Source organism: Oenanthe melanoleuca, chromosome 3, assembly GCF_029582105.1.
Source record: "Oenanthe melanoleuca isolate GR-GAL-2019-014 chromosome 3, OMel1.0, whole genome shotgun sequence".
Lineage (NCBI taxonomy): Eukaryota > Metazoa > Chordata > Aves > Passeriformes > Muscicapidae > Oenanthe > Oenanthe melanoleuca.
This window is the reverse complement of record NC_079336.1, coordinates 57,539,304-58,019,888: the sequence shown is the minus strand read 5'-3', so window position 1 is coordinate 58,019,888 and position 480,585 is coordinate 57,539,304. Positions and strand designations below refer to the sequence as shown.

The window sequence follows — 480,585 nt, the reverse complement described above, 5'->3', positions numbered from 1 at the left end:
TGATTTTCACTTAATAAATGCATATTCCATATTGAAATGAACATAATGGCGCACTTTTACGTGTTCTCTCAGAAGTTTGTCTCCTTCAAATATGTCCATGTGGGTGTCATTAGACCTATTTCTATTTTTTCCTGTAAGATTTAGTAAAATTAATTATTTTAACCAATAATTATTCTTTAAAAAATTCAATAACTTTTTATAAGAAAAGCTAGGGGTTCATTTGTATGGTCAAGAGAATGTTTTGGCCAAGGTTCTGAGAATGATTGTAAACACTGTAGAACATATGCTTTTTACACCATAATAGGAGAATGAGTTTATAAATCTGATTTTTTCTAGAGTTAGTTTAATCTAACTCTAATGCTAATCTATTAGCATTCATCTAAATGAATTCTGATGAGCAAATGGCAGTCTGGAGTATAATTACATTTTAAACCAATGAAACTGTAACCAGAAAATCCAGAAAAACTATTCAGAATTCTAAAGAAAATTATTCATGCAATAAATAATATGCAAAGATTAGTCTTGGAGGCATTCTGAATTGATATGTTTTATTTGATTAAGAGGAGTGTAGGTACAGAATACCAGAGGGAATAAAAGGGGAAAAAATTTTGACTTGGAGATGCAAACATAAATATTTATATACAAGAATGTATTAAGTGGGGTTTCATAGAGAAGAATGAAGTCTTCTTCCATGAGGAGTGTGAGTCCATGCAAATAGCATCAGCCCCTGATGCCTCAGAGATGGTGAATACTTGGTAAAGTTGATGGCTGAATCTTCAGGTGGCTACTCAGAGCTGAGGAGTAGGGACAGAGGACACCAACAGGGGAAAAGCCTGGCATTCAGTGCCTATGGAAGAAACTGCAGGGGCATTTTTAGGTACACCATACTCAGAAGGAACACCTTGTGAGGGGAAATAATCTTTAAAAACTTGCATTTTTTTTCCACTTCTGAAGAAAACTGCAATTAGGAAGATTTCTTCCAGAGACAAATTCTAACAAAAATCAAATTACTAGTGGCATGAAAGGGCAGCTAATGGGGATTTATGAGAACCCAATTAAACTTCCCCTTTTTTTGTGATTCTCTTCATCCAGGCCATCTGGTGCAGAGTAGCTTTTGGCACACAGGTCAAAGCTAGGGCTTTCCTAGTGGACTGGCTCTGTCCTTTCTTCACTCTCACAGAGCATATTTTAGTGCAAAATCCATCCTACGCTGTTTTTATCTGCATGCCACAGCCCTGCCTGTCATGCATTATGCACAATGCTCAGCAATTGTCTGCCCTAACCACAGTCCCTAACCACAGCATGTTGCTCAGAATAAGCCTAGCACACATCCGTCACCTTTGTGCAGCCTACACTACAAACACACCCCACCTCCTGTTATTTTGCTTTGCTTGCTGGCTGCCACCCTATCTGCTCCTTGTGCAACAGCTCAGGAAATCATGGCAGCATCTCAGGCCTCTCCAGAGCCTGCCAGATAAGCCAACTCTAGATATCACAATTCAATACTTTGCAAGAACTTCTAGACTTATATAATTTTTTTTTTCCATTAACTTAACTTCATAACTTACGAGGTTTTGCCTCTTGAAGACTAACATCCCCTGTGGCACTGTGTTATGGTCTGTATTTGGAACAAGCAGCAGATAATCAAAAGCTCTCTGCATGCCAGATGCCTGTCTCAGAGTTAGCACCTGCCATTCAGCACGAACTGGCATTCTGGGCAGCCATGCATATTCAGGAGGCATCTAGTACAGATGAGCTTTAGCAAATCCAAGGTGGGTCTGTTTTCAGTCAAGATTTTCAAAGCCATTCTCCACAGTTTATATCCCTACATAATCCTCAGCAACACTGGAAATATTGATAGCTCTTTGCCCAGTGTGGACTCCCCTGTTGCCAGGAACAAAAGACAGGATTCACATTGGCACAGGATGTGTCTGTGCAGTTTGTACAACTACACTGAAGAGAAAAAATATCAGTCATTGTCAACTCTCACTCTCTACTCTTCCAGAGTGGGTAGCTGGCACTCTTTCCCCCACTGCAGAACCTCGGCTTTTGCAAAGCTGGAGAACTTGTGTTTATTTCAGGCATCACTGGTTTTTTTTTTATCTTGGATGACCGTACCCAGGCAAGCTGTACACATGCTGTGTTGTGAGGGACTGTACACTCAGCTTGTTGACCACGTGGACAGCCAGGATTCATGGAATGTCAATTTTCCATGTTCTGTGAGAATCCCTGTGACTGGATACATCCCACACCATCTATGTATGCAGGGTTTAGTGAACCCTTCAATGTGGAATAGCCTGATAAAATTATGTCCTTCAGTCTGTCTGTATCTATCCCAGCAATGCTGCTGCCTCTAGGCAATTCTGATTCCTGGGCTGGTAGGCAAATATATGTTAGCAACAGCACAGCCTCACAAGTACCTCCTGGGTCTGTAGGGCAAGAAAGGCATTCCTTTAATGAATGCTCATTCCAACCAGTGCTTACAGGGCATAACTGTTCTCTTCATACATATTTAAAAAAAAAAAAAAAGAAAAAAAAAAGAGTACTAAGTTCTTTCCTTCCTCTGCACCTCTTCAAGAAGACAAATGCATGTTTCCTCTCTATACAAAAGACAAAAAAAAAAAATCCTCCCACTTCCTTTTCCCACCTCCTTCCAAACTCATGAAAACCACCAGTTTATCTCTTCTCCCACCAACCTATCCGAAGAATACATCTCTCCATCTCATTAAACTTTGTATGAGTAGCTCCTCCCCTACCTCTGAGGAGTTAGAATGCTCTTTTTGAAGGTCAATGATCAGGCCTGTATCTTGAAAGGCTCACACAAAAACAAAACCCAAACTTCTTTTGGGCAGATCAACTGTATCTTACTGCTTTTTCCTGCATCATATCCCCACCAGACAGAGGCAGCCCACATTCCCTACTATCCCTCTGCTGGAGGCCAGCCATGGAGCTTAGATGAAGGAAGAAAATACCTACCTTCAAACACCTCATTCAAAATGGATGGCAAGCAGAAAACTTTAAATAAAAACATGTTGTACAAAACATGTAAGTACTAAGTACTTCTCACAAGTAGAAGAGTTCATCGTAATTAACCCCCCTGAATTAAATAAACCCAAGTACTTACGTGTTAAGTCTCCATCTAGTGTTGCTATGCAGAGACCACTTCAGAAAAGAAACACTGGATTTGGCCACTGTGGATAAGAGATGCTCAGGCTGGAAGCTGCTTGGGCTAGTTCTGTTGCTTGCTGGGCTGACAAAACCCATCTGGCTCCTCCTTGGATGGGGTTTTCACAGGGTGAAAGGTGCTGTTAAATGAGGAAGGTGCCAAAACAGGTTTTGAAAGAAACGCTCCGTCGTATATGACTAGCAGCCAAAGCCACCAGCAGTGCAGAAGCATGTCCTGTGTAGACACTCAAATTTCTTACATCAGGAGTAAGAGAACATAACAACTGCATGGCTTAAAGATAGAAACACAGATGGGGGGAAATAACCTCTCACTGCTAGGTGAGCATTCAAACCAAGTTTTTATTACAATGGCATGCAATTTCCTTTTTTGAAGAAAAGGAAATTTTCACGTTTCCTTCAAGAGAGGAAGGAATTCACTGGAGCGACAAAATATGTTGTCCAGATCTTGCAAAATGCAATTAAAATTAAAAAATCAAAGAGAAATGTTGTGATTTCTAAAAATCTTGAAAATAAGAATATTCTTTTTGAAAATGCTCTCTTTGAGAGAGCATACTCTTTTTTCAAATGGGAATACTAATTTTTAATGGTAAGGCTTTTGAATTTGAATATTAACACACTCTTTTGAGCTTTAATTAAAAAGCTGCTACAATTTATAATTTTGTAAGTAAAAAAGCAAAGTTCCTTCCATCCTTAGGAATGCCATTGCACTGTATTATTCTTTATATAATAAACTATTTGAAATTAATGGTATCACGGGAACATACTATATTATTGTTTTAACAATTTGGGAAAGCAAAATAAATTGTATTGACCAACAAAGATCTCCTTAAAATCTGAGACAGCTTAGCTCATTGGAAGAACACTGAGAAATTGTGCTTGTAGCTGCCACTGTTTTGGAAGGCCTCCTGGATCCAGTGGTAGTGATGTACTGCTTGGAACAAAGACAAATTAGATCACAACATACATCACAGGGGGGCCCACCATCTGCATGGCCAAGTGCCACTTTTATGCCCTCCAAAAGCATTTGCTGTCAGATGATTTTGTCGTGTCTTTGTCCACCCAAAAACAATACATGTCACAACCCTGGTGTTTATAAAGTTCAGAACTATACTTTTATTTTCTGTCAAAGATGAAACTAGGAAGACTCTCTTCAGTTGCTACTTTCTTGTCTGCTTCATATCAGACAGTAATACCTTTTTCTATCAGTTCAAGAGATCATAATTCTTCTGAAGAGAAAGTGAGGAAAGAAAGGAGGGAGCAAGGGAGCTTTCTTCTACACCTGTAAGTTTCTGTGGCTTCTTCTGAGCTGAAAGCATTTTAAATGTCGGATGTTAATCAGAAACTCTAGGCTTCTTAGTAGCATCTGTGCCTCCTGGTTCTCCTGGAAGTTGATCTTCCAGGTTCACTTGATCTTTCATGTCCTCCAGGGGCTCATATACCCTGTAAAATGGTAAACTATCCATTAGATTTAACAAAATCTGTGTGATGTATATCCATGCAACATATGTGCACATGTACAAACTCCATATCCCCATGCACAGACAGATTGAGCAATGACCCCATCTGACCTTCCAACCTGTCAACTTTTCATGGGGCTGATAAAGCACCCTTGTGAGCTACATCCTGACCCAAGGGTTTATAATAAGTCATAGTTTAAACCAGGTATCAATCCTGACATAAGCTAGAATACTCATACTTTCAGTTCAGTGAATGTGACAAAGTATTCTTAAATGCAGTATTCCCATTGCTTTCTCTAGTCCTCTCATTTCTAGAGTACTAAAAGCACCTACCAATGAACACAGAAGATGAGAAGTCAGCTGTTAGCCTTAAGTTCTATTTCAGCTCTAAAATCAAAGGCCTCTTAAAAAGCCTAATAGAATTATAGACTCGAGTCTACCATGCTATTAATAGCATGCATGGCGCCAGTGTAATAAAAATGGAAATTTATTGTCCAAGAACGATTTATGAAGTTCAGTAATTCATGTCAGAGTTTCCACAACATTGTGATTCTGAAAAAATCTCAGGTCCAACTAACTAACAGTGCTCAGTTAGACACTGATCCTTCAATGAATGTGTACACTTTACTGATTTTATTTTGGCAAAGTTACAAGTATGGAAGCAAGAGAGAAAGAGAGAGAAAGAAAAAGTGCAGTAAAATGTTCACCGATATTTCTACTCTTCTTTGTATGTGGTGTTTTTAAGATATTAATCTTTCCATCCTCTGGGACGAATGACTACGGAACATGTAAATTTCTGAAAAAATCCACAATTTTTAGTATTGAGTTCATCAGATTATATAAAAATAGATATGAAGAAGCAAAGATCAGATTTAAGGATTATTTTAATAACAGGCTTTATTTCAGAACCATAAGATACATAATCTATAAAAATAATGCATAAAAAATATTAGTTAGCCTATTTTTGACTATTTGTGTCTCTGTAGTGTTATTCCAAGTGAGCTTACTGATTTTTTTTTTTAACAGTGTACATTTAGTTTTAATGGTTCGGCTCTTCTTCAGTCATCAATAGGGAGCCTTGTTACCATGGTGACAGACAGATGGATTAATGTGATGTTTAGGGAGATACAGTAGTGCCAAATTTTTATATATATTGTAAGCTGTAATGTACTGCATACCCAAGAGGGCATGCATGCAGAAAATTTCAGGAACGGTCTTCCACATGCACAGAGTGTCTTGACACAATATTCCCACTATCTTCTGCCAGAAAGTGGCCATCCATCTCCCACTTTATGCTCTTGAAAAATACCTACCCTGTTGGAGTCACAGACTCCAGTTGCTCTGGAAACTTAAACTGAATATCTGATGAGGCCTGTTGGAAAGGGCAGCATTCAACACCTGACGTGTAGGCTGCATGTACTGGGCCATGAAGCTGTTGGTTGTCTGGGAATGACTGTCTATAATCCACTCCTTGAAATGCAGCCTGACATCTTCAGCTGACACCTTTCCATTTGCCTGCTTACTTTATTCACTGCAGGTGTCATTAATGAGAAAGAAATGCGAGATACACAAAAATCTTTGGGTTTTTACAGAGCACAAACAGATTGTGAGTGGAGTAGTCCTTCTGAAAACTTTCACACTTCCTTTACTTTTAAACCTTTAGTGACCTGCACCTTCCTCACCCATCTCACTCCCTTCCCTAGAGCTGCTAATGAGCTTTCCTGTTTTCAAAGTATTAGATTAGCGGTTCATGTCTCGCAAACACCCTCAGACGGAGATGAAATTAACACAGGAAGAAAATGTGTGACAGTCATGCTATGAAATTCTGTCATTCAGACTGTGAATGCTCCATGCTCATAGAACTAGGAAATTATGCTAGTTGCATCATTTTATTTTATTATATTTTACTTTTATTTGCTGTCCAGCCCTTGAGTAATTCTGTCATTGCCAAACATCTTCAATGCAGAAACCTATGGTAAGGTGCTACAGAAAAGTTAAGTAATTTTAAGTAATTTTAAAAGACAATTTGACCTGCCAAGTGACATTCTGGCACAAACTTGGTGCTCTTAAAAATATTTTAGATGTGAAATCAGAAGTGCTTTATCCAGAATACAATATTAATTTATGTAACAAGACTAATTTAATAAGATTTTTTTTCCACCCATCTACACAAAGTGATTATTATAAGTCATCAGGAACCTAGCCTAATATCAGCTCTCCTTCTAGGCCTTTTTAGATTGCAATATTAAACTATAGCAATTAAGCTCTGTGAATGACTGTGAAAAGGGCCTTTGGATATAATTGCACTGAAGCCAATTAGGAAAAATATACATCTCATATTCCTGACAATTAATTTTAATTTTACAGTTGGCTTTCTCAGCAGGTGACATACTACTAGCATGCATGAGTCAAGTTTATAGTGGCCACCTCCTCACAATAAATGAAATGCCAGTCCAATTTCTTCCTCTGCAGCACACACTACTGTTGAGGGTCCCCAGACTGGTGTCACTGGCCACATGAGCATGGCACAGCAGCGTTCACATGCCACACAGCAGCTTCTGAGGGACCCTCTGCTGCCCAGTGGTGCATGCCAGCAGCACACCCCTCCCACCCTGCAGCCACCATGGTGTGGGGTCTTACATCAGAGACAAGCTTGAAGTTCCCTTGCCCATGAACATATCTGTGGAGGAGTCAAACCAGACACTCAGGTCTTGGTGCAACCTCCTTCCCAAAGCAGGCTCAAGCTGTGTGCTCAGAGCAGCTCACTGCTTTATCCTCATGAAATCTTCCTTGAAAGAAAACTGTACAATCTCTCCAGGCAGATTGATCTGAGTCCTTGTGGGAACCTGTTTGAGTTACTGACAAAGTCATGTCCCAGAGCCACAGCAGGTAAGAACAGATGGACAACTCTATCTATTGGACTGTCACTGAGAGAGGCCTCCTTTGTCTTCCCAACCATAATTTTGGAGGTTTCCAGTTCTGGCAACATGAGCCAGAAGCATATTTTCTCTGTGGAAATCCTGCTCCCAGGCTGTCATCCAGTAGAACCCAGTCAGATGGTCTGGTGGTTCAGGATTCCTGCTGCTATCTCAGGTTGCAGCAGCCAGTAAGAGTGGCTGAGACACAAGTACCAGGCCATGCTCTAGTGACACCATGGAAATTATAATTTATTTTTGCCTTTTTTTTTTTTTTTTTTTTTTTTTTTTTTTTTTTTTTAATTCATTCAGAAATACTTTTTCTCCTGGACAAAAGTAGAGGTTTTTTTGATATGGTACAGGAAAGTAACCATTAGAAGTTCTATAATGCAACACATACTAAAGCCACTAAAGACATGGTATCCAGTGAAATTCAAAAATAACTTGTAAACATATTTGCTAGGTCTCTAAAGACAGTAGGAATACCACAGAACTTGGGAAGGGATCAGTGATTTTCCTCTCTAGTAAATGTGGGCAAAGACAAATAGATATAGGCATATTTTAATCACCAAAAGAGAGTATTATGAACACTGAACAGGTAATAAAACATATAATTTAGTAAAGGATAAGAACAGAAAACAAGTAGATACAGGCATATGAAAGAAGACCCTTCTTTAAGTGTTCTCATCTCTGCAGTGCCACCTGAACTTTGTCCAAGGCATGTGACAGCCTTGATATGTTATCAACAGCTCTGAAATCTGTAGTGCACCTCTGACCAGCCATAATGTCATCATCCACAAATGCTAATTTGCGATTTATAACTGAAACTCTGGCCAGATTGCCAATGGGACTTTTGCCATTTAATGAAATGTGGCCAGGCTGTGGCCATAACAAACAATGCTGCTGTGTCTCTGCAGCATGCCTGCACACCCAGTCTTGTCCAAAGTTACACCTCACATGCACTCCTGAATAACCAAACACAGAAGTGAAATTAAGGAAGAGTGTTGCCTATTCTGCAGAAGCAATCTGCAGTTTAGAAAAGCATCTCTAGGGCTGGGGTAGGTGGCCAGAAATCTGGAGATCTGGCCTCTTGGCTCCTGCCTTTGCTGGAGAACCACAACAAAATCTTGTGCAAAATAATTAATCTCCTCATTACTTCCAAAACAAAAAGTACCCCTCCATAAGTGGGTGAAGCCAGCTCAACCAGTATTTTTTATGTGTTTTGATTCTCCAGTGCAAGGCTCTTCTTACAACTGTGAGTATATTTGACTTATGAGCACTGCCTTTTGTCATTATTTCTGTAATTAAAGTCTACACATCACTATTCAGCGGCCAGATTTTTGCTGCAGTGAGACAAGAGATCTGAGGACAGACTCTCAACATGGGAATTCCAGCCACCAGATACTTAGGAGATGCACAACAGTAACTAGCTAATTATAAAAACAGAGGTTTCTGCAGAAACCAAGTCATAGCTGCAGAACACTTTAATTTCTTGTCCAATCGACTAGAAGATTTTTTGGAAATATGTAACTGGTTTCTTCATGCCCCTGCCTGTACACAGTGCTGCATGGTGCTTTCAGGAATATCAAAGCTACCATAGAGGAAAGGACCCCAGCAAGTCAGGCAGAGAATAAAGCTTAGCTCTCTTGAGAGCCAAAGGGGAGCTCATCTGCTGCATTTTTCTCTCTTTCCAAAACCAGTGTTTGGCTCTTTCCCAAGTTATTTTACATAATCCAGTTCAGTTACTGAACACGTCAGTTTAGCCAGTATTCAAATCAACCTCCTCTATGTTTTGAATTGGATTTTCAAACTGCAAACAGGATTCTGTGTCTCAGGTGCCAACATTTTTTTGCAGTGCTACTCAAGATTTTTGGCTATAAAAATCAGACAGATAATTTAGTGAACATAACAAATTACTGCCTTTATTACATCTAAGCCAGCTTATCAACTACCTCCTTTGCCTTTGAATACCTAAACTGCAAGCTTGGTCCTCAAATGAAACTCACTGTTAGTGGAGATGGGCACATCCTGCACCAGAGAGGAAGGAGAGTGGGAGACACAGGTCAGGACTGAAATATCTCACAGCATTACATTAGGAAGTTTGCACACTGGGGTTCTATTTCTTGATAGAGCTGCTTATTGGCAGCAATGCCACGTGTTTGCAAGGGTTATAAAAATCTCTTAGGGAATATATTTACACTAACTTTTTTCTTTGGTTTTATTTTAAAATTTTCTTCCTTGTGCTCTTTCTTAGTCTCCACACTCCTCCCTTGCCAATACTGTACAAAAATAAGAATTCCCATAGGAGAAGCATCATGTTGCCAATTTTCATTAAAACCCAAGGGTTGGTATAAAATTCCTAACCGTAACATCAGAATCACAAGTGGAAATTTACACATCCTTTGAAGTGGAAAACTTTGGTTCCCTCTCACTGTCTGCTTTTGGCTCACCAAGTTTTTTTGTAATAAAAAGGAAAGAAAGCATTATATTATATTCAATAATACAACAAGAAGAGATTAATATTGTAACCTAAATTAACACAATTCTGCTGAGTATCTCTTGGGTTTTTTAAAGCAAGTAAAATTTACAATACAAAGAATTTTAAGTTATTAAGAGTGGATTTCATGGTCTTTATGCTCTACTTTAAGTCTCTGAATGATTAATAGAGACAGATCTTATCTGACTCTCTTAAATATAGATTCTTGACATTGTTCAAACGAGGATTAAATAACACTATTGTATTTTTCTCTTCTCTTTCTCCCTGGTTCTGGAAAATTTTGAAAGTAAGTGATGTCTTGATTGATGTGAATTAAAAAAACTATCCTGAGAGGAAAATATAGGGTTATTATCATCACAGACACAAAAATATACAATAGACACAATAACCTAATTGTCTCTCACAGTTTAAGGATTCCTCAATCAGATGCAGTGATGATCCTGACACCAATTACAATCAAAATGACATGCATGCTCCTGTTTTAGTTTTATGCATTCTAATAAATTTAAATACTTTATATAAAAGTAATTTCTTCTTTTTACATTGTCACTCTGCAGTTTTCCTAAGATGCCCTTCTCTAAGCTTTCCCAGAAGGTTATTATTTGTGGCAAAGTCTAAATCTATTTCTAAGCACACACATGATTTTGGGGTACTTTTTCATAGGAAAAAAAATAAGACTACAGGAAAGAAGAAGCAATTTGCCTGCTGTTCAGATCTGAAAAAAAAAAAAAAGTTAGTGATCAGCTTTCTGTGTAAAACATTGTTTAATTTACATAGAACATGGACTATTAGGAAACAGCTTTGGATTGGTTTTTAGAAGTATCATGAACAGGAAGTTTCCCAAAATACTAATTTTTTGCTTAGCAACCCAGTCCCTATAATTAGATACATGCTATAAATTATGTTAAAAGATACACAGAAGGAAGCTGGGGAAGAAGCGCTTGGTTTGGATTTATTTACATTCATTGTTTGCTGTTGAAGTACTGACTTGTAACTAAAAATACACTTTACCTGTCCATACTGAATCTTAAGTTAGTTTGATAAAGTGTTTGATAAACACGTTATCACTGTTTGATAAAGTAATAAAATTAGGTAGCACATTAATTTATATTAATCAGCAGCTGAGAATTAGAGTGGTGCAGAGATGAAAAAGCCCCAAATGTATGTTCTCATAGAGCGAAGAACTATTTACATAACTTGAAAGAATAACAATTTGGAACAAAAATATACACTTTAAAGCAACACCGTTCATCAAGATACAGTTTACAAAAATTCCTGGGAATTAAGAGTGTCTCCCAGTTTTATTTGGTAAAGTCCACTATGCGATCTGTCCCAAGGACATTAAAAGAAAACCCCAAACCTAAATCCTTACAAAAACCTCGGTTTCAAAGAGGCTTGGACAACTTTCCCCGTTTTCCCTCCGCGCGATCCGGGCTCGGGGGCGCGCCCAGGGGAGGAGGCCGCGCCCGCCGCTCCTCAGGGCGGCAGCTCCGCCCGCCATGGCGGCGGGTCCCGCCCGGCTGCGCGGCCGCGGAGGGGCTGGAGGAGGAAAGGCGGCTGCGTGTCCCAGCCCAGCTCCCTTTCCTTCCGGGTTGCTGCGGCCGCCGCCTCCTCCTGCCGTGCCCTGGGCCATGGGGGCGGCTGCCGGCGGGGCCGCCCCTGACGGGGCTGTGGCCGCAGCGCCGCTGGAGCCGGGGCGCGGGCTGTCCCTGCCGCGGGGGGCTGGGAGCTCTGCGGCATCCCAGGACAAGCTCTTCTTAATCAAAGGTGCTGGCAGCTTTCCTCTCCTCCCCTCCCCTCCCCTCCTGCCCTGCCCTGCTCAGGGACGAGCAGCAGCGTGCGCGGCAGGCATGAGACCGTGCCCAGCCCTGCTCCCCTTGCCGCAGCCCCAGGTCTTGCCCGTCTCTGCCGCCCCTGGGGAGAAGGCGAGACGTTCGGGAATGGCCTCGCCGAGGTTTCTGGACACAGCGAGGAAGCGCCTGCAGCGCCGGCCGCCTTTTCCCTCGCCCTTGACGGGCGCCCTTCAGCCGCCCTGCCCCGGGGCTCCGGGCGCCGAGCGGAGCCGCCTCCTTCCCGGCGGGGAGCTCAGCCCTGAGGGCTCCGCGCTCGGACTGCCGGGCTCCAGGGGGCAGGAGCCCTCGGGAAGAGGCTCCGGCCAGCGCTGCGGGTTCCCTATGGGAAGGTACACGTGTCCCCGGCTGGATCCGAGCCGGCAGAACCGCGGCCGGGGCACAGCCAGAGTCTCCGCCGCCGCACACAGCTGCAGGGCAGCGGGCACACGTCAGGCGGGCTGGCGGCGCTGTGCTGCTTCATGTTTATATTTCACTGTGATTTTCATCCCTATCTCCGGGCTGCTCCCGGTGTCTGCTCGGTCTCCCCGCGCCCCCCGGCGGAGCGGAGGCCGGGGCTCGGCGGCCCCGTCCTGGCAACACCGGCCGGGACATCCCGGGAGCGCCCGTCCAGAGCATCACTGGCGGACCGCCGCCAGTTATTGGGTCTGAAACTGGGGAAATTTTGTTTCCAGACCTGGAAATGTAAAACTCAGCATAATTCAGCCAAGATGCGAAATCTTTGTGCTCCCAGGCAGAGGAGGTGCGTTAAAGATTTCATTGACACGAGTACAGGAAACTTCTTCATCGCAGTTATCAGATCAATAACTTTAAAAGTTAAGTGGTATTAGGAAAGGGAAGACAGAATGGGTATCTCTACCTGCAAAGGAAGAACATGTAACTCCTGAAGTTTTTACATTTTAATATGAATCTGGTTGGTATCTACAGTGCAGTAAGTCTTTGTACCAAGCTTTTCCTTAAAAGTGAGCAGATATAGCTACACTTGCCTTTGTGCAAGAGCTATAAAGGATCAAGGTACCTCAGGTGACTTTGGAAACACTGGGAGGACTGAAAAGCAAGGGATGCTTTCTTTCTTGGGAAAGCTTTTGCTAGAATAATTTTTTCTTCTTTTTAACTCTAAAAAGTTATTTTAAAATTAAAAAAAAAATAAATAGAGCATTAAAACATAAAGCTGAAGAACAAGTGTTTTGTATGTAATAGTCTTCAGAGGAACTGATGACCATTTTTAGTTGGCCATTTGAAATCACAAGTGATGCAACAAAACCAATTGCATTTCCCATTTGGGGAAGGGTGAGGCATCACCATAGAACAAGATGATTTTAGTAGGCTGGCTCTGGAATAAGGGAAATTTTGAAGTACTGCAAAAACAAGCATTCTGGGATTTGTATTTTTGTGTTACTTTAAAATACACACACATACTTTTGTTTTCAAAATGCTCTGTTTCATACAACAAAGTCTTGCTATTTTGTCATACTGAATTAGCTTAAAAAATGTAGACAACTGGGCCTTTCCCTTCAGCATATGCTAACAGATCTTATATCTTCAGGTTTTATTTTCTAAACAGGTTGCTTATTTTTTCCTTCCCCTTAAGTAACAATGTCTTGATTTTTATTTCTTCAACTTTTCTTGGCAGGTGGAATTTTTCTAGGTACTGTTGCTACAGCTGGAATGATAGCAGGTTTTGGCACTACACTTGCAATGACAAAAAAGAAGAACCCAGACTGGTTCAGTAAGGTCTGTTCTTTTAAGCTGTTTTGCAGTAGTGATATGCAGGAAATAAGAATTTATTGAATGCTTTATAGACATGGTGATATATGTGGAACTTGGCAGAGTTGATGATAAGGGCACTAGACTTAATTGAATTCGGTACCAGCATAGGATTAATTTAAAAATCAATTCAGAGTTGGCCCTGCTAAATACTTTAGTACTTGAGATGAGCTGAAAAACATAATGCTTACACTACTTGCTGGAATCATACTTCTGTATGGTGAAATAGAGATACTGATCTCTTTTGATTCTGTGATGACACTTGGATCACACTTCAGACATGAGCCTATATCACCTCAGAGATCCAGTTCACCATGCAGTCCCACAGTGCTCCAGTGAGTCTGGAAGTGAGGTTACTGCATTAAGGGTGGGAATGAGGAGGTAGAAGGTCTGTAAGCTGTGGAATATTTAAGTGGGATCGTTTAGTCAAAGCTCTCCACTCCCATCCCACTGTATAAGGGGAAGGATGAGAATAAGACTGAGAGATCTCATGGCCAAAATGAATCTGAGCTCAGGCAATTACTAACTGGATCCACTTGTGTATTCTGAAGAAAAGAACTGCAGAGCTAGCAATTACACCATGTTGGAATATTAGTTTGAAACACAGCATATTTAACTGAAGGATGCTTTTTCCCTCACTAATCCTTTGTTATTGCTGAAAGTGTCAAAAATAGGCCCTTAAAATTGAGCAGTCTCACCTCTACCAAGCTCTTAAAATGCAACATGTATTACAGATGTTCTTAGGGGATTAAGGACTGATCAATTCTGTTTATTTTTAAAATGATGATTCAATAACATATCAGGTTAATTCAATGCATTTCAAGAGAAAAAAAAAAATTCTTCCATTGTACTTTGTATCAGAACCTTCATTTCTGATCACTCGTAATCTCTCTTTCTGGTCAAAGAGCATGAGATCCTTCATTTGCCTTCCTACTTTTCTCTGTAGGTTCCTGTGTCATAACTCATCCATTGCCTTTTACAGAAACAATAAGCATGAGTTTCTTTTTTGAAATAGGCAAGATAGAAAACTTCATGAGAAGTTATTTCACAAGCTGTGGAAATACATTACAGTAAGGAAATTGTCTCCCTTTTTACCATCTATTTTTTTTCTTTAAAACTTCCTTTCTCTTAAGCACTGCATTTTTTCCAGCTTGCACATATTCCTGGGTGTCTCAGCTGTCCTGTTGTCAGTGTGAAATTTATCAAGAGTGACATTGCATTGACATCCAAGAATATATATGCTAGATATGTCATCAAGTGATACATACCGTTTCGATCTCTGCTGAAAACTGTATCTGCTGCCATTTGTGCAAAGGAATTGCAAGAGTTTGCTAGCAAAAATCTATGATTTCATGGGCCTCTTAACTTTAATACTTCAGAAAGATACTTTTTTGTCAAGGTACTTGTCAGTGAGTTTAAACAAGGGAAGACTAGTCTCTGAGAATGGTTTAATTCTCTGTGTAACTGTCGGAGGTACCAATGAGGTTTTGCATTAGCATTCTTACTTAACTTTTAATAATACATCATTTATAATAATAACAACAGAAAATTGCATCTTTTTTAGATGTTCAGTGCCTAAATATTATTTTTATCAATGTTAAGGTGAGGCCATAGTTTGACAGATACTTTAAGCCAACATCAGCCAGCACTGGTGTTGAAAGAATTAATTCCACCCGCCCTCAGTTTCTGGCAATTTATTCCTGTTCCAGTGAAGCTACCAATACATGTGCTATTGGGCTGGTGATATGGTCCTTGTTAATTCATGGGGTTTTTTTGTTAAAATTAAATGCTCAGCTGCAGCAGCCTCCTTTTGAGAACTGTCCAGTTTTACTAGCATTTATCCAGATGTTTAATTTCACAATGGATTAGGTCACACAAAAGAATGAACACACTGAATACAATCAACCAAAACAGTTGAACACACTTTATTTTAGGCACTGCTTCCTTTTAGACATGCTGTGCACAAGGGGGCAGTTACACAATAAAGCCTGTGTCTGAATTTAAAAAAATGTGATTTTTTTCCTTCTCCCACTTCCTGTTTATACTTCCAGAGGAAAACAAAACAGCAACAACAACAGTGAAGTGAAAAAAGCAACATATATTTGGAAAACAAATGAGCTAATTCTGCTCTGTTTTTTTTCTGGCCTGTTTTTGGAAAGACTCAATATTGTTTAGAAGCTCATTTTTTAAATTAAAGAATGTTTTTTTAAAAAATGCAGATGAGTAGTGACGAGAAAACAATTTGAACATAGAATAACAGGTTGGTGAATAAAACAATTCTCTTAATTTTTTTTTGTTGGTGTCATCTTTTTCTCCCATGCTATCATTGTTGTCCTTTTTAATTTTTAGCATTTCATTAATCAGCTTTCTTGATGCTCTGAACAGTGTATCTGAAAATAATTTAACCCGCTGTCCTATTTACAGAAACCCCTATCTGTGTACTTAAGTACCCTGAGAAATCAGCCTGTGACTGAACCCTGTTAGACTGCAGTCAGTAAAACCAGATCAGTTGTTTCCATTTACCACTATTTTTCTGGGACAATCAAGCATTTAAATAATAGTTGGTTGGGTTTTTTGCCAGCAATTTCCACAGATAATGACTCCTATTTAAAGATTCTGTGTAGAGGATATTTTTGTCCATTAATTTCCCATCTTCCAAATAGGACCATTTTTTTCTCAGTTAGACTATGGAAGCAGGAAAAATGTCAAAAGCAATCAGCATTTCAATACTCAGAGCAGTCTCTACTGAAAGAGTTATAATAGTTCATTATCTGTGGTAAGGAGATAATAGGACCTGATATTGTAGCGTGACTAGAGATGTCTGCTGTGTGTGTATGCTTACAGAGCATTGTTTTTGTTAACAGCTTCCACTCTGGGATGTCCAAATTGGAATAAATAAGGATCAAGATACGTTTTGCTTGTGCTCTTTCCAAGTGCATGTTTGTACTTGGGTAGCTGTGCCTACAGCTAAATCCCAAGGGAAAGTGTCAAAGCTGAGAACTGTCAGAGGATCATTTTAACATTTCAATAAATACAAAGCCAAGAGGAGAAAAACTACTGGTGCTGTTTGACTGCCCATAGTGGTAGACATTAAGTGTGTTTAATTGTATCAAAGAAGAAAGAGAAGCATTTAAAAAGAAGCTAAAAATGTAAAGCTTTTTTAAAGCAAGAATACATAAGATTTCCCCTCCCCACACAGTTTTTGTGATGAATAAAAAAGAACAGTTCTTTTTCATGTTTTAGAGAAAAGTTTTTTTTGATCCTTCCACAAGTTGATTTTACTTTTCAGTATTTTAGACTATAAATGAAATATGTTTTTGTAGTTTTATGTATGCTATCTCATTTATGTTACCTCTGAGCAATACTTAATTGTGTTTGTTTTCTTTTTTCCAAAATACCCGGTTAAGTAGAACTGTTGAGTTGTGTAAGGACCATAAATGTCAATCTTTAACAATTACCATCTGAAATCTGTGTTTGCATGTGAACAATTGAACAATGATCCTTTGGAGGGGAAAAAAATATTCTGAATGTCAGTTGCTACTATGAACAAGAGAATTCTGTTTGTTTCACTGCTGCTGTGGGCTATACAGGTTGAAGCTTTGCTGTTCCAAACAGGTTCAGTGTGGTGGGCATTGTGAGGTGAGAATGGCTGACTAGCAGTGGGTGTGGGATGCACATGGATTGATGCCACCAGCATTCTTGGCCTGAGGTGGCTTTTCCAAGTGACAGAATTCTCAAGGTACTTGTGTTTTCAGGACATGTCTCACGGCAAACCTCTGTGCATCAGTATCTTAAAACCACCTACTCTAGTAGGTGTCTTCTGACAAAAATGAGAAGGGTGGAGATGACACAGCATTTTCAGTGTTGTTGCTTAGTGAACTCTGCAGGGGAATGGGTTCAGCGTTGTTGTTTGCTTTTACAAAATCTTTCTTAATAGTTCTTAATAGAGCTTCTTCAGAGTTCTAGCCCTCTGAAATTAGTCCCTGGGTCACTGCAATGCCCTTTCCTTGTTCAGATGAAAGCTGCTCGTGTTCTTGCAGGTTCCCAGTGAGCTGTTCCAGAAGTGCAGATAAAGACCTACAGGCCGTTGGTTGCCCCCCATGAAAAAGTACCAAAATCACTAAACCAATGACATGTAGGGATTATGTTCAGACATCACTGGCATAAAGGCTTGTGACTGGTTTGGATTCAGTTTTGTATTTTGACTGGTGAGATAACTGAGTGTTGGATTCTTGTGCCCATGGAACAACTGACTGGCATTTCTGGGCAATGAAAGTCATCCCCAGGTGGCACTGGCAACTGTGAAATCTGCTCTTGGTATGAAGGCGCTTCATCCAGCCCTTTTCTTGGGCTCTTAAGGTGTGCTGGCAGCTGTAGATTTTCTGTGGCCACACTAGTGCAACTGGCAGGTCAGGGAAAATCTAAATCACCAACTTGCTTTGGTTTTTTGGTTTTTTTTTCCCCAGTTACTGTTCACTTTGTCATGATCTTTTTGTCTTTGGTTCTAGGGGATTACTGCCACAGCTGCACTACCAGAGAGTGGTTCATCCCTGGCCTTACGAGCCCTAGGGTGGGGCTCACTCTATGCGTGGTGCGGAGTTGGATTGCTGAGTTTTGCCATCTGGAAGGCTCTGGGCGTGCACAGTGTGAGTAGCAAGTATGATCCCCTCAACTCCATGTTTTTCCTTGGGTAATGCATCTGGGGATGGCATCTCTGTTACTTCAGCCTAAGAATTACACCTCATTCACCATCTGTAGAATGACTAACCAAAATGTGTGCAAACAGGGAAGGTATTCTTACATCTGCCAAAAATGGCATGCTGTGGGAGAAGACAGTTTAGGGAGAGGAACAGTTTTGTCTTGCTTTATGTTTATTTGCACTGATGTTTCAGATACCTCACAAAAGAGCCAGTGTTCTAATTTAGAGACTAAAATAGTAGCTGCAAACTTCCTTTGCTTATCGAACTGAAGGCTATCCCCCTGAATTCTATTTTTAGAGCAATACATTTATTTGTCCAAGTTCTATTTTTTGCATCAGGGCATGGAGGATGTAAGAAAAACTGAAAGGAAACCAGCTTGCTTTCTAGAAGAGCAAGGGGACAGAAGATTGAGTATCCTGTGCATTAGAATGGTGGTCCTTGGCAAGGTCACATCAAGGAAAAGAAGCTTGGGAGGCATTTGTACATCCCAGGATATAAGCTACAGCTGTCTTTAGTAAATTGATTATGTTCCAGTATTTCACAGTGTTGAGTGTGAACACTAAAGTTCATGTGAGCATTTTTGTGAGTCCCCTACATGTATAAGTAAGGGAGAGCTGTTTGCATCCTCTCTAGGACTAGGAATGAATAGACTTCCTTTACCTTATGCGGCAATTATTTATATATTCAGAAAAGCATATAAAAAGGAGAAAGATGATACTATTTCATGTTAGTACTGTTCTCATTAATACCTCTATTCAAATTCTCATTTCTTGTCTACTCTGGTGATGTATCCTGTAGCTTACATTTTGAGTCCCAATGCAGCATTACACAATCATTTATTTCTTAGCTTTCAATGCTGATTGTCAGTACAAACAGGTAAAAGAAGGCTGAACACAAAAAAAGCATGGTAAATATTTGAGGCAGCTACAACACATTTTGTTTAAACTGAAGTCCTCCATGTGTGGCTGTGGTGGAATGTCAGGGAAGGGGGAGGAAGAGTTGGAGTTCATACTCTCTGCATGCTGGGCTACAACGGTTCGCTCAGTTTTCTGGCAGTCGTGTCACCAGTCAGGACTCATTTCACACTATACTGCCAGTTCTTATTTATCATTCTGTCAGAATGTCTGGTCCTGCTGAAGGACAGCATAATCTGACCCTAGTCTGCAATTACATTACCTGTTTCATGGTAAGCTTAATTTTTACTTCCTTGAGAAGTACTGGCCTAGACCCACAGTTACTGGTTTCCCTGTGAGGCTTTCTTGAGGCTGCCTGCCAGGGAACACCCACTTAAGCTTGAGATGGCCAAGCCCCAGGATGTGTTTGAGTCTCATGGGGCTTCTGACAGCAAGGAGTCTTGTGTCAGAAGCAAACTGCAAGCTTTTTAGAGAATTGTTGAGTGTTCCTGGTCAAGAAAGGTGCACCTTATTGTATTCTGTGTTGTGTTAGTGTTGAAAGGAGATGGGGGAAGCTGTATTTTAAAAGGCTCTTGCCAATATCTGTTAGTATCGTTTTCTATTGTGGGGTACTTATGTTTTACGTAGCAGTGAAACTCTCACACAGTGAGAGCTGCAGATGCTGAAGGCAGTAGATTTCTGTCAAGAGATGATTTGGAGCAGCTCTCTATGCTTTCCACTGAGATATTTATTGCATTCACTGTAGACTTTTAAATTTTCACTGCAGAAAGGAAACACATACAATAGTGCTATTCATAATTGCAGAATCAAAAATCAGCAATTTGCAAATTTCCTGTCACTATATAGCTGTTAAAATCAAATATATACATGTTTAAAATTGCTGGAGGTATGAAAGAAGAAGAATGTTACAAAAGGAAATATTCTGACTAAAGAGGTTCATAGAAGTAAAAATAAATTAGACCCTTAAACATATGCTCATTTTCAGAAGAGCTTGTTTTTATTTGATATGTTTTCCTGAAATTTCTGGGGAACATTTAAAACTTTTGAAAATTCTTAATTGCTTTCATGTAAGCAGAGGTAATAGATTAACAGTAAGTTACAATACTAATTTTTGAGTAAATTGCAGTGGATATGTTATGTCTAATAATTATTAGATGCTCGCAAAAATAAATAAAGTTTTATTTTTAGGAAACTGAATTTGTGACTGAAATAAAGTTTCTTTCCACATAAACTGTTTCAGATCGTGGAAGACACTGTAGATTTTGCACTAAGCTTGACATTTTCAAATGAATGTTTTAATTTCAGTTAAACATTTTAAAAGGAGACTTTTAAGATTACTTGAACAAAATGTCTTGAGTCTTCAGTGTACTCGAGAACTGTGAATTCACTGGCTCTGTAGTCCATTCAAGCTTTCAATACCTGTAAAATTTCAAGTCACAATTTCAAATCTAGCACCAGGTATCAAGATTTGAAAACTATGGACTCCAGCAAACTACAGTCTCTCAGTGTCCTATACTGGATGAAACTTGAGGAGAAACTTCACTCATTTTGATATTGGGAACCTGTGTGAATTTAATATCTGAAGTTTTGGCAGCTGGACAGAGAGAAGATGTCACGCCCAGCCTCTTCACCTTAACACTAAACGAGCTGCCTCTGGGACCTGCTAATTAATAACCTGGCCCTGCTGGGTAGCAGCTTCATTTGTTTAAGAGCAGTATCAATAACATTATTGATAGCTAATACAGTCTCTTGATCTTAAATTGTTTCTCAGTGTTAAATTGTGAAGGGTAGTAAAATTCAGATTGTAAGCAGTGCAGGTGTTTCATATAGCAAAAAAGAAGGATGCTTCATTTGCATGTAGGAGTGCCTCAGCTCCAGCGTTCTCTCAAATCCTTTGCCAGCTCAGTCCCCGTGACTCTCTAGGTGGGAATAAATTCTTGGTGAATAAAGGGCTTAACTTCCCCTTGCAGAGTTTGAAGGGGAGCTCCAAGTCAAGTAAGACTGAATTGTTAAGTGTTTAATGACTCGAGTCATCTGAAAGAGTAAAGTGTGACAAGTCTCAGTGGAAAATGAGATGTGATGGATTGGCAAAAAGTCACAGCAGAAGGAGCAACCGAGCCAGCAGACCTTGACACGGCACTGGCGTGGCCAGGGACGCCACGGGGCAGTTCCCGTCCCGGCCGGCCCGCAGCACTCCGGGGCAGGGCTGGCTGGGCCGGAGGAGAGCAGAGCTGCTCGCTGGGGTCGGAGAAGTGCAGTGCTCGGTGTGCCCGGTGCTGCTTGTGCTGGGAACGCTGCCCTGCCGGCCGGGGGCTGTGCGGTCGGTGCCACGCGCCGGGAATGCCCTGTGAGCGGCCCGGCCCGCAGGAAGCGGTGGCGAGCCTGTCCCGCACAGCTGGAGGGCAGCAGGGAGCCAGGCGGGCGCTGCTGCCCCCCACTCCTGGTCGCGTTCCCGGTCCCGTTCCGTGTTCGTTCCTGCCCCGGTCCCCGCGGCTCCCCCGGGGCCGGGCGCGGCCGCTGCCCCGCAGCGACACCCGGCGGCGGCGGCCGGAACTGCAGCGGCCGCGCCATGGGCCCGGCTCATCCCTGATCCCGGGACTGCGGGCTGTGTCCCGCCGCCAGCTGGGTTTAAGGCAAGCTGTGCTGCGCTGCCGGACCGTGCTGCCCCCAGCCACAGCCCGCAGAGCGGCCCCGCCGCCCGGCACTGCCCAAATGCTTCTAATGCTGGGGTACGTGTTTCCTGTGAGCGTGAATTATTGATGGGACAGCGAGTGATTGATAAAGTATGCATTACCCTAAGCTTTGTGGCTGTTTAAATTATCTTGTCATCTCTCCCAAAGTCAGAGATGAAACGACAAGAGCAAAGTGGAGTGATACTTCCTTGATGAGTTGTAATTAATCTGTGTTAGAGGCACGACTGCTCAGTAGTTTGTGTGGAAGGAAACTGAAGCCACAGTTCAGGATGCCTCATCGTCACACCTTCTGCGACAGCCTGCATTCACCCTAGAAACAAGTTGTTGTCAAGATTCCTTCCAGGCACTGAGGTGATGGACCAGATTTGGTGGTTCTAGATTTTTATTTAATCTTCATGGTTTATTAGTTCTTAAAACAGTGCAGTGACAATGCCTGCTTCCTGCTCTTAAATGGCTTTATTGTTAAAGGTGGTTCCCTATAGCTTTATATGCTTTTGTGCCAGCTTCAAAACCCAGGGGTGAGAGTAAGTGACTGGTCTTTATGTCTTGGTAAGGAATATAAAAGATTTTATGCTCTCTCAGGTTGGGTTGTTAACATTCCCTGATTGCAGTTACCACTGTTGTAATCTGAGGACAGGCTGATAAGTAATGAAGGCTACTAAATTCCACTCAGCTCTTATTCTGAAATGAAATGAAGAAGTGATGGTTCAATGAGGACTTAGTTTGATAATGGTTTAAGTTCTGTTTTTCAGTTGCATAAAAGAAATCTTTTTTTAGAACCTAGGAGAAGGTGCTTATATACTTTATAGCATACCTCTTGCAGAAAATAATCAGGTTTCAGTGATAATCAGACTTTTTAAACTTGCTTCCTGCAATCTCTCGGGAAAATATTTAAATTTTTCCCACCTTTGATTATCTCTGAGCACAGAAACTCTCTCTATATTAGTTTCATCAACCAGCAGCACTAGGGCAGTAAAACATTAACAGGCTGAGTACCTGATATCTACCACCAATCCAGGAATTTTCAAAATTTGGACTGACACTGGCCTTGCCCCGTGGCTTGACTGCCTGTTGGCTGTTGGACTATGTTAGATGCACTGCTAGAATGCTTCTTCAGATTTGTGTCACCCTAAAAAACTGCTGGTTTTGCATTTTGAGACTGTTCAGGAGTTACACATACTCATACCCAAGAAGCATGGGCAGCTGGGAGATTGGCTTCCAAAGAGCACTCCTGATCTGAGAGTCTTCCAGAGATACCTACAGCCTTCCTCTCTGAGGCACCTTACAATGTGGAAAGATATGTGCTGTGTTAAACACAAGCTTGAAATAAGTCTGGCTTGCACTGTTGTTTTCAACCAGTTCATTTACTATTTAACAACTTCCACATTGTGGTATTATCTTCCATGGCATTACCTTACTGGTTTTGAGCTTGCAACATCCAAACCATGTTGGTGGCCACTCCTGGTGCAGTGGGATGACTATTTGCTGATACAAAACACAGAAGTATTGGAATAAATTTTGTAGAAAAGATTGGGTTTGGCCAATTTATCATTTCAGATATATTTGAAAGTTGAATAGTAGTTGAAACATCTTATTTCAACATTCTGCATGTCAGCTGTTCAATGAAATTTAAAATTTTCTGTTAAAGAATAAATGGCATTTCACTCAGTAAAATTTTTGAAAAGTAAAATATTAAAAATATCTTAAACCTTCTGTTTACAGTTGAACTAAACAAGTATTTTCATTGAAGTTTCCAAAAATTAAACCTCTTTTAAATTTTATTTGCCTATTCTGCTAGTGTTATGATCCACTATACCTTTTTATTACTGGGAAAAATTTTAGTGGCATATAATCAAAGAATAATTGAAGAATAATAGAGTTAAGAATAATAGGGTTGGAAGGCACCACTGGAGATGATGTAGTCCAATCCCCCTGCTAAGGCAGGGTCCCTCACCTACAGCAGTTTTCTATAAATTTCTATAACTTTTTAGAAGTTAACTTTGGAGTTATAGACCTTTATTTTAAATTAAACTTGCAGCTACAGAGTACATGGCAGATACTAAAACATACCTTTTAATGTCTGATGTTCTATTTATTTTCTTTTTTTTTAAGCTGCCAGCAATTATGAACCTTCTTTTAAAGCAGAACAATGCCCTCAGCCATACTAGACTGAAGTGTACACCAATTAACAAACAAGATAAATTATACTTTAAAAGCCCTCTTGTTCTTCATGTCTTCAATAAATCAGTTTTAATTTCCTCAAAAATAAAAGCATTCTCTTTCCCATAGGAAAAGGTCTGGGATGATTCATATGTACATTTGTGAGATTCTGATTGTCGCTGTTCCGTGGAAAGCTGGCAAAATAGAAGAATTGCTTAGCAATTTGTGACTAATATAAAATATTGGTTTATCACTTTTATGGTGTCTCCTAATGAAATATCCTGTTTTTCATTGATCTTAACCTTTAAAATATTAAGAGTCTAAAACAGTTGCATGGCCATAATGAGACATCTAAAACAATTAAATGCAATGCAGAGAATATATGCTTGTTGTGGCTTTGATGGTAAGAACATTTCCTAAGTGAACTGCTTTTCTCCAGGAAAAAACCTAACCTCTGAATCACCATTTTAAGCATAAAAATAACATCCCCCTGCTTATGTTGAGCAATATTTGTTATAATATAGTCATAGACACATAAATACAAAGGAGTATTGGCTTTAAGGATGGATTAATTTAAAACAGAAGATGAGAACATGGAGACAAGGTCTTTAAATATGGCATCTGTAAATTGTACTAAGATTTATAAATCCCAATGTAGGCATATTGCAGTATCTGAAATTTTTACTCTATTTCATAAATGAGCAAATGTAGCTATAAAAGCACCATATCTCCTAAAATAATTAGGGTAATCCTAGAGCAATTCCTAAATATTTTAAATTTTTAATTATTGTTGTATTTAATCCTCACAAAATATTATTTATTGATTTTCTATTCCTTATCTTGCTTGTGTCTGATAGCAAAATAGAAACCTCTTTCTTGCTATTTCATGGTCATGTATGTCTATATAAATCACATCTGCCCGTTTTTTAATGTTCTTTTATTTCCTCAGTGCTTATTTAAACTCAAGCTCTTAGAAAGAATATGGAGTACTAGTACAAGTTAGCACTTCCTCCTCCTGTTTATACTGGGTTTTTCTCTACTGCTTATATTGCCTAATTAGTTTGGTTTGGAAAAGACTTGTCTCCACATGTATATACAGCTAGTATTTTATTCAAGAAGGAAAAGAAATTAAACCAATGAACTTCACTGTTTACTTGGTCAGGCAGAATCCTTATTCAAGGATTAAGATTGTCATTTTCCTGCTGGAAAGCTGCTCTATCTGCTTTATGAATAGGGACAGCTGTAAGGGAGTATTTCAAGAAATGGAAAGGCTGCAACTGTAGCTGTGTTGGGGAGTTTCGCTGTTGTGTCCTGGGAGAGGCTCACAGCTGTTGGCTGCCACCAGCCCAGCTGTTGGGAAGCCTGTGGTCTGAAATGCCTCTGTGTCACCCTACATGGATGAGTGGGTTGGTCCAGGTCTTGGCCACATGTAACTGTAAACTGTGCATGTACAATAAAATCTGAATCCGGGTTTCTCTGACGGGTGTGAGTTCGTGCTGCATCTCACTCCTGTGCCATTGTCCTGTGTGTTAAGGGTGGTGTGTGCCCTGGTGTGGGCCAGGACCCAGCTGCACCGCTTGCCTGGGGACATCTGCCTGTCCCTGTCTGCCTGTGTGTGTCACACTGGCTCTGGCAGCTTCCTGCATGGAATTCAGCCCCAGTCAAGGCAACAAAGCTGGAGCCTCACCAAAGAGTTTTGGGGTTTTGCTGGCCCTTTCCCCTGCCTTGAATCTCACTTGTGGATAATACATATAATTAATTCCTGGACATAAGAATTATGGACATAGGAACAAAATTACTCAGGGTGCTTTTTACAGGAACTGCCTGCTTGAAGACAATCCATATTTCTGAATTTAATTCAGAAGTCCAAATTACAGCACAGAAGAGTTTATAGGGTTGGGGCACTCATCCTGAGATTTTGGGCTCATTAACCATTTAGCTTTATAAATTTGGATATTTAACTACTTTAAAGTTAAAATTATTTCAAGATTAATTTTTCAAATTGCCCAGGGTGACTAAGGGGCAATGACTAATATACCATAATACACTAATCATGTGGATGTCCTTTCCAGCCACCCAGATTTGAAAGTAAGATTATGCAGAAATAAATGGCACATTCTTCAGTGATATCCATACTCCATTTTTCTGCATGGCACAAAAGTGTTTACTTTAAGATGCCATAAACTACAAAAATTTAAGTTCTTGACATTTATTTCAGAAATATATAAAATGTATAAAAGTGAAAAGAACATTCCTGTATTTTTGAACCTAAGGAAATTCTATTTTTTTTTTTTTTTCAGAATCCAGTTTACAAAATTACTGTCTGTAAATAAAAAAAAAAAAAAGAACATTATTAGCTAACCACATCCTTTTTTTTTTTTTTTTTTTTTTTTTTTTTTTTTTTTCCTTAAATTCAGAATAATCTAGCCTTAACCCAGAAAAGTTTTACTTCCTTTAGGCTTTTCTACTGGAATAGAATCTTCTTCCCACATTGGGATCTAAGTGAGATTTGTGCAGAAATTAAACCAAAATGAGGCTGGTAAAACATGTTTGTGATGTAGATCCTCTGTCTTCCTATTTAGGAATGAACAACATGGCTTCTGCACTCATGGAAAAGTAACATGGGGAAAGTATTTAATGTGTTTTATCTCTTCGTGTGACCTAGTAATTGGAAAAGAGGCAGCTTGACCCTTGTGACTTGACAACTCTCTGTAGTTCGCCAGTAATTCAAGACAGAATATGGAGTAGCTGTGGGAGGCTACTACATATTTATAATCTTTTGGGAACTGTGGCAGCTTTGTTCTAAACAGTGATGGTCCTCTCTGCCTCTCCCTGTAAAGTTCACTTAGGTTGTTTTCATGTTGTTTTTCTTTTAAAAAGCACAGGACATATTTTATCCACTTGCACGGAATTTATAGAGATAAATTTGTGGGAAAATATGTCTATGTGTTTGTTTAATTTTAGGCACTGTAAATAACCCTCTGAATTCAAAGAGGGTGCTCAACACTTCATAAGGTTAGGCAGGTGTGTAAGCCTCCATGAGACAGGGGACCAGTATGAGCTCCTGAATTCTCTAGATGGTTTAACATTATTTGCTGCTGCTTTTCTCTATGTAAGCCTGAAATGCTGGAATTAGCAAATAGGTGCTGAACAGGGATGAGAGTACGTCAAAAATGTTAAGTTGTTTACTGCCAGGATTGACACTCTCAGGGCCATTTTCATAAACTTGTAGTTCTGCATAATCCAAACATTCATGATGCCTTTGCCAGTGAAGTGCAAGATGTAAAAATGTGAACCAGAGCTCTGTTTTCCATGTTATTCTAGAGCTGGCACAGAGTGACCCTTAGTGAGTCCCCATTTCACACTGAGAGAAGGACAATCACCTTCAGCTGCCAGGCTGGCTGCTCTGCTCCTCCAGTCCTGCAAGGGCTCAGCACTTGTCATTTGCTACAAATAACTTTGCTATTTCTGTATGTGGCCCTTGGTAATCATTTGCTAACAAGGGCAACAGCAATCATTGTAAGATTTGGGAAAAAGGTGGCAAGAGCAATCCTCACTGATGCTTTTAAATCCAGGGCAGCCTGTCTCATCTTCATGCTTTGTGAAATGAATGGTGGCTGAGGAGAACAGAGGGCATGTACATACTGCATTCTGTTGCCACTTGGTATTCCAGTTCAGGGCATCTAACCTCATTTCACTTGGAAGCTAATGTAAGCAGTTCTTACTGATACGAGTACTAAAATAGGAAACTAATAATTCCTGGAATCTGCGTTGGCCTATTATGAATGTCAGACATTAAAGAGAACATTTCTTCGTAAAACTTTCATTCTAGGAATCAAATAGACTCTTTTAGCCCCTCTTCCATTCATTTTAATATGAACGGCCATGTAAGTGCTCTCAGTAATAATGCTATCCCAATTTTTGTGTGACATTCTGTCAACGATGTACATTAAAAAGAGATTATTAAATGGAAGATGCTTTTAGGTCCCCATATTTTTGCCATCTGAGGCAGGATCATTAGGTTAAGATAAGAAAATAACAGTGATCTGTAGCTATTACAGATTATTTAATGCAGTAAGGTAGATGATACCCTTTTAGAAAGAAGCCTGACAGAGGTAGAACAGTTACTGTAATTTATTTGGCAAGAAAAAACAGTGTAAAGCTCTGTAATATCTGTGACAAAAAAATAAAATTCACTTGAGTGAAATTGACTTCAGAGAGTCGCCTGCAGGAATGGAGCATGCTGGAATGTTAAGAAATGTGTTACAAATTGTTCATGTACCTCTAGGTTCAGGAGCAGCAGTTGAGAGTGGCCCATGGTATTAAAGGCAGCAGGAAGAGGTAAAATGCATTTAGCTTTTAGTGCTTGGTTTACTGCACTATTAATTGAAGACATTATCACAGTTGAACTGAGTACCCCAGTGCCAGTGTGGCTGACAATAATAAAGAGGCAGCCATTGCAGTGAGTTGTTCAAAACATTCCTGTGCTTAGTACATAGCACATTAGCTCTTGTAATTAAATTAATGACCTTTTGATTTGAGACCACTGCTGTGAGTATTGTGGAATCTGGAAGAAATACAGGAGGAGATTTCCAGGAAGGGAGGAGAGAGGACAAGAGATCTCTTGCATTGCACATCTGCTGAAAAGGCAGGGCAAGACACAGATTCCTAATTGCAGCATTTCCCTCATCAAGATGTATTTTTGTCCCAGGAACTAAAGCAAGTAAAGACAAGGTCCCAATTCTTACACCTCAAGTGTTCAGTATTAATAGAACATAAAGCTGATTAATTATCTTCACAAGAAGCTCACCACACTGCAGGAGCACTGGACACTGGTAAGCTCAGTTTGTTGAAGAACTAACTTAAATGTTTAGTGGACAAACTTTACTTTCAGTGCAAGGATATTTTGAAGTTGCAGTGGGCCTAGTCCACTAAATGCAAGCAAGAACAACCCAGAAGGCAATGTGAGGTACTTTGGAGGCCAAATTTAGTCCTAAATATAAAAATATATTAAATAGAGTTTGATCAGTCAAGGCCCAGAAGACTGAGCTCTACGTCTCTGACTGTGTCATAATCATTTAGACTGGAAAAGACCTCTATCATAAAGTTTGTCCATTAAGAAGTTACAGCCTAAAATGGGGTATTAGAATGTTTTGTAAGCAGGCACACATTGTCAGTGGGAGAGAAGGAACAGGAAGTTATGGATGCAATTTTCATGGTTATTTTTGTGGGTATACACCAGGTCTGTGACATTAGAGAATAGTTCTCTTTGAAAGCTTTCTTCATGGTTTAAGATTAGTGAGTTTTAAAGGAATGCTGAGTGCAGGAAAGATGGGGCCAGGGATTTGGAAGTGCATTTGGGAGAGCACCAAGCACAAATGTGGGAATTAAGGAAGAAACTCAGAAGCTGATCTTATTAGTGGAACAGGAAAGAAAGAGGAAGGTACCTTAGAGGTCCAGATTGAAGCTCTAATGAAACATTGGACTGCAATTTCTCACTTTCTGACTTTCTGACTCCACTTTCTGGGATGAGAGGGGAAAAATAGGAGTCCATGACTAGTATTAATTAAGTTGCTTAATGGCTTACTAGAGAGAACTCAGCTGTTGTGGAGAGAAATAATCAGATGCAGTATCTTCTAAGGACTATAGAAGTGAAAACTTCTAGCAGGAGTTAGTAGTTGTGACATTTGTACCAGGAAGAAATTGGCCTCGTTTTAGACATACTGTGAAGTCATGTATTAATGAGGCCCACGCCAGTCACTGCAGATAATGTCCTTCTTAAAGAGCTGACAACCTGAAGGGTTGCACTGAGAAAGAGCTGACAGCCTTAAGTGTTACACTGAGAAGACAATGCACAGTACTGATCAGCTTGGCATTACAATTTATTGGAATATATCACTGCCCAGGAATCACAAAGGAAGAAAATCTGCAGAAAAACACAAACATGGTCAAAACTTATGAATTGCAATGAAAACCTAGTTTTGTGCAGAGCAGGCTTATGGAAAAGGGCAGGGAAGGGAGGAAGTGGCAAATGAAACCCTGAGTCTGGTATCACTTTCAAAGTGGTTTTACAAATAAGCATCAAAATCTGAGAAGATAAGGCTGAGGAAATTTCTTAGGGAGTATTAAAAGCAAAGGACAGACATGGAATATTTCAGATCTAATCCATGTGTTAAGGAAAAATTGCTTTTCCAGGAAATTAATTGCTTTTACCTGCAGAACATAAATTAATGTTCTGGGGGGATAGAAATCTATCAAATATTCTTACACCTGCAGCTGCTAGCAGTGTTTCAGTGCTTTCTAAATAAATACCTTTTTTTCATTCAGAACCGAGTTGTAGTGTTGTATTTCCCAGACTGCTTTTTGCATTCAGGGGTTAGGATTTGGCATGTTAATAATTATGAGGTGGTTGTCAGGGTGAGGAATCACTGCAGATTTCTGAGTCACTCCACCCATCATCTTCTTTTTGGAGGCTTTATACAATTGCTTTTAGTTTCCCTTTGGCTTTGTGCATCTTCAGTGGGGTAATGGAGGTGTCTTCTATGGCTTGTGTGTGCATCATTCAAATTTTACACTAAGAGAAATTTAAGTCTGCCAGAAAATCCACATTGCACCAAATCATTGGCTGGTGCCTAATGGTTTATCTTTGCTTATATCAATAGAGTTACAGCATTTTACATCAGGTTAGTATTTGACTATTCCTGTGTTCCAAACACCCAGATAATATTTAGAGTGAGATGAAAGAGTGGAAGAGTTGAATCACTCTTGAGGAAGCAAAAAATGTTAAGTAAATTGAATACTTTCCGCCCATCAGCGAGCTGGGATAACTTAATTACATAGGACTGGAAAAAACAGCTAAGCCAAAACTCCTAAAACATTTCCTACTGTAAATACTTGTATTGAATTGGCAGCAATTGTTTAATGTAATTTGGACTGTTCCTCTACGTCAGCTCTGATACTGGTGTTTATTATTCTTGGAAACATTAGCTGTCTATGAGAGATTCTCAGTTTTAAATGAGAAACAAAAATGTTAGTTTAGGAACAATTGTGGGTGTTGATGGCCAAGATTTTTAAAAACCAAGAAGAAATAATTAATCAAAACAACTATCTGATCAGAATGGAATATAAAACAGAGGGTGAATTAGTTTTACTTAGGAACAAAATCAGGAAAAAGCAAAAAGGATAATTTGGCTCTGAATTTTCCGCCTACTTTATATAACATATATTTTTATTTGATTAGCAGTACCCAGGCATTATTACACAAAAACTGGGGCTCTTAAATGCTTTCATCCATCATAGTTAGCTACTGTCTTACTAAAGGGCTGGTAATTTCTTTGTAGAGGGTTTCATTCTTTGTATCAGCTGTAACTTGAATAATTGCATTTCTGTAGCATGTCTGTAAAGAAGTCCCAATTCTTTGTCAGAATTATTCATACACAGAAGGACTTGAAGAGAAAACAACCCAGAGGTAGTTGTATAAATACTGATGACCTATAACACACAAAACATGGGCATATGAGAGTAGATGCCTGTGTGGCTGTTTGGAATATCTGGATTTCCTGGAACCTCTCTGTGGGACGTACTGCCTGATAACAGCATTTGCTCTTCAAGAGGTCACTGCATCCAGTGCTTGAATACCACATCCTGTCTTCTCTGTGTGAATGTCACAGATTCTGTCATAGAGCTTCCTAAAAATAGCGGTCCAAAACTTCCCCTGTGCATCCTGCTGTTTGTGTAACAGGATTTTCACTGATCTGGTTTTTCCATGCCTATCCTTTAAAAATATAGTATATGTAAAAATACGTGTAAACCTCTTAGAAGAAAGAAGCTCCCTAAATCCAAATATTCTGATAGAAGTGATTTTTATTTGAATGAATGTTTGGTTCTAGCATTCCAGGACTGTTGAATCACACATTGGTGATAAAATTCTTAGCATAAATATATCTATATATCTATATATCTATATATCTATATCTATATAATGTATATATATATAACATCTATATCTATATTTATATCTATATCTATATTCTATAGATGTACTTCCTCTTCCACAGCATTTTTACAGCAGTAAAAAAAAGCTTGGTCCCGTTTATCATTATGAATCTTGTTTTCTTTCATATTGTTATAACATTTGAATGAGACTTTGTTTTGTTACCTTTATCCTTATAGTGGGGTAAACCTAAACTGTCAGAGCTGAACAGTATTTTTCTTTAGCCCTAGTCTTAAAATCCTTGAACAGACTACTGGACCTTTCATCCATTGCAATTATAGAAAAATGAACTACAGTCAGAATAGGGGCACATTCCATGGAGGTAATTTTCCTTCAATAAAAATATTTCAAGAGTGAGAGTGTCTGTGTGTATATAATAATTCATGTAACATCAGTGGATCATTCAGGCAAGCACTCCAAATCAGTGACCCCAGTGTGGTGTATTAGAAGAGGTGGTTATTGTGGGTCCCTTCATGCTTTTTTTCACTTTCTTAATTGAACCAACATAATCAGAGGGAAAGTCCTATATATTATATATTATTTTTAAAGCTTTTTACTTATTTGTTACCTCACACAGCTTGTTTTGTGGGATAAGCCTGGGGTTCGTGGTGCTACTTTATTTGTTCCTTAGTAGCAATTAACTGATTTTATTTTTAAATCTCTTTCATAGATGAAGGAATTCCGAACTAAGATGCAGTCAATCTTTCCAGCAATTTCTAAAAATAGTGAGTCCAGTGTTGAATGGGAAAACTTACTTAAATCCAAGTGAAAGAGCTATTTGGAGATGTCTCTTCCAGCAAGAAAGGAGCAGAAGTAGCAGAAGTGTCCCCTCTGGAAAACAAAGAAGACTCAGACTGAACACTGACTGAGTGCACTGAACCTAGGAATGCCAGTTAACATCCAGGAGCAAGGGAATTCACACCAATTGATACTGTACTTTTCAGCATGTTTGGTAGAGTTGATTAATGAGAAAATGAACCCTTCAAGATAAGTTGGATTCAACTGGAAAAAAAGACTTTTTCGAAGACTAAGAGAAGAAACTAATCTTGATTAGTAAATATATGAATATAATCCCAGTAAACTCCTGTCCCATCCTGCATTTCAAGAAGAATTTTGTGAAATTTCTCTAGGAAACAAGAACAGTACTTTCGGTGACTTACCCTATTAGGAATGCAACCATCGAGTCAATCATAGCAGATCTCTTGCTGAGCCTGAGGGAAAAGCATATAGTGCACTCTTCAAAAATAAAGGACATATTTGAATTTGCAACAGAGAAAGTATCTAAATCATTTTTATATGTCTGAAGAGTAAGTTTAAAACCCAATATGCAAGTAGTGACCTATGAGCTCCTCTGCTGAGCATCAGAAGAGAGCTCTACAAAGTTCACTGCTTTCTCAGTATTAACTTTTAAAAATTTGATCCCACAATAATGAATCTGATTGTGTATATAAAAGTCTCTACTATATTTGTATACCAATTGAAATAGTAAGTGGAAAAGGTGTAAAATAGTGAAACACCCAGTCAGTCCTACACAAATGTTTTCAGCTAAGAAAATGTATGGGCAGGACTAATTTTGTTTGTTCCAGTCATTTCTGTGGCTTTTCTACCAAGAGAAACAATGTGACATTTTCCACACTACAGTAATCTCGTGAAGTGTGGGTGTAAACTAGAAAGAGTAATGTCTTACTCAAATGTTGTATTTGCAGAACTGAAGATATGTAAAACTGCAGAAATAAAAAAAAGTGCTATCAGTGAACTGTCCTTTGTTTCTCAGTTATCAGATTTTCTTATTAATTGCACAAAGTTAGTAAGTTGTCAGATTTAATAAAGTCCTTTTAAAACTTGTCTTTTGTGATGTAAGTCTTTATATTCCTAGGAAAGAATATAAAAAAAGCTTTAAATGTCGGATGAATAATAGAGAAGTATATTTTTCCTATGAAACATGACACTAAAATAATACCTTTAAAACAATTGAAGTGTAATAGTTGATGTCTTTTCCAGAGCTTGATGCTTGTAATACAATATTAAATAAATTGTGGTGAATACTGCCATCATACACACATGAAAAATGGTATTATTTTTGTAAATTTTTTTAGTTTCATGTTTGTGGTGATACCTGTTTTGCCTACGTTTAAGCATATTAGTGCTACTTACCAAGTTTAACAGGTAGCTGTGTAATTATAGCATATAGGTCAAATACTGAAGTGGACTAAATAAATGCAAATTGCATGGTTTCTCTAAGGTGGGATTTGGGTCATCTTTATCTGGGTTACATAACTCACCTAAATCAGTCATTCAAAGTGCCTTGCATGTTCAATGGAGGAAGGCTGAGGCTGGCCAGAGGGTGGCTTGCCCTGCCTGGAGTTGTACAAGGCATCAGATCTATCCTGCCTGCTTGCTGCCTTTGGAGAGAGCTGTCCTACCATTGCTTACCCCCATGAGCAGAGTGACTGCACGTGGACACAGTTCAGGAGAAACGCAGAAGGAAAATGAGTGAGGGTTAGGCAGGTGGTGAGTCTTGGCACAAGAGAACTGTCCCTTCTGGAAGTGGTTAGCCATTGGATTAGTGTAACTGTTACTAAAAAAAATTCCTTGGGACAGATCAGATGAATTAAATCTGGGGGTACCTAGTGACAAGGACATACCAGCTGATGCTCTTTGAAAAATGCTAACAGTGAAATAGACAGACAGATCCTTAAAATAGAATCACACTTACAGAGCAAGTAGAGAGTGATGAAATGAATCCATGTTGAGGTATAAGGCTGAACATTAAGCATGTTTTAAAGACAGAGGAATTCGTAGATCAACATATTCCAAACTTCATTCTGTGCTTTTGTCTGGAAATGGATTTTCTCTAGATAAGGGTTTGTGTAGAAGAGTGCAAGCATAAATCAAGTCTCAATTGACATGAAAAACATGGGAAATCTTGGCTATTTGTTACTGCTCTGTGCAGCCCTCTTCACTCGGTGAACATTCTGCTGCTTTTGTGATGGGTCATTTTTTCTTTCTATGAAGCTATTTGGCAGAGCTACTGGAAACCACAACAAAACACTGAAGAAATAGAGGGAAAAGGACTTAGTATACCAATAGCAGCTAGATATCACAGTGTATGTAGTTATTGAAGCTGAGCAAATAAAATTAGGCAAAAAACAACAACAGACAACAGACATTAAAAAAAACAACCATTTTCAAAAGATAAATATTAGAACTAGATACTGCAGAAAAGTTAGTGGGTCAGTGACCCCCTAATTGCTTTCTTTTATTTAAAAATGGCTTACTCTCCTCTTTCTGGGGAGTATAAGAACAAAACAAGTTAATCTTCATCATCAACTTTTCCTGTGCAAAAAGTTACACTGAAGTAAGGTGATGTTTGCAACACTGATACTGCAAGTGGATAATGCAGAATAGTCACAGTGAGTTCAAATTATTTCAAGTTACTCTTCAGCTGATCCCTGTTTCATTTCTGCTGATTTTTCTCAACTTTCTGGTCCCATTTAGGTATAGGAATAACGGAGGGCATGTATGTTCCTACAATTAGCCTGTAGGCTAACGCTTAATAATCCATGAGCCCCCTCCATATTCCTGTGTTGCTTAGAAGCAAAAAGGAGAACAAATGGTGATGAGATCTGCAGCCTGCCCAGCCCTGCCGTGCTCGTGATTACGGAGGGAGCCCCCACAGTACCACCAGCCCCAAAGTCACTAGCAGTGTATTTGCTCTAGAAGGTAGCAAATTAAAACAAACTGGGAATGTTTGTTTAAATTGGTCCACTGCCCGCTCTGGCAAAAAATGTCTCAGGGGCTTTTGCTGTGATTTTTGTCACCTACGGCATCTGCTGACTTAAACCAGTTCCTAAGAGCTCATTGTTTTAGAAAATTCAGGTCACCTAACATGCATGCAGAACGGAGTAGCCTTCAATATTTAGGCTGTCAGTCAAAACTCTCTGGAGAGTTACATGCCTGAAATGCAATTAAGGATGAAGAGCTGAATCAACACTGCGAGAATTTGGGCTGGTGGTTGCAGAATTTCTCGATGTTTCAAACCTGATAGGCCAGAAAACAATCCCATCTGGGCAAATGGCCTGGTTTAGCAATCGAGATAAGGCTGACAGAAGTTTTCTGTAATTTGTCTATTTCTTTCATAGTGTGGACATATTGTTAAATTAGTTAATGGGAAGAAAAAATGTTTAACAGCTAATGTGATCCTTTATATGGCATGCCATCTGTGTATTGTGTGCTGAATGTCACTGGCTGTGGAAGAGAGGAAATCATAAAGAATTTCAGCCTTGTCTTCTTTACTGTCATTATCTTGGGCAAGTATGATAAATAATCATATTTATGTTCTGGAGCATATACAGTTTAAATCAACCTATTAACTAGGAAGACATTCTTCACAGACTTTGAAAGGCACAAAAAAGACATCATCTCATCATAAGCAATCCATTTCATGGGTGTTGAGCACTAGAGACTTAGAATGGAGTGAACATGATAAGTTATTTTTCCTTTCACATGTAAATAAAGCTATTTACAGAGACTTTATTCAGGCACATTTGGGGCTTATCCTGAGGTTCTGGAAGGGAACAAATCAGATTTTGTAGTCTGTTATGCAGATAGTTTAAGAAATTTTTAGTTCTCTATGTTCCAAAATTATCAATTTTATTTAATTGGACACATGTTTCTAGGAAAGACCTTTTGTATTAATTGGAGCTTCAAGAGAATCAGTTCAATTATTCATCAGCCTGACAACTGTGGATCCTGCTGTCCTTCCAATCTGAGGTGTTACTCTGATCATCAGCAGAGCAGAGGAGGTAGCTGACAATGAGCAGTTTGGGTATGGGTGCAGTTCTTGCCCTGTGGCTGCTTGCCCTTGCTCTGGCTCGCCTGCACTCAGCTGCCAGGCCAAGGCTTTCCTCTCCCAAGGATGGAGGTGCTGTCACTCACTCACTCACTCACTCACTCACTCACTCACTCACTCACTCACTCACTCACTCACTCCAAAGAGTTTGAGCACTCAGTGCCAATTGCTCTGCAGCACAGCCCACTCAGCCACAGGAAAGCTTCCCAATAGACCAAAAGCTCTGTTGCCGTATGTATGGTTTAGGAATGTGCAGGGACAGAGGCTGCCTCATTAGCTCCTGCTGAAGCTGTTTCCTTGAATGTAAATAACACAACAGTTATTACACTGGAGAGAAAGAGGAAAACCTGAGGAGCTGTCTGATAATTTTGTGGTCAAGCTATTCACTTTGGAAAGGAAAGGGTAACATTCAAGAATATCTAACATAAAGGGGGAGCAATTTTGACTGTGGAGAGGGATGACTCCTGTGCCAGATATGCTCCAGGATAGCCTCCATGAAGACTTACTTCAAATTTAATGCTTTCTGCTTTGCTCTTCCTCACCAGAAAAAAAAGAAATAAAAAAACCAACTCAGAATGGGAACATTTACTTTCATGGTTGGTTGGATTTTTCCAGTACAGAAACATTTTCTGTATTCTTCCCTAGAAGAAGCATTTTTACCACAAGACTGAACTTACTTTTACTGTGCACCACTGGACTTGATTTGCATTTGTCTTTTCTGTGAGGCCTCTGGAGTTCTTGCAAGCAATAGCAACTGATTAAACTCTGTAACTGATTGCTATCCTTCCCCTTAGCTGTTGGACTATGACTTAAAATTGATAAAATGTACTGGACAGGTTATTGTTCTCTACTCTGCTTGGCTACGCAGCTTATTTATTATTTGGTACGACTTATCTCAAGAGTAGTGTGGAGATGATTTGCAGAAAGCCTGGGATTCACTCATATATCTGGGTCTGGTTCATTGCTTTCCTACTCTGTTGTTCTACAGAGACATATGTAGATCCATACCAGTTCTTTATTACTTTTCCTTCTTTCATTTAGGTTCTTTCTTTTTTCTTTAAAAGGAATGAAGAAAAAAAAGATAAGTGGGTTTGGATGTGTGGATTTTAGACGCTCACAGTAAGAGCTTTATTGATAATAGATAAAAAGACAATATTGGCAAATACTTTTTTTGCAGCCATCTAGAGGAGCATGATTTTCAGATTGGGCACACAGGGTTATCTACCTTTTTAAAAAAATTGCCTAACTACATTATGCATTTAGATTTGTAATGTCTTTTTATGTCCTGTGGGACCATAATGTGGTTATAGAAATCTGTTCTTATGGGTCACAAGTATATTTTTTATGTCATTTACTAGAACTATGAAGTATAGAAAATTTACTGCAGTGATCCTGTTGAAAAACAGAAGCTCCCATATCAAGGATGACTTACTTAATGCCAAACACTAATCTGATATCAAAGTACATAGCAGTCAAAAACTGTTTTGCAGCCAGTGCTTTTCAATTAATGTACTGAATTTCTATTCCCAATACCTATAGATGTCTGCAGAAGAATATTTCAAAATTCTCCATGTTAAAACATTTAAGTGAAAAATAAAGTGCACCTTAAAAAATGTACCACAAATTGTATAATAAATTAATCTGAATTTTTAGGCCAATTGCTACTGTATAGGCACAAATTATAATAACTGCCAGCAGGCTGACTTGTCAAAATAGAAACACTTGTTTTGAGTTAAGCTGGTTTTTCCCTCTTTGTTGTTGAGCAGCATTCTTTCCCTCCAAAACTTACAGCTCAGGGCTCTACTGTCACTAAGAAAGACCAACAATTTTCTGGTTGCCAGATTTTGCTACCAGATAGAGAATGTTGGAGAAGAGCTTTTTGAGTCCATGTTGGGATCCTGTGGCCCTTGGCTTGCTTGACCTCAAACCAGCTATAACATGGTGGGTTTTGGTTAGGGTTTTCTTTTGGGTTTTGAGCTTCTTTAAAGCTGAAACTTTGAAGCTCAAAATCCTCAGAAGGAACAGAAAGAGAAACCTCATGCAAACAAATACCACTGATCCTTACACAGCTTTGATCTCTTATGTATCTATGATGCCTTTCATCATGAAGAAGCCCAGTAAGATTTATAAACTGCCTTCAAAGGGAAATATCTTATCGTCTGTACCACAATGCGCACACCACTGAAAACGAGTCTTCAGAGCAGATGACCTATACCACAATGTGCACACCTGGTGCACAATGCATATTAACCAGCAGTAGAGCAATAATTAGCAAATGCAGAGGAAAAACATTATTCAGCAGGATCTGCAACGCCAGAGAAAATAGTAGGGACCTCACATTTTAATGTCATCTTTATTATCTTAACAGAACAAACTTTGTGAAACATGTCAAACTCCTGGGGGCAACAGCCCCTACTGCTGGGGGTGGCTCAGCAAGTGTTTTTGTTGCACCTGTCAGCAGGTTATGCCAGCCCATCTTCAGCACAGGGGCTTCTGTATCTCCCCTCAGCATGCACTGGTACCCCACAGGACTTTTGCCCAGAAAATTTTACAAGCACATTTCTCCTCTCTCTCCACATCTCTCTTGAAAGTCCTGGCCTTAGGGAAACCAGCTGAAACAGCTCTTCTCCCTCCTTTCCATTAAACAGGGTCTTTGATTAACTGAGCCTCTGACTGTCTGAAAATTGCAGGCACCCTTGAAGACTTTCAGGTAATTGCAGCATCTACTGGGTTTCAAAGCTAAGGCTTAGGCTGCAGAGCCATCTCCGTAATGTCTGATCAATGGAGTGATCAATTAGGAATGGGAAAATGAGCTACATGCAGCCAGTGGAATGGCTAATGACCCATCATGGAGAAGTCTTTTAATCTCTGGGTCCCATGACTGCATGCCAACCTGTTCCCTCACAAAGCTGGCAGGGTCCTGGAAATGGGAACTGGGTAAAAATCAATTAAAACTAGTGGTATTGTAAGGACCTGGAGTGGGCTCAGGAAAAATTCTAAGTGTTTGTTTAACGGATATGTGAGCTTGTTTGCCCTAGTAACTGTGTCTCTGTTTGATATGTATGAGGCTCTGAATATTTCATAACAGTGATGGCTGTGTTCACTTAAAGGCAGCTGCTTAAAAAAATTAAAATTCTAGAAAACACTTTGTCTTTCAACTCAGCATTATGTAATGTTTCAGGCTTGATACCCATTTTCTTTGAAGGCTTTTCCTACTGATAATATCAGAAGTGTCACCCAGGAAAAATGTTTCATCTGAAAAAAAAAAGGTTGTTGGGTCTTAAAGGTTTTGTTTTGTTTTCTTTTTTTTATTCCACTGACAGATAATGAGTGTTAATGCTTCATCTGAAACAAAAAAATGATAGCTGAATTGGAAGAGTGCTGGAGAGGAGGGCACTGGGGAACACATTTGTAAGCCATCACACAAATTCTCTGAGAAGCCCAGGCAGAAATTCAGAACATCACATCTTAACAGAACATAATGTATACTCCAGAAAGAGTAGAGATAATGTATCCTAATGTATTCAATATTTGCCTTTGATGTAAGCTTAAGCATTATTCCATATGTTTTACTCCATCACTATATTAATTTTGGTTGGAAACCATCACACATTAATTACCAAATGTGACTAAGCTCCAGCTCACTCGTTTTCCTAGGTTAATTGATGTCTGCTGTGAGACAGTTACACTGCAGAATTTTGTTTATAATAGCTGTGGCTAACATGCTAACAGAGACTCTGCCAGATTTGCCAACCATCAGGGACAAATACAGCTCAGCTGTCCAGGGTGGAGGCTGTATAGGAAAGGAAAGACCTGAGCCTCAGCAGAGATTTTGCAGATGCATGCACAGAGTCTTCTTTGAAATGAAACAGAATAAATTAAAATCCATTTTTACAGGGACAGAATCAACTCATTTGGACCAAAGATGTTATATATTGCATGGCAATTATCTCAAGCAAATGCTTGAATAAAGAAGGCAGAAATGTAATTTCTTTTCCCAGTGTCACAGACCACTCCCTGACCTAATGCTTTACTTTGTTTTGAACAGCTATTATGTGAATTTTCAAGAACATTTTAAATAATAGATGTGCCATAATTACAGCCTGTGTTTCTTAGGAGAGGGGGTTTTACTATTCAGATCTTGTCATTTTAAGATCAAAAGATTTCTATTTCAGAACTCTTTTCCTTGCTGAGCTCTAGACAGACAGACTAGTTCGTGAGTTGCCAGATCTTTAGCACTTGTGAGCTCTATTGCTATTAAACTAAAGAAATGTTCCTGAAAAATCCTTTATTACACAAGCAGCTTTTTGCAGAATTGCCCAATCTTCTTTAATAGAGAAGCCAACATTCCCTCTGAAATAATCTAGGGACTATCTTGTGTAAGTGGAACCAGTCTGTTTCATCATCTAAAGAAAACTATTAAAAATTTTGAACTAACAGTAGAATTTTGTGGTTTTTTTTTTGTTTTTTGTTTTTTTTTTTCCCTGTTTGCTTACTTAATCATGGTTGTGTGTAGTTTTTTGCAATGTTTTGTCATGTACTGTTGGTCACCAGAGACCCCTGAGATACGTGGCAAGAAGATGTCTCTATAGTCAGGGAAACAAAGGGGAAAATGATACTGAAGGTTTTCTGAAGCTGTTCTTTGCCTCTTCATCATCATAAACTAACATATAACCTTCTATTACAAGGTAAAGATTCATAAATCTAGACTCTGTTGTATGAAAAACGACTCCTCCAGTCTGTTCCATTGTCTGTACCTACAGGTGGGGGAGGCGGAAGTGAGGAGGGAATGTACACAGCTCATATTTGGCTCTTCAAATTCAAGGCTAAATGACAAAAGCAGTCTGAGTACAATAATGGCAAAATCACACAAACTGCAAAAGCTTCAGCCCAAATATTTTCAAGGGCAAAAATCTCTCAAGAATGATGGGCTTTTTCCTACTATGTGTCATTTCAAATGTTGTTAAGAAAATAGATTGTTTCTAGGTTTAGGCTCTGACAAAAGAGACTATTTGGGCTAGAGTGGGGATGTATTTGTTCTACTTATGACTTGTCTCTAGTGATGTGCCAACCTTGAGCATTTGCTTATTTCTATTACAACTGCTTCTAGCTTCACTTGAGGCTTTAATGGGATATTTATTTGAGAGGATACTGCTGCATGAAAAAATAGCCTGTAAGTCTTTTTCCTGCAGCCACATCCTCTGCCATCCCCTCAGCTCAGCTAGCAATATCAAGCTGAGTGACAGTTCAAGCTGAAAGATGATTTCTCCCGAAAGTATTATTTCCCAGCTGCTCTGGTTCCCTGACCTAGTCCATCACATTTCCTCAGCTTGGGCTGATACAGTGTACAAGGTAGAGGATGGGGCAGTTTGAGGCAAGCAAGCCATCATCTTGGTGGAGATAGATCTGTGACTTTTTATTGTAAAAATCATGACCTTAACAAACAGGAAAACTCATTACAGTTACTTTCATATCGAGCTAAATTCTTCAGGCTTTAATCACTTTTTACCAAAACTTCTGCAGTCAGTGGATTCTCACTGAAACACAGGCAAAGCTTGAATCAGTGAATATGAAACTTTAGAGGAAGGATAAATGGCAAGAAAGGGGGAAAGATTTGAGAATCTGACCAAAATATTATGTAATGAACACCAGAATCTATTCTTGGAAGACAATGTTTGGAATCAACTCCTACTTTTCTTTTATTGTCCTACTGGCCATCTGTTAGCATTATTCCACTTTCCATTTAAAAAGCCATCTCATCTTTAGCAGATGTTCAGTTTGTCTACATGTATGTTTTCTAATTCCTCTCAACACTACTAATCGTCTTTGTACTCTCAGAACTACAAGTTTTCTTATACTGCCTCCACAGTCACTGTAACATCCTCTTAAAATTTGAATAGAAAGCTTCTATTAACATCTCCCTTCTTTGAGGAAATACTATTCAAACATCTTCACAAAATAGGCTTTGCAGTTATCCCTAATGCTCAATAGCTGTAAACTCCAAAGTTCCTATTCATTCTGAAATATAAAATTGAGAGCCTTAACTATCTCTTCTATAGCTCTGAGTTGTCACAAAAAGAAATAATTGTCTGTTCACAAGGCAGTGAAGATTTCTGTGTAGAATATCTGTCTGATACTACTTGCACTTGGAAAGTAGTAGAGTTTTCCCAATATTTCACATCCCATATAGAAGTCAATGTGTGTGGTTAATAGTAAAATAGGTAAGGGAAATATCACACAAGGCCATTTTGTGTCCTTCCAGCCAAATGAACATGAGGAATGTTTGCCTCCTGTTTGGTAGGCAGAGGTACAAAAGGTCAAACATTTGTATGGCATATATTGCAGTGCAACTTCCTGACATCCACAAGGTTTTCATGTTCTAAAAGAGTCATGTACCTGTCTCCTTTAATACATCTGTTAGCATTTTCTCTTCCCCATTTCTAAATTCTCTCCTATTTTATGAAATAGTTGTACAGTTAGGCTTTGTGCCTGTGTCTGGTAGAAGAAATCAGTGTAGAAGCAGCTGAGGAAGGAAGAAAGGAATGTTTGCAGAGGGTGAGGAATGTGGATAAATGTAAAATGAAAATTCTTAGCAGGGCAGCAGGTGAATGTGAAAGATGATCAGACTGGGGACCCTGAAGACTCACTGACATACTAAAAGGAAAGGTGTGCAAAGGTTGCTATTTCATACCAAGCTGCCTGAAACTGATATGTTCGATAGAATAGCTACATGAGTGGGAGTCAATTATTAGGTGGTGCTGCAGATTTCTGCAGAATACTGCCTCCTTGGAAGGAATATTCCATGGGGTAAATTTGAACCCAGCCCAGAGGCATGGCAGTCTTCCATCATTGCTGACTAACAATTAAGTTTCCTTTAAAACAGCTTGCTTTCAGCCATCTGGAGCTCTTAGCTTCCTTATCTTTGCTTTGTGCTTCTGCTTTCCCAAACAGACTTCATTTTGATTGTCTCAGTAGCTGAAATAGCACAGCCTAAAACGTAGTTGGCATACACAAGCTCTCTCTGCCCCCTTACTTGCTACAGGGTTTCAGCCTTCCCACTTGTTTCTGGGTCTGTTTTTATCTCCACTGTCACTTCCAGCAGAGGCAAGAGGGAGGTGTGCAACCTGTGTAGAGCTGGGCTGAACACTCTAAGAGAAGTGATGAGGAGAGCAATTTTAGCCATGAATATCCTAATGAAGCTCCTGTGCTGACCTTACACACTTCTGATTAAGCAAATATGCAAATGCAAAGCAGTTCGGAACTGGATTAGCATTCAAAGGTTTTTAAAAAGCTACTGTGGCTACATGCAGAGTGACCTTTAGGCCTGCTCAAATGTGCTAGAATGCAGATGAGGAAAAAGAAAGACATTATAAATACAGTAGAACTTGCAGCCACCATAAAATGTGCCACAGGAGGAAAATAATATCCAGATCAAGGTTTTACAGCTGATCTGGTTACAGGGCAAGAGATTATTTTGCATCATACTTGGGGATGTTTCTTGCAGCACCTTCCAAAACCAAAGTTAGCTCAACAGTTGGTTTGATCATAATCCTACAGGTTTAATACTTAAAAAAAAAAAAAAAAAAGAAGGAAAGTTGATAAATAAAGAACCAAATCTGTGTCCCAAATGCTGTAAAAATTCAGGGAGGAACAGGAAATCCAGGGCAAGTAGGAGACATATATCAAGTAACAGGAGGGTCAACACTCAGGAATCTGCTGTTTCCACCAGTTGGAGTTGAACATTAGGAGCAAAACCTTCAATTCCCTTTAATTAAAGAAAACTTGTGTAACAAGAACATTCTTCATTATCACTGTCAGGTGCTATGCTGCATACAGCACAGTTCAAAACCACACCCTGGGCTGTGGTTTTAAGATTGGGCATCAAGAGCCACAGATGCCTGAAGGTTGTTTTAAGCTTGTACCTCTAAGAGGAGGAAAAACCACTGGAAATAAGTGATTAAGAAATACTGGCCATTTACAGTGAACTGCTCCCTCTGCAAATACACACCTTATTTCTGGGGACACAGCACTGGAAGAGGTTTTCAAGACTGATTGCAAAGACCATATTATATTCTTCATAAATTGATGGGATTTAATTGCTGCTGTTCTGACTGAAGCCACTGAAAATCTGTTCCAGAATGAGCTTCCCTTGTAACTGAGAACTTCCTTCTTATTTTTCAGGCTAAATGTATTCATAGCTACCTTTCACCCATTTTTTTTCAGAAAATGGTCTTTGTTTAATTACTTCCTAAGGTCTATGTATCAATATCTTTATTTTCTTGTTCTTGGAATACTACGTGAAAAACTATTTTAACAATGAAATAATGAAACAGGAGGATACTATAAACCATATAAGATCCTCTATTGGTATAAACTGGTTTAACTTACATGCCAATGTCTATGGCCTAGGAATTTAAAAGAAACTTTTCATGTGTTGTTTTTTTTTTTCCGGGTTATACAAGATAAAAAATATCTGTGCTAAAATGCTATGAATACATCCATAGCAACCACACTTTCAGATAATATATTTATCTTTTTTTTCTAAGAATTCTTTTAAAAGAAAACCTGAGCGCTGAAAGAAACAAACAAGCAAAAAGTTTTCCTATTGTGATTTCTTGGTCTTATTATATTTCCATATCTTAATGTAGCATGTCTATTTCTGTTTATTTTTGCATCAATCAACTTCTTGATTTGGGAGATACTGTCAAATATATTTGTTTGCCCAACGCATACTTGAGGTTCCAGAATATCTTTATGCAGATGGCAGCAAAACATTATAATGCATTGCTTTATTTCCTAGTTTCTTGGAGATAAACAATGAAGATCAAAATTTGCCACAGCTCAAATTACTATAAAATGTTCACAATAATTTTTTTAAGTTGAAAGGTATAAACTTGTTTTACATCTTAGAAACAATCATTTAGAGTTTTTGAATCTACTGATCCTTTGCATGAGAGGATTACTTTGGAAAGGTTCAAGAACTTGTTTTTCAATAGTTTTCTAAATTGACAGTAAAGAAAAATTTTGATAAAGATAACAAGAACCCTTAAAACCAATATAATGAAACTGTAGGGGAAAGTAGCAACAAATCTGTTTCTAAAGAGGATAGAACACATTTTTCCTGTGATTTAAACCCCATCAAGCTGTATTTAGAACTCAAATATTAAAAAAGCTCCATATTTTATGCCTGTTTAAAATGACAGGCTTCATATGGGCTCTGAAGCAAACACTAAAATAGTGCAGGCTGGTTCAAAATCAGATCTGAGTCCCCTGAGAAAGCTGGCTTTTCTGTGCTTATCACAAAATGTAAAACTGAATTTTGTACCTTTACATGTAATAACTCTTCATATAGTAAATATCCTGCTTTATTTCTGCCCAATAGGAGGACTACATATTTCAGGATAAATATGGCTGATTATCCTATGAGACCTTCTGTTTATGCAGTCTGCAAATCAAAATCAAATGTTCCTTTATGAAAACAGCCTAACACTCTAAGAAAGAAAAAAACAAATCAACAAAGCTTTATGAGGCATAATTGGGATCAAAGAAATTACTGTAATTCTGAGATATATTCTACAAGTTTTCAAACCATCCTTTAGTATTCTGTACTAAAGGCATGATTATACATTAAATTATAGCAGATGGCATCATGTAAAAGTATCATTTGTTAATATATTCTGCTGGGCTTAGCCATCAAGGTAGCACAAATTGGCATAAATTACACCTCCTTTTGGCTTTTTGGCATGTTGATTGCATTGCATTACATTATTTCACAGGTCTATCCTTACCCCCTAAACTATGACTAAAAAGTCATCTTGTACCAACTAAATTCAGGAAGAGTAAATCTTTGAAGATCAGAACTACAAACCTCAATGGCTGGCCCTAATCTTCCAGAAAAGCCCAGTCAGCTCATTCTCCTCCTGAGCTAGACAGTCACCCTGAAAAGGCAGATTGCCAAGAAGACAGACAGAAGACAGGATAGATTTGAGAGAAAAAAATGAAAGTTAGAAGTGGAATTATACCCAAGAATATCGTATCCATGCAAGTAAAGAAAGATGCAGGGAAGTGAGGGTTTGGAGCAGCTTCTGAGATGAAGGTAAGAAGGGCTCTGTGCTGCATCACTGTCACATATTAGGAGAGGCAATCGTGCCTTGCTTTGCTCTTAGAGCCTTGCAGGGAAGCTAGGGATACCTCTCAGATGTCATGTTTGCCAGGGGGAGGGCAGCCAGGAAAAAAACCACTGTAGCTGATATTTAGAGCAAGCAAGCCTGCGAATCAGGACAGCAACCTGATTTTACCTATGTCATCTGTAGTGAGCCTGGGATGAGTGACCCGAGGAGCAGCTCTGGAGAAAATGAAGCTGTAGCGCTGCAGTGTTCCAGCAGAGAGCAGCATCCGAATGTGGAAAAATGCTGCTCTCCTCCAGCCAGAGCCTCCTGCTCCCTCTCCTACAGAGCCCGGGAATGTCACCCTTTCCCCCTCTCCGTAGTTCATAGGTAAATGAACTTATCACCCGAATATGAACACTTAATAAAACATGGAACAGTATGATATTAGAAACGTTAAGTCAAGATTTAAGTTTACATTTTAAAAATAAAATTGTCAGCAATGAAATAATACAGATTCCAGAAGCAAAGTTGAACTCTCTCTATGCCCTACATTCTGCATGTTTTATGACACAGATAGTATTATAACATTGATTATTGTGATGATTAAATATGGATAATTTAGGAATGGATAAATCATTCAATCCCAGCCAGGCAGTAGAACCTCAGTTCAGAAGGTGCTGAATGCAGAATCACAGAATATTCTGATTTGGAAGGGACCCCCAAGGATCATCAAGTCCAAATGGCCCACACAGGGATCAAACCCACAACCTTGGTATTATATTGGCACCGTGCTGGACCAACTGAGCTAATCCCAGTATGTATGTGCCTGTCTTCAAATAAAATCAACGAGTTCCAGCAGATACACATATGAGCAGCCCTGGGTTTTAAAACATGGGGTGAAAAAACAGACTGCCCATGCAAAAGCAGCTAAATTATTGGTTCTTGGAGCTTAATCTTCTACATTTTTTATTGTTGCAGTTTCTTTGTCTCAGTAAACTATTTTTGTTGCATTAATGTAAGCTACTGGAGAAAATTTGCCTATGTTAAGAGGCTGAGCCACACTGGGGTTGCTCTGCTCATCTGTGATATTCCTTCCTTCTAGCTGTCCCTTTGTTTGAATTTATGTTTTTACAACATGATACTGCTTAGCTTCATGAGCAGGGTGGTGTAATTCACAATAAAGATGCTGAAAGACCAGCAAGAAGTTTGGATGTTCCAGTTACTATTCAGAGATAATTAATCTAAAAGGCTGCTACCCTTTCCCAAAAAGATGACAACTGTGATAGGAGAACAAGAGTGAGCTTGGGAGGTGATACTACATAAACAGAAGTTCAAAACACTGCTGGGAGCAACAACCATGTTTTAAGATGTTGAATTAACCTCTGAACTTTGAGTGCACCAGCGACTGTGGGAGAAACACCCTCTCTTCATATATGGAATTCGTGGTAATGAGTAGAAAATGATTAGCAGAAAATAAATTTGTGATTTGTGTGTATGGTTTGTGGGACACTGACTATCAGACTGATCTTGTGGGTTTTGCCATGCTGAGAAATGATAAACCATGTAACATGGAAATAAGAATATGGCATAAGACATATTTCTGCTCTGTGTCTTTTTCACAAAAAAGATATTGACATGAAAAGCTCCCAAAAATTAAATTACCTGGGCAGGCAATCCTTCAGCATTCAGAAAAATAAAGACCTGCACCCTTCTAGTTTATTTACAAATTTTTCTCTGAGATGAGAGAAAAAAATCAAACCAACCAAACATAAGCAAATAAACAAACAGAAAAACCCAAACATAAAACCACAACCCCATAAAAAACAAAACCAAAAAAACCCTCAACCCCCACAAAAACAAATTAAACTCCCCACAAATCAAAACAAAGCAACAGTAATACCCAGCTAATTAATTCTGTTGTAGAACAAGGGTTTACCATTAAACTAGTGATACTTTCTTCATAGTCCTGCAACATTAGGTTCATGTGATAAAAATACAGTTGATGTTAATGTGAACAGTTTTTTACAAGCTTTGAAAAGTCAGGGTTGGACGATGTATAGAAAAGGGAAAATTGGAAGTTAATTGAAAAGAAAACAGATGTTAGAGAAAGATAGGCAACAAAAACCTGCAAAAAAATGAAAAAATAAAGCAAAGTACTAAAAAGTAGAGAAAACAAGGATGGAATAAAAAAAGAGACGAATTTTGACTTCATACATTGTGAAATGTAGACATTTATCATAAATACTTATATCTATCCATGTAACTCAAAAAACCCACATCCATTTCATTGCATTTTTCAGTTGAAAATGATTATGGTTTAAGTGTGTAGTATTTGCAATCTAATGTTCAAAGTAATTTTAAATCCCCCAGGAAGGATAAAAGTAAAACACTGCCTATTTGCGTTTTTCATACTTCAGTGCTCCCTCCCTGTGCCTTACTTTTCCTTGTACAAAAACTCCAGTTAAAAAAAACAGAAAAATTGTCATGTTGCATCTCAGATTTTTCAAAGCTGCTCCTGCTCTGAATGTCATAGAAAAGCATACCCCCAATGCTCATCTGACTTGGGCTGTTAAAAATTATGATTGAAATTGGCTTCACCCAAATACCTGTGTGATCCATCATGACTTTCCTTTTCCCTCTTTCTGCATTTCCAAGTCTCTTACACTTTCTCCAGATCTTCCAGCTGCCCCAGTGACTCCATCCCTCACTGCACTTCTCTTCCCTTTGATCTGCTCTCAACCTGGGTGAAACTGGTCACACATCCCAACTGCAGGAAACTTCACAGATGTTTGGTAAGCTGGATAGACATGGAAGGTATATCCAAAATTTTGCTAGGTAGGGGATAATTTTGAAGGGTCAACTACTTTAAAAGAGACAGAAACAACATGGTGAAAAACAAAATTGAGGCACTTCAGTATACATACAGAAAAATCTATATTAGCAGAAAAGGAGAGAAAAAGAAAGCAACTCTTCTGATAAATCTACTTGTCATTCTTAGCAGAATACTTTGCAAGAAATACCGGATGTTGTGCTGCCCACAGAGGCTCCATACCCTGTGAAGGACACGGGCTTATTGATATCTTGTTTTTACTTTCACCTCAGTAATGGCAGAGATTGTATCAGAAAGTTTTAAAAGCAAAATAGAGGTTAGATCCATTTTCGATACTCTAAATTAAAAGAATAAATGAATCACCCAACTGTAGTTAATGGGCAATTAACATAATTCTGGTCCGGTGTAGCTGAAAGATAATGAAAAAGCTGATTGCAAATGAACCAGCAGTAATGTGGGAGGTCATAATAGTCCCATAACTCTGAATGAGAAACCAATTTCTCCTCTAACACTTGGTGCTTTGATTGGTGAAGGGCTTTATCATACTATGAAATTTACCCGTGATAGTATGAGACATTAGAAAAAAAAAAGGTTCTGCTGTGTAAATGGTGGATGGCTGACAGAACAGGTACCCTGAGCTGCTGCATGAGCCTGTAGTAGCTATCATAAACTAGAGGGTAATTAGAAGTGCAGTGGTGAACAGAGAGGAGAGGAGCATATATCTGAGTAATGAGCTCACAACTGTACTGCAGCAGGGCAACAAGCCACCAGGGGAAATGCAGCAGGGCAGACTCTGCTCCAGCCTGGAGACTGGATGTGCTGATGCCCTCGAACTTGGCCCACCTCCTGGATACAGCCTAATATCTTCTTTGTGCTCAATTTGTTCTTGCTTAAAGAAGGGGTAATGGGGTGGGATGAATTCCACCCACAATGCTTCTCTCCACTTACCATCTATGTCCTGATCCTAATAAAACTTAAGATCTTGTTCAGCAAACTGTCATCAGATAAAGTAAATTACATTTAATGCCAGTGGTAATGCTCTCAAAATCAAGAGAACCATTGTGTGTAAGGCAAAGACCGTCTTTTCTTAGAATTTTAAGTAAATCTATATTTAGCCCCTTTGTGGCTTTTGAGGGGGAAAAAAAGGTAATCATGTTAGAACACTCTGATGGTAAATGAATCTACATCCTAGCAGCAGATGGCACATTAATAGAGTAGACACATGCACACAAAAAAAATAACACTTAAAAATGTATTTTTTCCTTGGTATTTTTCATCACTGCTTCCTCTGTCTTTTCTACCAAGCAGAATAAAATGATGGTAGATTTAACAGAGAGGACTTATTCCTAGTGCTATATTTATATCATGACAAATCAATAGGTTATTGCTGCATTATGCAAAATAGAAAAAGTAAATAGATAAAGTTACAGCGCTTAACACTCATAAATATTTAGCATAACACTTTAGGTGCATGAATTACAAAAGCCCATTTTGAGGAGATTTTAACATCACCTTTCACCCCTGCCCTGTTGCTAATGTGAGTGACAGAAGTCTCTAAGGCATTTGAGATGACTGGATCTTCTTGCTGTGTAGAGATGCATGTAGCTCTGACACAGGAGCACCAACGCAGATGCCTCCAAGCAGTGAGTGCTGTAGCAGACACCTGTAGTCCCTTGACACTGAGTAGAACCCCTGTCTTTGTGGTGTCTGTCAAATAGGACAGAGGACTGAGTTCAACCTGGAAAAAGCACATATGCCAGGGAAAGTATTACTCCTGTCTAGCCATCCACAAAACCACTTCCCAGATAGTGTTCCAAGAAACATTTGTCGGAATAATTCTGAAGGAATGATATTTGCCAGCTTATAAAATTATTAATAGCCTAAGAAAGAGCAGGTAATAACTTTGACAAAACTTGCGAACATCAACATGGCTTTTTAATGGACTTCTCATCTTGTCTTGCAAATCTGCGAGAGTTCTCTGCAGAGATCAATGTGTATGGATGGTGTTAGTTTCATTGGCATAATTTACTTGGATTTCCAAAGGTGTTCTAAAAAATCCTTCATAAAAAGTTTATAAGAAAGCTGAGCCATGATGGGATAGAGGGAAAGGTCCCCACATGCATAAGAAACTCTTTAATGGAGAGGAAACAGAGGAAAAGCAAATTAATAATTTTTGCAATGGAGTGTGTTTCACCCTTACAGTTCCAGTGGGATCTGAGCTGGCAACTGGAATAGTCACTGTATTCATAAGTGATTTGGGAAAGTGGGTGAATAGGGAGTTCAAGAAGTTTGATGAGGATACAGAGCTGTTCAAGATGGCAAGGGCAAGCAGTGACCAAATAAACCTACAGAGGAACCTTATGAGTCTGAGTGACTGGGCAATTAAATGACAAATGAAATTCACTGTAGATAAATGGAAAGCAATGCACATGGGAAAACCAATTCTAACTCCACATATTAATATGATGGAGTTGATCATTACTACTCAGGAGATAGATCTGGGGTTATGACAGATAGTCCTACGAAAATGTCAACCTGATGCTTAATAGCAGTCAAGAAGGCAAGTCAAATGTTAGAAAACATTAGGAAATAAATGAAGAACAAAACAGAGAACATCGCAGTGCTGCTACAGAAAACCATCACTCAACCCCACACTGAATAGTGTGTGCTGAATACTGTCAGGTCCTCTTTTTTCAAAAATGATACAGGTAAAAGAGAAAATTTCAGAGAAAAGCAACAAAAATGATCAAAGCAGTAAAGCAGCCATCGTATTAAGGAAAGCCACTCAGCAACTACAACAGGAGCAGCTAGCACACATTATCCTGGAAAGAAGGATGACCTGCAAGAATATGACAGAAACCTGAGAAATCATGAACATAAAGAGAAGGATGGATCTTGATCTTTCCTGCATGAAAACTGGGGAACATCAAATGAAGATATTAAGAACCATATTTAAAACAAACACAGTGGTAGATGTGCAAAAATAATTTCCTGATTCTGTGGATGGACACACTAAAAGCGGAAACTAAGCAAGTAGATTGGTCTGAGTTATGCACTGAGTTATGAACATGCAGTGACCACATTTATTCAGAACGAACATAGCTGAAGTCTGGAAAGCAGCAAGGGCAAGTATCATGCAGAAATTGGTGTTGAGCATTTGGCCTTACTGTAATGCTCTTAATTCTTAATGATCTTACATTCTTCTAAAATATCACTGCACTTGGGATATTCAAAATGCGGTTGATTAACTAGAGGGAATGAATAACACATGTGTTGCACAATTCAGAGAAATGGCAGGCATCTGAACTTCCTGTCAATACACATTAAGGATAACTAGTCCTGGCAGAAAGCAATGCACACATTACAGAGGTAGGCCCTATATGAAAATTATATCGTTTCAGATATTTCTTCTTGACTCACATGAATCAATTTATTTTCTTTGATTACTTTAACAGGACATTTCTTATTCAGGAGGGAGAGATTTTTCCTCCTTCTACTCTCAAATGAATTATGACAGAGATCACCTTATCTAGTGATCTGGGACTATTTACAAGGATCTCCAATAATCTTCCAGTGTACTCGCTACTTTAAAGAAATATCTATACTTTGTTCATGACAATGAAATCTGAATTATTTCAGATAATGATGCCAACTGGGAAAGAAGAAAAGGATCTAAATTTGAAAGAAGGTTGGGAAGGCAGGGGGGCTATATAAAACAGGCTTAAATAAATTGCTGTAAAGATGGCATCAGCAGATGGAGCTGTTACTTACACTCTTCTAAATTCTTCTCCTTTGCATACAAGGGCCCTCTCAGTTTTAAGACTTTATATATCACAATAATTTTTGTGTTCCAGACTACAGAAAGGAGCAGGAGCATTTGCTCTCTGTCCTAATGCCTCTACCAGAGCTGCAATCCTGGGAACTCTTTGGTGCATTCTTGGGATTTCTGAATGAAGACATCATCTGAGCCCTTACTGCTCTTCATTCAGAGACTTTTACATGGCAGTGGAAATCAAGTATCCTGCACATGGACTACACCCTGATTTCACCCTGAATGGTAAGCTCCCCTGCAGGGCTCTAATGCTGAAGGTTGCTTTGGCAGAAAGACAAGCAGTTATAGCTGATCCACACATAACCTTATCGATTGTCTCTCTCTTCTCTCAGGCTTTGCATAACAGTGCTTGAGATGGGAGAATCTCTGCCATTATTCTTGCTATACATCTGCTTATTCTTTCTGTTATCAGTGCTCCCAATATGCATTATCTCTGTACATTATCAGCCACAACAAACCCAAAAGAAGAAAAGCCTTCCCTGTAAAATATTTAACTTAAACCTCCCGTTATCTGATCAAACCTTTAGCTCTGTCCCAGGAAGGAGAGCAACCTTCAGTTTATTGCCCATAAAGGAGCCTATTTTTATTAATCAAGGCACCTCAGCACCTTATTCAGTGAAAAGCCGTGCTTGGTGAGACTGGCCTGATTGCTGCCTCTGTGGGTTGGTGTGAGGGAGAGGCTATCACAACCTTGGCAAAAATTGTCTCCTCTTCGTTAAATTCTTGCCTGTACCAGACGCTATCACAGGGCTTTAAATTCCACATTGGAATTCTATTTTTAGAGCTCAAGTGGGATTTATATGGTACTCCACCTAACACGAGCTCGCTGCACAAGGCTGAATTTAGCCTTGCATGCACTCACTGCTGAAACTGCTGACTATAATAAACTGAGAAAGGCTTGCTCTACATATGTCTAATAGGCAGCTATGTACCTGAAATGTAGGACTTCCATGGTGGCTTTAATTTCACCAAATGCTTGTAACAATAGAGATGGCAGATTATGTTTTTAAGTTCACCTTTCCTTATCAGTAGTGTCTGTACTTCTTTATTGACTGTTATAAAAAAATACCAAGCCTTTGTTTTAAGAATAAATGAAATGAGATTCCCAGATTTTTTACAGCTAAGGAAAAACTGCCTTTTCAGCCTGGTCTATGATCATGCCATAGTCAGTCCTGTCTCCCTTCACTTACATAAATTTTGGACTGTTTGCCAACTTAAACAAATAGATAGAAGAGCACAGGGGAAGAGGTCTCGTGGATATTATACTCCTTTGGGCTTCATTAGGTAGAGAAGAGAGAGAGTACTAATATCCCAGTGACAGAAATCTACTGAAACTGTGTTAGGCAGTAGAGAAGGCAGACAAGAGCAGACAACGACATAAATAAAATAGAAAATTAGATGCTGTTGATTTGGTTGCTCATGGGTAACATATTAATGTGAGGGAACAGATACACAGGAAATCAAGACCTATGTGCTCACAGTGTTGTTAATGTTGTGTATTTTGATATTTGTTGCTTCAGCTTCAGGTGCAAACTGGGCAGCCATAAATGGAGCCCTTTAATATAAAAATATGGATTGAAAAATCAGTCCTGAGTGTCTTGCCCAAATTCAACCAGTAATAGGAACAATTATATATGTTGCTTCAAACTGTCTGGACCTGATAAATTTCTGTTCAAAGCCTGGGCTGGGGTAATGAAAAATATTCCCAAGATGGTCTCAATTTCATAACTACACATGAGCTAAAAGAAAAAAAACCCAACAAAACCCCAAAACAAAACACCAAATGAAGCCAAACAACTCACAGTAGTAGAATAAAGCAATGAAGAATGACAAAACAGATGAAGAAATCTACAATGTGTTCGCCTGTGCCTCACAGTAATTAATGCTTTTTGAGATATTAGATAAACTTTTCTTTGTTGTAATAGAAACAGATTTCCCAGATCTCCTATTTCAGCTCTCAAGCTCCACCTTTTCTCAGCTTTGTCTGAAATTAGCCACATTTTCTGCCACTTTAATAAACGTGGAATACAATTTGGAAATTATCTGTTTGCATCAGCACTGGCAAAGAACAATAGCTCAAATTTTGAGAGTCAAGGCTTCAATAATAAGGCCTGATTTTCTTCGCAATCAGATGCATACACACGCGTACACACACACACACGCACGCACGCACACCACATGTCTTTGTGAATAGGGCCCAAAACAGCTGCAACCTTCCAGAAATTAATTGGATTCTGGATCATTTGCATTTTTATATAGTTTACCAACAAAAGATGGAGATAGCAAGTTTATTAATGTGAAAAAAGAGAGACAAAGAGAGAGAGAGGGAGGGAAAGCGAACATTTTGGTTGAGCCACTAATCCAAATTTTAATACACACAGTGTCTATTCACCTTATAATACTGCAGCAGATCCTCCAAGGTGGAAATTGATATGCAGGTCTAAACTGCAGGCAGCTGTTAAGGACTCCTACTGATGCCTAGGGCCTTTACAGTTCCTCATCTGGGTAGACATTATGATTTGATAATGGCCATATTCAGACAACACCCAAGGCAATTCTAGGATTTGCTGTCACAATAGACACACTGAAAATAAAGTCAGTGTAAATAGATTAAGAAATTGACAGAATAACAAGGCAGAAAGAATTAGAATGAATACACAAATGGCAGATGACAACTCAATGTATTGTGATGCAGAGACGGGATAAGGAAAGTGGAGCTGGAGGATTTATCTGCTGCCAGTATGCCTTCAACCTGCTTCCTGCCTGCATGGATACTTATTTCACGGAGAAGTAAAATCTTTATTAGAAGATTTCTTATCTCCCTTGCTGCCCACTGAAAAACTTCCTTTCTGTTCGGTTGAAAGTGAAAGCTCCTGAAAGCTCCTGATCCATAGGTGTCCACGACATCATTTCCCTAGGGAAAAGGAAGAAAATACTAACACAATATTCAGAGGAGAGAGTGACTTTCAACTCCTATGGGAGTTGATGTGAACACTGGGTGGCAAGAACATTACTCTATGTGATTAATTTACAAACTTCTTAGAATTGTGTTGAGGTGTATGTGAGGTTTAGTGCATGAACTCTTCTGTGGAATCCCTTATTAGATGCTTTTTTAGGTGGCAATACATTGATGGAATTTCATTTATTCACTTCTGTCATAATTCAATTGCAACTTTATCTCTGCCAAAAACAGCTCCTAGCTCTGCTCAGCCCAGCTTGAAAAACCAAATCATATCAGAGTAAAGAAGGTATCAGACCAATTCCTGAAACATGGAATGTGATTTCATGTGCAGAATATCTGTGGATAGTGAATGGTTTATTGGTTGGTCTCTGTATGATAGACCCAGAGCGCAGAGATGGAATATCAGCAGTGACATCTCCAGTAAGCAGGTGGGTGAAAAAGGGTAAAGCTGCTATAACACTGAAAATGAAACTCAGTGCTGTGTTAGTGCTCAGCTGGATAAGGATTCTATATTCTAAGGATTCTATGACTTCAGTTCTGTGTTAGTGCAGTAAGTGCTTCCTGAGTCTGTCAGACCTGGTGCACAGCTTTTCTCTGGAACATAATCTGGGTGGGAGCACACAGGAAGGCAAGGCAGTAGCATTGCAAAGGGCTGGCTGTAGCAGCAGGAGGCTGGAGACACCATATAGCAAAAAAATGCCATCTGCTTTGACTGTGTCAGAGCTTTGGGCAACGAGATTGGACACCAAGGAGACACAGGAGTAAAAGGTACTGCTGGAAGGAAAGAGAAAACCCCTGGGGCTACATGAGCAGGAAGGTGTACCCTTGACTGCCAAGCCCAGTTCCACCTTTTCCTTCAAGCCTTTTCCTATTTACTTACTTTGCAAAAATCATGGAGAAGCCATGAGATAGCACTTGTGTTTGAACAACACAAATCCCTCAGTGCAGAGTATTCAACCAACACATCTTGAGTAATCTGGAGAGAGTTTAGACTCATTTTAGTAAAATACTTAGTTTTGCTTGACTTCATGGGAAATAACCCAGTCCTTGAGTGCTTTGTTGGATCAGGGACAAAATGATGTGTCTTGACTAAATAATGATTAAATATTTTATTATTTTATAAATGCTTATTACCTCACATGGATCTTTTGAATATAACAGTTCTATCAAAATCTGAAACACTATGCAGTGGAACAGCTTTGAACTTTAATTTCCTTACCTCCTTTTCCTTCCTCCTGCCACATTTCTTTTGCACAATAAGAGGTCTCCATGACTTTCCTACATTTTCTCCATAATTTTTCTACATTTCCTACATTTTCTGTTTGTTTTTTTCTTTAGAAAGTTAGACCTGGACTTCTATATATACTTTTTTTTTTTTTTTTTTTTTTTTTTTTCTTGTTCATTTGTTTTTTTCTTTGCTTCCTTCCTTTAGGTGTTATTTTCATTCTTCTTTCTTTGGTTGTTATCAACCACTTCTTTTGTTTAATACTCTCTCATTCTTCTCTTCCTCTAACTAATTTACACTGAGCATCTACTGCTTCTTTTTCTCTCCCATAATATGTCCTTCAGGGTTAGAGAAAGAGATAAGAGGATGGCCAGAGGAAGGAGAAATCAGCCATCAAGAATGAAAAGGGTTGAATGACACAGAGCCTCTAAGTGCAAGGAAAAATGAGATAAAATAACAGAAATTAAAAGAAGAGGAGTGAAGGGAAAGTTTCCATAAAGAACATGGGAAAAGGATTGAAAACAAAGGTAGAGAGGGAAATACTGCACAACTATTACTTTTATTCACAAGTTAATGTTCCCTGATTTTTGAAGGACCCAAAGCTGCAAGGAGTAGAGAGCTCCATTTAGCCCTAAATCAATCCTGTTAAAAGGAATACCTTGATTACAGTTAGCTTGCCAGCACTTAGAAATGAGACAGGAACATGGCCAATGTTCTTCTGGCTGAATACACAGATAAAGCAAGACACATTATGGAATGATAAAGTATCTAAGTGCACCAAGCCCTTATTTATCTAACTTTTGTTAACCTTTGCAGAAAGCCTGCCAAAGCATGCTGGTAGGACTGAAAAGCCAAGCAAGACTTATAACCAGGCTACATTTTGTATGGCACAAATAACTGTATTTGTACTGCCTAGAGACTTTGTAATTTCCTGCTTTTGAGACAGTAGAGAAATGTGAACATTGTAAGACTGAAATACTGGCCTCACTGAAGTCAAAGGCAATATATCCACTTAAATTCTAGTAGTGCAGCCACTTTCCAACTAAAAGGGTGCTTATGGAATGTTGCCTGTGTGAATGCACCTAATTTAGATGGTTTTTAAAAGCACCAGAGAAGAAAATGCAGAAAGCTGATGACTGTTAAGGCAGGAGTGAGAGAGAAACTACAGGTAGAGCAAGATCATGAAAGGACTAGGGCAGAAAGGGTGGAGGAGAGTACATAAAGTACTGTAAAAGGAACAGAGTATGATCAAAATTGCCAGGGACTCCAAATGAAGTGGAAAGGAGGACACAGACAATGAGAACTCAGAGCCATAGGCAAAGCAGAAGTTGTTGCAACCAAGTGGGCTGAATTTTCTGCATGAGGCTCAGGATGTGTTTATGGAAAGAGAGAATTATCCTATGGTTGTGCTTAGGAACCAGCACAATAAACTGCAGATTTACATCTGTTTACTTTGTAGCTATGAAACAGATTTTGTTTCAAGAAAGTACCAAATATATAAACTTCTTAAATATTAGGGGTTTACAGTACTCCTCTTCCGTATTTCAAGGGTGCCACATCCTGAACTCTGCCTGAAGACTGCCTTCTCCAGAATGAGAAGGCAACACCAGCAGCAGCTCTTCCATATGAAAAGATGTATTTTACCTGTTAAATATCTTGCAATGCTTCTCCAAGCAGAAATACAAATATTGGACTGCTGCTTCACTAGGCAATAGAATTTTTTTTGCTCTCCATGGTAAGAAAATACTAATGAACCACTTATTTCATTCCCTGAGAGGAAGCAAGAGGGAGATGCTGTTACATCACCAAAACCAAAGCGTGATAACAGAGAACAGTATTTGATATTAATTTTCTACTGTTTTGTCAAAACTCGTTTAAATTCCCAATGGACAGGTCTTCTGCTACTCCTTTGGGGATCATACTCCATTGTACTCCAAAACTAAAGGAGCTTTCTGGATTTTGTCTTTGCTTTGCAAAAAGGTAATTTTTCTTTCTCCTTAGCATCCATACCTTATAAAAAATTCAAACTTGTTATATTCCATCTCAGTTGCCTGTACTTGACTGGTTGGGGGTTTTTTTAATGCAAATTCATCTTCCTGTTCCCATTCTCTGGATTTGCTTTAGTTCATCAGCTGCATTCTAGTGACATGATAAATCAAAAACATACCTAGAATTCTATCCAGGCTACAACAGAACTACACAGAGAGGGCTATTAAGTCAGGGCTCAGTGGTGCACAGCTTTTGCACAGGCAGCCTGACATTTTGCTATGCTTCATTGCAACTGTGTCACGTTACATATGCATGCTTAATTTTCTGTTCACTATTACCCCTTTTAGAATATGTAAGACAGTGGCATAAAGCTATTCAGCTGGTTTACTCTTTCTCAGCACTGCTTGAATGCTAGTAATGATGTCATAAAAAAAAATCTGAAATCTGAATTCAGTTCCTGCCGACTTTACCCAGAAATTACAATTTTATTTTATTTCCATTTGAAGCTGTTATATTATGAGAGGTCTGATGTTTAGCAAAATGTTTGCCTTTTACTGATAACAGTTTCACTTTACAAAAACACTTTTTTGCTTTGCCATTTAATCCTTTACTTACCCAAAAAACCATTTTGCTGATCAGAAAACAATCCTAATGCTCCAATGGACATGGCTAATTCAAAGAGTACTTGAAGTAAAATACTAAAATCAGAATAGTACTTAGGCTTGGTAAGGAGTTTATACTGCACCCTCCTGGGACATCAGCAGCAGTGCATCATTGCTTGCAGAAGTGAAACTTGTGCTACTAAATACCTACATGAGATCTTCAGAAATGCAATTTATCAGGAGAAAATACTCCATAAATAAATAAGTATAAATTATTTCAAATAGAGTACTGTTGTTCCCTTACACAGTAGGATCTTCCTGGAACAATCTGAAGATGGGAAATGTCCACTATAGTGTAGTATTAGTATTTCATTAGTAATTGTAAATCATTCTGGGGTAAAAAATGAGGAGGAGATGAGAAAGAGTATTTTTTGTTTCAGTACCTTTGTGTTTTTTCTCTGCAAAATAGGGGATGATCTAGTATCATGGCTGATTGCCTTGAGAAGATGAGACAACAGTGAGAGGAAGTGTACCCATATTACTGCTAAATTAGTTTCCCTCAATGTCATGAAAAGCATGAGCTACTCAGGTTTGCCTGGGACCCATGGCATATAGTGAGATGACTGGTTTACATGGAAGCCTAATTCACATTCCACTGCACTTCCCTGCTGTTATTAAAGTTACGGTTGCTCAGGAAGCAATTAGCCCTTCTTGTTGCAATATGGACACCGCAAGGCATAGAGAGCAAAACACATCACTTGATCAGTCAGTCCCTCCTCAATTCTTGTCACACCCTCTCCTACACTGACTTTGTACCTTGAACATTAAGGCAGGAGCAATGCCTTCCAGCTGTGCATTCTCTCCTTTCAGATAAAGAAGATAGGATCAGCTTGAGACACTGCAGATCAGAAACCTACAGTACAATGTCAGCTAATTCCATAGTGTTTATAAACAATTTTCAGATAATGAACACCATGGAATTCAGATTATTCTTAGTTCTTTAATCTGGTTTGAAATTACTAAAGCTAATACAGCTTCACAATCCAAGCCATACTCCCCACAGATTTAGAAACTGGGTTTGTACATAAACTAAGCTTAAACCAAGTTCTACCCTGTATTGGCAGCCCAACCCACATTTAAATCAAAACTGCATGTAGTTGTAAGCTTTTATGCCAAAGTAATAAAAACTGTAACGAGACACATACATACACACATCCCTGTCACAACATATATACATTGTGTCCTAGGCATACTTTTAATCTATATCTAACTTTTTTAGTAGTGACAAAGCCTTTCAGTCATTACTAGAACCATTAATTTAAGTACCAGCATTGTCTGGATGTACTGTTCTCCTACAGTGCCTAGGATGTCCACGCAGCCATTGATTTAGGAGACAATATCACTTGCTTCCAAGTTTATGAGGCAATAAACAGCTCCCGCATATTGATGAATGCGGAGGTGTTTGCTCAGCACATTTGCAGGGGACGTTTATTACCCAAGTGCTGTGCTTTAAAAGCAAATGAAATTGTAACTATTCTCACTTTCTTTTGTTGGGGGGAAGGGAGAAAAATACTGTTGTGTTTAATTTGTTCCTGCACTTTCCCTCCTCCTGTGACTCATTAAAATGACTGACACAGGCACGGACGTTTCCCTCATCTGTGCAGTTGACGACTACAGTCATTTTTTCTTTGGTGGCTTTACATGAGACTGCTTTAGAACAGGGTGCAATTGTCAGAATACCAGAGAGACATGACTAAGATTATTCCTCCGTGCTTTATTACCCTATTATCCCCTTCCAAAGGATTAAGTTAGCTCATCAGCATAGCCACTTAGACTTACTAACTCTACAATAATATTCATTGCTCTGCCCATACATTAAAAGAATGAAATAATTTTTAATCTGCAGAATTGGATCATGCGAATGTAAGGGATTAAAAGATGAGTCTTTGGCTTGTACACCTGGCAAAACACTGCTTGGAATCTAAACTCCTTTGAAGTATATTATACGGGGAAGGAAAAGAGAGCAGAGAAAAAAGATGAGATTGCAAAGCTGCATGCCAACTGAGTTGTTATGAGGATGCCAGACAGAGAAAGCAGCCCGTGAAAAATGTATTAAATTATCAAACTCACAAAGCTGATTTATAGCTGCAGTAATTTCTCCTTTCCTTTTGGTTCCCATATGAAGAATGTCAGCGACAACATTTACTTACAAGAAAAAAAATGCTTCTAGCTGTTAATAAAATATATACAAACATATTTTAATTATTTTATTTATCTAGGTTGGGAATGAAATCAGAATGACAATTTAAAGAAAAGTTGGAATACAAAATGTAAGAAGTAAACAAATATTTTCCAAAATTCTTGAGATGAATGAATCATTGATTATTCTGGCTTGTATGAAAAGTCTTTAATCTAAAAAGCCTATTTGTTGTTTTAAGCAAATGATAAAATTTTTAGCAGAGCAGATGATTCCTTTCTTACTATAACATTATGAGATTAGGGAAAAATATTAACTTGAAATATTTCATAATGCTCATTAACTTGCCTCATTTTTTCTCTTTTCTAATTTAAGACTCAGATATGCAAACTTGCATTCATTTATATAAACCTGTTAATCTGAGTAGTAGCACTAAAATCGATGGGACACATTCTTCGGGCAAGCCAGTCCTTAGCAATGTTATGCCAGTAGGCTGTAAACGGTCATACCTTTCCTTCATGTTTGAAAAATGCCTTCTGTCCACCTAGAATTGTAAAAATCATAATATTAAGGACTAATCCTTATATTTAATAGTCGAAACACTTTAATTGGTTGTACCTAACTAGCTCTTAATACTTTACGCTGTTAGAAAAGAATTTTCTGCCACACCTGCTTTAATCCATATACCTGGGCTTTTCCATTATAGTCCTTTTCTTTATAATACTCTTTCTGATCCTTTCAGTCACCCTGAATTTTCATTTTGCATTCATTTTTGTCCTTCATTCTTATTTGATAGAGTGACTTTTTTAATGGGAAATTGTGGGGTGCTAATGGGGATGCCAGGTTATGCTGACATCCATTCAGCCTTCGTGTCCTGTGCTGATTCACTGCAAACAGCCAAACCCTGGTTCACTCTTGTGGTCCTTTGCCCTCCTGCTGCTGAGGACTAAAGTGAATTAGTGCTTGGGAGCAAGGTGGAAAAAAGCAGCAATCCCTTCATTAACAGTTCAGTTGGCAAGATTTAGTTGGCATTGTAATCTTGGTAATAATAGGTTGCCATAGATTTTGAATTATGGACATTAGAAGGAACAAGTCTTCTGACAAGTTTTTACCACCTCACTGACTGCTGCTTGGGGAATTTATTTGGGGCAGCATAGGACTGGCTAGTTAAAACCAGACATTTAGATTCTGCTTTAACTGATCTGAATTCATTGCAAAAAGTATATTCCAGAAAGTCAAGAAACTGAAATTGACATTTTTCCATGCTTATCATTTTAAATAATGAATTTTGAAATTGGAATTACTTTAGAAAGAAATCATGGCAATAATGGATGGAGTCTGGGAACTGAAGTAAAAATGTGTGTCATCATAAAATGGTTTAAGGTAGATCTAGTTACCTCAAGTGTGAAACAAAGCAACGGAAAAGAATGTTTACTATATAGAGGTTTTATGTGTCCTGTTCTATAACAATTGGACAATTGAGAATAAATATAGGAAGCAGGTTCAGTTGCGCAGTTAAGTTTACTACATATTTTGCTCTACTGTTACTATTTTCATCTGGATGTCTCTAAAGATGTTCACAGCAGCCTTGACTAAGGTCCATACACTAAGGTCCATCCCACTATTTGGACGTCTGGGTATGACAACAATCTGTTCAGAAAGAAAGCAAGAAGAGATGGTGGCATAACTAAAAATGAGACATCTTGCTGATTTAACGGACCTGAGGAACAAAAGTAAATAGCAATATCTAATACCACAGGGCTATACTGCCTAATAAAGAACTTTTAAACTAAAATATAATATAATTCCCAAACAACATAGTAAGAAAGAATCAAGCCCAACAGTACGTACAGCTGATAAAATGGGATACTTATCAAAGACATAGAATTAAATGAGAGTATTTTTTTTTAAAGAAAACAGTTTTTTAAAAGTTATTTCTTTTATTCCTTACTTAGGCTGTTACTGAGGAAGAAAACGTGTAATTTTGCTGTTATAGTTTTGGGGTTTCATCTTTATAAGTTTTTCTTACAAGAAAGCTCAAGAAGAATTACTTTCTTTTCAAAAGATGTTTTCAGAATGACTAGTGCATGATTTTTTTTCTTTCTAGTCACCCTATTTGATAATTTTTTTTTTTCAAAACAATATGAACACAGTAAGGTTACCTCCAGGAAGACTAACAAAGGCCTTTGACACCATATGCCTGAGAGAAAAGTCAACAAAAAGCAAATGGGGGCAGTGACTAGTCTTTGTCAGTCAGGACTGTTATCCACATCCCATGGAGGGAAGTGGCTGATTACTACCTTGGAAAAGACATTCTGAATGTTAGGGCATGTGTCTCAGTCCCAAAGAAAAGCTAGGACATGGCAATGATTCTGAGAGATGATCCATTCTTTGGATGAGTATGATGTGCCAGCTTCTGCAGGAGGAAACTTCAGAAGTGCATGTCAAAAAATAAGATACTTTTCCTTCTATATTTTCTCTGCTAAGGGTCTCAGATATGAGCAATACTTACTGTACTCAGTAAACTTTAATTGCCTGGAAAGTGAAAGCCTATAATTGTGTGATGATTATTAGGGGTTCCCCAAAATTCTTGTGTTGAGTGACTAATTGCTAGCAGCAGACATATTTCTAATTAATTATGACACAAATTATTCAGATACTCTCTTTCATTGTCTAAAATTTCACAAGTAAGCTCTACTATTTGCATATGCTCTTTAGCCCAAGGGACATGTTAGTGCTGGCAGTGAAAGGAAACCAAAAAGCACTTTAGTTAAAAGGAGAAAGGAATGATGCAATCAGGTCTGTTCTCTGATGGAGTTTTACTGAGTAACTGAAAACACAGCAATCCTGTATCTCCAAACACAGAACAAACCTAGGTGATATTCACATTCACAACTGCCAAGGTTGCCTTCCTAGTCTGTTCTGTGCCCTAGGAAAGCCAAACAAGCATCTTTTATCTCTACCTGTAGTTGGTGAACTTGGACTTTTAATCATTCCCTTACATAAAGCCTTTTGCTAGTGGAGGGAACTCCTAATCTTTCCAGCTGTTACATTTGTACAAAGGGCCTTAATCAAACCTTCCCTTTAGCCAGATTTAGGGGTGTTTATCACCTCTAGCTAGATCACAGGCTTACTTGACAGCAACCTTCTAACACCTCTCAACACAGCAATATCATATCCAGGTACAATACCAGGTATGATTTAATTTCAAATCCCTTTTGTTCCTGCAGGGGTCTCATCAAACAAAGCATACACTCAAAGTATAAATTCAAAGAAAACATTGGCTCCCTATGTGGATAAAAGATCCATGGTAAAGGTGAAAAATAAAAAGGAATTTTATCTGGCCTGCTGCTTCTGTGTGATTTTCATATTTATTAACATAATCAGAATTATCATTATTATTTTGTGTCTCTTGAGAAGCAGAGTTGCCAATTATTTAATTTTTTAGTAGTGAAGAAAAGCACATCTCTTAAGCATCGGGTGACAAGGACAGGAGAACCTCTGTGAGAAGCACATGTGGATGGGCCAGTATCCATGAAGATACATATATACTGGAATACATTAGACACCCTGAATGGAAAATAATTATTTCTTTAAAGAATTAGTAGAGGCAAGCTTTGCATGCTGGATTTATTTATTCTCTCTTTCCCATAAGAATAACACCACCACATACTTACCTACTGAAAACAGCTGCATTTTTGATATGTTCTGAATACCATTTGTTATTTCCTGGGCAAAACTGAACTGTGGCTCACCTTCCAAAAAAAAAAAAAAAGAAAAAATCCAGCAGACACAGACCTATAAAAACTATCTTGCTATAAAGGACTCTATAAAACAGTATGTTTTAATTGCTTCCTGGTTTCATCAAACTGTTTTATATTCAAAGTTAACATTAGGTTGACACTTAACTTCCTTGGACTTTTTATTATTTTAAGGCATAAATTATCAAAAGCTATTTATTTTAGCATTTGCTTTCATGAATGGAGGTAGCATTTGTGACTGATTAAGCACTTAAAAAAGCAGCACAACCCACCGCAGATTTAATTAGTTGCACATATTATCACCAAGCACCGTAAATTTAATGTCATCTCTTTTACAATAAAAAAAAATACTGAGCAGGTAATAACACATTTGTATGGATATACTGAGTATTCTGTGGGCAGGTTACTATTGTATATATATACTCATTTGGGATACAGGAAGATGGGATTGAAGGAGTTGCCCCAGGGTGATGTTCTCAACTGATGTTTTAGAGTCTGAAGTGGGGAGACTGACAGTTCAGGAAATAAGGATATTTGAATTTGTGCAGAGATGACCAGAACTACTCTTCCACCCACCTACAGAATAGTAGGAAGCACAAATATAATCATCTCAGCAATTACTACATTTCTTGGAAAAAAAAATACATGAAGCATTCTCTGTTTGCATTTTACATGTCTAACAATGTTTTGGTGCTCAGCCAGGTAAGTCTTCCCTTAATAACCTGCCTTTTCACAGATGATGAGCCTGTAATATGGCTACTAAAATGTATTTTAAAGGTTTATTAACTATGAGACTCTTCAGGAATCTGTCTCACAACAAACTGATATAATTCTGGAGAGAAAGATACACAGTAGTTTCTTAGTGAGGCTCTGGCCCTGTTTATCTCCCAAATGAGATATCAGCTCATGAGGTTAAAAATCAACCAAGTGAATTTTTACATTATAGACTCTCACAAAAATCAGATGAAAACTGGTGATGTGCAAGAGAACTGAAAGCATACCTGTGACTTACAGTACAATATAGTCATTGATAACCTGCTCCCAGGTATTGTGTGGTGATCTGCAAGGACAAGTGGGCCACAGGGTAGTTTAAAAATATCCAGTTTTTAAAAAAAGCCATTCCACATTCTTCCCTGTGGAGGATAGGAATGCACAAAGCAAAGCAAAGCAGTATATTACTTAAAGGTAAGTCAGCATCCTATGAGAAACAACAAAAATAAGACTGCACAATCGGAAGACAGCCCTCTTCTTGGAGCAATAAAAACTTTCTAAGCCACAGCAGAAACAACAGAGAAACTCTGCATCAGTAATAATCTTTTTCTATAACAAGCACTCTTCCAAGGTCATGCGTTTAAGGGAGCTGACAGATGAACTCTGACAAACCTAGCTGCAGCAATTTGGGATGTTATTCCCAGCGTGTCCTGGATTCATCTTTCCACCATGGATTGCATGCAGCTGCTTCAGCCCATCTCAGCTTTGTGACTGGAGGTCTGTGCTGCAGAGGCAAGCTGTGAAGGGAGCTGGCTGAGGTGCAGCCAGTCCCTCTGTTGTGCTGCCCCTGCTGCAGGGGCTGCAGCCTCTGGCACAGGAGCAGGACAGCCTTGCTCTGCTTGGCTAGCTCTGCCTGAGCCTGCCTGTGGAATTCACTGGGGCGCACTGCAATTCAGAGGCTTAACTGCAACCCCTGCAGATAAGAGCTTTCAGCTGCCAAATATTATGCAGGATTAATATTATGCTTTTGGAACTCATATATACTTATGACTTCTACTCGAGGAGATCCAAATTACAACATTTCCTTAAAAAGCATTTCTTCTTGATGCTTTCAACCAGCCATTTTCTAGTTCCAGTGGCAGCACCTATTTCTTGGGTTGAAAAAAGCAATAATTCCTTGTTCACTTCCCCATGTGTCTCATAGATTTGGATTCTCAACAATGTCAGTCATTGCTTCCCCAGAAAGAGCCATACTAGTGTAGTTGTTTCTCATCTAGAAGTCATTCCCTAATTTCTGTCTCACTCTTGTAATATTTTTCCATCTTCCTTATTCTTCTAGTTAGTGTGGTAGCACACTGTCATTCTTTTGTCACAGGAGTCAGAGTGGCAGATGTGAGGAGCAGCTAAATCAGAGTTAACTGCCCGGCATAGGGGGTGGCCACCAGCCGAGCATCCCCAAGGATAATGTGCACATCCACCTGTGATGTGCACCTCCATGCTTCCCATTGCAATCATATGCTCCAAATTCTGGGTTCATGAAAGATTTTCTACCTCTTACTTTTTGCAAAGACATGAAAGATCTTTGCAGAGATGGAGACTCTCAGTCAATAACAGCTCTCAAGCTAAATTGTAAATATGTTGATATCAGATTTATCAATAGTCAGAAAAATTCTAAAATAAAATCTATGTACTTATTCTGCTCTTCTGATGCTTGACCTGTTTGGTTAAATTTACTAAATTAACAAGATTATTTCCACTCAATTGAACTATCAAACAGCAAACAAACACAAACAAACAAACAAAAAAGCAAAGCAGAAGAGCAAACAACAATCACAGTAACATCCAGAAGTACTAGGCTGGGTTCCAAGAAATGATGAAACTTCATTACAGATTACGAGGTTAAAAAAACCCTGAATAGTCTGGGATAAATATTTTAGTAAAACTAGAGATTCTGTTCTCATGTTCTGTCAGCAATTGTAAGATGAAGGTTACTTTTTACAAAGTAAAAAGTCTATCGGATGCCAAAAGCCACAGACTGAAAAGAAACCATTAAAGATAGTAAAATCATTCAAGAAATTCTAGGTAATGACACCATGATTCCAGCCAAGGTCTAAATCACATGGGGCTTAGCATTTTCAGTTTGTGAGTTAAAACTCACTGATTCAGCTCTTCACCATATACTAGTGAAGCAAGGACAGTTGTTCAGTGTATTTTATTAGTTCAGGTAACAGATTATTTTATATTCACCTTCAATATATTTAATGTGTCTTCTTTTCTATATGCACTGCCAAAAAAAGGAGAAAATACTTTTTGAGATTGGCAACACTCATTCTGGGAATGGCTGTGCCTTCATCTTCACAGCCTCAAGAGGAAACTGGAGCTGCTGAGGAATTTATCTTTTCAGAAAGGGAAATGTGAAGAGATTCCTGCAAAAAAAAATGTACAAGACCATTTCACTACCAAGAATAAAACAGAAAAGCCCTAACCTAACAACCAACCAAAAAACCAAAGCAAACAAAAAAAACAAAACCAAAAAAACAACCAACCAGCCGATCAACCAACCAGAAAATCACACAAAAAAAAGGCATTGTAAGGAAATTAGCCCTCAAAGAATTTTAGCCAACTGCAATTACAGTTAATACAGGCAAGTCATACTTGTTGTTATTGATCATTAATTAGCCATCTCTGATTTCTAAGATATTTTAGTGGGAATTCCTTGGCCATCACAGGTCAAAGCAAGTCCTTACTTGCCACTTCTATAACATTTCTAAATTAATAGATATGCATAACCTAGAAGACAGGGCATGATTTGTCACGAATATTCAAAATGAGTCATGCCTTTTCTGTGGCAAGAATATATTTGCTTTAAAATAAGAACTCAACATCACCCACAAATTTGTATGGATCTCCTCCATTATGTCTGAAACATAATGTTGTCTGAAAAGCAATGAATCTGCATTCTATATGATTTACATATGCAGAAGAAATAAGATTTGCTGAATTCCTACCTTTGCCAATGCCATCAAGAAATACAAATTGAGAAATCTCAACCTCCATTTTTCTCAAATTTCCCCAAACATTAAACAAATCTATAAAATAATTATACAACAAATAATATTAACCATGGTACCAAACTGTATTATTGCCTTTAAAAAGAATATTTATTTTTGTCCACAGAAAACATATAATATTTTTCATTGGAACTGAGAGCAAACCCTTAATGTATAAAATACTTCTCAGTTTGTTAATTACTAAGGGAGAAATACAATTAGCTACAATAAATTTTGGTATCACTATATAGTCAGTCTTTCTCAATTAAACTTGCAATCTATAATTTTCCTGGAGGAGATACTGAAATGTCTCAGAACTCAGCAGGCTCAGTTCAGTGTGTAAAAAAAGCTCCATAAAAGGCTGTCACACAGCAAAGCATGGGCTCTGTTTAAACTGAGTAATAGTCATAGTAATAGCTAGAGTAATGTTCAGGTTTTGCAGTTTGCAGTAGAATAACTTTCCTGGAGATCTTGTGCAGAGGTTCTCCTGCAGTCTCTGCCAGCAATAAACTAGATGTGAAGAGGGAGTGCAAAAGGAATATTTTGACCCACATCCATCTCTACCCCTTGATCTCTGTGCTGATGGGCACTTGTCTCTACATGTAGTTGGCTTCCTGGACTGCTGATAGCAGAATTCACTATTTATATTTTGCCATCAGTTCTAAGAGGAAGAATTCCTTTTCACTGTAGGAAAAGTAACTTCATAGTGAATGAAAAAATAAAGTAAACCACGCTGGACCATGGGCCATGCTGCTCTACAAAGACATAGAAGAATTAAACCCTGTGCAGCTTCGATAAATTTGGAGGATGTGTCTTTTATCCTATCTTATCTGTAAGGTTTTTCCACCTAAGCAAATCCCAGGAAAATATTCTAAAATGCATTTAGCCCAATACCACATCTAATAATTTTGTTTACAGATGGCAGCACTTTTAGGAGTATTACAGATTAAATTATGTGTCTGTACTTCTCTTAGTTCAGCATCCTAAAGCATTGACATGTGAAGCAGGAAGGCAATATTTTCCTCCAGATGACGTACAAGACATTTGATAATGTCCAGTTATTAAAATACGCATGTTTAACTGTATAGTATGGCCAAAGGCAACTATAGATGGAATCTGAGTTGGGGAACTATTATAGACACTACTTATAGGTGACTTTGCAAGTATTTTAAAGTAAATATGCCTTGATTTCCTTTCAAAAATTTTATAGCAACTTTGCAATAATACAAAAAACATTGTTGCAATCACACAGTGTTTGTGCCTCTTGCCCTTGTTCCGTCAATGGACTCTACCGGAAAGAGCTTGGCCCCATCCTCTTGACATCCACACTTAAGATATTTGTGTGCACACTTAAGCTGTTAAGATATCTGTCTCTTCTCCAAGCTAAACATGCCCAGGTCTCTCAGTCCTTCCTTAGAAGAGAGACGTGTCAGACTCCTGATCATCTCTGTAGCCCTCCACTGGACAATCTCCAGGAATCCTTTTTCTTTCCTGAACTGAAAAGCCCATAATTGGACACAGCACTCCAGACGAGGCCCCACCAGGGCTGAGCAGAGGGGCAGAATCAATCACCAGCGTTAACTTGCCGGCAATGTTTTTCCTATTGCCCCCCAGGATACCACTGGCCTTCTCGGCCACAAGGGCACTGCTGGCCCAAGGACAGCTTCATGCTTACCAGCTCCTTCCCTGCAGAGCTGCTTCCCAGCAGGTCAGCCCCCAGCCTGTGCTGGTGCCTGAGGGTTATCCTTCCCAAGGGACAGAACCCTGCATTGGCCTTTGCCGAATTTCAAAATGTTCCACTCCAGCCTGTTGAGACAATTCTGAACGGCCACAAAGTGCTCTGGGGTACTGATCACCCCTCCCAGAGAGAAGGTGCTTTCTCCCTTCATTCAAATCCTTGATGAACAAATTAAGCAACACTGGACACTAGTCAGAATCTGTATAGGCAATATATCTGCATGCAAACAGCACAAGAGGAATTTTATCCCCAAGTGCATCTTCTTTACTAGAATCTCAGTTTTTGATCCCACATAATATCATCCTCCTCCTTTGGCTTCTCATTTTGGGCATTTTACTTGGAAGTACAGATTATCTAAGAATATGGATTATTTAAAGATTTTTTTCCCCAAAGAAATGAATTTTAAAAATAGCAGAAAATATGGGTGATTCACTCAATCGCTCTATCAGTGTGCTTGAAGCTGAGAATCCAATACTCAGCTCTCTTGGTCAGGCTGTAATTTCAGACACTGATGGGCAGCTATCTGAATCTCTTTGCAGGTTTATGTGGCCTATCCTTACATGCTGACAGGTTCACACCTGTAAATCTGATTAGCAGACAATGTTTGACTTGATTAGTCAAGTGCAAAGCTCAATGCAGTCAGATATTTGAAATTCAAGATTTCCTGGAGCTGTGTTAATAGGTTGGAGACCTGAGCAGTGTGTAAATGAAGCAACAGGAGCCACACATTCTTACAGACAGTGTTTCATTTCCTCATTCTCAGGGGGTACCGAATCAGGAACTGTTTGGAACTGATGTGTCCCTCACTTACCAAATTTCTCAGGACAGACAGTAGCTGCCATCAGAGCTTTTCTGGAGCTTATTCAAATGGAAAATATCAGGTATGTGTAATATTAACCAGCAAATTTCAGTTTCCCACTGGTTACTGTCTGTACATTTGATGATCTCTAAAAGTCTACAGGCTGCTTTCAGACTATTCCTTCACATGAGAAAAAATGATTATATTCTACCTCCAGCCTTTCACAAAAGTTGTCTATTTGCAGTCTCTGAGCTCAATCTCTTGTTTACTTATTTCTCTTCCATTCCTGTGAATCCAATTTCTCCTCAAATTTTTGTCACTGCAAAACCCTCTTTTTCATCTGAGGCTGTCTGAGTGAAGCATTTGTGATACCACACATCACGAGTGCTCTGTGAAATCAGTTTCAGAGTAATGATTACCAAGACATGCTTAGAAAGGCACTTATGTTTCCAAATATCTCCTTGCATATTACTGAAGTCTGTGAACCAAAATGATGTTCATTCTGCCAGCATAAGGAAACCAGAGGAGAAACACATGTAAGTCCAGTCCAGTCCTAGTTAGTGTCGGGGAAAAGTCATGGAAATGTTGTCATCTACTATTTATACCTCCCTTATTTATATGAGCATGGTGTTTTACTATTCAGTAACAAGTGATGGATCCTTGCCCCTTGATCCTGTAGATTCTGGAATAATAAGAGATGTTATACTGGAGTAATTGCAGTATTTGGATTTCCAAAACCCCTTGATACTGACACAATTTGTAACCAGCAAAGTAAGATTTATTTTCATGTGGTGCACCCAAAGACACATTGCAATAAGTAGGCAGGAACAAGCTCTACTCTCTGGTACCACACCTTAATGTCTCTATTCAGACTCAAAGAATAACATCTTAAATTAGGTCAAAACACTGTACAAGAATACAGGATGTTATGACAGGGCAAAGTAATGGTGGAAGGAAAAAAATCAATAAATATTAAAAAAAAAGGCTGAAAATTGCTTGAAGGTGAGTAGCTATTCCCACAGAAATAGTATTTGCATTGATTTAATTTCTGACATGCTTTGGTTTTAAGACTTATAATGAACTGTACTATTATTGTTTGTTCTGAAGCATTGTCAGAACAAAGTCATGAATAAGCAAGAATGGAAATGAAAAATTTTAAGTCTCCATGCCATCTGTGAAGGGCAGGAATCACCTCCAGGCACTAAAACATGAGCTGATTAAACAAGGTGGGCAGGAAGCTGGAAGAGAACATAGATCATAGTGCAGTGACTGAGGTGAGAATGGGGGATTTGCTGGAAAATGATAGACACAGTGCTTTAGTAACCATTGACCTTGCACTAAACAGCACATGAAAAAGTCAGTGCTGCAGAGATTTAACATGGGACAAACTCAAGAGGACCAATATTAAACAGATTTCTCTTTCATGTACATGTTATTTCCTTATCCATTTCTCCCTAGCCATATTAGCTGTGTTCTTTCTCCAGTATCATTCCCACAGACAGCAGGTCTCTATCCCCCAGCCACCAAAGCTCAGAGGCCTCTGAAAACTGCAGGGTAACATTTATACACAAACCCACATTTTCTTTGATTTGAGAGGACTACTTACTGAGGAAAATTTGTGATTTCTCAGAAGACATTTAAAAATAAAAAAAAATCAAACCCTAAACTGACAACACTGTATTTAAACTGGGAAAGCCCATGGAATAGCTGGTTTTCATTTGGTGCTTATGTGAATGTACAAACGACTACCAGAAGACTTTTCCCTGTACCATTTGCTTTATTCAAAGCAGCCATTGGGAAACTTCATGATGATTTCAGTGAATTTTCATTAAGATCAATGTTGGTCATGCCATCATTTGGAACAGCACAAGGCAATTTGAGAATCTGTTTATTTTCAAAGCAAAGTGTTCCTTGCTCATGGGATCATTCAAAATGAAGCCCATATTTTTACAAAAATGAGTCTTGGGGACTGACTGACCTCTGTCATTCACTTTCACATGTTGTGCCTCCTTTTCACACCTTGCAAGACACATGTGAAGGCACTGTGGTTTATAAGGGTAATGCTTCTGGTGCCTGCAGCCACAGAACAGGAAAGCAAGTGGTGCACCAATTCTGGAGGGCACAAGCTTGCACAATGCCACAGTCTCGGTCCTTGTCTCTTACCCCAGGCATTGGGTAACTCTTCTCGGTGGATCAAAGGATCAACATTCCAAGGAGGTGTGAGTGCTGTGAGGTGCTCCATCAATGCATGTGACATGGTGGCATACTCACGTTTTCTAGGAAGTGGAATGTCCTGTCTTAGACCAAATTACTGGTGCATCCTCACTGCCACCTTCACTTCCCACCTTGACTGACCCAGTGCCCCTTTCATTATTCATCTTTCTCCTTCTACAGGTAACGCAGAAACTTCTCTCCTCCAGGGCTCCTCCCTCTTCTGCTGCATGGACCCCTATGTCACTGTCTGAAAAATCCTGCCTACACTCCTGATGACATGTGTCTGTAGGTTGCACAGTGTACACACATACACTTACACACAACTGGTGGGAAGGTGTGAGGCAACCTGCTCTTATACCCAGCTCCTAGTAGGTCTGTAGCCCTGTGGCAACCACTAACAAATGCCTAAAGGAATTGTTAGGGCAGTATTTAACTCAGTTGTCTTCACATTGAATACACTCACTGGAAATAAAGAGGAGGGAGCAACAAATCACAACTGCTTTGCAAAAGGGTGGTACAGTCTCCAATTCTGAGAATTTCTGCCTTGGGAAGCAGGCACAGTGAATAGTATTTAAATGATACTGGAAAGGGGAGGGGAAGGCTCCCCTGGTGGGGATGAGTTTCTCTCTTATGACACACCACAGTCACCAAGGCTGGCAGCGTGTGGTCAGCTGCCTGCTCTGGAAGTGTCGCTGCTGGTCTGCTCTGCTGCTGCAGTTTGTACGACAGCTTGGGTCATCGGATTCAGGCAAAATCAGCCAAGGTGGTGCAACCCACTGAAACACTCAGTGTGAGTTTCCCTGGCTTGTTTTGTTCCAAGAGCTCACACAAAACCAGTGCCCAGCAGTGCTGCAGGAAAGGGGCAGCAATAGGCAATTGGGAAGTGAAGGCTTGAGTCAGAGCTGTACGAAACACGAACATCTGTGGCTCGGTCATTTACCAGTACAGTTGGTGTTTGTCAACGTGGTCAATGAGGTCGTTTGTCAAAACAAAACTCTGCTGAGTTCCCAGATGCCTCATTCTTCCATGTGAACTTCCCTAACGTAAGTGCAGGATTAAAAAGAATGTACTTGCCATTATAAGAATAAATTCATTAAAGGTTAGAGCAAAATCCAAAACAATTATAAGGAAGCATTTACCTCTCCACAGACAACATCTCTCTGTTATTTTTGCCAGCAATTTGGAAACTAATTAAAATAATGGATTATTTTACTCACTGTTTTTAACTAATCAGTAATCCTAACATGCTATGCATTTGGTATTTCCTATAAACACTATTTTTAAAAGCCTTCCTAAATCGACACTTTAAAATAAAAATTACTTTCTTTCTCTTCTTAATTATTTCTAATCCAACAAATAATTAAGCTTGTCTTGCTTAATATTTGCATGAGTGTGAGAAAGCACAGGTCATTCAGCATGGGTAGCTGAGGAGATCCTGGATCCCTGTGAAGGGAAGATTTTCATAAAGCTTTTTAGATATCAAATACATAATGTTTTAAAGCCATTGACCTTCCAAAGGGTTGAACACCTTTCATATGTCTCCAGGTGAGCTTTCCAAAGCAGGAGCCCACTAACCTTCCAGGCAGGCTTGAATGCCTTGCCTCAGGCTGTTTTTCACAAACAATACAGACACATACACTCTGCTCATAGCATCTGTCTCTTCCACTTGCCTGAGAACTAAAAACCAAATAAGGGAAAGAGATTCTCAGCTGAGATATGAAATATGAATAGTTCTTCTGTGAACTGAACTGTGAAGCTTAAATAAGGAAGCAGAAAAGGTCTGGGAAACTGAAAGATGTACACTTTTAATTTAGTGCTATCCCAAAAACTCAGTTAAAAGATTTAAACATCTTTCTTTACTTTAACTAGAATCTTCAATGGACCAAAAGTGCCTCTGGGGAATCAGCAAAGTGTTCTGCAAGATCTGAAGAGGATTTGGGGGGAGGAGACCATGAGGGGAATTGTCTGCACTTCAAAGAGTTTCCCTCAATAGCACTATTTCAGATGAAGATTTACAAAATGTTTATTATTTATACATTTAGTCATTAAAAAAATGTAATGTATTACTCAGATGAGACCAAAAAGAGTTTGAAAACTTAATTTTTATGTTGTTAAAAAAAACCAAAAAGCCTATTGGACTGAAGCTCCCTTTGACGTTCCTTTCTCTTTTTAAGGAGATTTTTTTTCAAACAAAAGACAAAAATAATGTCAACTTCTCACCTCTCTGTTGAGGTTCAAAGGATTTCTCCCCCTTCATTTTAGTATTATTTTGTATGGTAAGTATCCTATCAAATGAAGGCTCTGTTTGCTTGAATTTCAATGAAAAATAAGACAGAATTAAAAAGCCAGCAGCAAGTATTCCAGACTGGGTGCTGCTTTCTACACCTTTGATACAATTTCTCTAAAGAGTCTGCAGAAAGGGTAGAAACAGACATAAAAAAACCCGTAGAAAACCCCCATACTGATATGACTTTGCTATTTCATTATGTTGCATCATTTAAAATGAGCTTCAGAAAATAGGAAAGTACTTTCTAAAGCTGAGGTATTTAGAGGCATTGGAGTGGCCATGGTTGTTACCTGTGGGCAGGAGGCTGGTGCAAAAATGTTAGCCAATTTTTTGGTTTTTTATTACATTTCTGTGAGATACAAAAGTCCTTTAAGGATATTTTGAACTCTAAAGATATGCTTAAGTTCAGCTTAGTATTACATTACTTTAGCATGTATTTACAATGTCCTAAGGTGGCTTTAAAATCAGCAGCAACCTATCACAATGTAACTTCTATAATCTTCATCATTTCCATGCCCCATTCTGTACCTCCAAGTCATTTATATTTCTTTAGCATCACACATTTTCTGAGGAAGAAGTTTAATTCAGATTAGTCAGGCTAACCTTTCAAAAAAACTGACTGAGCCAGGTGAAAGAGATTTTTTTAGAAACGTGTTAGCAAGCATCTCTCCCATGTCCCCATGGCCTTTGTGGGACAAGACCTTTGAGGAGATAAGCAGTGCAGAAAAAGCATGAACACCACTGCCCTCACTCCATCTGTTTTCCATGCTCTCCTGTGCTGCCAGAGGTTCTGGCTGATACTTCCAGTTCCTTCAGGAGCAATTTTTTCTGCTAATGGACACCTGCCTGCATTCAGTCTCACAGCTGTGCTGGACCCTGTCCCACCTTACAGCCTTGGAGAAAGCCAGCTCTCCCAGCAGCTTCCAGGCCAGCGTGGGCAGCAGGGAAACAGAGGTTTCTGTGCAACTTTTGGCTGTCAAGGTGAATTCCTCCAGACTACCTAAAAGGCAGCAGCGAATCAGAAGCATTGTAATGGCATGTTACACATTTTAGCATGGATTCAGTTGAATCAGAGGCTATGAATTGATTTCAAGGCTGTATGAATGTTGCCATCTCAACTAAAATACATGGTAGACCAGAACTGAGTTAATGTGTCAGCAAGACAAAGAGCTTTTGCCAGCAGGGAAATATAGAGCTCTGAATTCCCTAAAGCTGTAACTAGGTAAAGCAAAGGTATGGCTGGTTACCTACTTTTATGCTACTGTGACTTGTAACATTCACACAGCTCATGAGAAAATCCTAGAAAAATGTGGATACCTTGGCAATAGCGTGCTTAGTTCTACTGAGAGCATTGTAAGGATTGTTTGCCTTTCCTTTGCTTCAAGTAACATTTATCATTGTTTAGAGAGTACCAATGGCAGGGAGATTTGGCAAGCTTCTCCAGTATGCTGTCCTTCATCCCCTTCTGTTATTTCTATCCCTGCTGACAGCTAGTCAACACACTTCTTTATTTGGATTAAATTTTGTGTTTTCTCAATTGGGGACTGAACTTCCACTTCAATTGAGAAGTTTCAGAAAGAAAAAGCCAAAACAAAACAACTGCTTTCAAATGTATTTTTACTATGGGAAACATTCAGCACAAACCACTTGAATTTACTGATTGATTTACTGGTTGGAAGGAAACATCTAAGCAGAATTGCAGTGAGAGTTATAAAGACAGACCCAAACTAGTTCGTGATCTCTCTCATAAGTTGTTGAGAAAGAAATCTGGATGGAAAGTCTGAATGATCCAAGTCTTACAGAGGCATTTGTTGTATGAGGCAGTTTTAATCTATTTACTCAGAATATTTATATTATTTCACCTGTTATATGTTGCTACGATTATGTTGTTTTCTTCCTAATAAAAAAATAAAACACAAAATGTTATTGATATCTTTGTCTGCAGCTACCAGATGCCTCAAACCACAGAAATATCAAAATATTGCAACACTTTGTAGCTATATAGTTAATGGAAGGGTGGGTTATTATTTATTTGATTATAAAAAAACTTTCACAAAGATTCTTCAAAAAATGTGAAGATATAATAATACCATGTGTTTTTAACTTTCACTTATTTACAGGTGATAATGCTGATACCAACAGTAGTAAGTACCACTGCCTACAAACTAATTAGAAAATGAAAATTTATGCTTAAATGATTGTTCTGCTTGCATTTTTCATAATTGACTATAACAAAATCAGTTTGATCTTGAGTATTGCATAATAAATGGTACCAGCTACTTTTTCTTTATCAGCCAACAAATTTTGGAACAAAAGGCATTTTTTCAACTTCTTTTTCTGTTAAAATGAAGAGGTATGTTTCTAATATATTACCATGCCACTGAAGGGTCTTAAAATACTGCATATTACTAGATGCTTGTAAACATGAGGCAAGGACTGCAATTTTTTAATAGCTTAACAATGATAAAGTGGTTCTTTCAGTGAATGACTACTACTCATATTTCTTTCAATATGAGCTGAAAGATTTTTTTTTTTTTAATTAGAACAAGCTGATCTGTATGCGCTTAAGTTTGATATAGTATGCTAATTGCTGGGTTCCCAAAAACTGATGACAAAAGCGGTACTCATAAATAGAGCTCTCATAGAAACACATCCTTGTGAAAATAAAAAACCAAATTATATCTATGTGTGTGTGTGCTTTTATATCCACTTCTCTGGTCTACAAGAAACATGGAGAGAGGCTTTTTAGAATGGCATGTAGGGAGAGAACAGGGGGAATGGCTTCAAACTGAAAAAAGGCAGGTTTAGATTAGATATTAGGGAGAAATTCTTTCCTGAGAAGGTGGTGAGGCACTGGAACAGGTTACCCTGAGAAGTTGTAGATGCCTCATTTGTGGAAGTGTTCCAGGCCAGGTTGGATGGGGCTTTGAACAACATGGTCTAGGGGAAAGTGTCCCTGTCTCTGGCAGGACATTTGGAACTAAATGACCTTTAAGGTCCCTTCCAAACTAGACAATATTGTCATTCTGTGATTTTGGGTGCATCAAAAAAAATTTACTTGATTTCTCTTCTCAGAGCCAGGAAATAAAAACCACATAAAGTCAGATTGAATTTTTGGGAACTCACGGTTGGTGTTCAGCTGGTGACATCGATCAGAAGGCGCACAAGGGCTGATCAGCGGTGGCGTGCGAGGGGACGCAGTGGCACTTGGTGGCAGGGTGGGTGCTGGAGGGTCCCCAGGAGCTGGTTGTCACCTCGGGGGGCTCGGGGTGGCCGCAGGGGAGGAGTCTGCTCCTGCTCCCCTTTTCCAATGGACTGGGATGGATTGCGGCAACTTGATAAGTACTGGTTCTGCTAAGGCTTGGAATTAAAGTTAGTTTAAACAGTACCTGTAAAGTGTTTTATAAATTGATCTCAAATGACAAGTATTGAAAAAGCATTAAACCCAAGCACCATTTTAAACAAGAAGTCAAAGCTCATGGTAGTTGAATGATGTATTTGCAGCTGGAAGGGCAGGCGGGGGGGAAACCACTGTTTCCATGTGCTTCCCTGTGCTGCCGAAAGCAGCGGAAGCATTCTGGAAGTGGAATGCTGCCCTGAGTGCAGAGAGGCTGCGCTGGGAGGGCAGCTCGGCCACGCCGGGCGCTCCCCCGCGAACCTGTGAGGCCGCAGCCGCTGCCCGGGGGCCGGGGCTGCCTGGGCCGGGGGAGCCCTCAAGGATCTCAGTGGGGCCTGGGGCTGCCTGGGCCAGGGGTGCCCTCAGGGATCCCAGTGGGGCCTGGGGCTGCCCGGGCTGGGGGAGCCCTCAGGGATCCCAATGGGACTGGGGCTGCCTGGGCCGGTGTGGGGGCCCTCAGGGATCTCAGTGGGGCCTGGGGCTGCCTGGGCCAGGGGAGCCCTCAGGGATCCCAGTGGGGCCTGGGGCTGCCTGGGCCAGGGGTGCCCTCAGGGATCCCAATGGGGCCTGGGGCTGCCTGGGCCAGGGGTGCCCTCAGGGATCCCAATGGGACCTGGGGCTGCCTGGGCCGGTGTGGGGGCCCTCAGGGATCCCAGTGGGGCCTGGGGCTGCCTGGGCCAGGGGTGCCCTCAGGGATCCCAGTGGGGCTGGGGCTGCCTGGGCCGGTGTGGGGGCCCGCAGGGAGCATAGCGGGGCGGGGATACCGGCGCTGCTGGGACGGCTCCTGCCCAGCTGCGGGAGTGTGTGGGAGGGAAAGCAGCGGAACACGAGGCGCAGGTGTGGCGCAGGAGGAGGGTGGAGAGTGTCCCGCAAGTTGAGAGAGGTGATTGTCCCTCTCCTCTCCTCCCTGGTGAGAGCCTTCCTGCCATACTGCATCCAGCTCTGTGGTTCCCAGCACAGGAAAGGCACGGACCTGTTGGGGCGAGTCCAAAGGAGTCCAAAGATGGTCAGAGGGCTGGAGTATCTCTCCTGTGCAGAGCTGGCACTGTTTAGCCAGGAGAAGAAAAAGCTCTGGGGAGACCTTATAGAAGCCTTCCAGTACCTAAAGGGGACCAGAGACTGGTGCAAGAGAGCTGGAGAGAGAGTTTTTTGGAGGATGTATAGTGATAGCATGGGAGATATTTATGAGGGTTTTTAGTGATAGGATGGGGCTAATTGCTTTAAGCTAAAAGAGAGCAGGTTCAGATTAGATATAAGGAAGAAGTTCTTTACTGTGAAGATGGCGAGGCAGTAGAACAGGCTGCCCAGAGAAGCTGTGTGTGCCCCATGACTGAAAGGGCTCCAGGCCAGGCTGGATGAGGCTTTGAGCAGTCTGGTTTAGTGGGAGGTATCCCTGACCATGGCAGTGGGTTGGAACTAGATGATCTTTAATGTTCCTTCCAACCCAAACCATTCTATGAGAGCAGAGCCAAAAGGATCTCAGTCCCACAGAGAATGAGTTTCAGTGTGTCAGACTGGGAGGAGTTCTAGGGATTTTTTCTTCATGTATCATCATTTCCCATTGAACTGACTACTAAATATTTAAAAATGAAAAAAAAAAAATGTTGGAACAACCCTCTCTCCCACAACCACTTTCTGTTCCAAGGCAAATGAGCACTGGTGATGGAAATGTCAAATTCATAAAAATGAAGGCTTGTTGGCTTCCTTTCCTGCCTGTTAAAGGATGGCACTGGTGCCCAAAACTGTATCCATGGCCTTTGGGTGATGCGATGCCTTTGTGATGGACTGGCCACTTGTTGGCTCTCCCCCTATACACGACAAAAGTGAAATGAGAAGCCTTTTTTGTGTTCTTGTAGTAGAATGTATTATATCATAAATAGAAGTTCCAGACATTAAAAACTAAGCAAAAAGTGCAGATTAGAGTATATATACCTATTAGAGTAATTCAAGAGCATTTAAATGTCTTTGGGAAATGATTTATCAGTATATTTTGTAGTACCCTTTCAGCTGGAGTTTATCACTCCAGCACTACATCCTCTGCCTGTACCTAGGTCAAGAAAATGTGCTGCTTTTTGTGAGATCAGGCTGAAGGTCCAGTGCATGCTAGTTCTCCCATACACTATGCTTTGAGATGCTCTGGGAGGTAAATCAAATCTACTGGCTCCTGGAGAGCTTGAAGCCAGCAACAAATACTTGTCTGCAGTATAACAGGTGAATATCTCTGTGAGGTCATGGCCATAGCAGCTGTCAGAGTGCTCTGGGTGGAAAACCGAGCAAATCTAACATCTCAATGCATTAAGAGCTTAATCCAGCCTGGGCTAGGTTAGAAACAGTACTCTAGAGCTGTATTTGCAGGGAGCTAGTAACTTCTAGGAGGTGCAGGTGGGAATGGTAACCTCCTCAGGTAAGGCCACAGCCAGAGAACATACACAGCTCCAGCTGGAGATAAAACAAACGAATGAAATTGGATTAAAAGTCTCCTGCTTAAAATAAGCTGTTTAAATGACATGATCTGTACACACTGCTCTATTTTCTTCTTTATACTATACTAGTCATGCTTTCCTAGACAAGATATACATGTTGTGGAATGTTGACATGTTCTAGGCTGATAAAAATGCATGAGCCACTTGAGGTACTGAATGAGCTGATGTTATGGAGGCCATATATTATTTTCACAGGGTACATTGGTCATACATCTAAGTGGTTTTGAATGGGCAGCCTTATTGGTATTTAAAGCAAACTCTCTTTACTCAAAAGATCCTATGTACTGGTAAAGCTGAGGAAGCCATAGTAGCTGACTGGAAAGGTTGGTTATTTATGTTTACTGTAAGTAACATGGCCATCTTTTGAAGGTGTAGGATGTCAAATGTGTAACTTGAGGCTCCTTTCTTGTCTTTACCTGTCCTTGGCAGATCTCGACCACCACTGCACTATTAAGACTGGGAGCCATTGTAGTCACTTTTCCCTGCAGCATAAGAACCTTTGGGAGATGCTACTGTCTCAAGAACTGGTGACTTAATTCAGCACAATGAAGAAATCCCTCTGTATACTAGAAGATATCAATAACAGACTAAACCCCAGGCTATTCAGTTATTTAAATAATCAGACTCTCTATTTGGTACTAATGTATAGGGGAAAAGAAGGAAGCAACCTGAGAGATTTAGGAAGTATTAGGAAGAAAAAAGGAAAAAAAGAGAACAACTTCTGCACTGTGAGACACATGCCAGTGGAACATGGATGACTGTACAAAATGGATGGAAATACACTTTTCTTTTTTAGGTGGACTCAGAATATTGATAATAAATAACTTGTTACAAGTCTGTCTTCCTTAACTGAATATGAAATGCATAGTGGTAGCTCTGCAGATGAAGCTTTATGCTTAAATCGCAGTTTTTCTCAGTTTTCATGTTTCACTATGTACAGAGCCTCATCTTCTGTATTAAAAAACAAAAAAAGAATCTTCTTGAGGGAGTCTACTGTAAGCTTCACTGGTATATTCAGTGGAACATTGTTTCTTTCCAAATTCTCTTAGAGGGAAAGAAGTTTAATAGCTGACTTTGCAATTTTGTGTTATAATTCGATGGTAAAACATGATTTAGTTGTTTTTCTTCTCAGTTACAGATACATATGTAAAACTGGTAAGTAAATTAATACATGTAAAGTAGAATTGCATCATGGAATATAGAACCTTTATCTAGCATGTATTTTTCATGTTAGGTAAACACATCTTTCTTCTAGCATGATAATACATCAACTCGCCTTTTAAAAATGCTCTGTAGTGGAGCAAAAGTCAGAATGTTTGTCCTTCAGGAGTCTCTTTGCAGACCTGAATAAACATTGTAGAGATGCCCTAGTCATTAGGGATTTGCTCTGCTAGTTAGGCAATTCTGCTGCATCACCCTTTCAATGTAAATAACCATGCTTAATTAATGGAAATGCAATATATACTAACTAATGACAGAACAAGTAAATTAACAAATACAGAGGAAGATGCAGCTCTGTTGAGGGCATCAGATGAAGATCTTCCTACTTTATTAGTTTATACTAGTTAAAACAAATGTGAAGTGTAAACCTACCCTTTTTTATACTGTACAACAGCATTGCAATGAAATGCATTTTAGAATTAGTAATTAGAAGCACAAAATGAGTAGTTTAGGCACATGACAGGCTGTATTTGGTATGCAGTCCAGAACAGCTGTCTCCTGTATCCGCAGCTACTGACACTCACGGAAAGGATGGCCAGACTTTGCAAACCATTTCTGACAGTGCATAAATAAACAGCTGAGGGTGGATTTAACAATGCAGACAGTGTTAATGCTTCCCCATTCCCACTGTCTTGAGGATTTGAAAGGTAAATGCAATTAAGAAAAACTTGAATTTACCAGCCTCTACACTTGGAGGCTCATACTTTCCTTCCCTTGCTCCCACTAAAAAGATTTTTTTTACTTCCATTGTATTTATACCAGTCACTAATAAAATGCCAATTTCCCCTAGCTTGGTTTAATTGTCTCTTTGGAATGACATAAATATAAAAATCGAGTAAGGGACATAGGAAGCTTATCTTTCCACTTTGTGTTCTGCCTTTCTCCAAATGACCATACCTTTTCACACTTTTTTTTTTTTTTTTCACCCTTAATTTTCCTCTCCCATTTCTTCGAACCCAGTGATTGTTAAAATAATCTTTATGAGGGATGGATAGAAAGGAATTTGCCATGGGGATCAGCAAGATTTCATGAGAAAACAAATAGGGAGCACCTAGATCTCTGAATTCCACTTTTCTACAAGAGCAGTACCTCTCTTTTCAGCTTACTGTTGCTTTTGTTTATATTTTCTCCTCTTTTTCCACATGCAGTTACTTGTTCATGACTTGGAAAATCAACTTTTTGCATCAGGGACTGCTTTGTGTTTTTTTCTGTGAGCATGGTTTCCACATATTTGGTAATCCTGGGCCAAAGGCAATAGAAATCATCTTTCTCTGGAGTACTCTGACTCAAAATTTCAGAACGCTCTTAGTTAAAAGTCCAAAAAGACTGACTTCTGTGGTAGTGTTATTAGTGTTTGGCCAACAGGTCTGTATTATTTCTTAGGTACATCAGCACTACTGCCTGCAGAGTAAGGAACCTACTCACAGTTTCTTGAAAGGTGAACTCACTGTGTGCCACTTCAGCACAGTTTCAAGTTGGCTTGAGCCCCTGGACTATATGAATGCTTACAATCCTCTCTCTTCTATGGGGAAGAACAGTGGAGATGATGGTAATTTTTTTTCAGTTACACCTCTTTATTACTAAGAGGTATTTTCATACTATTTGTAAAATAAGGTGTAGCCTGCATTGCACTCTAAAAGTGTTGTATAGGAATCATTAACATGTAACACATGCGTATGCTTTTCCTACAGTAGTCCTCTAATTAAGTAAATTTTTCTTCTAGATGCATTTATGCCAAAAGGTAATGGTCTTGTGGTGGTGATGGCACAGACTGTGGTGTGAAACAGTAAAATAACATGGAAGAGACAGTGCACAGGCTTCTGAACACAGGAATTTTTCTTTTCCATCATTCATTCTGGGTAGTTGAAAACACGGAGTTTCTGAGTAGGGTATTTTCATGTCTCGGTTTTTGTTTTGTGGGTTTTCTAAAAGAATAGTGTAGGAAGTTATGACAACAAGAAACAAAACCGTTTTTCCCTGTCAAGGGGGATGGGCATTTAATTCCTGAAGTGATTCTAAAGGACAGTAAAGATACATTGATGCTCTTTCATCCTGCAAGGAATTAATTGCTTGGGTCTGCCAAAGAACCAGGTAGGTTTATATACATATATACAGTTAATTAGTCAAGTATTTGCGGCTGATTATTGCTTCAAATACTAACTGGCTGATTTCCCTTAAATAACTCAAATAGTCCATCCTGTTAGTACTATTCTGAGCTTTATCACAGTGAACATATCTGCATAAAAATGTAGAATTTGCTTCCTAAACTGAAACCCTAAATATCTCTTGTAAGAACAAGAGAAGCTCAAGCTTGGTCAAGACTCAGTCAGAACATGCTAAGTGCACTGGTCTCATGATCAGGTCGTCTCCAAAGGCTTAAGAGAACATTGTGGGAAAGATGAAATCATACAAAGACAAGAGACGGAATCAGAGCTCTTATGTGTCACCTTTTTTTCTGATAAATGTGATGTAATATTAATCAGTGATTTAGATTGTTTGCTCTTACTGTAACAGAAAACACCATGTTCAGGCAGAGTCCGTACTGTTAACCTTTTCCTTTCACTGTTGTGTTTCCTCGGCTAGTTCTTGGCCCAGCTGGAAAAATGTCAGGAAATGTCACGTACACATGGGCATTATGTGGCTGGCTGGGTGTTTTTTTCCCCCATGTTGTTTAAGCAGGCTTGGAGCAGGCCTCAGGAGCATTAATGTGCTGCTTCTGACAGCTGAGAGTGGTTTGCCACAGGTGTAGTTTTCCCCAGAGGACTCTGGGTCTGAATGCTGAAGAGGGAAGAGAATAGATGTCCTTTGCTGTCCTTGACCAGAAAGAGGTGCATAGCACTCAGCAGAGAGTTTATTTAACAGCTTGCTTGTATCCTTGGGGTGGTATCAAGCAGTAAAATATTAGTAAGAAATAAGTTTAGTGGGGCATTCTACTTTAACACTGCCCAGCAATAAGCTGTAAAAATCATCCCGGAAATATGCCTCCTTCTGTGATGAAGAGTTACAAGTGGGTTATAATTCACCTGACATTATTAAAAGCAGTGATATGCAAGGGGAAGACAGACCACTGCAGCAGATGATGTAGGAGTAGAGAGATTACTGAGTAAGAGAAGCCAGAAGCAGAAATTATTTCTCGTGACACTAGGGAGGCACGCTTCAAACTTGGCTTATAATTGTATGTACTTTACCTGTCTCTAAAATTCTCTTACATATATTAACGTTATAGCAATCTATATGAACAAAATGGGCAGTATGCCAAAGGGGGTTGTAATTTTCAAGTACCTCCATATTGTTATTGGAGAGGGGAGGAGGATATCCACTAACAGTGTAATTATGTGGCAATTCCAGGGAAATTGATTATTATTAGCTTTTTATGATCACACTAACAAAGTCAATGATCCAAGATAAAATAGCAAAAATTAGTGCTTGAACAATACTCAGCAACAAGGCAGCACCAGGTGAGTGTGGATGTATCTGAAACCAGATAATTCCTGAAAGGGAAATGGCCATCTCCCACCAATTATAACGATGGATGAGCTCTATTAAAGCTTGAGCCACTTTAACGGGGACTCCCAGCATGAGAGGCCACGTAAGTATGCAATGACACATACAGTATCGAGAAGTGGGTGGGTGTTTATTCTAAATACCCACATCACTGGGGTATTTGCACCTTTAACCAACAGAGAGAATTACAGGTAGTGAATACAGATTTCTTCCAGTTGGTTATTGCTTTAACAAAATCTATCGTCACTTTTTCTAACATCCGCCTTCAGTCCCCCAGACACAGCATGGAGACTGGGTACCTGCATAGTCAGAACTGTCACTTGTCAGCCATGTCTTCCCCTTTGAGGCTTCATGGTTTTATATATAATCATTAAGAACACTTCTCTGAGATGTGAGAAGGCTTTTCTAAAAGAAGAGCAAGTTGCTGCAATACAATAGCATAATATTTTTGAAGGTCATAATAATAAAGTAGGGGAAAGAGAATAATCATTATTGCTCTTTCTTGTAATTAGTTTGCTTTCCGATATCCCACACTGTAACTAGAACACTATTCAAGAACACCCATCACAGTGCTTAACAAGATTTAATGTACATTTATTCTTAACATGTGGAACATATAAAGATTTTATACTGAATAAATGAAATTCATTAAGCCAGAGGAAAAGGAGGAATTTACATCAAGTTTTTTCTTTTTTAACTACATTATCTTGAAATACAAATGCAGATTCTTGTCACTGAAAAATCTTTGAAGTTGTGTTTCTTCCTTTTTTTTTCCTGTATATATTTTTTGTCTGTAGACTGGTAACCATTTTCTTAAATCAATCCATACGTAACCATTTCCACACCTTGATTTATAAAGCAAATTGTGATCGGCTGCTCTCCCGAAATAGAGCATGACTTTATACATACAGAAACTTGTACATTACCCTCAGTTGTTGGTTTTCTGTGTTGGGTTTTTTCTTTTTTCTTTTTTTTTTTATTATTTTTTGGAGATATGGCCCAAATGAAAGAAAAAAAAAATTCTACTATCACTTTGTAGATACCACATCATGAAAAAGAAACTAAAAACTTTGTACTAAAAAAAAAAACAAATGAGGGTATGTTTCATGTACAACTTCTATATACATCACGGCCCTTAGGCAATAAAAAAATATTTTAAAAAATGATTAAAGGAATTGTGAAGAACTGTCATTGTGGAAGGTCAAAAAAAAAAAAAAAAAAAAAAAAAGATGTAGACAAGACAGTTCTTGTGAGGAAGCAACTGATGTTTAACTTCAGGTTTTGTTTAAAAATCTTTTAACTTGACTTATTTTGTTTTGTTTTGCTCCTAGCCTAATGTAACCATTTCTCCTGAGGAGAAATCAGTATTGTTTTGGATTTTGACTACTGACTGACACCCTCCTTGATCCCCTATACCTACATCACTAGAATCTTCTATTGCACAGAGCTTTGGGTGATGGTATACAAGTTTTTTTTTATTTTTTCCTTATCTGAAAAAATAAAACACACAGGAACTTGGTATGTTGGTTATTTTTCACCTTTTTGTTTCAAAGTGGTGAGATTTTTTTCCCATCATACAATGGTTTGCCATAACATTTTTTTTAAAAAGTCACTAGTTCGCTTCCCAAAAAATATGCAATACAAACATGGAAAAGAACATTGAAAAGGATAATCTATGGAAAAAAAAAGTGTGACCTTTGAATGTACTAGACAGCAACTTTGGTTAAAAAAAATAAAATAAAAAGATGTACTTATACACATAGACAGCAAATATTAATTTCATAACTGTTCAAATTAATAATTTCTTTAATTCCCAATTGGTAAATAGTGAATGGGGCAGAGGAGCAAAGATTCTTTTTTTTTCCTTCTTCCTACATTGGATAAACAAGAACAGAAAACAGCCAGTTATATGTGACCCTCTAATCTCCTCTCACACATGCTTGGCTTCTCACTTATGTCATAACTGCCCAATCTGAAAAAGTACATCACAGATGACAGATGCAACCAGAGAGTTCAGGACAGCAGATATTGAGATATCCAGCAAACGACCCTCGTGCAAAAGGAACTCGGAGCGGTTCTCGTCCACTCTCGCCATGGCCAGCAAGGCCTTGGCTGCCCTGCACATCATGTCTACGCTAGGCGGCTCCAGAGGCGGAGGCTGCATGTGCATGAGGTTATGCTGGCTCTGCTGGTACTGGGCCATAGTGACCCCATCCTCCAGGAAGCTTATCAAGTTTCCAATGCTTCCCTTCTGCACAGCTATTGCCCTTGCTGCTAATGTGTCCCCCTGGGCAAGGTTCGATAGGAGCGCCATGGACATTTCTCGGCAGACCGGGTTTTTGCGGTCCCCAACGTACCTAACTAAAGTAGCGTAGAGTTTCTCCTGACGGCTGAACGGGGGGGTGGCCAAGATAAGGTCCACATTATTGTCCTGGATGCTGAGCTTACACAGGGTCTCCAGCACAAGTCTCTGAGGCGAAAGAACTGAGTTGGGCCCCACGGTTGGAAAAGGATCCTGTGCCTCTGCAGATGGGCACACCATCCAGTGCAGCAAGCCATCCAAAATTGGCAAACAGATGCTTTCTGTGTAAGCAGACAAGTCTAGCTGCCCAGAAATGTTGGCTAATGTGACCAATGTATTATCCCTCAAGACCTCGAGGCAGTCCCACCACCACTCATCCTTGCTGCAGGCCACCCCTTTGTCCTCCTCTTCCTCTTTCTCGTAAGTCTGCGGCGCTCGCTTTCTTTCTGGATGCTCGTGGTGAAGAAGGATCAACTTTCCCAAGATCAGCACCAAGCCTGGATGTTTGGACATTTCGGTGTCGTTGCCAGGCACAAAAGACAAGCTACGGACGATATTTGACACACAGATGCAGCGCTTGGCCAAGGAGTCTTGCCAGTGAGTTATGGTGCATAGAGGAGTCTCATCCCGGCTCCTTGGCTCATCCTCTAGCAGTTTAATATTCCGGTGGCTTTTGGCTTGATGGATCCCAAAGGGAAATTTACTGCTTTCTGTTTGGGAGCCAGAGTTTGAGTCTTCGGGTAATGCTCCTGGCCGAGCTGAGAGGACATCATCAATGGTTGCTGTTATGCTCTTTTCTTGTTGCTCCTCAGATTCACCTTTCCCCTCGAGGTCCTTCTTTTTGCTTGGAGAGTTCAAGGGAGGAGGGGCTTTCCTGCGTGGTGGAATCTCCATCTTGCTTTCAAAGTGAGTCTGGATATGCTCAGTTGTGTCACCACCACCAAGCTGCCAGTGGAGAAGTCCACTATCAAATTCCTGAACGCGTCCAAGTTTGTCAGATCGGTCAACAACAAATAGATTATTTTTCTTTACAATCTTTATTGGCAGCTTGTCAAATTTACTAGCTTGTTTTGGCCTCTCACTTGGATCAGCAATGGCACCAGGAGTGGAAAAAACAACGCTCTTTTCCTCTCCTTCTACCTTTTCATCCTCCCCCTCCTCCTCATCTTCATCAAAATAGTCAATACATTCGTCATTCTCATCTTTTCCAGTATCCTCTGCCAAGGACTGACTATCATCTTTCTTGGCTGCTTTGTGATCAAGTGCTTTGTGGCCTGGATCTCCCACTTCATATTCCATAAGGATTCCAAAAATGTCAATCAGGCATTTTCTAAAATATTCTACTAAAAGCTCAAGAAATCCAGACAACTGAGGGAAGAAGAAAGAAAGAACATAAAAATCACATAAATATTTTTGTCTGCAAGAAATTTTATTAGTAACACTGATGCATACATGTGTGATTATTTCTCTCATCCTGCTGAGGACTTGTGGCTAGGTCCTGCATGGCAGAAGTTAATCAAAAGAAATTCTTCTAGAGTCTGTCCAAACAGTATATAATGTGAAACTATCACAGCTCTGTTTGCTTCAGCTGTAACAGCTATGAGAGGTATAGAACTTTATTAACGTCTCCTTTAAGCCACAGCAGACATCTGGCTTAGCTGTTCTGTACCCTTGGAAGTGCCTATTACTCTTCATTTTTTGTACAGAGCACTGAAGTTCCTAACTCGGCTATTTTTTCTGATTTGTACTTTTATTAGATAGCTAAAGTTTGCAATTCTTCCTTTCCTCTTTTGTCTCTAAAACAAACTGTCATGTAGGAACCTGCAGTTCAGGGTCCAGGTACTGATATCCTAGATTAATATCTCATCTCTATTGGAACAGATCAATTTTTTGTCTGGCAGTAGTTAAAAATTGTTATTGGAGCCTGGTGCTGTAAGTCATCCTTCAGAAACAGTTCTCATTTAGGTTTAATCTTCTTAATTAACTTGTAATCACTTTCTTACAGAAAGGCAGTAGTTGGACTTGGTATTAATTTACACTTAGTGGCTTTATTATTAAAAATTCTTTGTTGTTATGATGCATTCAGCCCAATTATCTGGCTTTTAATGTTTTGGTTTTTTTTTTTTTTAATTGTGGACTAATGGTTTTTCAGTAAAATGTAGCATTTTGTCCATTCTATATTATCCTGTGATTGCCAGCTTCTCAAAGAACTAAGAACTGGTGCTTATCAGAACAACAGGAGTTGCCAGGCATCATATGGTCCTGGCTGCCATTGGAAACAGAGTCCAGAGCAAACATAACAAAAGAATATAGGTATTTACAATATGTCTGCTATTCTGTGCAATTTGCATAGGGTGCATTAACCCAGTTTCTGACAGAATTCAGAGAAGATTCACCTCATTTAACTTCAAACACCCACACTAGTGTCACACCTAACCTAATTGTCTTGATTCCTTTTATAATCAATGGTCTTTCACAGGCCATTTCTAGGGTGTGATTCATCTGACCTATTTTAGATCTCTTCTTCTGCCTGAGATAAATCATGCTATAGATATCCCTAGTTCTAAAGTCAGGTGGGATGTAATGTACCATTTGTGTCTGTATTTAAAAAAAAAAAAGTCATTATATTTAAAAAATGATGAGTTACACTATTAGTAACCAAGGAATGAATGGAGGAGAGAAACTGAATATTTAATTTGTACAAATTTTAGATGATGTGAATTATCAGCATGCCATCTATTACTACCACCTAACAGGCAAATGATTAGAGCAGAGCTGAAAAATGCTGGGAGGCAGTGAAGCAAAGGCACACACTGTTAAATCCTGTGTTGCTTGCATCCTACGGATAGACAGTGGATTTTAGCCTTTAAATTGTCAATTTGTTATTCCTGTGAAAAATTAATTCACTGGAAGAAGAAACCAAACAGAAAATAAGCAATTATATAAAATCCCACAGTCTCGCATGAAGTATGGAACAGGACAAGCTGTCACCGAAAACAGCCTTCAAATCAGTTTAATATAGTTTTGCAAAGTCTTTAAAGAAACACATTAAGAAAGATTACTAACATACTGCTGTTTTGAGGGATTATGCTATTGTGTGCGAATTTACACATTAGTCTTTTAGCACTGCTAAAATTCTTGTATTCCTACGTGCTCCTTTCTCCAAGAAATCTCTTTTTTTCAGGCTTCTTTATTTCCTCTATGTGACCTGTATCTGTCTCGTTACTCACTGTTACCAATCATAAACAAGTGCAAGTTTTTCAATATTAAAATTTATGTTAATTAAAATAAATTGAAAAAGCCAGCAGCATTTTTGTAGGAGTCTTATTTCACTTTTCTTTCCCTGGGAAGTTAAGAAGCATAATGCTTCCCCACCTACCTGAGAGAGGTTGAAAGTAGCAACAGTGCTGTCATCATACAGAAGAATATTAATAGTGTCTAGCGCCCAGGTACTTTCAGCCAAAAGACCAGATTTAAGAGACATCATCACTCTCCAGGCCTCAGGAGTTACTGGAGAAAGAAAGAGGGAGAAATAAAACAGTATTAGTGCATCATTGGAGACTGTTAATGAGTTCTGAAAGAGTAAACTGTGATATTCTGAGGTTGCAAATTTAAATTAAATGGTTACTGGTTAAAACCCTATTTTCACTGCTTAGCTCTGTTCAGTTTTCTGTAATTGCTGCTAAGCCTTAGTGCTGCAGAATATCCTAGCAGGGCCATTCTTCCTGACACTGCTGAACCTGAAATAATCATACAAATTTAAAGAACTTGACTAACCCAATTCATCAGTAAGCAAAGGTAGAATTCTCTATTCAGGAATGTGGAAATCTGAAGTATGAGAACTTGAATGGATGCAATGTAACCAAAATTTAAGATAAGAAAAAGCTTGGGGATATTTTTAAAAAGTGGGGGAGAAACAAACAGGACAAGTACTATGGAATGATTAAATGGGCCATTCAAGGAAATCAGAGACTACAACTACACAGCAGAACAGCATGAGCTTCCATGGAACAAAAACATGGAAAGCTTTGCTAAGCTTAATGCTATACTGGTAATTTAACAGACATTCTAAAAGACCTTTCAACACATCTCATTTTGAAATCTGAGGCAAGCTTCATTTTTAATACATTTGTGATGACCTCAAGTCTCCATATAAAATATTGCTTTCATTCCATGTCAGATTGTCTGGGATGAGTTTTACCTATCATCCTCACTGATGCATGTTATCACATTTTTATTGAAGAAAATCACATCATAGTTACCAAAGTTCACTATTTATCAAGAGTGTCTTAAGATGTGAAAAAAAAAAAAAAACCCAAAAAAAACCAAAAACCAAAACAGAATCTATGTCCCTTTCCTCACAATTTCAATTAGGCTTAGTTTTGATGCTTACCAATATCTTTTGAGGTAATCTTTCGTCTTGGTTTTAAGACTGGTTGGGATGCTTCTACAGAGCCTGGGGGGAAGGTAATCTCTCGCCTAATCGGTGGTGGTTGGGGTGGAGGTCCTGTGACCTGTGACACTGGAACTGTGGGAATAACTTTTTGCATCTTCATGGAGGGCAGGAAAGGAGACTTGCTTGGAGACATCCGGTTTTCCAAAGAGCGCTGGAAGGATGCTGGGCTTGGAGCTCTGGAAATGTGGTTTGGCATAGAGGGTGGTGTCTGGTAGGATGACTGAGGAGGTCTAGTGATAGGCTGCATGGAGGCTGAGGATGACATATAAGAAGGCTGCCGTTGGTTGACATGAGAAGGCCACTGACTCTCGTGGTTTATCCTCTGGTCAGGTACCATCATATCATCAGTGCGATTCATCCCTGGATATGGAGGGGCCTGTGCAGGGCCTCCTGGACCTTGCCTGTTCTGGTAAGGGTAAGGCATATCATTTCGTGTTGGCCACATGTTCTGCTGAGGACCTTCACTGGAGGATGATGACTGCATGGGGCCACCAATCATCTGGGGAGGTATTCCATGCTGCTGCATCTGTCCTGGGCCCTGCATCCTCTCCCTGTTATATGGATAAGGGTACTGTCCCTGCATGGGCCTCCTGTCAGGCCCTGTGTAAGCGTTGCCATACTGGTTATACATTTCCTGCTGCTGGTTGCCATACTGCATGTTATACATATCCCCTTCGTGGCGTTTGGCTGGAGGCCCATACATGCCATCCATGTGTCTCTTGTAGTTCTGAAAGAAAATTTTGGAAAGATGTGTCACTTTACTCCACACACAATACAAACATACTAGATGAAAGCTCATCCAAAAAGCCAAAGGCGCTTAGTTCCAGAGGGATCGTGCCGACTCCAGAGTCAGGCATACAGTGCTATGGTTAGGCTTGATCCAGTGCTTTCTTTTTAAGCCTCTGTTTTGCTGTGCCTATAACTGAATACTAAAAGGAAGCTTATCCTTGGGCTAAATTTTCTTATGCTTGCTCTAATTTTTTCCCTTTCCTTTTTCTTCCCCATCTGTCAGACTAAATTCCACTGGTCATTTCAGAAATGCATGAAAAGGCAACAGTTCTCACCAACTAAAGTATTTTCACTTCTTTTTTATGCTTAGTCTACTAAGAAGAAAAATCTTCAAAAAAATTCAAAACCACCCAGTGGATCTTTTCAAGAGACAAGCACTGAATAAACTCTTAAAGTAACAAGATATGCTGCAAGCATGCATGTCTGAAACACTGGATCTTACAATATGACAGTAAATTTATTAATAGGAGAAAACAATTTGCTGCATTTGATACTCTGTGTAATTCCCAGGAACATGGTCCTCCTTTGGGCAACTGTCCTCTTCCCAAATCATCCTAATCACATTTAATTTACTGTAAGATTATTACAGCAAATGGTCACGTCCAAATGTTCTGTTCTAGTTAATGCAGGTTCTTACCCTGCTGTTCTGTAATGAATTAAGCAATGTAACTAACAGCTGCCACCTATGGTTTATTCCCTCTTTGTTTCTCACCCTCTCAAATGGGGAATGTTGTGTGAGGTAAGCTGTTTTACCTCAGGGAGAGTTGAGTGGTTTTTAAACCATACAAGCTTGAATATATTTGTTTAAGATGGCAGAACAAAAAAAAATACATGTTGCTCCTTGAGGGGAAGGTGATAAGGTTTGCAGCGGTCCTTAGTTCCTGTGGGAGTTTGTTCCACAGTTCAAACCACACTGAGTGCTCTGAAGCAAAAAATGTGAATTAAATGGGTGATTTTTGAATATATGATCTATGGCAAATTCAAAGTTACAGCTCCCCCGGAAACTCAGTAGCATTGTACAATGTATAATAATGTACTAGAGTTAAGATCAGATAAAATTCTCCCTGTATTCAATATGGGAAAGTTAAAACAGCTCTGGGATTCATAAAATCATCTTCCAACTTTGGTACACATAAAACCACAACTACTGCATTGTATGGAAATATGTTTTTAAAAACTTACTATTGAGCTTTCTGGCTATCTGAGAAATACCTGCTTCCAGTCTTACATGAACTACTTGCTGTACTAAATTCCACCCTCGGGGCCAATTTATACATTAAGAAATTACTTGGCAGCAGCCACACCTAAAAGGGTCGTGTTTGTTTTGCCACAGTGACTCAGTGCTTACAGCAGACACTTGGGAACGGAACATGTGCCTTTTTAAAAGCACTCCAGCAGCCTGGTACATGCAGTGCCAACGTGCCCTATGGTCCCCAGTGCGGAGGACAGGGATGCACCTGAGCTCCTCCTTCTGTGGACACTGAGACTGCACAACTGTGTCTCTCCACTGAGATGTGGAATTCTGAGACCTCACAGAGGACAAAAAGCCACCAACACAGGCCACCTGCTGCATAATAGCTCTTGGGATGTAAGCATTCATACAGGAATTGGAAAACCTGGCCCCAAGTGTTCCATTAGCCCCAGGAGTTCATGCTCTAATCACCTCCTTTGCAGGTCATTCCCCAGCCTTCGGGTTGTTAGATAAAGCCTTTGAAAGGGTCATTTTTCACATTCCTCCTGTACCACTACAGAGTAAGATTTAGGAAATTGTAAATAAGCTACTGGCAACAGAATCTCCAGCTAAATGAAGGAGGCTGGTCAGGATCCTTGTCCTTCATTCTCCACTGCTTTTCTGCATTAATGCATTTCGCATTTAAGAGTCATTGTACAAAATATATAAACAGCACTAAGGACAGGGCCAAATATATTTTTACAGATTTTAGCTGCCTCCTTGCTTAAAAGAATATGTAGTTAATATATTCCCTGCAAATGTTAGCATGGAATATGACGAACTGTTCTGTTATACACCTTTGCAATTTCCCCACTAAATCACCTAGACTGCTAGCATATGCTCGTCATAAAAAACAACAAAATAGTTTTTCGATTATGCCATTTTTGAGATGTTATGAACCAAAGAGATAAGCAAGAAATTCTAAATTTATGTAAATTTAAATTTATGTATGATTTTAGTACAGTGCAATCTGAGATCTCTTTTGGTTTCTCCCTACAGCACTCCCGACCCCTGACCCTAATTTCCTAGAAAAACTCTATCCCAAACTGAAAAGAACTATCTAAAATTGGCTCAAAACTAGTTTACATTTCAGTTTTTTTATAATACGGAAATGCTTTCTATTCTGGAAGCCAACTTCAAGTACTGTATGACTAGAACTGAATTAATAACACGTAGAATGAAACTGATCCTGTTGAAGTCAGTGGAGTTTTGCTATTGACTTCTAAGGTGGGATTTTGCTCATAAGGTATTAATCATACATGTAACAAAAAATCTTATTAATTAATATAACTTGTATTTTTGAGTTGTAAGAGCTGGGGAGATTGCAATGTACAAATTTTAATTTTTTTTAACACTAATAACATTCTCTCTTACATATTTGTACCATATTATTAATAGAGACATCATGTGGGAATATGCCCTCTGATCTATATTAAAGAAAGGTATCTCATATGATCCACCACAGCACTGAAAATAATTGAGAGTGATGCTCATTTTATTTTGTTCCATTTCTCTGTTGGGTTCACTTGGCTGCATGATATTAAATCAAGGCCCTTGAACCTGCCATCCAAGCCACTTTTCTATTTGTTCCTTCACTTGTTACTTCACTTCTATTTGTCACTTCACTTGTCTATGCTTTATACTTTCCCAGTCTGCTAGTTATTAATTTGGGACAACCACTTGATGCACATCCAAAGCCACAGAACATCTGTTAGAATTTACATTCTTCCAGTGCAATGAACACATTTTCCTACAGCTGCACATACATTGTTTATCCATACAGGCTGTGACTTTGACCAGAAATCCAGTGCTCCTCTGTGCCAAAAGACATACACTGTATAAACTAATTTTTCAATGTATACAGAGTCCTGGGGTGAATTTTTAAAAATAAATGTTATGAACATAGCCATTTTCCCCTCTACTACCTGCTGCTGTGGATACATTCCAGGTTGATGTCCTCCATATGGTGGCTGTCCTGAGGGAGGTCCTTGTCCTGGATACTGCTGCCCATACGGTTCATGCCTAAAATAAAGCATTCAAATCAACACTTAGACTGCTGGAGTTTTCAAGCCACCAGGAAAAGTAAAGTCCTCTGAAAATCTTGCACCTTGAAGCAATCTGCCATCTGGAAGCAAGGTGAAGGTACAGTCTGGTCCTGAGCCTGAAGTAGTAAGCTCTGCTGGAACTGGTAGTGGAAAGAAGGAGGTAAAGTAGATAGAAGACAGAAGGAGAAATGAAGATACAACAGAGAGATTTGGTGGGAGCAGTCAGGAATGGGAAGAGGGTATGGTCAGCAAAGAGGAAAGAAAGGCAGCTGCAGACATGGGGCGCCCGCCTTTGGTGGGAAAGTATCTGGTGTACACCCAAAGGTTGCAGGTAAAAACTCTTGTGTTTTAGAATGCCAGCGTAATAGCAACCTACTTTCTGGATTATTCAAGAATATATCAATTTAAAGTGAGTAAAACCAGTACTCATAATTTTGCTAATGTTCATGTAATTTTAAATTAAAACTACATAATGAAGCATACACAGTAAGAGAGAAAGTTGTGTTGCACTTGGAAACTTACCTGTGGCCTTTAAGACCCTGAGGAGGACTACAGTCCAATATTTTTAGCACATCTGAATGAAATTCAGGTTGCTGAAATCAAGTACTTAGAAAACATTAAGACTGATAAATAACACTGTATTTCAGGCTAATAGGTCAGTAATTCCTCTCTATACACTACCAGTGAGAACACATCAACAATTAGAGGATAATTGCAGAAATAATGTATCAGGGAGGGTCACAGAAACAGAGAACTGGGGAACTTGACATGTTAAAAGAACTAATGGGACCTCATTTTTCCAAAAGCATAGAAAAATATTTTTTTTTAAAAGACATGACCAGAGAGAAAGAAACAGAAATTCAGAATCTCCTAAAATTATGACATAGATGGAGAGAAATTATCCAGTGCCAGTTAAAAGAACAATGTAAATGAGGGGAGTTGTCTGTAGCTGTCCAAGAGCACATGCAGTAAGAAAAAATTCATCAAAGGTACACATATGTTATACATAAGGAAGACTTTCTAAATGTTGTTTGTTAGTCATAGGATAACCACAAGCCAGGTGAAATTGTGGAAGCTTCAGAAGTGGTACCATTTAATGCTGTTCTGGAGAACTTGGGCCTGTAATCTATGTTCTAGTCCTGTGCTAAGCAGCTGATACACAAGGCAGGATGTACACTCCTTTTCTAACATCTCTGATTCTACTACTACAGGTCAATTGACTCACACAAGCCTCTGCTCCTCTGCAAGAAACTGAACCAATGGTAGAAGCCTAAACAAGAAAGCAAAACAGAAGTAGCACACCAAGAGGCCACATGCTCTGCCTACGTGCCCTCACAGAGGTTGCTAAGTGCTTGTTAGCTGGTTACTGTGGGTATTACAAACAGAGAAATCCATGTTCCCCTTTGGCCAGGGTAACAATTAGGAGGGTACATGTTTGGGTCACTGTTTGAAGGCACCATGTTGCTTTGCCCAGGTGGCACCATACTGCCTTCAGGACCCAGCCCATGATCCGACCTAAAAGTGACAAAGGAAACCTCATTCTTTAAAAAGTACTTCTTTTCCAAAATTGCCAACAAAATAAAATAAATCCCACCCCTTAAAGAAAACATTCTCTTGACTAAACATCTTCCACACTGGAGCCCTTACTCTTACCAAATCCCCAGCAATGTGACCTATTGAACAGTATGATTATATTTGTTTTACTTGACACATCTACTACTTAAAACTACTGACTGAAAACTACTCTGCCCTTACACTTTAAAGATCCACACTGCACCACTCTGTTTACCATCAGGAAACAAAAGAAAGGTAAGTACACAGCCTAATGAAAGTAAAAGCAGAAACATGGCCAAAGCAGTAAAATCTGCCAGAACACTTAATACAATCTAAACATTCCCAAAACATTCTGCTTGCTCTATCAATGCTCAGACACCAGTGATTTTACCACTTTTTTTTCCAAAACCTTTCCCCAGATAAACAAAAGAGGACCAAGTTTATTGCATTTACTTCACTGAAGGACAAACTTATGAGAATCTCGTTGGACACACTGCAAGACTGATGCTGCTACAGCTCTGACAACAGACTCCAGACTCTCCAAAGGCAATTCACCCACAGACCACAAATCAGACACATTTAGACTGTACATTTCGCTTTTCATTAAAAGCTAACCAGCAATTGTTTAGGTGAAAACATGGCCAGGAGACCAACTCAAGTGCTACTTTATGCCATCACAGCCCAGCCCAGCTGCCAGCTGAAGGCAGCTGTCAAAGACACCCAGGAGCTGATCTGCCTGAGTGACTTCTAAGGTATGACAATTCCTCCTTATTAATTTCTGTGAACAGCTAGACTCAGTCATTACCAGTGGTTTGACTCCCAGTGATTTAGTAAGATGCTGTAGGAAATGTAGGCTGCTATGCTCTCTGCAAGGTGGAATGGGAAAATGAAAAGGGAAGAGAGAGGATCATTTTCACTAATGGGCTTTGCTTTTTCCTGAAGATTGACTCACCTCCTGTCATAGCCACTTCCATAAGAGAATTGCTGTCGCTGGCTCATGCTCATGTTGGACATTGCTCCAGATGGACTCTGGTTATACATATCTTGTATTCCACTGTTAGGCATTTGTCCAGGGGTCATGAAAGGCTCATTGCTTCCAGGCACTGCAACAGTCAGTGAAATTAAATTTATTAATCTGGGTATTTGAAGATCACTTTCTTTTCAATGAAGTATTTTAGGAGAGTGTTCAGATCTCTAATGCTGCCAAGGAGAATTAGCAGGTGTCTAACAAGCTCTCTGGGGTCTAATGGAAGCACCACCATTATCAAGATGATGGGTATAATATTAAGGAGCTGCAAGTGAGGAAAGAACTCTCCTCCTATGGAACTGAGCTATCAGGCACCAGGCAGCTGCTTCCCTCTGGTCTTCACAGCTGACGATGAACTTACTCTTGTTTTTTTCTCCAAAAACAATGCTAAAAATGAACACAAACATAAGCCTTACAAAAGAGATGAAAGCAAATCTGCTGGTTTGAACTACAAAGCTGTCAGAATCAAGCTTTTATTTTCCCCCATAAAACCCTCATACACACATACACAATAACGTTGTTATGGAAAGGATACTGTGTCCTAATGTAGCTTCTCAAGTAGGATGGGCATATTCGATGGGTCCAAGAAAAGGCACTATTATCAGATATAAATCACCAAGCAAACAAAACAGACTCTAGCCTTTTGTCTCTTATAAGTAGATACTGAACAGAGATATTTCTGTTTTGACAGGATGAAGTGAAATGTATGATGAAGTACAACACACCCACCTAATCTCATATGGACATAAAACCAAAAGTGAATCTAAAGCAGAGAGAGTTTTCCCTTCCTTAAACTGTGTTATAGGTTCTTGTCCACAGCCTAGGCAAAAGGATTTAGAGGAAAGTCTTTTAAAAAAAATCATGTCCAATTAACTACCTCTTTTAAAGCATCTCCCCACTTCATCACATTTCTCTCCTCAGTTTCAGAGCCTCTTCTTGCCTTATCTCCCTTTTGCTCTGTTTTAGTTTACACTTCATCTCCTCCACCTGCTCTTCTCTTTACAGCCATTGTGAGCCCTGCCTGTGCTCTTTCCTCCTACTCTCCTATATCCAAGGCAAGCAAGATTGATTTATTTGAAGATTGTCTTACAATATCCACAAAACCAGCTGCAGGTTAAGTACCCAAAAGGACCAGAATCAGTTTTGACATTAATTTTAGATTTTGCTTGAGTGCATTTATCACCTTTTGTCAGGGACTGCCCAAGTAAGAAAAAAATTAGCTTTACTATTCTGAAAAATATGTAAACTGAGACAGAGAGCATTAGGAGGCTTGCTCAGTTTCACACAGTGAATTCCCAGATCAATCCTACTACAACTGGGCACGTTGCTTCACCACATTCTAACAGTGAAGTCCAGCACTTGATTTGCAGAGTAGCTAACCAACCTCAAGAAATATAAAATCTAACCCTATGATTTATGCCATTTCCCAAAATGTATTCCTACAAGCATTTTTAGGATTCTGTTAATTGCAAAATAATGGGCACAACTCTGAGAAGGAAAAATATGACTAGATCAGAAACTCAACTACACTGCACTTCTCTTTTTGGTACAAAGATGCCAATGGCAAAATCACCCAAATGAAAAAGCTCATTCTGACTACAACATCTTGATTACCTAAGACACAGGGAAGAACACTTAAGCTCCCACAAAGAAAATAGAAAATACCTTTTCTCATTCCACCGAAAGGATCTTTATTCGGCTCATATGGCATCCTTCCCATCATATCTGGCATGTTTATTCCCTGCTGGTATGGTGCATTTGGCGTCATGGAGTTTCGCTTTGGGAACGCTGAATCGCTTACATCAGAAAAGGGATCATGCACACTGACGGCACTGTTTCTAGCAGATTAAGAAAAACAAAACATTAAGATCATCCTGTATTTGTAAGAACTGAAAACAGCCTAGACTACAATACAACTAGCTCACCATGCTGTAGCAGTGATCAGTGCAGGATACATCCAAGGAAGATGCAAAAGGCTTTCACACTGACTTTCACTTTCAATCATTAAAAAGCATCTACCCACTTTTTCCCCAAGCTTTTTTATCTACTTAGCTTAGAAATCAGGGTTTTTAATCTAATTGTATTGCTTGTGCATTCCTATTACTCATATAAAAGTCTAAACCTTCCTGAAATTTCACTAAGCTGTTTTGTTCTTTCTTACCTAGAAAACTCAATCAGAACTGAAGATGATTTTAAAAAGTTCTTGCTATCCTTCCTGTAGCATTACAGATGGAGAAAAAAAGAACCTAATTAAATTAAGTTTGGTGTGGCTCTGTACACAGTCCAGAGCTCAGTTGTGTTCCTGCTGAAGTCATAAAGAATTGTTTTGCTGGACTTCAGTGGACTAAGGCTCCTTAATGAATGGTGAGACAGCTTCACTTCAGATTAAGCTGGTCTGAGAGATGTACAGAGCACAGAACTGAAAGGGATCTCTTGGTCCATCCTGTTGAACCCTGCTATGTCAACCACTGTTTTTGTATATGCTTTTCACAATTTGAATCAAGTAACATCTTTAAACCACACATTTCTCCTTCCTGAACATGAGTGGATCTGTTGACCAGAGGTGTACAGGAAAAGTGAGCAAAGGAAGGTTGTGGTTCTAAGTTGGTGCTGTTGGGTTCCACCTATCTCCCTACTACTGACATATTCATGTCAGTGCACCTCTTTGCACTGGTGCTTGTCTAATCCTCCTCTGGTGTTCAGAAAGCTAATGGATCTCTACTCCTTTCTCCCTTTCCCCCTCTCTCCTCCAAAAATAAAAAAATTTCTGCCACTTTTCAGGTTCTGACTGGTATACTGCAAAATCCTATGAGTGCCTAAGCAGCTGGGAAAGACCAGATTAAACTGCTGCAGAACTAGAGAATAAAAAATGAAGCAAAGCCCTTTTCATACCTGCCACCCTGCATAGGTGTCATCTGTCCATGAGGTGTGGATGCTGGTGTTGGGGGCTTCAAATCACCTGGCACTTCTGTCATGGAATTACTACCAGTGGACTGTGGAGTCTGTGGGCCTTGCAATGAACCAGAATTAGCTGAAAAATGAAAAAAAAAAAAAAGTGATTACAAAAAGGTAGCAGTCAAATTCCTGTGGAAATAATAATCAGCAAGGAAAAAAAATTGTTCTTTCCTCCAGAAGCCAGTGTATACCTAAATCCATCTCAGTATTTCATAACTTCCCCAAAATCCTCTGAGATCAGGATATGCTGTGTAGTAATAGCCATCATCTTTCCTAGAACCATGAATTTAATCTGCTGCCTGAAGCAACATGGATAGAAATCATCCAGATGAAGGATCATTTAAATCAGAGGTCAGAGATACAAAGTTAATTGTCTGTAGTTTACAACAGAGTAAATGAAAGTTGTTCTTTGGCATAGCTTCTTCATATAATCACTATCACAACACATGCGTTTATAAGAAATATTTCAGCCAGAAGCTTTCCATCATAAATTTAAGCTGCTATATTAATATAAATTCACGGTTTTATTTAGCACTAAAAGGCAGACATTTCCATGGTGAAACATAGCAAATGATTAGTGGCACACTGCAATCCCATGTCATCTTTCAGACAGCATGGCAAAAGATGGTATTTAAGAAATGCAAAAGGCAATCTGGGATCAGACAAAAACAATAACTGAAAGTAGAATTTGAACAGGAGGCTATAGATAACACTCCTAAAAGAACTGTAAAAATAGAAATGGACATCTTAACAAAATGTTAGTTAGGGTCACTGATGGTAAAGCATATGTAACAAAACCAGGTCAATTCTGCAAAATATCTGCTTAATCTGCAAAAACTTATTTGTTGAAATCTCAGAAACCAAGAGTATCTGCACTAGTGTCCTCCTTAATGGAGCTAAACAGCTTGATATTCTTGACATAACAAATGCAGAAGAGCATTTTACTGTTGTGTTCCAATGTGACTGAGCAGCAATAAGGGCATTAAATGAATACATCTGATATTGGTAGTGGTAAAATACATCTAGACCAGTCTTCCACAGTAGACACCACAGCTATTTTCATGTGGCCACTGAACAGAAACATGCCCTGAGCCCAAAGCTCTACAAATGAGTTTTATGATTTAGAAGGTGGTAAGTGAGGATTAGCAACAACATCTAAGCAGAACAGGTCTTGCAGCAGAAATTCTATGGAAGGAGAACTTGTAGGATTCAAGTCTTTAAAAGCAACTGGGAAAAAAATTGCCAACAGAAAAATTTCACAAATCTGACACACTAAGTAGAACATGGATTTGGCTTGAGAGGTCCTTCTTTTTTATGAACTGTCATGTAAGTATTTTATTTTGCCTGCCTATCTACATTCAACAGCCAATTAACAAAACTTTATAAATTACTGTTAGAAGGAAAATTGGAACAAGCAGTATGGGTTTTTCTTCTGTATATGAAAGAAAGCAGTTTATAATTGACTCAGAATCCTAGAACACTCATCATCCTGACAGGCAGAGCTTGTTTTTAACTGAAGAACACCTTTTTTATATGTGTTTCATTTATATCTGTAACACATGTTCCCCTATCTGGAAATCAGTCTCAGTAGCAAGTGCATATGTAAAATCCACATTGTGTGGACCACATTGTTCTTGTCCTCAGCTTTCTCAGGCATTTTTGAATTATGCTTACATAATAGTGAGGTTAAAAAAAACTTTAGGAAAAGCTCCTAATGCTAGAGTCAGCTGAAGGCTTTAGTGCTATAATAAAACAAAAAGCCACCATATTCACATAGAATGAGCTCTTTGTATATATGACCCCCAAGCAGGTCAAGATCATTCTTCTGCCCTTGAGCTTTAAACACAATTCTAGATTCACCTAAAAAGCTTGAAAGCATTTCTGAGTAATGCCACAGATTGTCACATATCATCTTGCTGTACTAGAAGCATGTAAGTAAACATCTTAGTGTACCCCTATGCTTACTGCAAATTTGGATATTGCCTAACCCTTCATATTTCTCTTATAGTGGGCTATTAAGAAGCAATTAAGCTTTTCCCTATCCTACCTGAGCAAGAGTTTAAATCATGTCTCTAGCAAACCTAAAGGAAAAAAGTAAAAGATTTTTCAGCATTTATTGGCTGCAGGAGCGCAAAATTGTTAATAATAATGTGTTTCATATAATCTTATATAAAGAAAGGTTTAAAATAAAAAAGAAGATACCCAATTGAGAAGCTACAAGTCCAATTTCTATCTTCAGGGTGGCAGTTATAATGTTGATTATTTTTCCTCAAGCCTCTTTCTAAATGACTGGTTATATACAACTGAAAAAATGGAAGGCAAATGCTGTCATGAGTAGTGCAACATTTCTGGTACTGCTTTGTTAATACACTTTGCCTCTGACCTCCCTTGGGTTAGTGATACTTCTACAGAATAGGAACTGCAAGCGTTTCAATCTCTGGATTAGGACTCCATCTACCAAGAAAGGTCTGTATTGCCTATTTCACCTTAAATTTTACATTTGTTCGGGTGCACTCTGAAATTTTTATGTCTATTTTTGCAAGAATTTTATTATGTTAGATGTTTGACTTTGATTGTGGACATTCTGAAAGAGAAATAGTATCTTTCAGAGTGCTTCATAAGCTTCAGTATTAAACTGAGCTCTAAGAAGGAAGGCAAACAACAATGTTCTTTTAGGAAAAGTAATCTCTGCTTACATGATTCTGCAGCTATCTTGGGGATGTCCAGGGAAAAAACCTGTGGATTCATAGCTACTGAATTCCTCATCTCAAATCCACATCTAAGCAATTATTGTCTTTCAGGTATCACAACATTTATAAGACTATGATTTTTAAAATACAAAATACATCAAAACTTAAATATAATTGAATCTTGGTCAGTGAGAAGGTGAGGTCTTCCACAGTTTGCCGTGGAAGCATGTGTTAATAACAGATGACAGCAAGCATTATTCTCTGCAGCATGGAATTATAGTACTGCCATGCCTTTTGCCTTGCATGGCAGTAAGTACTGCTTTCAGAAAAGACCCTTTATTTGCCAGAGAAGAAATATGCAGCTAAAAAAAAGATATAAAACCTTTCCCCTGCCAGCAATTTTTTTTTCCTTTGGAAAAAAAATAAAGAAGAAAAAAAAAGAAAAGGAAAGAAGAATGCAACCTCTTGAAACTTCATTAATGTGAGGCCTGACACGCTCTCTAGGATATCCCTACCTTTTGCCAGAAGCTACAAATGTATACTCTAAAGTAAACAATGGAAAGGTTACTGAAGGTTAAGTACATTCACATACTTCAGAGGGAGCAGGCAGCCAGCACGCTGGGGAGATAATTGACACAGCACGAACCCAGTGCCCCAGTCGGGCTGGACTGGGCTGCTGGCTGCTGCAGGGCCCCCCGGGCAGCTGGATGCAGGCACAGGACACCTCTGCCTGTCCCCCCGCCCCGGCCCATCCATCTGCAGCGGGGATTCCCTGGCTGGCCTCATGACACGCTCCATGACATCACCTGCCTGCTAATAATAGCTCTCCAGTCAGCCCCGCTGGCAGACGGATGGCTCTGGTTACAGCCGCGCTCCCTCAATGGCTGTGTCCTGCCGAGCCCTGCCTGTCCCCGCCATCCCCTCCCCAAGTCTCCTTCCTCTGCTGCCAAGGAAACGCAGGCAGCACACTCCTGGAGCCTTCTCGCTCCCTCCTCCCAGCACAAGAGGAGGATTTTTCCAGGTTTGCTTTAATGAAATCTCTGTTGACATCAGGGCCAGCTGCTGTTACTCAAAGCTGGACCACTTTGGCCACCCTGTTCACTCAGCACAGGATAAACTCTGAGCCCGTTATTTTGAGAGTTGTGCACACATAACCACACACTGCAACTAAGAATTCAGAGTGCCAGAGCACAGCAATGGAAGATAACTCCTCCATGCTGATGCTTTTTTGGAATTTTTTCTCCAGCATCCATTAGTGCTTACAGTAATGATGCCCAGAACTGTTCTCAGTTTAGAACTTCCCACATTATTTGTGAGCATTTTGGTTAAAACTATCAAATGCACATGACAGGAAAAGCACTGTCTTTGCACCCGCTCAGGAAAGAAGAAAGACCTACAATGCTTCTCTCTAAGGGAGTTTTTATGCAGTGAAAATCATCAGCAGTTGACATGGACCTTGGCACAGACCCAAAGATCAGGAGAGAAGCCATCAGGGATCCTCCAATAGTTAGTCTGTCATTAGGCATTTGCTGCTGGCCTTCACTGCTGATGGTATTACCTGACTCAGGCAGACTTAAGCTGACACAAAGTCCTCAGCCTACCACAAACACGTCACCAACTTGCACAGCTTCAGAGCAGTGCAAGGCACACTAAAAACATTCAGGCCCTCAGCCCTCCCCAGGAGCTTTATGAAACAGCAGAAAAGGCTCTGACAGTGATATGAAGTAAGAACTACTGAAATGAGCACCTAATCCTAACCCTAACACCTTGGCTACTGTGCCAATCTCTGCTGATCAAGGCCAACAGCCTGCCACTTTGCTCCTCTACTATCACTCCTTTTTTCAACTTCTTGTAATTGCTGACACTCTCATGAATTTCACTGTACATAACACTAAATTATTCACCCCTTTACGTACCATTTACCTTATTAATGATGTTGTAAAAAACAGAAGATGGGAGAATCCCGAATATATTGCTACAAGCAAATGGACAAACACATGATCCCAGACCACTGTCTCACAGTCCCATAAATTTGACTTACACATCACATCCTCTTCTTGACCACGCTCTTCCATATGAATCTCCTTGCCATGGCTGTCACACTGTGTTTCCTAGCACTCCCTCTATGCCTGCACTCTAAAGGTCATCTGCGAGGCAGTCACATAACCACCCCTTGGATGTGAGATATCTGCAAGAACAGATTTGCTCTAAGCTGCACTTCAGCTCCCACCTTGCATAACCACCCACCTGGGAACTACGACAACATTGGAACTGAATCCTTCTCTGTACCATAAAGCCTGCCAGCCCTGATGTATTCTTATGAGCAACTGAAATATTTAATTTTAAAAGTTTTATGAAGATCAGCTGACTTTTAAGAACTCAAGACCTGTTTCATAGCATCAGCTTGTTAGAACTGGACAAATACAACACCCTCTCCTCTGAGATAGGTCCTTCTGCTTTTCTATCAGATTAACTTCAGCCCTAATACTGTAAATAGTTCTCTGCAAATGGATTTGGCTTCTAAGTGGCTCTGCCTACACTGAGCTAACTGCACAAGAGAGGCTAATGGTTAAAGCAAGGACCTTTGGAGGCTACTGTTTCTTGTATTGGGCTCCTGTTCCCTCTGAATGCCAGAGTGACAGATTATCTAAAGTATGTCTACAACTCTGCTTCTTTTGTGCAGCTAAAATGTTAATGTTGGTATATACTAAAGGAAAAGGAACAAGAAAAAAAGCTGACTATTAAAGAGAACAGGCTTGTACTCTCTGAGGCATCTATACCTCAGCGGGACTTCATGTACTAAAGCTGATACACACTGGGAAAGCCTTTCTCCGTACAGAAGTGCAGTCCCTTTCAGTGACACGAGTCTTTTCTCTCCAACAAAACAAACCTTGAGATCCTTGCTTGCTTCCCCCTTTTCTAGTCTCTATGTCCTGCTGTGTTTTTATTTTAGAAAAATAGTTTCAGTTCTCCTCAAAGACAGCTTGCTTGAATGTTATGATAAATTTAAACTTGGACTTTGCCATTTTCATTTGTAGCGTCATGATGCAAAAGAACCCTGTAAAGTGGTACATCTGACATTTCCATTCCTTTGTGTCATTACTATTCAAATAGCAATTCTTCATCTCAAAATTCAACTGATCTATGGTGATCATCCCCAAATCAACTACTGAGAGCAGTATTGGAGGGAGAAGGTAAGGGAGGAGAGAACAAAGCATAATACTCTTTCCTTTTTAGAGACATTAATTTCTTCTTCACTGTCCTTAACAAGTCTAACCATTTCAGTTTCCCTTACCAGTCTTCTCAGGAGGTGATGGGCACCTCCAACAAATTTTATTTTTTGCAGTTGTGCACATTCAGGACACTCCGTGTTTATTTCAGAGAGATATACATTTGGACTATGGGCTTTACTTTTAGTACCAAATGTTCTTCTCTGTCTTCTAAACTTGAATTGGAAAGTAACCTAATCTTCTCTCTATTAAACAATCACCACCGGGGTACCTGATAACCCTAGTTTTTAACAAGGTAAAGGAAATATTTAAGTTATTACACAGAGATGTGCTTAGGAAGATTTTAACTAAACACTCCCTCAAATCCTTACACTGAATAAAACAGACTGAGAAAGATTTAAGCCTTATCACTGTTATATTTTTCTGTACTGAGAAAGCACTATTGTAAGAGATAATCTTGGAAAGGCCAGAACTTTATTATATGAATATAAAGGTCTTTGCAATTTTCTAGTGTCCATGATAGGATACTGAAGCCATGCAATTGCAAACTCTCTGCAGGGCTTGCTGGGTCTCTGACTCTACACTTCCCATTTTCAGCCAGTGAACTACACTAACAGAAATCAAGTTAATTAATATTTTCCTAAAACTGTGTCCTACTGCAGGAAACTGCTCTAAACATTCCAGAAATTATATTCTCTTGGCAATAAGTGATAGTGGTCTGCCTAATAAGTAATTGTGGCAATAATTCACAAATTATGTTAAATTGTTTTGTTGGTCAGAAAAACTAAAGACAAAAGGAATAAACCAAAATAATTAAAGGATTATTTTACTCTTCCATGGGTAGTCCAGAAGTCAACATCTAGACTATGATGCTTCCTATGTACTTAAAATGTTTCTACTTTAAAACAGTCCTGCCTTGAGTATCAATTGTGACTATCAAATCTTCAGAATCTTAAGCGACGTGAATTTAGAAAGAAAACAGCGGTTTCAAACACCACACTGCAAAAAAGAACAGCCAAAAAAAGCAATCCTAGTTCCAATTATTCAGATGAGAAGATAAAAACAGTGATTCTAATGACTTACCTGGCACACAGGATTAGCAACAAAAGAACTGAGAGTATGCCTCCAAACCAGGATGTCTGGCAGTGGGGATACACTGTACTCTCAGCTCTCCATCTGCCACACATTCAACATGAGCTGCTCCAGAGCAACCATCTGAGACATGCTGAGCAGTCCAGCATCTGCCATCCTTCTCCAACTGAAGCCTTGCTGATCAACAGTTGTGTTGAAAAGCAGCTTCAGCCACAGCAAGGAAAGTGCAGGTCCCAGAGCCTGACCTTTAGACAAATGCATGCTCCTGTCTCACAGCAGAAGCACAACCGTGCAGATCTCTGTTCTTTTTATTACACCCATATCACTGGATGTTAAGGGTACGCTGGCATACACATCTTTGTATGCTGGAGTGTGCAAGGACAAACCAGACACACAACTGTGGTGGCCCTTCAGAGTTAACTCTGATTTGACTCAGGAGCTGGCTCCAAGTTTGGGAACAAGATCCAACAATAGGTTTATGCTTATTTTTCCAGCATTATCAAGACAAGCTTATATACATAGGGTGCAGAAACCTTGTATGCCTTGCACTCAAAAAATGGTTGTGTAAGAGGCTGCAGTTTGTTTGACTTACCAGGAGATGGCGGCTGAATCTTAGGTTGTTTCTTGGTATCTCCAGTGCTGAAGACTTCTGGAGGGGGCTCCTCCCCTCGCTCAATCTTGCACTCGAAGGCAAACAGGTACTGAATGTATTGTTTTTTCAGGGAGCTGGCTGCGCTGCTCGAAGTGCCAACGTTCAAGGTGGTTGCCAGCTCACGCCACTTCTTGTTTTTATTAACCTACCAAAGTAAACGGCAGAATCATTGGTTTGCAGCAAAGTGTTTTGTTTAAGTCAGGAAACAAAAAAGGGAAAAAAAAGCACTTAATGTCTTAGTTTACTTTTTTTTTTTTCCTCTTTTAACTAATGCTCATTACTCCCACACACAGTAATGCACAGACAGCATTTACAGTTATAAAGCCATTAAAGAACCTGCTGATAGCTACATAAAAAGCTTTGCTTGTAGAGTCTTCTGCATGGTGCATCCTTTAAATGTCTTATGCCCTTCCAGGGCCTAAGCTCTTCAGCTAGCAATCCATCTCCAAGCAAATTCCTGCTCACTCTCTCCCTCCCTGACACCCACCCACCCACACCCCATTCTAATTAAAAAGCAGCTTCTAAAATATAATTTAGAAAGCAGTAACAGTGTTATTCTGCAATTTGTTTGAACATTGATATGAAAAATAATTTTTTCATCCAAACAGCCACCAGCTGTCAAACAGTTCAGCTTGCAATTCATGGTTCGATTCCTTTCACTTTAGTGCATCTTGCAGGGACAGATCAATGATCTTCTCTCTGGCTAGATGAGAGGCAGAGTGAAGCCAGGCCCCTTAATTAATTAAGGCAGACTTCAAACACTCACGGCTAGTCCAGCAATACTGTGTATTACAATGCTGACTGCACCACTCCACTGTGAGTCTTGTTTGCAGTGTAAGGCTGAGAATATTGAAAGACTCTGCTCACAGGTTCCTCAAACACAGCTGATCTGTAATAATAACGAAGTTCATTTGTCATCCTGGGTGATGCCACTGACTCACTCAGCTGTACCACTCGTAGCAGCCACTGCTTTTGCTGTAACACCTGATGCCTTTAAGTGCATTCAACCAGTTATGCAATTTCTACGTCTGATCCAAGGAGCAGGGTCAGCACCAAAATAAATTGGCTTTAAACATCTGAGAAATCTCATCTTTTGTGGGTAGCAATTCTGATTCCATGATGTCTGCTACTTGCCCTAAGGCCTGATATTTTAATGACTCCAACTTAACTTGTATGGCTAGAAAGATTACCATCAGCCATACTATTCCTTAGTCTGTGTGCCAGCAAAAAAAAAACATTTTCTTAAGTTTCTCTCAGTGTTTAATAACACCGCAACTGCTGCCAGTCAGCAATGATCTTTTGAGGATGGCATTAACAGCAAGCAGGTTGGCATGGCTATGCTAAATGTTTTTATTTCTCTGGTACATCCTGCAAGAACCCAGGAGTTAAAGGAGACCAGATTTTCATTAACTGCCCTTGTTGAGGCCTGAAATCCAGTTACACAGCTCTTTGTGCCTACTGGCTTACAGCTAAGTGGTGCGTAATGAACACATTGCATAATGCAAACAGAAACGTTCATGCCTAAATGCCCAGTATATTGGCATTTAAAAGAAGACTGCTAGCAGCTGCTCTGCTCATGTTGAGACCCCATCAATGGCAACTCCTCAGATGGGGAATGTGCACCACTGCTGCACAGCTCTACTCCCTGCCACTTTCCAGGCAGAGTCATGAGATATGGAGTGCAGCAGTTGGAGCAATAGCTTTATAGAAGGCCATCACACAGATGCATTTAAATAAAACTCAGCAAGCAAAGCCCTGCACCTCTAAGTAGCTCTGAACGTAGTGACCATTCATGTGGACACACCAGCAAAACCAGGAGCCCTCATTTTAAGTGTAAATTTTCACCAGTACTGAAGCACATCGTAACTCAAGCTCCTTCAAAAATCAGTCTAAGTGAACAGCATCTATTCTTTGGCAAAGCATAATGTCTGTCACTGAAAATCAACACTGAATGTCCCAAAATAAAATAAATTTCCATAATAAGCAAACATGAATGACTCTCTCAAATATCCCATCTGCCCCCCATCTTGCTCAATTTTCGATGCTAAGAGTCACACTGTGGGCACAATCACGCTGTACGAGGCAGAGCAGCTGCATGACACGATTTACCTGGAATAAAGTTTCTGAGCTAAAAGTAATCAAATCCATATGATGCTGAGGGGCATGAGCTCATCACTAAAAATGTCAGGATAACATCTCTTACCAATACACAGCATTTACCAACTGGCAGAATGAACTATATTACATTTCTCTGCCTTCCTTTAATAATAAGAATAGCTAAAATCCCTGGATTTGAAGGGCCAATGATCTAGTTCATAGTCAAATCCTAGGTTGTGAGGTGCACTATTAAAAATAGCTTTGAAATGGGCACTAATTGATGTTGGACATTCCTTTCCTGAACTAACCACATAGATTAGGAAAATATGTTCTCTTTTTGAGAATCTAATTTGCCATATTTTTGAGTTCAGATTTTGTAATTAGTGTAGAATTAGTGCAGAATGTTTAATATTACGTTTTATATAATATTACACATGCATATTTATCTACATATTTGCTATGTTTAAGACCTCATTTTGCAAGGCATTGAACAAATGTTCTCGTAAACACAGAATTCATGGATCCCTGCACTTCACAATAGCTTCTAGTGTCTAGCCAATGATCCCCTAGATGCAAGGGATGTTTGCACAAGCATCAGGCAAGGACAGGTGACTTCAAATGCTAAATCTCAGACTGCAAGTATTGACCATTATCTCCTGCTTTCCCTTTAGATGCTAAACAGTGAAACATTTCATTTTGCTCTGTGGTGAACAGCCTTACAGAACTCATGAATATTTTTGCAACACCTCTTTGCAAAACTTCAAGTTAACTGGTGAGAATACAAATGAAAGCTTGTGACTTTTTTTATTCTCAGCTCTTTCTGCTTTCATTTTTCGTCAACTCATTTAGGTAAATCACCTTTTCCTTGTAATCATTATGTCTGCAAGGCAACCCAAAATATCCTGTATTTCCAAACAGAGCACAGTCCATGTCTAAGAAACAAATATACTGTATAGAGACACTAGAATTAAAGGTTTGGGATAAAGGACTGTGTTTTAAGAATATGTCTGCAGCTTCTCTGGAGAGATGAACTGAATTGTCTTACGGGCTGTTTCTCTATATAGGAAACACCGACTTAAACATTTCTTTTTCCTTTTAGCTCTATCGTCTGCTTCTTACTCGTAATTTTGATCCACTGGCCTTTTCCTCTTTTCTTCTCTCTCAGCAGCATTACTAGATTCCCCTGAAAAGGCAACAATTTTATCTGTCTACAGCAATGGTCAAACTCTAAAGTTTTAGGGCCATTATGCAACCCAAAATGAACTCCAGACAGCTATCAAAGCATGAAACCATTTTCTTCAACAATATTGTCAGAGCTGAAAACCTAATGATGTATCCAGCTGGAATACTCTAGAAAAAAAGAATATTGACTTTTGAAGGTTCACTTTTAACCAGCTCTTCTCACCTGTGCCAAACCTCCGATCTCTTTGACGCAGACATAGAGCCTGAACAGGTCCAAGGGCTTCTTGCCCACAGCTGGCAGACTGGCCACAGGCGTGCCCCTCTCCTCCATGAACGTCAGGTACCGATCCACCCACAGCTTACGCTCCGGCTCATTTCCTAGCTCATAGACTTTAGTGATCTTCTCTCCAGTTGTGGTGGAGGAGCTTGATTTCTAAATTGCAAGAAGACAAGAAAGAGTTGGGGGAAGGGTGGGAGGGGAAGGGAAAAGAAAGTAAGAAACCCACAACACTGAAAAAGAGAAGATGTCAAACAAACTAAAGCTATCACACAACAGTCAGGAATGAAGGCTACTAGTTCAGGCACAAACAGTACATTCTGTCCATATACAGAAAAGTCAGCTTTATAAATAAAGGGCCCAAACTCCCTATTTTTGTATTTCTTTCACTGATCTGAACTTTGGATCCCAGAAGGCCAGTTTCTGATGTTGCCTCATATCTTTTTAAGAAGAGGCAGCTCTCACAGAGTGCTTCTCATCCACTTATCTCAAAGTGCTTTGCAAGCAACTATTTAGGTAAAATTAGAAACAAGTTTGTCCCACACAAGTTTAGAAAATCCTGAAACCAAACCAATCATCTCCTCTTTGTCCTCAAAGATGGGCTAGAAAACCTGAAAGTTGTTCCCTGGAGCAGAAATTGCACAAAAATAGCCTAGAGTGTGAATCATGGCAAACTAGTACATGGAGAAGTAGTCTTCAGTCACAAATGGTTATGCTTTGTTACCACTTCACACCACTGGTGGCCAAAAAGCAAGATGATCAAGAATGCCTACAGTACAAGGAGATTGGTGGCAATACTCTTTGTGAGGTACCTATTAGCTGCCTGATCGGCTTGTAAATAGCAACTACTTTCCTCCCTTGATGGAGTACAGATGATATCCACAGATGATATCCATCTCAGCTGTCCTACCTTGCAGAATGTGTATTATGACCTGGGGGAAACCAAGGACGGACAGCCATCTGAGCTGAGACACCACCAGGAAAAGCAGAAGAGGTGGCAAGAGCAGAATTCCATCTCTGTGGTGAAAAGGCAGGAGTGACCCTGCTTTCCTGCTGCTCTTTGGGCTTTACAGCTAATGGAAGCTCATGTTATGTTCGATTCTCTTTTCTTCTCTTTCTTTTTTTCTTATATAGAGACAGCAGAAAGCACTGAGGCTGCTACATAAGCTATAAATTCTCAACCCATCTTTTCTGTGTAGTGTAACCCTGTGAGCTGGGCTCTGTGCCATGTGTGGACAGACCCTGTCACAGACCCCACCTGAGCTGCCTCAGCTCTGACAGCACAGAGGGGCTGCTGCTACAGCAGGAGGACCCTCCTACTTGCAGAAAGTGAACTGATTTGCTCAGCAGTGGAAGATGGGGAGTGGTTCAGAATTAAACACAAGGGAAAAAGACTGACATAAAGCTTTGGGAATGAAGCCAAATATATGAAGGGAAACATATCCTTTATGTCTGTATAGCAAAAGCCTAAACTTTGTTGTTGATTGCAGTAGACACTTCTTAAAACTCATCTAGTCAATCACTCTTTTCCTCCTTTGCCTTTTCCTTACTTTGAACTGAAGACAGACTATTGTCAAGTAAACAGAAACGCATTTCTAGTTGCACATCTCTAAAAAAGATCCTCACTGTACCTCACAGATGCTACAGAACCACTCACTTTGTCCATGTCCCCACATAGTGGTGAGGCCTGGCACTCAACACCATGAAAGAGAGATACAGCAGAGTAGAACCCCACTGCCAATGGCTTCAAGAGCATTGCCACCATTCATCTTGCATGTTAGCCTCGAAAGTATGACAGACTCTGTATCTCCTTCCAGCTATCAGCTGCAGTTTGGCAAAACTGGAAGAGAGTCAGGAGAAAAGAAACATGAAGCCAAGGGGGTGACCTAGCAGTTCCATGAGCCATTGCTGTTCTTTGCAGTGAATGGATATTAATTTTAATTAAATAAATAGCCTCCTTTAAAGTTTTCTGCCTTGCTGACACTGTAACTTCTTCACAGCAATCCTTCCTACAGGCAAATATGATTACCTTTCTTAGAAATGAAATGCATGCCTGAATTTACTTCAGCCAGACTGAGCTGTGTTACAACTCCTACTGAAGTGAGAGTCAGGACTAAATTTGTTTTATTAATACTAAGTGGCTGGCAGGAAATACATTGACATGAATCCTGCAGATTATGCAAAGAAAGCACAAACTGATTCTGCAATAGCAACCAATTTACTGAAAGCATCACTTGCTATGTAGCTGGGTGTTCAAGAAAATCAGTTTAACTCTTAGCAACAAAAACACTTTGTCTAAGTTTGGGTTTTTGTTCTTTTTTTCGGTGGGTGGAAAGGGGGAAGTAGGGAAGTCATGTAGCTACTAATTTGATGTTGTGGTGAGCATCAGATACATGATCACACAGCCTGAACAGCTGAATCAACTGGAACTACCCACTACCTTTTGCAGTAAGTAAAAAGTTACTCTATTGCTCACCAGCATCAATTTTAATCTGACACTTAAGATGCCCCAGAACTCTACAAAAAGGAAGGTGGAAAATTCCAGCTTTTATCCAGCAAAATTTCTATGTGCTTATATTGTAACATATGAGGCAACAAAATAGTTTCTATTTCACTTTTATGGTGAACCATGATTAAGAAAGTTCAGATTTACCAGTTTTAGGGCTTCATTTTTATATGTTAAGACTCACTTTTTCAAAACAGAATCAGAGTGGAAAGGAAACAGTTAAGAATTTTTCTTTCTGCATTTTCCTTCTATACATCTCAAATGATGCTGCTTTTCAGCAGTGTGGCAGCAAGCTCTAAAATGACAGTATAATCTGAAAACTTTTCACAGCTTACAGAAGGTAAGAAGTGTTTCTTACTGTGTGAGCTTTCAGGTTGTCATGCTTTGTAAAATGGGTGCAATTTTCTTCTAAAATGAAATGTTAACTTTAGAAGAATGCACTGGAGGGAAGAATGCTATTCCTCAAGAGTAAAGATATTTTTCTCCTCTCTATTTTTATAAATGTAAATGGATAAAAATGACAGATGTGTGCAAGCTAGTCTACACACAAACAAACTTCAGTTTCACATGGGCAGGTTCAGCTGGAAGCCTAAATTTACCTACAAATATTAAATATTAACCCTTATAAAACAAGGGTTTAAAAAAGAAATATCTCATTTTAAACTCCAATGAGCACATCCCAAGCAATACTGGAAGAATACAGATCATGATCTTTTCTTGTGTTAAGTATATTGATAGTTTTAGTGACAGAAGAATGCTAGTGCAAGCCTGTGATAGATATCTTTACTGATTTAGTTATATCCTACTCTGCCTGCAATCCCTAGCACTCTTCCACATGATATACTGGCAGTGTTTAAATGGGTGATTAAAAAAACTCCACCAAAGTATGTGGATAACCAAAGTCAATTCCCATACTTTCTTTTCAATACACCTACCCACTATTAAAACCGTATTATGTGCAGACCCTTGTATGTTGAGTCTGCAGAATCCTTCAGAGCAACACAAATTTCTGTAGGAGTTATTTTCACATGAAAGGCAGTGGGTTGTTGCTTCTTTACATATCTTTAAGGATCTATATTTATACAATTATCAACTGTTCCCTTTACTGACTTCAATGAAGAATTTGCCAATATTACATGTGTTACATAGACCTCTTTTACTACAGAAAAGAGCGTGCATACACAGGCAGCTAAAACTGCCAAAGTCCAATCCCTGGCAGAGGCTAGTGCAGGACAAATTCTTTTGCTAAGATTTTCTGCAGGACTGAGGAGACCCCTCCCAGGTAGCACCATGGAGGTGTAGTACTGTTCAGGTGTATTCACTGTCATCTTCATGGCTACCTATGGACAGTGAACAGCATTTCACGGGGTTTTTGTTATCTACTGTTTTATTCATGTTGCAGTGACCCTGCATAGTTTACAACCACATTTGAAATGCCTCTTTGAAAGAATTTCAGAACTATCTCACCACTGTCAGGGATGCACATCATATGTAAAACTGGCCTAGCAGAAGTGTCCCTCTCCTGACATACCCAAAGAGGCCTCAAAACCTAATGTTCAACAGCTCTTTCTTCCCATTTTCTCATGCCTCACTTCCACACAAAACAGCTGAAAGAGAGGATCCACTTAGTAGGATCACAGGGATACCTTGAAGTGAATCAGAGACCATTCACCTCTGCTTTTATCCTCTACTGGAATGGACAAGTTGTAGCACATGAAGCAGCTTTGGGATTTAATGAACCAATTCAGGCTGTTTTCAAGTGTAACGAAATGCCTGCAATCAATCGTTCCAGTCTATGTCAGATTGCTGTTGGAGTCGATGAAGTTATCCAATCCACTGGCCTCATAGGTAAAAAGGGATCAGCTCATTTGCAGCACTTTTTTTTTCCTAAGCATTGTATTTATCCATGTCTAACTGAAACTTTTGGAGAGAAGGACATTCAGAAGAAATTGAAAGCACACATTTCCTCATTTATTTTTTCCAATGTTATACTCTGCCAATAACCTATAATTTATTTATATGAAAAAACCTCTGCACATGTTCACAATGACTCCAGGATTTGCTATGCAGTTTATGCAATGAGCTCAGGAATTACTGTTTGGTTGTAAAGGAAGCACTCGATGTGTCAGACAGTCTTTGCAATAACTCTCTTGCTCTCCTCCAGAAAACTGCCCAAACAAGCAATACCCCAAACATTACTACAAAGAAAACTAACAGAATTTTTGGTTTCACCCTTTTACAAATCTAAGAAAAAGATGAGACCTTGTGGGAACAAGTAACATCAGCTGCCTTCTGAGACTCAAAGTTGCTGTCAAATCAACATCCAAAGATTTAAGTGGTGCATTTCATGCCATGCTGCCCCCTTGCTCAGGGGATTCTGTAAATATCTGGGTTTGGATGGTTAGATCTCTTCCCCTCTGACTGGCCTTCCTCTGTTTGCCCTGAGACTCTTTAACATATCACTTTGTAAAAGTTGTTATCAAAGAATCATTGCTATTTTAAGTGCACTTTAACACTGGGGAAAACCCCCTTTATATTCTGCACAAGAATATGTTACATTATCTTTTTTACAGAGAAATTACAATCATTTCTGCTTTTGATAAAAAGAAGTGAGAGGAACAACATATATATATTCCTAACTATAAAAAAAAAAAAAACAAAGCAAAAAATGACCAGATGGACATTTGCTCCCCATAGACCACATCACCTTATGTTTGCATTCTCTTTTCTATATATGTATATAGATTTTCTACGTGTGTGCATATATACAGATAGAAAGATAGATGATGAAATTTGGTTTTAGTTCCACACATCTCTCTCAGGTTTTTCTTTACAACCTGTATGAGAATGATTAAACATTACTAATCTAAAAAAATAATTTTCTAAAAATGTACATGTATCAGGGTCTTTTTTCAGCTCACAGTCTGGGTTATTTAAAAATAACTAAATGAAGCAAATCAGAAACAATTTTGGTTTAGACTGTGCCTTGACAGCCTAATGGCTGTACTTCCAAATACACAATTCAAAATTAAAAATGTTTCACAAATATAAATGGCAACCTTTTTGGTGCCGAGCCTATAATTTAAGTTTTGATTGGTATTAGTTTCAATAGGGGAGAAGATTTCTCATTTTGTTTTTTTTTTTTTTTTCCCTAAATAATCCTAGTAAAGACAAGTGCAGCAACCAGAGTGAAGTCAGTTGTGTGAAGGAGTTTGGGCCCAGGAACAGAAATGGAATTGTTCTTAACAACACAGTCGGCATGCTTGGAAGCTGATGCATTACAGGAAGGATGTTTTCTTCACAACAACTGCTGTTTTACCAGACAGCACACTTGCATGATGCACACAATTTTACTCTTTCTTATTTCAAAGTACTGTTGGGACAAATTTTGCCCTTGGATAAGCATGCTCAGGCCCCACTGAAGCCAGGCAGTGGAACTTACAGTCATGTGTCCGAGAGCAGAATTTGTACCCAGTGTTATAAAGAAAGAAAACTGTTTAGTGGATAAATAATAAAGAAAAGGAATTTACAAAACAAACAAGCAAGCATTAAAATATAATTAATTACAAAAAATAAACAAAAACCAAAATAACCAGAGCCACTTACAGGGCTTGATGGAGTCTTTGGCCAGCCTGGGCTGCTAATGCTATCACTTTCATCTCCATGAAATGAGGAGATGCTAGCAGAGCTTGGGGACATTGGGGAAGGGACTGGCAGGTTGCCTGGGGTTGGGGGCTGAGAAATACCCTGAGAGCTGTAGCTATCCTGTGGTAGAGGAATACAAAAAAAAAATATGACAAAGGCAGGGCAAACTTTATTAAAAACAAAAAAAAATACATCCAGTTTAACAGACTGACCAATTATTATATATAAAATATATATAAACAGAGAGACACATACAGAAAACACACACATATATAAATATATTTATATATATATATATAAAAGGTATTAAAACAACATTGTTAATTAGTATAATTTGGGAAGCTTGCTGGATGCTTGGCTAAAGTCACTAAGCCACCATGCTTACTTCAAGCACACATGAAATGCTAAGCATGGGTTTCCCATTATGAAAGAAACAAACAAAAACAAGGCATTCACCTTATTTAATCAAATAAGGCAGGAAAGCAAAATATTAAAGTATGTTGCTGCTGCGGCCAAAACAGGAAGCTATAACTGAAGGCAGAGAAAAATGGCTGCAAGGACTGAAACCAGGCAAGACCCTTCTTTCCCACCCACCTGGCACAGCCAAATGTCCACGCAGCTTTTGGCTTGGGATGCTTTGCCCCCACAAGTTAAAATGCCGTAAGAACTAGTAACTTTCAGATCCACACAATGAAGAAAAAAAAGAAAAAAAAAAAAGAGAAACAAACGAACAAAAAAAAAGAAAAAAAACAAAACCCAAAACCAAAGAGATTGCACGTGAATGGAAAGGCATGCAGGAAAGAACAAAAGTGGGTAGGCCAAAACCAGGAGATGAAGGACAACACAGCAGACTCCTGCGGGCAGAACCAACACCACGTGCGGGAGGTGGTCAATACCTTTGACTTGCTCTCGGGCTGGGGGGCTCCTTCTTCTTTGCCATCTGCTTTGAGAGGAAGGGGGAGTTTGGACTCACCGGGTGTCATCATATCTGCAAGACCCATAGGTGCTAATCGAAAACAGGAGAAACAGTTAAGCATGACTGTGTTTGGCTTTGTAGAAAAAACACACTTCCTGCTGCACGGTTGGGGCGCCACGTGAAGGAGAGGTTTTCCCACCTCTGTCCGGTTATTCTAGCATCTGGAAACCTGGAAACCTCTTCAGTTGAATTGAGGAAACAAAGGAGAATGAACAAGAAGAGAATACAAGCACCATGCAACAACAACCACCACTTAACAGAGTAGAGTTCATTCTTCATGCTGCTGGTGCTCTTCAACTGTCTCTGCATTTGACCACAGCATTTTAACACAACAAATCTATTTTAATTACTGCACTCTCCCTTTAGCAATAGACAAACATAAATGAAAACAATGCACATTCTGCTTTCCATGTTGAATCCGAGAAAAAACCAGAATTTTCCAATTACATTTGTATTAAGGCTGGTGTCCAGCAGATAATTCCTGCCCCTACCAATTTTAATATGAATGGCTGAGCCACTGTGAGCCTTAACTACAGAATTACAAGCTGTAAACCATGCTCTGTTGGAGAACCAGCACTCAGCTTCTTCCTCCTGCCAAAATGAGGTGGGACTATAACGAACACACAAATGTCTTTCTCTGATAATGGCATGCAGTTGGCTTCCCAGGGGTGCAAGGAGTTTAAGGGTATTTTTTATTTGAAGATACAAGTGCCAAGTATAGTTTTATTGCTGCAGAGCTGCTGGATTCCTGGATTTCTAGAAAGATGCGAGAAGAAACATTCAGACAAATAGACAGAAAATACTGGGCAGAGCAGATGCTAGGAGGTGCCATGACACTGAATCAATGCAAATAACCAGAAAACAGCAGCAAGACACCAGTTGATTCTTTGCCTGCTGAAAACCATGTGCATAGCATTTGTGAAAGACTGGATTACCTTCCCTTTCTCTCCTTTTAATCCCCCTCATGCCCTTTTTTCAAAGGATATGAGGTAAGAAAAACATACAGAATAACCTCAAAGACATTAAAAAAGAAAAGATATATATCCCAAACATAAAAATGTAAGAATCAGTAAAGCATCATTGTCTTTACCAGAGTAGTGTGGGTCTCGCAAAATGACAGTGCTGGCTTGCACCAGGCACACTGCACAGCGAGCCAAAGATAGGAGGGGGAAAAGAAGCTTTAAAAATACTTCACAGATTGCCCACTACAAAATGATTATTGCACATATTCATGTATTACTATGTTTTAGAAAATAATTAGTTTTAATTACAGCAGTGAGAGCATGAGCAGGACTCTAGCGAATACGCTGGCAAGCTTTGCAGTGCTAATTTGCTAATATCTTTAGCATCACTGCAGGTTGAGACTCTGGCTCTGCCAAAAAAACCTACCCAGCCATGTGCCATGTGAGTTTACAACTGTATGCTCAATATCCAGCTCTGAACTGCCGGTGTTTTTCATGGGCACATTTTCTTGTTCTTTCAAAGCACATTTGTAGCCCAATCAAGCCCTTAAAGTCATCACAACACATAAATCATAATTGAGATTTAAAAAAAAAAAAAAAATACTTGCAATACTCCAGACTTCAAGAATTGGAACAAAAAGCCTTTTACAAGTGATGCAGCTGCAGAGAAAAATCTATTGGGATCAGCTAAAAATGCTGATATTTTTATATATGTGTGTGAAATCTCAACAAAACAGCCAGTCAACATGCTACTGGGAAGTCAGCATCCACTAAGCATTTGATTTGTATGCATTTTGCCCTTATATTCTGCTTGAGGAGCTGGGGCAGCTTGTGACCATTCTCAAGAGAAGGATGGCAGCCTAACACTTATGTACAAAATGGTCAAATACACGCCACAGTATGGTTTCAAACTGGGATGCAGAACTGTTATACAAAATCCATTTTAATAGTTAACACATTTCATGCTGTGAAAGTGCTAAAAAAGAAATCTTGGGTTTTAGTTTCAAAGCAAGCAAAGCTGACCCTTCCCCTATAAAGCAATTTTAGAGAGGTCAAACAAAGAGGAATTAATGATCACGCTTCTTCACCAGAATTCTGCATAGCTAAATTCTCTGCTGATATCTCACTTTTATCTAGTTGGCACATCATACTTCTATATTATAAAGAATTTTAAAATTGTGTCCACTTCTAGTAGTCCTGTTTCCATCAGAACTCCCTTAGGAAATCTCTGTTCCAGAGGAGTTTAAGTTAACACCTCATATAAAGGGCTAGTAACTCCAGACTGCTGATTATAACACACATTCTGACTCTATCAGTCATACTTAGAAATGTAGAAATACAGGTTCATTTTAGCTTTTGACTATTTCTTATTGGTATATGCAAATGTAACTATCAGGAATTGGAGACAATTATGAAAAAAAATAATAAGGTTACCCAAATTCTGTCTCACTTTTTGTTCTGAATCATTTAGTTCATCTACATTCTTTCTTTCTACCTCTAAGAGAAGAACTGTAAGCATTTTACTGGCAAACTGCAAGGTTGTCTATTTTCCCTATAGCTTTTACCCATGATGTTTCCACAGCTATTTTTCTATCTGCTGTTGAAATGCTGTTTCGTAACTTCTTGCAAACATACTCTCTAGCGATTTGTGAGAAGACATTCTTTCACTTTTTTTAGCTAAGCGGTACAGCGAGAACATTGTTTTGACCCTTTCTGAGCAGTGAAATACTGTTATTGTCACGAAACTGCTAAAATAAGACACAGTTTCTTTCTACACAGGTACTAATAATTCTGCCTGTGAAGTGCAGACCAAAAGAGAAAACATTGTAGAGAGGAAGATAACAGGGCATCTTGACTCAAGAAGTGTTATGGCGTACTGTGAATAGGTTTCAAGTACTAGCCTCTGGCTTATTATAAGAATTTAAGAGCTAGAATGATTTCAAAAAGCAAGTATAGGTCAAGGTCCTGAATTAACTATTCCACACTGAATTTAATGTACTCAAAGGCAGATATTGACATGAGTAAAACTGCAGCAAAGAATTCTTTTTTGCTACAGGCTGCTCTACCAGTCCCAGAAGATGATGAAATACTGTAAAGCAGCAATATACAAACATTGTTTTTCTCTTTATTGCTAGTGTGATAACAAATCATGCTCTACAAAACAGAAACTCCCTTCCCTCTCCCTTGTAATGTAATACATCCCTCTCTCCCTTCTAACCCTAGCACTCTCCCTCTGCAAAAAAAGAAAAAGAAAAAGCAGTGAATTAGTGACTGTGGAGCTGACAAGACGATACCCACTGCTTTGATGCCCACTGAAAAAAAAGAGGAGGGACAACAGCACTGCCCAGTGTCCTGCCATGAATGACTTTCAGCTCTGGGGATGAGTGCAGCCCAATGTGGTTGGGGACCCTATCTGAAAAGGATGAGTGAGCTGCCAGGGATCTCAGTGCCACACTGCCTTTCTGCTGACAAGTCTTATGCAAGGAATGACAAGTTCAAGCAGTTTGGGACATGGGCATCTCTATGCCAGGTACTGACTCGATTTACAGTCACACAATGACCACTGGATCATGGTCATCACTTGTTTGGAGTATAGGTAATGGGACACTTCAGCTGTTACCACCTACTGACAACCTCCAGAAAGTTTCTCTAAATGTACATTAATAGCTCCTACAAAGATATCCATTAGAGGAAAAAAAATATCTGAAATAAATTGAGGTATAAATTTTTCAGAAAAATGCAACCAAGCTGCAAAACAGAAAAAACCAAAATAAGTTTCACCTGCATAAAGATCATTGCTTTTCCTGTTAGAGGTATATGCAAATAAATACCAAGTCAAATATACAGCATGTGTATGACTTTTAGCATTATTTTAAAGAGTGTCCCTTTAATTCCTTTAGTGCAAGTAATTTTTCCTAGAATTTCACATTTTATGTAAAGTATTATGACGTTAAAAGTCAACTGGGAATAATAACACCCAGAAAAAGAAATGTTTCAGTAAGACAGAGGTACTGGAATAAGGAAAGTATCCTTGAGCAGTAAGGAGATTAATGCCTTTTTATTGGTTTGTTCATCTCCAGAGGTAGCAGAGATTGTGAATGCCAGTTTCTATCAAGAACAATATAGAAACCTGCGAGATATAAACTTCATATTGCTTCTTTTTAAAGTTAATTTACTAGAATTAACAAAGCTCACAGCATGAGCTATATTGGGGGTTGTGAATTTCCTCCTTATTATATGCATTTTTAAAGCTGGAATTTGAAGAAGAGGGGGAAAAGTCTAAAATATAAACAGGTAATATGAACTCATATAATAAAAGGACAGCAGCAGTTATACCATTTTTCTGAATGGCAGTTTGTTCCATAATTGTGAAGGGATTCTGACACCTCTCTCCTGAAGCTTTTGTTATTGTTATGGACGGAATACTCTATTAGAAGAATCTGTCTTCTTTGATCTTGTAATTTCTATGTTCCTAAACCGCTCTGCATCAGCACAAGCTGGTGATCTGCTGTTTGATCCACAGTCACTGATGAAGTATCAGGATGCATAACTGCAGCATGATTTTCCTTTCAATTGCGACATTAATTAAAAAAAACTAAAGACAAAAGGATCAACCGGTAATGAGGAGTTAGAAACATTACTAAAAATGGGTGACAAAACCAGTGTTAGACATAGCTGTACTGAAGCTCCAACACCATATGAAAGCAATTCCATCAGTTATCAGCAATCTTCTTTTTTTCCCTCCCTCTCAACAGGAACAAAACTGCATCCTTCAAAACCCAGACAATGAAGAAACTAACTTCTCCTTATTGCTCACCTTAGGTTTTTACTGGCCTCCATTGAAACCACAGTTGTGGTGTGAGCAAATTAACCACTGTCCTCACTCCAGCAGCAGCCACTCAGCTGCACTTGGTTTTGGCCCTCCACATTGTCTGAGCCCTGGTTTATCTGACAGATGTGTGATTTTATGTTAATGGAGCAGGGAGGAAGGGGAGGCTCAGGAGCCACATGGCTGAATTGGTCTTCCTGTCACAGAACATCCTGTTTTCAAGCCCCTAAATAGGTATCACCTGTAGGTTCTCCACCTCATCAAATGCAGGGCCAGAGCTGACCCTAAAGTGCATCCCCAGCTCAAGAAATTATTATTAAAAGTACTGTATTTACACTTGTCTTAAGCTTCCATTTTTTTTGAACCAAGGAAAAGGATGAGTCCAGATAGGAGGAAATTAAGCATTCCCACAGCATTTGCACTCAGCAATGTATTCACACCTAACTTTCTCTTTCTGGTGTTGTGTGTGTCCATCTCCTCCTCAACAGTGTCTCCTGGAGCCCTGTAAAGCAATTCTAGATGCGTGTCTGCTCCCACACAGACTGAAAGAGGTGTACTGAACTCCTCCAGTTCATCTCATACTTACTTTCCATTGGGTAATCTCTGAATTAATAAAACTGGAACAAAAGAAAACCTCACAAATGCACTGGCAGAAAAAGCCCTGATAAATGTTTAAATTATTAAAAATCCAATATTTCAGAATGCATAACACAATAAAAAGAGTATGACTACCCCATACAAAAGACTGCTAGGATAAATGGTCTTGCATTGAACAGATTTCCACTGTATGAAATAACGAATGGCTGAATTATCTGAACAAAAAACCGTCTGTGAATCTTCCTTTAAACTGGTTATTCCTCAGGAATACATAAATCTTCTTAGGCAGGGCACTCTGCCATCTGTTTGCTGTTGGTTATTTTTGCAGCTCTGGGGGCCAACGGAAAAGGGTGGAAAAATTACTTCTGCTAATAGCAAAACAGAATTTATAGCACAGTTTCAATGCTCAGAAGTAATTTTATTTCAGCAAGCCAGACAAAACACATAACTACACAAACAAAACATAATATTACCTGGGACAGCTCTGGTGGGGAAAAAGCAAGCTATTATCTAATGCTCTTTTCAATAGCTTGTCCCTCTTCATCCAGATGGTGCAGTGTGCATGTCTGGGCTAGCCAATAGATTCCAGGCCAGCACTGGAAAAAGCCTTTTTTTTTTTTTTTTTTTTTTTTAATTTCTCTCTCTTTTTTTCCTTTTTTAATCTTACAACTTCCTTTCTTCTGCTAACCAAAATGATAACATAACGTTCTTGAAATATAAGACACTGTTCAGTGTCTCAGCAGCTCCTATGTAGAGGAAAGAAACTCTCTGGACCTACCAGACACTAGCATTTCACTGTGGTTATTTTCCTCCAAAGAAGCTGGAACATATAGAATTGACAGGGAGAAAAGACAAGGAAAGGTGCAAAGGATAAAAGAATTATACAGGCTAAGAGGGGTAGAGAAAAAGATGTGAAAAACCTGGCTCTTGGTAAGACATGATTTAGGTAGTAAGGCATTTCTTAAGAAATAAACAAAAGTAGAAACAAAAACAACTAAGAAACAACATCATATTACCTTAGCACAACCTATTCAGCTTTCAGAAAAAACTTTAAAACCCCCAACATTTCTAAAACGGATAATGTAATCAGTAAAGCATGCACAGAAACTCCATGACTGGAATAAGTACTTGAGAGGATCCGCTTCAGGGTCATTGAAACTCCATCCAAACACAGCACAATCAAAGAATTGATCTTTGCTGAAGTATTATCTTGAAGGAGGATAATTGTTAGGAATTCAAGCTGAATATGGACCACGAAGCACATTTGTGCAGAGCTGTATTCACCTGTCTTCAGAGTCACACACAAAGCTACAAGCAATTCTGAACTCATAAGCCATGAGATGAAGGATAAATCCAGGAGCTACACTGAATATGCCTTTTATTTTTTTTTTTCAAAAGGAAGTTATGATAAAATTTTGTATACTGTTACTTAAATAAGTAAATGACGAAACCCTATATAAATTTTGGAAACAGTAAATATGGCCTGTGTTCTCCAAACAGAATGATTATGTTAAGTGCTCAACTTTCAGCATCTTCAAGTCATAGCAAGTGCACATATCTTTTTTTAAACGACTACCATGTTAAATATCTGAAAATACAACCTTATCAAGTAAGATGCTGAAAAACAAATGCAACCTCTTAAAACAAGAAGCTATTCTCCTTCCCTTTCTTGCAGACACATACACACAAATATACATACACTTGCTAGTCAACATCTATGTAAGCTGAGTCTGAGTGATGGAACTGTGCAAAACTGTGTACTCAACAATGTGCTGTGCAGAAGGACTTAATGAAAAATGTATCAGTTACTGTACCAAAAAAAGTGAGCACCTTACTTAGCCTAATTTCAAATCACTCCAAAGTACACAAGAGGGGTGAATCAAATGAAGAAGGATGTTGCTCTGCCAGCAGCCCAGGGCTGATAGGCTAAGCAGGTTTATGGAGGAAGGTCACTGCTGGAAGGTCACTCACCGTTACCTGCTGAGCTGTTCACCATGTTGGGTGCCATGCTGTAAGGAGGAGCCTGCGGGTTCATCAGGCCAGAGCTGCTGTTCATCGGCTGCGTGTAGGGGGAGCTGGATCCCATAATGCCACTCTGGTTCATGGCAGGAAAATTGCCTTGCCTAGGAGAGGAAAGCACATGCACAACATCTCATTACAGACCTCATTGCTGAAGATGCTGTGGTTTGTCACAGAGCACATCACCTATTGTTTGTAAGGAGAAAGCAGGCAATTAGTTCATTTCACCTATGTGGAGAGCTTTGAGCTAGTCTTCAGCTAATTATCATATATGTGAAATAGAATTGGACTGAAGACTAATTTCAAGAGAGGTACACAGTCTTTCCATGTCACTATCAATCCGAACAAATATCCAGCTCACATTATATTCCCTGATGTATATACCTACACATTGCTGAGTAGACAGCAATGTGATCAGGAATCAAAATTAGAACCTAGTACTGGCATAAAAGAAAATCCAGTGCATTCTTACCATTTTGACCATGTAATAGCAATCCTCACCTGCCAGAGCTTAATAAACAGTGAAATGACCAAAAGAAAAATGGGTACCACAGACTCAGTGTCTGATTTCTGCATCTGTTACTGCATTGAACAGTGTTCATCTGTATGTGTCATCTACGACCAATCTTTCAAAAAACTCTATACATATTCCACTTCTTGTTGAAACAAGAAACCTCAGCAGAACTATTTTGCTTTTGAAAATGAATCCCATATTTGTATAATGCTTTTATAACTGAGACATAAGTTTATCTCAAAAACTGCCCTAAATGAAGCCCATAATTCTCCACATGTTCAGATCAAGTGTTTTGAAAGCCTAAAACTTATCTATGTTTAAGTTGTAACAAGTATCCAAGTATACTTGGTACCTGATTTATCAAACTCTATAGACAAACTGAGGCACAAGGAAGAAAATAATCCAGTTCAAGTAAGCATGATAACCCAATGTAATGCATGATTCAACTTCAAAAATAACCTTTTATTTTAATGCATAAAACGATTACCTACCTTTTCTTAGTATAGTTGAAGACTGCATGTATTATCATATGTATATGAATAACACTCATACATATAAAACCATACATAAGAATAAAAATACACAGAAAAATACTTACTTGTACATTCATAGGAAAATACATACGAAAATACAAAACTTAGACCTCTTTCTTCAGTGTGCTCCCTGTACATTTCTGCTGCTTTTCCAAATTAAAAAAACAAGAAAGCAACCATCCTTTTACACAGCTTTAGTACCTGTCAACTTTTATTTCCTTACAAAAACAAAGCACTTAATTTCATCCTACAGGAAGAGAAGGCTGAATGTCCAGGTAGCAAGATAAGAGTTTTGGGAGAAATTCTATTTTTAATTATTATATAGTGTTCAAATCAAAAAAGACAACTCCTAAATCAAGAACCCTGAGTAACTTCCATGGCTTCTTATTTTCTCCAAACTCATGGCAGATTCTTAACACAAGTGGTAGAAGCAGATTTCTTTTTTAGGAGGTACAGGAGGAAGACCATTAAAGCACTATTTGGCCTAATTTTTCTTGACACATTGTGAATTTCTTCAAAGGAAAAGAGAACGTGTTATCTAAATAAAGCATCTTTTTCCAAGTCAGTTTTGTCCTTTGCTCTCTGAAGACAAACTTTTCTTCACTCTTGCAAAGAGGCAAAGGCTTTCTTTTGATATGAAGGAGATAACTGCCATACAATGTCATTTCCCAGATGAAGCTTGCAACAAGAAGTGGAGGGAAAAGATTTAAAATGCACAGTGGTGCAATGCTCCAAGGGAAAATTACAAAGGGAAAAGAGAAGAGCAGAACCATTTGGCAACAACTTTAAATGATTTCAGTCACACAATCAAGCTTTTCTTATGTAAATACTGTATCTTAAACATCCCCACCCCCTCTCCTCTTTAGCTGAAAATTGCTATATTTCAGCAAATGCAGTTAACTGAAAAATGCTTTCTATGCTGGATAAGCAAGATCCTTTATGTTACTGGGCAAAGTTACTAGTGAAGATGAAAAAAATGTGCAAGTGTATTTTCATACTTTAAAAAAGAAGTAATGGATTTCGAGAGGTGCTTTTATGGAGTAAGGTTAGGATCCTGGAAAAGGCAAGTCTCTACAGGTATCTATCTCTTTCATGTCCTTTTACTTTAAAAATACACACGAGACACACACATTGCAGGTAAGCTGAAATTGGTCCTTACCTACTAATATTTCAACAGTATTACTTCCTGTAGCATGTGTATCTTCTAAGTTGTGGGGCTGTTCATTGTCTCAAATTGAGGTACAACCTATTTCATGTTACCCACTATGGACATCAATCTCAATTGCAGCTCATGCAAGCACACTGCTGCACAACAGCTTTAAATCAAAAAGTAGGAAACTATTTCCAGTTTAGATGGAGAGTGGAAATTAAATAAAAAGAATATACTAGCTTTGGCCAAGACAGCAAGGAAACAACTGAAGTCTAAAAAAATTGCTTCTGCACCCAGAAGAACCTGAACCGCAGAACCTAATTCTGAAATTTCATCTGGCAAGGCAATGCCTTTCCCTTTCATCCTCCTATGTAATGTTGCACTTGGAATGGACACAGGTCTCCATCTCTGGAAAGAGCCCAGCAAGTGAAAAGACCCAGCACCATCCCTGGCAGGACTTTGTCCTTCCCCAGCCCCCTATCAAAGCCCTGACCGCAGCACGCGTGAGCTAATTCAGTACCACTGAAAGGACATCCTGTCAGAGTAAATGCTGCTTTATTCTGAGACTGGCTGCACTGAGCAGTACAGAGCTCCTCCACGTATTATTTTGCTCTATGATGGCTTGGACTGGAAAGTTTCTTTAGGGAGAAATAATCAGGTATTACTTCAGCCTTTAATTCTCACTCCACAGTAGGCCTCCTTTGAGTAAAGACTGCCGACTGTGACAAATTGTGCTGCATCAGTGCTATAATATGAAGTGGAGTCCATTAAGAACTGAGCTGAGATCACCAAACTCATTTTGATTAACCTCCAGGTCACTAAACACTTATAAATATGTTACACAGCAGCTGCTAAACATATTTATATATGCTTAAGGTCACAGCATCATCTGTTGGTTGTTGGAGTTAAGTCAAAAATCTTATGTTTCCTTCTGTGCTGCTTTTAGTTAAGGCATATCCAACATACTACAGAACTAGACTCTCTCCTACATCTCCCAGTTCCCTCTTCCATTTCTCCAGGATGCTAAATAAAAATCAAGCCTTTAAAAACAGTCTGCTGTACACATAGTGACATCTAATGGCAAAAATTCAACTGGTCAGCTATGAATTTTATAGCAGTACAAACCCAGCTAAGTATATAGTTTTAAAGTATTTGCCACATAAACACCAAGGGCTGGGTTGCGTAGGGATGGTGCAATTAGAGTAATAGGAAGAAATCAAGAAAAGATACACTTAAGTTTAGTATAATGAAAAGATGTCTTCATGGTGAGATACAGTTACACTCCAAGGGAATGTAGGAAATCTCAGCACCTGACATTTCTGCATGCAGGCAACATGTTGGAAAATGTATTGGTCAGACAAACCCTGCATTGAGTGTGAACTAGAGTATCTGCTCTTGCAATACCTTGATCCCAGATAATGTATTTTTCCCCATTTAGAAGAAAAAGCAGTCAGGCCAAGACAAATTTGGGATTATGCTATCAATTTAAACACAACACCTAAGGCTACAATTTTTTTTCTGCTCTACTGCTACAAGTAGATCTTCAAGAGTGCAACAATATTAAGAGATTTAAAGTGGGAGAGAGGAATCTGCTTGTTTTCTATGGTTTATTTACTCTGTTGACAAATCAGCAATGCATAATGCCAGAGCCAGCTTTTATGCTTGAGGAAAGGGCTGCCACCTCAGGGGACCTGGTCAAGCTGGAGGAATGTGCTGACAGGAACCTTGTAAAAGGGACAAGTGCAAGGTCCTGCACCTGGGAAGGATGAGTCCCCTGCAGTGGTGCCAGCTGGGACTTGACTAGAGGGAGCAGCTTTGCTGAGAATTCCCTGGGCATCTTGGCAGACGGAGCTGAGCACAAGCCAGCAGTCTGCCCTGCCAGCAAAGAGGGCCAACAACACCCTGGGCTGTGTGATGAGGTGCAGAGCTGGGAGATGGAAGAAATTGATCATCCCCTCCTTCCTCAGCACTCACTGGACTCCATCTAGAGCATCATGTTCAGTTTTGGATCCCCAGAAAAGAAAAGATGATGATAAGCTAGAGTGAGCAGAGAACCCCTTACATGGCCAAGGCTTGAGCACTCACCCTGGAAGGGCTGAAGGATGAGGCCTCATTCAGCCTGGGGCAGAGACAGGTGCTGAGAGGAAGCTAAAGAAGCCCCACAGCCCCTAAAAGGAGGTCAGCAAGAAGATAAAACTGGTCTTTTCACAGTGGGCATGGTGAGGGGACAAGACACACTGGGCAGGAGTAAAAACACATTCAGCTCAGACTGTATGCAAGGAAATAATTTTCCCAGTGAAAATAGTGAGAGACTAGATTTGGTGACCCAAAGGAAGTGGGCAATCTCTGCATTTGGAGATTTTGAAGACTCAACAGGATAATACCCTAAGCTCTAAGATGAGCCTGATGAGGAAAAGATTGGACTAAATATTCCTGCTGAGTCTCCTTTCCAGCCTGAATGATCCTAGGATCTTAGCTCGTCAGCTTCACTGTGCTGTTGACAGTCTGGTGTACTACTGGGTCCAAAATACAACTGCTGAGATTCAAACCATTCCCTTTTAAGAAGTTCTTCTGATCTTTTGTTTTCCTTCATTTGCAATCTACCCAAAGCTTAATATGCACTTAATCTCTTTTCTGTGCAAAACAAGTAGCATCAGATCTAATTGTGCCTTCTGAGCTAATGCAGACGTCCGTGTATTTAAAAAGAGGAGTTGACACGCAAGATCTGGTCATCGTTAAAGAGCACAACAAAGAAATGGTTAGAAAGAACAGCACTGACAATGCACAGGAGCACAGGAGTGATCACAGCTGCTGAGTAGTCTCTTATACTGAAATGCCTTCCTTTAATTGGATCTGAAACCCTCAGTAAGTTTCTGTGTTGTCTCACAGAAGTGACACAGAAGTGACTCCACAGCCCCTGTGCTTCATACTTCCTGATATGTGATTTAGTACCTCCTCAGTTTTGTCACCTGATGCAAGACTTATACTGTCATCTTCCTTCTTTCTTCTTATTGAAAAAAATATGAATTCACTATGAAGTTCAGTTCAGATGTGTATGTGGTTTAGCTATGGACAATGACAGAAGTGGATTCTGCTTCTCAACAAGAAAAGAAATTAAGACACAACTTTTCATATGGAAACATGTCAAAGCTCAGGCTGTTCTGTGTACAGAGAGATCACATTTTAAAACTTTCTGTGGATTTCCTAAGAGGCATCTGATGCCCTGTACTCTTCTCTCAATCTACAACATCGGAGCAAAGCCCTTCATCCAGTCAGAAAAAATGTGCACCTTCTGTAATGAGCCCTGTGGCAGCCTGACCACAGGAGGCAAATCCAACTTGGAAATGTATTGGGAACAGAAGAAAGCTTCAGTGGTGGAGAGTCAAGAAGTGATGGAGGTGAGGAGATTTTGGGGCATAGAAAATGGAAAGGAAGGAGACAGTAGAAAGAAACTAAGAAGGAAAAAGGACTGGGAGCATCCTCACTAGGTGCCAAAGGTTTTTAGGGCAAAGAGGATGATTGGTACACAGAAGGCAGATGAAACAGAGATACAGGAGAAGGACCAGCTACTCCCAGAGTAAACACAGGTTATGGTCCCTCTAGCACAAGTGCAGCCTTTATCCAGATATGCCTGAAAGAAGGAAGGGATTCACAGGGAAGCTTCCAAAGCAGGGTGCTACCAGACATGTGCCTTCCCTCAGCTCTTCAGCTGGTGCACCCTGCCCTGAGGAAGGGCCAGGCTCTGAGGTGGCCACCTTGGCCAAATGCTGGGGGAGCCCCACTGTCCCTCACCCCAGCCCAAATGTGGCACAACTGGGTGATGCTGAAGGAGCAGGGCTACAGGGACAAAGCCGAGATGGGACACGCAGCCCAGGCAGGAAAGAGATGCCATTGAGTCACCCTGCACAAATCCCAGCGGTCACAAACTCATCAGTTGTTAGTCAGGCACCTGGGCACTGAGCTTCCTGACACTTGACACAGTGTGCACCTAATGTAGGATTTCTCCCAGTTATGCTGCCCTAGGTGCTGGACCTGAGAAATTATCCTGTTACTGTGACCAGGTCACCTGAGCAATTGGCTGGTGAAAAAAAATGGCCCACAAGTTTGCCATTTCTGCTCCAGATCTTTAACCTACATCAGTTTTGCAGCGAATGCACTGCAGCACCTCAGGGGAGTAATTTGTGTAAACATTTTAAAAGGAACATTTTTTCTTTTAATGCTGACACGCTGCTAAGGTGGCTACTTGATTACAAACTGTGAAAATGACTGCGTTAGGCTGCACTCACAAATCACAGTGTACTGACCAAATTGCCCTGTGCTTATCTGTGCCAGGTCTGCAGCATGACAATATTTCCTCTCTCTTTTAAATGTCAAAGTATGATTTGGGGGGTTGTTATTTAAACACACTGACCTGCACAATAACCAGAAGTACTTTATTTAAATCTGTCTTGAGCTGGGACTAGCCTTAAGCACTTATAATCTGTCACACTTTGACACCAAATGGGTTATTATAATGAGAGTAATTCAGGAGTGAGACCTGTGAATACTTTCTCCCTGGAGAATTTACACATAAACATGTGCAAGCAGATACATATGCTCTTTTGTTATGGATTTTCCTTCTTCCTACATTATGGGCTTCCTTGGAGAAGTGAAACCATTTCCATTGTCAGAGGATATGGGAGAACTGAAGGAGGGAGAATACAGCAAGGGAAAATGAGCCCCAACACTGCTTACTTTGTTCTGCCTGGTGGTTCATACCACTCTTAGCAAAGTCCAAGACAAACAAAGCCTAAATACTGCCTTGAGCAGCTATAAAATGGCACTGAAGGCAGTTCCCACGTGAATAAAACAAACGAATTTAACAACACTATATCTGAAAGCAAAGTATCATCTTCCTGTTAGCTGCTACTGTAAGGATACTAACTTGGACTTACAGGTCCTCCTCTGTTCAGTGGGGAAGTTCACCAATTGTAATAACGAAGTTTCAGAAAAACAACCATGAAAGCTGCTGTATTAGGTCTGCCACAAAACTTTTTGCCATTTTTCAGGTTAGAAAGAAAGAGAAAATTTTGCACTTGTGCATATCTACTTGTGTGAAAACGGGAGGTCGAAGTTCTGAAATACACTGACACTGACAAAGCACGGGGAAACATAAATGAAAAAGCATCCAGATTTTTACTGAGAGGGGTATGTGTGTGTACGTGTCTGCTGAAGGAAGGTACACAGACTAACACAAAACTGGTCCTCACAATAACCAGGACTAAATGGCAATGCTAAAATGGGGAAATAATTTTAATGCTGAAATTATGTGATAGTGCAAATTGGTTTGTAATCCACTGCAGTCAGACCGAGTGCACTGCCTGATTTCTTCGTCTGGCCCATCCAAATATTATTGTGCAGTGATCTTTTAAAAAGAGTAACAGAAATAGCCCTTCTAAATATATTACTTTCCTCCTGATTTACACAAATACTTTAGCATCATCTCCATTGGTTGGATTTTACTAAAAAACAATCAAGGAGGGGGAAGAAGCTTAAAAATTAGTTGTTCCTACCACACTCATTCAATGCTGAGCCACTCAGAAAAGCAGTCACAAAAACCTATTGTTTGTTTACAAGCTGTTGTCATCCCATTAACCATTTTTCCAGTGAAAACTTGGTAGTCATTTAAAGCCCAACAAAAAGTGTCACACCACATCCAGCTCTGGAAGAGCAATATAAGAGGCACGTGTAATTCATGAGTAACAATGCTAATAACAATACAACTACCCAACATTTGCACAGCTGAAAGCATGCTAGGATCAGAATAAATCTCTCTACCCCATTTTACAGATAATAAAAACTGAGGAAGAGATCCAAAATTAATAATGGTCTAAAATATGTCCAGAAGAATAATAAAGTAGTTGAATACAGTGAGGAAAACACAGCACAAGCCTGTTAAAAAAAATTACTTAACTTCATTTGATCCTAATGACAGAAGGGTGTGTGACTGAAAAGCATTTAGTGATAACGAAATACTGTAGGGTTTTGTTTGTTTGTTTGTAAGTTGCAGCCAATTGATTTTCTTTTTATAAAGTTCCCTTTGTGTTAATTAAAGTAGTTTTGGTCTGAATTTCATGGTGATCACAGCATTTGATCACCAGTCTTCAAACCCACAGGGTACCACTGAAAAGCCTTTATTGCACAGCATTCTTACCAAGTGCAGCAACACCCCCATATGTGAATTTATTTGTGTAAGAACAAACTAAGCTCTTGGTACTCCATGCAACCTGTACTGGATAAATAAAATTATCATGCTGTGTGACAAAAAACACAGAACAACTGAAAAGTGGGCCAAGTCAAATGGCTTGGAAACTCATCAGAGCTCCACTCTTGGTGACCTCTGTCTACCTTCCCCACACATGGATTTGTACAGCAGCTCTAACAGCAACTGCTTTCACAACTGTCCCCCTTAGACATGATATCTGAGCACTAAGGAGATACATTTCTTAGCCCAAGTGGAGTGTGTGATGCACAAAAGATGGTTGCTTTAATCTGTCAAGCAGGAGCATGCATGAACTGGGTTTATAGGGAAAAAAAGAAATTTGCCCTCTATGGCATGATGCTGTCAATCTGAACCAGAATGTCAAGAAGGGTGATTTAGCCTGGTGTGACTTGATATCAAAATGGGAATGACTCATATGACTCTCACTATGCACCTTCTATTTTTGTGCATGTTTATAAATAGCTGTATTAAAAAGCTGGAAGGCCCTATGAACTCTCTTCCAGAAAGATTACTTGAAAGTGGTAAGAGTCTGTTCCCAGCACACGAACAGCCAGAAGGTCACCAAAGCATGGTGCTAAAAAGCTACAGGAGACTAAGGACACACTTTGTGTGTCACTAACTCAGTTTCCTCTGGTGGGACACTGCCTTGGGAGAGGTTTGACCCCTGAGCTCCCTTGTCTTCCACCTGGGGATGCTCTCTCCCACCACCTTCTTACCATGTTCAGTCACATCCTCATGCTGCTTTTGAGCACATTGGAATGCACGGTGCTAGCAACCAACTGAAAATCTAATAAAAACCTGATCATTTCATGCCAGCTGTTCAATATATTTTTTCATAGTAAAATCTCATCTGGTTGACAGCAGCATGCAGAATGCAACTGTGCATGTGCATCAGCATGTTGAGGAAGTTCTCCAGAGGGATTTTCCAGCAGACACATTTTCACTCACCTATCTTTGCCCAATGGCCTGGAGCAGTTATATGTTTATTGATATTATTACCAGCACTGCTACCATCAGTCTTGTCTCTCTGGCACACTGGACAGTTTCACAAGAGCAATGTAGTGCAGATGTCAGCATTATTTCAGTTGCCTCTTTTTTTCATCTTTGTTTCAGATGCCTGAAACCTACTGTGGCCACTGCAACAGGTATTTAATGTGTCAGTAAGACTGCCAGCCATCATCAGCAAAATCTCATGCTGTTAGGTTATTATTTAATATGATTCTTACAAGGCTACTTATATATCCAGCTAGAATTGGTGCTCCCATCTGAACTCATCAACAAACTGAAGGGCTCTTCCCACTTGTATTTCCCCAAGCAGCATTGCTAAAAAAAATAATTGGTTATTTTTCTCTCACCCTTGTAAATGAATCTAAAGCCTTAAACCCCCTTTAAAACCTGAAGCCCTGCTATAATTTTTTATATCTGTTCCTTGCTGTCACAAAAATCTTAGGCTGTTCAATCACAGTCCTGTACTTGCACTGTGTTATGTGCCAAATCACACAGCGCAGACAGAGAATTAGCTTTCTTCATGAGTCCCATTAAACAGATGGCTATTCTCCTATTTTGTTTTGGCTTTTTTTTTTTCCTAACCACTTCTGTGATTTAAACTAGTAGATCTTCTGACAGACTGTGAAAATTGTTTCCCCATCTGAAATAGTTTTTGCCACCCAAGAAAGAGTACTCAATCTAAGGTCCTTCCTTATTCTTTAACTTTATACAGTATCAATTAATGAAGTACTGCATTCTTAATATCATAAAGACCAAATTTTAAGGTACAGAGTTTCTATATAACATCCAACCCTAAGGCAGAATGTTAATAAGCTACACAAAGTCCTACACTGCAATTTTGTTTCAAAATAATTAGTCTTTCTACAGAGGGCAATGAATCTCCTGAACAACCAAATCAAGCCAAAAATAATCTTGACACAATAATAATCGAATTAGAAGTGTCTCTGAGGTAAGTGAAAATTCTCATTCATGACTAAAAATCACTCTTCCTTCCCAACATGCTCCTGCTTTCGCAATTTAAGAATGGTTACTCTCTGAAGGAGGAAAAGAGTAGGACTCTTGAGGTCTGTGGTTAATCTCTAATGGCAAGAAAAGCATACAGCAGTCGACTTGATTGATGAGCCCAAAGAAGAAAAAAATGCCTCCCCAAATCACTGGTTCCCTGCAAGAACTCTGCAGCATGGTGACAACCAGGGCTCCAAAATGATGGATTTACCTTTTAGTAAAACAAAATTCCAGATAAAAATGTATTTCTCTTAGTCTCCCACAAGAAATGGCTTTGGTTAGCTCAGCATGTAAAGTTTCTTCCAATACTTACATGATTTTATCAGCAATTTTGAGCTGATCCATAAAATGCATCTCCATTTGAATAAAATAATCACAGATTTCTAGCTTTCCCCTTACAATAATAAATACATATAAGCTGAGCTGAACTTCCTCCCTCCTAATACATTATAGGAGAAAAACTCATACATGATTCTGCTTTGAAAAGCAAAACATGATGAAAAGAAAAAAATAAAGAATAGAATAATCAGCTTGATAAAAATGACTATTTCTCATGAAGAGGGAAGAAGCATGGGTCCTTTAGAAGAGAAATAAGTCAATACTGGTTAATAGCTTCCTTAGAAATTACAGTTACAGTAAGCATTAGTATTTGGACTTTTAACCCCTCAAGTCACACAGAAGCTGAGCATGGGGAGAAGATATTCCAGCTGTTACTGAATCTCCTCCAGCCCCAGGTGGAGCCAGCACGGGAGTATTTGGAGTTCACAGAGACAATACAGCCATTTGGGCCAAGAAGCAAAACCACTTCACCTTGCTGAAACTACACAGCCTTTGTTTTGGAAGCCAAATTCAGTTTCATGGACTGAAAGTACCACCAGGATATTAGAACAGCACTAATGGAAAGCAAAGTGGGGCTCATTTCAGAGTGACCCATCAAGATCTCTAAAGGAAATATGTGATTGTTTGGAGAAGCAGAGAAGAGGGAAAATGACCAGGCTGCTTGAGCCTGGAGAACCGTGAATGGCCTGAATTTGAACAGGAGCAACTCCTTCGAGTGTGAGTGAATGTTAAATAAAAGACCCGGCAGAAAGAGCCTTTCTTGCCAGGGGCTTATTTCAAAGGCAACAGATAAGGCAGGCACTGGCTCCAATTATGGCTACCAGTCCTATCTTAGCCTAGTTTACTTTGGGGATTTCACAGCTGGCAGCCTTTCATCTAGAAGTAGCCTGGTTTGAATAAGCAAAGAAACTTGAATGAGTACTTAACCTTTCTGCACTCCACCGAACTTCCCAACAGAGAAGAACAGCACCTCCAAGCTTAAGGGGAAAAGGGAAAACAATGGAAAATATATACTCTCTCCAGGGATTAAAGACAGTAAGTTTTACTGGAGCACTTCAAGACTTCCTGCTACAAAACTGCAGCTTTCAAAATCACAATTAGAATTTTAAATCCAAGTTTCAAGATCAAAAGGGCCAGACTGGAAAATACTGCACAAAACTGACAGGCACTAGGATGTAAAACACCTAAAACAGTCCTGGGTTTTATTTATATTATTATTCTTTTTTAAAAATTTATTCCCCATTTCCGCCTCCTTTTTCCTTTTGACATTTTAATGCACTATGTCCATTACTATATTTCCTCACCAGTACCTTCTAGTCCATCAGCAGTGCTGCATTACCCTGCTGTTGGAGAAAATAATACAGAAAAAGTGCTTTGCTGGCACCAGCTACATGGATTATGAATTATACATATATAGCAGGAGAGAAATGCTGATGGAAGGTTAGTGGGTCTGTACGTGTGCAAGTGTGGATGAGCATGTATACACATACACAGACTAAGAAGACATCTAGAATGCATTTTCAAAACCAATTTATGCTAATTGTGTTCCTCTGTACAACAAAAATTCTCTAATATCAATGCAGTTTTGTTTGACCACTTTTATGACTGATTAAAAATGTACTAAATTCTTCTCACTACACTACAATGAGGCTGTGGTATCTAACCAGTTGCTAAGCAATTTAGAACCAGAACCACATTCTAGAATGCCTAGAAGTATGTCAAAGCAATGCAATATCACACGTTATTGTAGAGGCTGAACACCACTTCTCAGGTGGCAAGGGGATCAGCAGAAGATAATGTAAATATCCACCTTAATTTAGCAACCCAATGGCCAGGATTTAAAATTATCAGAGGTTGCAAATAGCAAAGCTGTTCCCAATTCCTCAGTTTAATAAACCACTATGTCTGAATTGTCTCCTTTAAAATCAATGGCACTGAATTCTAAATTCACTCAATCTATAAAAAAAATTGCTTTAATTTACAAAATTGCAACATGCAATCCTGAGAATCATATTAAGGTACATTGAGGTCAAAGGGGCTGCCTTCAAAGACAGGATTGCTCCTCATGTAGGCACATCAAAACTCATTTTGTTGTAATTAGTTCAGGTATTGATAACTGTAGTTGCACCAGCAAAAGGCTCATTTTAGTATCCAGCTGGATACACATTTTACAGCCTGCTAGCACTGAATTACATCTTCTAAGGTCACACTAACAGCATGCAAGCCAGTTATTTTACAACTAAGTCTTTACCTTTCCATATACTACAGTCACACTTTCAAGTGCTAAGAAGACATGCTCAGAATGACACTGAGAGATGCTGGAAGTGATGGTGACAAGCATCTTGCTCTAAAGATGTCTGCTGACTTCAGGAGCCAACCTGATAATCAATTTTAAACTGAGAAGGAAGCAAAAGCTCACAGACAGTGCACACATAGTCCTGCACAGGTTCAAGCTGGGCATTTACAAACTGAGGAACTCAGCATTGGCTGGTTCTAGAAGACATTGGCTAAATTTACTGCCTTTCACATCAGCAGGGAAAACAGTACTCATTTGCTTAAAACAATTTGTTTTTACTCAAGGCTTATTGTGATGCAGTTTTGTACACACAGGAACATTTATCTATCACTATAAATATATGTGCTGTTCTAAGAATCACAGTGTGATAAAAGATCTTTTGGAGCCACCTGGTCCTTTAAGGGCTCCTCTGGATTCTAGTCTCCAGCAGAAGAACAGGCCCTTGGGGTTTCAGTCAATGTCAACCTAAGTTATGAAGAGTCCTTTCTTCCATGGATATATTAGTTCAACATACAGTCCTCACCAGTCAGTGGTTATTCTGAGACAAAGACAAGACAAATATGAAAAGGAGAACACTGTTTTATAGTTCCTTCACACTCTCCTCCTGAAAATAAACTGAATTACTACACAGGCTACTAGAGATTTATTTAACATTGCCTGCTGTGAACTTTTACTCAGAGCAAGCTTGAACACCCTGGGTAGCCTGAAACAATGAAGAGATTCAATGAAGAGGTCTTAAAAACACCTTTCTTTTCTCTAGCCTGTTATCACGGCAGTTATCACTTGGGAAACCCTAGCCTGCATGCACACAACAGACTAGCACATAGTAAGATTTTAGGTTACAGGGAAGGTATTATGTAGCCTAGAAATTAATGTAAGCTTAACATAAAGCAGACCTCAAGATGAGGTCAAAGGCTAATTCAAATGGTGTAAACCTAGTATCTTCCACAGCCACCACTTTCATTTATATGATTTTAATATTTTCCAATAAAAGGGTGGTGGTCTGCTCTGTGGATGACACCTAGGTATAACTGGCTGACACTCAGATCCTGATCATCCTGCTCTGGTAAATGAACATTGATTTTGTGCCCCAGTGAAAGAGATTTTTTTCTGATGCATGCCATTTAAATTCATTTTACGCTGCTGCTTTGTGTGGCTTAGTAAGGCACAGGCAAACCAGCATTCTGTGTCTGTATGAGACTCCTGAGCTGGGAAAGGACAGATCCTGTGGATTAACAGCTGAAGAGAAATTTCTCTCCCCTATTGATGCTTGGCTACTGAGTCAACAAGTTGACCTTGAAGTGGATCACAACCAACTTGAACAGAAATACTGCTGTGTAACCATGACTATGACATAACCATTTAATTTTATTCTTAATTCTATACACAGAAGAGTGTTTTATAGTAACAAAAATCCAACACTTTTTTAGCTCCACAGCTGAATCTTATAAACTCAGCACATTTGAAGAAAAAGGCTAGGCACTGTTCATGAATGTTGGCATATAGGAATGGATGTCTTCCCAGTTAGGCGAAGGAGTATAGTGGGAGTGCTCTCCCATTTCACTGAGTTTGGTTTTTTGAACTGGATAACCAGTAGGCTTGTGTTCTTATTTTTTGTTCTTCTTTCTGCTTTTTCTGTGCACGTATATGAAAGATATTATTAAGGAAAAAACCAAACTAGCGGCTACAGAAAACTGGTAAATAAAACCTGTTAATTGCTGTGACAGCAGCAATAATTTGGGTATTAAAGATTTCCTACAGAGGCAACAACTGAAATAACAGGGTGGCAGAAAAGTCCATAAAGGTTAAATCTCACGTGAAGATGGAGTTCTTTGTGAGGGAGCAACAGGCTGGGAGCCAACATAAATACTTTCTCCCAGTTTTGTAATTTGTGATATGTTTACAGAAATCAGTGTGGAGGACTCTGGTGAGGAAACAGTAGCTGCACTTCAGGCAAATGTTTTGCAAGGGATACTTAGTGCTCCTAAAAATTCTTCTAAAAACTGATTTTTCAAATACATGCACACTCAACTACAGTGTACTAAAACTTCCTTGAAAATCCCATTAAGAAACCCTGTAATCACTCTGGCAGTACATCATCTCTCAGAAAAGGATCATACTTTGGGCGTTGCAGTTCTCTGCCTAGGCAGTGACAGTAAGACCAAGTCCAGAAAATGTGGCTGCACGCACTGCTGCAGACAAGAGCACCAACAATGAAGAGAGAAAGTTGATGCCTGGGTGAAGGAAGGAGACATCTCATTCCTTCTCAGTGACGAGGTTCTTCATTTCCCTTTTAGGCACAAGGAAATGGAGCTGTGCCAAAAGCCATGCAGGTGTGTGAGTGAGGAATATGCAAATTTTCATTGCACTGTCACAGTGACATTAGTCAAAAGAAAACAAAAAAAACATAAAATCCCCTCTACTACTTCAAAATATGCAAGTATTTCTGTATCTTTCATATGATTTTTAAATTCCTTTAGCAGCCAAATGGGATGTTCACAAACATTTTTAAAAAATGCCAAAGTTCCACAGCAAGTCCAGTTTACACTGCTGCCTACCCATACTGGTCCAGCTGGGACACTGAGGGAGCCCAAGTATTGCCATAGTTCAGGGGCTGTGAAGAAAACATGGGGTGTCTGCCAGCCCCAGACTGGCTGGGATAAGCAGGTGACCTAATGTGTGGTGGTCTGAAGCAGAGTGAAAGAACAGCCTCTCTGGATTTGATCTGTATCACAAATCCGAGTCATTGTCAGATACAGTCCTTCCAGTGAGTCTTGAGGACGTGCAGGAATAGCCAAAAGCCATTATGCTTTCTCCCCTATACTTTCTCCCCTACAGCTGACTTGAGATCAAAGAGGAAAACAGTGTGCTTGCAACCCCTGGCATGAGAGCAGTGTGGCAAGTTCCTCCCAGTTTATAGTTTATAAATAACCCTTTTGCCAGTATAGAGATTCAGTGACTACTCAGCCCTTCCACAGGTGCTGGATCACTGGAATGGGCAGTATATGATAGGAATGCTCCAAAATGGTGCAGTTTTGTCCAGTTAGAGCTAGAAAGAAAAAGCAGTTCTACAAAACTGATTTGGAGGGAAGATGCAAGATAGAAGTGGTAATCATTTAAACCAGTTTTTCATCAAACACACACACTATGCCCAACGTGTAAGTTGAATCACAACCAAATGCTTTCCACTTAATACAAAGTCTTTTCTTGTTGTCAAGACCAACAAATGTGAGCTTTTCCTTTCATTCTATGATTATGGAGAAATCCTGTTCCTGCAGCTGCAGTGATGGCCTATTTATTCCTTTGTGCCTGACCTATCAGCTTATAGCCTAAACCAGACAGACAGAAGCAGACTTCCATAAATCCTACTAGACAGGTCTGTTAAAACAACCAACAGAAGAAAGGGACTGCTGGTTCACAGATATCTGCTGGAGCAGGGTCTGTTTTAAGGGAGCCTGTTTCTATTTTACTGAGTAAGAACATGAAGTACACTAAATTAACTGTTATTGTTTTTTAAGTTTGCTGCTGCTTATTATTAGCAGCCACCTGTCTTTTAAGCTCTCAAAACAAGAAAGTAACAAATGCAGGGACACACTGGCTTCCTATTTCTTGTTTAACATTGCATTTTGGAATATGAGCAATTCTAATGTCCACAAACACTGGTCTTGAATGATAAATATCTGGATGAATGTATGTGCATCTGTGTACGTACATGCATAAGCGCAGTGAGCAATACACACACATGAACACGTTCACCAGAAGAGTGCAACTGGATTTGTGTAATTCTCAAACATTATGGACCTTCTTGAAACAGAAAAAGGTAATAAATATGCCAGGAATTATTTGAGTCCAGGGAAATGTGGCTGTTATTTAATCTGAAAAATTTCATACACACACAGAAAAAAAAAATTGCAAATATTCAGTCATTTTAAGAATGATATGGACATAAAAGTACCTTTTACCAAAGACCCATATACAAATGGCAACATGTAGCTATGCTGCCCAAAGGGGAGACAAGAAGACAAGGCTCCAACATCTGCAGTCCTGTTTGCAGGTTCTCTATTATTTACAAGTGGCAGGTATCAACTCCAGATAATGACAGACAGTTTTTATGTCTCCCTCTGCCTCTCCCCTCCAGCTGCTCTGCTCAGCTTCCCCTCCTCTCCCCTTCTGCTTAGGAATAAGAACATCCTGCAGAAGAGAACTGCTCAAAACAGGGCCAGTAGATGCAAGAGTTGATGGGCAGCTTCACAGGCTTCCTTACTCTCTGGCAGGGGTAAGCTGCTGAGGACATGCTGGCTCTCTCTTTACCAGAAATAAAAAAAGTATAAAAACTCAGAGAAGTGAAAAGTTGCAGAGGGCTTGTCGAATGCCACTGCAATTCTGTGGGTTTTTCCAAAGCTATAATGCCAAGAACCAAACTAGAAGTGGCCATCATCACCATAGTCACAATTGCTTTTTGAGAGGAAAATTCACACAGGCAACAGCATGCTTTCTCCTTAAGAAAAGGAGATGATTAAGGAAAAGTATTCTTTGGACACACCATCTCCTCCTAGAGATAAGGGCACAGCTAGAACATGTATAAATGCACATTCACATACCTATACAGTGCTGTTACCTCAGAAATGACAAGGAAAACATTCCTACTTGTTTAAACTCCTTTCATCTGAATGCATACCTGCTCTGAGCGGAGTTTGCAGCAGCCTGCATCACTGCAGCAGCCGCCTCCTGTGCCTTACGGTTCACAGTCGGCATGGGTGGGCCCATCCCAGGGCCTCCCTGCTGAGACATGCCAGGAGAATTGGGGGTCATACTGCTCATGTTTCCAGGAAATGGTCTGCTCTGCATCCCAGCTGATGGCATCCGTCCCAGGGGCATGGTACCACAAGGCTGGCTTGGCCCCTGTCCATGCATCTGACTGTTGGCATTTATACCCATGCCGGGTCCTGGGCCACTGTAACTTGTGTTGGGCACACCGCTGTACGTCGGTGGTCTGGAGTAGTTTCCTGAACAAAATGATAAAAAAGCACAGAGAAAAACATTAGAACTTTTGAGCAAACATTTCTATTTAGGAAGTTAGCAGCTGCAGAACTTGCACATGTGAACTAAAGTGACCCATGCTGGCCTCAAAGTCAGGACAATGCTTTTATACATGAGGATGGAGAAGCAGTGGAACAAACTGCTCAAGAAGGTTATGCAGGATCCCTGCATGGAGGTTTTCAAAACCCAGTTGGATTACTCCAAGAGTAACCTGGTCTGATCCTTTATCTGACCCTGATTTGAATACAAGGCCAGCCAAGAACAGTTCTTGAGCACCCTTCCAACCAACGATCCTATGAACCTGATTTTCATGGATCCTCGAACATTTTCTGTCTAATGTATGTTATGAGGCAACAGGAAATAAAGAAAAGCACAGCCAGAGGGTTAACAGCACAGTACAATGTACACAACTGCCTTATGCAGTAAAGAGATATATGGCATGTAAGAAGCCCATTACATAAGTACATGAGGAGAATCTTGTTTTTGTAACTTCATGTTCTCATTCCTTTCTGCAGTTTCAGCAACAGGCTTCTTGCTCCTACCTGTTTTGCCCATTTAAGACAGAGATAATTTGGTGTGGACTGGTAAGGATGACTGCTAGGGTCTGAGAAAGATTCCTGCTCTCTCCTGCCCCACCCTGCTTTCCCAATAATTTCCATTTGGCTACATCAGCATAAGGGGTGGTAGCTTACAGTGCAACTCCTCTGAGAAAACTAGTCTTTCTCAAGTAAGCATCAACAGTACAAAGATGCTCATATAAGCAGGTGCCTTATGAAGGATGGCATGAAAACCTGGCTGAACCCAATCTGTGTTGCTACTGGAGTAAAGTGCTCTGCTTGCAGCAGCTTAACTCATTTGAGTGCTGATTTTCCTGCCACATTGAAATCTTAAGAAAAATCAAGTATACAGCATGCAGTGTTAAAGAAACAAACCCAGGCAGCATGAGGAAAAAAAAAAAGAAAGCTAAAAATATGACAGAAAACTATTTTAGGAAACCTATCACATTGCACTACTTCAGTCATCAGTTTTGACTTGTCTTCATTTCCATCTCATCCAGATTAGTGGAAACATGACCCATTCCCTCCCTGTGGGATGCCACAAATCAGAGTTTCCTGACTACTCTCAGATATTCCCACGCTTATTTGAAGGCAGAAACCCTTGGACTCTTCCTCTGATTGTGCAGATCAGCCATGCCTCTCCTCAGGCCTCAGCTACCAGGCAGAGAAGTTGGTGGCATCCAACTCCTGTTTGTATTTAAAATAAACATATTCATCCATCATTTGAATGCACACATAATTAATTCATATGCTCCTGCTGCTGTGCTTTTTGCTCATCTCCTCTCCACCCTGTAACTGACTCACTCTACTACAAGATCTCCTTGGCGAGAACGTACGAGACCTACGCTTCCCGAGGAAATGAAGCAACCATTCTCTTCTGCTTTCAAATCCAAGTTTCTGCCTGGGGGTCCTCACAGAAGGATCCCCAATATGTGGTTCAGCAGAGGTGAAAGGCTCCAGATTCAGCTTTGTGCTGGCTTAAGACTGCCCTGTCACTTGTTCTTCCCCTTTAGGCTTGGCTGCTGGCAGCTGGCTTATTCTCTGTTCAGTGAGCCATCGCCCCCAGCCAGTTTTGGTTGCTGAGACCTGCTCAAGCAGTCTGATCCAGCATAAGTGACTACAGACTGAAGGGTTGACTAGTTTCACACTGCTCTTCTATGTGTTACAAGCAACAGCACACAACTTGGATGTTGCTCTGGGTTTCCAGCTGCTTTGTGCAAAAAAAAAAAAATACAGCAGGATGGTGTACATGTGCACTCAAAGATTATACACAGCAGTTAGCACATCTTATGTACGTGCCATTAGAAACACTGCTTCCCAAAGTGAAGCAAATTCTCTCCCTAGACTAGCAGACCTGATATCCATGATCACTGGGAGCTACTGTCAGTCCAATTTACATAAAGCAAATTTGTTTTGTCATTTACGGTTTATGAAGTTCATTCAGCAGCCTGTGTGGAGGAGCAAACACAAATGCTAAAACACTACTGCTGTTTTGATACTATTTTGAATTAGGACAAAAAATATAATAGTTTGTGCTTTGGCTTTTCCAGCATACACACAACACAGAAACAACAGTGGAATCTTCTCCATAAAAATATGTGTCTCAGTTAAAATAGCTCCTAATCATTCATCTTCAGGGATACAAGATGCACAAGGAAGTTGTATCTTTTTAGTAAGGAAAACAAGTTTCAATGTTTTTTTCCACTTTTTTTTTTCCTGAAGCACTTCCTCAATACCTCAAGTACTAGCTATTCTTATACCTTCCCCAGATCACAAAAAAAAAGGAAAGAAAAAAAAAAAAAAAAAAAAAATGAAAGCAAAATAAAAGCCAAACAAAATACAAGAGGAATTGCCAGGAATGAGGAGTGCAATCTTATTTCCATGTTTCTCTAATAGATTAGTAATTTGTTGGCAGTGGCTTTGACAGAAAACAGATGGATGCAGCATTAAACACAATGAATGCAGCAGATGCTAGGCCAGCCCACATCAGCTGGACGTGTCAGGCAGCCAAGTTCAAGAGCCCACACTTTTCAAGTGGGTACAAGCCTGGCAACAGCGGCTGCACAGCACTACTGAACAACTCCTCCCTTCCATATCTGAGGGATTTTTGATTCCAACTCCCCCTTGGCAGAGTAAAATTGTACCCAGAGAGACGACATCTCTAATGCATGAGAAAAAAACAATGCTGTAACAGGAATCAGGAGGGAAAAAAAAGTGTAATGAAGATAAAGTATTAAAAAGCTTACTAACAACCTGCCAAAGACAGATGTTCATACTTACTGCTGAAACTCTGGTCCACTTTGTTCAGGTTTGCTGAACAAAGTGCTCTGAGATGTTGCCATTTCTAGGCAAACTGAAAAGAGGGAAATTTGAGAACTACCTTTTAGCTTTGCTCTCTGCTTTACAGACATAGATCAGATTCACCATATTAAAAAGAGCATCTTAGAATAGTTCTAGAATATTTTTGTATGTGCACTTAACCATCAAGCTATTCTTCTACAGACAATTTAAATCTGTTGTTCTGAATTCCTCTGAACTATTTTACCTAGGGGACTTCAGTCAGATACAGCTGATATTTAAGTCTTAGGCTCCACAGACTCTTGCATACATGGGTTCAGAGGTCCAGACTCTCAAGATATGCAGGGCATCCCATCCTTAAGATACTACCATTTTAATTGAAGTCTAGGATTAAAATCAGTGGGAACTAGACAGCAAAGTGCTTTTGTGAAATGAGTCCAACATTAAAAGCACAAATACCCAATTCATACTACTTTATCACAAGCAAGAGGGGGTTTAACTTACAGTGAAGTTCTGGGGTTGTGGTTCAAACAAATTCAGTAGCAATTTCTCCCTTTGTTATAACCCAACAGAACAGCCTTACTGCTGAATTGAGTAAGAAAAGTTAGGAAGACATGATGCATCTCTGAGACATTTTACTGATTCACAGGAAGCTTTTCTCTGCCCCAGTCTTAAAAGATCCAACTGACTACGGTATCTGACTGCTCTCCAGAGTGCATTTAAGGGACATTTTGCTGTGGCAGCAGTCTGATGCTCGGGTCAGAGACCAGAGCTTCATTAGCCCCCAAGCTAGATGATGTCCAAATACAAACCAAAGAGATTCTTTCAGTAACAACTTCCATCCTTGCTCTGTTTTTTGTTTTGTTTTTTTTTTTTTTTTTTAAATTCTTGGGGACAGCAAAATGCTGGGATTTAAAAAAAAATTAAAATTAATCTTTTGTACTGCATGCTTCAGTGTTGTATCCTAGACACAGAAAATTGTGGAGCCGAAATCATTTATTATTTTTGCAGGAAATGGTTTCACAGAATTGGACTAGGACCCAGTACAGAACTGCTTCCTGGGAAAATATATTCTGCTCTTATTATAGTTCTAAGTGTCATGTAAACACATGAAAATCAAATAAATCAACCATAGGCATGAAATGGATCATTCTGCTCTCATGAACTGGGGGCTAATACTTCCAGTCCAAACTTAATGGTGTAGTCTTTACTATGGTGAGCAATTCCACTGCACAGAGGACACTAGCCTTGAGCAATTGTTTTCAGAACAGCACATAGTGAAATCCAGTATTCAAAGTTGGATCAAAAGCTTAGTGTCCAGAATGCTTTGATGCATGTATGAAAATACAAGTAGTCTTGTCAAATCCAGCCTAAGCTTAACAATATTCTGGAAGCAGGCCTATGTGAACAAAACATGGAAAACAAATCAGATCCATGAGAATTACTTTAGTTTAATAATTTAAGAACTTGTTTTCAATCCAGGTAATTTTTAATGTATTTTCTATTTTGGCAGAAAAAGGCAAATGGGATAACATTATTACATATCCATCATTGCTGGCATACGATTATGCCTTGTAATAGGGTATGTTAAGAGTTGCAATTATGGACTACTTGCATTTAAAATGAAAAAAATGCTATTAAAATCTTAAGTTCAGGTAAACACATAACATGGAAATTTCACTATCTTCATCCCTGGATTTTAATGGTTAGATCAACCTGGTGAAAATGTAGTATTCTTCTGGTTTAATTGTTACCTATAGAGCTGACATTCTGCAAGGTCCTAATTTTATGAAGACCAGTGCACAGAATCACTGGTACTTTCCAAGCACTGGCAGAAGAACATGGTTCTCATCCATCACACAATTCACCAAACCCTTCTGAAATGGCCTGTTAATGACAATGATGCTCATTTTCTTCCTGTCCCTCAAGTTCACTTTTTAATAGCAGTTTCTTCCTGACCATGACCCATAAAATCATTACATAGGCACTTTCATCTACAGAGGGAGGAAAAGAACTGCTGAACTCAAGCAAAAAAAGAAAGTAGCATTTGGCGTGTTACTTAAATGCATTGATTTAGTACAAAAACCTTTCCATTCAATCAGAGTGGATGGCTAATGTTTTACTGCACTTGACACCCACTATTCCCATGGTTCGGAATCTCAGCAGCAGCAGTACAGCTGGAAGTCAGGATAGCACATCATAAATCCACTGGATTTTTTACCAGTTAAGCTAGTTGCTCACTGTGCAGATAAAAATAAGCACTTGGACAGCATTTTATGGCCACAAAATGCTTTCCAAATAAAAGGAGAGCACCAGTCAACTGGAGTTAGGTAATTAATCTTCACACATGGCTATAAGGCATCACTAGCCCCATTTTATAGTTAAGGAAAGCAAAGCAGAGAAATGAATCTACTTGCCTAAGCTGAAAGATGATGTAAAAGGCAGAGCCAAAATTAGAAACTGGGAAATCTTGGCTTGTAGCCCTGTGCTCAGAACACTAAATCAAACGCTACCCAGAGATGAAACAGAAAGGAACATTGCATAGGGCAGCAAGGCTCCTTGCAAACAAACATCAGAACTAGTTCTCAGAAACTCAGGAGACTAAAATAACCATACTTGCTAGCACAGGAGAGTCACCGAGCCCAGAAATTCCCATCGCTGGCTCAAGTCCCTTCTGAGGCTTTTAAGTAAGAAAGCAACAGAAGTGCTGAAATAAAAAAGCTTCTTTATGCACCTCTAAAGAAAATACTGACCCTTATATATTCCGTGGCTTGACTTCAACTTCATTAAACCCCTAAACAGATGCATACTTTATAAAGGTTATCCATTAAAGGCAAAACAATAGACAAGTTCAAGGTTGTCCAGGGGCAGAAATTGTGTATTCTATTTTTGTTTTACTCCCCCACCAATTCTGTCAAACAAGCAAAATAAAAGGAACTGTCTCTTTCAGTCTGAAGGCTTAGTTAAGATTCACAAACCATATGCATTAGAGCTCAATATTCTATTTCCACAGTAGCCACTGTATTATTATGCTTGTTAGAAGACCCTCAAAGTCACCATGCAATTTCAGGTTGGCCTTGGGATTTCATCCAAGAAAAGAAGTCCTATTTTGGGATCGGTGTTGTGACCCTTATTCCATGCTTGCTCAAATGCAGCCTCATCGCTGAGCTGACATGGCTGGGTTCCTAAACAATAGATCTGGCAATGCCACAGATTTATCATTTCCTTGCCTAATTTAAGGTCACTATTTTTATACAGAGAAAGGTGCCAATAACAGAAACAGCTTCTTCCACAAGGTGCAGCTGAACCTTTGGATACAGATTTATTTGTTTAGGATTTTTTTTTTTTATTTTTACAGAGAGTATTGTGTGTGTTGTTTTTGTTGTTTTTAACACACCTGCTCACATACACTATATATATATTATAAAAAAAATATATAAATTATTGTGTCTGTTACCAGCAAGCATTTTACCTTGTGGTCCATACTGGCTCATTTGAGGCCCATAAGTACCACTTGAATTACTCTGCTGAAAGCTACCAATTCCAGGATGCACTTGACCTCCAGGTGAGGGGTGTGGTGACATGGAAGGTCCAGTTTGTTGAGGTCCATACTGTGACATTTGGGGGTTCCTCTGTATGCCTGCCATAAAACCTATGGGGAGAAAAGCACCAAAGAAAAATTTAATATTCAGGTAACTGCTCTTTTTTAAAAAAAAAACCTTTGGCATTAAAATAAATTAACCCTTTTTAGTTATCTCAGAATACGAATACCCAGAAAACTGCTGTTGTTTGTATAAACAAAACCAAACACATCTCCAAGTCAGCAATGATGCCTCAACCACCAAAACCTTTGCTTGTAAATGAAGACTGGGCAGTCCTGTTTAGTTACAAATGAGGGTTAATTTTAAAAATTAAAACAACTTTTTGGGAAAAAAATTTAAAGGCAACTATACGCATTACTTAATTAGCAGAACTAGTGAATTTGCCTGATGACTACGGTGGGAATATCACATTTTCCAAAATTACACGTTGTTACCAAAATGCCTCACACTTCAGCATATAGAAATCCACTGTCAATATTCCTCTGTTGCTAAAAAACTCACCAGAGCTAAAATTTTCCTCTAGGTGAAGACTAGTCATATCAGCCAAAAATAACAGTTGTTTTGTTATGTATTTGTGCTCTAGGTCCTTCTTCCAGTCTTTCCCCTGGACATTTCATTGCATTCTCTCCTTTTTCCCTTTCGTAAATGTATAAATGAATCCCAATTTAGCTTAAGGTTCAAAAGCAACAGCAAGAGATCAAGTGAAACAGGGTCAAATTTAGAAGCTTCATGAAGGAATTGAACTAAGTCTATTAAATGAAGGACAAAGAGGGTTTTTTGGTGGGATTATAAAGTTTTCACAAACTGGGACAAACCCTTCAATCCTGCCCATTAAATGTCTATGTAGGGATGCTGGTTTTCTTCTGTTTTATACCCTGAAAGGTTTTAGTGCTGCTTGGAATGTTGAAGAGGATGTGCTGGCAAAATTTAGGGTTTTTTTTTATTTCTGGAGGAAATCCGCTTTCTTTCCTGTTGTGCTCACATATTAAATTTCATCTTTCCATTTCCCTGTGAGGCAAAACCTGTGCATACCACAGGCCAGCTCTGGCTGTGCTGCCACCGTGCTGGCTGAGGAGGGGCACAAAAGGATGAGTCTCCCACAGGGATGGGGTGTCCTCCCACTGGCTAGCACCAAACACCACCCTCTCCCCCCTCCCCCAGACATTCAATGCTTGATTAATGAGAGAGGTAACTATTTCTGAGCTGTATCCAGACGTGGATCAAACTCAAAACTGAAAACATTGAGGTGCAGGTTGTAAGGAGAAAAGCCAGGAGATGGGATGACTTTGCACCCCTTGTGCCCAGCTCTTTCATGCTATGAACAGCTCAACCTGTATGGTGCTAAAACTCCAACTGCAACATTTGGCAGAATATGCATCAATTTTTCCTGATCTTTGTGCAAGTCTCAAGACAAAGAACTTGATCACATCTGAACTGCAAAGTCAGAGGCTGGCACTTTCTCCAGAGTAGAGCAACACTGACACACGACACAGCAAAAAACAGAGTGCAAAATGGCAGCCTGCAAACCGGTCTGTTTTCCGGTTAGAAAACTCCACATTTCTGCAAAGGAAAACTTGCATGACCTTCTCCATTTAGCATTATTTTGAAACAGACCCCTTGGTTTTTAAAACAGTTTCACTCTGGGCACAATTCTTATTGCAAAGCCTATGTCTTCTGCTAACAGTGCTGTAAGTAATTTAGAAACCTAATACAATTGTATGTCTGTACAAAATAAATGCCCATGCTCCTGGCATACACCACATATATCACTCTTGTGGGATCCATTTGAATGGAAAAATTTGTACTGGTCACACTAAGATTTTTATTATAAAGATAGTAAAGTTACTCCTGTGTCTAGTACAGAAGTGAGGGTTTTTTTCTATTCAGCTTTAAATCTATATGAGGTAACTTTCCAAACACTGACCTAGTAATTAAAGTTTTTCAGCCCCATTACTACTGCAAACAGTACTTTTCTTAATATCACAAGGAAGCGTGATACACTGAACAGCTACTGGTACAGTAATTTCCAGTAGGGATGCAGAGGGACTGCTGGTTGTTGAAGCTAATGGAGAATATGGACTAATGTCTAACAAAAAACATGGAGATTATCAGTTTTAACCAGCTCTGCTCCTGTCAAGACTCGTCAAGGGATGAGGGTAATAAGTAAAAATAAGTGTTTCTACTCAAATGATGTCTTTTTCAGTAAACTCCTCTTCATTCATTTTGGATGCTGTGGAACGGACTGTACAGCTATGTGTATAGTCAGAAATAAAACATGCCAGGAAGAGAGCAGGACACTTGTGTCCATCCAGATAAACCCTCCCACTCAGTCCTGGTAATCTTATCTGTATGACTTCTGTGCACAGTCCCTTGTCCTGCCTTATCCATGCTCTGGTCTGTGGCTCAGGGAGCATTGGCCAAAACCAAGCCAGGGCCATGCCAGTAACTCAAGAGCAGAGATAACTGTGTGATACTACTCAAACTCATGCTCTAGCCTTAGTTTAATAAAGGTGTTGATTAACACAACAAAAAAGGAACACACTCCTAAACTGCTTTTGATCTGAGGCATGAGTTTCATCATCTCAGAGAGTGTAGGATTCCTCTCAGATCAAGGTTGGCTTTGCTATCTTCTCTTGAAGGAAGATAAAGAATTAAGGAAAAGGAATCCTGAAATTCAGGAAGAATATCTATGCTATTCTATGTTCTGTTACTGTCTGTATGGTACACTGAAGCATAGCATTAAAACAGGACATGCTCCAATTTCCTTCCAGAGAAGTCCTTTCAGCTATAGATGAGATGTGGAGTAGCAAAGAGCAGTTCTTACTGCAACCTGGATTCCATTACAACACAGAGGAGTCTATCCTCATCAACCTCATGAGAGCCCAGTCAACATCCAGAGATCAGTGCATGAGTTTGAAGTGTTTTAAATATTTGCAGAAAGCTCAGATGTCTTAGAGAGAAAAGGGTTCCCGGTCAATACATTTACATTCATGCATCATATAGAAAAAAACAACAATAAATCAAAAATCTTATCAGAAATGAAAGGGAGCAGCTGGCATACATTCATTTTTCCTTATTTACACACATTTTCCCTAGTGTTCAACTTCATTTTATAGCCGATACAAAAAGAAATAAATTTTCTTTCCAGAAAATTAGATCTAAGATAAACTTTTCTTCTGTAAAGAATGGAAGTAGAATTACATTAGAGGTGCACTGGAGTAATGGAAGTGAAGTGATTCAACAGCCAGACTGCATCTGACATGTCAACCCCTGTGACAACAAGGTGGGTTGTTTTGTCTTTTAAACTGCAAGGAAACAGCTATGAATTAAGCCTTTAAAATTGCAGTGGCAACATACTCATCAGTGAACAAATCTACTCCCTTCCCTTAATATTAATGACAAAAAGAGGTAGAGGTAATGATTTACTTGCCATCACAACAAAAGATTACTTATCGAAAAAACTCTTGAGCGGGTTTTGGCAAACTAAGCTATTTCAGAAGTAGCTGAATAAAGTGACCCTGCCAGAAGCATTCTCTTCCTTTTTAGTTAGCTTTTACACTGCATTTACATACATGAAGAATGACTGTATTAAAAATCATTTTAATATTGCAGAGTCATCTTTGCAGGGTTTTTTTTTGTTCTCAGTGAAAGAGTAGCATACTATTAACAATAATCACATCATAACAATAATGGAATATGTTTGCATGTTCAAATTCAACATACATAGCGTGCTTAAAAATGGTCAGGTAGCATTTTATTTTTCTTCTTTCTTTTTAGCAAAATACAGAGAAAAAAATAAACCAAGCCATGCTTATGATAGAAGTGTTTCTTCTCCTTTGATGAAGGAAAAGACAAAAATGAAGAGCACTAACACCTGGTAATACACATCATATAGCTAACACCATCTATGATGCTTTTTAAAAAACATTTAAAACCTTGTCTTTCACTCAGGCATATGTATACACAAAACAGATATACAACAATAAATTACTAAAGCTTCATGAAATTATGCACTAAGGTTTTCTTGCATTTGTACATTGACCAATACAAGCCCATCTGTTTCTTGAACACCATCACCTTAGCACTACCCATGAAAAACAACCACTGAATGTTCTGGGTCCTGCTGTAAAATCTCAGATGGATTCTTTTGGTATTTTAAAAACTTGGCTTGAATATGAAAAAACCTTACAGAAAAACAGAAGCCCAAACAAAAAGAAAGTGACTGCAAAGGAACAGGTTATTGCATATCAGTTGAAGGACAGCAACTATCTACTGGCACACACTTAACCCACAGTCAATGAGAAGTCTTTTGATTTAGCCAGGAGTAGTCCATTGATTTTCATGAATGAATTAAACCTGAAAACATGTGCAACACTTACTCATTTTAAGCTCACAAAAACTTCGGAGTTTACAGTGATAGCAGATCATTAACTTAGGCATCTGATAAATAAAAAATGAGGAAAGGTACAAGGTGCAACAGTATATTGTAAAAATTAACTTACCTAAGAAAAAAATACACTGGGCTACGGCTCTTTCTAGAGGACTAGATGCTTAGTGACAGGGCTTGGGACCAAAACAACTGAGGAACCTTTCTGACTAGGAACAAGGAAGTTCCCCTTGTTCAAGGGCAGAGGCTGAAGAAAGTGCTATTACTAGCTAGAACAGCTTATTACTCTGAAAATCATGGAATAAGAAAAGTAGAAACAGATTGGATGCATACACTGATCATCAACTAATTAGAGAAAAATAACATAAAATCCTGTACTTATGAATCAGCTCAAAAAAATTAAGTACATGAAGAGATATTTTCCACTACCCCTAAAGGAAAAACTTCTGTGTGGCGAGAAACACAGAAATTTCCAATGCTTGGTATTTTAGCAAAGCACTGGTCAGTACCCTTGAGAGAAAAGAGCAAATGTTTGGACACCATGACACAAGTTTTTGGCAGACCTTCCTTCCTCAGACATCAGTTTGGGTTGTATCCACTCTCTCAGAATTTTCACCAGAGTATACAACAGAACTGCGACAGATCTAAAGCAGTGACTCCCAAATCTAACTCATCTGTGGATAAACAACACTGAGATAGACATGTCAGGGTAAAGCTAAGCAAACCAAAAGCATTATTCTATGATTTGGCACTGTTAGCATGGTAGGATGCTGAGGAACATCACAGTCACACTGAAACTCTGCCTTAGCCCACCCATTTCAGATGGCAAGGACAGCTCGGGAAGGCTTTGGACTGGTGAACCATGTCTTTTTTGCCCACCTGAACATGTCCACAGTCCACAGTCCCAGAGCACTGCAAGGAAACAGAACCCAACTCACACATTAATTAAGTGTTCTAGTAATTGAAAGAGTTGGTTATTCTCATGTAAGCCTGAGATACCAGAATGCTAAATATGCAGCCAGGCTGTCTGCAGATGGCACTTGAACAAACATCTTCAAATGGTGTGGTCAAACCTGGAGATGTGTGGCTTACAGACAGCAGGAACTAAGAAAATATTGTTGTACCATTGCTTATGGGGGCCAGCTTTACCTGGCCATAAACTACTTATTGGCACTGGCAAAGAATGGTGTGGTACCTATCCCTAAGGTGCTACTTAAAATAAACACTGAAAAGGACACAGTGAGAGAGATTTAGGTACTGGAAAAAATCTAAGCAGACAAAAATGTTATACAGGTCTAAACAAATAACAGCAATTGAGAAACTGGTGAAGGTTTGATGCATGTACCAGAAAATAAACCAAGTAAATCAAGTGAAATCATGTGGCATTTAAAAACCTGGTATCTAGAGCAAGCAGGCACAAGATTTCTTTACATTTGAGATACCTCACATCCTATTTTCATTTTCCAGAAACAACCTTATTAACACATGCCCAGCCAGACACACACAAAGCACCTGATTTACCAATACACACCACAGAGTGATGGGTTGGTAAGCATGAATGGCTGAGCTGGCAGTGTCAATCTCATTCAGATGATGCAAATACTAATTCTCAATATTTCTGTCCAGTTAATAGGCAGAAATACTAAATCAAATAAATAAAATACCTGCACTGCACCAATCCAGTATCTTCAGATACAGTATTTTATAAAAGCTAAAAAAGTATTTAAAATTTCTCATTTCTTTCTCCAATCACATTTTATTTTTAGAAAAAAGCCCTGAAATGTTTTTAGGAGAAAGTTCTTTGAGAAAAAAGAGCAAATGCTGGCATATCTATGATACAGTTTTTGGCAAAATTTCTTTCCTCAGACGTTCACTCTCTCAGTTCTTCTGAGAACTCTTCTTCTTCTAATGAACTGCTATTCTTCTAATTAGAAGTTCTTCTAATGTTTCTCCATTAACCATGAAAAAACGTAATCAAGTTTTTACATTGAGATTTTTTTTTTTCAGCCCACATAAAAACCCACATAAACCTTGCCAGCTTCTCCAAGTCCATCAGAGCACCACTAAAACCATCTGAAGTTCTCTCTAGGCTAGAGTAACAGTGACATGATTTCCCTTTGGTATCTGGACAATTTATTTTCACAATGGTATCTGCTAATATCTGCACTACAACCACCACATTTCTTCACACCCATTCAACAAAGAATGTTTCTTTGCTTATGTGAAACAGCAGTAAGGAAAACATCACCATAGCAAAATTAGGATTTCCTGCAAAGATCACTGCAGTATTTCTCATTTCCACAAAAAGATCAATGTTCTATTTAAGAAAAAGTGCTGGACTGGTTTTATTTTTCTTTAAAATTATTTTCTTATTATGCTTTAATATCTATCTTACAGTCTCCTCACTGTTTATTTGTCTGACTGCTTCTCTTCACAATGTGAATAGCTTTGGGGAAGATGGAAACTAATGACCTAGCTAAGGTTTTAACCCAGACCCCCTAGTGTTTTACCAGCTGTGCTATTAGGTTAACTGGCTGAATCTCCTCTGCTTCTCTCTCTAATATTACAAAACCCAGTCTATGTATACCGTGCAGTAATGTTTAAATTTTTTCCCACCCTTAAACCTCCCTCTGCTACTGCCTAGCCCTGAAATTCATATAATCTATCATTGATAAATTAGAATCTGGGGAAGGATCAGACAGATTACCCAGATGGTAGCCAGGGAAGAAATATCCAACCTTTCCTAATGCAAACCTTGCATAATGCTCTCTGATGCAAATTTTGAGTGCTATACTGAAGACAAAGAAGGAAAGATACTTGTGGAGATGTTCATGCACAGACTAAACAAAAATCACATTGCTCATCCACCATTTTACACATAATTTGTTACTATAATATACCTTATACAGGATGCTTTTACTATGGTGCTTGAAAAATCAGGGTCACAGTGACTCGCAGTAGAAAAGCGCCCACCCTGCCCTCCCAGCTGCCCCTGAAGGGAATCCTAAATTTCAGTAAGTACCTTGGGCTGCTGGAATTAATCTCAGCAGCAACATGAAAAACTTGAGGAGTCTGTCTGCTTTGCACAATCAACATTTGTCTAAGTTTTGTTAATAACGTGCATACTTAGGAAAATCACGGAGGAGCGGCATTTTATAATGTGCAAAGCCTGCAGGCTTAATGGTCTAAATTTCAGGTTTGAAAATTTTACCCTCCCCAGAGACTGCTGTTCAAAGGTTCCCCGAGTCAACTCAGCTCTTCCTTTTAATGAAGTAAATATATTGAATATCACTATATATACACTTTGTGGACAAGACTAAAATATATAGGTGATGTGTCTTCTGTTGCATGTAAAATAAATCATACTGTTTCTTTCAAAAACACAAAATCAGTGTGCTGTCCTCAGTCCCAAAATGCCTTTGCCTCAGTCTTAGTTTCACCCTGATTTATGATTTGACTGACTTTTTCCTTTCCTTGATTTGCAGCTGTTCTCTGTTGAGTGTTTATTCTTTTGGGATTCTTTGGGATGGTAGGAATTATCCAGTGTTAGCTATTAATATATATATTATATAGATTTCAACTCACTGTCCTGTATATTAATTTAAACAGACATAAAGGATCTTAGATCAAAGGTTGTTTATCTTTGCAAAAGCTTCGTAAAAAGGTTAACTTAGGTACTGAGAAACAGAGTGTCCTGACAACCATGGTGCTGTTGAACAGCAGACCACAGGCAGCTCCCAGTTTATGGGCCATGATGGGAAACTCTCCTAGGGACAGGGATCATACTCAGTAACTTTACATCAAGAGTGTGACAGCAACATTGACTGTCACTCTGTCAAGTTCTTAATCAGTAACTGCTGTAGCTTATCTTGCTCCCTGAGCCCAGAGGCAGGGAATTTGATGGCTGCCTAATGAAGTCAGTGGAAACTTTTCTATTGAGAAGTCTCTCTGCTGGCAACTATATAAACTCTCTCAGAATAAGTTGATTCTGCTCCCTAATGTCTAAAAGAGAATCCCCAATTTAGTTTAAGAAATGAAATAAAGATTCATCTCCAAGTATAACAAGATTTAACATCAGCAATGACCAGCTGCTAGTATACAAAATTTATTTGTTGAGACCTGACTCTGGGTTTTGATTGTACAGATATTACCTACTTCACATCTTTTTCTTCAGTTTTGCTGTCTCCCAGCATGCCTTATCCTATGTAAATAACACTCTTTTGTCCTTTGATTCTTCTTGCAGATGGCCTGTTGTATATTTAGTATAGGCCACAACTAATCAGATCAACCTAAAGCTGAGACTGGCTGGTGTGTCTGAAATCCAAGTACAGTCTGAAATCCAAGTACAGTCTGGAACCAGAAATGAAATGGTGATCCATCCTGAAATGGTGATCGACTTCTTTAAGAATCAACCTGTTTTGGCAGAGGAACAAAATTTCTAATACTTTTGGGCAAGAAAAGCAGGTTTTCCTGAAACACTTGAGAGACAGACAGACACAAAACTATGCACTCCACAGCTCAGAAAGAAAAATAGCAACTTTTCATCCCAGTGATGTTGATTACTAATCAAAGTAGACATATTGTAAGCTTTTTTGCTGTGCATTGCTAATCAAAATAGGAAAGAAAAAGAGCGTGTACACATTAAAAAAACCTGCTTATCACACTGACACTACATTTCAGTGCACTTCCACTTTTACAATCCAATTAAAAATATAGAGGTAAAAACGAATGATGGCCTGATCTTTTTTAAAGACTGTCGATAAATTTAGCACTCACTAAGTTGAGAAAGTAATGTAGCTTTTTGAGTCACCAAAAAAGCTTAGTGCCTGGCTCTACTGCATGGCTCTGCCTTCACATACAGACCTGCTCTGTGTACTCCTAAGCATCATGCTCCTACTTCATCACACGCCTTGAGATAAAAAAAGGATGTTTTACAGAGCTAGTGTGACAGCTTCAGCTAAAACCTGCTTTTCCTCCTTACGTGATGCACTTTTTCTGCTTGTTGAGGGCACAATTCCTCTAACCCCAGTCTTCCAGGCATGATTTCTGCCCAGTCTGGCAGAGTGTTCCTTGCACACCAGACAGAGCTCAGCTCCCCTGCACTGACCCACTCGGAGAACGCTGCATGCAGGAGAGGCACTCAAACATACCTGTAGGTTTGTACTCTATGCATGTCTCAAGCATCTTTCTTTAAGAGCTTGAAACACTTCAGTCTACATCAAGTAAACTTATTACCAAGTCTGATTTAACCTTAAGTGGTGTCATCATTAACATGGCAAGCAGAAGAATGTTAATGACAAGAATCATTTTATTCTCTAGCTCCTCAGTGCTCTGAATAGATCCCAAATCCCCAAATGAGAGCAAAAAACGTATTCTCAGGGAAAAAGTCTTTTTAAGATCTAAAAGCAAACTACAGTATCTTTTTTGTTGCAATAAGAATTCTTTGATCTATTTTCTTCCTTCTGGTTTCTCTTTTTAAGAAGAAAATAGATTTCAGGGAAAAGAATCTCTACCATCAAATGTCATCAAATGTCAGTATTAAGCCACAAATCTGATCAGGAATTGTAGGTGCAAAACACCTGATTGGTATTCTGTGTCCTCCACACAAACAAAAACATTTATATTTTGTTAAAAGAAAATGCATGACAGTGGAGTTTGTGTAATGACTGTGTACAAATAAGAATGACCAGAAAACAGTTAAAGGGGAGGAAAACACCTGTATGAAATCTAATAGGTGAATTAGGAAATTTTAGTTACAGGAATTCAGTTGATACTTAGTGTTTGCAAGAAAGCACAAAGAGAACATCAAAATGCCTGATCACATCCCATCTGTTACAACCTCTCACTGGATAACATCTCGACTGCCAAAAAAGCTATTTAAATTTACTACATTGCAGCTACTGATAAATATCACTTCTGTGAAGATCTAATACTAAATAAGCACAAGATCTGAGGATAAACCTTACAAGCAGCAGTGTCAAAAAGATCCAAATTTTGGTTAGTGTAACACCTGTACTCTTAAGAGCATGCAGTTTCTTACTCCTTGTCCCCGACTGTGATATGTTTTTAATAGAGCACACATCTGTACAACACTCCTCAAAAGCTGGATGTCAACAACAGAATGAAATAAAGGTAGAACAGAAAGAATGACATAAAAAAGAAAAAAAAAATGAAAAGGTACTAGGAGAAGGTGATGGAGAAGGCAGCAAGTTCTATTCAACAATTTTGGAGGTGATTACTCCAGGCACTGTCCACATAGATCTGACAGGCACAGAATGCTGCCATGAAACTGCCTCCAGCAATGGAATACATTTTCCAGCACATCACAGCAGCTGCAACGGCATCAATTCTGCTTGCAATCCATGTCCAAAAAGAAAAGTTCTCAGTGGTCCTATTTCAGCATATCTCAAGGACTAATTAAATCCTCATTACTATCTTCTAATTATTCCAGTGCTCTGGGATTTCACTCCACAAGTCCCCAATGGTGCATTAGATGAAAAGGGTTAAATAACCTGTGTTGATTTTGAGACTCCAGATCTATTTCAGACCTTTAGCATATCATCAGCATTATCATGAATATTTAACTATGTACCGCTGTGAAAATTATAAGGGGAAAACAATTAAAGATTTTTTAAAAATTAATTCTGACCCATATACATTTGCACTAATAAATAAGGCTTCTTTAAGTATCCCCATTATGAGAGTGCTTGCTAGAGTAATAATGTGAAGTCATTAACTGTTTTCATTAAATTCAATGGTTTTCAGGAGCTCCCAATTCACTATTTTAATACAAGACTGAAACCTGACATCTACGTATACCCAATTGCATAAGTATGAAAATACTATTTAAAAGCAGGTAAGTTTTCTAAGCTTTTTCAGAATTACATAAGGAACCATTTATTCCTGCAGGGGTAAAAGTGCCTGTTTCAACATTTTTATGACAAATATTCTCCTAACACTCACACGGGTGAGTGTTCATATAAGCAGACAGAAATCTCCATTAGTTTACAAAAGTAGGAATGGGAGTATAAGCTAATGGCCAGGATTAGGGTTTCTTTTTTTTCAGGCTGCAGCTTCAGGAAACTAATTTAGAGGGGCAATTGGGATGTGCTGGGCTTCTGTTTGATCTCTAGAAATAACTTCCAAATCGTTGAGCAGTTCTGGCTGCTAAGGACATCCTCTCAAAGTACAGCTTCTGAAACCCAAACACGTAAGTAGATTAAGCTGAACACAGGGAGCTCAAATGGCTGTGTACCTCAAGTACTTGCTGAATGATTATGACAGCCAAGGTATTACTGCTGCCCTACCTCTGGGGCTGATGAAAAAAAGTTTATAAAAAGCTTTGACTTCAATAAACACAAGATATCAAACCTCTACTTTTGGTCATATAAAGGAAAGTCTGGAGTAGGTCTATTAGAAATGGAGAGCAAGATGTGCATCCTCCTTCCTCCCAAAAACATAGCAATTAGTCAAGACTACACTGTCATTATGGTAGCCCCAAGGAATGGTAATTGTTGGATTCAGCAGCAGTTAAACGCACTCTTGCTTCTCCAAGAGACTTCTGACACCAGTCTGTCTCCACAGCTGTCCAGCTCCAACAGTTCTTTAGCATGCATGGGACTTGACTTCAAGTCCCACTGCTTTCCAAGTCATGTGAGATAAAAATAGGTTATATACATAAAATAAATGAAATTTCTTGTTTCTTAGGTAGACAAGGTATGTTGGTAGAACTACCACCATTTCACTGATTGGGCATCAAACAACAGTGGCCAGTTACCGGTTGTGGGACAAGAAAGGAAGTGCCTAGAATAGCAGGCTACATTTATACTGAGCAGGTCCAAATGCTCTACAGCTTGAGAAGGACATGAACAATTTAAAAATTATTTTTTAAAAGTAAGCATTTTAATGCTTATTACAAAAAGTATGAAATAAGCTACATAAAATGAAAGCTGAGGAGCACAAAAATATCCAATCCCCCAAGAAACTCCTATTACTGAATATATGCACTGCCTAAATACTCCCCTACTTTCACACACAGAATGTGTATGTAAAAATGTGGTCATTGCTTCATGCTGCATTGTGAGACAGGGGATGTAGAGTCTTAGGCAGGCAAGCATAAAAATCTCAGAAGGGTGCTGAGTAACCACAGAAAGCACATAAAATATAATCAACACTTTAACAATAAAATAAGTAAGTGTAGACTTAATGGTTCAAGGTAGTGGTTTAGCATCCAGAAGTGCTACAGATCAGACTCCACTCATCAGTCGATCTTGATGGCAGCCGGTAAATAACATTTTTTATATGCATTGAGAGCAGAGGATTCTGCTCAAGAAATGATTAGCAGTCTTTTATTCATTCAATTCTCTCTCTAAATAAGGAAAGAAATGCTACACAAAGTGTGAAAACAAACAACATTACCTTATCCTATGGAGTGTCTCTAGGGTTTTTGTTTTCATTTTCCTTTAATTTTTTTTTTCTCTCTTTTTGGAGAAAGTGTATCAGTAAGCCGAGAGTTTAAATTACTGTAACAGATGCCCAAGGATCAGGTGTCCTTAGCAGCAACGATTTTCTGCTCAGGTTTTTATCAGTAAATGACAAGCACCTTCCCCTTTGAGTCCCCATCATTCCCCCTCCTTCCTTTCTTCAAGTTCTGTGGAAACCAGTTCAAGCAAGCAAAGGAATCAACTAATGTAACAGCCTTTTTAAAAGGTGAAGTTTTCCATTTCAAAGGAGCCTCTAATCAATGACAGGGCACAAAAGGGAATGCACGCATGTTTATGCGCGTACAGCACAGACTTTGGAGAAGCTTTGGGGAACATGTTCTGCAAAATCAATATGACCTAGCTAGTTACAAATTTTGAATCTCCTGCATGAAACAAATGGACTTCTTGTACAAGCTGGGTCACAAGGATCATGCATATTACACCAGATTTTGCACATGAAGTGTGTAAAACCTGCAAAATTCCAAAATACATTTTCTCTAAGAACATACCCACAATTCTCACTGTGTAGATGAAAAACAAACGAAATAAATCCGTAAATTTTACCTTTCTCACAGTTACTTATATATTTGACTTCTCAATTATGGCAGCTGTCTTCTGTTTTACTTCTGAACACCTGTCTGCCTCTCCTGACTGTACACTGAACCCCAGTTTTGTTCTACAGCAGAACAGAGAGGCTAGACCTTTCCAGTTGTGTCAGACCTGCCTAACTTGTCCCCACAATCAGGTGAGGAACACGCTCTGCAGAAATAATTATTAGTGGGCACTATAACATTTCATGCCAAGACCCAGTTGTGCCAAGAAATGCACATATATTTCTGAGATGTCTGGGTCTTCAAAGCCTTCATCTGATCCATTCTTCCTGCCTATCCCACAAAGAATCATGTATTTGTATTGGGTACTGAGGGCATTCTCTTTTCACCAAACATTTACATTACTCTGAGTTTTTTAATGGGAAAATATGTCCCTGAACTAACAACTGAGTATAAAGAATGTCTGAAAAGGAAACAAAACGAATCAGCATGGAATTCTGTATTTCATGTTCTCATTAATCAGCATTCCTGAAGGAGGGGACATTCAACTCAGAAAAATAGCAAAAATTAAGACTCTCTGTTCTTCTTTGTGAGTCCTCTTAGCTCCTCCTGGATGCTATCCCAGAAATTTGTCATTCTGTGAGTTCAACTTGTTTCACTGTGAGAAAACTTCTAGTATTTATGGTATCCCCATATGGTGCTACTTGGGATATTTCTGGAAGCAAGACATTTTAGGAGGGGCATTTCATAAATAACTCCATGTTTATCACAGTTATCATGTGTCTGTTTTGCAAGCCTGTCACTGGCACATGTTAACCACTGCATGGACAAGATGCCTGGTTTACAGAAGTTGATCGCACGTAAGGCCACGCAGCAAAGCTGTGACAACTGAATTCCATGAGCTAAGGAGAAAGGAGGTGAAAGGAAAAAGGGATTAAAGTTTATAAAATGCAACTTTAACTTAAAAATGCTCTGCTTAGTTTTGTGAGCACACGGTAGGGAGCACCCTTTTAGAACAGTGCTCTTGCCTGCAAGGTTTTCCATGGCAAGATTTCCAAATGTTTGAACCATTTGACCCAAATATTTGATTTCCCTTTACATTTAAAGATATTTTTATCCTAGAACTGGCTAGAGGACTATTGTGTCCATGCAAAGATATCAGAGATGATTAAGTGCAGCAGCAAAACTGCTTTTAGTTAGCACTCTTTCTCTACATCTTAATTCCAAGATAGACAACAAAGAGCTGTGTTCTCCAGGACATGACTCAAGTATTTACAGAAACTGCCTTTATACCCTGGGCATTCACTGTATTTTGAGAAAACCTTGTTTTCAATTATAGTTTGGTAAAACCTGCTATTCAGTTTCTCTTTCCCCAGAGATGGAAACCCCCCAAGCTTTTTACCATGAAGACTGTCATTATTTTCCCTGGGAAAAGAAAAGAAATACCAGGAAATCTCACATTGCTAATGTGCAACTTAAAATGAAGGCTGCATTTGGCACCAACTGAAAAAACCCAACACCTAACAAACCTCGGTCCTGTGGCATTGGTGACTGGCTCAAGGCAGGGTGGGAGCTGGATTCTGACTGGCTGCCAGGAGGCTGTGGTGGCATCTGACTGCCTGTAACACACAGAGAGAAAAGGGAAAACATTTGCTTTTAGCATTTCAGTGCACAACACCAAGCATTGCTGTATTTTTCAACCACTCAACGTGAAAGAAAGTACCAGCTGTATAAGGTAAAGACAGAGCTCAACAGGTCTAGCTTTTTTCATACGTTTTTCTTTTTTTTTTTTCCTTTTATTTTTTGAAACCCATGGAGGAAACATGCACAAACACATTTAGCAACAGGCATGGCGAAATGTTCAATTTCGCACCAAGTGAGTTCCCAACCTCACCAACATGATCCAATTTATAGCTGCAAATCTCCTGACACATATTTCTGTTAGGGAGTTTAACAAAATCCAAGTCTGCTGAACAATAGGGCTCATCCTGCCTAGCTTAAACTGGCCTCCAGCCAGGCAGACATGGACTGCTGCCAACAATATTACCAATGAAAAATTCGGTCAATACAAAAATGACTAACAACAACAGTTTAAAAAGTATTTCAATGAATCAGTGGTTTTAATATTGTTTGAATGTCCATGTAGGATATGGGAATAAAGAATAACATGTAGGTATACGTGGTGAAAGTGAATGTTTGAAAGAGATCAGACAGTAAAGGGGTATCTTATTATTCAAACAAAAGCAAAGGGAAGTTATTTATTAAAATAACTAACCAGAACAGACACATCCATTTTTATGACTTTGTTCAAAAGACATCCACTGCTGTCTACCCACCCAAACAAGCAGAGCACTCCCAGTGCTGTCTGTGGCTCAGAACACAAAATTCAGTGTTAATGGATAATAAGGCAGATGTTTACTGCACTGATGCAAGTCACTCCTCTGGGTCACCATTCAACACTGTGTCAAACAGAGAGGTCCATGTTACCACACTCCCAATGCCTCAGGGGCATAAGAATCAACCTGCCCCAGCCTGAGCAGGAGGAAGAATGAGACCTGGACATCCCCTGGGACTCCTCTTTGCTCTTGGTCTGAGACATGCCTGCTTGTGACAGCCCAAGAGGCTTGAAGACCACCTCAGGTTAGGCAGCAAATATATACTTTAGGCATTTAGACACTTGTAGTGACGAGCACAGTATAAATAGCAGCAGACAGATTTATACCCCTCGTCCTCGGAAACTGTTCAGATTGCTTTCCATTTTAAAGAAATGGAAAGAATAAAAACACAGGCAATAGATTTGTGCCTGCTGAGACTCATTTCCTCCTGCTCAGCAGCTGTCCTTCTGCAGTGGCAGGAGCAAGAATCCTGCAGACGGTCCTGGCGCTGGGAGCCGGGCTGACAGCAGGGCAGCAGGGTTGCTTTAGAGCAACCAAGGGACCTGAGTTGGACATAAATGCAGGATAGAAAATGTGTCTGCTCCACCCCACCCCACCCAGACTGATACAGAACAAGGAGAAAATCTGCAAAATGTGGAGCGCAAGTACTGCCCAGCTATTCAGATGAGGTGCTTTTGCACTAAAAACATGACAGTCAACATTACTGGGAGCAGCTGTGACAACTTTCTCAGAGATGCAAATGCTGGACCAGAGGCAGAATTGCTCCTCCATAAGACCAAACATGCCACTCAGCGCCCAAGGCTTTGGGTTCCACAGCCCATTCACCAACTCTGAGGCATATGACAATAATAATGACAAATTCCAGCTTATGTTTTGATGTCACTCAAGAGCAGGCTGTGGAGATGGTAAGTGCCTGCATTATAATGAAAGCTTTCGGCTTGACAGGAAGGATTCAGTGAGTCAAGACTGTAAACAAACAGCATTTCCATGTTAACACAGGGCACTGCCACTTCCACTGTGTATGCCCCAGGCACCGCTATCAGAGAGAGCACTTCAAGTGGATGGGAACCATCTAAGATTTCTACAAACACTTAAAAAAAAATAAAATAAAATAAAGCAGGAGTGGTTCTGACTGCATTGCATAGCTCTCAGCAGGATCCTCCTTTAGGTGGACTCTTGGAAACTTTAAGAGAAGCTACAGTGCAGAGAATATCTATGATATGCAACATACTTTGCATCTGGTTTTTTTTTTTTACATTGATAGTAACATCAGTTATCTGACTGGAGCCTTATCTTGCACAGGCAAATGTTCAATCACAGACCAGTAAAGTCAAGGTGTAGAACAGTACCTGTACAACTTTTACAAAGAAATCCACATCCTCAGTCAATACGTTCTCTGGAGTTTTGCAGGTTCACTGGAATTATCAGTCTCTGCAAGCATTAATGCTATTTTTTAATATATTTCTGATCTTTTTTCTTTATTAAAAAAACTATAAAGCAAAATTTTTGTTTCGCAAAGAAAACCTATTTCATAAATATGACCAACTCTGCACTTAATCTAAGAAGTAACAAACTTTCCAGAGAAGTATCCACTACTCTAATTATCAGTGGGTGCTACAGATTATCCAGGTACTGGACATGAAGGCACTGCATCAAAATGTTTTCAATCGAGCTGCCGTTTTTTTCTTAGAACTGATGTGAAAGGTAAAGGGAGGTTAAGCACCCAAATACCTTTGAAGACTTGAACTGAACTCTTAATTTGGGTATCTAACTCCTATTGATTGGGAGCTGATGACAGGACTTTAAAACCTTTGAAGATCCTGTCTACTATGCTTTTTAAGTTTCTTTGTCATGAAAAGAAATGACCTTAAAGATTTTCCATTTCTTTCCTTTAAATGATAGTAATCCTCTTCTCTTTCAACCAGTATTGCAGTTGTGTTTCTTGGAAGACACTTTAAATAATACATGAACAGACTTTTCTATTTTATTAGGGAAGGAGAACTTCTACAAAGAAAAACAACCCTTTTTCGTTTTTAACGTAACTTCTACAGCTATTTAAGATAGAAAAAAATTCAGTTGTTTTTTTTTTTCCACTGACAGAGTACTGCCTCCTTTGACCCAGTGATACACAGAAGGAAGTTTAAACAGGGATGACCTTTTCCCATCTTTTGTACACCACTGTTGTCACATTGGTGAGATATTCCACCTGCCAAAATGTATGCAAAGTGAATACTACAGATGTTTCACAATACTACTATTATGCAAAACCACAAAAAAATGCAATAATGCATGTTAAAAGGATAGAAGCTGCTATGCTAGTTCTTTCCCCTATATTTAACAGAGGAGCAAAATGCTATTCAAATTTATATAGCTATCTAGTAAAATTAGTTGTTAAAACTACTGAAACCAGCAGTCTACCTAATATAAGATCTGCTATTTAAAATAAAAAAAAAAAGAGTCAGCTGAAGAGGTAAGGGAATTTAAAACTGCATAATACTATATTTGTAAGCAGGTTTTCTATTTTTCAAATTATGTCAAATGCTTTTAAATTTTTTCACTTTGGAAATCTTCCCTTGGAATGGAGTCAGGAGAGACTACTTTGCATACTATGCTTGGCAAAGATGGACTGAGAAGAGTACTAAATAGTGACTGCATTATGGCTACAGCCATGCAGTTAAACTGCAAAAAGTAAATTCCTTAAAGCCAACATAGCAAGCAAGAGCAGACCTTTGATATTCTGCTGAGGAGGGGTCCTTACAGTCCATATCAGCAATGTTTTGAAACATGCTGAGGGCTCTCTGCTCCCATTACTGGAGGATGCTTGGCTGTGACGCCCTGTACCAGCTGGACAATACCTCACAGAATTATGCCTGAACAACTGAGTCAAGAAAACACTTTGGTGGTAACAGGTTCCTTCTGGGAAACAACCAGTTAAGGGGGGAAGGAGGGGTATAAGCACAGGAATTTTAAGATGCATGAGGAACTGGAGGGGGGAACTGATCACAGTCTGTGTTGAAAATGGAACACTAGGCTGAAAGAAAGGCAGAAGTTACATATCTTGTGGTTTGTCTTTGGGACAATTCCCCATCTAATTTAGGAATTGAGAGCTGGATTAATGACACTGATTGATCACAAAGCAGGGTGTATTGCTCAATACAAACGATGACCAAAATACTACCTAAGAAACCCTTGGGAACACCTTTTGCCTTGGAGTATTAAAAATGCAAACATTTATACACATGGATCAGAACTAGGCATTTTACAACTGAAGAGCTGTAGGTTATCAGGTAGACATGGCAGGAGAAAAGGAAGGAAAAATCTGACCATTTCTGTTGACTTAAAATGTCAACATTCATTTGTGTGTCTACAAACAGCTATGACTGACCATGTCATGTGGCACTCCAAGAAACAATTTTATCACTAGTATAAATTAGGAGGATAGTTCACAGCAGAGGTAAGACAACACAACATCACTACTGATGTGTCACTGGTGAGCCTTCATAGAGACAAACCCAGAAAGCCAAATGCAAACTGGAATGGGAATCAGCTACCAGCATGAAATGACAGGAGGCTGAAAGTGTGAGTATTATTTAGTATGACAAAAACTAGAGCTGGAATTTGGTGACTTCTTTCTAAAAATATATTTGAGACTAAATATCAGGGAGGAAAAAGAGCATGATAATGATTAGGAGGATAATCAAACCATTACTGGAATTTGAAGCAACTTTGTTTTAGTTATAATGAGGTCCTGAAAATCTAGTGACTAAGATGAAATCTGATAAAATAATAGGGTAATCATCACACAGTCAATGTTACAATAAAGGCTCACAGACCAGAAGAGACATTCTGGGTCTCGGATCCCTACATCAGAAATGAAAGAACATAAGTAGGCTTCTATATGGGAGTGTTTCAAATGAGCTTTTCAGGAAATTGGAAGTGAGGTGCAAATGACCTCAAAGGAAAGAAATTTTTCTATGGGTAGCATAAAGGGAAACTGGTCATGTGTTTTGTGTTATCTCTTTCATCTTATAAAGCCTATGACCCCTTAAGAAAAAAGATTATTTTCTTCCTTAATTTATGCATTGTAGCCAAGCTTCCTGTGGTATCAACAGTATTTTTAAAATTACTTATTACTTATTCATTCAAGTAAAAAGCAAGGGTTATCTGCATATCCTCTCAAATTGAGACATGCAAAATATTAAAACCTTCCTCCTATCTATGCAGTAATCTGAGTGCAGATGTTTTAAAAGGCCTGAGACATGAGGACCTTTTCAGATACAGCAGCTGTGGTTGTGCTGAGATATGTAGAGTTGAACACACTCAGACCAAGCCTTCTGGCTCTGCTCAGCACCACACTGCAGCTAATAACCCCTTACAATGCTGGCAATCCACTGCAGCCTGCTTACCTGAGCCAGGAACTTATGACCAAACCCAGAACCTTCCTGCCTTGGAATGCTTTTGGTGGCTGGCTGAGAGGCTCACTGAAGGCAAGACCACAAGAAGCTGATTTGTTCCCTGCAGCAACATAAAGCTTCTGTACAAGCTTCTAAACAAGAAGCTTATGAACTTATGCCAGATTTATGGATGTTCTACATCATAAAGTGTTATCAAGATTGCTGTCAGGCCTAGCCCTGATTTTCCATATTACCTCTTGAAACAAATGTATCGTGCTTCAATGGCACAAGATTCCCTAATGTATGTGAGTATCACAATCCATGTAAGATCAACAAGAAGTAAAAACCCCTACTTTGCTTCTCATGAAAGTGCAAAATTCTCAGACTACCAACACTTGAAAGTTACACTCTCACCTTCTTTTTCCTATCTATGTCATATTCACCAAATCAACAATGAGGCTGTGGGTGAGTTTCAAAGAAATCACTGTAACTTAAGTGCTAAACTGCTCTCAAATCTTCATTAAAAAATGCAACAATGAACAAAGCAGCCTAGAGAACCCTATCTCTGACTTTTCTCCACACAAATCCAAAAGCATAAACGTCTTAATTTTGTGAGTAGAAGCTACTTGTTTGACATGATATAATATTTAATTCAAAGCAAAGTTGACACTGACAGGATGAGGTAGCTACTCAATATTGTGTTTCATCCTCATTACTCAGCATGCAGTCCCAAGGTATTACTTATGGAACACCATCAAAACGTCACCCTTACTACAGAATAATTCATTATATGATGGACTTCAAAAAAAGAATTAAATAGTCGAAACTGGGGTCTGTCAAATTAGACATCCAAGATTTATTCCCAGGTTGTGTAACCTCTGAGTAAGGTATGAAGACTTCATACGCAGGAGTTTGAAGTGAAATAATTGTTAGTACTGCCTGAACTGACAATGGTCTTGGTGGCAAGGGGCAGGAAAGAAAATGTATTGCCCTTCAAGGCTGAAACTCTTTTTGCTCTGGAGAGGAAGGGAGAGCAGCAACAGATACTGCTAAGAAGGTCTGTTTCATACATTCCCCATCCAGAAATCACCTCTGTTTGGACCAAGAAGCACTTTCTCCTGAGATTCTGGAAATAAGCCCAAAGCAAGCTGTCAATGGGAACCTTCAGAAGCATGTGACTCACCTAAATAATGAGTGCCTTTCCAGGGGGTCACAGCAAGCACCTGTCTGCCTGAAGACTGTTCCTTTCCAACAAATTCCAAAACTCTGCTGCAAACCAGGAAGGCAGTAGAGCTCCTCAAAATTAAGGATGCATCATTTAATTACTTGTATGAGCGAAGGCATAAGTCAGTCTTAATCTAGGAATCACTCTATCCTCAGTAACACCCACCCCAGACCTGTAATTTCACTTTGCAGTTATGAGAAGTTTCATTTGGGGGAATCAAATTCTTTCTGCTTTCACCTCTGCCTCACTCTGCATCCATTTAATGCATTATTTCCATTAAGCTTGGGAGAGTTTCCAGCCAAGGATATTTCTGCTGGAGGCCAGTCCAGAATGGTGCAGCCCAGGATAGCAACCAGTTAAATCTTTTCTAATCCCCACATTCAGAAACAGTGGCTCACAGCGGCTGGCATGCAGGAACTGAATAGAGCAGGCAAGCTCATATTTCTCTCACCAGGCCAAATTAATAAAAACAAAACCTGATTTCTCCTTCTCGTTTTCCTATTCTTCCTGTTCCCCAATATTTTTCCTCTTTCAAACAAGTTTTTTTTTTTTTTTTTGTTTGAGAAGCCTAATGTGGCTTCCTTCTGAAGAAATGGGCACAGTGACAGATGAAAGGCCGTATTCATCGCCTAATTCAGAATAGGGAAAAACCGACTGCTGTGCATTTAAGATTCTAACAACCTTGCAATTTTGTAGAGCCGTTTTCCCCAACCCATTCTTTTGAAGAAATCTGCTTTTATTCTGTTAATAACTAACCACAGTTGCAGCAGCATGGATCCGATTAGCAGTTCTTACGCTACAAAGGGGGTTGGGGGGAGGCTGTGAACAGGGTTGCCAATTTGTCCACCTGGGTCCCCAGAAGAAAGATTAGATGAGGTGCTTGCTCCTTTCTTCCCCACTCGCTTGCTGCTCTGCACTAGACAGATCTCTTCAAAGCTCAGCCACTGATTTAATTTCTTTTTTTCCCCCTCTAAAGTCTCGTTTAACCACCCCTCCACATGTTTTGCACTCTCTGACTGCGTCCCTCCAAAGCGATGGCGTGAATTGGGATGAGAGGGGTTGGGAGAAGCTGTGGCCACAGCTTGCCAGCACTTTCTCTCACACCTCTACAGGGCCTCTGAATTGCTTTTAGATTTTGAAAATTGTATTTTCTTAAATTTTTGAAAGAAGTGCCTATGTTCTTTAGGGAATGATCTAGACCTGGTAGTCATACTGTGTTTTTTCATTCTGTCCTTTTAATCCTTCCATAAAAATGGTAGTTTTGCTTGTATTTGGACTGAAGTAAAAGATTGTAAAGGGTTGCATGGATTTAGTAATCTGTAATTACTTAGGACACATCATTGCACGTTTGTAGTAATTACATGTAATGCAAAAAGCATATACTTCAGTGAGAGAAAAACCATTCTCAAATTTTTTAAAGAGTGTCAATTAAACAGAACATAAAACTGTAATTGATGCAAGTGCTAAATATCTAAAAGCTCCTAACAAAGGAGAGGGTAGTATTTCTTTCTTATATTTGGCTCATTTCTTCCTTTCAGAAATGAAACCTACCCTGCCACACACCTGAAACTTAAAACCTCAGAATTCTATTTAGGGATTTAAACCAAGTTCCAAAAGGAAGAATTTTTCATTTTCAGTGCTCATTCTCTAGACTGTATTTATAAATAGGAAGAGATTTTTTTTCTCTAAGCTGTTCCTCATTGTGTCACTTGCATTCAAAAGCCTGAGAAGCACAACAGATGTAGCAGACATACACTTCTAAAATTTGCCACCTAATAAAAACCTTAACTCCTAACTTTAACATTACCAGATTTTAATCAAACCACATATCAATTTTCATTTATGATATCTGCAGTGTGAAAACATGCAATATAGAAAAGAAAGGGTGAATCTGATGTGAAATGGCTGTATCTTATCCATATTTCTTTTCCCTTGACCCAGGTAAGTTTAAGAATTTCTCAGAATCAGGCAGCATTAACTTGGAAGACCAACAACGATGGGGTTTGTGTTCTCCCTGCTCCTCCCAGATCTCTCAAGTCTAGCAAGCAGGGAAATTGGAGCAGCACTACGTGGCAATGAGATATTTAGTTGGTCCTGCCTGCTACTCTCACACTAGATCACTGTCTCTGATTAAAGAGCATTTTAGTAGCAAAATGTATGTGCTCTCACTAATACTACCCTCAAAAGGAACAAACCCTCAGCTAATCTGGTTTTTCTTATTGTGTTATATTGCATATTACACAGCCCTGGTCTCAGCAATTCTCAGGGATGAGGGAGAAAAGGGCAAGTTGAATGCATAAAGGATAAAAGCACCTTGAGGCAAACCTGCTTCCAAAAACCATTTGGTGGGTCTGATCTCCCTAGAAGACAAGATCTATCATGCCATATTTCATCTTGCCCGACAACGATAAGCTCCAAAGACCGGTGCGGAAGAGAAGCAATTCTTCATGTATTTTTAATCAACCGAGAACTTTCATCTGGCGAGCTCCCTCCGCAAGGTCACACGCACCACGCGCGGCCACGTGCCTCTCATGCAGTTTGCAAACACCAACTCCTATGTCAGCTTCTGTTTGGAAGGGGGAGTATTAACATTAGCAACTCCTGGTTATATCATTTATAAACATGCAGATGTGGATTATTAAAGATTAATGCATTTTGGGATTGGTGTCGGCATTCCGTTTGTCTCACGCCGAAACCAATTCTGTTCTTCATTAGTCAACGACAACCCACATCACCCTGTTGTGGAAGAGAAATCAAAGGTGCAAGCATGAATTGAGAATAAGTGATGAAACTGATTACTAAGAAACTTAACGGCTGTAATCAATCAACACATCACAATAATTTGAGTCCACTGTTATCTGAAGATGGGGGAAAAACAGAAAAGCTGCCGCCGGAGTGAATTGTTCTTTTGTGTTTGCTTTCTAAAACCCACTTTGCAATTTGACTTCCCTATCTACCTACAGAGCGATGCTGTCAAAGGGCTGTTCAAATCTTTCAAGTCACAGTTCAAGCTGCATGAATTTTGTCTCTAAGGAGGAGAAAGGATATCTCGCTTTTCATTAATTTTTAAAAAAATTATTATCTGGAGGTAGTGAAAATGTTCTTCTTTTGAGGCACAGAATTAATTCAAGCCATATTTGCAATTGCTCAGACTCCTTCTAAGGAGGGACACACCACGTATCTGTCTAGTCAAGTCTGACACTAACTATGAAGCATGAAGGCCACTTTAAATATCTCTCACGGCAGTGATACATAGTCCACTGAAAAACTGAGAACTGCAGCAGCCTATCCCATCACAGAAACCAAATACCTTATGACATTTATGCTCTATTTTATCTAGGTATAACAACCATCTGTCAACAACAACAAAAACACACTGATGGGAGATGTGAGAGACTTTTCCCATTTGCTCATCAATCACTGCTTAGTACTGCAAGGGACAAGGGAGTGAGAGACAACCTTTTAATTTATGATAAAACGCAAATGAATGCCCTATTTGCCAACACAAAGAGAGAGAATCTACGTTTGTGTAACCCAAACATACAAAACCAAAGACACCACTTTAAATTTCTTGACAAAAACGTAAGTGGATTGAGAAAAAAAGTTATGAAGAAATGCATAGGTTAATGATCAAATATAAACAATAATTGTCCAAGGATGGCCTTAAAACATACACCTGAAACTAAAAACAAACATACCTGTCAAATCTTGGATGCTGTGGTTAAGTATATTTGAATTTTGTTACATGAAGCAGAGCACATGCATAATTATGCAAATATGTTAATTGGATTTCAACAGCCCTCATACTCTGGATGGATTTGTACCAGCAGGGTGCTCCCAGTGACTCACAGAGCTCCCAAAAGTGGCCTGTGCATGCGTGCTGCCACAGTGCCCACAGCAGCAGATGCCCTGCCATGCTGGCTGCTCAGCCATTGCCAGCATGGTGGAAACAGGCCTGGCAGGAAGCAGCAAAGAGGACAAAGCAGATATGGGGCAGAGCACAGCTATGGGGATGTGAACGCCATTGCTGTGGCCATCTGTGGGAGAGTGCCGGACAACTCTCAGCGCTGGATCCTGCAGGGTGTTCAGTCCATAGGGCAGAAATGTTTGGCACTGGCTTAAGACAGAAATTAACACTAAAACTGTAATGTGTGACTGTGAAATATAAACACTGACACACCAGATATTAAGCAAGTGAAATCACTTAAAACTAAACTCCATAAACTTTTTTGTACTCTTTCTTGTGATTTACTGTTTTTCTATCTGATGCTTAACTTTGGGCCAATGAAAAACAGCAGGTTGATGATGGTGGAATATGAAACCCTCTGTCATCATGAAAACTGAACAGGAGGAACTTTAACAGCGTGTCTCTGTCTCTTTTCATCTCCTGCACCTGTTCTGGAAAGACCACCTTTGCAGAGAAGGACACCTCCCTGATCTCTGGCAACACTGCAAGTATGATAGGAGTTTTTATAGTGCCTTTTGTAGCACAGGCTCTCCTCATGAAACCTGATTGAGACTATTTAGCTATTTCATGAAGCCTTGAGACAACAGATGTGATCTGGGCTGAATTGTAATACGTATCACAGGCTAAATGCTCCCTGAGCTAGAAGCAATGCCGTGAGCTAGAGCGCTTTACAATTTGCTTATTTTTTCATCCTTTGAAAAGACAGAAGCTCTAAATGTTGTTCAAACCATTTAAAAGAAAGGTATTTAAACTACTACTATGTGAAACATTCACATATTTCATTTGTAAGCATTCTAGATTTGAAAAACTGCTGATTAGATGTTTTGTGCACTAGAAGTGATTAAGAACATAGCTACGTCAATGGCATTTTGTGTTTTGGCTTTTTTCTGGCCTGGATGCCAATGAACAGCATGCATCTTCCTTGCAACAAGCTGTTGCAAGATTTTTGCCTCCGGAGAAGCCAAGGGAGAAACATTGATAGATGTGTTAAAATAATCTTTCTAGACAGGGGGATCATATCCATTTTACAAGGATATAACCCTCTCTTGTTTTGCAATTACTTTAGGGTATTTAAAACTTCAACAAAAAGCATAGTATTACAAATTCATAGATTCATACATTTTTTTTGGTTGGAAGGGAGCTTAAAGTTCATCTGGTTCCAACCCTCCTGCCCCCCCGTCATGGGCAGGGACGCCTTCCACCAGGCCAGGTTGCCCAAAGCCTCATCCAACCTGGCCTGGAACACTTATAGGGAAGGGGCATTGACAGATTCCCTGGGCAACCTGTTCCAGTGCCTCACTACTCTTACAGTGAAGAACTTCTTCCCAATATCTAATATAAACCTCCTTTCAGTTTAAAGCCATTCCCCCTTGACCTGTTACTCATGTCCTTTTAAACAGTTCCTCTCCAGCCTTCCTGTAAGCCACCTGTAAATGCTGGAAGGCTGCCTGCCATCAGGTCTCTTATTCAGGCTGAACAAGCTCAGTTCTCTCAACCTGTCTTCTAGAAGAGGTGCTCCAGCTCTCTCACCACCTTGTGGCTCTTCCCTGGACCCACTCCAACTTAGGTTCTGCTTGTTTTGGGGACCCCTGAGCTGGATGCAGAACTTCAGGTGGGGTCTCACCAGAGCAGAGCAGAGCAGAGCAGAGGGGCAGCATCCCCTCCCTCATGCTGGTTTTGATGCAGCCCAGGTCAAGGTTGGCTCTCTGGGCTGCAAGTGCACAGTGCTGGGTCTTGCTGAGCTTCTCCACCAACACCCCCCAGTCCTTCTCCTCAGGGCTGCTCTCAATCCCTTCTCTTCCCAGTCTGAATCTGTTGGGATTGCCCTGACCCAGGCTGGACCTTGCACTTGGCGCTGATGAACTCCATGAGGCTCACACAGTCCCAGCTCTGAAGCTGCCCAGGTCCCTCTGGATGCCATCCCCTCCCTCCGTGTGTCACCTGCACCGCGCGGCTTTGTGTCATCGAAACTCGCTGGGTGCGCTCGATCCCACTGCCCATGGCACCCACAAAGATATTCAATAGTGTTTATCAACTTCATATGGTAGTCTTCTCTCCCTCAAATAACTTTTAAAAGAAGTCCATGCCATATAACATACAAGTAGTGGTGGTTCACAGGGTAAATATGTAGAATAGCTCAATCCCAAGGAAAAGATTTTTCCAAATTATTTTTAAAACAAGATCTGCAGTATAACTATTGTTTTCCTGTAGTATCTTCTGGAAACTGGTTTGATTGGTAGGTTTCTCTTTACTATAAGGCATGAAAGAAACCATCATTCCTATTCAGATACTTGCAGTACCATGTTGCTTTGGACTATGATAGACTACTGCTCATGTTTTTCTTCTTGCAGCATTTTAGTCACACATATTGACTAACATGCACACCAAGACAAAATTTCCTGTTACTGTTCCAGCTGGGTATCCCATTTCCCTCTTGCTCTTCTTTTTTTGCCTGGAGTGCTGGCTGTAATGCTGTACTTCTGATGGATTTTGGAATTCAAGCCAGCTAGCTGATCAATACAGGTGTGGAAGACCTCCAGGTTTGCAAAGAGTAGAGTTTAACACTGAATGGATTACATCCATTGATTCACATAATTATCACAATTAAAATTCGGGGTATTTTTAATCAGGGGAGGATGCTGACTGGTTAGCATAAATTAAGAAGCTTGGTAATAACACTCCTAAGCCAGAGTAGCCACAAATGGATTTCTTTTTGTAACTTCATTTGTATCCAAGCTCCTCAGTTAAAGAAGACAACTGTAGTAAAAACAACAATTTAGTTGATGCTTAACATGGTGAAAATAAACTTGTTTCTTCAGAAAGCACATAAAATGTCTTAAAAGCACAAGTCAAAATACTGATCTATGCACGTAGAAGTCAAAATACTGATCCAAGTGGAAAAAAAAAAATACATACTTCTAAAGGCAGTATTTGCTACTCAGTATTAGCATAGCATATCAGTCTCTTCTATATAGATAAAATTTCTGTAAGGACTTAAAAATAACAGAATATATTAACTTGTACAAAAACTGCTTGTCCATCATGGGTTAAGGAAATCCTGGCCTATCAGCAATCTTTGACAGAACTCTTAATATTAAAAAACTTTTGCTGCTTACACCGCAAGGGAGAAAGAGCTGACAAAAGCCTTTGGCGAGTGAGATCAAAATTGGGGATGTGGGGAGAAAGGGGAGCTTAGCTTATTTACATTTTTGCTTTGTTAGTAAACTGAAATTGTTAGAGCAGGAGGAAAAGGGGGAAAAAAAAGAGAAAAGTGAAATTAACAGCCACTAAATCTTCTGGCAACAGCAGTGCATTTTGATATGTGCTGCATCAGCTTCCACTAATGGTTTAGGGTTGAATCAGGCACAGTTCAAGACCCAAAGCAGTGCAGGGCATCACATATCATTCTTTGGAAGAATATGCACCCTAATTATAAAGATGGCTAGAAAAGAAAGAGATCAGGATTTCTGGCAAAACAGAATAATGATCTACTTAATATGAAATCATAATGTCATTTTGAATCAGTAGAAATTATAGAAGAGTAGGATTTCAGCCCTGTAATGAACATACATCTGAACAAGAAGTCTTCTGATTTTGAAACAAAACTACCTTTCTGAACAAAATCCATCCAAGTTGCTTTTTTCTGCTCTGAGTTAATCTCCCTGGTCTATTCTGGTAATGTGAATGGAAACAAAGGCTCTATATGCATGTGCCACTTACCACACAAAATATCCTTCCAGTATTTCAGAGAGCACAGGAAGGAAATGCCCACTGAGCTAGGGACGTGCCAATGTCAGTGCTGCCTGTGCCAGGCTGTTCCTGTGAAATTTGTGGCGTGCAGCAGAAAGCAATGCGGGGTGGCAGCCTTGCGGAGGGGTGTGGAGACAGCTTAAACAGGCAGTGGAAGAGAATCAGCCATTTGGGAGGTTTAACAGGGGGCTGTTTGTTTGTCTGCCCTTTTGATGTTAAATTAGTTTTCAATTTTGTTGCAAGAGAGAAGCCGTTGGGAAAGGATGCTTCTCTTTCAGTAAACCCTGGGAAAGCAACACCTTTATTTTAACTGTCTTCCCACCAAGAACCCCCTGCAATATTTTGGCTTTCCCGAGCCATAGCTATCAGCAACACAACAGCTGCTCATTTTACAATGACTTGCTGGAGAGAGAATGATTGAAAGAGCCAATCTATGTCACATTGAGAAACTGTGGCACAACATCGCAGGAGGTAATAGGAGAGGAATGAGGTCAGAACAAACAAGGGTAGGGTGAGAACGGAGAAGAAAATAGCAGCGAACAAAATTATTAAAGGCAAGGTGCTGTACTACACAATCAATGTTTAAAAACGTCTACAACCTGACTGCTGCAAACAGCCACAGCAATGCAAACAAGCTCTGTGTTACTTTTTCTTAAGGTCTCATGAATACAGCTGATGATAAAAGCTACCAAAGTCCTTGTAATGAAGAACAACGGTGTGAACACACTTAGGTGAAAGCACAGTCTAATTCACATGGCTTGAAAGCCTTAGCACCCAGCAGCATCCCTCTATCACAGGGCTTTAAATAGCAGCCTTGCTCCTGTTTTTTGTAGCTCGAGAAGCAGCAGCAGCAGCAGCAGAAGCGATGCTACTGCAGCAGCCCAGCTGCCCTCTGGAGAGCACTGCCTTAGCTCACATCTGGGAGCTCACCTTCAGCAAGAGCTGCAGAGACCAGAAGCTTGTCTATGACAGGGAAACAGTGGAGGGTGATTTTGATTTAGCACCATTCATAAAAATCCTTCCTGAGAAAGAATTGCTTTTGTGTTACTGCAGCAGACCAGAAAACCACTGTGCAAAATGGTGGCACAGCTTGTATGTAGAGACAATGCTTTTCATTAGGTGAGTTATAAAAATGAGCTTTTGGGGCTCATCTGACGTGATGAAGCGACTCTGACCCTGACCTCTGAGTCCATATCCCTTCTATTTTTACCCCATGGGGATCAGGTGGGTTCACAAAAGTTATTACTCTCCCCCTACACACTTATGCTCATCCTTACATATCATGGCTCCAATAAAGCTATTTTCAGTGTCACAACATTTTTTCCCTATTCAGCAGTCAGGCTGTAAAATGCCAACCCATTTACTCACCAGAATCTGACTGACAAAATGTTACCTTACCAGCCATGTGGACTATCTGGCTTCACTCAACAACAGAAATGGATTTCTACACCAAACACTGGGGACAGCCTTGGAAATACAAAGGTTCCACACTGCATACAATGCAGTCCCCACTGTCCCCACTATTCCTGCTCCACCTGAGCATGTGCTTCATGCTGCCGGTCAGAGAGGCTGGAGAGGGAAGAAATAACTGCAGGGCATGCAGCATCAGGCCACATCAACATGCCCAGGCCACATTTAATACTAAACATTCCTATGTGCACTAAGCTTATTTCCCTCTGCTTATCTAGTTTAACCTCTGCAGACAAACAGGCATGAACATTTTACACAGATACCTTTGTATCAAATACTGAAAAACACGCTACCCTCTGAATTTTAACCAGCATTTGGTTTACAGCAACACTCAAATCACCTAACAAAAAAGCATCTCTGCTTTTGTCTCTTTTAACTGAGCTCCATGTTTATTATTTTGTGGTTCTGTCAGCAACTGATGTTATCCCTAGGGTAATGTCAGCACTCTCCTACTCTTAGGAATTCCTCTAGTATTCAAAATGTCAGAAGATAATAAAAAACTTGAGCATTAGAAAGAACAAACTCATCTAAAATACTAAATACACATTGCTGCCTGACCCCCTGGAGTAAGTAACATGCCAGATGGGTGGGGATAAGGTAAGAACTGAAATTAATGTATACCATTTTTTTCTTATGAGTATCTTAACAGATTTCCACAAATTTCTGAATATGCATGATTGTGTGCCATACTCTAAATTGCATAAGAGAGAGAGCGGCAAGCCTGACACTGGTATTCCAATTACTACTGGTGGGGCTGAATCCCTAGTAACTTGATAATCTTTGCAAATATGAAGAAATATCTAATACAATATTCTGTATTAATGTCCAAAATTACAGTGCCACAATACAGAGTTGGAAAATCTCTGCCTCATCCTGCAGGCCTGTAACCACCAGTCAAGCTCAAGAGCCAAACCCAGCAAAAATACACAGTTAGAAAAAAAAAAAGGATTGTGAATAACCGCAAGAAGTATGTGACAAATGACACACAAACCAGATACAAAAACTACAATTAAGTATTTGCATTGGTTGGTGATAAAGACATTTATCAAACACCTATGTGGAGTCAGGTTCAGGATTTTGAGCATTCTGAGGGCTTGGCAGCTGAAGTTTAGATTGAATTTACTCCTGCTCTAAGTATGCACATTTTTCAGAAAAAACGCCTGAAAATGCAGGATTCTCAGAAAATAAATTAGTTTGGAATATGGGAGTATTTCTTTATGCATTTAATAAACCTACCAATTGGTTGAATTTTGTTTGTTAGAACAAACTTACCTGGAATACTCGCTGGAGAAATGGGACCAGATCTTGACTGGTTGCTTCCAACGGGTGAGCCTACAGGGGAAGGCGATGGGCCCCCAGGGATGCCAGAGAGATGTGGAGAAGCATGAGGGGAAAACGGAGACTGTGCAGGGTTGCTCTGCTCCCCTTGGCTGCTCGTAGAGCCTGACGCGCTAACAGCTGAGCTGAGGGTCGCTTCAGTTCCAGTCGGCAAGTCGTCAATGGATCCAGACAAATCCTGAGCAACAAGGAGAAATGAACATAAGTGCTTGCATAAATACTCAGGCCGCAGGACTCACGAGCTGGCATGGCAATGGATCCATTTGTTTACTTATTGCAGCAGATAACTGAGAGGTTGTCTTTAACATGTAGTTAAATGATGGCAGAAAACAAGGACGGCATGCACAGTTCTCTGCTTAATCTCTCATTCTTTTGAGAAAAAGAACAAGCAAGGGCATCAAATGAATTAGAACCAAATTCATTCAGCATTGAATTTAACCTTTTCCATCTGGATTAAGCTTTCAAAATTAATCCCACAAATTCTGCCTGAGCATACCAAAACTAATGAAAATGATACATCAGTTTCACTTTTACACAGTATTTAATTTTGGCGTTTGCTACCATTACAATCACAGCTTATACACTTCATTCTAAACCATTACCACAGTGAGAGGAGAGTGTAAAATATGCAGCCCTGTAACACTCCCTTGCAGCAAGGAGATGAGAAGAGGCCCTGCCCTCAGCAGCAGCACTGGATCTGCCGGCCACCAAGGAACAAGGACTGCTGCTTCTCCACTTCCATCAAATACCAATGTACAGCTCACAGGTTCTCTTCAATTTCGTCTGAATACACTGCTAAACAGTTACTCCATTTCAGCTCATAACTGCTGCATTTTCAATGAGAAATTTCCTCTGTAGGTCACAGCACATCTGAATTCTAACTATGAAGTGCTGGACATATTCCCTCAAGCTGTAACACAGGAGTTATACTGGTCTTTGAATCTGTGGGAGTAATTAGGAGTTTTAAATAATTTTAAGATCAGATATGAAAAACCAAGAATGCTGTGACAAAGTAAGCACATGCTTCCCAGATGTCAGGAAAAATGTTAATTCCTAAGCATCACAGAAAAACCTCATACAAACCAAAAGGTGCCAATACTGCTGTGCTTCTGTAGCTATTGGCAGGTCATGAGGAGCAAATTAAAGTTTAAAAATGTGGCACAGAGATACCTCACATATAAATCAGGTCATTAAATGACCTCTGAGACTTGAAATAACTGGGATGACAGAGTGCATTGCTTTGGCTGATCCTGACTTCATTTGTTTGGCTCATGCAAATAGCTGCACCACAGACAGCAGGGCCCCTTGTCCAAACAGCACGAAAAGAACAGGGTTCTGCTTGAGCAAAGAGGTCAGGAAGCAATGCCTTAGTGATGCCTAATTTTCATAACTAAAAATGAAGTTTTTTAGAAGTCACAGAACATGGATCAAATTCACATGGTGTACTCAGTGCCCTGCCCAACGATGACTACCTCCACTACAAGGGAGGCTCACAGCCAGGTTCCCTTAAAGAGGGACTTGGTCAGTCTTCCAAGGCACAGGAAGAAGAGGATTAAAAATTTAAGCTCTGCTAATACTCACTAGAAGCCACGTAGAATGCTACGTGTTATTCCCCCTTGTGCGTAAGGGTAGTGAGTACAAACCAGCTGACTTCACTCTCTGCAGGGCACCTTGCAGACCTTATTTCCAATGAGTTCCCACAAATACTTCAAGAACAACTCTTACCACAGTTAAATTTTGCTTTTCCTGACAAGCATGAAATTGTACCCCTATTTCATTAGGCATATGAAAAGCAAAAATTAAGGCTAAAACTTCAGTCTACATGTGGATGCTGTATTCACTCAAGAGTAGACTTCCAAATCTGTACAAATGGGAATTTAATTATGAAGTGGGCAATAAACTATTTTCATTGTTTCTTTTTTGGAACTATCAACTGTAGAAAATGTAAACAAGAAATAACACTGCTTGCTACTGCATAGAGCAACACTAGATATTTTTCACAGTAGAATGTATTTGGCAAACAGGTAAGCAATTACTGCTTTTCCATACATAATATGGTATTCTTCTAAATGAAATCAAATGGCTGCTGTCGTCATGTGTAACGAATGCTGCAGGAAGTGCTGATAAAACAGATGCTGCTGAAAAGCATATAATAAACCTATGAAAATTGAATGCAGCAGAAGAGAGTCTATTCTAAAGGAATATAAATTTTATGTAAAAAACATATAGGCATACAACTGACAGAAGATAGAGAAAGCACACAGGTTTACATTTAGAGTAACAAAGATTTTAAAAGTGTGTGTGGAGTAGAACTTTCATGTGTGTTGGCAAATCAAAGTACTTGAAAAAACAAATTTGCCAGGATGATGGAAAAGCCATGAAGAGATTAGCACTGTTCTTGATGAAATTATCTGCTGTTCACAGGCTTAGGCAAAACTTCAGGACAGGACTGAAGTTCACTTTTCCTGTCGGGTCACATCGACTTCTCCAGCCTGCCACAAGAGAACAACTGATGAGTCTCAGACATTTTCTCGAGTGCCTGCTTTCCAGGAATTTATTCACCCACCTGATGCAACTCCTTCATCAGGAGGTGGAAAAGGAAGAGAAAAGCTTGCATGACACCAGCCTGTTTAACAGGGAGGCCATGCCGCCCTCCTCAGTGCAGGCTGAGGGAGCAGCCTGGCAGGCACAGCACACCCGCTCAGTGCAAGCACTGGGGTTCCCCCAGCAATGGGGAGCTTCACAATCACTCTATGCAATAATAGGGTTCATTCATCAGACACATGGAGAAAACTGAGAAAGAGGTTGATCTCAGGGTGGCACGAAAGATTGGTGCCTATCTAGAAGTCTGGGCTGTGCCACACAATCTCTTACATTGTTCTCAAGTGGGCTAAAATGAGAAATATCAGATGTTCTGTACAGGGTGGCCTGGGTTTTAAAATTTGTTGGGAGGGGGGGTGGTTTTGATTTTTTTTTTTTGGTTTGGTTTTTTTTTGTTTTGTTTTGTTGTTGTTATTGTTTGTTTGTTTGTTTTTGTTAACATACACTTTAAGGCCTTACTCTTCTAAAGTGGAAAGCCTGAGCAGGCAAGTAACTGGGAAACTTGTAGCAAACACAGGCTTTAGAAACACCTCTCTTACCTAAAAAAGCTACCTTGGAAATTAAAGAGAAGGAGAAGAAAGACTTTATGTGAAGCACCTGGACAGAAAGAGCAGAAGTTGACTTTCTGTTCTCCTATTATCAGCATTTTATTGCTTGCTTTTACCTCATTTTATCAGAACAGTAGTGAAGTTGTGCAAATTCCACATCACAAACATTTATTTATATATAAAACAGTATACACATACACATTATATATGTAAATTACATGGATACACTTGCATTTACTTAGCATATCTACATGTAAAGCTATTAGGAAGCCTGCTAATAGGAGAAATTCACAGAGGTTTAAGCATACAGCCTTGTTAACAAAGAAGCTCTGTAACTAATACTCCTCTAGAGGACAATTTAGTCAGCAGGGCACCAACTCTATCCTTCTTTTATAAGTAGTATCAGATCTATGATGCCTGTAAAGAACAGAGAGACCTTACTTACTGCATCTCATTCAAACCAAGGCACCTTCAAGCTACAGTGCTTCCATTTATCTTGTTGGAAAGTTGGCAGGTTAGGTAATTGCTGGGATTCTTTTAAGGGCCTGAAGTCCCCATACCCTAAGGCATGCCTTAAATTTTGCCTCTTTTCAGAGGCTTTTTCTGGAAAGCACTCATTTCTTCCAGTAAAATCTAGCAAGTTTAAAATTATCAGTAGGCTTGTGTCTCTAACAGATCAGTTTCTTGTACAGCAATCTTATTATTCTTATCTATGGTATTGTTATGACTATATTTTCAAATCTGACATCAAATCTAAGAAAAAATGAAGGACAAAATATTTCCTCGCTCCCATCGCAAATCTGTATTACAATTCTGTATTCTCTATGTCAGCTTTATATCCTGTATTATTCAGGACATCCTATCCAGCTTTCAAAGTTCATTTCTACATAATACCTTGATTACAAACTGGAATGTTCCCATGCAGGATTCATCTCTTTTAGCAAAGTGTTTTATTTTCAGTATTTTCAGTTCTAGCCTCACCTTCTCACCTATACACGACCTTTTTTCTTGTCTGTCTGACAAGAACAAGAGCTGAAATGAACAGGATCACATTGTGCTTGGGATTATAATGCTATGCCTTCCTGGTGGCATGATCTTATCAGAGAGAGACACTTGAAACAGCATACCATTTTACTACTGCAACATGGGCAGTGAGGGGTAGAAGGAAGCAAACTGTTTATCCAGAGCCAGGAAACCCCAAGCTACAAAGAGACCACAGCAAGAAAACCCCAACAAACACCCATATATCATATAATATAATAACACTAACTTACTCAAGGAACACACCTAGATCCAATTATCAGCAAAAGGGAGACTACAGTAGCTCAGCAATACCACCACAATTTTACACATCAAGTGTGACAGGATTACAGCATTCACTGTGGAGCAAAAATTTACACTGCAAATACTTTGTGCAGTTGCAAGCTTTGCTTAGCAGTGTCTCAGCAGACACAAATCAAGATTTTAAGGGAATCCCTTGCTAAATACTTACAGTTGAAAAAGGATGAGCACCTTCTCTGAAACCAGAAGAAGGAGAAAATGTGGGGCACCTTGCTAACAGAGCTTCTACACTACTAAGTTCTCTAAGAAGTTACTGCAGTTTTGGAGCTCTTGCAGGGATTATGCAGAGCACATACAACCTGTGGTTTATTTAAATTTTCCAGCTATTGCCTACCAGCTCCTTTATGCTCAGGGAGTAGAAGAATAGCAGAGGTATTCTGTAGATATTAAAATTAAAGACACAAAAACCTTTCTGTCTCCCAGAAGCTGAACCCCCCAGACTCTACCCTACCATCCATTGTACTGGGATGAATCCCAGAGCTACACGTAGGGAACTGCATCAACTGACTGGCTGCAGGATCAAAGCCTGCTCATTCCATTCAGGCCTTCCTGCAGTATTTTCTTAGGACAGTGCAGCTCAAAAGACAGGATCCTGCATGAAATATCCATCTCTTTAACATGAATCACCACTTTAGAAACAAAATTATATATACAAGCAAACATATTTCACATATAAGTATGTAAATATATATTCAAACAGACATACACTCTGCTATTGTTTTGGAGCCATGGGGGATTATGAACAATATGCTCTGTAATTGAGATTAACTTTGAACAAATGATTTGGCTGACAAACACACATATGCACACAAAAGGAAAACCCACAAAAGCTCTGTTTAAATTTCAAGATATTTGTAAGACCTCTTTTCATCTCAAAGCAGCCTATAATAGCATGTTTCAAGAAGTCTTCCAAAGGCCCTGCTGGTCACATTGTGGAGGCAGTGAGTGAGCTAACAGCCTCCCAGCACCTACGCAACCGGAAAAACGCAGCAACAATTGGGACCATGTGGAAAATTCTCTTATTTTCAAAGGCTGCTACCCCCAACCTGGGTATCTTCCTTCCATGCCAGCTGCATAATGACCCTCAGTTAAGCACAAAAAGGTATCTAATGCACATCCTTAAAAACTGTTTAACGGGAGACAGCAGGGCTGCCATTACATTTCTGCCAAAACCCCTTTTATATGCCTTACTGAAATGAATTCTGTGAGAAAACAAGGTTCATTCTCTTAATCTTGTTTAATCAAGGTCTGGAGCAGGAAAAGTAGAGAAGACCACTTCTAGTACAAACACCTCCCTGAGAAAAACATTTGATTTCTGTTGACAGGCACAACTCTACTGCAGATCGTGCTACTGTAAGGAGAGGGCTTGTTTCACTAGCAAGTCAACACAAACTTTGACCATAGCTAGGCAGAGGTACTTCTTATGGTACTCATGTTACTTAGAAATCTTACTTAATTCCACTTAATATATGTTGTAGCATTTTTAGCTAGATTTTTAACTTTACCCTCTAAACTATTAATGCATTATTCTAAAGGAAGGGAATTCTAAGTTTATGATAAAAACACCAGCATCTTGCACTAAATTTAGTGAGAAAGCACCACTTGCTGGGAAAAACATTCCCTTCATTCTGTGGACCTCATATGCTTCCCAAAATAACTTGGTTACTGAACTGTACTGCAAGTACTCTACCTGATCAGTATCAAGTACTTTCTCTGAGAAGTTTTACAGGCATGTCCCTGAGGATACAAAAATCTTTTCCCCAAAAGCCCTAAATTCACTCAAGCAACCAAGAAGAAGTGCAATCAAACAATGCAGTGCCAGTGCCATGCCTGATGTCTTTTCAATCTATGAGATCCTGGAATCAAGACATTAGCTGCAAAAAGCTGACTTGGAAAAACACATTCAAATCACAGCTTACTACCTAATTGCTAAGCAAATGACTGTTGATTCAAAGAAAGAATAATTTTTTACTAAATTTGTTTAGCAAGCAAAAGATCTGTGTTTGTAAGACAACCTTATTTACCTAAAAATAAAAGCTTTTGGCCTAGGGATACAGGAGTCCCAGAACAGAACATGACATGCCCGTATCTGTCAGACATGGGATGAGAGGAAGTTGATAGGACGGATACAATCACATTTCTGTATCTAAAATGATCCACAATGGGATCTTACTTGCTTGTCCAGACAAAACCAACTTAGGGCAGCTAGAAATTCAAAACTACCTAGAAAATTCAAAAAACCCACCTAGAAATTAAAAACCTCCCTGCCCCTGCTGAGTGCCACTCACTGCAGGGTCTGCAACTTCCTGGCAGGGAAGGGGCTCCTGAGTCCTACAGCTACATCAAGTCACCCAACAGCACAAAAGAAGTCACTGGTTTATAAACACTGACTCCCGTGTATGAAACAATAAATACTAATGACCCATGTGCCATTGAAGCAAATTGACAAAGTCTAACAAGGACTGTAAAGTGTAGGACACACAGTCTGTCTGACAAGGATACTTTTTAATATTAAAAATAAACAGCAAATCTCTGGAACAGAAAAACAATAACACAGCCTATCTCAAGATACAAACTTCCCTGATTATCTCTGAAGTAGAATGCTTAGCACGGAGAATTTCTGGAAATAAAATTTAAAAACAAAAAGCCACAAACCCTTAGGAGTCATTTGTTTCTTCAGTACTGTAGCAAAGAAAAATTCCCAGCTAACAACTCATGTAGCTACAGCATCAGTCATTTATCATCAATAAATCATCGACCTTTAAAACAACCAAATCAATGAAAACCACAACAAATGGCTGCTATGAAGAAGAAAGAAAAGTTGTATTTGCATAACAGCAATCTAATAAAATGTAGTTTATTCATACTACTTCCCATGCATAGTACCGAACTTAACCACTCCCAGACATGAAATCCCTTCTTAGAGGGTTTCTCATATAAAGAACACTGAGGGTGAGAGGTAACAACTTCCCTTTTTTGCAGATTACAGCCATTTTCTTGATCACAGCTGCCTCCATAGGGAGAAGACAGACAAAACTGGCAGGATAAAACTGAGAGGAAGCCGAATTAATCAAAACATGTACTGATCCAAAACCTTTCAAGCTCTCTGGAGCTTGTTCTTTTGGGGATCACTATCCTTCTCCCTCTATGCAGCAAGTTTAGTGATGCCATCTTGATTTTTAACCTGAACGGACACAGCGTGACCACCCTGCTCACCAGTCCAGACTCCTCTCCTGGCTGTGCTTCTGGCCATGCAGAATTCAGCATCAAAAAGCCATAGGGAGAACACCATGTAGCTGCTAGTCCTCTTCCCATTACCTACTTATTCTACTTTCATGACTGATGTAGAAAAATCAGACTAAGCAAGAAAGGACTGCCAAGTGACAAAGAAAACAAACATGGATTTGAGCAAAGGCTTATGAGAAAGAACAAGACATTATTAATAGAACATATGGGTCGGTAGATCTGAAAGAGACCAAACATTTCAGCAAGAGCACCAACAATATGCATTGGAAAGTATTGCTCAGTCCCTTTATTCCATTTACTCTGGTAATCATACTTTGAAAACCTGCAGCATATGCAGTCAGACAGAGACCATCTATCTTTGAGACTATATATTCAAAAACTTGATATTGTGTAGATGTAGCTCAAGCAGCAGGAGCAAACAAAACTTCCTAATACCATAACATGTAATGTGGCAAAATTCACACCATGCCTCACCTGCACTACACCCACGAGACCGCAGTGCAGAGATTCTCAGTAGGTCTGTGCAGGGCACCTCACGTAGGAGAAACCCTTTGAACATGACCACACAACCTCATGTGGCTGAGTGTTTACTACTACAGACATAACCTGAGTCACAACACACCTATTTTGCAACCATTAATTGACATCTTTCTACACATGCTTCTCAGACTATCCCACGTGGCTTCCAGAAGGCATTAACTGTGCTTGTAAGTTTGGACCTACAATACTATCTGATTTGGAGACTGCAGCTGAGAGAACAGAGAAAGTGCTGGTCCAACAACCAACTGCCCATTGATCACTGAAAGCAGATATTGTCATGCCACAGTAAATTAGGTAAGTTGATAACAAGTGAGCTGTTCTGACAGCCCAAGGCCACCTATGCACGGAGCACGATAAAGGGCTTAAACTGATTGAACCTATACACCTGTATGCCCAAGGTTTAAAAACTCTTGATCTACAACACTTGCCTTTTTTCTTTTTTTTCATATTAATACCCTTTGTAGAGTTATGGTTTGATAAAAAAGTCTGTCCCAGCAGGTTACCGTGGGAATAAGGATCTACAAAACATAGTTTTTCATTAGCTTAGGGCTTGTGCATGCATCATACTGCGTCGCTTTCTTCTCTCTCCCACAACACCCTGTAACCAAATACCACAATTCAATGAGATGGTAAATAAGCCCCAGACACATCTTAAACTTCAAAAAACACAGGTGCTCTGTTAACTTTTCATCTCTTCCTCTTGAGTCAGAAGCAGAAAGGAGGAGAAAAATGTATACATCAAAAAGACTGATAAATGTTATAAAGACTTCCTTTTTAAGGAACTGAATAAAGAGACTTCCCTCAGAGAATAATATTAATTAATGAATTTAGTCTTATTTAAAATACTGGATATGCAGTGTTATACTGGGGTAACAGGTAGAAATGAGTCTTATAAGCTTTATTTCAGTAAATTCAGCTTAATTTGCCACTTCAGGCTCATTGTCTTATCCTCATGCAGGAACCTCTCATCCTTGTTCCTTTTTCTCTTCATTTTTGCTGAACTCAATGCGACTCAGTGGAGTGTAGTTTTACCATCAGTTGAGCACAAACACACAGGGCTGGGATCACTCTGCTTCTGCTTTGCTTCTCACCCCCAGCCACACACACAAACTGCTTACTTCTTTCTGAGGTCTGTGGACCACAGCAGCAAAACCAAACAATTGCTCTTCAAGAGGTGCTCACTGAACCCCTCCCACATTTACATTCTCTGGTAACCGTGGAAAAGTTCGGAAAATAAAATCCAAGACAATGAAAAAGCAGAAAATAAACTTTCAGACTGTTTCTCACACATGCCTCCTAGAACAAGGCTTCCATAACACCCCAGGTTCTGGAATTCACACTTCTTTGCAATAATTCAGTGCTTGCTAGGCATACTAAATAATTAAGCAGCCAGGGAAAGTGGTATTTCGAGATAATACAGCTTTAACAAACTTATGTAGAACTCAAGTCTCAGAAACCTCTATATAAATTTCAAAAGGCTTTTGAAATTCTAGAAAAGTGTCTTGGCTTCAGTTTTCTCTTTGAAATAATGCCTTGACTAGCCAAGTAGGAAGCATAACTTGTAGCAGTTCAACTGGGCATTAAGAAAAAATTCTGAAAGACCAATCTTCTCCATCTACTGGTAAGCACCATTTTGGCATGGGAAGAGGTATCTCAAGGCTAAGATAATGCCATAGTTGTCTTGATCACGTTGCGAACTAAACTAAACTTTATGCCACAGGTTCATAATTTCAGGTGCACTTCTGAAATCCAGTAAATGAAGAGACACATGGACATGCCACTACAGAAGTGTGAAACACTGTGTACTATGCAATCTACCAAAAAACCCCAACAGATCAACTACTACTGATCTTTAATTAAAATACCATACAAAGGAAAACATCCTTGGGGAATTTTGAGGGTTTTGTGTACCTGAGCATGCTTCAGTGCTGCAACTTTTTCTTATGATAAAGAGGATAGGGGGGTTCCTGACATGTTTTAGATAAAGCTTGTAGTGGGTTGTTCTTCCAAAATTTTCCTTGTCTTTAGGAGAGGTGGTTGGTATTGCACAGAACTACCTATTCATTGCAATACTAATAAAAGTGGTCTGAAAAAGTTCCAAGAAAGCATGGGTAGGATGACCAGTGTACAGCAATTGTGGTCCTCAAAAATGGGGGTGCCACAATGGATGATAACTTGGGTGGGGCCTTACTGAGCAGGTGCCTCCATCTGCCTTTTTGTGCGATGGTGGTTTACCCAGCCCTTCACCTGAGGTGCCTATTGTCCTTCTCCAACATCTGCCAGGCTTCATCCCTGCTGCAGCTCCCTCCAGCAAGCACCACTGCAGTGCCACAGCCCACAGTGCACTTGGAAGCCACTTGCATAAAATGTTTGTAAATGCAATAAAAGGTAACTCTTTTCCCCACTGATCTGTATTCTTGTTGCACTGAATTTTGAGAGTATTCATAAATGGTGTGAAAAAACATGTCAGGTCAAACGATAGTGGTGAAAAAAGAGAGAACTGCAGCTGGAAGCTTCTTTGAAAGAGAGTTTCCCAGGATTTTGTAAGGCAGTGATCCTTTGCTTTCCTCTCTGGCTGCTTCTCTTCCTCCATGGAAAGCCAAAAAAACTGCAGCTCTAGTCAATGGCTGCTTCACGGTTCTTGCAAAAGGAAGCAGAGACTTCAGCCCTGCCAGACCTTCAGGTGCAGCCCTATCAATTGCTGATCCTCCCTCCTCCAAGCCTGTCTGAGCTTTGCAACACAGTTTAGGGAGCTGGGCCAAGAAGGCTTTTGGGGAATGCATCTGATAGATGGGAAAAGAGCCATCTGTATCAAGGCATGGTTTGTAAGCACTACAGCTTGAGAAGAACACGATTCTTAATGCTATGAAAGTTTTGCTGCATGGCTTCTAAGGTCACTGCTGTGTTGCAGCAGTTTTGCCTGAGCTCCTGTCCTAGTTCCCTGTTCACAGTCTTCTACACTGAAGCCTACAAATGGGGCCAGTCTACATACATTGCTGTCTTTCCTTAAAAAGACCACTACATGTATCACAACTTCTAAGAAGATGTACCTGATGGAACTATCAAGCCACAGCTCATTTCAGCCTTTAAGTTATTCATTAGATAGACCACCAAAAAAGAGGAAAATAAAGCAAATCAGTAAGTTAGATCTTTGCAAAGTCTCAAAATACTTCTGAAGGATGCTTGTCAGAACGAACAAATGTACCAAAGGAAGAAACAGCCTCATGAATTAAGTAAAAAAATAAATAAAGGGAAAACATATGAAAATTTCAACAACTGTGCCAATCTGTTGTGAGCTGTACCCGTGCCAGTGGGCGGCCTCGGGGCACCGTAGGATTCCTCAGTGCAGTGCCAAGCTCCAGCAATATTGTTATGGTTAGAGAGGAATTTCTCACAAGAGCTAACAAAGGCAGAAGGTCATAAATAAACACAGCAGGATCGCCTTGTCAGTTCTCATTATTAGCGCTGCAGGCACTTGCTTTTCTATGGGCTGCTCACAGGTTCATTTAAGTGTAAGAGCTCCTCCTCAGAATTTCACATGCTCATAAATAAAGACAACATTTCATTAGAAAGAAAGGCACACCTAAGTTATTTTTTTATTATGTTTTTTTTTACGCACACATGTGCTTGAGCCGGCTGTGCTGCCTGCAGCCGCTCCATCCGTACGCATCCTGCACTGGCAAAACCTTACACACTCTGCTAACCCAGAGCTGCAACACCCTTCCACGCTGGCCTCCGTGATGCCGTGCAGGCCTCCCTCAGCCCACAGCCATAATGAAGGAGGAGAGCCTCACTACTGTAATAATGGGCACCAGAATTACATCTGGGCAGGAAATGAGGCTGAGCTCCTAAACTGATCCTGACGTGCATTATACAACTAGCAAAGCACAGCTGTGTGATCATTATTGCAATTATAAAGTGACATTTAGTGTTAATTTTCTTTTCTTACTGAATTTTGAAACAGAGAGGCGGCAGAACCAGTAACTCTGATGGTAAAAATGCGCAAAAGAAGGAAATTAAAGTTTTTAAGAGTGCAAATGTTGATTCTTCATCACCTGTCAGAGGTTAACAAATAACTGAATGAAAACACCTCATATCTCCCATACAGACCCACCTTTATCTATATTCATACCTATATAGATGAGTGAAAAGTAACCTTGTGTAAAACTAGCCACATTTGAAATAAAATAACACTACCATGTATTGCATGCAGATATAGTGCGTTTCAGAATATTAGGGGAAATCAATAGATCACCAATGCTATCTCAAGAGGGTTTTTATTTTCTACTTATTACCTTGGAATAAAAAAAAAAAAAGTAAAGATGTGAATAAAGCTCAAAGGTTCACAACCTTGGAATCACTGCCAGAAAATAAAAGGTAAGTAAAATAAGAGGCTTTATTTTATACAGGGGATCCCTAGCAATGGGAAAAACACTTCTTGGTCACCATTCCTTCCAACACAAGATAGGTAGTAGAGAACATAATTGCTCATCTGCCAAACCCACCCCCAAAATACTGCTCCTTCCTGTGACCTGTACTGAACACCAATGTACCAGTACATTAAATGGTCATATCTATCTTCCTAGTTGGCTAAAATCTGACCAATGTTATTGTTGCTATAAACTCAGATCCTCACCTTTTAAAGCAAACTATATGACCAACAAGCAAAAACCCTGGTGCATTGCATGCTTTCTGTGAGAAGCTTGGGAAAACAATTTTCCTTCCAGTTCGCTTCCTATCCCATCACCCTCTATCAGAAGAAGTTGGGTTGTTAGTCCTGATGCACTACAGCAGAAAAGCCATGTTCAAAGAACTGTTCCCCTGAGCTGTGCAGCCCTTCATTACACACCATTCATCATTATCAACACCAGCAACTGCTGGAACAGCCCTTATTAATGAAAAATCTCCCTGTTTAACTTTTAGAGGCTGCCAGCCCACTCCCCTTGGCCTCAGTGCTGAGGCAGGGTTTGTAGCTCGGGCAGGGGGCTGCCAGCCATGCTGTGTGTGCCCTCTGCCCACAGCCCACCTGACAGGAGGGCAGCAGCCCCTCTCTCCTCCTGCCAGCGGGAACGCGCCAAGCCGCTCTCCGAACGGCTGGCCCTGAGCTGGCTTCTGCCACACACAGAGCCCAAGGTGCCAGGGAAGTGGCTTTCCTCCTGCACACCAGCAAGGGCCTGCTCCTTGGCTCCACACTCCTGGAGAGGAGAGAGCTGCTGGAAGTGGCAGGAGCCGGAGGAAAGGACAACAGCTTCCAGCTGGTCAGTTCCTCAGTCTCTCCGGATCAGTAGGTAAGGTGCTGTCTGGGCACGGGGCAGGCTGCAGTCCCTTCTGCAAGCACAGAAATGGAGATGCTGCTCTATTTCTAGCCTCTTCCCTTTGCTCACTTTTGTCTTATTAATATTTTAAAACCATTTACATAGCAAACACATTGCAATTAATTTATCTTTCCTGGTCAAAACACATTTACTTCTGTAGAAACACTCCTCTGCCACCCAATTCAAATGAAGAGCTGGGTTTCAGCCCACTCACTCAAACAGAGTTGTATTAATTCTTGTGCCTCATTAATTATTTCAGAAAAGGAGAATTCCTTACACAAATTAAAAAGTGGCCTAAACCTCCTAACTGCTGTGTGCTATGAATGGCAGTGGTCAATGACAAGGAGAAAGATGTTTTTCAGGGGTCTCTGCAGCATTTTAAGTCACAGTGGGAAGAATTTCAGATTTCCCACATTCTTTTTTTTTTTTTTTTTTTTTTTTAGTACAATCTGTTTTGTCCTTCAGCAGTTTTGGTCATATTTCAGTAGTATGATATCTATGGCTTTTTGGGACTTTTGATATCTTAAACTTATCTTACATAGTTACACACTTGGATTTTTCTATAGAAAACATAGAAATATTTCAAGGACATCAGATTTCCAAAATAAGTTAATAAATACTTTGTCATGTCCAGCAGTATATTTCACTGCCATACATGCACTACTGTGCAGTTTTTCCTTGAGCAGTGGAAAATGTTTATTTTGTACAGTCTGAAAAAAGTCATTTTACATTTGTTAAAAAATTATGGAAAGAACAGTTGAGGAAGTGGAAATAGAGCAGAAGGTACATTCTTCAAAAGAATTATTGGATGTATTTTCTTGTCACAAAATATCATTTGTTATTTTTCAATCAAAGAAAACTGCAAGAAAACACAAAAAAGGTTGAACCATCTACTTAAAAAAATTATGAATGCCAAAAGATCACAAATAGCACATTAATGTCAGAGTGTTGGCTCTCACTAACTACTCAGCATTTTAAGTTTCCTTTTTAAAGAGAGAAAAGAGGAGAGAAACAGAGAAGGCATCATTAGACTAAGTCCTGCATTGCCTTAATTTTTTAAGCTCAAACCCCCAAACTGTGCCCATGATCTGTATCAGTTTGTACCTGACCACTTCAGCTGTCCCTGACACTTGACCTGCTTCCGAAAAGCAAGAAGTCCAATTTAAGTCGACGGTCCTACAGGGAGGTAATGGTTTGACCCTTGGTCCCTCCACTGCAACCGTTCCAATTCTCTAATGATTTCCCTGCAGGGTTCATTTACCAGTTCTGGGTCAAAGACCAGCACATCACGAAGGCAAGGGGCAGCAGAAGCACTGCATGATGGATTTGAAAATAAGTGCATCGTAAAGGAAACCTCCATCAATTAGGGATGGCCTTTGAATTCAAAACAAAAGGAAGCAAAGTGCAAATCATAATGTCTGCTCTGCTCACTTTAGCAGCACACGATTTAGCAGATACACATGGTAAGAAATGCATTTAGCCTAGGTGCAAAACCAGCAATCATCCTAGGGCAAACAGTCCCCCCATTCATCCTCAGAAGAGATGGCCTTTTGCCCACTCTGAGCAACTGTGAAGTTGAAGGGATTCACTATTCGATTCCACGTCAGCTTTTGGTACAGCTTAGTACTTCGATACTTTTTTGATACTTGTGCGCCATGACTTTAATTAGAAACATTAAGGCGTGCTCTAACTATGAAGCAAAATACTACCCCGGTCCCCTTCCACTTTCTGGAATCTATGGTTTAGTTTACTTTTATAGGGAACTGCAAAACTATCAGTTATGAGTACATCTTTTCCATCTACTCATTGCCATGTATGTATTAACACAGCTGAAAATTTCCTTTTTCTTCCAGTGCTCTTCTATACTGAAATGCACTATGTGTTTTTTTGGAAAGAAAGATACAAGGAAGTATATTTAGAAGTACAGAAGGAAATGCCATAAGGGCATAAAAATATGAACAATGAAGAAAATAAAAGATATCTCTTGCTTGTTCCTCGTGAAAGATTGAGGGGAAACAAGAAATACTGCCAGCAAACATGCAAATTAAAAAAAAATATGAGGATGCTAAAAATAACTTTTAAGGAGGCTCTGCTTTCCTGAGTGAAGTGACCAGGCAAAGACGTGTTAACAACTGCTGATGTTAGAAGCCATGGTCACGACTAGTGGTCACTGAGCTCTCATCTAGTGAATTCTGCTTAGTTGTAACAATTAGGGAGCTATATCCTCACATACAACTCTTTTAATGTTACAGTTGTAAGACCACCAAAATGAAAACATTAAAGAAATCCTAAAAGTTGTGGTTTTGGTTTTTGGTGTTTTGTTGTGTTGGGTTTTTTTTTTCCTTTTTTTTTTTTTTTTTGTTTTTTTTTGTTTTGTTTTTTTTTTGTTTTGTTTTGTTTTGTTTTGTTTTTGCTTTTTAATACTTTTAGTGCATCTAGGCTTTGCTTCCCTATTTATTTTTGAAGGACAGGAGAAATCGTTTATCTGATACTCAAAATATGTTTGTTATCATGACTCTTGCCAAGGCTTTTCAAATTTAATAGTGATTGAGACCACATAAAAATACTTTAATTTTGCAAGAGTTGAAGAGCCCTGGAAAGAAAGGACTTCATAGTGCTTCAGCATAGCATCTGAAAACTAGAAACAGTCTTTTAAACATTTGCTTGCCTGTGTGCATGAGTATCACATACTCTCTCAATATTCTGCCCAATACTAATATGTATGTATTACTTTTTGGCACAAGAAGCATAGAAACCTATACTCTTGCTAAAATGGAGAGAAAGAAAAGCGTGACTTTCTCCAACAATACTTGTCTGAAAAAAGAACATGACTGCTAAGACTGAGAACAGCCAAATTTAAACAGGGAGCAGAGAGATAAAATAATAACGAAAACGTAGCAACAACCTTTTAACATCACCTTCTCTTCATAAGTGCAAAACTTAGAAGCTGTGTAAAATCCTCCGTATTGAGCCCATCAACCTTGCTGACCTTGAGTCTCCTGAATTACCTCCTAAAGCCTTTAGTATCCTCACTTCTGTTTTGGCAAAAGCATGGGATGGGCAACATCCACTGGGATCTCAGTGAACGGGGTTTGTCTGTGTAACCTGGCTGGCTGAGAGTAAGTTCTTGCTGCTAACCACACCATATGTGACAGGAAAACTTTTGTTAATAAAAACCATATTGATGTACTTGTTAACGACTTGAACAGCCCAGTAATTGAATTTAAACCAGTTAACTATTCACCAGGGCTTCATCAGCCCACCTCCTTCATCTCCTCTAGCCCTGTGTTATTTCAAAGCAACTGGAAGAATTTTACACCACCACCACCCTTCCCACCACAACCCTTTCACCATTATGTGCACTTGGGCACTTGCATTTGAGCAGCTCATTTGAAGAGCTCTTAACTGCATTTTTGAAAGAACAAAGCAGTTTTATAACTCTCTCTATACAAACAGAAGGCACTTATCTGAGGGGCTCTCTTATTTTCAGTCCATCGATAAGTGACACCGATATGTTACAACTGGCTACCACCATGGAGACAAAGTGTGTCCATCCCTGACCTCAAAGGGATCAATCACATCAATGTTTCTAGGAGGTTTGAATTTTTTTTATAAAAGGGATCAAGGAAAGAAAAAAAGCTCCCCAAAGTACATAAAATGTTTTAATGCATAAGTTTTTCAATTTCCTCATCAGCAATATTATTTGAAAGCTGCATTACTAAAAGGTTGCAATTACAGAAAGACGGTTTTCAGTAATTTTTTTTGAAGCAGTAATTCTTTAATTTCTTTTCCCTCATTTTTCTTCAATTAAGTTTAATTTTTCCTGTGAGCCAGCACAAGGGAGTTGACAATAAAAGCCTGATGCAGCAAACCTTTCCAGAGGCCCTTAAGCCAAGTGATTTCAGCTTATAATCAGGGTATGCTTGTATTCACAACTACCCTCACCATGGCTCTACCTCTGCTCAAAAGTGTGTTTTTGCAAGATTTCTGGCAACATTTTGCTTTTGTAGTTGTATGCAAAGAATGGTTCACTACAAATATTACGAGAAATAAAGGAACTTATTTGTTTATTTTTACTTTAATTAAATTACTCTGTGCAGCTCATTTATCTCACACAGACCACAGTTTACTATTGCCACTTATTTAAACAAATTCTGTGTGCGATGAACTTCTTATTGGTGAGCACCTACAAAAAAATGAAGACATTTCTTTCAAAGCAGTCCGTCTCCCTCCCTAAACTCAGGCAGGAATAGAAAAGCCAATAGTTGTACAATAACTGTACACCAGGTCTCAGATTACCACACAGTAATCATACACATTGCAACAGATTTGCACAACATTTGGGCAGCATCTCAATGGATTGATAGCTTGTCTGCAGAGATGTGAACTTATCAAGGTTCTGCTTAGGGTAGATATCCAGACAAGCAGTTGGCAGAAAGGTTTCTTCTGCACTAATTACATTCTTTTCCAAAAGTTCACCCTGCCTGGGTGTCCAGGTAATTGCAATTAAGGCAAGAATCTGGTAATTAGAAATTCAAGTGCCCTGCCAAGAACAATACACTTCCTCTTAACGTGCTGCCCAAAGAACTAATTCACTTGGAAACGACAGAAGCTGATGTGAAGTGGCAGAGTAGATGTTGATTAAGCAACAGCCACGGAAATACATTCCCTTCCCCCTAAAATCATTTAGACTCTTAGAAAGTGTTTCATTTCCTTTGAAACATTTAAAATAAATTTAAAAAATCAAAATTCCAGGCTTCCAAACAGCATCATTTTCTGCTTCCCGCGTCTGCTCAGAATTGCTGGAATGTCTTTCTTGAAGCTGAAAATACAAAGCTGGTCACACTCCCCTTCAATCTCCCACCAAAAGCTAACTTTGTGTCATGACTCAGCAATTACTGCTCAAAGGCATTACTGAGTAAGTATCAAATCACTTAGTAATTTCTGAAATAAGTTTAACACAGAACAACAAACACATTTTTAAAGAAGTATAAAGCAAAGCAACTCACAGCTTAGTGCTCTCACAGGATAGAAAAATACTACACTGTCCCCTAAATTCCAAGTTTTTAAATGGTATTATTAATTGGAAACTAATTATTTTATTTTTCACTCTCCCTACACATTTCTTTCTAACTCACAGCTGTTCTTGTCAATTCAGAATAACATCTCTATACCAAGTCTTGGGCCTAGCCTTTTATAGCTAATACTAGTCTTTTCTTTCAGGAAACACAAAAAGCCTTTTTCCACTGGGGATAAGAAAACTCTTACTGTATGTATATTGCCTATGTGTGTGTGCTTATTTACACAGTTACATGAACACAGACGTTTCTGTCCAAATCAAAGCCCTGCAATCGTGTGCCTGGCTTTAAACATAGATGTGACTATTCATTTTTATATAGTTGAGCAATTTGAAATTCAAAGATGGAAGGCTCTAGGATGATGTTATAAAAATTATTTGAAAAAAAATGGGGTGGGGGAGAAATTCCCTCCCTCTTTCTGAATAAAAACGTATATCAGGTCTACATTCATGCTAGATGAGTCAAAGAAAGTGCTCTCTCCAGTACTGCACTCTGTGGTTCCCAAATAGCTTCTTTCGGATGACATCACTACCTCTTCTAGCGTGCTACTCAGGCACTATCAAAGGAGCTTCTGTTGCCTTGTCTCGTGTTTCACCCACTGGAGGCTTCAATAAAATCCCATCACTGGGATTGATCTGGGGATCAAAAACCACCACAAGCATCACTCACAGCATCCAGAGCGCACTTCACAAACAGAGCCTAGAGTAGCACGCAAAATGTGTTTAGAGCCCTGATGGAAAACTATGAAAAGGAAAGGATGCTTTGAAATTTTCAAGTTTTGTTGTTGGTTTGCTTTCATAAAGCATTGTAAGAGCAGTACTGCTCCCCTCCCGCCCCCAATGTTTTAAGCCTAAAAAATTACTCCATTCTCTCCTGACCTCTGTTTCCTATTGCCTTAGTGGGTTTCCAAGATTTCTTAGATCATAGCCAGACATAACTACTAAAGGAACAAGCTGAGATCATCAAAACCTCATGACTGAAATGCTGAAAACAAAATAAAATGTACAGTTTTCACCACCCACCCCAGAAGTACATCAAGTGCACAGCAAGAAAAGCCTACAGTAAGAAATTACCTCTCACGCGCTGCAGCAAAGCCTCAGGAGCTAATAATACAAGAAATAAAACTGCTGTTTTGATTGATAGATCTGTTAAAGTTTCTTATCGCTTATTTCCAACGATGTCAGTCAAATATGTTTCATCTTTTATCAGTAACAAAATAAAGTTATTTTTGCCTGAGAATCTAAATTATAGACACTTTTATGTAGAGAAATAGCACTAAACCAAGTGACAATTGGGGGACTAATGTTTTGCAATTGACCTAACAACATATTAAAGAAAAAATAACAAAGATTAACTCTTACCATCTAACACTCTGTTCCTTCCTATAATTCATTTCAGCTGATCATAAGCAAGTTGTTTAGTTCAGGTATTTTGGGTTTTAACTGAAATAATATCTTCCCCTTTACATCATAATTTAGTACATAAATTAATTGTATGGATTCTTTGTTCACGTAACAGATAAATTTTACATACATTACACAATTATTTACATATATTTACATGTTTATGCAAATACACACATTTGTATATACACAATACATATAATGCAATCATTCATTGATAAAGCTACCGAAAAATAGCTCTCTCTCAGCAAGGCTTTGCTGTTTTATTGTAAGTGATTTTTATCTTCCTGGGCAAGTTAAAATCTACTGTTCAAGGAGTGCGAAAATCCTCTAACATGCACACTGATTTCATAGTTAAACATACTGAAAGTCATTGGATGCTTTATACATGGCATAACAGTGAAAGTAGTGCTTTGTGGGAATTCAGACTAGAAAAGTCTGAAAAATGTTAGGAGCCTTATCCTCCTTGTATATATCCACACTCTGACAGAAGCAGATGAACACCTGACTATGTCCATGCAGTTGGATAAGATCACTTCCCAAGGTGCTGACACTGTCTGCACACAAGCAGGGCTGGGTCCCACTCCCTTCTTAATTGCAGGGGTACATGACAACCCAGAGAACCAGAAAAAACTCTTAGAGGCCACAAACCACAAAAATGGCAGAAGAATTTAGACCAAAAGAAAGGGATTTTTCACGTCAGAAGTTACCAGATCCCAGGCTGATGCATGTGTGGGTCCATCCTGCTGCTTCTGAACACCTGCTGGAGGGACCCACTCCCACTGGGACCCATGACGAGCAGCAGCTCCCCCACTCCTTTCCATGGCCTCTTCTCATCTGTGTGCTGCTGGACTTGGATCACAGCTCGGTACTACACTAGATCACACTATAACAACATTATTTCCATTGGCTCTGCATGAATGTTGAAGACCTCAACTGTGTGCCAAGCACTGCTCATGCTCCCCAAAGCTAACTGCTGTCAGGGGTATCCACATGTCAAGAGGCAAAACTGCCTGAGTTTCTCTCACAAAACCCATTTCTTTTGCACTGAATAATATATCACAAACTAAGTAACGCAGAAAAAAGTTTCTCTCATAACATCCTTACAAATGGTTAATAAGGGATTTTTAAAAGTTAAGATTTTTCTATATAACACTCCATAAAACAATAACAGAGCATTTTACTGCTTCTTTCTCCAAATATTGCAGAGCTTTTCTGAGAGCTGCATCCATTCAAGTAAGGGAAAGAAGCCAATGTGCAACCAGAGGCACTTATATTTTGAAATCCAAATGGTCACTTTAGAAAAATTATACTAACCAGCACATAGCAATATTAATTGCTCTATAAAAGCAGCAAACTGGCTTATAAACTACTCTTTTAAAACTAACTTAAGAAAAAAAAAGAAAGGTTAACAATGGACTACATAGCTGTAAAGTAAGTTGCCAGTCCCCAGCCAAGATGATGAAAATCAGACATAAAGAAATTTTGGTGAATGGCAGAAAGAACAAGGTGATGAATATATTTGGGGGAGTGGTGAGGCCTTGCAAAGTCTATTTCAGCAGCAGAGTACATGTATAACACGGCATCCACCTCAAGCTGGCATCCAGCTCTGCAGCCATGGTATTCTAGACAAATTTGTTATCATTCAATAATAATAGCTCAAGAGCCAGTATTTTCTGGAAAAAACCAAATTTATTGCAATAGACAAGCAGCAGACTGCCAGCATTTAGACAGGTTTGGGGACAAGTCAACTACACCACAGATAATTTCCTCCATTTTATAAAGGTTCAGTCGTAACACAGACAGATACCTTATTTTCCTAACTTCAAATTGGAAGCCCTTTCCAAAAATATTTCTCTGAATCAGGGGCAAAGGCTTGTATAAATGCAAAGAATGACACAATAGAAAAATTACTGGACGTCTTCACTGTTTCTCATTAGCTATTTTTTTTTAAAAAAAGAAGATACAGTTTCTAATGACCTTCCCACCCAAAGGGTAAGAGCTTTGTCACTTGTGAGTTATTTGTATACTCTTGCTAATTGTATCGTTACACTCCTCCAACCGTTATGAATATTCATTTTCTCTCACTTCTCTCTTTGTGCACTTATTAACTGTATAACACAAATACTCAAGAGATTGTGTGTGTGTGTGTATATATGTATGTGTGTGTTGATATTATTTATGTAAATCTATAGCTGACCTGTGCACACAAAACGTTATTCACCAGTGGCACCACAGCCCTTAGAAACAAGGTTTCAAAGGTCTGAACTGCAAAAAAAAAATTGCAAAGGTTCCAAAAAACCAAATTTCAACTCGAACAAAAACAGTTCTATTTACAACAATTCTGTTGGCAAGGATATGAACTCACCGAGCATTTCATATCATTATTGTTACTATTATTTACTGAACACTAAACTGTATTGTGTCTTATATATTTAAATTAAGAAAGTAAGCTGCCTAAAAGACCGCGTCTTGTCATGTTTGCTTCTATCTGCTGCTACAGTTTTAAAGCACATTTCCCTTTATTTCACTTTTCCACAAGCCATAAAAAAACTCATTTCTAATTCATCCGTTCGTTCAGCTTAACCTCTCTTCTCAGCAATTAAAGTACTCTGCGCATCCCTCATCTATCACACAGCCAGCTAAATAATGCATTGCGTCCTCCGCTCATCTTTTATCATCCCAAATGACAGGTATTAGCATATCTCCCCAGTCAATTACAGTGCAGCGGAATAATCACAGCATAATTGGGCGAAAGCCACTCTAATCACCAACCCTGCAAACTCGCAGAATAAAAACTGAGTGGCAGTTCAGACAGGCCTTGCTCTTGTCCATGACTCCAGCCAACAGGCTTGGCAGGTCTCCATTTCCTTCTGCCTTTCCAAACTTGTTCTTTGGGGCTAAACTTCTCAGCACATACACACGCAACCCGTTCGGGTTTTCTTAAAGGAAGACCAGAGCATTGATAAATATTACCCAAAGACTATTTGCTAACAAATGCCAGCCTGGAATACAGCACAGCTGTTTTCTGCCCTTCAGATCATCCAGCGGGGCTCTGCTTTACACACTAGCTTTGACAGATGGGTTTGTTGCTCGAGGTAGGAAGTTTCACATTTCATGTTAGAGCAAGCAGAATTTCTTTTCCTTTAAGTATAAAGGATTTATGAGATCTAACACAGTTAGATACTGCTTTAGATGGTGCTGCTTACTGCAGACATTAGCCTTCTGGTTTTCAGATGCCCACAAAGCATAATTTTTGTTGTCTGTTTAATACACCTAGATTAAAATCCTACGCATCTATTTGAACATAAAACAAGAGTTTCACTAGCTAAACAAAGAGACAAAAGGAAATTAACATCACATTGCTGCCTTCTGTGTTCAATCTGAGCAAATGAGAGTATCAACAGAAATTCTCCATGGCCATTATGCCAACTCAAGGCTAAGGGGCTCCTGGATATGCAGTCTCCCCACAGCTCTCAAACTGCTGGTGTAGGACTAATCTCAGGTGAGCTACTTGCACTGGGACTTTCCCACTCTGGGACTCAGAGCCATGTTCTGATGGAGGAGCTATCCATGGATGGTGGTGGGACCATCCCAGACCTCTGTGTGCTCCTGGGATCTGCTAACCCTACAGAGCAGGAGTGCCTCAGCTCTACAGTCTGAGATCCTCTCAACAGTCAGAAGTTGAGGGCATGAACAGTGCCCTGGGAAAACAGGATATGAATTGAATTCAAAAGAAGATTTTCCACAGTATTACATCAGCACAGTTGAAATTTTCAAATGTATTACAAATGTGGAAAGTCTTCTGAAATCAAACAGCCAAATTATATTTTTTGAAACTATAAGTGAAATATACTAAATTTGTGCTGTTGTGGTCACTGGTAGTAGACTCAGGTTGAGCATAATTTCTAGTTCAGCCCCAAAGAGAGAAGGCAATGATACTAAAGAAAGAGAGTGGTTAGACATATAACCAGACAACTAGCATAGTGCATTCCTGCTGTTTGGTTAGCAGTGTGCATAACTACAAATTTTACCCAGTATAGGGTTAAATAGCACATGATCACAAAAAACCCAAGGCTTTCTGGAATTAAAATTTAGGCTACATACCTATTTCAGTCACATTCACTAAAGGGAGGGAGTTGCTTTCACTTTCTTGTACTAAATACTTGAGAGCTTACACATTATTTTAGCTAGAACACATCATAATTTTAAAATAGCATTTAATGTTTCATCTTCTTCCTAATTTTTTGCTCCCCCATTTTCTCTAAACCACTTCCAAATTTCTACCCCAGCATAATTTCCTTTTCATTGGCAGATTTAATATCAGATACATTTAATTAGTGGTGGTCTTCCCATCCTTGCTTTCCAAAATGGAGCTGAACAAGATAGGGAGGGTTTTCTTTATTTATTAAATTAATTTTGTATAACATCTCATTATATAGTTCTGTGTACCAGCACTGTTGCATGCAGTGCAGCTATGGAAACAATTTGGTATTAAACCACTATCACAAAGCTGGGGAGGGAAGAATAATAGCTTGTGGAAAGGACAAAGAGAAATACCTTCCTTACCCCCATGTCTTCCAAAAGATCTATACTACTGATTTTCCACACACAAGCTGCTACAGCCACAGCACAAGTGAGCAGGACAAAGCAAAGCTTGAGGCTGTTTCACAGTGGAAATACTGGTGGAGGATCTGTGCTTCTGTCCCCTGAATGGACCTGAGTGTTCACATAGATATGGTAACTATTCAGCCTTCTGTGCTGCTGCTTTCTTCTGTGCCACCACAGGGCCAAAGCCTGCTTCTTCTGCTAAGAGCTACAGAACAAAAGATCTACCACCTGTACCCTTCCAACCTTTCATCTTAACTCATTTCTCATTTGAACCTTTGCTTAAAAGAAAAAATGGCATGGAGTAGTTATACAAATACAATTTTCACTGTTTGAAAATTCCAGTGTTACTCTGTTGCATCCCCTTCCAAGCTCCTTACTTCATACAAATAGATAGAGGATGCTTTCCAAATTCCAGCTTATTACCTTTTATAATGTGAGGTACTGTGTTACTCTCAACAGATTCACTGAAAACTATGTGATTTGGGGCAAAGCCAATCGACAAGAAAAAAAAAAGCCATTAAAAATTGGCTTTAAATCATGGCTTTCAACTGATAGAAAGACTTGAAAAAAAATTTAATTTACCTCCTGTGATTGCTGATTTCACTCCTGTTCTGTACAACCCCCAGCAAAGTGAATGAAGGCCAGTCAGCTGGGTCATAACAGGTTACATCGAAAAAACCACTGTGTTAAATGCTGTTACAGGAACCTTTATAAAGCCCTACCGACACTGCTTTTCTTTCTGCACTGCATTTACTGCTCATAAGAAGTGTTCAAGAGCTATTGAGGTTTCTTCATTCCTGCAATCTAAAGGCACAGTACGTGTCTCTGAACAAGACTCACAAACACTGCCCTTTCACATCACCCTGTGCTAAGAAATGTATCTGCTCTGCTTTTCTTCTTCCTTTTTATCTTTTTTTTTTTTTTTTCCCAAACACCAGCATCCAGCTTTATGAAATTAAATTCTCTGTGAAGAGGCAGGCTAAGACCAAATCCAATTTTGCAAAGGCACACAAGTCTCCTTAATTTCTCAATGGATACATCTGGTAAAGCCAAAAGCTGAAGGTTTTGGCAGCCTGCAACAGAAAGCCTTCCCAGGAACTGGTGACGTATTTTGAAGTGCAAACAGCCTTGTTAACAATTTGTTTCATCTCCAGGTGCAAAAAGTTTCTACAGCCCTATTTCAAAAGACCTTGCTGGGGCAAGAATCATAGAATGGTATGGGTTGGAAGGGACCTTAGAGATCGCCTAGTTCCAGCCCCCATGCCATGGAACAGGGACACCTTCTACTAGACCAGGTTACTCAAAGCCTCATCCAACCTGGCTTCAAACACTTCCAGAGATGGGGCATTCGCAGCTTCTCCGGGCAACCTGTTCCACTGCCTCAACACCATCACAGTAAAAAATTTCTTCCTAACATCAAATCTAAATTTAATGTTTTTCAGTTTGAAGCCATCCCCCTTGTCCTATAACTACTACAGTTCCTGACAAATTGTTAGGGTTGAACGATGAAGGTTAGGGCTCTTTTATCTGTCTACCTCACTGCTTTGCTGCTTTTACAGAAAAATCATGGTAAGAGTATGCAAACTTGCACCCATGTACTGAAACTCAAATCGAATCCCCATGGTTTAAACTATGACTGTCTGGACTACTGCAAGTATACTTACATGTGTTATGAGGTTTGTAACTTCTGGTAAGTAGCTAGGAGTAGTTAACACCTTCTGCAGTATCATCTGAAAAAGGACCTCCTGATAGACACCTAATCTAAAGAATGCAGAGATGATTCTTAAAACTGCACAACTCCAATTCTACGACATTATGTTATACCAGGACTGCTCTCAGCTGCTACAAGGAAGCAAATAAAAAGCACACTCATCTCACACAGTAACATCAAAACTTTGGCCTAAGTTTTGGGTATCGCCTGCTTGATGGCACACTCAGACTGGAGTTCATGTTTTTGAGAAAGGGTAATTCATATAATAACAACATCCAAAATCACGTGCTGACAATTAATTTCAGACGAAATATGAAAGGCTCTGCAAACAGCAGCTTTCAAGAAAAGGTCCAGAATTTCAGATGGAAGGAGAACATGCTATAAAACCTCCTCCACCAACACCTGGAACAAAAGAATAGCTTAAGAAACTTCTTTTTAAATCTACATTACCTGGAACTGAAATTCAGGAACATTATTTCCTTTCATTCATGATCAAGATTCTGTAAGCAACAAATGGATCAAGTTCTACCAAGATTTCCTATAGATGCAGTATTTTAATGCCTCCAAGCTGCATGCAAATTTCTACACAGCAAGGGAATTTCTATGCTGATGCTTACAAAGTGCAAATGTGACATGCTGCAGCTGCCTTGCACACTATGAGACACAATTTTCATAGTCCTGGACAATGCCTGTCTGCAAAACTGTAAAGACAGAGAAACATAAACTATGCAACAAGGTAGTAAGAGAGACAGCAGAGGAGGAGAGGGCAGGGGAAGCACAGGTTTAACACCAACCTCATCCTCCACAGTGATTCTGTAAATTAGTCTTTGCTTCTCTGAACATTAGTCTGCTCACAATGGACACTATCAGGACACTATTGTGTCTGAATGCACAAGAATGGTCTGCAGAAAAAGCATGCAAGATAAAGCCAAGAACAGATGGGAAGATTATTCTCTGGTGTAAGTGGTTAGTAGGGAACCATAAGCTACTACCCTTTAAACTGGGACCTACAGATCTGCAGTCACACAGGAACTCTCTCCTGGATGCAAACTCTCTATGTTCTCATTACAGACAGTCCTAGAGAAACAGAGAGAATATAGTCCCTTCCTTCACAATTGCACTGGTTTATCTTCCAAAAATTAGGCAGCAGTATCCCTTTATCATTGAACTTTCATCATCAGTTGCAGTACTATAATTTATTTGAAAGTCAGGTTCACGTTTGTTTTGTGGATCTTGAAGGATGTTAAAATACTGACATTTTTATTAAAATACTTTTATTCCAATAGATCTCACAGCCCTAACACTTATTTATCTCTTTCAAGAACGCTCTAATACTGTAATAATTATGACCTATGTTCAATTGACTTGACGACTAATGAGCCTTCTGTAACCCAAGTAAAAATCCCATAAGCTTTGATAAATTGCGCAGATGTAATGTCGTAGCAACACTCAGTCACTACTTTTCCAGACTGAAACAGGAGTACCAAGACAAAGCTGAGAGGATAATTGCCTTCCCTAGAATGTTGTTTTCCCATTTTCCTCTTCTTTCCTGGGGGATGGGAGCACAATGAGGAAACTATAAATTATGTTCCAGACACAAAATCCTTAAATCTGAGAGGAAAGTTAGGAACCTCTTTTAATGTAAAAGACATCCCATGCTACCTGGATTCTACCACTAATAGGAACGATGGTTTATTTTTTCCATGGATCTTTCAGCATAACCACACCTATTGCCATGGGGATACAAGTGTCTCCAAAGGAACAGCATTTTCCATTCAATAGAAAATACAGTTGAGTTCTTATTACAGAGTATAATACTTTGCATTTTAGTTACTGCTTGGAGGATTGTAAAAAAAACATACATGGTCTCGAAAATGAGATTAGAGCTCCCTTATCGCAAAAATTAAGTCTAAATATATGGGAAGCAATCAGTTCCATGCATAGCTGTTCTCATTCCCTTGCTATATGCGCATGAATGAAAGCAGGCACATGTGCTTATTACATTTCTTAGTATATGTATGATATCAAGGAAATGATATAATCTTTGGTTATCTAGGACTTTCAAATCCACATTATTAAGTAACTTACATCATCCTAAAGACAAGTTAGTGAAATGTCATGGTTTTCTTCTATAAATAATGTTAAAGAAATGAGACAAATTAATAAAGTAACTGCATTCAGAAAATGGTTGCAAAAAGTGCTTTCTCTAAATTAATTATTAAAACTGCTTATGACTCTCTCCCTGAAAAATATTCCAAAACCTGGATAATGTCCAAATAGTATTTTGGAATTAGACATCTGCTCATCACATCATCTACCTTATAATTTCCTCACAGACTGGTTCCAGGTATTAAAAAGCCTTTTTAAGTCTGGAATGATAGGATCCAACTACAGAGTAAAAATGCTAACATACATGCACTTTAGAACAACTTCTGTTTTAAAATATCGCTTCCTTTCTGATTTGCAAGATCATACGTATGTAAAAATAGAAACCATTTGCAATCCCTTTACAAATAATTCCTTCATATCAATTTACCACAGAAACATAAATACGAAGTATTGTAAAGCATTTTGAAATCCAGATATACTATATTGCAATTTTGAATAATTCAATGCGCAACTAACTTTCAAAATTCACTTTTAAAAACTGCCTTTCCATCGTTACACAATGACTTGAAAAAGGGAACGTTTCCCCTCTGCTCAGCTATGGCAGATGCCACCTCTGGGACAGAGGAGCTCAGCACCAGACGTTTGTGCAGCCCTTCTGAAACTGAAGACTGGCACCCGCAACACTCCTCCTAAATTTATTATGCTCTTTCTTATAGCTCAGCAGTGACACATAAGCAACAAGCAGAGCAATCTACAGTGACAATCTCAGGCTTATTTTATTTTCACCAAAGAGTTTAATATTACTGCTATACATGCTGCTAGTATGCACAAAATGGACCCAAGGTATAGAAAATCTTTGATGTTATTACTTCCAATTGAGCACGTACAGCTCTATAGATACGCAGTCAGAACTTCATACGTACATAAGCCTTCTGCAAGATGTTCTCAATGAGCACACAAAAATTCAGAGTGTATACATAAAGAAATCTCAAAATTGACAGAAACTGAACCTAGCTTTTCCACTTAGACCCTCTAGCACAAACTCTACTACGCAGTAGGGAGCCGTAACTTTCAAATAATAACAGATAATGTTGCATTTGAGCCTTATTTCCTGTTATTTGGGGCCTCTCGCCTAATTTTTTTTTTTAATACTAAGATGACAAGGGGGCAAAACCAATTACAGAAACAAGGCAACCTGCTCTTAAACTGATTAGCCTAGATGTCAAAATGGCTGTATTCACTTTTACCGAACATTTTTCCAGCAAAGCAAATCCACTCTCTTCTAGACCAAGTGTCATATACAAGTGTACATATGCAAATATGTACACTTCAATCTACTGACTGGTGTTTGATCAATTTACATCGTCGAGTGGCTCACTCAGACTCTCTGTGCTTTGAGGTTACATGTCCCAGAATGTACTGAGCTTGTTGGCATTTAGAAAATTAAATTTAGAAAAACGTATTACTTCACAGTTCTTTCCCCTAAAGTTACTAAAATATTTAAGTGTAAGATATTCTACATCTAGATAAGGGGATAAATCAAAGATCAAGACAATGAACTTCCATTCAACACCAGCCCTTTTCTGCACCTCTCATCTCTTTATCAAAACACTGAGAGATGAGCCTTGAGGGAAGCAAGCCCTGCAGTGAGACATTCCAGGCTTGCTGAAGTATGCAAGGAGACCAGAGTGCAATGGTCGCATGTATTTGAGTGTAGCGAAAACCATCTTTCACTTTTAAATTAGAACATGCTGAACTCAAATAACTTTGCAGAGCAAAATTGGAAGTGCAAGACTAAAATAAGAAGAGACAATTCTAACAGGAGAAAGATCTGGAAATCAATCCATCCCTGACAGGCCTTTTTTTCCCTCCACACCTTAAAGATGTGCCAGTAGCAAAGTGAGAAGGCAAACTCTTCCCCTCTGCTGAAGCACAGTAATCATCTGGGTCTGACTGGAAGTTCCTTTCAGCTTTTGTACACCACAGCACCTAGTTCTGGGTAGACTTTAGGTTCTACACAACTCTGCATTTTGGAAAGCCCTCTAACTGAGGGCTCTTGGAATATTTATGGTGAAGCAGGAGCACCTTGCCCAGGGTGGCAGTGGCCTCCATGGAGCTGAGGCACCCAGCTCGCAGAGCACAGGTTATGACCAGCCAGGGCAGTGCTCCCCCAGCAGTGAGGGTACTGCTGCAGCTCTGCACAGCACAATCTGCACTGTGGAGTGCAAAGCTAAGGCACTGATGCCCCAACACCATGAAGTGACAGGCATTCTCAGTAGGGTTGTTTTTTGAAAACATTTGAAATGTTTCGAAATGTATATTTCATCAGATTTAGCAGAAGGATGGTCTTTGCAAGAACACGATTAAAGGGGTATGTATGGAATGCAATCTCTAAATTACACTGTCATAGTTTAGAGTATAATTACTTCAACTCACTGCAAAATATTATAAACTAACTCCAAATCTCAGTGAGCAATACTCTTTGGCAAAATGTATATTCACAGTAAAGATCAACAAGAAGAAACTGTGGCAATAGCTGCCAGGAAAAAAAAAAAAAAAAGAACCAGGTGCTGCCATATAAGCTGTTGTTTTTAATTACTTTTAATTATTTCACAAGATAATCCAATATTTTAGAAATTACTGCAGAAAGATTTTATTACATACTTTCGAAACATTTCTGTTCTAGACTGATGATTTCATTTGGTTTGGTCTGAAGGAAATAAGTGGCAGGGAGCAAAAAAAATAAAACTTCTTTGGCTTCACTTACTGGGAGATTAGTGATCAGGGATTAAAAAAATGTAACCAGTCTTTATCCAACTCCCTATAATTTAAGGCAAAATAAATAGGGTTTAACTCTCAAATGTGGAAAGGACATAGTTCTCTTTTTACCTTTTAACACTGGTTTTCTTTGTTTTACTAAGACCTTGTATTTCAAATCTGATGGCGATACCATCGTAGCAGATTACCCATGCACAGCTTCTCTCCACTAATCTCAAAACACTATGAGCACAACCCAGAAAAACGAGGCCATGCATTCCTTCCTAGGAAGGATGCATTTTAGAGCATCCTCAAGTCCTAGCTCAATCCCTCTGAAATCAGAGAGGGATCTGCCCCACACTCTTCTCCCTCTGGGCCATGGAGTACTGACTTCATTCTCTGCACAGTCCTATCCCAAAATTATTTTTAGCCCACCTCTCACTTGCTGTGAGAAAAAACAAACATGAGAGCCCACTAGTTACTTCAAATAATGCTGACTCCCTGGTAAAGCCAATGGAAGAGTGGTGGACTAAGTAATTTACAAACCAAATAGTTCTGCACATCACTACCAGCAGCTGGGTCCGTGCCACAATGTGTGTGTGTGTACACATTTGCCTGATGGGAATGTGATCCACACGATTCTCTGTTCATGTATTTTGACTTCAAACTCATGACTGCCATTTTGGCACAAAAATGAAAGGCACAAAACAACAGCCCAGAAGCAGCTGGAGGACCTGGGGTTGGTGCTGGCTTTCTGCAGGAAGGAGTGCTGCAGTCACACCGAGCTTCTTCCAGCTGTGGAAGGTCCCATCAGCACCTGACTGACAGGAGGGAAGGAGAGCAACTGGAGGAGAGCAGAAAATCCTGAAAAACTTTCTGCAGACATTACAGGAAGATTTAGTGTCCAATTATGATATGAACCAACTTATGAAAAAATTACAAGATCAGCAATTATCTCTTTTGAAACCATGCATAAATCCTGCCACAAAAAGAGAAAAAAGCCTACGTAACTAAACATAGATATATAAGAAATAAAATTTCACATATATATGTCTATACACGGCTTTGTCTACATATATATTATATTTCCGTGTGCATGTACAAAAATACAGTTTCGAGTATTTTAATAGAAGCAAGCACAAATTGATTTAAATTAATCTCTGAACATAGTGGAGAGCCAGCAGAGTAATTAACTATGCTATTTATTAATTACTATAACCATACCAACTGTCCTTTCTCTTCATGTCTACAATAAAAACAATTCATTGCTAATCCACCACAGCTGCAGAAACTTCTATGAAATGTTAGTTAAGGTAATAAAATAGCTCCAGTTTTAGGCATGGAGGATCCATTTATGCCCTTGAATCATTTATGTTAGATTATAATCTTCAGTGAAGAATTTGATGCTGTTTCAACAATCCAATATCTCACTGGCACATGCTAGCACACAAAACCATTTTAAAAAAAATTACACAGCAATACAGCCTGAATGGGAAATCGATCACTGAACAAGCTAAATCTGCATGAAGGAGAAAGACTGGAAAGGTGGGACAGAGGTGGGAGGGTAGAATGCAGCAAGCAGTATCAGAAAAATGAACATATAAACAGGAAAGGAGGAAAGATCATAGAAGTGCACCTTAGTTGAAAAGATTTCTTTCAGTATCTGCTGGCACTTTCTTTTTATCTATCACTAGTTCCCTCTATTGCAGTCAATAACCTGAGCGGGCATAAAATAGATTTTTCTCATGGTTTGGATCAACACAGGATATAAACTACAACTGAAACACATTTCCACGTGCTAAACTCAGCAATGATTATTGTAATTCAATTGCCTACATATAGCATACTTTGACAATTGAGGTGGTAGGCACAGGGAATACAGAGCAAGGAGGAAGATAGGAACACGTTGGCTCAGATTACTGCTTTTCAAATCTACTTTTGTTTTGCTGCTGTATTGTTAAATCCTTTTTGTGCTTCATAGGAAGCTACACATTTTGAAGACAGTTAGTCATAACAACTACTTTATTTTGTTTTTGGTTTAAAACGCCTATGATTTGCACACCCTGACACCTGCTGATTTCATGCCCTGCCTTTTCCCATCAAAGCCTCCTCTTGGCTCTCCACACAAGGAAATCTCATTTATCAAAATTCTGTTAGCGTAAGGGGAAGGGCTATGCTGAGCTGAGCCATGGCCTTCATTAAACATGCAGAACATAAACTGCTGACACTAAGCACAGTCAACTTGCAGCACGGCAGAGGAGGGGGGGAAAAAAAAAAGGGAAAAACAAGAGCAATGAGACAGAAGGAATGATGTGATGGTGAAATAGGAATAAAAGTCACAGTTTTGCAAAGCATTTAAGTCAGGCTGGAGTCAGTGAGATTTAATCACAGACCTGAAGTTAAGCATGTGCTTAACTTTGCCAAACAGAAATAGATCACTAAATTATGAATGGAACAATCTATTTCTGTTCCCAGGAACATGGACACTTTGTTCTCCAGACTAGTCCCTCAGGGAATGAAAAAGGTGAGGGGGGAAAATGATAACAAAATTGGAGAAAACAATCCCTTCTTAAAGTCAAAATACTGATATGGATAAAGGAACTGTATGTTATCTTTAACATAACAGGATTAAAAAGGTTGATATCCATCATTTAGGTTCCACAAGACAGAAAACAGCAAGTATCATTATGGTCATAATTTCAACACGGTACCAAAGGCTGGGGCTCTGAATAAAAGAAAAATTTGTAAATTTAGAAGAAGAAAGCATGAGAACAGAAATGCATTAACAATCAGAATTAGGGCTGAGGGTAAAAAAAGTGGCTTTTTGAATTTTCACTTCACTTACTGTTCTTCATATTTTTCCCCCTTTAATTCTCAGAGATAGCTGTGTAATGCTGCCTACAATAGAAACTTGAATTTAATAGGCACGAAGCAGAAGGTGTGTAGCATTTTCCTCTGATCACAAGGAACAAGCACTTAGCTGTAAGAGATCCACAATGAGTCACTGCAGGGAGGAATCAAATGCATCACAGGTACATGCAAGACTTTTTTATTATTATTCTACCAATTGAAAATGCATTATAACGTACAGCCCTAGGAAAAAAAAATCAATTTCAAACCACCTAGTCCTATAAAAATATATAATTTACCAATCATATATGCCTGCATTTACACAGTTCAAGGAGAGCTAAGGCAGATGCAAGGCAGGAGAATGGGGCGGGAGATAGGGATGTCAACATTTCCTCTGTAAGCTTTTGTTGGTATTTATAAATAAGATAATAATTCCAAGTTGAAATTGTCTCAGTACTAACATTAATAACTTACCATCAAGTTTTAAACAGCAGCTAAAAGTTATTTTAGTACTACCTAAAAAATAATATCATTATTAACATTTTCTGATACTTTCACACCTCTTAAAACACTTCTTCCAAGTTTATCTGGAAGCTAAGTACCATAAAATTAATGGCTGGATTCTGTCATCCTTTTCTATTCCAAATATCACCATATTCCAGAGAGGAAAAATTTAGCTCTGATCAACTAACTCTTAGCATAGTATTAGCTTTTTTCCCTCTTCCAGGGTTCTGTGTACATGCAGCTTTAATGGGAGAGCAGAAATCAGACACACTCGTAGCAATGAGGCCTTGACCATTCCTCAAAAGTGATTTCTATAATTAAAAAAAAAAATAAAAATGTATACATTTAACAGAAATCAATAGCTTCTTTTATGCTGAAAAATTGTTTTTCTTGAGGTCACCTATGAAATAGAACAGGACAGCCCAATTGTTCTATCTTCTCTTTTAACTTGTAAACAATGCAGTGTTATCACCAGCTTTTTTAGCTTTTATTCTGGTCAACAAGGCACTGCAGCCTGCCATATAAAGCTGCACACCACATGGCACCATTCAACAGTATATGTAGGTCAGCCTGCATTTTTAATGTGCTCCATTAGCTTTCCCTTGCTCACTGTATCAAGTTTGAACTTCTCCTTCTCACTTTTCAAACCTCTCTATAACTGAGCCAGACAACACATAGGATCCTAAGAGTACTGTGATCACCTTCAACATTTGTTCCACGCAGTTCTAATTCTATTTCCTTAATTCCATGCTGTTTCCAAACTCTGCACCCCCTAATTTCTCCTTCAAGATCCTTTTCTACAATGCTGCTGGAAAAAAAAAAAGAGGGGTTAGTTAAATAAAAAGCCCCAATGCCTTACCTAACATAATTCCTTCCCCCAGTACTACTCGAGGAAGCTTAACAACTTTGACCTTGGCAGCATTCTGCACACACCACAGCTAAAAAATCTTACAAGTTAATAAGCATATAAACAGCCATACCTACATTACTGTAAAGCTTTTGCAGAATAATATGTGCTATAATGGTATTTAGTTACTTCGATGCAACAAAAACTAGTTCCACATGATTTACTTCATTGCTTTCCTTCATAAACAGCAGTTATCTCACTTCTTAAAATACATTTATTAATTTTTAAGCTATCATGTATTCTAACTGCTCTTCCCACAGATAATTTTAAGGTGTACATCCCTCCACTGGAGCATAGCACTTGCACAAGGACTGAAGTTGTAAAACACCCTAGATCTAGATTACATGTACAAGGTAATCAGTACATCAGTTCTGACACAAGGAAGTTCTGCAGGAGGCTTGGGGAGATTCAAACAGATCTTAGGAAGGGGGGGTTGGAACTGCATGATGGAATGAAAACAGACAGTCATGTTAAATTGAACTACACAAATAATGCTTATTTTGCTTCAGATTAAAATGGCAAGGCAAGTTTTAATAAAGAGACTGTAAATTTGTCTGTTGTATGCAAGGATTTAGCAGTGAAATCACAAAACACATGGAACGATTGTTACACTAGAAATCTGTCACAATAACTCACATGTATAGTATAAAACAATGTAAAGCACTGCAACAGTATGAAAATCATACCAAAATTATCTGTAATCTTGATCCTCCTATACAAAAAATATGAAGACCCTCTATAATTAACTGTTCACCAAGAAAATCAAAGGAATGACCTTGAAAAACAAGATTCCCCAGTTGTCATTCTAATTAAATAAAATTATCCATCAATATTCCAATTCACTAGAAAACACTGTCTGACAAGAAGAAATTCTTAAAAAGCAAAGCAAAATAATTGAAGCTTCAAATTTGAAAAAATTATGTCTTCTGTAAAAGAAATACATGTTCAGTAAAGAGCCCAAGATTTTGCATTATTGTTTTTTCCTCTCGAAATCTGCAATATGTCAACAGCACTTTTTCCAGCAAAGCACAGCTCTGAACGATGATACACACCTGTCCTTGTCTCAGGAAAAAAACCAGGGGAAATGAAAACCTAAATCACATCTGTCTACTCAACAACTTTCTCACGCTCCTCTCTGCAATTCCTATTCCTCAAACCTAGTATTAGTTAAAACAAGCCAATTCTGAAATCAGGGGAAGCAGCCACATAGCACAAATCTGAATATTTTCCTATATCTGTATTTCATGGTGCTAAAAAATTTTATACTACTAAAAAAAGGGCAAACACATTAACAGCAGCTTTATTAAAAAAATAAATCTTTGTTGTGTTTTTTTTTTGTTTTAAGTCCCAGTCTGAGTGGGAGCAAGCTTTCTGTAGCAAGTTTTGGTTTTGGTTGCTGGAGGGCACAGTTCTGGTCCCACCAGTTGTACAATCAGGTAGAATTTACAGAAGAGAAAGAAATCTGGTCTAACTTGCTTACCTCATCAAGGAAGAACAGCAAACTATGTGCAAATATTTTGAACTGCTCTCTTCCCATCCCTAAACAAAGAGACCACCTGCCTCAACATTTATTTAAAATGTGCAGGTATTTACAAGCAAACTTTGTGTTCTGACTGTTAGATGACTTGGTAAACCTGATACTCCCTCCAAGTTCAAACCAGCAGTGTAAATCAAAGGGGCCACACGGAGCTGTAAAGGACCCGCCTGATCAGGCAGGAGTCACCCCCGTTTACATGTCAACAGGAGGCAGCTGAGCGAGGGAGGATGCTGAGCAGCACACCCAGCCAGACAGCTCAGGCACACCAGACTCAGGCTGCCTGAGTGCACCCACCAGTTAAAATTTAATGAGTAACAGAAGGAAGACTGAGAAAATAAATTCTTTTTCTCTGGTAGTAACTTAAGTCGCTGTGATGTAGTGACTGGTGTTAAAGGGTGGGTTCAAACACTCAAGGAGATGTGTATTCCCACCATGAAAGCAGTACCAAATTTTGCACTCTTCTGGCATTTCTATGGAGTTTGGAAAGGAAAAACCATATTACAGACTGCCTCTACATAAAAGCAGCAGGGGAAAATATGGACTGCTGCTGCTGCTGCTGCCACCGGTGCCACCACAAAAGCTAAATGGTTCAGTGTTGCAGCAGTTCATATAGTGAAAATCTAAACGGGCATAGGACTGCCCAAAGAAGGATACTCATCAATCAGAAATGCAAAATTAGTTGCCAAGCCTTTACTGTGAGGGTGGTGAAGCACTGGAACAGGTTGCCCAGAGAGACTGTGGATGTCCCATTTCTGGAAGTGTTCAAGGCCAGTTTGGATGGAGCTCTGAGCAACCTGATATAATTAAAAGGTATTCATGTCCATGACAGGAGGGTTGATCTTTAAAGTTCTTTCCAACCCAAACCATTCCATGATTCTTATTTACAGACATCACTTGAGCAAATACCTAACAGTTGCTTTGAACTGCATACACATCTTCTGACAAGATCTTCTGACACTGCTACTGTCAGAAAGTCTTTAAGTTCATTTCAAAATCCAAAATGTGGCCACATCCACACCTTGATAACCTAAATCATGCAGTGCTGGAGAGGAAGGCTGTTTATCACATTTATATATGTCCAAAAGTAAAGATGATGTAGGAAGAAAGACAGCAGTTTACGTTTTCTTAGCACTAATCCCAGCTGGTTGCAGGGCACGGGGCCAACCACAGGCCAATAATGTTCAAGGGTGCTGAGGAAGGCACGTTTACCATCTGTGCTCACTCCAGCTTGCCACAGAGTGCTTGGGAGCTTTGTAAAATAAATGTTACCACATACTCATGTAAACTGCCTAAGCCTAACCCTGAGGCCATCAGTATTTATTCTGCAAGCACCATGAGATGCTTCATGCTGAAAAGGAACATTAAACATGTATTTATGGCTAGCTTGGATCACTGACAAGAGAACAAAAAAGGAAATATCCAAGAAAGTCTGACATGCTACACGCACAGTGGGACACTTCCACAGGAGCCAGGTCCTCCCAAAAGCCTCACCTTGCCTTGTCTTTCCTCAGACTACAGGAGTAAGGGCGTAGGGCACAAGGAAGAGAGAACCAACTCTTACTACACCATTTATGCAGCCAATCTTGACTTTCTGACAAGTGGGGCTTCTCAGCTAACACAGCTTTTTTTCTCCTACTCCGTGTACCATTTTGTCTTTTCTTGTTTATGCAGGATTGTTACAGAATTGTGCAGATCCACCTCCACTGCAGAAGGAGGCATCACAATCTCCTGGAAGCCTGCACTTTTTTCCATCCTCCCAGAGAGCTTTAAAATTCTCTCCATACAAGAAGCAGGACAAAGTTGTGAGGAGTGGGGCACTACCAGTGGGTGTTGTTTGGAATCACCCTCCATGCTCATGGTGGTTAGGCACCCTCCTCTACTGCCTGCAGCACTCAGGACACAGCTGGACCACAGTTAGGACTCTACGATGGATGGAAATGAACTTACAGCCATACATCTCTTGGTGCACCTCTTAATTTGTATAAAACTAATTGGGGGGGAAAATCCCACAAACCACAGAGGTATTTATTGGGACTAAACTTGCCAGACATTAAGAACTATTGATTATGGAGGTGAAATTTGTAAAACGTGATCACAATTTCTCAGTTTTGTATTTTCTTGGACTGTCACAAATAGCATAGCAGTGATATGCACACATTGCTCAGAAAGAAACCTGTTCAACTACTTAGTCATAAGTACTTCAAAACACTTTGATACATCTGTAAGCAGTCCCTAAGAATATAAAAAGAGCACCTTATTCCCTGCTATAATGCCATTCTCTGCTCCTGGAAAATCCTCAACACAGAGGGCACTCAGGAGACTTCAGCAACCCGAAAACACAACTTTAACAATGAGTCAAAGAAAACAGGTTGGAAAATCCTTTTAGTCAGGTGAAACAAGTCCACAAAGAAATTAAAAACAGAACCGAGGAAACATGCAATTCTAACTCTCCTATGAGTAGCAAAACAGAATTTACTGGAGGTTAATAAGAATATCTATTTTTTCTAAGCTAAATAAATCCGAAAACTTATTTACAACTCCCAGGTTCCTATCTAAGTCAACAGTGCAGAGACAGATGTAAATGAAGACTCATTTCTCTATATTTTCCCATATACTAAGCACACACAGACAATCCAAGTGTCAACACATCAAGACAGAGACAATTCTGACCCTTGAAAACATTCTCTTCTGAAAAGGATTAATTGGCTTTAAAACAATTTAATTTGGCTTTGAAGATGCAACTGTTATTAGCAACCACCAGATGGCAGGAGCAAAGGCCGCTTACAGCCTTTAACAAAAGAAAGCTGTCTTAAACAAGGCAAGCAAGAGAAGAGAATAATTTTTTATGTCTACTTTTCCTTCTCTTTCAATTGGTTATTTTTTTCTTTCCAAGAAGTACTATTTTATTGCAATCAAGCTAATACATTAACAAAGAATAAAAAAATAAAAATGTCTCTTGAGAACATGTCTCTCAATTTTATCTCATGCTATCTCTACCTCATAGCTCAAGGGTTCTGTTACAGATACTGCAAGAACAACAGTTTCTTCCTAGGTTTGCAAAGTCATAACTCACAGTCAGCCACAAAATGTATTCCCTTTGATGTCCTGTGCTTCAAACCAGGAAGCTGACACATAGCTACACTGTGCAGCTCAATTTACCCTCGGGATTTGAACTTCTGCTATGTGGGATATGAAAACAAGTAGACTACGGAAGATGCACCATGATGTGCTGATTGTTGCAATAATGCAGCATCTACAAGGTGGAGGAAAGTAAAACCTCTCCCCTAAAAGCATGAACCTCCTCACTCTGCCCAACACTCACCCACCAAAGCAACACGAAAACCACCTTAATACACTCAAGTAAAAGTAGTATGTTTGGGAGGAAAAATATTTTAGTCCTGAGAACATTAGATTCTTTCTAAGAACATGTATCCTGTATCAGAGAAAGAACATTTTAAAAATGCAGTCCAGCAGCACATACTTTAAAAGACTTAGGAATAGACTCTCTAAACAACTTCCAGAGTTACTAAATTATGGAGACAAGGTCATCACTTTATGTTGTGTCATAAAACAAAAATACAGCTTGTTCCAGGAACAATACTGGAAGCTCCACCATACAGACACATCCACATCAGAAATACCATCCTTGCTGTATTTCTTTGATAGAGCTGTCTCTCCATTATGCTGATTTCTCGATCAAAGAGAAAGCTCTACTCCTGTATTTGTCTTCCACAAAAGAAACATAAAATCACTCCTACAGTGAGCACATCCATCGGGAATGAGATGCTTTTTCCTCAACCCCAGCAGCACACAGTCCCAGAAAAGAACAGGTGAAGCTTGCTCCAGGTGAAGTATGAGATGCAGTTTTGTGGTTAATTCTGCCTCTGTACATTAGCAAACATGCCACTTACAAAATATGAAAGGCTTTCTTCCCTGCCCCGTTTTTAAATGACACCTGCAAATCACTAATCCAGTTGCCATTTATTTCCATATGTCAAATTACAATCTTAACTTGTGCAAAGCAACATAATAGTAATGATTAAGCCAATTACATCACAACACAGCTTAAAACGACACACAATAGAAGGATTAAAGCTCACTACCAAATAAGAGAGTCCTGTTCTTGGTGGAGCTCCCCCACTGTGGGAACAGAAGTGTCTCTTTTCCTGTTGCACAAACTTGTGATCCTTCTGACATGTAGCTGCTGGACTGCCATTAACAAACTTATTTATATTAATGCAGCACTAAGCTGGGATCACTGCACCTCGGCATTAGCAGCGGAGGGCGGGCTCTGCGGCCAGCGCTGCCAACACGGCTTATGGCACTCCAGAGTCACAGACAGGCTGGGACATGTGCGCCAGCTGATCTCACCAGGCTTAGCCGAGTGAAGCCTCTCCTACCCTACGTTATTTGGGTCAGGTGGATGCTGACAGTAAAACCCTCAGGGAAAGGGAGGGAGAGTAAACCCAGCACAGGCATTTAGAAAGTCAGGCATTCTGTTCTCTAGATAGGGCCAGACACCATTTGCAGCCTGTATGAAGCATGTGCTACTGCATTTGACACTGTAATTCCAACTGATACCAACATGCAGCTCCTACAACAATAAAATGTGGGCTTAATCTTTATATAATAACTAACCTTTCAGACTAAGATTTTCAATTCTACCTCAGGGATAAAAAGGTTCTAATGGAAATTGAGCATCTGAATCTCTTAGGAGGATTTTAAAAACTCCCACACACCTATTTTGATTTGTTCATTGCCTTGGTCTTTAAATCAGCATCATTCCAAATGGTTAAACATTTTACCTTTTACTTCTGTGCTAGGCATCCTATTTTCTTTTTCTTTCTTTTTCACATCTTTGTATTCCTCCTATTTTCTCTGCCATCTGTGAACACTGGTCCCATCTGCTAAAATATAACTTCCTACTCAGCTAAAATAAATGCAAAATAAATTGGTACTGTTAGTATTTTACACGTCATCATTAGGCTTTAGTAAGATTAATGGGACTCAAAGAGTTTCCAACTTTGAAATACATTCCTGTGTGCTGACTGCAGACTCAGGCAGATATCGCTCCATCTATTCACTCTTTTTCTATGTTACTTTCTTAGCAACTACAGTTTTGAAGGAACTTATTATATATGTAAGTTTATCCTCAGCAGAATTTGAAAAACCAGGCATAATTGTTAAGCCTGCCCTAGATCATCTATCAGCTGTTCATGATTTTCTACGTGGTCATTCCCTCTACATCTCTCCATATGTAACCATATCACAACCCTTCTAAATATGGAAACAAAAGAACCAGTCAAAAGCTGGAAGGTTTTTTCTTCTTTAAAAACAAACATGCATTCAAGTACACACACAAATCAATGTGTAAATTAAACTGAACACCACGTGTACCATCTTTGAAAAAGCTGTTACAGCACACTAACAGCTTCCTCCTCCTGTAAAATTAGTTGCATAGAAACTAAGATTTACTTCCTTCTATTCAACCAAAAGAAAGCTTTGGACAGCAATGCAATCAAGTCTGTACATATTTATACTTATCAAACGACAATTTTTTTTTAACTGATTGAAAATGTGCTTCAATTTTTATGGCCTTTTAAAACAGTACTAGTTTCATACATGCATAAAATGAGAATCAGTTAATGTTTAAATGTAATTTTTACTCTAATAAATGTCTTATGTCCTACATTTGTTTGGGGAAGACTGTTTACTTATTAAAATGTTGAGGAGGAGGAAACATTTTTAAGGACGACTATTAATGGTTCACACCTGTTCCATGCTTAAGGAGTAAAGATAGGATTTGGTACGTCAAGGTGCCTTTTCCCTAGGTATTTGACAGTTTGATACAATTTCTTCTGTTTTCATTTTATTCTCTAAAATAAGAATTATTTTGTCTAAATCAATATGCATATCTTGGATGAAAAGCATCCTGTAGCTGATTTCTACAAACACTCACGAGGATGATGATCATCACCCAAGACTCAACCATTCAAGAGGCACACTACATCAGCCAAATCTTCACTATGCCAATGACAACTACAGCAAAGCTGAACTATGTTCTGATATCTCGTTCAGAACCTTTTCCTGGGAAACAGCCCCATTTGCTGCCAGTATGCCTATTTACCATGAGACTGAAATAATGGAGAATTTAAGAATAACATTCTTTCAGTAGCCTACAAATATCCTTTTTTGAAAGACACTTTTCTTGTATGTATCTACAGGCAACACAGCCTGTCAACAGCCTAAAACTAAGTGGCATCTAAGGATAGGTGGAATTGATGCAATCAAAAGAAGTCATCCCCTGCAGCAAACTATGCTTCTGCTCTTGCATACAGAAGGGCCCCTACAATGTTTCAAGCTATGCTTGAGACATATGCTACACCCAAACCCAAAAAAGATAGCTCTCCTTAACAGTCTACAACAGCCCTGGAGGAAAATTCAGGCTAGAAGCAGGTACCAAGAAAAGCATTGCATGGTGCAAATCTTTAACATTACATCCTTCTCAACCGTATTAACTGGTATTTACTTTCTAGGAACTTACTTTCTAGTTTACAAAATTAACTATTTTTCATTTTAAAACTTTTGCTTATACACATTCTCTGTTGGCATACCAACTCATCTGTTAATGTAACAGAGACACTAGCATTTATTTGTCATTGAGACAGACAGTAAAGAAAGCATCTCGTAAAGGAGAGAAGGGAAAAGTGCTTTTGCAGCACCTCTAAATAGACAGCAAAAATAAATTCTGAAATTAACAAGTTTTGGATGATACATTTAGCTTTCTTTTTGATTGATAAAAAATACATGACATTCCTAGACATAGACAGTTCACTACATAACATAAAGATACTATTATAAGAGAGCTTAAAAGATCCTGATGGTTCTGAAGATGAATTTTAGGAAAGAAGATGCTTGGGACTCTGGACATTGATGTTTAGAACTGGCAACAGTACTGATTCAGTGTTTTAAGACTGAACCTTAGCAACAGAAAACTCTTAAAAGTTTTTGCAATCAAAAGGAGTTTCAAAGGATGTCCATCAGGATGACAAGACATAAAAACACCTTGTGAATCTACCCATGATAAAAACTTAGAAGCCTCCTCCACAGTGCTTTTTTTTAGCTCTAAGAGTGAGTGGCGACAATAATCATCAGTAATATTTCTTTTTACCCACCTAGTCTGAAGGATTATGGAGATGAGCTCACAAGAGCTGACCCTCCAGGTTTATTAAATATTCAATGAATATTCTGTATGCTTGCTGGGTATTAAATAAAAATCAGAAAATACTGCAGACTACCATACATTATATACTTGAAATAATACCAGAATAGCTCTGTTTGTTTTCTAATAATTTATTGAAATCACTTTATCACGTATCAACATAAAAATGTACAATACAGACACAGTGTAAATTCTGGCATCATGAATATTTACATACTTCTAAAGTATTTTTCTTCCCTGCTAGCTAATTTTGCTTATTGTATTCCAAATAAACCTGGAGAACTTACTTAATATTTTATTGCTTTTCCTTTTTACCTTAATAGTAACAGCACTGTTATTTTTTCACCTGCAGTAGCATCACAGCATATGGGCCTCCAGTAGCAGGAAACTCTTCACTCTCATGACTTAGCCTACTACTCCTTTTCCCCTTCCCCATCCACTCTCTTCCTGAATAACTGGATACAGCACACACACAATCTGCCTTGATTAAAATAATCTGCTACTAGTGCTCAGTTAAAACAGTGGTCATCACCACAATGCTCACTGGCCAAAGAAACTTGAGCACTAAGTAGGACCCAGCCCATCCACGTAGCTGGGCAGGTCTGAAGTCTTCTCTCCAACACACACTATTGCTTGCTATATGCTGATCTACACCGAACACAGGGTGATGCAGCTGTTCAATGAAGCACTTTCTACTCAAGATGCTCGGTGAAAAAGGGCCTGAACAAAGTGCCTTACTCAGCAGACTGCTAAGCAGACAACCAGTACAATTTCTGAGTTGCAAATCTATGGAAAAAGAACAAATTCAGCATTCGGGCAAGTCCAGTCTCAAAAACTACTGCTAACTACTGACCTTACATGTTTCCATGTGGGTTTCTGTAAGTAAAACTTGCTCACAGGTTTTATACCAAGAAAAAGATTAAGACGGCCTGTGTGCCGTTCTCAGATTACCACACACAAGGGAAAGTTTCTGAATTGATGGATGCAAGCCACAGGATCCTCAGTTCTCATGTTGAAAACTGTCATTTTCTGTGGCATCACATCCAACAATTCATATTGTTGGGACCTCTATAACAAAACTGCACCAAACTACACACCTTGTGTCCAAATGTAGCATCCTCGGAGGCCAAGACTTCAACCTGAAATTATAAGGAGAAAGATAATTTCAAATTTAGCCACCACCAAGAACCTCTCTCTCCTGAGCACAGCACCACAGTCCAGGCAAAGAAGAGATCTGTAAATGAACATGCCAGTCTGGATCAACCCTAGGAAACCTGCACATGATAGGATGTGCCAAACTAACAGATGACAATAGAAATCAAGTGAGGTTTCCTCAAGTTTCCTTGAAAGACAGCATCCCTTATGACACAAACAAGGTTTCTCCACCTGAATGACATAAAGAGTACCTGAACTTACTGTACTACAGCTAGAACATTTTTCTCCATCCAGAGTTTTGACTCTGTACACCAAAACGCTGCCTGAGCACAACCAGAATGACCTGCCATGGTATGTCCCTGCAAAGAAAAGCTGGAAACACCTGACCTCTTCCCTTTCTGTTACCTTCTAAGCAGGCTGAGTACTTCTGCACCAGCACCAAGTGGAACAGCAACAAAAGGAAACTCTGGTAAGAGAAAACCAAGCCAAGGTCTTGGTTGCAGGCTCCTGTCTTGCGCTAGAGAACTGTTTGAAAACTGGAATTCAGGGAACACAAGCTCCCCTGGCAAAGGCCAAGACCAACCGGCTGAGAGAGACAGTAAATGTTTGAGAGCCTGAGAAAAGCAAGCTGCCAGCTCATCAAGTGATGCTCCAGATCAAAGCCCTTGCTGGTTGCCACACACTGCGCAGCTCTAGAGTTGATACACGCTATTCTGCGACAACAGGAACAGACACAGGAAAGCACGCACACCGATTTTTCATTAGACTCCTTAAAAATACTTCGCTCTTCAGCACCTTTCACCTGAGAATCTCAGTCCTTTACGAATTCTAATTAATTAAACTTCCCAATACACCAGTGAAGTCAGAAATGTCATCATCCCAATATAGAGAGAGAAAAGTGAGGCAGAAAGAGGTTGAACAATTTTTTAGTAGTTACGCGCCAAGCCGGGAACACAGTCATGGAAAGAATCCCAGATCTCTACTCTCAGGTTCACAGTTTAACAACTAGGAAATTCTCTATTTCTCTGATTTACATCCTATTTAGAATGCCTACTGCTGCATTATAATTTATACAACTGGTATAGCTATAACTAATGTATCTAATCTCCAGTTTAACTTAAGAAGAGTGAAGGATTTAAAGCAAATCAAGAGGGAAAAAATGAATGTGAAGTTTCACCCCGAAGCACGTTATAATGTCAGAGTTATAAACCCCTGAAAAAGAGGGTTTATAATGGAAAGGCTGATAAACTAACAATGATGGTAGCACTTAAATATATTTATGTCATGATCAAGCAACATATGGTATTTCTTCATCTCTAAATTAAAAAAGGGAGGAGAAAAAAAAAAAAAAGCGGGAGGGAGATAAAGCATTCATAGGAACCAGGAATAAATGAAGAGAATGAACCTGGAGTTAACCAATTGTGACCTGTCCAGCTAATTAGGAATGACAGTAAGAGGCTACAAAATAGCATCTCATTCAATAGGAGGTAGGAAAAAAAATCCAAGTAAATAAAATCAATCTAAAATGATATGATACATATTAGCTCCTTATATTAAGCTTCTAATCCTTTAGGCACTTTATAAATATTAAACAATCAGTCCTGGTGAGACTGATAAATATCCATAATATATTTTACAGATGAAGAAACAGACAGAGGGTTAAGTGACTTGCCCAGGGCCAAAAAGAATAATCAGCCATTGGATTGGAAATAACTATATGACTGCTTGTCACAATACAGTGCCCTACTCAGATGCTCAGGTGGCTTCTGAAAAAAGTCATTCCACTATCAGAAGCATCTTGGTTAGGGTTAATGCGGTACACCTGTGAAGTGTGAATGCTCATTTTCACTAGGGTTACTGTTTTCATACAGCATCCAGCTACCACTACTAGATAGACTCCAAAAACTTCTTCAAACTCACTCAGTTTTCTCTATCCAGTATTATGTAGTCACATATCCCAGATGCTATTTCCAGTCCCTTTAATCACAGAATCATAAATGTTGGAAAAGAATTCCAAGATCGTCAAGTCCAACCTTTGATGGAGCACAACCATGTCAACGAGACCATAGCAGCAAGTGCCATGCCCAGTTGTTTCTTAAACACTTCCAGGAACAGTGATTCCACCACCTTCCTGAGCAGCCCATTCCAATACCTGACCACCCTTTCAACAAAGCAATTCTCCATGTTGTCCAACCTGGACTTCACCTAGCGGAGCTTGAGGCTATATCCTTCTGTCCTGTCACTTGATGCCTGGGAGAAGAGGTTGATCCCCACCTGGCTACAACCTCAGTTGTTCTACCTTCCAGGTAGTTGTAGAGAGAGTATGCTTATTACTGCTACATTTCTATTGTGGAGATTCCCTAGGGAAAAAATGGAGCCTTCTTTGTGCTACAGAGTCCTTCCTTGACTTCCTCCTTGAATCCACCAGAGTTTCTGATGCCTTGCCAGCCCCAGTACACTTTGCCTCCCTTGCCCTGCTGTCCCTCTCCTTCCCAAGGGTTCCAGCTGGTTGGACAGCCCCACTGAGCCTATCCAGGGCTGCCCGTCCCCTGCCCCACAGAAGCACAACATGGATGGGATGACATGGAAACCCTGCACCAACCCAGCACAGACTGGGCAGAGTTTTAGTTTGGCCTCTGCCACTTCATGTGCAGAGAGGCCACCTCACATGCAGAGCACAGGCATATTGTCAACACCTGGGCTCTGCTAAGGAAGCTGCTCCTCAGGGCCAAGAGAATGCTCACAACTGCCACAGCTCCAAAACACATTAATTAACATGGCACAATGACCAACACATGTGAAAACCCAATCCTTCTTTTCACCAAGAAACTAAGAGGAAGAACAAACTGCGACATTAAAGAGCAAAGCAAAAGTTTAAGTTGGTTTAACATACTCTTAGTCTCTTTTACATATAGAAATATTTTCTTTTATGCTTAGAAACATAAAGATCACAGAGATAGTAAAATGGCTTGAAGACAGATAACAATTCTAATTAAAAATGTTATTGAGCAGGTCTGATAAAGCTGCTTCTACTTTTTCAGGAATGATCACACCGCTTCTGTGATAAATAATTGTCCTCACCTTGCAGATGATACAATGAAACAGTCTCTTATTCTTTGTTATGACGGTGTTTAACAGGGCACTAGATTTTCACCTCCTTGTATAAAGACAAGCTAACTAAGAGACAAGTAACTGCTGACCCCATAAGATACACAACATAAAGGACTGAAACAAAATGTGGAACATGAGGTTTTCCTCATGCTGACCTTAAAAAAAAAAAAAAAAAGAGCACCAAAATGCATTACAGCTTAGGCTGAGTGGACCCCCCTCTAGCGGGAATGCTCGTGTACTTCAATCAGCAACCACACCACCCCAAGAGAACATTACCTTAAGAATCAGGCAAGCACCATTTTTCTCTTAATTGCCTTCAGAATATGTGCCTTCCATTTCAATACATAAAAACCAAACAAAACATTCATTATTGCTTTAAGATAATCTGGTGCTAATTAAGAACTTCCCATTATATACCTATTTGTGGCAGCTAAACATTTTCTATTTTAGCTGGCTGTTCTGAGTGTGTACACATGTAAATATCTTGGATAGGTGGAGTGTTTTTCTTTTGCAGTGAAAAATTCACTGCATCACTAAAAAGTGATTGACTCTTAAATGAAGCACTGTTGATTTCATGTACATATTTATATCAGTACCAGATACATCAGCTTTCCCCTAGGTACTGCTTTGAATCTCTTTTCCAGTCCACACTTCCCGCTCCTCAAAATACAGTGCTGCAGTTGAATGCTGTTTGACCTGTATTTAATTTCTATGTAAAAGCAATTTTTGGTCACTGTTCCTTGGTTGTTTTTTTTTCAATTTATCTGAAGAACCAAACAGCCTTTTTGCTTCTAATGAACAAACCACACTTGCAGTATCCTGCAATTCTGGGCTAGAAGGCTATTGTAAATGGTAAGGGGTAAATGAAGGGGTTGTATTCTAGGGAGTGTGTGCATTAACCATACACTGTGGATCAATTATATGAGACACAATTATGGTTTAAGCAGGAGTATCCCACAACTGAAGCATTCCTGTCCTGCCTGGGGCAACTGACCCTTCCTACAACCTGCTCCCCACTGCCGCTTCCAGTCCAAGCACAGCCTTCTGGAATGGCCAGGATGGGGTCCAGAAACCTCCCCAGTGCATGACAAGGTGAACTTGCCACCTCCCTGCGTAACTTACACAGACTCCAAAATGGGCAGCTATGGCCAAGACCACTACTGCTTATGTAGTAATCTATGATTTAACAGTCAAATAGAATAGCATTTAGTATTTTTTATAAGATGAAAGAATTCACAAAAGTCATGTCAGCCTGAAGGATCCAACGACTAACATGTACAGTACCCTGAAACAAGATGGGGAGTAGCCTTGAGTCTCCTTTTGTCAGAAGTAATGAAACTTTGTCAGTAGTTCTATTTTGCTTCTCAATAAATGACTCATACAGACCCAGTTCGACAAAGAATATTGCATCGCGACCAAGAGACTTACAGTAAATTACACACAGTCATTTTTACTTCCTTGTCAAAGAAAAAAGGAGTTGAAACACAGATAGAACCCTTGAGGCGCAATGCTGAACACGGCCTTTTTGGAACAAAGTTGTACAACCTAGTGATCAAATAACACATGGATTATTGTTAATTTGGTCTTCTTCAAAGCCATATTCAGCATTGGTTCAGTCCTCAGCTCAGCCCAGGTCTTTCTCGGCTTATCATGACATTGTTTGAGATAGGATTAGGTGAAACTAAGCAGGAGTCATGGGAAGTGGAATATTCATTTAAGAGGAGGAATTACAGACATGCTTAATGCCCAGACTGTTATCCAAACAACAGAATATGAAATACCAAGTACACAAGGACAAAAAAACTAACTCACAAAAGACATGGGTTACAAAAGCCCTCTCCACCCTGTTCGGGGGAATCTGAAAATAAGCACTAATAATAATTTCTGATGCATGCTGACTCCCATGTAATATCCTGTTGACATTAATGTTGAGAAGGATCATCAATCTACATTTAACTACCCAGCCAAAAACTTCCAATGCAGCACACTTAATGCTGCTCTGAGACTTGGGCTGGAGCTCCTCAGAGCTCACCCAATGGAGCCACTACTTGCAGCTGGCAGGTGAGGGGGATACAGCTACTCTGACAAGGGACGCAGTAGACTGGAGCAGTTCTGATCAAGACAAAATATTTTATACGGGCACTTACAGTTTCTGTGCTTCACACATGAGAATTTGCCCAGCTGGCTGCAAATTTTATAGGCTTTCTATTGTCATTTGTTTGACATTATTATTCTAGGAAAATTATAGCACAGGGCTTCTCTGATACCTAGAGGGTTTTCGCCAACTGCCTGCTTACTAAAAAGGTATGCCTCTGGCTCTTCTAAAATATGTTCAAAACAAAACAAATGTGTAAGTTAATACCTGCATTTTGCAATACTTTTGTTTTCCCTGTTTGGTAACGATCAATCAGTTTAGAAAGATCTCTCTTCCCCGTAATAACAAAATCTGAAAAGAATGAGGAAAGACAGGTGCATCCTCTTGAATTACTACTTCCAAATCACCTTCTTGCTGTTGGGGTGCACTTCTTGCTCAATCATGCCAAGACAAAACCGTGTCACAGTGTCCAATTCAAACAGCATGGTCTTGTACCCATTTCTGTCCTTTGACTTATGCAGGACTTGGTGACTTTTTCCACTCCTGGGGAGGGAGAGGCTCTGTAGTTGCAACAACTCAGTGGGTCTCATTAGCCCAGGTGCAGAGCAATGCAAACATAACTACAATTACTATTTCCAAATATCAATCTTGCTGAGCTGCCCATAGGAAATAGCCTGGCTAGCATGGAACACTGAGGATGCTGTATTGGTGCAGATACACCCTCATAATCCTTTTCTAGTGTAGATTTTCAGTGTTTAAGGTTTTCCCATCAGCCCACCCACTCACACACCACCAGCTCCGAACTCATCTTTTAAACGAAGGTGATATGAAATTAATTCAGTTTTCATTTTTCAAAGTCCTTAGTTTATTTTGAAGATTAATACAGCTATAGTCATTAATATCTTTATGAAATCCAGTTTAACTAGCTTTAACATCTCCCTTTGCCATCCTTTTCAAGTAATTAGGATTCAGTAACTGTGGCAAATCATTGTCCTTCTCATTGGAGCAGGGACAAACCTACGTGACCCACACTAGTTTCTGGCAGTTTTCAAGGATTTACTGAGGATGTACACAGCTTTAAATGTCCACTGAGCTATGATAATAAACTTCGGTAACTGCAACAACTCTTCCTTCCCTCTTTTCTCTGCTACCTGCCACCAGTTTTATTTCTTTTTAATTGCAATCATTTTATTTTTAATTGCAACGTACTTCAGCCTAAGTTTCAGGTCTGTAAGTGAGCATTGGACATGTTCCCTGGGCAATCCTTGAATAAATACACCAAAGACACACCTTTGTTATGACCCTGAATCTATGCCTGTAATAAAGGTGTGAATGTCACATAGTATAAATCTCATGAATTAAGGATAAATCAGCTGAAATTTCCTCACTTTCTACACAAAGGCTGTTGAGACTACTTACTCAGGCCTTTCAGCTAAGTAAATGCTATCGCCTCACAGTTTGACCTATGTAAAAACTAGAAACCATGTGACCCAGTTCACGGTAATTATTCATTAAATCTGGCATCCCCTTTTTCTTAGGCTTTCCCTTTCATTTATTGCTCCTTCTTTGTAGTATCAGTCATTTATCTCTCAGCTCACTGGGTCTAGCAGTAATAAAGAACAACGTTCTAATTTTTGAAGCCACAACTTTTAGGTCGAAAAATAGAAAATAAGTAACAAAATGATTCCTCTTTAAATGATAGAGCAACTTTGTGTGCTACTTTGTGTTAAAAAGGCTTGAAAAGATGTTTCAAGAAACTATTCTGTAGCTCAAATTGCTTATTAATTCTCCTCATTCTCCTTATTAGCATGTACAGACAACACAGCGGCTCAAGGACGTAGCTCGCTAAAGCAGCTCTGTTCTTGGTCAGCCAGTGTTTGAGATAAAACACAATGATGTATCATGTTCTTAAAACCCGGTTAGTGGAACAGATCTGTCCTGATCGTATTTTTTTAAATTTTTTTAAAATGTCAATGCTTTTGGGTAAGCTGATTTACAACAATTAAAAAAAAACAAAACCAAAAACCAACCAAAAAAGAAAACAAACAAAAAAACCCACTAAAACAAACAAACAAAAAACAAAAAAACCCCAAACCGAAATGAAACAAAACAAAAAACCTAAAACAAAACAAAACAAACTTTCACATCTCCATCATTGAGTCCAACACACATTGCTGGATGTGCTATTGACCGACCTGCTGGTTTAGTCCCCCTTTGCAAATAATTTGCAAAATCCTGGGAACAAGGTCAATCCTAAGAAGAAAATATTAGCTAACTAAAAGTAGCAAGAATCAGCCTTGTGAGATATAATACTTACAACAGAATTAGACATATCAGGAGCACCTCAGGAGAAAAAAAATGGTGTGCTATGGGGCAATTTCTATTAAGTCAGAAGACAGAAAAGTTCAAAAATATTTAGGTTTGCACCAGGAAACAAACATTACAATTCCCAGAGAAACTGACATTAGAGACTGTGTACATCTCTGCTCAGTGCACCTTCACTGAAGGAGAATCTCCTATCTGTGGGCACCCTCCCATCCCTTACAACTCTGTCACAACTTACTGCTCCACAGGTCCCTTATCAATAGTGGATCACCAGTAAATTCATTGCAGTAAAATGCTCATCTGCTCTTCTCATTAGAAGATGTAACAGGCAAGATATATATAAACACACACATACCCATGCACGTTTTCCCTCTGTAAGCATATATTCAAATTCTTTTCTATTTTCCTATCATACTGTTTTTCATATATATATGCAAAAGATGTGTAACATGCAATTAGTTTTTTCACACCAGAACACTGCATGAAACAGAGTAACTGCACTAAAAATGCTTTTGATATTTATTTGTTTGACAATGTAGAGATCAAAATGACTGTTGTACATAACCCAAAATCTCGGAGCAGTTGCTATTTAATTTCCCTTATGAAAGGAGTGCTAGGTATCATAAAAACAAAATTCCAACCTCATGCATTCTAATATGTGGGAAATCTTGAAAAACTGTCATTATACCATGTGACATAAGCAGTAACAATTGCTGCCACCAGTAAGTCTTTTATTTAAGTATTGTGACTGCATCTTTTCTAATCCATTTGTATTTTTTGCTCTCTTGTTCCAACACTGCGATTTCATTTTAATTCCCCGCCTTGAAAACTGAGGAACATAAAACCTTGTCTGCAAAGGGTCTCTACAGCTGTTGCCTTTGGGCACTACCACGCTGTGGGGCTACAGAGGAGCCACTATGGAAAACCTCAAAAAGGGGTTTAATGTCACTGCCCTCTACTAGCAGAGACACAGTGCAGCCACTGCCACAGCTCAGTGACCCAAGGGCCCATCTGAACAGCCCCAACAGCCCTTTGTACACAAAGCTGGGCTCCTCAGCTCAAATACAAGATGCCATCCACCAGCAACTAGGGGGTGGTAATGAACAGCTGCATTGCCAGAATGCTTCTAAATATTCCAGAAACTTCCAGAAAGGCATGTTTTAAAGACACCCTCACCAGTGGGAAGGGCTTTTGCTGCTTAAGGCTGCTGCTGCAGAGCACAGCTCTGTCCCCTTTACCTACATCCCCACATAAAAAGTGAAAACAAACACAGCTCCAGATAAAACTGCATGTCTTAACAACCTTGTCTAAAAGAAGTTAAACATTTTGCAGAAAAAACTGAAGATAAGTGACCAAGGACAAAATCTTTACAGAAACAAAGCTTCAACTCTACACCATTCTGTCAGCAGCTTTCTTATTTAATTGAGCCCGTATACAACCAACATCAAAGGTACAAAGCTATTTTGTGCTGAAAATATTGGAAGCATGTTAGGAAGAGGTGGCAAACAGAAAGGATCTGTCAAAGGTAACAGATGTATCAAGGGCACCAAGCACTGTGAAGAAGGCGTTAATTATCTATGCTGAAAAAGAAAAGGTGTTTGAAAAACAGAAACTGTTTTCAAGAGATTCAACATATTCCTATTGTGCTCAGGAGAAAAAGCTTCCTGCACCTTAGAGAACATTATTTTGAGTATGTGGGTTAAAAAGAATTTTTAGGCGAGTTTAAACATAATGTAGGGAGTATTCTGTTTCAGAAAAATTATTTTTAACTTCAAAACCTTTACTGTGTCTCACAACCAATTGCAATTGTAAATTGCATTCTTTATTCCTACTTTTAATGGAATGGGTAACTTACACAACCTAGCAGAATCTCAAAAATAACAGGAAAATAAGAACACCTTTTTGAGCACCTTTTTGTAATTTAGCACCACTTCCCACAGTACTTTCAACTCCCACCCCCCACAAGAACTGTTGCATTTTTCTTCTTGCTTTATCTGAAAAAAGTGGTGCTTTTTGAAAAAACATCAGATCACACCAAGGCAAAATTTATCACCGTAAGATCTACCCTACATACATCTTATGTTCTTCTATACTTGTTTTCTAAATTGTATATGGTACTACATGCTCACAACCTAATTTCTGAGCCAGAAGAAACTGATTCTTTATTATACCTGTGCTTCCTCTCTCCACCTTCACTTGTAGGAGTGGTGAATTGGGACTTTCAAAAACACGTTTTTGAGAAAAATGATCAGTTAACATAAAAATTACTCATTTCATCTTCAACAGAAAAAAAAATCAGAACCGATCCAAAAGGAGAAGAGACACAATTAAAAGAAAGGAAAGCCTAAGCTTTTATACAAAAAAAGGCTGAAATACATTTTTCTGAAGATGATTAAAATATACTAAATGCATGTCTGATATTGCAAACTCAGCTAAATTAATGTTGCCATAGGAGTGTGATACGATTAACGAGAACCATCCTGCTCCATGCAACTGGAAATTGCATGAGGAAAGGATCAAGGCAATTGCCAGCAGTATGTAACGCACTCTCAGAACTTGGCTCCTCCTTTCCCAAGTAGATCAAAGGCTCTTCCTGATGTCCCCTTCTCCCAGAGATCATGCCATATACAGAGAGTGGCTGATGCTGACAACATCTGGGCAACTCACGTGGGCATTGTCAGATCCAGCATATAGGTTTAGAAGGGATGGTTTGCACAACAAACTATCCACACACCTGCCAAATAACCAGTAGGAACCAAATAATGCAGTAGGAATTCATTGGGCAATGTTCTGTGTTAATATCTTTAACTTGAAAAGGTAAATCTGTGGAACAAGACTCAGCTGAACTACTTGATTTTTACCAATGACATGAGCTTTCCTTTTGAATTATCTTAGGATGTGTCCCCGTCGCCTCCACACGAGGTACAAAGATTGATAAACACTCTGACTGGATTAACTACTTTAAAAATTATTCAGATGTCACAGCTGGCCAGTTTTTGACCCTTCTGGTATCAAGATTTAAGAGTTGACTGGGAAAGAACAAGTGCTCCAGTCAGTGCCATAACTCCTCCACACTCTTCCAGCTCACAATAGTAATACAATTCCTCTGAACTGAAGGAAAAACTGTCTCTCACATTTAGCCCAGATTTACACTGAACATTTTAACGAGATAGGCAAAAATACCAGCATTCCTAGAAATCACTTCAGTCCTAAGTAGGGTGCATAATAATAAAAGCTTAGAACAGCCAACAAAAGTGTTTGTATTTTTTTTCCATTTTACTTGAGTTCTCTAGACAGTGTACTGAAGAAAAGTGAGCACGAGCCCTGAAAGCATGTCCTCCAAAAACACACCTTCCATAATTCACATGCACAAAGCCCAAATCTGCATACAGGAATCAAACAATTAGGTTTCTCAAACACCTGAACTACTTATACAGCTTGGGACTTTTGCTAACCCAGGCAAATGCACAACATATAATTTTGCTGACCACTTAAGCATTTCACTTTTTTGCTACAGCCACAAACAAACAAACAAAGTAATTTAAGTCCAAATTCTTCTCAAAGTTACTGCTAGCAAATAGTGGCTCACTTATAAAAGCCTGATTAATTGCAGAATCTTGGCTTCAGTTCACATTCAATTCAATTACATGTTAGAATATTAAAAATTCTAGAGTCTATAAACAATGACTATGAAACTGTTTACAGCATTTTTAAGTATTTTATTTGAATACTGCAATATGAACTGCAAATGTTCTCCCCCTCCCCCACTTTTCTTCTCATTTGCTTGCTGCAGTTTCTTCATGCAAACAGAACAAGAACGACACTGAGGGAAAGAGGAGAGGAGAAAGGATGTGGCAGGCCATTGACACGCCACCTCCTCACAAACTCTGATTCTTCACTGTGCTTTATGCCTGTTCTGTGAGTTTTATTCTAGATATACAAGGGTGTTTCTGGATAATTACAGGATACGAGCTAGCATTTTTTTTCCCAGCCTGTCTTAATTTCAAAGTAAACCTCCTCTTCGTTCTTTTATTGTTATTCAAAGTAAAACAGCAAAACAAATCAATTGCTAACAGCCTTGTGCAGGTTTCCAAACTTAGCATTTCTGTATGACAGTGAGCATATAAGGTAATATTCAATGTAGCAGTACATCTTCAGGCATGAAAACCTAGTCTAAGTCCTCATCTTCAATGACTTCTTCTTTACATGCATATGTATTTATATATACACAAACACGTACGTATATATGTATCTTACAAGTACCCCGGTAAAGGTTTTCTTTACAACTTTTCCTGAAGAACTAAATCTCAGAAGTCACTCCGTTTTCTAATTAGGTTATCTGCATCAATTGTAATACTAAGCTGGCTATCCCAGAGACTACTTTTTATACTAATTTTAAGCTCATTTTACTCAGAATGTAAAGAAAGATCTGAACTACAGTTTTAAAGGTGAAAGGAGTTTTAATTTCTGAACTGTGCAGTCCTGGCAGGGCTTTTCAACACTTTCATGTTCTGTGGAGTCCATTTTATTTCTGTATTCATTTCTACTAAAGCTACCCTTTTTCCTTACAATAAAGAATGTAAAACTGTATTTACAAGGAACCTAGTCATGGACAGGTTTTGCTGCAGCTCATTTGTTATGTCTCACTCTGAGTTTACAAACAGCTGTCCCGTGCATCTCCACTGGATACAATTTTAGTCTAGACAGGGGAAATCCAAGCTACTGCTGCCCAAACAACATAAACACAGGAAGATTTTCAATCAATCATTTCATTAATAGAAACATGTCTAATAATATAAGGGGAGGGTGTTTTGGAAGAAAGCCCATTTCAGAGCCTGAAACAGCATAATTGCACGGTATTGTTCTTGTGCTAGGCAGGGCTATGGAACGACACTCTACAAACCAGATTTTGGTGCTGTGGTGCATTTCAATAAAATAAGCCTTGTTTCTCCAACACAAGTGGCTTTCAAGACCACTAACAACTTTGAAATAAATGGTAAACAGGCTAAGCAAGACTTGCACAGCGCTGGCATTCATCTCTGCTTTGATACAATCAGGTCAGTGCCCACACAACTATATTTCTAGCATGACCATTATTTCACATTTTTTTCAAACTGTTTTACCTGAGAAACAGCATTAAACCCAGCAGCCGCTAACATACTAATACCCTTCTCCTGTTCTCATCTGTGCCAGCCTGTTGTCTGCCCTCAGTCATATAAATGTCTAGAAATAAGCTGCTTTGAATGCAGCTATTCCTATGTATGTTTCTTAGAGAAAAACACTGTGGTCTTCCTTGTTATGTTTGGAACATCCACACACTAACTTGCAAAAAAAAAAAAAGAAATACCATTGCAATGCTTTCCTTCAAGAGGGGGAAGGGGAAGAAGCTATTCTTCAGTCCACGTTTTATTTTTTATGACCAAGTAATAGCTGTCCCTTCATCAAGAGGCTCAGTTTACTATCCTGATCTCAGATCAACTTTTACCAGTGGGTGTCAGTGTAACAGTGTAATGATATAATGGGGGGAGGACAGGGAGAAAACGCATGAAAAAATAACGATTAAGTTTTATTTTTAGACACTATATTTGTGTTAAAAGTAAAGAAAGAAAATGTTTCCTTTCAAAACCGATTTCACTGCAGATTTATTCTGCAAAGATCCTCCATCTACTTGTTTGTGCCAAGTAATTAATTTCAATTTTTGTTTTCCAAGCCTATGTGTCTTCTCTGTGCATACACACATGCACACAAACATGGACATTCAGTAAATGCTTGGTATATAAACCTTTTTTCATCGTTTTGACAAAGTGAGACTGTTTCTTTAATTCAAATTTCACAGTGAACAGTTAAGAGGCTCTGTGGACCCCAACTTATTAACCTGTGCCAATTTAACTAGTATTACTCAAGAGGTTCGAAAACCTAAAAATAGGTGTTAATCTGTGCAGACTGACAGCAACTAATCAGTATCCGCCCTGCCACAACTTCTGTCCCTCCTACTGCTTGAAGGGGGGCAAGTACAGCACATGGGAGGCAAGAAAAGGACAGTCCCCGTGGTGTGGTTTTTGTGTGTGTGTGTTTTGTTTGTTTGTTTCCGCTTGTCTTTTCTGAAAGAAAAAAAAAACCACCAAGTGTTATTTAGTAGAGCTCGGGTTTAAAACTCGTTTCCGTACTAACAAGCAATGGCTTCCTGAAATCAAGAACTGCTTGAACGTCCAAATCCTTCTGCCGAAGTGATAAAAAAACCCTTTCGTTTTACATACCTTAAAAATAAACATGCTTTAAAAATCTAGTTGCCTTAGCTCCAAGTCTAGTTAGACACCATTTCGAATTTTAAACCTGCCACTTTGCCTTTTCGAAAGCTGTTACATTAATTAATAACCTAGTTCGGAGTCTCTCTCCAAAGCACAAAGGTACGTGCCTGTGCCTACGCAGGTACGTCCTCTTCTTGCTTTGCTCGCTTCCCGACCATAAGCCTGGCACTCCTGTGTCACGGAGAAAACTCTGAGTTATGTGCTCACATCCCCTTCACTAAACACAAGAAGAATTAAATGTTGAGTGAAAAGCAGCCCAAGTTGTGGCTCGCAGCCTTAACTGTAGTGCTGCCCCTGGAACCAGACCCTACAAAAGCGGGTTAAAATAAAGAGCTGGCCGGGACAGGCCGATAACTGAAGCGTCAAATTAAAAATATGCACCGAAGTAGGTTAGGTCTTTCCGTATATAACTCATATCGCCCGGGACATGCCGGGCTCCGTTAAAAGGAAAGACCTATCGTTCCGAGCGAGCCACTGCGGGGCAGATTTGCAGGAAGTACCAAAATACCGTACAACAACTCTGTTGCGGCCATTGTTAACAGAAGGAAGTAAACAACGCTGGGCTAGGGCGCTGATGCGCGGCTGGAACGGGGCGAGAACAGAGGAGCCCCCGCCGGGCCGGGCCGGGCGGGCTCGCAAATGGCGGCGCCAATGGCGGCCCGCGCGCCCCTCCCCCGGACCTGTTTTTGTGCGCGCTTGCCCCCCCGTCCCATCCCCCGGCCCCTCGCAGCCGTCAGCCGCTCGTCCCAATTACGCTGAACGAGTCGCAACTCATCCAGGCTGAAAGTTATATATTAAAAAGAGAGCGGGCGAAGCATGGGGAAAGAGGTCGGGAGGGACGAGGGGGAGGGAAAGCGGAGGAGAGCAGCTGAGAGTTGCGGCCAACGAGGGCACAGCAAGGGGCGCTCCCGCTGGCCATGCGACCTTTTATTTTGGGCTCTCTCCCGGGTCAGCAGAAACTTCCCCCCCTCCGCGTTCCTCCTGCTCTCCCACTCCTCTGAGGAAAAGATCAGTATCTTGGGAGCCCATTCCTTTAATACACGTCCTAAAAAAAAATTAAAACGGGGGGAAAAAAAAGCCCCAAGGGCCAAGAACACCCCGGCGGCCCGACGGTGCTCGGCCCTGTGAACAGGAGCGGCGGCAGGGCCGGCCTGTGAGAAGCGGGTCCTCTCTCTCTCTCCCCTCTCTCTCTCTCTCTCTGAGTTCCAAAGTTTCCCTATTTAGGTCGCCTCCAGCTTTCTCTGCTCTTCGAGCCACTCCGAGGAATTAAACAAGGGCCACTAATAGGCAGGGGCCGGAGGAGGACGGCGGCCTTGGGCAAGGAGCAGCCGCCTGCCATTCGCCTCGGCCCCGCGCTCTTGCCCTCACTCGCCATCCTCCTCCTCCCTCCCCGTCGTGTGTGTGGGTTCACAAAGGCACATCTGTGCGTGTCGGAGGGCCGGCCTGACGTGTTCTCCGCTCGCAGCAGCTGCGGTTTCTGAGGAAACAAGGCTGATTTTCTAGTCAGGCTGGAAGGGCTTTTTTCCCTCCCCCCCCCGTTCCAAGCGCCTACGTGCGGGGGAGGGGGAGCGGGAGCGGCGGGGGGAGGAGAGGAGCAGAGAGCCGAGCCGAGCCGAGCCCGCGCCGCAGCGGAGCCGCCGGGGGAGGGGCCGCGCGGGGCCTGCCGGGAATGTGCTGGGAATGGTTCGGCGTTCCCAGGGCGGCTCTCGGTGTCGCAATCCCACTCTCTCCTTCTCTCTGCGCGCTCTTGGCTTGTTTTCTTTAAGGCTACAACCTTTGTAGTCGGCGGCTGTTGCGCGAGGGCTCGGGATCGTCAAGGGGCGCCTCGCACCGTTTGCCAAAAATCCCTTTTAATCCTGCCAACTTGGGGGAGGGGGAAAGGAAAAAAGAAAAGCTCTGCTCAACTAAGTCCTCGCAGTTCTCGGTGCTGCGGGGCGGGTTTTCACGCTCTGCGCTTCGACTTCCCCGGCTCCTCGGCAAGGGAAGGGGTTAATCCAGCCCTTTAAACCGGCTACAGATCTGCGGTGCGATAGCGCCCGAGCTGGGGCTCGTCCTTCCCTCTCCCTCACACTGCCCGCGCCCCTGCTCAAAAGCCCGGCCCTGGCAACCGACACGAACAGATAATTGCCGTGCCCATGAAGGATGATCTCCGGCCCGGCAGCGGGGGAGGAGAGGCGGGCCGAGGGGTGGGGGGCAGCCAGCGAGGGGCCCGCGACGGGAGGCAGCGGCCGCCGCCCCCGGCCGGCCCTGGACACACACGTTCGCCCCACAGAAATTTCGTGAGGTCTTCCTGCGCTACCTGCGCGTCGTGATAAGACGCGGAAATTAATTAAAGGCTGTAGAGCGAGCCCGGAGCCAACAAGGACATGCCAGGGAAAGATCAAATGTTCCGAGTTAAAAAGGAGCGCAGCCCTTCAGCTTCCCCGTTCTAGCCACCCCTCGTTTAAAGACTGGGAGGGAGGACGGAGGGTGGGAACTGCTGGTGTTCTGACCAAGGACGGGAAGAAGAAAGAGGAGACCAGGATAAAATGCACATGGAAAGATTTTTGCCGAGTTCGGTAAATAAAGTCGTAATTGACTGTAATAGGCAAAGGTGGAAGACAAACATTTGTGCTCTTTGTTCTGATATTAGAAATGTCAGATGAAACTTTAATCCCTTGTAGCTGTTTATTTGTAAAATGTCCAAACATCTTCCTGTGCACACACCATAACAAATTAATTTCACTGATGTTTAGCGTTTGAGATCACCGTAGACAAGCAAGGAATTGATTCTGAAGTATAAAAGCTAATGTTACAAATTTTTCAAACTTGATTGCCTGCTATTAGGTACCTATGTTCATATTTAGTCACTGAAATAATTGGCCTAATTTTCAGAAATGATAAGCACTCACATTTTCAATTAATTTCACATCTCTGAAAATTAGGCCATTACATATCTAAATTTGACCCAGGTTTGAAAATTCTGGTTGTATCTCTGAAACAGAAAAAAAACCCAGAGTGATTACAACCAAATTCTGGCATAATTACTTAACATTAAATATGGAGAGACTAGGAAAGGAAAAGACATTCATTGGGCAATGGTATCTAGTGCTACAGAAGCTATGTGACAATTGAATTAAAAACATTCTAAGCTCTATCTGAATCTGATACTTAGATTGGCTTCAGTTACTGCTGTGGAAGAAAAAATAAACAACTTGTATCCCAACAGAAAATAAAGCATACATTTACAAATTGTCAGGACTGACCCCAAACATTTGGCCATATTAATGCACATTTTCCACAAAGGAATTAAAAGGGGGAAAAAAAATCCCTTCTGCTTTAAAGAGGGGAAAAGGCAGACTGGATAAAGACCGCATGTGCAAATATTCCTCACTGCATCTAATTTAACTGCTATTTCTAACTGTATAAAGGCTGTTTTTCCCACAATTTCAAGTGAACTTTTCTGCAAGTTTGAGCAAGGCACAGGGGTGGCTCTAAAGAGGAATATTAGAAACAGAGGGAAAAAAGATTCTTGAGAAATGCCAGAAATAATCATGTTTCTTGCCTTCTGCCAGAACTGGAGTCAGTTTTACCAAGCGGAAGCATTCAAAAATGCTGTCTCTGGGCTCAAAACAAGGAAAAAAGCTTTACAGAACATGAAACTTTTAGGAAACAACTTTGGATTCATTTTATACATCTTCTAGTTTTTGAACCTGTAAGAGTAGGTGCTTCGATGATTATTCTCACGTCCCTCCCCCACCGTTTTACAAGAGCTAAAAAATGCCCCCCTACAAGCACTGGAATGTGGAGGCTGAAGGGTTTTGTTATTGTTGTTTCGTTTTCTCAAATTATCCAAGAAAACAGAAATCCAGTCCCCGATCCATCCTCATCTCCTCTTCCCCTGTGCCCCGCCATGAGAACGCTGAATTCCCAAGCCCAAACGGGGAGGCGGCAGCCAGGCTTCCCTGAGGCTCTGCCTCACCCCCGCGCAGGCAGCGGCAACAATGGCTCCTTCTGCCCTGCTCGCCAAAAAGGGTCACCTGCTCCAATAGTGCGGGGGTATCTTTAGCTCGATCTCAATCCTTTATGCGGGAAAAATCAGCTGCAGCGGCTTTGGGAGTCCTAGCGCTCCCTGTCAGCAGGCCTCCTAGGCACAGAGATTGCAGGAGGGAATTCACGTCCCAGCCCTACTGCGGCCGGGGAGGGCGGCGAGCAAGGGCGAGTTGAGCGCTGCGTTTGGGATGGCCAGCACAAGGGAAAATTTGTAGCTGAGATCCTTGGAGGAACCTATGGCTTACCTCGGCCTACGAAACTGTTTGAAACCCCCAAATTATCTCATCCTCATGGTAGTTAACTTGCTAGGAATGCTGTTCTTTGATGACAAGTGCTTTAAAGGCACGGTGCAGAATCTCAGCCACTGTACTCGCTTTCCCCTAAACAGCTTTGGCAGGCCCTGCAGCAATGCCGAGCTGTTGCTTTGCAGGCTTTCTAAGTCTGTCTCAACTAATGGTCAGTGTTGAGGGCCAGGGGAATGGGGGCTGGGAGACGCGTGTTGAAGGAACCGAAACACACGGTGCAAGAAAAAATCTAGTAAGCTTCTCTGATTAAGGGGGACCACAAATGAATGGCCACTGTCTGCAATTGATCAGTACTTTAATGTGGACAAGTACAAGCTCAGATGGAATGATCTGTAAGCAGCAGATATAGCTTTAAATATGGTTGAAGAAGGTATTTTTTTTTTTAAGTCTTGTAGTACTCTGTGGACAGTAACAGCAACTGGAAGATGATGCAACTCTTAACTCATATACAGATGATCTGTTTATACTTGGAAAAATCAAACATCTAATATGTAGACTATATTGGCTTACAACCTTTTCAAATGAAAACACAAATACTTTGTATGTATGATATTCTAGAAGTGCCAACAAGACCATTCAGAGATACAAAGCATAAAAAACAAATGCCATCCATTTCAGTGCCTGTTAAACAAGGAAGTGACCCCAATTTCTTAAAATAAGGTTTCCAAAACTCTAGAAAAAGCAGGAAAATTCCCTTGCTGCTAACTAAATCTCTACTTCCAAATCTTCCAAGATCCAATAGCAACATTCAACATACACAATCACAAAGCTTTGAAAAATGCTTTTAATGTTCTAAGACAGCCTGTACTGCCTCATAGGAATTATTTACATCTCTTTCCATGCTGTGGAAGACTTGAAAGGGAAAATAAGGTATATATGCATAAATATTTGACATACTGGTCCAAGCCTCTAAAAACATATGAAAATAAGAACACGTGAAAGGAGCCAACACAGACGAATGCCTGCATGATTAGATGAGTGTGGCCTTCCATTCCCTTCCTTTTACCACTAAATGAAATTGTCATTAGCAGAGTGTCAGTCCCAATATCATCAACTTAATAAAGCAAGATTGAAACAGGAGACTAAGCCAGTTAATGCAGTCTTCCAAATGCAAACCATATCAGAATACTGTTTAAAAGGCATGGTGCTGCTTGTAGCAGAGGAACTAATAACTAACAGACTGGGCAACAATTCTTGAAGGAAAAAGAGCAAAGATACTCATTGTGCTGTACTGTACAGAACACTGAAAAGCTACATATGAGAAAGTTATGGTTAAAGATGAAGCATGATACAGAAAAGTATTATTTACGATACAGTTTAAGTATCTAAAGACTCTTTAGTAATGAATGATCAGCATACAAGCAACAGATCGGTTAGGCAGATGCAACCTTGGGCACTTTAAAAGATTAATCTTGAGATGAATTGCTAATGCTTCTGGATATTTCCCTTTTTCTCCCCAGTTCAAACTGGTGTCATTACCACTGTACACGTGGGGAGTGGGAAACACCCCAAACCAGAAAGCATTTACATACTGATCACACCAATCCACTGTATGCAAGGAAAATCCTTATCAAATCCTTAACAGACTCCCTAACAAGGTTTCTCTGAAAAGAAACCTATTATAGTAGATGTGGGCAAAACTGAGAATTTATGGTCACTGACTGAAGCTGAATCTTCTTCAGGGACTGAAAAACTAGGATTGTTTTAATACTGCACAAAAGCCAAGCACCCAAATCCACATGAGGAAAGCCAAAGAAGTTCCAGCCTAGTGATTCAACAACCTACTGAAGTTCTCATCTACCGTGCATCAAGAGGTTTACAAATGGAGTGCTACATGTTCCACAGCACAATGGGACCAATTTCTGAAACAAGAAACCTGTAACAAAGCTAATTTATTCCATCAGATTGAAACAACCTTCATTAGGTTCCCACAACCTTTCATAAACACAACTTTATTTGAAAATGTTTGAGCATAAGATTCATCAATAATTGTTTTTAACTGTGTTTTACAGTTTCAGGTAACTGTTCTTCTATAAATATTGTCTATTTATACATTCTCATTGTGAGTGAAACCACATGCAAACACAGAAAGCCTACAAATTTTATTTTCTCAGCAGTATCTGTGGAGGAGGGAGACAAATATGACCCCCTCCCCGTGTCCTGCATACAGCTATGAAATCAATGGCATGTGCTCTTCCATCAATTCCTAACCTGAGAAGTTTTTTTTTTCCCTTAAGGGACACTAAGGAAAGGATTTATGAAAATATAGGAGAATAACACACTTCAGAGGCAGAATAGCTGCGAGTAAATAACCTTTCCATCTCTTTAAATGCCTCCCCCTGTGAGCTTCCAATTGTACTTCACACAAAATACCATTTTCCTAAAGAGGGATTCCAAAGTCCATGGGAGATAGAAGCTATGCTCTCCCAAAATCACCCTGTTGAAGCCAGGCTTCAACAGGGTACAGAGCTTGGTAAACATGCAAAAAACCTGTCTAAGTAACATGTTGAAAAAAACTTGAGAGAGAAAACATGCTGGCATTGCCCCAGCTATGGTAGAGCATGCCTGGGTCATCCCAGGCCTTCCACTTTCCTAATAGATCCTCAAAGCATCATTTAACTATCTGACACTCTCTGTCTTGAGAATATCAGGCACAAAGAGTTTCTCATCAGATCCAGAAAGTCAAGGGAATCCTCCAGAATTTTTTTTTTAATGATGGTGATGATGATGATGAAGAAACATGTAAGATGTAGGAGGAAGCCTAAAGCCCTTAGAGGTGAACAGGGGCACATGAACTGAGGGGACTCAAATGACCCGAGTTCTGACATGGCCTCAGGGAAAACCTTTACATGTGTCCTAGAAGTTATCTCTTCCTGAAAAGTTAAAAATTAACAGTCCACCAAAAAAGGCTTTTATATAATCTTTTTATATAATCTTCTCCTTTTGGACAAGATTATACAGACGTGAAGACAATTCTGTAAAAATAACAGAGAGGGTAGGTGGACACTGATTCACTGAAGGACCTCTTCCTCAGCCAGAGAAGAGATTGCATGGATCAGGGTGGGGTGAATTAGCACGGAGAAAATCTCTACTTGGGAGTTCCAGGCAGAGAGGGAGAGCAAGTGCAACCTGAGAAAACTTAACAGAGGCCCACTTCTTTTCAGCTCAAACAAGTAATCCAGAATACTGGGCAGAGCAACCTGAAATAGGGTCATGTTTGTTTTGTTCCTCTGCAGATACTGCTGAAGAAATAAAATTTTCTGGCTTTCTGTGCTTGCATATGGGTTCACTCAGAATTTCAGCCACCCACCAAGCTGAAAAATGTTGTTTATTTAGCCATATACATTCATTAAAGATATATTTCAAATCTTCAGTGATTTGTAATTCAAGACTTGCTGAACCAAAGGTCACACATCTTTGTATTAAATAGCATTTGATGGACTTTTCTTCTACTAATTTATCAGATCTTTATTTTGAGCCCACATCTTTTTTGGCATCGGTAACATCTTTCAGGAATAAGATCTACAGTTTAACATGACTCTTTTGGTTTACTTTCAGCATGTTCCCTTGCTTTGAAAATAACCAAAGCAGGACTGGACTTCACAGGTGTTTCTGAAAAGGCACCCTAAGGTAGGACTTTTGCACATGCATATGTGATCCCAGAGTGGAGGAACATGAATGGGAGTCCTAAAGTGCTCGATATTGTACACACACATGTATAAATAATAATAAAAAAAAACCTTTTATGAGCAGGGGACCTGTTTCTTTGCAGGTGTTAGCTGGGAATCAGGATTCCAGGTGCAGCACAGTTCCTGCACCTGTCACTTGTTTGCAATAATCGCCAACACTGAAACTGGCAACCCAACACCACAGTGCTGTTCTTACAAGCAAATAGAGACACATGTCAGAAATCTGGGGGAGGGGTAAAAAAACTACACTCTTTGTATATCCAGAAAGCTCTTTAAAGAAAAGTCAACTTTTCACTCTTGAAAGTACAGTTTGAAAGGTTAAGTCACTTTGTCATTTGTGATAAAACAACTATCCTAACTTTTCCCTTAACCAGCTCCCTACTAGAACTGGGTACAATGTCTAATTTATACTTGCCTTACCAGATGAAGAATGTTTGTTGGAATACCTTGGTTAAACACACACTAATTGACTATATGCAAAATACAATTTACTTTGACAGTTTAAATCATGTTATTTCCCAAAATTTGAATTCAGCATTATTTTTAAGTTAAGGTAAATACCTCTTAAAGTATTAGCAAAATTTTGGAATGGCTGCCAGTGTTTCATTCCTTTACAGAATACATTTTTCAGAGAAAAATCAACCTTCTGATGAACTGAATTCATTAACATAATCCTAAAGGAAAAAAATATGCATATCAGTCCTATCAATTGAGAGACACTGTACAGAAGTTGTTATAAACAATTAGCAAAGATTATTTTTATTCTAACTTCACTCCCCCCATCCCAGTTACACTTTCATTAAGAGTACCTGCAGTAGCTTTTAAATCTGATAGGTCAAATTAAATAGGAAGAAAACTTCCTCTGTCTGTTTCTTGTATTGCTTGTCTTTAAGGAGGCTTTCTGACTATGAAGAAAAGACTTTTTTTTATGAAGACTTTAACCTAATCCTATTTTGAAGGGGAAAAATAACTGTTGGGCTTTTACTGCCAGACTTCTTGGGTTAAGGACAAGCCCTTCAAAACAGATGTAAAATACACAACTTACTCCAGAAATGATGTGAATTCAAATCCAACTACGACAGCTCAGTGCTATCAGGCAGATGTATTCTCACCTCCACAGGTTTTGCATCTGTGTATGTGTCTATATATATATATATATATATATCCACTTAAAAATAATTTCTTAATGTGTTTCTTTAACAGAAACTAGAGTTCAACACACTTCACAATTTGCATAGTATTATTTTAGGCCAGAAAGGATGATGACTACAAAGGTGAGGGAGGTTTACATTACATTTGGCTTAGGATCTCACAAAACTACCTTTCAGTGGAAAAATCATCTCTGTTCTCCAGGGTGCATAATTTACTTGTCTTTACAAAAGGCAGCTGACACTAACATTACAAATACAAGGCTCTGAGTCTCAATTACAGGAATTAACTCCCTTTGTCCTGGCTGGATTTTGTTCCCTAGCTTTGCTGTACCCATGTGTCAATAAAAGTTCTGAATTCAGCCAGAACAGAAATGGTAGCAAATGTTGGGTTATTGGTAAAATAGCTTCATTTATGTACACACACACACACACACACACACACACACACTCACACAGAGTTCTTCTCAACAGAACTCAGTTATGTGATTCACAGATGTTCACTTTTCAGAAAACTTGTGCAGTATCTCTCAGTACCAACTGTGCAAGTCCACATTACCTTACTGAAAAAACATCCAGGCAAAAATCTCAAAACCACAAGCAAGCAAAATGAGATCCATGGAGTTCTACCACAGAGATAGCATCGTCTATAGGAACGAGCTGTAGCCTGCAAAGTGTGCATGTCCCAGCACACACTGCACCTCCATGCTGCACCTCTGCAGCATGAAAAATCAGAAGGCTGCACAAGATCTGCTGTGTTTTGCAAACACCAGCGAGTAAACACCATGCTTTCCGTAGAGTTTGTACGTTATTGCCTTAATATAAATCTGGGTAAAAACAGCTTCTGTTTGCATAATGCAGGAAAAAGTTCCAATTAATCAGAAAGACCCCACATCATCTAATCCAGTCAGCTTTAAGATATAAGAACAGGAAAACTAATCTTTGCAATTATTCATGAAAGGTGTTATGTTTTAAATAAATGCTATTTTTGCAGTGGGATGCAACACATTGATGTTGTTGTCTCTTCATACCTGGCATTGCTTTTATACCTTTGTATGTATTAAAGCAGTAGAATACAACTTTGTGATATATGTTATGGTTCTGAATTTTGTTTTTCCTTCTCTAGTCCTGTGTGTGTAGGCACATTCATGCACACACACCTACTTCTCCCCCCAATGGTACTTGCACAGTTAAAAGTGTCCCACTGATTAAAAGTCTGAAAAAAATTTCATTTTTTCCTCCTCTGCTTTCACACAAGCACCTAGAAGAATAAAATGAGTAGGAACGGTTCTGCTAATGATTCACTTTGCTTTAAAGTCGTTGCATCAACATCTCCATTTTCATTTCACATCCACTCTCCAGCTGGTGCATGCAAGTGACCAGTACATGGGACAGTCCATTAACAAGAAGAAAACATAGAAAGAAAAGGTTAAGGGAAGACTGCAACTAACTCATACTCACTTTTCAGCATTTGTCAGAAAATATATTCCCACAAACAGGGAGGTGCTAAAAATTATACGCTTTCTCAAAAACAGAAGAGGACAAAAATACTTATTTTCGGTGCAAAATGACAGGCTATATAAATGATGGCTCTGTTTGTTTTTTGAATTAACAGCATAACCACAGTATGAGCTGTAAATATATGCAATTAATAAATGAAAACCTGAATTTTCTTCTGAATTTTTTTCAAGTGCTCTTCCTGAAGTCCTTAACAACAATGTTGCCCTGATAGTTTAACCATCTTGTAATCTCTAGGCATGCAAACCTGTCCTATTCTATATTTTTGCTGTACAGCAATAATAAAAACAGTTTTTAAGGGCTAAATGGTACTGACATTTGCCTTGACTCATACCTGCAGCTTCTACAGACTGACTTCTATGGTACCAGTTCTGGTAAGGCCCTGGTTTGCTGGGCTGAGGGCTCAGGAGAGCTCCCAGTCCAACACGGCAGTCCAGTCTACCCTACATGAAGAAGCCAGTGTAAATCAGAATCTTGCTATGCCTTGGCTTCTAGAGCCTCCATGTTCAAAATTTAAAAAAAACCCAAACCTCTTTGTACTTATATTAAGACTGTTTTTTTGGAAAGCTTACTCACTTACTTCGGTAAGTTTAAAAAGAAAAATCTAACAAAAACTCTTTCACCTTGGTATCTCCTATACAACAGCCCCCAAAGAAGTGAATTCTACAGCTGTGTTGTGTCAGCAAATAGACAAGAAAATGAAAAGAGAATAGGAGACAGGCTTGTAAAACACATATTGCAAGTACAAAGTTAGCTCCTAAGTGGCATGTTAGCCTTCAGGGCTTCCTCAGGCCCTGAACAAAACCAGAGCAATTAACAGATAAACGAGCTGAATTTTATTTGCTTGTTTGGGGGATGCATTTTTCTTTTTTTTGGTGGGGTTGTTTTTGTTTTTTATTTTTTGATGCTCAAGAACAAAGATAATTCACTATTTGCAGATTTCCTAAAAAGCCAAGGCAGCCCAATAATGTAACATTGTTATTTGTACTTGTTAACAACAGCAGCAGCAGCAGCAATAACAAAATACTGGAAGAGAAGAGACAGTAGGGAAAGGAATATGATGTTTCCTTTCTTCCCCAGCATTTGGAAAATGGCCTGTAGGGAAACACCACTGATTATTTTTCATAGAAAAAAACCAACAGAAACCGTGCTTAGTCCCCCACCACTGAGGATTAGCTGCTCAGAGAAAAGATTTTTCATTTTCACACATGCACACGCTTCTACACACGCTTGGTTTAGATAAATTTGCACAAGCTGCTTTAACTAAACTGATGGGAAGCTTGGCTGCATCTGAAATACATGGTAATTCTCATGGACAAGAGGGTGGATACTGCATGCATGTTGTTCAGAATTAGACAGCAATTTAGGACATCAAATTGATCTGGGATAAGCAGCCATGCTTTTATTCAGTGACTTACTATGAAGCCACCAATATTGTGGCTATGGTAATAACTCAGGTGCATGTGGGCACAGGTGAAAGAAGCAAGAGGACAGACTTTGATTATTTTCTCCTTTTAGATTATAATAAATAAAATAATTTTAATTTGAGCATGTGTAGAGCCATTTAATTGTCTGGTCTGGTTTGTATGAAAGTGCAATTCACCTTTTCTTCCTTCTACCCCTTCATTTGTTCTCTCTTTCCATGCTCCCCTTATACTCAGATTTGACAAAATGTGGAAAATTTAACATATTTCAGAAGTTGCATAAGAAATACTCTGAAAAAACTCCATAACTATGGAATCAGGGCTCAGGGGGAGATCATTTCACTTACCATAGCTCACTCTGTTTCAATGTTCAATTTTTCATTTATAACTACAGTTACATTTCTGCAACAATACATTTAAAAGAAAAAAAAATAATTTCCAGCTCAGCAAGTGCCTTTTCTATTCTTTGCCAGACTTAAGTCAAGCTCAAAAAAAAAAAAAAAGAAAAAAAAAAGCAATGGTGGGTTTAAGAGAAAGAGTCCACTCATCCTCCACTGGCAGAAAAAGTCCAGTGGGATCAAATTGTAGGAGAAAAAAGAATAATATCCTTGGAAATTCAAATACAAGCCTGATGAGTTCTTTGAGACATGACTAAACTGCGTTTCTAAAGAGACTTTTACTGTAAGTCACATGTGTTCTATATTAAATGTAACAAAATAAGCTTTAATCTCTGTGATAGTAAAATGTTGTAATATGTGAGACTGTAATCTTATATAAGAATCTTTTTGCTATTATACACATTTTGAAGGTATTATACACTTTTTGAAGTACTCATACTTGCCTTCCCCCTCTTGACTACACAGTATGTACATTTTGCCTAATTTTAAAAGTATTCCTGTTTGCATATGGTATTCCCAAGGAAGATTAAGAGATTCCTACAAAATACATAATTCAGCTCTCCCTTGCCATTCTGCAAATACTACCAACTGTACTACAGTACACAATTCCTTAGTATCTTAAAACTCATACTTCACATTTTCCAGGTTAAAAATAAATAAATTAAACAAAAAACCCCAAAAACATAACAATGAGAACAAAAAAAATAAAAACAAAGCAAAGCAAACAAACAAAAGAACCCACAAAAACCCCACAAAAACCCAGAAAAACAACAACTCCTAACCAGCTTGTGCAGGTACGTGAGGAAGGATTTTCAGAACCGTTCCTATTTCTGTAAGTACCATTTTATTAATTAATACTTCAAAATTATATAGAAGCAAAAAACCTAGGCTCACATTAAATTCTTATGCAGGTTTTCTACAGATGAAGAAATTGAGATACCAATCTTCAAGTGAAATGTTCTTCAAAGGAAAAAATTAGTTGCAGCATTTAAAACTCTCAGTGCTTAAGAGCAGAAAGCCTTCATCCTGGATTCCATAAAAATGGCAACAGCTGTCCAAGCCCCAAAGATGCTGTTCATCCCCTTCCATCAATGAAGAGATCCCAGTTCCCTTCTCAGCTGCACTGTGTTTGTGCACAGAGTGCTTGGGAACAGCGGGACGCATGGCACTGCCAGGTGTGCGGCTGTGGGACTCTCCTGGAGTGTCACAGCACAGAGGATCCGTGTACAACGCGCACCAGGGACACGCAGCCGTGCCCACCTGTCATCCTGCATTTTCCAGTACATTCCTTTATCAGGAAATCCAACCTGGATGTGGGGCAATCTCCTATCTTCTGTTCTAGTTTGTTGTGGAACCTGTCACGGCTGCAAGTGTGCGGGACTTTGGTTTTACATCTCATCTGAATGACAGGGCCAGCAAAAGGGGTATTGTCCCCTGATACACTGCAGGGGCATTGATTCTGCATGGGTTTAGAGAGAACAGTGTCACCTACTGAATCACAAATACCACTTGCTAGAGCAGTTTTTCTTCTATGTGTCACATCTAATCAGCATAGCACAATTCTCACAGCTGCTAGGAAGGCTGATAACATTTTCTTTCAAGGAACTAAAATTTAATTTTATTCAGGCAAGATACTAGCATTGCTGGAAAGAAAGGCTTTTACTGAGATTTGGAAGAGCATTAACAAAATGTTATAGGGCCATATGGCCTTCAGTAATCTGGCCAAGCTAAAGACCATTTAGGGGTAGCTCAAGATGTGGAGGGAGTTTCATCACAATGGGAAGATCTCTTTGTGAGAGTGCAGAGCTGATGAATGCAGAGATGGGTGACACACGCTGTGGCATATCCATGCTGCTCACCAGATCATTTCTTTATTTTTTAAATACCCAGGATTTTTTTTTTAGATTGAATTTGCTATTCAAAACAACTTAACATGAATGTTCTTTTAGTATTAGCAATAAATTTGCACAGCCTCCGTGCAGCGTGGAACACTGAATCCATGTGGCTAAAAAACTGGTTATGCAAGCAAGGCATATGCTTGAGAGGATGAAGAAAAATTGGCAAGATACAGCTTGCCAAGGCATGCCACACATTAGTCTACTTTAAAACTGTTAGGAAATTTCAGCATTTGCAGTTCAGTTTTCTCTACAGATACACAAAATGGGAAGCATCTTCCTTCAAGAATCATCATGAGATGCCCTCCCCTCCCCATTTCTCTCCTATTTTGATCACATCTTCTCTTTGAAATTAGCGGCCAGCTTTCTCAGATGGTGTTATCTCTGAGCTAAGGAACACTATGTCGTTTATTATTTAAAATTAGGTATTAAACAGAAGCAAATATTTCATTGTAAAGCAATTACTGCACATTTGTGCAGCATGCAGCATTGTTCTTGGAAATGGCTTAACCATTGAACAAGCACGAAAGACAAAGATTGCATACATGCCATATTATTTTAAATAACTGCTTTACCATAAATTATCTTGTCTTTTCTTTTTTTTTTTCTGAACTTGCGTTGTGAATTTTTTTCAGTTGTAATCATGGGTATTAGAAAAGTCCAGGGCAGAATGGACAGTACAAGAAATTTTAAAGACTCAATACCACCTACAGTGTATCTTAAGTATATCTCTTACAATGACTAGAGAAAATATATTGTGTGTTTACAGCATGAAAAAAACTCTAATACATTAGAGAAATGTTAGTTCCTTATTTACAAGTAGTGCAGAATGTAAATATTAGGCACTGACCAATCTCTTAATGCTTATCATGGCCAGGTGAAGTATAAAAACTTTTTTGGAAAAAATAGCTCGAAAAAACCAGAAAAGGAATAAAGGGGTGTAGGACTTGTCTGGAAAATACACAGGCATTATAGTAAATGAAAAGATGAAACATGATATTAAATCCCTGAATATCAATATTTACATTCCTGTCTTTCTTACAACAATAAGTTTTCCAGGAACTTTTAGACAAATTGTAGATTTTCACCACATTGAAGAAAGTTTAAATTACTTCCAAATAATGGGCTGTTAAAAATCCTGTTCATTATATCCAGACTCTCTTCTTCCTCCACAAGGCTATTAGCTTGCTGCAAACCTCCACCAATGCAGTTAGTATAATTACTGAGCAGTGTTATTTTTAAGCTGCTGCTTTCAAAGTGACCATATATATGTAGAATGTTGCACCTGGAACCCTGTGAGCAAAATAGGAAAAACAAAACCAAGCCCACAGTATTTTAGATTAAAATATTGCATTCAGACAAATTCCTGTCTCCCCAAGTTGCTTCTGTGTGATCTTCTTTAATTTTTTTTTTTAAGAGGTAAGGTAATTTCATTAATAGTAATGATACAGATCTTCTTTCTCCTTCCACTCTTCCATTATCATTTTTTTGAATGCAGATGCACCAGTTAGTGTGAAGCAGCAGCTTTTGCCCAAACTTCTGGAGTTTCGCTCAACTGTAACTCCATAAACTTATAGCAAAGCAAAGCACAGGGTATCTTCCATTATGATCCCATTATTTTCTTTCCCAGTATTTGTTCACAGGAGACAAAGCTGACCGCATGTAACGTTTTGGGGGGGCTGCAAAGCTATTACCCTTGGTAAACATTCAGCAAACATGTAATTTACTTGGCAGCATTAGACAGAGTTCAAGCTCTTGCTTGGCATGCAGTTAGCATCCCCAGCCCATGACATTTCCATGCAAAGCAGGCTTCCTGAGAAGTAAACTAATGCTAATCAATAGATCTGACTCAGTGAAAAGCCTCAGACTGATAAAAGAAGGCATCAAACATGAAGACAGATCATTACCTCGTCTAGCAGCTGTCTGTCATTTCCAGTGAGGTGCAAAACTTTTTCTGAAAACATCACTTTAACTCAGTTCAAACTGAAACACCATTTCAAACACAAGCTTGGTGGGTTTATTGCCAGTGTTTCACTGAAATTGGTCAGATCTCATTTTGCAACTGCCAGAAACCATTGTTATTAGCACTGCTCAAAATACATCCACAAAGGCTGTTTAAGTCTCCACAGAGAGACATTTGGATATCCCCTGTAAAGTCAGGTACTCTAAAGGTTAAAATAATAATTTTTTAAAATCTGTAAAAAAGCAAAGACTTTTTTCTTGTATAAAAGGCTGTAGTCAAAACTGAGGAAGTTTTATGCCTTTGCTCTATATAACAGGTGTTAACAGAGACAGCAGTTAACCCTTAAGCCCACATTCATTCCTGACAGAAGTATTTACTGAGTGAATTTTTTTAACTCCAGCGAATTTTCTGGAGCATAGATTAATTCAGCTCTCACTGTGAGTAATAGCCTATCAGTGGAATATTTAAGAGATTTAAAATTTTTATTAAGAATTGAAAGGAGCTATATTAACATTTGGAAGGAGAGGAAAAAAGCTTGCATTAAATTCTACCTTCTTTTACAAAAGACTTCTTTATGTGCCAAAGTCATACTGAAAGCTGGTGTCAAGTGAGACTCATAGCTAGCTTTGAAAACAGTACCAGTAAGTCTAATAATCATGCTGAACACCCAGCTTTGCCACCTTCAGAAAGTCTTTTGGCAACCTCATTTGTTGTAACTTAAGCCTCTATGCCGGTTCACAAGCACCTTCATAGAAACATCCAACCAAAACTCAAGTTTTGCAATATAAAAATGATGTGCAGTTCTCATGAGGGAGAATTTCATGTATATGTGCTTCAGACTGTAGTCAGCTTATTTTAATGAAGCCTTCCCCTCTCAAAAGAAAACATACACAAACCTCAAGATGTGTCACGATTTTTAGAATATGAGCACTGGAAGTCATGGATGTTGAAGTATGTACTTGTGAAATACAGGCTGTTTTTACAAATGCTCATACAGTAAGGATATTCTACGTTCTTCCAAGGTCAGATATTTTTAACACCCCTACGCACAGAGCCCTGTCTGTTAAAACATTATACTAGGTCACAAAAATAGGATCAAAAGTTAAGATGTGAATATTGAGGTTGCTGATGTCAACTCAGATGTGGTCTTCTTTCCCTGTCACCTCCCATTTGTTCATGTCCTACCTAGCCCTCCTACCTTTCCCATGTGAATCTCTTGGCCTTAATCTCAAGGCAGATCAAGAGGCTTCACTCTCCTCTCATCGGGATAATTTCTGTCTCTACAGCTCCCAGCCTCTGCTTTCCCTGCCCATCCATCCCTGGGGTCCCAGGTCCTGTCCAGCCTCTGCTGCCTTCCCCTAAAGCCAGCATCACCTCCAGTGCTGATGTCTCGCTCACTCCTGCCCTACCACAGTGCAGCTCCAGCCTCCCCATGGCTCCTCAACAGACCCTGGGTTCTCCCTCCTGCTTCTGTCCTTTCCTTCAGCCAGTCATGCTCTCTCCTCATCTCCAATTATGGGTTTTGCTCCCTTCCTGCTGTTGTTAAGGGCCCCTCTGTGCCACATCCCCAGCTCAGTCTTGGCCTCACCTCTGCTTTCAGAGCTGCCTGCTGTCTGCCTTGCCAGGCACAGCCTGGGCAAGGTGAGAGGCTGGTGAAAGGTTCTTTTGAGCCTCTTTAGCTGCACTCCAGGATGGAGCAGGTAGAGTTACCAACTCTCATCTACAAGGTGTGGCAAGGGGCACATTTATAGCAATGGCAAGTGACCCACCCTGCACACCAAGATTTTAACTTTCTGCTAAAAATAATGGGACTACAAGGTCTGTTTGAACAGAAGAGGTTGTGCTATGGTGGGGGTTTTTTTGGGTGCCTAAAAATATTCTTTAAACCCATTTTTTTAAAAAATGAGCCAGTTTTGTGATATTTTCAGCATTTTAAAAAACTATCTGTAAGCAATACTTAAAGCAGGCTTTTACAGTAGGAAATATCAGCCACCCAGAATATTAGTGCTATCGCGCCTGCCCATAATAATTTCCAAATCAAATTTAGATTCTGTTGTATATCTTCACCTAAACAGATTTCCATAACCACCAACCAGTAACTCTTCTTTTAATTTAGGAGTGCTGTGTTAGATGAATTTGTTCCCAGACTCAGACTATGAGGCTAGCATCCCAAGAGACACTCCCACCTCTTCCTGGGGATAAACAAGCCAGCCCTGGGAACATGAAACAAACAGCAAGAAACACTATTTGACTTTTATAAATTTTAATAAACTAAAACACAGGATTGAAAGCTTGAGATCTCTTTTATTTACTATTACCCTGCAGTGAAAATAGGGGGGAAAGGAGGGGTGTGTTTTTTGCATATACTTTAAATATATAAATGTACCATTTTTGTCATTCAATACCCTTTCTATCTACCTATCCTTTTTCACTTACTTTGTTTTTTAAACAGTCTGACATTAGGCAAAAACCTATTTTTCGCTCCTTTTTTCCCCCCTCTTTTTAATCTACAAGAGAAATATATCCCAAATAGTCTTCACAATCTTAGCAGATATTTTTCATTATCATTCTTTGGTTTGTGAATCAGGCAATTAGAAGTCAGTTGTGTCACTGCCATCCCCATTTTGATCACCACATGTGAGAAGTAACTGTTTTACTTTAAAACTTGTTCTGGAGTCTGCCCTCAGCACTGCACATTGCTTTTTATTATTTCCCTTCTACCTTTTTAAAAAATATTAATCTCTATACTACATGTCAGCTAAGTAAGCATTTTTTACATTCCCAAATACTTAGGTTGACAATGGACATTTGTAATTAAAAGAGCCATCTTGGCTAATTTTATCATTGTATTACTAACACTTATTTCTAATGCCTTGTTGTGTACATACAAACGTGTATGTAATGTAGGTATTGGTGGATGGGAGAGGACACAGGGGAACATAGGGGTTCCTCAAATAAATATCTTGGAGACAGTAAAAGATAATACATTAAAAAAATGAAGTATATATTGTTGAGAATGGGCTTGCATCAGTTTCTGAAATCTAGGAATTGCTCAGCTCTATCATATATATGGGAAATGAGGGGGGCTACAGATTACAATCACTCCTCTGACTTTTGCCTCCCTGGGTTTAACAGACAGAAAGGAAAACTGCAAATATAAATACCATTAGTAAGAATGCAACAAATCCGAAAAGAGATGCCAAACTAGTCCAGAGTAGGCTTGGCTTCCAGTGACCCATACTGGAATTTGTTTTTTCCTGAAATGAGCTATCTCCAGCCATCTGTCACAGGCTCAAAAACCCAGGAAAGAGTAAAGAAGAGAAAACTGCCATTCCAACATCAATACTTGAGCTGTGTTTTTCTCTCTTCATTCCCCCAGCTATCGCTCCTTATTCACTCCCCATGGTGGAAGAGAGACTCAATCTCTTTGAACTTGTCTCCACTGTTTTTGAAAGAGATGAGGGGCAGCAGAAGAAAGAAGAGAGAGAGGGAAGAAAAGACTGAAAGAAAGAGACAGAGAGGACACATCAAGGTGAGTTACATTTCCACATCATTTATCCTACAAGAAAGCACATGCTTTAATCTACCCTGAGCCATACACAGGCATTGTCAGGGTTGCATTTTGTCTACAAAGCTAAAGAAGTAGCGAGTGTAAGATTATGCTGCTGTGTCAGTCTAGTTTGGCCAGTTTCACGAGTTTGCTAGAAAAGGAAGTGTGACATTTTCATTTAGAAGAACATGAGAGAAGCTTAAAAACATGGCTGGGCATGTTGCAGTAAATGGGACGGTGTGTCTGAGCAGGAGAGCCTTGTTTTACAATGAACTGAATGTTTTAACAACCAATGACAGATTTGCCTGAATTTAAAATCTGAACGCAGAGAAACTTCACTTAAGATAGTGAGAGACAAAGAAGGAAGAGATTTCAGGAGGAAACGAAGAGCTGTGTTTGCTGCTCCATTTCCCTGACAGCCCCAGCTCACAGGTACACTCCCACGGCAGGTAGGGATACACCCTGGCACTCTGGAGCAGATGCCCTGTACCAGCACCTGCCTGGCACACAGCTGTGGGCCTCTCACGTGCCTTCTCCCTGGGAGCAAGCCAGAGCGTGTCTGCATCCTGCCAGTTTTTAATCCCTGCAGTATCCCAAAGACAGGAGTTCCAAAAGGACTTTCAGGGGAGAGAGTGTAGTGAGGGGAAGAGGAATGCACACCGTGAATATTCATGTGTGCTACTGTTGTAAAGAACATCAGTTAGCAGTAAGCAATGTCTGTTTTCAAGCCCCATGGTTACATCCATGAAGGGCAAGTGCAGAGATGTCCAGGAACAAGCCCCATTCACTCACAAACTTAGTAGGGGTCCAGGAACAAACCTGCTGACATTGAAGACATTAAGAGGGGCCTTGGCACTGGAAGCAGGTTAAAACCATACCTGCTGACTGCTGAGTTTAAGAGGAATTAAAAAGCCACTTTGCAGAGAAAACTCTGAATGTGCTACAGGAGCACCCTGTCCAGCCTACCTGGGAAACCTCAGCAATAAGGGCCTGCATTTCTTTCAACTTCCAGAAAAGGCAACTGCAAAAGGAACATCACCTTCATAGTAAGATGAAATCAAAAAAATTCTTGTGGATTGAAGGTCAGGCCAAGGAGCGTGGAGGTGAGTTTATCCATCAGCACATGATATAACAATGTAACTTTTAAAATAAGCTAGAAATGCCTGTCTCTTGCACATCATCTTGTCATCTGCTCCCTCAGTCCTGTGTGCTCACAGCCAAAATGTGATCTTTTGTTCAAAATCAAGTATCTGTCACAAAAAAGAGGAGGACTTCCCATGTTGGGGCTGTTCCAGACTTCCTTGCTGGGATGTGTCCATAAACTGAGATACCGCTGCATATTAAAAGAAGCAATCACTCCTCACAAATCAGGGGAAAGCCTAAATGAAGGATTTCAGGTTTCACGTCTGTTAGTGAAGCTGCATGGTTAAGAAGGGTTGCATAGAACCATACTGATTGAAAATGAAATCAGGACAAGACAACACATGGTCTAAAACCTACACTGCTGCACAACCTCTGAGCTACTGAATGCACGTTCTTTACAATCATCTTTAAAGCCTGGATGGAGCTAACCTGGTGCTTTTTGGCATTTATTGTTGCACCTCCAGCTCTCAAGGCATAAAATGCTCCTAACAGAAAGGCTCTAAGATTCTTTGATCGAACAGCTGTTCAGACTAAGTGAAGAAGATAGTGAATTCCTCTGAGGTGGAAGCAGGTTTGTTAAGGTGCTCACTTGTAGAAAAGGAGACAATTTGGAATTAGAAACTATTTTACTATTCCCAAGACAAAGAAAGCATATATGGGATGTTCTCACACCTGTACGAAATCAGAAACTCATGATCAAAAGGCATCACTAGTCTTTTACCTTAAAAACCAAGAATTGGAGCAGTCAGGGTGACCATCCTGGATTTGAACTTGAGAATTTTGATGCTTACGTTTTTCTAAATGCAGAACACATTTAAAACTGCTATTTCTCTTAATGAAATACCTGGTTTAGGTATCTCACACTTTTTAGTGCATGGGGCAACCTAGCATCAGCAAGGTATTTTTTACTTATGTGAGATAACTCCAATGAAATTCTCAAAGAAGGGTAAAATAAAGTTTTGGGGAGACAACAGGTAGAGAAAGACTTCTGGTAACAGTGTGTTGGACCCTGAGCCTGACATTGCATGCACTCCTAGAAAAGCTTGGTCTCCAGTGATAAAATCAGTGCGCACTCACTCTGCAGAATCACTGCAGGGGAAAAGAGAAGATAATATATATAAATATGTATTTATATTTAATCCACATCACTTCCCAAGGTACAATAAATTTTAACCATTTGGGAATCAGATGCTATAGATAACATAATAATCAAGGACAGAGGAACGGATGTCAGAAGTTGACCAGTTCTGAAATACTGAACATACCATTATAAATAGTTTCCAAGACTATTTCTGTATAGATGGCTACACCTAATATGCAAAAAAATTAGGACTGCTATATTTTATGTTTATATTTACTATAGATGAAGCATACCTATGAAAGAAGTGTCAGTAAAATAACCTGTGTAAATTAAAATGATCAGAAGATAAACAAAACAGGAGAGACAGCTGAATAAGAGAAATGCCAATCTGGTGAAAGAAGAAATGGGTAAAAAGTCCCAATAGTAGTTGTGCTTAAGCTGGAAGTGAGAAGAAATTTGTAAGTAATGGTATGACCTTCCAGTCAGGGAACTGAGTGCAAGAAGGGTGCTGTTTAGAGAAAGAGCACTCAGTGTGCCATGCACAGAACCAAGTAACAGATCTTGTGGAGATCTGTGATTACAGCACAAAGGTTTCTCACTGGTCTCAGCTGCAGAGCTATTCCATCACCAAGTGTGCCTCTGTGTGTTGTTGACCTTATCATGTTTATTTCAGAGTGCATATACAAGCAATACCAAATTAACTGAGTTTCCTTGGTTTCTTTCTCTTCTTCTTTTTTATTTTTCCCTTTTTGTTATGGCTGGGAAAAGCAGTAGAAGGGTAAGAAGAAAAAAGGCATGAGGAAAGACAAGCTAGAAGACATTTTAAGCAAATGTAGAAACAAACCCTGAATCACAAGTATTAGTTCCAGTACAGAATATGGTTCCCTATATGTCTACAATTTTTTTTATTTCAAGGAATATTGCAGTGATACATACAACTGTCTGTCCTTCCTCGAAGGCATGCTGCAATCACAAATGGATCTTCTTAAAAAGTTGTGAATGGTGAAAAGATCTGTGTTTCAGCCTTAGGCTAAAAATTGAATCTATTTCTACTGTATCAGTTTCCTTTTAAATATCAATAAACATCGCGATTCCTGGGTGACTTTTTTGCAAAAAAGTCTGCTTCTGTTCATCCATTTACGCTATTATATTTCAGGCTAAACACATTTTGTTAATTATGCAGCACGATATGATATGTCTTCCATTCACAAGCTTTTAATTAAAAAACAAATACAGCACTAGGTAGGTTTTCCTAGTCATTTAAGCCTTAAAGCTTGGTGAAAGCCTGCCCACCAAATGATGCAATTATATTTTATTTCCCTGCACCTACTTCTTCATTGCAAAAGAAAGCTGATGATAGAGATTTTTTTTTCATACATTACTGAGGAAGGAGCAACTGTAAGGCCACAAAAAAAAGAGTGCTGTTGTGGCTCAGGAGTGCACTAAACATGGATGCTCATCTGTAGCACATCTCAGAGTTTAACCATAAGAATGACCCACACAGACATGAGAACATCAAAATGCCACTATAAAATATGTGACAAACACTACCTTCTGCCTTGATGCAAACTGCAAACACGTGGTCATTTTTTTAACGGAAATTTGTTTTCATCATGCTGTATTTATTGAGAAACCTGGGGCAGGCAGTGCTCAGATGTGACCACTGCCAGACCACATGGCCAGCTTATGGCAGGTCACAGAAAATTCCATAAAAGCTCCAGGACACATGTGCTGGTGTTAGCACAATGTGGAGAGGTTTCACAGAAACATCTCCAAGGCCAGGGATGGTGACGAAGAATTATCCAATATTAAAAAGCTATTCTACCTAGGTCCTCAACAACATACACACAATTTGTTCCTCCACTACATGGGAAACAAAACTGCCTGACAACTTCATCAACTAATACCTCATCTTCAATCACTCCTTCATCAGCTAGATCAGTGAGTATATTTCACTGTGCCTTTCCATGTTCAGATCTTTATTTTGACTCTCCACTTTTTCCAAACAAACTTCCGCTGCTGGATCTCAACCCAAATTCTTCTCCCTAGAAAGCCCTTGGGGCTTCACTGGAGCTCAAACTATTCCCATCCTCCCCTGTCTACCTCATCAGCCTTTTTCCTCAACCCTTCTCCTCCTGTGGTTTCCCATGGTCCATCCCCTCGCAGTGGTAAGCCCACCTCCATTAACTTCTGTGTGCTCCTGGGAGAGCTTCTTCTCATCTTCTGCTGTCTCTCCAAGAGAGACCTGTGAGTCTTGGACACAGTGTTTCACGCCAAAGACTGGTTCCATGGGGAAAGGAATACCACTGAGCCAGGAAGACAACTGAGGTAAGGAGAAAGCAGCCAGTATTTTCAGAGAAACACATCACTGTCAAACTGCATTTGTATAAATCTTCCACTTTTCATAACAGACTCTCCCTCAGAACACAGCACTTCACAGGGTACCTGAAATTTAACCCTTGGTGTTGATAACCAAGTAAAAGCCACTGTCAGAGCTGCTGCTCCTATTCCAGTCTCAAGTAAGGACAGAAAATAATGACAAATAAGGCACATGGACGAGCCCCCAACAGGAAAAACTTCTTGCACACATATGAAAAGAGGTACTGGGAGCCATCAAAGTCACTAAAAGGGAACAAAATAATGCATTATTTTAGGAAGCTATTTTCAGTGGTTTTTAAACTTCTTTATTAGTTAAATAGAATATCTAAACAACTGCAGTGTATATTAATACAAATTCTATTTCAGTGGTAGGAAATTTTAGGACATTCTAAATTATTTGATTAATCCAGAAAAAAATTCTCATATCTACAGATTTTACCATGCCTTCCTCTTGCATCCATTTATGTACCTCTAAAATATTACTGTTTTAAACTCCTAAGTCCTGATATTGAAATGTTTTACAAAAAAACCCACTTCTACTGAATAAACATAAGAACTTATATCTCAGTATGAACTATGGCACTGCTTCCACAGTGCTATAATAATTAGAGTTAACATAATGAAAACCTAGTAAAACGACTATAAATTCGCCATATGAGCACATATGGATATGAAAAAGGAAATCAAACAAGTTCTCTGAACTAAAATTAGAGTCAAAACAGAACAGTGTCCCACAGAAATAGCACAAGCCTAAAAAGTCTATATAAATTTACTATGCCAAATCCAATTTTATCCAACGTTCCGTTTCATCTATCCATGTTTCCACAGTGTATTTAAGGTATTGAGAGCTTAACTGTTCATGTAAGTCTGGACTGCAGTTTAGCTACTTGAGATAGATTTTCATGTTTGAAGCAAACCAGAGCTGGGCTCACCGCAGAGCTACAAAACCATGGAACCCAATCCACTAAGTTGTGAATATGATTTTCCTATCCAAGCTTCTGCTCCCAATATTTTGCACTGTGTGCTCTATTTATGCTTGCTCTACAACTGAGTCTTCCTTTCTGAGGATTTCAACATGATTAATTTAAAGTATACCTCTGAAGAGGGGTCTCATCATAAAAAAGGAAAGCAAAATCCATTGTGTATTTATTAATTTAAATATCCTTTTAAAGCAATTCATCTGTGAAGATGAGCTACCTCTCAGCTCAAATAAAGACATCTGTGAATACCATATTTGTTTTTCTGTAGCCTCTGCAACTTTGTAAAAACTTTGGTGTAAAAGCCTTGTGACAGAGCTCTGAGCACTTTTTGGTTTTTTTCTCTTTATGCTGCATCCTCCACATCAACTGGCTTTGTACTGCATCTTCTAATACATCATATGCATGGAAGGAAGGTCTATGTCAGCCCTTAACTGGGGAATCAAATCAAGCAGTAGCATGTGCCCATATTGTTTCTGGACTGCCTCAAAGGCATTTGTTGCAACTGATGCCAACCATTAGACCAGGATTCAGTTAAATTCTCAGGTACCTCTTTTGCTGGATAGAACCAGTTTCTTCTTAACTGCTTAATTACTTTGTGACCTCTGAGATTTAGCTTCTTTATTCTTGTTAAAGGAAGTCACCAAATAAACAAAAATGCTACAAAACTACTGATGCTGTTGCAACGGATGTAGTAGCTGAGGATGTGCTGGGTCTACTGGGGAGCCATGACAGGGGACAAGCCAGTTAATCATCCTTCTTTTGGTTGTCCAGATGCATGGTTTGTTTCACAAAATATTCAGATCTTCTTTAGCATAAGAAAGAGCTGCCGTTCCTAAGAGATGACCAAAGATTCCATCCCTCACCTACAAGGCCTTACGTGCAGGACAATTTTACAGCATGTCAGCTCTTACACTGCTCTGCCTGGCGTACACTTCCCCATCATCTTTCTACTCTCTTCTTATCTTCCTGCGTCTCCTGCTCTCAGCAATCCTCCTCTCAGACCTTCCAGGCTCAACGACAGATTTTGTGCACAAAAGGCTGTAAATTTTTAGGGCAGGAATTATCTCACTACTTTTGTGCGTTAACAAGCTATGTACCCTTGATAGGGGAAGAAAGTGCAACCTACTACATGGTTTTAAATAACCACTATACTCATAAATAATTTGTAACAGCAATAATACGCCTACACCAAAAAGCAGTAGGAAAGATCACATACAGTCGTGGTCTCTCACAGTTGTCAGTGCCATCTGGAGCTCCAAGCGGCTAACTCTGCTCGGCAGTCTGTGCGCAACGAGTTGCACGACACGCAGACAAATATTCCAGGACTTCACAGTTCCTCCCCAAGTAACACGTTAATAATGATCTTCCACCCATAGCTAGCACTTCAACTGCGAACACACTGCTGTTGACGAAGGCACAACAGGTCAGTTGGGAGGAGAGCGAGCGGCTTTGTCCCCGGCACAATGCCTCCCGCTCGAGTTGTGTGTGCTCTGTCATTATACTTGCTGCCAGCTCCAGTGGGACTGCTCAGAGGCTACGGCAACTCTCCAAGGTCCACAGGCCTCCGGGAGGGGACAGGCCACCTTGTGATCCCCAGCCGGGATGAATGGATTAGCGGCGAGCCGAGCCAGCTGCCGCAAGCTTTATCAGCACGCAGCCCCGACAGATGGGAGCCCACTGGAGAAGCCTCCTGCTGCAGCCCGCGTGGCCCTCGCGCCGGCCTTCTGCTCACCCCGCGCTCGCTGACACGGAAGCGGGCACAGAACACGCACGGGGGCGAAATCACATTGAAAAATACACGCGCCCCATTTGGGACGCTGCTCGGGTAAAGCCGCAGCAAGCGAGCTGCTCTGGCAACTCGAGCTGGGTCACTGCAGTGAAACTTCTGGCAAAATGCTTCGTTTTGGATTGGAGTTGCAGTTGGTAGAATTTCTGACAGATGATGTTTGTTTCTACCAGAACTGAATTACCTGCTGACATTAAAACTGTGTGCATCAGGACTGCAGTGAGAGATACACACAAAAGAAAGAAGAGACTAACTGTAGAGATGAATTCAAACTAAATGACTTTCTCCTGGGCTATCTATTTACACAGAAGTCAGAGATATCAGAAAAAAGGCATACCCCAACTCAATCCAGTAGAAACTGGTGCTTCCATGTTTCAGACAAGGCAGGCAATGTCCATTTGACTTTTAAATCATGAACTTTGTGCCTGCTCCAGATATATTCGATACATTATCTGAAGCAAAGGGTTGCAACAAGATCAAAAACATTGACAGTTTTTATTGTAGCAATCAAAAATCTTTTAAAATCACAAAAGCAGAAAATTGTTGAAAAAGGGAAAATACCTACTTAATTATTGCCAGAAAAAAGACTTTAATGTTGACCACACCACACTGAAGTATGAAGTGCTAAACTTATGAACAACAGTATTAAAAAAAAAAAAAAAAAAATGGAAACCCTATTGCTTCTATTTAAGAAAGAGCCTCTCTTAACAATCGTTACACAGCCAGATAAAAGGTCTATTGAGTCGATGGCAGCCTTTGTACCAGACATTACATATCAATACACATAATCTCTATCATATTACATCCACAAGTCTAGGGACTTGGGTTCTAGGGGTGAATTCTTGACTCCTAGAAAATTCACTCAATTTTCTGTGAGCATAAATGTGAAAAATGTTTAGAAATAAATGCTACAGTTTGCCAGCCTTGTGTGGAAAAGTCTCAATTTTCCCTATCTCTTGCTTCTTGAAAAGGGTGTCACATAAACCTCTGAGGCTGTTTTGCTGTAAGAGAAAATTTTGCAACCTCAAAAAAGCTGTCTATCTGAGCAAACAAAGTATCTAAAATTTTATTTGCACAAGTTACACTTGTGCGCAGTGGAGAGTATAATCCCTAATTTATGTTCTTCCACGTAATTTCCTGTTAGAACTCAAAATCAACTTTGTAACAACCAAGAAACATTTATATCAGCATTCTTGATTTATGCTAGTAATCTCAAAAATATAGCCCCAAACCAGTTAATGTAGATTCAAACTAATTTCACAAGTTCCTTAATTTGAAAACATATTTAGTGCACAAAAGTGAAAATATAACATTAAGAAAAAAGAAAGCTAGTAGCAAGTGGAAGTTGTTAGAACTTTCATTGAGTCAGTATGTCCACAAAAATTTATAAATCACACATCCAGGTCAAAACTGGCTATTTTATTTACATTTAAACACAGTGATTTTGGTAGTCTAATGTTGAGGACAAGTTTTTTTATGATGCATTTTCCAAAAATTAAATTAAATAACTGTATTCAATATACGAAAAGTAAGACTACAAATCTATTTAGGCTGTGTCCAACACCATAAGCAAAAGCTGCCAGTACCTACTTCTAAAGACAAATTGACATTGCTTCAGCAAATTACATCAAAATGTATACAAAAAACTTACCAAGTATCTCCTGAAAAATAAAACCTATTCGTCATTAACCATTTCCAGTAGACATAAAGTCAAGATAAAGAAGTAAAGAGCTGACTGTCTCCAAGTCTCAGACCAGAAACAGCAGAATTTTTTGTAGTATGCTCAAAATCAAAAGCAATACTTAAACAAATAAAAAAGTATTTAAGCATAAGTAAACAGTATTTGAAAATAGTGTACTTATAAGAAGAAAGAGTCTTTCAAAACTGTTTTGAACAAAAAAAATGTGTTAATCACAAAAACAAGCAAGCAACCAGCAAAAGCTGAATGATGGAATTTTCCTCAACTTTGCATTGTTTTATTGATGCAACATGGTCACTTCTGTATCAGGCAACACAGATAGAGGTGCTGTCAAGATACTCTTGTTCTCTGTTATCAGTAAGGGAATTTGTTTTAAAAACTTAATTACTTAACTCTCCCCCTCCCCCACCAAACTGATAAAGATCAGTTAGAGAAGGTAAACAATGATTAGAAAGTCCCACACTTATGGGACTTCATCAGTTAAGCCCTAACCCCATGTTTCATAAACATATTTATAAATTCTATATGTCATTTACAAATGTAGTTTCTGGTATGTGGCTGAAGACCCATGACTAAATGATTTCTGAAGAAATGCGTCACCTGTAGATTTCAGTCATTTGCTTTTTAAATTCTACAGCATAAAATAATACTGAAGGAACTTATGAATACTGCTAAGGAAGCAACTTAAAATGGAAAGGTAGGGTTGGTGGGTTTCTTTAAAAATGTGGGAGGGGATAGGGGGCATTAAATGCAGAAGGCATCTGTACCTCCCCATTTTATGCTATGTAATGTTTGTTTGTAATACGCTGACCTATTTAAGTCTGATGGCAGCACTAACAAATATGGCCAAAAAATTCAACAGAGGAGGAACACACACCTTCAATGAGGAAACAAGAACAGAGGAACAAAAACAAAAAAATCCAGTAGCTCTCACCCACTGAAACATCAAACATCTAGGGTTGACCAACACAGTTGCACCGCCTGAAATGCTCAAAGTCCAGATGCACTCTAATTCCCACTTGTTGCAGAAGCCTAATTAGTGTTGACAGACAACACTTCACTGTGAAGGCTGCAGATAATCTACTTCAAAGACAAATGTATAGAAATAAAAACAAAAACACAGGAGAGATGAGTTTGGGCAAATACTGGAGCAGCTATCCAAACAGAGCAGAGCAGGTGCAGGTAAGGCAACCAGTTTAAAGACCAAGCTCAATCAATCCATGAAAAGACCTGTGAGACCCAGGTGCCTACAGTGGTCCTTGGTTTCCATCACTTCTGCTACAGCAGCTACTTCAACATGTCCAAACATGACGTCCTCATGCTTGAGTGTCTAAAGGGATCAAAACAGGCTTTTTGTGTCATTTTAATAGACAAAGCTTGTGGAAGATCACAAGGAGGAATGGAAGAGAGATGACAGAGAACAAAATTTCTTCAGGCAGCTCTAAAGCTGCTCTGTTGTGTGGCAACTTCATCAGATGTTCCATCACAACCAAGGCTTTACAAAAAATGAGCAGTGGCAGCACACATGTTCTCTCTCTCACTGTAAGTTCACTGCGCTTTGTAACCACAGATGTATACATGAATCCATACATACGGTCACAAAAAAATCCCTCAACCCTAACCACCTCAAAACCTTGGGTTAAGAAGAGTTAGTAAAAGACTGAACGAAAATGCAAATACATAAGCAGAAATTCAGCCAGGGTTGAGATTACGGGTGGATAAAAGACAATGAATGGACAGAGGGAAAAGAAATGAGACCGTGTCTAGTTTTTCTGCTTGGTAAATTTTGGAGTATTTCTTCCCATCAGCACCATATCCAGGTGTCCTGAGGCAGCAGAATGCTGCTGCTGATGTGAAGAAGCTTTAGACGCAGCCATTTCCCTTGCAGCAAACAATTTCCCAGCTGATTAAAATACTGTGACAATCTCAAAGCTTGCTAAAACCAGGAAAAGTAAACATATGGATTGCTTTACTGAAAAACTAGAATACTGACTGGGGGGGACATGCTCCTCTTGTCAACAGTATTTCAATGCATCTGAACTACAGCTGCCACTATCATTAACAGCTGATGGGCATTAATGTAATCCAGGTGGTGCATGGCATTCAGGGCAGAAAGCAAGGGACAGAAAGTCCCTCTGCCTGTTCCAAAGGCAGTGAGAAGCCACCTAACCAAATTCAAGTGCCCAGCCCTGGAAAGCAAAGTAAGTTGCTGTGCACCACAAGTCATCTACCCTCCTCTGTTGAAGGCTACAGCAACAGTGCAGGGTACTAATGGCAGAGTTTGTCAATGGGCAGTAGGGACACATTTGGAAACCCACCACAAGCTCATCCCTTCAGGGACAGTGGGGAATGTGCCTGCAGGCAGGAGCAGGGAGGACATGGATACTGCAGAGGTCACTGCTCCAGCAGAACCACTCAGGTGCCACTCATTGCACCTACCTGACTCTAGAAGCAATGGATTTGTGGTCCAAAAAGCCTGTCTTAAGATTTGTTTATTCTGAACAAGTTACCAATGCAGAGAACAGATGGGGAGAAAAGAAAAACAGTTTAATGGAATAAAATAAAAATTATAAAAAAAGGTGTGGGTTAAGCCAAAAGCAATGCAAGCAATTACTTAATAAAAATGAAATATTCAAAGTATGATGAGAGGAAAAACTTAGAAAAAAAGCAAGGTGCACAAAAAATGTATGGTTTTGGTTTGCACTGCAGATGTTTAGGATTTACAATCAATATGGTTTGCTTTTTCATGCTATAAAATGCATATATAATTATGCCCAAGATGTATGTAAATGTTTAAATATTAAAACAAAACAGATATTCTGGATGTTTGATGTTTGTTTTTAAAAAGAAAAAATCTATTTTACAAGGACACAAGCACTAAAGTGAAATTAACATAAAACAAACAAACCAGTGTAATAAAATAAAAAGCTCAAAACCAAGTTAACCAAGGTCGTTAATGTCAGTTCAATGGCAAAGATCCATGCTAACCAATGTTCAAATATCAATTAAATGAGAAAAGACTGCCTTGCAATTGCACTTCACAGATTTATTTCTGCTTCTTCCAGCACATATATTGTCTCTAGCAAACATGCACATTTCTTTACATTTCTGAAGTTTAAATTCCCTTATCTAAATTGTCACAATTATTCAGAATTTTCAGATTTCCTCCTTTCTGCCATTTTTATAAAAACTTTGGAGAATGATAGTGTTGATGTGCTAAGTCCTACCTACCTCTTCCAATGGTAAATCTGTGACTAGTGAAACCATATGCTGAATTTCTCTATATGAACAGGAGAAAAAGCTCTTGTCCACCTCTTCACTCTAAAAATCCCCCACAGTTTAAAATACTGAAACACAGAAAGTACAACATGCATTAGCACAAATTCACAGTGTTTCGCTGACCATAAAAAAATGTCCTTGTATGGATGGAAATGAAAGTCTGGGAAAAAAGAATTTGGTAAGGAGGTTTTTTTCATGCCCTCCCTCCAAGTAATACTGCTTGAATGGAATTTACAGAGAGCCACAGTCTAAAAATACATAGGCTGAGAACAGCAAAGCAGCCACATGGATTACACTCAGCTCTTACAACCCTTTGCAGTTTCACGGGAAAGCCAACTGCTGGAGCACCCATCAACAGTATAGCTCTTTCTCATATATTGGAAAAAAATAATTTGAGGAGAACAGGTAAAATGCACCCACCACAGGAAAGCAAAGTCAAGTGTTGGCCACTGTACAGTGCCCACATAAAATATTCAGAGAGGGAAATGTCAGCACATAGAAGTGCTCCTAGAGTATATTATCATTTATTTATTTTTAATACAAATCCTTCTGTTTTTCAGCCTACAGGATATAAAGCAGATACAGCTGATAGGTGTTTTATAGTGGCAATAGTAGAGGAAGCCCAGCAGACTGTGTGCTACTGACACAGAACTATCTATTTAAATAAACATAAATTCTGATTTTCTGATTTTTCCTAACCCTTAGAAGATGATGGAAAAGGAGGCATGCTTGTTTTGGTTGGTTTTTTTGTTTTTTTGGTTTTTTTTTTTTGCTTAGTTTGTGTAGTCCTCCTCTTATGTCAGTGTCCCAGGTAAGTTTGCCTTATAGGGCCCCATACACACAGGACTGTGTCATAGTAAGGCACAGCATGGGAGGATTGCCTTTTAATTGAAACAAAACAGTGCCTACTATAATTTTTTTCAAAAGGGCAAGAGAGAGAAAAGGACTTTATTAGCAATCCTGGCCTCTTCATCTTCCTATTTTCATAAACATGTTCAACAGTCAAATTATTTTAAACTATCAGTGGAAATACAGATCTTGCTTACAACTGTGTAAGCATTCCCCTTTCCCTTTCCTGTTGATCACTGGGGTGTGAAATTTTGGGAGGGGTTTGCTTTTCCATTTAAACATGCTATCATATGAACAGGTAGGTTTTAAAACAGGTGAGTACCTAGTTTGATGTTAGTGATTCTTTTCCTGGAACAGGAAGGTTTAAATTTGTTCAATACAGTGATGTAACCCAATTTAGGAAAGATATTCTTGGACCCTTTCTTGGTTGAGTTGCATAGACACACTACTGCCCCACTGAGCAAGAAAAGATGTTCACACAATCCCTGTTTCCAGGTGAGGAAGACCTTTTGAGCAGCACCAAGCTTGCAAATGTCAAGGCAGAGGTTCCTGATACCCTTAAAAGACAAATCAGCTCAAATCAGCTCTTCATCTGCCCAAACTGAAATCTGTGGTCAGATAAACTGTATGCACCAGAAATGTATCTTTGGGGAAGAAGAGCATTTTGCATAAAAGCATATTACTCTCAAGAACTCTATCATGGCCATTGTCAGTTATTCAAGTCACTCAGTCACTCTTCTGCCTTTCCCCATGAAAACACTGAGACAAAGGTACCAAGCCTTCACTGGAACCCCCAGCTCAGAGAACACACCTGTATTTCAGAACAGTCATAAGGCCTATCCAGAATGGAATTACTAACATGGGTGATAAATAAGCTCTCTACAAACAGACACACGAGAACTTCCTTGTGAAATCCACCACAGGCCCAGGCAGTCAGGCTCCTAATTCTCTCGACCATCAAAGCAATCTGCCCAAGATCTCACCCTCTAGGTAAGATATACTAGGAATCATCTCATGGGGCTCTGAGAGCACAACTGCCCAGCATTTGCGTGAACACCTTGAAGGTAAGGACCACACAGCAGAAAACATGAAAACATACCATAGTCTAGTTTTATTGCTTATTCAAGACACTTCAGGAATGAGTTTAGTAATTTCAAGCTTTCCTGGAAAACACAATTTTTCTGGATTTTTGAAACAATATTACCAGCCTTATAAGACGTCAAAGGGATTAAGCATCTACAGTACACAAGTACTAATAGCTTTCTTCCAGCTCCCACTAAGAATGTGTAAAAAGACATGCAGTAGAACTCAAGAGTCCAAACAGTCCCCAGCTCTTTACAGAAAGAAGCGGAAGCGTTTCTTCAAAAAAGACAATGCATTTTGTGCAATGCTAATCATATGTAGACATTCAGAAATGTGGGAGTATGTAAATCAAGAACACACAAAAAAATCTCTATTAGATGTGTCTTCACTGGAAACAGGAACACACGAATGAAAAGCTCTGACAATTACCAGCTGCTCACAAGGTGAGAAACAGGAAGGAGTTACGAGTCACCCAAGTGTTCATAATAACCAGTGCGTACAAGCATCAAGTACTCTATGAATACAAGAAAGCATCAGTACTGGATATTAAGTAAGCTAATGAAACTTTCAAATGCCTGCAAATTAAAACATAAAGGTTTTCAATGCAGATATTAAATCAGAATGCACAAATTCCTCCAACTCATTCTGCAGTTCACGTAGAAAACCTTACTCTTTTCCCTCCACCATCTGTCTAAAATTTAAATAAAACACTCAATCTAGAGATGTTCTTAAGTTCCAATGAGGCAGGTTTTAGCAGATAATGAAATAAAATTAAGGAGAAAAATATATAAAACCTCAGTAACATTTTTTAGTAATTTTTTGTTGTGCCTTTTATACAAATAATTTCCTTTCCATGATTTGGTCAGTAATATCTTTGAACAGTTGCAAGTGCAGCGCTTTTTTGAAAGCAACCTGAAAAATTAGGTTAACCTAGAAAGTGAATTCCATCTGTCCTGGTTGTCATCAGTATAAGATACCTATTCAGTTCCTTTCAAGCATATAATCTAGTACTCAGTCTAAAACAGGATTTTAAAGACTTCTCTTATCAGCTTTTAGCTTAACTTCAATAAGAAGAAAACACACAACTTCGAACTGGTACTATACTGAAATCAGAGAACTGATTCCTCCACCTCCTGCCCCCCAAAAGAAGAATGGGTACAGATAAAACAGGAGTTCAATGCAACAAGAGATGTAGAAAGAACCTACATACTTTGCAGTCACAGTAATATTTACCACAAACACTTGAAAGAACCACACAGTGTGGAACTTGGGATGGGAAAAAGGTGTTGAATGAATATTGCAGCCTAGGTTTGATACTTCAGTGTATACAAGATTCTGCATATTAAATAAATAACATTTATCTGAATAGATTATTTTTTAATCTATTTTGCATATAATGGCATTGTTTCAGAAATATGCTGTTTTCATTGCAAACACAACATATGAAACTTGGGAAAAAGAAGGCTGGTCCGACCCCACGATATTTTTTCAATTAGATGCATTTCTTTACAAAGTTTCCAGGATGATGCAGTTATTTACTCAAGACTATGAGAATGACAATTGTTCAAAATTGCACTGAAACAGGTGTTACTCTCTACAATACCTACAAATTTCTTGTTTTTGTATGAATCTTTAGAAATGGAAGTAACTTCAAATTCAGTTAATTCTAGGATTTGACAAGTACCACATAAGGAGTGCAAAAAATGGTTTCTAGTTCAAAAATCAAGGCAATACAAATAGCATGCTACATTCTGCCCCTCAATAGGTGATGTAAATTCTTTAACATTTCAACACTACTCACACATCCAGACAAATTCTGAAAAATTTAAGAGAGTATAGAATGTACTCTACAACTTTTACACATTCCAAGATTTTGGGAGGAGTCAGCATTGCTATACATGCAACTGAAGCCAAAGGTTTCACTTGCCAGTATGCTTGGTTGTAAAAATCAAGACTGAATACCCTGGAAATTAAAATGCACACATGCAAAACAAAGCAGCATATCAATTCTTCAATGAACTGCTTCTCAAAGCAAAGATCACTTGAAATACCTGGTCATGCCTGTGGCAGGAAGAAACATGTACAACCTATCTCACAGTTTCATAAAGGATTACTGCCAGGATCAGGCAGAGGTGCACATCAGCAGGGGTGCTGGAGAGGCAGTGGTGCACAGACCCCAGCCCGCAGGAGGAAGCTTCCTGCACTGTGCCCAGCAGACAACCAGCCAGGAATAGAAAAGCCACTGAGATTACCTGGAGGAGGGGCACACTGCCATCCTCAACCTCTCAGATCTGAGTAGCCCTCCTGAAAGAACTTCACTGCCTTCTTCACTTGAAGTCTTAGCCCCAACTCCAACCACAGTCCTTCAGTGACTACACTGATTCTGCCACTCACTGCCAGTTCACCCAAATTAACAACTGTACAGTAAGAAGGTAAAACAGAATAGCAGAAGTTATTTAAAATAAAACCCACAAATCAAACAGGTAGGATGAGTAACAGTGTTTGAGCAGTGCAAGGATGCAGGACAGCTAACGCTAATGCACTTCAGCTGATGAATTTATCAAACAGCATGGCTGAGTTTACTCAAATTTCGTGGTAATTACAGCATATGTTATAGACTCCTCAAATTAACAAAATAGCTGGGTTTGTCCCCAAAATGTTTTCTCTGTTTTGTAACACATCATTTAGGGCTTGATATTTACTTCTTGTTTCTTTCAGAGCACAGAATGTATAATTCACTTTCTGCTATTCTACTCATTTAGTGTTGACTGAAACGCAACCAGGATTCTTTACTGCTGTAGGTTCCCAAGAAAAGCTCCAGTATGAGAAAATTAGTCAAATTCCCAGCTATTATAAACTGACTTTTACTCATGTGAACTAAGCAACTACTGACATATGAGTTAATATGAGCATACCAAACTTTGTTTAGGGAGGAGAAATGGCCTATTATAATTGTATTTGATTTCCATTCACTTACCAGATCCACTCTGGAAAATGAAATAAACCATGCCAAAAGACATTAATTCCCTGCAATGTATCAGAAGTACTTTACAGAAGCAGCATAAAGAGAAATAGCTATTGTTCTTATTTTATTTCCAATCCCCTCATGCTCCTTACTGTTATGAGGATCAAATTCAAATACACCAAGCAGCTATTTTGAATGTTTGCAGCCCTAGTGAAACAGAATATGAGCACACTGCAGCTACATTCTAACTTGCCTGCCTGCCATCCACCCGTCATTTGGATGGGTAATTTCTCCCCTCGGGACCATATGCGGTGCTTAAAGCTGAGTCAGTTTGCCGTATGGCATTATTCTATAAAAGCGAGACGGCTTTGCTGGAATCTGACCTAGGAGGGTAAAGGCTTCTACATACTTGGCTCAGTAGTTGCTAGACATGTTAAAGAAACAAAAGGATTTCAAATGTTAGTGTAATCCACTTGTTTTACACAGCATTTTCCCTATCAACAAGTACAGGCTTTACACCATTATGAAGCAGAGTTGTGAACATTACTCTTGTTATTACCTACATCAAATCACACACAAGAAATTAAAAAATACAGAATGCACAAAATAATTACATTGCACTGAATTATTGATCTACAGACGAATTATATATCCACTGAATATTCTATCTACTGAATTATACAGATCTGCTTTATATGTTTGTTTCAGAATTTGTACTTTCCATCTCTGTTCTACTGTGCTTCTTTTCTTTTCAAACATTTTACATTAATGATTTGCAGAACACTGGACATCAAAGGTTTCCAATAAATGGCTAGTGGACGCAGGACTGGCATATTAGAAATGTTTACTAATATTCTACACACACACACTCACTTTTGTTTTACTGCAGCTACCTATTCCAGCTTTTTTCTGAGTAGTGGGAAAGTAATTAGTTCAGAAGGCTGTAGACAGAATCACTCTTTAACTGTGTCTTCCTTGAGCATGATGCAATAAAAGCAAGCCATGAAAAAAACCCCCACCACATAAGCAGAATTCCTTTTCATGTCTACTCTTGATTTGTTTTCTGTTGCAAATGCTGCTAATGCTGTTCAAGTTTAACAGAAACAAAAAATATATTAGAAAAAAGCCTTCTTTAGAGATTATGGTAATTCTGCTGATGGGCATTTTTCAATCTGCATAAAAAATACAGTATTAGTCTACAATCACATCAGACATCACAGGCAAAACTGGCTTGCTAAGACAATAACTATAAGAAGCCATGTATCATTACCCAATTCTTTCTGCCCTCTTCTTTTATAGAAGTTTTACTATGTACATGAGAAAAGAAAGAGAGAAAGATTATAATGTATTTGTTGATGTAGACCTCTGCTGTATTTCCACAGTCCAGACAAATGGTGCTCAGAAGGGGTTCAGCCAAAATGGAACATGTGCATGTAGTACAACCCACTGGCCTTGACCATGGGTATTAAAATATTCATATCTCCTTTCAATGTCACTTGCATACAAACAGCTTCTCCTCCTCCTTTAAAACATTAACCTCTGCTCTCCCAGGTGATACCAACCGGTTGCAGAATTAGCACAGCCTTTCCACACAAAACCACCACCGAGCTAAGTAGGGAAGTATCTGTCAGGCACTGGCTTCTCTCTCCTCTGAGCTCAGGTATCCATTAATTGCAGCCGACCCACTCCACCAATACATGGGTCAAAACAAATAGGTGAGGGTGGAAGTGTAAAGATCTGCTCAGAAAAAAAAGGAGGGCAGCATTACCCCTCAAACTTCATCCCTGGGGTAGTTCCTCCCTCCCTCCCTCCTGCTGTCCTCCTGCTATGGGATTCACTACCAAGGCGCTTTGCTAAAGAAGCTTCATCTTCTTCACAGAACCTTTTATTTTAAAATGCAAGGCTCCATAATTCCTCCTTTGTGGCACACAGAGGAATATGAATAATAAGCTGAGGATTCATATGGCTTTATTATTACAGGGCATTATAAGATAAAACACCCAGAAGAGTCAAAACAAAACAAGAAACCTCCTACTGTAGTCAATCTAAAGTGTTTTGATCAGGAAGTTATCCAGATTAGATATTTCTTTTTAACATGGAACAGACAGAACTATATTCATACAGGAGTTTAAAGCCCAGAAAAATGCACACTGATGCTCACTGCCTGGGAAGAGGCATGGAGGGGACACTAAACCAAACCAATGAACAGCCCCACTGCAAACAACCAACAAATAACCAACCCATCCCCAAAACCCAGTCCCACAAGACAGACACTATCAGTTCCTGAATGAACAGGAACATTTTGGCAAACGGGTATTCACTGGCAAATCACATCTGTATAAGCCCAGAAAAATATGTCTGGAAAGTATTTACCAAGAAAATTCTGTCCAAAAGCCAGCTGAAGCTCAACTCTGGCTGTGACACAGCTACCCCATAGAGGCAGACAGTGGAAGGAAATTGCCTCTTTAATGCTTTCACCACCATTACCCATGGAAAGAGATACAAGGAGCATCACTTCTACATTTTGCTTTTTCTCAAACATAATTGTCACAGTGATGGATGCATCAGAAACATACATAAACCAATTTCAGCATCCAGGGCGTAATGCTCTCCCCACAGCCATGCAGCAGGCCAGTTGCTATGCTGGAAGCAGCACTCAGGTTCATAGGACCATTAGACAGAGCTCTCTTACTATAAAAGCCTGCAAATAAATGTAGGCTAAAATAAACAGCAAGTCAGATGTTTTATCTGGGGATGTTACCTCATTAAAGGCTATATATGCCAACTCCAATTCAATTTGAAGTAACCTTACGAGGGAAGACATCTCCCCCCCAACTGGAATTAGATCCACTTGATCATTTTAATTATACTGCATTGCTCTTTTCAAAAGAGTCCTGCGAGCCTTCATAGGCTGCTGTGCTCCCCTTTGAAATTAACAAATTAGGCTTGGTAATTAGAGAGTCAAAATGGTGTGTTATATTGTTTGGGGTGACAAGGGATTTAAGACTGTTTCATTTTAAGCCGTTTTCAAGGTTTGAAGGTAAAATACTATCACTAATCATGTATGTTCCCATTTTCCACCTACGCTGATTAATATCTACACAGTGCACTGAGATAAATTTCTTTGCATCTTAATTAGGAACATTTCAAGGCAGATTCCTCAAAGTTCTCTTCTTTTGAATGAAGCTGTAAATATCTTTCAAATGCTATTTACCACTACCACCACCAAAAAAAAAAAAAAAAAAAAAAGGAAAAAAAAAAAAAAAGAAAAAGAAAAAATGAGCTCACAAAGAAAAAGCTTCTAGGGTATAATAGTACATGCTAATTTATTCCAGAAATTATAAATTACTATTTTGTTCTACTTAATGGACCTGTCATCAAATCTTAGGATGTCACAGAAGCCTGATACATCAATTCAAGGATACAGCTGAGTCACCCTTCCTTCTGAGAATGGGCCTGTGCACTTGCTCATCATCAAACAAAAACTTTAATAATTTACGGCTCAGTTTGCATTGCTTAACATTATGCTTCAAGCCCTGAATTCATTATTCTTAACCTCACTGCCTCGGCAGAAGGTCTGCTGTGATGCATCACTTCAGGGACTGATGTCCATCCAGATTCACTGGACAACACCAACATCAGATCTGAACAAAGTGCCAGAACTTGGGGAAGGTTGTCCTGAGAAGCCATGAAAGGACATTTATAGCATTGCATCTTTCATCTCAGATGCTCTAGGCTTGAGAGCAACTCATGGCTAGTTAATTACTTTTGATTAATATACAGGGATAAACATTTGGCAGCCTTGGTCACTGATTAGGGCACCAAACAAAACAGAATTGAAGAAACTCTGATGCCTCCACCACCATTGTCCTTCTGCAGCAAGTAATGTACAGGTTATGTTTTGATATTACAGAACTTTCACTTGCATCAAATCTAGAACTAACGTTTTATTCCCATTTTCAATGTTTGTTTTTCAGCAAAGCCACTAACTTTCTGACGGTGCTCAGAATAGATGCAATATACCAATATAACAAAATTTATAAAACCTGAAGCATAAGGTATTTTTATTTCATTCAAAGTTTTAAAGCACAGAGTATATAGACTTTCTTCCCCTGAAGTACTCTTCTAAGCTGGCATTGTATAACAGTAGGTGAAAATGTCAGACAGAAGGAGGGAACTTTATTCCCATATATAGGATCAAAGAACATAAAACATAGGAGACAATGAAAAGAAAGCAAGCAAGAAAAAGGGGTATTAAAAGGGTATGATGAATGGCATATACATCCTTGTGATAATTCCTTTCCTGCTTTATTGCTCAGTAATGATCATACAATACTATACTTCATTGATCACTGCTTGAAATCTAAGCTTCATTTCCTTCACATACGTTAAACACCTTTGACTTGAATTCACTTCATGTAACTTTTTCAGTACTTTCTTTTTAGTGTAAAGAGAAACCGAATATAAATACTGAATGAAGGAAAAAAAATCATTCTACATTATTGTTCTCTATCATCTTTAGAGCTAGGAGATGTCTTTGAGGTTCAAACGTGTCAGTGGCAAAGCAGGGCACCACATCAAGGCACTCTATATATTAAGTGTGTGCCTCGGGCTAGTGATTGAAAACCCACTTTGACCACGAGCTGCAAAGACTGAATGCAGATTTCCCCGCAGCCAAATCATTCACTGTCTGGACAGGAAGGAGGGAAGCTCAGTACGGTCACTCCTATGAGCAGTCAGGCCTCAGGGGCAGGCCAGTGCCCGGCCGGTCCCAGCAGCTGCTCCACATCCTCTCTCACAGGGCTCACCACCAGATGAAATCCCCCACAACTAGTCCATGTACCTGTAGCAACTGTGTGCAGACACTTACTACTATGCAGATCACTCCCTAATGCTTTTTGACTACACTTACGTTTTCAGATGCCAGATGAACAAATAAGGATGCTGGCAACTCCGTTTACACAGATAAACTCCATCTGGAAGGACATGATTTATGAGCAGTTCCTCACTGCATACACTTCCCTTTTAATCAACTGCTAATGGTCACTGCGGTGCTCCCGTTGGACAGCCCCATCTCCTGATCACTGTGGAACACAATGGCTCCAAACACAGGAAGGCATATAATGAATCAACACACCACTAACAGCTAATATTCTTTTGGCAGTTTAATCCTTTATTGTGATGAATTCTGTGCCACAAAAACATTGAGGGGAAACTATATTAATTAAATAAAATAATGGAATGCATTTTGCTTATGTTGCAGTTTCAATGGTCAGATTTGCATGGCCAAAAAAAGTGCAAATATCTATAATCTTAGAATTAATATACATGTATATGAAAGAACAGATGGCACTTAAACCTGAAGTCCCTAAAAATCCTTTTCACTAAGTTTCTATTCAGGACAAAAGGCATATGGGATGAGGACTGACAAAAGGAAAAATAAGGATTTTAAAATGCAGCATGGAGACCACCAGTTAGCAAACAAAATCACAAATATTAAGGAGTTATGGTCCTGTGATTTAGGCATTTGATCAGGAGGCAGAGTATCTGGATACAATTCCACCTCTGCCTCTCACTTCCTCCATGACCTTGGGCAAATCAATTCATCTTTCTGTGCCATAGATATTCAGCAGGGATAGTAATAATACAACTTCCTACCTCCCAGGACTGTTGTGAGAAGAAATTTGCTGATATTCGTGAGGTCAGCACACTCCTTCTTAGGTCATATGGATTGGCTCTGTTTTGTTTTGTATCATCAGAGTACTACAGCAGCAACCCAACACCATATCATTCCAAACAGCAAGGCAACTTTCTCTGCAGATTGTTTTATGCACTAAAAACCATGTAATTTTTAAGACAGCCGAATTCTCCATATGGGTGTATTATGGACTTGGCAGCTCAAGACCACCAATCACCTAACAAGCGTTGAAAGAGTCTGGAAGTTCTAAGTCCTTATCACATGATGTGAAAGATCCAGTGTCCTTCAATTTTGAACATTACTGTCCAATACAGAGGAGTATATAGCTGGAAAATCCTGTAAAATACTCCGTCTAGGAAGAACACCAATTGTGTGCAGCTTTCACATTCAAAGCACTGGCTCAATACATATAGGTGCAGGCAAAATGCACTGTGTACTGCTCTCAATTCCAGACTATCTTGTGCCTTATATATGTCACTAAATGAATTTTAGAGACTATTATTCTGAAGAAAAGGCAAATACTATATTCTGTGTAAAGTATGAGAATAAAATAGCTAGACAAATAAAATAAGTAGTCTGTCTAGTCAAAACAACGCTTGATATTTTATAAATATTTCTTTTATTGCACACTTCAAAGAAAAAAAAAATAATTTTGAGTAAACCAGACAGGTGAGTATTAATGGAATTATTGAATAAAAGAACAGAAAAAAAGTGGTGAGGGTGACTTAAGGTCAGCTTTGCACATCTCATATTTTCAAGCCAGTTTGGCCTGTTAATATTACTCAAAACCTCCAAGTTTATTTAATTTTCATCCATCTGCCAAAGTGCTCCAAGAGATCCAGAAAGCAGTCATGAGCCAACTTAGCACACTACAAAAACTTCCCCAACTCAAGCTCTGAAAGCTATGTAACGGGGGAATTACACCACCTTGTTGCTCTCCAACCTTTGCCCTAAGCCACAGCAACTTTCAAACACCCATACAAGTAGCTACAGAAGTGCAAACGCAGCTATGTAGGGCCCCCTTGCTCAACTCTTCCAGCAAATAAGAAGCTGTACTAAAGGGTAATCAACCAATGGAGCTTTTTTATGATAACCTTCATCATCCAGTAAAAAAAAGTAGCAAAAACAGCACTACAGCTGTGCTGCATCACTAAACTGAGTTTCCTTGTAGTGGCAGAGGTCTGTAACAGTCTGTTTTCATTTTAAATTAAGTTTAAAATATTTTAAATCAGTCACAAAAACTGCACTCAGCACGAAATAAATTAGAATGTTTTAAGAATTTGGGACCAATTTTAATAAAACTTCTGAGTTCTTCCTAGCTCTCAGCCACAAGATTAGCCACTCATCAGGAAACATTTCCAAGTATTTTCTTGCCCTTCCATGGCTGAAAACAAGAATAGGAGATGAGGAGAAATAAAAGGAATTTAAAGCTGCTGAAAACTAATGTCTACCACATGAGGCACAAAATAAGCATGCCATTGTATATTTGATGAAAAAATAACTGTTATGAAATATTCATTTGAAAAGTGATTAAGCTTTGCAATTGAAAAGCTAACCCTTCACAACACGAAATAATCATGCAGCTTGGGAATGAACACATCCTGTGTCCTCTGGTGCTCATTATAATATATGCAACATCTCTACCCCACTACTTCAGTTGCTTAGATGTTTGTTTTTTGGGGTTTTTTAAAAATTTGAAATAAAAAGATCACTAGACTTGTTTCTTACAAGCATGCTTCAAACCCAGAGAACCAGATTTACCATTCCCATGCATTTTCAGGCAACGAACAGTAGGTAACACTTTCTCTGAATTACCTGTGGGGGGAAGAAGGCTCTCCAGGCCTCAGCACAGGGGCCCCCAGGACCCAGTACAAAATCCTACCTCCACTCTGCAGCAGGAAGAAGCTTCTTTCTTCAAAGCTATTAACAAATTTACTCACCAGCACAACCTATGATGTCTCTCCTAAGGGTTAAAATGAACAACCTTTCATACAGAATATGCAACCTATTCCCTAAACTATGAGGGATTAATCCACTGAGCATAAGAAATGCTTTACAATCCCATTTATTTTAACTATATTTCTTCAGGGATATTTAACTTTACATATGAAAGCTATACTTTATACATGGTATACATGCAGGCGCATTATTTATTTACAAATCCCAGGCACAGAAATCATGAGTCCGAAATTTTCCTTACAATGAGTTTCATAATTAGCCCTTCCACAGTCAAGGCACACACAGAGATCAGGGATTATTCATTAGAGGAAGGAATTAGCAGGATTTTAGGCTTCAATGGCCTGTACAGACTATTAGCTTGCATTTGGCTATTAGGCGGGTAAGCAGAGTGGTCTCTAAAGCGTCAGCAACAGATAACAATAAATTCTCAAAATGAGACTTAACACCTGCTTGCCTAATCTTGAAATGAAGGGGGGGAAACAAGACCGTTGGGTGGTGACACAGCATCCTTCCAGCAGCACAGACTCCCAGTGTCAGGCCGGCAGCACCCCAACTTCCAGCCATGGAAGCCAGAGGTCCCGAGATGAGTGAATAAGCCAGGCAGCTGAGACCATGGCAACACCAGGCCCCAGCATCAAAAACCGCCCTCCAGATCTGCATGACAGCATGCAGGCTCCAACTGCTTCCCTCTGATAGAGGAGGTTTTGAAAATGAAACAAAAGGATGGTACACGGGGCTGGTTTATTTGAGGACTATCAGCTGGTCTACTTCCATCCCTTCCAAGGTCTGGATCAGAGATGAGAGGAACACAGGGATCGTGAATGGCTGATGGATACACAAGTGCAGGTGTGTCCTGTGTACGCATTTTATTTATCCTGAATGCCACCAGCACCCTCCACATCCTGATAACACAACCAGCCTGGTAACACCAGCCTATCCTTTCCTTTTAACACGCTAATCTATTGCTTCAAAGCAGATGGCAAAATGAAAAGAGTCTGAAGATGTTCTCTTTTTTCTTTTATCAGAGCTAATGCCTTCAAAGATGAAGGACAGAATAATGCCTTCACCAAAAAAAGTGCAAGACCCTCAAGACCACTTTGTTCAGCTACAGCTGGCAAGTAAATACTTTTGATTTTAACTTTTCTCCCCACTCCTTTGCATTTCCAAGGCACTCAGAAATAACTGCATTAAATAGAGCTCCTAGGAAGGGAAGTGCTGACAGACAAGCAGCATGAGCCCAATCAGTGAAACGTCTCACAGCTTAGTACAACATTTCATCCTCACCTGGATCAGTAGAGTATTTCAACTGGAATAAAAAGCACCATCAAGAGTGCGACCCTAATTCAGCACTACTGCAATTTTCTATCAGTGTAAGATCAATGATTTCAAAGTAATTACACAGGTGCAAAACAAGGATAACTGTGATAAATCAGTCCCAGTGCAAATTCAGAGGAACTTTTCCATACACATATACAAATAAAAATATTAAGACAAACTGTTACAAGAAGACACATGCAATTACATAGAACTATAAATGCACATTCTACTAGTTTCTAACATCCAATGATGAAATGTAGCTACATTTTGTTCCCAGATTGCTTAAACATCATTATTATACCATACACTTGCTTTAGGAAGAAAAAAAAGAGTACAGATTTTTGCAATTTAACAAAGAGGAAGACTAAGTAAACAAAATACAGTAAATAAAGAAGCAGAAGTTCAACAGATCCAACCTGTCCATGTCAATTTGTTAAAGCAGTAAGTAGATTTCCTACCTCAAGAAGAAGGAAGGATTCAGAGGAAGCAGGAAAAGGAAAGCTTTTCTGAATACTGATCAAACAATACCTTACATGATTTTAAAAAATGTAATTACACGCAAAAAAAATAGTTTGTGAAAATTCTGGATGAGAGAGAAAATTTCAAAGGAACATGTGAGATACAGGGAAATGTAAAAAACTGGTAGTTTTGTTATTCCAGTTAGTAGGACAATGAAACACCTTCTTTTCTGTCCTTGCTTCTAAAAAACAAATGAGATTTTTTTCATTGGCACTGTTTTTAGATCTATGGCATCACTCAGAACACTATTAATACAAATGAACATTGAGTTCTTCCCTCCTCTCTTCTGGATTTTTACTTCAAAACTGTGAAGAAAGTGGATGTTGGTAAGAACAAGGGGCTTACCACATGATTTTGAGAAGAGCAGACACCTGCGCTGAGCAAATCTCTCCAGTCCTTGTCAGTGCAGTTCAATCCATGACCCAAAACTCTTCTTGCTAATTTCAACCTTGGACCTTACTTGAGCAATGAGTAATAATTTTCTGATGGTTTTTCTGACAGGGACAAAAGGATTCCAAGAGATAGCAAGAAGCTCACTTCCACTTGAGAACTGATCAGACTATTTGAACTCCGTTCTTTAAAAGGTAACATTTTCTCATTATAGAAAAATCTCTGAACATCCTTTTCAGATCACAACCAAATCATTAGGGCCTGCCACAAAGCCTATTAAAGTCAATGGAAGTCATTCAAAGACTTCAAAGGGCTTTGGATCCAGCCCTTATGTAAAACATGCAGATGCAGCCCAGCAGCACCTTGCTGCTGTTGAAGGAAGGCGATGCCAGTGGTGTGGCTCCGCAGGACCTGGCGCAGGCGGGAGAGCTCCGTGCTGAGCTCCTGACACCCGGCTCTGCCCCTGCTGGGGGGCTCTCTGCCAGGCTGCCCCACGGACTGAGCACCCACCATCAGCTGCAGTGCATTAGGCAGCCTCCTGGGGCACCCTTTTTCAGTTTTGTTCCAGCCAAAAGGAACCCAGCTCGCTCCTTGCCTGATGGGTAACATGAATCAAATGGTAACAGGGCTCAGCCCGGAACCAAAATGCTCATCCAGCCCCACTCCAGCACTGGGCAACTTGACCAACCACTGGAGGAGCAAGGCCAAATTTCTGCAAAATAAGGTCCCTAAGAGGAATCAAAGAGGTGTCCAGAAAAACTGGACTTCAGGGGCTGCAGCACAGCAAGTGCCCTTAGGAGTAGAGTTTAGAGCCAGGACTACAGCTTTTGTTCAGTGCTGACTTTTCAATACTCATCATCTGTACTAACCATGGATCCAGTGCTTTCATATATAATTAAAAATAATGAAACACTACTGTCCAAAAAATTCTAAATCTAGGACTAAAACTACGCGAGATTACTTTCTATGAGTTGCCAAGTTCAACTTTCAGAACTTTCCACAGTCTGGAAATTGAAGATCAATGGCATCACTATACTATTTCAGGCCTGCACACAATTTTCTGTATTTTTTTGAATGGTTGCCTAATAAATCATATAAGTTCTCAACACCTCCTACTTAACTTTGAAGTATCTTAGTGTAATTCAAATCACTGTTCATTGTTAACACTCACATTTAAGAATAAAAAAATGAAATAAAACAAAATAAAATATACTTCCCTCTCCCCAACACTTCAGCAAGAATACAAACAAAATATTTCAGTGATGTCTTTTTCCAAACTGGCTCCAAACCAATTTTGCTTTTCCAAAAAAGCAGAATTTTAAAATTCCAGCTGAGTTATTTTCATTGTGTAAATAGGCAAACACCTGAAAATTTTAATATACTTTATACAAACTTAATTTTAGACTTCAAATAAGAGAATCTCAAAAAGTCCTCCCTGCTGTAACGAATTATACATATTCCACTGATCAGCCCTTCCCCAAGCTGAAACCACGCTTTGTAAAATTTATCAAAACGAAAATTGTGATGAACCAGAGTGTTTACTGATGTTCAATACTAGTTTAAGTAAATTAACCCTAGACTAATAGCTATTAATTATTTTCATAAAATATATTATTATGTTCTGTACTCTGAGCAATCACATTCTAATTTGGGATACAGTTCCTCTTCTGAGGTATAAAAGCTAACCTAACATAAAAAAGGACATATTAGTGTTGTCTTTTCATTTGATAAGTGAATGAAATTAAACAACAATTTCATTATGGCAGTGCTACAGGAAACAAACACACCAAAAAACCACCAGAGCAAAACCGAGGAAGACACTTAACCTAGTTCTGAAAGGACATATCTAACAAAAAATGACAGTATTATATCACTATTATTAGCTTTAGAAACAAAGCTTTTAGGAGTAATTTCAGTTTTTAGTCCATTACCCTAAATGATGGCATATGTAAAAAGAGCACATGCAGAAATGTAGTTTGAGAAAGATTAAGAGATTATTTTAGAAGCAAATCACTCCATAAATAAAGCATAAAGGGAACACAGCATCATTCAGGAATGGACATCTGTCACACAAGCAGATACCAGATCACACATTCGCAGCTTAATTCTGCAAAGTAGAAAAACAAGACTTGAAAAAACCACATAGTCTTACATGCATTACATTTATTTTTAAATTTCTAGTTACCATAAATATCATCAAGAAGTATAAACATTACACAGAGAGGAAATGGTGAGAAATAAAATGAACAAAGACCAGACTAAAAGAAAAAGTCACATGGAATTGGAAAAATCCAGCCCTATCCTGAGTAGGTCTAGTGCTGCTTTTCTTCTAGTGGGGGAGGGAATGAAGAGGGAAGAAAAGTCACATTCAATGTCATTTTGACAGCGACCTCTTATTCAAAAACTATTATTTTTCCATCTTGAATAAGAGAGAACCAAGTGCTCTTCATAATCACATAAATGACCTACCACTCTCTAAGTGCTCTCTCTTAGATCAACAAAGAGCTATCGGAAGCAGAAAGTATTGCACACTACTCCCCTGTCGTCTCAATCCAAGTTGTCTGCACAGCTCAACCTACGGTAAGAGAAACCCTGAAAGGCCAAAAGCTTTAGGAAATAGACTTATCAGACTACCCCTCCTCCTTGAAGCAATCCTTTTAGAGCTTTGCAGTGTTAAAATTATAAAGACACAGAGAAAAATAAAAGTTAAGAGCAGGAGAGGAGAAGCAGGATGGGAGTTAACCTTTATTTTTCTAGGAGAAGCGACTCAATAGCTTTAAAATGGTGTTTTGCAAGGGTGGGAGGAAAGATTTCAGTTGTCCTTAGAGGCAGAGCATTCCCTAATGCTGCATTTTCAGTCAACTTGTACAATTAACTAACTTAACATAAAGGCTCTTATTGCAAGGCATGCCACACCAGAACATAAACTGACCGATGCACACCTCTCCCTTCTCTGGGGGAAACAGAAGAGCCTGTCTCCATAAGGTCAACGGCAATGCTAAGGATCTTTATTCCAAAAGAAGAGCTATTCTGGGGGTTGGAGATATTTGTGCCATTTGTGTTTTGTTTTGTTTTCACGGACAAAGGGATAAATCCAATTCGTTTATTTGTCTTCAGTTTTTTCCCTACAACTGAACCAGGCAAATACCCAAAGAAAAAAAAATAATGAGAAAAAGGGGGAAAAATCCCCAAACACCTCTTTCAAACTATAGTATTGCCAAACACACAAACATCTCCCAGAAATGCTTTGCTGCTATTTTGAAATCCAACTGCAAATTACATAAGCTTAATTAAAAAAGAAGGATCTAGTACACTGAGTGACTTAGCAAGTCAGACCTCAGGTAACTCAAAGGGTGGAAGTAAGGGGGTAGTGCACAATCCAGATATCCAGCCCTTATTAGTGCAACTGTCCCAAAACACTCCACAAACTCCTGTTTTACCAGTGAGGAATGTGATGATCACATATGGCAGGGTACTTCTTCCCTCTGATTCCCTAAAAGCCGAAGTGATGAAAGCTTACTTTTACCAGTCAGGTCTGCCTGAAATCCTTCGTTTCCATTCATCCATCCAAACCACCTGAAAAAGTGCAAACCAAACTACTTCTAGTAGATGGATTTGCTGGAAATTCAAATCCTCTCAAAGAGAATGGGTGAACCACTTTCTGACAAATGGCATTTGTTGAAATGCTCTGTGTTCACAGGCTGCAATAATCTGGGCAATAACTAAGAGCTGGGGAACAAGGACTATGGCAAGCACTGGGATGACTCAGAACTCCTTCAAAAACTAAATCCATATATTCACCTCTACCACTACCATAAAGCATAAGGATTAAGTTTACAGAATCGGTAGGAGGAACCAACAAGCCATAACGCTTTCTTCTGTTTCTACCAAGAGAGAGTATAATAAGTCACAAAGGAAAAGCAAACGCAAGAACACCCTAAGAGAATCCTTGGATCTGACCTTCTCTCCATATTCTCCCTCAGTCATCTTTTTTTTCCCCCTGCTTCCTGCACAGCTAGCTGTATTGCTGACTGCAGAACACTTACTGAAGAATGCATAATTGCATCTCTTTAACCCCTTGCTGTCTCAGTGTATATACTGTGCTTGGATCTAGGGTTCTTAACGTTCCCCTTCCCCCATCAAAAAGAACGAAGACAATTTGTACAGGCTAGCAACCCCCCAAAAATATAAAAATTACCACTGATATGGTCCTATTGCCAAAGACTTCAACCTATACAAATTAGACTCTTATGTTCCTTCACCACTAGCTGCTCTTGTTTATTTCCCTTCACTATATTTTATTTCAGACTGCTCAAGTATACACAGTAGAGTCAGTGAAATGCAAGAACATCACCAACAAAAGAACATTTCGGGCCCAGTAGCTTCTGTTCACACACTTTTCTACATGAATCTTGCAGTGTGCAAATGCAACAAACTTTTTCACTTCCATCAGATCAACCCCTACTCTGGAAGAGCTTGAGAACCTACTCTTACATCAGTGACAGTAATAAATTCCTGTGAATTTTGTTCTTCATCCAATGTATAAAGAAATAAGCAACTCTTCAAAATAACAAGTACTTTTGAATTTTTAGGGAATTGCTATGCAATCTCAGGCTATAGTGCTTGTGCTTTGCAAAATTCAAGAACTAGAACACTCTGAAACAATGCTTTCTCATATTAGCACTAAATATGTTCGTAGGCCCTAGCTGCTGCTGCTGGTAACAAGGACAAGAATGTTTTTCAAAATAATTTCAGAAGTACCAGCTGTTGTGTTTTAATGGACAGGAGACCTTAACTAATAGGCATATGAGACCATAGCGGCAGTCAGATGGAAATGATGCAAAAACAGAAATCCTGACCTAGAAAAGACTTACACAAAAAATATTCCATGGGCCATAAGCTAATGAGAATTTGGGTGGGGTTTTTTTTTTATCCAGTTTGTCTCTATTTCCAGCTAGTCAGAGGAATGGCTGAAGGTTTAGAGCTCTGAATAAAGATACTACTAACCTATGTAACACTGGTTTATAAATGAATTTTTCTTCATTTATGAATGGTTTGCAAATATATTGTTTTCAACAAGGCTTCTACCTGTGCTGAAGGATGCTGTTAAAGCTCAGCAGAAGGCTACAAACGTTATCAAGGAGAGCTGCATGTACTGGTTGCTACAGGTAGCACATACACTGCGGTGCACAACAGGTTTGCAGCCTGTGTCCAAGGGGCTCAAAATGGACACTGATAGGGATCAACAGGGTGCAACTGGGTAGAACAGGTGGTAAGAATCACTCAGCCTAATCTAAGCTCACTGAAATCAGTGAACCCACTTCAGAAAAGTCTGAACTGAGTCCTCTAAGAATAAGGAGAAGTGGAAAAGTAGAGTGAAATTTACATTCATTTGGGACTACTGTAGCTGTTGTTCATCGACTGACTTGGAAAAATTCACCTGTATGGAAGAGATGCTATTGGTGCTTGACTTTGGATTTTTCTTCCATGTGGTTGTTTTTTTTTTTTAAACAGGCTCTCTAGTATTTTCTTCTCATTCCAAATCAAAGACTGATATCACCTACAAGAAGCTAATATACTCTTTGACTCCTGTGGCAAAAAAGTAATAAAAACAATATACAAAAACTCAAAACAACAGGTCTACAAAAAGAGTTAAAAAGGAATTGAAAAACTGAAAATACTAGGAACTCTGGAAAAACCTGCAGAAGGAATAATTTAAAGTTGCTCTGAATTCTGCAAATACAGCACTAAGAAGAACACTGAGTACCTAAATAATTAAAGTTTATCCTCTTTATTGAAACAGTCCATGTTTGAGAATTCATGTGAGTTTTAATGTTTAATTAAGGGATTTAAACCTCGTTCTAAGTGAAAACTCAGTGCAACCTTAACTATGAACCCACGAGGTCACCTCCATAATATATTCATGTTGGGAGATCCAGGACCTGGCTTTTACATAAGTCAGTTACTACAAATACACAGTTCAAATATCAGTCACAAGCACGTGAAAAATCAATTTACAAGGAGATGAAAAAATAAATGTTCTAGGAGATAGGATATGCTAATGAAAATTAGTGTAGTGTGTTTGCTTTTTGTCCACATCCAGGTTTTGGTTTCATATCCAGTGACTGCTGAGACATGTTTATTTAGTGATTAAAAAAGAAAAAAGATTAAGCAGCAACTTTGAAAAGCCCTGTGTAGATAAAGATACGCCTGTTTTAGAAGCAATTAGTAATTTCTTATTCATGGAATGTAAACTGTTTTGTCTAATTTTCCCAGAATTTGCAGATTTAAGGGGAATGCAACTCAAAGGATGAAATTCATACCCATAAAGCCTGGAGATGAGAGTAAGCCTCTAGTCCAGCCTATTTAATATATGCAGTTCTACAATACTATATCCACACTTGGAGCAGATTTACCCATCACTGCTCTTCTTTTTTTTCTTTTTAATACCTAAAGAGAATTTTAAAAACACATGAAAGAAAAAACTTTAAAAAATGTATCATTCATCAACACTGCAACACACCAACTGCAGGCTGACCTGCAACACAGCCAACAGCTGCTGTTGGCCATGAGTAGACAGGGGCCTCGTGCAGATCTCAGGTGGTGGCCAGGGGGCTGGGATGCCCATCTGCCACCTACCCTGGAACTCCCCGAGGCAGTAAATATGTGTCCCTTGAGCTTCAGATGCACCAAAGGTGTGTCTACAGGAGTCACATGGATGCTGAAGATGGATGTGGTGGGGAGAGCAGGAGCCCTGCACACATAGCCTCCCCGCTTGGATACCCAAGCACAGTCTGCAAGCAGCTCAGTAGGTGAAATAAATCTCAGTGTTCCGGTCCACTGTCCAGAAGCTGCAAGTCCATCCCACAGGAGGTACCATTCACATCACCACTGCTACATGGCATCAGTAAAAAAGGACAAAAAATGAGCAATATTTGCCTTTTTGTGAGATGCCCTTGGAAGTTTTAGGACAGAAGGATCTGTGATACAGATGGACAAAGAAAGGTGCCAGTAAGCACCCCATAACAACAAATTCACAGTTTAAAGAAAAGGGGGGGGGATGTTGGGAGAAAATATGAATTCCAGGTTTACTTGTTACCCTCGAAGTTTGTAACAGAGACCATTTGTGTCGGCTGGGATGACTGAGTCCCTGTATCCACAGCATTTGACTCCACTTGGATATATGCCTCCTACTAGAGACTAAAATGAAAGCTATATTTTAGATCAGTGGAAAAGTGAAACAAAGCCTGCAGCCTGTGTTTATAGCAATACTTCTACTTGTCTAGATGCATTTCATCAGCTCCATATTAATAAGAAAGGTGGTTGATGTAAATACTGTGTCCCCAGGATTGTTCTGGATTTTTTGTTCCCCAGTCCTTCAACCATGAGGTGCATCTTTTTTGAAGGCTGCCAACAAAAATGCTACATGTAAAGAGTATGGGTTGAAAACACTATGGGCAGAAGAGAAGATGGACACACTAATTAAAAGGCAACCCCAAAATATTTCCTCAACCCAAACCCTCTACAATCTTATCAAGTCTCGTGTGTGCTGACTTCAGCATCTGCTTCAATTAAATTACAAGAACATACCAATCTACATTGCTTTTTAGAGTGCTTCAAAAAGCAGAATTGTTGAAAAAAAAATTAAAAATATTAATGAAAAGAAAGATTTTCTCTGGTTTTGAAAACATTAAATGGGAGCAACCAAATGTGCTGGAGGCTTGGCTCCAAGTTTTTTAAGACAAGATCAGGAGAGAAAGGGTTAAGTCCTGAAAAATAAAAGAGCAGCAGAGCAAATCTGACTACATGTTTGAAAGGGCCTATAAAATGTTACAAGCAAAACAGGAAAGCTTGTGTTAATAATGCATAAACCAAAGGAGGGGGGAAAAAAGCTACCCATTTAATGGAATAATGCTTTTATCCCCGCAGTTAAAACGAAATAAACCATGACTATTAATCTGGTACGGCCATGTAAAAGCGCAGTTTTTAAACATTTTCGAAGAGGGGACAGCTCAGCGAGCGCTCCGGCGAGCGGGGCCTTCGCAGGGCCGCGCTCGGCGCTGAACGCCAGGCTGGGCTCGGCGGAGGCCATTACCCGCCCGTCGCCATGGCGACGCTAACAGAGCGCCCGGCTTCAAAGACAAAGCTGTAATTTCAGCCGCGCAGCAGCCAGAGGGAGCGGGGAGAGCTCCCTGCCACCTCACCAGCCATTACACAAATGCCCTGCACCGCGCCGAGGCGGCCCGGCCCGGCCGAAGGACACGACCCGAGCTGGCTACGCCGACACGCTTTCGGGTTCACGGTGTCATTCCAACCATCACAACAACAAATGTCGTTTTCACTCTTTCATCCTACGTGAAAAGAGTGGGGATACTTGTGAGATCACCAGTTCTGGGGAGAAAACCCTCAGTGGGAAGGAAAAAGCTCGCTTAAGTTTTGCCACTGTGTGGAGAATGGCAATAAAAAGTAATGGTAGTGCAGAAATGACAGACATTAACTCACCTTTCACACTGCTGCCTCATCAATGTGCTCTGATTAAACGTGACAAAAATGTCCACTTGGAAATCAGTCTGTAAAGCTGGCCTTGTGGCCTAGCAATAGTTCAGTGTGCTGTCTGAAGCCATGGATCCAAGCTCGGATGCACTTTTTAAAATCCACTGTACTGAGTCTCCAGGAGCGAGTGCAGCTCGTGCTCCTCACTGCAACACGGCCATGTGTCTAACCAAGATAAAAGTGACATACTCCCTTTCGGTTTACTGAAGTTGGGTTACCTCGCAAAGAGGAGACAGAAGAGATGGAGAAAAGCCAGACCCTTACACAACCCAAAACTTGGAAGTATATTTTTTAATCTTAACACATACAGAGAGGTGTGTATAATCAAAATGCTATTACAAGCGTAACTTGGTTATTGCCTGATCTGAAGGAAATCTAACCCTGTGGTGCAGAAATAAGAACACTTTGCTTCCCTCTCAAGCAAAAGTGAGGTTTTGTACCCTTACCAGAAAGGCACCTTCCCACCTGAGAGAGCCCAGACACTTCTAACACTAGTGCCAAGCCCAGCAGCACACACAGCACACCAGCCATGCACACACTTTCGCCTCGGATGCCAGCCCAAGAGCTGACTGGGGAGCAGCAGCACACGCCTCCACACCCTGTCCCTGATCCACATTCTCCCAGTCCAAGGCACAGCGGGGGCCAGCACCTGCTGCTGGGTTTTGCCACTCTGTAAGGTACCTCCTGCTCACAAGCTTGAGCTGGATCCTGCATGTGACCCTGGATCAATAACCCCAGACTGAACCTGGAGAAGCATAAGCTGCCTGATCTGCACTTGTTCAATCACGAATCTCTGAGTTCTGCAGAGCACAAAATCCAGCTTTTGACAAACCTGAGCCCATGTTATTCAAAATAAGCACACAGAAACTGAGAGTATGCGAAAAATTCAAATATACATGGATGAGTATATAGAATATTTAAGATTGTGGGGAAAAGTAATAATTTTTAAAAGAAAGAATAAAGGAGAAGGTTGGGTGTTTTTTTTATTTACATCTTCTTTTAAATAAACATTTAAAAAAAAAACCTCTTTGCACCATAGCTGATCACATATTTTGTTTCCAAGTTTCTTTAATGGATGTGGGTGGTGGAGAAAAAATGTGTCAGACTGAGTCTTTTAATTACTTCTAAACTCTGGAGTTTCACTGCATGCTGTAAGTGAAGAGAGCCCTTAGTTGGCGTGGCTAGCTGACTACTGCCCTCTGACCACATCTCCATGGAAATGGAGGTCAAGCGATCAAAATTCACACAGGAGGGAAAGTTTGTTTTTCTAGCAAAAATAAGGTAAAGAATTTACAGGACACACTTCAGTCTGACCTGTATTACTGTGAACATAGCATTAAAAAGCAAGCACCAGAAATCACTGGTTGTAAACAGCAAAGATTAAAGAGCTAAAGTGTAAGTATATGCAAGTACATACATTGGTGCATTTCTCTTAATTTCATAGGATTTGATATGTAACCTCTGGTTCTTTGCAGAGAAGATAAATCTGTAGGTAGGCCAAATGGCCCCTCTCACTGTGGTCTCAGTGCTAGAATGACCCTCTGGCCAGAAGCAGCCCAAAGCCTCCAGAGCCAAAAAAATCCCTGTGTTTTGTCACACCTCAGAATAGGAACAAAAATACTGTTACTGTGATTTGCAGTGGGCAAACTGTCTAAAAAGACATGCAAGAAGAATCAGCAGTCATTCAAAAATATTGATGTGTATATGCAGTCTTTGTAAATCTTTAAAGGTACAAACAGAAAAAAGGAAAGTAAAGAAGGCTAAAAGAAAACTGAATATGAGACAACCCCAATGATGCTATGAGATGTTATTTATTTTTTTAAAAAGCCAGTCTCCCCTCAAACAACAGCAATAAAACCCACAGATTTTAAGATTTTACAGCCTTTCAATAAATTCTGAAGTTTTGCTGAAAATTGCACCAAATTTTTACTTTCCCCCCCACATTTAGGTATGATAATAATGATACAATAAAGAGGATGGAAAAAAATAGGTTTCTATGAAGCTTTCATTGAGCCATACTATCAAAATCTTGACATGAACTGTAAGTTAAAATAAAGAAAAGAAATAATCTGGAGTTTTTCTTCCATCTCCACTCTCCCGTGGAGTATCATATGAAAAATTGCTAAGGCTTTCAGTTTCAAGTCTAAACCTAAAAGATAACAGTTTGCATTAAGTTTTATCCCACGCCATAATGAATTAGTTCACTAGGGTCAATGTCTGTACTTAATCCATACACCACTTTATCTACCTATTTAATCTTACTTTGATTGCAAGAATTGAGTTTAAAAATATCAGATCACTTCCACTTCCTTTATTTCCATCCTTTTCAAAAGCAAGAACTTGCTATTGAATAATTTGCAATTAAGAAACAAAAATAGTAACAGTTTAGATCTCTTTCATTACCTTTTGTACAAAATGCATTGGGAAATTTCATCAGATATGATACTGCAAATATATATGTGAATCTACACCTTTTTCTATGGCATGAAGCAAGCTTTGTCCTCTACACTGAGTCCACTACTGTATATTCAGCAAATCTTACTAAAGCTTACTGATGCATAATGTATTACTACATGCAAACATAAATACAAATGCTCATGTATGCTTATCTTTATATTACTTCCCAAAAAGATAACTTCAATCAGAAGGTGGAAGATAAACCACCAAGTGAATTACCACCTTGAAGGGAAAAACCAGAACAAAACCACCAAACCCAACAACACCACACACTGAGATAAATTCATGCAATTTAGCTATAATGTAAAACAAATGATCCAGGATGGCATATTTCCCTATCCTAATGCAATTATTCAAATGTGTCTCAAAATTCAGGTCCTAAGTCTTATTTTAACACAGCAAATCTCAAAATAAGGTTAAGATGATTAAAAGGGTCATCTGCAATTGTATGCATAGAAGGAAAGAGATCAAAAGCCTAAAGACTGGGAACTGAAAGTAGCCCTTTCCTGGCATTATCAGCTTTTCTATCTTAATTTCAACACTCTGTGATGCTTCATCTCCAAAATTACACTGTGAATTCAAACAGGACCATCTTTACAAAGTCTTGTGTTTGGAATTGAGTGGGAAATGGCACAGAATAATCTGCATGGTTTTAAAGAAAGCTGATGCAGCAGGTTAAAATGTAAAACCATCCCTTCCAAAAACAAACGCAGACACCCCCTCTGCTTGTGTGTGTGGGTCTGTATATATGTATTTTTAAAGGTAAATTGATAATGGAAACAGATCTACATGAAACACACTTCAAAAGAACTTCTCACATACAGATAGTACAGATTCTGTAAAAAGTCACCACATATCGCTGTCTTCAAGAGAAGATTCATAGTGAATCAGAGATGTATGGCTCTAGCAAAGAAAGGAAGGTTTTGGAGGTTTAAGTGGTACAAGACATTAAGTTTAAAGAAAACACATTAAAGGAACATTTAAAAACCTGATTCAAACCTCAAAAAACCCCAACAAGCAACCAACAACAAAAGAACACTACTATAACAAGTGAATGGCCTCACAGTACAGGACTGAATTTATCATGATTCAAACAGTTTCTAAAACAAAAAGTACGTTATAAACACTTCCCATTTGCACTGTGATGGCACCTAGAATCCCCAGCAATTACGGACACACCATAAACAATCACACAAAGCACTGTGAAACCTGGCCTAATCTTAACACTATTGACCGTGACTGCACAAACATCTGCTCACACAGAAACAGCAGCTGACCAGGACCACTCAGGAGTCAGCGTCACATCAAAGACTGGCAACTTTTTTTTTTAAACATGAAAGCTGCAACAATAACACCCGAAACCAACATGTTCCCAGCAAACAGGAATGGAAGGAGGAAGAAAAAGAAAAGGCATCTACTGCTAGGCTTCAGATGTTGCTGGTCAGAGTGAGTTACTGTGTTTAGCCAAGGTTATGAAGCTGAGGTCATACTTCACAACGGTTGGACAAGCAAAGGAGTTACTTGAAAAAAAAACCTGGTCTTACAGGAAGACTTGTGGTAAAAATAAAGAAAAAACATTTACAGTGTCTCAGGTACTTCCTGAAATGGTATTCAAGTGAGTAATACTCCTTTGTCTTACTTTCTGTGTTGTAATCCCCATGTTCACACAGGCATGAACAAAGACATGCACCAGCGAATACATTAAGCTTTGGAATTTATAGTATGCTATCAACTCAAAATTTACAAACAACCAAGCAGATAAGATATGTGTGCTTTTATAAACTACACATGTATGTACACACATTATGTAAAATGTTCAAACAGTAAAAACTGATCCCTGAATAAAAAAATCCCTACCACTTTAGAGATAGATTCACAAATGCAGAACCTAAAGGCACTAACTTGGAAATTCAGGCAGATCAAAAGGACAGCTAGTGCAGTTGCTGCCCCTGCAGCAGGTACATCTGAGCCATGCATGCAGAGGCACATGTGCTAATACAGTTTACAGCCTTGCATATTAAAGTAACCTTGGGAGCTTTCAGCTTGCCTCTCATTTCAAGCTGCAAGATTTGGTGGTTCAGGGGCTACCACAAGTGCAGTTCAGTCTGCCTAGCTAGGAGGGCATAAGCCTCTGTGGAAGGGATCAACATGAGGCAAGAGGTGGTAAGGAAATAAAAATTAAAATGCTTCAACCACCCAAATTAAATCTAGTTTCTTTAATTTCTGAATCAACACCAATACTATTCTAGCATTTGGAGATATATGATGCAACTTCTCACGGCTTCAAAAAAACATTGCAGGATAAAAGCTACTAATACTTTACTATTCCACTTAGAATAACATTGGCCTATTTAACTATAAGTTTTTGCAACCTTAACTGCTACTGGGATCTATAATCCCTTAGCAGGTTTCCCACATAAACTTCATGTAGAGGTCAGACTAAATATTTCTTTTTGCATTTGTAAATTTTCTTGGATCATAAATTAGCCACTTTGTTATTACAGGGATGTTGTAAACATTGTAAATGTAAAGTATTTTGGATCTGGAAAAGGTGATGAATAGTCAAGTATCTTTTTTTACAATACTTAGTGAAATTACTTTTTATACTTCAATAACAACCTAAAACTGTTCTTTTAAATAAATATGATCAATCTGCCAGGCAAAATCAAGTAATTATGTAAAGCACAAAACACAAATTAATACCAACAGGTCCTTCTCTTCACACTATAAATACTAAGAATACCTAATTCAAGCATCTGTAGTTTTGGTTTCAATATTTCAGCTTAACCCTACATGGACAGCACATGCCCAGGGCTGCTCTGCACTACTTTAATTGCACATTTTCCCCAAAATGTGACTTAATGTACAAGCTGACTCTAGGACAAAAATCACTTTGACCACCATACATGAAGCCCTGGTTTAACGGAAGTTGAATGCAAAATGTGGGCTAGGACGTGGGCACACAGAGTTCCCTCCCCTGATAACATCACCAATGTCAGTGGTGCTGCAGTGGCTCACACTGGTTTTGACCATGTATTCTGACTGCCACAAATGGGAAGCCACATACAGAATCTGGATGCGGCAGCTACAGAGCATGTTTTGCACCTCAGAAACACACAGAAATACATATACTTGATATCTCTATATATGTGTGTTGTGTGAAACTGGTTCTACCTACAGGTTTACTACAAAGAATGTTAAGGGGAGGGGGGGTAAGAAAAAAACAACCAACTAACCCAGCAACTGCACTTGATCCAGAATTAAAATAACTTGGAAAAAATAGCAGCTTCTTCCAACTCTGCACGTAATGGCTAAGAAAAACCTTTGAGATAGCTTAGTCACTTCTTTGCAACTTGAAGCTTTTTTCCTTTTATTCTAGGCTTAAACAAAGTTCAGTGGGGCATCAAACTGCCTCAGTTTTAAATTACAGTTTGTACTTTAAAATAGAATGCATGCACCACATGTTCCTGAAGCTAGAGGGTGGGAGTGTTATTCACTGAAAATTGAAGGCTTGTTGAGTCAATAATCTTCTTTCACAGAGTAACAATTTTCAGCTAAAATTTCTTGACCCAAACAAAGGAAAACAAGATCATTCAGTTATTTTACAATGTTGCAGAAAAGAGAAAGGAAAAGTGGGAAAGAGGCACACCAGTTTTATCCTACTTGATGTAAAAACAGTGGAGAATTTAATTCACAAGTATTACATACTCGCATTTCTTTCTTGTTCACGGTTTACCATACTCCCAAACAGATATTTTCAGGCAGAGGCATGAACAACTTCAGGACAGATTTTCTATCATGTACTACACACATCTATCAGCTGGCAACAGCATGCACCTCCCAAGAATTAAAAATGATCAATTTATAGGATTTTTTTTTCACTCTCAAATCACAACGAATACTCTGTATTTTTAAAATAGTATTTAAATTTAGATCAAACTTTGTATTTGCTTACCTGCAAAGACTTCAATAAGAATTACAAAAAAAGAGGGTCACTGCACTACGTTCTCCTTTAATACTGGTTTGTCCTTACAAGAAGGGCTATAGTGGTAATTAATATTTACATGATGGCAGTGCCCACAAGCCTGATCATGATTAGGGCTTACTGGACTAAGCTGTGTATAAATGTCACCAGAGTCTCTCGTCCCAGTAGTTTAATCTCTGAGAAAAGAAGAGTTACCTTCTGCTCTCTGTCACAGTTGCTCAAGTAATGCTGGGAAGTGTTTTCCTGGTCTATTAAGACTTCGCCCATTAAAAGCACTTGTTCAGGGTGTGCTGTTGCTTGAGACAACTTTCCAAGCTACTTCATATTCTAGAAGTGGGACAGAGAATCTGGATTCCCAAACCCTCCCATGTATTTTCCTCATAGCGTACACCTACTGAGATCCATCTGAAATTATGCTGTTCCATGAACCAAGTGTATCTGGTTTTAGATTTAGTTCACTACAAATTCCCAACAGAGGTCCTCTGAAATCTAATTTAGTACCTGCCTTCTATAACAGAAAAGGTGTGTCAGCTGGAAGAAAAACTGTCCAGCACTCTAAATATCTTTCAGAGGCTCATTAAAATGAGGTAGAACAGAACTATGAAGCAGTTAATAAAATCAGGAAGGGATTGCTGATGTGCTGTTTTCCATGGTACCAAGCATAATGAAACAAGACAACTGACATCTTAAAAAAGTTTATCTGTCCAAGAACAGTATTTATTATTTTGAGCTCTGAAGCTCATACAACTATGGACGTGTAGAATCACAATCAACTTTGTCAGGTCACAGCACTGCAGAAGATTCAAGTGGCATTCTACCTCCACTGCTGGCTACTGTTTTGTTTTGCATGAATGAAAAGACCCAGTGAGTAACTGACGACACAGAATGAATCCATAAACTCTGAATTCTGAATGACCTAGCAGAGTAGTGATTCCCTCAATTCCAGATACATCTTCCCCTTTCAACACTGCAAGACCGCCAGAAAGAACAAGATAAACCTAACTTACAACATTAAAGCCACAATTTCCCTGCAATTTACATGGATGCATCCATGCATGCTCATGCCTCTGCACCTGCACTCATGGGTTTGCATTAAACAGTTTAGGGATGGGACCTGGCAGAAAACTTGCCTTACAAAAATAAGTGAACTGTCTTCTGTTTGTCTGCGGCTCTGTGGCTGTTTCAGGGCCTGACTGTGAACAGTGGAATCTAATGTGCCACCATGTCTCAGCTGACAGGATGACGGCATCTTAAACCCTTCCAGCAAGATCACACATTCATTTAGGATATGGCTAAAATCAAAGCTGCTGTGGTCCCCACTGTCTGTCCTCTTTCCCATCACAGCTATTGATTACCATCTCCTCTTCCAAGGTGCCACTGATGCCCATGCAGTTACTCTGTGATTCAGTCAAAAACTAACCCAGAAATAGAGATTATTTTTCATCTGGCTCAGTTCCCCAAGTCAAATCTACTGGCCAGTCCCAGGAGCAAAAGTAGAAGAGAAGAGATGGCACAGACAATATGTGGTGGGGCACACAGCAGGACTGAAGCTGCCCTGGCTTACAACAGCTCAAGATGCCACAGAGCCTTTACCTGTACATTGTAACAAAAAAGCCTTAGCAGAAACCTTTTAAAGCTTGGCAGCCTTGGGCCATTCAACCTCACAGGTCAAACAAGCACACCTGAGCTAGGCTAAAAAGGGTCTTATTAAAACAAAGTAACAGCAAAAACAGTAGCACCTATCTGAAATTACTTTAATACTCATGCCAATTTTAAAAAATTAATTCATGTTTTTTGCTTCTCATTCTATCGACACAATCCAATATGAACATTTATAAATACACTTATTAAAGACAAAATAAAGGATTAGTCTTCATACACACACACAGCCTACTGCTGACACAAGCTCTTTTACTGCAACAACAAATCTGCAGATCCATCCTTTGCAAGCTTTTTCCTATAAGTCTACTAGAGCTTTCTCACAATAGAAAAAATGTGTATTTTGCTATTATCCCTTAAGTCTTGATAAATATGTTCTGTAGTAGCTGTTCTCCAGACAATTTCATTCAGGCCTCTCCCCCTTTATTCCTCCACTCTAATAGGGAACAGTTTCTGTTTATGACTTCCTTTCCTTCACAGAGTACCTAACTCCCATGTTTTCTCAAAGGCTTGAGATTTCCTTCTAATTGTGACCCCAACAAAAGTGCTTGGAGCACTATTCTGTGCAACTTTTCATTTGGGCTCTCAGTGACTCCACATGGTCAGAGACCCACAGGTCAAACCCTCCAGATATCAGAGCAGTTAGGAGAAGGAAAGCAAGCATTGTATAGAATCTGACAGGCCATTAGAAGTAGCTAATAAAGCCATATTTTGTTTGTAGCCATTTGTTACCAGCCCACATTACAAATTTGTCTGCTTTGAACTTTATGGGAACATTCATGCCAGGACTTTTATATACAATGTGTGAAGGAAACGGAACAACTATTGAGCTGTTTAGCTGTGCTTACTGTGACACAAACCTGCTGAAAAAACTCCCCCAAAGGGTGACACAAACCAGCATTCAGTGCTGCAGAAAGTGGCCAGCTCCTCTTCGAATCCATCAAAGGGAAATTCTTTTTTTAAAGCCACATCAGAGAAAACCATTCACCATTTAGTATTACATCTCTTTTGTTGTTTTTTGACACTTGTATAAGCTTGCTATATAGCCGCTGTGATTTTACACAATGCCCTTAAGAAATAAAAAGATAACAGGCAAATTGTATAAATACCAGAACACCATGAAACAAGACATAACTAAATTTTATTAAAAGCCTAACACCACTGCTATAATTTCAAGCTTCACTGTACAGAGACAACTTACTGACTACTACCCTGAAGAACCACATTACCCTAAAAACAAGCTTAAGAAGCCATATTGAGTATACCAAAATAAAGCTAACTGAACAAGGAGTAGTGATCCAGGGTTTTCATAAGCAGTCTAAAATAGAACACAGAACTCTCCTGCTTCAGGGAAAAACCACCATGTTTAAACCATTACCCCAAATAGACTTATATTGAAGCTTTTAATGTATGGATCATCAAAAAAACCCTGTTGCTACATACAAAGAGTAGAAGTTGTTTTAAATTTGAAAAACAACACAAACAAAAACCCCACACCAACACCAAAATACAGAATTACAGTATCCTCCATTCCCCTCCACATGAAAACAGCAGTGTTTTTTGAGTATATGAAGTGCTCTGAGGTTATGCACCAAAGCTTTTCAGTAATTAGGTGTCTCAGTAACAGCATTCGGGACCAACTTAGAGTTTAAGCTCAGTGGCCAAAATGGTTAATATTCACTGTTAATACAACCAGCTTACTCATACCTAGAATAATTATGAGCTACTAAATATACCAAACACTCAGGGACACAGATAATACCCAATACTCTGCTTAAATATCATGATGCTGGAGATAGGACAGAGCATGGATTAAAAGTAGGACAGCTGTTTAAGAAAAAACACAGGCAAATTAGCAGAATCTTAGTTGATAAATAACTTTACTTCCCTCTACCCTAATAAACACTGTTCATGATAACCTGGAAAATAAAAAGTCCTTTTTAGTATCTCTGCTTTTTAAACTAGGTAGTTGTTGCCAAAACAGTTCAATGTCCACAGGAGCTACAATTTTTAAGGTAACTGCCAGCATGCCAGCATCCATTTGTGAGAACTGTTCAGACAAATAAGTCTGTTTAAAAAAGGGGTCCTGAAAAACTGTCAGATTAATACTAGGTTCAAAGCAAATCAGTATCTTTTCTCATACCAGTTTCCACAGCTTTTCCTGAGACTTGCATGTCTTAAATGTCATGTAAAACATTTGTAGCATGTATACTCTCCTAGGTGCCAAAGATGAAACTTTAAAATGCTATGAAGATGTTTACTGCCCTATTTTTAAGGATTTACAATTGTGCCATGTGCCAGAGGTAATATATATATAACAAACTACCAGATTTCATAAATACAAGTGATTTCTTGATACAGTAAACTTTTCAGAGAGATCCCTCTGCCAACTGCAAATGAATACATTCCCAGTGAACTGCGGGATATATCCTCCATGTTTCTGATACATTATTCCAAGCCAGAGGTCACATAGTTTATAAAGTTTTCATCATTTAAGCTGAACATATTCTAGTTGGTTTAAATTCATGCTGGTTTATACCAACAAACAAGAAAATCCCCAAACCACAAGGAGCACAGAGACAAGGTTAAGTACTTTGTCCATTATAAGACGTTCAAAAATGCAAGCAGCTGCAATGTCTCCACAATGTATACTCATTTGTGCTGTTTCCCCCACAGCAGATTGCGTAGAGCTCAGAAAAGCTGATAAATACTAGTCCAAAATAACCTCCTAGCCAAAAATCAACCTAGCTTAAGTATTCCTGTTTCTACAGTTGTGTAGTAATAGATAGTAGCAGAATTTAACATGTCAAACTCGTTACTGATGATCAGGGTTTGGAACAGACAACTCTCGGTAACAGTATTTTAAATCAGAATCTACTGAAAACATTTGAAAAAGAACACAGAAAAAAGCCTCCTCCTCACCAGATCAGTTTGTCCAAGCATGGAATTCCTAAAGTTAAAAAATCAATCCATTTCCTCTATGTAAATACACATGTGCAGAAGCACAGAACACACATGTGCATAAATAGTGCTGTTCTGAAACAGAACAAGCCTAAGCCAAGTCCACTCATATACAAGCTACCTGTTCCCATATTTTTAAAACCAATTTTTCATCAATCTTATTTAGCATTTCTTCTTTCACAACTTCTCATTTGCTCATCCCAGATGCAATGAACTGGTATGTAAAGTGCTTTCAATTTTAAAATACTGAAAAAAACATTATTTTCTTACTGGTAAGCTCGATGGTCTTTCTTGCTGGATTAGATTCAAGTCTTCATGGTTAGGCTTTCCTGGGGCCATAGGGGGTTGAGATCTGGTTCCATAGCCTTCCTGAGACATGTCCTGTAACAACAGTTGTAAAAGAATTATTAACCTGATTCAGTAACTGTAATCAAATCTGCATCACAGAAGGGTGAAAATACAACACCTGAGTGCTGATGGTGTTTTTGATCTGAAGTTTTTACTAGTTAAACCTTTCTGATACAAGTATCAAACCCACACAGGTACCACTATGACATGTGCTGTTTGTAAGGAAAACCAGGTAGCTGAGATGCATGCCAACAACCAGCAGGGAATCATACCACTGGAACATGAAAACACACAAAACCAAACCTCTTAAATAAACGACCCCATTTTACTGTAAAAGAGTAAGTAGCAAGCACAAACATTCATTCTACTCTAAGATGTATTCTCAAGCATTTTGATAAAGTACTGAGCCAGGTGGAAGACTGGACTTGAAAACAGGATTGCAATCATGCTGCGTAATCAGATTCCTGTAACAACCCTGGATTTACCAGCAGTACTACTGGCGCAAATTTCAAACCCTGGCCATCAGGTCATAGCACACAGCACAGTTGCTGCATCTGCTGGAGGCACAATCTGTCTGAAGGGTTAGAGGGCACATTTGATCAAGAGTAGCTCCAAAGCTTGTACCAGTAACCTGGGGATTTTCATCCCTACACAAGCCCAAGCAGTCATAGTTAATGGCCCAACACAACATCCACCATGCACGGGTGGGGGAGAGCAATGAAACAACCTCCTGTCCTGCACCCCATTCCCCACCCCCCAGCACAAGCTCATTTCACTCGCAGAGGTAGGTACTTGCCCATTGCAAAGCCTTAAATTCAGGCTTCATTTTAGCTTCTATAGTAGCTTCTACACCAGCTTCTTTAGGGAAAACAACAGAAAGCTCAATACTGACTTCAGCATGTATAACTGGCAGGGAAAGTTGAAGAACCAGTTCCTGCTAGAAAAGATATCTCACCTTTTTCTTTGTTTTTAAATGACTTAACTCTCCTCTCCCCTTCCCTAGTTTACTACCAGCTCAGTTTGCTTCAGCCACCCTCAGACCTTCGATTTTGTGGCATACCTGGAGCAGGAAGAAGCTGCAAGGCACAGAAGGACAGGGCAAGCTGCCCTCTGCCCCACCCCACCTTGCTGCTGCCTGTGCAGGGCTGCTCAGGCAGCCCAGTGCCCACAGCCACAGCTGTGGCTCAAGCACAGACTCCAGAAGGCAGCTGGCTGGCAGAGCAGGAAAGCTTTCTGTCTCCAGTTTTAGCCCAGCTTCTGACAGAGAGAAATTTGTTAACAACTGTACCATTTCCATTCAGCCCCTTCCACCCATTTGGACTCTCACAGATTATTTTAAGAGATGCAGAAAATTCAATGGGGCTAATTAAACAAACCCCAGCAAACCTGATACGATATAAACCCAGCAATAAATGACCCTATCCCTAAGCCTGTGCCAAGTAAAATCAAGAAACACTTAAAAGGCCAGCACTTCAATGTGGTTACCAGCAGAGGGTAACAATTAGGCTTAAGGGTGACAAAGGCTGATGGCTGAATGATTATTATCCCCTGTGACCCCCCGCACTCCCTCCCGCCCAGATTTCCACTTGTCACACAGCTCTCCTGCTGCGCACACCAGCAGGTTCCTGTGGATTAACAGTGAGGTTTAAAATCAACAAATGGCACAAGGCCTCCATTCAGCAGCCTTCACCCCAGTACAAAGGAGTAGAAAGGTGCAGGACAGCTTCACAATAGGCAAACAAATGAGCAAACCTCTGCTTTCCTTTTTATTTAAAAACGCGCACGCACACACACACACACACCACGCTCACGCACGCCGGGGCTGTCACTACACAGGCACTTGCAATAAACCCAGCAACCCCAGATTTCAACTTCCAATTCATCATTCAACGCTGTGCTTCCTAATTCTTAAAAAATTACACCAAATAAAAACCACTTGTCAAAATGACAACAAAAACCACACAGTTATACCAAAAGTGGTGAAAAAGGATAAATGGAATATTCAGTTTAGGAGACGTCATTGTAGAAACGCAATTGTTCCTTTTTCCAAACACACACTACAGGATTTTGCTGGGAAGCAAAACTTGTTTTATATTTTGAAAAATCAAGAGCCATTACTTCATTACAAAGTACCAAGCATGGGTTTTCCCACATGTTTGCAAGATTTTAACCTTGCTTCCTACTGAAATTTCCAGGGAGATGAGAGCAGGAGAGAGAAGAGACAGCATGCTTTCTCGTGAGAAATACTGCAGGTTGAACAGAATTTACTTTTACCTGGGTATTTGAAGATTTGTATGAAATGTCTTTCCACACACTGAAGAGCACATTAAAAACCCCAGACACAACAGTCTTTGTCTTTTTAAATGCACCTTTTTCACAGAGCTTTCCTTTCTGTCTGTGGAAAAATCAAATCCATTTGCTCAGTTCTAGGTGAGGTTTGGAAACACAGATATTTGTGTTTGTTAATGATGCAGGCACCTGTGCACTCCAAATAGGACTGAGATTACAAACTCTTTTTACATTCTCTGCAAGCTATGTAGATACTTGGATCACTAGAAACTTGGAAGGCGGCTCTTGAGAAGTAAAGGATCAGTTTGCTCTCAGTAAGCTGCAGGCATGGGAATCTCCCAGATGAAATATGCATGGGACTGTGTGTATAATTTTATCTGTTTATACACATGTATTGCCCAATAAAAACAGTCCATTTATATCCTAAACATAATGATTAAATAATAGCATATTTCACTAAGAGGTTGGCTTCGTAACCAAAGTAGTGCTTAGTATCATTTTCATTTAAAAACAGAAGAGAGAAAACCTCTACTGCCTTTCTTCAGTTCTGCATTTGGAAACTTTGTTAACATACAGCATATTACAGAATAGCTACAACAGATTTTGAGAGATAAACAAGAAATAAGGAAAGGAGTATTAGAGCAAATTGTCTGTCACAGAGGAAATGCATGGAATTGGCAATTCTCGCAGCTTTGAAAGGTCATTTTTCTTCCTAGCATCTAGGAATGGATTTATCAGGGCCTGAACAGAGGGAACATAAGGGGAAGAGGAACATGTTACCACGTGTTGTGCTACAGTCATGGCTGAGGAATTCCCCATTGATACTGGGGCTCAGTCTTCTCCTGGGATTCCTGACTTCTTTTTTTTTTCTGTTTGATTCCCAGTATTTCATCCATCACTGACATCAGCTTTCAAAATAAAGCTTATGATTTTTTATGAATCACAGAAAATCCTTCCTCCCATAGATGAGCATGTGTGTAAGACAGAAACTCAGGCTTTTATAAACAGAAGGCTACAAGTTTCCACTCAGAACTTCCCAACTTGGCACAAACCCAATCATATCATAGCTGTTACAGCACAAACTGTCAACAAAGTTGTAAAATAACTAAAGTCAGGGTTTCCCCATCAGATTTTAGAAAAGCACAAGGACAAATAATCAGCAAGTCATAAACATATACTCAAAATAGCTGAGGTTTAGACTTTTTTAGATTTTTAAAAACACATGAATGATTAAAATAGGTAGACAAAAAAAAAAACCTACTAGACAGAGCCTAAAGCCTGTATATTGGGTAAGCTGTTCAGAAATTGATCCATAAATACTTATTATATTTGGGGAGCAATAATAACAACAACGAATTGCTCATCATCCACAGAGCCTGGACTAGTTAATTCACTTCCTATTTATGTACACTTCCAGCTTTTTCTGCAAATTGAGGTATATAGAGCTCAAGATGTGTGTAGTCTAAGAAGTAAGGGAGGAAATGGGATATTTTCATCCCTCTTATTCTCTGTTACTGTATTCATCTTACAGACTTTCAAAGTCTCTAATTCTGGTGTGGGATTTCACTACTGCAGAGGTTTAAAGTGACAGAGTAAGCCTACATACTGGCCTGCAATAAAGTCAAAGGCTCCTTGTTCCTGCCTCCCACAATTCTTGCAGCTGGACACACATCTCTTAGTTTGTATTAGTGGTCTTTATTAGACCACTTTGTTAAATGGTGCAACTTAAAACCTGTCAGGTAAGTAACCCCTTCCCCCTCAGCGTTATCATGGCTTACTGAGTAGAGCTGGCCTTGGGAAGGCTTGGGTGGGCAAGAGAGGCAGGAAACTTCCCTTCTCTGGCTGCAGCCAGCCTTGAGCCTGGCTCCACACTTGCAGGAGTCAATTACATTGCAACCACTTTGGAGCAGGCCACTGCCAGACAGCTTTTTCCTTTTCTCATGTGTAATGATAATTAGTGTCATGCTTTCATTCTCTAGCTGGACCTAGTCTAAGACAAGCAAGCCACATGGATGTGCTCTCTGCAAATTTGAATTAATATAGCACCAAAGATGATTGAAACCATGTAGATTAAATGCACACTTGTTTTAAGTTTTGCCGAAGAAGATTAGATCTTATTATTAAATAGTTCAAATTATTTTTTAATAGAAAATGAAAGCATAGTGAAAATATTAATGTTTGTGGGAAAACCACATTTAAAGGAGGGCTGCGTGAGAAATGTCATTCAGGCTTCATTCACTTCTACTGCAGTGAGTTTCAGAGGGATAACATGACCACCCAGGAAGATAAGTACCATGATGGTTAAACAGAAAGCAGATAATTTATTGAAAATAATATGCTATAATTCAGTCTGAAAAAAACTCATTAAAAACTATTTTAGCCGATGTTCTTGATTCAGTCGGTTAATCTTAAGAAGACTTAAAGTGTGAGAGCAGCAAATTCTATAGCAATGTGACAACAGCAAAACTGAAAACAAATATTAATTCTTGTCTTTTTGCCTCAGACCACTTGAGTATGGAAATCAGAGCCCAGCAGAGCAGCCAAGAGAAGTGGACAGCCCTACAATACAAGAGTATTTTACTCATCTACTGAACAGAAAGAAGACAAGTGATATGTTAGGGGGCTATGCTAGAGGGACATGCCTTGTTACCACTCAACCAAGCATCTGCTCATTCTGTGTTGACAAATATGTATCAACACATCTACCCCATTTCCACCTTCTGCACTAACAGACTACAGTAAAGAAAAACATTACTTACCAGAATGGTGACATATCACTAAATAGCCAACTTCTAGCCCAACCGTAATACCTAACACGTCACCTCCCAAGCTGTATATTCTCTGGTAGCACAAAACTGACAACAAAGGCCAGCCAATCTGTTAGAGGAATATTGCAGGTAAGGCTGCACTCAGAAAAAATGTTATGCCCAAGGCCACAGGCAACACTAAGTCTCATGCAAGCAGCCCTGTGGGGAATGATCCACTAAGCACAAAAGAGCAGAGATGTTTGCTTGAATCCTGGTCAGATGGTCTGCAGAAGTCCTGCAGGATGTAGATGGACTCTTGCAGAAGTTCTTAGGTCAAGAAGAAATACATACATATATATCTTGAATTTTATGAGTCAGAAATGGGAAGGAAAAAATGAAACAGAAGCCTGTAAAGCCTTGAAGAAAATTGTTATCTTGCAGCTGGAGAGCACTGTGCACAAACCAGCAAGCAAGTCTCTTGCTGCACAAGAGGACAGGTGATTGCAGGAAAAAAAATAAATTGTTTTGTCAGTCCCAGCACCTATTACACCAACAAAAAAGAGAAGCGTGCTACCCACCGGAGGTGGATTACCAATGCAGCCTGGTAATCCTCTTAAACATGCGAGTCTGTGTTTACGTGATGAACTGAATAAACCCTGTTCACAATCAGAATACGTAAATCATTTCAAGCCAACCCTGCACCACCACCACAGGAACCTGAATGGAGACAGGGAACACAGTTGTCCTGAAGAACGGCAGCCAGCAGGCTGGCATCTCCCCCAACACACTGACGCTATCTTCTGACTGCTACTTGAGTGGGACCAGAAAGCAGCAACTGCTGCTCTTTCAGGTCATTTGCCACAGTCAAGCCAGGGCAGGAACATGCCCTCAGAAACAAAGATGAATCTCTGCCTTATCAAGTTAACTTCAGTCTTCAACATCTTTACAAGTACTAAAAGGAATCAACAACTTCAGAAAACTGACAAAGCAAAATAGCTCCTTCCTTTTCGAAGAGGAGAAATTAATCCAGAAATCATAAGTAATCTGTAAGAGAAAAATCCTACCATGTACATGGAGGCATTTGGAAAACCTGCCAGTTTGCATGCCTCAAGTGCAGACCAGTCGTTGTCCCTAGGACATCATATCATCTTCTTCAATGTTATTAATGCTGTCCTTTCCAAGATATCTGCAGTTTCTTTCTAAAACTTACTATTACCTAGACGTCCTTTGTTAAGCTGATTTAAAAAAAAATTACAATGGTAACATAATTTTCTCCTTCATGATCCCATTTATCATGAAATGACATCTAAGTTAAGTCATAACACACTGCAGAGAGAAGAAAAAAATACACTATACAGCAGTTGATGCAAAAGATACTTAACTTAGGTAAGCAAATATATTATTAAGGGTCAGTTCATCAGAATTCTCAGGAAGTTATTAGCAAGTCAGACTATCTAACTATCAAAGGCTTTCATCTGCAGAATACATTTTAAGCACAGGGTCAAAAAAAATATTCCTATATCTTACAGGAAGATTTTTTGTTTGGTCAACACAGCTTCTAGTCACATATTAGGTAACCTGAGCCAAACGAACAAGACAGAAGGGTCTCTCTTCCTAAATGCTCTAGTCCATTTTCACATGTGTCTTTCTACATGGCCTCCAGGAGCCACATTAAGCAAGTGATGCAGGAAGAGCTCCAAGATAAAATCATTCTCAGAAACCCTTATCTCGCTTTTTCTCTTTCGCCACTATTGCATTCCATGGATCACAGAGCATATCAATAGTGGATTTAATCAGAAACAAGACATTTCTTCTCGTTTTCCTCTCTCATACTTGTAACATGCCACAAGAAAAATAGGCCAGTTTGATGTTTGTAGTAAAATGTGACTGTTGCACACTGCACAACCTGATAAACAGCTGTCAGCTCTTCATTTACAGGCAAAAAAGGTAGGATTTTGTTCTACACATCTAAAGTTCTAGTGTAAATAAAGAGATGAGAGAGAGTCCAAAGAAGTAATCTGAGAAATATAACTTGGAAATGAGGGGTAAAATGATCATTTTATTTCCATGCATTTTCCCATGTTTACAGAGCTTTTTGGAATTTTCCTAAAAAACCCACAAAGCTTGACAGTCCAACCACGCTTTCATTTTCTACACCCCCTCCTTCCCCTCCCTGCCATTTTTTCACTGACAAAGCTGTATTTCAAACATAACAGAACAAAAAAGTTTTTTAAAAAAAGACGTCTGGCTGGTTTTGCATGTCCTATTCTTCACAGTCACTTGGGACAGACTAATATGTTAATGTGATGACTTACAGATTTTGTGCCATCCAGCATCCTGCCCTGCCACACTAGTCCTTCCTAAAACTCCATTGCTTCAGCAGACCCGAGATGTGAAGCTGGGTTGAGAAACAGCTCTGCACCCCAAAGAGAGAGCTAAACCCGGCAGAAGGTGGGCGAGGGGCAGGATTTCAAACCTGCCATTTCTTTCAACTCGGCTGCTGCAGAAGCAGAGAGCTGGGGGGCTCTGTGCCCCAGAGGGCAGCAGCCTGGCCCAGCCTGCCTGCTGCTGCCGAGGAAGCTCTCAAGCATACAGCTCTCTGGCAGAAATGAGGTCAGAGCACTGCCCGCAGCTTACAGCAGAGCTGAAAGCCTGAAGCCAGCTTACAGAATAAAGAGAAAAGCTGCACCGAGAGCAGCTGCTACCTCTAGGCTAATGGAGCTAGGTACCCAAGGATGAGACTTTGTCACTCAAGACTGGGAAACATTACTTCAGCGTTTTCTTGGGGGCTAGTCTGTGTCTGTGCTTTGAGGTAAAAGCCAGGACTTCATCTAAAGGCTCATGAAAAACTGTAAATCAGTGAGGAAGGGCTGCAAAACATCACTGAGGTGACATTAAAAAAAAAAACCAGCATAGAGAGGTTTGCTTCCTAGCTCCTGTCCTTCATATATAAAGCTATATTGTATTACAGACAATTTATATCACAGTCCTGTGACACCTGCTAACTTATTCTCTAATACTCCACCACAGAGAGACCTTAAATAAAAACTGAACAGAGATTTACCTACTATTTTATCAGCTGTACAATCATAGGAGAAGGAACTGAAGCTCAGATGCAAAAAAGACTGTAATCAACTTAGTAAATAAGGTATTCTCAACTGGTCTCTACTGTTTTGGTTAACTTTGTTTTTCAGTATGTGAAAGCATTAGTGTGTTACATTTGGGGTTGGCTACTGGAAGCAGAAAATCAGCTGCATTACCATCCTCCCTTTCCCTGCAGTCTGTGAAGACACAGAGTATCTGTACAAAAATATTTAAATCCAGCCCACCACACAGAACAGTATCTTAGTCTAAGGAGTGGGAAAAGAACAGTAATTTCCAAAAGGAAGCGCCCACATGTAAAAACAATTCAATGGACAGCATAATACAACAGTTTAAACCAACAGCAGTAAACTATTTCTTTATTCTTTTGAGATAGAGAAATCGTCACCACCATCACCACCACCACCACAATTTCTCAAAAGAAAATATTCCCAGCTGGGCTGGTGCTGGGAGTGGCAAGAGTGGGGGGAGGGTGGGGGATAAGAAAGTGGTAGACAAATGAAAGAAGTGGTGAAAACTTATAACTCTGAGACCAGACCACAGACTACTCTTTAACACAGCAATGAAAAAACAGTGATGTTCATTAAAAGTTGGTAAAGGATTACTAGGTAATAAAGCAACAATAATCCTTTCTTTTTTGTGACGGTGAAGGAGAACAATCTTCATGAATTCTGTAGGCAGAGACACAAATCTCAGACTGGTTATAGCTGGTTATTTAGCTTTCTACCTAAAAACATGCATGTGGAAGATAGTTTCTTGGCAGTCAGGGATAAACATGAGGAAGACACAAAGAGAGAGGCTGTGTTCTTCCAGAGCTTGATTTATTGAGGGACAGCTCACCAAGACCAACAGTTGTTTTCCTATCTTCCACAACATAAACACCAAGTAGTTTTGTCAACATGTAAAGGTAAACTTGTTTTTTAAAGTGGTATCTTATTTATTGTCATTTGCCATTTCGTTCCTTGTTGTTCATATCTGATTGCAACAACTAAAACACCCTGTAACAATTCAGCTGCATGCTCCAAAATCTATTCAAAATCCTACTACAGTAGGAAAAGGTGTCAGCAAAAGGAAAATACTGAAAAGCATAATGAATGCATGATAATGAAATATATGCTGGTCAATATTCAGATAATACACTGTCTCAACAACAAAATTTCAATGCAAAATACAGAAAATAAAACAAAATATATGTATACTGAAAAGCTTCAATTATTAAAGAAAATGCATGCAGCCAAAAAAATGCAGTGCTAGATTTTATGCCAGGAATATTAATAAACTTATTTTCCCTACCTTTGAGGAAAATAATGTGTGTTAATTTAAAGCCCGTTAGAGAATATTGCTATATTGCAACTGGACACAAGGTGCAATTTACAAGACCTCTGAAATTTGGAATATATACTGCTCATACAGAACTAAAATACCAAACCAACCAACCAACCAAAACAAACAGTAAAAAAACCCCAACCACTTAGATTTATTCATAGTTCTTATATTTTATAACATGATCACTTAATCTAGAATGCTATTCCTATTTGCATTTTAGAATTTTTCTTAGAACAGCATTTTTGCCTTTATATTCTAAAATATTTGCCTAGAGAACTTTTGTCACAGCCATCAGATTAGTGGATCATAAAATAAATGACAATTACATGATGAAATATCTTTTGATAAATTCACTATTCTGTTTAACTTACTGCTAAATTTCAAAGGTATAGATAAAATTATTTCTGAGATATTAATTTAGCTCTCAGAATAACATTGAAAGAAAACCTTCCTTGGGTAGTAAGGAGAGTAGTAAGGGGAACAACAATAGTTATGATCACTAATCTCCTACAACAAAATAGTTTTTATCAGCCTGCATTCCAGTAGTTTTACTATCAAGTTAATTAATTGACTCCTATGCTAATATCTAAATGCCAAACAATTAATGGCACTGAACTATAAATGGCTTTTCTTTGCTCTTGTAGAGTTATTCTATAAAGCAAACGCAATTCTGTCACTTCACTGATTTAATGCAGGCTTTGTGAGGTTAATATTCCACAGCAATTGCAAAATAAAGAACTGCTTTAATTAACCTTCTGTGATTTAAATACTGGGAGAAATCAGAACTCAGAAACTTTAAATAATATCACCATCATAACAACAACAATACTCTGTGGATCGAAGCCAAACCACTGATTTGAGAACTTTAAGAAATTCATATGGACACATGTATCTTACTGTGCTTCTAAACTCATTAAAAAGACCTTACTTTAAACATAGCCTACTAAATCCATGATAGATTTTACATAGCTTTTGTAGTTGAGCTGAAAATGTTTCCTTTTAGGATAATTTACTTATAAATACTGAAGTTTTTAGTTTGAACAAATGATTCAGCACCCCTGCTTTTTGCACTACAATACTTTGTGAAGATCTTTGTTATGGACACAAGACACTAAATCTACAAACTGATTACATGTAAGTAACTGAGCACCAAAAATTAAAGCTGCAAAGCAGGACTTCCCTTTTCCTAGGAGATTAAGTTTTCTCTTTTTCCAATGTAGCTGAAAGGAGTCTTTTATTGGCAGAGATTCTTTATGATATTGTATGCTAACTTCATTTTAGTACATGAAAAAAATCAAGACTCAGGCCTTTCAGCATTGCAATTTTTCAAGCACAAAAGCTGCAATGTGTCTGGCAGGCTCAGAATGATACAAAAACACAGGAATAAAAATTAAAAATCATCAGGATTCAGGAGGTCAGGAACATTCCTGCCAAACAGGTTTGCAACGTGTGCTGACCTATCTCCTCTGACTATCCAGCCGGGTATCAAACCCCCATCAGCAGCAGATGCCTGAAGAGGTGCACTTGCTGGTTTCTCAGGAAAAGAAAGCTGACCTTCAGAATTCCTCCTTCAAATGGAAAAACCCCCTTTCAGCAGAAAACCATTAAGAGATGAAGACAGCAAAAGAACATACATACTGAGAAAATGTTTAACTACAATGAGGGAACTTGAAACTGAAGGTGCTGTTCAGTTGTTGAGACAACTCAGAGGCAAACAAATTCTTTCACTGACAGTCCTTTGGAAGATTATAAAACAGAAGTATAAACAAGCTTGATACATTTTATACATGAACAGTAGTACCACTTCGCAAGATAAAGTACTCCTTTCTCAGTAGTATCACTCAACAAATCCAAGTTACGACAAAGACAGCTATGTGTAAGGGGTAGTTATACATGCTAACTTTAACAGCTTCAGGCCTAGCAGACTGGAGTTGGATTTCTATTTGCATAAATTAATCACAATGTCTGTAAACACTCTATTTAAAATAAAAGGGCCAAGAAAGTCTTCTCTAAATCTGAATGCAGATTTTTGGGTTTGGTCAGCAAGCCTTCAGCAAAAATAAGCCTGCGCTGCTGTGACTGCTGCTTTGTGCTATGCCCTCAATTTTGGGTTTGTGCTCAGGTGTGAGTTTACAGACAATTATACTTTCTTCTTCTGCCTGACTCTATTCCTTCTAGCTACTTGGCTCTGGAAGATTATTCTGCAAGTCTGACATGGTAGTACCTATTATAAACTTATGAATACAGAGAGAAATCACTGAGGAAAAAAAGAGAGAGGTTTGACACATTTCCTGGAATGATATAAGCAATGATGAGCAAACAGAGCGGTCCCCAAATGGACAATAATCAGCCATTCCCACTACTGGGAGAAGATGTAGCACAGGAGTCAGTTTCACTGAACTCCTGAGTTGAGCTAATTAACCTCCACCAGATAAATAGCCTTATGCTTAACACTTATTTGCTATCATAGCAGCATCATGATTATGAAATAAGAATTTATAAAAGCATTATCTAACTGGCAAATATTTCAGTCAATTAAGTACTCATTGAACATACAAGGGTTCAAACCTCTCTTGTCCTTCCTGAAAATATCATGTGCTTAAGAAAGGCTCAAAAAGGATAAATCAGTTTTATGCACAAGCTCAATACGGTTCCTATATATTCCAACAGTTCTTAAATCACTTCAGTGTTCAGCAGGTGCTGGTCACTGGTGGCTTGACTAGAAGCTAGGATTTAAGTCATGGTGTGTGAGTTTGGAAGCCATTTGCTGAAAGCCTGCTCCCCTTCCCTGCTCCCCAAGGCCAGCCAAGCTTCACTAGAGATGCAAGACGCCAATATTGCACTATGCCTTTTGGTAGCTATCAGACCTCTCTGAACCAACAAAAGATTCAGTGTACCAAAACTGATGCCTTCATACAAAATAGTACTATTGGTGTTCCTTTTACCTAATTTCAGCTCCACCCAGAAGGGAGGCTGAAAAAGCTGGCAAAGTATATATATGTATCTGTAAAAGGTCCTAGTGTCATGAGCTTGGGATTAAATGTTTTACAGGATTTACTTCTCCCTTGTACATCTTCACTCTGGAAAGAATATAATTGCTCCTAAGCTAAAAAAAAGTCCAGCATTTCAGAATGGAGTGAGTGTACACTGAGCACTAGGCATCTCTGTTGCTGAGATGATGAAAGCCATGAAGGATTTATGGTACACAACAAGCAATGGTGTCAGCCACTGCTGCCGACAGCAGGCAACTATCTCTTCTGAACATTAAATTTGATTATGAATTCCCATATAACTATAATAGCCAACTTCCACAAAGAATACTTTCCTATATGCCTGGCAGCAAATGTCAGATTAACATACAAGCTTGTTTTTCCCCAGATTTCCTGTGGTTCATAACCCAACAAATATTAAGTGCAACCACTCATCTAGTGGTAGAACAAAAGTTTAAAAAGGACAGAAGAACAAATTATTTTTATTACATTTTTAAGACACGTGCAGCTGTATGGTAGGCCTTAAAACAAATTTAAATTAAAGTCTGAAGGATTTGAGGCTAAACTACAGTACAGTCAACTGCTAATTCTGTGCCAATTTCTAGTATCTTAAGAGTGATCTGATTATAAAGAGAAATTGTATTGAAGTACACAAATTTGGACTCACTGAGGACTGTCTGTATTACTAACTAGTGAATTTGGTATTTGCATGTATGACAGTTATTCCTATTATTACAATACTATTTTTGTACAGTGTTACACCCAAAACAGCTTGACAATGTTAATTAACACGTTGCTTATTATACTGCTTAAAGAACTTCAGCAGCTCACATTGAATTTAAAAACAATACTTCATCTTCATTGTACCAAAATCACTTTAATAATTTGGTGCATTTTGCCACAATACAATTTGTTCTGTTTTCATGACAGTCATACAGATTGGACATGAAAACAGATTAATTAGTTTCACATTTTGTTCACATTTTCAAAGACTGTTTCAAATCAGGAAATGTTTTATCTGTCCTACCTTGCACTGACTCAACACTAGAAACAGATGTCTGTGAAAGAACATTCTCATCATCATCTCAGGCTTAAAACTGAGACTAATTCCAACCACTGATCCTTGTTCAGGGAAACTTAGAGAAGTCGCAGTCCCTTATGGAAACATCACTGTCTCAAATCCTCTGCCTGGAGAGACTGACCAAGGTGTCACCAGAGATGCCTCCCACCTTCTCATTTACACTGACTTCCTGCTTCAGATGCCTTTCTACCTGAGAATACTAAAACAATTCACTAAATCCTACTGGCCCAAACTGCATTTGTCCTCTGGCTCAATCTCAGTAAAAAAACCCCACCGGTTTGTCTGCTCTTTATTTGTTCTATATAGTTTGCGTTGGAAAAACATCTGGCCAAGATCAGTAGGAAAGATATATTATTCTGGGGGGCAAACAATGTTTTGGCCAGCTTTTAGAACATTTGTTTGTTTGCTTGTTTATAAAACATTTTCTCCTTTTAAGTAAAAGCAGACTAAAGAGTGAGCCTGAACTCCTTCAAAAACCTTGTAGTAACCACAACAAATGATACACAAACACACACAAACTTTTCATGCAAACAGTTAACCAGAATGACCAATGCCCCAGAAAAAGGCACATGCATGCCCCACCTCAAGGACCTGCCACACTTCTTCCCAGTTTAATCTTATGCCTGTACGTGAGAAAAGGGATCAGCATTCTATTCTGGAAACTTGCAAGCAGAGAGCTTCCAAGAAGGTGTAAAACAAAAGATGACTTCATTCAGGGTAACAGCAGTAGGTGTAGAATAAAATCACTATTTTTGTTTAACTAAGAGTAAGACCATAACTATTTTGCAGATCCATTTCATCTGTCAAAAATTGATATGGCCCCAATTCATAAAATAACACAATAAAGCTTAAAGGCACATTTCTATCTCAATACATATGAACACATGCTACATAAAGCACGAAAATATATAAACATGGCTGTTTACAAGCCAATTGGAAAGCATAAAAACCAAAAATATACATCACACTATCTTAACAAAATAATGTTTAATGATGACAGTTTAAGTTTGCAATTACATGACATTCTTGAGCAAAATATCACTTCTACTTATGGCAAAAGATTTAAAACTGCAAAAACAAGCGAAGCATTTATTCATTTATATGCCATTTCAAGATGAAAAACCCTGCCAAGGGCAACACTATAGCAGTGTAGCACATCTTTCTTTCTCTTTTTTCTTTTAAAGAGCAGTAAAGGTAAAAAGACGTTAAACAAAAAAAAAAAAAAACCAAAAACCAACCAAGGCAGTATCTACATCTACTGGCAATATCTAATGATCAATGAATCTGCTACTGCAATAAATTTGCTTAAAACAAAGCTCTTCCTTTAATGGTTTTTACACAGCAGGCTCCTGATATGAAGAGGGGATGACTGATGCTGGCTTACAATATGGTTCTATAGTAAACTGTGCCAGAATTACTATCAAATCACCTCTTATGAAACTCCCTTTCTGCCTACTATGCAATCAATTTAACAAAGATCTAAGCAACTTAACAGTTCAAACATTCAAATAAATCCCATTCTCCTCCTTCCCATCTATGCTTATTAGAAGAATGAAAGTCACAAGTCACTGGAACAGTCCCAGAAATTGTTTTATCGGTTTACTTTTATTAGACAAGATTGCATATTGAATTCAAGTGAGTCAAGAAAAAACAGCAATGGCTTCACACTTCTACAATATGTGAGAAATAAAGATGAGCACCAATTCTAAGGCACAACACAGAGTTATACCTGACCTCAGGAGCTCACTCACAATGTGTATAAAAGAGCAAAAATAAAACATCATCTGCATGAAATTTCACATCAGTTTTGCCCCTATAACAGAATACTCAGACCTTCACACTATGGAGTTTTACACAAAAGGAAACTGGTGGCAAGAAAAAGTCTGTCATCCAGACAGAATAAACATTATTTTCAGCTTTATAATCTCCAAAACAAGCAGCTTGACATAAATCTACAAGGGAAATAAAGAAAATACAGTTAGGAAAAGAAGGCAAATTAGAGAAGCCTTCTTTCCCCAATCTAGCTTTTCTCTTCTCCTTCCTGAAGCAAAACCAATTCAATCACACTCACATCACAAAATCAATATAGAAAGACAAAAAAATGGTTAATGAAGAATATAGAAAACATGAAGGAAATTCATTTGCAAGCTGAAAAGAAAGAGCAAAACTAAGGATGACAGACAAAAAGGATGACAGATTGTATGACTGAAACTACCTCACTTTCTAATTGACAGGATTATATAAACAGGATGTACTGATATTTTTAGGAGCAGAAACAAGATAGATACACCAACTGGTGCAACAGGTAATATATGATTCTGTAGTTTATTTGAAAATTGTATTTAGAATATGCAAAGCCAGTTTTAAGTCACAGCAACACAATCACATATATTCAAAGAGACCTTCAGAGAGAGGTCATGAAGTCAAACCTCCAGTTCAAAGCATTGGGGTGCTTGGGGGCTTCATCTACTTGAATTTCTCCAGTGGTAAAGATTCCAGTCTCTCTGGAATTTTGTGAGGTTTATAATTTTTGTGTTTGTTTCTTTTACAGAGCTGCAACATCCCTCTTGTTAGTGTGTCCCTACTGCTTCTTGTCCTTCCACTATGTCCCTGAGGTAAGTTTGGCTTTGTTCTCACCTACATTCCCCAACTTGGTACCTTCTCCTAAAACTAAACAAGTACCTGCTCTTATATCTCTTGTTAAAATTTTAATCCAATAAATTATAATTCTTTATTTTTCAAAGGTAATCAGTCTCGTATAAGCAGAGATATGTATGCTTAAGTAAGCACAGTCTGTAAATTTTTTCTGTCAGCAGCAGAATTTGACATATGCTCCCAACTTTTTTGGTTTTTTGTTCAGTATCAATTTTTGTATTCCACACTGGTTACCACTTGATGGTAATTCTACAATGCATTACCAGCAGAGAAAGAGCACTATTGCTGAAGTGTCAGAACTAAAGGCTTCAGTTTCTTGTGTTAGGAATTGTTTACTAGATGAGCAGTTCTCAAAGAATGGGAAAGCACACAGTGGTGAGGTTTTACAGAGAAACACGACAGAAGACGTGTTCACCTGCTGATTTTTCTTGAGAAAGGGGGGAAGAGCAGCCATGGAACATATCTGGAGATTGTGAAAGAAGCAAGCCCCAAGGTGTTTTAGGACTACTTATTATTTATACAAAATAGTCCCATCTACACACAAATACTCCAATTACACAGTGAAATTATCATGTAATTCAGAACCCGAGATCAGAGTTCAAAATTTAAGAGGCTGATCACTACTGAAGAACAGTCATTCACAAACCATCAAGAATTCAGGTACAATTCTCACAGAAAGGAATACCAACTGCAAGGGTGTATTGGTGAGGACCTAATACATCATCTCAACTTGCAGATTGAGGCAAAAAATGTCTACTGACCTTCAGATGCCTGTATCACCCTTAGAGCCTGGATTTAGACTGCCCTTCAGCATCACCTCAAACCCACAAAAAGGGAATTTGGCTACATCAAGGCTGGTATCTTTTACCTGTGAATGTGCCCCTGCTTTTCTCTTCATCCAGTTCTCAGAAATAGGAAATATGCTGAAGGCTTTACTCTAATTTTGCCTTCATCCTTCTATGATCCCTCTCACTTCACTGCACAAACCTTCTCTTTCCCAGGATTGATAGCAAATGATGTAATTGGAACACCTATCAACTGATAAATCAGGACCTTGTTACTCTTAAGGCCTATAAAGTTGGAATGTTTTGTGTATTTTTTTAAACCAAAATATTCAATCTGTTTCAACTGACAGTATATTTAAAACATGACAAGGTGTCCAAGGCAGCAAAAAACCCATTTCAATTTCACACACTGTGATATGTAGACATTGGAGCAGCTGTGTTTCTTCTATCTTATAGGCTGTATTACTAGGTCTTTATCTGCTGAGACTTCACCAAGATGCTTATGAACAGTATTTTCAAGTCATACAGAAATCAAGCATTTAATGGCAAAGTAAAAAGGAAGAAAATTAAATTTAAAGACACAACTGCAATCTTTAAAGTTGCAGTTACATATAATCCAAAAGATGGAATGTGGTGACATTTACAAGAATATCATAGATACAATTAAGAATTCTATTTCATAAACCATCCAGCATTTTAATGAAAAAAGTTAATTCTCAATGGAATTTTAAAATGTAGATGAAGAAAAATTAACATGTAATTACACAGTGAAATTATCATAGCTTTATTTTAAAGTCAAAGGAGGGGAGTCTCCAGTATCATTGCCACTTACAGCATCTTTTGTTAGTTTATTTTACACACTATTTTTATTTCAAGCTGAGATTTCTACATTGCACCAGCATAATCCCAAAATGTTAATCAACCATGCCTGACAGAATTCCCCAGTGACTTGCAGCAAGTGCTGATGCTTCCACTAATACCCAGTCCTGAGCAACTCACTTTTGTTAGATTTCCCAGGATGGCGAGTACGCTTTAGTTTCATCCTTCCATTTCCAGATCATCTCTCCATGATTAACAGAGCTGAGACTGCAGATAGAACTGAGCCTACATGTTCAGCTGCATCAGCTATCCACATCCATTTTGTTCAGTATCTAAAATCCAAGTGTTTCTTCAGCTCTGGGAACCAGACCCATACATTATCACTTCTGATCTTGGTTAAAAACAGAATCACTTGAAATTAATTTTAATGCTTAATATAAAGAGCACAACTCAAAACCAGCAATGGATTATGAATTTGTATGTGCGGTTTCACTAACTGGATGTACAAATTAACAACATTCAAATTAATAGCTACAATATCCATTGAAAATATCTTTTAAGAAGCTACCTTGACAAAGCAACCCCAAAATGACTTGAACTCCTCCACAAAACCCCAAAACAGCAGTGACCACATTAGATGCAGGAATTCTCAACTGTCTGCTTTGTGAGGAAACAACAAAACAAAAGCAAGGAGAAGCTCCAGCATCCACTGACATCTCATCAAGAAATTGTTACCTGTTTTAAAAGCACAGTTAATAGTGGCCGGGACATATACACTGGCTTTACCCTAAAAGAGTGGTATGAAATAAAATCTGAAAATGTGTGCAGATGTATTTGTGCATACATCCTAAAGACCATTCAGAAGGACTTGTCTGATTATCTGTTTATTTAATTTTGCCCAACTTAGTATTTAATTATTGTTACTCAATTAACACGAAAAGATGAGGGGTGGGTTTTGTTCAGTGCACACGGGTCCCTTTTACACTTCCAGCCCCAGGGTGAGTGTCAGTAGTGGAGGACAGTGCTTACCTGCTGAGCCTGGTACCTCTGCTGGGCCTGCGACAGATACTGTGCCTGGGGCGGCAGGTGCTGGGGCTGCGGCTGCTGGTTGTAGTACGGCTGCTGGCCCTGCTGGCAGTAGCCACTTACACCTTGCTGACCATACTGAGGTGGGATCTGTTGGAAGAGCCAAGCAAAGCAAATGCATGAGTGGAAGCAGAAGGACATGAAATCAAGCTATTTCCCACCCACACAGCAACCTCAGCAGAAGTGACATCCTCAGCTACACACCGGACCCAGCAGTCTGACTCCTTTACTCAGCCGCTAATGGGGGCCCTTAGATCCTCCTGCCTTAGCAGGAGCAGTAAGCCCAAGTGCCCTGCATAGTTACTCTTCTCAGGAACAGCTTCTAAGGAAAATACTACACTTCTGAACATCACAGTTCTGTAATACCCACCCTTAAAACACAGAAGCAGTTATTTGAAATATTTGCTCTCCCTAGGCACATACATTACTGAGGCAAATCATCAGAATGGTGCACTGACCCAAGAATTGCGGAAAAGGACACTTAAACAGACATTGAAAGAGAAAAGCAAATTGCCTTTTTAAAAATTTTCTTTTCTTTTTTAGCAATCACATACTAATTTTTATTTAATGTTTTGCCCACAATCCTCAGGTTTTTAGTGTTTGTATTTAAGGCTTACACAAAAGTTTTAGAGTTCGGCAGGATTTTGGTTTTGTCAAATTCAATCTCTCTTAGTCTTCTACCCCCTACTAAGATAGATGCTTTTTTTAAAATAACAACAAAACAAAATAATGTGTTACGCTCCAGTTGGAACATGTATCATGTACTGAGAACCTGCACACACTGAGAATTTAAGTTAGAACCAAAACCAAGTCAATTACAATGTCAGAGAAATTTTCTGCATTGGTTTAGTCTATAAGCCTTGTATCAATAGACACTGACATTTTCTCGAGGTATTTGAAAAAGCACACTTTCAACGGACTCCTGGTATCCTGCCCAGATTTCCCTGATTTTAGCTACCTATGCTTTCCCCCTAAACTCCAGAATTAAATATCATTTCAGAAAAATAACAGATGCAGCACACGACTTCTCCCTTCAAGAATGGACCTCCTGTTGGTCCTGCACATCCCTGCCCTAAGCAACTGACTCAAATACCTGAGCATATCTGAAATGCTTTGATCTCTGAACTGTTCCCCCTGAAATTCTGATACAATGATAAATCTGTTTATTCAACAAGCAAACACATACCTGTTCTACCTAAGGTTAATTTACTACATTCATTCAACAGTATTTGCTAGGTAATAATAATAATAATAATAATAATAATAATAATAATAATAATAATAATAATAATAATAATAATGTTAGTAATAATACAAAGTTAAACACCTGTTTATGCTGTTTTTATTATCACAACTTGATCTGCTCCTATTACTTCTGCCAGAAGTTGGCAGTCCTACCTCTTGGTTACCCCTAAAGTCAGCACTGTAACCTCACTCCTGCACTTGCTCTCTTTGCCCTCACTTCCATTTCCTTTCCCATAGTTTCACTGGCAGTTGAACGTCCCTGTGACCAAAGCAACCCTTTCTGACAAATACTCTCTCCCCAATGATGCATAAATGAAGCCTTTATAATGCAAACTAAAAAGGGTGTGTTGGAATATCATCAGGCAAACAGACAGCTGGAGTCTGGGATCTGACAGAAGACCACATGGTGATTTGCCCATCATCTGCAAAGGTCACAGAGCCTGGACTGGTTCCTAGTAAATGCTGAGGAGAAACCTATGTTGTGATCCATCTGGGTTCCAGTTACATTGGGAAGAAAAGATATCCAGACAGCAAAATATGGGCTGCTGGGGAAAAAAAAAAAAAAAAAAAGAAAAAGAAAAAAGAGAACTTGAATGCCAGTTGACAGGAGAGCAACAAAGCAAAAGATAAGATGCATGAGAAACTAGAATACTTCTAGAATAAAGACACTTGTACAGGAGAGCTGGAGTTTACCTGAACACAGGAGCCAGGTCACTGGTACATAAGGTGCAAGAAAATGAAATTTTAAAATGAAGAGGGGATTAGAAGAACACAAGGTTAAAAAGCATGGTATTGCTATGTCAAATGAAGACCTGGAGATTTTGGGTCATCAAATGAAGATGCTGAGAAGAATCAAAGAATGAAAAAAAGACATGCAGTGACTGCAGAGTAAATAGAGTGGCAATAAGAAATTCCAACAGTACATGGAATTCTATCCAAAGAGAGGTGGACTGGATCACCAGAACATCAAATTGCAAACAAAAGCACTAATAGTCGTAACATAAGAAATATGGTGGAAAGGAAATAATTCGTGGGGTCTCTAGTAGGTATCATCATACAAATTCAGGGAGAAGACAATAACAAAGTAACATTACATGCTACATAGCATTTAAAAACTAATCAACTCCATCTCAGCAAGCAGCAGAGGTCTGGAGCTTGGTCAGATCAGCAAGATTGAGCTCTGGAACCACCATGCATGGCCAGACTACAACAATGCTGACAGCAGCACACTAGCAAGATCAGCAAAAGGCATGCTGCAAGATTGATCAGGGGGAGATTTCAACTCCTCCCAGACAGACTGAGTAAGCAGACTACAAAGCTGAGACCAAAGTATCAGATAACTGTCAAATGTTGTTCCATGGAATTGCAGGTAAGGGAATCTGCATGAAGAGCTACTGCCTTTGGCTCAGACCAGAGCAGCAAGAATCATCTGCTACTGCATCCTGCAGCTGCACAGCCACTGTGCATCAGTGACCATAACAGAGTTAAATTGAGCATCCCTACAGGAACAATGAAACCCAAGGGATCTACTACTGTCACGCTTAACTTCAAATAGTGTAACTACACAAAAATGAGAAAGCTTGTTAAAAGGAATCTCTAACAGACAACTATGAGAAATAAAATCTGACTGGCAGCATCAAAGCTGTTTAACAACAACCACAGGGAAAGCACAGAAACAATATTCACCACCCATTCAGAAAAAATTGATAAGAGCAAAGGGACACCAGCAAGGCTCACTGCAGCTTTCTAGAGGCAAAAAGGCATCCCCTTCAATAAGCCAGCACCAGGCCCAAATGAGGAAAACAGAAAAGACTGTAAACTCTGGCACTTCAAATGTACTAAAACAGGCCAGAAAGAACTGTTGGAAAAGCTAGAAAAGGGAATCAAAGGAGTAATGATTCATTTCTTCAAACACATCAGAAGTAGGAGGTCTGCCAGAGTCTGAAGTGACGAATGATGATGAAGGTATAAGGGGAGATACAGAGAGCACAATGCCATCACAGAGAAGCTTAACAAAATCATTGGCTCTAGTGTGAACTGTGGAAAAATCTTGGGGTGTTCCCATGCTGGAGTCCTTTGTGAGGGACTTGATAAATGTCTCTGAATCTGATAGGATTTTTCATGGAATAAAGAGACAAATGATCAGTGAGAAGTGGTTTGGGACCACAAAGAATCACCCCAGAGGTCTAATAAAATTCAAAAAGCTAAATTACTAATGACCATATATAACCTCTAAACTGGAGCTGCCTTGGTAGGTGAGAACTGCAGTATGGCTTAAAAAGGAAAGTCAGAGATTTGAGTAATTTAAGACTACATAACACTGATGACTGCTCTGGATAGATCAGGGCAGATAGACAGGAAGATGAGATTTTGGAAACATCAACACAGCAAAAGAAAATTCCTCTCTACTGACTTCTTGGACTTACTAGGAAGGGTCAGACAAAAAGGTTCAGGGAAATGCAACAAGAATCATCACAGGTATAGAACAGTATCCATAAAAAGAATCTATAACCCTCTGAGGATGGAAAAGACACCCGGAAGCAGGAACATGGTGGAAAGCTACAAAAGCATTTTGTCCAACAACAATTTGGATGCATTCAATAGCAGAAGCGAACTTCAAAACAAGAAAGAAACAGGTTCTTTAGTCACAGAGGTAGCAGATGTTTAGAACTCCTTGCCAAATTGATGTTTTGAAAGCTGAAAGTTTATGTGGGCTCAAGCAAAGACTGGAAAAGTTCACAAAATACATCCTCTGAGGGTTACCAAATTTATAGAGCCACATCTGGCTCAGGAAGTCCCTGAACTGAAAATAGCTGGAGGCTTGAAGAGTACTGGGGGAAGTACCACATGCTTGCTTTGTTCTGACTCTCCTCTAGGCATCCAATTAAAGCCTCCACTGGAGGCAGGATATACAGGGTGACATGAACCCTTGATCTGCCCTGCTAGGGCCATGCCTATGTTCTCACCTCTATGCAAAAGATAAGCCAGTCCCCAGAGAAAACAATGAAACTTTGGTCTGCAAGATACCAAGTAACAAATGTAAGCAACCTGAAGTGGCAATAACACCTTGACTTCCAAAGCTCTGAGACTTGCTCCATTTTCTTTTTTTTCCCAAGCAAAAAATATTTTCCCAAGCAATCTGATTTCAGACACTGGTTTAAGGAACGGCTCTTGTTTAAGGAACAGCTCTTGTTCTGATTTTATATATCAGCTACTTACATTAGAATTTTCCTCCATATCCTCCCAATACAAACTGTTTTTAAAAAAACAACCAAACACCACCACCTAAAATACAGCAATAATCATAATGCTACATGTATGTTTGGATGCTGTTCTCTTCAGTGCAGAGACTCATCAGCACTGCATTAGCAGAACACTCCATATAATTGCTGTGGCTATTTAAATAAATAACAAACAACAACATGCAAATTAATCCTCCCGCTTTACTGATGGGGATCACAAGATACCGCTTATGGACAAATGTTTATTAAACAGCATTAAAAAAAAAAAAAGCTTAATTAAAATCTCCCCAGAACAAAACAAATCTAAAGCCAATTACTTACAATGCTCGGAGTGAATGACCCAAGCATCCTCTTTCTTCATAAAGTAAACCCTCCCTCCCCTTCTCCCTTAAACACACATTTTTTTGGCCACACAATGCAGGAGATGAGAATTTGGCAAACTTCATCGTGCCTGTGGTAGTGCAGACATTCTGGGGACAGCTGAAGAGAGAACAGACCTGAGTTTGAATCTATTTCTAGGCAAGCACAGAAACTGTAATAATTACTTTGGACTCCTATCTGACTTGCACAGTATAAATAACATTATTTTGGGAAAAGTATGGCTGACCATCACTGATTACACCACTCTGAACACAAAGAAAGAAAGGATGAGAATAAAAGGAACAAAACTGGCAGCCAAAATGAAGAGATGGGGCAAATCCAATTAAACCTATAACTTAGGCCATTATCTTTAATTCTTGTTTGAATAAGGGATCTGGTGGCAGGCATTCTTTTTCCAAGTAATACCTTGATAGAAACGGGAGTTCTAAGCAATTTTTGCATGCAATCCACGACTGATGTCAAAGAAGAAGGATCATTAGACAGCATTAGAGTCATTATAATAATTTTTAAAATTAAAATGTAACAGAATTAGTGTGTTAGCGTAGGTACACTTATAATACCAGCAATATACATCTCCTTCCCTTTTACACCATCCTGATGGTTAAATCCAGTCAATAATGGAAGAAGCTTTACATGCCCCCTGATCACAAAAAGCTCTGCGAAGTCGCTCTGGGACCCACTGCAACCCTCAGATGTCAAAACATGCTTGCTACAGGGCAAGAGTCCTGGATACATCCTTGCTTCTCCCTGAAAACTACTGGGGGCCCAAAAAGTGAGGCATGATACTGGATATCCGTTACCCTGGATGACACTGGTAGAAGGCAACAACACAATCTGGAAGCTGTGGACCACAGAGTCATGATATAAAAATCTGGGGGAAAACAGGTTTGTCTGGCCTGATCAGCATTAAGCCCAGCTCACAGAGAGAAGTAAAACTGACCTTCAGGGGCAGGGGTGCCACTCAGAAGAAAGGGTGGCACTAGCTGGTTCAGCCAACTTTGCTGAGGAACAGTGAGAGAGAATATTGTGAAACAAGTACCACACTGAGTAATAAAATCATCAGTGACATTCCACTTTCTTAGCACCTGTAACACTGTAATTGCATAGAAATTAGAATTTTAAAATGCATAGTGAAGGACATTCTCAGAAAAATAAAATCCTACCAACTTGGTACTTTACACTAGGAGTAGACACAGCATATTCCTTCAGTTAACAAAAGGGTAACGCAAGTACGTAATTCTACTTATTTTAATTTTGGTGGTCAATTCAGTTATAACTTTAAAGAAAGATGTCAGTTCCTATCAGACCTTCAAATAAAACACTTGTGATTTCTGAAACAACTTCTGTTTTAGTTTTAGATTTCCAAAGCCAGACCTCTGCCAAACCCTAAGTATTTTCCTCCAGACATTTAAACCAAGATTTCTCCACACTTTCCAATAGAAAGCTGTAATGGAAAACTAACTCCCTGACTTTCACATGCTTAACAAAAAGATCTGGTTCATATCTAGAACTTTCAAATTCATATAAGCCCAGGTCTTCATCTGTATGTTTAGCTGAACTATAGGAAGAAGAAAAATATAATATGCTTATACAGCATAAGAAAAATCCTCTGGCACATGTTCAGTGGAATATTCTGTCACAGTTAGGGCAGCATGGTCGCCTGCCTCAAATCAACATGTTCAACCCCAGTATGCTTGTGCACACAGCCTTAATGAAGGCTAAAAATCTTTCTCACTGAATGACAAAAAAGAAAAAAATCTAAAAGGAAACCAAGTAGAAAGCTGGGTGTTAATGTCAAGGCTATTAATCAGAGGTAAATCTGAAATCCTGATGCTACGGGATTCTATTCATACATTCTATAAATTCTATTACTTCTTCTCACTTAGCTTTGACCTTTTGACAATTCATTGGTCACAATGTTCACCTGTGTTACTGTCTTTCCTACACTGCTTGCCTTTACACTGAAGTATGAACTTTAAAATCTTATTAAAAGCCTTTAAAATATTAACACTGAGCCTGATACTGGTCCACCCTGTGACCCAGAGCAAGGAAGCAAAAGCATAAAAAGCATGTTTCTGTGTCACAGAACAACAATCCCCATTCCAGAACTTGCAAGGTAGTGGATTTTGCAGAGTCATTAAATGCATGCCTATGTTGAAGACTGCAGTGCAGCACAGAGATCTGCAAACTAGCTCAGATACTGGCAGGAGCCTACACCAAAAGCTGTGCTCAGCTGATTTGCCGTGCTCCATAGAAGGGTGAATTAGGTCAAAGAGAGACCCACACTCCTGTAGCCAGACTGCTTCTTGTACACAAGCCAGTTCATTTAAAAAGGTAGCTCAACCATCTTCAGGAGACGCTGCAGTCTGCAATGCAGTCATAGCCAGTACTACAGAAAGGACAGGACTTACACACGTGCCTGTAATCCCCTCTTCCCCAAGAAGTACACGGCAGCACAATTACACCACTTGTCAGTGCAATTTATATGGCATCACATATGTACCTGTCATAAGGTGCTCTCTATATACTGCCTTTTACTGTAGCTTAAATCAAAGCAGCATGAGCTAACCAATTATTAATACAGGCAATTTTCCTCTCCTAAGAAAGCCCCAAACCAACCTACCAAAAAAAAGTGTAAAAAAAAATCTACTAAGATTACATGATTAAGGAACTCTTCAGTCAGAAAATACAGATGTTAAAGTTCCAAAAGCAACATTAACTGAGCCATGTTACACATATATAGCACCTTCTCTTTCTGATTTATGTTGTCAAAGGCATTTCATAAAATACAAAGGATGTGAAATGTGGCTTAGCTAATGTGGCTGCTAGAATCTTATCATTTATGTTTTCTGACTTCTTAGCTGTGCAACCTTCACATCTTATTAACATAGTTTTTTGCATAGACTGTAGTATGGAATAGTACTTATGTTTTATGTATTGATATATTTTTGATGTACTGAGATTTTGAATAAGTTTGCTATTCTTCATGATGAGAGCCAAATAAATAAAGACTACTACCACAAAACAGTCAATCATTTATACGGAAAAGCAATATCTCTCCTTCCAAAAAAGAACACTTTGATTCCCCTGTCAGAAATTGATGAAAACTACCTCTGCTCTAAATGCTAAATCTATGCCAATATCACAACCACCTCCCACTCTCACCTTCCCCTAAAAACAACAAACAAAAATAAAAAATTTGCATGTTTCATATGAGCTAAAATTAGTTTCAAGGGAAAGGAAAACAGCTGAGTCTAGAAACAAAAGGAAGTAATTTTTCCTACAGCAGTGTTGATTCACACAGTGCATTACAGCTTGAACTAATGCAACATTTGGTCCATTCTGCAAGTTAAGGGATGAAAATATAATCTCCAGTAGGAGATTTCCACATTGCTGTATCTATGTTCTCAGACTGACACTATAGGGAAGACTAAAAATTTGTAGCAGAATTGTTTTTACAAGAGCTATTTTGATATATTGCATTATAAATAGAGAGAAATCATGGTGCCTACACACACACACACTCTCAAGTGATGAGTCAGGTAAGATATCTATTCTTATACTCTACCTTCCTTCCTTTTTTTAAGAAAAAGCGATCAAAAGAATTAAAAAGAATCATGTAATCTGCTTGAGTAATAGAAAGGAAAAACACATCATAACTGTCACAGCCTGATCTCTGTGGTGATTCTAATGGTTGAAGCTTCAGTAAAATACTTGAAGGAAACCTTTTGCTGTGTGAGTAGCAGGGAATTCACCTATGAAATGCCAGCCATTACAGAAAAATGCAAAATCCTATATTTAACCAATTTTTAATCATGTAACAAATAATTTATTACAGAGCACTTCTTGAGTATCCATGAATGGAATAAACAGTGATCTTTGATCCCCAAATCCTCTAGTTGCCATTTACTTTCCAGGAAATTTGTTACAATTTTGACCACTATTTCACAAATGGTAATTAAAATAAAATACCGTTAAAAAATACAGAGAAACTTGTTTCTTCAGACAAATTCTGAAATGTCATTCAAACCTTCTAAAGCAGGGAACACAATTGAGAGGTATGGGTTGAGTTTGAATACCAGGTAATCCAGCTGCATGAGTAATCCTCCAATTTTATGCCTTTATATACAGAGAGATACCTAGCACTTAACTACTGGAGACTGAAAAATCCCTCAGTAAAACAGCTTTCACTCTAAGTTTCTTCTGGCACATAGTCTTGGTAGGAGGAAAAATTGCAAACATTCTTTAATCTCAGTAGTGAGAAAAATGCAGAATGTGCACACACCCTGTTTATCATTGCTTCCCTGGCATCTTGCACACCCTTGGGTTTTCTTTCTTTCTTCCAGTCTTTTGAAAGAAAAGGGTGCTTTTTAATTAATTCATGTTCTCCTCCAAAGATATCAATCTTGATGAATACTGTCTTTACCATTCCTAAACTCAATGGCATTCAGAACTAAATCCTTTGAGATCGTTCAGAGCCCTTCACCGTATCTCTTAGAACGGCAGGAGAAGAATATAAAACATCTTCCACAGGGAGCAACACCACACACTCTTAAGCAAGCTAAGCCTTTATCTTCTTTCCACCCAAACTTGCCCGTTCATAGGGCTTCACAGACTCTTACAGCACACACCCTTACACCCAGTATGTAAAGCGACTCTCAAAGAGAGTTGCAGGGGGTTTTCGTACAACGGCATGTAGTGACAGGACAAAAGGGCATGGCTTCAAACTGAAAGAAGGCAGGTTTAGATTAGGTATTAGGAAGGATTTCTTTATTGTGAGGATGGTGAAGCACTGGAACAGGTTGCTCAGAGAAGTTCTGGATGCCCCATCCCTGGAAGTGTTCAAGACCAGGTTAGATGGGGCTTTGAGCAACCTAGTCTAGACACCTAGAAGGTGTCCCTGCCATGGGTGGTTGGAATTTGATGATCTTTAAGGTCCCTTCTGACCCAGACCATTGTATGATTCTATACTTCAGTTCAGTAGTGTCTTAGTACAAAGTTATCTGCCAAGGTGTGCACCAATTTCTGGTCTTTAACAGAGACCCCATCTAGTTTTGGCACAGACACCTCTGGTAAGGTCAACACTTTTGAGTCAACCCCCACAAACAGAACACCAGCAAGTCATCTTCTGTTCTGGTCCTTCACTGTGTTACGGGATTTTTAATTGAGAAAAACTTGCAATGAACACAGAATGACAGAACAGATTTACAGTTCTTTGTGTTCTCATTATGGATTTGAATCCCCAAGTAGTGTCCACAGCACAAGAGGTCAGTCAACACACAAAGAAAAAGGGATGACCTCCCATATCTATCATTTAGGTTCAGCAATATCTGTGATAAATTTACTCATTTGTACAGACCAAATTCTTCTAGTTTCTTCTATTGTAGTGGGATCAAAACCATAGTTTTCTTCTGGACACTAAAAATTCCCCATAGCAAGGAACCCTGAGGCAAAGAGAATACTGGCTGAACTAATGGTAAGAAAATTTGATTACATTTCTACCCATCCAGGATAATTTATTATCCTGCAGCATAGCCTAAGATCGGGATCCCATTCCTGTTGAACAGTTCCTCAATATTCTTTTGAGGGTACTTATGATGGCGTAGAAAATCAAGAAATACAGAGCAACTCCTTTCAGAAACTCTTCTTCTTGACATGAATTTGACCAAAATGCACTACCAATAAAACCAAAACCAACCAACCAACCAAAACAATTTTTAAAAATGGGAAGATGTAAATCTTTTCTGTGATGGCTTTTCTTTCCCTATCCCCACTGGGAACAGATGAAAACCAAGTCAGCCTCTTAAATAGGAGTACTTACATAACAGCTGTGATTCCAAATATTCCTGCAAGTATTTTTAAAAGAAAACTTTCAAATCACTCCTTGTAGTTGCAGAGTTCAGATATTTGATTTATTCCATTTCTATTATTTAATTTGACCTATTACTTAGCACTGGAAAACATCAAAAGAACCCTGACAGAAACATCAAAGACATCTATCTTATAAATTCATAGCTGAAACCATATAGCACATCATAATTTTTAAAATAATTACAGTTTTATTATACTCAAAATAAGATGATTACTGTAAATTATTCCTCATATCAGTTACCACAAGTAAGTTTTAGAAACATCTGCTAAATGTAAGTATCTGGATACAGTTAATCCAATTCATGTAACATAATACTCAAAATGGAACAGAAAAACAAATGAGAACCTTTAAAGTCCTAACATCACTTATTAAAAATTACCTGTTTTGCTTAATTGAAAATAGGCCTTAAAAAAATATGAAGAATCAACAACCAAATTCATACATTCATTCTACCAAACTACTAGAACTTTTTAAAAATTAATATTGCAACTAAATTTAACTCGAATATATTTGGCTTCATCTGTTAATGTTCATAATATCTACCACTCTTTCAAAGCCTCCAAGCAGCTCCAGTATATCCATGCATGCACCTTCCTTTCTTGAAAGCTCAAGACCCCCTTCCCCCAAGTCTGCTTGTTTTGGGCTATTATCTGAACACCTATTTTGTTTAAACATTCACAAAACGAATTCCTACACACACAAGAAAATGCTTCCTTCTCATTTATGTCCAGACTGAAGTAATATCTATCTGTACACAAAATTAACACACAAGTGTATAATTGTAGTTTTCTGCTCAAGTGCCCAATTATGCACTTTGAAACACTTCAAAGGATCCGTCAGGAACATTCAATACCTCCAAACTGTAAAGTCCTGAGCAGTATCTTTTGACCAGACAGCTGCATTATGGAGAAATCTTTCAGCTAAAAACAAAGAAAGCAATCAGCTTTTTCTTCCTCCAGGATACTCAGGCTGTAAAGAATGGTGGGACCTATCTGGTGCAGTGCATTTCGCCACAACTAAGAGACAAGCAGAAAACTGAACAGTTTGTTTTGCTTTCTTGTAATATGTCCCAGGTAAGCACAAGAGGCCCAGCCTCCAGACTGCTCAGAAAGGTGATCAAGAATGTTTGCAACAGATAAGTTAGGACCTTACACCTTCCTCACTTCAGCCCCAAGTCAGCCACAGCTCTCCACACACTTGGTGAACATTCATCCTCTGCCTTCTCACTTCTCCTTACAAAATACTTTTAAGAAGCAGTTTGTTCAAAAAGGGAGTGCAGGAGGTGACTGTCAACAGTTTTTTGTTACATAAATAAATTTCTCTGCGCATGTGGTGGAGAAGGGAAATCTGTGTTAGCCCATCTGACTTTGCACTGAAATGGGTTACAGGTGCTCACACAATGCATTACACTCTTTCACACAGACTGCTGATAAACTTGCCGTATCCTTCATATTATAGTTTATTAGAACCACTGGTGTTGTTCGTGGCAGGGGGTAAGTGCAGGGATGTCCCAGCAAACACAAGAGAAGATAAGGAGACAAACTTGCTTCACATGACAAACACCAAGTTCTCAATAAATAAAAGGTGAGGAAATCAGGAGTGGTAAAAACAGTGTAAGAAGAATGTAGGCAATTCATTACATTAAAAACATACTAAGAAAAGGGCTTCAGGCTGACTCTAAGATGGTTAAGCAGTGATGCCATGTTAGCAAAGGTTTTCCTCAGTAAAACCAAGACACAGTAACTTACAGTGAGAAAATGCAATGCTCTATGCAAGTTGTATGGGATTTAGCATCAAGTGTCAGGGACATGTAGCCACTGTTTGCTAACCATCAGCAAAGAAATAAGATGAGCCCATTTGTGAGCTCAAAGAGTGGTCACTGCTACCAGGCAGAGTGAGACAATATTCCAGCTGCTGTTGCAGTTCTTCCAAGGGTGATGGAAAAGCCCCACGTTTTCAGGAAGGCACTATTCAAAGCTGCTCTACAAAAACACATCATGCAGAAATGCTTCCAAGCTCCACATCCAATGCCCTGTGTGGGCTCCTGTCTCACAGCTGCCCAGTGCCCACCTCTGCACACTGAGAAGCTGCAGAAATAAGAGGTCTCCTGACAGCAGGCACAATGAAAGACACAGTGCTGGTTGATCACGTTTTGTACAATGCTCCAGAGGCAAAAGCACCAACACAGCTGGTCTACAGCTGCAAGCCAATCTGTCTGCTGCCACAGAAGCCCCACTACTTCACCCAACCCAGCAGTTCTCCCTGACTCTCTGCCAATGGTTCTGCCACACCCAAACAGCAGAAAGATAATGGTCAGCCTTCTGCTGGTTTAGCTCACCAAAACAATTCAGCATGGTCAGATGAACCCAGCAGCAACAAGAGAGAAGTGCCATTGCAGGTACCAGCTGGGTTGGCTGTGGCTGCTGTTGAACTGCAGATTCTCTGGTTTTGGTTTTCTGTAGCTCTCCCCATCTCATGAATCCAAATCCACAATTCTCACTTTCCAAAAAAGCAACCTGTGTGCAAAGTAACAACTTCCAGCTCTCCATGCAGAGCCCTTCTACGGGAGAGGTGCCACGAGAAAGCTGCTGCTCTATCCAGTGAAGCTACAAATGAAGCATCTCCTTGACTTTCAGGGAGGACATAGGCTTTTCAGATATCCTCAAACTCAAGACACTCAAATTCTGCCATAAAATTTAATCCATTTTAAGCAGAAAATAATTCATTGCTGCTCCCACCTAGAGTGACATCCAAAGGATAGTAGTGATACAGGGAAGGAGACATACACAATTCTCTCTCCCTTCCTTGCAGAAAAGCATTTAATTCATTTCAGGGACATTCTCAGCACAAAAGTAACGTGCAAGTGGGAAATGCCCATTTAGATTAGTTCTTGAATATTATTAGAGTAATGATCACTTATGTTGGTAGTTAGGTATTTCAGCCTCCTGTTTGGTTTGGCAAATCTTCCTCGGAGCACCAGTTGTACTTTAGTGGCTACAGTGTTGCTCAGACATGAGCTTCTAAGATTAAACTAAGCTTCTGATTTTGCAGTTGCATAGCTATTTAAAATATTTTAAACAATAGATCAATATTTCTCAGAAGCTGTATACACCTTCCAGAGCACAGAGTTCACACATCCTGAAAAACAGGCTTTTTAATTTTAAAATCAGGTATTTTCACTACTTAGCTGGCTCTGAAGTATATACTTTTTTTTTATATTTTATTTATTTTATTTTTTTTGAGAGTATAAAACTAGGGAGAAAAGCTTAGGAAGCAGCACTGTCTGCTTTGGAGGGAGTACTTACCCATCTGCCCTTCTGGCCAGAGGTTTAATAGATTTCTATTTTTATAAAGGACATAAGGGGAGGGGGTGGCTCCATCAGTTTCCTACAGAAACCCAGCTGCCAAACTGGATGTGCCAAAGGGGAATTTTAGGGAATTTTAAAGAGATAACCTCTGCTGAGACTGCAATGTCAGCTTTGTAACCTCATGACTGGAACATGTGCAGTGAATGCTGGATTGAAAAAGCTGTGCTATGGGAGTTAGAAGAAAGAAAAGGAGAAAACAGGAACAGCACGAACCGGGATTATTACTCTGTGATGAGAAGAGGTCTGGAGCTAAAAAACACTGTTAGTTCACTGTGAAAAAATACATCTACAGAGTAAGCTCACTTTGATTTGAGTATTTATTGATAACCTCTGTGCACTTCCCTTCTCCCAGCCCTAACATGGTCTCTGCATTTTATGCTGATGCTGTTATTCATTTAGCAGGTCACTTGCAGCATATTTTAAACAACACACAGACCCAAACTGACCTCTGGCTTAAATGTTCAGCACAGAAATTGCGGGGTAGGGGTTGAGCAGGCAAGAGGAATGGGAGAAGAATAGGAACACTGCTTATTAAAGGCAAACAATAAGTAAATAAAACATTAAATAATTGGTGCTTTTTCAATCTAGTCCTTCAGCTTCTACTCAGCTTTTCTCACACATTTAGACAAAACTAAACCAATCCCCTAACTTTAAATTATCAAAACTTTTTAAAATTTATTTAACAGGAAACAGATAAAGAACTATGGCATGCAGTGCTATTGACTCACCAAGATCAGAATGTTTCAAGAAATTTAGTATGCTAAAGAAGCTGTAAAACATTTGTGATTCTAAACTAAGATCAACATTCAAAACAGTAAGGACAGCCAAAAAACCCATACAAATAGAGCAGCCACAAATATCTTCAAAGGTCTATAAAAATCTACTTATAAGTCTTACTTAGGGATTAAAAAGGGTTTACACTCAAGGAAGTCTCTTATAGGTAGGACCCCATTACAAAACATCAGAACTTCCACCTGTTTTCTTCTGCTCCTCACATATAGCAGTGTGCTCACAGAACCATCCCTTTTACTATATTTAAAATAGATGAGAAAAGATGATGTCACCTAGAAGAGGAGCAGTAATAAATACCCTTTCACAGTTAAAGCAGGAATGCTTTATAATAAAATATAACAGCTCTTTAAAAGGAAACATTTCAAAGTAACAGGAATGTTAGAAAGGTAAAATAAATTAATAGCCTATGTTGTTAAAAACTATCTACAAATCTTTATAATCCAATTCTTGCAACAGCTTCAATATGTGGGAATGTCATTAAATTATCAATCTAAGAGAAAAATCTGTTTTCAAGCTTGAAGATATATATCCTGTTTAGCCTAATATTTGGGAGTTTCAGAAAATATTTTTTTCACATTTTGAGTTAGTGATGGTGTTTGAGGAGTGTTGCTTTCTTTTCTTTTAAGAAAAACTGTCAGCTGAGAACCCTTAAAAAACAGCTACAATTTCACACTATAAGGCATACGCTAGTACATGCTATCTTTAACTAAATGTTAGTTTGTTTCACTAGTGTTTGCTCTTCTTTCTGGGCAGCACTTCATTGAGGATCAGCTCCCTTGAGGAAACATACGCTGCTTCAGTGTACTGTATCTGAACATCTCTGCAGAAGAAAAGGCATGTCATCAAATAATTAGCAACCAGTGCAACTATTCTGTGCATCAGAAACAAAAACCTCGACAAGCACCTCTCTTTAAAAGCATTACCTCCTTTGTTGCCTCTAACTGATCTAAAAATATTATATCATCTTCAACTCAAGAAGAAAACAACTTGTTACACTGCAAGTGGCTTTTCCATTGCCTTTCAGCAAGAAAAGCTTTGCCGAGTCGGAAGATTTTTGCTCTCAGAAATAAAGTATTTCTATGATGTATTGTAAATCTTTACCTCCCTCAATTGGGAGGTAGGTTTTTATGCCTTTCAAAATTTATTATGTCTGCTTGACTGTGCTTTCCTAAAGATCCCTTTCAGCTTCTGTTCCAACTAGCAAGTGAAAATTCTCTCAAGTGCAGTAATGTAAAAGGAGTAGGAAAGAAATTCAGCACATGAACAGGGCAGACCCACAATGTAGTGCAGTGCTTTGCACAGCCCGACAAAGCACATTACAGCTCAATCATGGAATACACAAGGAATTCAAAGTAATTGCTCTATGGGTCTTATAACTTATTAAATTCAATATTATAAATAAAACCATGAAGTCAGTCCCAGCTGAAATGTCTACATTTCCAAAGAAATCCTACAAACTCACCAAAATCTTGAGCCTTTTCTGTACATCTTTCCTAACCACATCCTACTTATTTCCACTATGTGTGATTCAACTTCCAACTCTACAAACTACTATAAAATTTAAAATTTTAATTGTAAGAGTAGTGCCACTGACTTAACAGAGTAACCAGTAACGTAACCAGTGATGCACACATCAACCTACTGAGCTAAGGGATTTATATCACAATATCCTTGGGGCAATGAATATGGCTTTCCCTACATTTTCCAAAGCAGCACATAATTTTGCTGGAAAACAGGAAATAAAGATTTCAGTTTTAAAATTTTACCAGCAAGCCCAAAGAGAAGAGCAGAGAGCCCTGCAATGTAAGATTAAAAGAACTCCATAATCTTCCATCTCATTATGGTAGTCAGGAAAGGTTCCATACAAGATATGATAAAAGAAAGTCGTGATTAACTGTAAAACTAATCAGGAACCAACTTCTCCTGCTGCCATTCTTAGCTATCTTTTTGTCTTTTGTCTAAAGCAAAAGACTATACTTCTATTATTAAAAAAACAAACACAAAACCAAAACCAGTTTCTGAACTACACTAACTATACCTCCTGTACATTTTTCCTGCTGTTAAGCTTATTCAGTAAGCAAAAAAGGGGGAAAAAAATCACACACAGACACACTACCAAATTCACTCTCAGAGAAACAAGCAATCATTAGCCTAGCAAAGACTCTTTCTATGATATTTCAGTATATATACACTGCATTAGATATTCAACACTTTCTTGAATAGCAAAATCATCCTTCATGTGCACAAAGTGAAGCAAATTCTCTCATAATTATAAGAGCGCAGGACAACCTTGATAATTTTAGTCAGTGGGAAGTTTGTCTTGTGCCTCTAAACACCATCAGTAACAAGGTACATACACAAGAAAGACACACAGAAATGGAAGCCAAGGCTGTTTAAGCAAAATTGTATCTTACTAATACATTAGAATTGTGGGGTTTGGTTTTGTGACCAAGTATGAGCAAGTGTATTTCACTGACTTTTGTAAGATGAATTGATTATTACCATGACATTTCAACCACACACAAAAGAGAAAGGTGACACTAAAGCAGAAATGTACTATCAGTTCAGCAGCAGTGATTTACAGAAAGAGCTTTTCGAGTTTATACTAACAGGGTTATTTCATGAGCTGAAAATAGTTTTATTCCCTTATGTCAAATAACATTTATGTATCTGTAATGTGCACCATACCATAAAAAGAGAGACATGAAGAAAAACATGACTTTACAGACATGACTACCATCACACAGTATTGCTTTATAAATAATGCTGAAATAAACAAACTCTGCATATAAATAACATTTCTTATATTGATTGTTAAACACACTGACAGAACCAAACAGCAGCAAAATGTTGCTTATGGGTAAAAAGCTCTGCTTTTATTTTAAAGATATAAACAAAGTATTTATTTTTGCAACCATCAAAGCAAGCAGCTGACTTTTGATTTTGCCTGTGAGGAGCACATGTCTACAAATAAAGAGAGAGAAAAAAAAAAAAACCAACATGGTAGAGGAGAAAAAGACACAAGTGAGGTTTCACACTATTGACAAGGCTTATAATCCAGAAAAATCTGCCATGTGAGCCAAGGCACGGCAACATAGCATTTAGGCACATAGAGGAGAAATGCTTGTAAATTCCACTGGTCCAATGAGCAGAGACACAGTTTTCATAATTTTATCATTGTGCTCCACGGCTGAGCGGCTGTCAGGCCAATGGCAAGGCACAGGTTCCCATTTGAATGACATATGGGTTCACCCAACCAGAGAGACGTTAGAGCATTAAACACCACTAACAGACAGGACAAGAATACAAAAGGCCAAATTAGCGCTCGCGCAACGGCGCGCTCAGGCAGGGACCTGCCTGCTCCAAGCCAGCACCTCTGCCAGGTCCCCAGCACTGGGAAAACCGTGTCCTCCAGGTAACAGTCTCTCACCTCATAAAACTCGAAAGACACGCTGAAAAATTACACTTCGAAGTGTGGCGGGAAAAGAAGAAAATGTGTATTTTTAAAACACTGGAAATGTAGACTTAAGACATGTGGGGAGTGAAAAGGGAGCAGGAATTATTCTTTCCCACAGTATTTCTAATAGAGTGCCATGGAAAATACATTTTACCTTTGTGGAAAGCTGTTCTTCAGACAGAAGTGTTTAACATGTTATATAAACATGTTATGCAGTGAAATGTAAAACACAGGGGGATTTTCATCACATTTATTGAATTTGTTAGCCAAAACCTAGTAGTCTTGTAATCACTGCCACTGCTGTAGTAAAACACTTACTTCAGTAATATTAACAAAAAAGTGCTTTCAGACAGGCTCAAAGGGGAAGGAGATTATATTGAACAACCTGGACCTAAACAAAACAACAAAACCACAAAAAACCCCCAAAGAACTGCAGATGAGCATGCTAAAGGACATCATGGGGCTGACTCCAACTAGCAATTCACCATACCCTGACATTTTTTTTTATGAAAAACCAAACCCAAGTCACATAAATTACTGAATGCTGCATAGGACACAGCTGTCCCCTCCCTGCACCATGTGATGGAGCAACACATGAACCACACAACACCACCAATCCACAGGAGAGGTTCAGACTTCAGGGACCTGATGAAAGAATTGCATTAGCAATTTTCAGTCCAAGTCAAGAAGTTCACCATGATGGCATATAATGAGCACCACCTCTGCACAGCAGGATTTGCAAAAGCAAAGGCAGAGAACAATCTTTACTCAGGCTGCCTAAGAGACCCTGCCTGTACACAGGCAACTGCTCAGGTGAGGAGGAGTGGGCACCTTCACCCCTGCCCTCACCCTGCACCCAGTCAGCTGCAGCCTTCCCAAAGCTCAAAACAACTCAAGAGATGGTACCTTCCACTGACCTCAAGAGAGTTTTTCTTCCCAATTTTTCTGTGCTCTATTTTCACTCAGCACATCCCTCTAGACATGGTCTCTTTGAATTCTTTTCTGTTTGTACTGTGGTTTTCCTGCTCTCATTCATTTGACTGTTTCCATGCTAATACTATCATCTATGCAGAAGACTTGGGAGATTTCACTAGGTCCTCCAACATTCTCCATCAATAAACCAAAAGGACCAGGAGGGAGGATTAGCTTTAGGCATACATTCAAAATACCTATTAAGATCAAGGGCACTGATTAATTACTGCAGCTCAAAAATCACTGACAGTCTCCTCCCGACCAAGAGGAAGACTGCTGCAAGAGCAGCAATCCATAATAATCTTTATTAAAAGTTATTTAATCACACATTGCTTATGTTTTAAGTGGTTGAATTTGTATTTTACTGGTAAAAATAAATACTTTTTAGGACAATAGTGAATTGTTAGGAAAAACAACAACAAAGCCATTTCTTTTCTTAAAAATTCCAGCACTGTATCACTATCTGCTACAATATCTCCACATGCTTCACATGGTAGATCCCAGAAAACTGTTTACAGCTTAAACTTTGCCCCAAACTTTATCCCACCAGTATCTTTTTACTTCTAAATTTGTTTTGCCTGAGAACTTAATATTGCAGCATAACTTTGAACTGAGCATATCCAACTAGTATCCTCTCATCGTCTTTTTTTTTTTTTTTTTTTCTGTTTGTAATTACTAAGAACTTATTTCAGGACTATATACACCAAAATACTGAAAGAAAGCCTGTCTGACTCAGGAAAAACCTGAAATTCAGTTAAATATCTCCCTAACTGTTCTCCATATAAGCAAGCTGTATGCCATCTGAAAGCATAAGATGAAGAGCAAATTAATCAAACACTAGGAAATGTACTCCTAAGTTATTTTAACATCTAACAGTAAAAAATGGTTTCAAAGCTCCCCATATATACACAGAACAGTGCTGGCAAAACGAAAAGTAGATATGAAGCAGAATTGTCACTGATGTTCTCCTTAAAATACTATCTTAGAGAACGACTCTCATACCCTCTAGGCTAATCCATTCCCATGCTCTGTGTTGGAAGATGATACTCATATTAAAAGATCCATCAAAGCCTGCCCTACCTTAGACAAGGAAGAAGAAGTCAGCACAGCTAATGGGGAGAAATCTTCTGAGCCGTAGGCAGAGCATCTCCCCCCTTGCCATTATCTCTCCCCAGTCTACCAAGCTGAGGGAAGTTGGCAAACTGTGACAGAATTCCCAATTCAAAAAAGCAGGAGCTTTCAAAAAAGCTTAAGAAAGGGGAGAGTAAGGCTGAAGATTAATAGGATCTTCAGAACTCAGCAAAGTGCAGGACAGAGGGAGAAAAATAAAATTGATGTCTATGACATTTCAAAATAAAAGAAATGTGAAAACCACTTTTTCCTTAGAAGTTGAAATTTTTAGTTATAAGGATGAATATTTCAATGTCTGCTATGGAGATGTGAAAGCTCTTGAGGGTTAGTTTAGGGTGCTTTGTTTTGTTTTAAATAAAATACAGTACACTAAAGAACGGCAGAAATTATTAGAAGTGGTTTTTAATCAGGAAGTTTTCAACTCAGATTGAAAGCATTATTACACATACACACAGAAAAAGAGAAAAAATATCAAAGTCTGACAAAACAGAAAACTAAAGTAAATTACAAAATCTGAATATTTAGATTTGACTGTATCTGCCAAGAACATTCAAATTATAACTTATAACTGTAAAAAAAAAAAAAAAGTCAATTAAAAGAAAACCAGTATTTGGGATGGGGGAAGAAACAAAACTTTTCAAATTCCCACCAAATATTTATTTTGAAACTGATTTTCTTTTGATGATACCTTAACTATGACAAAAATTCATCACCCAGTAAAAAACTATACTTGCCACATTTTTCCAGCAGCTTACAAGTACCCAAGAAAATGTACTGAAGTACACCATCCTCCTTTGATAACGTGGAAATTAATAAGCACTTCATATAGACAGAATGTATATGGACTTTAAAACAGACTTACACAGAACAAAGATAATCATACTGAGTTAAAATTTATAGTGTTATAGTCTGCTTAATGTAGTGTTCACATAAACCTGTAGGCAGACACACACACTGAGCTGAGTCACAGTGGAACATGATTTTCTTGGAGGCTAAGGTAATTTTAACATGAAAAATGCTGAACCCATCTACAGAGCTCCAGGACACTAACAGGCCTTTTCTAACTCCTCTTCTCTGAAACATAAGCAACTTGACATCAATAAAATGAACAAATCATTCTCACAAAGTTAATGAAAGTGAAGTTATGATACTAAATCTACTGGTATCCTCTCTTAAAATTACTCTGAAACCAAAAAGCATCAAAGACTTGAATAACACTGATGAAAATATTTTCAGCTCAGAAAGTAACAAAGGCTTGATGGTCAATGTTTGGGCTGCACAGCTCAGGGGTTTTTCAAAGAAGGGATTTCAGTCAAATTCCAGGCTCCAAGGGGAATGAAGCATCACAAGGTATTGCTTCTCCCACCCAGGTGCAGCAAAGCCCTTGCATGAATATCATCTGAACCTCCCAACCAAGACTACAGTAAATAAGTATGGCTCATCAAATACTTACCCATTCAAATTTCAAACAGGAGAAACAGGAGACTTCCTTATTAAGTTTTAAGGACAGTGTCCAACTGTTTGCACCCATTCTACCCCCTGACCCAAGTCATATAATGGATGGAAATGGTAAGAGCTCCATCACCACTATGAGCAGCTGTAAGAATGGACAGCTGTCCTCATCTTTCATCTAACTGAAAGAAGACACAAAAAAAGTCATGCCTAAATTCATTTCATCTTCAGTGCTTTTTCAACTGATGACCAAGCAGTACTTTAATAGAGGGACAAAAAGACAACGATGGGAGAGGGGATGGACATAGGAAAGCACATTAACAAGACAATGGTGCCCATCCTTCAAGTGTATTTTTTTCCTTTCAGTTATAAAGCTGTTTCTAGATTTAGGGTATACTCAGAAAAATACTCTGTTTCTGCTTTCAGAGCCAACAAGATAAACACCAAAGTCCTGCAGGAAGACAGGCAATCACCCAGAAGGAAGAAGGTTTCAGGTATTAAGATGTAAAAATGCACTGAAAATACAGGCAAGGCAAAAAGCTAATGATGGTTTGATAAACCTTATTAAAAACCCCACATGGATAGATGGCAGTCAGTGTCTATTATTGCAAGGCTTGGATGGGATTACTTTAATTAATGTTCTACCTAAACTCTTACTTCAATAGCTACTAATTACCATTAAGAACTACCAGCTATATCCGCAGATTAAACATTTCTCCCCACCCCAAAGACCCAAATTTAGAAGCTGCTTCTACACCAAATTATTTGTTATATTGTTTATGGTGCCACATAAACCTCTACATCCTTTTAAATTTGTGGTAAGATGCTTTGATATAGGTCCTTAAAAAAACTTGTTGAACAGATACTCACAAAACAAATGCCTCTTTACTCTATGCTGAAAGCGTGTGAAAAAATGTCAAGACACTACATAACTTTAAAGCAAAATTAGAGGACTCCCAGTATTTGATGCAATCTTCAGATTGACTTAAATCCTGTAGCTTTTACTTTCTTTTTGAATGCACTACAAATAGAGAAATAAGAAAGACCTTGTCTTGAAGATGCAGTATACAGATTGATGTATTCTCTTTTAAACTGATATAATTTTACAATCCCTCACAGGTGAGATAGTGGGTTTAATATCTAAAGGAAAGTACATATTTGTCTTTAGGTCAATCTGCATGAAAGAAAAATCACTGGTAAAGTAGCAATAAAATACATGCACTGCAAGGATCCATCTACTTTCCTATTTTGTGCCTCAGATTTGAGGTATTATTTGCCATACTCAGAAATGCAGAATTTCTGTATGCACACACATTAATCTTGACAAAAAGATCTTATTTCAGTTATGCTGATCCTATTTTAAAATTTATTTAATACTCAGCTATAAAAGGCAAATACTATTTTATAATTGAAAAGGACATCACAGTTGAGAAATATCCCTGATTGAAAGCACTATCTGAGCAGTTTAAAGAAAAATTCTACTATCTTTCCTTTAAAAATCAATAGAAGAAGACAGTTATGTACAGATTTGGAGGAACTAATAAACAAATTGCAAGAAGAACAAAAGCCTTACCAGCTTCATACACACAGACATAAAAACTCAATCATATTTTTCCCCACAGTATTGTGAATTTAATAGAAACTATGCTGTGTATATCTATGAGATGCTGTATTTAAGAATTTTTGTATATCTTTATAGATAGCCATAAATTTCACTAAACAATTATATAGGCTTACAGTTTGAAAAAAGTGAATAAAAAGTTAACAAATCAAGTAGAGAATATCTGAAAAAGAAATTTAGTTATTCTCTGCGAGACAGAACCTCCCTTTATATTTCTCAACTGTGAAACTGCATGAGAGCATAATGGTTTAAGTATAGCCAAAACAATAGCTTTGTACAAGTAAGACAATAGCTTTGTACAAGTAAGGAAACCACAAAGAACAAAAAATTAATGTAAAACCTATCGAACTCTGTACAGCAATTATGATTTAAAAGTGACTATTAGCACAGCTACAATACTTCAGACAAAATTTTTAACAACATTTGCTTTCTCCATCTGTCTTTTTTAAAGACTTATTTCAGCAATGAGTCAGATTTTGGACAACATTTGATGTGGTGCCATTTAAAAAGTAAGAGAAATAAGAAGGAGGAGATTTTATGAAATAAATTCTGCCAAAATCCAAGGCAGATCTGGAATATGACAACAAATTCATGTCAAATAACAGTCTGCCTGATGTTTAGATTGTTAAGATTACTTAGGAAATGTGAATTAAAAAATAAGCTTTCCAAACAGTCTTAAGGAACTTAGATTCCAGTGTATGTAACATATTATGAGAAAATTAATAGATACATGAATTTAATTAAATGATTCTGTGTTTGCCTATTGCTGTTATACACAGAGGAGCAATCATATGCTGGTAGCAGATCCATGTCATTAGAAGGACTTCTGCAATTTTTCTTTTCCATGTACAAAAGCAACTACACATCTACGAAGACAGCAGAAAGAGGGACAACTATCACAGTCTTTTAGTCTGGTTATTCACCTTTGCTATCAGTGTTGTACAGGTTCTTTTCTACCACAACTAAGGAGAACAAAAACCATTTCAAAAAGCTGGATGGAGCAGACAGTGTTTTGGTGAGTGGCTCTCTGGCACAGAGAACAAGTTCATAAAGTAAGAATGCATTGACAGCAAATTTTCTTAAAAAAAAAAAATAAAAAATTACCAGCCCATTAGGAGTGCCAACCTAAACAATGCTTTTCTATCATCCTTCTAAATAAATGAGAAGTTCGAGAAACCATACAAAGCATCTTGACAAAACTTGTTCTGTAAACCTAGGGGAAAATAATGGAAACTTATCAATTCCTTTTAAACATTTATTAGGTCCAGAATGGGACTGTTGGGCAGAAGAGCACAAAGCACTGCCACACAGTTTTGGCAGACCCAGTTGCAGCCATCAAGGTGCCTTGTTCAATGACATGAGCCTTAATTAGCCAATTATGTCTTATTTTTAAGTTATTCTGACTGTGGCAATGCAACAAAGCAAGCTGATCTAACTGCCAAGTGCCAGAGATTCACCTCCTCTCAATCCTCCCGGCACATACTCCCTATTTTTTTATTTTTTTTTTTTTACACTTGGCACCAGCGTAGCCATGAGCTGAGCCGTTCTAGCACACTGAACCTGCAGAAAACTAAGCCTTCTCCCTTTCTTTCCCAACAAAAAAGCCCCCAAAAGTCTCCCACCCATTCAGCAAAACACTGCTTAGCTTCACGAAAATTAGGAACCTACTGGACTGACCCAAGGAGATCCAACTGGAATCAATGTGCTGCAAGGAACAGAAAGCCATCCAAAATTAAGAAGACTGTTTCCCACAGTTGTCCAAGTCTGACTCAGATTTGTAACACCAGCAAAGCTCCATATAACAGCAACGTGATTGATGCACACTGTATTTTGCATCATGCAAAGCAGAAAAAGCATAAGAGAATCTCAGAAGCGTAAAAAAATCACTCCAACATCCAAGACATTAAATACATACATACACAGCTATACTTAACACAGACATCCTCACTGAATTTTGTTAGTAATTAGTCCTTCATCTGAAAATGCTTAAGTAATTCACAGTGATGCATAAAATATATCAGCAAAGCTGACAGATATTATTACCTCAGTAGAGACTGCATATTAAACCTTTCGTTCAAATCTATGGCAGAGCAATGAAGCCCACCACCTACTCTCAACTCTTTGGAACAAACTCTCTCTATATGGAATTACATTTTGCCTGTTTATCATTTCCTACCAATTTAGTTTGCTAAGTATTTTTTCCCAATGCCTTTCTTCCAAATACTTTGTAACGTGTCTAGCATACTGTAGTTTTTTAAGCACTTGGGTAGTCAATGCACATATATAATCCCATTTTCAAAGTCATAACATGCCTTGAGGGATGTGAAAGGTGTTAGGAAAAATAAATAAGGCAGCAAGAGTTTTTGGTTCAGTCAACCAGCCTAAAGTTACATTTTTCTAAGTACTTGTATGTATTCTTAGCCACTTTTAAGTATGTGTTAAAAGCATAGAAACAATAAAGAATTTGTAGTTCTTCAGTGAGCCATGAAAACCTCTGCAGCTCCCTGGTGTACATGCAGAGAAGTAATGGGTGAAGAAGAAAGATGGCCACCACCTTCTTATTACTAACTGGATTTGGGTGCTCAGCCTATTTAAGCTCTTGAGTAACAACTTACTTCAATGGCTAAACCAAAACCAGTATTTAAAAAACTCAATAAATTTATAACAAAAGCTTCTGAGACCACCTGCAGAGAAAAGCCAAAAAATATCTGAAAGTTAGAGACTACACAAATTATTTTTAAAACAGTTATTAGGATATTGCCAGGACTCTTCAAACATAAAAGGCTTAACATAAAAGGCATCTTATTTGTTCAATCTGCACAGTGCATGTCTATGTGGTTACAAAACCAATAGCATTTTTAATATTTTTTACTCAAGTTTTGTATCTCAAGAACAGTTTTCTGAAAAACACAACTGAAAAACACGTAAATGAAACATCCCCAGAACAATCCCAAAAAGTTGCAGAAAACCAAGGAGGGTTGAAGTGAGAAAGATAAGCCTACATGTTTAAAATATTGCCATTATGAAGGGTATCAAGGTAAAAACTGAAGGGATGAATTGAAGATATGCTCAGTGCTCAAAGCACATTTCTGAAATACAAGATAACAATTTGTCTGAGAACATCTTCTCTTTATCTCCGAGGGTTGTAAGATTATTAATCTTCAGAGCACAAATCACTGCAAAACTACAATTCCCGATGTACCCTGCAGCCCATTCAATTACCTGAAGTACATGAGTCCTTGCTAAGAGGAGGCAGGTAAGTTTTAAGTAAACATAAACCTAGCTCTGCTGGACAGTTTCCAGCTTTTAGTGACTGGACATGTATTTTTTTCCCATGCTCTACTCTTCTTGAAGAAAAAGAGGTAGGGAATTAATCAATTGAGTGAAGCTGAGTATTCCTGATTTCCTGTGGAAGAACAAACTCAAGGTGATACTGCAAGTACATAACTGCTCCTGGGATGAATTTTGGCAAGGCCCTCTACACAACTCTGTATGGTACCAAATAGCCTCAGAGCAAAAGGGTATGTTACTAGGTTTCCACTATCCTCAAAATGCTTCAGCTGACCAACAGAAGAAATGTAACATAAGCTCAAATAATGAAGTGGCACCAGCAAACAGGAACAAAAACCCTCTGGCATAGCTCAGAGAATAGGATCAATCCAGGACAAATGTTTGTTTCTCCTCTCTGAGTTTACAACTGCACCTGTGAGCCTGCACTCTGAAGCAGCTTTTTCCAGACAGGGAGAATGTCCTATCTACTGCTGTAAGAGAAAGCGTGCACATGGCACACACATGCATGCCTGCAGTAAGGATGATGCCATACAAGACATGGAGTCCCAGCTACTACACCAGGGATTGATATCACACAATCTGGTTATGATTAACAGCCTGACTTCAGCTGAAGCATCTCTCCTGTGTGGTTTTATGGGTTAAATATGGAAAAAAAAAAAAAGGGGATGGTTAGAAGAAAATGTTTTATCCTCTTGGTTTTGCTGAGCCTCATGACCTCAACCACATCCCACTGCCTGGCTCCTCCATCCCACTATTCAAGCTCTGCATTAAGGATGGAGCAGAGGGATGCCCAGGCATCTTGTGCATAGGCACAAGAGGCTCTGGCAGCACCCAATTGCCACCAAAGTCTCCACAGTGTCCACTGGTGCTAGAAAAGGCCCATCCAGATGTCAGTGAAAGCAAAGATCCCTCCAATGTACATCACAAGAAGCACAAAATTGCATCCACTGCTTCAGCAGCAGAAGGAAAAAGACCCCAAACCTTGTACAGAAGGCCACTGTTAATCTCTAGAAAAGTGAAGAAGATGGATTGGGAAGTATGCAAGGGAACTAGCTGCCACCCCACAGAGAGGACAAGGGAGTCTCCCCAGGAGGTGGCCAACACCAGTTTGTCCCACCAGGGTCCCAGTGGGTCAAAACAAGCTGAGAAATAAACTCTACCTCACAGAAGATTCAGACACTTGGAATTTGGTGGCTGTTGCAGTACCCACCCCATTCCTGTATTAACCACTGGGGAGGAGGCAGATGACATACACCAAATTTACTGCCTGGTACTGCAAAACCATTAATTTATCTTACAGCTATTTTACTGGCACAACCCCTGCTCTGTAATGGTGCTCTTTTCCTGACTATGAGAAATTATTGGGCAGTTTGTGCTAACTGCTTTCCCGTCATGTTTCATTTCCAAACACCATCTTCTGTCAGTTTATTCCCATTCAACCCAAAGTGACTGTCAGCATGAATACAGATGATCTGTTCATTTTTATAATGGTCTAATTTTGAGAGCAGTTTCCACCTCCCCTACTCCTTGAACTTAAAAGGCCAACCAAATCCAACAAATCAAAACTAAAAACAAAAACTAAGGAAAATCAGAACCAAACAAAAATCCACCAAAGCACAGGTAGATTAAACCTCAGTATTATGGGAAATACATTCTGTGTATGTCATTGACCCCTTTTTTTTTTTTATTTTGTCTGACAAAAGACAAGAAATGTGGAAAACAGAAAAGAAACCACAAAACCAAAGGGAAAAAAAACCCAAGCAAGCCCAAAATCACCCTACTGCTACCTGTTTTATCTGCACATAGACATTTTGCACCATAAATAGGCAAATTCTGCTTTTATGTTCCTGCTTATTCTGCTAATTTTAATATTTATCAAAAGGAGAAGCCTCCTCACCCAGTGCATCTGCACTGGAAACACTCTTAAAAAGCAGCAAAAAACAAGTAAGACTGGGAGGATGTAGGGTTAAAAAGAAAATAAGGAATCCCTGGAAATGGTCCTGCACTGCAATTACGTAACTTGATATCAAAGGTGCGAAAGCTAGAATGAAAATATTTGATGTGACAGCTCTTCACCTCAGTTGTAGCATGCCCCATCTAAATAGCAGGAGAGCAGATGGTAATTTTCAAGCACATTTAGACTGGAATGCAAACGATACTTAAAAATAAATACATAAATAAACAAATAACACTATACATGGAATAAATAAATTGAACCCTGTGGAGAGGGAGAGAGCATCTTACCAGGCTAACCAACATAATCAGAGGAAAAAAAAAAAACACCACGGCACACACAATTTACAGTCACACAAGCCCTTCTTCAGATCTGACATTTACAATTTGTTTTTCAGCTAAACCAGCAACTTGTGGAGCAATACAGAGATGAATGCACTTGTCCTGGCAAAAGCTTTCAAAGTTCATTGGTATTAAACCTGCAGCCTAGTAAGCTGTGAAAACTCTGTCTGTTCAAATGAAGCAGCCTTTGAATACTTGTTGTGAAAATTTTAAGTGAATAAGCAGACTGCATAAAATTTGTTCAAACATCCACCACTACCTAGAGATTTATTCAACATCAGACTCAAACTCCAAGTTATTTTAAAGATAAGGAGAAATAAATCATTTTAATGTTAATAAAGACTGGTTTCAAAATGCTGCTTGCTCCACAGATAATTCTGAATAGTCTTCCAACTGTCCAATCAAATAAATCAATATCTGGGGTCATGGCAGAGGGGGATTTGTGAGCTATACGTTCTCTGTATTTAATTGTCATAGTAAATCCCAGATTTAAAGCATCACTAGGGCTGACAGGGCCAAGAACAGCCAGTGCCATGACTAAGAGTGGTGCCTACTACTGCCCAGGAACCCACAGCATCAGGATGTTTCTGGATATGGAGAGCTACACACCACCACATGCACGGATGTGTATATATAATATACTTATGTATACATGCATGTGACAGTACATCCAAGACAAAATTTAACAAAACTGGGACCAAAGATGGAAGAGAAAGGACAGAAACACACTGTTTTCAACCATCTACTATTCACCAGTACGGCTGGTGGCAGGGAATGCCCACACATGCCTTTCCCATTGTCCTCAGCGATGCAGTAGGCCAAGATGTTTTTCTGGTGGTCATCCTTTCTTTTTTGCTTTATTCTAAGAAGTGACAACCAACATCTAGTAACTAAACAAACTGTCACAAATTTTATATCTCAGTTGTTTAAAGGAAAAAACTCACCAGTTTGCCCACCTAAATAAAACTACTGAAAATTATTTTACCCTTTTTTTTTTTAACAAGCTACATGTATACACAGCCCACTGCAGCATACTGAATCTTTCAGGGATCCAGTAACATCCTACATCAGTAAACCATGGAAGAAAACATAAAACTAATTGTGCCTGAATAAACCATTGAGCACTCTTACCTCAATAATCCTGATGCTCACGCAGAGCAACAGCACCTAAAATATAGAGTTTCTTCTGCCTGCATAGCTACACATCCTATGTGTGCTCTCATCAGTTGAGGCCAGTCACTGCAACATTGCTCTTGTTGCAGTCACACCAGCTTTGTACCCCACTGTCCCACACTGCTGCACACGCCTACTTGACTCTGCATTGGACATGTTGTCCCTTGAGTACGTCTCTGTTGGTTTCTGCTTCCCCTACACATACTCATTTTGAAAGGTCCTCCCCATCTACTCTCCAGACCTTCTCCTACAATGTAACCTGATAAAGTCTGAGCTGGTAAACCTCACCACTCTTGAGAACAAATCTAGAGCCCCAGTGCCAGAGGGCAGCAGTTTCTCATGATGGAAATATGAAACATTTGACATCAACTGAGACAGGAAAGGTGTCAAGACAAGACTGTATTAAGGAGGGGGGAAAGTGAGATCAAATTATGTATATAAAAATAATTAATTAATGCATCTACACCACAAGTTTTTCCACCTGATGTGCAAGAGCAGATTTGTTCAAAGGAAGCAAGAACTCAGCACACTGAAAACTCAGATTTCACTCCCATGTTTTGCAAGAACACCATTTCTGCTCAATAAACATTATTTGGATAAAGCACTACTAACATGCAGCACTGAGTAGCTATTTTATAATTTATTTGCACATATCATGCATTTTATAACAAATTAGCATAGCAGTTCAGCAGCAGAGTCAAAATTTGCACTGAAGCATCCTAATTACTAGGATTCTTTCTATATTCCAATTCTAAAGTGTTATCTCATTTGCTCATTAGTATGTAATATACATGCATTTCTAAAAGCATATACAACTGAAATTATCATAAATATATAACTACAGTTACATTTTTATTAGGTTTACCAAAATCTGAAAGAAAACTGAACTATTAAATGCAAAACTTACATGTAAAATTCCAATGAATAGTGTCTTAAGTTTAATTTATTCTCCAAAGTATTCCCAAAATATCTAAAGTAAAGATTTATATTTTACATAATAATTAGTGATAACTATTCATTGCCTAGAAGAATGAGAGGTTGAAAAGTAACTTGTGTGTATTGCAACATGGCTTCCAGGTATTAAAAAAATATAAAGCCATTTCTTAGCTATTAATAGAGCCAGACTAAATCATATTATTAAGCCCCAATTTAATCTACTGTATAGTTTTATGAATTTGTTAAATTTGTTTCCTTATGGTCAGTTTTGGAAAGCAAAGTGTTAATCGATCAGTGTTAAGACCCTTACTCCCAAAGCAAGCCAAGGCAGACAAGAACAGATATATGGAAGAGTGCTTGGTGGTACACTTGCACACATTTTCACAAGGAAACTAGAAAGGCAATCTTTGCTTTGTTTGCATGTTTTTGATTTCATGAGCCCAAGAATCAAGATGATGGCTAACCAACATTAAAAAAAACGCCAAAATCATTCTCCAGAAGTGTCTCATACGAAGTCTACCCGACCTCCCTTCCTCAGAGAAACTCTCAGTAAGCTTCAGTGGGATATTAACAGCTAAAACAAAAAAGACCCCCACTGTTTAAATGGGCTTTACAGAGTTGGATGAAGTCAAATTCAGGAGATAAACTTCTGTGTGTCCCATTCAGTGAGTGTCCTGCTCAGAAGTCCTCCCTGTCAGCTCCTCTCACAGCCAAGCCTGCCCTTGCTGTGGAGACCACAGCAGCCCAGAGGCTGGCCTGCCACCTTGCTGCCCTCTCAAGGTAAAGTTTCTTTTCTGTGGTGCAATTCTGCCCTTGATTCCAAGTGAGACACAGAATACCATTTCTGTATCTTCTGAACTCTTACAGTTTTCATGTGGTATTTCAGAAGAAGTAAGAATACCTTCCGTCTCCAGACGGTGTCTTCACGCCTTCTAGATGCATTTTAAGTTACTTGCCTGATGGCAAACATGTCGGGCCCAGAAAACCCACCTCCAAAAAAAGCACTCACTTTTACAAAATTAGGAACCAGAGCACATTGTTTTTTTAGTAATTAAAGTTTCTGGTTTCTGAAGGCATAACAATATGGTGCAGGTTTAATAAACTGACCACACTGCTGGAACACGTGATTCACTACTGAAAGAAAAACAAATGCTCTGATTGCAATATGGCAGAAGGAAAGTGATTTCACATTCATGTCACTCAATACTTTAAAGACCATGTTAATTATGAAATCTCTTGAGGTTACTTTGATTGTTTCACTTACCTGAAGGGCATAGCAAGCCTTACACAACATTTGCACATAGCTGCAGTTCTCCAGCCTATGGGCCTTCCTTGTCTGTAAAAGTATAGCCTCTGTGCTGGACTAAAAATTCTTTAAAGCTTCTGTTCCATGTATTTGGTTATACACAGGTTCAGGCCAAAAGACCTGAATCACTTTCTTTTAACCTAAAAGGTTGTTCAGTTCTTTGGAATTTTTACTATCAACCACACTCTCCAGTTCACTATAACCATCCTAACTCTGTATCTGAGCACTATCTCTATTAGCCATTTTGAGGGACCAAAACCCAGATTCAGTTTGCCAGTATCACTTTCTCTTACCCAGCCAAATATCATATGAATGCTTTTAAACTGCAGGACTGCACAAGGAACTTGCACTCAACTGATTATCTACCATGACCTTCAAAGCTTTCTCTGTCACTGCGTTTCCAGAAGAAAGCGATATCCCGTAAGTGAGATATCACTTACTTGTTCATAGATCACAATGGATTTATTCAAATCAAAGTATTCTCTATAAGTCTGGTCTTGTCTTCCTTTAAATCGGCAATGGGAAAACGTGGTGTGAGTAATGTATATTCATCTTGTGTTGCAATATTTTTTTTTAAATTATTTTAAAGGAAAGCTTAGTCTCACTGATTGGTAACTACTCTGTTTCAGTTTATTATTAGCTCTAGCTTTCACACTACACTTGGCAAGCCTTTTTGCTAACCAGAAAAATGTATTTAATGTCCTCATGCACTTATTTAAGCAATTAGGTGCTTAAACAAATATTTATTCAGTCCTTAAGTTTAACATACTTATTACATTATAAAAATGGCAAACAGAACACTTCTTTCTTACCAGATCATTTTTTAAATCCATAATTAGTGCTCATTTATAGTTGAGGGAATTTTACTCCTTTTAAAACAGGTCTTCATTAGTTAAAGAAAGCACTTAAAAATAAACTTGATCCACATTCAAAATATTCTTTATAAACAAAACAAGAAATTGCTTCAAGAAGTGAAGCTTCTAGTTCTAAAATTCTGACAGATGCTGGAAACAAGAACAGCAGGACAGCATTAACTTTTTCTTCAATTATTTGTTTAGTAAAAAACTCTTTAAGCCATTCCAAGCATCATCCCTATAAAAATCCCTTTAAACTGATTCAGCTCATGACCATTGCCATCTTTTGTGCTGCTGTTCCTCTGAAAGCAACAGACATGTTTGTGTATCTACACAATAGATCTATCAATTGATACACATCCATGCTCATGGATTTTAAATTGTTGCTTATTTGAGCTCAATTCTTTCGGCATACAACTTAATTAAATCAAGTTATGGTCCTTCGACTAAAAAACCATGATTTACTTCTTCATCTACTTTTGAATTCCTCACTGCCAGATACAATGTTTTTCCAGACTAACTGCTGCCTGAATTTACACACACAGTTTTTAACAGAAATTCCTAAGGGTTTCAATGCTTGCAGCAGGTGGTGTTCAGTCCCTGCATCCCCCTTCTCTCCCTCTTGCAAGAACATTCTTGAGGGACTGGTCATCTTGCTTTTACCTCATTTCAGTGGTACCTAGCAGGTACTAGTTAGTACTCTCATCTCCTGCCTTCTCTGCCAGGACAGTAACTCACAAGCATTTAATATAATTTCCTTTGAGTACTCAGTTACTCAGAAATACATAATATCACTCTTGATATAGAGTACCACTTTCCTTCCCCTCTATCCATTCAATTCTCTGTAAATAGGTTATAACCATTTATTTTAACGTTCCAATCCCGTGAACCTTTCCAGTAGATTTCAAGTAATACCAAGCAGACAAAATCTGTAATTGTAAATGAGAAATTTCAGCTTCTCTTGTTTATTATCTGGGCTGCCAGCATTGGAGTATAGGCAATGGAGGGGGTGTGGTGTGTGTAGGGGGGTGTCCTTCCTGTCATGTTTAGTTTCTGCATCACTGCTGTGCACAAAACCATGATTTCAATCTCAGTGTGTGCTTAATGCTCCTGTAATGTTGCCCTCTGCCCCCACTGCCCCAGCTCTGAGTTCTACTCACCCAAGCCAAAGTGACCCCACGAAATAGCTTCTCTGCTTACCAAGGGGAGCTCAGCCTAAGAACATGTTCCCTTCCCTTTGCAGACAATAACCACCTTCTCAAAAACACCAACTACACCAAATTATTCACCCTGCCAGTGGGACACTTGCAGGGTCTTTGTTTCTGTACTGCTTATCAGGAAGTTTGAGCCAAAGGACTGGATAAAGAGGCTTTTAAAAAGCTCCTGCCTCCTGGCAACTACCATGAAAACCCTACCTTGCTAATGTGAATTCTTCCACCACAGCTGACAGGACAGCCAAAAGCAGCTGGGGAAAGGGAATGGGAAAAGGAGAGGTGCTATCTCGCACTAAATGGAAAAAGTGGGTTTTCTCCTACATCATGGCATGTTCTGAGACTTCAGAACATCCCTTGGTAATCATCTTCTGGGAGTCTCTACAGCATCAAGTGTGTGAGCCATACTTTTCTTCTTTATGTCAGAAAAGTGGAACAATTCAAGCTTCACATATTCAGAGTTGTCAGAGTTGTCCAATCCCACAGCAATCTACTTATTTCTGCTACCTTGAAATTTCTGAGATAGTAATTTTGTTCTTAAAAAAACAAAAAACAACAAAACCAAAAAAGGAAAAAAAAAAAAAAAAAACAAAACCACCAAACCATAAAACCAAAAAACTACTGGTTTCATGCAGTATGATTTTGGATCTAAATAAGTGGTATTGTAGGATCCACAAAGGTATGACAACTCCAGGCAAAGACACTAAAACACAGTAGTCAGCCACATATTATCAGCTTCTTTGTTCAGAAAAATTAAAAAGAAATATTATCAACTTTTTTTTAAGACTTGCATCTGCACACTTATTTTCATATGTCAAATCTTTTCCTAATAGTTATCAAAACATACCTCTATCTGCTGTTTCAAGATGCATTTTTTGTTAACACAGGTCCAGAATTTTCTACAGCCCTACTGTCACTTTATCTGCCTGGACTGTCTCCCAAGCAGAAGGGGAGGCCTTTGAGACAGATCAGCTCATAGCCACTGCAGTTTCCTACTGAATAACCCTCTGAAGGGACAGGCTGCCATGGGATGGGCTGGTAGCTTCACTCCGCATCACAAATGGGAAGCCTTCTGTGTCTCCAGTTGGAAACTGTAGTGGTAAGTGCAAAACTGACATGAATAGCACAACCTTAGGCAAATTTCACTAAAAATCATGTAAGCCAGTGGGAAAGCTAATGGCCAGTGGTGGCCTTCCTGAACACAAACAGGGAGACCCCCCCAGCAATACGGTTTCCATACCCAGTAGGGAGAGCAAGCAGAATACTGACCAAGCATCAATAACACCTCCATACAGAATAAGGTTTCAGTCTTTCATTACTCACCTAATTTTCCATGAGTAAATATAGTGTAACAATATTAACATAGCAATATGGACAAACATGTACACCTCTGCCTCAGCTGACAAATATGTTTGTAAGGCTTGTTTCACCTTCAACTAAACAGAGAAAGTCGCCCCAAGACAGGGAATCTTAAGGAAAAAAATAAAAGACAAGAAAAATCCCTCGAGGCAAGTGCATACAAATACACTGCTGTATGTTGTTTGCTCCAATAAGCATTTACACTGACTTCAACCACAGGAAAAAATATGGGACAAGAATGAATTCACATCTTTTCAAGGAGTCCTACCACTCAAGTCATTCCACCTGTTTTGAACACAATGGCAATTTTCTCAACATATCAAAAACTGATATCTGAATATCTCAATTTCAAAACCAAGATGGTAACAGCATGGATTAAGAACTCCATAAAGTGTGCAAAAACAAGACTACATTGTTTTCAACCACTGTTCAAATTTCACCTTCAATCTCTTGCCAAGTATAAGAAAATAACAAAGAAAAGGCATCTTTTTTCAAGAAAATATTAAGTCTTAGTATTTTTATTGCATCTTTTAGGTGAACCATTCACAAATTTGTTTCCCATCGTAATTTCACACACCCCACACCAGGTGGTTATTAGATGAACAGTACTAGTGAAAGCAACAAAAGGACAACACATACTGCATTTCAAAATGAAGACGGCATAGCAACAAAGATGTGCAGATTTATGTTACATTCATTGTAAAAATATCTCCAGGGTAATCACAAAGTGTTAAAGCATTCCCAGTACTTCCCACTGCTACAGTTTTACTTTAAAGAGAGAGGAAAGAAAGGGGGGGGAAAAAAAAAATCTGTGATTCAAAATGGAAGTTCAGTAATTATTTACAGCCCAGTATGTAACTGGCAAAATGACTGGCAAAGTTCTCAGCACATCAGCTCAGACGTATGTACGCAAGGCATTCCTTCCCCGCGGTAGGCGGCCCCATGTCAAGCAGCTATGTGCTAGAACTTGTCCTGTGCTACCTGTTCAAAGGAAACTGTGCAAGAATATTTCAAGCTCTGACAGATACCACTTTGTGCAAAAACATCCACAGGAGTATTACAAAAAAAGACAGCACTGATGTTTCAGCAACCTCTGTGTCAAGAAAGGTGCTCTCCTGCATTTTTATTGACACCCAGGAAGCGGATGATCATTCCTTGTACAATCAGTGCTAGCACTGCCAATACTGCTTTTCTACTAGTCTCAGCTCCCTTCCATGCCTTTTACCAAACTCTCATTTAATAATTTGCACCCACCTTTTTCAGAGAAATTACCATTTGGTATTGTAAATAGAAATGTTGCATCTCTAAGACAGTAAAAAGTGCCCAACAAAACCACAATGCAATAAGAAACCCTATCATTTGCAGCATTTCATTACTGCAAGATCAACACCAAATGCCAAAGTGTGTTCTCCTTTCTTTCAGCAAATATTTATTAAAACACTGAGATCACCTAAGTTTATTACCTGAAAGAATTCAGGACATAGCCATTCCCGCCTGTCTCGAAGTGCAATACGTAACATCAGGTCCATGTACAAAAAAAGACTTTTCAAGTAAAAACATGATTTTTTCACTAAGCACAACACTACACGTAATATAGACCTTTCCACATTCCTATAAAGAGCAGTCTTACAACCAGGTTAACTCTTTAACTATTTTTTTTTAACCAGATATGCAAAAAGCTGGTTTCTAAGTTCCTGCAAGCAGGTCTAAAGCAACTCCAGTGAACACACAGCGACTCACACGTACACAGGGTTCTGGTATTTTGGCAAGGTTTTATTCTGCTTTACAAGATATTAATGCATGCCAAGAATAGGAGTGTATTTTTAGTCAGTTCTACATGTGAAAGACAAAAACGGGATGACAGAACACAAGGGAGAAAGAAGAAAGAAAAGCCTACACCTAATACACCCAAAGTATATCTGATCTTTCCCTGGATATTCTTCAGCTACTTTTTGTGACTATGCTTCTCTTGTAACCCTGGTGTTATAAGCCTAAAGGAATATTAAAAAACATTCTTTTTCTTGTGATGTATAAAATCAAAGCAGAAAAGGCCAAGTACCCCACACAATCTTGGCATTTACTGAATCTACTCTTCACAACTTGCTGCAAGACTGCAAATTTACTCAGGTCATAAAACAATCTTCAGTTTGAGAAGGATACATGGAATTTCTTACAGCATCACCTCAGAGGACTAAAAACCCACCTGCCTGCTCTCCAACATCAGGTAGGATTTTTTGTGAACACGAGGTCTAAAGTATAATTTTCTGAAGGACTTAAGGTTCATTTTAGAAATAATAGTTTCCTCCCTAGAATAACTTTCCAAACATGAAAGGGCCATAAATCTATAAAGTATATACTTTCCAAACCTGCAGTGGGATATGTTAGCCTCTGATTTTCCTCAGTTTTGCCAACCAACAATAAAATGAAACCAATGAAAAATACAAACCAGTCAATTTGCATCTGTCCTTTCAAGCATTCTCTGGTACAGTAGAAGAGTCAAAACACATGCCAATTTTTAGTGCTGCCAGCTGGGAAAGTTAGGACAGACAGCAGAGGCAAGCAGAGGATTTTCTGAGGAGGGGCAGGAATAGCTAAAAGCAGAGGTCCTTGCTGAGCAGCCCTGCTTGCTTTGTCCATGCACAGGCTCAGTCTGTTCTACACACAGACTCTCAGGTGTTTGCTTCTATTAAGCACCACTTGCTGAGCACAAACCAGAGACAATCCTGCGGGAAGAACAAGGTGGTTCTGCTAATCTGTCCTGTAAAGCAAATCTTTGCCAACATGGCCTGTAAAACACACATGTATACAGACTCCAGATAACTAATGTTACTTCTATAATTAAAAAACCATCTTCCCTAAGTGGCTATATAAACCTTGTTTATTCTGATTGCACTCTTGTCTCAAAAGACAAGTTATATTACAGTTCACCAAGAAATAAATAGAAACTCTTCATCACTGTTTTGTGAAAGAAACTAACAAGCAAGTGCAATTTGTCCCTTTGATGTACACACCAAAACTAAATCCACTTACTTCCTGAAGGTGTATTTAGGCATAAGATAAAAATATTATTTCTAATAATGTCCAGTCACTGAATCGTTTATTACCTGGTACATGTCTTGCCCTTACTCAAATGCAAAAAGCATTACTAAGAAACAATATTCAGAAGAAGAGGAAATAAATGGAGTGCACAAAGAAATAAAACAGACACTGCTTTTCTCCTTGGTACTCTTCCACACCTCCAGAAGACTTTATAAGATTCAGAGATGAAATACGTTATAAGCAAGGATGCAAGCATTTAACACATTTTTTTTTTATTTTAGGCAAAGCAAAGAACAAGTACCAGAAGTACCCAAAAATGGGGCCACCCCAAGCAGCAGTAGAATAAAAGCCTACAGAGATTGCATGAGCTGTAGATTTGAGTTATTCCTTAAGTTCTTAAATCTTTTTTTCATCCGTCTTGAAAAACAACAAAACACCAAAAGCTTAAAGTATTTACATTAGGATTTTTAGATGTGCCCAGTTAGAATAGTTATAAGGAACAATGCAATATATAAACAAACACTAGTAGTAGAAAAAACTATCTACAGAGAATTAAAATAGTCTCAAACATACTTGAGATTTTTAAAAAAGATTTTATAAGTCATCTACTCCCACAAAAAGTCTTAATGTTCTAGGTAACAAAACATGCAAAACTAAAGCAGGTTACTGAGCAAGCTTGAATTGTACTGCATGGAACCTATTCCATTTAAGACTGACTAGATTAAAAGGTATGGAAAATACTTTTTGGTTTTTTGCAGTACTAACTCTCCCACTGCAATTTTTGCACAGATTTTGCTTAATCTAAATCTAATACAAATCTTAGTCTATATTAAAATAAAAGTTGCTGCTAGCAGTAGGAGACTAATCTTGAACTACTGAAACATCAGACATTCTTTGAAAGGCCTACTGTTCCAAGAAAACTGCCTGACTCTGTCCCAGGGTGACCAAAGTGAAGGGTACTGACCTGTCTCATTCTGAAATTCTCTTCAATTGACTTAGCAGATTAATTCTGCCTACCCTGATACCAACTAAAGACAAGTTACCCAACCCCAGCAACGTGGCCCTGAAGTGAAATGGTAGTTCCAATGATGTCACAGCAAATTTCCCACAGATTTCCCCTTATCTTCAGCCCTATTTTCAACTGTGGGAAACACACTCCCTATTTTTAAAAAAGCATACCCTTGCTTCCTTTGAGCAAGTCCAAACTTACAAATGATAGCATCTTCTGAGAAATCCATACCATGACTTTAAAAAAAATAGAAAAAAAAATATCTGAGTTCCCTCAGGAATACTGGGAAAAACAGTTACAATATGGTTACAAAAATTATATAGTATATGTGCATGATGGGTCAGGACATCATTTCAACCGTTTGAGTGTCAATTATTCTTTGATTAATATTATTAACAAAAAACTACTATGACTATAATATTAAGAGTAACAGTCAATTATTCCTTACCTACACTTTCAAACCCTCCTGGCACAGTCATTATATGGCAGCTGTTGAACAGAGTAATGCAGCAGCCTTTTCTTAAAGCAAGATGCTTATTTTACTTTAAATGTAAATAAACTCATGTCTCCTGCTGCCATGTAAAATGAGCTGCTCATAAGTAAATGATTTTGTACCTTCCCAGTGAGGCAGCAAACAGCTCTCTGTTCTCCACTCATGATCACCAATATCTATTTCCTGCCTAACTCCAGCGCAGGCTGACAGCTAATTCTGCTAGCAAACCCAGCTCCCAATAACAAAGTAACTGCTGCTTCTTTTAACAGCAACCTTTTTCAGAACACCAACACAGAGGGCTTGCATGTTTTCCTCTCTCATGTGCCCCCACATCCAAGCAGAACAACAAATGTGATTACAGCTATTAAATATTCCAGCTAAACGACAATTGTTTAGCAGTAACAAAAATACATTTCATTTGTCATAATACATTGATCATTCTTACACATTTTCTGTACAAATCTTGTCTGCCTCTTACTCTTGGATGTAAAAATTAGCATTTACTGAACATCATTACATGGTAATTCAACAAATAAAAATGTTGACCCAGTCTCATTTCTGAGCCATCTCGCACCAGCTGAAAGATCAGTTCTTTTCCCTTTTCAACCTGCATTTTTTCTGCACTGTTTCAAAGAATGACGGAAGCTACTGAAATGTTTCTATTTACCATAATAATGCAATTCTGTTACTTTAGGGATTTTCTTCGGTAAACAGTCTCAGATGACCAGCATTAAGATGAAGAGCTAAACTATCTTAAGGACCACAAACTTATGTTGAATTTGATTCTACGATTATCTGTAATCTGTGCTCACCTCCCTCTATGGAGTGAATTACACTCAATAGAAGGGATAATTCTAAAGGAGACAATACAACATAAAGCCTTATCCTGCCATGAACTAAAGTAGCAGCCTTTTTTTTTTCAATTTAGTCAATGAGGCTTAGTATACCCAAAAGAAAGAACCATGCTAAACATTTTCCTACAGTCTGCATAAGCACAGTACTTAGCATTTTCCTAAATCTGAAATTTAAAAATCCCATTTCTTTACATGACAAAGAGCAGCAACTTTTCTTTGCAATTATTAACACTTGACTATCAAAAGACCCATTCTTAAAGATGACCTTACATGAAAGACAACTAGCTATGACTTCTTGTCCCTTTTTCTGGTTCAAACTTTACATTCCTCCAGGAAGCAGTGGCTCTACTTACTTTACTGACTTTTTTTTCCTATAGGTTTACAGAAGTTCAACAGGATAGCAGATCTATCATTCAAATAAAATGTTACTGAGGAATTATTTTAATTAAAAAGTACTTATGTTTTTTACAGAACAGCAAGTCAGGAAAAATAATCCTTTGCAATTTCAACATTTCTGCTTTCTAGGAATTAACAAAGTTGGTCCATATTCTGCTAGTGACACTCCAAATAAATGTCCAGTGAAAAATGCAAAGTAGAATAAATGAAACAAGCAAACAAAAACCCAAACAAAACCCAAACAGAACACACATACCACAAAAGCCATACCAAAACCAAACGAAAAACAAATGCCCCCAAAACCTCCAAGGTAAATCAAACAAAAATCTGGAAAAATGTACTTTTGATGCACATGCTGATCAAAGCTTCACACTCCTTTCTTATGTGTGTGCATCAAATGCATATATCAATCTTTAAGGAAAAGCAACACATCTCACTATTTTGTCCCCTGCTGGTTGTTTTTGAGATTCAGTCACATTGATTCATTCTCTATTCTTCTATTCAAAATAAATAGACTAAGAATTGAAAATGGTGCTTTTTTCTGTGTCTGCTCTCTTTAACAAGGCTAACATCAATTGTGCTAACACCTACTTAGGAGCAATAAAACTGCAACACATTTAGCATCATCTAGGCGGTGAGAGCAATTATACACACGGAGCACCAAAGAGGTAATCACTTGACCAGCACTTGCTGTATGTATACACAACTTTTTAAGTTAATGGTTCAGAGCAAAAGATGACAGTAAGCCTCACTTTCTTGGCATACTTCAATCTTTTAGAAATAAAATTACTTCAGAAAGTAATGCACATAACCAGCCAACCATAAACAAGAGTAAACACGTGTGTTTGCTGGTTTTAAAACTCTATCTGCCAAGCCAACAGCCAGCTGATTTCCTTGGCGTAAGCTCGACATTTCCAACCTGGGGCATTACCCAATACGGGCACTGTAAACCCTTTCCTAAATGATGTACATGCTGCTGCTGCTACAGTTCTGGTTTACTTGTAGTTTCCATTACAATAAATCCTTGCTACATATTCCTAGAGGTTTTACAACCATTTTTCCCCTTTAAAAAAGTTACTCCATATTGGAGCTTGCCATGTAGGACAACAACAGGCAAATTTTCCTTATACCTCAAAATAATCTGTATATCAAAAAATGGGGAAACAGAATTAGTACTTCCCCAAATATCTACAGTTCAATTCTTAAAACAGTGAGGACACTTAAAACATTTGGTTTTGAAATCTGAAATCAAGAATATAAAATAAAGTTAAAGGGACAAGTGATTAGCACCCTTTCATCCCACAGTATTTCTATAGCAAAAAAAAAAAAAAAAAAAAAAAAGAGAAAGAACAGACTGAGGCTCAGGCCTCATAACTTGTCTTGCAGCAAGCAGGCTCAAGGCACTAAGGCAACTGCATGATCAGTACTAAAAAGTTCTATTTTAAATAGCTATTAGGGATAGCTGTTGTACATATCCATGCAAATATCTTTCATAAAGAATTTACTATGCATTATAGCAACACAATCCTATTTACACAATAAGTTGTTGTTCCAGTCCATCAAGTACACAAGGAATTTTAATGCATGCTAAAAAAAAAAATCAATTAGGCAATGATCATCTGATTAAACAGGCACATCACACCACTCAATTCTTTCAAACATATTCATAAATCCAAGCCTTCAAACTTTGATGAAAACTTTAAAAACCTCTAAGTGAATATTTCAAGTGCATGATTTTTAAGCTTAATTAAATTCATCACAAAATAAAATACTGCATGCTATTATAATGAAAAAACAACACCACTTGTGAGAAAAAAAGCCCCTTATTTTGACTGGTATATATTGTTTTTAGCAAAATGTCTTTACAAAGCAGCAGAAGGTTTTCCTACAGCACACAGCACTAAAGCACTTTGAGAGGGCAATCAAACTAAAGCCAGAAGGAACCAATCATGGCATCATCACTTGCTTGACTGAGGTTCAAAAAGGGTGTGAGGCAAAAGAGAAGTTAATGAAAAAAAAAATCATTATCTTTATAATCAGATCTTATTACTCAGATAGTATTTCACTCATAGTGAGATGTATTGCAAAATCGAGCCTGAAGTTTTCAGGTGCTAGCTATCCTTGCATATCAGAATTTTCAATTTTGATATCATCTCTTTGTATTTCCAAGTGATACGTAAGATACTAGAAACTGAAAGTTAAATCTGAAAGAGTATTTTTCTGCTTTCTGGTTTTACAAACATTCCCTGGGTAAGGAGTGCTAATAATCCAAGAATTACATTCACCCCAAGCAAACCAGGAGAGAGAGAGTTCATGAGATTATGAGATAGCAGTATTAAGACTTACATGTATAAACAGCATTTTAAAGCCTTGCTGCAACTTGTGTTTCATTCATGAAGACTGACAACACAGGCACAGGTCATCTTGCTCCTAGCCTTCCCTTGCCTTCTTCTCTCCTTTCCCACTGAAGATGAATGGGAAAGAAACAAAATCCCAAGCTCCCTAACAATATAAAAATCTTCCTAAGTAATTGATTTTCCATACTAATGCAACCTGATGAGATATGTCAAGTCTGCAATCCTATAAATTAAGCATATGACTCTTTTTGTATCACCTTCCTTTCTCACGCCTTTCCTTTTATATAGGTGTCAAATCAGTCCAAATAATTTATATATTTTTTTGACCCACACTAAGTTAACTGGGCATGGCCTTAATCTTACAAAGTGCTCCAGTACTCTTCAAACTGCTTAGCTCTTTGTCCCAGGAGGCTATCACCTATCTTCACATGACAAATCTGTATCTCTGTTGTTAACTGTCAGAAAAGAACAAAAAAATCTCAGGTTACCATTACTTTTATCACAATCAACCTGCCTTTCCTATATGGCCATTGATATATCTAGACCCCTTTATCTTTAGCTGTATTAGTGTAACAAGATTGCCTGGATTTCAAATTGTGCCCCTTACATAAAGCCCAGTGTGTTATGCTGGGGCTCATCATCAAGAAGATCTTAGAAATGTGTTCCAAACTCACTTAGAATCTGCTTTCTCTTTTCAGTCCTTTGCAGAACATATCCTGTACCTTCCATAGTCATGTCAACATCCTGCAGGTTCCACATAGAATTTTAAGAGAATCTGAGGGTTTATTTGCACCTTCATGTCTGGTGTCAACCATGCCTAGACCAAACAGCAGTTGTAAGAGAACGTCTGCAGCATTTCATTGATACCCCTTTTAAAACTTTATAGCAGGCTGTGCTTGACACCCATGCTGCACATATATAGGCTGACTGCACCTGAAAACATTCCATCTTTTTTATGCTCTTTAATCTTTTAGTGCTTATGCCAGAGGCCTCCCTTCCTGAGAGAGAGCTCTTCCACCTCTGGGCTGCAGGCTGGAACACACTATCCTCTGCTGGAGTATGACATAGACCAGCTAACTAAATCTAGGCAATTATCTTCAATTCTACCACTTTCATTAATTTTAGCTCAATCTTTAGGGTGTTGTTTTTCATCTTTATTTCTTCATTTGCAGCATCCTGCAGCAGAGCCTGCAAGTTAAAATCTGTCAAGTCCCATAGTTCTAACCTCAAGCCACAACACTTGCTGACAAAGAGCCAGACTTAACATTTCAAGGTCTTCTTCAAAATTCAAAAATCTTCACAGTTTGACAAAAAGCCTTCTTGTTTCATCCAAGGAAACAGAGCTGACACCCTCAGCTATCTTTGGGCAACAGCAAACTATAATTTAAAATAAGAACAATCTCTCCCATTGATGCTTCCCACCCTTCCTACAGTGTGGCACTTCCACCCTCATAATCCATCTACTCAATGCTATCTCTGCACAATACTTAAATCTGAGCATGGTATGTGTTTGAGGCCCAGTATTTTTTAACCAATCAAGTTTTTGGAAGTGCCTTGTGCTTTTGATAAATTCAATGTGACACTGTAAAGCAGTCCAATTTCCAGAAAGTGCTGAGATTCATCTTCTGAAACTTCTAGCAATATTATATATTTTATATATATATGATATCTAAAGTAGGTACGTGCTGCACAGTTCTAACAAGCGTAGCTAGGCTCTCCTTATTTAATATTCATGTCACAGGAGTAAAAATCCAGCCAGGAATCAAACTGCGGCATCCTGTGCCAAAGACAACTTACCACTCAGCTGGTAAGTTGGCAATTCAATTTACAAACCTGCATTCCTGCATTTTAATCCTTTGTAGAAAGGTGGTAATATACAAGCAATATGAAAAGAACTGGATTCAGATCATTAGAGGTTCACAAACCAAACACACGAAGCTTTGGAGGCAGTCCAAAACAAAACCATGCCTAGGTGGTGATGTCCGTTCAATAAAAATTCAATGTCATAATTACGTGTCCCTTTCTCCCCGAAGAGCCCTGGTGCTCGGGCGGCGCGGCGAGGAGACGGACGGGGCCGGCAGCCAATGGCACTGCCAGGTCACTGCCTGCTGACGGGTAATTTACAATTACCCAGCAATTAGCAAATGCACTGAAAATTCAACACCCTTCTCCGCCTAACACAGAATAACTCATTTTTAAATTAAAGATGTGTTTTAATAACTTCCCTTCGGTTACAGATACATGGAGAAAAAAAATGCCTCCTTTATTCAATTTCTCCTCCCTTTTGCAACTGACAAAATGCTTTGCTGACTGAATCTAGCTACCAAATATATTGTTTGGCATTTCTAAACTAAATAATCTCTTCCTCGTCAGTAAGCATCTATTTAACAACAGAAAAGAATAAAAATTAAGACTTGTGCTAATGATACCATAATATATTTTAAACTGTTATTTAATTAACTGCCTGACTAACATCTTGTCCTACTGGATGGGTAATAACAAGAATTGGCCAGGCACCTATCTGCCAGGTGTCCAAAATTTTATTTTATTTTCTATATTTAACAATAAATGATACAAAGAAAAGCTAATCTGTGACTGATCGGTTGCACAAAACAAATGTTCTTTCCCATTAATGATCAAGTTTGTGCTCACAAGGCAGTATAGAGCTCTCACTGCCTACACTAACATCCCTAAGTAAAAAAAAAAAAATCCTAGCAAAACATTAACTTCTTGATAACCTTGGTTTATCTCTCCCTCTTGAAATCTGCTCTATTTTTCTTAGTACATGGTATGCACATTGAGATTGACCTTCTTAAAAAGGGTAGGAAAAAAGCACAAGAGATCTCCATCAACAGTGAAATCCAAGTAGATAAAGGAGATCCTTACCTTTCTATATACTCTGATACATAAAAAAAAAATCCTGACTTTAAAGAGTTGGTAAAAGAAAAGAAAAAAAAAAGGAAAAGCTACAGACTCCTATCAAAATGAGGAGAAAAAAAAACCAACCACCACAACAACAAGCAGTAGATATAAATATGTAACATTTTTGTATGCACTGGACTACATTACAAGTACTAGCCTTGATGTGCTGATGTCAGCTCTAAGTTTTCATCTTACGTTTAAGTGTGTGCAAGCCAGAGAGAAAGAGAACATAAAAACCCCTAGAAAACCAAGAACAAAATAGCAACAACAGCAAAGAAAAGAACCAAAAAATACTCAAGGCTAAGTGGCGTCAACTGGAAAAAAAAAAGAAAACTCATGGCATTTGACATACTTCTTTCTCTCCAGAAAGATACTAGCAACAAACTTAATCCTGTTCGAACTGTAAGGGATTTCAGAAAACATTCACATTGTGAACATTATTTATTTCATTTTAAAACAGTCCTTCATCCTCCTTCTGCACTAGAAATACTTATTTCTGAGGTTTTTCTCTTGCACCCTCTGTATTGCCGGAATGTCAGAAGAGAAGAGAAAGAGAGGAGGGAAACCAAAGCAACCCAGAAAAATCCTCCACAAACCTGTTGCTGTGGATACTGCATTCCTGCCATGGCTGCCGGGGCTCGGCCCTGCATTCCCACGGGATAGCGCTGGGGGCCGGGAGGGCCGTAGGACTGCCCGGGGTAGGGGCTGCTCTGCTGTGCCTGAGAGTGAGGGTTATTGCCCATGCCGTACAGCTGCGGCCTCTTCATCACCATCGGGTCCATCGCGCTGCCCTGCTGGCAAACACAAGCAAAGCAGGATTTAAGGCATGCAAAGAAAAAGGGCAGAGTCGTCATGCTCACTGCGGGCAAATTAAACGTGTTTTCTCAACGCTTTATACATCAAATATTGACTTGATGTACAAACTGGCAAAGTACCATACCCTGGGTTCTCTGATTAATTAGATGTGGTTTTGAATAGTAAGTTTGGGACTTCCGTTCCATTTAAAACAACTTAAAAAAATATTGTGCACTAAAACTTGAGGCTGTCTGTTACCTATACAGATAGAAACCAGAGAAACTGCCCAAAAAAATTCAGCTTAAGAAGTAATTAAATACACTGCTGCACATTGATTAGCATCACAGACCTTAATGTTAAAACAAAAATAAAATAAAAACATAAGTATATATTAAGAGAGACACAAACAGGGGACAAGCCATTTAACCTTGAGAAAATGTCTGTTCTCTCACATCACAAAAAAAAAAAAAAAAAAAAAAAAGAAACTGGAAAAGATTAAGTTTCCAAGAAGTGCAATGCATACAGAACACTGCATTTCAGCATTTTCCTGTTGCTTTAGTGCACATTAATAAGTTTCCAGATCAAAAAGCAAGTCATAACCCACATTTTACATGAAAGTTTATTTGCCTCCTTAATAGACCTCAAAAAATCCAAACTGCAACCAGTGATGGAGGGGGAAGGGAGGTAAGAGAGGGAAGTTTTATTTTTAGACTTTTTGGCAGCACTTACCAAGCCCTGTAACACTTTCAGGACAGGTGTCAACCATTGTGTAGTATTACTCTCATGTTTTATTACTGAGAACTAAGTGAACCAGAAAAAAGCACCATACTTCGTGAAGTGCAGCCCTGTACTGTTAATGCTACATCTATTTATCAATTCCTGAGTTCTGGTTAGATTTGTGAAGAATGTGGGGGGAAGCTTTCAAAAAGCCTATCACAATCTTGTCTTCATGAAAGCAGCACACACCCCCCTCCTGCCCCCCCCACCAAAAAAAGACCTATTAATTCACACAGTCACTCATCCCCCCATCAGGAGCAGGATTCCCTCCTGCAGCAAGCACATTTTGCAGGTTTCCCTGCATCATACTGCTGAACAGTTTAATTTTAAAACCTTCTATGTAATATGGCTTCTTCCAGTCCTTTCTGGCTATTATATTCTGATGCAATAGTTATTATGACAATAACTAACATTTCCCACTCCCATCCCTGTTTCTTCTCATCACTGCTGTTTGTACTGCTAACACACTACTTTTTTTGTTCTTATCCAAAATATGCCCTTTCCAAAATAGTCACTGCTTAATGAACTATTATTCTTTCCTTACTGCAAATAAAATCCATCAAACCTAATTTTTTTTCCCTGGCTGTCTCCACCATTACCAATACCAAATTTCCAGGAATGTCACCCAAAACTAATAAAGTATTCTGAATATGGGCACACTACATCTGAGGACATGGAAATGATAACCTCCTTCTCACATGATACCTCCATTCACTCCAGAAGAGGATCGCCCATTTTTGCTACCATAGCAAATCCCACATTCACTGCTAATTTTGGGTAAGCATTACTCAGCAATTTTCCCTTTATTGTTTGCCTGCTCTGTAGCCACATTAGAAGTTTCTATTTTTTGCTACTAAATGTCCCTGGGTAATTTACTATTTATATTTTATACTTTCCAAAATCAATGGTTCCTCAACCACTTCAGATCACCTGATCCACAACAACATTCTCAATTTTGGTTGATTTTTTTTTTTTTTCCAGGCCATCATGCACTCTCACCACAGTTTCTACTAAAAACACAAAGGCTAAGCAGATGAACTATAGATTCCTTCTTACAGTGTCCCAGGGGACAACTTACATTTCCTCCTATAGACCACAATACTTTATCTGTGTTTATTTCTGTGTTTTAATGTTCTCTGCATCACCTGTCATATTCTTCTTCTCAAACATAAATCCTTATTCAAAACAAGTCTTGAGCTTCCTCCATCAGCTTCCCATGAAGCCAAACAGCACTTTCCATTGCTACCATCTTCTGTTTCAGGGTATAATTTACAGGTCTCATCTCCAACAAGCACATTTGCTTAAATTCAAGTTTAATTAATACTGAATGTAGTAGCTACTTTTCTGCATCCAATTCTTAAATATAAACAATGCAGATAGATACACAGCTAAAACAATCTGACATTTTCCATTATTAAGACTACTTTCAGGAGCATATAAACTTTGCCAAACTTCAGGCATTTAGGCTGAAATTTTCCAGGGCATATGTATGCCTGAGGCTGAAATTCTCTGGAAAATTCAGCAGAAATAGTTCAGCTATGTCTTAGAATGAGGTCACAGAAAAATACATGGTTTATGCTCTCACATAAAACACTTGAAAATACCTCTTGAATACCATGCTTTGAGGCAGAGAATTTTAATTTCCCAGGGTGACACTGGACATTCATGAAAGGCGAGGCATGTGCCCCTGTCAGAGAGCGCACCTGAATGTCACCAGACTGGGAGCACAGGAGGAATAAACAGCAGCACAGGAGGGGCAGAGCAAGGCTTCTTCAGGGGAGTTAAAGTGTATGGAGGCTGCCTGGAATTTGCCAGACAAAGGAAGAGGGACAATGAGTTAAAAAAACAATGGAGACAGAAGAGAGGCAGAAAGAGCTGAAGGGGAGAGGAGGAAACAAGGTCAGGAGGTAACATGGATACAAGCCAAAGAGTCTCTGTCCTTTGGACTAGTGACCTCCAAGCAGTGGAGCTTGTGTGTGTGTGTTGGGAGAGTGAGCCTCACTATCAGTGCATCCTTCCTTCCCTCCTCCTCACCAGCCTGCCATCACCACACCTCCCCTTGTTCTCCTCAGGTGAGCCACTCTTCTCTCCCTCAGGTGATATCCCTCCAATTCAGAAAGGTGGAGGGATGAAGAGCCTCAGATATTGCTATAAATCCAGTCACCAAAGGCTGTAGTCTCACACAACACTGGAATTGAGGGGGCCAGTGGGAAGCAAGGGACCTGGATATACTCAGAACTTATTGTGAACACTGCAAATCAAGAATCTGGACAAAGGACTGGAGATACTTGAATATGAGAGGGCTAGACAGAGAGCAATCATTGTGCCCGGACAAATTACTGGGACAATCCACAGGGACCCACCCTAGCTGCCAGTGCTGCCTGTTCCCTCCTCTCTCAAAAGATCTCAGGGAAAGAACAAAGAGTAGAGTGTTCTATGATCTCTAGGGTTGGAGAAGACAGACTTGGTGAGGAAACATTTCTCATCCTATGCACTGATCAGTCCTTATGGACCTTATGGAGGGTGGGAAGTCACCACTGCTATTCCTGGCTCCCTTCAGATGAGATCCCAACCCTCTCTGTGCTGCAGCTAAAGGTGAAGACATCTACCAGTGACTCAATGGCTGTCAACATATTTCAGCAAGGCAAAACAAAACCTAAGAGCCAGATCTCCCCCAGGCTTAAGAAAGATTTCTACTGCAAAGTTGAGAGCTCCTGGAATTAAGTTTGCCCTTGCAACATTAAGTGTGCCTTTTTCACAGATATAGCTGTCTTTAAAAGCAGAGTCACACTTCAGTCCTCACAGGCAGCAGATGTGCCAGCCTCAGGTACCCACCCAGCACAGGGAAGGGGCAGTGTGAGCTATTGGAACAGGGCTTCATTTATCCTACAGGTAGTGAATGAAGGAGACAATGGTCTTACCATCCAAAATAGCTGTGTGCTGCTCAGGCAGAAATGGACTGTGTGTTTCAAAAAATTCAACCTACAGCCATCAAAACCAGGCCAAACTTCCTACAATGCCTCAGTTTCCCTTGTGTAAAAATGAAAAAAATGGGGGAAAAAAGTTTCCAACCCCAAAAATGAAAAAAAAAAGCCCCATCATTTCTTCCACACAGAACTGATTTTAGAATTTAATATGTCCACGATCAATATCACTGAAAACTCTCTAAAAAAAGACAAATTTTGTCTTCAGAACAGTGTATGGTGAGAAAGACCTGAAGCCATACATGTAACAGAAAAAAGAGCTGCTCATCAAGTACTGTCCCCTTACAGTGAAGGCAAAACTTTCAATGTAGCTTTTTCCAGCTTTAATGAACGCACAGTTTTTAGTTTTATCATTTTTGTAGATTCTCTGATTTCATTCTTATAACAGGACTTGCTCTCATCCATGACATTTTGAAAACTTATTGAAAAAAGCTGTTAATTGAGACAAATATTATAATCTTATCTGAAGTTTCCTTTAACATTTATTAAATTCCAGTATTTTCTTAAACATCAGTTCCAACAGTTTTCAAAGACAAGTTTTCAGTTGCAGGGTGATTATGAGAAGTATCAGCCTCTTTATGCTGTAGGGTTCATAACCCAGCCTCTCCACATGTGCTCTCTAACATTTACCAAAAATGACAGCATTGCTGTAACTGCATCACGTTCCTCTAAAATGCAGCGTGCATGTTTGACTATGAATGGATGAAGTGTGTATTTTTACATCTTCCATGCCTTTACTTTCTATCACACGCTGTAGTGCAAAGTTTTAATTACTTATTAAATTTTACTTTAGTGTCATTGTAGTAAATGATATCCATTTGTTTCCTTTCCTGCCTTTACAGAACAGTCCATTTTTTTCTCTAGTGCTGTTTTACTCCTAACACACACATCACTATTTTACCAGTTTATCTAATGTTTGCTCATGCTATTTTTTACCAGCATATTCTTCCAGGCAAGCCTAGATGGATTCTGCCTTTTGCTTCTGATTCTGCACCTCCTCTTCAACTTGCTGAATTTCATTAAAACTTTGAGTACATCTGCAGTTCCTCAAAATACTTCAGTGTTGTTCTTTGCTTCAGTCCACAAAAATACTATCATTTATAACCCCTTTATTATAGTGCCTATCTCATGTCAGTATAAGATGCATTTGCACATGTACTATCAGGCTTTGTGAGAACAGAGCATTTCATAAGAGTCCCTGCCTATTATGTCTCATGAGCACCTTAAAACATCCAGTGGAAGGTTTGCTATGATTTCAACAGCGCCAAGGTTTCATTCCCGGTCTTTAGACTGACGATACAACCATTAAAGTAGGACACTGAAAAGCCTACATTACTTACAAATAGTAACTGACAACCTTTTTCCTCTTACCTGCTCCTTTCTTCAATGTTTTGTGTAAAAGAATACATAAACTCTACATCCCTACTGTATGCAAAAGTGAAAAATGAATACACTACACCTATTTGTAAACTCGGTATCACCACCACTTCTGCAGTCCTCCCATCTAAAACAATCAAATGAATCACTTCACTCTGAAGTACCTGGAGATTCAATTTTGTCTTTTCTAAAGTAAGAGAAAAATACACTACCATGTTCTTTAGTCATTTAGCCAGTGTTTTCCCAGTTGCCTCATCTACATTCACATCCGAGACAGCCTGCACAAGAGAAGAACTTGAGATGATGTCTGACCAAAAGCAGGTCTTACTTTTAAGGCACCACTGATGTTATGCACACATTACATATATATTACGTGTATGTGCACGTATCTGCTCTTAAGTCATCACCTAGCGTTTCACTTCTAACAACAAAATGTTTGAGCGATACCTATAAACGTGAACAATACCAGTCACTGTCCCAAAATACAACTAACATTTCCATTTAAAGATGTCACAAATACCCCCACCACTGAAATCTCAAGACAGGGAGGAGTGGGAGACACTTTAATAAGGTCACAATGGGATTTAGATGTGAATCCCATTCAGGTAGTGCTCTTTTCTACAAGGCAGACAGAACAATTCACTAGGAGACAAGAGTATTTACATGAGAGATGTAACTACTTTTCAAGTGAAAGTGTGCTGTTTTGTTTGTTTAAACAAAAAAAAACAAAAAAAAAAAAAAAAAAAAAAAAAAAAAAAAAAGAAAGAGGCATTGGTTTGGCTGACAACAGCAAATGCAGCAATTTAAAGCAACTATAAGCCACAGAGCATCCCAAGTAATGCTCCATCATTTGTGCCTGTAACAAAACAACATGAACTCAACACTCTCAAGTAGGCTTCCCCTCAAACTCCTAGAGCTATGAATACAATAACTCTTTGTCTATTCATTGATCTACAGCCAAAGCTTCTGTCTTCATATTAAAAATAAATGGGGGAAAAAAAGAAAACCCATGTCTGTGTAAAAACCGAAGCCTTGAAAACTCATAATAAATAAAGACAGCTGACAATCAGTTACACACATTCCAAGGAAGACAGGCATGGAGCTCTCAACTCTAGGTCAGGAACCAAGTCACAAATTTATTGCTAAAGATAATCAGAAGTATTCACTATAATACAATGACACAGCTGGCATGAGGTTGGAACTGCAGAAAAGATAATCCACTCCTAGATAATGTCATCATTTGTATGAACATGTACAAGGACGCCTCAGCCAACATTTTTACGTGACAAAAGAGGGAGTATCAAAACAACTCTCGTCACGTGTGTTTCAATATCCATTTAAGAAAGTTGCAAGCACCTATTAAAAAAGTATGAATATACAGCATTAGATTCTGACATTAGTAATAAAGTCAAAGAGGTGACTAGTAAACATGCTTCCTATTTTTTTGAAAGAGTAAATCTACCGTCTGTTTTACTAAAATTTTAATTTAAAAAGGCAGTTGCATAAACACACTAAGTAATAAGCAAAAACAAAAAGCTGAGTTCAACATAAGCCTATGATGAAAGAAAATCCAGTAAATGAAGAAGCATACACTAGCAGGGTTTTAACATAAATAGCCATTTTCCTTGTCTTAAAGGCTCTGCATACTGTCTGATTTCAGCATCAGGGAGACATCAGAAAGATTATTTCCCACTCAAAACAGAAAGTAAGTAATTAACAAGGGGAAAGAAAGAAAAAAAAAAAAATCAAAGCTATGCCCCACAAAGAATCAACTACTGCTTGCCTAGAACATTTTACAAATAATTTATACAAGCAACTGTTTCTGCAGGATAAGGAAGGATGTACTGTTTTTCAGCCTTCTTCTGAGTCCTCTTTAACACACACAACCCATAAGCTGCAAGGTGTATCAGCCATTCTCTATTTATAATTTTGCATATACATAAAACTAAACAACTATTGAAAGAACAAATCACAACAAACACAGCAAAGAAAAGAAACCTGTTTTTAATGAAGTGTACATAACTAACCTCTGCAGTTGCCAGTACAAGTGCATGCAAAGGTTAAGACAACATCAAGAAACAATTATACACATTAACACAGCTGATGGCCAAAACAATCCTACGTTTCTGACAAGTTCACATGAATATACAGCTCAAAACCACTGCCCCAAAGTTGCCTTTGTCATTGCCAGCTACTGACAGCTAATAGGTTACTCTGAATTCAGCTTAATTGTGTCATCTGTCCTCATCACACCTGAACATTCGGTTTTCTCCTGTAACCCACTTTCCTAATATCAAACTTCTTCTGGGAAGTACAGTCCTGCCTTTAGATTTCTTTTCTCCAACTTGGATGACCCTACAGAGAAGACCACTTTTCTTTAGGCATGCAGAAGCCCTATCCTCTCTTCAACAAGTCTGCAGCCATTTCTAGTGCAGCAGAATTCAGGGGGTCTTTAAAATGTCTTCTACCAAACCTATCTGCGACTATACAACAGGTCACTCACTCCAGCTACTTCTATATGCTGCAGGATCGTGACCACACTTTGGCTACTTCCATCTGCAGTCCAGTCTGAACTTAGAACTGCCTGTGTTGGATGGTTTTGCACCAATACAACAGCTTTGGCACTGCAGCACAGTCAGACATGGGCAGAGCTCTCAGTCTGGCATTTCTACGATCAAAATCACAACCCCCCGCAGGACAGCAAGGCAGATAGCAAGTGAAAATAGTAACCTAAAGTTCTCAGGCTAGATTTACCAGTGGATGCCTCAAAGCTTTAAAGCCTCCTCAGTAGCCAAGGCTCAACAAGGAAGAGAAAATCCATTCATAAACCAAGAAAACCCAGTTAAAAAAAGCAAAGCCCCACCCAGAATACCAGTTACTTCTATTTTGTCTGGCAATGAGGTTCTCAGCTTCCTAGACAAGTAAACACCTTCACTCACTGTGCATGGCTGCCATCTGGAACTCAGGAAAAAAAAATCCCTTACCTACTTTGTACAGCTCTTACACAAACACGGCGTTAGATGGACAGAAAAGGATGTACTAAAAATAGTATCTGTCAGCCAAGGAACAGAGCACTGCCCTGAGTGGAACGAGAGGAGCTCTGCAGGAAGGCTGCCTGCAGAGTATTGCAGTAAGAGGGGGAAAATGCACAACGTCCTAAATATAAGTGACGGGGGGAGAGATGTAAATGAAAAAAAATCCCACATCCACTTTAATTTTTAAAGAAAAAAAACTTTCTAAACTTAATATTCAAGAGGATCTGAATACACTTTTTCAACTACTTGGCTTTATACACAGAAATAAAATTAGAAGATGTATTATTATTAGATGTATTTAACTGCTGGAGAGAACACTACTTGAGAAAGTGACACTCTGGACACTGGGGACGACAGAGTACCCACAAAAAGGCATAACCAATCACATTTAGGTCACAAGCCAAAAGTACATACAGTTAGCTGCAGATTTTTTCCACTCCCAGTGATATATATAGTTCTATATTAACACACACACACACACAAAGGTATGCTGGTCATATATCCTCAGCATTTATGGCAAATTATTAATCAAGTCCCACCTGAAACAATTTGTTAAATTGATTTTAATCACTGGGCCTCTCATGTGAAGCTTTGTATAATCAGCATTTCATTTACAAAATTAATTGCCTGATTGATTCTCAAGAGGCAGTAGCTGTCATTACACTGCTGTCATAACTTTTGAGTAGGGGTGTCACAACACTGAATTCTGACAGTATGAAGAGCACTGCTATTTAAAAAATGAGGGCGGGGAGGTAGGGGGGAAACAAATACAGTGATTTCACAGAATTGCTCTTTAGCCCGATAGAATGTTAAAACCATTTCCCAGCAGTTTCAGCCAGCCTCCCCATTTTCCATTCATTGAATAATGCGCTACTCAGCTATTCAGTATCTTTTCTTAGAGGCAGGTTCATTTAATTCAATTTTATCATAGTTGCGGTTGCATAAAATGAGTTTGTTGTTGAATATACAAAAGATTTAATCACGGGCCACTCTTAAGGTTATTTGTAGAGCAAAGTTTGACTTCCAAACACATGGAACTTTTTTCCACATCCAAAACCTTCTGGAAAGCTATTTTCAATTAGTTTTTTTTTGTTTTTTGTTTTTGCTGCTGTTTTTAAACAAAGCAAAGTAAACCGTAACTTTACAGAACTTATCTAGGAGCTCCTTTAGAAAGCTTTTTTTTCTCCCCTTGTCTTTTAAGCTGTGTATAAGCCTTGGAGCTGTGCCAGAGTTGGAAGCAGAGCTCGGATATTTGCTGTAGTTACTCCTATACCCATCGCTACTATATTCTTGGAAAAGACCGGTGCTCCGGAGAGGCGGCGCAGGCCAGCGGTTAGGGCACTGAGTCATGAGACAGGACTTCTATTCCTGGCTCAGCAGCTGACCAGATATGCAAACATGAGCACAACACTTCACCTTCCTGTGACTGAGTTTTCACTCTCCTAACAACAAGTGTTATATGCACTTTTAACAAGCAAAGAGACGTGAGGACTTTGGGGAGACTGATGTCAGTTATTAGGCAACAAGAAAACACGACTAGGAGTCAGGAAGGAAGGGTAGGCTAAGGGAGGAAAAACCCCCAAATCTCTAGAAGATGTTGAAAAGGAGAAATTGCATCAACAGGCTGCAACAAGGTACTCTAAACTTTCAGAAACTTACATTCCAAATAAAAAAGGTACTCTAACTGCAACAAGGTACTCTAAACTTTCAGAAACTTACATTCCAAATAAAAAAGGTCCCTGGAAGCATCTTAAAAGGAGAGGGGGGGGGAAAAAAAAAAAAAAAGATTACCTTAAATTTCTGCTGCTAGATCACTTGGAACAAGTGGAAGTATTAATGTCTTTGAAAAAAATCACCTATTTCTAAGATAAGCACAAAAATAAGTGCCTCAACTGCTCAGACTCAGCCTTATAGACCAGATTTCATCAAATGCTCATGAATGAAGCAAATGTAAAATTTCTAGGCCATGTTCTGAGATTACACTATTACAAAAAAAAAAAAACAAAAAAAAAAAAAAAAAACAAAACCCAAATGACAACTCTTCAAAAACTGAATTATACTTACTGCAGGTATTTGAAAGTGACCTCACTGGAGGAATTCCAGAATAAATCAGAGTCCAGGTAAGGCTAGAACCTAGCAGATACTCTAGACAACACAGCCCCTTTTCTCTTCCTACCCCCCAGTTCTTACTCTCATCCCTAACTACTGTCAAATACTATCTTCAATTCCTCTCTGCAAAGTGCTCTGCCACTTAAGTGGCTTCATGCAATTTTCTTCCCTTTTTGTAGGTATCTGAGTTCATGATGAATAAAACTGAGGAGGGGGGAGACATGGACAGGGGGTCACCAAAAGAAACATCACTGACAAAACTGATAGGTTACTGAAATAGAGATACATAAAAGAGTAGAAGAATGGAAAATTCCACCAGGCAAACAGAAGCAATTGGTTGTTTTCCTTTTCCATAGCCATAACATGAAATTTCAACTAAGGGAGGCGCAGAAAGTTCTGTTCACACTGAGAAATAGTTGTCAGAGTTTTAAGTTCTATCCTTCTGCCACACCAGCAAGAGTTCAGAAAAAGGAAAGAATCAGCCACCCTACTTACAACGCAGGATAACAGACCGGGACACTAAAAAGCAGGGTACAGCACTGATTTTCTGTATTTGTTGGTTTCTTGCTTCTTAGCAGGTAGCTTACTGATTAACCTAGCATCTTCTCTTTTCAAGCCTAACTTTTTTTCTTTTTAAGAAAACAGGGGAAAGCCCCTAGCTAGAGCCAATATATGCAGAATTCCTAAAAGGATATATTTAGCATCAGGGTAATTGGAAAGCAAACTTAGCTCTATAACAGAAGTCCTGTCACTTCTTCAGCTGCCAAGAAACTTCTCTTGTAACATATTTTCTATATTAAAACTGCTTCCTGTAGAGACTGAAAAAACTTGGTTGCAAACAGTGCAAAATTTTAAGTTACCTGGAAAGAAACCAGTTCATCTTTTTTAACTCTCATTCCATAACGAGATCTCAACATTGGTTGAACATCACTAAAATAAAGCAGTTAGAGACCAGCAGTGTCAGCTCAGCCCAAGGGTCCACTACAAACAGATAATGAAGCTGGAGCTATACACCATTATTGTGGAGCTGGAGCAATAGATTTTTTGTGAGTACCTGCCTGTGATTATTTTGCATTTATAATGACCTTTCTCATCAACAGAGACACTGTCAGCAGCATGGAACAACTTCTGGGCAGGAGCAAAACAAACAAAAATTCACCAGCAACAAGTGATTTAAAGCATTAGAAAATGGGGAGTGGAGGGGTGTTGTCAGTAGTTAAAATAAAAATTTAAATCATTCACTAGAACAAATTACAGTTATGAGTGGGAATTTTCAGTATTGATTGAATACATTTAATAGTTAAGTTATAAATTAGAAGAAACAGTAAACTGAAGGTTGAAGCTCTTGTATCACTTGAGAGAACAATGTGACTAGAAACCATGAATCCACACACATGCCTACAATTCACACCGGCTCTATTGTATAATGAAACTGATTCCCAAGTATCATTTTACAATTCTGATTAGGTCTTACAAAAATCTTGTTTATTAAATTGCTTTCTTTAGGCATTCATAGCTGCTAATTTGTTTCCAACTAAATCATGTATCATCTGAAACAGACTACATTGCAACAGCAAAACAACACTCCTGGGATTACATTTCATCTGGATTTTAGAATTAAAAGGACAAAGACTAGAGGAGTTGTAAATTTCACTTTGAAGGTGGTGTTGGTGGTAACACCCTTCAAGTAATTCTAAAATTACACGTGCATTTAGCCTGTAGCAGCTGTACTGAAACAAACATAGCAAGTCAAAAACTCCAAGCATTAAGGGATCTGTTAATCTTTAAATTTTAATTTCTACAATCAAAAAAATTGATCAACATATATGTATTTATACAAACATTTTGAAAGCAAAATCAGCTATGCTGATTTTAAAATACTGTCAGCTCTAATTCCCACATTTTAAACAAACTTAAAATTTTGCAGAAATTTGGGAACAACTTCTGAAGAATTCTAAAGAAATTATTTCCAAAAGACGTATCTCAATGTTCACTGTGGCTCACTCAGGGTCAAAAAAGTCAGACTTGGGTTTAAACCAGGTCAAATTCTGGTTTACCCTAGAGTCTTCACCTATTTCTCAAAACTGGCAGAAGTCACTAAGTTGTCGTTACTCTTCTTGCAATCACAACAAATGGGACAAATTCTTCCACAAATCCTGGCAGACTATGAAACATCCCAGAGCATCTCAGCTCAAACACATGCATATAGCACACATCTAGGTAAGTGCAGAAATAAAGAAGTAGGATTAACCATGGGTATGAACACCTCTGCAACAAATCATGTAGGATGTTTGGAATTAAATGCATAGTTTTAGTATAACTATTATTATTTAGTTTCTATACAAAGAAGGAATGTGTTTGCAATATATGATTATAATTTTCTTTTAATATCACACCATTTAAAATTAAATTAAAAATCAGCATGTGAGACATATCTGGTCTGAGAAATATGAAAGCAGGAAAGCTGATCCACTTCTTCAGTACTTCTCTTTTAAAAAAAAAAAAAAAATTAACGGGAAATGGCTGATTATGCCATATTCATAGAACTGCTTCCCTCTCCCACAGCAGAAACCATTATATTTTCAAATTCTCTCTGCCTGAAAACTCTTGGCTTCTTTCCACTTGTATGCCCACCTCTTACTTCCCAGTCCTTAAGAGAGCCCACATCAGCCATCATGAAAAAACACCAACACAGCCATCTAAACACACTTCAAAGGAACTTCTTTATTTGTGAGAGAGGATCTTCAAGATTAATGAGCCCCCTTTGGACACAACCCAAAATAGAGTATTCCCAACTTCCTAAAATTACTAAATCTAGAACAGAAGTAAAATTAACAATCAGATTACATTGGAAGGAAAGAGAAGGGAATCACTACCTGCACAAACACTGAAGCAGTACAGGTACAGGGAACTTTTTCTGTAAGTCTGAGTAAGCTGTTTCTGGAGGCAACAGCTATTTGAGTATATTTACATCTAAACCTTGTCCAAGGCAGCAACTTATACCAGCACCTTCCTGCAGCTGTAGAGGGCTCAAGACAGTTTCACTCAGTCAAAATCACTTGGCCTAGTCAGAAGAGGTCATTTAGCAGCAAAGACAGATGCTTCTCAGCTGACATAACCAAAAGGCAAAATGAAGCAAACAAACCCAAAGACTCATTTTAGCAACAAGGTATCTGCAATTCCAATTTCAGGTATTGTTCAATCTAGAAAGATGCTATTCATCTGACATTCACTTGCAACCTTCCACTTAGATTAAAGAGCTGAAGATACCACACGTAAAATTCTGAAACATATGTTCCCTTTATTCTTCAAAGAATATAAATCTTTACTTAAGGCCACACTGTTCACTTCATATCTAACCTGACATTTCAGCTAAACTTCTGCTGAGTACTACCATTTCTTGAACACATTCTTCCCCTTCTCGCTTCTATACTCCTACCCACAGTTGTTTTTCTTTTTTCTGCTCAGCTCTTTCATGCAAAAAGAAATTGAACAAAAAAAGGAAAACTGAAACTGATTATACACCAGAAATACTGTCAAGCACAAAAATGAAATGCTACACATTTTTAAACAAAACTGCTCAATGCCAAAGAAGAGGAGACACTGGTTACAAAGCCAACACAGAAAAATAATGATTTCGGGAAGAAATACACCTGAACAACAGACAGCCTGATAAAATTAAAATGGGTTATTACACTCAAAAAGACACAAACATCATTAGACTGTTTTGACAGAAAACACAGAGTTTCCAAAAAACAGAAGTAACTCAGAAATTTGAAATAATCCTCAAGGAATCCATATATCTTCTCGCATCAGGTCTATGTAAAGTTCAGCTTGCACAGAGCTTTGGGGAGAGAAGGGGAAAGAGTAAGTATAAATAATTCTTTTTTGCTCAGTCTGTTACTACTACAGGACAGATGAACATCTGCCATGAATGTTAGGTCTGCCTTATCCTGTCTCAAAGCTGACGAATAGATTAAATGACCTCTTGATGTCACTTCAAGCTCTGCTCTTCTATGATTTGGAGGTTATTACATCACCTCTATTTTATTATAAGGTTTCTCCCATTCCTGCAATTTTTCATTTCAAACTATAATCCTCAATTTCTAGCAAAACTAGACCACATGAACATTACAACACTACAAGCATACTAGATACACTGATAAAAGAAAATTAAGAGAATAAAAAGAGGTATGTTTTTCAAACCAGTGCATTCATAAGGAGTAAAAAAGAAATGTAAGAAAAACTGGTTTTAAATAATTTATGTTGATATTTGCAGAAACTGTGAAAATACTGTAAAAAATGTTTACATATTCCTGGTTTTGGGGAGGTGTGAATGTAAGGATGAGATGTGCTGTGTGCTAAGCAGCAAAGGAGATATAGAGAGAAGAGAAGAGAACCAGAGAAAATGTCCAACTTCAAAGCACCATCCATGTGAATACCTCTCTATAGGTACTTACCACTGACTGAAGCAGACAAGAGACACCACCCCTTTCTACTTTCTACACATCATCACCCTTCTCCTGACTACACAGCATACCAAAAGGGTTCCTGCACCTTCCCCTTCCTCTGAATCCAATTTGAGCTGCTCCTTAAAAAACTTGTGCCCAGCAAGTCAATTATGGTCCTGTCTTGTGTAAAGATCAATAAATTTCAGCAATTCTCCAAACAATTAACATTTTTGGAAGCAGTTTTTTCAACTTCATCAAGGAAGCTTCTTTCTGTGATCCATGAAGATACACGCAATTAGAGCGACAGCACAACAAAACTCAAGGAATAATGAGAAACAGCAGACAAAAAGTGTCCAACACAGAACTCATTAGACAGCCACACACTATTCCACCTGTTGCGCTGTACACCGAATACTGGTAAAATCACAGCAGGGGAAAAATGCAGATATATCCAAGCAGCTAGGAACATGAATTCTGATCCCTTTTTATATCCTATTGTTATCCACAACCCAGGAAGCTGTTAATTGGCCTAAGTAATTGGTTTAAATACCCAAGTCCCATTATAAAAATATACCATAAAAATGCTTAGACACTTATCACAACCAAGAAATTCTTAACTAAAGTTCAAAGCTGAAAAGGCACAAGGGACTTGTCTACACTGAAATTAAAAAAAAGCATAATTATACCAATATAACTATCTTGGTGTGGAAATTTTCTCCAGCATAAGAGTACCCTTTCCATCTTAAGCTTACGTGGTTTGGAAGCAGAGTAAGATAAACCATAAAAACTCTTATTCTGGTATAAGAGTGTCTCCATAGGGAGTTATATTGGTATAATTATAGCATATAATTATAGCACATAGTTGTACTGTGTAGACAAGTACTAGATGCCCAGTCCATATATATTTTCTAGCAAAACAAATGTTTATCAAATTCCAATAGAGGCACATAAAACGCTTAGCTTTTATTTTTGTTTGATGCAACTTTTTCATTTTAAAGTGATGAATTACTTCAATTAATCTTCCTTGAAAATGCTTTTCTCTCTGCTATTCTATATGGTAATAGATTGTTCTTCTGGTGGAGGCATTGTAAACTAACACTTCGAGAATGGCTGTGATATCCCCCACACTGATTTAGGCTCTCATATAAAGCAAGTGGTGAGAAATCAGGTACAAGGAAGGAATAAGGTGCTGTTTACACATCTTGACTGTTAGACTCACACCTTTTATAGTACATCCCCAGCCACTTTAAACAGTCAAGTGCTTCAATAATTTAGTCTCTATCCTTCTGACAATTTCATTCTCACCTCATTTGCTATAGAAGTTAAAACATTGCAGTCAACCCTGAGGAAGTCATGCTTCCTCTTCTTCCTCCTCCTGTACACACCAGGGGGAAAATAGTACATCTGAAAATCATATCACTAGTTGAACTTGAAATTATAAGAGAGAACCGAAAAAGAGATACAAATTTTAACACTATAAAAGACTCCTCAGAATCTTTTGAAAACATGCAACTTTTTAGAGGATACCTAACTCAGAAACCTAAGCCTACACCAAATCATCTGCCACCCTTTGTGAGAAAATTCCCTTAAAAAGGACGCAAACAAAAATATGGTTGCACCAGCCTCCAAAAAGTGAAAAGCACTGACATCCTGCTACAAAGCTGCTACAAAGACACCAGTGAAATTATTGATCACAATAATACTTCAGTTTGGACATTTTAAATACTTTACTAAGAAAGGCTAAGTGAGCCTAGAGATAATTAAGGATTACAGTACACATTTTTCAGGATGTGCAGGTAAATCTCTTTAGCAAATTGTTTTTTCCTCTTTAACCATTTTGAAAACATGATACTGCAAGAAGAGCTCTACGCAGGACAGGCATTCCTGTGTTTCCTTTTGTCCTAAACAATTTCATCCCTCAGCACAACACCAGGTTTCATCACCTTGGATTACATCCACAGCATTCAGAACACACCTTGAGCAACCAGTGGGGGAGAAGGTGGAGCACCAGTGCCAGGTGAGGAGGATCACTACAGCAGGAATCTCCTTCCCAGAGGTGCCCAACTCTCTGCAGCTGACGTGCCAGCAATGGGTAAAGAGTTTTCAGTGGACTGTGAAGCAGCATCTACACAACAAAACTGCTGCTCTGTTTCCAAATCAAAAGCTTGCATCTCTGTACAGAGGAAATTGCGTACCTAAGCATGAAGGTCAACTGATCTGGAAATTCATCCTGGTATTTTCAAATTTGCCAGTATGCTGGTATGTCTGCAAATATGCTGGGCAAAAATAAACAGTACTGACAGTTCTTACATGCAAAAATTTGACATAGCAAAAGAAAAGCAGCAGCAAAAAAAACTCTGAATAGGCATTATAAAAAGGACAACAAAATAGAAATTTATCAAGCTTAAGTGGAAATGGGTATGAAAACCATTAGTTCCAACAGCTTAGCAAGGAGAGGAAGCTGAGTTAGTCCAGAACTCCAATGCAAGTCTGTAGTCATTTGTCTGTATGAAAACACTAAAAATAGTGGAAGAGATTAATTTCACTTGCCCTTTGACATCAACACCTGAGCTTATCACCTTAGAGTTTCTTTAGAGTGAGGGAAAAAACACAAAACTTTAGGAGCATGATTCATTAAGCCTGCACTGCACATCTACTTTAGGATGAAATGATTCATATAAAGACCTGACTATTTTTTTGCACCAAAGATACACAAAAAAGATCAGGTACAAATGCCTACAGTACATATGGTTAGATGAGTTCTGCCCTTGAAATCTTATTTTTCAAAGACACTCACAGCTTATTTGGCCACTGCAATCAATGCATTCTGTATAATTATCATTCTTGGGGGAAAAAAAAAATTACTCTCTGCCTCAGCTTCTCTCCTTTTAAGAGACTCCCTGCTCCAGAGAAATATTAAGAACTTGCCTGTCATTATTTACAGACTAATTTTGCACTCAAGAGGCAATGTAGTAAGGAGTTTAGGCTGACAGAAGCCTGTACCACCACCAAAGGGGCTGTCATGGCCTGACACCCATCCCTCAGTTGAACTGGCCATACTCTCCCTTGCTTTACCTATGTGTTGCAAAGATTATGCTGCAAGTCAGATCTGCTCAATGATCTGGCTGAAAGCTAAACATTCACAGGTCTTGCTTGGCAGGATTAGTTTTCAGACAAATCTTCGAGCTGATGCGACTCACCTTATGACACAAGGGAAGCAGGAGAGCAGATAAAAAGGTGGGGACTGGTCTTTACAGTAGAAGTGAAGTCTTAGATCACTTTCAGACAACCATCAGACTCATACAGTGGTGCAAGATCTTTTAGCAATGCAAAACTGGATAAAAGAGTACTCAAGGAGTGTAACAAAAGCCTACTGAAAAATGCAGAAATAAACAAATTAGATTTTCAAGTTTTCTTCAGTTCTCCCAAGAGAAATTCTGGCTTGGTATCTGCATAAAAAGCAATGTCCATTTGGTTCAACACATTTTCCTGTGCATTTATGTGTTACAACCTTTCTCCTGTTAATCTGCTTTTTGTTTCAGCTGCGATCCTCAAAAGTCAAGAAGGACAAAAAGCTGTCCTCTTGAGGAATACCCACATGGACCTTCTGATTGACATACATAGACTGAACTCAATTTAAAAAATATTCACTGCTTATTCCCAAGTATTAATCTAAAGATAACAAATAAAACATGTTACTGAATGCTCAGTATATAACATTTTGGGGAAAAAAAACCCCATCATGTTCATTGTCCCTTTGAATGTACATAAACTCACTTCTGGAGAGGAAAACTGCATTTCTTCCTACTTCTGGCACACTAGCTGAGACAATTTGCTCAAGTAAAACAGACAACCATATGCAAGATCAAGAATTTAATGAAGGTAAAAATGTCATCAGAAATCATAAATATTTGAACTTTCAATTATGATGCCATGACTAGCTGCAGCCTTTAAGAAAGAGCACCTACTTTCTTCCTCCATCTCTTCAAGCAAGACATCAGCCACAAGTAAAGGAAGAATTTAAACTGAATGTTAAAAAGCAGGAGCAGAGAAAAGAAACACAGAGCGTAAATCAGGCACTGTGAGGTTTTCTTCAGGCAACAAGATTGTTGCAAATAAACATCTATGTCATATCAGAGGCAAAGCAACAGAATTTGGAAGCTATCACACAGGAAGAAACTGGCCTCAATTCCTTCTTGAACAACTAAGATATTTTTCTAGAACAATGGAACCTTAACTCACTTTTTAAACAGGCTTCATTCACCATCTTTGTAAGATGCGCTCCCTCAAATAAAATATGACACTGTGTAATAAAAAACAACCATCACTAGCAGCTCTCTACACCCCCAATCTTCTGAGAAGAATAAAAAGAAAGGAAATGTATGAAATTATGTATCAAGTACTATAATATTGCAAAGAACATATCTAGTGAACCACATCACTACTTAATACAGACAATTAAATGCCAAGTGTTCCCTCTCCTCAGTATCAGTTTTTCTGTATTTTCCACAGGTACAGCAACATCACACTTGAATTTTCTTGCAGATATCTTTTCAGATATCTTTTGGGCAAATACATATATATATTTTTTTTAATCACACCTGCCATGCCAGGTTAACAAAAACTAAGCATATCAACATTTACATTTCAGCTTGCTTTTGTATCCTTTGTTTCCCTCCTTTAAGTCTGCTATTGCTTAGAGGATCAGCAATAGAGGAACCTGAAACAAAAATACCAGCATTATTACCCATAGATAACTACTAGTACAATTTTTACTATTATACCAACATGTCTTGCCAGGATTTGAGGGCTTGCTTGGTTAGTTTTTTAGTGGCCTTTTTTTCTCCTTTTTCTTAAATAGAACTTGACCTCTAGTCACTAGGAGAGTCTGCACAGGAAGCTGGATAGTGAAGACACTTTCCCTGCTGCCACTCTTTGCCCAACAACTTTTGTCAACTTGGAGGGCAGAGGAACAAATGAAAGTCAGAGAGATGGACAGGTACCTGGATCACTCAAAAGCTACACTGTCGGTGGCTATACTCACACTAATCACTCTTGCACAACTATTAAAATTGCAGAAGATAATATGGATGACTTTTCCATCACTCCAATGACTTGGAATGTGAGAAAGGCATTTTAAGAAATAAAAATAAGTATCACAGGACAAAGTAACAAAAAGAGATTTTGAGATTTGGATAAAACAAATACTATGACTTTGGGAAGAAAAGAAATTAAACAGATGCAAATAACCCACAAATAAATCTTTCACTCACTGAGGGGGAAAATACAGAAGAAGAGTGTTGAGCAACCACATCACACAACAGAGCTGACACATAACAACATTGGTATCTTCAGAAAAAGTAAAAGACAGCATCCACCATTCTGTCAACCACATTCCAGCAAAGTAACAGCTCACTCAGGCCCTCGTCAACCTTCCTCTTCATGAGAAAGTGCATTGTTACTGTTGCTATTATTATTGAAATGAGCTGAAGAACTCAAAGGAAGAATGTGCGGCTACGAAAAGTCTTCCTTGTTCAAACAGCTGCATTTATCAAGTTTCCTGTGAACAACCAAATCCCTAAACGTCCAAATATATGAAATAGCCAGTCCATGTAAGTTCAACTTAAATCTAAAACATTTCAAGGGTCTCAAATTAATCCAGAAAATTATCTGACTGCCATTAGCAATCACACATAAAGCTCTCAACAGCTTAGACTGAAGTAGCCTTTAGATTCCTAGCTAATTCTTGGAAAAATCTTTAAATATTGGTCTCTACTATAACACCTTGATCAGGTCAAGAACACTGTTCTAAAATGCGAGACACTTTGTTTCAGATACTGGTACCCAATCAGCCCCTCCTCTTGAAAGGAAAAGCTCAATTAAGTCGGGAACTTTTCTTCTCAATGATTTTAAATGTGTTTTTTTTTAGTTGCGGTTGGATCTCAGTTAGTGTAATTGCTATTTATATCAAAACATTAAAAGGTCTGGTTATGGGGTTTATTAGAAAAGCAAAATGTGTTTTTAATACTTAAAAAAACCCACAACAAAATCCTCCATAGCACTATTTCCATTTGTATTTGCATACCACATGTTCAACAACAAAAAGAGCATTCTGCAGAAAGTTAAAAATCTCAGAAATGTTGCTGAATTAGTAGCTTCTACAGTTTGTTAGTAGGAAAACCGGCTCTGTGCCAGGATGGAAGGGTGGGGGGGCTATCACAAGGGATGCGTGTTAGCTTCGGGATTTAAAAGACAAAATACATATATTGTAAACCCAAACGCAACATACCAGACAAACAAACGCAGTACCTCTTTACCAGCAAAAATTTAAACTGTAAAGTAAGCGTCACTTAAAATGCTATAAATACTCCACACGGTGCTGTTTCTCAGATGCGAGGGCAGAGCAAAGCTCGTTCCCAAGGCCGGACACAAGGTCGCTGCCCACGCCTGCCGCCCGCACCGGTGAGCCGGGGCATCATCCCGCGGCCGCGAGCAGCGCCTGGCGCGCTGCCCGAGCGGCCGGGCTGCTGAAAAGCAACAGATAGCTTCTGGCAGCGGCAAAGGGCAAAATATTTTGATCATGTGACGCCACACAAGAGAACTAGCTCGCTTCGTGTGTGCAACTTGCACAGACGCTGCCACGGGCCCGGGACCCCGCCGCCCCCCCGAGTCCGTCCCCGCGTCCCGCCAGGGAAATGCCTCCATCAGGCACCGCTCCGGCTGAACGGCCAACAGCATCCACGGATCCCGGCACGATCCACGGCCACATGCCGGCCACCAAGAACGTACCTCCCTCGCACAAGCCGACCTTTCTGCCTACAGGAAGGAAAAACTTTCAAATATAAGTAAATCTGCCAAGGAAAATTATTTTGCTACTGCTGTTACATAGCTAAAACAGCATCAAATGTACCTATTTCTATTTTTCCAAAAATATTTCTGTAAATAGCCTCTGTGACCAACTATAAACTTAAAACAGCAACAGCTCTAAACAACATGCTTACTACTTTTCTTCACTTGGGAATTTCAATCAAATAACAAACACTGAATTAAAAAAAAAAAAAAAAAATCACAAAAAGCGCAATTATTTTCCATAAATCATGCCTGAAAATAAGACATCAATACCAACATTTCACATAAACAGAAAATCCAAAATACTCACAACATAAATTGCTACACAAAAAAAAAAAAATACAGAACTCCATACATTCCATCCAAATCAAAGGCTGCAAACAAACCAGCATATTCCTTTGATGCTGTCAAAACAAACCTCCTTATCTTTATTTTTAACTTAAAAAGAATAAAATTTAAGAACTACAAATCCTGTCCTTGTGCTTTCAAAAGAAATTTTCAGAGCTGATGTTTCAGTATCTTGCTTACAAACAAGTAAGTCTGACAAGCTAACCAAATAACATGATCAATGCTGGGAACACCAAGTCTCAGATCCCATCCAAACAGAGGAAGGCACAATGCAAACTGGATACCTTCACATGTAACAAGTATTTAAGCTGCCTATTTATTCTGCATTGCTCTGTAATTAAAACTGCACATCAAACTCAAATTATTAAACAAGGCAAATATTATCCTTATTTTAACATGGAGAAACTGAGGTACCAGTCAGTGAACCCAGCTACCTTTAGCTCATGCAGCCAGCAGAGAGATATCAAGAATTCCTGCACCAATCCTCTACTACAACCATTTTCCTGAAGTCACATAATTTACTTACCATGGCTGAATTCACTGCTTGTGTAAAGAAGGCACTATTCCACTTCAATCAATCTGTGAATTAAGCCATGTCCACACTGGGAACAGCACACATGACTACAATTATGTTTTAAAACAGAATCCCTCCTTTTGGGACTTTCTGAACCCATTTCCTTTCTTTACTTGAACAAACAAAGAACAACCATGCTCCAAGTAGAGGTCCTTCTGTGAAAGACAGCTGTACCAGGGACTGCTACAGCCAGGACACGCAACACAGACCTCTTTGCCCTTCTAAAAGGTGGCCAAAACCTGTTGTGGAACTAGCTACCTTCTGAAAAATCCAGCAAAATACCTCAATAGCCATAACCCACAAACCCCTCAAGAGAGGCTTCTTATAAAGGCTGTTATTTTGGCAGAGAAGATACGCTACCAGCCCAATGGTAAACTAAATGCAAAGGGGTTTGCCACAACAGCTATTAGTCAAGGATGCAATTAATTCCATGAATCTAACTATGTAGCTGCAACAACAGAACTTCATAGTGAACCTAGCCACATGGTGTTTAAAGGGCAAGTAAATTGATTCAGTAACTTAGCAGAATCACATCCAAGAGAAAACCCTGCTACCTAAGATTTATTTTTTAGGTAAGCAGATACCTAAAATAAACACCAAACAAAACAAAACAGAAGACAAAAAAACCAAAATAACCTCCCCAAAACACTATGAGTACAAAAAGTTGAAGTTTGCAGGATTCGAATAGTAACACAACCAACACTATCCTCATTAAAAAAAAAAAAAAAAAGGAATTTATACATCAAGCATTTTTCCAATTTTCATATTTATTATCTTTTTAGCAACAAACTAAAATTCCATGTACATCCACTTCCTTAACTAAAAAAAAAAAAAAAAAAAAAAAAAAAAAAAAAAAAAGTAAAAAAACATTAGAAATATATTCTTTCCCCACCCTCCAATGGTTAGGAAGAGACTGATGTGGGTGGCAAGGGAGATCAGCTGCACAGCCTTACAGATGGAAGTGTCAGAGGGCTTATCACTCAGATGGATATCTTCATAAACAATTACTACATCACAATCCTGAATTCAGTATCTTCAAATCTGAGAAGCCGACAACATAGGGCGAAGACAGAACACAGCAGTGAATTCTTAAATGCAGGACACCATTTGGCAATTGTGCATGTTCAGGTGCAAGAGATTAATTAACAGCTCTTAAAACTGAAGAAAAACTAATAAATAGATTACATACTTCTACATACTTCTGTATTATCTATTTATCTACGCCTTCTGATATAATTACTAAGCCACAATGACTCAAATGCAAGAAGTAGTACGAAAGTAGGTAGATCACACTGTACTGAAAGCAGTTCCTTATACATGTTGCAGAACCATCAAACTCTGTTTTATATCCACAAATTGGCCACTACACATTCAGAAATTCAGCTGCTTCATAAACTTGTTAAGTTTATAAGGAAACTAACACTTCCACTACACATGGAATATAAATGCACAATGTATCAACATCCTTTCAAACCATGCCTGTCAAAAAACTTTCACACGGCTTTCACAATAGTTTTAATAAACATAAATGAAATATTTTAATAAAAGTATCGGGACAATGATCTTAGGTTTCACAATTTCCAAAACAACTGCAGGCACCTTCAGATAACATAAGCATCCTACAACATTGGGAATACAAAGGTACTTCATATTTGCAGCAAAAACAATTCCCATGTGAAAAGCAATCTTTAAATAAGACACAACTGTGATTTCTGCCTCAAATCACTTCAAAACTGAAGACAATGTATCTCCCAGATGAAACAACCAGACTTGGTGGTAAGGAAGTGTCTGCATGCACCCCTGTATGCACCTCACCCCAGCAGACACTGGTGCTCTGTGCAGAATACTCATCAAAAGACAAGTTCCACAATGCTCATTAAGCTCCTGGGCACTTGTTCAACTCAATTTTCCTCAGCATTTAATTTCTATGAGAAATCTAGGATCTTTATATAGATGATATTGGGTATGCAATGATGAAACAGTACAAGAAATACAGAAATTTTGGATTACAGTGCCCTTAGTCTAAGGTGACTGTACTGATACAGCAGACAAATCAAATGTACTTGGAATATTGTTATTGAGAAGATAAAGGTATTTAAATATCAATCCTGTAAAAATTAGCCATCTAATGTCCCCACTGCTCACAAATTCACACAGGTCTTTTAAGATACATTCATCCCTGAGGATTCCTCGACTGCAGTGGAACACCACCCTGGATGGGTTTGGATTTTTTGGAGCTGACATGGTCCTGGTGATCAGTGGATGCCACACTCTCAGAACTGGAAGTACAACAACGGAAATTGTCCAGCCCACCTGCAACACAAACACCACAGCACTCTGCCAGCACATCAGCGTTTGTGTGTGAAACTGAGCATGAGCAGGTACAATTGGGGAACAGAAAAAGTATGATCTGAATGGCAAAACATGCATCAGATGTACAGAAAACCTTCAGGTCTATTAAAAAATAATTTTATATTTATTAACAGGTAAGACTTCCTTAAAATAAATTTTACTCTAATATGATTGGCTCCACAAGATTTTTGTGCATTACATTTATTTGCTTCTATAAGCACCAAGCAATACAAAAACAACAGCGCTAAGCAGCACTTTTCTCTTACTAGTTTTCAAAACAAATTTGAAAACCACTAAGGTATACTTTTAATTTAAGTTTAATTAAAGTCCTCATTCAGTCGTACCAAAACATATATTTAACACTATGTAAATAGCCCCAAAATTGAAAGAAAAAAGTTTTTTTCCCAAGTACCTTAATAATCACAATTCTAAAATATATTCTAGCAAGTTAGCCTACCACAAACACATGCTACTGAAATTCTGCAGCCTTGAGCATGCATGCACAGTGAATGTGGCAACACTGCTTTACATATCCACAGAGAATCTTCAAAGCCTCCTGATAAATAGCACATTTTGAAGAAGTACTGAAAGATGTAACTGGTATAGGGCACAGGTACAATCTTAGGGACCAAAGAGTAAATAAACTACTGCCATTCTCATGTTAACAATTAGAATATCAAAATACCTGTAACAAAATATTTGAGGCACAAAAGTAAGAAAAATCTATCGATAGCTAATCAAACTTGCTTTCATTATACGAATTTAATCTAGTTTTAACTAAGATACTATTGCAGAATGAACAAGCATCACCTAACACACTGTTCTCAGTAATTTCAAAAACATTATTTTACATATGTAACTAGAAAATTTAGCAATGGATTAAATGCCTTAGTTTTCATCCCTGATTTAGACTGGAATGCCAAAAAGACAGTAATCAACTGCTTAGTAGAAGAATCCTTACATTATGGAAGCAGTAACAGAGTAGGTAGGTTTGCATCTCTCTTTCTTCATTGTATCTCGCACACAGGGTTCTGCTGTTCCATGTGTAGGCATAAGCGCTACTACAGAAACCAATAACTGAACACCAAACCACAAAGTGTCAAATATATGGTCGTAATATATATATAGATGCTACTAACTGTGAATATTGCTATTTGCTACTTCTAAATAGAAGCTATGTGAATACTAAACTGTTTATTTGAAGCTGCACAGGGAAAAATATATTTTATTCTCCCATTGAGACATCAAGAATCTATTCACCACACTAACAGCTGTTTAATGGCCTTCAGGCACAGGACATGATTCTGCAGCCTTGGCTTAGCCAGAATGCTCAATACGGGCAATCTATTTGGCATAAAAAGAGCTGCAGAATCAGGCATATTCAGAGTTTCTCTGCAACAAAACAAATGACACACACACAAACTCAGAGCAACTTGACAGATTTTTTTCTAACACCTGCCCTGTATCTGAAAAGACCCAGGTTCTCTCCTTCTGTGTAGTCATACATTACATTACATATGTAAGTCATACACACATGCTCAAAGGAAAAAGATGTGTATAAAGTGCATACTGAGAGGCCAGTTAATGTGTTAAACTACTGCAGTGCAAATCAGAAGTGAAGAATAAAAGGAGCCTCAGGACTCTAAGTATCTGTATGCTGTCAAGGATTAATCAATAATCAAAAGACGTGAATGACAAGGTACTGTACAAGCATCACAAAGTTCCCCACCACTAAATCAATGTATCTGTGTGAGCAACATCCCTCTGCTTCAAAAATGTGCGTTCCTTCAGAAGCAGGAAGCTTCTATTGCTAGCTTCCATCACATCTCTCAGTTGGGTAAGGTGATTAAATTAAATGGAAGCAGAATTTTCTTAAATAATTTAATAGGCTGGACTAATACAGAACTTAGTTCAGAGCAGGATGCCACAGTTCTGCATATTACAAAGATTACCCATGCAGAGGCAAGAATTTCCTCAACAAGCATCTCAAACGTTGCAGCCTACTGTCGGTCCTTTTTCTCTGCTCACAGGACAATAGTTCCTTACAGGCTTAGGGGCCAATCAACATCTGCTTTGCAAAGACACATGACAAGTGAGCATATTCTAATGTGTGTATACACATATCAAGAGCACACACACAGATGACTATTAAAAAAATAAAGAGAAGCTTTCTGTTCAGATGCTGGAGTAAATATTCCAGTTTTCTCTTTCAAAAAAGCAATCAATTTCTGTACATAATGATACAACATACAGGGAGACTGACATGCGGGAATTAAAAATAAATAACAATGTACAAAACCAATTGCATTCTGCAAGCTAATGGTAACTATTTTTTATACAACCCATTTTATACATCAAAAAATATTAATTTAAAATCTAAGAAAAATTTATCTCAATCTCTTGCTGGTTAAATGGAAAAATCATAATATAAAAAACAATGATGTCTTGCCTTTATGACAATTATTTTGAGGAAAAAATAATTTTAAAAATAATTGAAGAAATTGTGCGCTTGCCAGACTATTCTTTCTAAGCTGCATGCCAATCCTCACGGTCCAGAAAAAAAAAAAGAAAAAAAGAAAAAAAGAAATCTGCAAGAGAGGATATAAACCCATAAATATAAGGAGGTATTTCTAAGGGTCATACTGAGGACATAAATTAATTTACTCTCACTCCTCCAATAAAAATAAAATACTTTAAACAATCTCTGCCATGAAGAAATAGCACCCTGAACTAGCATGTACGATGTCTGACAACAGTTTTCTTAGCTTTTAAAGCCACAAATTCCAAACTACCTGTTTAAAAGGAGACGATGCAAATATTTTTAGAGTAATTATGAAAGGTTATGCATACAAGGCCTCATTACATTATGGCTTCCAGTGACCCTTTTACCATTGCAAATTTTAAAAAAGGTAAAAATTAACACACACACATAGACAAAAACCTTATTTCCTTGGAAGAAAAAGAAAGGAGAACAGAATTAAAATTTAAAACATGACAGAAATGGTCAGCTGGACATAGACAAACACACACAGCCCATCTAAGGTTTCTTTTTTTTTTTTTTTTTTTTTTTGATTAATACACCATTTGCAATATTAAGCGGTGATGTTTCCAGATTCTACTCATTGCTTTATGGAAAAACCCAGCCGTCGGAGGACCCCAAAAGCATACACCTGCATTTGTTCTTGTCAGACCTTGCTGTTAAAAGCTGTTAAAAGATTTAACAGTTCTTAATAGAAAGATCTTGTTGAAGGGAAAAGAAACCCATAAAATTCTAATGCACTATTCCATTTAACACAATTCACTTTCCTACTGAGAATTCAAGCCTAATCTCAACACTTGTGTAGAAAAATAATGAGATCAACAACTCCCGATGCTTCTTGAAGTATTCTAACCACAGTTCAAACGCAGAAGCACGTTTTCTCCCGAATATCTGGATTTGTTGCAGAGCTGAAACAAACAGAACCTCTGGCAGAGCGGCTCCTTCGTCCCTTCTTTGTACAATACACGGCATTTTCTCACCTACAGCAGCTCACACGCAAACACGGTCTTTTCAAGAGGCATGCACAGGTTAGGCATCGAGCTAACAGAAATGCAACGAAACTAGTATTTGGTTTCTTTTCTTTTAATAAAAATCCAATCCCTCGCACAACATCCGTAATCTGCAACATTACAAAACGTTTAGGCTTGTCGGGAATTTTTTGTTGTTTTTGTAAGAAGGCGCGAGCGCGACCCAAAAACCCGAACCCTCGTCCAAAAGCGCTGTTATTACGAGGCACTTTCCCTAACGCCTCTAATTAGAATTTTTAAAATCTAAAAGATGCAAGCAAATGCAGGTAAGCCGCTAATCGAATGAGCCGGTGCGCAGGAGAAGCGGCGGCGCGGGCGGGCCGGGGGGCGGGGGCAGGTGCCGGCGCGGCGCTGGCGGTGCCCCGGTGCCCCCCGGTGCCGGCGGTGTTTGCGGCGGGGGCTCCTGTGCCTGCGCCGCTCCAGCGCCTCTATTTACATCAGCGGCGCGAGGTGCCCAATGGCGCGCGCGGAGCCAATCAGATGGCAGATTAGATGTCAACTCGGAGGCAGCTGTCGGGAGACGGTTGCAGCCAGTTTACCTCCACAATTCAAATTCCCAACCTGGCGGGCGGAGGAGACCCGGACGCTCCTGCAAGGGTCGCGCCCGGCAGCCGGCATTCCTCCCGCGCCGCGCCGCGCCGCCCCGGAAAGGCGCTGCGCCGCACCCGCCGCCCCGCGATCACCGCGCCTGCCTATCGATCGGATCCATCCATCGATCGATCGCCGGAGTTACCGGGGCTGGGGCACAGGAGTGCGGGAGGGAGCGGGGGCGGCGGCCTGCCCCGCTGCCCGCGCCTCTTTGCTGACGCCAAGGACTTTTCCCTCTTTCCCCCCCCCCCCCCCACTCCTTTTTTGTTCTTTTTTTTTTTTCCTTTCTTTTTTCTTTCTTTTTTTTTTTTTTTTTTTTTTTTAATTTCCGCGTGTGTTTGTGGAGAAGTGAAAGGCAGTTACGCGCCCGCGCACTCCTGCCGGCGGGCGAGCCCCCCGCAGGTCACCGGGCCGGGACGACCCGCGCGGACCGGGCGCACACGCGCGCGCTCACACACGCGCGCGCGCGCGCTCTTCCCACAGGGAAAGGAGCGCGGCCGCGTTACGTGGATCTCACTGCGGTAACTCCAATCAGTGACAAACTAATTTGCTGAGAGCGCGCAACGGCGCAACTCGTTCTGCTCGGAGGTTAAAAAAAAAAAAAAAAAAAAAAAATAAAGAAAAGGCAACGGGTTAAAGAAAGAAGAAAAAAAAAAAAAGGCCCCGTGAAAGATAATGGACGCTATCCCCCGGGAGCCCCCCGGGTCCGGCACTCCGGTTACAAAATCCAACCCCCCGCCCCCGTCCGTCCCGAGCTGCTAGTCCTCCGGGTCCTGCGTCTCTCCGACGCTGTTTCAAAGTGGTGGGGGAAAATATTAATTGGGTCTGAGAACAACCTAATTTCGGCAGCGAAAGCCACACTCCGGTGCCTCCAGCCCCAACGGGGCCGCGCATTGTGCACGGCTCACCCTCGCTACGGAGGCAGCGAGGGGCAAAACTGGCCCAGAAGAGAATGGGGGCGGTGGGGGGGGAAGAGAAAAAAAATAAAAGACAAAAAGGAGGGGGGGGGAAGAGGAAAAAAGTGAATTATAAAGAAACTAAGAGCCCGACACGAGCAACACGGAGGCACAAGCCGTCATTAACCGAGCGCGGGGAGTTACCTGGGTCCTGCTGATGGCCTGCCCGGTGTTCCCGGGGCTCATCGCCGGGTGGTTCCTTTGTTGTGCCGCTGCCCAGGCCGGGTTCGCCGCTCCGTACTGGGCGCCCATGTCCTTGCCCATGCCCATGCCCGCCGCTGCCTGCTGGCTTCCCGGGGCGGCCGCCGCTGCCTGGGGCTGGGGCTGCGGCGGGGCGCTGGGGCTGCTGTAGTCGGGGTAGCTGCTGCCGTAGCTCCGCATCATGGGGCTGGGGGACGTGAGCAGCTGGTTCAAGGTAGGGGTGGCCCCGGACGGGTGCTGGTTCTGCCCGGAGAACCGCGCAAAGCCGCCGGCCGCCGCCGCCGCGCCGGCACCAGCCTTGCCGAGGCCGGCTCCGCCGCCGGGGCCCATCATCATGCCGCCGCCGGGCTGCCTCGGGGAGCTCAGCACCCCGTAGCCCGCCGCGGAGCCCCCGTAGCCGCCGCCGCCTGCCCCGGCGGCCGCCGCCGCCGCCGCCACGGCTCCCGCGCCGCCGCCGCCGCCCGCGCCGCCGCCGCTGGGGCCGCGGCCGTAGCCCGGGTAGTGGTTGTACTGGCTGTTGGGGTACCCTTCGTGGGAGTTCTGCAGGGGGTCCATGCTGTTGGGGGCCGCCGTGGGGTGCATTATCCCCATCCCGGGGCTTTGTTGTCCGCCATGTTGATCAAAGCAAGGCCCGGCGCGGCTCGCCGTAGCGCTGCTGGCAGGGGCAGGGGCAGGGTTGCCATAATAGCTATTGAACTCCGAGACACCCACCGCGGAGGGGCCGCCGCCGCCTCCCCCGCTCCCGCCGCCGCCGCCGAGGCCGCCGCCGCCGCTCCCAGCGCTCGGGGGCGGCTGCTGGGGCTGCTGCTGTCCGCCCAGGGGTCCCAAGCCGGGGTGGTCGTAGCGGCCGCCGATGGGCTCGCCCATCTTGCCGGGCATCTCCTCCTCGTCGGCGCCTTTATTCAGCATTTGCTGCGGCTGCTGGGGGGGCTCGGCCTGAGCGCCCAAAACACTGTCTTTTCCTCCATGTTGCTGCTGCTCCATGTCTGCACTGGGCTGAGCAGCGCCGCCACCGCCACCGCCGTTGTTGTTGCTGCCGCTGCCGCCGCCGCCGCCGCCGAGGCTGCTGTTGTTATTCTGCACGGGATGGTGCTGAGGCGGCGGCTGCTGCGGCGGCGGCGGCGGGAATTGATTTAGCTGCTGCTGTAGTGCATGGTGGTGGTGGTGCGGGTGGTGGGCATGGTGGTGGTGGGCATGGTGATGCGGGTGGTGGGCATGGTGGTGGTGGGGCGGCGCGGCGGGGTGATCGCCTCCGACGCTCTTCAGCTTGTGGTTGGGGAGCAGCCCCGTCTCCATAGCCGAGCCCGGGTTGGAGGAGGAGGAGGAGGAGGAGGAAGAAGACGAAGAAGATGAAGATAACTCCGAGGAGCTTCCACCTTCCTTCAGAGCCGGCTCCGAGGAGGAGCCGCCACCGCCGCCGCTGGCGTTGTTGTTGTTGTTACCGGCGGCAGCGGCGGGAGCCGCGTTATTGGCCATGTTCGGCGGCTCGCTGCGGTGGTGGTGTTGGAGATGGTGATCTAAATTATTCACGCTGCCGCCGCCGGCCGGACTCCCCTCGCCGACCCCCAGCGCGGGGCCCGGCCCGGGAGCCCCGGCCCCCCCCGGGCCTCGCTCTGGGCCCAGACCGCCCGGCAGGCTCGGGGCTTTGCCCTTGCTGTTGTTCGCACTCGCCGGAGCCGCTGCGACTTGCGCGGCCATGATCATCGCAACATTGCGAGTCCGGAGAAATTTGTGCTGATAATAGTAACTACCAAAAACCAAAAAATTAAAAAAAAAAAAAAAATTGAAAAACTAAACAAGACAAAAAAAAAATCGGTTCGCACCCAGAAAAATGGGGGGCGAGCAGAGGGGTAGGGGGAAGGAGAGGAGAGGGGCAGAAGGAGAAGAGGCCGGGGCAGGGACTTGACTGAGCCCTGAGTATCCCCTGCGGACCGCTCCGCACGCACCGAGTTACAGCGATTTCCCTCCCCGAGTCCGTGGTTGAGGTTAGAAATGGTAAGAACGCCTTACGGTCCGTGCCCGTTCCCGCTGTGTGATTTCATGTTGAAAGTTTTTTTGTTCAGGTTTAAATGAAACTTTTTTTTTCCTCCTCCTTTCCTCCCTAACCCGGATATGGGTAAACACACGTCTGCCGGAGCCGCGCTGGCCCAGCATGGCAAGAGCGAGCGAGCGAGCCAGCGCCGGCAGCCATCGCCCCCTCCGCCCCGATCGCTCCCGCGCACCCGCAAAACGCGGACTGGACTCCGCGCTGGACGTGCTCGGGCTCCCGCTCCCCTGCCTGCTCTCCCGGCAGCGCGGCGGGATGGGGGGCGCGGCCCCCGCGGGTCCCCCCGCTCCCAGCGGGGTCCCGCCCGTGTGCGCGCCGGGGGTCGCGGCCTGCGCGGAGCACCGAACCCGCGGGGGCTGCTCCGAGCGAGGGGTCGAGGTGGGCCCCGACGGGCGCCCCGGGCCGCCGAACGCCGCGGGGGCGGGGCGGGGAGCGGGACTGTCCCCGGTGCTGCGGGGCCGAGGGCGGCGCCGGCGGCGCTTCCCAGCGCGGGCCGGTTCGGCGGGAGCGAGGCGAGGGGCCGCCATGCGCTCCAGCTGTGCCCGAGCAGATGGATAGGTCAAATTTTGGGGGGCCGCACGCTGCCCCCCGGCCCCGTGTGCCGTGCTCAGCAGCCGCCTCGTGCTCCGAGGGCAGGGACACGTTTGCTCCTGTGACGGAGAAATTAGACTTGTTTTGGATTTTTTTCCCCCGAGCCACCCTCCCCCTGAAGATTTATGTTGTATGTGCAGACGGTTATAAAATTTAACCTAAAATTCTGCAGCGGTAGCATCTTTGCAGTTGTCCACATTGTCCAGCTGTCTCCAGATTCTAACGGTCATTTGCACTGATGATGCTTTTATATATAGGGCCGTTTTCAATATGTTCTGTGTACTTATTTGCAGTTTAACAGGAGTTGATCAAAGAGCGAGAGACATTTTTAGTCTCATAATTGTTTCCCCAAACAATATAATTTCCAGTATGCACAAGACACTCATGAAAACGTAGTAACACAAACCCCAAAATATGTAATCTGAGTAACTCTTGCTCCAAATGGAAAGCTGCTGCTGACCTACATTTTTGAACCAGAACGGTTTGAAGTTTTTTTTTATAACTATCTTAATGCAAGTGATACCCTAGTATAACAAAAGGTAATAGTCACACATTACATTCAAGTAATGAAAGCATTTGGGAGATCAAATACTTGGCTATGAATACAGCAAACTGGGATATTAGCGAACGTTTTCAATACAGCAAGGGTCTAAACCACGATGTTTTAAATTAATATATTTATACGCTCTGTTAAAGGTAAGCACGTTTTCAAATTTCAAAATGGATAAATAGGAGATTTAATCATAATGGTAGAGAAAAACGCAGCGTATCAAGAAAGATACTGTCACGTACAGGTAGGCTTTTTTGAATTCACTGTGAAAACATTAAAGGAGCAGATGCTTCATGCTCTAATGTTGTGTTACATGCAAAGATTATTGATAAATGTATGAGCAGTGTGATTCCAGTGTCTATTAATTTTAGTTCTGTCTGAAAAGTCAGAAATATTATGATTTGCATTATGGAGTTAGTTTTGAAAAGTCTCAATGCTTGTGAAGTATGAGCATATGAGTACCTAATACTTCTGCTTTACAGTCGGGGGGTTTGGTTTTCTTGGTTGGTTGGTGATTTTGTGTGGGATTTTTGGTATCCTTTGCAAGTGCAAAAATGTTACATGGCTACACATATATAAACACAGAGCAGGAAAAAAAAAAAAAGGTGAGTAATTCTAGCGGGGGGAATCAGGTGCATACCCAAGGGTCATTACGGTCTGTAACAACAACAAATTGCAATTCTATGCAAACTGCTAGAAAAGGATATATCATCTTTGTAGGAGAGAGAATAACAGAACCGTAAGATGAATTCATGCCAAATCATTCATCAGCTTTTGCCAAGAGAATACTACATCTTTGTTAGTGAGCCTTTTTGACATTATCTCCTGGATTTTCTTCTTTCTATATTCAAATGCACGCTAATTATACACATTAAACCACCTAAGTTGATTTTTAAAGTCTTTCATATGCAAATAAAAATATAGATGTCTCCTTGTGTGTATTTCTTTACATGTGTACTCTGACATAAAATATAAAATCAATTAAACACTTACACCTTGAGACATTTATATTTGAGCAAAAATAGGTATATTGATGATCTGCTAAGATGTGCTGCTAGTGCCTGGGCTGCAGATCGCAGTACTTCCTGTCACACTCCACAACTCTTTCCAATTGGGAAAATAACCCTCAAAAGTTTAACACAGATTTACTTTGAAATGTTTTCCCTGGGAAAAGGGGAAAAAAAGGATGAGGCTTTAAACTGAAGAGTTCGTACCACTAAGTCCTTTTCCTCCCATTTGTTTCAGTAACTCGGCTAAAAGATTGGAGCTAAGAGGCTATAAAATTGAGGCCCTCAGCACAATGAAATCAGTCTGCTATAAAAGGCAACACATGCCAGTTTTTCCTCCCCAATGGCAGATGCCACACCCTAAAGCAGACAGAAGGCACTGCAGTCTGTGCAAGGGAAGCACAACACAAAGCAACAACGATGGTTCAATTTTTTAGATCGCAAATAATGTTGAAATTCCTTTTGCCATCTTTGCTCAGATGATGAGTGGTAGTGTTTGTTAAATTCAAATGCTCCTTTCCAAAAGCTCTCATTGTATGCATGAATTATGAATTTATTATAATATAATGTAAAAAAGCTCTAATTGCCATGCATATTATCTGCTGCAAAGTGATTGCGTTGATATTTGATATCACAAGTGCGCAGTTTCAACTTTAGTTCTATTTTCATTGTTCCTTCAATTTAATTATTCTCTGTAAATCAATGTTGTCCAAGGGTAGTTTCTTTCTCTTGATTTTTCCTGATAAATTGTAAACTCTGGTGCTCTAGGATCCGTCTTCAAAATAAACAACATAATTTTCTAAACTTACTGTTGGTAATTTGTTTACACCATTGACTACAACATTTATACATCTGTTACAGGCCCCTAAGGCCACCTGTCTGTGGCTCGACCCCAAGAAAGTTACTGCCTTTCCCAGTGGTACAGCAACTATCCTTTTATTTGGCCTTCCAAGCCATACAAAGAGTAACACCGAAGAGAGAGATGGAAAACAAACCAATATTGTATTATCTCTAGGATGTTATGTTAGAAGTATTGGGAAAAATACTAAAAATTTTTTTGGTAAAAATCCAGTCCAAGGTTCAAGAGTCTGTTGGATTTGATATGGGTGCGCATGGGAGTCTGAAAGATCTCTGTGTAAAAAAGAAAAAGCTTTTCATTGGGATCTTGTTGTGCTTTATGGAGAAATCCATGCGCAATTTAATGAAACTGTTGTCAAATTCACTGTAATTCTCAATTTCCTTCTTTTAGATTTGCATTAGATTTAATGAGAAAAAAGAGAGAAGTATGTGAGCTTTTATTAAATTATCACTTCTATTACTAGTTAAACATCCAATCGAAATCATTCTGAAGTCAGTGCAAATCTTTTAATTTATTTCAATAAGGCATAAATCAGATTGCAGAAAAGTAGGCAGCCAGCTCAGGACTGCTTTAGCCTGGTATTTGGAACTATAGTAATGGAATTTTGCTTTAAAAGGTCCCTTATGTGGTCAACATATAAATATAACACAGCGGTGTTTTCTTTATTATGTAATATTTACATTTCAGTCACAAATGTTAAAAATAAACTAGTACCGTAGATGTCCAGCTGATAAGCCAGAATCTGTTAGGTGTAAAGCCTGTAGGTAAGTGTAAAAATTTTATTTTAGCTGGACAAAATGAACTTTGAAAAAAATGTGGTTTATGCCAGCAGATCATGGCCTAAAACATGTAGAGAGTGACACATTGTACCATTTAATTAAAATCCAATCTTTAGCAGCCACTAATCCTGGGCAATTTAATCAATTTTTTCTGGCAATGTGTAAACAAAAGGACTTTAGAACATCACCATCTCCAGCTCGAGAATGTCATACGTGATTTTGTTATGAAAATGCAACATGCTAGACTTAGACCACTTGAATAGACTGTTTAAATGCCTCAATTTTACAAATCATCCATTGAAATCAATAAGATCACTTGCTTCCTTAAAGTTAAGCCCTGATTAAGTGCTTCTGTGGACTGAGGCCTCTGTGAAAAAACAGCTCTTGTGTCCGTATTTTGGTGAGATAGGGGCCCAACCAATTTTCTAAATCAAAACAAAACCTCTCATTTGGCAGTAATAGGAGGGATTGTTGATTTCAGGGTTTACCCACCAGTGAAATCTAAGCCTTTAAACTGAATTGCACTAATATTTCTGGATCCTAAGCCATTGTTTGAGAACATCATTGCATTTTGGATAAATTTAGAAAAAAGCTGTCCTTCCTTTGAGTTAATAATTTATGGTCACATTTTTTTTATAAATTATATAAAATCAATAAATTATAAAGGTTAAACAAGAGTCAGTATAGTAGTAATCATAGAGTTCTCAGCCAAGTTTCTTTCCCATTCTCTTGCCTTTTACAAATCTTTTCTGATGTGCAAGAGATACATGGTAAACCAAAAGAAGTATTTGCTGCTAGCTACACACTGTTGGAGGTCCTTCCTTTTGTCAGTTGTAGCATGCTGAGTTGACTGATACATTGAAGGAACAGTCAAACTGACAGTACACAGCTTTCACTCCCATAGAATAAATGAGATTGGTACCTTAGCTGTAAACATGCTGGATGTTCCAAGAAAAGTTTTAAGTTTTCTTTCCTAAATTTTCCCACTCTATAGTCTTATATTTTATATATCACAGTATTTATCAATTGCTGTTTCTAGAAACAGATTACTGTGGCCTCCATGGCTTAACCAAGTAAAATATTTTTCTGTAGGATATTTTTATGTACAGACAGAAATGCATGGATTTTAATACAAGTTGGCATGTATTCTTCACAAGATGCAAGTATTCTTCCTTTGCAAACTGAATTTTTTTCTATGACTATAGTGTATATGTAATTCTGATTTTATTAAGTGTGCCAAATTATGATTTTGCCTGATGCACTCTATTTTTGACCCATTTTTGTAGTATTTTACCATTTACAATCTCAAATACAGCATCTCTGAGTCTTTCAGCTGGAGACCCACCTTCTTCCTTTGCTGTAATAGTCTGTAATTCCCTCTTTCCCTCACATTATCTTCATTCCCCACCCTTTCACACGTGCATACACATCTGCTTGCTGGATAATCCCAAATTCCTGCAGCCCAACTTGCAGCCTTAGCCTCCTGAAGTATAGTCATGCTGTGTCACTCATAAATATCACTCACATTGTAATCCTGCCTTCCAAGTTCCAACAAAGTTCACCCCAGTGCCAATTTTCTTCAGCTCCTTTGCCCAAGGGACACAAAATGAGTGCTCTTAGGGATGAAGAGGAAGAGCTGCAAAGTGTCAAAGAGGATGAGGGAGATGAGAGGTGGAAGAGGTCACATGAAATTATTCTGAGCCTTCTCCATCCCAACTTGGTACATCTTGTACTTTCTCAAGGTGGCAGCTTCCTGGTTTGAGAGCTGTTGCTTTGATACATTTACTCTTAAAACACTCCTGTACCCTGAGAAGTCCAGTTGCTCCCACTTCACCATCAAGGAAAAGAGACGCAAGGGAGGAATGCCGTGACTGCATGAACACTCCTTTCAGCTGCAGGAGCTCCAGGTGACTGCCACAGTCACTGGGTATGGACCTTGGGTGTGCTGATGCAAAGGTCTGCACAGATGCATGATGTGCCAGCAACCCAAGAGGGGAGAAAGAAAATTTATTTTTATCCAGATCCTTGCACTGACTCACCCAACGGCCCAAACAGTAGTGCTGGCATAACAGGAAGGGGGAAGAGAAGGGGCAGAGCACACGAGGCTGTTACCCACTTCTTTCTGTTTGACCAAAGAGGAGGTTTGGTGGCAGAGAGAGATAATAGGGTCTGTTCAGCCAACACTACTGCTGAAAGAAAATTATGTCATAAGATTATAAACAGGTGCTCTTTTCCAAAACCCATCTGAGCCAGTGGAAATAAGTTACTGTCCCCATTTTTTTATCAGCATCACCCTGTCAGATATTAATGATCCTCACATCTGCTGATACAGTTGCTCCTACATAGATTCCTCAACCCTGCCCAGATTAAACAGCCCAACCAAACTTACTAATTAAACTATCTGTATTAACTGAGACCCATTTGCCTAAATAAGATTAGGATAAAGTGAGCCAGCAGATCTGAGGAGTCAGTGGACTCCAGCTGAGGGACAATAAACAGCTGGCACGTGGTAGTAATCTCTTCAATAAACATGATGTACTTTTGATGGACTGAAGGACTCCATCTATTTAGGCCCTAAATGTTAGCCATGGTGATACAGAGACCGTTACATGTCAGTAAAGACCATTTATCCATTCTTTACATGTAAGGCCTGGAGTAGTAAAAACTTCAGGGTGTGGGGTTTGCCATCTTTATTTCTTTATTAATTTCTTACTATATTCTTTCTATTTCTGCATCAATGGGAGGCAGAAAGTATATGCTGAATTATATGTACATCTCCAGAGTCCCAGGTTTGTATTACAGCTGCTGGTCCATCATCCTTGCTTACGCAGTAATTCAACAGAGCCTGTAAGCTGTGAAAGTGAGCTTGCAATTCTTGCAAGGGAATGTTCCTTGCACAGAATGCAGCTGAAATACCTGTGATCTCTAGATTCACTCTGAGAGGTTAGTTTGGATGAAGTTGCTCCACACATCAGCTGGAGCAGGGGCAGCCGTGGCTTTGCTCCCAGGAGCCAGCAGAGGAGAAAGCTGTGCTCCCGAGGTGCGCAGTAGCTGTCGGTTACACGCGCAGTCCCCATGGATGCGCTGAGCTTGCTCCTGTCCTCAGCAAACAGGACGTCAACCCCAACTGCCGCTCGGGTACCTCACTTTCACATCCTCTCTGCCACGACATGTCTGATTGCCAAAGCCACAACCAAATCCTCACCATGAGGGCGAAGCATTTCTTTAGAAGAGCATCCCCTGCAGCTGGCTGCCTGTTTCAAATAAGCTAAAAGCACAACTAACCTAAGAGGAGGGTTTTTTTAACATCTTCGATGTAAGTTACTTCAAGATATGCAGTTCTACAAGATCTCAAAATGCTGCTAGTCTAGGGTGTGATCTTAAAAATGCTTACTAATTCATATAGTTGTTGCTCCTGTTAAGCCATAAAACTTAGTGACAGACTAGAGAATCTACCATGTGATGAGGACTGGAATGTTTAAAACATCTGTTTCTTCTTGCTTAAATATAAAAAGTAATTTTATTAAAATTAGAAAGACTATTTTATTAATCCAAAATATCATCTAGTTATTTAACAAAGACTTAACAATGTGAGTCATCTGCATTAACAAATATGCTATAGTCAGAGGCAGGAAAGACTCAGGGACTGACAGTGGGCTTGCTTTTTATGCTAATTATTTTTTTTCTGTTTGTTTTGCATTCCAAATATACCATCCCTAATGTTTTATCTCACTTGGAAAATTGTAAGTGAAGAGAAAAAGTCTGGGTTCTCTCTTTTTCTTAAAAAAGTAATATACAAACACTAATAAGGTTTTTCTAATCTATTCAGAGACTTTGTAACAAAATTAAATGTGTGTAAATCTTTTTGCCTCGTTTCTTCTGGTTTCTTCTCATCCAGAGGATTGGACAAACATGGTTTTCATTTGACCACATTTAAACTCAAATTGCCACACAATTCTGTGCTGGGTATAAGCTTCCTATGAATATGTCCAAGAAGAAAGGACCATAATTTGGGAACCACTATCCATGGTGATTCTCACCAGCTAGAAATCAGGGACTGCACTTGTTCTGGGAAAGGCCACGTAATGTAAAATCACCACACCTTGTCTTTTTCACTCTTCATTGAAGAGCTGGTACTACTGAAAAGGAATTTTCAAAGTGCCTTGTGACAGAAGAATCAAAGTTCAGCAAGAGCAAAGTGAGGCTACTACTAAACAGTTTGCTGATTTAATTTTAATACATATAATTTTTATACAGGGATCTTATTTGCACAGCTCAATGGAGTCATGTATTTGAAGAGCATTGCTGACTAATTAGGTTGGTTCCGTATGAATGAATGAATGAAGTGAGATCTCTATTTTATGTCTGTTTCAAAGTTCACTATTGTGAACTTCACCCCATTCAGTACTCTGTCCTGTTCAAAAGAGTTGTTGCTAACTTTACTTGAGCAGGAAAGGGAATCATAAAAATCATTATGCAAGGCTCTTGAGTATGGTGGGTTCTGTTACAGTTGTATAAATGCAGCTCATTACTCAGCTAAGGGGAACTGACTTTCTAGGTAGGTTTGGAAAACAGAGGGATCATGAGTTGGAAGGTGTGGAAACTGCAGGTTTTATGACCAGACCTGAACCCAAGTTCTCTGTTCCTGGGATGGAGTCTATACCAGCTTTAAAAGTAATCTGCCTCTTTTTATTTACTGTATTGTGTATTTTGCTGCTATTTTTTCTAAAGACTGCAGAAACAACTGATTTAATTTATTTGGAATATTTATCTCAACCCATCAGTAAAAACAAATTCACATTTCCCTTAGAAATACAACAAAGGTGGAACATGCTAGACTTTCCTTTTTTGCTTCTTTACTTCCAGTTCAGGAGTTCCTTTATTCAGTCTGATGTTAAATCTACTTGTATTAGAGAATCCTTTTTATCTGAGCAAATCTTATTCCTTAGCAATGAATCTCAGAACATTGTGGGGTGATTGTATAAAGCCATTGCTTTTTCTTTATTGCCCACTAAAGAAACATTTATGATTAAATGGGAACTGGAACTATCTCATTCTCCTGAGCTGGAGATATTGGACTCAATAATGTCCTTCATACGTGTATGCTCTATTTCAGCTAACCTGTTAGAATTGCAATATAAAATTGTAAATCAATGGCATCAAGCACCTGTGAAGATGAGTAAGATTGCAAGTCATTTCTCAGATAGATTTGGAGAAACAGCTCCCAGCCAAGAACTCTTTTGCATGTTCTACAGGGTCTGTCCTAAATTACCCCAATGAAGTCACTTGTTATACATCATATTGAGAAAATTTCCAGCTGTCTGATGTCAAGTACTCAGAAACACTATACATAGGGACACTAGGACTTCGAGGTATGTGACGTACAACTGGATGTTAATAAAAATTGAGTTACAGGCTATTCAGCTGGTTATTTGCAGAGCTAAAAATTCAGAATCTTCTTCAATAATGAAAGTGGATCCTTAGGAATTTGTTAGAATGTGTTCTGTTCAGCTATAACTGCAGAAAATGCATTATTTCTATACAAGGTGCTCCTTTATTGATTACTTTTGTGCTGGCAGGAATAGTTAAACCCAGCTACTCATAAACACTTTATGGGCTAGAAAGAATGAAAGTAAGGAGGAATTTTGTTTGTTTTTCTTGTCTTTCTGTAATCACAATGGTATCTCTTTTAAAGCTTGTCATCTTCTGCTCGGCTGATTCTCTTGTAAGGGCTTTAATAACACGAATTTAATATGAAGTATACCTTTGTACCTACAAATGTATATCAGTCAAAACCCTTACTTACTGCATTTTGCAATAAATTTACTAAGATTTATATATGTGAAATATTCCCAGACCTTACAAAAGCAGGGTTATTAGTGCCCAGGCATGTTTTTTACCTCCACAGAGCTTGGAGATCAGTGCAATGTAAAACTTGGCATGGTAGGCAGAAAATACAAAATGAAAACCACCCTGTTGATTTCAGCCGCACTCACAGAGCTGACAGCAGCCACTGAGCAGACACTGTCACATGGGTGTTCTCCCTCTCCCTGCAGAGGACACCGGAAGGCGGGGAGGATATGTCTTAGTGTGTCAACCTGGTGGTTTATGCTGCTCTGGGAGACTGATGGCAGGTCTGCTGCTAGAAAAGGGATTAGAATGTTACCTATAAGAATGCAAATAAAAGAAGTCAAAGAATGATCAAAGAATGGATCACAGAGAGGAGAAACTCCAAGGAGAGGCACCTGCACAGATGGCGATATCACAGAGGTCAAAACATCTTGGGGCTGTAGATTCAAAATCAAAAGGCAAAAGCTGTAAGCTATAAAGGAAAATGGTGACTTCTTCACTTGATGTCTTTGACTCAAAAATGCTTTCTAGAAGATGCTTGCTCATTTATGAATCATGAGGCTTAATTACATAAAATTGCTTGACCTGTATTGTACCTCAGGTTGTATTACCTAAAGGTATCTTCTGACCTTAAATTTTATGAATCTGCATAAAGTAGCTGTAAGGAAACAACAGCAGAATATGATGTTGTTTCACTGATTTGAATCACAACATGCATTTGCATCTTCATTTGCATTTACTGTCTTAAGAGTAACTGTACTGAATGCAGTTGTGTGATGAAGTTGTCACTGTGAGTCAAAAAGAGGTGAACGTCTATTCTGAATGACCATGACCACATTTACAGGACTGATGTCTACCAGCATAGTCTAAAGAGATGCCAGCCCTGACAGGCATAGCTGTGTCAACAGAAGCCTCTGGTAGAGACACAGTTGTACCAGTAAAATGGTAATTTTTAACAATAATATTTCATGCCAGTGCTGGGAGATGGCTTTATTCTACTAGCAGGCAGTATCCATGCTAAACTGCTTAGGATTTTAGTATTCACAGCAAAATACTCCCCTCAGTGATTCCTAAACCAATCAATTTTGTTGGTGCTGCCAAAGAAAGGGCACGTAACTGGCCCTGGCAACTATCAGCTTTGTGCCACACATGACAGCATTTAATAAAGGGAGAATGAAGAGAGAGTTTCAGGAGAAGTCCAGCCTAAATCTGTTGGCCAAATAGTTATGTCAGGGAGGAGTGTGAAAAGATCAGGCTGAACAAAGTCAGAATAACAATGACTAACAAAAAAGTTCTTTCTCAAAAATAGTTTCTGTCATTCAAAGCAAAGGTTTAACAATACTGGCAAAAGTGATACTGGAATAAATTGTGCTGACCCTGTGGTTTTTGTAATTACAATTATGCTGAAAAATTCTTTGTGGTGTAAACTAGCTCTCAGAAAAGACTCTAGGGGAAAGGGTGAAGGGTGATAACAGTTAGCACTTCATTCAGGAGCAGGGAATGAGGAGGGAACATCACTGCTTAGGTCTGTAAGTGTAGGCCAGATGCATCAGCCTGATCAGACTGTGAGCAATTCTCAAGACTTGCCCGTGAAAGGTGTGGGTGTTACTCTATTTTACTCTTTATTTAGCTGTGCTCACAGCCTCCACTTTCAGGGAGTTCCTAGGAGGTAGGTGTGCATGGCTGAAGGACCAGCCTGTCGTGTTCAGTCTCTACTGACCTGGTGCTCAAAAGTGCAAATCTTTTTCACTGTTCAAATCTAGGCGCTCTATAATTTGGAAGAGCATGACCACTAATCAACCTTTACTCCACGTTAATAAAGTTGTGCAACATTCCATGTCCTTTTTTTTTTTTAATTTTTTTTTAATTCTAAATAAACTTCTTGAAGCCTTTCAGTACTCTGGAACAGTTTTTTCCCTGTGACTAGTTCTGCAGCTTCAGCTATAGTGATGACTTTCCTGCTCAAAGGAGGTTTATACAATTCACTGGTCATACGTTAGAGCTTTCACTGGATCTGCACCACTCACACCTGAGCCCTTCTCCTCACTGAGGAACCTGTCTCAAAGTCTGAACCTCAGGGCATTCAGAAACAATTTGAAGGTGATTGTGGAAATGATTGTTGGGAATGTGTTTTTAAGTAAGGTGAACTAGGGGTGAGGGTTTTGGAGAAACAAATTTCCCTGGATGCTCTGATTGCTTCTCTCTCCCGCTTGAGCTGTTGTGCCTCGTGGTGCTCTTCACAGTGCTCACCCACCACAGGGATTTTCTCCTTATTTCCAGCCCCGAAGCTCTGGCTCTTCCTTGACTCGTCCCACCATCACTCCCGCTGTCTGTCCCACATCGCGGCAGCTGCCAGTCTCACCTGTGTGCAGACATCCCACGCAGGGCTGTGCAGTGCTCTGTTTCACTCCTCCTCTGGGGAAAACTTGAAGGACTGGCAGTGAGGCAGGAAGGTGAGGGATCTGGGAGGGGTGTAGGCACACTCAGGGCAGGCACAGCTGGAGGCCGGGAGAAGCGAAGGACTAGAGACAAGATCGCAATCTCTGCTCCAAGGTTGTGCTTTGTGCCTCAGAAAGGACGAGGCTGGAACACAGGAAGGTCTGGAGAACACTAAAGTGGCCCATTCCTCTCATGAGGTGTGCAAGCAGCCCACAGCTGGGAACACTGATCCGCAGCTGGAGCCTGTGGAACTGCTCTCTGCAGTTACTGCGCGCTCTTGCTTGCCCTTCCAAGGAATCTGGGCTCACACAGGCAAGGGAGAAGGGCTCAGGTACCAGCAGAGGAGGGAGCAGCGCAGATCCAAATTTGCTCCCGTGGAGGGGCTGGTGGGCAGCCATCCGTGATGGGGTGAGGGGGCCCTGCAGCTCAATGTGCCCAGCGCTGCTGGCCACTGCCCCTCTGCCCCCAGCCCAGGCATGGGAGATGCTGCTCCACTTGGCCTGGTGACAGGAGCAGGGTGAGACGTGCACCGAGCACAGATCAAACAGCAGCGGGGAGCGCAGTGGGACTCAGGCAGGAGCACAGCTTTGGCATGGCTGTGGGAAGGCGCCTGGCAGGGCCGTGCTGGGCCATTCCTTGGGCAAGAGGCCTCTGGCTTGGAGCAGGAGCACTGTGCAGCCCCTGCTGAAGCACTGGGGCCGTCACTGGTTTGGGGACATCCACAAAGGTCCCTTTTGGAGATGGAGGCACTGCTTGGTGAGAGCTGCGTTTGATTTTGGTGGCACGCAGAGGGAGATTTATAACGCAAACAAACAAAAAGCCACAATGGCTGAAACAGTGAATTCAAATATCACTTACACTCATGTCTTGCAAATTTGCTCCACAAGAAATGTTATTTTAGCACAAAGATTTTGGGAGTGTGAGCACCACAGATGCCAACTTGTCGCAGTAACACTTAACACGTGAAGAAGTATTTACATGGGACCCCAAACTGAGTGGGTAAATAACTCGTATGCCTTTAAATCGATTCATTCCGGCCCGGGTGCCGCTCAGGGTGATCGCGGGCGCGGCGTGCGAGCACCGGGACGGCGGGAGCGGCCCCGCGGCACCGCCGGCCTCTCCGGCCCCGCTCCCGCTCCCGCTCCCGCTCCCGCTCCCGCTCCCGCTCCCGCTCCCGCTCCCGCTCCCGCTCCCGCTCCCGCTCCCGCTCCCGCTCCGCCCGGCGCCCCCTGGCGGCCGCCCGCCCGCCGCGCGCCCGGTGCCTGCCGGGAGCGGCCGCCATGTCGCGCACCGCGGGCTGTGGGCCGGGCGGGCCGCGCTCCCTGCGCTCCGGGCTGCCGCTGGGACCGGACCGGGACATAGTTTAGGTGCCTGCCTTCTTCTGGTGTTCTGTGTTGTGCCGGGTAATCCCCGCAGTGGTGCCCTGCTGAGCTGCTGACACTGCCTGCCAGGGTTGGTTTTTTGGGGCAGCATTCCTCCCATGGCTGTGCATCCCTTTCTTGTTCTACTCAAGAAGTGTTTTTCTAAAAGTTACCGACACTTAAGGTCCCCGTGTTGGAACTTGGCATATCCATTGTCCGTAGCGAAAACACTTGAGATACTAGGAGTTACTATAAATCACAGTTACCTTGAAGAAACATAAATGGCAAAAACCCTGGAAAATACTTAAAACTTTTATTTGGGGTACAAAGAGGACAGAAGTTAAATTCTTAAAGGGTTACAAATACCAGTGGAAAATCAATAGAGGGATTAAACAGGAGTACTGGTTTTATCACACCCTGAATTCTCATTCTATGGATATACAGCAAGACCCTTACTAATCTGTAATGAAGTTTTCAGGGCTGTGGTGTATCTTTGCTCCGTTCCCTGTTTGGCAGGCATTGAGTCTGTTTTGTGATGGAGGTTTTGGGACAGGCAAAGAAGAAGCTGTGATCCCACTGCCCCACCGGGCAGTATTGTGTGCTGCCGATGCCATGTGAAGCTGTAATTGCCACAGCCTTCACAGGCAATGTTATCATAGCAAGACAGTGTTCTGCATTTTTTGAGAACTTAATTAAGTTGACTTTTTTTTTTCTAAATTAAAGTAAGTTTCTGTAAGTATATTGACAAGTTTAGAAATGTTACTGAAGTATTCCACTTCAATGAGTGGAATGCTAGAAGATCCAGACAGCCATTGTTTATTTTTCAGTCCCATTATTAGGATAATATTTGACTGGGGAAAGGGTCTGACATCTGTTTCTGTAATTCCTTGGGTTTACAATACTACCTGACACCATACCTAAACTGTGTCCTAGTGTAGTTTCTCTGGGTGTGGACAGGAGTGTCAAGCACAATCCAAGTGGTGCAAGGCTGCTGGACACCTGATGTATGGTATCTTCCCCTACAGGGTGCAACAATTCCTCCAGTGTCCAGACTTCTGAAGCCTGGAGCCATTGCCTGTAATAGACACTTCTCTCAAATCACCAGGACTTACACTTCTGTTTCTGCTTTGTTCCATTCACCTGCTGCCCACATGCTGTTCCTTCCCTCCAGTAGGACGTTGACCCCTGAAATAACAGATTTGCTCAGGTCTTTTTTCTCTTCTACATTGGACCTCTCAGGTAAAGTTTAATTGAGAAGACCAAGTGGGCTTAGTGGTCTTGCATGGTCCTGAGAATGTACATCTACATGTATGGATAAACTATGACTTCTGAGTATCTCATTGTCCAACAGAAAATAGATATTTCGTTTAATGTCTTAGAAAGAAATTTCCTATGTTTATAAAATGGGTTTATACTACTCTGAGCACAGAACAGGTCTTTCTCTCTTGGGTTTTATAAAATATGCTCAAAGTGAGGGCCAGAGAGAAAATCAATTATTTGAGACATTATATCCTGATATACAGAAAGATTAGGAATATCAATATTGCAACCAACATGGATATTTATTCTGTTTGTACTGTCTTTGTATCTGCATTATTATCCATAAGCTTATATCACATCAGAAATTCCTGAACATTCAAAAATATTACATAAATGATGAAGAATGGAGAGATTCTGATGAATATAACTGCCTTCTTGAACATGTATCAAACCGTGGTTGTAGAAAATGGAAGAATGACTTTGTGGAGTTCAAGCTTTTTTTCCTTTGTAAATGCAAGAGCAACTGCAAAGATGGTGTAAGTTTTAAAATTCAAATGGCTCAGGTGCCTTACTCTAGGAGTTGAAGGAAAGCACATCTTAGCTATACTGCTACCACTTATGCACATTTAAAAATAGCACAAAGACTATGTATACTTCATGTGTCTTGCACTTTGAATACAACTTTGATGGTTTATGCAATGTCCAAAACAAAAAGAGATCCTGTACCTTCTTGTCTAACAAAAGGTTTACTTGAGAGGGGCAAAAGCTCAGCTGAAATTGAGATTTCATTTCCCCTACTCTAATTCAACTCAAAGCATATCAATTCCCAGCTAAAATTTTTGAGACAATTAAAAAAGGATCCTTCAGTAAAACTGGATTTTTTACAGATACAGTATATGAAGAGGAATATTTTCCCCAACATTTTCTTTCTCCAGTGTCATTTTTACGTGGCTATCATGTAGATAACAGCAGGGAATTCCACTTGAGATCCTTAATGGATTTAACTAATGGTTTCTTTGTGATGCTCTCAGACAGTTCTCCTGTAATGTGGATCCTCTAAATATTTAAATCCACCATTGAAGCATTTAATAGGAAGAAAGTCTCCTACCATTAGAATAAAGAAAAGGCTTTCAGCTGGAAACAATAGCAAAACAAAATCTGATTTGTACACTGCATCAAAAATCCAAGCCCACTTACTCTGTGAGGCAGCTGATGCAACAAGGATATAGGGTGCCAGATAAACAGCAAGCAGTCATTTGTAGGTTCAGACAATCTCTGCTGTTTCTCTACATCTTCCATATTTTTGAGGGTGCTTTGTAGTGATTATTGGTTTCAGTGATCAATTAAGCTGGTAAAATAATACTGCTACTTACTGTTGGTACAGGGAAACTGCCTAACCCATGGGCTTGTGGAATCATGAAAATAGTGGATAGGTTAACCTGGGATGCTTCTCCTTATTTTGATTCTTCTGATACTGTTTCAAAGTGATCTTTCTTACTATACTATCCATTATCCTCCTGTTCTGTTCTTCTTACAAGTGGAGCCTAATGTTTGTAGAGTTCCATAAAATATTTGAGCTGGAAGGAAAAACCTTTCAGAAATCTACTTACTGTATTGTCAAGACCCAGTTTTATCTCTCATGTTGCTTGCTTGGGAAGAACAGTCACTTCAGAAACTAACACTGGTCTTTAAGCTGTCTGCTTAGTGCTGGATTTTACCATGTTTCCCTTGCACAAAGAAGAAAATCTACTGTTTTCAGTCTAGATTGTTTCTGAAAATGATAAATAATAGAAAAATAAAGGCTCCCTATAGCTTGTGTTCAACTGAACAAAACCACAGAGCTGTAGGTGCCCCACAGCTGCTTTTGTGGTGTATAAAATACATTCTACCTTTTGAATATATAGGACTCCTTGAAAAGAATAAATATCACTTTCATCTAAAGAAATCTGTTTATTTTGTTCTGCACAGTTTGGGCAGGGACATTTATTTCTGCAGATGATATTAATAAATTTATGGGAATTTTCTGCAATCACTTGACAATCTGTACTGTCTAAATCCACTTGTAACCTGTTCCATATCTAGCCCTTAAATATAGACACTTTTAAAATTTTATTCTCTGATATTTCTGTGATACAACTAATTTCTGCATTTCCATCACTTGGTATTGTTACACATACAAGTATGTAGAGCCATTCTGAATTCTGGTGTGCAGAACCATGGTATAAATAACACACAATATAAGCAGTAAAGTTTCTCACTTGCTATGGCAGTTGGCCATCCAGAAAGGGCACACTGTACCAAGTTGCCCAGAACAGCACCCTCATTTAGCTCTAATGGGGAGGTTCTCTGACAAAACTAGCAGATACACTCAGATTTTCCTTCTTGTTGCATCTCAGCACCGTTAGTGATGATGCAGGGCTACCAGCATGTTCCCCTCACGCTTGTACTTTATGTTGCATGGATACATTCAAAGGCTTGAATTAAAGGCTGTCTTGCTGTCCTACCACTGCCAGAAATGGAGTGCCTGTTTTTACACCAGGTGCCCAATTCTTTGTTACGCTGTATCTCCTGCACTTATGTAAACCAAAGCGAGTCAACAGAAACTGGCTATTGGATAGTAACATCTATGTAAATCAGTACAGATGCTGAACTAGGAGCATTTTGTATCCCTTTGCAGAGCAGAATATGCCTACCCCAAATCAAAAATGGGATGAAATTTATTTTGGGGGGAAGGAAAACAGTAATGAGTTAGTACACGGAAACTGCTGTTACTTGGATCCACTCAAAAGTTTTTTAATCCAGGTGCCTGCGTAGGTTATTTTGTATGTTAAGTATCTTATGTGAATGTGCTATTGCAGCCCCAAAAGCTCACTGTAACCAAAGCAGCGTGGCCAGCAGGTCAAGGAAAGTGATTCTGCCCCTCTCTTCTGCTCTGATGAGACCCCACTCAGAGTGCTGCATCCAGCTCTAGGGTCCTTGGCACAGGAATGACATTGACCTCTTGGAGCGAATCCAAAGGAGGGCCACAAATGATGAAGGGACTGGAGCACTTCTATGAAAACAAGGGTGAGAGAATTTGGACTGTTCAGCCTGGAGAAGAGAAGGCTGTGGGGACACTTTAGAACAGCCTTCTGGTACTTAAAGGGGGGCTACAAAAGAGCCAGAGAAGGACTTTTTACGAGGGCATGCAGTGATAGGACAATGGGAAATGGATTCAAACTGGAAGAGAATAGGGGTAGATAAGCTATTAAGAAAAAAATTCTTTATTGTGAAGGTGCTAAGGCATTGGAACACGTTGCCCAGAGATGCCTCATTCTTGGAAGTGTTCCAGGCCAGTTTGTATGGGACTGAGCAACCTGGTCTAGAGAAAGGGGTCTCTGTCCATGGCAAGAGATTAGTTTAGGGAGCTAAATAGTCTTTAAGGCTCATTCCAACCCAAACCATTCTATGATTCCACAATTTGCATAGCTGTTAAAAAGCAGAGAATGAAAGTGTTGAATTCATGATAAAGGGCACTTCACAGAATCAGAGAATGGCTCAGGTTAGAAGGGACCACAGTGGGTCACCTGGTCCAACCTCCCTGCTTAAGCCAGGTTATCCTAGAGTACCAGGCACAGGATTGTGTCCAGATGGTTCTTGGATATCTTCAGTGAGAGAGACTCCACAACCTCTCTGGGCAATCTGTTCCAGTGCTTGCTTATCCACATAGTAAAGAAGTTCTTCCTCACATTCAGGTGGAACTTCCTGTGCATCAGTTTCTGTCTGTTGCCTCTTGTTCTATTGCTTGGCACCACTGAGCAGAGTCTGGACCCATCCTCTTCACACCCTCCCTTCAGATACTTATGGACATTGATGAGGTTCCTTCAGTCATCCCTTAGGCACCTAACTCCTGTTTTTGTGCCTTTACGCCTTTGAAAATTTCCCATTCTTACCTAATTTATTTATGTATTTACTTTTGAAGGTGTTGCCTATTTAATCCACGAGAGCAAAGAAAAGACACAGTACTAGTCTGAATTGGTACAGGAGCAAATGCCTCCAAAAATAGTGTGATTTTTTTTTTAGAGAGGCCCATCTGTGAATTGCTGCTTTGTGCTGACCCACAATTTATGCAGCTTTTGCCCAAATCTATCAGACGAAGCTCTTTAAATGGCTTAAAAATAGTTTGTAAGTGTTACAGACATTCAGTCAAATTAGTCACTTAGTCAAATCATCCTTTCAACTGGTGCTTTCAGCAAATGGTTAAAACATCATTTGAGGAAGGACCAGGTGTATGATCTAATGCCTGAAAGCAGCTCATGCTCAATGACATAATCCTAAGAATAAATGTATTGTAAGTGTATGGCCAAACACAAGAGAATATCTGTCATCAAGTAGCTAGAAGTGCCACATGGTTTTTGTATCACTGTGCTGGAGCCACTGAGTGTTGTGCAGCACTTTAGCTCTTCTGAGAAAAATACCACATACTGCTTCAGCACTCCCTGGATCCAGGGCAGATGCTTTTAAGAAATCCTTAACTGGCAGAAATAAAATCATGCTGGCTGTCTCTTCTTGTAGATGGAAGAAACTAAAACTAACAGAATTTTACATGTGTAGTTTTTAGTGGTGTATTTTGAATGGGCTGTGGGACGGTGTCTTGCCATGTTGTGGCTAAACCAGACAGAGGACACTAGGAGTCCTGTGTACAAGGATCAAGGTCTGGGTCCATCAGTGGTGCACATAATACCAGGCTAATCACTTGGCCTCTTTATGGCCTGTTTCTACAAGTCCATCAGGATAATGCACAATATGGACATCTGGAAAAAACATCTTGGAAGAAAGGAACTATACTGCTGCTACTATTACATTGACTATTACATTATTACAATGTTTTCAGAGCCACAATCAATAATACTTTTCTCATTTAAAGATTATTCTGGATTTCTCCAAGAATACCTCTTGGGCTAGCCCTCATTCTTCATCTTTCCATTTTTATTCACTGTAGATGTGTATAGCTCTGTCATTACAGTGTTTACAGGTAATTTTTAACAGGACTCATTGTCCCCGTCTTCATGCTTTTTCTTGGTAATCAGAGATTGTACTAGAGTTCCTTGCTTGTTGATTTTTTTTTTTTCCTGGAGAATGGCGTGTTTCCATTTACTGTTTAAAAACTAGCACTTAAATGGAGTGTTAAATCACTTCTGGAAACCGGGCCTAAAATAAACGGTTATACTCTTTGAAAAACCACATCAACCTCTTGACCCTGCTCTTGCCTCTTTCCAGAGGCATTTTAGGAACAGCTGTGTATACAAATTGAATGTGCTCTCTATCTTCAAACCCTTTACTAGGACCCATCCTATTATCTGAGTGCTCATTGCAACTCTATCATAGTTCAAATCCATCCTCTCCTCCTAAATCTGCAACTACCTTCTCAGCTTTCCTCTCTATTTCCGGCATCTCCTGCAGCCCTTGCCATGACAATCTGCAGGTGCTCCCCCTTCCTCCCCACCTCTCCTATGTGCCACTTCCAATGCACTCTGCATTACTGATTTCATTGGTGAGCTCTCTGAGTTCAACTGAATTGCTGTTAGCTTCCCAAATAGTTAAAAAAAAAAAAAAAAAAAAAAAAAGTAATTACACCATTATATTAAAATTGGGGAATTAAATGTTGCATAGTGATGAACCAGAGCCAGCATAGATTTTGCCATTTCTGGGGAGGAGGGGCTTTATGGTCTTCATTTCTCACAAATGTTGGGCAATGACACTTTATTAAAAAAAGTAAAGAGTCTTAATTTTTCAACGTGGGAAACAAAAAAAGAAGAAAATTATCTGTAATAAACTGGAAATAAGAATACAGGATAGAACTTTTTTTGTGGCCATTATAGCAATAGTGAATATGTATATACAAGAGGATCATTCAGCAATCACCTCTTCTGGCAGCAGATGATGACTGAGATTTTTGTTGCTGCTGGGTAATTGGTGCTAGTGGAGCAACAGAGGACTGGAAAGCCTGATCTTGCACCAGCCAGACCCCAATTCTCAACCTAGCTTCTGAGTAAATGGGAGACCAAAAAGAAGGGGGGAGAAATTTTTCTGCAGGCTTTCTTTCCAGAAGGGAAGAAAAATGTCAACAAATAAATCCTTACAGCAGCAGGTAGAGACAAGTCTTTGTTCTTCTGTCCTAATTCAGCAGTTGGATCCATGCCTGGGATGTTTACTGGGGAACCTTTCTTGTAGTCTCCTGCTCTGGAGGTGGCAGACAGTCCCATAGCCTGTTTCAACATTCAGGAGTAAAGGCATGATGAAGAAAAGCTCTCCATGGCTTAAACAGGGAGGCAGGAGTAAGAAAAGAGATCATTGATGTGGAGCTTGTATCCAGCTGCATTTCTTGTGTGTATGTCCCTTGATGTCAGTGGAATTAGTGTCAAGGGAGGAACAGCAGCATGTCCCACAGGCATGGTCACAGGCAAGTAAGAGATCTCCCAGGGACCCCCTGAATTTATGAAGACAGTAGAGTAGTAGATCTGAAAATAGATACTAAGTGTGAAGTGGTGGCTGGGATATTTCAGTTCATTAGTGATTGTTAAAAATAACTATTACTATGTGAGTGTAAACAGTATTGAATGAGGTTGATCAAGATGCTGCTTCACAACCCAGTTATTATGCATGGTCATCTACAAACATTGCTTTTTACACTATGGCTTTCAAAGTGTGTGAAAAACACTTTATGCTTCTGTATCTAAGTTGATTTCACACAGTCCAGCACAAGCCGCCATGTGCAATTATTTAGTGATTATTTTATGTGCCTTTCTAATGTAAGACTCCTGGAGCAATGGCAGATAGGTAATTGATTGCTCTTTTTGTAAAGTATCAGCTTCAGCCAGTAAGCAATTTATTACCAAATGTTTCTTGGAATGAGTAGATTTCTCCTGACAGTAATCCCATTGGTTCAGACAAGATATGATCAGGTGACAATGAGACCTTCTCAATAAAACTACAATAAATGACACTCAATAAAAATAGAGAGTCCTGAGTAAAAATAATTCCATTTTCTTTTAACAAAGCCGTTAGCAATTGGCAGCCAGTGCCTGAGTGGCAATACTACAGACTACTCCAGACTACTGCTGGAGAAGTGAGAGATTGTTGTTCAAAGCAGAAAAAGTTAGTAGTCAGCTCAGTTTAAGTGAGCTTTCTACATATGCTCATTTTTCACTGCTGGGTCTGACAACCTTTTTGGGGTGAGTGTATCCCATTTTAAAGCTTCTGTCCCTTTGTGGTTCTGGAACTATTGGGTAAAACTTAATCCCTGGTATCTGTTAAGGCAGCTATATCCAATTTACCTCCATGGTAATACACTCCAATACAATATACTTTAACAATTACACACAGACACATATCTTTCATCTTGACATTAATATCTTACAGTTAGCATTGCATTTATTTATTTATTGTATTGTATTGCTGTTGTGTCTCTTGGACAAAAAGTAATCTCGTGGCAGGAAGATCTGTCGCTGTTCCAGTGTTTTCAAAAGGGAGATAGTTCCATATTCAGCTTTCTGCTTCCTGCACTGACATCTCTCATTCTTGTTGCAGACAGTTGTTTCAGAGAGATGCTTTCAGAAGTCATGTTAACATGGGCTGAAGAGATTTCTACCTCTCTCTGAACTGTCCCATAAAAGGCTCTGAAAACAGCTGAGAATCTTAAAAATCATTAAGCACAGTGGCTTAAGAAGATACATGATCTCTAGCCTGTAGTATAAGAACTGTACTTTGCATCACTGAAGCTTTTAAAGTCTCTTTCCCTGATGAATATGATCCTTGGAACCTGCAAACACATGGCTGTACTGTGTCCAAGACATGATGTAATTTTGCTCAAGACTGCGCTCTTCACAACAGTAGTTTGGTCAAGTGCAGTACTGTTCAATTGGCTTCAGTCTTCATGTGTTGATTTGAAATAAATTAATTTGTCACAAGTGCCGGTGGAATCTAAGATAACCTCCATCATGCTGGTCGTGAGTGTTCAGATGACCTGAAATAAATTCTAGCATTGAGAATTTTTATCAGCTGTGGTAATCATGACCAGTTAAGTGTTCATTCTGATATTGTAAGTCTCTCAGTCATTAAGTATTATTTCTTCTGGCAAAACCACATAAGAACAAAGAGCAAATTGTGAATATTTGCATTGCCTGTGAGTAGCCTATATTTTGCCATAGATAGGCATGAATGGCTATTTAGAATACCAGGGAAGCCTGAGACAGAACCATACTATATTTTCCTCCACTAGCTCCCAGCTAACAAGTAACTTCAGTAAAGAAAATGTCCTTGATGTATCAATTCTTTAAATAAACCATCCTGCTCAGATCATCTACTTTCTCAAAACTCAGACAATTATGCAAAATAAAATGCAAAATATTATTTTTAATGGAAGAAAAGTTATTTTCATTTGCATTTCTACAGACTTGAGTTAACTAAAGAATTTTTCCTGAGATTTAAAAGAAGTTACCTTTGACCACAAAATATGAATAGAGAGTTGTAACCCAAAGGTGATATTTTCAACATGTTTTCTTACCAAACAAAGGGCTGATATTAATTTTTTTCCTCATCTTATCTGTTACCAATGGATAATAGGTTTTCCTTTTATGATACCTCCTACAATTGCATCTGAATCCATGATTAAAGTTCTGATTGCTAATTAATGCAAGTTATTATTTACTGTTATTATTAAGTAAGGGCAGGGCTGCCTTTGTCTGTCTGGAGGGTCTGCCATTATATCTGCTCTGTGTATTGCCGCTGCAGTGGAGCTGAATATGCCTCAGCCTCATACAGATGCACTGTGTCAGAAAACATCTGCTAGCTGCTGATTTTATGCATATTACAGAGACTTTATGTACTGTTAAATGGACCACTTCTTCATTCCAAACCATAATTTTCCATGTGGCATCATTTGATCTGTCCTCACTCCAACATTTGATTTGATCAACTTGTTTCTTCCTACCCAATATGTTTGTTGTAGCCTCCTCCATGGCTGTGTGTGTCCTCCCTGTGAATGGAGATTATTACAGTGCTTCTGTCACAATAATATGGTGGTAGGGCAAAACGTGTCATTTTAATCAATATATTTTATTTCCATTACCTTCTTTCATTTCTGAGTTTGAGTCTATGGACAGCTTAGGTTTGATTATGCCAACGCTACATGGCTACATAGTAGCATTCTGTGATCTAATGCAATGCAGTTTTTCAGAAGTACCAAGAACACCTAGCTGGGTACTAGGTTTAGAGCTGAAATGTAGCTAATGAGGAAGAGCTTGTCCTCCACACAGAACTTTGCTGTGCCTGTACAATGAACTTCCAAATGGACGAGTCAGAGGGGGAGCTTATTCGGGTCACTGCCCTTTGGGGACATGTCCATTTCAGCCCTCCTATTACCGTCCTGGGAGTTGAGCTGCAGGACCATGGTAGCAAAGGCTGCAGGAGGCAAAAGTGAGAAAGGGCTGAAAAGGGGGCCATTCCCTTTGGAGAGATGGAGCATGTTTTGCTGTAAATTGTTTTGCTTTGGTTTTCTTGTGATGTTCAACTTTATATCACCTACCCATGATATAAACCCATGGTTAAACTTGAAATTACTGCAGAGGAAGTTACCTTGTGGATCCAGCCTGCTCAAGGTTGCTCTGCACGGGCTGTGGATTGACGTGTCCTTGGCAGTCCATTCCTAACAGTTCTTGAAATAACAGATCTCTTCTGTACCTGTTGAGTCACAACTTAGGATTAGTACAGCTCTAATTACAGCAGAGAAAACACTACTTTGCTCACCTTTGGTCATGGTGACATTTCTAGAGGCTACAAGGAAAAAGATGTAAAGTTTGAATGGCACCTACCAATCATTTCTGATATATATAAGTAGCAGGAGGTGGGCACATACTGCAGGGGAAACATTTTTGCCAATCAAAGGTGATGCAGTCTTTCTTGGCATGCATAGAACTTCATTGCTACATTACAAAATAATAATACGCATACACACACCCAACAGAGATTTTGCATATCTAGTGATTCTAAAAGGTTTGAATAAATATGGTTGTTTATTATTATTATTATTATTATTATTATTATTATTATTATTATTATTACTACTACTACTACTACTAATAATAATAATAATAATAGTAATGCACATTGAGGTAGCTCTTTTAATGTTCAAAGCACTTTATAAATGCTATCTTGTTAACTAATCCTTGCAACATCCTTGTGAGGTGCAGAATTATTGTCCAAATATTAGAGATATACATTGGTGTGCAGTGCATCAATTTCCAGTAACTTTTTAACAGTATACTGAAGTCTGATATATGATGTGTGTTCCTATATTTCTGGAATATCATACAGTGACATAAATGTATCTAAAATAAGTGATTTCTTCCATGAAAGCAAGATAGAGTAGATATATTACTCATGTGTCTATAATTCTCTTCCAATTGATTTTCTAAAAAAGTATTATAATTTAATAATATTATATTATATTATAATAGTTGTGCTTGAGGTAACAGTCAGGGAACTTAGTAGTGATGTTTGTGGGGGTACTGGGGTGCAAGGCACTATGCTGATTTTTATGGTGAGTGAAAAAGACTGGTTCCTGTCTTGGATATTTTGCAGTCCAAGAATATGTTAAGTGACAACAGGTTAATCCAACAGAGACAGAGACATCTCGAGGTTACAGTGGGAGGATTACAATTACTATAAGAAGTGGTGGTCACAGCACACCAGCTGTTTAACCATTCCCAGATAATTTTTTAGTCATCACAACAGAGAGTAAAATAATTAATTGAAGGAGGATGACAAAATGACTAGGCAGACTTCTGTAATGTCTCCTTCACATGCAGATATAAAGACATGGGGAAAATACCTTCATAAGAAAATGGGATGAAAAGCAATTCACCTTCTGTAAAAATGAGGTGAGAGCTAAGGATTCTAATTCACTATATGAAATCATGAAAGATGAGAAGAGATAAGCCCTCAAGATAAATACTGAAGTGAATTTGAGTCTGAACTGAAATGCAAGGTATAGGCATGCGGTGACAGTGAAGTGAGGTGACAGGAGTGAAGTGCCAAGACAGAAGATGACGGGTGTGTTTTGATAGAGCTGTTTGGTAGAAGCTGTTGCAGTTCTAAGGCTGTAAGAGCATCTGTTTTTCAAAGTTCAATGGAAATCCCGTGTTTCTTGACAGTTCTACAGGAGGCTATGAGAAGTCTTCTGACCTTACTTTGTGTGGCTTCCATGACATGGACACTGGTTCTGTGCTTTGCAGCCATTTTAGTCCTGTGTCTTGCACTCTTGCTTGGTATTCAGCTAAAACACTCCCTGTGTTTGATATGTGCCTGAAGACTCAGTTGAGACACAGGAAAGTGAAGATTTACATACCACATTCATCTCTGGTCGATGTGGTCTCTATTCTTCACTGCTCATGGTAAAGCCTTCTCCACACATCACTCCTGAGGCTACAGATCCTTTGCCATGCTGCCATTCCAGCCTTTTCAGACAGCCTGGCATGGTAGTTGCACATATCCCCACAGCATACCAAGGTGTAATGTAAACATATACAAACCTATTTTAAACAGGAAACAGCCTTGTTGTGGTAGCACTGAGGTCTGTGCAGATTATTCTATCCTTTGAAAAAGACACTAATCTTAATTTGCGTATTATTTCCAGTATAAGCACTTGGGTTTTGATGGAGCAATTAATGTACTTGATGTGAGTTCTGCATTGACTGCAATGGGCTTTGGATTGGAACCACGATCCGGATGCCTCACATACATATACATCCTTAATTAAAAAATTCTAAATTGCTGTTACATAATGAGTATCCCAAACCTCCTGTGAAACATTTCTAGCTAAGCCAGTGGAAAAAAAATGCACTTGGTAAATTGCCATCACAATCACCATGAAGCAGAGCACTTCTCCATATTGAGTATTGAGACAGGTGAGTTATTGGCTCACTGAGAACACTAAGTGAATGTCTTGACTTTTACATGCTTGTAATTTATAAACAAAGCTGCCTTATGATCATTTAGCTACATTACACACATACATAAATATATATACACACACACACACACACACACACACACTGAGAAAGTTATGATCAGCTTTAAAAACAGGCTTGGAATGAACATAATAAATAAAACTTAAATATACCTACTGCTTTTGTTGTTTCAGTTTCTGTTTTCCATATTCATTCAGTTTGCCTGGCATATTTTTAAAAATCTAATAGATTGCTATACCCTTTTACCAAGAAGAGATACATCCTGTAGCAGCTGTCCATCATTAGCCACAGAATCATTTTACAATGACCTATATGAAAAAATGAAGCAGGCCTCAATCATATCCCCTGTCTTGTGCAGTAAAAGCTGTCTTGTGCAGTAAAAGCAGTCATTCAAGATTTTAACTCATTTAATTTTTTTTTCTTTTTCAGCAGGAAATACCAATCTGGTCTCATAGCTAGTGCTCTGACTTAGATTCCTATGACCTGCTTTCTATTTCTGGCTCTGGCTCTGAGTGACCTTATGAAAGTCATTTTTATCTACTATTGTTTCTAAATGGACAGAATGGTTTCCTAGCAGAATGGGTCAAGCATAGGCACTTTTTCCCCCATTATCCCCCCTCAAAAACCTATCCCTGAAGAAGCTACATACCTACACATAAAAATGCCAGTCAAGTGTTTGTCTCAGATAAGATGCTCTGCCTCTCTCCTTCCTGTTTTCTCTCTCTTTTGTTCTTCAGAGCATGAGAAAGTCAGAGTGGAGTGCCTGAATAATGTTCTTTAAATATAAATAACTTGAGAAGACTAATTATGTATACACATCTCTGCTCCAGTAGGCTGAGGTGATTTCTGAAAGCAAATACCACATGGACAAATGTGAGCTTCCCAAAATATTTATGTGCTTGCTATACTGCTACACCCAATATTTGAAAAGTGTTTATTGGAAAACTGCCTTCCCCTTTAGCAGTATAACTGTCAGACAACAGTTCATATACAGCAACACAAAGTCATAACTTGGGAGATAATCTTTTATATGTTCCTAACAATATGCTTTGAAATCCTACATTTAAAAGGATTTAACAACACACAATACCCTAAACTATCAAATAAGCAGTAAAAGGAACATGCAGAGCCAGACACAAAACCAGAATGAAAACGATTTTTTATTATTCTCCTCTGTATTACCATAAATGACATGCTATATTTAATTTTACAGTGCCCCTGGACAAATCATCAAATACTTTAATAACTACACAAACATTAATATTTAAATACAAGAGGTCCCCTCAGTTACTGAATAATCATAACTCTGGATTGATAGGGTACTAAATGGAAAAATCTTGTTTAGACAGTTGTAAGAGGGGGGAGGGTGTTTAATGAAACAAGTTTGATGGTCTTGTCATCATAAAACTGATAGATATTTGGCACAATTTATATCTTTGCTAAAAAGAAGTTTGAGAAATGGAACAATTGTGGTGAAGATTAATTTTCCCTTCTTCTGCTGTGAGAGCATAGTCCTTTAGGTCATTAGCAGGAATGTGTGACATAGATCGCATTTTACCCATGCAAGTTCCATGCTGACTCTTAGAAAATGCACTTGTTAAATAGCTGTGACTTCTATGCCTGTGAAATGGGCTGCCCAGCTATCATCACAGCTATCTAGACTCATTTTATTAGAGTGATGAATATAGATAGTAAAAGAGACAGCATACAGAGGTCTGGCTGTCAGTGTTTGTTAGGCCTGACCACCCATTCTACCCACTGTCCTTAGGGGGATTTTTTAAATCCAGATTTTGTCTTGTTGCTTCAGCCACTCTTCCAATTAAATGTTCTACCTAATAATGGAAGTTTGACTACTAAACCGCAACAAGAACAGTCAATTGGAAGATATTTCTAATCTCTCCAGGACCACCAAAAATCCCAATAGACAAACAAAACAAAACAAAACAAAACAAATAAACCAAACCAAACCAAACCAAAACAAAAAACGACTGAAAGACTTCTCAGTCAAAGTCACTCATATAAATGCCTCAATCAGAAGCCTGAGACTTGACTAGATTTCCAGATCATGGACTTTGTTCTTGCATGTGTACTATGTGTCACTGAGCACAGATGACACTAAGTTAATGAAAATATCTGATCATTGCTGGAAAAAGACTTGGCTTTTATTTGTATCAATTCATACTCTGCTTGGGTGCCACAGCTTTTGTAGCTAAATGAAATGCTTATGGACTGGGAGGTGGGCTGTGTTCACTTACCTTACATTTGGCTTCATGCCTTTTTCTAGGAGTCTCTCTCTGCAATGCACCTTAACATTTTCTTTTCAATTTTGGGGTGCTGCCTCAGACTCTGCAATTTACAGAGTTTCTTTTTCTTCTGTGCACTTCAGTTCCATGGAGATAATATAGTTTTAGCTGTACTGTGTTTCTTGGCCCCATCTCAACTGGGAAATACCCCTTTAAAGGGAAATTCAAGTGAGAACATGAATGTGTTCACATTCTAGTTTCACGGGAGGAGAGGGGAGGAAATGGCACAAGGGCATAAAGGCCCTGAATAATAGGACATGGGCTGGCAGACCTGGGAAGCAATGCCATTAGAGTACTCCTCCAGATGTGGACAGCTGACAAACTTTAATGATGAAAGCCACGTTCAAGCCAGTTATGACGAACTAATTAAATATCTTGCTCCATTTAATAAAGGAAGTATAGAAGAATCCAAAGCTGTCTATAAATCACATACCCACTGCCCTGCCAAACTTCTACAGTGGCAGGAAAGGTGAGCAAAAGAAAAGACAATAGGGCAAAACTAAAGGACTAAGACCAATGGAAGTTTCTTTGCTGGGAAAGAATGGCTGTTGTCACCACATCTTAATGAAAACAAAAATACTATGGAAACTCCAAAGCTATGGGCCTGGAATTGGAGCAAAGAAGGTTAAAACAGCATAAGAAGTTAGCATAAACACTGCTGCTTAGAGCTGAGCAAGTCTTTAAATAAGTAATTAATTCTCTGTCTTGACTTTATATGCTTAATTTATCATTCAGTTCTTGTAACTTCATTTATTTTTTCTTTTCCTTGTTATAAGGCAGCAATAAAACAAGAAGTTGGAATTGAGTTCTTGATATTAAGAAAAGAGCTGATTAGTCTCTGAGACTAACTCTGGGCTTGAGCTGCCTCCACCTCTGCTGCTGCAGTAGTAATGCATGCTCCCTTGAGAGGACAGATTTAGTCACTGAGTGCAACCTCTTTTTCAGGAGAAGAAAATGCAAAGAGACAGCAGTTTCTAGCAATAAAATAAAAACCAGAATAACATAAACCATTTCTTCCCCAGTCATTTCTTCCTCCTTCATTTCAGCTTTTCTTGAAATGGACAAGCCATGCCCATTGATGAGACTTTGAGCTGTTCATTATTATTTGTAGTGCTTGAGAGAAAAGCTGATTTTGCAATTACACGTGTACAACGGAAAACATATTTTCACCTTTTTACTTGACTCCAAAAGTCTACAGGAAACATGCTGAGAAACTAGAAATACATTCCTACAGATTAATCTCATTTGAAGACATTGAAACACTGGTGAGGAATGAAATTCTACAAAACCGTTTTACATTATGATAAAATTGTGCATTCAATGTACTGGAATGAGTAACTGAACTCCCCAAATTGCACTGTGATTTCTTCCTTCCCCTGTATGTGCATGGGTGTCTGTATTTCTGTACAGCCATAGGAAAGCTACTGTAAAAGGATGTTTTAGTAAAATCTTTCAATTAACTATTAACAAGTTTTTTGAGATGCATATACATTTTCCTCATTGCCAAGCACCCTCTTTCAAAGATATATTTGGAGTCCTGCAATTGGAAGGTTAGAGTGTCTTTTGCATATCACTTAACCATTCTGATTGCTTCCTATTCCTTGACAAAAACATAGATAAACAACTATTTTGTGAAACTGTATTTTGAATATCTGAAGTAATTTCTGGGGATGGACATAGTCCCAAAGTGTACTGGAAGCTTGAATTAATCCTAGAAATCATAAATAGGAAGGCTGGAGAATTCTTCTGTTCGCCAATAACACAGCTCGCAACTGAAACTATCATTTTTTTCAGCTTTCTGTGAAATAGAAGTACAGATGGTTGTCTATGTGCATAACATCAGCAATGCCCAAAGCAAAGAGATTACAAATACTTTACAGAGTTGTTATCACCAAATAAGTACTCAGGAGAATACAGAAAGACAGAAATTCACCTTAAAGCTACTGAAGATGGCCATGGTACTCTATTTACCACTCTGTTGTCTGTTGTCATAACCTCTCAGAAAGCCCAGAAAGCTCAGATTATTGTTCTATAACAGATTTCCTTTACTTTTATTTTTTCTAGAACAGGATGGATTTTGCTTAGGATGTCACTTTACACTGGTGATATTTAACTTTGCAAATGAAATGAATTGCTGGAAATTATCTTACACAAACTGAATGCGTGGTCAAAGAGTTTGTAAAAAAGTTCCTGTAAAGATCAAAACTATTTCATATATGGAGTGGTTAAAACCTTGTCTCTATAATGGTTCCATGATAAAAGATGGGCTCATGGATTTAGCATCTTCCAGGAGGAATTCACACTAACACTGTTGTGCTTAGCCAGGATACCTTTCCAACTTTATTTGTAAGGTGTGGCTCTTTCCTGTGAAAATCTGTGATATTGCAGAAGACAGTAACCAAAATCATAATTTTTTCTTCACAGGAGGAAGAAACTTCATGAAGATAATTGGCTGCTGGAGTCTGAAGAAATCAATCAGTGCACACATTTGTTTCACTGTAAGACCAGGGCCTGACACCTTTCAGGTTAAATGAACGTTTTTGGACAATCTTGTGGATGCCTATATCACGTTGAACAACTCCAACACTTGCTGTTCTTGCACCAGTCTCTCTTTAAACTGCTGCAGTCCTTCAGTTCTTGTGCTGCTGTTTGTTTCCCTGTCTGGCATAACTTTTAACAACACCAAAGTATTTTGTTGAGATGTGGTTTGTCTTGAGTTGTGTTCCTTCAAACTGATTTTAGCATTATCTTTTACTAAGCTAAATCTATGTGTTTTCAAATTAATACAGAATGCAAATTCCATTACTGTATTACTGCATTTCAGCATACCATGTCAGGAAGGTGCATGTCAAGAAATCCCAGAGCTGCAGTCTGGAATATTGACAAAAGAAAATATATTTATTTAGAAACATAGATATATTGTATGGAGTGCCAGTTGAACTGATATTGATGCTGTCAGTTTCATCAGGTAGCTCTTGTTCAGCTATGACAAGTCATCACCTCAGTCACACAGAGTGCCACCAGGCTCCAAGAGACCTGCATCACTTTGCTCCAGGTAATACAACTGTATCCAATAGTTTTCATTCCTAATGATTTCTTTCTTGCATCTCTTGCTGGAATAGGCTGAGAATTAATGTATTTCACTGGTGGATGTGGTTACCCTGATCTGTCTGAAGCACATGATGACTTTCATCTGTTTTAATAGCTGCTGTAAACATGCAGGCAAAGCAGTGGTGTAGATGAACATAGAAAATTATCAAATCTGGTTTTGATGAGAGTGTGTAAAACTCTAAACCACACTTACAAAACATGAATCAAAAGTCTATTGAAAATATAAACCAGCTTGTCCTCAGCAAATTCATGATTTACACCAGATTGAAATGCAGCGTAACACACTTGGGTCAGCTTGAGAGAGTTGGTTTTGAATGTCTGGAATAAGATGTAAAATAAGAGGTGCAGAAAATGTGTGCATTTGCAGCAAATCTGTTCTGATGGAAAGAGGCAATAATGAGGCCTCTGGTCTTTGAGCTCCTGGTGTCATGAGAAGCATCCCAGGGACTTAGAGATCAGCAGAAGGATGGCTCATTTTCCAAGACAGATAACATGGATGCCTTTGAAAATCTCATTGAGAATGCTGATATTTGTTGCAGGGAGCAAATCCTCTTTAAGCTAGGTATCTCCTAGAGCTGTAGAGAAACTACATTCATTTCTACATTCATTTCTACATTCATTTATAGGGGGCTTTAGCTCTTAGAGGCAAGACAAAGCTGTAAATATCCCTGGGATGGGACTTTGTCCTGCACTCTGAACCAATTATAAATATATTATATATGGTGACTTTTATATGGACATAAGAGTACAAGAATCACCAGGCAACTCAGACCTTGCTGCTCCACTGACCTACCTTAGATGGTGGCCGTTATCACATAGCTCGAAGGAAGGTGTCAAAGCTGAAGGACTTTCTTTTTAGGACTGGATTAAAACAAGAAGGGAGGTTTAATTCACTTTGTGAAACTGTTATTATCTCTATGGTATTTCTGGATAGTTTAGTCTCAATGCTAAACCTGATAAATTCCTGGCATCAAGGACTTACAGAAGCAAAAGGCTTCCCCTAGATAATTACTGGTTACATGACACCATTCGCTCCTTGACTTTGCATTTCTCACCTTTGAACTTCATTGCATGTCATTTTTTCTTGCATCACGATATAGGGAGAACAGAAATTCTTGACCTACTTTTTCTGTTCTATTCTATTCATCATTTTGTATTATATTATCCTTTCCCCTCTTATTTGTCTAATTACTTAATTAAGAACTCCTCCATCTACTCAGTTTCTCATCAGCTACTACTTAAAACCACAGCACTTTTTTTTAATGTGACTAAATTGTATGCTACAGACAGGAGCAGGAGAAACTAAGGTGCCCACAGCTCTTTGTGGGACCTGGGAACTGTTTCTATGAAACAATTATTTTGTCTTATCTATGCTTCTAATAATGGTATGTTGAGTCAAAGTCCTTGCTGGTCCCAGGTCTACAAGATGTCTAAGTCCTGTTCTGAGCTGCCACTTCCTCACAAAAGCACAGAGTCTGCAATTATATCCTGTCACAGAGCAGGCCAAGAAGGAAAGAATTCCATGTCTTCTTGTATGACTTCATACAGAAGCACCAGATGCAACCAATCCATGACAAAATAATGAAAGACCATTGACCATTTAATACAAAATGAGATTTCTCAAAATGTCTTTTTCATGTTGGATTTTTTTTCCTAAGAGAAAGAAAAAAGCACATTTGAAAGAAAAGCTTTCTCTATAAGCCAAAACATCTTCCCTGTGACCCAAACACTTATAATGAACTAATGACACTAAAATTTTGTTTGCTCAAGATAAAAATCACAAATAGCATGGCTAGAACACTGGTTTTCAGATGGTCCATTCAATGGAGTTTGGCTAACCAGAGCCTTACTGTATTCCCAGTTATGTGGTGCTGAAGCAGAAGTGCTGCACACTGAAGATTCAGGGCAGTGCAACAGAGAACAGAATTAGGCCCTCATGAAATCTTAATGCATTGTGAAGCTTTCCAGCTCACATATATACCCAGTGAGACTGGGAAAAGCCTAGTTCAAAAACTGTCTGGCAATGAGAGGATATGGTTCAGTTCTGCTGTGATCTAACGAAAGATGAACCAAGCTTCTTAGAAGTCTCATAGGATTTTTACCTCAGTTGTTACAGACAGGTATGTAGATGGTATACCTAAGTTGAACAAAAGAGGGGGAAGAGAAAGGTCTGGAATTAATTAAATATCTTCTCCTGGAACAGCCTCATAAAACTCTTGCCTGATTAAAGCCTCTAAAACAAGGGGAAAAAAAGCCTGCCTACTAGAAAGCTAAAAATAAAGTTAAACAAAAGATATTTTAAAGATGGCACCAAATAAGTGAGAGAACTCCATGAGCTTTTGGCTTAGTGGGCTGACAGCCTTTTCTAAATGGCAAATGCTTGAAGGTTCAGTTTTAGGACAGGTTGTTAGTTGCCCAAATAGACAGTGCTCCCAGAGGCTGTTTGAGTGTGTGGTTAAGGGCTTGCTGCTCAGACAGGCTATACAGAAACACTCAAAAGACCCTGCGTGCTCTGCCAGATCCTTCTGATTTATTTATATGAATAAGCCACCAGGCCCAGACTGAGCTCTTTAGACACTACTCATTTGTAGGTGGTTCTGCACATTACTCTTTTCTTACAACCACCAAACAAATTAATATTAGCACAGATACGCAATATTGTTTTTCTTAAAAGCTGAGTATTCAGTGTTGAGAAGGCTTCAGAATATAACCTTAGTAAACTAGGGCCCAGACCTAAAGGCTTTTAAGAAAGGGGCAGTCATGAGTCTGGATGATTTTGTTGGCTGTGAAATACAGTGCCGACTGTGTGAATACAATAAGGTTGAATCTCTTGATTTAATCCCTTCATGGTGGACATGGTGGGGAGAGAGTACACTATAGTTTCTCCATTTAATGACCACATTGTAAAGGGTGGAGCACAAATGAATTTGACTTAGGCCAGTGGCTGATCCAGGAACTGTCTACTGATGTGCAAAAAGGATAGGGCATGTTTGACAATCAGTTTTTAGTGCTTTGAAGTTAACCATTACTTGTAGTCATACTGCATATATTTCTGTCAGCAGTGGACAGGTAATGAAATACAAGCGTGTCAAGTTTCTCTGTCTCCCATATGCATTATTTCTCCTTTGGTGTGAGTGGGAGTAAAGCAAAGGTAGTAATGAGATGAACTAATTTCCTCAATAGACTTGAATTCAACTTCCTATATTAATCCAACATCCAAGTTGTTTTGCTTTCACTGTTACTTTAACTTAATTTGGCTAACTCTGGCTTGTTCAAGAAGATAGGTACACAACTTCTTTTTAATTTACTGTGACATGCACTGCTACTCTATTTCCTTAAACCTCAGTTTGGTTGCTTACCAGCTATGAATAAGGATGGTTATGGATATTTGGTCCCTGCTACTATTATTTTTCCAGTGACAAGAAGAGACAAATCACACCTGACTTCCCAAGTACCAATATAAACTGACAGCCTGTAAACAGGCTGTACAAAGGAAAGCTTTTTCACAGGGAAATCCTGTGTTAGCCTATTTTTTTTTAATTTTTTTTCTTTCTTTTTTTTTTGTCATTGGCTATAGCAGATATTGGCTGCCAGCCACACTGGCTCCCAGTTGGTCTTGAGAAAACCTGACCTCCAGAGCCATTTCCTCCTTTGAAAGGATGAATGTATTTCTACCTTGTGTGAGTCTTGAGTGGAACTGATCACTCCTTTTTTTCTGAGCTGGATAAGGATGATGCTTGATCAGGTAGATTTTGCAGAGCTCTGAGTCAGCAAATCCTCAGCAGCTGAGTGTTCTGTGGCAGGACCAGGAACCAAGAGTTAAACAGCAAGTAGGAAGACATATCTCAAGAGATGAGCAGTCATTTCTTCTCTAAAAGTGGCACGGTATCCAAGGAAGGTAACCTAGGAGGGATTTTTTCGTGCCTCCACATACACTGAGCAAGGCATAGGTATAAAATATCTCTTATGAGAAGCTAAGCAGCATATTGTTGTAAGAAATGTCACCTCAGGATGATTGTGACAGTGGCATAGAGGTATGCACAGAGAAATTATTAGAGCAGAGACTGCCCTTGAAGAAGGATTGACCTATCACTACATGTCCAGCTCTGTTCTTTGTGATGGTGCTCACAGGAGTAATTGGAAGAGGCTGCTTTAAACTAGCCAGTGAATGCTAGACCATGCACTCACTGTTCTAGGAGAGCCAGACAAGCACTATTTTCTGAGTAGCTTCATGCCACAGGTCACTTCCCAATTGTCAGTGTTCTCCAGCTGCTCTCATTTTGCAGGCTCCTCTATGAAATTGCTCCAGTAAGGCATTAGAACTGCAGATGCCCTTGGCATTTGGAAGAGGCATCTACCATACTTGATTTTTTTTAGGTTCCTTCCGCTTCCTTACCCTGCTATCCCTGGATTCTGTTTCTACGTCTTTCTTGATCCTGTCTCTGTACCAATTGCTTCAGCCAAAATGCTCCGATTGTCACTGAAAACCCTCTGCTTATATGCTGAACATCTCTGCATGAGCAGACCTCATTATCATGTGGCAAGAGGTCATTTACATATGCAAATCAGGTTAATGAGAGCAGAACTGTAAAAGGCTTCATTCCAGAGGCATTTGCATATCTAGCTTTAGAAATATTTGAGTGCTCTGCCCCTAGCTGTGCAACCAGGACACAGAAGCCCTGGCAGTATGTCTTCAGTGGCGATTATATCCACAGACAGCTGCCATCCTGGTTTGCAACAGCCTCTATCTAAGGTCCTGGCTCGTTTGAACACAGAGGGTAGTTGTGTAATGTGTGCTTCTGCACCAGACTACTAAGAAGCAGTTAAGCCTTGGCCCTTAGTGGGACAACATGTGGGCTTTTGACAGGTAGATATATGCATTTCAGTATGAAGAGTACAGTTTCCTATGGTGCTGTCACTAATGCATGCCCAGTGTATGATGAACGAGGAAAACAATGCAGGTGCCAGGCATGGCTCTCTGAGAAGAACACACTGTGTGTGACACAGCACCATGCAAAATACTGATCGCGTTTATTCCGTAACTAACCAGGCCTTTAGGCCCAGAGTAAAAGGAGGGATCTCTTTTGGATGTTTGTAAATCACCCACGAGAGAGCTCAAAGTCCCTCCTCTGCCACAGACAGAATAGGCTGCCCCCCAGTCTCTCTCTTAGACAGGTTCTGGGCAAGCATGTTAGGTGCCTTCTGACTGTCTAATTGTGAAGCAAATTTGCACAAAGCGTTCCTTAGGAGAAGCATCTTTTGCTGATCCTTTTTTTTTCAGCTGTTTTGTTTTCAAGAATATGAATGCTTTTTCACTGTAAAGCTTTCTCAGGTATTGCTCTCTGCCAGGACTTCTGTGCCTGATTCCAGGGAGAAAAGGCAATTACGTTATAATTTCTGAGAAGTTACTGATTTTCCCTTTGCTCCTGCCCAGCCCTTCTGAGTAAGCTAAGCATGTTTCTGGCATATTCCAACGACTAATACCAGAAAAGACATTCCTTCTTGAAGAGGTATTTCTCTGCCTTGACACACAGTACTACAACCTATACAGCTGCCAGGCAAATACCAGGCGAGCAGCCTCAGAGTCAGCTTGGTGCTGGTTTTGGTGATGAACCTGTATGTATTAGGCTGGAATGAGCTGGGATCTTTGCCAGCTCCTCCAAAGCACAGGATCTAAAGTGAAATTCCCCAATTTATGCCCTCCTTTCATCTCTAACACCTTTTATTCTTAGGGACATGCATATCACAGAGAATAATTTACCACAATTCAAATAATAGTGTTCAACTGTTCAACAGTATGTCCAGACCCATAGGCTACTGTCCACAGATTTTCTCTCATTTGGCCTCGCACTTCTAACTCTACTGATTTAGTGTGGGTCAAACTCCACTGCACAGTAACTCCTTGGAGTGATTCCTGTATTGCAACACTTTGCCTGTAGCTATTCTCAACAGCTCTAATGTGACAGACAAGATTAATTACCAGTGCCTATAGGAGCAAGAATAGCTCTTACACCTTTGTGGAACCTGCGACTGAGCTGGTTTCTCCCTCTCAGCTGATGGCTATCACAGAAGACTCTGTCCATATACAGTACACAAACATTTGCCTACTTTATGACACATCAGTGGATGGTCACCACCATCTAATAAACCTGCTGCTTTTTGCATGGAGTTGGTCTGCAGAATGAAGACAAGATTCTCACATTTAGCAGTGTGCCTGAAACTCTGGATACCCCTTAAGGCCTATGCCATGCACCCTGTGTGCTCACATCAGAGGTACAACCTGCAGCTGAGCAACCTATCTTACTGAGAGCACAGCTGGATATGGTCATGACTTCAACCCTGAGGGCTCACAGCTATGAGAATCTCCTCTTGTTTAAGAGCACTCTGGACTGAGCAGTCAGGGTCCCTGCTGTGACCCTAGATTGTCACCTTTGGAAGCTGATCTTTCAGAAAAGCACTCCATTGTTTCAGAGCATAATTCTCCTCCGTTCAACAAAATCTGCCATACAGGTTTGCTAAGAGAAAAGAAAAGCAAAATACAAATTGGTAAAATAAATACCTGTGGGGCTGATGAAAGTTGATGTCTTTTTTCCATGTTTGAATCCTACTTTTCAACTATGAAAGTTCAAATTTAAGTAGCTCAAACTTACTGTCTTTGTTGTTTCTGGAGGTGTGTCTTTGTTCACTGAATATCCCCTTACCATTAAGCTCACGTTTAAAACTTCTCACACAGAATACAATTTACCTTGTTGTGTAGCATGAGATCAGAAGCCAGAGATTGTTTAGTAAACGACAGCTTAGGAGGTGTTCTGTTTTACATAAGCAATAGCCTAAAAGCAGCCAAACCAGAAGGGCAAAGAAAATGTAATCATTTCTAGGAAAAGGGAGCAGCTCTCTCATTATCATTCATTTGTTGGAAATATATATGGATTTCTTTAGGTGTTAACAATAAATAGTTTTTCACTGGATCACTTTTTAGATTGATAATATATCTTCCATATTTTTGCTTAAAATCCAACCCTCCCTATCTTAAGAGCACTGAGCTGATTTTATTGCCAATTCTGAAAAGTGTTAACAGGAGTAAATCTCCCCTCGAATTACTGCTGTTGTTCCCTTGCCCTGAGCCAAATGCACTACTAAGCACCTCTGACCACACAGCCCATATAAATGTACATAATAGAGGAAGTGCCTCACATATTTTTTTTCTCACAGAATTAGGGAAAAAGCCTTACAAAACCTATGTTGCTGTAGTTTTTGATATATAAACATATATATTTGGTTATAGCTTACTTCTTCATACCATATGTTTAATATTCAGCAGAAAAACTAAAGTCAGATATGCAGATGCCAAAAAAAGTGCGTAAGATCCAGAGAAAAGAAGGAGGGAAACTAAAGCCATTTGGTGGTGTCAGTTTTCATTGTGTATTACATTGTGGGAGAGCTTTTGAACTGTGGTATGGAGGAGCTTTATTAGAAACCCATTCTCCTCAGACCTCTGGAGGCCTAGTCCTATACACGAGCAAGCCAGGTGCCAAAAAGAAATGGGGAAACTCATGTAGAAATGTGTTTCTGAGGTTTGAGCCAAACACAGTGAACTACAGCAAGCAGGATTGCTACCAGTGAGTTTAAATATTCCTGCAACAAATTAAAGATGTTTCTCACTTTTTTTTCCATCGCCTATATTAATTTCCCCTATTTTATTTTTCACTTTAACATCTCCTTTGTTTTTGCAACTCCTGTGATATACTGTTCCTTTTCTTCCTTCATCTTTTGCTCTTCTGATGTCACCTATTTCTATTTCCTAATTCTCATCTCATTATATACCTTCTCTGTGTCCTGTTTTCCTCTTTTCCTTATTTACCTCCTTTCCTTGCTTGTTCTTATTTCCCTCCTTGCTCTGACCTAGAGTGATGTAACTTGATGTAAAAATGTAACAATATAACTATGATGAACTTCAGAAAAAAAAGTGAAGCAGCAAATGACTTTGTATTATATTATCTGGAATTAGTAAGTGTTCTTACAGAATTCCAGCTCAGCAAAAGTGCTATCACTTATGTGTCTGGAGAGCTGGGAGTTTAATTTCATTTTCAGTGCTGCACTTTGCTTAGTCGTTGCTGATAGACTGACAAAGCAACCTGGTTGAAAATGAAATTATTTCAACAACTGTGAAATACTGCATGACATAACGGCCAACATAAAGCCATCATTCTCTGTGTTTACATCAGTACTGATTCTTAACAGCATGCTGTTAGCTCAGCATACAGCTCTGCTGCTCTGAAACAATTCAGGTACAAGGACAACTCTTTTACAGCCAATCATGCTCTGTCCCTAGAAAGAATTATTATATCAATCTAAACTGGCATGTAAGTTAATGCTTACCCCTCAGCAGCTTAAATTTACATTGCGACCCACAGACTTATTCATCTCCCACTGCTGAGAATCATAACCCCATGATCACTACATGTGCATCCACATTATCCAAGAATCAATGGCTGCTACAGCATTATACGTATTATCAAATCCAGTTGCTTGTCAATTAACCCAGTACGACATCTGCATGAAGGATTTAAATAAGGAGCATCATATTATGCTGTGTGATCGATAAAGTGAAAATGCAGGCACTGATAAGGCTTACCATTTGGCCTGATACCACAGCATCCATCTCTCTGAATAGAAGTTATTTATGCTCCCACTGAATTATGGCTTATAGTCAAATATTGGCAAAGATGCAATGTACAAAAAGTGTAACATCTACAGTATGCTATGATTGGCTACAGCTCTTGGGAACCTCTTAAAAGAGTAATTTCTCCTTCAGGAGCACAGCTTTCAGTCCAGGACTTAGGAGTGGATCCTTTCCATCTCAGACAAAAAGGTGCTACTGAAAAAAATTACCAGAGGAGAAGATGTGTTCTTCAGCACACACACGTACAGTGGAAAGAACACCTTTCATAGTGCTGGCTAAACAGAAACTTCATTAATTAGAAAGAATCCTGACTTCCATAAAGTAAAACAAGGTTCAGCCTTTTTCTCCATCAGGAAAAGCAAATGAGCTGATGAGCATAATGAAACGCATTGACAAATGAGTTCAATCTGGACACTGAAAGAGAATTAAGCTCCTTTATAATTTTAAATAACAAAACTGCCCTCAGTACAGTGAGATGTCCCACATACAATCAGTATAAGCACATGGAACAACAGTCCTCCTAGTTAATTTGGCAGCAGTGGCATTGGTTTCTCAAGTTGGAAAGACATCTGCTCTTGAACAAACTGGTGATCTGCAAGTTGTGAGTGAGAAAAAAAAAAAAAATGTATCCCATTGAAGGGCTGCAAGTGATATAAAATAAGTTTAAAGGGTTCCTGTTATGTTTAGCTCAAAATTTAGGCTCTGTGTCAAATAACTTCTTACCAAGTTGTGATAGAAGTGTTTCCATTAAGAAATATTCCAGTGGAAATAATTTGGTTATAAAAAGATAAACTTCAGTAGTACTTGTGGAACAAACCGCTGACATGGTGCTGCTACAGAAGCCAAGAATGATACATATTAGAGGAAAGAGAGGATGTCTGGTGTCCATTGCTCTACTCAGAAGAAACTCAGAAAAGAGACATGGGTGGAGACCTAACATTTGGGAAATGCGTATCCACGCAGGTATTGTAAAAAACACACTACTGTTGAACATAGCGTTATTTCAGTCTACAGTCTTACTACAGATATCAGTGCCCACATTCACTGCCACTGCAGGCAGCAGCAGATCTTCCATTGATTTTAATACCACAGGCTATAAAGTTCCATAACAATTTTTCCTTCCACCTCACTCTCTTCCACAAAATAATTTTTGGCTCATGAAGTTTTTACTCCCACTCTTCTGAGCACATTATTTCAAACTCTTGATACTTACATGTGAACGCGTAACATAAGCCCTATTAAAACATAGAGAGACAACTTTCAAGTCACCCCTGAACATTACAAAAATTCATGAGCTCCCTAAATTTGAGAATTTGGCTTGGTACAGCAGGACAGCAAACTAAAATGTTTGTCTCTAAACTCCCTAGGTTCACAAGTATATCCAAGTGTAAGGCCTCTTAGGAATCTCTTATCTTCAGGAAATGGGCAACCTAAAGACCAAAGTGCTGTTTTGGTTCTGTTTTAACAAGTGGAAACACAACTGAGATTTTTGATTTACAAAGATTTGGCTGATTTAATGGCAAATGGCCTTTCTGAAACAGAAGTTAAAATTACCCTCTCCCTTTTGTTCAATTCTTATATTAAGTTCACAGCACTATATGTAGTCCTCCACTCTTGTTTAGAGCTCAGATGGTTTTGTACACACTAAGGATGTATTTTATTGAATATCTACTTACGTGTTTTGCTATATACTTATTCCTGGAGTAGATGTACCCTCTGAGAAACAAGGCTGCCATGGAAAACTGGAAGACTCACAAGGACTGTAGGCTGCATCTTTGAAAAGTGTTGCCATGGTTGCAATGGAGCAAACCTACTTCCTCTGGTTCTGCCACAGAACCTGGAGCCCATGATGAAATGGAGTTTGCAACCAGCCAAGCAAGGGGACATAAGGGAAACAGGAATATAACTACAGAGAGATTTGTGAGTCCATGGACAGTTGCCCCAAACTGTGATTCTGGCAATGCAGACCCTTGAGAAAGGATGACCTCTCCTCTCAAACCATGTGGCAAATATCTCCTGGTATGTGAAGAGTACTTGTATGAGTGTGTTTGTAGGTAGGAAGTGTTAGCCTGACCATGATAAGGTCAGGAGTCAAAACTGTTAAGAGACAGATGAATGTTCTCATAGTAAAACACTATGTAAGTGGAATACTATGTAAGTATGGGAAAATTTGCTTAATTGGTATGGAAAAGATATAAGAGGATGTTTGTCAATGATGGAAAATAAAACAAAGTAAACTTTCTATAAACAATAATTTCTTCCTCTTGGTAGATTCTGTAGGAATATGTCTGAGAAAAAAGAGACTGAAAAACTGAAGATCTCTCCCATGGCAAACTGTGAAAAGCTATGGCATGCTGTACGCATCTAGAGAAAATGGTATATCTCTCCTAGTACAACAGAGCCTTCTACTGAGATACTAGCCTGTAAAAATCATAAATTACTTATTTTTACTGAAATCATCCAGACAAAAACATATATTCAGCTACCAAAACTACAGTCCTTCAAAGCAAGAGGGGATAAGAATAAATACACACCTTGGTTTTGCAGAGGGAACCACCATGACTCTGTAAGTGTAAATAGCGTAAACTGTAGGTAATAACACTTGTTTGTCTCACCTTAAAATATAGTGGAGAGATCTGAGCAGAGAAACAGGTGGTTGTGTAAGCTGCACAAGTCTTTTTATCCATGTCTTATATTAAGTATTGCCAGGCTATAAAGAATCAGGGACTCAAGTATCAAGAGAGCTAAAATAAAACAATACCAATGATGATCATAATAACACATTTATATTTCCCTTCCTTTTGGTTCAGAGCTGCTACAACACACAACATAAGTTTCTGCTGCAAATAAGAGGACCAGAAACAGACGTTTTCCTTTTACATGAAAGCCAAAATTCTTACTTGACTTGCATAACTGGAACTTTACAGAATTTCTACCACAGAACATCAGTTCACCAACAATCGTCAACACTGCATTACAAAAACTACATTTGGGAAACAAGCAACAATTGCGCACTGGTGTAAATCACAGCTACACCTTGTTCAAAAAGAGCCACATGCTCAATGTCAAAAATGGGCAGAACTCCAAGTAAGATGTGTATTTGTCAATTAGTGGATGAAATTTAATCTGTAAGGGAAGAAACATATTGCACATGGGAGAAGATAGCTCAGGGAGGAATAATATCCACACACACAAGAAAATATCTCCCATTTCACTGAAATCCCCAAAGAGGTAATGGCGAGTGATAGTGGTGACTGTCGATGGACAGCTTTCGGCTGGCTCACGTGGAATCGTGCTGGCAGAACATACCCAGGTCTTACCTCTGACAGGCTGGTTTGTGCAGGATCCCAGCCTGAGCAGGCTCAGGCGAGTTTCATGGCATTTAAGGGAACATTTGTGTGCACTTCAGGAAAGGAGCTGAAGGCTGCCAAGAGCAGGCACTGCCTCAGCCCCCACTCCCGAGTGAGGGTCTGTGGGATATCTAAAGGGGGGGTCATGGAATTCCAGGCTCTTGGCACCCTGCATTTCTGCACTTCAGCACAGCCTGTGCCCTGGCCGACCTCTTCATCTGGAGAAAACTAAGAGGGGATCTCATTAATGTGTAAAAATATCTAAAGGTGGGGGAGGGAGAGACTGGAGCCAGGCTCTTGTTGGTACGAACCATTAGGACACAAGAAGCAACGGGCAGAAACTGAAGCACAGAAGATCCACATGAATGTGAAGAAACTTCATTACTGTGTGGGTAATGGAGCACTGGAACAGATTGCCCAGAGAGGTTGTGGAGTCTCCTTCACTGGAGACATTCAAGAATCATCTGGACACAATCCTGTGCCCTGTGCTCTAGGATGACCCAACTTAGGTAGGGAGGCTGGACCACCTACTGTGGTCCCTTCCAACAACATCTATTATGTAATTCCTTTATGCAGCACAAAAATTGATTTCCCTGTTCCTGTTTTACACCTCCTTGGCAATTCGTACCAAACCGACACAGATTTTTTACTTTAGAGGTGGTGAAGACAGGTGAGGTGAGGGACACGGCCTGCCGGGGATGGAGCGGGAATCCTGTGAGGGCTCGGCTGGAGAGGCCTCAGCTCCGACCCAGCCGTGACTTTCGAAGTTGGACCCGGCGATGGGATACGAGCCGCCCCTGACCCCACAGAGGAGCGCCCTCGGCCGAACCTGCGGCTCCTCCCGAAGGTGAGCCCTCATGGCTCGCCGCTCCGGAGCTCCAGGCCGGGTTTTGCGGGCGGCCGGGCCGCGCTGCCCGCGGCAGAGCGAAGCGCGGCTGGGGCGCGGCGGTGCCTGCGCCGGGCCGGGATCGGAATCGGGATTGGGATCGGGAGGGGGCAGGGGGAGCCCGGCGGGAGCCGCAGCACAGGCACCGTGTCCTCGGCCCGCGACCCCCGCGGGAGACAGCAGCGTTCCGGGGTCGGAGCCGGCTCCCCGCGCTGGGCCGGGGCTGTTCCGCCCCCCAGGCTCCTGGCGCAGCGAGCCGGAGCCGCTCCCGGGTCCCGCGGGCTGTTCCCGCATATTGTTTCCCTGAGAAGTGCTGGGAGGCGGAGGGTGGGAAGGGGGATCGGCCTGCAGTTGCTCCACGTGCATCAATAGTTGTCAGTAACATCAAACTGACGTCATCCTCGGGTAAAAAGATCCCTCTTTTGTTCTCGTTCCCTCCCACCACTTCTTCCCCCCCCTTAACACTTTTTTTCCCCCCCCCACCTTAAAAATCAAAAGCCAGAACATTTGCAAAAAATAAAAATAATAAGAACTCCTCTCCCCCACGTTAATTGCAATGCAAAGGGAGATGTTGCATTACGGATCCTGCCTGGGCTGTGCTGGGCTCTAATGAATGCGCCGAGCCTTTGATCTGGGTGAGTCAGTTGGGTTCAGTTGTGCCGGAAGGTTAGTTGCACATCCTGGCTGATCTGAAATTCGATCAGCAGAGGGGGCAAAGAAAAAGAAAAGCATTTTAATGGGAATCAATAGAGGATCATAGGGTCCTGGAAGGAAATAGGTGTTGATTAAAGATGTGTTTCGCTTTTTTCTTTTCTTTTTTTTTTTTTTTTTTTTTTTTTCCTTTTTTCCATGTACACGACTTGTTTAAAAATAAATAAACACCAAAAGCAGCCCGGCAGAAACGAGGGAGGGCAGGCTGGAAAACAGCTTTCCCAATCACCCGTGTGTTTGTGTTCCAGGGAGGCAGTCAGCAGACCGAGAGTTTGTGCAATGCTTCAAGCTACAGCGCGCAAATTTAAAGCAGTAGGCTCCAAAGGATAGCTCCGGTTCTCACTGCACTGCATTTCTGTGCCGGAGCTGTTTACTAGTGCATTATTAAATAAGCCCAAAACACTCGCCCCTCTCCCCCAAAGCCAGCTTGTTTTTTTCCCTCCCACTTCACCTCCCCCCCTTTCCTGCCTGCTGCCGAGCCACAGGGATTCGAGATACCCGACATGAGTTGCAGACCTGTTTTGTTGCAGTCACAGGTTTCAAAGCTAAACTTTCTAGGCACGTTTCCACTGTTTAGGAAATACTGAGCTGGAAGGTTCTGTATATGTTGCCTGACTTTACGTGAAAAAGTGGGAATTACAATTGTCTTGAACATTTTTTCACTCAGAAGGAGGTGAGTCAACTTCCTACACAAAGGCTTGAATCACCCGCCTTGCACATTGCAATAAAATCCAGACTCTCTTCCATTCATATGTCCGTGTACACACGCACGTGCAAAAATGGGGATTTTTGGGAATGCAGCTGGAGAGATGGGAGAAGCTGCTGGTAGAAGGCTGTACATCCCTGGCATGGTTATATGCTGGCTGTCATTATAGAAAAAGGGCATTGCTGTGCCATGGCAGTCATGTTTTTATCCAAATGGGAAACCTTCTGATCAATTCAAGTTTCTTGTTGAGTTGCCATTCCTTCTGGTTTGGAGTTCTGGCGCAGCCCTCCCTACCTGCTACTAAAGACTCCTACAATAATCAGAACTTCTGCTGTAAATGGCATTGCCATTATGTCCAAGTGGTGTGTCCAAGTCCCATGTAGACCATGAATTTATGCAGGTACTCATTAAGAGGCAGCTTTTTAAATGGGAACACAGAGTGGGAGGAAGGACCTCTCAGATGTAAGGCCAAAGAGGTTTCCTGCCTCCCAGGTAATCACAGGCCATGCTGTCTCACCATGTGGTATTTGAACATCCTTATCAACAGCTGAACTGCAGTTGCAGCAACGATTTCCATTCTGAAAAAGAAACAGAAAACACTTGTTCTATCTTTATAGTTTTTGCCCAGTGTTTGTATCAACTAAAAATGTTTTGGGGTACATTTTTGGATATTCTGGCAAATACTCATATTGATTTGCCTCCAATTTATATATATATAAATGTATATGTATATGTATATGTATATGTATATGTATATGTATATGTATATGTATATGTATATATGTATTAGTGTTTATTTCAGTGATCTTTGAAGAAAATTGGTGGAAGGCAGTGTTAGATAACATGGCCACTTGAGGATTACCGTTTTATAATAGTATGAGGATTTCTTTTCCTGTGAGATATAATTAATTTATTTGAAAATTATGATGACAAAGGTAATAAATTCTCTATTTGCTGCAGGACAAAATGCAGTAGAAAATGGGATATGACAAGGGCTGTTGTCACTCACTATCCTGTGAGCACGTGGAAGATAGTGGAAGGTCAACTACCTAGATGAGGTATATACCTCTTCTAGGTTTGTGCTCATGGAAGGTACCAGATTTACAGCCTAGGAGAATGAAGGGCTTCTTTTATTGTCAGAACTGGTACAATAATGGGATCTTTCCCACACCTTGCCTTACTCGTCACTGCCTCAAACCATTTTTCAGAATAGACCACAATTACACCCATAACCTGCACAGACTTGTGTTCTTAAATTTATTTGTAGAGCTAAGTCATTAGTACTATGGGGCTGTGGAGACCTGAGAAGCTGTGGAGGCTGAGCTATCTGCTGAGAATGCTAAGAAAGTTGTGAATGATTCAATTTTTGTGTGAATACTTGTGAAATACCACTGGAACATTTCTTATAAGCCAACATTCAGCAGATTACCTGCATCCATTCTGGCCTAGATTTGATCTATGAATGAATGGCTCTCAAGCCCTTAAAAATGCCCTGGGCAATCCTGTTCTATTATCTCCACCATTGTTTTTCCATCCAGATACCACAGGGATGAGCACAATCAGCAGAGAAAATGAAAATCAAATTGCCTACCAAGAGCTGACCATATGGGGCAGCTGGTTGCTGCTTCCCAACCCCCTGCCTGATGTCTCTTCCCTGCTTCCAATGATGTGCTACTGAGTGCTAGTCAGTCCCTGTCACCCCTTCCAAATCTCTTTTTATGCTGCAGACAAGCAAATTTCCTCATGTTTTATATTTTCTGAGAATGCATCCTCTTTTCCCTCCAGTTTTCTTGTTTCTCTGCTGACTAAAATTGTTTGTTTGGTGTTCCCCCCCTCTGCTTCCCCCCCCGTACTTCTGCTCCTTTAAATATGAATACTGGGCCTAGAAATAAGGAAAGGAGGCCAAGAGGAAAATGTGTCTCACTGAGACTTGCCAGATATCCAAGTTGCATGTGGAGAGACAGAGTTTCGGCTCATGTGTCTGGCTCGGACAGCAGCGTAGACCATTAAACATCCTGTTGTCTGTCTTGCACTGTCCAGACAGCACAGCTCCTCACACTGACACCTGGAGGGGTGGAGGGGGGGCAGGGTGGGGTACTTGGGGCTACTGCCATGTTGAGCTGAGATCTGGTGGGTTATCACTGATTTCTGTCCCCAGGGATTCATTTCATGTTACACCATAAGAATGAGGACACTGGGAGGAGGAGAGGTGTCTGCAATCAAACGCTATCACCTGTCATGTAGAGGAGAACAGTGCAGGTTTCCTCCTGCTAGCTTGTTCCCATAGAGTTCTGGCCCTTGGTTTCTACAGGGCTCTGCAACAGTGATGGGTGGTAAGTTGTTGTTACTATTATTATTATTATTATTATTATTATTATTATTATTATTATTATTATTATTAATTTGCTTGTTGCTTCATGGCAGTTCACACAGCCCTGTAAAAACTGGATCCCTCTGTTCTAGGCACTGTGTAAACTGTGGTACTGTGTCCTGCCAACCGAGGAGTTTGCAGTCTAAATAGGCAAGGCCAGCGAGGTGAGACAGAGGCATGCAGGAAAAGCCCCCAAGGAGCTACCGAAAAAAATCCCCACGTGTTGACTTATGGGCTGTCTGTTTTTTGACAGTTTTGAAAGTGGGTACAATTTAAAATACCTGTGTTGCTAGATAAAAACACTCTCCTCCCCCAGGCAGATTGACAAAAATTAAGAGAAAAAGTGCCGAGGTGTGTCTGCCACAGTACCTTAACACATTTCTCTGTGCTTCATTGTTCTCAGGCATTGTTCTCAGATCGTGGAGCACACAGATTGTGTAATACCTCTATTCTGGGACACCTAGGTTAGCACAGTTACTCTCAGCGGGGTGAAGGAGGAATTCTGCGGTAGTTTTAGCTGGAAGTGTTTTACTTCTTGTGGTTTGTGTCCTGACTTGCAGTAATCTTGAGAATTTGAGGACATGTATACATTTATCAGTCTGACAGATTTGAAAATGCAAGTGTTCTAAATGTTAATAATCTTTTTTTATGTATGTGTTTGATCTGTAATTTATTTTGTACAATAGAAATATTTTTACAGCTCTTGCCATACAAGCACCACCTCATTCTACTGACTCTTGATAGGAGATAGATGATAGCAGCATGTGCTTCCATGCAAAAAAAAAAAAAAAAAAAAAAAAGGAAAAAAGTAAACCTGCTATTACATTAATAGCATCCTGTGACAGAGTCATAAAGAGTTTGTGCATTGGCTCAGTGCCTCTGCCTGGAGTATCAAGGCTCCTGGTTTCTCCTGTGCTCTGGTGGAGAAGCCGTGGAGAGACAGAAGAGCAATTCCAGATTCAGTGCTGCGAATGCTTTCCTTTCCCACCGGCTGGCTACATCCATGCGTGCAGAGCTTTTGATTAGATCTGCTGTTTTGCCTATGGCAGTCTTCACTGCAAACGTCCTTCGTCTATACATCATTTGAGCATCTATACATGATAAGATTGACACCTTTTATAGCAGTAAAAACAGGAGCTTTCTTCTCAGTAAGCTTTGCTCCTTTCTCAGCTCTCCAACCACCCCTAGGGGAAATGAGGACAGGAAAACTTTGAAAAACCTTTCACCTCTTTGTTCTCCTTGGAAGAATGTGGGAAGAGTTTTTGTACAATCCAAGGTAGACATTCATAAAAGGGGACTTGCCTGAGTGGCATAAAAGTGGGAAACTTGGTAAAGCAGGTACATGTAAATACACACAAATTACTTAATTGATAAACTCACATTTTTTTTTCTTCAAGGAAAATGATATCCATGATATCTTAGCTTGCATCTTACTTCCAGTCTTATTTCCCTGTTACTTTTAATGCCAGGGTCTTGGGGCATTATAATGCCTTTCAGCATTAAAAGCTTCCTTTTTTTCCTTATTCGCTGTGAATAGATTTGTACTGCAACTAGACAAGTTCTAGTATATTACATGAGAATGAATAAAGATATTAGCGTGCAGAAAATGTGAAAAGAGAAAGGCAGTAGACATGAATAAGCAAATAAGTAACTTAATCACATTTTCCTTTGAAAGTACAAAATACATTGAGGATCACATCACTAAAAATCATGTCTGCTGAAAAAGAAGTGGGTTTAGTGTAAAAACAGATCATGCATCTGCTTATCTCTGGGTACTTTAAATAGTCAATGTATGCAGGTTTTTTTTGCTTTTACTCTACTATCAGACTTTGGACTAGGAGAGAAGTATATATGATATGCATTTCCTTGAAAAATACTGCTATGTGTAGGAAATAAACTCTTAAACCAGGTAGTTCAACTTCCTATGAGTGCAGTTGCTTCCGTAGTTTGCCATTGTGCTTTACCTGCTCGAGTTTCAAATGCTTTGTTTGGTGGGACTTCATCATTCATCCTCCATTTGAAAATTACCCGCTAGACTGAATCATGTGGTTTCTGTTAAATTCTGTGATACTTTGTCCAAATTTTGTTCTTCTTTAGTTTCATCCCATTACATTTAGCTGTACCTCTTCATGTTAGCATCCAAGAAATTCCTTTCCATTCTCTCTGTTCATCATTCATATATTTCTAGACAGTGGCTGTTTTACCCCTGTGTAGTGGTTTAACCTGACAGGCAGCTAAACACCAGACAGCCGTTCACTCACTCCCCAGCAGGATGGGGCAGAGAATTTGAAAAAAAGTACAATTCTTGGGTTTAGATAAAGACAGTTTAACAGGACAGAAAAGGATGTGAAAATATTAATAATAGAATTAGAATATACAGGTGATGGCCAATGTGGTTGCTCACTGCACTCTGACCGATGCCCAGCCAGCTCACCCCAGCAGTGAACAGTGGCCCCCAGCAATCTTTCCCCCTAGTTTATGTGCTGAGCAGGACACCATATGGTTTGGAATGTCCGTTTGGCCAGTTGAGATCGGCTGTCCTGCTGAAACCCTTTCCACCTTCTTATGCACGCCACCCTACTTACTTGCTGGTGGGGCAGAATGAGAAGGAAGAGTCCTTCAGCACTGTTCAGCAACAACTGAAACAACAATGTGTTACCAACATGATTGTCCTAAATCCAAAACACAGGCCTACTCTAGGTACTGTTAAGAAAATTAACTTTATCCCAACTAATATCAGGATAATTTGTTAGCTAGATTAATAAAACAAGCCCCTTCCTTATCTAATCAGTTTTGCTGCTCTTCTCTGAAGTCCTTTTCAGCATATCAGAATCCTTCTGTTATGGAGGTGTCTAGATGTGGATGCAGTGTTCTGCAGAAATCTTCCTAGATGCATAGACAATAAGTTTCCTCTTCTCACATTATTCTACTGCATATGGAGCCCAAAATTGCTTCGGTCTTTTAAAATGATATATCTCCTTGAGAACTCATATTCAATTTGTTGTTCACTGTCACACATAGATATCTTGCCGTGCAGATGCTTTCCAGGTTTTGCTTTCTCGTGGACTCTTCATGTTTCTGATTATTTTTCCTCAGTATATTAGTCTACATTTTTCCACATTGAATCTCATTTTATTGCCTGTCTATGTATCTAAACTTGTTAGTTTCCATTTATACTATTGCTATCCTCTCTGACATTTGCAAGCCTCCTGGTTTATTGTCATTTGTGAATTTCATTAATGTGCTATTTACCTCCTTTTCCAGATCATTAATTGAGATATTAAAAAGGAACATTCCAAAAACACCCCTGCAGCAAACTAGCTCAATACCTCACCTCCCATCATTACCTGCTGCTTACACTCCTTTGACCACCTTTTCCATCCAGGTCGCAGGACTCGGATTCAAGTCAATATTAATTAGACTTTTCTAAGAGATTAATTTCAGTTTTTAAAGTGTTTGTAGAATTTAGCTCAATGACCTTTTCTCCTTTTCCTTTGTTGCACAGGTGGGACTGATTCTCCTTCCCTGTGTTTCCATAGATAGCAATAATTAATTAGACAGTGATATGGGATGGGGAGAGGGGCATGAATGGCTGCCTTTGACTGACTAAACCAGAATGCAAAATCGTCTCTAGTCTTTGTATTTTTGTTTTTATTTACACACTTTAAAGTTGTCATAATGTTCCTTTTGTTGTATTCTGATGGGTGATATTTTGTTGCTTACTCACATTTGTGTTTCTAAAAACCACTCATATTTCCCTTATTTACTTTGGTCATCTGTTAAGCACTTTATTTTATGATGACATACTTCTCTTTTCTCTGCAGACTTCATGTGACTTTCAACATCAGAAACTGTCTGTCTCTCTATTATGTAGATAAAATAAATCCTGTGAATCAGTTAATTTTTATTTTCATTATTTTTTTGATGAAAGATTGTACAGTACAGAATGTTCTTAAAACTGCTTCTAAAGTAACTTTTTCCTCAACTGTCCTTCAAGCAGCATAACTGAAAGCCCACTGGAGTGGGAAGGGAGTCACTCACTTCAGTGAGCTTGGGGTCAGTTCCTTAAGTCCCCTGCACTCTCCTGGTGCAATGCAGCACTGAGATGGAGAGGAGGCCTTCACGGTTACTTCTGAGATGTTTTCTGTGTGTACTGCATCCAGTGCAATCTCCCATGTTCCCAGGAGCTGCTCTGTATTTCATTGGAGCAGCTGGCCAAAACAGATGTGTATTACCAACAAGTGATTTGGAGAAGCAGCTTTTTGCTGTTATTTAAGGATTGGTGTCAAAACTGTGCTGCTGTAGTAATGTTCTAAAAGCTGCGTGGTTCAGTAATGCCACTGTGAATTTATCACTTACTGATTGCCTGTAAACAACATTTAATGGTCAGACAGGTTTTGGCAGCAAGGGTTGTGGAAAGGAGAGAAGTGCAAGAGGCAGGAAAAATGAGAAATCCTGTGAAAAAGGTTTTCCCTCGTTTCTTTCCCTGGATTTGCTTTTTGTCTGATGAATGATGTAGAAATTAGCCACAGAAAAGAATGTCTCACATAGAGGCAAGACATCCTAAAAATCCCAGTGATTCCTGAGGTTTCTCCAAATTCCTTTTACTATCTTCCCAGCTTTCTCACTGTTGCTGCTTTTCCTTCCTTTTCCTTCCTATCCTTTTGCTTTAATTGCCATGACTCTGCTTATATCAGAAGACAGTCTATCTGCAACTTGCTTTTAGTAAAGGTAGCCTGTGATTCCAAAAATTATATTTTGAATTCACAGAAGAGTAAATATGAGTCCACAGTTAGGGCCATAACTTGGTAGAAAAACAAATTATACTTAGAAAAATTATTCTGGGACTGTCTATGGAGTCAGGCATATCTAAATATCTTGGACAAGATAATTTCTTGTCTTGGAAGAGGCAAGATTCGGTTACTCCTGTTTCCTTTGGAGATGTTGAATTTTATGAAGTTGGATTCAGTCCCCTTGATTAATAGAAGAGGCAAATCTGTGACTTACATTTTATTGACTGGTATGAAAAAATCCATAATGATACTGGACAATTACAGTTTTGAGGGAAGGAAGTGATGAGGTCTGGTAACATATTTATGATTGTGCTGATTTTTGTTTTTGTCTGTAAGTATAAGATCCTGGTCTGATCTTAAAGCATGTACAGTTCCCCCATCTAGAAACTCAGATAACAATACTCTCTGTCTCTCTCCACGACTATGGAAGACCTACAGCTAGGCAGATTTTCTGATGTGAAGCTATGGAAATAAATAATACTGCCATCATTCTTGTTGAATGACTATGAACACTGTCTATCTTTCATAATTCTGTCAGTGACATCTGATTTAACAGCTGCTGAGTGTCCACTGCTTGTGTTGAGTTCAGCTGGAGCTGAGGGGCTGAGCACTGATCTAATTCACAACAAGGCAGTGGAAAGGCACCCAAAATGCTTTTTCTGCTGTTCTGCTTCACAGGCGTACATTATGCAGTAATTCTCTGTTTTTTAAAAGCTAATAACTGTACAAACTCTAAACAAAAATGTGGGCTATAGTCCTTTAAAATGTTTGTTTTAAAGGATTTTTCTTTCTTTCATTAAACTAAATGCCTATATTTTGGGTGAGATGTGGAATAATGTTAGAGTCCAATGGGAGGATAGCTTGAGGTAGGAAGGGGTGAAAGTGATAGCTTGGTCACTGAGTGGTAAATCTCTACTAATCTTCAAAGCAAGATATAATGCAGGATTTTTCTTCTGTTTCCTTCGAAGTGAAGACCATTGTGTTTCCATCCTTGGCTGTGTCAGCAGTGATAGCCCTTTTTTCCTGCATTGATTGTTGACTTCCCCTGACACCAAATCACAACCCATTAGTGCTGAAAACTGACAAGCCCAGCTGCAACAGCAAAATGGCAAGTTTAAAAGAAAATATACAAGGGACAGGCACAGAATGCTATTAGTATGAAAACGTAGTTGTTTTTTGTGTTACCTCTCTAAAGGTCAAGAATGCAAACATTTTTTCTCTTGCTAACAACAACTTGTGTATATTTTGAATCAACAAGGCCATTTTCTCTCTGCTTTTTTGTGGACTTTTTTTAATTCAAGCTGTAGTGTGGGTTTTACAAAAGCAACCATGTTGAGATGAGTGAAAAAGATTCTTTCCTTTAGGAAGCTCACAGGGAGTATTTTGCTTATACATATGTATGGAGTATGAGGATTTTTTGTAAGGCAGAGACATTTCAGAGAAATTAATGGCTCAGCAGTTTCTGGGTACTGAGATCCCGTCGTCAAGCTTTTGTGTTGTCTCAAATGTGGGATTTTTCTTTTTCTTTTTCTTTTTCTTTTTCTTTTTCTTTTTCTTTTTCTTTTTCTTTTTCTTTTTCTTTTTCTTTTTCTTTTTCTTTTTCCTCTTTCTCTTTCTCTTTCTCTTTCTCTTTCTCTTTCTCTTTCTCTTTCTTTTTCTTCTTTTTCTTTTTCTTTTTTCTTTTTCTTTTTCTTTTTCTTTTTCTTTTTCTTTTTCTTTTTCTTTTTCTTTTTCTTTTTCTTTTTCTCTTTTTTTTCTTCTGGAGTTATATGGTGGTGTCAGCACTCTAGATGGTAGAGTAACAGTAATGGCAAATGTTCCTTCTGATTGTACGGGTTATTTCCCAGGGGAAGAAAGCAACAGCCTTCATTGTCCCAGTGCTGTGTACTTAGAGATAATGGGGTTTGAGCAAGGGGAGGTAACTCTTCAAAACCTTAGTGCCACTGTCCCTATTTGGTATCAGTTGAAAGGCAGCGTACACTTTGCTCTGTCAAAGCCCAGGGGAGATTGGAACACAAGTAGAGTCCAACAACTTCTTGACACCCAAATTTGTTGCAAATGATTATGTAGTAGCAGTAGCAGCAATGGAGCAAAAGTGATGGAAAACTGGTGAAATACATTAAATTTTTTTGTCTTTTGAGGAACAGCCTGGAGAGCTGGGTTTGTTCAGTCTCAAAGGGAGGAGGCTCAGGGGGGACCTCATCACTGTCTACGATTCCCTGAAGAGAGGCTGTAGCCAGGTCGGGGCTGGTGTCTCCTGCTGTGCCTGCAGTGAGAGGGCTGGAGGAAGTGGCCTTAAACTGAGGTAGGGCAGATTCAGATTAGATATTGGACAAGTTTTTTCACCATTAGGTTGATCAGGGTTTGAAATAGGTTACCCAGGGAGGTGATGGACTTACAATCCCTGGAAGTGTTCAAGAGGCTTCTGGATCTGGTGCTGGATGATGTGGTTTAGGGGTTGCAGTGGGAGTGCTGGGTGCTTGGCTGGACTGGATAATCTTGAGAGCCTCTTCCAACCTTGATCATTCTATGATTCTATAAAAAAAAACCAAGAAAACAAGAAAAAAAGAAAAAAAGAAAAAAGAAAAAAGAAAACATGAAGAGTGAGGATCAAATTAAGTTAAAAAAATTAAAAATTTATTTGAAATTCTGTAGAGCAGTGAGGATACAAAAGAACTTGGGTTAACAAGGTAATGAATTTGTTTTTGAACAGGTGGGATTATTTAGACTTGGTCTTGCAAATTGATAGCTATGGACCCAGAGGACATTAATCTCAAGTAATCTATTTTGACAATTCTGTTATCACAAACAGGAGTTCTTTCTAACTTGTACCTATGGACATTGGTGTGGCAGTAGCTGGTTGATCCCCCATTTTGCTAGAATGTTGCAAAGCAATGGCTTCTGCCCCAAAGTGCTTGCAGTGAAAACGGCCTACTCATCAAATGAAGGAAATGATACTCAGTTTTATGGGTGGAAAACTAAGTCTGACAAACCAAGTGACCTATCCAAGGTTATACTGTGCACCTCTCGTGAAGACTGATTGCTACATGCTAAAGTATGGATTTACAAGGCCCAGCCTATTCTGTTAGGTTTCTGTGTTATTCTCTAAACATCTATTAAAATGCTGTTGTACAATGTAGCTCAAAGTAAAGGGTGTGGGTAGAGAGTGACCACATCAGAACATACAATTAGGGCATATTAGCTAAAACTGAGTTAATTGAAATCCTGCTTTCCCATCTTCCTTCTCATTTATTCAAGCCATGGATTAGTGACTGACTGAGCTTCATTCCCTTTTTTTGTCAATGCTAGAAAACTAGTCTGCATTTGAGGCTTCCTTATTTTTCCCTTCTTTTCTGCTTGCTTGACCAATCCAAGAACTTTATGAAGATCTCAGACACATTTATGAAATTTTGTTTTAATACATTGGGATTTGGGTCTTTGGGAGTTTATTTTCACATGTTAGCTACAGTTTTATTTGTGGATCAGATTACAGAGGGATGATTCCCAAAGTTTTTTTTAATGGGTTGGGTTCGGTGTAAAGTGTAATGCAGAATGATCTTCACTAAATGTGAAGTTTTAGTCATGAGGATGCTTTACTATGGCAATCCTACTCTAGTAATCTGTGGGTAGCCTTGTCCAAATAGCCAAAATTTTTGTAAACAGTCAAGTATCCAGAAATCTGACTTCCTCCTTATTTACACTAAAAGCCAGGACAGCAGTAATAAATCAGGCTTCAAATGTCCTTGGAATAGTTGCCTCTCACAAAGAAAGAAAAAAGCCTTGCTTCAGGTAGTTAAAACAGGGCAAGACAGATGTAGGCATGATTACACTAAGTTAGTACTTGTCTGCTTAATGCACCTAGGTAATCCTGTTGTCTGGGTCTGAATACTGAGCCTGCTGCTAGTTTTTCCTATATGAAAAGCAAAGTTTACTTCATGACTTTGGACACAGATTGCCTAATTTCTGAGATTATATTAATACTCAGACATCCCTTTTCAACTCTACAAAGCAAATATGGGTCTAGTGGCAGAAAAGCATGGAAAGAAGGCTTTCCGTTGTTACGGTTAGGCTGAAAGGCATTTCTCTGTGTTCTTCAAGGCTCTGTATTTTCACTAAAGTTGTTCATGTCTTAGTGAGTCAGTCCAAAAACAATGTTTAGTGAGATTTCATCTGTCTAGTTAAACATTAGTTTAAACTGTTGTAAAGCTACCATGGTTAACTTTAATAAAAGTAAGAGACAAAGCCAGACAAAATGGAGAATAAATTAATGCTTATGTGTAAACTAGTACTTATAGAAGAGTATCTGTCTCAGTTATACATAATGGCTGATTTTGGGTTGGTCTTGACAACTGTGGAAGACACTGAGACCTGGTTGTGGAGGCAGAGTTTATGCATTTACAGGCAAGTAGGTAAATGCAGGTGGAACTTGACTTGTGCAAGCTGGCTCCCTCATCTTCTGGGCATCTCTGTGAAAAGCCCTCCATGCAGTTTCCAGCTGTCGATAACCCTGAGCAGTCTCAGTCAGCCGTACTCCACTTTGACAGGTATCTGAAATCTCAGTTATCTGAGCTGCTCTGTTCTGTGCACTCCTTTTGTGCCTTCTGACATACCATGGGAGAGAGTAACAGTGCAGACTAAGTGATCCACACTGTTTCAGATATTGAAAGGAAACTGGATATCATGGAAGTTGTTGCTAGAAGTGTACTGTTTCTCTTTAATCATTCCTCCCAGTGCTAAAATAGACACTAAATGAGGAAACAAAATATCCGTGTCTGTGAAAAGCATCTGGAACATTGCTGTACTTAGTTTTTCTTTAGACTATTAACAAGGGCTATCACTTTAAAGGATGCTTTAAAACTCACCCTTTGGCTTTAATAAGAATTTTCAGAACTTCATTAGGCAGCAGGCACTTTAGGTGTAAGGCAGAACAATATATGATGATCATTTATTTAATTCAGTTTCAACTCTCCCGACCTCCTTTCCCCCAAATGCAGAGTGGGTATCACTCACCCACTAAAAATGTCTTGTATTTTTTTTCAGTGCTGTCTGGGCAGATGGGATATTAGGTACACAACTACCATTATGAGTGGGACTACATTTGAAGTGAAAAAAGTCCTTCTGTTCTTTTAAGGAATTTCCCTCCTCCAGAAATTACCTGGAGTAATGGTAGCGGCCACAAGTAATGGTAGCATAAAGGAGGGAAACTAGATTCCTGCAATATCTTGCAAAGCAGTTAACATGCTGAATTCTTTGGACAACAGGTATCATCTCAGAATAAGCTGGGCTCTGATTCAGGCACTGAACTAAAATGATTTTTTTTTTTAAATCAGCTCAGCATACTGAGCTTTACTGAAACCTGTCTCTTGTTTTGGTGTGTGAGATTCGAGCTCTTTTGAGACTCTGTCTCAGAATAACCTGAAGATCTCTAAGACTTGACTTCTTTGGCCCTTTCAGGGTTTTCAACAATTTTGCTATGGGAAGTCTCCCTTGGAAATGCCTTCTTTTCTGCTTGGGATACAAAGTTTTCCTCTTAATATCAGTGACATATACAAATACCTGGCAGAGGTTATATGTGAAGGTATTTTGTTTCTGAAGGAGAAGGCAGCTTACAGGTGTGATGGGGTGAGCAGCACCTGCTGATGTGGGAGGGAGTGAAGTCATGCCCCATTTCTGTTCAGTTTGAGAGGAGCAGCCCTTCAGGGTGCTTGCATTTCCTCACTGAGTATGCAAGCTGGAAGGCAGTTGACAGAATGGAGACACCTCAAGTAGCTTTTAAGCAGTTATTTTGGTTGCAAGGAGTAGTCTGGTTGTGACAATTCAGAGCTCAGTAAAAACAGCTGATTTATTTGGCAACACACTTCCTGTGTCTTGATGATACGCTAGAACATACTCATTACCTGAGGAGATCTAGGATTCTTGTTTCCCTTCTCCTGTGAAGAGCCAGAATTTGGCCACTTTTGTGCAAGACAGTTACTTTTGTAGTAGTGAGCTGTGAGTTAGTTTTTTTTATATCATGTTTGGGCAACTAAATAATTAGCCTGCTTTGGAAAATGCTGAGTCTACAACGGCTCCCAGTGAAGTGAAGAGAATTACAGACTACTCAGCAATCTGGAAAACGAGACCTATTACTTATTAAATATGGAGCTGGGAAGAGAATTTATGATGTTAATTTTTAAAAATTTGAAGCTGCATAAACTACAGCTTACATTAAGACTCTACGCATACAAAGTTGCTAAAGGTCTAGTAAATGACTAGCAATTCTTTCCATAAGTGATGATTGGTTGGTTACAATGTCCAACATGTTTGGGGTTTATTTTAATACCTCCTAAAATTACTTATAATATACCCATTTGTGTACTTTCAATGTACCTTTGACCTCTGTAACCTGAAAGTATTGTTCTTTTGTCAATTTATTAACTCCAGAACATTGTGTGTGGTCACGATATATTTGTGGATGGGATTCTTGGTTGAAATGTCTGCTGGTTTAAGTCAGCTGGGACTGACTTCAATCCAGCACAAGAATCTCAGTTTGGGGACTCAAAGAATAGGGCACTGTAGTCTTGTGGGCAGCTTAATCAGGCAGGGATGGAAGCAGGTTCTCTGAATAGCCTTCCTTTGTCCACCATCATGAAATCAAAAAGCAAATCTTTTGAAAAACATCAGGCAGTAATTCCCTTGGGGCTTTTCTAAACTCATCCATCATGAGGAAAATCTAATTTTCCTTCTTTCTTTATTGTACTCCAAGAAGCCTTGTGACCAGTTAGGTCATTTTAGCTTTAAACATTAACTTTGATAAGGTATTTTCAATTAGTATTTTTAAAAATTAGACCATAATCTTACACTCATGCCCTAGGAATAATGATGCATTCTTTTTGTTAAACGTTAATGATTTTTGAGTGAAAAGTATTTTGTTTATGATACTACTGTTGACTAATAATAATAATAATAATAATAATAATGATAATAACTAGTAGTGATGTTATAACAGATTGTTTTTTAATGGTCTTTCACCATAGAGTGACTTGAAACTATTTTACTCTGGTAAAGTTCACTTCTCCTTGTATTTATATGTTAATAAAATGTCACACCTAGTGTTTTGGTTAGGCTATATCCCAGTTACACCAAACTATTAAAATGTCCATTTATTAATTCATTAATTTCATTACTCCTTCCAAAATGTTCTACAAAGATATTTTGCCAACCCTGTTTACATAAATTTCCCATTGTGCTTTGCATTTTTATTAAATAGAATTGGTGTTTGAAATAGCTTGTAAATTGACAGGATACAAATTAGTGGAAAAGCAGACATTAAAGAGTCAGTGATGTCTCTGGGTAAGCTTTGAAAAACATTTTATTTAGAACCAATTGCATGTATGTATCATTTATTTTTCTCCTTTCCCCTTTCTTCATTTGTTGTAACTAGGGAAATTTGCATGAAAATTGGTTGTGGGTTTATTTCAATGTTTACCTGTTTTGACCTGTTTACAATGTTTTACCTGTTTTGTATTTTGTATGTATCTGCTGTTTTAATGCTTGTCTTATGACATCCCTGTTCATTGCAGAGGGAATGACAGTGATGTCACAAAAGTGATGGTTTGTAGGACTGAATGCTTCTTGAGACTGAGTGACTATAAAACACTTTTTCTCTTGGGTCGCCAGTTGTTCCTAGTTGATGGCTGTCATTCTCCTGTAGAGACAAACACCAGTGTCCCATGGCCAGTGCTTTTACTTGTGTGTCACCAAATGGCCACTCCTGACTTCACTGCAGAAAACCAAGTGTTCCTGATCACAGGAGACCATATTTCCTTGTTATTCTTACTGAGGACACAGATTTAATTGGGGATGAGGACTCCACTGGAGTTTGCCTTGTGTTTTCTATATCATATCTATTCTTGTCTAAATAGTCTCCTCTCCCTCTCTTAATTAAAATCCAAAATCTTCCACAAAAATTAAACTCCTCAAGTCCAGTTTGGGCAGGGTGGGAAACCATGGCTCCGTGTCAAGGAATAAGCAGTAATGAGATTAATATAAAAATCTTTCTTGTGTATATAGGTTTATATGAATGACAAGTGACAGAAACAGGACAGTGTAAGAAGAAAAGATCTATCTAAATACAGCATATTTACCAAAATGTTCCTAGAGTTATTGGAAGTTCCTTGAAAACATCCCATGTCTTTTCCAGTAGTAGATGGACCAGAAAAGAGGTGGCCTTTGTGAAACTAACTTCCTCTAATATATTCAAACAGTGGTTCTGTTATATCTGTTGTATTGCTGGGCAGAAAATGGAAAGACAGTGAGCACTCCTTTCACTTTTTTCCCCTTCATGCTCAAAATCGTCTCCCACACCTTGAATCTCCTAGGGAACGTGACCTACCAGTCAAGTTGCAGTCCTCACCTCCAGCAAGCAGGAGGTGGCTGGGCTGCTCCTTTAGCAGCCCGTGCTGGTAGCAGCCACCACTGCTCGCCCCGCGGGGTTTCTTACGGAGCGACTCGAGCTGCGCTGGCCTCTCTCCGACGACTCGGTTTGTCATTTCTGTCAGTCTGTGGCGCACACACACACACGCACAGCAGCTGCCAGTGGCCTCAGGGGCCTGGGATCCACTTTCTTTGAGCTCAGCTCTCCTGCACACTGGCTGGCTACCCTGCAGTCTGTTACCTGCAATGGGCTCTGACCTCTTTCTAAGCAACTTAAAACACCCTGCCACGGAGTGCCAATGGCACGCAGACATTTGCCCTGTTTGCTGTCTCTCCCCTGCTTTCAGATCACCTCTTCAAGTCCATTTATATCAGTAGCTTGAATTCTTGTTCTTTTTCGAATTGTGGTGATTGTCTTTGATATCAGGATTTTAATTTTTTTTTACTCTGAAGGAAATAAAGATGCACTTGTCCATTTTAGGTACATTTGAATAATCGCTAAAAATAAAATGAAAAAATCAGGGCTCTGCTCTGCAAAGTAGTTTTCAATCCCCTGAAGAGAAACATGGCTCTTTCTGACTCCACACAGGCAGACAGGCCTAATTCAGCTGTCTGTTGCGTGGTATGTTTAAGTGGTTTTGTAAAACAGTGTTCCCTAAATGTTGACAGTTTAATGGATTTCATTAGTGGCTGCCTACGGGCTGAGGGCTTAAACCTGCCCCCACCAGGGTTAGCTCAGATGAGTTCAGACGTGGCTGTGTGGAGGACCACCCTCATCCTGCCAGAGCTGCTCCAAGAGCTGCATCTGGAGACCTGAAACAAAAGCAGGCATCTTCTGTGCCTCCAAACCCACAGCACAGTGTGGGCCATGGCTAGTGGGTGCATGTGGTCATCCTCTCTAGGCAGAAATGTCTCCAAGGCTCCATCGCACACCCGAAAGACATGTGGGTCTTCTCAGGGTCTCTTTCCTGACTGCCACGCAGGTGAACTGCCTTGGTTCCCTGCCTTGGGGAATGAAGGAGTGTCTCTACTATGCCAAAACATGCTTGTGCTATGTCCCCTGTGTCTGTGAGACCTGTAGCTGCATAGAACATCTGGGGGCCCTCCAAGTCCAATTTCCATTAGCAAATGATGTTCATGATTTTGTTCCAGTCACTGCCTGTTAAGTTGAATAACATATGAAAGATAGCTTCATCAAGGTAAGTAATAGCTGAATTGAGTCTCTCTTTCTACACTCCGTGAGGTCAGAGGAAGCTTGACTGCTTTGTCTGGAATGTGTGTTGGAGGAATACTTTGAAGGGGAAAGCATTAAAACTAACAATATGAAATCTTGGAATAGACTGTAATTTTATTCCTTTTTCTGAACAAAGCAAAGAAAAATAGACTCCTAAGAAGCCACGAGTGAGAGCTCATTTTAATCAAATCATTGCATGTTAAGCTGTTTCCAAACTGAAGTGAAGAAGACTCTCCAAAACTAGCCAAAGTAACTTTTTTTCTGACATGTTGAAAATCTAGAGCATGACAATTAACTGTAACAATTATAAATTGAAGGCAAGTCATATAGTTAAAAATTAATTCCAGCATCTGTTCTGTTCTAATGATTTCCTCAGATTTATTTGGGGAGCAGGTCTGAAAACCCCTGTGTTTAGAGCCTGTCCAAAGATGGTTTCTGCCCTGCCCATCCTGAGAAGAACTGTGTCTGGATTAGGCACTAGGGAAGAATAGTGCAGATTACCTGTCTCTTCAACATTATGAGCATCAGGGCTGAAACTCAGCTGTGCCTCATGGCACACTAGCAACTTCCCTCTCAGATTTTAGGTCCTGATCTGTTCCCATGCCCAGTCCAGTTGGATGGTCCTCACACTTCTCAGATGATTTAGGTCAAGTTAATTCTTGTCTTGTCTCTGCTCCCATGTGAATGCTGTGTTCTGGAGTAGAGGAGGGAAGGCACCTAAGGGAGAGGCAGATTCTCCATATGCAGCATACTGTTTGCCTGGCAGCTTAATCTTTCCTGCAGCCTTCCTGCGCCTGCTGATGGTGCAGGTGAGGCAGTCAAAAGAGGTGCTCATTCATTCTGTAGCCAAGCTGACTATAGAGCTTTTTGGGACCCGTTTTACTACTACCTCCATATCTAATGCACTTTTTTTCTTTTTTTGTTCTCCAGTAGCAGCTTTTTCAGGCATGGTTTTCTGTTGAAAGTAGGCAAGAGCAGTGAGACATATAAGCAGGTCTTTCATACTCCAGTAGAGGTCAGATACCTACCTACAGTAAAGGAGCTAATTCATTACACCGTGATAGATTATAACAGCTTATTTGGAGCCCTATTATATAAATCACTTAAATGTGTATTTACATAACATTCCTATTAATTACCACAAAGACTGTAATGACTGTGAGCTGTTCTAGTTTATCTTGTAAATATGTATTTAAGCAATTCTGTTGCAGGTAATATTTAATCAATAAACCGTAACAGATCATTAATCATGCCAAACCTTTGTGTAAAAAGTGAAATTCTTCTGGTGGAATGTAATGGATCCTTTGGAGTACCGTATAACATATTACACCACTCATATGAAAACTCTACAGTGCCACCAATGATACATGTTAAAAGCCTTCACGTGACCTCCTGTATGATAGGTCTGTGTATTGACACATGGGCACATATTTTTCTTGAGGTAAAGAAGTCAAGAAGTTACTCAGCAGTGATTCTTTTGGACATTTTCAAGGAGCTGAAAAGACAAGCTCTGCAGGGATGCACCTACCATATGTTTTCTTGGCCAAAAGTTACTGGGTAAAAACATCTATGTGGAGTGCTTATATGTGTGCCAGGAATCTGTTGTGTCTGAGCACCACACAAGAGCATTCTGCAGTGCCAGTGATGGCAATGGCTCTGGAAGGAAGAGAAACATTACTTTTATCCTTACTTTGGAAGTGGAGAAAATCCGGAGAGGCAGACCATGAGTAACACTCAGGACATAGACATGTGCCAGAGCGGTCCCTACACTATTGCCATCAAGCAGATGACCATCAATTTACTTGAATGAAGGTGGGTAATGCCGCTGTTTTTATGGAAACTTAAGATATTATCTCAGTGAAGGCATGCACATGTTCTGGAGCCAGTGTTTAAGTGGTAGTATTTTGGTGGTCTTCACTAAACTCTTCAAAACACAGCTGCAAAAAATTGAGATCATCATTAGGGACCCATTTTTTAAAATACTTGATGCACAGAGCAAATAGAAGAGACAAAGTAAAAACCTAAAGCACTTTAAAGAGCACCAGTAAAAGTCCTAAGGGTTTTGTTTCCTTCATACAGTACAGAAGTCATGTCATCAGAAAGTAGAGAACTTGAGAAGAAAATGTTGGTTACTTTAGCTGTGCCAGCAGCCCAACTTGATTTTAAACAGACTGCTTGGGAGAGAGAGGTGAGCAGGATTTTCTGCAGAACTGAATTATCAAGTATTGTAACTGCAGCACTGCGAATCCACATGATGTAGTGCATGCATGCTTGCCAAGCTGTCCTGGGAAGCTGGCCTCGAGCTCTAGCTGAAGTCATAGCTAACAGCTAAGAGCCAAATTGTGGTCACGTGAATTGGCCACTGGCAGCTTGCAGGACTGCTGCACGGTTAAGGTGCACCATGTTGGTGCCCAGCCTGGGAATGCAATTCGGGAAATTTGTCCTATGTCATGAGAGTGCCATGAAGTTCGTGCTGAACAACAGGAGGATTCATGGCTGAAATAGTGAGAAAGTCTTTGTTCATTGCCATAATGTATTGGCAAAGCATTACAGGAAGTCTGTGCATCGCTGGTGCTGGCCAACTCCACCGATCTCTTGTTTTCATAAGCACTAAAATTCACTTCATTTTTTAAAAAGGCTTTTATTAATGGTTCCTTTGGTGGTTTTGCAATCTGTTGCTAATGCAAGCTTTGATTAAGTTAAAAAAAATTCTCTGCCATAACAGTTCTCCTGTGTAATAACTAATCAATATATGCTAATCATTTGCCAAATATATTTCTTATGAAGTTATGTGACTGCCAAAAAGGAACAAAAGACCCCCAACAAACAAACACAAAAACCCCCTACTTTCAAAACTCTTCTTTAATTCCTACCTAGTAGGTATTTGTATCTGCAAAAAATTAGCCAGTTTTTTACTTTTGAAAATGAGTATAGAAATTTTATTAGCTGGCATGAATATTCAATTCAAATGGTTTTTTTACAACTAAGTTATAAACCTGTAGAAAACATGGGAGGCCAACTCAACCCTGAATGTAGTGGTGAAGCTGAGTGCTGCTGTAATAAAGTAATCTATTAAAAGGTTATCTTTCATGTAAGATTGCTTTCCCTAAGCACCTAAGCATATTAAAAACATCTGAAATGCACTTGTAATTATACACACCTCAGAAAAGATTTTAAATTGTCTTCTTTGTCCACACTTATAAAAACATCTCAGTCATTCTGTGATCTTATTTTACCTATGAACCTTAAACCTTGTAAAAGCAAAATGGAAGAAGCAATCACCCATCAGAGAATTGCTCATAGGTGAACTTTGGCCATCTCTAGTGGCATTAATTTTGCTCTCTGTGAACTGCACTTGACACTCTTGTAAGGTCTGGAGAATTCTTTCCATCTCTGACTGGCCTATATGACTATTTGCTGCTAATTTGCACATCGAAGATGATGCACTGAAAAAAAGTATAGTTAATTTAGTCTCTGAAGAACATATTTATGACTAAATCCTGCAACTTTCTGGGAAAGACTGCTCTTTACCTTTTCAGCCAGTGCTAGTGAAATCAGCAGTGTGCTTGCATGACTGGGAATGGAAGGAGTGGGTACAGCAGCAAGGCAGGAAACATGCTGCTTTAACTTCATTCGTGCTTGAACTCCAGCAGCCTTTTTCCTGATTGCTGACCGTACTAATGCCCTGCAATACTGTTGCTGTCATCTTACCATATACTGCAGGAATATATTGTATATAACACAGTAAGAAACATATATAATGTAGTCTATAACCTATTTGCATCTGGTGTGGTATTTGATTTCTGGACCAGACACCAAGACCAGCAAAATTGTTTCTGTCAGTCCCATAAATCAGAAGCACAATGGCTTGAACAATGCTGAGATTTTTAGACAAAAAGGTGGTAGGAATACTGTTAAATAGTTGCTATGGCTCTTTGCCTTGTTAGAGATCTCATTTTGCTATCCTACTCGGGCAAAAATAACTTTGATTTTAAGCCCTTGTAGAAATTCCTTTTGAAAATTTTCAGCTGACTCCACTTGGCAGCTAGGTTTAAGAAGGAACATTTTTATCTGTCTCCAGTCTTCTGGGGCTACTGGTTATTTGGTGAAGAGCATTTGAGCTAATGGAGCTCACTTGAATTCCCCTTAGGAATAAGATTCTTTCCTGAATAAGGACTGCGGGATCAGTTATTAGCTGTTCTGCTGAATAAACTGAATACCCATGGAGCTTTTTAGCTTCTCCTTTGTGAAACCCATGGCTTTTAGAAAGGTCTGTGATGGTTCTGGTGATTTTTATTGTGATAATACTCCTAAATGCTCAGGCACAGCTGAGAGCAGTACTAATATTCACCACATGCTACCTACAAAATTGCTACGGTGAAAGCATGGGGTCCTTGCCCTGAGCACTTCGTGGTGCCAGGATTTTCAAGATGATTCGTTGCAGAGTTCTACTTGCTGGATGTTATTGCTAAAATCATCTTATTTCCAAATGTTTATTCTCACAGTGGAATATCAGCTATAAATGCATATGTTACTGGGGTACTTTATCATACTTAAGAGGACTTCACAGCATCTCCCTTGGCAATTAGATTAAATGAAAGTATTAATTCCTCCTCTGGAAGGGAGAAAGCTGTGAAGTTTGGGTCTAGCCATAGAAAACTGATGAAAAAGTTATATAGAACTTAATGGAAAAATCCAGCAGATTTAAAAGGAAAATGTCATCACCACACAACCCTCTGGGATGATTGAAAACCAGATGAGAAGAGGCTAGCATAATTTCATACCTCTGTGTTTTAGGAGCAATTTCTTAAAAGCTGAATATTGTCTTTTCTGTGAAATTTTGTTTAGTCAAAAATACCTAATTATAATACTTTTTGGTTTAACACTTCCCAGATCAAGGTTGGAGCAAGTGTGATAATAAGTGAAAGGATATGGGGAATCTATTGCAATGGTGTATTCCTCTGTTGTATCACAGACAGGAAGCATGATCATGCACAAAACATTTCTGGGGTAGAAAATGTGTCGCCTAAGCTCTCCCCACTCCTAGAGACTGGGTGGAAGAAATGCCTTTTTAATGTTAAGGATGGATTCTCTGTCATTAATTGTTTGGGTCAAGACCTGCTCTATTCAAGCCCCACCTATATGCTAGATGAGGCTGGATAAGTTGGTCAGGGTGGTCGTTTTTTTGGCCTGCATGGTACAGGAAAGTCTTGCAAACCATTTGCATATAACAGTGTCAGCAGGTATGCTTTCATTTCTTAAGGCATTGTGTAAATTGTGTAAAATCATATGCTGACTTACAAATGATGAAAGTATTAGGCCTGTCTTCTACTGTGCTGATACAATGGAGGAATTAATTTTAAAAAAGTAATTCTGGCAAGTAAGCTGAAAGAGCACTAGAAAGTGCCTGCTATTTCAGACAGCACAGGAAAGTCACTAATTGCTCTAAACTAACTTCACTGAAGTGCCGAGCAAGGCTACAGATAACACAAAAATGTGTAAGTTGCTTTTGTTGCAATATAAAAGACTGCAGCAAGGGAT

The 480,585-nt window shown here is 39.5% G+C and overlaps 3 protein-coding genes and 1 long non-coding RNA gene across 9 annotated transcripts; 2 read left to right on the top strand and 2 right to left on the bottom strand.

Moving 5' to 3' along the window:
• The first annotated feature begins 11,539 nt into the window (after positions 1-11,539).
• TMEM242 (transmembrane protein 242) lies at positions 11,540-33,977 on the top strand. Its single transcript, XM_056487992.1, has 4 exons — positions 11,540-11,822; positions 13,539-13,639; positions 18,181-18,318; positions 32,803-33,977. The coding sequence occupies exons 1-4, from the start codon at positions 11,555-11,557 to the stop codon at positions 32,899-32,901; spliced, it is 606 nt and encodes a 201-aa protein (XP_056343967.1). The 5' UTR covers positions 11,540-11,554; the 3' UTR covers positions 32,902-33,977.
• Positions 33,978-53,840: 19,863 nt separating this feature from the next.
• Positions 53,841-83,957, top strand: LOC130251308 (uncharacterized). The gene is made up of 4 exons (XR_008840129.1): positions 53,841-53,980; positions 72,754-72,871; positions 78,183-78,271; positions 83,600-83,957. It is a non-coding gene; the product is annotated as an uncharacterized LOC130251308 (long non-coding RNA).
• A 4,502-nt stretch (positions 83,958-88,459) lies between these two features.
• ARID1B (AT-rich interaction domain 1B) lies at positions 88,460-411,538 on the bottom strand. 6 transcript variants are annotated; one of them, XM_056486539.1, is made up of 21 exons: positions 409,674-411,538; positions 379,364-379,561; positions 331,683-331,829; positions 312,782-312,892; positions 231,951-231,992; positions 186,508-186,751; positions 169,563-169,652; positions 154,483-154,662; positions 147,794-148,121; positions 129,961-130,112; positions 122,522-122,631; positions 121,587-121,745; positions 115,421-115,630; positions 111,859-112,063; positions 104,192-104,330; positions 102,965-103,137; positions 101,225-101,375; positions 98,599-98,695; positions 94,591-95,380; positions 93,577-93,707; positions 88,460-91,565 (listed from the first exon to the last, which is right to left on the bottom strand). In XM_056486539.1, the coding sequence occupies exons 1-21, from the start codon at positions 411,432-411,434 to the stop codon at positions 89,853-89,855; spliced, it is 7,131 nt and encodes a 2,376-aa protein (XP_056342514.1). In that variant the 5' UTR covers positions 411,435-411,538; the 3' UTR covers positions 88,460-89,852. The 6 variants fall into 6 exon arrangements, with proteins under 6 accessions (XP_056342514.1, XP_056342516.1, XP_056342515.1 ...); XM_056486541.1 differs by having other exon boundaries at positions 129,967-130,112; XM_056486540.1 differs by having other exon boundaries at positions 379,364-379,558.
• A 198-nt stretch (positions 411,539-411,736) lies between these two features.
• LOC130250850 (translation initiation factor IF-2-like) lies at positions 411,737-412,324 on the bottom strand (the record flags this gene model as incomplete). The annotated part of the gene is made up of 1 exon (XM_056486962.1): positions 411,737-412,324. A coding segment is annotated over one exon (588 nt), but the record flags the coding sequence as incomplete, so codon positions are not given.
• Between the last annotated feature and the right edge of the window lie 68,261 nt (positions 412,325-480,585).

Bases quoted from the DNA above. Each gene is read 5' to 3' on its own strand.
- ARID1B (XM_056486539.1), bottom strand. From the start codon at position 411,434: ATGATCATGGCCGCGCAAGTCGCAGCGGCTCCGGCGAGTGCGAACAAC. The intron at 231,993-312,781 runs GTAAGAAAATAA...TTATAATTTCAG, and splicing joins AAAGACCATCGAGCTTACCA to GTTGAAGTCTTGGCCTCCGA. The intron at 121,746-122,521 runs GTATTGACCACC...CCTCTACCACAG, and splicing joins AGCCCGAGAGCAAGTCAAAG to GATAGCTACAGCTCTCAGGG.
- TMEM242 (XM_056487992.1), top strand. From the start codon at position 11,555: ATGGCGGCGGGTCCCGCCCGGCTGCGCGGCCGCGGAGGGGCTGGAGGA. The intron at 11,823-13,538 runs GTGCTGGCAGCT...TTTTCTTGGCAG, and splicing joins CAAGCTCTTCTTAATCAAAG to GTGGAATTTTTCTAGGTACT. The intron at 18,319-32,802 runs GTGAGTAGCAAG...TCTCTTTCATAG, and splicing joins AGGCTCTGGGCGTGCACAGT to ATGAAGGAATTCCGAACTAA.